At 49.1% G+C, this 568,143-nt stretch overlaps 15 protein-coding genes and 1 long non-coding RNA gene across 31 annotated transcripts; 7 read left to right on the top strand and 9 right to left on the bottom strand.

Annotated features, from left to right (window-relative positions):
* Positions 1-54,042: 54,042 nt before the first annotated feature.
* Positions 54,043-73,054, bottom strand: LOC142820537 (uncharacterized). The gene is made up of 5 exons (XM_089773287.1): positions 73,016-73,054; positions 64,221-64,348; positions 56,290-58,311; positions 55,970-56,081; positions 54,043-55,663 (listed from the first exon to the last, which is right to left on the bottom strand). Exons 1-3 carry the CDS (start codon positions 73,052-73,054, stop codon positions 57,261-57,263), a joined length of 1,218 nt encoding a protein of 405 aa, XP_089629413.1. The 3' UTR covers positions 54,043-55,663; positions 55,970-56,081; positions 56,290-57,260.
* C2CD2L (C2CD2 like) lies at positions 69,758-117,517 on the bottom strand. 3 transcript variants are annotated; one of them, XM_006119718.5, is made up of 14 exons: positions 116,954-117,517; positions 106,243-106,338; positions 105,716-105,835; positions 104,650-104,760; positions 102,446-102,562; positions 99,593-99,707; positions 99,263-99,386; positions 98,230-98,294; positions 97,434-97,561; positions 95,818-95,989; positions 94,673-94,774; positions 82,349-82,482; positions 81,289-81,571; positions 69,758-75,575 (listed from the first exon to the last, which is right to left on the bottom strand). In XM_006119718.5, exons 1-14 carry the CDS (start codon positions 117,269-117,271, stop codon positions 75,352-75,354), a joined length of 2,109 nt encoding a protein of 702 aa, XP_006119780.2. In that variant the 5' UTR covers positions 117,272-117,517; the 3' UTR covers positions 69,758-75,351. The 3 variants fall into 3 exon arrangements, with proteins under 3 accessions (XP_006119780.2, XP_006119781.2, XP_089629518.1); XM_006119719.5 differs by having other exon boundaries at positions 102,446-102,559; XM_089773392.1 differs by having other exon boundaries at positions 116,947-116,965.
* A 9,695-nt stretch (positions 117,518-127,212) lies between these two features.
* On the top strand, positions 127,213-136,433 carry DPAGT1 (dolichyl-phosphate N-acetylglucosaminephosphotransferase 1). Its single transcript, XM_006119720.5, has 9 exons — positions 127,213-127,774; positions 129,145-129,265; positions 129,499-129,712; positions 130,266-130,412; positions 130,746-130,830; positions 131,566-131,754; positions 134,836-134,923; positions 135,633-135,788; positions 136,221-136,433. The coding sequence occupies exons 1-9, from the start codon at positions 127,620-127,622 to the stop codon at positions 136,284-136,286; spliced, it is 1,221 nt and encodes a 406-aa protein (XP_006119782.1). The 5' UTR covers positions 127,213-127,619; the 3' UTR covers positions 136,287-136,433.
* A 141-nt stretch (positions 136,434-136,574) lies between these two features.
* On the top strand, positions 136,575-138,354 carry H2AX (H2A.X variant histone). Its single transcript, XM_075909400.2, has one exon. The coding sequence runs from the start codon at positions 137,093-137,095 to the stop codon at positions 137,519-137,521; it is 429 nt and encodes a 142-aa protein (XP_075765515.1). The 5' UTR covers positions 136,575-137,092; the 3' UTR covers positions 137,522-138,354.
* Positions 138,355-142,484: 4,130 nt separating this feature from the next.
* HMBS (hydroxymethylbilane synthase) lies at positions 142,485-178,304 on the bottom strand. Of its 3 annotated transcripts, none has more exons than XM_089773326.1 (20): positions 178,090-178,304; positions 176,074-176,222; positions 175,744-175,879; positions 165,091-165,254; positions 164,732-164,979; positions 160,563-160,764; positions 158,567-158,623; positions 157,616-157,669; positions 154,829-154,901; positions 154,014-154,063; positions 153,864-153,919; positions 152,752-152,829; positions 151,178-151,255; positions 148,909-148,984; positions 146,681-146,794; positions 146,112-146,150; positions 145,430-145,549; positions 145,121-145,174; positions 143,060-143,146; positions 142,485-142,849 (listed from the first exon to the last, which is right to left on the bottom strand). In XM_089773326.1, exons 1-20 carry the CDS (start codon positions 178,238-178,240, stop codon positions 142,676-142,678), a joined length of 2,160 nt encoding a protein of 719 aa, XP_089629452.1. In that variant the 5' UTR covers positions 178,241-178,304; the 3' UTR covers positions 142,485-142,675. The 3 variants fall into 3 exon arrangements, with proteins under 3 accessions (XP_089629452.1, XP_075765510.2, XP_075765511.2); XM_075909395.2 differs by lacking the exon at positions 178,090-178,304 and adding an exon at positions 177,024-178,082 and having other exon boundaries at positions 176,074-176,181; XM_075909396.2 differs by lacking the exons at positions 164,732-164,979; positions 165,091-165,254; positions 175,744-175,879; positions 176,074-176,222; positions 178,090-178,304 and having other exon boundaries at positions 158,567-158,657; positions 160,563-160,703.
* Positions 178,305-183,786: 5,482 nt separating this feature from the next.
* VPS11 (VPS11 core subunit of CORVET and HOPS complexes) lies at positions 183,787-212,075 on the bottom strand. Its single transcript, XM_089773325.1, has 16 exons — positions 211,886-212,075; positions 210,672-210,820; positions 210,342-210,477; positions 206,362-206,525; positions 206,002-206,249; positions 203,822-204,023; positions 200,813-200,964; positions 199,127-199,313; positions 198,305-198,448; positions 196,592-196,780; positions 188,828-188,989; positions 188,206-188,345; positions 187,662-187,864; positions 186,898-187,069; positions 186,372-186,594; positions 183,787-185,030 (listed from the first exon to the last, which is right to left on the bottom strand). Exons 1-16 carry the CDS (start codon positions 212,034-212,036, stop codon positions 184,866-184,868), a joined length of 2,787 nt encoding a protein of 928 aa, XP_089629451.1. The 5' UTR covers positions 212,037-212,075; the 3' UTR covers positions 183,787-184,865.
* Positions 212,076-214,446: 2,371 nt separating this feature from the next.
* On the top strand, positions 214,447-246,077 carry HYOU1 (hypoxia up-regulated 1). Its single transcript, XM_075909683.2, has 25 exons — positions 214,447-214,602; positions 216,617-216,708; positions 217,733-217,826; positions 219,526-219,604; positions 219,981-220,135; positions 221,477-221,553; positions 222,208-222,389; positions 223,512-223,627; positions 224,846-225,029; positions 225,532-225,666; positions 227,837-227,919; positions 228,020-228,152; positions 228,521-228,708; positions 230,408-230,546; positions 230,673-230,733; positions 232,722-232,804; positions 233,414-233,608; positions 234,582-234,778; positions 236,216-236,303; positions 236,849-236,971; positions 237,380-237,513; positions 239,711-239,795; positions 240,265-240,517; positions 240,953-241,036; positions 242,259-246,077. Exons 1-25 carry the CDS (start codon positions 214,499-214,501, stop codon positions 242,318-242,320), a joined length of 3,126 nt encoding a protein of 1,041 aa, XP_075765798.2. The 5' UTR covers positions 214,447-214,498; the 3' UTR covers positions 242,321-246,077.
* A 678-nt stretch (positions 246,078-246,755) lies between these two features.
* On the top strand, positions 246,756-276,022 carry SLC37A4 (solute carrier family 37 member 4). 7 transcript variants are annotated; one of them, XM_075909684.2, is made up of 11 exons: positions 246,796-247,000; positions 250,581-250,669; positions 255,507-256,021; positions 258,575-258,807; positions 261,514-261,757; positions 263,707-263,865; positions 264,659-264,744; positions 269,175-269,288; positions 271,440-271,505; positions 272,671-272,809; positions 274,330-276,022. In XM_075909684.2, the coding sequence occupies exons 3-11, from the start codon at positions 255,874-255,876 to the stop codon at positions 274,494-274,496; spliced, it is 1,356 nt and encodes a 451-aa protein (XP_075765799.1). In that variant the 5' UTR covers positions 246,796-247,000; positions 250,581-250,669; positions 255,507-255,873; the 3' UTR covers positions 274,497-276,022. The 7 variants fall into 7 exon arrangements, with proteins under 7 accessions (XP_075765802.1, XP_075765799.1, XP_075765801.1 ...); XM_075909687.2 differs by lacking the exons at positions 246,796-247,000; positions 250,581-250,669 and adding an exon at positions 246,756-246,774; XM_075909686.2 differs by lacking the exon at positions 250,581-250,669.
* Positions 276,023-276,358: 336 nt separating this feature from the next.
* TRAPPC4 (trafficking protein particle complex subunit 4) lies at positions 276,359-282,309 on the bottom strand. 3 transcript variants are annotated; one of them, XM_089773221.1, is made up of 5 exons: positions 282,244-282,309; positions 280,654-280,828; positions 280,312-280,415; positions 278,215-278,341; positions 276,359-276,847 (listed from the first exon to the last, which is right to left on the bottom strand). In XM_089773221.1, exons 2-5 carry the CDS (start codon positions 280,674-280,676, stop codon positions 276,769-276,771), a joined length of 333 nt encoding a protein of 110 aa, XP_089629347.1. In that variant the 5' UTR covers positions 280,677-280,828; positions 282,244-282,309; the 3' UTR covers positions 276,359-276,768. The 3 variants fall into 3 exon arrangements, with proteins under 3 accessions (XP_089629347.1, XP_075765808.1, XP_075765805.2); XM_075909693.2 differs by having other exon boundaries at positions 282,086-282,299; XM_075909690.2 differs by having other exon boundaries at positions 282,147-282,299.
* Positions 282,310-282,325: 16 nt separating this feature from the next.
* RPS25 (ribosomal protein S25) lies at positions 282,326-289,179 on the top strand. The gene is made up of 5 exons (XM_075909694.2): positions 282,326-282,463; positions 282,658-282,753; positions 284,643-284,826; positions 288,755-288,853; positions 289,111-289,179. The coding sequence occupies exons 1-4, from the start codon at positions 282,461-282,463 to the stop codon at positions 288,847-288,849; spliced, it is 378 nt and encodes a 125-aa protein (XP_075765809.1). The 5' UTR covers positions 282,326-282,460; the 3' UTR covers positions 288,850-288,853; positions 289,111-289,179.
* A 149-nt stretch (positions 289,180-289,328) lies between these two features.
* On the bottom strand, positions 289,329-300,040 carry CENATAC (centrosomal AT-AC splicing factor). Of its 2 annotated transcripts, none has more exons than XM_075909689.2 (11): positions 299,773-300,040; positions 298,877-299,043; positions 297,412-297,510; positions 295,667-295,733; positions 295,512-295,574; positions 294,513-294,577; positions 292,083-292,194; positions 290,803-290,833; positions 290,304-290,393; positions 289,871-290,003; positions 289,329-289,534 (listed from the first exon to the last, which is right to left on the bottom strand). In XM_075909689.2, exons 1-11 carry the CDS (start codon positions 299,887-299,889, stop codon positions 289,438-289,440), a joined length of 1,041 nt encoding a protein of 346 aa, XP_075765804.2. In that variant the 5' UTR covers positions 299,890-300,040; the 3' UTR covers positions 289,329-289,437. The 2 variants fall into 2 exon arrangements, with proteins under 2 accessions (XP_075765804.2, XP_089629346.1); XM_089773220.1 differs by lacking the exon at positions 299,773-300,040 and adding an exon at positions 299,247-299,628.
* On the top strand, positions 299,888-390,091 carry LOC142820529 (uncharacterized). The gene is made up of 6 exons (XM_089773286.1): positions 299,888-300,023; positions 300,302-301,920; positions 304,141-304,295; positions 304,431-304,516; positions 309,191-309,253; positions 388,734-390,091. Exons 1-5 carry the CDS (start codon positions 299,888-299,890, stop codon positions 309,199-309,201), a joined length of 2,007 nt encoding a protein of 668 aa, XP_089629412.1. The 3' UTR covers positions 309,202-309,253; positions 388,734-390,091.
* FOXR1 (forkhead box R1) lies at positions 316,696-326,709 on the bottom strand. Its single transcript, XM_006120927.4, has 6 exons — positions 326,447-326,709; positions 321,819-321,932; positions 321,043-321,257; positions 319,776-320,041; positions 318,286-318,518; positions 316,696-316,830 (listed from the first exon to the last, which is right to left on the bottom strand). The coding sequence occupies exons 1-6, from the start codon at positions 326,565-326,567 to the stop codon at positions 316,802-316,804; spliced, it is 978 nt and encodes a 325-aa protein (XP_006120989.2). The 5' UTR covers positions 326,568-326,709; the 3' UTR covers positions 316,696-316,801.
* Positions 355,579-363,238, bottom strand: LOC142820528 (uncharacterized). The gene is made up of 3 exons (XR_012897751.2): positions 363,125-363,238; positions 359,191-359,267; positions 355,579-355,697 (listed from the first exon to the last, which is right to left on the bottom strand). It is a non-coding gene; the product is annotated as an uncharacterized LOC142820528 (long non-coding RNA).
* Positions 390,092-458,414: 68,323 nt separating the features above from the next.
* Positions 458,415-551,187, top strand: BCL9L (BCL9 like). Of its 3 annotated transcripts, none has more exons than XM_006120928.5 (8): positions 458,415-459,079; positions 522,470-522,848; positions 526,729-526,851; positions 533,763-533,973; positions 535,580-535,664; positions 535,883-538,235; positions 541,849-542,109; positions 547,533-551,187. In XM_006120928.5, exons 2-8 carry the CDS (start codon positions 522,548-522,550, stop codon positions 548,687-548,689), a joined length of 4,491 nt encoding a protein of 1,496 aa, XP_006120990.2. In that variant the 5' UTR covers positions 458,415-459,079; positions 522,470-522,547; the 3' UTR covers positions 548,690-551,187. The 3 variants fall into 3 exon arrangements, with proteins under 3 accessions (XP_006120990.2, XP_075765687.1, XP_075765686.1); XM_075909572.2 differs by having other exon boundaries at positions 458,418-459,079; positions 541,945-542,109; XM_075909571.2 differs by lacking the exon at positions 458,415-459,079 and adding an exon at positions 460,424-460,857.
* Positions 551,188-558,372: 7,185 nt separating this feature from the next.
* On the bottom strand, positions 558,373-567,679 carry CXCR5 (C-X-C motif chemokine receptor 5). Its single transcript, XM_025183559.2, has 2 exons — positions 567,527-567,679; positions 558,373-561,866 (listed from the first exon to the last, which is right to left on the bottom strand). The coding sequence occupies exons 1-2, from the start codon at positions 567,563-567,565 to the stop codon at positions 560,793-560,795; spliced, it is 1,113 nt and encodes a 370-aa protein (XP_025039344.1). The 5' UTR covers positions 567,566-567,679; the 3' UTR covers positions 558,373-560,792.
* Positions 567,680-568,143: the final 464 nt, after the last annotated feature.

Below are 568,143 nucleotides of genomic sequence, written 5' to 3'. Positions count from 1 at the left end.
GTAGCCCTGACATTTTATTTTGCAGACGATTCTACTTGTGGAAGGGCTGCTGGAGTGAAACTTGAGGCCCAAGCAGGAGGAAAGTTTGATTTTCTAGTACCAAATAGAAAAACAATAATAGAACAAAAAGGCTAAAAGATGCCTAAGGGCAGAGATAGGGTCCAGAATGACTTAGACAAATTGGAGGATTGGGCCACAAGAAATCTGATGAGGTTCAACAAGGACAAGTGTAGAGTCCTGCACTTGGGATGGAAGAATCCCAAGCATAGTTACAGGCTGGGGACCAACCAGTTAAGTAGTAGTTCTGCAGACAGGGACCTGGGGGTTACAGTGGATGAGAAGCTGGAGATGAGTCAACAGGGCGCCCTTGTAGCCAAGAAGGCTAATGGCATATTAGGTTGCATTAAGAGGAGCATTGCCAGTAGATCCAGAGATGTCATTATTCCCCTTTATTCGGCTTTGGTGAGGCCACATCTGGAGTACTGTGTCCAGTTCTGGGCCCCCCACTACAGAAGGGATGTGGACACATTGGAGAGGGTCCAGCAGAGGACAACCAAAATGATTAGGGGGCTGGAGCAATTGCTCTATGAAGAGGCTGAGGGATTTAGGTTTCTTTAGTCTGAAGAGGAGACCATGAGAGGGGATTTTATAGTAGCCTTCAACTTCCTTATAAGGACACAGGAACGCAAGGTAACCTGTTCTCCCAACTCTCGCTTTCAGACGGGGTGGGGAACCTTATTGGGGGGGCGGAAGGCACACACTAGTAGGGTTGCCAGATGGTTTCAGCAAAAAAAAAAGCGCCAGGAAAATTTTTGTTGAGGAAAAAAAGCCAACCAAACAAAAAAAACCCCACCAGGAACATTTTTGTGGAGCAAAATCCAGTTGTGACCCCTTTAATTAGTCAGCCAATCTTCCCGTCCCGGCTTATTTCTGCTGGGCGCAGAGGAAAAGCAGAAAATACTGGACATTTTGTATGTCCGGTATTTTCTAAATTTATTTACCGGACAAAGAGTGCAACTACCGGGCTGTCTGGCTCAGTGCTAGACACCTGGCAACCCTACACACAAGTGTGAAGAAAAAAAAATCCCAAACCCCACCATCCGCATTAACACATGCCCCAACTGAGAAGGAGGAAGAGGCTTCCCACATTCCCCTCGCACACCGGAGCTTGTGAGGAGGGGGGCGGGGCAGGCTAGCAGATTTTGTCTGCTCCAATCTGGAGGGGAGCTAGAGCGTTAGTGTGGGAACCTTGAGTCTCGAGGGCCACACTCACGTGAGCTGGGGTATTAGGTTCCTCACCCCTGCTTTAAAAACAAAACCTCTTACTCTTAAAAATCGATTCCCGTATCTCTGGTTGGACCAGCTTCATGCAGGTCCTCGTGGATGGAAAACTGCAGCAAACTGTATGAACAGAAACAAACAGAAGCCCCAATAGCAGCTGGAGGTGGGGCGAGGCTGCCCCAGCAGGGACACAACGGGGTAGCCGCCCACCACCAGATCAGGAAAACAACCGCGCCATTCCCCGTCCAGCAGGAAGGCGAGTGCCGCTGCAAGGCTCCGCAACGGAGGTGGGCGGCAGAGGGGTGTTTGTGCGCGGCCGCGCGCCTTTAGCGGCAACTCCCCTGGTGCCCCCTTCTCTAGTCCAGCCAGGCCTAAAATGCTCATTGCTTAGAAGGTGGGTGGGGAACCTAAGGCCTGGGTGCTTGGGGCTCCTCCACCGTCGCCCCCTCCCCACGCCGTGGGGCTGGAGCGCACAAAGCGACTAGGCTGGACCCTGCAATGCTCTGGCCGCCAGGGGGACGTTTCTCCGCTCAGCTGGGGGCCAGGCAGGGAGGCTTTTCTGTCGGTTGGTTTGTCTGTCACCTGTTTGCCCCCCAATTCTCAGCCACTCCAGCCCCCTCTCCACACACGCCCGCACCCAGGATGCTCTCGGCCTCTGCAGGAGGCACAGCCGGGCACTGGGCAGCACTGCGGGCAGCCAGGGCCAGAGCATCCCCCCCCACAGCGCCCCCCGCCGAACTGCCCCCCGGGCACAGGGGGGATTCAGCGGGCACCCGGCCCCGCCCCCAGGCAGCGAGCAGCGCGGGGAACAGGGCTCAGGCCGCCCCGCCCCCCGCGTGCGGGACACGTTCTGTGCGTGCCCAGCCCGCGGGAACCACCCCTCGAGGGCGCGCGGCTCCCCGGCGGGGGGAGGGGGCACGTGACACTCCCCCGCCCCCCTGGCCCGCAGCCCCCCCTCCCCGAGACACCCACGTGACTGGAGCCCGGGTCAGCTCCCCCGCCCCAAAGGGGGGGGCCACAGCCCCGTTCCCCCGGCACCACGTGGGGGGAGGACACGCGGCCGGGGGGGTCACAGGGGCGCTGCTCCCCGGGGAGGCTGCAGCGCCGGGGGGGTAGAAATCGCCCCCCCACCTCCTCCTGGGGCCGCCCCGCCGAGGTCCAGCCTGAGGCCCGGAGAGAAGCAGGCGGGGGAGGGGGGGCTGCACGTCACTGCCAGCTCCCGCCCCCCAGGCTCCGCCCCTCAGCGCCCCCCGCAGCGTTTTCCCGCCCGCCTCGTCAGCGCGAGCGTCCCGGGAGTTTCCCGCCCAGCCAGCGCAGCCCGCGCCCTGGCCCCTCCCCCTCCTGTAAGTCCTGATAAGACTTGACCCCTCCTTACTGGGGAGCCGTTTTGCCAGAGGGATAAGACGTGACCCCTGCTTACAGGGGAGCCGTTTTGTCAGAGGGATAAGTCTTGACCCCTGCTTACAGGGGAGCCGTTTTGCCAGAGGGATAAGACTTGACCCCTGCTTACAGGGGAGCCGTTTTGTCAGAGGGATAAGTCTTGACCCCTGCTTACAGGGGAGCCGTTTTGCCAGAGGGATAAGACTTGACCCCTGCTTACAGGGGAGCCGTTTTGTCAGAGGGATAAGTCTTGACCCCTGCTTACAGGGGAGCCGTTTTGCCAGGGGGATAAGACTTGACCCCTGCTTACAGGGGAGCCGTTTTGTCAGAGGGATAAGACTTGACCCCTGCTTACAGGGGAGCCGTTTTGCCAGAGGGATAAGACTTGACCCCTGCTTAAAGGGGAGCCGTTTTGCCAGGGGGATAAGACTTGACCCCTGCTTACAGGGGAGCCGTTTTGCCAGAGGGATAAGACTTGACCCCTGCTTACAGGGGAGCCGGTTTGGCAGAGGGATAAGACTTGATCCCTGCTTACAGGGGAGCCGTTTTACCAGAGGGATAAGACTTGACCCCTGCTTACAGGGGAGCCGTTTTGGCAGAGGGATAAGACTTGACCCCTGCTTACAGGGGATCCGTTTTGCCAGGCGTGTGGCGAAAAAAAAGCACGTGGCATGGGAGCCAAGCCCTCCTTACAGGGTGGTCTTGGAGCCAGGGGCATGACAAGGGGCCAGGGCGTTAAACGCTCTCCTCAGAAGGGGAGACCTGCATTCCTTCCCTCGGTAGAGGGCGGTCTCTTCGGCCAGCAAGTCTCAGTGGCCCACACCGGAGCAACGGGAGGATCTGCGCCCTTCTGACAGGGAGAGGTCAACCTTTCTGGGCATTTGAAATCCTACCTCCTAAAGGGCTCAAAGCCACAGAGACCTCTACCCTTCTTAAAGGGGGTGGAGGGCTCAGCCTCTCTTCCCGAAAGGGCCCGGAAGGTATTTGGCCTGACAAGGACCGGACCTTCATCCCTGCTTACAGGGAGGTCCTTTTACCGGGCACCTCAAGGGGAAATGAAAAGCCTGCAGAGAAGGGCCCGTCCCGTGCCCTCGTTTCGGCGCTATTATACGGCCCGTGCGTCCTTTTCGGGGGATATTTCTTCACTTTCCCGGCAGGTTCTTTGGTCCTTGTGTCCTCCTCTTCCTTTTCCGCTGGAGTTTCTGGAAAGGGAGAGAAAGGGAGAGGGGCAGCGAGTTAGGGGTGGCTCAGCAGACAGCACCGTGATGCGGTCCATTCAGAGGAAGCGGAGAAGGCTCTCTCCCTGCTTGGAAATTACCCTCAGTCCTGGCAGCGGGCACCGACCCGCAGCACACAGCAGCGGAGCTCGCAGCAGAAGGCAGGTCCCGGTGGATGCAGGGGACGCTGGCTTTGACTTGGCCGAGAGCGTGAGTGTGGAGGGCACGGGACAACTAGGAGGACCAACCCCGAAGCCTCTCAAGAGGCTGCTTTCTACATCTCACTTTTGAGGGGCAGTGCTCTCTCGGCAAAGGGAGGGAGAGACCCACCGCCGGCTCAGAGGGAGCTCACTGTACAGCTTGGCATGAACAGAGCCAAGGCAGAGGGGAGAAAAAGAAAAGGGACCTGAGCCCTGATTACAGGGCGGTCACCCTTCCGTCAGTAAAACAGTCATCCTTACCTCGAGCTAGGGAGGGGGGGCAAACAGCTGGAAATGAAGAGCTAAGGGAGGGATCCTGCAGAGCCTGCCCTTCCCATGAAATCCTCCAGACCTCAGCAACAGCCTTCCCTCCGCTTACCTTCCTGCCCCACCAAGAACTTGCCCGAAAAGACACTCCTTCCACGGGACACAGTCCTGTTAGTAGGGTTAGGTGCACCCACGTGCCGGATCTCCATACCTCCACATCCACCTACACCGCCTGAGACTCGCCTCCTTTCCCAAAGGCAGCCACGACAATCCCTGCTCACGCAGCCCCTCGCACTCGGCTCACTCTACCACCAGAGAGACCCAAAGCCTGTAGTTCGGACACGAGCAACGGAGCTGTCCAAATCTCTACAGCGAAGGCCACTCAGTCCGACAGCGTCTTTCCGGTGCACAAGGCAACCGAGAGACCAAGCGGGGGTTGGTCGGGCAGCGTAAGCTGGGCAGGGCGAGAGGAACTGAGGATGGATTCCACGGCAGAGGGGCTCCGAAAGGACCCACCCAGCTCACCTCTTCATTTCCAGACACCGTGCCCTTTGCACGGTTGGCCGATTCCTTGGCTTTGTTGAGAAAAGGGGTGAAGTTAACACGGGCTCCGCCATCCCCTTAGAGCCGCCCCTTCGCCACACCATGTTCCGTGCGACCGGACAGGTCACCCAGAAGACAGCCCTTCCCATCTCAAAAAAGCCAAGCAGAAAAGCTTCTGGGGGAATTCCCTCTGGCTAAGAGAAAGAGAATCTCAAGTCTTCTGAAAACGGGGCGCGGCCGCAGACACAAGAGGACTCCCCCAGTCTAAGCACCAGAGGGATAAGACTTGCCCCTGCTTACAGGGGAGCAGTTTTACCAGAGGGATAAGACGTGACCCCTGCTTACAGGGGAGCCGTTTTGCCAGAGGGATAAGACTTGACCCCTGCTTATAGGGGATCCATTTGGAAGAGGGATAAGACTTGACTCCTGCTTACAGGGGAGCCGTTTTGCCAGAGGGATAAGACTTGACCCCTGCTTACAGGGGAGCCGTTTTGGCAGAGGGATAAGACTTGACCCCTGCTTACTGGGGATCCGTTTTGGCAGAGGGATAAGACTTGACCCCTGCTTACAGGGGAGCCGTTTTACCAGAGGGATAAGACTTGACTCCTGCTTACAGGGGAGCCGTTTTGCCAGAGGGATAAGACTTGACCCCTGCTTACAGGGGATCCGTTTTGTCAGAGGGATAAGTCTTGACCCCTGCTTACAGAGGAGCCGTTTTGCCAGGCGTGTGGCGAAAAAAAAGCACGTGGCATGGGACCCAAGCCCTCCTTACAGGGTGGTCTTGGAGCCAGGGGCATGACAAGGGGCCAGGGCGTTAAACGCTCTCCTCAAAAGGGGAGACCTGCATTCCTTCCCTCGGTAGAGGGCGGTCTCTTCAGCCAGCAAGTCTCAGTGGCCCACACCGGAGCAACGGGAGGATCTGCGCCCTTCTTACGGGGAGAGGTCAACCTTTCTGGGCATTTGAAATCCTACCTCCTAAAGGGCTCAAAGCCACAGAGACCTCTACCCTTCTTAAAGGGGTTGGGGGGCTCAGCCTCTCTTCCCGAAAGGGCCCGGAAGGTATTTGGCCTGACAAGGACCGGACCTTCATCCCTGCTTACAGGGAGGTCCTTTTACCGGGCACCTCAAGGGGAAATGAAAAGCCTGCAGAGAAGGGCCCGTCCCGTGCCCTCGTTTCGGCGCTATTATACGGCCCGTGCGTCCTTTTCGGGGGATATTTCTTCACTTTCCCGGCAGGTTCTTTGGTCCTTGTGTCCTCCTCTTCCTTTTCCGCTGGAGTTTCTGGAAAGGGAGAGAAAGGGAGAGGGGCAGCGAGTTAGGGGTGGCTCAGCAGACAGCACCGTGATGCGGTCCATTCAGAGGAAGCGGAGAAGGCTCTCTCCCTGCTTGGAAATTACCCTCAGTCCTGGCAGCGGGCACCGACCCGCAGCACACAGCAGCGGAGCTCGCAGCAGAAGGCAGGTCCCGGTGCATGCAGGGGATGCTGGCTTTGACTTGGCCGAGAGCGTGAGTGTGGAGGGCACGGGACAACTAGGAGGACCAACCCCGAAGCCTCTCAAGAGGCTGCTTTCTACATCTCACTTTTGAGGGGCAGTGCTCTCTCGGCAAAGGGAGGGAGAGACCCACCGCCGGCTCAGAGGGAGCTCACTGTACAGCTTGGCATGAACAGAGCCAAGGCAGAGGGGAGAAAAAGAAAAGGGACCTGAGCCCTGATTACAGGGCGGTCACCCTTCCGTCAGTAAAACAGCCATCCTTACCTCGAGCTAGGGAGGGGGGGCAAACAGCTGGAAATGAAGAGCTAAGGGAGGGATCCTGCAGAGCCTGGCCTTCCCATGAAATCCTCCAGCCCTCAGCAACAGCCTTCCCTCCGCTTACCTTCCTGCCCCACCAAGAACTTCCCCGAAAAGCCACTCCTTCCACGGGACACAGTCCTGTTAGTAGGGTTAGGTGCACCCACGTGCCGGATCTCCATACCTCCACATCCACCTACACCGCCTGAGGCTCGCCTCCTTTCCCAAAGGCAGCCACGACAATCCCTGCTCACGCAGCCCCTCGCACTCGGCTCACTCTACCACCAGAGAGACCCAAAGCCTGCAGTTCGGACACAAGCAACGGAGCTGTCCAAATCTCTACAGCGAAGGCCACTCAGTCCGACAGCGTCTTTCCGGTGCACAAGGCAACCGAGAGACCAAGCGGGGGTTGGTCGGCCAGCGTAAACTGGGCAGAGCGAGAGGAACTGTGGATGGATTCCACGGCAGAGAGGCTCCGAAAGGACCCACCCAGCTCACCTCTTCATTTCCAGACACCGTGCCCTTTGCACGGTTGGCCGATTCCTTGGCTTTGTTGAGAAAAGGGGTGAAGTTAACACGGCCTCCGCCATCCCCTTAGAGCCGCCCCTTCGCCACACCATGTTCCGTGCAACCCGGGCAGGTCACCCAGAAGACAGCCCTTCCCATCTCAAAAAAGTCAAGCAGAAAAGCTTCTGGGGGAATTGCCTCTGGCTAAGAGAAAGAGAATCTCAAGACTTCTGAAAACGGGGCGCGGCCGCAGACACAAGAGGACTCCCCCAGTCTAAGCACCAGAGGGATAAGACTTGCCCCTGCTTACAGGGGAGCAGTTTTACCAGAGGGATAAGACGTGACCCCTGCTTACAGGGGAGCCGTTTTGCCAGAGGGATAAGACTTGACCCCTGCCTATAGGGGATCCATTTGGCAGAGGGATAAGACTTGACCCCTGCTTACAGGGGAGCCGTTTTGCCAGAGGGATGAGACTTGACCCCTGCTTACAGGGGATCCGTTTTGGCAGAGGGATAAGACTTGACCCCTGCTTACAGGGGAGCCGTTTTGGCAGAGGGATAAGACTTGACCCCTCCTTACTGGGGATCCGTTTTGGCAGAGGGATAAGACTTGACCCCTGCTTACAGGGGAGCCGTTTTGCCAGAGGGATAAGACTTGACTCCTGCTTACAGGGGATCCATTTGGCAGAGGGATGAGACTTGATCCCTGCTTACAGGGGATCCATTTGCCAGAGGGATAAGACTTGACCCCTGCTTAAAGGGGAGCCGTTTTACCAGAGGGATAAGACTTGACCCCTGCTTACAGGGGAGCCGTTTTGCCAGAGGGATAAGACTTGACTCCTGCTTACAGGGGATCCATTTGGCAGAGGGATGAGACTTGATCCCTGCTTACAGGGGATCCATTTGCCAGAGGGATAAGACTTGACCCCTGCTTAAAGGGGAGCCGTTTTACCAGAGGGATAAGACTTGACCCCTGCTTACAGGGGAGCCGTTTTACCAGAGGGATAAGACTTGATCCCTGCTTACAGGGGAGCCGTTTTGCCAGAGGGATAAGACGTGACCCCTGCTTACAGGGGAGCCGTTTTGCCAGAGGGATAAGACTTGACCCCTGCTTATAGGGGATCCATTTGGAAGAGGGATAAGACTTGACCCCTGCTTACGGGGGAGCCGTTTTGCCAGAGGGATAAGACTTGACCCCTGCTTACAGGGGAGCCGTTTTGGCAGAGGGATAAGACTTGACCCCTGCTTACTGGGGATCCGTTTTGGCAGAGGGATAAGACTTGACCCCTGCTTACAGGGGAGCCGTTTTACCAGAGGGATAAGACTTGACTCCTGCTTACAGGGGAGCCGTTTTGCCAGAGGGATAAGTCTTGACCCCTGCTTACAGAGGAGCCGTTTTGCCAGAGGGATAAGACTTGACTCCTGCTTACAGGGGATCCATTTGGCAGAGGGATGAGACTTGATCCCTGCTTACAGGGGATCCATTTGCCAGAGGGATAAGACTTGACCCCTGCTTACAGGGGAGCCGTTTTACCAGAGGGATAAGACTTGATCCCTGCTTACAGGGGAGCCTTTTTACCAGAGGGATAAGACTTGATCCCTGCTTACAGGGGAGCCTTTTTACCAGAGGGATAAGACTTGATCCCTGCTTACAGGGGAGCCGTTTTACCAGAGGGATAAGACTTGACCCCTGCTTACAGGGGAGCCGGTTTGCCAGAGGGATAAGACTTGACCCCTGCTTACAGGGGAGCCGTTTTACCAGAGGGATAAGACTTGACCCCTGCTTACAGGGGAGCCGTTTTGGCAGAGGGATAAGACTTGACCCCTGCTTACAGGGGAGCCGTTTTGGCAGAGGGATAAGACTTGATCCCTGCTTACAGGGGAGCCGTTTTACCAGAGGGATAAGACTTGACTCCTGCTTACAGGGGAGCTGTTTTACCAGAGGGATAAGACTTGACCCCTGCTTACAGGGGATCCGTTTTGCCAGGCGTGTGGCGAAAAAAAAGCACGTGGCATGGGACCCAAGCCCTCCTTACAGGGTGGTCTTGGAGCCAGGGGCATGACAAGCGGCCAGGGCGTTAAACGCTCTCCTGAAAAGGGGAGACCTGCATTCCTTCCCTCGGTAGAGGGCGGTCTCTTCGGCCAGCAAGTCTCAGTGGCCCACACCGGAGCAACGGGAGGATCTGCGCCCTTCTTACGGGGAGAGGTCAACCTTTCTGGGCATTTGAAATCCTACCTCCTAAAGGGCTCAAAGCCACAGAGACCTCTACCCTTCTTAAAGGGGGTGGGGGGCTCAGCCTCTCTTCCCGAAAGGGCCCGGAAGGTATTTGGCCTGACAAGAACCGGACCTTCATCCCTGCTTACAGGGAGGTCCTTTTACCGGGCACCTCAAGGGGAAATGAAAAGCCTGCAGAGAAGGGCCCGTCCCGTGCCCTCGTTTCGGCGCTATTATACGGCCCGTGCGTCCTTTTGGGGGGATATTTCTTCACTTTCCCGGCAGGTTCTTTGGTCCTTGTGTCCTCCTCTTCCTTTTCCGCTGGAGTTTCTGGAAAGGGAGAGAAAGGGAGAGGGGCAGCGAGTTAGGGGTGGCTCAGCAGACAGCACCGTGACGCGGTCCATTCAGAGGAAGTGGAGAAGGCTCTCTCCCTGCCTGGAAATTACCCTCAGTCCTGGCAGCGGGCACCGACCCGCAGCACACAGCAGCGGAGCTCGCAGCAGAAGGCAGGTCCCGGTGGATGCAGGGGACGCTGGCTTTGACTTGGCCGAGAGCGTGAGTGTGGAGGGCACGGGACAACTAGGAGGACCAACCCCGAAGCCTCTCAAGAGGCTGCTTTCTACATCTCACTTCTGAGGGGCAGTGCTCTCTCGGCAAAGGGAGGGAGAGACCCACCGCCGGCTCAGAGGGAGCTCACTGTACAGCTTGGCATGAACAGAGCCAAGGCAGAGGGGAGAAAAAGAAAAGGGACCTGAGCCCTGATTACAGGGCGGTCACCCTTCCGTCAGTAAAACAGCCATCCTTACCTCGAGCTAGGGAGGGGGGGCAAACAGCTGGAAATGAAGAGCTAAGGGAGGGATCCTGCGGAGCCTGCCCTTCCCATGAAATCCTTCAGCCCTCAGCAACAGCCTTCCCTCCGCTTACCTTCCTGCCCCACCAAGAACTTCCCCGAAAAGACACTCCTTCCACGGGACACAGTCCTGTTAGTAGGGTTAGATGCACCCACGTGCCGGATCTCCATACCTCCACATCCACCTACACCGCCTGAGACTCGCCTCCTTTCCCAAAGGCAGCCACGACAATCCCTGCTCACGCAGCCCCTCGCACTCGGCTCACTCTACCACCAGAGAGACCCAAAGCCTGTAGTTCGGACACGAGCAACGGAGCTGTCCAAATCTCTACAGCGAAGGCCACTCAGTCCGACAGCGTCTTTCCGGTGCACAAGGCAACCGAGAGACCAAGCGGGGGTTGGTCGGGCAGCGTAAGCTGGGCAGGGCGAGAGGAACTGAGGATGGATTCCACGGCAGAGGGGCTCCGAAAGGACCCACCCAGCTCACCTCTTCATTTCCAGACACCGTGCCCTTTGCACGGTTGGCCGATTCCTTGGCTTTGTTGAGAAAAGGGGTGAAGTTAACACGGGCTCCGCCATCCCCTTAGAGCCGCCCCTTCGCCACACCATGTTCCGTGCGACCGGACAGGTCACCCAGAAGACAGCCCTTCCCATCTCAAAAAAGCCAAGCAGAAAAGCTTCTGGGGGAATTGCCTCTGGCTAAGAGAAAGAGAATCTCAAGTCTTCTGAAAACGGGGCGCGGCCGCAGACACAAGAGGACTCCCCCAGTCTAAGCACCAGAGGGATAAGACTTGCCCCTGCTTACAGGGGAGCAGTTTTACCAGAGGGATAAGACGTGACCCCTGCTTACAGGGGAGCCGTTTTGCCAGAGGGATAAGACTTGACCCCTGCTTATAGGGGATCCATTTGGAAGAGGGATAAGACTTGACTCCTGCTTACAGGGGAGCCGTTTTGCCAGAGGGATAAGACTTGACCCCTGCTTACAGGGGAGCCGTTTTGGCAGAGGGATAAGACTTGACCCCTGCTTACTGGGGATCCGTTTTGGCAGAGGGATAAGACTTGACCCCTGCTTACAGGGGAGCCGTTTTACCAGAGGGATAAGACTTGACTCCTGCTTACAGGGGAGCCGTTTTGCCAGAGGGATAAGACTTGACCCCTGCTTACAGGGGATCCGTTTTGTCAGAGGGATAAGTCTTGACCCCTGCTTACAGAGGAGCCGTTTTGCCAGGCGTGTGGCGAAAAAAAAGCACGTGGCATGGGACCCAAGCCCTCCTTACAGGGTGGTCTTGGAGCCAGGGGCATGACAAGGGGCCAGGGCGTTAAACGCTCTCCTCAAAAGGGGAGACCTGCATTCCTTCCCTCGGTAGAGGGCGGTCTCTTCAGCCAGCAAGTCTCAGTGGCCCACACCGGAGCAACGGGAGGATCTGCGCCCTTCTTACGGGGAGAGGTCAACCTTTCTGGGCATTTGAAATCCTACCTCCTAAAGGGCTCAAAGCCACAGAGACCTCTACCCTTCTTAAAGGGGCTGGGGGGCTCAGCCTCTCTTCCCGAAAGGGCCCGGAAGGTATTTGGCCTGACAAGGACCGGACCTTCATCCCTGCTTACAGGGAGGTCCTTTTACCGGGCACCTCAAGGGGAAATGAAAAGCCTGCAGAGAAGGGCCCGTCCCGTGCCCTCGTTTCGGCGCTATTATACGGCCCGTGCGTCCTTTTCGGGGGATATTTCTTCACTTTCCCGGCAGGTTCTTTGGTCCTTGTGTCCTCCTCTTCCTTTTCCGCTGGAGTTTCTGGAAAGGGAGAGAAAGGGAGAGGGGCAGCGAGTTAGGGGTGGCTCAGCAGACAGCACCGTGATGCGGTCCATTCAGAGGAAGCGGAGAAGGCTCTCTCCCTGCTTGGAAATTACCCTCAGTCCTGGCAGCGGGCACCGACCCGCAGCACACAGCAGCGGAGCTCGCAGCAGAAGGCAGGTCCCGGTGCATGCAGGGGATGCTGGCTTTGACTTGGCCGAGAGCGTGAGTGTGGAGGGCACGGGACAACTAGGAGGACCAACCCCGAAGCCTCTCAAGAGGCTGCTTTCTACATCTCACTTTTGAGGGGCAGTGCTCTCTCGGCAAAGGGAGGGAGAGACCCACCGCCGGCTCAGAGGGAGCTCACTGTACAGCTTGGCATGAACAGAGCCAAGGCAGAGGGGAGAAAAAGAAAAGGGACCTGAGCCCTGATTACAGGGCGGTCACCCTTCCGTCAGTAAAACAGCCATCCTTACCTCGAGCTAGGGAGGGGGGGCAAACAGCTGGAAATGAAGAGCTAAGGGAGGGATCCTGCAGAGCCTGGCCTTCCCATGAAATCCTCCAGCCCTCAGCAACAGCCTTCCCTCCGCTTACCTTCCTGCCCCACCAAGAACTTCCCCGAAAAGCCACTCCTTCCACGGGACACAGTCCTGTTAGTAGGGTTAGGTGCACCCACGTGCCGGATCTCCATACCTCCACATCCACCTACACCGCCTGAGGCTCGCCTCCTTTCCCAAAGGCAGCCACGACAATCCCTGCTCACGCAGCCCCTCGCACTCGGCTCACTCTACCACCAGAGAGACCCAAAGCCTGCAGTTCGGACACAAGCAACGGAGCTGTCCAAATCTCTACAGCGAAGGCCACTCAGTCCGACAGCGTCTTTCCGGTGCACAAGGCAACCGAGAGACCAAGCGGGGGTTGGTCGGCCAGCGTAAACTGGGCAGAGCGAGAGGAACTGTGGATGGATTCCACGGCAGAGAGGCTCCGAAAGGACCCACCCAGCTCACCTCTTCATTTCCAGACACCGTGCCCTTTGCACGGTTGGCCGATTCCTTGGCTTTGTTGAGAAAAGGGGTGAAGTTAACACGGCCTCCGCCATCCCCTTAGAGCCGCCCCTTCGCCACACCATGTTCCGTGCAACCCGGGCAGGTCACCCAGAAGACAGCCCTTCCCATCTCAAAAAAGTCAAGCAGAAAAGCTTCTGGGGGAATTGCCTCTGGCTAAGAGAAAGAGAATCTCAAGACTTCTGAAAACGGGGCGCGGCCGCAGACACAAGAGGACTCCCCCAGTCTAAGCACCAGAGGGATAAGACTTGCCCCTGCTTACAGGGGAGCAGTTTTACCAGAGGGATAAGACGTGACCCCTGCTTACAGGGGAGCCGTTTTGCCAGAGGGATAAGACTTGACCCCTGCTTAAAGGGGAGCCGTTTTACCAGAGGGATAAGACTTGACCCCTGCTTACAGGGGAGCCGTTTTGCCAGAGGGATAAGACTTGACTCCTGCTTACAGGGGATCCATTTGGCAGAGGGATGAGACTTGATCCCTGCTTACAGGGGATCCATTTGCCAGAGGGATAAGACTTGACCCCTGCTTAAAGGGGAGCCGTTTTACCAGAGGGATAAGACTTGACCCCTGCTTACAGGGGAGCCGTTTTACCAGAGGGATAAGACTTGATCCCTGCTTACAGGGGAGCCGTTTTGCCAGAGGGATAAGACGTGACCCCTGCTTACAGGGGAGCCGTTTTGCCAGAGGGATAAGACTTGACCCCTGCTTATAGGGGATCCATTTGGAAGAGGGATAAGACTTGACCCCTGCTTACGGGGGAGCCGTTTTGCCAGAGGGATAAGACTTGACCCCTGCTTACAGGGGAGCCGTTTTGGCAGAGGGATAAGACTTGACCCCTGCTTACTGGGGATCCGTTTTGGCAGAGGGATAAGACTTGACCCCTGCTTACAGGGGAGCCGTTTTACCAGAGGGATAAGACTTGACTCCTGCTTACAGGGGAGCCGTTTTGCCAGAGGGATAAGTCTTGACCCCTGCTTACAGAGGAGCCGTTTTGCCAGAGGGATAAGACTTGACTCCTGCTTACAGGGGATCCATTTGGCAGAGGGATGAGACTTGATCCCTGCTTACAGGGGATCCATTTGCCAGAGGGATAAGACTTGACCCCTGCTTACAGGGGAGCCGTTTTACCAGAGGGATAAGACTTGATCCCTGCTTACAGGGGAGCCTTTTTACCAGAGGGATAAGACTTGATCCCTGCTTACAGGGGAGCCTTTTTACCAGAGGGATAAGACTTGATCCCTGCTTACAGGGGAGCCGTTTTACCAGAGGGATAAGACTTGACCCCTGCTTACAGGGGAGCCGGTTTGCCAGAGGGATAAGACTTGACCCCTGCTTACAGGGGAGCCGTTTTACCAGAGGGATAAGACTTGACCCCTGCTTACAGGGGAGCCGTTTTGGCAGAGGGATAAGACTTGACCCCTGCTTACAGGGGAGCCGTTTTGGCAGAGGGATAAGACTTGACCCCTGCTTACAGGGGAGCCGTTTTGGCAGAGGGATAAGACTTGATCCCTGCTTACAGGGGAGCCGTTTTACCAGAGGGATAAGACTTGACTCCTGCTTACAGGGGAGCTGTTTTACCAGAGGGATAAGACTTGACCCCTGCTTACAGGGGATCCGTTTTGCCAGGCGTGTGGCGAAAAAAAAGCACGTGGCATGGGACCCAAGCCCTCCTTACAGGGTGGTCTTGGAGCCAGGGGCATGACAAGCGGCCAGGGCGTTAAACGCTCTCCTGAAAAGGGGAGACCTGCATTCCTTCCCTCGGTAGAGGGCGGTCTCTTCGGCCAGCAAGTCTCAGTGGCCCACACCGGAGCAACGGGAGGATCTGCGCCCTTCTTACGGGGAGAGGTCAACCTTTCTGGGCATTTGAAATCCTACCTCCTAAAGGGCTCAAAGCCACAGAGACCTCTACCCTTCTTAAAGGGGGTGGGGGGCTCAGCCTCTCTTCCCGAAAGGGCCCGGAAGGTATTTGGCCTGACAAGAACCGGACCTTCATCCCTGCTTACAGGGAGGTCCTTTTACCGGGCACCTCAAGGGGAAATGAAAAGCCTGCAGAGAAGGGCCCGTCCCGTGCCCTCGTTTCGGCGCTATTATACGGCCCGTGCGTCCTTTTGGGGGGATATTTCTTCACTTTCCCGGCAGGTTCTTTGGTCCTTGTGTCCTCCTCTTCCTTTTCCGCTGGAGTTTCTGGAAAGGGAGAGAAAGGGAGAGGGGCAGCGAGTTAGGGGTGGCTCAGCAGACAGCACCGTGACGCGGTCCATTCAGAGGAAGTGGAGAAGGCTCTCTCCCTGCCTGGAAATTACCCTCAGTCCTGGCAGCGGGCACCGACCCGCAGCACACAGCAGCGGAGCTCGCAGCAGAAGGCAGGTCCCGGTGGATGCAGGGGACGCTGGCTTTGACTTGGCCGAGAGCGTGAGTGTGGAGGGCACGGGACAACTAGGAGGACCAACCCCGAAGCCTCTCAAGAGGCTGCTTTCTACATCTCACTTCTGAGGGGCAGTGCTCTCTCGGCAAAGGGAGGGAGAGACCCACCGCCGGCTCAGAGGGAGCTCACTGTACAGCTTGGCATGAACAGAGCCAAGGCAGAGGGGAGAAAAAGAAAAGGGACCTGAGCCCTGATTACAGGGCGGTCACCCTTCCGTCAGTAAAACAGCCATCCTTACCTCGAGCTAGGGAGGGGGGGCAAACAGCTGGAAATGAAGAGCTAAGGGAGGGATCCTGCGGAGCCTGCCCTTCCCATGAAATCCTTCAGCCCTCAGCAACAGCCTTCCCTCCGCTTACCTTCCTGCCCCACCAAGAACTTCCCCGAAAAGACACTCCTTCCACGGGACACAGTCCTGTTAGTAGGGTTAGATGCACCCACGTGCCGGATCTCCATACCTCCACATCCACCTACACCGCCTGAGACTCGCCTCCTTTCCCAAAGGCAGCCACGACAATCCCTGCTCACGCAGCCCCTCGCACTCGGCTCACTCTACCACCAGAGAGACCCAAAGCCTGTAGTTCGGACACGAGCAACGGAGCTGTCCAAATCTCTACAGCGAAGGCCACTCAGTCCGACAGCATCTTTCCGGTGCACAAGGCAACCGAGAGACCAAGCGGGGGTTGGTCGGGCAGCGTAAGCTGGGCAGGGCGAGAGGAACTGAGGATGGATTCCACGGCAGAGGGGCTCCGAAAGGACCCACCCAGCTCACCTCTTCATTTCCAGACACCGTGCCCTTTGCACGGTTGGCCGATTCCTTGGCTTTGTTGAGAAAAGGGGTGAAGTTAACACGGGCTCCGCCATCCCCTTAGAGCCGCCCCTTCGCCACACCATGTTCCGTGCGACCGGACAGGTCACCCAGAAGACAGCCCTTCCCATCTCAAAAAAGCCAAGCAGAAAAGCTTCTGGGGGAATTCCCTCTGGCTAAGAGAAAGAGAATCTCAAGTCTTCTGAAAACGGGGCGCGGCCGCAGACACAAGAGGACTCCCCCAGTCTAAGCACCAGAGGGATAAGACTTGCCCCTGCTTACAGGGGAGCAGTTTTACCAGAGGGATAAGACGTGACCCCTGCTTACAGGGGAGCCGTTTTGCCAGAGGGATAAGACTTGACCCCTGCTTATAGGGGATCCATTTGGAAGAGGGATAAGACTTGACTCCTGCTTACAGGGGAGCCGTTTTGCCAGAGGGATAAGACTTGACCCCTGCTTACAGGGGAGCCGTTTTGGCAGAGGGATAAGACTTGACCCCTGCTTACTGGGGATCCGTTTTGGCAGAGGGATAAGACTTGACCCCTGCTTACAGGGGAGCCGTTTTACCAGAGGGATAAGACTTGACTCCTGCTTACAGGGGAGCCGTTTTGCCAGAGGGATAAGACTTGACCCCTGCTTACAGGGGATCCGTTTTGTCAGAGGGATAAGTCTTGACCCCTGCTTACAGAGGAGCCGTTTTGCCAGGCGTGTGGCGAAAAAAAAGCACGTGGCATGGGACCCAAGCCCTCCTTACAGGGTGGTCTTGGAGCCAGGGGCATGACAAGGAGCCAGGGCGTTAAACGCTCTCCTCAAAAGGGGAGACCTGCATTCCTTCCCTCGGTAGAGGGCGGTCTCTTCAGCCAGCAAGTCTCAGTGGCCCACACCGGAGCAACGGGAGGATCTGCGCCCTTCTTACGGGGAGAGGTCAACCTTTCTGGGCATTTGAAATCCTACCTCCTAAAGGGCTCAAAGCCACAGAGACCTCTACCCTTCTTAAAGGGGCTGGGGGGCTCAGCCTCTCTTCCCGAAAGGGCCCGGAAGGTATTTGGCCTGACAAGGACCGGACCTTCATCCCTGCTTACAGGGAGGTCCTTTTACCGGGCACCTCAAGGGGAAATGAAAAGCCTGCAGAGAAGGGCCCGTCCCGTGCCCTCGTTTCGGCGCTATTATACGGCCCGTGCGTCCTTTTCGGGGGATATTTCTTCACTTTCCCGGCAGGTTCTTTGGTCCTTGTGTCCTCCTCTTCCTTTTCCACTGGAGTTTCTGGAAAGGGAGAGAAAGGGAGAGGGGCAGCGAGTTAGGGGTGGCTCAGCAGACAGCACCGTGATGCGGTCCATTCAGAGGAAGCGGAGAAGGCTCTCTCCCTGCTTGGAAATTACCCTCAGTCCTGGCAGCGGGCACCGACCCGCAGCACACAGCAGCGGAGCTCGCAGCAGAAGGCAGGTCCCGGTGCATGCAGGGGATGCTGGCTTTGACTTGGCCGAGAGCGTGAGTGTGGAGGGCACGGGACAACTAGGAGGACCAACCCCGAAGCCTCTCAAGAGGCTGCTTTCTACATCTCACTTTTGAGGGGCAGTGCTCTCTCGGCAAAGGGAGGGAGAGACCCACCGCCGGCTCAGAGGGAGCTCACTGTACAGCTTGGCATGAACAGAGCCAAGGCAGAGGGGAGAAAAAGAAAAGGGACCTGAGCCCTGATTACAGGGCGGTCACCCTTCCGTCAGTAAAACAGCCATCCTTACCTCGAGCTAGGGAGGGGGGGCAAACAGCTGGAAATGAAGAGCTAAGGGAGGGATCCTGCAGAGCCTGGCCTTCCCATGAAATCCTCCAGCCCTCAGCAACAGCCTTCCCTCCGCTTACCTTCCTGCCCCACCAAGAACTTCCCCGAAAAGCCACTCCTTCCACGGGACACAGTCCTGTTAGTAGGGTTAGGTGCACCCACGTGCCGGATCTCCATACCTCCACATCCACCTACACCGCCTGAGGCTCGCCTCCTTTCCCAAAGGCAGCCACGACAATCCCTGCTCACGCAGCCCCTCGCACTCGGCTCACTCTACCACCAGAGAGACCCAAAGCCTGCAGTTCGGACACAAGCAACGGAGCTGTCCAAATCTCTACAGCGAAGGCCACTCAGTCCGACAGCGTCTTTCCGGTGCACAAGGCAACCGAGAGACCAAGCGGGGGTTGGTCGGCCAGCGTAAACTGGGCAGAGCGAGAGGAACTGTGGATGGATTCCACGGCAGAGAGGCTCCGAAAGGACCCACCCAGCTCACCTCTTCATTTCCAGACACCGTGCCCTTTGCACGGTTGGCCGATTCCTTGGCTTTGTTGAGAAAAGGGGTGAAGTTAACACGGCCTCCGCCATCCCCTTAGAGCCGCCCCTTCGCCACACCATGTTCCGTGCAACCCGGGCAGGTCACCCAGAAGACAGCCCTTCCCATCTCAAAAAAGTCAAGCAGAAAAGCTTCTGGGGGAATTGCCTCTGGCTAAGAGAAAGAGAATCTCAAGACTTCTGAAAACGGGGCGCGGCCGCAGACACAAGAGGACTCCCCCAGTCTAAGCACCAGAGGGATAAGACTTGCCCCTGCTTACAGGGGAGCAGTTTTACCAGAGGGATAAGACGTGACCCCTGCTTACAGGGGAGCCGTTTTGCCAGAGGGATAAGACTTGACCCCTGCCTATAGGGGATCCATTTGGCAGAGGGATAAGACTTGACCCCTGCTTACAGGGGAGCCGTTTTGCCAGAGGGATGAGACTTGACCCCTGCTTACAGGGGATCCGTTTTGGCAGAGGGATAAGACTTGACCCCTGCTTACAGGGGAGCCGTTTTGGCAGAGGGATAAGACTTGACCCCTCCTTACTGGGGATCCGTTTTGGCAGAGGGATAAGACTTGACCCCTGCTTACAGGGGAGCCGTTTTGCCAGAGGGATAAGACTTGACTCCTGCTTACAGGGGATCCATTTGGCAGAGGGATGAGACTTGATCCCTGCTTACAGGGGATCCATTTGCCAGAGGGATAAGACTTGACCCCTGCTTAAAGGGGAGCCGTTTTACCAGAGGGATAAGACTTGACCCCTGCTTACAGGGGAGCCGTTTTGCCAGAGGGATAAGACTTGACTCCTGCTTACAGGGGATCCATTTGGCAGAGGGATGAGACTTGATCCCTGCTTACAGGGGATCCATTTGCCAGAGGGATAAGACTTGACCCCTGCTTAAAGGGGAGCCGTTTTACCAGAGGGATAAGACTTGACCCCTGCTTACAGGGGAGCCGTTTTACCAGAGGGATAAGACTTGATCCCTGCTTACAGGGGAGCCGTTTTGCCAGAGGGATAAGACGTGACCCCTGCTTACAGGGGAGCCGTTTTGCCAGAGGGATAAGACTTGACCCCTGCTTATAGGGGATCCATTTGGAAGAGGGATAAGACTTGACCCCTGCTTACGGGGGAGCCGTTTTGCCAGAGGGATAAGACTTGACCCCTGCTTACAGGGGAGCCGTTTTGGCAGAGGGATAAGACTTGACCCCTGCTTACTGGGGATCCGTTTTGGCAGAGGGATAAGACTTGACCCCTGCTTACAGGGGAGCCGTTTTACCAGAGGGATAAGACTTGACTCCTGCTTACAGGGGAGCCGTTTTGCCAGAGGGATAAGTCTTGACCCCTGCTTACAGAGGAGCCGTTTTGCCAGAGGGATAAGACTTGACTCCTGCTTACAGGGGATCCATTTGGCAGAGGGATGAGACTTGATCCCTGCTTACAGGGGATCCATTTGCCAGAGGGATAAGACTTGACCCCTGCTTACAGGGGAGCCGTTTTACCAGAGGGATAAGACTTGATCCCTGCTTACAGGGGAGCCTTTTTACCAGAGGGATAAGACTTGATCCCTGCTTACAGGGGAGCCTTTTTACCAGAGGGATAAGACTTGATCCCTGCTTACAGGGGAGCCGTTTTACCAGAGGGATAAGACTTGACCCCTGCTTACAGGGGAGCCGGTTTGCCAGAGGGATAAGACTTGACCCCTGCTTACAGGGGAGCCGTTTTACCAGAGGGATAAGACTTGACCCCTGCTTACAGGGGAGCCGTTTTGGCAGAGGGATAAGACTTGACCCCTGCTTACAGGGGAGCCGTTTTGGCAGAGGGATAAGACTTGATCCCTGCTTACAGGGGAGCCGTTTTACCAGAGGGATAAGACTTGACTCCTGCTTACAGGGGAGCTGTTTTACCAGAGGGATAAGACTTGACCCCTGCTTACAGGGGATCCGTTTTGCCAGGCGTGTGGCGAAAAAAAAGCACGTGGCATGGGACCCAAGCCCTCCTTACAGGGTGGTCTTGGAGCCAGGGGCATGACAAGCGGCCAGGGCGTTAAACGCTCTCCTGAAAAGGGGAGACCTGCATTCCTTCCCTCGGTAGAGGGCGGTCTCTTCGGCCAGCAAGTCTCAGTGGCCCACACCGGAGCAACGGGAGGATCTGCGCCCTTCTTACGGGGAGAGGTCAACCTTTCTGGGCATTTGAAATCCTACCTCCTAAAGGGCTCAAAGCCACAGAGACCTCTACCCTTCTTAAAGGGGGTGGGGGGCTCAGCCTCTCTTCCCGAAAGGGCCCGGAAGGTATTTGGCCTGACAAGAACCGGACCTTCATCCCTGCTTACAGGGAGGTCCTTTTACCGGGCACCTCAAGGGGAAATGAAAAGCCTGCAGAGAAGGGCCCGTCCCGTGCCCTCGTTTCGGCGCTATTATACGGCCCGTGCGTCCTTTTGGGGGGATATTTCTTCACTTTCCCGGCAGGTTCTTTGGTCCTTGTGTCCTCCTCTTCCTTTTCCGCTGGAGTTTCTGGAAAGGGAGAGAAAGGGAGAGGGGCAGCGAGTTAGGGGTGGCTCAGCAGACAGCACCGTGATGCGGTCAATTCAGAGGAAGCGGAGAAGGCTCTCTCCCTGCTTGGAAATTACCCTCAGTCCTGGCAGCGGGCACCGACCCGCAGCACACAGCAGCAGAGCTCGCAGCAGAAGGCAGGTCCCGGTGGATGCAGGGGACGCTGGCTTTGACTTGGCCGAGAGCGTGAGTGTGGAGGGCACGGGACAACTAGGAGGACCAACCCCGAAGCCTCTCAAGAAGCTGCTTTCTACATCTCACTTTTGAGGGGCAGTGCTCTCTCGGCAAAGGGAGGGAGAGACCCACCGCCGGCTCAGAGGGAGCTCACTGTACAGCTTGGCATGAACAGAGCCAAGGCAGAGGGGAGAAAAAGAAAAGGGACCTGAGCCCTGATTACAGGGCGGTCACCCTTCCGTCAGTAAAACAGCCATCCTTACCTCGAGCTAGGGAGGGGGGGCAAACAGCTGGAAATGAAGAGCTAAGGGAGGGATCCTGCGGAGCCTGCCCTTCCCATGAAATCCTTCAGCCCTCAGCAACAGCCTTCCCCCCGCTTACCTTCCTGCCCCACCGAGAACTTCCCCCAAAAGACACTCCTTCCACGGGACACAGTCCTGTTAGTAGGGTTAGGTGCACCCACGTGCCGGATCTCCATACCTCCACAGCCACCTACACCGCCTGAGGCTCGCCTCCTTTCCCAAAGGCAGCCACGACAATCCCTGCTCACGCAGCCCCTCGCACTCGGCTCACTCTACCACCAGAGAGACCCAAAGCCTGCAGTTCGGACACGAGCAACGGAGCTGTCCAAATCTCTACAGCGAAGGCCACTCAGTCCTACAGCGTCTTTCCGGTGCACAAGGCAACCGAGAGACCAAGCGGGGGTTGGTCGGGCAGCGTAAGCTGGGCAGGGCGAGAGGAACTGAGGATGGATTCCAGGGCAGAGGGGCTCCGAAAGGACCCACCCAGCTCACCTCTTCATTTCCAGACACCGTGCCCTTTGCACGGTTGGCCAATTCCTTGGCTTTGTTGAGAAAAGGGGTGAAGTTAACACAGCCTCCACCATCCCCTTAGAGCCGCCCCTTCGCCACACCATGTTCCGTGCGACCGGACAGGTCACCCAGAAGACAGCCCTTCCCATCTCAAAAAAGCCAAGCAGAAAAGCTTCTGGGGGAATTGCCTCTGGCTAAGAGAAAGAGAATCTCAAGTCTTCTGAAAACGGGGCGCGGCCGCAGACACAAGAGGACTCCCCCAGTCTAAGCACCAGAGGGATAAGACTTGACCCCTCCTTACTGGGGAGCCGTTTTGCCAGAGGGATAAGACTTGACCCCTGCTTACAGGGGAGCCGTTTTGGCAGAGGGATAAGACTTGATCCCTGCTTACAGGGCAGCCGTTTTACCAGAGGGATAAGACTTGACCCCTGCTTACAGGGGAGCCGTTTTACCAGAGGGATAAGACTTGATCCCTGCTTACAGGGGAGCCTTTTTACCAGAGGGATAAGACTTGATCCCTGCTTACAGGGGAGCCGTTTTACCAGAGGGATAAGACTTGACCCCTGCTTACAGGGGAGCCGGTTTGGCAGAGGGATAAGACTTGATCCCTGCTTACAGGGGAGCGGTTTTACCAGAGGGATAAGACTTGACTCCTGCTTACAGGGGAGCCGTTTTGCCAGAGGGATAAGACTTGACCCCTGCTTACAGGGGATCAGTTTTGCCAGGCGTGTGGTGAAAAAAAAGCACGTGGCATGGGACCCAAGCCCTCCTTACAGGGTGGTCTTGGAGCCAGGGGCATGACAAGCGGCCAGGGCGTTAAACACTCTCCTGAAAAGGGGAGACCTGCATTCCTTCCCTCGGTAGAGGGCGGTCTCTTCGGCCAGCAAGTCTCAGTGGCCCACACCGGAGCAACGGGAGGATCTGCGCCCTTCTTACGGGGAGAGGTCAACCTTTCTGGGCATTTGAAATCCTACCTCCTAAAGGGCTCAAAGCCACAGAGACCTCTACCCTTCTTAAAGGGGGTGGGGGGCTCAGCCTCTCTTCCCGAAAGGGCCCGGAAGGTATTTGGCCTGACAAGGACCGGACCTTCATCCCTGCTTACAGGGAGGTCCTTTTACCGGGCACCTCAAGGGGAAATGAAAAGCCTGCAGAGAAGGGCCCGTCCCGTGCCCTCGTTTCGGCACTATTATACGGCCCGTGCGTCCTTTTCGGGGGATATTTCTTCACTTTCCCGGCAGGTTCTTTGGTCCTTGTGTCCTCCTCTTCCTTTTCCGCTGGAGTTTCTGGAAAGGGAGAGAAAGGGAGAGGGGCAGCGAGTTAGGGGTGGCTCAGCAGACAGCACCGTGACGCGGTCCATTCAGAGGAAGCGGAGAAGGCTCTCTCCCTGCTTGGAAATTACCCTCAGTCCTGGCAGCGGGCACCGACCCGCAGCACACAGCAGCGGAGCTCGCAGCAGAAGGCAGGTCCCGGTGGATGCAGGGGACGCTGGCTTTGACTTGGCCGAGAGCGTGAGTGTGGAGGGCACGGGACAACTAGGAGGACCAACCCCGAAGCCTCTCAAGAGGCTGCTTTCTACATCTCACTTTTGAGGGGCAGTGCTCTCTCGGCAAAGGGAGGGAGAGACCCACCGCCGGCTCAGAGGGAGCTCACTGTACAGCTTGGCATGAACAGAGCCAAGGCAGAGGGGAGAAAAAGAAAAGGGACCTGAGCCCTGATTACAGGGCGGTCACCCTTCCGTCAGTAAAACAGCCATCCTTACCTCGAGCTAGGGAGGGGGGGCAAACAGCTGGAAATGAAGAGCTAAGGGAGGGATCCTGCAGAGCCTGGCCTTCCCATGAAATCCTCCAGCCCTCAGCAACAGCCTTCCCTCCGCTTACCTTCCTGCCCCACCAAGAACTTCCCCGAAAAGCCACTCCTTCCACGGGACACAGTCCTGTTAGTAGGGTTAGGTGCACCCACGTGCCGGATCTCCATACCTCCACATCCACCTACACCGCCTGAGGCTCGCCTCCTTTCCCAAAGGCAGCCACGACAATCCCTGCTCACGCAGCCCCTCGCACTCGGCTCACTCTACCACCAGAGAGACCCAAAGCCTGCAGTTCGGACACAAGCAACGGAGCTGTCCAAATCTCTACAGCGAAGGCCACTCAGTCCGACAGCGTCTTTCCGGTGCACAAGGCAACCGAGAGACCAAGCGGGGGTTGGTCGGCCAGCGTAAACTGGGCAGAGCGAGAGGAACTGTGGATGGATTCCACGGCAGAGAGGCTCCGAAAGGACCCACCCAGCTCACCTCTTCATTTCCAGACACCGTGCCCTTTGCACGGTTGGCCGATTCCTTGGCTTTGTTGAGAAAAGGGGTGAAGTTAACACGGCCTCCGCCATCCCCTTAGAGCCGCCCCTTCGCCACACCATGTTCCGTGCAACCCGGGCAGGTCACCCAGAAGACAGCCCTTCCCATCTCAAAAAAGTCAAGCAGAAAAGCTTCTGGGGGAATTGCCTCTGGCTAAGAGAAAGAGAATCTCAAGACTTCTGAAAACGGGGCGCGGCCGCAGACACAAGAGGACTCCCCCAGTCTAAGCACCAGAGGGATAAGACTTGCCCCTGCTTACAGGGGAGCAGTTTTACCAGAGGGATAAGACGTGACCCCTGCTTACAGGGGAGCCGTTTTGCCAGAGGGATAAGACTTGACCCCTGCCTATAGGGGATCCATTTGCCAGAGGGATAAGACTTGACCCCTGCTTACAGGGGAGCCGTTTTGGCAGAGGGATAAGACTTGACCCCTCCTTACTGGGGATCCGTTTTGGCAGAGGGATAAGACTTGACCCCTGCTTACAGGGGAGCCGTTTTGCCAGAGGGATAAGACTTGACTCCTGCTTACAGGGGATCCATTTGGCAGAGGGATGAGACTTGATCCCTGCTTACAGGGGATCCATTTGCCAGAGGGATAAGACTTGACCCCTGCTTAAAGGGGAGCCGTTTTACCAGAGGGATAAGACTTGACCCCTGCTTACAGGGGAGCCGTTTTGCCAGAGGGATAAGACTTGACTCCTGCTTACAGGGGATCCATTTGGCAGAGGGATGAGACTTGATCCCTGCTTACAGGGGATCCATTTGCCAGAGGGATAAGACTTGACCCCTGCTTAAAGGGGAGCCGTTTTACCAGAGGGATAAGACTTGACCCCTGCTTACAGGGGAGCCGTTTTACCAGAGGGATAAGACTTGATCCCTGCTTACAGGGGAGCCGTTTTGCCAGAGGGATAAGACGTGACCCCTGCTTACAGGGGAGCCGTTTTGCCAGAGGGATAAGACTTGACCCCTGCTTATAGGGGATCCATTTGGAAGAGGGATAAGACTTGACCCCTGCTTACGGGGGAGCCGTTTTGCCAGAGGGATAAGACTTGACCCCTGCTTACAGGGGAGCCGTTTTGGCAGAGGGATAAGACTTGACCCCTGCTTACTGGGGATCCGTTTTGGCAGAGGGATAAGACTTGACCCCTGCTTACAGGGGAGCCGTTTTACCAGAGGGATAAGACTTGACTCCTGCTTACAGGGGAGCCGTTTTGCCAGAGGGATAAGTCTTGACCCCTGCTTACAGAGGAGCCGTTTTGCCAGAGGGATAAGACTTGACTCCTGCTTACAGGGGATCCATTTGGCAGAGGGATGAGACTTGATCCCTGCTTACAGGGGATCCATTTGCCAGAGGGATAAGACTTGACCCCTGCTTACAGGGGAGCCGTTTTACCAGAGGGATAAGACTTGATCCCTGCTTACAGGGGAGCCTTTTTACCAGAGGGATAAGACTTGATCCCTGCTTACAGGGGAGCCTTTTTACCAGAGGGATAAGACTTGATCCCTGCTTACAGGGGAGCCGTTTTACCAGAGGGATAAGACTTGACCCCTGCTTACAGGGGAGCCGGTTTGCCAGAGGGATAAGACTTGACCCCTGCTTACAGGGGAGCCGTTTTACCAGAGGGATAAGACTTGACCCCTGCTTACAGGGGAGCCGTTTTGGCAGAGGGATAAGACTTGACCCCTGCTTACAGGGGAGCCGTTTTGGCAGAGGGATAAGACTTGATCCCTGCTTACAGGGGAGCCGTTTTACCAGAGGGATAAGACTTGACTCCTGCTTACAGGGGAGCTGTTTTACCAGAGGGATAAGACTTGACCCCTGCTTACAGGGGATCCGTTTTGCCAGGCGTGTGGCGAAAAAAAAGCACGTGGCATGGGACCCAAGCCCTCCTTACAGGGTGGTCTTGGAGCCAGGGGCATGACAAGCGGCCAGGGCGTTAAACGCTCTCCTGAAAAGGGGAGACCTGCATTCCTTCCCTCGGTAGAGGGCGGTCTCTTCGGCCAGCAAGTCTCAGTGGCCCACACCGGAGCAACGGGAGGATCTGCGCCCTTCTTACGGGGAGAGGTCAACCTTTCTGGGCATTTGAAATCCTACCTCCTAAAGGGCTCAAAGCCACAGAGACCTCTACCCTTCTTAAAGGGGGTGGGGGGCTCAGCCTCTCTTCCCGAAAGGGCCCGGAAGGTATTTGGCCTGACAAGAACCGGACCTTCATCCCTGCTTACAGGGAGGTCCTTTTACCGGGCACCTCAAGGGGAAATGAAAAGCCTGCAGAGAAGGGCCCGTCCCGTGCCCTCGTTTCGGCGCTATTATACGGCCCGTGCGTCCTTTTGGGGGGATATTTCTTCACTTTCCCGGCAGGTTCTTTGGTCCTTGTGTCCTCCTCTTCCTTTTCCGCTGGAGTTTCTGGAAAGGGAGAGAAAGGGAGAGGGGCAGCGAGTTAGGGGTGGCTCAGCAGACAGCACCGTGATGCGGTCAATTCAGAGGAAGCGGAGAAGGCTCTCTCCCTGCTTGGAAATTACCCTCAGTCCTGGCAGCGGGCACCGACCCGCAGCACACAGCAGCAGAGCTCGCAGCAGAAGGCAGGTCCCGGTGGATGCAGGGGACGCTGGCTTTGACTTGGCCGAGAGCGTGAGTGTGGAGGGCACGGGACAACTAGGAGGACCAACCCCGAAGCCTCTCAAGAAGCTGCTTTCTACATCTCACTTTTGAGGGGCAGTGCTCTCTCGGCAAAGGGAGGGAGAGACCCACCGCCGGCTCAGAGGGAGCTCACTGTACAGCTTGGCATGAACAGAGCCAAGGCAGAGGGGAGAAAAAGAAAAGGGACCTGAGCCCTGATTACAGGGCGGTCACCCTTCCGTCAGTAAAACAGCCATCCTTACCTCGAGCTAGGGAGGGGGGCAAACAGCTGGAAATGAAGAGCTAAGGGAGGGATCCTGCGGAGCCTGCCCTTCCCATGAAATCCTTCAGCCCTCAGCAACAGCCTTCCCCCCGCTTACCTTCCTGCCCCACCGAGAACTTCCCCCAAAAGACACTCCTTCCACGGGACACAGTCCTGTTAGTAGGGTTAGGTGCACCCACGTGCCGGATCTCCATACCTCCACAGCCACCTACACCGCCTGAGGCTCGCCTCCTTTCCCAAAGGCAGCCACGACAATCCCTGCTCACGCAGCCCCTCGCACTCGGCTCACTCTACCACCAGAGAGACCCAAAGCCTGCAGTTCGGACACGAGCAACGGAGCTGTCCAAATCTCTACAGCGAAGGCCACTCAGTCCTACAGCGTCTTTCCGGTGCACAAGGCAACCGAGAGACCAAGCGGGGGTTGGTCGGGCAGCGTAAGCTGGGCAGGGCGAGAGGAACTGAGGATGGATTCCAGGGCAGAGGGGCTCCGAAAGGACCCACCCAGCTCACCTCTTCATTTCCAGACACCGTGCCCTTTGCACGGTTGGCCAATTCCTTGGCTTTGTTGAGAAAAGGGGTGAAGTTAACACAGCCTCCACCATCCCCTTAGAGCCGCCCCTTCGCCACACCATGTTCCGTGCGACCGGACAGGTCACCCAGAAGACAGCCCTTCCCATCTCAAAAAAGCCAAGCAGAAAAGCTTCTGGGGGAATTGCCTCTGGCTAAGAGAAAGAGAATCTCAAGTCTTCTGAAAACGGGGCGCGGCCGCAGACACAAGAGGACTCCCCCAGTCTAAGCACCAGAGGGATAAGACTTGACCCCTCCTTACTGGGGAGCCGTTTTGCCAGAGGGATAAGACTTGACCCCTGCTTACAGGGGAGCCGTTTTGGCAGAGGGATAAGACTTGATCCCTGCTTACAGGGCAGCCGTTTTACCAGAGGGATAAGACTTGACCCCTGCTTACAGGGGAGCCGTTTTACCAGAGGGATAAGACTTGATCCCTGCTTACAGGGGAGCCTTTTTACCAGAGGGATAAGACTTGATCCCTGCTTACAGGGGAGCCGTTTTACCAGAGGGATAAGACTTGACCCCTGCTTACAGGGGAGCCGGTTTGGCAGAGGGATAAGACTTGATCCCTGCTTACAGGGGAGCGGTTTTACCAGAGGGATAAGACTTGACTCCTGCTTACAGGGGAGCCGTTTTGCCAGAGGGATAAGACTTGACCCCTGCTTACAGGGGATCAGTTTTGCCAGGCGTGTGGTGAAAAAAAAGCACGTGGCATGGGACCCAAGCCCTCCTTACAGGGTGGTCTTGGAGCCAGGGGCATGACAAGCGGCCAGGGCGTTAAACGCTCTCCTGAAAAGGGGAGACCTGCATTCCTTCCCTCGGTAGAGGGCGGTCTCTTCGGCCAGCAAGTCTCAGTGGCCCACACCGGAGCAACGGGAGGATCTGCGCCCTTCTTACGGGGAGAGGTCAACCTTTCTGGGCATTTGAAATCCTACCTCCTAAAGGGCTCAAAGCCACAGAGACCTCTACCCTTCTTAAAGGGGGTGGGGGGCTCAGCCTCTCTTCCCGAAAGGGCCCGGAAGGTATTTGGCCTGACAAGGACCGGACCTTCATCCCTGCTTACAGGGAGGTCCTTTTACCGGGCACCTCAAGGGGAAATGAAAAGCCTGCAGAGAAGGGCCCGTCCCGTGCCCTCGTTTCGGCACTATTATACGGCCCGTGCGTCCTTTTCGGGGGATATTTCTTCACTTTCCCGGCAGGTTCTTTGGTCCTTGTGTCCTCCTCTTCCTTTTCCGCTGGAGTTTCTGGAAAGGGAGAGAAAGGGAGAGGGGCAGCGAGTTAGGGGTGGCTCAGCAGACAGCACCGTGACGCGGTCCATTCAGAGGAAGCGGAGAAGGCTCTCTCCCTGCTTGGAAATTACCCTCAGTCCTGGCAGCGGGCACCGACCCGCAGCACACAGCAGCGGAGCTCGCAGCAGAAGGCAGGTCCCGGTGGATGCAGGGGACGCTGGCTTTGACTTGGCCGAGAGCGTGAGTGTGGAGGGCACGGGACAACTAGGAGGACCAACCCCGAAGCCTCTCAAGAGGCTGCTTTCTACATCTCACTTTTGAGGGGCAGTGCTCTCTCGGCAAAGGGAGGGAGAGACCCACCGCCGGCTCAGAGGGAGCTCACTGTACAGCTTGGCATGAACAGAGCCAAGGCAGAGGGGAGAAAAAGAAAAGGGACCTGAGCCCTGATTACAGGGCGGTCACCCTTCCGTCAGTAAAACAGCCATCCTTACCTCGAGCTAGGGAGGGGGGGCAAACAGCTGGCAATGAAGAGCTAAGGGAGGGATCCTGCGGAGCCTGCCCTTCCCATGAAATCCTTCAGCCCTCAGCAACAGCCTTCCCTCCGCTTACCTTCCTGCCCCACCAAGAACTTCCCCGAAAAGACACTCCTTCCACGGGACACAGTCCTGTTAGTAGGGTTAGATGCACCCACGTGCCGGATCTCCATACCTCCACATCCACCTACACCGCCTGAGGCTCGCCTCCTTTCCCAAAGGCAGCCACGACAATCCCTGCTCACGCAGCCCCTCGCACTCGGCTCACTCTACCACCAGAGAGACCCAAAGCCTGCAGTTCGGACACGAGCAACGGAGCTGTCCAAATCTCTACAGCGAAGGCCACTCAGTCCTACAGCGTCTTTCCGGTGCACAAGGCAACCGAGAGACCAAGCGGGGGTTGGTCGGGCAGCGTAAGGTGGGCAGGGCGAGAGGAACTGAGGATGGATTCCACGGCAGAGGGGCTCCGAAAGGACCCACCCAGCTCACCTCTTCATTTCCAGACACCGTGCCCTTTGCACGGTTGGCCGATTCCTTGGCTTTGTTGAGAAAAGGGGTGAAGTTAACACGGGCTCCGCAATCCCCTTAGAGCCGCCCCTTCGCCACACCATGTTCCGTGCAACCTGGGCAGGTCACCCAGAAGACAGCCCTTCCCATCTCAAAAAAGCCAAGCAGAAAAGCTTCTGGGGGAATTCCCTCTGGCTAAGAGAAAGAGAATCTCAAGTCTTCTGAAAACGGGGCGCGGCCGCAGACACAAGAGGACTCCCCCAGTCTAAGCACCAGAGGGATAAGACTTGACCCTGCTTACAGGGGAGCAGTTTTACCAGAGGGATAAGACGTGACCCCTGCTTACAGGGGAGCCGTTTTGCCAGAGGGATAAGACTTGACCCCTGCTTATAGGGGATCCATTTGGAAGAGGGATAAGACTTGACCCCTGCTTACAGGGGAGCCGTTTTGCCAGAGGGATAAGACTTGACCCCTGCTTACAGGGAAGCCGTTTTGGCAGAGGGATAAGACTTGACCCCTGCTTACTGGGGATCCGTTTTGGCAGAGGGATAAGACTTGACCCCTGCTTACAGGGGAGCCGTTTTACCAGAGGGATAAGACTTGACTCCTGCTTACAGGGGAGCCGTTTTGCCAGAGGGATAAGTCTTGACCCCTGCTTACAGAGGAGCCGTTTTGCCAGGCGTGTGGCGAAAAAAAAGCACGTGGCATGGGACCCAAGCCCTCCTTACAGGGTGGTCTCGGAGCCAGGGGCATGACAAGGGGCCAGGGCGTTAAATGCTCTCCTCAAAAGGGGAGACCTGCATTCCTTCCCTCGGTAGAGGGCGGTCTCTTCGGCCAGCAAGTCTCAGTGGCCCACACCGGAGCAACGGGAGGATCTGCGCCCTTCTTACGGGGAGAGGTCAACCTTTCTGGGCATTTGAAATCCTACCTCCCAAAGGGCTCAAAGCCACAGAGACCTCTACCCTTCTTAAAGGGGGTGGGGGGCTCAGCCTCTCTTCCCGAAAGGGCCCGGAAGGTATTTGGCCTGACAAGGACCGGACCTTCATCCCTGCTTACAGGGAGGTCCTTTTACCGGGCACCTCAAGGGGAAATGAAAAGCCTGCAGAGAAGGGCCCGTCCCGTGCCCTCGTTTCGGCGCTATTATACGGCCCGTGTGTCCTTTTCGGGGGATATTTCTTCACTTTCCCGGCAGGTTCTTTGGTCCTTGTGTCCTCCTCTTCCTTTTCCGCTGGAGTTTCTGGAAAGGGAGAGAAAGGGAGAGGGGCAGCGAGTTAGGGGTGGCTCAGCAGACATTCAGAGGAAGCGGAGAAGGCTCTCTCCCTGCTTGGAAATTACCCTCAGTCCTGGCAGCGGGCACCGACCCGCAGCACACAGCAGCGGAGCTCGCAGCAGAAGGCAGGTCCCGGTGGATGCAGGGGACGCTGGCTTTGACTTGGCCGAGAGCGTGAGTGTGGAGGGCACGGGACAACTAGGAGGACCAACCCCGAAGCCTCTCAAGAGGCTGCTTTCTACATCTCACTTCTGAGGGGCAGTGCTCTCTCGGCAAAGGGAGGGAGAGACCCACCGCCGGCTCAGAGGGAGCTCACTGTACAGCTTGGCATGAACAGAGCCAAGGCAGAGGGGAGAAAAAGAAAAGGGACCTGAGCCCTGATTACAGGGCGGTCACCCTTCCGTCAGTAAAACAGCCATCCTTACCTCGAGCTAGGGAGGGGGGGCAAACAGCTGGAAATGAAGAGCTAAGGGAGGGATCCTGCAGAGCCTGCCCTTCCCATGAAATCCTTCAGCCCTCAGCAACAGCCTTCCCTCCGCTTACCTTCCTGCCCCACCAAGAACTTCCCCGAAAAGACACTCCTTCCACGGGACACAGTCCTGTTAGTAGGGTTAGATGCACCCACGTGCCGGATCTCCATACCTCCACATCCACCTACACCGCCTGAGACTCGCCTCCTTTCCCAAAGGCAGCCACGACAATCCCTGCTCACGCAGCCCCTCGCACTCGGCTCACTCTACCACCAGAGAGACCCAAAGCCTGTAGTTCGGACACGAGCAACGGAGCTGTCCAAATCTCTACAGCGAAGGCCACTCAGTCCGACAGCGTCTTTCCGGTGCACAAGGCAACCGAGAGACCAAGCGGGGGTTGGTCGGGCAGCGTAAGCTGGGCAGGGCGAGAGGAACTGAGGATGGATTCCACGGCAGAGGGGCTCCGAAAGGACCCACCCAGCTCACCTCTTCATTTCCAGACACCGTGCCCTTTGCACGGTTGGCCGATTCCTTGGCTTTGTTGAGAAAAGGGGTGAAGTTAACACGGGCTCCGCCATCCCCTTAGAGCCGCCCCTTCGCCACACCATGTTCCGTGCGACCGGACAGGTCACCCAGAAGACAGCCCTTCCCATCTCAAAAAAGCCAAGCAGAAAAGCTTCTGGGGGAATTCCCTCTGGCTAAGAGAAAGAGAATCTCAAGTCTTCTGAAAACAGGGCGCGGCCGCAGACACAAGAGGACTCCCCCAGTCTAAGCACCAGAGGGATAAGACTTGCCCCTGCTTACAGGGGAGCAGTTTTACCAGAGGGATAAGACTTGACCCCTGCTTACAGGGGAGCCGTTTTGCCAGAGGGATAAGACCTGACCCCTGCTTACTGGGGATCCGTTTTGGCAGAGGGATAAGACTTGACCCCTGCTTACAGGGGAGCCGTTTTACCAGAGGGATAAGACTTGATCCCTGCTTACAGGGGAGCCGTTTTACCAGAGGGATAAGACTTGACCCCTGCTTATAGGGGATCCATTTGGAAGAGGGATAAGACTTGACCCCTGCTTACAGGGGAGCCGTTTTGCCAGAGGGATAAGACTTGACCCCTGCTTACAGGGGAGCCGTTTTGGCAGAGGGATAAGACTTGACCCCTGCTTACTGGGGATCCGTTTTGGCAGAGGGATAAGACTTGACCCCTGCTTACAGGGGAGCCGTTTTACCAGAGGGATAAGACTTGACTCCTGCTTACAGGGGAGCCGTTTTACCAGAGGGATAAGACTTGACTCCTGCTTACAGGGGAGCCGTTTTGCCAGAGGGATAAGACTTGACCCCTGCTTACAGGGGATCAGTTTTGCCAGGCGTGTGGTGAAAAAAATGCACATGGCATGGGACCCAAGCCCTCCTTACAGGGTGGTCTTGGAGCCAGGGGCATGACAAGGGGCCAGGGCGTTAAACGCTCTCCTCAAAAGGGGAGACCTGCATTCCTTCCCTCGGTAGAGGGCGGTCTCTTCAGCCAGCAAGTCTCAGTGGCCCACACCGGAGCAACGGGAGGATCTGCGCCCTTCTTACGGGGAGAGGTCAACCTTTCTGGGCATTTGAAATCCTACCTCCTAAAGGGCTCAAAGCCACAGAGACCTCTACCCTTCTTAAAGGGGGTGGGGGGCTCAGCCTCTCTTCCCGAAAGGGCCCGGAAGGTATTTGGCCTGACAAGGACCGGACCTTCATCCCTGCTTACAGGGAGGTCCTTTTACCGGGCACCTCAAGGGGAAATGAAAAGCCTGCAGAGAAGGGCCCGTCCCGTGCCCTCGTTTCGGCGCTATTATACGGCCCGTGCGTCCTTTTGGGGGGATATTTCTTCACTTTCCCGGCAGGTTCTTTGGTCCTTGTGTCCTCCTCTTCCTTTTCCGCTGGAGTTTCTGGAAAGGGAGAGAAAGGGAGAGGGGCAGCGAGTTAGGGGTGGCTCAGCAGACAGCACCGTGATGCGGTCAATTCAGAGGAAGCGGAGAAGGCTCTCTCCCTGCTTGGAAATTACCCTCAGTCCTGGCAGCGGGCACCGACCCGCAGCACACAGCAGCGGAGCTCGCAGCAGAAGGCAGGTCCCGGTGCATGCAGGGGATGCTGGCTTTGACTTGGCCGAGAGCGTGAGTGTGGAGGGCACGGGACAACTAGGAGGACCAACCCCGAAGCCTCTCAAGAGGCTGCTTTCTACATCTCACTTTTGAGGGGCAGTGCTCTCTCGGCAAAGGGAGGGAGAGACCCAGCGCCGGCTCAGAGGGAGCTCACTGTACAGCTTGGCATGAACAGAGCCAAGGCAGAGGGGAGAAAAAGAAAAGGGACCTGAGCCCTGATTACAGGGCGGTCACCCTTCCGTCAGTAAAACAGCCATCCTTACCTCAAGCTAGGGAGGGGGGGCAAACAGCTGGAAATGAAAAGCTAAGGGAAGGATCCTGCGGAGCCTGCCCTTCCCATGAAATCCTCCAGCCCTCAGCAACAGCCTTCCCCCCGCTTACCTTCCTGCCCCACCAAGAACTTCCCCCAAAAGACACTCCTTCCACGGGACACAGTCCTGTTAGTAGGGTTAGGTGCACCCACGTGCCGGATCTCCATACCTCCACAGCCACCTACACCGCCTGAGGCTCGCCTCCTTTCCCAAAGGCAGCCACGACAATCCCTGCTCACGCAGCCCCTTGCACTCGGCTCACTCTACCACCAGAGAGACCCAAAGCCTGCAGTTCGGACACGAGGAACGGAGCTGTCCAAATCTCTACAGCAAAAGCCACTCAGTCCGACAGCGTCTTTCCGGTGCACAAGGCAACCGAGAGACCAAGCGGGGGTTGGTCGGGCAGCGTAAGCTGGGCAGGGCGAGAGGAACTGAGGATGGATTCCACGGCAGAAGGGCTCCGAAAGGACCCACCCAGCTCACCTCTTCATTTCCAGACACCGTGCCCTTTGCACGGTTGGCCGATTCCTTGGCTTTGTTGAGAAAAGGGGTGAAGTTAACACGGCCTCCGCCATCCCCTTAGAGCCGCCCCTTCGCCACACCATGTTCCGTGCGACCGGACAGGTCACCCAGAAGACAGCCCTTCCCATCTCAAAAAAGCCAAGCAGAAAAGCTTCTGGGGGAATTGCCTCTGGCTAAGAGAAAGAGAATCTCAAGTCTTCTGAAAACGGGGCGTGGCCGCAGACACAAGAGGACTCCCCCAGTCTAAGCACCAGAGGGATAAGACTTGACCCCTGCTTACAGGGGAGCCGTTTTGCCAGAGGGATAAGACTTGACCCCTGCTTACAGGGGAGCCGTTTTGCCAGATGGATAAGACTTGACCCCTGCTTACAGGGGTGCCGTTTTGCCAGGCATGTGGTGAAAAAAAGCACGTGGCATGGGAGCCAAGCCCTCCTTACAGGGCGGTCCTGGAGCCAGGGGCATTACAAGGGGCCAGGGCGTTAAACGCGCTCCTCAAAAGGATCTGCGCCCTTCTTACGGGGAGAGGTCAACCTTTCTGGGCATTTGAAATCCTACCTCCTAAAGGGCACAAAGCCACAGAGACCTCAACCCTTCTTAAAGCCGGGTGGGGTGGTTCAGCCTCTCTTCCCGAAAGGTATTTGGCCTGACAAGGACCGGACCTTGATTCCTGCTGACAGGGAGGTCCTTTTACCGGGTACCTCAAGGGGAAATGAAAAGCCTGCAGAGAAGGGCCCCTCCCGTGCCCTCGTTCCGGGGCTATTATACGGCCCGTGCGTCCTTTTCGGGGAACATTTCTTCGCTTTCCCGGCAGGTTCTTTGCTCCTTGTGTCCTCCTCTTCCTTTTCCGCTGGAGTTTCTGGAAAGGGAGAGAAAGGGAGAGGGGCAGCGAGTTAGGGGTGGCTCAGCAGACAGCACCGTGACGCGGTCCATTCAGAGGAAGCGGAGAAGGCACTCTCCCTGCCTGGAAATTACCCTCAGTCCTGGCAGCGGGCACCGACCCGCAGCACACAGCAGCGGAGTTCGCAGCAGAAGGCAGGTCCCGGTGGATGCAGGGAACGCTGGCTTTGACTTGGCCGAGAGCGTGAGTGTGGAGGGCACGGGACAACTAGGAGGACCAACCCCGAAGCCTCTCAAGAGGCTGCTTTCTACATCTCACTTCTGAGGGGCAGTGCTCTCTCGGCAAAGGGAGGGAGAGACCCACCGCCGGCTCAGAGGGAGCTCACTGTACAGCTTGGCATGAACAGAGCCAAGGGAGAGGGGAGAAAAAGAAAAGGGACCTGATCCCTGATTACAGGGCGGTCACCCTTCCGTCAGTAAAACAGCCATCCTTACCTCAAGCTAGGGAGGGGGGGCAAACAGCTGGAAATGAAGAGCTAAGGGAAGGATCCTGCGGAGCCTGCCCTTCCCATGAAATCCTCCAGCCCTCAGCAACAGCCTTCCCTCCGCTTACCTTCCTGCCCCACCGAGAACTTCCCCGAAAAGACACTCCTTCCACGGGACACAGTCCTGTTAGTAGGGTTAGGTGCACCCACGTGCCGGATCTCCATACCTCCACATCCAACTACACCGCCTGAGGCTCGCCTCCTTTCCCAAAGGCAGCCACGACAATCCCTGCTCACGCAGCCCCTCGCACTCAACTCACTCTACCACCAGAGAGACCCAAAGCCTGCAGTTCGGACACAAGCAACGGAGCTGTCCAAATCTCTACAGCGAAGGCCACTCAGTCCTACAGCGTCTTTCCGGTGCACAAGGCAACCGAGAGACCAAGCGGGGGTTGGTCGGGCAGCGTAAGCTGGGCAGGGCGAGAGGAACTGAGGATGGATTCCAGGGCAGAGGGGCTCCGAAAGGACCCACCCAGCTCACCTCTTCATTTCCAGACACCGTGCCCTTAGCACGGTTGGCCGATTCCTTGGCTTTGTTGAGAAAAAGGGGGAAGTTAACACGGCCTCCACCATCCCCTTACAGCCGCCCCTTCGCCACACCATGTTCCGTGCGACCGGACAGGTCACCCAGAAGACAGCCCTTCCCATCTCAAAAAAGCCAAGCAGAAAAGCTTCTGGGGGAATTGCCTCTGGCAAAGAGAAAGAGAATCTCAAGTCTTCTGAAAACGGGGCGTGGCCGCAGACACAAGAGGACTCCCCCAGTCTAAGCACCAGAGGGATAAGACTTGACCCCTGCTTACAGGGGAGCCGTTTTGCCAGAGGGATAAGACTTGACCCCTGCTTACAGGGGAGCCGTTTTGCCAGAGGGATAAGACTTGACCCCTGCTTACAGGGGAGCCGTTTTGCCAGGCGTGTGGCGAAAAAAAAGCACGTGGCATGGGATCCAAGCCCTCCTTACAGGGCGGTCCTGGAGCCAGGGGCATTACCAGGGGCCAGGGCGTTAAATGCTCTCCTCAAAAGGGGAGACCTGCATTCCTTCCCTCCGTAGAGGGCTGTCTCTTCGGCGAGCAAGTCTCAGTGTCCCACACCGGAGCAACGGCAGGATCTGCGCCCTTCTTACGGGGAGAGGTCAACCTTTCTGGGCATTTGAAATCCTACCTCCTAAAGGGCTCAAAGCCACAGAGATCTCAACCCTTCTTTAAGGGGGATGGGGTGGCTCAGCCTCTCTTCCCGAAAGGGCCCGGAAGGTATTTGGCCTGACAAGGACCGGACCTTGATCCCTGCTGACAGGGAGGTCATTTTCCTGGGGCACCTCAAGGGAAAATGAAAAGCCTGCAGAGAAGGGCAGGTCCCGAGCCCTTGTTTTGGGGGTATTATACGGCCCGTGCGTCTTTTTCGGGGGACATTTCTTCGTTTTCCCGGCAGGTTCTTTTTTGATTATCTCTTCTCCTGCATTTTGTTCTTGAATTGTGGGCGAGTTGAAGCCAGTTCAACGTATCTGACTATAATGTATGCTCGTAACGTAGTTTGAAAGTAAATGGAGACGGTATTTGTGTTTCAGATATTCCCCCCCTCCTGTGTTTCAGCACATCTTTGTGAAGAAGGTCCCAGTGCCTGCAGGGAAACAGAGCACCTTCTCCTAGGCATCGCAACGGTGCTGAGTAATCGCTTTTCCTATCCTCTGCCCAGTGCATCGAGTCAGCTCTCACAGCTGCGCCTCGCACCATGTTTCCCGCATTGGAAAGTGTTTTAGGCTTTTCCTTCCCAGTGTTTCCTGTCAGAACACAAGCCTCCCGCCTCGGAACAGTGAGAACGCGCCTGGGGGGCATTTCCCTGCGCTCAGCACCCCGCTTCCCCAGGCAAATTGCTGCAGCCTCCCTGGCGGGGCGCGGCACCGCTCGCGAAGCTCCGCCCGACTCGCTCCTGTCCCGCAGGCAGCGGCGGGGGCGGGGGTGCGAACCGCGGGACACACTCGAGCCGAGCTCCCCCGACCAGCTGCGAGCGCTGCCAGCGAACCCGGGCTCCCCGAGCGCGGGAAACCCCCCCCCGCGCCCCGCCCGCAGCGCTCAGCGCGCGCCCGGGATTCTCCTCAGCGCCCGCCCCCGCCCGCTGCGCTCAGCGCGCGCCCGGGATTCTCCTCAGCGCCCGCGGCCCCGCCCGCTGCGCTCAGCGCGCGCCCGGGATTCTCCTCAGCGCCCGCGGCCCCGCCCGCTGCGCTCAGCGCGCGCCCGGGATTCTCCTCAGCGCCCGCGGCCCCGCCCTGCGCCCCCCGACTCCTCACTCACCTCCCCCCGCCCTGCGCCCCCCGACTCCTCACTCACCCCCCCCGCCCTGCGCCCCCCGACTCCTCACTCACCCCCCCCGCCCTGCACCCCCCGACTCCTCACTCACCTCCCCCCGCCCTGCGCCCCCCGACTCCTCACTCACCCCCCCCCCCGCCCTGCGCCCCCCGACTCCTCACTCACCCCCCCCCGCCCTGCGCCCCCCGACTCCTCACTCACCCCCCCGCCCTGCACCCCCCGACTCCTCACTCACCCCCCCCCGCCCTGCGCCCCCTGACTCCTCACTCACCCCCCGCCCTGCGCCCCCCGACTCCTCACTCACCCCCCCCCGCCCTGCGCCCCCTGACTCCTCACTCACCCCCCCGCCCTGCACCCCCCGACTCCTCACTCACCCCCCCCCCCCGCCCTGCGCCCCCTGACTCCTCACTCACCCCCCGCCCTGCACCCCCCGACTCCTCACTCACCCCCCCGCCCTGCACCCCCCGACTCCTCACTCACCTCCCCCCGCCCTGCGCCCCCCGACTCCTCACTCACCCCCCGCCCTGCACCCCCTGACTCCTCACTCACCTCCCCCCGCCCTGCACCCCCTGACTCCTCACTCACCCCCCCCGCCCTGCGCCCCCTGACTCCTCACTCACCCCCCCCGCCCTGCACCCCCCGACTCCTCACTCACCCCCCCCGCCCTGCACCCCCTGACTCCTCACTCACCCCCCCCGCCCTGCGCCCCCTGACTGCTCACTCACCTCCCCCCGCCCTGCACCCCCCGACTCCTCACTCACCCCCCCCGCCCTGCACCCCCTGACTCCTCACTCACCCCCCCGCCCTGCGCCCCCCGACTCCTCACTCACCCCCCGCCCTGCGCCCCCCGACTCCTCACTCACCTCCCCCCGCCCTGCGCCCCCTGACTCCTGACTCACCCCCCCCGCCCTGCGCCCCCTGACTCCTCACTCACTCACCCCCCCCGCCCTGCGCCCCCTGACTCCTCACTCACCTCCCCCCGCCCTGCACCCCCTGACTCCTCACTCACCTCCCCCCGCCCTGCACCCCCTGACTCCTCACTCACCTCCCCCCGCCCTGCGCCCCCTGACTCCTCACTCACCCCCCCCGCCCTGCACCCCCTGGAACTCTCCCACTGCCCTTCCAGCCCTGTCAGTGCCCTCTGTGCCTCCCTTCCTTCTAATGCCGGCACTCTGCGACCGGGGAGGAGCGAGAAAGCTACTTCTCCTCCTCTCTTTACCCGGCCTTCTACCACCGCGGGTGTGCACACCTTACTGATCGATCACTTGTGTTGAAAAGTATTAAAAAAGTGCTCGTAGTACCTTCCCCCTTTCGCAATTCTCCACCAAAATGTTGTACTTAAAAGAAGTACTCGGGATCTTTTTCAGGGGGATAAGGCAACAGGCCACATTTATTGATCACACAGAATAATTAACAGTTATCATATGCATATGATAGATAGATAGATAGATAGATATATCTAAGTCACTCATGCACTCACACACACACACACACAAGCACACTCCGTCTTGCTGTTGTTACCAAAAAGTTGCTCTCCTTAACTGCACTGGTCAGGTGAGTTAGATGGGGGAGGGGTGGAGCCGGGCTTCTGCCGATCTGGATCGATGCTCCGATGGTGACAAGACGAAACCCGGGGTCCTCTGCAAGACACCTCACTTTTAGAGCATCCCTCTCATATGCAAATCTTTCCCAGATTCAAACTCTGGGTCTGTGTCTGTTGGTCCCTTTGTGCTGCAGAGAGGGTGTTTTCCAAAGAAGGTGCCTGCTTCTAATCCCCAAGGCCGTCAATATGTCTGGTCTTCTTTCTTCAGCCCACTTGACACCTTGGGTCTGGCTTCCACCCCCCCTTCAACTGTTGTAGCTCTCTGGAGGTGCTTGGCTCCCAAGTCTTACTCATTTACACCTCATTCATTCAACTGGGCAATTAATTACAGGGTGGGGGAAAGAGAGTGGGGGAACATCTTATTCTGCTACAAGTTTTCTATATAGGGCTCTAATACAAAGGACAAGGTTATCTAGATTAATACAAAGTTTCAACGTTATATGGATTAATACAAAGTTTCAAGGTTATATAGAGAGGCACAATGTCAAGTCATATGATATAATACATAGATTTATATGAAGCAATATATAATACATAGATTTATCTACAAAGGACAACCCCTGAGTTTGAATACAGAATCTAATGACCTTACCCATTACAAAGATAGCTTCCCCAATTATCACCTCCAATAGTGTTAGCTCGCAGACATTTACCTTCCCCTCCCCCTTCTGTTCTGAAATGTGATTTGTCCTTTTCATATGTGTTCATTTTTTTAATTGTATCCTTTGGTATATATGGTTGTGACAATTTTCTTCCACTATTTGATCTGAGGAAGTGGGTCTGGCCCACGAAAGCTCATCATCTAATAAACCATCTTGTTAGTCTTTAAAGTGCTATATAGTCCTGTATTTTGATTCAGCTCCACCTTTGAAGTGTAGCTACAGCCCTGTTGCCACACTTCAAAGGCAAAAGCACTGCAGAGAGCCTGGTCAGCTGGGGACTGGCTGCTGCTTTGACTACACCCTCCTCTTCCCCCCCCCCCCCCCGCTGCCTCTTTCTGATAGAGGCAACTAGGGTGGGAAGCAACTAGTCCTTCACATCCCTCACAGGAACCAGGTCCTGCCTGCCTGGCATAGAAGCAGAAGGAGGGGTGTTTGTGTGTGTAGTTGTGATTAGGGTTAACAATAAGCCCAGGTGTATCGGTTAATTGTGTAAATGATCACACTAACATTCCTAATAGAGATATACTCTTACAATCTTATATAGGAGCAAAGCAAATATGAAAGATGGCCACCTGCAGCCTTATGACTGGTCCATTTCCCCTCCTGGCTGTACTGGAAGGCAAAGCAGCTGGGCTTGCGCTCTGAGATACTTGGCATCTCTGCATGCCTATAAGCTGGTAAATGCAGCAGGACCACTGGCAGATGTACGGGTTAACTCTGTACAGCTCTTGCAGCCAGGGCAGAGTGCAGGTGGGATGGAAGAAATGAAACCAAGTTACAAATCTTTCAGCTCAGCAGCTCGTAAGCAGATGGAAGAACCATCCCCACATAGCAGCTGGTTGGAAGTCGCATCTTAAGCTCTCCTCACAAAGGGGGCTCTGGAAAGAAAAACCCAACACACTTGTGACCAAGTGCAAGCTTTTATTGCAGAAAAAGACCCGGACACATTTACTCCCCTTCGTGATGCTTTTCCCCACCCAGAAGCATTAACAAGAAAGCGAAACTCCCAGTAACTCCAATGCACTTCCCACCCAGACCTTCGGGGAGAGCTGAGGGCAGGACACCCCACTCCGAGTTACCTCCCTGCCAGTGAAGCGGAGCTGTTGTACCAATAAAAGCAAGCAGGATCTTATGAGGGGGATAAGGCAAAAAGCCACATTTATTGTAAAAATAAAGAATAAAGAAAAGATAGAAGCAAACAACGTTGTTTAACTACTTAACCCTTATACATTCATTCATCCATTCATTCAGGTTCTGTGTATTTGTTATAGTTCCCAGCCTGGAAGTTGCTTGTGACAGAATACTGGCCAGGTATTCTGTACACAAGTGATGGGAGTGGGGAGCGAAGTCCTGATCAGATGCGCATCTCAAGCTCCTGATGGGCTGGCAGCAGAACCTTGGACTCTGACTCCGTAGTCTTTTAGTCCAGTTCTTATAGGAATTTCTTCCTATGCCAGTCTATGGGAATTGCTGCATCATGCTGATGTCTCCAGGGTGGCTGCCAGGTGCTCGTCAGTGATCTCATCGGGTGGATCTCCAGTCTCCACTTGACACCTTTTGGTTGCACTGGCACCTGACTCCTTCTTCAGCCCTTTGTTGCTGCATTCTCAGGCTGGGACCTCTCAAAACCATTCATTCATCATCCAAGCACTCTCTCTCTTACATACATTCCCTAATTCTGAGTTAGTTATAGTTACAATTGTCTCACTTTGTGATCGTTACAATGTATTGCTTTACAATGGTTTGAAGAGACCAGCTCAATTATGTAACAATGCCCTTAGTAAATTACAGGGCTTGGCTCCCAGAGCAGAGTACAATGTCAATTTCAAGCAGACCCTTGCACAAGCTTGGGCATGCTCTGGGACACGGGGGGGGGGGGGGGGGGGGGGGGGGGGGGGGGGGGGGGGGGGGGGGGGGGGGGGGGGGGAGACTATTTCTGGCTTTATAGTCCTAATATTATATTCCTAACAAGTTATATTCTGGAGGGGCAATAATTATAAATCTAGACATTTAACAATCTTAAAAGTGTTTAGATTTATTATTAATTCTTCTTCTTATTATTATTTGTTAAGTTGTGGGGAACAAATTATGGGGAGTCACTTCCATTTGGGGGAATCACATTTTTAATACATTGATATGTTATCCCTACAGAGCCAGTGGGGGATGTCGCGGATGCAGAGTATGAGGACTGCTGGCTGGAGCAGCCTCTGGGGAGGAGCCAAGCATATGCCCTTCTCCCAGGGAGGGGACGTTCAAAGCCTCCAAGCCCCCCTTGATTCCCCCTCCTGAGCTGCCCCACTTACATCCCGGGGCTGCTGCAGTGGGCCGGGCTGTAAACCCGCCCCCATTGCCTGCAGCGTGAGGTCAAAGAGATGAAAGGCTCGTCCGCGGTCACACATCGAAGGGGACAGAACTGCCTAGGAGGTAGCTATGCCTCTGCTGTGGCTGGCTTTGTAAATTAGGCCCATTACTTTCAATTCATGGCACGGACAGATGTGACTAGCCAGAGTGTTAATGACAAACCCCGTGGCAGCTGAATGAAGTAACCCTTGCTCAGCGTCACTTGCTCCATCTGATGATAGATAGCAAAGGGCAGTCCAGTTCCCCTGCAGTGGCAGGCTCTGTCTCACAGGGGTTGGCCCTGTACTGTCGCAGCAGCATTGCTGGATAATGGGAGCTATGAGATGTTTGCAAAGAAGAAGAAAGTAAGTGAGAAACTGTTAACAATGCCCCTCTTCAGGAACACCTGAACTGTACAAATGATCAGCCCCTATGGACTCATACAACAGTTCGGTATCTACCCGTGTCCCCTGCAGGCACCAGCTGGGTGACAGACAGCATGGGATAGCTTGTCTCTACAGGCCTCTCCTGCTGCCCGCTCCGGATGCCACCCGCACCTCTGCGCAGTGTGGCCATGAGCACGCCTGTGCAAGGAGGAGATGCAGCTGCAAGAGAGAGGATCTGGGGTGCTCCCAGGCCCCCAACTGTGAGGGGGCAAATGTAGCAGGAGAGACTTGGGGAGCAGAAATTATTCAGTCTGCAAATTACTGAGACTATTTTGGGGAGTAATATAGCTTGGAGGGGTGCTGCATTAGACACTGAATAGTAGTGTCTATATCGGATTACATGAGAGTACATGGTGATACTTTGCTATTCATACGCTTGATTCATGAAAGATATTCAACAGCCCTTCTACCAAAAGGCATTATTGTTCTTGGAGGAGTTAACGTGTGTTGTCATTGAAGTTACATTGGTACCATGTGTGCTTTAGGCTTATGTCTCTGCTGCGCGGAGCCCAAAAACATGGTTTGCTTTTTTAGGAAGTGGGTGTCTTGTCACTTGCATAACAGCAGACTGAAAAAGCTTCTCAAATCAGTCTGTTCTACAAAAAAATGACAAAATGTTGATGTATTATATGCCAGTGTTTCTCAAACTTTTTTTTTATAAAGTACCCCTTAAAAATTATAAATACCCCCAATACCTACAGTTTTTAGACAGACAATTTTTTTTCTACCATTGCAACATATTTGTTTAAACAACTTAATCGTAGCCGGGTAGGCAATACAATTTTTGGGTGTAAAAGTACAAAAATAATAAAACGCTGTAAAACTTTTAAACAAAAATTCAGTTTTCTCCAAATTTCAGTTGTGTTGACATACCCCTCAGACTTCTGTCGAGTACCCCTAAAGGTACTCGTACCACTGGTTGAAAAACACTGTTATATGCTACAAACAAGCACTTATTATCACGTGACTGGACTTCAGCTCTCACTAAAGGCAAAAAAGGTACAGTAATGTGCAAATAATTGATTGCCTGGAGCTAAAAGTTTCCCAAACTTTCCAAAACAACACCATTTTGCATACATTGTTGCATAACCAATTGTATTTAGAAAATCTTCTACCATTCGGGTCAAAATTAGATTATGCATCTGAGTTAGGGCCCTTTTTTATGATTTTAGGATTTTTCCCAAAGTTGATGCCTGATCCCATTTAAACTTTGTATGATCTAGAAAAACAGCACCACTTCCAGAATCCGCCACCACCACTAGGGTTGCCAGGTGTCCAGATGTGAATCTGACAGTCCAGTATTTGAGCTTTCTGTTCAGGAAACAAATTAAGAAAATATAAATAAGAAAATATAAATGTCTGGTATTTTCTAAATAAGATGTAATGTAGATTGTGATGTCATGTCAAGTACGTCCGGTATTTTTGTTGTAACCATCTGGCAACCCTAGTCACCAAAGTTAAGCGCACCGCCAACATGGTTAACAAGGTGGCAATGAATTTTTTCTAGCTGATAAGTTACCCCTTTTTAAACAAAATGGGTCTGGGCTGGTAGAGTAATCATGGCAAGAGCCAAAGTTTCACAGCACAGTGCTCTCTCTGGGAAGTGGATGCAATAATAAGAGCCACTGCCAAAGTATTACTTTCCTTTGTTTTGGGAGGCAAAGCGGCATTTGACTGCTGCATTAATTTTATAAATGCTGAGGTGCAAGAGATTTTCTTCCCCATTGGCCAGGCCTCCAGAAAGTGCTTCCGTAAAGATTTAGAATGGTATAAAAAAGGGTAAAATCCAAGTAACACTTTGACCTGAGGCACTGTGGCTTTTCCAGAGCAAGCTCTGTTCTCCAGGACTAACCACGAGGCTATTTAATTTTGGCAAGGACCACTGCTCTCCTCTCGGTGTTTTGGAATAAGGCTCAGCTCAAACTCTTTACCTCCACGGGGGAGAATTCAGCTGCAAGGGGCCCTTTGCCCTCTGCCCATCTGGAAGAGAGGAAAAGGGAACTGTTGTAATGCTCTGTATAAATGCAATACCAGTATCTATTTCTGCACACTGGAAAAAATAACCCCAACTATACATACAAAATGATGGGGGCTAATTTAGCTACAACTAATCAGGAAAGAGATCTTGGAGTTATCGTGGATAGTTCTCTGCAAATGTCCATGCAGTGTGCGGCGGTGGTCAAAAAGGCAAACAGAACGCTAGTGTTACCGACACAGAGTGCCCGAGGGGGGCAACAGCTGGGTTCGGTGCCCGGTGTGCGTGCTCTAAAAAACACACCGGTGTGGAGAAGCAAAAAAAGGTTTATTTGAACGCTCAAATAGGTGCCAGGAGACTAGACATCTCAGATCAAGCACACTAACGTAAGCAGTTTTCCCTCCTTATATACTCAGGTTGTTTACTTGCAAGAAAATAGTGAACTGTAGCAAGTTTCCCACGCTGGAACATGCTGCCAGCCTTCTCCCTCCTCCTCCCCTCTACAGAGACATATCTGAATTCTTCTTCTATACCACTGATAGTGAGGGGGAAATCTCGCTCCCCTGGGGTACAGAGCCCCCAGAAGGGTTCGAGGCCGGAGGTCAAATCAGTGAGGCAGGAAAGAAACTTAGAAGAGAAAACTTTATGATGCATGCATGCAGGCTGTCACTTCCAAGAGTGAAGCAGCAGCCCTGACAGACAGATTCAGGTATCCTTTATACAGAATGCTTAGACAGCTCAGTTGTGGATTGTTCTTCTTTAACATATCAAAGTCTCAGCAGAAGTACTTTGAGACTTCTGTTCACCCCAGGAGTGCTAGAAGTAAGTTTTTACAGTACACAAAGCCACATGAGAACTTGAGTGGAGGAGTCTACAAGGCAAACTGTGACAAAGATAAGGGTTTACATGACAAATTGTGACAGACTAGGAGTATCCATGAATTTGAGATAGTCATTTGTAAGGGTTTTTGATTAGAGCTAATTTGATTTCTCTCTGTTACAGGGAGAGAGGCCTGGAAAACTTTTTAACCCTTACAGCAGTTTTCTTTTAGAAAGTTATGATTTCTGCACAGTCTCCCCTTAGACACAATTGGAGTTATTTGATTTTTCTCCCACAATAGTAACTAGGCAACTTCAAGGTCTGTCTTACTGTTCCTAGCTATTAGCGAGCCAGAGAAAAGTTATGCCTGGGGGGAGGAAATGGTGGAAGGGGGGGGGTGCTTTTAGGGTGCTTGGGCTTAGAGCAGGGGCACTTCATCGATTCTCGTGATCTTCCACTCCCCTGAGTTACCTAGGATCATGCCCAGTGACCCCAACAGCTCCCTCCTTTGAGAATACTCAACAAACTTTTGTCTGAGTTTTCTCATATTCTGAGGACAAAAGCTGATTCAGTGCACACACCCAGCAGTTGGAGAGATTAAATTCGCAGGCGAAGGCAACCTTTAGGGCTTCATATGTGTTAGTAGCCAAGTTTGCAGAGTCTTTTCCCCATCCTGCATGCGTGGAGGGCTACACAGGAGACAACAAGAGACTGGCACCTGTGGCTAAAAGTATTAGTAGGGCAAACTCTGCATTAGAACTCATGGTGAGTCTACTGGACAGGGCAGCTATGTTCTTAACAGAACCCCTAACCCCTCGGCGCTTTTTAAACAACAACTTAAGTCCCAGAGCGTCAGTGGATGATGCTCTGGTGGGCTGGACGGTCTACTGTTCTGCTGGCGGCGATGTGGGCACTACTTTCAGACGCGAGTGATGAATCCAGTTTTTGTGTCTTTCAACCTTTGCTGCCGTGTGGGAAACCAGCAGGACGGTGTGGGGTCCTTTCCACTTCTCCCGGAGAGGCTCGTCTTTCCAGGTACGAACGAGCATGGAGTCTCTCGGCTGCAAGCAGTGGACAGAGGCATCTAGCGGAAGAGGCTGTGAGTCTTTGGTGTACCTGTGAAGAGAAGAGAGAGCAGCAGACAGAGAGCACATATACTGAGATAAAAAGCCGCATCTTAGTTCCTACTCCCTTGCCAGAGCCGGTGTCCTATTCATAGGCTATGCCCTTCCAAACATAATTTCGAAGGGGCTAAGCCTTAATCTACCCTTTGGGAGAGTGCGGATGCGGAGCAAAACACTGGGCAAAGCATCAGACTACCGTAGGGAGGCTTCTTGACAGATTTTCGAGAGGTGACGCTTAAGGGTCTGATTTGTGCGTTCCACCACTCCACTGGCCTGCGGTCGCCATGGCGTGTGGAGCTTCCACGGGATTTGTAGGGCGGCTGCTATGTGGTGGACAACTTTGGACGTAAAGTGGGTTCTGTTGTCAGATTCTATCTACTGGGGCAGCCTGAAGCAGGGGATGAGTTCCTTGACAAACTTGAGAACCACAGTCTTGGCTGTATAGTTATGGCACAGGAAGGCTTCAGGCCATTCGCTAAATCGATCCACCAGGACGAGGAGGTATTTGAACCTTTGAGTCCGTGGGAGCTCAGTGAAATCTATCTGCTAAACTAATCCCGGGCCTGGGGTGGGTTCCAGAGTAGCTGGTGGTACTGAAAATCCTGGTCGAGGGTTGTTCTTTTGACAGACTAGACAGTTGGCCTGTATCTGAGATGCTAGGGGCTGAAGTCTAGAGGTTAAGAAGTATTTATTCATAAGCTGGGTTAGAGCCTCTTTGCCGGCGTGAGTGGTTTGATGTAGTCTCTGCAGCACTGGTCGGATTAGGTCTTTCAGTAGGAGGATCTTTCCTTCTGTGGAGTGGAGCCATCCCTCCTTTTCCCGGAGCCCGAGCTTGGCGGCCAGGTTTCTTTCTTCAGGTGAGTACTGAGGGGTCGGGAGCTTCCCCACAGATGGGATGAGGGCCTGCATATAGGTGTTCTCTGCTTCCAGGGGTTGCAGGGTGGCAGAACGCTTGGCTTCCCTGTCTGCCTAGGCATTTCCATTTGCCATGTCTTGGTCATCCCTCTGATGAGCCTTGCAGTGTACCACCACCACTGCCAAGGGGAGTTGCACTGCTTCCAGGAGCTGAAGAATGTGGGCCCTATGCTTGACCGGGCAGCCTTGGAATGTCAGCATGCCCCTCTGTTTCCACAGACTAGCATGAGCATGTAGTACGTCAAAAGCATATCTGGAATCGGTAAAGATGTTGACTCGTTTTCCTTCTGACAGTTCGAGCGCACGGGTCAGGGCTACTAGTTCAGTAAACTGGGCAGATGTCCCAGCAGGCAAACCCTCAGCTTCCACGGTATCGTGGAGGGTCACAACAGCGTAGCCCACCCTCCTTTGCCCGTCTACCACAACACTACTACCATCAGTGTACCACTCACAATCCGCATTAGGGAGCGGTTGATCCTTTAAGTCTGGACGGCTGGAGTATTAGGCATCTATTATCTCCAAGCAGTCGTGTTCCTGCTGCTCTGTATCCGGTAAAAGAGTAGCTGGGTTAAGGCAGGGACAGGTTAGCAAGGTTACTTCGGGGTTCTCTAAAAGCTTAGCTTGATACTGAGCTACCCCAGCCTGGGTGAGCCAAAGACTACCCTTAGCGTCCAGCAGGGCTTGGACCATATGGGGAGTATACACTTGCACGACCCTCCTCAACGTCAGCTTCTCGGCTTCTTCAAGTACTAAGGCTGTTGCTGCGACCGCCCGTAAACATGCCGGCCAGCCCTTGGCTACTTGATCGAGTTGTTTGGAAAAGTAGGCCACGGGACGTCTCCAGGTGCTTAATAACTGAGTAAGCACTCCCAAGGCCACCCTTTTTCATTCATGTCCAAACAGTTGAAACGGCTTGCAGAGATCCAGGGCTGGGGCTTCCATCAGTTTTCTTTTTAAAGTTTTAAATGCTTGGTCGGCTTCTGTGGACCAGTGAAAAGGGTCCTGATCTGTTCTTTTAACACATTCATACAATGGCTTAGCCCACAGTCCAAACTCTGGAATCCATATTTTACAAAAGCCTGCCATACTCAGAAATGCCCTGAGCTGCTTGCGAGCTTTAAGGCAGGGGGTTAGGCCCACAGCGACAATTAACAAGTCATCTACATATCGCAGAAGGAGTACCTTGTCTTCATTGTCCCACTCGGCCAGGTCTCTGGCCAGGGCCTGGCTAAAAAGGGTGGGGGAATTTTTAAATCCCTGGGCCAACACTGTCTAGCAAAGCTGTTTCTTAACCCTTTTTGTGTCTTCCCACTCGAAAGCGAAAATCTCCTGAGATGGAGCATCAACCGGAATCGTGAAGAAAGCATCTTTCAAATCGAGAACCGAAAAGTGGGTATACTGTCCTCCTATGGAGGCTAACAGTGTACACGGGTTTGGGACAAGGGGGTGCAGCGTCTTAACTCGTTCATTAACCGCCTTTAAGTCCTGGACTAGTCGATATGTGCCATCCGGCTTCCGGACAGGCAAGATGGGGGTGTTCCAGGCTGACTGACATTCCCGAAGTGTACCGCAGCTTAAGAACCGGTCCATAGTCTCTTGCAACCCTTCTCTGGCTTCCTCTTAATCGGATACTGTTTGATCCGCACCAGGCTTTTGCCTGGGAGGAGCTGAACGCTGACAGGGGTTTGGTGTGTGGCCTTTCCCGGGACCCCTGATGACCATACTAGGGGGTACACCTGATCTTCTCACTGGCTCCACTCAGGGGCTTGCACGGCAGAGGGCTCAGCTGCCAGAGTCATTATCCAGGCATTCTCGGGGGGTAAGGTAAGGGTTATTTCATCCTGGGTGAAATGCAGGGTGGCACCTAAGCGACAAAGCAGGTCCCGTCCCAGCAGCAGCAGCGTTGGGCACTCGGGGAGATAGACCAGCTTGTGAGTTATAGTTCTGTTTCCCAGAGCGCATTCTGGGTTCCTTTTCCTGTGGCACCTACCACAGTGAGGGAGTCCGCCACGGGCAGCTGAAGGGGTTGGTTTACAGCGGTTCGTGCCACCCTAGAGTTCACTAAAAAGTCTATTTCCGAATTTCCCACCCTCATTTTTACTTGGGGTTCCGGGGGCAGGATGATCCGTTTCCCCTGACATCCCTATTCATGAGACTCTGCTGCCATCATGGGGGCACATTCTCTTTCGGGGCATTCATTTTTCCAGTGTCCCTCCTTTCGACACAAGGCACACTGGTTGCGACCCAGACATCTTCCCTGCAGGCCAGGACGCCTGTGTCCACGGCTCCGTCCTCTTTCCTGTAACCTTCCCCTAGCACCAGCCTGTACTGCAGCTACCATCATTTTCACTTGCTTCTTTTCCTTTTCTCCCTCTCTCAGGGAATAAGCCCTATTTGCAGTTTCCAGAATCTGTGCCATGGACATGCCCATTAAGTCTTCCTTTTTCTGTAATTTCCTTTTAATATCAGGGGCTGCACGGCTGGTAAAGATCCCCTTTATAATTGCAGCTCTGTGATTATTGGGGAACCAGAACATGGTCACCTGTCAGCCTTGTGCTCTTGGGGAGTCAGGGAGTGACATTCATGGAAAACCATCCCCCTCCCTCAGGCCTCTGCTAGAATCAAAGACAAAGCAATGAAAAGGCCGGGGAAGACGGACCTAAACTGCTTCAGACAAGGGTGATACAATTAAGGAAACACCCCAGCCTCATTTGCATTAAAGATGGAACAGAGGGACATCTCATTAGCATACAGAATGGAGAGCAGCTCTTCCAAGGCAGGAACCGCACTGAACTATGGGACACCGAAAGCAGAGAAGCACTGCCTGATGGGAAATCCCTGCTCCAGATGCTAATGAACCTAGGCCTGCTCACACCCAAATTAGTCATTATCAGACCAATTCTAGTAACGATCCTATTGTTAGGCCCTAGAGAATTGGGCCCAGAGCAGTTATGTTAAGACAAATCAAGGAAAGAGGTTAACAAAGGTTTCTAGGTAGTCCCTGAGCAGAACTAGAGACATGGTTCAAGCAAGGAGGCGCTCCCTACATACTTGCTTGAGTTGCAGAAGTAAAATAAGTAAAAGGCTGCATTCCTATACCAGTTGTGATGGGAACAGCTAGTTTGAGAACTGATAAAGTAACTCCCTGTTTCTGTTCTCACCCTGATCTTAACAAACTGTCTCTGCCCTCTGTTGTTTTAACTCCCTGTCTCTTTGTTGTTTGGTACTTGCCTTCTGGGCTGATAAGAAAGCTGTTGACGTATTATGAATTGCTTAAGGCCATGAAGTATACACATTAACACTAGAAGCTTCTAACTAATTAAGGGGGGGCTAAGATGCTTGGGCAAATGTTTTATGACGCGACGGAACTGTCTATATAATCTTACTTGTTACTGAAATCGTGGCTGGTTCACTTGGGAGACAGGCCGCTCTCTATTGTAGTGCGCACTATTCAATAAAGAGCTTGTGATTGGATCTTGCTGGTGTTGCCTGTCTCTTTGCGGTCAGACAACGAACGGAGGCCGTCCGGGTTAAAGTCCCCGACACCAGAGACCCCCCCAGCAGCATCACGCGAGAGCGACGCCAGAAACCCCCCCAGCAGCATCACCCGAGAGCGATGCCAGAGACCCCCCCCCAGCAGTATCACCCGAGAGCGATGCCAGAGACCCCCCCCCAGCAGTATCACCCGAGAGCGGAGCCAGAGACCCCCCCAGCAGCATCACCCGAGAGCGACGCCAGAGACCCCCCCCAGCAGCATCACCCGAGAGCGATGCCAGAGACCCCCCCCCCAGCAGTATCACCCGAGAGCGATGCCAGAGACCCCCCCCCCCAGCAGTATCACCCGAGAGCGGAGCCAGAGACCCCCCAGCAGCATGACCCGAGAGCAGCGCCAGAGACCCCCCCCCAGCAGTATCACCCGAGAGCGGAGCCAGAGACCCCCCAGCAGCATCACCCGAGAGCGGCGCCAGAGACCCCCCCAGCAGCATCACCCGAGAGGCGCGCCAGAGACCCCCCCCAGCAGCACAAGCTGAAAGTGGTGACAGAGACCCCACCGCCGAGGAGCGCGACCCGAGAGCGGCGCCGGAGACCCCCTCCAGAAGCATCACCCGAGAGTGGAGACAGAAACTCCACCCCCAGCACCGCTACCAGAGAGTGGCAGCAGAGACCTCCCCGAGCAGCATCACCCGAGAGCGGCCCCAGAGACCCCCCCCCAGCAGCGCGATCCGAGAGCAGCCCCAGACACCCACCCAGCAGCAAAACCTGAGAGAGGTGCCAGAGACCCCCCGCAGCAGCATCACCGGATAGCGGAGCCAGTGACACGCCCCCCTCTGCAGCGCGACCGGAGAGAGGCTCCAGAGACCCCCCCCAGCAGCGCGACCCGAGAGCGGCACCAGAGACCCCCCCCAACAGCAGGACCCGAGAGCAGCACCAGAGACCCCCCCAGCACCGTGACCCGAGAGCGGCGCCAGAGACCCCCCCCAGCATCATCACCCGAGAGCGGCGCCAGAGACCCCCCCCAGCATCATCACCCGAGAGCGGCGCCAGAGACCCCCCCCAGCAGCGTCACCCGAGAGCGGCGCCAGAGACCCCCCGCAGCAGCCCGACCGGAGAGCGGTGCTAGAGACCCCCCCGAGCATCATCACCCGAGAGCAGCACCAGAGACCCCTCCCCAGCAGTGCGACCGGAGAGCAGCGCCAGAGACCCCTCCCAGCAGCGCGACCCGAGAGCGACGCCAGAAACCCCCCCAGCTGAACGACCCGAGAGCGGAGCCAGAGACCCCACAGCAGAATGACTCAAGAGCGGCGCCAGAGACCCCGCCCGAGCAACGTGACCCGAGAGCGGCGCCGGGGACCCCCACGAACAGCATCACCCGAGAGCGGCGCCAGAGACCCCGCCCAGCACCATCATCCGAGAGGCGTGCCAGACACCCCCCCCAGCAGCACGAGCCGAAAGTGGCGACAGAGACCCCACCCTCGAGCAACGCGACCCGAGAGCGGCGACAGAGAACCCCCAGTAGCGCGACCTGAGATAGGTGCCAGAGACCCACCCCAGAAGCATGACCCGAGAGTGGAGCTAGAGATACCTCCTGCAGCACCACGACCGGAGAGTGGCGCTAGAGAACCCTCCCCGACCAGCATCACCCGTAAGCAGCGCCAAAGACCCCACCCCGAGCAACGCGACCCGAGAGTGACGCCAGAGACCACCCCCAGCAGCATCACCCGAGAGCGGAGCCAGAGACCCCACAGCCGCACGACCCAAGAGCGGTGCCAGAGACCCTGCCCGAGGAACGCGACCCGAGAGCGGCGCCGGGGACCCCCCCCCAGCAGCATCACCCGAGAGCGGCGCCAGAGAGTCCCCCAGCAGCGCGACTGGAGAACGGCGCCAGAGACCCCCCCAGCTGAACGACCCGAGAGCAGAGCCAGAGACCCCCCCAGCAGAGCGACCAGAGAGCGACGCTAGAGACCCCCCCCAGCAGCATCACCCGAAAGCGGTGCCAGAGGCTCCCCCCCGAGCAATGCGACCCGAGAGCGATGCCAGACACCCCCCCCAAGCTGCACAACCCGATAGCAGCGCCAGAGACACCCTCCCCGGCTGCATGACCTGAGAGAGGCGCCAGAGACCCCGCCCACCACCATCATCAAGAGGCGCGCCAGAGACCCCCCCCAGCAGCACGAGCCGAAAGTGGCGACAGAGATCCCCCCGAGCAACGCGACCCGAGAGCGGCGACAGAGAACCCCCAGCAGCACGACCTGAGATACGTGCCAGAGACCCCTCCCCAGAAGCATGACCCGAGAGTGGAGCCAGAGACACCCCCTGCAGCACCGTGACCGGAGAGCGGCACTAGAGACCCTCCAACAGCGGGACCGGAGAGCAAAGCCAGAGACCCCCCCCCCCAAGTACTGTGACCCGAGAGTGGCGCCACAGACCCCCCCCCAGCAGCACGACCGGAGAGCGGAGCCAGAGACCCCTCCAGCTGCATGATCCCAAGGAGGCGCCACAGACCCCCTCCCCAGCAGCGCGACCTGAGAGCGGAGCCAGAGACCCCCCACAGCAGCATGATCCCAAGGAGGCGCTAGAGACCCCCCCCCCCAGCAGCATCACCCCAGAGAGGCGCCGGAGACCCTCCCAGCAGCGCGACTCGAGAGCGGCACCAGAGACCTCCCTGAGCAGCACGACCCGATAGAGGCGCCAGAGTGATCCCCAGCAGCATCACCCCAGCGAGGCGCCAGAGACAGCGCCCAGCAGCGAGACCCAATAGCGGCGCCAGAGACACCCCCCCCAGCTGCACTAGTGGAGCGTGGCCCCAGAGACCCCCCCAGCAGCACGACCTGAGAGTGGCCCCAGAGACCCCTCCCCCCCAGCTGCACGACCCGAGAGCGGCACCAGAATCCCTCCCTGCAGCGAGACCCGCGAGCGGCGTGACTGAAGAGACCTCTCACTCACTAAGGTCTGTGGCTGTGGGAATTCTATCCTTTAGCCCTTCCCCCTACCCCTCGCCTATGTATAGGGCCCTCTACAAGAACACTGAGTCAGTCAGCCATGACGCACCACCGCTCTCCCTTGCGCGACTGGCGAACCTGCAGAATTTCCGTTGGCTCCTGAGCCCTTACCCCTTGGAGATGCTCATCTGGAATGCCTGCAAGTGTGCTGTACAAAGACACCGCAAAAGCAGAGCAAGGACAAAGACACAGACAGGAACAGACAGACAGAATGTATTGGCCAATACGAGAGAGCAACAAGAGAGAAACACATGAGAGGCAGCCAGAAACCTTACCACCTTGCGTCTTCCTCCTCGAGCCAAGCGTCTGCTGAGAAGGACACCGGGTTCCAGAGAAACCAGCACCCCTGACAAACGGGAGCCCTGTTTCTCCCACAACCAAGGCAGCACCTCGGGAACTTCCGCTCGGACTCGCTGTCTAAGCAAACGTGACTTCCCTTACTAGACCCGAGTGGGCCGTAAGACGAGAGATTTCCAGACCCGACACTTATCTCCGTGTCAGCGATGGCTGCTCCGCTCCCAGCCGGACGGTTCTTGCCTCGCTTCGACCAAGCTCCCGAGCTCGCTGTTCTCGTTTTCATTCCATCCTGAGAGGGCAGGACACCGGGACGGTTGACTTCTTATTGCTTCCTACTGAACCAGGCAAAGGAGAAAAAACAAACAAACAACTTAGTGTTTCAGTCCGCAAGGACACGGCATCGCTTCTCCTCCCACCATCGCACCGCAGCCTCCCACCATCGGCCACTCCCTCCCGCTACCACTGCAGGAACGTGGAGAGAAAGGAGGTCTTGAATCTCTATCCACGCTGTTGAACCGCCTACTGCCCCTTCACCAGTCCCCAAGCCACCAGGCTCCGTGCCCCAGCAGGAAGCTCTCTGCCTCAGAAGAAACATACTGCCAGGACGCTTGAAGATTTCAAAGCACGCATCTCTTACTCACACAGAGCCATGGGAAGGCCGAGCACCCTTCAGGAGTCCCGGGAATCACGTCCGGGCAGGTCAAGTCCATCTCCGTCGGTTTCTTCTCTGGCCAGGGTCCCCCATTGATTCCTCTGCAATCGCGGTAGAAAAAGTTCAGTGGCTGTGGGAATTCTACCCGTTAGCCCTTTTCCCCTCTGCCCTCTGTATCAGGTCCGCTAAAAGAACGCTGAGTCAGTCAGCCGTGACACACCACAGCTCTCCCTTCCTCTCCGTTGCGCGACAGGCATACATGCATAATTCCCGTTGGCTCCTGGGCCCTTAACCTGTGGAGATGCTCACCCGGAATAGCTCTTGACTTGCAGTAATTTTGCTCATAGTCTCATTTTCTCTCTCTGTTCATCGCAGAACTGGAGGAGTCTCCAATAGTTGACTTTTTCCCCTGGTTCTGAATCCAGCACTTTAGGAAAAGTGAACACGTTGGCATCTCAGTCCGTAATGTCGCGTAACCGCTTCTCACATATAAAGTATGCCTCTGGCTTCTACCCTCCCACTGGCACTGCAGAAATACGAGTGGAGAAGAGCGCTTTGAGCCCACATCCAAATAGTCTCTTTCCAGAGCAGACCCAGCAGAATTCTTCGTACCCAAAAGGAAACTCATGGCCTGGGATGAAACCGACTGCTAGTTGTCCCCTACTTTTTTAAAGGCTCCCAAGACCACATCTGTGGACATGCTCACCCAGCAGACCTGCCCATGTGCTGTGGAGGGAGACAGCAGCACTGCGAAGAATAGAGTCTCAAAGGGGTGATCAGTGGAGAAGTTCATTTCCTATTTTGGTCTCTACGTAAGTATGACTGTCTTGAATACCTGGTATTGAGGGCTGCACTGTGGAGGGGAGAGATCTAAGGATCCCAGGGGCACTGAGAGTTTGGGGGATTTAGAGGCTCCAGAGATGGAGAAGAGCATGGAGGAGTATTTGAGGGCCCCAGGTTGGCGGGCAAAGCCAACTCAGCAAGTTCATGGGGAACAATAATTGGAACTGGGGAGGGCTGGGGGTTAAGGGATCCCAGGAATAGAGGGATAACTGGGGCGGAGACCAGATTAGGGAAGGATATGGCAGGCTGGAAGTGTTGGGAAGGAGGAGGAGTGAGGGGGTAGGAGTGCAACTTGAGGGCGCGAACGAAGGAATAAGAGAGGCTGACAGGTCCCGGGCCCGGCGAGACAGGGGTATGTGGGTTGGGAAGGAAGGAAGAAGGGAGGCTGGTAGGATGCAGACCTGGCGAGAGAGGGGTGTGCGAGGAGGGTGTGTGGGTTAAGGAGGAAGGAAGAAGGGAGGCTGGTAGGACACAGACCTGGCGAGAGAGGGGTGTGCGAGGAGGGTGTGTGGGTTGGGAAGAAAGGAAGGAAGAAGGGAGGCTGGTAGGACGCAGACCTGGCGAGAGAGGGGTGTGCGAGGAGGGTGTGTGGGTTGGGAAGGAAGGAAGAAGAGAGGCTGGTAGGATGCAGACCTGGCGAGATAGAGGTGTGCGAGGAGGGTGTGTGGGTTGGGAAGGAAGGAAGAAGGGAGGCTGGTAGGTCCCAGACATGGCGAGATAGGGGTGTGCGAGGAGGGTGTGTGGGTTGGGAAGGAAGGAAGGAAGAAGGGAGGCTGGTAGGATGCAGACCTGGCGAGAGAGGGGTGTGCGAGGAGGGTGTGTGGGGTGGGAAGGAAGGAAGAAGGGAGGCTGGTAGGACGCAGACCTGGCGAGATAGGGGTGTGCGAGGAGGGTGTGTGGGTTAGGAAGGAAGGAAGGAAGAAGGGAGGCTGGTAGGACGCAGACCTGGCGAGAGAGGGGTGTGCGAGGAGGGTGTGTGGGTTGGGAAGGAAGGAAGAAGGGAGGCTGGTAGGACGCAGACCTGGCGAGAGAGGGGTGTGCGAGGAGGGTGTGTGGGTTGGGAAGGAAGGAAGGAAGAAGGGAGGCTGGTAGGACGCAGACCTGGCGAGAGAGGTTGTGCGAGGAGGGTGTGTGGGTTGGGAAGGAAGGAAGGAAGAAGGGAGGCTGGTAGGATGCAGACCTGGCGAGAGAGGGGTGTGCGAGGAGGGTGTGTGGGTTGGGAAGGAAGGAAGAAGGGAGGCTGGTAGGACGCAGACCTGGCGAGAGAGGGGTGTGCGAGGAGGGTGTGTGGGTTGGGAAGGAAGGAAGGAAGAAGGGAGGCTGGTAGGATGCAGACCTGGCGAGAGAGGGGTGTGCGAGGAGGGTGTGTGGAGTGGGAAGGAAGGAAGAAGGGAGGCTGGTAGGACGCAGACCTGGCGAGATAGGGGTGTGCGAGGAGGGTGTGTGGGGTGGGAAGGAAGGAAGAAGGGAGGCTGGTAGGACGCAGACCTGGCGAGATAGGGGTGTGCGAGGAGGGTGTGTGGGTTAGGAAGGAAGGAAGGAAGAAGGGAGGCTGGTAGGACGCAGACCTGGCGAGATAGGGGTGTGCGAGGAGGGTGTGTGGGTTGGGAAGGAAGGAAGAAGGGAGGCTGGAAGGTCGCAGACCTGGCGAGATAGGGGTGTGCGAGGAGGGTGTGCGGGTTGGGAAGAAAGGAAGAAGGGAGGCTGGAAGGTCGCAGACCTGGCGAGACAGGGGTGTGCGAGGAGGGTGTGTGGGTTGGGAAGGAAGCCAACAGGGAGCTGAGAGGTCCCACGTACGGGGGATGGGGAGGAATAGGGCGCATGTCGGGGTGAGCTGGGGGGTGTTGCAGGGAGCAGAATGGGGGACCGATAGACCCATGAATGGAGAAAGGGGCTGGGGGGGACATGTTGGTTTGGGTGTTGTGGAGAGGAAGGAAAGCGAGGGACCCGAAGGATGAAAACATGGTTGAGGCGAGGGAGGGCGCTCGTGGGGGATAAGGTTGGCCTGGGGGTGGTGTAATGCACTGGGGAAGCGAGGGAAGGGAGGTGCTGGTTCGGCTGCAGAGCAGATAGTGGGGGGATAGGTTGGGCTGAGGTAGAGGGAGTGGGGGAGCTGTTGGACTGGGGGTGGGGTAAAGGGGGGGTTGGGCTGACGGTCTTGAATGGACTGGGGGTGGGGGGAGGGGTTTGCAGTTCGGGCGGGGGGTGTAGCATGGGCTGGGGGAGGGAGGTGCAGCTCGGGAGGGGTGTCTGAGGACCGCGGCGCGGGGGCAGGCAGGAGCGGGGCCTGAGTAGCGCAGGTGGGGGCGGAGAGAAGCTGGAACACGCTGGGCGGGGCTATGACGGGGGGCGGGGCTATGATAGGGCGGGGCGGACTAAGACATGCCCCGGGAGGCTGCACTCTGAGAACTACAACTCCCAGGATGCATCGCTCTCCCTAGGAGAGACACGCGTGCGAGACCATCCCCGTCGCTCCCTGGTCAATGGCCGCATTGTGATGTCACTTCCGCTGCACCCGCCCTTCCGAACAGCGCCGGGCCTGCCTTGGCCCTGCAACGGCCGATGGGAGCTGCGGACAGGGGCACTCAGTTTCCCACAAGCCACTGCGGCTACTTTCCCTACTCCCCCTCATCCCGCCCCGCCCCATAGCTGGGCGGGGCTCCTGCCTCAGAGACGGCAGCGTCCGCAGCTGATGCCCCGCCCCCACTCGGGAGAGGAGACCGCGCGGCAACCCCTCCCCGCCTCACACCCCCTGTAGTCTCCTCCCCCCCCCTGCATTAATGACGGAGGCTGGGACCAATCTGTGTGCGAGACAAACCCACGTGTCACTCGCCGGACCATTCAGTATGACGGCCTGACAGGAGCAGATAGAATGTGAACCGGCCAGGACAATGACGTCATTACCAGCGCGCTGCTCCTATCTGGCAGTGGCAGCTTCCCACCAAGCCGGGCCACGAGGCAGCAGGTGCAGCGCTGGGGGCGGAGCTACAGGGGAGCGGCCCGGCCGGGCGGGGCTCAGCGCTGGGGGCGGAGCTACAGGGGAGCGGCCCGGCCCGGGCGGGGCACAGCGCTGGGGGCGGAGCTACAGGGGAGCGACCCGGCCGGGCGGGGCTCAGCGCTGGGGGCGGAGCTACAGGGGAGCGGCCCGGCCGGGCGGGGCACAGCGCTGGGGGCGGAGCTACAGGGGAGCGGCCCGGCCGGGCGGGGCTCAGCGCTGGGGGCGGAGCTACAGGGGAGCGGCCCGGCCGGGTGGGGCTCAGCGCTGGGGGCGGAGCTACAGGGGAGCGGCCCGGCCGGGCGGGGCACAGCGCTGGGGGCGGAGCTACAGGGGAGCGGCCCGGCCGGGCGGGGCTCAGCGCTGGGGGCGGAGCTACAGGGGAGCGGCCCGGCCGGGCGGGGCACAGCGCTGGGGGCGGAGCTACAGGGGAGCGGCCCGGCCGGGCGGGGCTCAGCGCTGGGGGCGGAGCTACAGGGGAGCGGCCCGGCCGGGCGGGGCACAGCGCTGGGGGCGGAGCTACAGGGGAGCGGCCCGGCCGGGCGGGGCTCAGCGCTGGGGGCGGAGCTACAGGGGAGCGGCCCGGCCGGGCGGGGCTCAGCGCTGGGGGCGGAGCTACAGGGGAGCGGCCCGGCCGGGCGGGGCACAGCGCTGGGGGCGGAGCTACAGGGGAGCGGCCCGGCCGGGCGGGGCACAGCGCTGGGGGCGGAGCTACAGGGGAGCGGCCCGGCCGGGCGGGGCACAGCGCTGGGGGCGGAGCTAGAGGGGAGCGGCCCGGCCGGGCGGGGTGCACACTGTGGCGCCCAAGGGCTGAGATCCGGGCGGGGCAGCGTCACGCTCTGACCTCGCCGCCGCTCCCTTGGGGCCGGGTAAGAGTCAGGAAGATGCTAGCGCTCCTGTGGTGCCAGGGGCCGCAGTGGCTTGTGGAGGCTCTCTCCCGTCTCCCGCCATGCACTGAGTAGGGTGGGATTTCCTGGCGAACCCGCTCCCTGTGACCTCAGGACCTGCCCCAGAGGCAGGGCGCCACCCCCCCAAGCAAGGAGCAGAGCTAGGGCTGCCAGATGGTTTCAACAAAAATACCGGACACACTTCACATTACATCACGATCTATGTAACATCTGATTTAGAAAATACAGGACATTTATATTTTCTCAATTTGTTTCCTGAAAAAAATGCTCAAAAACTGGACACCTGGAAACCCTAAGCAGAGTGGTGCCTTGTTGGAGCGGTTCCAGCCTCCATCACCGCTTGGTCATGGTCTCTGGTATCCCTCCTCTGCCCCGCGTACCACTGGAGCTGGGGGGTGCACTGGTTGCACCGCTGCAGGAAACACCCGACCCCAGTCCCTGTCCCAGTTGGGCGCCTCAAGTCTGAACCCGTCCCGCCTGGCTCCGTGTCTCTGCCTGCCACTCACAGTCCTCGCACCTGCTAAGCGCTCACTGGAGACAATTGACTCTGGGCCCTGTTCCCGGGGGACGGGATTGGAGCATGTCCCTGGACACCTTCCGGTCACGGTTCCCAGTCGGTTGCTATCAGGCCATGGACCAGTCAAACATCACTTCTGGTCCGTGGGATGGCATGTGGGCCCCTACCGCGCCACACATGCCAGCACGACACTACACTGTGAGAGCTCACAGCGCCCACATGACTGCTGTTTGTTGCCCCGTGAGGGATGCGAGATGCACAACTCCTGCCGCATGCCAGAATGCGCCATGGGAGTTGCAATCCCCCCCCATCCACATCAGTGCATCATTGGAGCGGAAGCAGAGTTCCCATGTGTGAACTATCAAACAAGAGGCCCCCCCCCCCCCCGAGAGGGCACATGTCTGTCTCAGTGTCTGCCGATGCACGCTGCAGTCATTTGTGGGACTCTGAGCCCAAGTCCCTGTCCCACCTGGCTCTTCCCTCTGGCCCTCTCAGACTGTCTGAGCCATTGCAGGCTCCGGCTGGGGAGGGGAGGGTAAGAGGTGTTGCTCTCCAGGAGTGGGACCCAAGTACCCGTCTCGCACTGCTGCCAGAACACTCTCTAACTGGAACACGTCACACACACATGCCCTTGCAAAAGCAAGACACCTGCCAAATGCTCTCACGCAGGAATGTGCCGCCATGGCACTGCCTTACTGTCGCACTCCCTCTCTGTGCACCCTCAGGCCGGGCCTGGGGTCCCCAGCACTGCAGGTGTGTGAATGGCCCTGCTTGCTTGGCCGCTAGAACAAGGGGCAGGTTTGTGTCTGTATCCACACGCTACTGTTGGAGTCACTGAACCAGCACTCTGACCAGCAACATTTTCTAGTTGATCTCCATTCTAAGGATGTTGAAGACTAGTTGACTAGTCAGCTATCTGAGAAGCATTTGTTTATCGGATAGTAATGTCGACTAGTCAATTGTGCCCCCCTCCTCACCTTGCTGCCTCTAAAACTTACCAGTAATTGAATTGCGCTCCCCAATGTCAACTTTTTCTTGCAAAGCAAACATTTTCATAGGTAGGGGTTCCTTGGGATGTGAAAAATTATTCATCCCAGCTACTCCCCCCACCAGGCTTTTGCACGCTACCACAGGCTCCGAGCACCAATCGCCTCCCAGCCACTCCCCTCCTGCCCCCACCAGGCTTCTGTCCAGCACCCAGCCGGAAAAAAAAAGAATATACCAGACATTTCACGTGTCCAATATTTTTCTATTTTTTTTTATCGGACAGAGGGCACCAAAACCGGATCTGACCTCATTTCAGTACTGTGTAGTGGCCAGTACACATGGCTGGAGGGGACCATCTACACCAGCTCGTGCTACTGAATTCTTCTGCCAGAAAACGGGTGAATGGTGCGGGGGCAGGGCGCAGAGCGGACCCGGTCTCAGGCACCACGTGCACCAGCGAGGCTCCAGCAGCCCCCGCCTCCCACAGCCGGCAGGGACGCGAGGGGGTGGGGCGCGGAGCCGATTACACGATTCACGGACAAGCCTATGCCCGTCGGTTCCTGCATCACTGCGCGCCCCCCGCTCCCGCGTGCTGTCTCTGCTGCGCTGCTGCCTGTGGCCGGAGGGCAGGCAGGGGACCTCTGACGGGGCCAGGCTGCCGGAGGCAGGCTCTGGCCGGGACGAAACTCACCGGCGAAGGTAGCGCACTCCTAGGAAACTACAACTCCCAGGAGGCGTCTGCTCCGATGGCGTCACTTCCTCTTGTACCCACTTGTTTCCTCCTCCTTCAGCTAATGGCAGTTTAACAAAAGCCTCCTCCGCCCAATCAGGAAGCGCTGGCCCCGCACTGGCCGCTGGGAGATGGAGGCCGGGGCAACTATATAGCCCACAGGCCACGGCGGCTCCCTCCGCCCTTCCGAGCGCCCCAGGGCCCGCGCGACTGGAGCTGGGCGGGGCCCGGCTCCGCAACTCCAATCAAGCCCCCCCTCTGACGCTCCAGAAAGTGAATTGACCCCCTCCCCCCTCCCGGGACAGTTCTGTCCGGTGACCACGCCCTGCCCCTCCCTCCACTGCGATGTGCCCCCTCAGCCCCTTGTTAATGAAGGGCAAGAGCCAGGTACGGGCAGCAGCAGCGCTTACTGTGTGTGCTCGGTTGCAGTACGCATGCTCAGTACGCCCGAGTCGTGCCTGGGTCCTGCTTGGGACCGTGGGCTGGAGGTGGTGGTGGGAGATCAGGAGCTGGATCCCTGGGAGAGCACCTGAGGGGGGAGCAGGCAATGAAGTGATTTCAGAGGAGGAAAGTGAGGCAGATGCCAGCCAAGAAAAGCAAATTTGATGGGGGAGGGGCTAAGGTAGGCATGTTAAATATGAAGTAGTCCAGTGTTTAACTTTTCTTTTTATAAAGTACCCCTTTATCTCAGTGGCATGCACCTACCAAATTGCTCACATCCTCTGAAGCAGGCCATAGGCGGCAGAGAGTGGGACTAATGGGCTGTGACTCAGCCTCTCAGCCAGTGATATAGAACAGTGGTTTTCAAAGTGCTTTCTGTGGACCACTAGTAATTCATGTCCGCTTCCAGGTGGTCAATGGCTCAAACTCAGCACTCCCCCACCTCCAATCCCATGCAGCGAGAAGCCCAGGTTGCTTCTGCAACCTCACAGTTGTTGCACAGCTGTGAGGCTGCAGCACCAGCTCCAGCTTCCTGCTCAGAGGGCATGGGTGGGGGCAAAGAAAGCCTGATCTTCCTTCTGTGCAATAAGAAAATGGAGCAGCAGCACACGAAGGAGACAGAAGCTAGAGGCCTGGTAGCTGGGCAAGAAGATGGGGCAGTGCCAGCACCAGGAGCTTTTCCAGCTCCATGCCATCTGGCTGCAGGTGAAGTAGTGAGAAGCCAAGCTGCTGTGCAGGTGCTGGGTGTGACTGGAGAAGAGACGGGCTGAGCTCACCAAGCCCCAGCAGCTGGGTAGGCTTAGGCATGAAGAGTCCAACCTTGAGGTGCAGCTGAGCACATAGTTGGCCGAGTCCCTGCGGACACTGAAGCCCAAAGACAGGATCTTATGTGACCTGTTCAAGAGTCTGTAGAAGAGGAACCTGACTGAGCCCAGGGATGGAGCCAACTACAAAAGGAAATACCAGAGAGCCTTCCTCAAGGGTCACGTAGTAGGGCTGTCCAGCTCCATCTGTTTGTACCAAGAATCTTATTAAAGCCCTGGACATCTCCTCTCAAACAATGAAGACAAAAGCACACCACCTTCCCCCCAGCTCACTGCACACAGAGCCGCTTTCTCTGCCTCTCTCCGTGAGCCAGGTCTGGTGGGAAGGTTGGGGTGTTCTTCACCCCACACTCTGAGTGGGAAGCCAGACCTGGTGCTTCAGCCAGAATATAGGCGAGAGGATAATTCCAGGAGTGGGTGGGTGAGATTCTGTGGCTTGCATGGTGCAAGGGGTCAGACTAGATGATCATAATGGTCCCTTCTGACCTTAAAGTCTATGGCTATGTCTAGACTGGCATGATTTTCCGGAAATGCTTTTAACGGAAAAGTTTTCCGTTAAAAGCATTTTTGGAAAAGAACGTCTAGATTGGCATGGATGCTTTTCCGCAAAAGCACGGAAAAGCGTCTGTGCCAATCTAGACGTGCTTTTCCGCAAAAAAGCTCGGATCGCCATTTTCGCGATCAGGGCTTTTTTGCGGAAAACAAATCTGAGCTGTCTACACTGGCCCTTTGGCGCAAAAGGACTTTTGCCTGAACGGGAGCAGCATAGTATTTCCGCAAAAAGCACTGACTTCTTACAGTAGGAAGTCAGTGCTTTTGCGGAAATTCAAGCGGCCAGTGTAGACAGCTGGCAAGTTTTTCTGGAAAAGCGGCTGATTTTCCGGAAAAACTGGCCAGTCTAGACAGAGCCTATGAGAATATGCTCCCTGCTCCGTTGGGGAGCAGGGGCAGCTAAGCTACCTCTGTCCCACTCTGCTGAGGAAACGGCAGTGCAGTGACATGTTGTCTGGAAGCTTTCCCACTGCTCGATTGGACAACCAATGGGAGCGAGGCGCAAAGCCAGATAAGTGTCCCCCCCCCCATGCCCAGACCTGCACTTCACTCTCTCTCACTCACCCCCCCCCCAAGACCCTGCACCACCAGCTTGCTCCTTTACCCTTCCTCCTGGCCAGACATCCTAATCCAAGACTGCTTCTGCTCCCCCCCCCCCCCCCGACCTCACATCCTACGCCCCACCTCCCACCCAGCTCCTGCCCCCCACCCCAACTCCTGCCCAGACTTCGCATCCTATACCCCCTCCTGTCCAGTTTCTGCACCCTCACCCCCTCCTACCTGCTAGCAGCCATGCCCTGCACACTGACCCCTCATTTTTGTTGTCCCCCCCAGAGCCCAAGGGGGCCCACGACACCTACTGACTCGGGAACCCCAGACAAGTGATCGCGGCTGGGGCCCCTCCTCCTCGGGGCTGGAGGGCGGAGCCTCGGGCAGGGCCGGGGGAGTGTGTGCGGGTTAGGGTCCCCGCCCCTGCGGTGAATGACGGAGCCTGGGACCCCTTTGTGCGCGACAAGCCACCTGACTCGCTGTCCGATTCAGTGCTCGGCCTGACACGAGCTGTTCGAACGCGCCCTGCGTTCCATCATTTGCATGAACCGCGCCCGGGCAATGACGTCACTGGCGGCGCGTTGCCGTTCGTACAGAGTCGGGCCCCGAAGCAGCGCTGGGGGGCGGAGTTGAGGGAGTGGCCCGGCCGGGCAGGTTGCGGGCTCGGGCGCCCCTGGGCTGAGATCCGAGCCGGAGCGGGGGGGGTGCGCAGCAGCAGCAGCCTGAGCACCGGGCAGCGTCACGCTCTGAGCCCCTTGCCGCCGCAGGGGCTGACGGGTAATGCAGTCCAGAAGACGCTACAGCTCCTATGGTGCTGTGGGGGCCCCAGTGGCCTGTGGAGGCGCTCAGCCCAGGGAAAACACTACATCTCCCAGCATGCATTGTGTTGCTTCTCCTCTACCCGCTTAGTGCGCAATTTCCTGGCGAACCGCTCCCTGCCCCAGAGGAAGGGCCCAACCCCGGCCTCAGCAAGGGGCGGAACGGTGCGTTGTTGGAGCTGTTCCGGCCTCCATTGCTGCTCAGCTGCTGTCCTTGGCGGGAGCTGGGGGTACGCGCACTGCACCGCTGACGGGAGCCAGTCGACTCCGGGCCCTGTTCCCGGGGGGTGCGGTTAGAGCACACACCCGGGCAGCTTCCGGTCACGGTTCCCCGTTGGGGGCTAGCAGGCCAGGGAGCGGACAAACGTCACTTGTGTGCGCGCGCAACACGTACCGCTCTGAGTAGGCTGCGAGAGCCCGCAGCTCCCGCCTCGTTCCGGCCTGCCCCGCGGGAGCGCGTCCGCCTCCCCTCCACAGCTCCGAGCGCATCGTGGGCGCCAGAGCGGCGCTACCAGCCGGGCCCTGTCCCCCGAGGGGCCCCGGGCGGGGCGTGTCGGTCCCGTGCAGCGGGAGCCGGCCGATCCTGACGCGCTCCCTCGCGCGGGGTTCTCGTTTGGCAGTTCAAAGCTGGTACCCGTGGGCCTGGCCCTGCCCCTCCCCCTCCGCTGGGTCAGGCCACGTGGGCTCTTGCAGGCTGCGGCGGGAAGGGAGGTGGAGTCACTCTGGGAGCAGGACCCGCGTGCCCACCTTGTACCGCTGCCATGGCACCATCTGACTGTCGCACCCCCTCGCTGCTGGAGCCCACAGCACTGCAGGTGTGTGCATGGGCTGGCTGGCCGGGGCCAGCGTTTGCATGAGCAGGCGTTTGCACTTCCTGGCTCCTGCAGCAAGGGGCAGGTTTGTGTCTATATTCACCTGCTACTTCTGCAGTCACTGAACTGACACACACTGCCTGGCCCCATTTTCCAATCGATCGCCATTCCCGTGTGATGCTTCTAACTCCACTAAGACGAGCGGGCTTCCAAAGTGCCAGAACTGGGGCAGTACATTGGCATCAACAGCATCACTTGACATAAGGATTAGGAACACGTATTGTGCTAATCATGTAGGCTGTGTCTAAACTGCATCTCTTTTCCATAAAATAAAGCCTTTAAGATAATGGATGTTTTGGAAAAGGCTTTATTTTCCGAAAGATCCATGTCTAGAATGGCGCTTTTTTCCAGCAAAGCTCCAAGCCAGAAAAAAGCAGCAGACATTTTTATGCAAATGAAGCAGGGGGTATTTAAATCCCCACTTCATTTGCAATTGCAATGTGTCTAATTTGCATTCCTTTTACGGAAAAGGGATGCAGTCTAGACACAGCCCTTGTCTATACAATTTGTATCAACTACACCATTAGTTGAGAAGGGGAGGCTCGCTCTGGTACCGCTGCACCAATGCATCTGAAATGTAGTAAGAGCCCGGCTGCTCTTACTACATTTACAATGTAGAAGCGCAGCGGTCCTTGCTTGCACCAGATCCAGCAGACACTGTTCTCCGCAGCTCCTGTCCATGGGGGGGGGGGGGAACCCAACTTTTAAACTGTTTCCTTTTTCCTGGCCCTCCTATCCCCACACCATGTGGCCTCTCACACACAGGCAAAAAGGGGAGGGGGAACAAGTGAGTAGTCAAGTACTCCACTCAACTTGCTAGTTTGATAAGATCCCAGACAGGGCTTTTCATTCACAAATTCAGTGGAAGGAATATGTCATCCCCCTATTGCAAATATAAGAATGGCCATACTGGGTCCGACCAAAGGTCCATCCTCTATCAGCTCCTTGAGTATTCTAGAATGTACTCCATCAGGCCCTGGTGACTTGAAGACATCTAACTTTTTCAAGTAATTTTTAATTCCCTGCTCAGTGGCTCTTCATCCAGGTGCAGCCTGTGGCTTTAACAGGCCTAGCTAGCCATTTACAAACCCTTCCAATTGAAACATGGGCTGGTTCTGGTTGAGAATTATAAGAATGAATAAGCTTTGTGCTGGTAGGACATGGCCACATCTTCACAGCAAGGGCAGCACCCCCTGCAGTGGTAGCCTCCTGATACCAACACTGCATTAGGGCAACTTCTGCTTCCAGCCTTGCATGGCCCTGACCCTGCAAATGGGAAAACTGGAGGCAGTGAGCACTGCATCTCCCATGGTACCTGCAATGGCTGATGAGTGATCAAGGCAGCGAGAGACACTACATTTCCCACCATGCATTGCTTATACTTCTCACCCTCACCCCTTCTCCGTGCATCCAATCAAAGCTTTGCTCCTGTTCAATTGACACAGCACATCAAGTTCTAGGTATAGAAGCACAGTTTGTAAACTGACCTTATTCCAAGAAATTGTCTTGGTTATGATAATCTTGCAGCCCACTGCCATGGAGGGCTATTCATGTGACTTGCTCACTAGCCTAGGCTGCCTATAGATATATTTTTACATAGGGTCATGCAGCTGCTGGGAGTCTGCTCACCCAATAATATCAGGCTGATTTCCTATTTTTCCAAAAGTAATGAAAAGCAAATAGTTGGAAATAGCTACACAAAGATTAAGAGGACCGTTTATTATGTATAATCACAAGCCCATATGCAGGAATTTTGGTGGGGGGGTGCGCGTGCTTTTCTTGGTAAACGTGGACTGCATGGGTATGAACGCACCCTCCGATTCATGGTCTCTCAAGTAAGCATACTCTGGCTGGCTGGGGGGGATGCAGGAGCGGCATGCTGCCTGAGGCTCCCTCCCCCATGTTCTGGCCGGCCCAGGGGAAGGCTGGAACTGATTCCCACCCACCCCCCTTCCCAGGAGTGAGATTGAGGGCTGGGCCTTGCTCCTGGGGGAGAGGGAGAAATAATCAGCCCCAGCCTTTCCCTGGTTGGCCAAAACATGGGGGAGGGAGCTTCAGGCAGCGTGCTGCTCCTGCCTTCTCCCAGCTGGCTGGAGCATGCTCACTTGGAGGATGATTGGGGGGAGGAGGGAAGATGCATTCACACCCTTCTCACACTCCCTGGGTATGGGCCTGAATCATAACCATGCTGGAAGTGCAGGATTTGTTGGTATTAGTGGAGTCAAGGAAACAATGTCTCCTATACAGACTTGACATAGGAGATGGGACACTAGATTACATATCAGAGATGCCTCAGCACAGACTGAGTTTCCATGCAGGTAAGTCCAATAAGCTGCATCAGTTAATAGGTTAAAATGTCTGCCAAAACTGTTGCAGAGGCAGGCGGAAAGGAGGAACTGGGAGCACAACGTATACACCAGAGAAAGTCAAGAAGGAACCAATCTAACTATTTCACTCAAGCAAATAATGCTGCTGAAGTACATCACCCACCTCACAAAGTTGTATGGGAGCATTCTACCACCCTTTGTTTCTCTCTGAAAAAATTGTATCTTGAAAAGAGAGAGAAAGAGACTAACTGATGTGTGAAGGTCTCAGCTCATTAATTTTTTTCCATCACTACAACATTTTGCAAATTCCACAAACTTAAGTGTAACAATTTTTTTAAATAAAAACATCCAGGGATTTCTGAGTATTCAAACCTGTCCAACAAATGCTAAGACATGTCAAGTAAGGACACAAGATACTGTTTATAACTCCCGTTTAGTTTAATAAGTTAACAAGTTCAGGCCATTACACAGCAATGGAATTCTTCTTAAACATTTACAAAAGGTGCAGAATTTCATTCATTTAATCTTGAAATAATTCATTTTACTCTAATCTCTTAAATAGCTAAACAGTTCCTATGTTTTGTATTGAAATCAGGGGTTAAAATAATCCACCCACAAAGAAGGCGTCAAAGTACAAAAGAGCACAAGTGTAGGGCACTAGCTCAGGCTCAGTGTGGGTGTTTATTCCAGAACCTGTACAAGTGAACAAAGCAAGCTGATACCTGTGAAAGGAATCCTGGGTTGAGGGACACTCATGTAAAGCAGACAGCATCACAGGGTATATGCAAGCTTTAAAAAAAAAAAAAAAATCAGAGGTTTCACTGTCTCTCTGCTACCATGGATAGGATACCTTTATTGTATACTTATCAATAGGAAGGAAAGAAAAAAGACAGCTGAAAGGAACTAATAAGATTTAAGTCACAGCTTCTGACCCATCTGAGATAACATTGGCTTGCTAATTGCACACAAGCCCCCAGCTCAATGGTTTTAATGTCTAACCCAAACAAAGATGTTCTCACAGGAAACAAGTCCCTTAGTAATGATTAACTCAGAGGAAATAGAAGAAAACTTCCATATATATAAGTTTATATATATACACACACACACACAATACTGTACATATGTACATGCATATTTTCATCTGAAAAGAAGGAATTAATTTAGCTGAGTAAAGAATGAGCAATTTGCAGTGGTCTGTATGAAACTTCTCAATATCCCCAACTTCCCCTCACAATCTTTTAAATAGCTAAACAGTCCCATTCTCTGCCAGGCCAGAATCCCCATTTCATTACCTCATTTCTTCTGACTGTGAAATCCTTAAATGTATTCAACAATTATTTGTAAGAAACACTGGTTTCATTGTTTAAATATACCAAGAAATGGGGAGGATTTCTGTAAGGCACACCACGAAATCTGTAAAAGTTAGTAATCTGACCCACTGAACATACCTCTCTTTTTCAATCAGTTCATATCATCACCTGTACAGAAAGAACCACACAATATAATGTTGTTACAAACGAACTCCCCCCCACACCCATACATGGAATTTGGTTCCATTAACAGGCATCTTTTTGAAATATCCTTCCAAATATCAGAGAGATCCATAACTCTGCCTGTCGCAGTTAAGCTTGCATGTGCCCCTAAAGATTTAAAGCTGCACAGCATCCCTTATATAGGTTTTTATTAATTGACAAGAGAGGGGATCACCTGTAGATTGAGGAAAGAAAATGGAGTTTAATTTTTCATTTACAGGCTTAAAGAACAGTCCCACCAGCCAATTAGCAAAGGACATTAAAATTAAAAGCTACTTTTAAAAAGACATTTCTTTAGCTGTGTGTTATTACTATCACATTTCAGATAGGGATGTTAAATTGCATTAAAGCAATTCATTGACTAGTCGATGGAATTTCCATCGACTAGTTGATAAGCGAAGGAAACTGGGGAGCTGCAGCAGGCTTAGCTCCCAACTCCAGGAGCTAACCCTGCTGTGGCTCTGCATTTTAAATGTATTAAGAGCTGACAGGCTCTTAATATATTTAAAAGGCTGAAGGGGGGGGTGGAGGGGGGAAGACCAGGCATGAGCTGGGACATCTGATTCCTGACTCAGCTAGTTACTTCCCCCCAGCACTGTCTCCACAAGGGGCAGGGGAGGATGAGGTGCGAGCCAGGAATCAGCTATCCTGGCTCCCACCTAGTCCTCCCCCACTGCACTTCTGCTTTTTCAATATATTAAAAGCCTGACAGTTCTTAATATACTTTAAAAATAGGTGCAGCACCTGGGACTGGGAACAAGCTGGAAATCAGCTGATTCCTGGTTTATGCCCGGTCCCCTGCTATGCCCCTGCCTCCCACAGAGACAGTGCTGGTTAAGCAGGCTCCCCCAGAACCAGCTCCTGCTCCCGCTGCCTGATAGAGGCAGCAAGGTGGGGAGAAGCAACTAGCTGAGTCACTACTTGACTATCCGATAAGCTTCTGCTTATCAGATAGCTGACTAGTCGCTTACTCCCTAATTTCAGACTAACATTCTCTTCCATTGTATAATTTTTGCATTATCTTCAGCCTGTGCAATGACACTGCAGTTTTACTTTGTTTTAGAGTCACTTTCACTTTTGGGTTCTCAAATGGCTAGCAGATTGTTGCACTATATCCACAGCAGATGTGTCAAAAGAGTGTATTTCTTCCAAAAATGGGGGAAAAAAGAAACCCAAAACTTTGCATTCAGTTTCCCTTCTACACACATTGAAACACTGCTATATGGTAAAGAACCCTTTTTTGTTTTTTGGAAATTTAAGTGTTTGACCCCAGTGACTCTTTAAGGATATGTCTGAAGCTTCAATCTAAACAGTCCATCTTCATTCCTGTGGATCCTGATTGTTACAGCATAATTCCAGTCATGGCACCAAGAAGAGCAGTAAAGTGGTTGAGCAGCAACAGCCTTTGTGAAAGGCAGGTTACACAGCAAACATTCTTGTGTAAGTACAAGCACAAAGAAAAAAATTAAGACTTAAGGTATCAGTTTTTAAAATAAAACCCTGTAGTACCTACTCCTTAAATGCATCACATTCTAGAAGTGTTTGGATATTAAAAACATACATGGCCTCTTTCACCTACAAGTATGCCACAGATGGATCAGTTACTTGAACTAATCCCGCTTAATTGTGAAGCTGAAGCATCACCATTCCTTATATCACGAACCCACATTTTACACAAGTGTCATGGGCAAGAGATCCAAAATCATCTGCTTGTGCTTGGTAGCAGCTATACATGCGGGAGAGGGAGGGGGGGGGAGGGAAATCACCGAATACAAGTATGAAGGTGCTGAAAGGAGCAGAATGTGTCATTTAACCATGAGCAACTGAGCAATCCACCCCTAAGAAAATGATCATCCTGTTGTTAGATATTTTAAATACAAGTTCATTGGAAAGTAAAGAATTAACTCCTAGTTTAACCCTGCCAAGGAGACATCCATCTGCAAAGGGCTATCTGTGTGTACTGAAGTGTCTGGATTTTTACATTCCAAGAAGCATACAATGAAATACACTGGCATTTTCACAGCCAGCTATTCTCCAGCAGAGCCAACCTCTTTCCTTTGTTGTTTAGGAAGAATTTAAGTGCAAATCAAACTTATGGACCCAGTTCAGTTCCAGCTCAGAAGTTGGTTGTTTCTGTTACGTTTAGCTCATAGTTAATGTTCAGTTTGTCCTCAAACATGGTGTTTCACTAGTTTTAGACTTCCAGGGAAGTTGTTATAGCATCCACTGTGAAGTTTCACAGATAGCTGTAGGAGAAATCTTGATATCATCTGGCCTAACCACTTTCAGTCTCAAACTACTTCCCGAAGGTTTGAGAGAAAAACAAAAACCCTCAAATGGAGGAAGGTGAGCGGTCACAGAAAAGGAAGTTTCACAAACTTCTATCAGTCATCCAACATCTTGTTTCAGTGACACAGAGCAGGTGCTGCAAGCTGATAATGCATGTGAAGGAGCGGTATAAGCACAATGATTTCTCAGGGAGGAGGGAAAAGGGAGAATCAGAAGGAGGTTGAGAATGAAAACACTATTCTGGACTAAAAGCTCAACAAAATGGAGAGGTTACTGGTCAGCCAGCTGGACCAGTTGTTTTCTACTGTGCAAGTCTCCGCCTAGCTGGGGTGAGTGTAACAACACTAAAAGTACCTCTAATTTAGGTGCCTCACTCAGCTTTGAAATCAGAGCTGTGTATATTAGTGCTTCCTTGAGCCCAGAAACAAATAGTTTGTGGCCTTAAACTCATCACTGTTATACACAGCTAAGCCTCTCTAGTCTTTTGAAATGCCCTGTCATCTCTGTTCAAGGATATTCCTATATATGGGACATCCCCTATAATTTTTGCAAAACCCTCCAGCATGGTCCTCCAGCATCATACGGAAATAATTTTTCGCCATATACATTACCCCAACATGTTTTTTAGAAAACATCTCCACACCACAACACTTCTGTCTGCACAAAAAGGATTTTCCCTCCTAGTAAAAAAATCTCCTGGTAACTTGGGGAGGATGAAAACCAGTCCAGTCCCAGAGGGCCTCAACTTTTAGGCCAATTTCTTCTCTCATCTCCCTTCTCCTCATCGAAGAGCAGAGGCTCCTTTTCAATCCATTTATCCCCATGTGATGCTTTCATAGGATACTGGTTTCTTCAAAACTGTTCTTGGTTTGATTAATTTGAACTGGGCCTCAAGGTCAGTTCACAAATGCAAGTAAATTCAGAAGCTTCTAACACCTGCCATATTCAGAGCAAACTGACTACATGATTCTTGTCCATGAAATAAAGTTGAAAGCCTCTGCATTTCTTAGCATCATCTCCCCCGCCAAAGCAAAACAAAATCAAGAATATTCATATTACTTAAAAGAAAGCTAGATGGACAGAATCAGATTTTCTGGAAGATGGCAATGACTCTTCAGGTACTGCTAAGGAAAGGTCCATTTTAACAAGTCAAATCTTTTCAGTGGAGAAGTTTAATTTCATTATTTCCACTAAAATAAATGTCAAGCTATATAGTCAACACTCCGTTAGCACAAATCTACCCCTCATCTTTCCCAGCATCATGCTGGTCTTCAGATTAGATCTCCCATGGACCAAAACAGTTGTGCCCCAATGCAAGGACCTTGTATTCTACAGAACAAAACAACAGCATCTGCTCCTCTAGTGGCCGCAAACATCTCTGCAAGGAAAGGCCACATGTACAAAGACTAGCTGCTGGACCAGATGGCTAACTGTGCTGGACACCATATTTGGAGCAACATCTACAAAACAGTTTGCCTTTCTGTAACAGCCTGGCAATAAAGAAGCACCTCATGACTGGCTAGCAGTTTTTGCAGCTCTCATGCCTTTTGCAGTCACTCATTTGTTTTGAACCATTTCACCAAATGGGCCCATTTTCTGATCAGTCCTTTCATTTAAAAGACCAACCCCAAAATTCTCCACAAAACAAGGGGATGCTGTCCAAACAGCACAACTGGTCTATGGAATCACTCTTGCCCTGAAAATTTACTCCAGCTAGCAGGGGTAAATTTTGGAGTCACTCCTTAGTCAGGCCATGAACCATGCAGGAGCTCTTACCTTCCATAGATTAACCCCCTTTTTCCTCCCAAAAATTTTTCTAGGGTCTCTTTTGCCATAGGTAAAAGATTTGAGAAGCTAAAGGGTTAAGTGTTAATCTTGGAACAGACACCTTGGAAGCCAGATCCCCCTTTTAGGGGCTCATCTGGAAAAGTCAAAATGACAGCTTAGCAGGCTCCTTTAAGAGAAAATGGGTCTTGATATCCAGCAGAGGCAGAATCTGGGTGGCTAATCATTCTAAGCTTTGGATTCCTAACTCCCTTACGGCGTCAACCAACCGACAGCACCAGGGAAGGGGAGGTGTCCCCCTCAGCTGAGGAAGAAAGGAATTGGATTAGAGTCTGCAGATATTGTGGGTATGGAAGAGACAAAAGGAGTTTCTATACAATCCTGGAATGTATCATCCCACTCTTAGTTCTCACCCAATGATGTGGTGCTGCCATCAGCCTTGGGTTTTGATTTAGACTTAAAGGAGAAGCGTTTGATCAGGCGCCGGGAGAAGCTGTTGGCTTTTTTCCTGGTGGCAGAACTGGCATTGGTATTAGACAGGTCATCATGCGACTGGCTCAGGCCTGCTTCCTTCTGCTTGTTTTTCCTCCGGAAGATGAGCTTCGTGCCGCTCCGGAGAAAGCTGACTGCAGAAAGAGACAAAATGAAGAGGATGACAGATGAGGCTCTGCATTGGGAGCTTTCAACAAAATGGTTGTGTGCTTTACACCTCCCTGTGAAGGACCATCCTCAACCCCATTGTATATGTTAATCAAATACAGCAGGAAAGGGACATGCACAGAGTCAGTGCCTGAGTGGTGACTAGAATTAGAAGCACCCAAATTAGTCCTCTGCTCCAATCAGTAGACTTCAAAGTCTACTCTCTGGAGAAAGAATGAGACATACACAGTCCAGAAGAGGAGTCATAACTCAGCTAAGTGTCAGGGATTAGCTTGTTAGTCTGTAACTGCAAAAACAATGAGGAGTCCTGTGGCACCTTAAAGCCTAATAGATGTATTTGGTCATAAGCTTTTGTGGGTCAAGCCCACTTTAAGGTGTCACAGGGCTCCTCATTGTTATAATTCAGCTAAGTACTCTTCAGCTATTCCTACTATCCTGGAGCTTCCAAACATGCAAGGAAGATCTTGCTCCTCCCTCCAGAAACCATGTAATTTCCCCTATCTTCCCCTGAGCTGGGCCTGGAGTTCGTTCATGTCATACTCCTTTTCCATACCTGGGATGAGACAGATGGCCTAGGTTTAAATTGGGGAGGGTCAGTGATCCAGCTCGTGTGTCCCAAACAAGAAGGCAGTCTTTCAACCTCAGCATAGTAGAAAGGAGAGCCTGAGACACGAGGCCTGGTATATGGGGCCTGGCCTAGGGCCTAATGCTTGAGATAATGCCAGGCCTTCTGGAAACAAAGCAAAGTCTACAAGAGAGTCAGGCTCTGAGCACAAGTCAGGCCCTGTTACAAAACATGCCTGTTTGCAAGTTCACTGAACTTATCAGATATGGGAAAGGAACAGCAAGAACAGAAGCACTCCTAGGCACTAAGTATTCATGTATAAACATATTCCAGAAGGTTAGTGCAAGAACACCTCAATGTCAAGAAACACGTAAGCACGGTCTGCAAAGATAGCACAGGCACACCCTGGCCCTCTTAAATATAAGGCCAGGATTAGGGATGTTAAATATCAGTTAATTGAATAATTGAGTAACCACCTGAATTCTTATCGGTTAGTCAACTATTCTATAGTCCCCAGAGGTGGGGCCAGCAGCCATTGTGCTCTGGTCCCACCTCAGAGAAGCCCCCGTCACTCTGCGCAGCTGCCTCTGTATCAGAGACAGCAGCGCAGGGTGGCAGGCAGGAGCTGGTCTGTGAGGGGAGCCAGTTTAAAAAACAGCTCCCCTCATGGGACCTGGTGCAAGCTAGAACTGAGCTGGTCTGCCTGCCAGTCCAGGTCCTAAAACACTTTAAATTCAGAGCCGCACCAGGGTAGGTCCCAGACTCATCGCAATCCAGGACTAAGCCAGGCTGCTGGACAGTCTGATAAAAAATTACAGGCAAGGGAGAGGGAGGGAAATGTGCGTAGTCTGCAGTGTTAACTCTAAACTTTTGCTTATCGGTTAATCAACTGCACTATTACATCCCTAGCCAGGATGAGAGTGAGACGGATAGAGATGCTTTGATCAAACCAATACGCACAAGGTAAATGGCAGTAACAAAACACAACACAAGGGCAATATGTAACTTGTTGATATCAGTGTATAAAGAGATGTCTCAGGGCGGGGGGGGTCTTTGTCTGGTCAATGGAGGAAATGGCTGGTCCTCTGTAACAGGTGTACCTGCATAAATAGTCCTGTTGTGTCTACAGGATACTAGGACTCGGCTTTGTCAACAATAAACTTGGCCAGGAGCCTTTGCTACAAAACTGAGTCTGTGATCTTCTTGAGGCAGTTTGACTGAGGTCTGCTGTGTTCGTTATCTGTGCAGAACTGGGACAGCATACAACAACCAACACTCAAATTTCATTTTTTTCAAGTAAGGACAGGTCTACTCTTACAACACTGCAGCACTTCAGGTGAAGAAGCTATCTATGTCTACGGGAAAGTGTTTCGTGTCAGCATAGGTACAAAAACTACAAGAGGCAGAAGCATGTCAACGGGAGAATTCTCCCATCAGCTTTGAGCTATCTCCACCAGGGATTACACTACTGCAGCAGTTTTGCTCAAGGGTGTTAATTTTCCACATTCCCAAATAATCTAATTATACTAACCTAACTTCCTAACATAGACCTGGCCTAAATTGCTAGCAAAAATGTTCAGAGCCACAGCAAGGAACCTGAAAACATGTGATTCAGGCATTGCTTCATCAATCTACAGAGTCTGAGACAACAGCTCAGAGAAATGGGAACTGCACTACTATTGTCAGCAGGGTGCTGAACTCAGACAATACTTCTTTATTGTGGCAGGGTCGGTCCCACTCCTGGATTCCAGGCCCCTGTTCTGCCCCCTAACCAGCAGTTTAGGGGCCGCGGTACATGTTCCACTTGCCTTTTCTCCGTATGTGGCCTTCTGTCCCTTGGCAAAACAAAGGGGTGTTGAGGCCAATGCCCCCAACCAGGCAGGGCTGAGTAAGCAGTCCTCCTCAGCCACCGGCTGAAGTTTCTGGCCACCTGGGGGGAAGGGAGCCTCTAAACACTCCCTGTCGGAGCCCCTCCTTCAGCTCCCCCTGCAGCCTTTAGCAGTGCTGCTGTTGTTCTGCTCAGCTCCTCTGATTCTCCTTATTAGTTGTTCGTTCCTCTCCACCTCCATTCTCCAAACTCCTTCCCCACAAGGAAGGTTTTCAAAGAGGCCCCATGCCAGCCTGAAGTCACTCCACCTGGCCCTTTGTTGATTTATAGCAGCCCTGTCTCAGCTGCCTCTGATTAGCTAGGGCCCTTGCTGTTTTTTTCAGAGCTGCGTCTATCCCCTTCCATCAAGCCCTTCAATCTGCCCTGTCACATTATATTTAAATACTGAGAGCAATAGCGACTTTGCTTCTATCACAAAGAATGTGAGGATCAAGAGAGAGAAGCACATTACCACGATTACATGTGAGCTATTCTGAGAGATGTATTTTGGTGGTATTTGAGAGAAGTATCATCATTCCCGCTACATAGGGCAATCAAACATTCCAATAATATTGGGATCATTTCAAGACTAGGAGCTGTCTTACGTGTGTGATTGGACTCCTCCACCCAACCCCCAAAAGTGTCCCAATATTTCCACACTTGCTATCTAGTCACCCTATCCCATAATATAACCTGAGAAACAAGAAGAACATATGAACAGCCATACTGGGTCAGAATGAAAGGTCCATCTCGCCCAGTAGCCTGTCTGTAGACAGTGGCCAATACAAGATGCCCCAAAGGGAGGGAACACAACAGGTAATCCTCACATGATCCCTCTCCTGTCACCCATTTACGGACAAACAGAGGCTAGGGACACCATTCCTACCTATCCTAGCTAACAGCCATTGATGGAACTACACACCATTAATCTATCTAGCTCTTTTTTAACCCTGTTCAAGTCCCAGTCTTCACCACATCCTCTGGCAAGGAGTTTCAGAGGTTGACGGTGCACTGAGTGAAGAAACATTTCCTTTTGTTTGTTTTAAACTTACTGCCTATTAATTTCATTTGGTGACTCCCAGTTCTTATATTGTGGGAATAAGTAAATAACTTTTCCTTATTCACTTTTTCCACACCACTCATGATTTTATAGACCTCTATCATATACCCCCTTTGTCTCCCCTTTTCTAAGGCAAAAAGCCCAAGTCTTTTTAATCTCTTTTCATAGTCCACAGAGTAAGGCTGAAGCTCTGGTCCAAAAGAGATCCTGTCTCAGGGCACTCATCAGCTAGCCCCCAAGCCTAGTGAGCTGGTCTGCTCAATGATGGGTTTGGAGGGCCAGGTAGATTCTTCCCTACCTAGAGGCTGTCTCCAGCAGAGAAAGGAGTAGCAGTCTGCTCATTTGGACAGGCATCACCGCATCAGTTATACTCAGTTCACATTTTCAAGTTTTTCTTAACAACCACAAGGGTTAGACAACAGTTTTCATTTCAAAATGAAATACATCAAAATCTCAGGATTGACCAGAAGCCTTAGAGATGCATCTATTGCGCTTTGCCTTAATCCAGTCCTAAGGTTGTATTTCATCCATATTTAAAGAGAGAGTCAGGTCAAGAAGCCCGGCAGAGTACATGTGATTGTACCGTATTTTGACCATCCACACAATATGCTTTGAGCTGTATTTCAAGAGGGTAGAACTTGCCTTGTAGCTGCAGCTCGGGGGAATGCCACCACTTTATTTCCAGTTGAGCTGTGGGGATACACTAGCCTGCCTTTTCACAAAGTGGTTGGAGTGGGCAAGAGATCAGCTCAATGATTTAGTGTGCCAATTTCTTGCTTATCTTTTTACCCCTCTTGTCCATTTCCTCCATGACCACTGGAACTAGCTTGTTGCTAGTGATCTCAATGCAATTCTGCAATTTTAGCTCGCAGGCTAATCAATATGGGGGCAAGATTCCCTCCTATTAAAAATCTTTTTTCCCCAAAGTTCATCTTTTGCTCCATGACAACAGATCTGGGAAAGTTAGGGAGGAGTTCCACACCATTTTCTTACTTTGGCAAATGTGGCAGGATAATTGCACTGGAGCTACAATTTAGGCCACCTATCAATATTTAGCCTATGTAGCAGAGGAGGTTGGTTCTTTTACCTTAACTACAGCAGAACCTCCATCACATAATTCACGCGTACACCTAACACCAGCTCCAACTCTCAAAGTTTGAACAGACACTAGATCCAGGTCTCCTGTGATAGAGCCACTGTAATTCATGAACTATACCTACAGAAAAAAAATACAAAACAACAAATGATCCTGCAGCACCTTAGAGACTAACAAAAACTATAGATGTATCATGAGCTTTTGTGATCACAATCCACTTCTTCAGATCACTGGAATGAGGATTTTCATCTGAAGTGGGTTGTGCCCATGAAAGCTCATTATATCATCTACATTTTGTGTTAGTCTCGAAGGTGCTGCAGGACCATTCATTGTTTGAGGTTTTTTCAGTTAGGATAGTCTGCACAGCAGGGATAAAGCCAAAATACACTGCGCAATTTCAGCTAGGTCAATTGCGTAGCTTAAATTGAAATAGCTTATTTCAGCTCTTGGCACCACCTACACAGCAGGAAATCCGAGGTAGATCATTCTTCGTCCGACTTCACTTACTCCTCATAAAATAAGAGTTACAGGAGTCAGAGTAAGAAGTCCTCCAGCTTGCTGTTATTTCAACATTATGTCAAAATAGTCTGAATCTACACTACAAGCAGTTATGTTATTTCAGAATAACATCAGTCATTCTGAAATAACACTTCTGTGTAGACATACCCTTACAGACTAACACAGTTACCCCTCAGACTTTTATAGCTACGGAGTATTTACCTATCTACTCTGAAAAGTTAGACTATATTTTTAATGCATCCTGTTCATTTTATTTGCTTTCAATTAGCTGATTAATTAGCAAAATATCCTAGCTAGCTGTGTGAATTACAGGAGAACAGCTCACCTTGATTTGCTCACAAGAAGTGACTGCCTAAGAAAAACTCCAAACCCTTATGAAAGTAGCCATAACCACCCATTCAGAACATTCCTCCCACACCCCCCGGCGCCCCATTAGAAAAGCAGCATAACAGAACACAAGTGATGTTAACTACATCAGGTGCAAGAGGAAGATGTTCCACTGCCAAAGTATAAGGCAGTCATATCATCCCCTAGCCCCTGCTGTGCTGAATAAAACACACACTCATCCTCACCTTTATGATCCTTTAAGCTCCTGGTCTCAAGTGCTCCTGTGGAGCCAGTTTCAGATTCCACATCCTCCACTGAGGGTCTCTCAGAGACGTCTGATCTTGTGGTCTCATCCAGCTCCTGACTAGCCCTCTCCCCTGAGAATGATGCTTCCAACAGCTGGGATGGCTCAGCTGTGTCCTGCATGTGGTCGGACAGGTCTGCCAATATGGAGTAGCCGTGCATGGTGGCCTCCATAGATGCGGCATAGCCAAGAGAAAGTGCCATTTCATCTTGGGCAATTGGTACCTGAAGGAGATATAGAAGTCAAACAGGAAGAAGCTAGGAGTTAAAGTTCACAAATAACCTTTGTTTCCATTGTATCATCTCCTCCTCCTCTCCCTGGAAAGAAAAAAAAAATGTGCTCAAGCCTTTCCATCACCAAGAGGAAAATGAGCTTCTGGGGGAAGGATAGAGGGGAGAGGAGAAGCTACAAAATTATATTTCAGATCATGAAACTGCCCCATGAGAGGAACATCAGATGGGACTTTGAAGCTCAGGATGGATGGGCTTTCCACACATTTTTACACATTACAAAACCCAATATTTTAATGCTTAAGCCTACAAGATTTGTTTCCTGAGAGGAGCCAATGCCCCAGTATAATGCTAGGAAAGTGCATGTTTTTATAGTTGCCATTATTTGATGAGACACACTGGACATGTGTGGATCTCAGAGCATAGCATGGTTCTCCTACTCCTCTGTTCTTCCGTTAAAGATATCTAGCAAAATCCCATTCCCCTTTACTAAGTCCCCCATGTTTCAACTAGACATTACATCATCTTCACTCACTTTCTACCCTGCTTCTGTGACCTGTTTAACCTCCAAGGAAAGTTGCATTTCAGTTGTGGGAATGTGCTTTGAGATCCTTTGTGAGGCAACGCTATATGAATGCAAGCTATTATTCAGCACAAATAGATTATTTTGCACATGAGGTCGCCTGCCAGACAAAAATATCATGACACCCATAGTCCTGTTAACAATCACCAATGCAAAAGTTTGGAGGAGAGTTCCCAGATCCCAGTTACCTTGGAAACTCCTGAGATGATAAGTGTGCTGCGTTTTGTAGGGGTCTTCTTGGCAGGTTTGTTATTCATTTCAGTCAACTGCCTGATTGCGGTCTCAGCCACAGGATCCAAGCCATTGGACATGTGACTGTCCCCTGTAGACAAAAGAGGACACAGCCCACAGATATGACTCCAGTGTTCCTGAGCAGACAATCCATCTCCAGACTGTGATGCTTCTGGGATGTGAACTGAAGAGAGTTGGCAGTTTTTTAAAGGGACATTACTAAGGGCCCAAAAGCAAATGATTCCACTGCGTAGGAAAGATAGAAAGTATGGCAGGAGATCACTTTGAATCAACCAGGAGATATTATATGATCTAAAAATCAAAAAGGAGTCTCATAAAAAGTAGAACTAGGTCAAATTAAAAAGAATGAATATAGGCAAACAATACAGGTATGCAGGGGCAAGATTAGAAAGGCAAAAAGACACAAAATAAGCTAATTTCTAGCTAGAGATATAAAGGGGAACAGGATGACATTCTACAAGAATATTAGAAGCAAGTGGAAGACCAAGGACAGGTTAGGCCTATTGCTCAGTGAAGAGGGAGACACAATAACAAGAAACTTGGACATGGCATGGGGCCTTAATGACTTCCTTGTTTCGGTTTTCGTCAAGAAGATGGATGACAATAGGATGCCTAACATAGTGAATGCTAGTGGAAATTGGATAGGTTTAGAAGTTAAAATAAAAAAAATTAAGTTAAAAATTACTTAGAAAAGTTAGATGTCTGCAAGTCACCAGGGCCTGATGAAATGTGTCCTAGAATACTCAGGGAGCTGATAGAGGAGGTATCTGAGCCTTTATCATCTTTGAAAAATCATGGAAGTCAGGGGAGATTCCAGAAGACTGGAAAAGGGCCAATATAGTGCCCATCTATAAAAAGGGAAATAAGAACAACCCAGGAAACTGCAGACCAGTCAGTTTAGTTTCTGTGACCAGGAAGATAATGGAGCAAATAATTAAGGAATCCATCTGAAGAATAATAAGGTGACAGGTAACAGCCAGCATGGATTTGTAAAAAGAATAAATCATGTCAAACCAATCTGAGAACTTTCTTTGATAGGCTATCAAGCCTTGTGGATAAGGGAGAAGCTGTGGACATGGAATACCTAGACTTTAGTAAGGCATTTGACATGGTCTTACATGACCTTCTTTTCAATAAACTGGGGAAATAAAACCTAGATGGACTGACTATAAGGTGGGCATGTAAGAATGGCCATACTGGGTCGGACCAAAGGTCCATCCAGCCCAGGATCCTGTCTACCGACAGTGGCCAATGCCAGGTGCCCCAGAGGGAGTAAACCAAACAGGTAACGATCAAGCCATCTCTCTCCTGCCATCCATCCTTACCCTCTGACAAACAGAGGCCAGGGACACCATTCCTTACCCATCCTGGCTAATAGCCATTAATGGACTTAACCTCCAAGAATTTATCTATTTCTCTTTTAAACCCTGTTCTAGTCCTAGCCTTCACAACCTCCTCAGGCAAGGAGTTCCACAGATTGACTGTGCACTGTATGAAGAAGAATATCCTTTTATTGGTTTTAAACTTGCTGCCCATTTATTTCATTTGGTGGCCCCTAGTTCTTATATTATGGGAACAAGTAAATAACTTTCCCTTATTAACTTTCTTCACAACACTCATGATTTTATAGACCTCTATCATATCCCCCCTTAGTCTCCACTTTTCCAAGCTGAAAAGTCCTAGTCTCTTTAATCTCTCCTCATATGGGACCTGTTCCAAACCCGTAATCATTTTAGTTGCCCTTTTATGAACTTTTTCTAATGCCAATATATCTTTTTTGAGATGCGGATACTACATCTGTATGCAGTATTCAAGATGTGGGCGTACCATGGATTTATGGAAGGGCAATAAGATATTCTCCGTCTTATTCTCTATCCCTTTTTTAATGATTCCTAACATTCTATTTGCTTTTTTGACTGCCGCTGCACACTGTGTGGACGACTTCAGAGAACTATCCATGATGACTAAGTTCTCTTTCCTGATTAGTTGTAGCTAAATTAGCCCCCCACCATATTGTATGTATAGTTGGGGTTATGTTTTTCCCCCCAATGTGCATTTCTGTACATTTATTCACATTTAATTTCATTTGCCATTTTGTTGCCCAGTCACTTAGTTTGGTGAGATCTTTTTTAAGTTCTTCAGTCTGCTTTGGTCTTAACTATCTTGAGCAGTTGAGTATAGTCTGCAAACTTTGCCACCTCACTGTTTACCCTTTTTCTAGATCATTTATGAATAAGTTGAATAGAATTGGTCCTAGGACTGACTTGTGGTCAACACCACTAGTAACCCCTCCCCATTCTGAAAATTTACCATTTATTCCTACCCTTTGTTTCCTGTCTTTTAACCAGTTCTCAATCCATTAAAGGATCTTCCCTATTATTCCATGACAACTTAATTTACGTAAGAGCTTTTGGTGAGGGACCTTCTCAAAGGCTTTCTGGAATCTAAGTACACTGTATTTACTGGATCCCCCTTGTGCACGTTTGTGGACGCCTTCAAAGAACTCTAACGGTACATCTACACTAGCCCCCTAGTTCGAATTAGGGAGGCTAATGAGGGTGACCGAAGATGCTAATGAAGCGTGGGATTTAAATATCCCATGCTTGATTAGCATAATCCCAAACAGTCGCCATTTTGGAAACTGGCTAGCCGGAAGTAACTGCCTGCGTCTATACGCGGCAGAGAAGCAGGATTCCGAGATAAATCCCTTAGTTCAAATTAACTGTTACTCCTCGTGGAATGAAGTTTAACAGTTAATTCGAACTAAGGGGTTTATCTCGGAATCCCGCTTCTGTGCCGCGTATAGACGCGGGCAGTTACTTTGGGCTAGTCAGTTTCCAAAATGGCAAGTGGCCGGGATTATGCTAATCAAGCGCGGGATATTTAAATCCCGCGCTTCATTAGCAACTTCGGTCACCCTCATTAGCCTCTCTAGTTCGAACTAGGGGGCTAGTGTAGATGTACCCTAATAGAGTAGTAAGACATAATTTCTCTTTGCAGGGACTTTTGCCCAACAAATTATGTTCTTCTATGTGTCTGACAATTATATTCTTTACTATTGTTTCAACTAATTTACCCGGTACTGACGTTAGACTTACTGGTCTGTAATTCCCGGGATCGCCTCTAGAACCCTCTTTAAATATTGGCGTTACATTAGCTATCTTCCAGTCATTGGGTACAGAAGCTGTTTTAAAGGATAGGTTACAAACCATATTTAATAGTTCCACAATTTCACATTTGAGTTCTTTCAGAACTCTTGGGTGAATGCCATCTGGTCTTGGTGACTTATTACTGTTAAGTTTATCAATTAATTCCAAAACCTCCTCTATGACACTGCAATCTGTGACAATTCCTCAGATTTGTCACCTACAAATGATGGCTCAGGTTTGGGAATCTCCCTAACATCCTCAGCCATGAAGACTGAAACAACGAATTCATTTTAGTTTCTCTGCAATTACTTTATCGTCTTTAAGTGCTCCTTTTGTATTTCGATCGTCCAGGAACCCCACTGGCTGTTTAACCGGCTTCCTGCTTCGGATGTACTTAAAAAACATTTTGTTATTACCTTTTGAGTTTTTGGCTAGCTGTTCTTCTAACTCCTTTTTGGCTTTTCTTATTACATTTTTACACTTCATTTGGCAGTGTTTATGCTCTTTTCTATTTTCCTCACTAGGACTTGACTTCCACCTTTTAAAGAGATGTCTTTTTCTCTCGCTGCTTCTTTTACATGGTTGTTCAGCCACAGTGGTTCTTTTTTAGTTCTTTTAGTGTGTTTTTTAATTTGGGGTATACAGCTAAATTGGACCTCTATTATGGTGTCAATATGGGGATAATTGAAATCGCCTACTATTATTGAGTGTTTTATTTTGATAGACTCTCTAATCTCCCTTAGCATTTCATAATCACTATCACTGTCCTGGTCAGGTGGTTGATAACATATCCCTACTGTTATATTCTTATTAGAGCATGGAATTACTATCCATAGAGATTCTATGAAACATGTTGATTCATTTAAGATTTTTACTTCATTTGATTCTATATTTTCTTTCACATATTCTGCCACTCCCCAGACTCCTCTTCTGCACGACCTGTTCTGTCCTTCCGATATATTTTGTACCCTGGTAAGATTGTGTCCCATTGATTGTCCTCATTCCACCAGGTTTCTGCAATGCCTATTATATCAACATCCTCCTTTAACACAAGGCACTCTAGTTCACCCATCTTATTATTTAGACTTCTAGCATTTGTGTACAAGCACTTTAAAAACTTGTCACTGTTTATTTGTCTGCCCTTTTCTGATGTGTCAGATTCTATTTTATGTGAATGTTTCTCATCTGATCTAGCCCATATTTTATCCTCCTCCATCCTCTCCTCCTGACTAAAACCTAGAAAATATCAATAGACTCTCCTCTAAGAGAAGTCTCTGTCCGATCCACATGCTCCTCTCCACCAATCCGCATCTCTTAGTTTAAAAAATGCTCTGCAGCCTTTTTAAATGTTAAGTGGCAGCAGTCTGGATCCACTTTGGTGTAGGGATCCATTCTTCCTGTATAGGCTCCCCCTATCCCAAAAGTTTCCACAGTTCCTTATAAATCTAAACCCCTCCACCGTATACCATCGTCTCATCCATGCATTGGGACTCTGAAGCTCTGCCTGCCTACCTGACCCTATGCATGGAACTGGAAACATTTCTGAGAATGACACCATTGAGGTCCTGGATTTCAGTCTCTTTCCTAGCAGCCTAAATTTGGCCTCCAGGACCTCTCTCCTACCCTTCCCTACGTCACTGGTACCTACATATCCCACAACTACAGGCTCCTCTCCAGCATGACACATAAGTCTATCTAGATGCCTCAAGAGATCCGCAACCTTCACACCAGGTACGCAAGTCACCATACAGTTCTCCTGATCATTACAAACCCAGCTATTTATGTTCCTAATGATCAAATCTCCCACTACTAACACCTGCCTTTTCCTAATGACTGGAGTTCCCTCCCCCGGAGAGGTAACCTGAGTGCAAAGGGATACCTCAAAATCATCTGGAAGGAGGGTCCCAACTATGAGAAGGTTTCCCTCTGGTACCGTAATAGGCTAGATAACCAGTCTCAGAGAACAGTTACTAATGGTTCACAATCATGCTGGAAGGGCATAACAAGTGGGGCTCTGCAGGGGTCTGTTTTGGGACCAGTTTGGTTCAATATCTCCATCAACGATTTAGATGATGGCATAGTGAGTACGATTATTAAGTCTAGAAAACATGACCTATAAGGGAAGACTAAAAGAACTGAGCTTGTTTAGTTTAGAAAAGAGAAGACTGAGAGGGGACATGAGAGCAGTTTTCAAGTATCTAAAAGGGTGTTACAAGAGGAGGGAGAAAAATTGTTCTTGGCATCTAATGATAGGACAAGAAGCAATTATCTTAAATTACAGCAAGGGAGGTGTAGGTTGGACATTAGGGAAAAACTTCCTAACTGTCAGAGTGGCTAAACACTGGAATAAATTGCCCAGGGAAGTTGTGGGATCTCCATCACTGGAGATATTTAAGAGCAGGTTAGACAGACAAGTATCAGGGATGTTCTGGACAGTGCTTGGTCCTGCTGTGAGGGCAGGGGACTGGACTTGAGCTCTCGAGGTCCCTTTTCTGAATGACATGCATGATGCTGGAGAAGGAAGACTTGGAGGAGTCAACAGCTAAACAGAATAACTTAAAAATGAGTCCCAGGCACTCACAAGCAAAATTCCCCTAGCACTTTTTGTAAACTATGAAAAGTTTGGTTGCCTATGTCCTGGCACAAATTAGGGGCATAAAAGGTTAACTGATTAGCCCCCCCCTTAACGGGTGAGGCTTACCAGTTCCAGTTAACCAGCAAGCACTGGAGCAGCTCCCCTCCTCCCCTGGGCAGGGGGCTGCTCCAGCCATCTGGCTGGAGCAGCCCCTATCTGATAGGGCTGGGCTGTCCTGCCCTGCTTCCCTCCCAGGTTACATGCTATGACTCCCCAGGAGTGGGGCTGGCAGGGAAGGTCGCTTAGCTGTGGCAGGGAAGTCCTCTCCCGCTGGGAGCTAAGCTTCATACTGCAGAGCCCACGGCATATGTAACTGAGTAACTGCTAAGATGATTAGCGGTTACATGGTTACCTTTAAAAACCACTTTTTACACCCCTTGAACAAATTACTGACTCTGGTAATTTCACTTAGCCTCCATACAGACTCAGACAGATGAGATCCTGCTTCACTCCCTGTCCTAATCCATTATGAGGATTTGCTGTACACTGTGAAACAACTGGAATAGTCTACTTCAGAGGTGAGACACAATCTGAATATTAGAGATGTTAAAATTAGATTAATCAAATAGTCGATGGAATTGCAATCAGTCGATAAGGGTGCTTCCGCCTGGCTGTTGCTACATTTCAAAGGCAGAAGTGCCTTTTGGCATTCCGCCTTTGAAATGTACCATAGCCTCAGCAGGGCTCTTGTGTACAGGCAGTCCCCGGGTTACGTACAAGATAGGGACTGTAGGTTTGTTCTTAAGTTGAATCTGTATGTAAATCGGAACTGGCGTCCAGATTCAGCCGCTGCTGAAACAGACCGCCACTTCTGACTTACATACAGATTCAACTTAAGAACCCCAAGTCTCCAAGTCAGCTGCTGCTGAAACTGATCAGCGGCTGATTCCAGGAAGCCTGGGGCAGAGCAACTCTGCCTCGGGCTTCCTGTAGTCAGCACTGGTCAGTTTCAGCAGCGGCTGAATCAGGACGCCTGGGGCAGAGCAGCTGGGGTGCTGCCGGTTGGTCCAGTAGCGCCCAGAGCGGCGCTGCGGGACCAACTGGCAGCGCCCCAGCTGCTCTGCCCCAGGGTCCACAACAAAAGCCTGGTCTGCTGGGGGGGGGGGGGGGGGGCCACACTAGCTGCACCCCCCCCCCCCCCAGCAGACCAGGGACACGGGGAGCAAAACCACAGCGGCGGGGTGCCGCGCCTCTGAGGCTTTGCTCTGGCGCGGGACCCGCCGCGGCTTTGCTCCCAGTGCCCCTGGTCTGCTGGAGACGGTCCCCAGCAGACCAGGGGCACCGGGAGCAGCTTTTCTCGCCCCGGAGGTCGAGGTGGCGGACCGCTGCCTGCGAACTCCGGGGCGAGAAAGCCCCGTTCGTAAGTGCAGATCCGACATAAGTCAGATCCGCGTAAGTCAGGGACTGCCTGTATTTCAAAGACTGAAATGCTGCATAGAATCCCCTGCTGATCCCGGGCTCCATGTAGCGCTTCTGCTTTGAAATGTACAAGAGCCCCAGAGGGGGCTCTTGTACAGTTCAAAAGTGGAACACTGCCGCTGCGCCTCTGCCCCCCCTCCCACGGAGCTGGAGCGAAACGGCTTTTAATCCAGCTCCCACCAGCACCAACTCCTCTACCCCTCCCCTTGCTGCCTCTTTCTGTTAGAGGCAGCAAGGCGGGGGGGGGGGGGGGGGGAAGCAACTAGTTGACTAGTGTGACGACTACTGAATAAGCTTTTGCTTATCAAATAGTCAACTAGTCCAGTGGTTCTCAACCATGGGCCATATGGCTCCCCAGGGGTCCACCCTACCTCTAGGGGGCCACATGGAAAAAAATAGAACATTAGGTAAATTATGTACCTTTTTTCCAGCTAACAGCAGCTATGAGGGGGGCCACAGAGGTAAACGAGGCTCAGAAGGGGGCCATGAGCAAAAAAAAAAAAAAAAAAAAAGGTTGAGAAACACTGGACTAGTTGATTAGTCGCTTACATCCCAACCATATATACAACCCAAAAACCACTTTGGGATGAGCTGCCTTACAGACATGCAAGATGGATGGAAGGGGACCTGGAGGTGTGGAAGGAAAGCAGTGAGTGCCATAGAAATAGAGCCTGAGACACGAGGCCTGGTGTAAAGCCTGAACTAATGTTAGGCCCTCTGGAGATAAAGCAAAGTTTGTAAGAGAGTCAAGCTATGAGCAAAAGTCAGGCCCTGTTACAAAACATGCCTGTTTGCAAGTTCACAGAACCTGGTAGCAATATGGAAAGTATTGACAAAATACAAAAACTCCTGGGCACTAAGTATTAATGTACAAGCATATTCCACAAGTTTGCTGCTAGAACACCCCAATATCAAGAGATGGTGTAAATGCACTCTGTGAAAATGGTACCAGGCCTCTTAAATCGCAGTTCAGGATGACAGTGTGATGAATAGAGATGCTTTGATCAAACCAATATGTACAAGGTAAAGGGTGGTAACTAACCATACCAGAAGGGCATAATACATAACTTATTTGCATGATGTATGAAAAGGTGTCTCAGAATGGGTGTCTTTGTCTAGACGAGGGCGGAAAGGCAAGTGCTGCCATTCGCTAAGCTGGTCCATTGTTGTCCTGTAGACTCTATGGGAATACTAGAACCATACTTGTCAACAATAAGCCTGAATGCCTTTGCTACACAACACAGTCTGTATGTTTTTGGGGGTGTGATCAAAGGTCTGCTGTGTCAGCTATCTGTGCAGAGTGCTCACCAACCGCGCGCGCACACACACAGCCAACAACTGACAAGGAGTAAAAGGTTGGGTTTTTAACTAATCCACTTTGCCCAGTTCAGTAACGCAGACAATTTGCTTAAATTATTATGAAGAGTTCTAGGTTTGGAATGTAGAACCATATGGGAACATTTTAATCATGCTGTGATTAAGAGAGGTGTGCTGCTTACCAGGAGCTCGAATTCAGGATGTGACTGAGAGGCTTACCAAACGGATCAAACCTTCGGATAGCTACCCCTTCCTGCTTCTCCACGTGGGAACTAACGATATAGCCAAGAATGACCTTGAGCGGGTTACTGCGGATTATGTAGCGCTGGGAAGAAGGACCCAAGAATTCGGAGCGCAAGTGGTATTCTCGTCCATCCTCCCTGTTGAAGGCAAAGGACTGGGCAGAGATCGTCGAATTGAGGAAGTAAATGCGAGGTTGCGCAGGTGGTATCGCAGAGAGGGCTTTGGTTTCTTCGACCATGGAACTCTGTTCCGGGCACAAGGATTGTTAGGAAGAGATGGGATCCACCTAACCAAGAGAGGAAGGAGCATCTTCGCGGGCAGGCTTGCAAACCTAGTGAGGAGGACTTTAAACTAGGTTTGTTGGGGGACAGTGACCAAAACCCTGAGGGGAGTGGGAAAGTTGGATATTGGGAAGGAATGCAAAGAGGAACGAGCAAGAAAGGAGAACCCCAATTCGAATGGAGAAGATATCGCGATCAACTGGTTATCTGAGGTGTTTGTACACTAATGCGAGAAGCCTGGGCAACAAACAGGAAGAACTGGAGGCCCTGGCCCAGTCCAAGAAATATGATTTAATTGGGGTAACAGAGACTTGGTAGGATGACTCGCATGACTAGAGCGCTGCCATGGAAGGGTATAGACTGTTCAGGAAGAACAGGCAGGGGAGAAAAGGAGGAGGACTTGCACTATACATAAGAGAGCACTACGATTGCTCTGAACTCTAGTATATAGAGGGACAAAAACCTGTTGAGAGTCTATGGGTTAAGTTTAGAGGTGCAAACAACAGCAGTGAGGTTGTGGTTGGTGTCTACTACAGGCCTCCGAATCAGGTGGATGAGGTAGATGAGGCTTTCTTCAGACAACTGAGAGAAGCTTCCAGATCGCAGGCCCTGGTTCTCGTGGGGGACTTTAATCACCCTGACATCTGTTGGGAGACCAATACGGCAGTACACAGGCAATTCAGGAAGTTTTTGGAGAATGTTGGGGATAACTTCTTGACACAAGTGCTAAAGGATCTGACCAGGGGCCGTGCGCAGCTTGACCTTCTGCTCACAAACAGGGAGGAACTAATAGGGGAAGCAGAGGTGGGTGACAACCTGGGAAGCAGTGATCATGAGATGGTAGATTTCAGGATCCTGAACAAAGGAAGAAAAGAGAGTAGTAAAATACACACCTTGGAATTCAGAAAAGCAGATTTTGACTCCCTCAGAGACCTGATGGGCAGAATCACCTGGGATACTAACATGAAGGGGAAAGGAGTCCAGGACAGCTGGCAGTATTTTTAAGAAGCCTTATTGAAGGCACAGAAAGAAACCATCCTGACGCGTAGCAAGAGAGGCAAACATGATAGGAGACTGGATTGGCTTACAAGGGAAATTCTTGGTGAACTTAAGCACAAAAAGGGAGCTTACAAAAAGTGGAAACTTGGACAAATGACCAGGGACAGCTATAAACATATAGCTCGAGAATGCCGGGGGGTTATCAGGAAGGCAAAGGCGTAAATGGAATTGCGACTGGCTAAGGATGTGAAGGATAACAAGAAAGGTTTCTACAGGCATGTTAACAAGAAGAAGGTGATCAGAGAGGGTGTGCGGCCCCTAATGGATGAAGGAGGTAACCTAGTGACAGATGATGTGGGGAAAGCTGAAGTACTCAATGCTTTCTTTGCCTCTGTATTCATGGACAAGGTGGGCTCCTGGACTAATGTGCTAAGTAACGCAAGATGGGATGAAGATGGACAGCCCTTGGTGGGTAAAGAACATGTTAGGAACTATTTAGAAAAGCTAAACGTACACAAATCCATGGGTCCGGACTTAATGCATCCGGGGGTACTGAGGGAATTGGCAAATGTCACTGAGGAGCCTTTGGCCATTATCTTTGAAAATTCGTGGAGGTCGGGAGAGATCCCGGATGATTGGAAAAAGGCAAACGTAGTGCCCATCTTCAAAAAAGTCAAGAAGGACGATCCAGGGAACTATCGGCCGGTCAGTCTTATCTCGGTTCCTGGAAAAATCATGGAAGAGATCCTTAAAGAATCCATTTTGAGGCACTTGGAGGAGAGGAAAGTGATCAGGAATAGTCAGCATGGATTCGCAAAGGGCAAGTCGTGCCTGACCAATCGAATTAGCTTCTATGATGAGGTAACTGGCTCTGTGGACATGGGAAAGTCAGTGGATGTGATATACCTTGACTTTAGCAAGGCTTTTGATACGGTCTCCCACAATACTCTTGCCAGCAAGTTAAGGGACTGTGCATTGGATAAATGGACGGTAAGTTGGATAGAAAGCTGGTCAGAAGGTCGGGCCAGCGGGTAGTGATAACGGCTTGATGTCAGGATGGCGGTCGGTTTCTAGCGGAGTGCCCCAAGGTTCAGTTCTAGGACCGGTTTTGTTCAATATCTTTATTAATGACCTGGATGAGGGGATGGATTGCACCCTCAGCAAGTTTGCAGATGACACTAAGCTAGGGGGAAGAGGTAGATACGCTGGAGGGCAGGGATAGAGTCCAGAGTGACTTAGACAAACTGGAAGATTGGGCCACAAGAAATCTGATGAGGTTCAACAAGGACAAGTGCAGAGTTCTACACTTGGGACGGAAGAATCCCAAGCATTGTTACAGGGTGGGGACCAACCAGCTAAGTAGTAGTTCTGCAGAAAAGGACCTGGGGGTTACAGTGGATGAGAAGCTGGATATGAGTCAACAGTGTCCCTTGTAGCCAAGAAGGCTAATGGCATATTAGGTTGCATTAAGAGGAGCATTGCCAGCAGATCCAGGGATGTGATTATTCCCCTTTATTCGGCTCTGGTGAGGCCACATCTGGAGTATTGTGTCCAGTTCTGGGCCCCCCAATACAAAAAGGATATGGATGTACTGGAGAGGGTCCAGTAGGGGGAAACCAAAATGATTAGGGGGCTGGAGCACATGACCTATGAGGAAAGGCTGAGGGAGTTGGGTCTGTGTAGTCTGCAGAAGCGAAGAATGAGGGGGGATTTGATAGCAGCCTTCAACTTCCTGAAGGGAGGTTCCAAAAAGGATGGAGAGAGGCTGTTCTCAGTAGCGACAGATGGCAGAACAAGGAGCAATGGTCTCAAGTCGTGGTGGGAGAGGTCCAGGTTGGATATTAGGAAAAACTATTTCACTAGGAGGGTGGTGAAGCACTGGAATGGGTTACCTAGGGAAGGAGTGGAGTCTCCATCCCAAGAGGTGTTTAAGTCTCAGCTTAACAAATCCCTGGCTTGGTTCATCTAGTTGGGATTGGTCCTGCCTAGAGCAGGGGGCTGGACTTGATGACTCCTGAGGTCTCTTTCAGCTCCATGGTTCTATGATTCATAGAATCATAGAGGCCTCCTCCTGCAGTGAGTATAGTGTGGTTATGAGAATGAGCTACATTTGGTCACTGCTTATGAGCCTTACTAACTCAATTCCCAGCTTTTCACTGTGAAGGAAAAGGGTGCTCCTTTGCTCTGGATGAAGAGCTCAATTTCCTGTGCACTTACAACTGCTGCAGAGTGAGGCACTGCTGGGACAGCTGCTCTCTGAAAGCCTTGTCGTCTTCTTCTCTGTCACTTCCACTTTGGATGGAGACCTTGAAGGTGAATCTAGACTCAAAAAGGAAAGAGGCACAAAGTCACTCACTGAAGTCACCTGCATTTTGAGGAGGATGAAATTCTCTCACCATTTCCTCAGACAGAAACAGGGAGATGAACTCTTTGTCTAATTCCATTGGACCACTTACATGCAGCAGGACTTGCTTACCAAAATACGCATTGAGAAGGGTGATCTCCACCACAGAAGAGGCAAATGCATTATGTGGAAGGCCCAGACACTGAACCTACTATACCCTATTTCTCCCCAACCCATCCCTTAACATATTTTTTAACAGTGATACCAAGGAAGCAAACTGCAAATCTCCTCTTCACCCGATCTAGAGCCCCATCCAAGAAATGTGCCAAACAAAGGGATTCTTACCATCCCACAGCAGGATGGAAGAGGATTTGGGTCTGTCAAATAATATTTAGTGCTTTGTGGTAACAAATTAACAGCCCAAACACAAGTTCAATGTTATACCCATTTTACTATAAGGAAGATGAAGCAGAAAGGGGGAAGTGACTTGGCCAAAGTGGTATCAAAAGCCAAAAAACAGAGCAGGGATTGAAACCCACATCTCCAGACTGCTTGTATCAAGTATGGTCAACAGCAAAATGCCAACAGGGTTCTCTAAGAGTCCAGTGAGATTCCTCAAGTGTCCCTCGCTTCCATTTGCCAAAAGTTGGGGATGGATCACTTGATGATTAACTGTCCTGTACATTTTCCTTCATTCTGAAACACCTGGCATTGGCCAGGCAGAAGACAGGATTTTGGACTAGATGGACCTTTGGCCTCACCCAATATGGCTGCTCTTAGGTTCTTAAACAGCTTCTAGGAAGTGAAACAGCAGTGCTAACACCACCATCTCCATCTTTGATGTGACAGTAACCCTTCTTACCTACTGTAAAAAGGAGCATAACGCAGGGATTGTTGGATATAACAGCTCTGGCATTTAGCTCGGTCTGGCAAGACAAGAGTTACTTCAAATTTGTAAAGCAGCCACCAGAAAAGTATAAGATAGCTGTCCCTGTGCAATGTTCTAATCAGTCCTTACCCAGCTTACAGTCCAACTTGGGCCTGGACTGGACGGTGGTGACAGTGGTCACAATGGTGCCATCAGGCATGATGGTCCGGTCCATTTCAATTTTTTTGGTGGGGGTGATGCTGGTGCGCAGTGAAGCAGCATACTGGGGGCTCGGGGACAAAGAAGACTCTTGATAGAGCAGCTTCAAAGAGAACAGGATGCAAATAAGTCATGGACAGTCTACCTCTGGTGATATCAGGTGAGAAAGGCTGTAAAAAGTTCTGACTTCCACTCAGAATGCCCATGGGAAGAGGCCTCAGCACATAAGCTTGCTCAGAGCAGCAATCTAGGACCTTAGAGCTTTAGACTGTTCTCGGTTTGCTAACAGGGAAGCACAGCTCACTCCCCATTTCCCACCCACACACCGTGAGAAGTGGCATCTTCTCTTTCATCCCAGTCACACAAGCAACTTGCAGTCATTGGTTTTTGTCTAACTCAGAGAGTGAGCCAAGATCCCACTGGTGTGCATCGAAGGCCATGACATCACTATCAATAGCTTTGGAAGTGGCTTCATTGGCCAGGAAGACATAAGCCCTTTGCTATAATGACACTTTCCTATAACCAGGAACGCCAGCCACCAGTATCCATTACCAATGCTCCTTCAGTCAGCTGTCAGGAAGCTAGAGATTAAGGGGCAAGGTAATACCATTCTTCACTCTAGATCAGGCATGTCCAAAGTCCGGCCCGCGGGCCAAATGCGGCCCGCGGTCGGATTTAATACGGCCCCCCGCTTCTCCCGGCTCCCCGGTGCTTTTTTTAACTGGCGCGCTCAGCGCGCCGCTTCGGGCCACCGCCGCCGCCGCCGCGGTCCCAAACCCTGCCCCTGCACTCCGCTTTGGGGCTGAGAGTGCAGGGACAGCCCCCGCTTCCTCCCCCTCTCCTGGCTCCCCGGCGCTCCTCTGACTGGCGCCGCTTCCGGCTGTGCCGCCGCCGTCCATGGCGGCCGCTGCGGTCCTAAAGTCCACCATGTAGGGCATGTCCGCAGCCCCGCTCCCCTGCTTGGCTACGGGTTCGCCCTGCCCCCGGGCCGCCGTGAGGCCAGCGTGCCCTACGCTCTCCGCCCGCCTCTGACCCTGCAAGCCCTCTACCTTGGGGCTGAGAGTGCAGGGACGGACTCCGCAGCTGCTGAGATCAGGGACTGCCTTTGAACCAGACCTAGCGTATGTACTGCAGTCCAGATCTCAGTTTCACCCTTCACATTAGTGTAGGCAAGTTTTTTTTTCAATTGAGATGAATACATTGTAAAATCTCAGTTAATGTCAGTTGGTCTAAATCAGTTATAAATATATTTGGACACAACATGTATAGTTGGTGTTATGTCGTTTGCCGTTTGCAATAAACTTTGCATAAAATAGTTAATTTGCATTTAATTTTAATGGTTCAAAGAATGTCAGGCAAAATGGTCGGCCCTCACGCATGTTCACTTCATCAAATCTGGCCCTCTTTGAAAAAAGTTTGGACACCCCTGCTCTAGATGCTTTGTTTGCTGCCACTGTGTCAATCCAGTTCCTTGTGAAATGGGAGTATCATCTAACCAATACATCCCTGTCAGACACTTCATAGCTCTTCATAGACCATATGCTTACCTCCAATGAGAGGGTAGCCGCAGGTTTCAGGAGCTGCCCAGCTCCTGGGGTCAGGGAATACAGCAGTCTCCCACATGGCTGTTTGCCACAGGAGTCAAGTGAAACAGAGGTATGTCCCAGCAATACATCTGCAACAGGGAGAACACACTCAGCCTAGACCCCTCTCTTTTGCCTTTGGGGCCTAGCTCTATGCTCCCACAAGGCAGCCTCAGAGTTGCAGTAGCTCAAGTACTGAACAGGGCCTGATGTTCATGAGCCACAAATCAAATTAGCATCATCTCATTCTGTGAAGATATGGGACAGTTTTGCAAGTTCCTTCAAACTGAGGTCTGGCAACTCGCACATAGCTTGGTGCAACTCAACTGAAATCCAAATGCTCTCTGTAATGCTCACCTGACATCAAGTATCATGAATCCCCCCCCCCTCCTTTCAGCCAAAATTAGCAATGGCTTGGTGGTTTCTGGTCAACAGAAAAGTGAATAAGAGAAACTATCTGGCCCAAAATCTAGGGCTGAAGATGTCAAACCTGAGAACTATAGAAAGTGTTTTTCATAAAGTTGAAGCTACAGTTTGGGTTGGTTGTATATTCCCAGCAGAATGTGCAACCCCAAACGTTGTGGCATTACACTGTTTTCAACATGTGGTTCTTGTGAACTGATCAGTCTTTTCCAAGGAGAGGATATCACGACCCTTTTATTTGTAAAGATCTCAGGGCTGATGCAATACCAGGAATGAATCTCTTGTATCCTGTGATTTGTAGCCATACTGAGTCTCATTGATGGCTGATCATACTCACTCTCCCCATCACTGCTGTTCCCCAGTACTCTCAGCTTCAGCTCTTTACTTCGTGGCCCCAGCTCCCTGCCAAGATAAAAACAGGGGATTGGTGCTCAGCAGTGTTTCCTTTTTCTGTTTGTGTTTCCATATGCAGAATGAATTTCATTATGTGTACCAATATGAAGATAATGTGCAACATATCACTCCCACATTGGTGCACATAGCAAAATTTGTTCTGTACATGGATAATCTGCGGTGCAGGTGGGACTGAGGGGTTCAGCATATGGTAAGGGGTTTGGGACGAGGCTAAGATGTTTGGGAGCATGAGAGGGCTCAGGACTGAGACAGATGATTTGGATGCAAGGGTGAAGGCTGTGGCCAGAGTAAGGGGACTTGGGTGCAGGCTCCCCTGAGGGAGCACTACCCTCTCTCACTGCAGCAGCTCCAGGGACGCTGGGTTGAGCTGGGCTGTGTGAGGGGTGCCTCTCTTCCAAATATGGCAGGAGGCGAACTTGAGAGAGAGCCTTTCCCCAGCCATGGTAGCTCGTTGCTGGGGCCAGGGCAGCTCTGTGTGCAGTAGTTCTGAGCCTCTGCGTGGGGTAAATCAGGAGGGAACCCGGGTGCTTGGCACATGCCAAAAAGCTTCCAAGAACTCCTTTCCTCTGACTGACTCTATTCCTCACCCGCCTCAACTCCTTCACAAGGCCCAGAATTTACTGCATGCTTTTTTGTGGGCAATGACAGAAGAGAGCTCCTGCTCAAAACAAGCAGTGCACTCACACAGCTGCAAAGGACTCATGGGGATGAGCACAGCAGCGCTACAAAGTAGAAGTGAAATGTAGAGTTATCATCTGGATTGGGCTGCACTATGAGAAGTGTATGGGAACTCAGATAGAAAGAGCAGGCATACAAACACCGACTTCTACGAGTACAAAGGCATTTGCATCTAGCTAGTTGACATCTGAAATATACCCATCCAGAACAAACCCCAGAGGCCTGGCTCACTGGCTCCAACCATCCCTTAGTCAAAAAAGCCAACACCGGCTCCTTACAACATAAGCTCTTCATTCCACTCAACCTCTGTTGCAGAGCTGGAGATGCTTGCTCTTGCTAATTTTGTCCATTTCTGCTGCAGCGGGCTGTCTAGCTCCGCTACGCAGCACAGCTTCCCACATCCTGAGGTAGGGAAAACAGATCAGAGAAAATGGAAATAAGGACAAGAGCGTCTGAGTTCTAGCAAGTTAATTGTCAGGATATTGCTCGACATGCTCACACCCCTCCTGCCCAAACCCTGAAGAGCATCAGAACTAAGTGTCTTTTGCCCCTCTAAGTCAAACATATTTACACTTCTCCAGAAGGTTGACTGGTTTCTTCCTTCTTACCTCCTTCCTCCTCCCAGCCCAAATTGAGGACCTGTATCTGCCGGAGGAGCAACTTGGACACCACAGGCGCTACTATATTGGACGGAGATTCATGGGATGGTTTGTCACAGGGCAGCTAAGGAAGAAAGGAAGAAGACAGATTAATGATGCCCCACTGAAACACTCCCACTAACTCCTTTTCACAATCAACAGACTGAAGTAAGGGGGCACAGGAGGTCAGACAGAAAAATTAAGAGAGGGGAAAAAGAAGGAAGCTGCAAACCCAAATCAGTGCTACAGAGTAGGATATGCATCCCTGATTGTCCTGCGCCAGCTTGTGATATCTGGCACGAATACAGCAGAGGAGCCACTCAGGAACCTGAGCTGGTGCCACATCCTGTGGAGGAGTATTTGCAGGGCAGTGACTATGGGAGCACCATTGCTTCAGATGCTGGACACAGGAAAAAAGTCTGACTCCTGGGAGGATCCTGTGTGACTGTGCACCTGCAGGACCACTCCCTGACCTCCCCTCTTCCCCCCACAGAATTCCTGTGCCTTCCCTGGGCTTTGCTGACTGTGCAGCTCATCACTGCCACCTGGGCCCAAGCGCCAACTGTTTGCACCTTCTGTGTGCTGGGAGCATTCTTGTTTTCTGTGCAACAGTGAGAGCCCATGTAGGACTGGGCAAGGGGGGGGTGAGGAAATAAGACAAGGGGTGAGAGAAAGATTCAGTAGGGAAGGAAGTAGACGTAGAATGGGTCATGGGGAAGTGGAGGAGGAGGAGATGGAGAAAAACAGGGGACAGGCGAATCTCAGGAGGAAGTGGGAGTCCGGCATGCAGCATCCCCTCAGCAGCTGGGGCTCCTTTAAACACTCACCTGATGAGTCCTACCTCCCTAAATCTGGACTTCTTCAACAAGCTGTCCACCCCCAGGCCCTACCCCGCTGATCCCCAACCAACTGCACCCACCCCAGCAAGACCCTCTCTCCCCAGCACCTGGACTCTCCACAGAACCACACACCCAGCCCCATCTCCCCATACCCAGACCTCCCTCTCGCTGAGCCCCAACCACTGCCATCTGGACTCCGGCAGCATCCCATGTCCCCTGCACGGAGAACTGTTCAATGAGCCCCTGTGCATCCAGATCTCCCACCGAGTCATCTGACCCAGATTGCCCCACACAGAAACCTCTCACCCCACACCTGATTCCCCCACACTTTTATCCCGCAGGCTGAGCCTGCCCCCCTCACCTGGTGTAGCTGGAGCAGAGGGTCACGGCTCTGGGATTTTTGGGGGGCAGGCCCAGCCCTTGCATTGTTTCAGGTGCAGTCTGGCTACTGAACCCCTGAACTAGGAGAGGCAGAGCTTCAGGGTGATCTCTCACCTCAACGCACCAGTGGCCTGTGCTACCCACTGCTATGCTGGAGATACATGTATTTATTGACAACATTTGCAGAATTTTAAAATACAGGTTGGATCTCTCTGATCCGGCACCCTCAAGACCTGAGTTGTCCTAGACCAGGGAGTTTGTCAGATCAAGGGAGGTCAGTGCTCCCCTGCTGGCTGCCCTGCTGCCAGCTCATCTCTCTGGGGCTCCCCAGGCTGAGGCTCCCCCGCTAAAGCTGACCTGGTTGAGGCTCTCCATCCTGCTGCCCACCCTCTGCACCAGGGGTTCCCCAGCCCTGGGTACCTGGCCCCACTGCCACCAGGGGTTTCCCAGTCAGGACTGCCTGGCCACCGCCAGCACCCGCTACCTCCAGGGGTTTCTTGGGGTTCCCCAGCCCCAGGCGGCCCAAGATACTGCTGCTGGGGGGTTTCCTGGCTGGGGCCTCTAGGCCAGCCCTTCTGCTGCCAAGGATTCCCCTTCCAGCCCTGGCTACTTGGCCACCAGGCCCCACTGCCAGAGTTCCCCAGCCGGAGCACCCAAGCTTCTTCTTGGCCCCGATACACTGGGGGTTTCGCAGTCAGGACTGCCCATCCCCTCCACAGGGAGGTCTCCGGGATTCTCCGGACACCGCCACCCCCCACTAAGGGCGCTCCACCCATATAACCACACTGATGCCAGGGGTGGAAGGGGGGAGGAAGGGTGATACCACTTGGCCCCATTGATGTGCAGTTCCCCAGCCCAGCGACTGCTGGCCCAGCTGGGATTCCACAGACCCTAAGTTCTCCAGTCTGGCTCCTGCTCCTTGGGCTCTTTGGTTCAGCAACATCCATGGCCTTGCCAGACCAGAGTCCTGAATTTGGGAAGCTTAATCTGTATTGTGCACATCATTTTAGTTTTTGGTGCAGAATTCCCTCAGGAGTGAAGTCAACTCTGCCAACAGGGAGTGGGGGTGAAATAAGTCAGACATCCTATTAGCTAGTAAATTACTGTTTCTGTGCCACCTCCTCTTCATATCCAGCCCGTACTCTTCAACCCAGACTCTATTTCCACTGTTCCTTGAGCACTCGAATGGATACCTGTGAGCCTGCCGATGATCAATGCTTTCAAGGCATACATGGAAGATTAAGAGGACTGCCAGCCCACATCAGCCCAATGTTCTTATCTAGTCAGATTTCCCATCTCAAGGTGGCCAGCACCTACTGTTCCAGAAGAAGGTTGGAAAAGCCTACTACAGACAGTTATGGATTTAACACAAAGGGACATTTTTTTTCTAATTCCTGTTAATTTCTGTTAGGTAACGGCCATTTTATGTCCTGAAAAATGAGTTCACAGCTGTGTAGTTTTAATGCCAGCAGCATAATTCAGAGTATTAACCTCCCCAAATACATTTAATGCTTTTTTATTCTTGTCATGCTCTCAGCCTCAGTAATCTCTTGTTGCAATGACTTCCACAGGCTAATTACATTGAATATGAGGGGAGCCTTACCACACTGCTACCAGCAGCGCATGCCTTCAGATTCACCATCATGGCAGGCTGGGTGCTGACAATTGAGTCCTCAATCAGGTCCTTAATGGTGGACAGATCCACTTTCCCATCATTCTTCTTCCCAGCAAACCAAAATGAAAACCAACAAAACAAATAAATAAACCACAAGCCAAGTTACTAGGACAGTTTCCTCCTTAGAAGACAATTTGATGCCCTGCTTTCTCATCAGAGCCATTAGATTGGCACCATAGGGTCATACTCAACCTATTCCTTGAGTTTATTTTGCATTCCTTCTAGACAGCATAAAAAGGGATCAATCAGCTTATGTCCAAAGTGCATCTTCTATGCCGTGTACGTGCACACAGCCATGCTGACACAATGGTTAAAAGCAACTGCTTTACAGTGAATTGCCTGCAATCGCCCCAAGAGTTGTGTTGACACCAAACCCTGACAACAGTCATTACAGAGCGTGGGAGGCAGAAGGGAGACAGCAGCTGGGTTGCTACACTCAATCAGAAAGCAGAAGACAGGGAGCAAGGTGATCAATATACAAGTCAGTCTTGTGGAATTGGAGAGATTCAATAGGACATGTCATAGAGGGGCACATCTGTGCCAGAATCCACTTCATTAAATGGAAAATATTGTGGGCTCACTTTTTTTGGGAGCACTCCTACTGTAGCAGCTGCACACTGGGAGCAATATAGAGGAGAACTCCTGCTCTGAGAGAGCAGCTAAAGCAGTAGTAGCTGCTAGCACTTTATCTACATTAGTGTTTCTACTGTCTCAGCCACAGATAGTAATGCACCAATGCTAGCTCAAGAGTGAAAAATCCCACCATTCAATCAATTAAATACAGGTAGTCCCCGACTTATGTCAGATCCGCAGTTACGAACGGGGCTGCCCCAGAGTACACGGACTGCAGGACCTCGCGGTCCTGCCGCCCGTGTACTCTGGGGCTTTCTCTGCGTCTCCCTGGTCTGCAGACCAGGAAGACGCAGAGCAAAGCCGCGGAGGGGCTTGGGCAGCCCAGGGGCGCCTGGGCTGCCCGAGCCCTCCCCTCCCCCCACGGCTTTAAGTTGCTTTAAGAGTTGCTTTAAGCCGCGGGGGGTGGGGGGGGACGGGCTCGGGCAGCGAGGCAGCCCAGGCGCGCCTGGACTGCTCCGCTGCCGGCTTCCCCGCGGCTTTGCAAAGCTGTGGGGGGGCTCGGGCAGCGAGGCAGCCCAGGCGCGCCTGGACTGCTCCACTGCCGGCTTCCCCGAGGCTTTGCAAAGCCGCGGGGGAAGCCGGCAGTGGGACAGCCCAGACGCCCCGCGGCTGTCCCGCTGCCGGCGTCCTCAGAGGCTTTGCTCCCCGTCTCCCTGGTCTGCTGGTCTCCAGCAGACCAGGGAGACTGGGAGCAAAGCCGCGGAGGACCCAGGTGGCGGGACCGCGGTGCGTCTCGGTCCGCCGCCCGTGTCTTCCTGGTCTGCTGGGGTGGGGGTGGGGGGCGCAGCTAGTACGCCCCCCCGCCCCCTCAGCAGACTAGGCTTTTCTCCGGACGCCTGTGGCAGAGCAGCTGGGGCGCTGCCGGTTGGTCCCGCAGCGCCGCTCTGGGCGCTACTGGTCCAACCCAGCAGCACCCCAGCTGCTCTGGTCCTGATTCAGCCGCTGCTGGTCAGTTTCAGCAGCGGCTGAATCAGGACGCCTGGGGCAGAGCAGATGGGGTGTTGCTGGGTTGGTCCAGTAGTGCCGAGGAGCGGCGCTACTGGAGCAACCCAACAGCACCCTAGCTGCTCTGCCCCAGGCATCCTGATTTAGCCGCTGCTGAAACTGACCAGCGCTGACTACAGGAAGCCCGAGGCAGAGTTGCTCTGCCCCGGGCTTCCTGGAATCAGCTGCTGATCAGTTTCAGCAGCAGCTGACTTGGGGACGCTTGGGGTTCTTAAGTTGATTCTGTATGTAAGTCAGAACTGGTGGTCAGTTTCAGCAGCGGCTGAATCTGGACGCCAGTTCCGACTTACATACAGATTCAACTTAAGAACAAACCTACAGTCCCCATCTTGTACGTAACCCGGGGACTGCCTGTAAAAAGATACTTATATAGACATGGCTATAGAGGTGAAAGACCTTATGGCTCCTCGCCTTTCCCAAGTTACGACCAAGTACTAGGTTCAGCTGACCATGCCTGTACCCAGCCCCTTCCTTGATCCTCCAGTTTTGCTCACTTCACGAGGATGAAGTTTTGGGACAACAGAAAGGTTCAAGTCTGGTCTGTCCTTGAATGTCCATGACACCAACAGGCCTTCATTCTTCATCTCCTCCAAACGGATCTCCACCTGGTTCAGGCCAAAAGAGGATAATTAGCAATCAACTTGTTATTAGGTGCTCTGTTCATTGATCTGGGATTAAATCACCAACAGGGCCTCATGTAACCTAGTAGGGTGAAAGGGCAAAGAGGAACATCAGAATCTGTGACAGATAGTTCATAATCAGAGTTTGCCTATGGTATAGCAGCACGACAGACAGAGTAATAAGAACAATCCCAGAAAACCTTAGTCTCAAAGATCAGCAACAGTCATCCTGTTTTCTCCCCTTTGTGTTAAGTACAGAGATTGGTAAAAAGAGAATAAGACTATATAATACATCTCATTATTTCACAGATTGAACAGAAAGCCTGGAAGAGGACACAATAAAGAACAAATTGGCTATTAATACAGGGTCTCCACTGAATTCAATCAGCCAACCATTGCCAGTTGTAAGCATGGACATTTACATAATGACAACTTTCTAATAGGAACTACATTGAGAACCAACTGGGCCATCAAATAGCCTGTAAATGGACAACTACAAGGTAGGCTGGATTTGAACCTGTAATTTCAACACAGAAGGCTGCTCTGGTGCATTCCTCAGTCCCAGTAAACCACAGTCTCACTGAGAATGCATTCCCAACAACAATGTTTTCTTCAGAAGTGCAGATGTTGGAGGTTTTCCAGAAGGTTCAAACAATCAACTCAGCAAGAAACTATTGGCAGTTATTTTTCTTTTAAATTAACTTGGGATTAAAAAGGAAAAAGTTTGGAGATACTCAATACATGAAACAATCAAAAGGGAGAAACTTAGGAGTGAGGTAAGGAACCCTGGATCAACAGTCCTAAACACACAGTTCCCCAATTATGATTTCTTTTCACATTGACAAGAAAATGCTTTGTTTGTAACACAGATAGGACACAGCACTCTTTCACATTTTGCAGGAAAGAGAGGTCTTTAACCCAGCACACTAGCATTCATTACCTGGGCCTGCAGCAGAGCTAAGGTGACTTGATAGGTATCCATGGAAACAGCAGCTGGAGACTGCTGAGTGACAGACACTGGGAACTTCACAGCATTAGCTGACAGATGGCAGTGCAACACCTAGAGAGAAAAGAGCAGACAGTCTGCAGCAGCCTCCTTGAGATAATGGGGAGCAAAGCGAAACAGAAGTCAGGGGGATGCAAATACTCATGACTGGAGAGCGCTTGTGTGACCATAGTTACCTCAAGAATTTGCTGCTTCAGTCTTTGATACACCCCTCCTGAAAGATGGCTAGGGGGCGGGAGGAGGTGAATCTCCACAGTTTTACAGGATTCCTTCTGGTTTGAACTGTAAGGACCCGATGTTGAGAGCCCAACAGCACTCACTGACAACTCAACCCTGGCAGCAGTCCCAGTCCCCCATCTACTCTTCCAGTCTTGAAGTCCCAAGTCATCTTTGTAGCATATATACCAACACTCAATGAAACAATACAGAGCACAGCATGCTTCAGAATGTCAGCACCTTACCATACTGTGGTCTGCCTGGTCTGTGCAGGTCACGTGACTTATATTCACTGCTGCTGGTAGCTGAGGATTCTCTTCAAATGTGATCTGGACAGAACTCTAGGATAAGAGAAGCTAGTTAGCCCCTAAACAAGCTCGGTGTATCTAAAAGTCATGTCAAGGAATGCATAGTGAGTGCAGAGCGGCATCCATACGAGAGGGCAAGTGGGTGACAGTAGAACAAATACGAGGAAAGCCTTCCTTTCATGACATGGAGTTGGGCTGTGGAATTCCCAGCCTGAGAGGGACTTGGGAGATTAAAGTAAAGGCCGGAGGGTTCCATTATAATAACTGTAGCTATGCCAGCGTCATGCCAAGGAGTGGCAGCTCAGATAGAAATCACTCTCTTCCACAAACGAAGCATAGGGAGAGGAACTCTTCCTTACCAATGCTTCCTAGCTCAGGGGTTTGGTTTATGAACAGCTCCTAATGCATTCAGTACAAGAGGGTTACCAAAAGGACCATATGGGTATCACTTAGGAGGTATCCATTACATACAGATCTCAGTAGGGATGGTAACTATAGCAACCCATAATATTTGAACCAAAGCATCTATGCTGCATCTTCAAAACCATTATTTCAGAATAGAGTCTGGCAACCCAGCCTCAGCAACAGAGTTACCTCACTAGTTCTCCTTGGGCCCAGAGACACTTCAGAATCCTAAAGTGTCTCACATGGCAAAGTGGCTTGCAAGAAATAGCATCAACAAGAGCATATGCTCAGTTCTTTGGTGGTGCCCCATGAGCTCACTAAAGGCAGCAGCAAAGAGTTTGGGGGGGAGGGGACGGGGACAGAGAAACAGGAAATAGACAGGAGCTGCATTCACCCCAGCAACCTTTCTGTCAAAGAATAAACAGTTTTCAAGGGGCAGAAGGCAGTGAGAATGAGACTCCCCGAGCACACAAATCACGTGAAAGAAATGTGTATCCAAGGAAGAAAGACTGCAATGGCAGAGATGATAATGTCAGATCACATGGGGCTTCGTGGCTGATGTCAAACTGCCTTCATTTGTTTTGGGGACAAATGATTTCAAGCTGAGTTTCTTTCTATCCCACAACAATTCTAGTTTAGCTGAGTATCTCCAGATTTGGAAAAGTGCAATGAAAGGCCATGATAAAGGTTTTAGTTCATGAACCCAGTTCATTTAACATAGAAGATACTCCAACCGCAAAGAAAAACTCTGCGAAATATGGAGGAATAGACAAGGGTGAGGGGGAAAAGGGCAGCTCGGCTTCGTCCTTCACCTGGCATCACTCACAGAGCTTTGCTTCTAGGTGGCAGTATGCGTGTACCTTCCCCCCACCCCCAAAAAACCCCAAACCTGCCACCTGTTTGTGGGAAGCATCCAGCCATACAAGCACAGCTGCTAGACATGCATCTGTATTTTGCAATATGCCATCAAGATGTCTGCCATCTCACTATCTTTAATGAATATCCCTAAGTTCTGCTTCCCCTCTCCCCATAGAATCAACATCGCACTATTTCAGCTCCTCAAGCTACAGCACCCCTACCTAGCTGACTGCATTTGTTTTTGTCACTCAGAAAGATACCTCACTTTGATTTCCATCAACTGCTCATAGATCTGGGGGTCAGGGAGAGAGGTGAGCTTCTCTGTGATTTTCAACTGATCCCCCTCTGGGTCTGCAAAGATGACTACAGTTCAGGAGAGGACAGAGAGAAAGCAAGATGCCTCAAGCTGCCCTTCTATTTCACAGCACAGCAGATAAAACATGGGGCATTACGGCATCACAGGAGCACACCAGGTTCAGAGGCCAGCATCCTAGAAGGGGATCACTGAGTAGAGTACAAGAACCATGTTGCAGCGATTCCTGCAGTTTCAGGGTGAAAAAGTGATTTTAGGTGCAAGCTAACTAGTCATGATGGAACCTTCAAACTCAGCAGAATCTCACCAGTTATACAGGTACCTAAGCATGAGCCAATGCTCCCAGAGATCCCATCTGCAGACCATATGTCACAACAGTCCTAGGATCTCACACAGGATCACCCCCAACTAAATCATCCCAGCCAGGGCTTTGTCAAGCTGAGACTTAAAAACCTCTAGGGATGGAGAGTCAACCACCTCTCTCCTAGGGAAATAGTTTTTCCTAATATCCAACCTAGACCTCCCCCATTGTAACATGAAACCATTGCTCCTTGTTCAGCCATCCGTCACTACCGAGAGCAGCCTTTCTCCAACCTCTTTGGAACCTCCCTTAAGGAAGTTGAAGGCTGCTATCAAATCCCCCCTCACTCTTCTCTTCTGCAGACTAAATAAGGCCAAATCCCTCAGCCTCTCCCTGTAGGTCATGTTCTCCAGACTCCTAATCATTTTGGTTGCCCTCTGCTGGACCCTCTCCAGTGCATCCACATCCTTTCTATAGCGGGGAGGCCCAGAACTAGACGCAATACTCCAGACGTGGCCTCACCAGCGCAGAATAAAGGGGAATAATAGGTTCTCTAGTTCTGCTGGAAATGCTGCTTCTAATGCACCCTAATATGCCATTGACCTTCTTGGCTACCAGGGCACACTGTTGACTCATAACCAGCTTCCCATTCACTGTAATCCCCAAGTCCTTTTCTGCTGAACTGCTGCTTAGCCAGTCAGTCCCCAGCCTGTAACAATGCTTGGGATTCTTCCGTCCCAAGTGCAGGACTCTGCACTTGTCCTTGTTGAACCTCAAATCAGATTTCTTTTAGTTCAATCCTCCAATTGGTCTAGGTCACTCTGAACCCTCTCTCTGCCCTCCAATGTATCTACCTCTCCCCCTAGCTTAGTGTCAGCTGCAAACTAAATGAGGGTGCAATCAATCTATCCCCTCATCCAGGTCATTAATAAAGATGTTGAACAAAACCAACCCTAGAACCGATCCTTGGGGCAGTCCGCTTGACACTGACCATGAACCAGACATCGAGCCATCGATCACTACCCGTTAGGCCCGACAATCTAGCCAGCTATCTATCCACCTTACAGTCCATTTATTCAATCCATACTTCCTTAACTTGCTGGCAAAAATATTGTGGGAGACTGTATCAAAAGCCTTGCTAAAGTCAAAGTATAAGGCTACGTCTACACTGGCCCCTTTTCCGAAAGGGGCATGCTAATTTTCAACTTCAGAATAGGGAAATCCGCGGGGGATTTAAATAAAGATGTCCGCCGCTTTTTTCCGGCTTGGGGAAAAGCCGGAAAAAAGCGTCTAGACTGGCCCGATCCTCCGGAATAAAGCCCTATTCCGGAGGATCTCTTATTCCTACTTTGAAGGAATCCTTCAGAATCCTAAAGTGTCTCACATGTCACTTTGAAGTAGGAATAAGAGATCCTCCGGAATAGGGCTTTATTCCGGAGGATCGGGCCACTCTAGACGCTTTTTTCCGGCTTTTCCCCAAGCCGGAAAAAAGCGGCGGACATCTTTATTTAAATCCTGCGGGGGATATTTAAATCCCCCACGGATTTCCCTATTCTGAAGTTGAAAATTAGCATGCCCCTTTCGGAAAAGGGGCCAGCGTAGACATAGCCTAACAGTCTGTGTTTGGGGAAAACCTGTGCTGCTATTTTTCTAAGTGCTCACGAGCAGGAGTCTTGTAGTGTAGCCGGAAAGAGAGCTGGTAGGAAGCAAGTAATTCACTAATTGTGTAGTAGATAGAAATTCTATCAACGACATGATTAGTTGATAAGGGAGGAAGCGTTCAGTCCCAGCTCGCGCCAGGTTCAGTCCCAGCCACCCCCGCTGTGGCTCTGCAGTTTAAATGTAGTAAGAGCTGGGCAGCCAGTAAGGGAGGGGGGGAATGCAAGTAGCTGAATAGTCTAGGTTTGTCGACAACTTGACTACTCGCTTACAGCCCTAACACAGACTTTAGAAGAAGGCTGCCTCCCTGCTGATCCCCCTCAGAGCCAAGGCACTAACTGGAGAAGCAGAACTGCAAGTTGAAAGCCACAGGAGACATGGGTTTCCTGCCCCAAGCAGGGAGCAGCTTGACAAAGTCCCCAGACCAAGAGGAAGAGCAGGGAAGTAGGGATGCAAAATAACGTTTAAAAAGTTAACCAACTGAACGTTACGTTTAACTGGGATCCCAAGAGCTGCTTGGGCCGGGCTAGATCCGCTGCACCCTAACCCAGTTAACTGGTTAACCTTTTACATCCGTACTGGGAAGACCCATATACCTAAAGCAAAGAGGGAAGTCACTTTTAGGCGTATTTCTACTGGTATCTTATAAGCATAAAACCAGTGCTGAAAACATCAAAATATATATTTCCCCTGATGAAAGACTGTACCTTCTCTTTCACCCTTTGGTTATAACATATGACAGGCTGCACAATCGCATCAGGAACCCACAACACAGCAACTGAATAGATATCCACACTGGGCACTTGCACCCTTTGTGATGCAGTGTCCAAATCCCCAGCAAGGCAGTTAATGAGCAGGAGCACACTGCTTTTAATTAAGGCTGTTAAACTTTACAAAATGCATTTAATCATCTCTGCTGGAGCACTGCTGGGTTAAATATATTTTTAACATTCCTTACCTAGTAACACTTCCGATTAAATCAAAGAATGTTCAGTCATGCTGCTTGTTCAGTTTTTGTGTCTCTTTCAGCTTGGACAAGGCAAACAAGAGTCCTTGCCAGTGGTTGTGCACTGTTTGGTGTAGTTATGCAATGTTTAGTTTGACAAAAAAAAAAAAAAAAAACACAAACAAACCACACACCAGGAAATATTTACTCAACACACTTGCAGTGGAGTTTTTTTTTTTTTTGTAAATAATCTCATTAAAATGTTTCTATTCAACTTAGCATTTGTGAAAGACTTCATAACCCTAAATTGTGATGGAAATGTCATCATCATCTTGTGTGGTTATGCTGAAAGATACCTATATGGGCTGAACTTTGATCATATTCCTTATTTTACAGCATTGCTTTCTTTTTTATTCCATTCTGCATCTTGGCCAGGTTAAACCCTACTTCAGCTACATAAACTGTAGAAGGTAGGCAGTACTGAGCCTGGTATCCTTATTCAGCTAACCCAGGGGTGGGCAATAATTTTTGCCCAGGGGCCACTTCAAAAATTTCTGAAGTAGCCCTGAGCCACCCTGGAAGGGGCAGGGCCTAAATGAGAAGAGGTGGAGCTACCCCACCCTCAGTCCATGATTGGTCTGGGGGTGGGGGAGCCCCTTTGCCCCCCCTTTCCACTAGGCACCCGTGCCCTTGAAGAGTCTTGGCATGCTCCCCCACCCCCAAGCCAATCAGGGCCTAGGGGCAGAAGAGCACTGGAAGCCTCCTCCCACCCTGCGAGGAGCACGTGGCTCTTTGAAGTGCCACAGGCTCCTCACAGGGTTGGGGCAGGGAGAAGAAAGCTTCATGCAGTTCCCCCGCCCCCAGGCCTTGATTGGCCTGGGGGTGGGGGGAGCGTGCAAAGCCTCCTCCGCTCTCCCCTCTGCCCTGAGAACAGTGCTTCAAAGCACCACATGCTCCTGGCAGGGTGGAAGGTGGCTTTGTGCGCTCCCCCGCCCCTAACTGGCCTGGGGGGCGGAGAAGCAGCAAGGCCTCCGCGAGCCAGATCCACCGGGCTGGATCCGGCCCGCAGAGGCCCTTTTGCCCACCCCTGAGCTAACCCCTACTGTCTGGGTAACAAAGTCATTGTAATTGCTTCCTGTAACATTTCCTTCATGAAAAGAGATGCCACATTTGAGCAGCCTTGATATACTGCACATAAATAACATGTTCAGATACACACACAGTTTATAGTCAGCCTATCAGAAGACTGTCTTTTTGGGAACACTGAATTTCTGTTTCACACTTTGTATCTTAAAAAAAAACAACCTACAGTAATGAGAGATGACAATATGCAAGTGTTTCTTCCTGTGCCATGCAGGATTTGCTACACTGAATGTTACTAACTTGCCTTCCCCCAAGATCTGTTTTGTATGTGACAGCAGGTTAATCACCAGAGAACTATACTGAGGCAACTGAATTAATACTAGAATGAGAGGCAAGTTACTTGCTTTATGCTAGGAGAGATAATTATGGAAACACGTGAGTTTAGGCCTTAAACCTCCACTAACGAGGCTGCACTTCCACAATGCATGGTTATCATTTCAAATGCAATCAGCAACAACATGGGGCTTTCTGCTTGTATATAACAACATTCCTTCCATCCCCCAAAATACACAAATTTTATTTTCATCTTCCCCTGGCACTGAGGCAGCGAAATCCTAAATGTGACAGAGATAAATTTGTCAATCTCCTTTTTTGTTGTGAACCTGACTGCAAACTAGCAGTCATGGACTTTTATCTCAGCCTTTTAGAAACCTGCAGCAATCTCTTAATGCTCAAAGAAGCTGATGGCATTCAAATCCACATACAGAAAGGTAGCTGAAACAAAAAACAGGACTATGTAGCACTTTAAAAACTAACAAGATGGAAAGTCTAAGAACCTTTCTACTACAGATGGCAACCTCAATTACAGGCAGTCCCCGGGTTACGTACAAGATAGGGACTGTAGGTTTGTTCTTAAGTTGAATCTGTATGTAAGTCGGAACTGGCATCCAGATTCAGCCGCTGCTGAAACTGACCACCAGTTCTGACTTACATACAGATTCAACTTAAGAACCCCAGGCTTCCCCAAGTCAGCTGCTGCTGAAACTGATCAGCGCTGATTCCAGGAAGCTTGGGGCAGAGCAACTCTGCCTCGGGCTTCCTGTAGTCAGCGCTGGTCGGTTTCAGCAGTGGCTGACTTGGGGACGCCTGGGGCAGAGCAGCTGGGGTGCTGCTGGGTTGCTCCAGTAGGGCCGCTCCTCGGCGCTACTGGACCAGCCCAGCAGCACCCCAGCTGCTCTGCCCCAGGCGTCCTGATTCAGCCACTGCTGAAACTGACCAGCAGCGGCTGAATCAGGACCTGGGGCAGAGCAGCTGGGGTGCTGCCGGGTTGGTCCAGTAGTGCCCAGAGCAGCACTGCAGAACCAATCGGCAGCGCCCCAGCTGCTCTGCTCCAGGGACCAAAACAAAAGCCTGGTCTGCTGGGGAGGGGGCACACTAGCCGCGCCCCCCCCCCCAGCAGACCAGGGACACCGGGAGCAGAGCCGCAGCGGCAGCGGGGTGCCGCGCCTCTGAGGCTTTGCTCTGGCAAAGTCTCAGAGGCGCGGGACCCCCCCGCGGCTGCCGCTTCAGTCCGGGTGCCTGTGGTCTGCTGGGGACGGTCCCCAGCAGACCACAGGCACCGGGACTGAAGCGGCAGCCGCGGTGGGTTCCCGCGCTTCTGAGGCTTTGCTCTGGCAAAGCCTCAGAAGCGCGGGAACCCGCCCGTTGCCCCTGGTCTGCTGGAGACGGTCTCCAGCAGACCAGGGGCACCAGAGCAGCTTACGAACGGGGCTCTCTCGCCCCGGAGCTCGCAGGTAGCAATCCGCCACCTCGACCTCCGGGGCGAGAAAGCCCCGTTCGTAAGTGCGGATCCAACATAAGTCGGATCCGCGTAAGTCGGGGACTGCCTGTACTGGACCCACTGTATTCTCTTTGGGTGCAAGAAGGAAATTTTCACCTGGAAAGCACTGTGGGATATTACATTTGTTTCCACAAGGGATCAGTGAGAAAAATTCTCTTTTTGGAAATTCAGTACTAAAACTAACGATAATGCAACAACTAAAAGTGAACATTGCTTAGGAAATTCAGAAGTTAAGGGTTCTGTGGAAGCCTTCTAGTGGCAATGTCAAAAACATTAACATTACCTACAACGGGGCGGGGAACCTCAGGCCCGGGGACCAGATATGGCCCCAGCTAGCCTGGATCTGGCCCCTAATATTCAGACACACCCCTCCCCCCAGCACTGGGGAGCTCATGCTGCTGCTCCAGTCCCCTCTCTGCTTCGTCATGGAGCTGGAGCACACAGAATCTACCAGCCTGGGCTCCACTAGGCTCTGGTGTGTGAGAGGAATGCAGAGAATCTCTTTCCTTCTCAGTCAGGGGCCATGATTTTTTGTTTTAGGGGTTTTTTTTGCTTCTCACCTGTGTGAGCCCCCAACTGATTTTTCTGTGGTTCAGCAGCCCCCAACCCAAAGAGGTTCCCCATGCCTGACTTAGAACATAAGAACAGCTATACTGTCCAAAGGTCCATCTAGCCCAGTGACTTATCTGCTGACAGTAGCCAATGCCAGGTGCTCCAGAGGGAATGAACAGAACAGGTAATCAACAACTGATCCATCTCTTGTTGCCCATTCCCAGCTTCTAACAAAAGAGTTGGGGCTAGAAAAATTAGCTTTACAAAACTTACTGTTAAATGGGAATCCTGGGGTTTTTAGAACAAAAATGGTTTGTTCATATTCAAGCGTTCTTAAGTCTTGCAATGTTTACAAGTGTATCATTGTAGTATTAGGCTAGTGCACAAAACCCAGAAAACTAATGTTTCTACTCTATTATTGTTCCAGCTGAGCAAACATATGCTCAGTTTTAGTCATTATGAATATTAGTAGGAACGTGACTGGTGTACATTATTTTAGCCTGACTTGTCCTGCTACATTTAACAAATTGCATATTATAGTACAAAAAAAAAAAATATGCATGCACACAAGTGATCAAATGCCCCACAAGGAGCAGACCTGGCACAACATGGAGATAATCAGAAAGTTCTTTCCTGTCTCTAATTTCCTTTACAGTGATGGTAGGGGCTTTACTTTCCATTTCTGGCTTCAGTGCATTTAAATTCTCCATATTAACACTGCATGATTAAGGAGAAGCCAAGACCCCAACTCTCAATGCCCCAATTTACCACTACAGGAGGCCATAAGAATAATAGAATACTAGGACTGGAAGGGACCTTGAGAGGTCATTGAGTCCAGTCCCCTGCCCTCATGGCAGGACCAAATACTGTCTAGACCATCCCTGATAGACATTTCTCTAACCTACTCTTAAATATCTCCAGAGATGGGGATTCCACAACCTCCCTGGGCAATTTATCCCAGTGTCTGACCACCCTGACAGGTAGGAACTTTTTCCTAATGTCCAACCTAAACCTCCGTTGCTGCAGTTTAAGCCCATTGCTTCTTGTTCTATCCTCAGAGGCCACGATGAACAAGTTTTCTCCCTCCTCCTTATGACACCCTTTTAGATACCTGAAAACTGCTATCATGTCCCCTCTCAGTCTTCTCTTTTCTAAACTAAACAAACCCAATTCTTTCAGCCTTCCCTCATAGGTCATGTTCTCTAGACCTTTAATCATTTTTGTTGCTCTTTTCTGGACCCTCTCTAATTTCTCTGATTCTTTCTTGAAATGCGGTGCCCAGAACTGGACACAATACTCCAACTGAGGCCTAACTAGCACAGAGTAAAGCACCTGTTAATGCATCCCAGAATCATGTTTTCTTTTTTTGCAACAGTATCACACTGCTGACTCATATTCAGCTTGCGATCCACTATAACCCCTAGATCCCTTTCTGCCGTACTCCTTTCTAGACAGTCACTTCCTATTCTGTATGTGTGAAACTGATTGTTCCTTCCTAAGTGGAGCACTTTGCATTTGTCTTTATTAAACTTCATCCTGTTTACCTCAGACCATTTCTCCAATTTGTCCAGCTCATTTTTAATGATGACCCTATCCTCCAGATTAGTCACAACCCGTCCCAGCTTGATATCATCTGCAAACTTAATAAGCGTACTTTCTATGCCAGTATCTTAATCGTTGAAGATATTGAAGAGAGCCAGTCCCAAAACAGACCCTTGCAGAACCCCACTTGTTATACCTTTCCATCAGGATTGTGAACCATTAATAACTACTTTCTGAGTATGGTTATCCAGCCAGTTATGCACCCACCTTATAGTAGCCCCATCTAAGATGTATGTGCCTAGTTTATTGATAAGAATATCAATTGAGACCGTATCAAACGCCTTACTAAAGTCTAGGTATACCACATCCACCACTTCTCCTTTATCCACAGCCATACTGGTCAGACTAAAGGGCCATCTTGCCCAGTATCCTGTCTGCTGACAGTGGCCACTGCCAGGTACCCGAGGGGGTGGACCAAAGACAATGATCAAGCGATATGTCTCCTGCCATCCATCTCCAGACTTTGACAGAGACCAGAGACACCATTCCTTACCCCCTGGCTAAAAGCCTTTTATGGACCTAACCTCCATGAATTTATCTAGTTCTTTTTTAAACTCTGTTCTAGTCCTAGCCTTCACAGCCTCCTCTGGCAAGGAGTTCCACAGGTTGCCTGTGCACTGTGTAAAGAAGAACTTTCTTTTATTAGTTTTAAACCTGCTGCCCATTCTGACAGTGGCCAATGCCAGGTGCCACAGAGGAAGTGAACAGAACAAGGAATCATCAAGTGATCCCTCCCTCATGGCCCACTCCCAGCTTCTGGCAGAGGTCCATCCCCTCTGTTAATTCAAAGGCTATCTGGGCAGAAGTCAGGGACATCCACAGCAAATTCTGTTCTCTGGAGCACTTTAGCGTTAACCCGAGGAGGGAGGAAAGCCTCTCCCTTTCATTACACTTGCAGCCGTATAGCCAACCCTGTTTTGTTCTCTCCGCTGCTGGAGGAGGAAAATCATGGGCTTTAACTATCAGAGGCTATTCAAGTGACATTTCTGCGAGGGGCCCAAAAACCCAGCCCTCTCAACACTGCCACCCTAATCGCGCTGGACTGACTCCCGCATGCCCAGCCCCGGCCCAGCGCGCCCTACCTCTTACCCCGTGCCTGCAGGCCTGCTCGTTGAGGGCTCGCACCCAAGCTCGCTGCCAGTTCTCTCGGAAGGATCTGAAGGCAAAGAGGGAAGCAAGAAGGCCCCTGGCCCCCGCTACCTCCTGCTCCGGGGCCCCGTCCGAGGCCAGCCGCAGCCTCAGTAAGGACTTCCAGACTCCTGCTTCCCTTAGAGCCCCCCTCGGGCTCTCCGACTTCCCTCGGCCGCTCCACACGCCCCGGGAATACTGCAGCAGCCAGGCCGAGACGGTGAGCAGGGAGGCAGCGAAGAGCAGAACCAGAGCCGCCCAGCCCAGCTCCTGCTCCATGGCGCTCTGCTCAGCAGCTTCGGGGAGGATTTCACGGGAGTCCGGGGGGCATGATCGGGGGAGGGGAGCCGCCCAGAGCCTCAGCCCGAGCTTCGGCGGCGACTCCCGGGAGAGACACTGATTCCCGGGGGAGGGAAGGGCACTCCCGAGGGTCGCGGCTCCCGGTCTTCCCCCAGCTGCTCCGCTCGCTACATTGTATCTGGGCTGCGTGCGCAGAGCTGGGGCGCCCCGCCTCCTGCTGGCTCCTGCAGGGCGCCGCGCCGCGCCGCGCCGCCGCCTCTAAAGGCAGAGAGGGAGCCTCGCCTGCGCGCTCCCACCCTGAGCCCACAGCGCCCCGAGGCGGCGATCGCACGGGGGAGGCCGCGGGATAAGAGAAAGAACGCTCCGTGCAACACTTGTAGAAAGTCCGAGCCTTCCAAGACATGTTCTGCAGCCCATGTAACATGCTATTGCGATGTGAATGGAGAATTGTGATTTGGAGGCGTTTTGCTGCCAGAAAATATTTGAGGGTAGATAGGCAGGACCAGTAAAAATACAGCACCACTGAAGTGCAACCACCTCTACTGGGCATCAGTCATCTAAGGTGCAAGCAGTTGAGGAGAAACAGGCATGCTATATTTTCTGAACCAAAATTAGGGACACGCTAGCCATGCCCCAAGCCACAAGAAATCCTACTGTAGAGGTTGTACTCCCAGGGTCAAGATGGACACTTGACCAGAAGTAAAGGGTGTTGTGTGACTCCTCTAAGAACGCCTCCCACCATCCTCGTACCAATAGGGATGGGTTTGGCCCCCACAGGATCCCCCATTCAACTATCCTGCAATTGCATTAACCAGTGCTTTTTTGTAAGAAAAAAGGTGATGGTACTCTGGGGAAGACTTGTTAAGCAAAAAATGGAAAACTTGTTGAGCCAAATAAAAAAAACCAACATGCCGGTGTCCGAAATTCGGTCACTGCCCCTTGAAGAGCCACAGCGCCTTGCTGGGAGCCAGAACAAAAAATGCCGCACGTCCCGAACAGGCTTCTATCAGGAGCCAAGCCACCTCAGGTAAACAGGTGCCGGTACACACAGGGGAAATCCCATTTCCTTTCTGTGGGCTGGGAAAATAGGTGACAGTACCGTCACAAAAAAAGCACTGGCATTAATCCAAGTGGTGTTGGATTAGCTCGGGGAGAGGCTGGGAAGTGCCCCAGCTAGAACATGCCTCGTGTGGCTGCTACTTGACTCCAGCTGGCGCTAGGACCACCCACGGGGACCTGGACCGCAGTACTAAAAACAGCACAATGGGTGGCCTCTGCTCCAGTCCTGGCACCTGCTGAGCCTGAGTACGCCCCGCCGTGCAGCACCCCAGATGGGCTGCATGTGGCTCCTGCTAGGGCTCCCAGGTGACCCAGTGAAGGAGGATGTGGTGCCGATGGACCAGGAACCCGTGTGGCAGAGGCAGTCCCATTGGAGGGAAGGAGGTGAGGGAAAAAAGGAGGGGCCTGACTGCCCTCCGCGCCATGCCGGGGGAGGGGAAGGAGGCTGCTGTGCCACGCCAGTGTCCCCATCAAGTAGTGAAATGTCCAGAGGGGCTTTCCAGAACATTTCACTACTTGATGGGGCACTGGGACAGAGAATTTAAATTTGAGACAGTCCCAGAAAAATTGGGACATCTGGTCAGTGTAAAAATAGGATGACTCATGTAATTTGAGCTAGACACATACATAAGGGTGGGCAGGATCAGGCTCACAGGGAAGATCTCATGGTTAGAACAGAAGGTTGAGAGTTACAACTTCTGGGTTTTCACACCAGCCCTATAATAGTTCACTATATGAACTTGAACAAATACAGGTTGAACCTCGCTAGTCTGGCACCCTTGGGACCTGATCCCGGATCAGAGAATTTGCCAGACCATGGGAAGTCAGTATTGTCTAGCAGCACTGCCAACACTTCCACTGCTTACTGGGCTTTTAGAACACATTTGGGGTAAATTAGAGCTAAATAACAGCACAGAATGCTGAGAGCCAGGACTGGTGGCTGTAAACAATCTTTATATAGAACTGCAGGAAACTTGGCCACACTCATGATAAATCAGCTAACTAAAATCATGCCAGACCATGGATGTGCTAGACTAAAGAGGTTCAACCTGTAATTTCATTTCTTTACCCTGAAGTTTTCCCATCTGTGAAATAAACGATTGACTTCTTTATGAGGGGAAGAGTGAGGCTGAATGAATTGTTTGTAAAACCTTTAAGTCCTTCAAATGAAAAATTATATAAGTATTATATACAGTATCTTCAGTGGTCTCCCAGAACAGACAGATCCTCAGGTCCAGATCCAGGTTTCCTCCTTTTGTTTCCTGTGTTGATGGGATAGTTTGAGAAAGACTCAACCTACAAAGAGTGATTCAGATGTCAAACATCCGCTGTATGAATGATGACTGATACGTAGACTGAACAGATACAAAATCTGTATCCGCATCTGCAAAAATGAACAGTGAAAATCTGCAATTGATATCCATAGCTGCAGATACCTATGATTACAAAGTGCATATTCATGGATTTGCAGGACTCTAATGATGCAAAGATTTCATTGATCTTCTCCTTAATAGCTTGGTCTTCCTTTAGTGCTCATCATTCATCCTACTAATTGTTTGGCAATGTTTCTGCTTCTGATGCACGTAACTTTGTATGCTAGTTGCTCTTCAAATTCTTTTTAGGTCTGCCTCATTACATTTGACTTACCAGAGTTTGTTTTCTATTTTCCTCAGTAGGATTTGATTTCCAGTTTTGAAAAGATATCATTTTGCTTCCAACTACTCTATTCTTTTTAGACATGTTGGTGTTTTTGGACCACTTACTATTCTTTAGATTTGGGGTGCACATTGGCTACGTCTAGGTTGCATCCCTTTTTTGTAAAAGGGATGCAAATTAGACGTGTCGCAATTGCTAATGAAGCGGGGATTTAAATCTCCCCTGCTTCATTAGCATAAAAATGGCTGCCGCTTTTTTTCGGCATGGAGCTTTGCCGGAAAAAAGCACCAGTCTAGACGTGGATCTTTCGGAAAATAAAGCCTTAATTGCTGAGCTATTATCTGTGGTTTGTAACCTATCCTTTAAATCGGCTTCCGTACCTAATGACTGGAAGGTAGCCAACATGACACCAATATTTTAAAAGGGCTCTAGAGGCAATCCTGGCAATTACAGACCGGTAAGTCTAACTTCAGTACCGGGCAAATTAGTCGAAACAATAGTGAAGAATAAAATTGTGAAGCATGTAGAAGAACATCATTTGTTGGACAAAAGTCATCATGGTTTCTGTAAAGGGAAATCCTGTCTTACTAATTTATTAGAGTTCTTTGAAGGGGTTAACAAACATGCGGACAAGGGGGATCCAGTAGATATAGTATACTTGGATTTTCAGAAAACCTTTGACAAGGTCCCTCACCAAAGGCTCTTGTGTAAATTACATGGCCATAGGATAAGAGGGAAAGTCCTTTCTTGGATTGAGAACTGGTTAAAAGACAGGAAACAAAGGGTAGGAATAAATGGTAAATTTTCAGATTGGAGAGGGGTAACTAGTGGTGTCCCCCAAGGGTCAGTCCTGGGACCAATCCTTTTCAACTTATTCATAAATGATCTGGAGAAAGGGGTAAGCAGTGAGGTAGTAAAGTTTGCAGATGATACAAAACTGTTTAGGATAGTCAAGACAGAAGCAGACTGTGAGGGACTCCAAGAAGATCTTACCAAACTGAGTGATTGGGCAACAAAATGGCAAATGAAATTTAATATGGATAAGTGTAAAGTAATGCACATCGGGAAAAATAACCCCAACTATACGTACAGTATGATGGGGGCTAATTTGGCTATGACAAATCAGGAAAGAGATCTTGGAGTTATCGTGGACAGTTCTCTGAAAACTTCCACACAGTGTGCAGCGGCGGTCAAAAAGGCAAATAGGATGCTAGGAATTATTAGGAAAGGGATAGAAAATAAGACCCAGAATATCTTACTGCCCCTGTATAAAACTATGGTACGCCCACATCTTGAATACTGTGTACAGATGTGGTCTCCTCACCTCAAAAAAGATATTTTGGCCTTGGAAAGGGTTCAGAAAAGGGCAACTAAAATGATTAGGGGTTTGGAACGGGTCCCATATGAGGAGAGGTTAAAGCGATTGGGACTTTTCAATTTAGAAAAGAGGAGACTGAGGGGGGATATGATAGAGGTATATAAAATCATGAGTGGTGTGGAGAGGGCCGCTCAAGAAAAGTTATTTATTAGTTCCCTAAATAGAAGAACTAGAGGACACCAAATGAAATTAATGGGTAGCAGGTTTACAACTAATAAAGTTCTTCTTCACACAGCGTGTTGTCAACCTGTGGAACTCCTTGCCAGAGGAGGCGGTGAAGGCTAGAACTATAATAGAGTTTAAAGAGAAGCTAGATAATTTCATGGAGGTTAGGTCCATAAAAGGCTATTAGCCAGGGGATAAAATGGTGTCCTTGGCCTCTGTTTGTCAGAGGCTGGAAAGGGATGGCAGGAGACAAATCGCTTGATCATTGTCTTCGGTCCACCCTCTCTGGGGCACCTGGCGTTGGCCACTGTCGGCAGACAGGATACTGGGCTAGATGGACCTTTGGTCTGACCCAGTACGTTCGTTCTTATGTTCTTATGTAAATATTTTCCCCCTATAAGGATCAGGGATGTTAAATTTTGTTTAATCAGCTAATCGAGGAGTCGATGGAATTTCAATCGACTATTCGATTATTCAATAAGGGGGTAAACTTCAGAGCAGCCCCAGGAGCTAACCCCACTGTGGCTCTGTCTTTTAAATGTAATAACCTATCAAACAATGAAGGTGCCAATGATTCTTTGTCTGTATAGTATCTGGTGTTAGTACTCCTCTTCTCTATATGGGTATGTCTACACTACAGCGCTAATTCGAACTAACTTAGTTCGAATTAGTTAATTCTAACTAAGCTAATTCGAACTAACGCATCTAGAACTAAAAACTAGTTCGAATTAGCGTTTTGTTAATTCGAACTAGCGCGTCCACACTGATTGGACGCAGGGGGGCATTTAAGGGCAGCTGAAACCGGTTCTGGCAGGGCATCAGGTCAGTAGTTGCTTTGTGTGGCTGCTGTCTGAGGCTATCTGAGGCTCGAGCTTAAAGGGACCCCCCTGGACAGCCGGTTCTCAGCTTTTCCTGCTTGCTTGCCAACCTCGCCGAGGGACAGCAAAGCGTTGGTCTCTGTGCCCGTCTGTGTCGGTGCTTCCCTTTGGGGGGGCTGCCGCAGGTGGCAACATGGAGTTAGCCAGCCGCCTGGGGATTAAGGGGTTAACTACACCTAGCCAGGTGGAGTGACCAATAAGAATGTAGGTGGGACTTTTCAAACTGGGACAAAGGAATTTGGGGTTTTTTCTCTTCTCCCTTTTGTCTCTCAGAGAGTCCTCTGCAGCTACAGAGAGGGACAAGCATGTCCCTCTCTCTCTCCAAGACACCATTCTTCATTTTCTGTAAGTAGGGTAAGGTTTAGGTAGTTTCGTTAGGCTTTATTGTTTTAAGGGTTGGGTATGGGATCTGATGTCTGGCACTGCTTAAAAGATGTTTTGGGTTTTCTTTGTAACTAAGTTCTAGGCCCATGGAATTTCTCCATGAGTATATTTTGTTACCTTCCTATCTAGTCATTATACTTGCAACCGGAATATTGTTGTAATAATAAAAGGTCTTTCTTTTCTTTTTATTAACCTGGCAGTTGTTAATTGTGTGCCCTAATTTCTGTTTTAGGGGTGAGATTTCCCAAATGATCTTTTCCCTGATTTCTTTATCAACATTTGGGTGGTGGCAGCGGAAGTTTTATTCCCAAGATCTAGGTTTTTAAGATCTTGGGGGAAGTTTTATACCAAAGCCTGGTAGATAAGGCTTTGGGGTACACTTGCTGGCCCCCACTTCTGCATTTATCATGCCAGAGTGGGGAAGGAGCCATGACAAAAGCATTGGTCTCTGTGCCCGTCTATGTCGGTGCTTCCCTTCGGGGGGGCTGCCGCAGGTGGCAACATGGAGCCACAGCTCACCCTGCACCTTCTGGTGCACTTTCTGGACTTGCTGCTGCAAGCCTGCCACCAATGGCTCGAGGCTGCCTGGCACCACCTGGTGAACGTCAGCCCCCTGCCTCTCCGCCTGGCCACCCTGGGGGCCGTGGAGGAGCCGCGGCGGCGCCCCGGCACCGGCGTGCCCCGCCGCGTCTGGCGTCTGGACACCAGCACCGACTGGTGGGACCGCATCGTCCTGGAGCGCTGGGAGGACCGACAGTGGACCCAGAACTTCAGGATGAGGAGGGACACCTTCCTGGAGCTCTGTGAGTGGCTCGCCCCTGCCCTGCGCAGAAGGGACACTCGCATGAGACCCGCCATCCCCCTCCAGAAGCGGGTGGCCATCGCCCTCTGGAAGCTCTCCACACCGGACAGCTACCGATCCGTCGGGAACCAGTTCGGCGTGGGGAGATCCACCGTCGGAGCGGTGCTCATGCAGGTACGGCACTCGCCGGCCACCGAGCCGGGGGGGAGGGGGTCTGTGAGGAGGGAATGGGCCGCCCCAGGGACAAAGGGGGGGCGGGAGGAGGCAAAAGCGCCCCGCACCGGAGGGGTCGGGCTGTCCCGGCCGTACTACACGCCGCCAGGGGGGTTGCTTCTGGGAGTGGGGCGCGGGGCACTGCCAGGGCACGAACGCTCCCAGCCACTCGGGTGCCCCACTGATTGGCGCTTTGCTGTGTCTCTCTCCGCAGGTGGTCAAGGCCATCAACCGGGTGCTGCTCCGCAGGGTGGTCCGCCTCGCCGACCCGGGGATTCGGCGCCCTCGGCTTCCCCAACTGTGGGGGGGGCCATCAACGGAACGCACATCCCCATCCGTGCCCCGGAACACCAGGCGTCCCGGTACGTCAACCGCAAGGGGTACTTCTCCTTGATCCTGCAGGCCGTGTGTGACCACCAGGGCCAGTTCACGGACATTAATGTGGGCTGGTCCGGCAAAGCACATGACGCCCGGGTGTACCGCAACTCCTCCGTGTGCCAGCGGCTGCAGGCTGGGACCTTCTTCCCCGACCGCCACATCAGGGTCAGGGACGTGGACATGCCCGTGTGCCTGGTGGGGGATGCCGCCTACCCACTGCAGCCCTGGCTCATGAAGCCCTACACGGGGCACCTCAATCCCTCCCGCCAGGCCTTCAATGCCAGGCTGACCAGGGCCCGCATCGTGGTGGAGGGGGCCTTTGGGCGACTGAAAGCCCGCTTTCGATGCCTCCTCACCCGTCTGGACCTGGCCGAGCACAACATCCCTCCCGTGGTGGCAGCATGTTGTGTGCTCCACAATTTGTGTGAGCGGAAGGGGGAGGCTTTCCTGCCAGCCTGGATGGCTGAGGCTGACCGCATGGCTGGACACTACGGTCAGCCCCGTACCGCCGCCATCCGGGAAGCCCAGCGGGGGGCCGTCCGGATCCGGGAAGCCCTGCGGGAGAGCTTCCTGGTGGAGGAGGAGGACTGACCTCTCCCTGCATGCCCCACTGGGGCCTTCTTCCACCCTACCCTCCTTCCCCTTTCCCCTCCCTACCTACTGTCAAATAAAGACACCTGTTTTTGAAACCAAAATGTCTGTTTATTTCACATAAGTGGGTGGTGGAAGGGAGGAATGAGGGTGGGAGAGGGGAGGGGGAATCCTGGGACGAGGGAGCTGGAAGGGGAGGGAAGGGAGGAAGGGAAAGGAAAGCTCAGGGGTGGGAGTCCGGCTGCCTCTCCCGTCTCGCCACACTGCGGGTCCGGGGGCGTCGGTGGGAAATGGTTGTGGAGGGGGGGGCAGGAGGGACGGGGTGTGGAGGAAGCAGGAGCGGAAGCAGGAAGGGGAGGAAATGGGAAGCGGTCGAGCAGGCTCTGGAGGTGGCCTCGCAGGGTACGGCCCTGCTCCTCCAGGGCCTCCAGACTCCTCCGGCGCAGCCTCAGGTCCTCCTGGACCCAGTGGTCCTGGGTGCGGAGCTGGTGGTCCATGAACCGGAGGTGCCGCCTTTGGAACTCCTCCTCGTTCCTGGCTCTCCTGCTTGCCCGGGCACGGGCAGCTGCTGCAGGCGGTGTGGTGCACCCTGCAGGCCCAGGTGCTGCAGCTGTGGTGCAACAAGACCAACGGTCAATTACCCCAGGGGCCCAGGTGTGTGAAACCCAGCTCCTCTCTGCAAGGCCAGGGCCCCTGCAGGATCCCCAGCTGCTGCTCCTTGGTGGGCAAGGCCCAGGCGCACGCTCCCGGGGCTCCCTCTTGCCCCAGCCCCCCGTACACATAAGGGGAACACGATGGTACTCACAGGTGGACGCCTCCCCGGCCTCAGACAACACAGGTGAGCGGTGGGGTGCCTCGGGGGTCCCGGGTCCCGGGCAGGCTGGCGGCAGGCTCCTGGCTCTCAGAGCCCTCCTCCTCCATCTCCAGGAGCGGGCCCTCTGCCCCGGGGTCAATCACGTCTCGGGGGGCAGGGACGGCATGAGCCCCCAGGAGGCGGTCCAGGGCATGGAAGTGGGGGCAGGCCTCTGGGTCGGCCCCTGGCTGGCAGGCCCGGGAGTAGGACTGCCGCAGGTCTTTGACCTTGCAGCGGACCTGCTCCCGGCTGCGCTGGTGGCCCCTGGCGGCCAGGCTGGCAGCCATGCGGCTGTAGACGGCCACGTTCCTGTGGCTAGTGCGGAGATCGTGGATATTGGAGGCTTCCCCCCAAACCTCGATGAGGTCCACGATCTCCGCACTTGACCAAGCAGGCACCCGCCTTTTGCGCCCCCGGGCAGGCTCTTGGGAGCCGCCAGGCTGGTCCTGGGGAGCAGTGGAGGGCTGGGAGTCCTCGGGTGGCTGGCTCATCGTGTGGCAGGTGCAGGGTCTGCTGGCATGGGTGCTTGCAGCCTTGCAACTGGCACAAACTGTGTAGCCAGCCCGTGGCCCTTTAAGGGCTCCGGGGCCAGGAGGGGGGCAATGGAGTTTCCCTGGTGTTGGCCAGAGTGGCCACCAGGGGAACCTGGGAAGCCTTAGCCTCCCACTAGTTCGAATTAAGGGGCTACACACCCCTTAATTCGAACTAGTAAGTTCGAACTAGGCTTAATCCTCGTAAAATGAGGTTTACCTAGTTCGAACTAAGCGCTCTGTTAGTTGGAATTAAGTTCGAACTAACGGAGCGCTAGTGTAGCACCTAGGAAAGTTAGTTCAAACTAACATCCGTTAGTTCGAACTAACTTTGTAGTGTAAACATACCCTTACCTACTAATGGTTCTTATCTGCCTCTTTTGACTAACCAGTCTTTAGGTGCTTATAGACTATTTGTTTTTCCTGTTACATTCCAGCTCAGCTTTCCCCTTGATAAAACGGGAGTTAGCCCAAAGCAGATACAATCGAAGTCAGTCGAGAGATCGCTGGGCGGGAAGGGCACCAGCAACTCGCACACAGGAGCCCAACAGCCTGTCGGGTAGCGACGGGTTTTATCCGCGCCCTTTCACCTCTAGCTCGGGGTCAAGTCGTGCGACCCCGCCCCCTACGGCCTAGAACGCCTGTCACACCCGCACGTCACCGTCCCAGGAAGGCTCCAATCAGAAGACGATGACGCACAGTTAAGAACGAGGGCAAGGCTACAAAGTGACGCTTGCGGGAGCCATCTTTGATGTGGGTAACAGGCGTTCGGGCAGTTGGTAGCGCGCGATTTAAATTAATCCCGAATGTGGCACTGAACTCGGACAGTGCTCTCACTCTAAACCCAAACCCAGTTGAGGGACTGATGAGCTAACCCCCAAAGCCGCGTGGGGACGCCCCTGCTAGAGTCAGAACACGGAAGGGGCATTTGTTAGTTCCCTTGCCAGTGTCAAATATGGCGGACGGGTACGCGGCGACAGCGCGCAGCAAGAGGGCCGGGGTTGGTGTCACGTTATATAGAGTCCGACTGGAAACATCTTCAGGGAAGTGAAGCCCCTGAAAGAATAAAGCTTCCGGGTTTGTTTTTTAACTCAAGCGGAAAGGGGAAGAGGCTCTGTCTTTGGATGTGGTTCCATTAACCCCCGCGCCTCGTCTGGGCAGCGTCGCGCCCCTGCGGCTGCGGAGACCATTGCATTTCGGTTTGCGAGCAGCCATGAGAGGCAGCGGCCGCATTCAGAATCCGACTTGAACGAGCTGGTCCTGGAGTTGTGCGCCCACTTTCCAGCAGTGAACCGTAAACACACGCACTGTACCCAGCGTATAGACATGTACTCGCTGTTAGTGCATTGACCTTAGCCACTCACTCTTGTCATCAGTTTGCTGCTGCTGCTGCTTTTTTCCACCATAAAAGTCCTCTTGTTCCTCGAAAGTATCTCTGCGATGTGGGGTTTACCAGTGATCCCCTTGCTGATTAATTTTTGTGGCGGTCTTTTGGGATTCGTGGCTACCCTGACGCTGATCCCAGCCTTCAAGGATCATTTCATTGCTGCCAAGCTCTTCGGGATAGACTTGAACAAAACTTCTAAACAGCCCATGTGAGTAACAGCTATGATTCGTTAAATTGTATTATGTGGTAATCTTGGTAGTTACAAGCTTGCTTAACATTTTTAAACGACTAAAATAAAGAGCAAGCATAATCTGATTAAAGTATGGGGAAAAGGAATTTATTTTAATGTATGATCTTCCACACATCTCTGCTTCTGTCCTTCCATTTAAATAATTTCTGTACTTCACAGGGTTGTGGTGAGACTTGACCACAATAAAATACCTTGAAATTATTTGCTGGATGTTGCCAGAGCAATCCGGATATTATTTATTAAGTGATATTTGGGTCCTTCTGTTTCCTGGTAACAATGTTCCTGCATGTCAGAAGTAGGTCCTGCTTTGTAAAGGGTACTTCTCTCAAATCTAGCAAATAGTTTCATACCATTATGTGAAATCCTCCATTTTATATTCAGAAGCAAGAGTGATTATCTTATGTTTCTATGTTGATGTCTTCTCTTTAAGTGTTCTGTGAACATAAACCAATATAGGCACCACATTGGGCTTGTGTACTCTTAAACAACTACAGCTGTAGTTACAGGGCTCCAGTGAAGATGCTGCTTATGCCAATGAGCTTATGTTCTTGCTCTGGCCCTCTGATCTTCCTCATTGTGAGAGAGTTTGAATCTGAAGCTGAACCCAATGGCTGTGTCTAGACTGGCCAGTTTTTCCGGAAAATCAGCAGCTTTTCTGGAAAAACTTGCCAGCTGTCTACACTGGCCGCTTGAATTTCCGCAAAAGCACTGACTTCTCACTGTAAGAAATCAGTGCTTTTTGCTGCTCCTGTTCGGGCAAAAGTCTTTTTCCGAAAGACTTTTGCGCAAAAGGGCCAGTGTAGACAGCAGAGATTTCTTTTCCACAAAAAAGCCCCGATCGCGAAAATGGCAATCAGGGCTTTTTTGCGGAAAAGCGCGTCTAGATTGGCCACGGACGCTTTTCCGCAAAAAGTGCTTTTGCGGAAAAGCGTCCTGCCAATCTAGACGCTCTTTTCCGAAAATACTTTTAACGGAAAACTTTTCAGTTAAAAGCATTTGTGGAAAATCATGCCAGTGTAGACGTAGCCAATCTGTGTTTATAATCTTATATGTTTTACTGTCACAAGCTGCTTGGCTAAGCATCAGTGAGGACACTGGCATTTGCCAAGATAATTTATTTTCTAATCTTTAGGCTAAAAGTTTGTTGTGAGGTTTAACAACTGTGCTGCTGTTGGATATCAGGACTTTTGGACTTAAAACATTGCCCTGTTGTAACATTCCAATGGAACAGCAGTGAGAAAGCTGCAGCAGCACTGCTGCTGTACAGGACTAGCAATGGGCATACATTTTTTTTCTTTTTAAATCCCTCTCCCCTTTCTGTGTTTCAGTCCTGAATCCCAAGGTGTGATCAGTGGGGCTGTGTTCTTGATCATCCTTTTCTGCTTTATTCCTGTGCCATTTCTGAGTTGTTTTGTAGAGGAGCAGTGCAAGGCATTTCCACATCATGAGGTGAGTGCCCCCCTTCCGATGCTCTTTAAAGTTTGTATAGCTCTTCTCCCGTAGGGTGAGAGCCTGCAAGCCTCAATGAGGATAGCTTGTGTATCGTTAAGACTTGGGGTGAAATATTCATTGTGTTGGGGGTCTTCAAATGCATCCTCTCTCAAAGCCAAATGTGATTTCCTGTGGTAGGAGGACTGGTGGCTATGTAATAACCATGGTCCTATCATCTCTCTTTCTTGTAGTTTGTGGAGTTCATTGGCTCCCTTCTTGCCATCTGCTGCATGATCTTCCTGGGCTTTGCAGATGATGTTCTGAACCTGCGCTGGCGACACAAGCTTCTACTGCCTACCATGGCCTCCCTTCCTCTGCTTATGGTCTACTTCACTAACTTTGGGAACACCACTATTGTGGTGCCCAAGCCCTTCCGGGTGTTGTTGGGGATGCACTTGGATCTGGGTGAGTGATGGAGCATAAGAAGATCATCAGCTTAAAACTAGCCACAAGAATAAAAAGGTGATCCAAAGCCACAGCTCCGGAGGGTAGCAGGTCACAATTTGTGCACAGTTGTGGGTTTCCTCCCAATGCAGATTTGTGACATAGATTGTGGTACCAGAGAACTGAGTTGATAGCCTTCTTAAGTTACTAGTTCAACAATTTATCATTTTCTCAGCTTTGTCCAGAGAAGCACTCCACGCTTTTACAGCATCAGGCTCTAAGCTCATGGAGAACCCAGTGCTTTTTGTGTTTTAATGTGGATCACAAATTGACCAAAGCACAGAACTAGAAATCTGTAGACCAGGATTCTATTCCCAACTCTGCCATTGACTTGTTTCTGTGACCTCTACCCCTTGCTTCTGTTTCCACATCTGTGTTTGGTGCATGTGTGTATACAATACCAATTTCTTGGGTGTGGGAGATGTTTTTTATTAAACTATTATGAAATGTGCTGGAATCATTAAGGCAAAGTAAAACTTGAATGCGAAGGCCCTTTGCTCTGTCTAATCTGCAGGAATCCTGTACTATGTGTACATGGGCATGCTAGCAGTGTTTTGCACCAATGCCATCAACATTCTTGCTGGAATTAATGGGCTTGAGGCAGGACAGGCTCTTGTGATAGCTGCTTCCATCATCACATTCAATGTTGTTGAATTAAATGGTAAGGAAAATGCAAGTATCTTTTTGGGACTCTGATTTAGTACAGATATCCAAGGGAGCTAGGTGCCTATACTTGGAAATGTTTGAAAAAGTCTAGAAAGATTAGCAGATCTTCAGATAAGGACAATGCTTACATACCAAATGGAGCCATGATACTATTTTCTGGTCCAGTATATTAGGAAAGACTTCAAGAGGGTTACACCAAGATACCTTCTTGACAGGCACTGTATGCAAACCTAAGATAGACAGATCCACACCCTGGAACTAGGACATACTTTTGGTTCACTGTGGTTGATGCTGATTTGTCAATAATTTTGTTCTGTCTTGCCTACAGGAGATTATAGAGATGATCACATTTTTTCTCTCTACTTCATGATTCCTTTTTTCTTTACTACTCTGGGACTGCTTTACCACAACTGGTAAGAGACTGCATGAAATAAATAAGCATTCAGAGCATCATAAAGCTTCCTATCCTACACTTAGGAAACAAAATGAAACATTCATATGTTCTTAAATAGAACAATGGAGGGCTGGTCAAAGTATTTTGCATTCTGGCTGGAGCACTGGTTCAGCAGAAGCTTTTGACTGCACTAGAGAACTACATTCTAGGTTCTGTGATTTGATCACAAGACAATCTGTCTTCCCACCCCCTACTCCAGGGTTACTCAACTGTGGAAACCCCAGGGGCCACAATGCTACTCACAGCACAAGCCAAGGCCCGCAACTTAAGTGTGGTTGCATATACATGCAAATAGCTTCTTTCACACAATGCCCCGGTGCTCCCAGCACCTCCTCCCGGGGGGCTAGAAACACTGATACCCTGTTCCCGTCTGTTCCAGCCATCCTGTCTGCTTGCGTCTTTCAATGCTCACTCCGCCTGGGTGATGCTTCACCATTGTGGAGCATGATCCCAGTGGATGCCATGTTCAAAGGATCCCACCCATGGGCCGTGTGTAGAGTCCCATGTAAACCCAAACTGCACTGTGGGTCGCATGAGGTCAGTGGGCTGCATGTTGAGTAGTCCTGCCTTACTCACTAATAACCTCTCCAACAAATATCTTGGTTTCTAGATTTAAAAGCTTGAAGTAAGATCCCTAGACTTGATCTTCAACACTAATACTATGTCCTATCCCCATTTTTTCTGTGGGTTGCAGGTATCCATCCAGTGTGTTTGTAGGAGACACCTTTTGCTATTTTGCTGGTATGACATTTGCTGTGGTGGGGATCCTGGGACACTTCAGTAAGACAATGCTGCTCTTTTTCATTCCACAAGTGCTCAACTTCCTCTACTCATTGCCTCAGCTCTTCCACATCATTCCTTGTCCCCGTCATCGGCTACCCAGGTAACAAGCGTGTAAGTGACTATGAGATGCAATGTAGTTGGAACAAAGAGATGCTTTTAGCTTTGACTTTGTGTTAGGCCTTAAACAGGTGTGGGTATGTCTGCAGTTTCCCTACAGGATAAAATACATACCTCATCTGCTGTGACAGGAAGAATGAAAAGTGACACATACATCTCAGGCATCTTCTAGAGACAAGGGCTTTACTAGGACAGTGTGGAAATTTCACATTGCAACAACTGCCCTCTTGCCCAAGGATGGGACGAAACAGTGGACCTAGAAATATTGCGATTGCCATGAATTTACGGTTCTGGTGTTTCTCCATAACATTTAAACTTACCAAGAAACCTTTCCTGTTGCAAACAGCTGGGTGTAAAAGAGAGGAGCTGCTGCCCTGTAAATTGAGCCCAACAGAAAACTGTCTCCTGCCAAACAGCAATAATAATGTCCTGGGAACTGGCATCATACTAGAACAGGCCTGGGCAAAATATGGCCTGTGGAGACCGGCAGGCTCCCCTGCTTGCCCAAGAGCCCTGCACCCCGCTCAGAAACACAGCTATGGGGTGCTTTCTCTTTGAGTCCAGATGGGAGGGGGGGAGATTCAGCCGCTGCTCCCACCCCCAGCACAATCCTATTGGCCAGTTTCTGGACAGACACTGGCCAATGGGAGCTGTTTGTTTGAATAACAGGCAGTCCCAAAGGACAACCCTCCTGCTCACACTCAAGCACATGGCCGAGTAGGCAAAAACACTTTAAGCTCTGTAAGTCTTTAGCTCTGCAGGCAGGCTGGCATGTCATCTGGGGAGAACCTGCCTCTGGCACCTCAGCCTCTCCCTTCCCCAACCACTCCTGCCCCGCTACTCCACATGAACCCATACTCCCTCCCAGATCTGGCACCCTAATCTCTTGCCTGAGATCACAGTCCCCTCCTACCCTAGGTCACAACTACCTGATTCACCCAAACTCCCTTCCAGACTCCATTCTTCCTCCTGCACTCCAATCCTTTACCCCAAGCTCCCTTCTGTACCCAACCTCCTTCCCAGACCCCACTTCTCCTCCATTAATACCATGGAAGAGTACAGCTCTTGGCTGCTTTCCAAAATCTTGGGAGCGGCCCCCCATCACAAGTTATTGCATACCCAGTCCTAGAAAGAAAGTGTGAACTGCAGAGTCCTGATTGTAAGAGCCCTAAAAATCTACAGCTATCTGCTTTATATATGTGTGTGGGTATCCAGATTTGTGAATGTGGAGGCAAATATCTGCAGCTCATTTTTATGGACACAGATGCAAATTTTATATCCACGCAGGGGTCTAATGATGGGACCTTTTAGTACTATGAAAGCTTAATACAGACTAGGGATATAAAGAAGTCAAGTATACAATGAACAGATAAGCCTAGGCTCATTGGTAATCTTCTTTACTATTTGCATTTCTGCCCCCCCCTCCCCCCCCGCTTGCTGTCTTGTATCAGGGGGTGAGGAGGGAAACAGGAGCCAATGCTAGGAGGGAGCTGGCTTAAAAGCTGGTTTTCACCGCAGCACTGGCTATGCGGTGCTGCCCTCCCCCTCTTCCCCTCCTCTCCCATTTCTGCCTTTATTAGACATACCAGTGTGGGGTGAAGAGGGCAGGGGAGGCTGCTGTGAAGTAGTCTGCTCGTTGCAGGCCCAGGTTCTGAGCTCCCTACGCCTCTGTCTGTGGTAAGCCTGGATCCATTGTGGACAGGGGCTGCTGCCGGGCCAGCTTCTTTTCAGGGCCAACCCAGGCTGCCGTGGACAGAAGCTGCTTCCTGGCTGCCTTTCTTCCTCCTCTTCCCACCCTCCAGCAGCCTCTGTGTGCGGGGAGTTTGGACCCTTGCAGACAGGGCTGCTGCCACTCCGTGGCTCCCCTTGTGGACTGGCTCCTGCCTGGCACCCCATGCTGCTGCCTTTTATACAGAGGCAGCAGTGCAGAATGTTAGAGTGCTCCCCAGGAGTGCACCCCAATAATCTTGCCCAGTCTTCTCATTCCCACACACCCCTTTGTAAGTAGACATAGAAATATTTTAAATTAACTCCTGTGTTACTTACAGAGGTTGGTCATTTGCAGAAGTACCATGATGTACTGTAGTTTGTTTGACAAAGGGACCTTGTCGGCATATCACTCAGTAAAGTATTTAGCAGAGCAAACTGGCCCCGCCCCTGGGGCCTATAGAATAGTTGAGTAACTGCATGAATTCCTATTGTTTACTTAACTGTTGAATTAACCAGTATCTAACATCCCTAATGCAGACCAAGTCTGTGTGTGTGATGTAAAATCCGCCATACTGAGTGATCTACTCACAGTGCAGCTGTCCCTAATATGTTTGGGTGATGCTTTGTAGATGGAGTTAGAACCGTGTTAACAAATAATGTTATAGCCCTGTAAAGAGCAGAGTTGAAACACTGTTCCTTAGTAGTGTTATAAAACACAGGGAAGAGTGAAGTGTTTATGCCATCTCTAAGGTTCTGTTATCAGTTCTATGCTACACGAACTGTCAATTTTCTATGTGTGGGAATTTCTATGTTGCCTTGAAATTGCCACAACTTTCTGCAACCCAACTGACTGCCCCTCACACTACCCACAAAACATTCTTCTGGCCCCTGCCTTATTTGAGTGGCTACACATCTGAGACTCCTATTGGACTACTATGGCTACATCAACACTGCTGGCTTCTTGCGCAAGAACAGCTGTTCTTGCGCAAAAACTTGTGGAGCATCTACACTGCACACACGTTCTTGCACAAGTACATTTACAGTAAAGTGTCGGAACACAGGGCTCCTTGCGCAAGAGTTATTCCTCTCCTTACGAGGAATAAGCCCTCTTGGGCAAGACCTCTTGCTTTTGCACAAAAGCACATGGTAGCGTGGACGTGCTCTTGCACAAGAATTTTTGTGCAAGAACTCTTGCGCAAAACAGTTCTTGCGCAAGAAGCCTGCAGTGTAGACGTAGTCTACATGTATAGGATTACTCCAGATGTCTGCACCATCCACTCCCCCCCTCCCCCCTTTTATAGAGAGATTTAGCCTCTTTGGTGCAACTGGACTAATATTTCAATGTTCTTTTCAGGCTCAATCCTGGAACAGGGAAGCTGGAAATGAGCTACTCCAAATTCAAAACCAAAAGTCTTTCAGCACTGGGAAAGTATATTCTAAAGGTAACTTGAGAGATAAGTAAAAATTGTCTTCTGTTATCAACTACACACTCTGTGCCACGGGCACACAGTGCCTAGAGGGAACCACCAGCCGTTTTGAACAGTGAATGATTTTCCGCACTCCTAGGTCCCAATTGGCCTGTGAATGGGGGTGTGCATGAAGTCTTCCACTCCCCACCCAGAGACAGATGGCACCTAGAGGGATCCGCCCCTTTCTGCCCAAGGCTTCCGTCCCTCCTAAGGGGCCAGAGCCAGTCTGCAACCATGAATTAAAATTCATGAAGTGGTGCCCCCATCCAAAGGGGTTATTGCCCACCCCTGCTCTAAGTAGTAAACACATAGGTTGTGTCTACATTGGCAAGATTTTGCTCAAAAGCAGTCGCTTTTGTGCAAAATCTTGCCACCTGTCTACACTGGCTGCGAGTATTTGTGCAAGAACACTGACATTGTAATGTACAAAATCAGTGCTTCTTGTGCAAATACTCTGACGTTCCCACTCAGGGATAAGCCCTCTTGTGCAAGAGGCCAGTGTAGACAGGCAACGTTAATTTCTTGCACAAGAAAGCCCAATGGCTAAAATGGCCATCGGAGCTTTCTTGCGCAAGAGAGCGTCTACACTGGCACGGATGCTTTTGCGCAAAAGCACATGACAGTGTAGACGCAGCCATAATGTATCTAATTAAAGATCGATTAACATACTTCTCTTCCCCAGGTATCAGAAACCTTTCATATAGTGGATGTGAGACAGAAATTAGACGAAGATGAAGAATACACAGAGTGCAACAACATGACGCTCATTAACTTTGTTATAAAGCTTATTGGACCAACCTCAGAGCAAACCCTCACTGTTCTGCTGCTTCTTATCCAGGTCAGGCAAATGCTCCCGCAGACAGGAGGGCCTACTCTACTGTGGATGTAGGTCCACACTAAAATTCTCAGGCACAGGGAACATTTTGATTTCACCCCTTCACTTATCTTTACTTCTTTACTTCCACCATACCAAGTAGCTTGTTAAAGCGGGGGCTGTCTCTCACCTGCCTGAGTTAGCTATGGCTCTGCAATACAGAACCATACTGCTCGGAGAGAATAATCTTGCCCAGTCTTCTCATTCCCACACACCCCTTTGAAAGTAGGCATGGAAATATTTTAAATTAACTTCTGTGTTACTTACAGAGGTTGGTCATATGCAGAAGTACCATGATGTAGTTTGTTTGACAAAGGGATCTTGTCTTTATACTACTCGGTCAAGTATTTAGCACAAATGGATTCCAATGATCTTCCTTATTTTTTTCCTCTGTAGGTAGTGGGCAGCACCATTGCCTTTTTGATCCGGTACCAACTAGTACGCTTGTTCTATGATGTTTGACTGCGCTGCCAGTGGTAAGGGAAACTCCAGCACTTCCTGATCTACCTTTTACTTTTTCAGTTCCCTGCCACATGGCAGCAGGAATCTCGCTCTGTCTCAGAGTCACAGGCCCCCTTCCCAGATGTGAGTAAAGACTCTTACACTGGCCTCTCTCAGCTGAATTTTTTTCTGTGATGGGGTTGGGCAGAGGCCTTTGGTCGGATGCGGGTGTTAATGTTACCTGAGTGTTGTGGACCTGCAGTGTCGTTAAACCAAGGACCAGATGCCAATAGGACGTGAAGTTTCTTACCTGTGGGCAGGGGAAGAGGGCTCCATGTCTATTTGTTCTGTCACTCAAGCAATTGCCCAAAGGGGGAGAGCATCCCACTCACACGTTACAGAATGGGGGTCTGCCCCCGTGGGGCGGGGCAGAATGGATTCACCCTGGATGCTCGCACAGTGGCAGCCCCTGCCAAGGGCCAGTTCACAGGGTGGAACCCTGGACACTGGCAACGAGAATGAGGCTGCTCGGTTCCTTATTAGGCTTTGGGCTCCGTTTGAATTTGGCGCCCTGCCTTCTGATTGGCCTGTTCGGGCAGCCAATAAATGCATACCGTTTGGCCAGCTCCTGAGCCGAACCAATCCGTGAGAGAATCTGAATGACCAGCCAATGGCGGAATGCAGCGTCATCGCGCAGCGGCTATAAAAGAAAGCGCGCGCGGCGGGTGCCGCGGCAGTTGGCTTTGGCAGGCAGTGGCCCTTGCTGACGTGGGAGGTGATCGCTGGGCCGCGTGCGTCCTTTTCCTGCCCCCTTCTGTTCTCGCGCCATGTCCGGCCGCGGCAAGAGCGGCGGCAAGGCCCGGGCCAAGGCTAAGTCCCGCTCGTCGCGCGCCGGCCTGCAGTTCCCCGTGGGGCGCGTGCACCGGCTGCTGCGGCGCGGGCACTACGCCGAGCGCGTGGGCGCGGGCGCGCCGGTCTACCTGGCCGCCGTGCTCGAGTACCTGACGGCGGAGATCCTGGAGCTGGCGGGCAACGCGGCGCGCGACAACAAGAAGACGCGCATCATCCCGCGGCACCTGCAGCTGGCGGTGCGCAACGACGAGGAGCTCAACAAGCTGCTGGGGGGCGTCACCATCGCGCAGGGCGGCGTCCTGCCCAACATCCAGGCCGTGCTGCTGCCCAAGAAAGCGGGCGGCGGGCCCGGCCCGGCCAAGGGCGGCAAGAAGGGCGGCGGGCAGCAGTCGCAGGAGTATTAGCCGCCCCCCCACCCGCCCACCCCAAAGGCCCTTTTCAGGGCCGCCCCAGGCTCAGCGAAAGAGCTGCGGATCCGGGGCGGGTTTCCTGGAGGGGCGGCCCCCTCGCTGCGCCCCGCTAGGCAGGCGTTCCCCGGGCCACGGCCGCGCGCTGCACACCAGGGGAACGAGGCGAGGTCCCCGTGATCTGCCCGGTGCCAGCGCCAGGGGCTTCCGTATTTCTGGGAACTGAGCCGTAACGCTGGTAGGCGGGACGAGCGGGCTCCACGTGCACAGGTTGGGGCCGCGCCCCGAGCGTTGCTTGCGGCCAGGCTGGAGTCCGTCCTGTTACGGGGCCCGGAGAACTGCGAAACGCTGGCACCAGGAAGCAGCTGTGGCACAGACTGTTTAGTTGCCTGGTCCCACGTATCACCGATCTGAGGCTCTACCCGTTTAATGTTAAGGCTGAGAACATCTTGTCTGGGATCAAGCACAACCATCCTAAGTATTGTAAACTACGGAGCCCACGGACTCCACAGTGGGAGACTTTCACTTAGCAGCGATTACACTACTGTATTGGTGTACTCTAAAATGTTACTATTTACTAGTTTCATGCTGCAGTGAAACCAACTTTGATCTGTTGCAAGACAGCAGCTGCACACAGCAGCTTGCTCCACCTACATAATCAAACCAGAGACAATTTGAATTAGTACAAAACTTGTTAGTAAAACATCCAGTATTTCTTTCTGCCATGCCCTTTAATTTGGATACTTCTAAATCTGCTGTAGTAGCCTTTCATTGCTTGTATATCCCTGAAAATGTACTGTGTGTAATAAAAGTGGCCAGCAACAAAAAAATGAATCTTAGTAATTGGTTGTACACAGCACGGAAAAGAGCACTGCTCAAAACTTACATTTTCCTAGTTTGTGCATTGAACTTGAAGGGTGGAGGTTCAATTACATTTTTCCAATGTGAGAAAATGTAATTGTACCTACAAAATTAAATCAAATACACAGTTTGGACAGCTGTCAGGCACAACCCCTGCTATTTGGAGGATTTCAAGGGCATATTTCATGCACATAAGAAATTACATGGCCCTGGAACCAGTTCCACATGAAAGTAAAATAGTTAGTAGGTGTTAGAGATATTTAAACATTGTTTCATTTACAAAACACCATCTCTGCATTTCACAATTTGAAAGGCCTCTACAATACATTCGTACTGGCTTATAAAATGAAGGGGATTAATCACTAGTTGAAATGCATATTCTCTTCCACTATGGAGTTTGCTGCTAAGCTTGGAAGGAAATTAAGTTGATCAAAGAAAATTCATGATAGGTTGCATTTGTAGACACCATTGCTCTGGTTAATTTGGTCTGACAATTTTAAATGAATGCAATTAGTGTTGATTTATAGCAGTGAATAAACATTTATCTAAGCATCATCCATTATAGATTCCTTATGACTGGAAATGCTTTTGGTTAAAAATACAGTGAAGATCACTAATGACCAACTTAGCACCTCCTGTATTCACTTTTACCAGTAATTGAAAGACAAGAAAATGAGGTAACAGGCACCTTCTGTGCTGTAACACTTAAGCATTACTTCCTGACCACAAGATATACAGAATATTATGTCAGTGGGGGAGAGTCTCCAGGACCTGCACTCCTATCCACAGACAGATGTGACTCTCACCAAATAGAACAGAAGGTTTACTGGTTCTCAAAGACATAGCATAGGACTGATAAGACAGGGACCAAGAATAGCCAGTATTATTCCTCTTGGGGAGAAGGAGTCCTAGGTGCTTCCCCCTGCCCTTCCCTGCTCTAAGCCCCTTCTGTCATCGTAACCCAAACCCAAGGCCCTACACCCCAGCCTGCTGTCAGTCCTGCCTCCCCTTTGTCTCCCTTCCCAGCAGCAGTTATCTAGGGTTCTAGAGGTGATCCTGGCAATCACAAACCAGTAAGTCTAACATCGGTACTGGGCAAATTAGTCAAAACAATAGTTAAGAATAAAATTGTTAGGCACATAGAACATAATTTGTTGGACAAAAGTCAACATGGTTTCTGTAAAGGGAAATCCTGTCTTACTAATCTATTAGAGTTCTTTGAAGGGGTTAACAAACATGCGGACAAGGGGGATCCAGTAGATATAGTATACTTGGATTTTCAGAAAGCCTTTGACGAAGTCCCTCACCAAAGGCTCTTGTATAAATTCCATGGCCATGGGAAAAGAGGGAAGGTCCTTTCATGGATTGAGAACTGGTTAAAAGACAGGAAACAAAGGGTAGGAATAAATGGTAAATTTTCAGAATGGAGACAGGTAACTAGTGGTGTCCTCCAAGGGTCAGTCCTGGGACCAATTCTATTCAACTTATTCATAAATGATCTGGAGAAAAGGGGCAAGCAGTGAGGTAGTAAAGTTTGTGGATGGTACTAAACCCGATGGCTGTGTCTACATTGGCACCCTTTTCCGGAAGATCCCTTATTCCTACTTGAAAGTAGGCTTATTTTCCCGCAAGATCCCGTCTAGACTGGCACTTTTCTCCGGCAAAACTCCAAGCCGGAAAAAAGCGGCAGCCATGTTCATGCAAATGCTGCAGGGGATATTTAAATCCCCCGTGGAATTTGCAATTCCGCAGTGTCTCATTAGCATCCCTTTTCCGGAAAGGGGTGCAAATGCAGACACAGCCTTTCAGTTAGTCAAGAGAAACAGACTGAAGAACTTCAAAAAGATCTCACAAAACTGAGTGATTGGGCAACAAAATGGCAAATGTAGTTTAATGTGGATAAGTGTAAAGTAATGCACATTGGAAAAAAATAATCCTAACTATACATATAGGGTGTGTCTAGACTGGCAAGTTTTAACAGAAAATCAGCCGCTTTTCCGGAAAAACTTGCCAGCTGTCTACACTGGCCACTTGAATTTCCGCAAAAGCACTGACGATCTCATGTACGATTGTCAGTGCTTTTTCAGAAATACTATGCTGCTCCCGTTCGGGCAAAAGTCTTTTTCCGAAAGACTTTTGCGCAAAAGGGCCAGTGTGGACAGCACAGTACTGTTTTCCGCAAAAGCCCCGATCGCGAAAATGGCAATCAGGGCTTTTTTGCGAAAAAGCGCGTCTAGATTGGCCACGGACGCTTTTCTGCAAAAAGTGCTTTTGCGGAAAAGTGTCCTGCCAATCTAGACGTGCTTTTCTGAAAACGCTTTTAACAGAAAACGTTTGTTAAAAGCATTTCCAGAAAATCATGCCAGTGTAGACGTAGCCATAATGTGATGGGGGCTAATTTGGCTACGACAAATCAGGAAAGAGGTCTTGGAGTTATTGTGGATAGTTCTCTGAAAACATCCACACAGTGTGCAGCGGCGGTCAAAAAGGCAAATAGAATGTTAGGAATTATTAAGAAAGGGATAGAAAATAAGACAGAATATCTTACTGCCCCTGTATAAAACTATGTTACATCCACATCTTGAGTACTGTGCATAGATGTGGTCTCTTCACTCCCCCCCCCCCAAAAAAAATTGCTTGGCCTTGGGGTTTGGAACAGGTCCCATATGAGGAGAGGCTAAAGCGACTGGGACTTTTCAGTTTGGAAAAGAGGAGACTGAGGGGGTATATGATAGAGGTCTATAAAATCAAGAGTGGCGTGGAGAGGGTGAATAAAGAAAAGTTATTCATTAGGTCCCCTAATATAAGGACTAGAGAACACCAAATGAAATTAATGGGTAGCAGGTTTAAAACTAATAAAAGAAAGTTCTTCCACAGGTTGACTATGCACTGTGAGAACTCCTTGCCAGAGGCTGTGAAGGCCAGAACTATAAGTTTAAAGAGAAGCTGGATAAATTCATGGAGGTTAGGTCCATAAAAGGCTATTAGCCAGGGGATAAAATGGTGTCCCAGGCCTCTGTTTGTCAGAGGCTGGAGACGGATGGCACGAGACAAATTGCTTGATCATTGTCTTCTGTCCACCCGGTGCTGGCCACTGTTGGCAGACAGGTTACTGAGGTAGATGGACCTTTGGTCTGACCCAGTACGGCTATTCTTATGTTCTTATGTCTGGCCCTCAGATATGAGGCCGAATACACTGCTACAGTGAGTCATCCTCCGGACAGTGTTGCAGTGCCCTGGACAATAGGGATCATACACAGCAGAATACAGTAAAGAGTGAGTGTAACAAGAGTGAATGCAGCACTACAAAAGTGGACAACACCCCCACTACGTCACATCTCTCCCCCCTTCAAGACCGAACTGAGCAGGGTCAGTCAGCCAGTGGAAGTTCTGATGCCCCACTCTGGAATAATACATCAGCTATGACATTAGCACTCCCCTTAACATGGACCACCTCCAGAGTTTAGCGTTGACCCCCCCACACACACATCTGGTACAGCCAGATCGGGGGGAGTGCTCCGTGTACACTGTGAAATGCTGCCAAAAAACATATGGCTGCAGCTTTCGAAGGGCCCACACCACAGCCAGGCATTCCTTCTCTGTGGCTGCATAGCTCTGCTTCCAGGGCAGCAGCTTCCTGCTCAGGTACACGGTGGGGGTGTCCCTCCCCCTTTTCATCCACCTACATCAGCACCATCCCCAGCCAAGTGTCTGAGGCATCAGTAAACACCATAAAGGGCTTGTCAAAGCCTGCATTTACCAGCACTGGGGCTTTGACCAGGGTAGCCTTCAGCACACAGAGATCCTTCTGGCACTGCTCAGTCGAGACCACCTTGTCTGGCCTCCCCTTCTTACACAGCTCCATGGTCAGGGTTGGCAATGGAGCTAAAGTGAGGCACAAACCTCTGGTAGTACTCCCCATCCCAACGAAAGCCTGGACCTGCTTCTTGGTCTGAGGAACCAGCCAATCTCTGATGGCCTCCACCTTGGCTGTATTCAAAAGAGCTTGTTTAGCGGGGTAAACAAGTTGCTGAAACACCAACCAAAGAGAGCTTGTAGGAGAAATTGCAAATAGGATTATCCTCTGAACAAAAACAAGTAATCAAATGACAAAGTTTAATATTTTAAATTTTGTTTTCAGATCCACAAGAAAAATGGGATTTTAGTAAATTAAGAGATCACCCTTTCAGAAAGGATGACTACAGCAGTTGAATCCATTTTTGCTGTCAAACTTCTGACCTGCAGGAATCATACCAACTGCAAGTGGTGATGGAGGTGCAAATGATATGTTTATCGGGCATCATTGAGTTGCCTTGCAACACTGAGGATATGCTTAGCACCCTTACTTAGCAGTAAGCTAGCTAGTTCAACACCCAGCGTTTCTGCAGCCTCTTGAGCATGAGGAGGAATATTCTTCGCTGTTATGCCAACATACTGTGCATCATCATTGGATCCCTCTTCATTCTAAAAATAAAAAAGATCATGTGAAACAGCAAGGAAAAGTGGGTGTTGGAGTAGGTTGCCATATACATTCTTATCAGAGAACAATGTAAAGATGACAAAAGACTAAGGACTGGACTAAAAGAAATAAAGGAAAATGGTAAAAAGGCACGGGGATTTTTTCATTTGACTTAAAAGGTTAAAACAAACTGAAAGTAAGAGGCATTTATTTACCTGCTGTGAGTAGTTAATACTAGTCTGCATCGTGTCCTTCAGGCTATCTGATCCATCCAAGCTGTAGACCGCTCCTGTCAAATACAACTGGGCAAAACACACAAAGGTATGTGGCATCTCTGACCAACTGAAGCATCTTCGTAAAAATTCACATTTCTTATCCGTTATTCTGCCACTGATGCTCATGTGCTGTTGGACAAACTGCTGCATTTCTGGCTCAGTTTAAGCCTATTTCTGTTTTGAGGCATACCGAGATTCTATGATTAAAGGGGCTAGTCATGTCACATCCTTAATCATCCATATACTTTGAGAAAGATGCAAAGCACAAGCATTTATGTAACTGTCACCATTCCAAAAAAGGCTGCTGTACTGTCATAGCAAGTTTGCAAGAATGTTGCCTCCACAATCCTTCTGGAGGACTGGGCCACAAGAAATCTGATGAGGTTCAACAAGGACAAGTGCAGAGTCCTGCACTTGGGACGGAAGAATCCCAAGCATTGTTACAGGCTGGGGACCAACCAGTTAAGTAGCAGTTCTGCAGACAGGGACCTGGGGGTTACAGTGGATGAGAAGCTGGATATGAGTCAACAGTGTCCCTTGTAGCCAAGAAGGCTAATGGCATATTAGGTTGCATTAAGAGGAGCATTGCCAGCAGTTCCAGAGATGTCATTATTCCCCTTTATTCGGCTTTGGTGAGGCCACATCCGGGCTATGTCTAGACTGGCATGATTTTCCGCAAATGCTTTTAATGGAAAAGTTTTTCGTTAAAAGCATTTGCGGAAAAGAGCGTCTAGATTGGCACGGACGCTTTTCCGCAAAAGCACTTTTGTGCAAAAGTATCCGTGGCCAATCTAGACGCGCTTTTGCGCAAAAAAGCCCCGATGGCCATTTTCGCGATCGGGGCTTTTTTGCGCAAACCACATCTGAGGTGTCTACACTGGCCCTTTTGCGCAAAAGCTCTTGTGCAAAAGGACTTTTGCCCGAACGGGAGCAGCATAGTATTTCCGCAAGAAGCACTGATTTCTAACATGAGATCATCAGTGTTCTTGCGGAAATTCAAGTGGCCAGTGTAGACAGCTGACAAGTTTTTGCGCAAAAGCACCTGCTTTTGCGGAAAAACTTGCCAGTCTAGAGACAGCCCTGGAGTATTGTGTCCAGTTCTGGGCCCCCCCACTACAGAAAGGATGTGGACACATTGGAGAGGGTCCGGCGGAGGGCAACCAAAATGATTAGGGGGCTGGAGCATATGACTTATGAGGGGAGGCTGAGGGAGTTGGGTCTGTTTAGTCTGCAAAAGCGAAGAGTGAGGGGGGGATTTGATAGCAGCCTTCAACTTTCTGAAGGGAGGTTCCAAAGAGGATGGAGAGAGGCTGTTCTCAGTAGTGACAGATGGCAGAACAAGGAGCAATGGTCTCAAGTTGTGGTGGGAGAGGTCCAGGTTGGATATTAGGAAAAACTCTTTCCCTAGGCGGGTGAGGAAGCACTGGAATGGGTTCCCTAGGGAAGTGGTGGAGTCTCCATCCCTAGAGGTGTTTAAGTCTCGGCTTGACAAAGCTCTGGCCGGGTTGATTTAGTTGGGATTGGTCCTGCCTAGCGCAGGGGGCTGGACTTGATGATCTTCTGAGGTCTCTTCCAGCTCTATGGTTCTATGATTCTATAATTCTTTTCCAAGGAGTAGGAGACAGGTACCATTTATTTAAAATGATGGTTTCCTTCATGACAGCACACACTTTTAGTCTGGCTTCCTTTTTGTATCAAAGAAATAGGCTTTCTAGGCCCCAGAAAACTGATGTAACTAGAGAGAATGAGAATCACCATACATAATTATTGAGAGGGTGAACTATTATATCCTCCCAACACAAAGACTTTTTTAGCTCTACACCTTTGTTGGCCATGGTGGTTTGGACAGGGTTTTAAACAATGTTGTTCTGGTGGATTCAGTATGGAGATAACAAGGCTATCCTCAGCTGCAAAGTCTGCTTTTAGGTAGCAGGGAAAAAGTGTGTGCTGGGAAAATGCTCAGTGATGCTTACACATAAAATACATTTAAGTTTTGCTCACCTGGGAGTCTTTCAGCATGGTATTGACTGCTACAGGAACACTACATCCACCCTCCTGAAACAAAAACACAGCAAACAGGCTAAAGTTCATGTCAAGGTTTCTATGTAATCCACCATGTCAGGACCCTTTGAAAATCCTGCATGAGAGACACGTGTCATTCAGCCATGTACAAATTATGTGTGCATGGACAGACACATTAGTCTGTAGCTGGCAGTTATGATAATGAAAACTAGAAGGTTTCTGATCTCATGGCATTTATTTTCTCCCACAGGAAGGTAGCAGACAAAAGAGTGATGGTCCCAAACCTACCAGGTGTCTCATAAAGGCTCTCTCGGCAATGCAACATAGCACCGTTTCTCCATCGTTCAGGGCAGATACCATATCCAGTATCTCTTGGTCTCTAGCTCGGACCTCTACTGCTAAGGCACCCTGAAGGAAAAGAGAAATATTTTCCTCAGTCTGCACTGACAGTCCCAAACCCCTAAACCTCATGACTCAGAAGTATTTCCAAAGCCACTGTTGTGTTCTATCCTCTACATACACTGGCAAATCCCACTGAAATAACACAGTGGCAAGATGCGAGCGGAAAGAAAAAGTTGTACATTACTCAAGTGAGCTTCAGACTGACTGTTCTATATACAGATGCTGACACCTATTTGCCTTAGTATCTTCTTGAAAGGCCACTTCTTGAGAACAGAATGGTCACATACAACAGTAATGAGGTGCTTTCCTTCAAACAAGAACTGCAGTGCACTTCTCGAGAACAGCATCCAGAAGAGGTGCAGGGTATCAGAGCGTGAAAACTCAGTTGAAATGTTGGGTTGTTACTAGAGATGTAACATTTACCTAGGATCCTGTGGTCAGAGGGGCTACTCCAGCCTGTGGGTTAATCAGCAAGCATGTTGGTAAGGGTGATGTGATGGGTTTACCCAGTAACTTTACATTGTAGTTACACAGCAATTGGCTACTCAGCTGGCTTTTCATAACATACCTGTCCAACAGCATAAAGGCAATCTTCAGGGTTTAGGATCTAGAGAAAAAGCAAAGGATAATACACCAAGGTGCTAAATTCAAGATTTTGTAATTTTATTTAAAACTGACCAACAAGCAGCAATTCAGGATGGGATTGAAATGATTTCCATTAAGTAGTTACAGCAAGGAACTTCAAAGTAACAACTCCTGGGTTCTATTCCCAACTCTGCCATTGTATGTACTACCTGGAGAGGGTCATGCCTCAGTATTCCCATCTATAAAATGGGTATAATGTACTTATTTAATTTGCAGTTACAATATTTTATCAGAATTCAGAAGTTTCTAAAGTGTCAGTCTGTGGAGGATTTGGACACTAAAAATGTCTCTGAAGTTTCCAGATGAAGAGTACTGAATGGAAAGGAAATCCAGTAAGCCAAACACTTGCCCCACTGCAGCCTAATTTCAAGATAATGTTTATAAGGACTCAGATCAGCTGTCACACTCATCCATGGCAGGGCAGCTAAGGGGCCTGAAAGGGAATGTGTTAAGGGTCTGTACGTTGATAGAATTTCCCACATTTCTCCTTACCTGACCAATACGATTCTCCCAGCCCATCCTCCTCAGTCCAGCAGCAGCCAGAATTATGGCACTGAAATCCTCCTTTTCATCCAGTTTTTTCAACCGGGTGTTTAAATTTCCTCTCTACATAAAGGGTTAAGTAAGAATCACAGAAATAAGTTGGAACTCAATCATCACATTGGGACGCTGCTTGCAGATCTTAGCTTAGTCAGTAGAGGCTGCTACTGCTGCACTCACCCACAGGCTCTCACTCCTGCAGCTCTCTGAAGGGTAGCCACTTGTATCCTTAAAAACGAAGACTCCCACGGCACCTTAAAGACTTAGGGCACGTCTACACAGCAGAGTTGTTTCAGAATAACGGACATCATTTCAAAATAACATAGCACGCGTGTCTACGCAGCAAGCTATTATTTCCAATTCCTGTTGAACTGGGGGACTTCTTACTCTGTCTCCTGTAACCTTCATTTCATAAGGAGTAAGGGAAGTCAGAGGAAGTGTGATTTACTTGGGCATAAGCAATGCCCTGATGAAGTAGATTTTTGCCTATGAAACTTGTGCCCTAACAAATATTAATCTTTAAGGTGCTCCTCCAGCTAGTCAGCGTACTCCCTTTTCTGCTTGGGCCTTTCCCTCTTGGGCTATGTCTAGACTGCAAGCCTCTTTCGAAAGAGAGCGTCTAGACTGCACGTTGAACTTTCGAAAAAGCGGCTTGCTTTTTCGAAAGAAAGCATCCAGTGAGTCTGGATGCTCTCTTTCGAAGAAGCCCTATTTACATTGAAGAACGCCTTCTTTCGAAAGAGGAACTTTCGAAAGAAGGCGTTCTTCCTTGTGAAATGAGGTTTACCGCCATCGAAAGAAAAGCCGCGTTCTTTCGATTTAATTTCAAAAGAACTCGGCTTGAGTCTGGACGCAGGTGAGGCTACTTTTTTCGAAAAAACCCCTGAGTCTGGACACAGCCTTACTTTTGTCCCTCCAACAGCACTTTAGCCATCTACTGCCCACAAGGGATAGGGTATGCAGTGTCATACGCCACCATGTCAGGCTTCTGGATCACACACAGACCAACTCTAGAGCTTCCTTCTGAGAGATACACACCGGATGCGTATTCAAAAGATCCTTCAAAATGCTGTCAGGTATGGCTGGATTAGCTTGAACAAGAGGTTACACACAGGGCAACCTACTACTGGCTGAGCAGTATAACACAGTGTTCCAAAGACCCAGTGAAGCACTATGGAAGAGAGAAAAGGAGAAGATTCCCCCAGAGAATGAAAGGAAAGAGACAACTTCAAGGAGTGAAAACTCAAAGAGATGAGGCATAGACCAGTAGTCACCAACCAGTAGATTGGGATCTACAGATAGATCCTGGAGCCTCTTACAGGTGATCCCGACTGGCTTGGCCATGAAGCTATCAAGCGCTGGCATTTCAGTTGCTCCTCCACCCACTGTCACGCTGCTCCTGCCCTCTGCCGTGGAGTTGCCCCCCCCCAGAGCAATCTGCTTGCTGTGCGGGGGGGGGAGGGAGGAAAAGAGGGGGTGCTATGTCAGTGTGTCCCTCCACCCCCCCACTTCTGTACCTCATCTCCACACAGGAATGGAGGGAGCATGGCAATGCCAATCAATCAATCAATCAATCACAATCTCTCTCTCTCTCTCTCTCACACACACACACACACACACACACACACACACACACACACACACACACACACACACACACACACACACACACACACACACACACACACACACACACACACACGTCATTCTTACAAACGCAGTTTGTTCTGTACTCTCATCTTCTGACAACACACGTGGGGGGTTGTTGTTACTGCTGTTACTACTCGCAAAGTGGGTTAGTTTTGGTTGCTGACCTGCTCAGTGCTACATGAGATATGTCCACAGTCCCAGCCACAAAGAAGCAGTGTCCAAATGATTACTTCACAAATCCCAACAAAGCCATTAGTGACAGAACTGGAATGAGTTGTGAGTCTTATGTCAGTTCCTCCCATGAAGTGTATCTGTCTTTCCGAAGTTAAACTAATATTGGGCCCTTTCTCAACAAAAAACACAAAGACTGGCTAAGGCCAGGGAAAGTAAATTCTTTCACAGTAGTTTAGGGAGGCAGCATGATCTGTAAGTCTGAGCATAGCACTGGAATTCAGGAAGCCTAAGTGCTACAGAAAAACGAAGTGTTATTTATTGAGCTACCACTCCTACACTCTGCCAGGAAAGGATACAATATCCCTGAATTCCAGCTGAGGGAACCGCCTTTTCAGCTGAGCTGCTCGACGAAGTGAACTGGTTCCAACCACGCTTCAGAGGAAACAAGAAAAACAGTGAAAGAGAATTAGATTAATTTCCTCACCTTTATCTGGGGCCAGGTTAGGAACTTTCAGGGATATACTTTTTTCAATTAGTCACAATGGATTTTGGGGGATGTAGCCATCATTCATATCAGCAGAAGGAAAAATTGAGAAATGTAACACGAGGCATGACTTAATCTAGATCCAACCAGACAACCTGGTCTGTGAAACACAGTCCCTGCGGTAGGTTGTTAGGCCTTTGAAAAGCAGCCACTAATCCTTGTTAAGGACCTTTGAATCTTCAGCGGGCCACCATATAATACAGCATTACCCAAGCCCGACTTTCTGCCAAAGTAACTGGAATAAAGAGGTTTGGAATAGGGATGTAAGCGACTAGTTGGCTATCTGATAAGAAAAAGCTTCTCAGATAGTCGACTTAATCCCTCGACTAGTTGCCCTGCCCCTGCTGCCTCTATCAGAGGCCGTAGGGGGAGCAGGAGCTGGTGATGGTGGGGAGCTGGCTTAAAAGCCCTTTTCCCCCAGCACCCTCTCCACGGGGAGCAGGGGAGGCAGAGGGATAGCGGGGACTGGGCACGAGCTGGGAATCAGCCCATGCCTGGTTTGCGCCCAGTCCCAGACACTGCGCCCCTGCTTTCTGAATGTATTAAGATCCTATCTACTCTTAATACATTTAAAAGGCTAAAGTGCAGCAAAAGGGACCCACCATGAGCTGGGACAGCTGATTCCTGGCTTGTGCTGGGTCACTCCTGCTGCGCTTTAGCCTTTTAAATGTATTAAGAGTCGATAGGCTCTTCATACATTTAAAAGGCAGAGCTGCAGGAGTTAACTCCTCTGCACCTCCCCCACTAATTGATTAGTCAATGGAAAATCCATTGACTAGTCGATTAGTTGATTAAACTTAATTTAACATCCCTACTTTGGAATCATGGAACACGTCTGGGTGTGCAAAGTGAGGCCTCATAAACCAGGCCTGGGGACTGCATGGGGAGAATTCTAGATAGGTATCTGGAGAGCAAGGGGAGCCGCCAGTTAGACCAAAGAGAGGCCTACTTTGAAGGAATGTACGCTACTCCCTTTTCTTGTAAGCCCATAAATAAAATGACAAGCTACCTCTAGTTTAGCCTGTGAAGACAATTCTACATCTGTGTGAAGCAAGCCAGTTTGTGTCTTCCTTCTATTTTCTCTGCGTTAATTAAGATTACTCTCTTCTGGGTGATTTCAATAGAGACATCCCCAAAGAGAACAGTACCTTGTAAAGTAACCTCTGGAACCTGCTGCATCTCTCAGGGCTTGTACGTACTAGTGCTTGGTGTAACTTCACTCAGGGGTGCGAAAAGCCACCCCAAACAGCTAAGTCAGTGGGAAATGCTTTTCTAACATAATTGGGGAGGAAGTTAGGGCAATATGAAAGCTCTCTTCCACTGGCATAGACTATCTGCATCAGCAGTACTACAGTGACAAAGCTACATTGGTAGACTTGTGCTGCTATAGTGATTCTAGTGTAGACTAGCTCTTAGTCTGAATTAAGAAGCAAGAGCAGATGTTTGCTCCCAGCAAGTTGTATTACCATCAGAGTAGAGTAGGCGAATGCATAAGGAGAAGCTGAAAGACTGAGGAAGAGAGGGAGTTGGCCGTGGTGTGGGTCACAAAAACATTGGGACACAACCACTCATGCTCTAAGTCACTTGACTTCAATGAAAATACAACAAAGGCGAATGTCCTTTGTCAGTCAGGACAGGGAGGAGGAGTTTAGTGTGCACAGTGCTTTGAAGATATTTGGTGGTAAGAATTAATTTTGGGGGTTGTGGAGACTTTAGAAAATGTCAGATCTCAATGGGTGTCTGCAGAGATGAGAAGTCAGGTCTTGCTCATTTATTCAAACAGCAGCAATTTTATCCCAGGTGATGGTGATAATTATGGTTCAGGGGATTCTTATTAAGTTTTTATTCTTTTATCATTAATTCCTACAAATGGTTCACTTTAACTTGAAAAAAGAGACTCAGATGACACTCTCAGAACACCTCTTAATCTGTGAAAAGGGCGAGGGACAGGTGAGAGACAAGATGTTAACTGCATTAACACAGGAAGTTCACAAATAGTGAAGAGCAGGAAGTTTTGATTTTGAGAAGTCTAAGCCTATCCCTTTTCACAACCCCATTTTTTCCCTAACAATTCTCCCTACCTCTTTTCAGGAAGGCTGTTGAGAGTTTTCCCATAGTTCTTGGGATGAAAAACGACAGCATCATGAGGATTTTCCCTTCTGCAAAGGAACACATTCCAGACATCATTCCATAGCATGTAACTAAATGGAAACGGGCTCACAGTCTGCAGTGGAAGTGCCTCTAACTTCCTTATCCATAGTCCAATACAGAGGGCACTCTTTTTCTTTCCCATTTCTATCTATATTATTTTAAAAAGTTTTTCCTGCAGGACGACAGAGTGACGTCATCATGTCACTCTGCGTCCCACAGCTTCTCCTCCCCCCTCAGCCTCCCCTCTGCTAACCCAGCAGGGGGATCGGCAACCCATGGCTCCTGAGCAGCAGCAGTGGCAATACTGAAGGTAATCTGCTGCTGGTGAGCTTTGGGGAGGGGGGAAGGGGAAGGGAGGAACATTGTGTGGAAGTGGGGGGGGGGGGAGAGAGGGAGGTCAGCAGACATGGTCGCTGGGGGGAGGGGCTAAAAAAGTTCCAGTGCCAGAGAGGGGGTTGTGGTGGGGGGTGGGAGGAGTGCCAGAGAGGCCAACTGGGAGGGAGGGCACCTGACTGGGGGACACTCTGGCACCTGAACTGAACTGGGAGGCCCCCCGGCCCCCAAGCTGAGGCCAGGGCTAGAAGTATTTTGGTCTGTGGCGGGGGAGGGAAGGGGCAGGGGCCAGTGGGGAGGCCCCATTGTACAGGCCCAAGTGGGGGGGAGGGCCAGAGTGGACTGTGTCCCTCATGGCAGCTGCCAGAGAGACATCCAGCCCTGGCTCAGGGGCCAGGGTACCTCCCACAGGGTGCCCACCAGCGCTGGATTGGCCCTCGAGCAGCTGCCAGAGTTTCAATTGAGCCACGTGGCTCCTCCGCTGTCTGGGGCAGGAGAAGTGGGGGAGGTGGGAGGGGAACGTGTGGGTGCCGTGGGGGCTCGGGTTGGCATTCTGCATGGTGAGTGTCGTTGGTTTCTATTTCTTTCCAATTGAGATAAAAATTAATGGAGATTGCCTATCTCCTAGAACTGGAAGGGACCTTGAAAGGTCATCAAGTCCAGTCCTCTGTCTTCACAGCAGGAACAAGTACCATCCCTGACAAATTTTTGCCCCAAATCCCTAAATAGCCTCTGCAAGGATTGAACTCACAACCCTGGGTTTAGCAGGCCAATGCTCAAACCACTGAGCTATCCCTCCTCCCAGGGATGGGGAACTGTATTGCCCAAGTTGCCACTGTGCCAGTTGCCTGCCTCAGAGCTAAATGACCATGAGCTACAAAACTGAACCCCTTGCTTTTTAAATAGGTCAGGTCAGGATTAAACACACTGACAGAGTAGTGCCTGTGGAAAGCTTGCCTTTGTGCTGCCTGTATTCTGCCTACTCTGGGGCTGATTAGAGAACTAATTCTCTAGAGTTTTCAGACCAGCTCTTTCCCCAGCTCTAGATTAGTTAGGAGGAAACTAGGGGGCAGTGCCTCCTGCTTGCAGCGCTTGCCAACAGTAAGGAAATAGTCCCTCTAAGAAATTTTAAAACCCCTCAGGAAGTCAGGCCTCTCCACTGCACACTTACTTGCAGATGGCTCCAATGGTGAAGCCAGGTGGGAGTAAAGTTGGCAGGTCCTTCAAGGAGTGAACTACCAGGTCAACTCTGCAAGTCAGAGAAAGAAAAGTCAGAGCACAATATGGGTGAAGGATCCCCATTGCATCTGCATGATGGCTGAAAACGAGCTGAGAAATAAAGGTTACACCCCGAACTTTAGTTTAGAAAAGGGGACTGGAAGTCAGGAACTCTGGTTCTACTCCCCATTCTACTGATTCACTGTGCAATTTCAGACAGGTCACTTCATCTCTCTGTGCCTCAGTTTCTTCCTCTAACACTGAGATTCACCTCCCAGGGTGCTAAGTCATAAATATTGGAAGAGCTTGGTGCCAAAGACCCATACATGCATTGCCCAGATACCTATCAACCTTGCGGTATGTAAAGCTCAGTGGGATGAGATAGCCTAGACAGATCTAAGTAGCTACTTTTCAGTAGGCAACAACCCAAAATTCAAGCTGCCTGCACCACTTCATACCACTGATGTGGCCATCAAAAAAGGTCTTGAATCCTTAAAGCCTGAACTTAGCAGGACTCTTTCCATTGATTTCAGCAGGAGCTAGATCAGGCTCCTGGATGACAAGGACTCAGTCACAATCCACATATCAACCAAGGTTTCCCACAGAAATAAGGTACCCAGAAAGAACTTAGCCCTAATGCTCCTACTTCTCCTACACTGTCAATAGTGAATACAATTAACAGGCAGGAGGCTGCAGAGACTGTCCAATGATAGTTTTAATCTGAGGCATCTAACGAAATTCCAGAATTCAAATTGTATGTGGCCACTCAGTGATGTGCATGTAACAAATCATACCATTGTTCTAAAAATGCCACAGGTTGCAGGGTATCAGTTCGACCAACCCCAAGATTATTGATTAACAGGACACATTTTTCCTTCAATCACGTGAGAACAACGAAAACATTAAGGGGAGTGACTGTGGATAGCACATTTCACAAGCATGTAGTTACAGACAAGCCACTAGGGCGAGAATGTTCATCCTGATTTTAGATGCAAACAGAATATACAGCCCAGTGCAGACCATTCCATGGTCTGCTGTAAGCAAGAGAAAGGATCAGGCTCTTACTCATTTCTTTCCAGGGCATTTTCCAGTTCCTTGGTGAAGAGGCTCTTCTCTCCAATCTAAACAGGGAGGGAGGAACAACAAGCCTATTGCCAACCTAGTCACATACAGTCTGACTCAATCCAAAGGAGGAAAAAGGAAGAGGTCAGGTACCTTGGAAAGAGCAGTGTCCAAGATCTTGTCTCCAGTTGTTGACATGGCAACTGTTCAAAGAGAGAGCTTTTTAAGAGCAGCATATGAGAGAGATAAGGGATGTCCAGATTCTGTAGGTCGCTGTGCAATATGCAGGCAAGGGGTACGTGGCTGTTGAGTTCTAGCGCAGGTGTGAACACAGGCTCCATGTAACAATGTGAAGCAATAGGATTTTTTTTAGTCCTGTGCTCTTCTGGGAGTGTGCTGCCTTATTCCTAAGAGCATGGAGTATGAAAAGGGGAGGCCATGCGCTGGTATGTCTGAGGTCAACAGTATTAAGCAGGATCCCCATCACAAGACACTTTGCTTTGAACACCGTATCTGACCTCACTCTTGCTACTAGCAAGGGGCTCACAGCTGCCATCAGTGCAGCACTGATCACCAAATTACTCACTATTTGGCTTATATAATTTTTTTACCTTGGGCTTACACAAATACCATTTTATGCCTGCTCAAAGTAGGAAGAAGCCTTGAACATGAACATAGGATACAACTGCTTAGAGCTAGACCAATGCATGATTACTCTATAGATTTGACAGCACCCAGGAATTCAACGCTCAGCAGTAAATAGCATCCATCCTCTCCTTGCTCTGCAGACAAGAGCATCTATTGCCCAGCCAGCTGATCCTAACTGGGCAGAACTGATTCAGATTCTCCATTTGAGCAAACTCCACAATCTCTCTTTCTTGGGCCATGGCCATCTTGCATAACTGGTTATACACCAAAGCATCCAACTCCAGCTGCTCCCTACCTTTGAGAAGTGTTTGAACACCTACCGATCTCAAAATGAAGGTTGAGGTATCGCTTGCGGAGCATTTCCACTACACTGTCTGTCTGAATCCGGGCCAGCTACAGTTAAAAACAGAAGGCAAAGTCTGAACACATGTGAGATGGCATGTATTCAGTACATCAGCTAAAGGAAGCTTTTCTGTTCTTAGACACAGTCACATCACCCTTCAAAGCACAAGCATTAATACAAATAGGTGTCTTAGCAAGGTGCTAAACACACACAGCCTACCCCCTTGTCACAACGATCACAACACCCAACTGAAGAAAGTGCCAGCATCTCTTCTTTACAGATAGAGAAACAGAAAGAGTTAGAATAACTTGCCTCATGGTTAAACAATGGATTGGGTAAGTGGTAGGGGGGAGCTGTAAAGACATGGACAGACAAAACTTCTTCAGTTGCGCAAATTGTTATCATCAGCCTCTTGTAACTTGAACAATCCAATTCACTATTTTTTTCCTCTTTTTTGTTCTTTTCTTTTCTCCCTGCCTCTCTTCCCCCCGCCTTTCCTTATTTATTCTTGGATCTGGACTTTCAATACTCCAGTCATCCGAAGAAGTGGTTGTACCATCTACATATTTTGCTCATTATACCATCTCATTATACCATCTACATATTTTGTTAGTCTTTCAGATGCTGCTAGACTATTCATTGTTTTTTTAAAACTTCTTCAGTTACAAGTATTGGTTCAAACAGGGGATTGGAAATCAGATTTCCTGGGTTCCATTTTCAGCCCTGCCACTGACTTCCTACATTCTGTGGCCAGTCATTTCAGCTCTTTGTGCCTCAGCAACATTAAGTTTCAAATGGCAACAGTTCTTACCCACCTAACTGGAGGGCTGTGGCCTGCTATCTGTGAAATACCATCATTGGGTGAATGGAGCTAGGAAAACAGTGGGGTGATTTTGTAATTTTTGACATGAATCAGACTGAGCATTGTGGGCAGTGCTAGAGAATAGGTTCTGCAATGAGAGGCACCCATTGTTATTATAACCAAGACAGACTAAATAGCCCAGTGATTACCACCTCAATGAGCAATGAGTTAAAGTGTCCCATATCTGCTCTGTGCTTTTTATGATTTCTAAACTTCAATGTTGTTGATTCTGCAAGGAGCCAGGATTTAGATGTGTCTGTGGAAATGGTATTCTATATGAGCAGAGCTATGCCAGAAAGTCATGCAGAAGGAGAACAGCTGAACAACACAGAGCAAGGTGCTGGGATTGGAGGCTGCAAAAGGTCCATGCATCTGTAGATGGGAGACATTTAATTTATACTCTGGAAGGGAGAGAATACGTAAAATAATCCACCACCACCATACTCAAGCCTAACATAAAGGATCCCTCCTTAGATTCTAGCCTTGTGAAAGGCAATGAAGTCTAGTAGTCACAGCTGAAGACGAACCAGAAAGCCTTGTTTCTAATCTTTCTGTGCTGTGATGCTCTAAGTGGCCCTAGGCAAGCCATAGGTTTCCACATGTGCCGTGAGATTCTGGGTGAAAGGCATAATCTGTAAATGCAATGTGTGGATAATGATCATTCTTAACAACAACTGAAGATGCAGAAAAATAACCTCCCACCCTTCAATGTCCATTTGTCTCATCTTCTAGCCTCCCACATACAGAGTCATGCCTGTGCCTGACTTGCAGAATAGGCGAGATTATCTCAAAACAAAGGGCCAAGGCACATTTATCTCTCTTTGCAAACTTGCTCCTCCCAGCTGCAGCTAGATAGCAAGAAAGACCCATTTCCTATATCCTCCCAGCCCTTTGTAAAGGTCACGGCAGCCTAAGTTTTGCTTGGTTGCAGGATATAAGCAAAATGGAAACCCAAATGGATTCTATTGACAAGGGAGTGCAACCTCCCTGTCTCTCGATCTATTCCACAGGCTTGGTGCGGATGGAATGTGCCAACTGACAGCTACAGAATGCACAAGTCCAGCCGGCACCAAGGCAAGTTTTCCCCACAAAGCTCTAACAACGCACCTCAGCCCTGACATGGAGGGACTCAGTCTCCCAAGCCCATCGAATTAAGGGCCTTCAAGGCCAACAAGCAGGCCTGTTACAGTGCAACTCTGGTGGCAGAACAGTTATTTCTAATTCAGAGGTCACTCTCTGGCAAACAGAAGTGCATTTATCTCCATCTAATAATACTTTGTGCTTAATCCAAGACCTTAAAGTGCTTTACTAATGTGAAAGAATGAAGCCTCAATACCCCAGACTTTCTGTGAACTATTTACATATTGTTCCCATTTTACAGTGAGAAAATGGCAGCACAGATAAATAAAGAGCAACATTTTCAAGAGGGATCACTACTTTGGGTGCCTAAACTTTAAGCAGCTGAAGCCTAATTTGCATCCGCACCTCCTAGTGACTACAGTTAAGACAACTCAGCACCTCTGAAAATCAGTAGTTAGGTATACAAGTTTGGATACCGAAGGTTAGAGGCCACTTTTGAAGATGTAACCCTAAGAGACTTGCCAGAAGCACATAGTGAGTCAGTGCTAGAGATGGGAACAGAACAAGGAAATATTGAGTGGCAATCCGTCACTCTAATCACTAGACAACACTTCCCTACTGAACAAGAATCCTGACAGATGCTGGACTTCATTTGAGTTATCTATAAGTAATTGAGGTACATATTAAATTTGAAATTAGCCACCCAGATTTTCTACTTTTAGGAAATGCAGCTATGGGGTCTCTAGTCATAATTTTCCCCATTGAATACTTGGCAATGTGGCCATACCAGAACTGAAGCTAATGCAATAAGCAGAAACTCACCTGACTCTTCCTGGTGCCCACTCGGATAATTCTGTTTTTCAGGCCATTTTCATCCTACGAACAACATGTTTCATGTATTTGAAAAATGAAAGCAAATCCCTCAAATCGATAATTATGCAGGTTTTCTTTCCGATGCTCTCTGTCAACTCAGAGTTCATTCTACCTCTCAAGAACATCTAAATCTGCTCCTTAAGAGGCAACCACATGTTCCTAAACTGAGTTTAAATGTTTGGCATTTTGCTAACACATGAGCAGGTTTGCAATGAGTATAGAAAAGGCCTGTTGGGAGATATGCAGCACTTTCCAGGAGGCAGTCACTCTCGCAGTGTTGAGCCCTAGAGCTCATGAACGCTATCAGTCATAGCACACACTACTGTATACAGTCCCACGGACTTTTGTAGCAAGTCTTTGCAGGGTTTGAGCCCATGTGTATTGTATTAAGCTCTTAGATGTTCTGCTAGTCACAAAAAACATTAAGAACAACAGTAAGTCCTTATACAGAACTATTCATTTTCAAAATGCTGTACAAATGTTAATTAAGATCGGTAAAGTTATCGATGTCTTTAAAAATGCTCAAACTTTTAACTTAACCAACTTAGGCTTATCTATTCAGTAAGTAGAAGAATTAGAGGGAACATGGTTTAAATCCCTTTTCTCTCCCACCCACTCCTTTTGATTTAAGCATTAGATTTTAACTAAGACAAACAGTAAAGAGACTCCAAGCTTGGGAACATCTTACTTGTAATTTTTTTCTAAAAATGAGAAAGTAATTGTTTTGTTTTTGCTTTTCTCCAGCCTCTTAAAACTGTAGAGAGAAGAGGAGCAGATTTTAAGCCTGGACTATTAAATTATTTGAATGGATTTGCAGTGCTGAAATATATGCATTTTATTACGAGATTTAATTACCATGAACACGCTAAGCCCTGAAGAATGCAAAGTCTGTTCTTTTACCTTAACGTTCCTCAGTGTCTTGTTCTCCATTACAATGGACTTCTCCAGCCTCAAAGCCTGTTATATGAAAGAGAAGAAGACGCTCCTTGAACTGGGAAAGAGGAGAAGAGGGAAATTACTGCCTCTGCTGCCTAGCACAGTGTGTACCAAACCATGTGCTAGAGAGACAAGCTGTTGTTTGTGACCCAGACCCTTCTGATGTAGCATGGGCACAGAGATAAGAGGTGACAGACACATTAAAATACATGCTGCAGTAGGAGATTGGGAGGGAAAGGTCTTCACAAAGTAGGGATGGGTGTGACCAACACTTAGGAATAGAGGTTACCAGTTCTGCAGAGAAGGAAATTCAGCTGCAGAAGCTGCCTCCACAGACCTATCCAGCTTCTGTACAGAAAAAAAATTGTCCTGAATCACTAGGAAGAAGGGATGGCAGAAAGAGACCTTCTCTCCCAAGCCTTTTGCTGCCTGCAATATGCCCAGATTTGTATATGGCAAGTATTGCACTACCCATCAAAACAGTCATAAGGTGGATATTTTCCTAAGTGAACAGTGTCATTTTCACCAAGATATTCTTTTAGGGAAAGAGGGACACAACATGTGGTTTTGTATCCTGCAGACACACCAGCTCCAATTATCACCCATCCTCAAGGCAACAGAACACAATTTCTTTTCAACTTTCATAATTTATGCCAGGGGTCTCCAACCTTTTTAAGCACAAGATCACTTTTTGAATTTATGTGCAATCCAGAATCTACCTCAAATCAACTACCCTTGCCACCCCCTCCTTTGTGCCCCTTCCCTGAGGCCCCACCGCTGCTCACTCTGTCCTCTCCCCCTTCCTCCCTTTCACGAGGCAGAGGCAGAGGGTTGGGGCACAGGCTCTGGTCTTGGGCTTAGGGATTTGGAATGTGAGAGGGGCTCTAAGTGGAGCCTGGAACAGGCGATTGGACTGCAGGAGGGGTTCATAACTTGGGTAGAGGTTCAGAGCTGGCTCCAGCTGGGCACTGTTTATATCAGGTGGCTCCTGGGGGGGTGGTGCAGTGGGGCTAAGACACGCTCAGCCCTGCTCTGGCCCTGTACCATTCCCAAAAGCAGCCAACAAACTCCCTCCATCCCAAGGCCTGCTGTGCCCCCCTCCGTTCTGTGGAGACGAATTCTATGATAGAGGGCACCCTGACATCAGTGCCCCCTCCTCTCCCTTCCCTGCCCAGCAAGCAGGAGGCTCCTGCGGGGGAAGCTCTAAGGCAAAGGGCAGGAGATGCACAGCAATGCGGGGAGGCGCAGTTGAAGTACTGGCACTTGACAGCCTCTTGGCCAAACCAGTCAGGATAAGTAGATCCCAAACTACTGGTTGGTGACCACTGATCTGTGCAGATCATTGTGAATAGTTCTCTGAAAAGCATCCACCCAGTGTGCAGTGGTCACCAAAACAGCGAACAGAATGTTAGGAACCATATTGATGGGTAGAGATGAGGAAGAGTAAAACTGATGCACTGCTTCTGGTACCTACTTGAGAAGTTTCCTTCCCAGCCATGAGGGCTAGAAATGTTTTTTTTTTTTTTTAATGAAATTTTGAATTTATACGCTCATGGATCAGAATCTGTAACAGGAAACTAGGTGTTTGACTAACCCTTCTGTTCTAGACAGTGGCATATTTCACACACGCTACTCTTCACCGGGTAAATGCCCTAAGTGTCCACAAAGCTAGTTGTTCCTTCCACTAAATACTGTCCCAAGCCTGTACAGGCTTGTTTACAATATTAAGAGACCTGCAGCAGCTCGACTGTGCAGAGAAGCCATCATCTCATCTGCTATATAACTCACCTAGTCTCTCACTCACCTTGTCTCTCTAATGTCTGGGGAGCAACATGGCACCACCACCACCATGGCTGCTGCCGCCAACATAGCTCTCTTGTCCAAAGAGCTGGCTTCTCAATCTGTAATCTGTGCAGTTTTTAAAATTCTGAAGCCATAAAACACTAAGAAGGTGACTTGCCTCAAGTTTGGTTTGAGTATCCTTCTCCTGAAGCACATGGATCTTCCCATCTCTAGTCAGCACGTAGAGAGACTCCCACTCTGCTAACACATCCACCACGTCATCAAAGACCGAGCTGTATGCGATGACCTCATTACGTAGGTCGTAGACATTCAAGATTTGCTTGTTGGAGTTCCATGGTTTGCTCCCAGCAAACTCTGATCTGGAAGAGAAGGAGTTTAACAAACTTGCTCCTGTATTTGAGTCACATAGAATCATAGAACTGGAAGGGACCTCGAGAGGTCATCGAGTCCAGCCCCCCGCCCTCAAGGCAGGATCAAGCTCCGTCTACACCATCCCTGACAGATGTCTATCTAACCTGTTCTTAAATATCTCCAGAGAGGGAGATTCCACCACCTCCCTTGGCAATTTATTCCAATATTTGACCACCCTGACAGTTAGGAATTTTTTCCTAATGTCCAATCTAAACCTCCCCTGCTGCACTTTAAGCCCATTACTCCTTGTCCTGTCCTCAGAAACCAAGAGGAACAAATTTTCGCCTTCCTCCTTGTGACACCCTTTTAGATATTTGAAAACCGCTATCATGTCCCCCCTTAATCTTCTTTTTTCCAAACTAAACAAGCCCAGTTCATGAAGCCTGGCTTCATAGGTCATGTTCTCTAGACCTTTAATCATTCTTGTCGCTCTTCTCTGTACCCTTTCCAATTTCTCCACATCTTTCTTGAAATGTGGCGCCCAGAACTGGACACAGCACTCCAGCTGAGGCCTAACTAGTGCAGAGTAGAGCGGCAGAATGACTTCACGAGTTTTGCTTACAACACACCTGTTGATACAACCTAGAATCATATTTGCTTTTTTTGCAACAGCATCACACTGTTGACTCATATTCAACTTGTGGTCCACTATGACCCCTAGATCCCTTTCCGCCATGCTCCTTCCTAGACAGTCGCTTCCCATCTTGTATGTATGGAACTGATTGTTCCTTCCTAAGTGGAGCACTTTGCATTTCTCTTTATTAAACCTCATCCTGTTTACCTCTGACCATTTCTCTAACTTGCTAAGGTCATTTTGAATTATGTCCCTATCCTCCAAAGAAGTCGCAACCCCACCCAGTTTGGTATCATCTGCAAACTTAATAAGAGTACTCTCTATCCCAATATCTACATCATTGATGAAGATATTGAATAGTACGGGTCCCAAAACAGACCCTTGAGGAACTCCACTTGTTATCCCTTTCCAGCAGGATTTAGAACCGTTAACAACAACTCTCTGACTACGGTTATCCAGCCAATTATGCACCCACCTTATCGTGGCCCTATCTAAGTTATATTTGCCTAGTTTATCAATAAGAATATCATGCGAGACCGTATCAAATGCCTTACTAAAGTCTAGGTATATGACATCCACCGCTTCTCCCTTATCCACAAGGCTCGTTATCTTATCAAAGAAAGCTATCAGATTAGTTTGGCATGACTTGTTCTTCACAAACCCATGCTGGCTATTCCCTATCACTTTATTACTTTCCAAGTGTTTGCATACGATTTCCTTAATTACCTGCTCCATTATCTTCCCTGGGACAGACGTTAAACTGACCGGTCTATAATTTCCTGGGTTGTTCTTATTCCCCTTTTTATAGATGGGCACAATATTTGCCCTTTTCCAGTCTTCTGGAATCTCCCCTGTCTGCCATGATTTTTCAAAGATCATAGCTAAAGGCTCAGATACCTCCTCTATCAGCTCCTTGAGTATCCTGGGATGCATTTCATCAGGACCTGGTGACTTGCTGACATCTAACTTTCCTAAGTGATTTTTAACTTGTTCTTTGTGTATCCTATCTTCTAAACTTACCCTCTCTCTGCTTGTATTCACTACGTTAGGCACACCTCCAGACTTCTCGGTGAAGACCGAAACAAAGAAGTCATTGAGCATCTCCGCCATTTCCAAGTTCCCTGTTACTGCTTCTCCCTCCTCACTAAGCAGTGGGCCTACCCTGTCCTTGGTCTTCCTCTTGCTTTTAATGTATTTATAAAAGGTCTTCTTGTTTCCCTTTATGCCTGTAGCTAGTTTGATCTCATTTTGTGCCTTTGCCTTTCTAATCTTGCCCCTGCATTCCCGTGTTGCTTGCCTATATTCATCCTTTGTTAGCTGTCCTAGTTTCCATTTTTTATATGACTCCTTTTTTATTTTGAGATCATGCAAGATCTCCTTGTTAAGCCAAGCTGGTCTTTTGCCATATTTTCTATCTTTCCTACACAGCGGAATTGTTTGCTTTTGGGCCCTTAACAACGTCCCTTTGAAATACTTCCAACTCTCCTCAGTTGTTTTTCCCTTCAGTCTTGCTTCCCATGGGACCTTACCTACAAGTTCTCTGAGCTTATCAAAATCTGCCTTCCTGAAATCCATTAGCTCAATTGTGCTGGATTCTCAATAGCATCTGCTTAATACACTTTGTTTGTGTTTAATACACAATATTTTTAATGGGTTAATCAAACAGGATTTCCCATCCTTAAGACCGCATTTTTATAAACGTAATCGCGCTGCCTGATTACTTCCTAGGTGAAGCAATATAGAGTGGTCTCCTTGTCTTTAATTTTAATTTATTAAAACTTTGAAGTGTATCTTTGGATAAAGTATCTCCCCCCTGCTCTTCTTCTCTTCCATTTAAATCTTACAGTCCTTCCTCTGTATTTAGCTCAGACTGTGGATTGTGAACAAGCAATACTCAATTTACATGTTAACAAATGAATAAATCTATTTGGTCTGAAACAAAAGCACTTCTTCACCTCTGATGTCAATTAACAACTTGACACAAATTATCAGAACATATTTCTAGTGAATATACATAATGATGTGTCTAGACTACAGGGTTTTTTCAAAAAAAGTAGTGTTTTTTCAAAAATACGTCACCTACATCTAGACTGCAGCCACGTTGTTTCAAAAGTAAATCGAAAGATCGCGGCAGTTTTTTCGATCGTGGTAAACCTCATTCTACGAGGAATAACGCCTTTTTTCGAAAGTACTCTTTCAAAGAAAGGCGCTATTTAATGCAAACTGTGTTTTTTCAAAAGAGAGCATCTATACTTGCTTTTTCGAAAAATCTGCTTGTAGTCTCTTTTATAAGAGGCTTGTAGTCTAGACGTAGCCAAAGTGTTAGTCAAAACATCAGGGTAGTTATCAAGAGAAAATAAAATATAAACACACTGGCTAATTACAATTATAACCACCATTCAAAAACTTCCTCTGATACTTTTTATGGATGCCTCTAGGGATATTCTATACTTGGGGGAGCACCCTGTAATAGGGATGTAAGTGACTAGTCAACTATCCAATAGGCTTATCAGATAGTCTAGAAGTTACTTGATTCGTGACATCCTCCCCTTGCTGCCTCTAGTAGGGGAGTGGGAGCTGGTGCTGGAGGAGCCAGCTTAAAAGTCAGTTCCCCCCAATACTATCTCCGCAGGGGAGGCAGAGGTGTAGTGGGGCCTGGATGCCATGCCTCTGTTTTTTAAATGTATTAAGAGCCAACAGGCAACACCACCACCCCGAAGACTCCAATAGAGGTAATTGGTCCAGATTTCAAGTGTCACATGAATTCTATCTTTGCCCTCAAACTTCTTTTACTATTTACCTTTACCAGGGAGTTTGTGTGAAGCAAATCTGCTCAGGTTTTACAACAGCTGGTGCATGCATGCCCACTTTCCATTAATGAAGCAGTGAACCAGTCAATAAATTAGATAGTACATTCCTGAGATGAAGTCCTGGGAGAATTTGACTCTGCTGCCTTACTCAGATTCATGAGTGGCTCTGGGAGCATACACACAATCTGGCCAGGTGTTGGCCTCCACATGCAGCTGTGCTGAGTGACAGCAGCGACTGAAGGGATTGCTGCTAGTCACTACCAAGACATTATTAGGAGACAGGCTGGAGAGAGTTAAGGGGACACAGCAGTTCCATGGTCCCAAGCTGCGCACCAAGAGGATCCCATTACAACTACTATGAAAGCAGCAGGCCTGTTAGGAGTTGCTGTTACAGACCACTGAGCCCTGTGTCACTTGGGAGCAATGGGGCTCTGGATCACAGCAACGTTGCACAACGGAGCACCAGGAGAGCTGCAAAGACAGCACAGTGAGTACATGTAAAATGGACTCATCTGCTTCCCGGAGTCTTACTTTGGAGAGGTTTTCCGGTCCTTGGAAACAATGATGAGGTATCCCCGATACCAGTGAACGATCAATTTCTGTCCCTCAAAGGCAAAGCAGGGGCCACGTTCCTCTGGCTGGTACAGATACACACATTCATTTCCTGCCACAATGAACTGGAGGTCCTGGGAGGGGTCGCTGAGCGTGGAGCAGCGTAAACCGCAACCACGCGTGTCCAGCTCCAGACGAAGATAATCCTTCCCTGACAGCCTATAGGACTGTGAAGGAAATATGATTTTTTCAGATGTTACACTGAACAGCAGAGATGTGTTACAAGCAGTGGGCCTGAGTTTGATCTCCACTACAGCGTTGCCAAGTCAATATCTTACCTGGATGTTCTCCGTGGTGACAACAAAAAGGTGGGTGATTTTGCCAGACTGGCGGAAGGCAAGCCCAGTGACCGGGTAACTGCCTTCATGTAAGATCTGGGTCTTACTATGCCGGTCTCCTGTGACATCTCCTTCTGTAAGCACAACGCTTCCACCTGAAAAACCTGTTGAAGAATTAAACTGTTTATCTAATCCAGCCCCCTGCACCCATGGCAGGACTACATATTATCGAGACCATCTCTTATAGCTGTATCTTTAACCTGCTGTTAAAAATCTCCAATGATGGAGATTCTACAACATCCCCAGGCAATTTTTTCCACTGGTTTAACACCCTGATAAGAAGTTTCTCTAATTTCCAACCTAAACTTCCCTTGCTGCAATTTTTGCCCACTGCTTCTTGTCCTGTCCCCAGAGGTTTATGTCTATAACACTTGCCAAACATTTCTAGTATTAAGCCCAAGGCAGCTGCAGCCCTCCTTGTTAGCGCCCATACAACTATGCATACTAGGGCGGTCCCACACACTTCTCACTTCACAGCTCTATGTACATAAATCCCTTTCTGAGTAGGGCCTGCTAGGGTTACTTCATGGCCATCTCACTTTCTTTAAGGGTTATTTTCTCCAGTGGCTTCCTTTTGTTTTGCTTTGCTACATAGGATACCTCAGTCACCGGTACCAGTTTTGTGTAACAGCTGTTGTAAGTCATGCAGTGTTCCACATACATACAGTAGGCACTACAAAAGTTAACATGAACACAGAAGGAAATCAGCTGGTCAAAAGTCTCATTTTTTAGATCAAGTCTGAACAAGGTGTAGATCCGCAAGAACACCTTCTCTCTTATCTGATGACTATTTAGTTTGCATAATAGCCTCTGGTGATGCACCTTGTCAAAGGCTTCCTGCAAGTCCAATTACACACTGAATCATAAGGATGTAAGCGACTAGTCGACTATGCGAAAAGCAAAAACTTATCGGACAGTCGATTAGCCCCTCAACTAGTCACTTCCCCCCCTTGCTCCCCTCTATCAGAGGCAGCGATGGGGAGGGGAGCAGAGGAGGGGGAGAGAGCAGGAGCCAGTGCTGGGGGGGGGGAGCTGGCTTAAAAGACCATTTCCCCTGCACCATTTCCGCAGGGGGAAGGGAAGGCGGAGGGTAGTGGGGATCGGGCACAAACTGGGAATCAGCTGAATCCTGGCTAGTGCCCAGTCCCAGAAGCTGCGCCTTTGCTTTTTAAATATATTAAGAGCCTGCCGGCTCGTTATACATTTAGAAATCAGAAACACAGCAGAGGGGTCCTGGTGCGAGCCAGGACAGCTCTTAATACAGCTTATTTCCAGCTCACACTAGGTGTCCCCGCTGCACTTTAGCCTTTTAAATGTATTAAGAGCCAGCAGGCTCTTACTACATTTAAAAGGCAGAGCCACAGCGGGGTTAGCTCCTGAGCCGGGAGCTAACCCCGCTGCAGCTCCCCTCCTTATCCATTAATCAACTAATCAGTGGAAAATCCATTGACTAGTTGATTCAACTAAATTTAACATCCCTGCTGGATCACCGTTGTTCACATGCTTCTTGACACCTGTGAAGAATCCTAATAAATTGGTGAGGAGTGTGACTTCCCTTTATAAAAGCCATGCCGACTCACCCCCCAATAAATCAGCATTTCTGATCATTCTGTTCTTTACTATAGTTTCAACCCAATTTCCTAGTTCCAAATTAAGGCTCTATGGACCATAGTTGCCAGGATTAGGGATGTAATAATAGTCAATTAACTGATAAGCAAAAACTTATAGATTAATGGCATAGACTACATGCATTTCTCCCCACACCCAAGTAAATTTTTTAGCAGGCTGGCCAGCAACCTGACTCAGTCCTAGCTTGCAATGGGTTCGGGACCTACCTCTGCTGAGGCCCCTCATTTGAAGTGTATTATGAGCGAGGCAGGCAGGCAGCCACCTCAGTTCTGGCTCCTGCTGCGTCTGGAAGCACAGACCGCGCCCCCAGACCCAGACAGGGGCTGCTGCCACCCCGCACTACTTCCTCTGTATCCGAGGCAGCAGCATGGGGTAACAAGCAGCTGGTCTGAGAGAGGAGCTAGTTTTTAAAACCATCTCCCGTCGCAGACCAGCTCCCGCCTGGCATGCTACACTGCTACCTCTGATACTGCTGGCCCATCCCCCGGATACTATAGAGCAGTCGACTAACCAATAAGAATTCATGAGGTTACTTGACTATTCAATTAACCGATATTTAACATCCCTACCCAGGAATGCCTCTGGAGCCCTTGTTAAAAACTAGTGTTACATTTCCACAAGTCTATGATTAGCTGCTCTCCAGTCTTCTGATACTGAAGATGCTTTCAACAGTAATTTACATTACAGAATGAACTACAGTTATGAAGTCTGCAAAATTTGATTTCATCCAGAAGTTCTGGATGAATACCATGTGGTCCTGGTGTGTTATTTAATTTTCTAGTTGGTTTTAAAACATTCTCAACTGACATATCAAGGTGGAATAGTGTCAGATTTGTTACCCAGAGGTAAAAGCTCTGATCTAGGTATCCAACCCACATCCTCTGCAGTTAAGACTGCTGCACACAACTCATTTAGCTTTTCTGCAGTAGCCTTATTGTCTTTGAATATTCCTTTAACACCTCTGTTCTCTATTGGCCCTGTTGCCCATTTGGCAAGCTTCCTGCTTTTTATGTACTTTCTTATTGTTGGTATTTGTGGGTATAGCAAGTTGATTTTCGAATTCTTTCTTGGTCTGCATTATTATACTTTTGCACATACCCTACCAGAGCTTATGCTCCTTTCTATTCTCCTCACTAGGATTTAACGTCCAAAATTTTAAGGATGCATTTTTGCCTCTAATAGCCTCAATTATTCTGCTGAACACCGTTATGGCTAAACTTTTGGTCTTATTATATGGTCTGATTTGGGAATACACTTAGTTTGATTTTCTATTTCTGGTGCTTTTAAATAATCCCCACAGTTTTACAAGCATTTCACCTTTGTGACAGTCTCTTCTAATGTCTGTCTAACAAGTGTCCTTATTTTTATGTCATTCCCTGTTTTAAAGTTAAATATTACCAAGTGGCAATTCCAGCATTATGCCAAATTTCATTACATTATGATCATGATTACTAAATGGGTTAACTAGAATTAGTTCCTGGATCAGATCTTGTGCTCCCAATTAAGACTAATCAAGAACTGCCACACTCCTTGTGTGTTCCAGAGCTAGCTGCTCCAAGAAGCATGATGTATGATCTCTCAAAGTTTTATCTCTGTCACATTTGCCCAGTCATCATAAGGATTTGAGGCTCCATTCCCGTCTTCTGCCCAGGGGGCTGGAGCTTGCACAGCTCCACTCCCAATTTCAGTGGAGGCAGGGCACAGTGAGTCTCTAGCTATGGAGGGAGCACTCGGTTAAAAGCAGCGCTCAGCCCCCAGCTAAAGCCTCAAACTCCAGTGCACACACCCCAGCGCTGACTCTAGGAACTGAGGATGTAAGGGACTAACTGATTAGATGATTATCAGATAGTCAACACACTAGTCAACTAATCGCTTTTCCCCTTGCTGCTACTATCAGAAAGAGGCAGCAAGGAGGGGGAAAGGGGAGGAGCTATAGGGGAAGAGGGGGGAGATTCATGCTAGGGCTATTGTACATTTCAAAGGCGGAATGCTGCATGGCACTTCCACCTTTGAAATGTAGCATCAGCCGAGTGGGCTCTTGCTACATTTCCAAGCTGAAGCACCCTTATCAACTAACCGAAGAGTCGATGGAAATCCATCGACTCTTCGATTAGTTGAGTAATCTAATTTTAACATTCCTACTAGGAACAGAATCATGGGGCTGAAGCCCCAAACCCCAGCACTTCCTTCAGGTTTTATACCCTGAGCCTGGTGCTCCCAAGGGTCAGAAGCCTGGACCTTTCTAATTACTGATGAAGAATTTTTAAAATATATGGAATGCAAGGAGATCATAATCACCTTTGCAGAGTAGAGCTCAAGGAAGAAACAGGTGCATGTGCAGTAAAGTAGCACCTGCCTGCAACCTATGTGATTGTTTTAAAATAGGGTTGTCAATTAATCGTTAATAGTTAACTCACACCATTAACTAAAAAATAATTGTGATTAAATTATTATTATTAATGACATTCTTAATCAATAGTTAAACAGTATCAATTGAAATGTATTAAATGTTTCTGGGTGTTTGTCCACATTTTCAAATATATTGATTTCAATTACAACACAATACAAATGGTACAGTGCTCATATTACAATATTTTATTACAAATATCGGCATTGAAAAATGATAAAGAAAGTGCAACTTGCGAATGTAGATTGTTAAATAACTGCAGTCAAAGCCAAAACAATGTAAAACTTTAGACCTTTTGAGTCCTCTTAGTCCTACTTCTTAGACACTCGCTAAGACAAACGAGTTTGTTTACATTTATGGGAGATTAGGCTGCCAGTTTATTTACAATGTCATCTGCAAAAAAGAACAGGTACTCCCATGCACCTTTATAGATGATATTGGAAGGTAAATACCCACCAGATATACTAAATATGTATGTGCCCCTTCGTGCCAACATTCCAGTGGACATGCTTCCAGGCTGATTATGCTCCTTAAAAAAAACACATTAATTAAATTTTGAGTGAGCTCCCTGGTGAAGAATAGAATCATAGAACTGGAAGGGCCCTCGAGAAGTCAGAGTCCAGTTCCCTGTCCTCACAGCAGGACCAAGTTCTGTCTAGATCATCCCAGATAGATGTCTGTCTAATCTGCTCTTACATATCTCCTGTGATGCCGATTCTACAACCCCGTAGGCAGTTTATTCCAGTGTTTAACCACCCTGACAGTTAGGAAGTTTTTCCTAATGTCCAACCTTAAATGTCCCTTGCTGCAATTTAAGCCCATTGCTTCTTGTCCAATCATCAGAGGCCAAGGAGAACAATTTTTCTCCCTCCTCCTTGTGGTACCCTTTTAGATGCTTGAAACCCGCTATCATGACCCCTCTCAGTCTTCACCTTTCCAAACTACACAGACCCAATTCTTTCAGTCTTCCTTCATAAGTCATGTTCTCTAGACCTTTAATCATTTTTGTTGCTTTTCTCTGGACCTTCTCCAATTTTTCCAAATCTTCCTTGAAATGTGGGGCCAAGAACCGGACACAAGACTCCAACTGAGGACTAATCAGCGCAGAGTAGAGCAGAAGAATGAGCTCACAACACTCCTGTTAATGCATCTCAGAATCATGTTTGCTTTTGTTGCAACAGCGTCACACTTGTGGAAGCAGGCTCTTTGCTGGCCAGGCCTCTCGCGCGTATTGCCATCCAAGCAAAAGGTCAACTTCTCCTTGATGAAAACCCTTACACTATGTAACTTAAAGATCAGCGACGAACAGGAACCAAAACCAGACCTAAAAGGTTCATGTAAAGTTCGTGCTGGTTGTGCTGACTGTGCCATGCCCGATAAGGCAGAAAAGGAAAAAACAGGAAACCATCTCACCCCCTTACTCCTGTCACTTAACAGACAGGGTCTGCTAGCCTATCACAAAAAGCGTGCAAAAGCTTTCTCTATAAAACAGCTTCCCCTCCTGTATCAAATTGAGGAATCCCGAATAAACATTGGATGGCGGAATATGAGCCAGGTCCCAGGACTGATCACCCGAGGGCCACCTCCCGCTCACCGAACCAAACAAGTTCCTGTAGAGCGTAACGTATCCCAAACATAACGAATACCAAATATGCTGTTGTTGTTGTAGTTTGTGTGTCTGTTAAATATAAGTATTGTTATCTGAAATTGTTTAGAGGTATTGTTAAGTAGTAGTGTTAAGCGTTTTAGATAAATGATTAGTCTTATAAGTAAGACTGATGTAAATGTAACTGTTGTTAATCTCTGGTCCCTTGTTAACAACTATTGGGATTTAGAAAAACCTCAAGGAATTTTCTTCACTGTATTGCATTTTGCTTATTGGACATTCTAATACTTATTTGGTGCCTACATATGTAAGAAATTGATAAAATAATAATTTATACGTAGAAGCCCTTTAATAAAAGATATTTAGTAATAGTTTGCCTGTTTCTGCGCCTCCCTGGGACTAGCCGCATTTCTGAACCTTTTACTTTAAACCACAACACTGTTGACTCATATTTAGCTTGTGGTCCACTATAACCCCTAGATTTCTTTTTGCCGTACTCCATCCTAGACAGTCGCTTCCCATTCTGTATGTGTGTGACTGATTGTTCCTTCCTAAGTGAGCACTTTGCATTTGTCCTTATTAAACTTCATCCTATTTATCTCAGACCATTTCTCCAGTTTGTCCAGATCATTTTGAATTATGACCCTATCCTCCAAAGCAGATGCGACCCCTCCCAGCTTCACTGTATCTGCAAATTTAACAACAGTACTCTCTATGCCAGTATCTAAATCGTTGATGAAGATATTGAACAGAACTGGTCCCAAAACAGACCCTGGCAGAACCCAACTTGTTATGCCCTTTCAGCATGATTGTGAACCTTTAATAACTACTCTCTGAGAATGGTAGTCCAGCCAGTTATGCACTCACCTTATAGCAGCCCTATCTAGGCTGGATTTCCCTAGTTAATGGATAAGGTCATGCAAGACCATGTCAATGCCTTACTAAAATCTAGGAATACCATGTCCACCGCTTCTCCCTTATCCACAAGGCTTGATACCCTATCAGATTTGTTTGACAGGATTTGTGCTTTACAAATACATGCTGGCTGTTACCCATCACAGTATCTTACAGAGGTTTGCAAACATCGTAATTAATTAATGGATTCCTCCATTATTTTCCCTGGCACAGAAGTTAAACTGACTGGTCTGTAGTTTCCTAGGTTGTTGTTATTTTCCTTTTCATGGATGTGTACTATACTTGCCTTTTTCCAGTCTTCTGGAATCTCTCCTGACTTTCATGTTTTTTCAAAGACGATAGCTAAAGGCTCAGTTACCTCCTCTATCAGCTCCCCAAGTATTCTAAGATGCATTTCATCAGGCCCTGGTGACATGCAGACATCTAACTTTTCTAAGTTATTTTTAACTTGTTCTTTTATCTTAACTTCTAAACCTACCCATTTCCACTAGTATTCTCTATGTTAGGCATCCCATCACAATCCATCATCTTAATGAAAACCGAAACAAATAAATCATTAAGCACCTCTGTCAATTCCAAGTTTCCCGTTATTGTTCAATAAAGAGGGAGAAACAATGGGCTTACCCTGTCCTTGGACTTCCTCTTGCTCCTAATATACTTGTAGAACATCATCTTGTTACCCTTTATGCCCCTAGCTAAATTTAGCTTGTTTTCTGCCTTTGCCTTTCTAATCTTGCTCCTGCATATCTCTGTTGTTTGCTTATATTAATCTTTTGTAATTTGACCTTGTTTCCAATTTTTAATACAACTCCTTTTTGATTTTTAGATCATATACGACTGGGGAGGGCAATAATTTTGGAAGGGAAGCCACTTTACAAATTTCGAAAGTGGTCGTGGGCCGACTCAGAAGGGGCAAGAACTACTCTGCTGGGTATGGTGACCTTATTTTCTGAACCAGCTGCTGCTAGTAAGAACAGTTTGATTTAAATTATTAAACATGCTTAATCTTTTTCATGTTTATTTAAAATGAAGTTTGATAAACTAAGTAAAATATTATGTCCAACACGAAAGGTTTCAATGTTTTCTTTATTTATGGCAGGGGTGGGGAATCCTTTTAGGATCGGGGTCATTGACCCACAAAACAATCAGTTGGGGGCCACAAAGTGGGAAGCAAAAAAAACTCCTCCAAAACCCTCTAACGCTCACTAATGTGGCCCCAACTGAGACACCTCACTCCTCTTGGGCCCCAGCCTCACGGGGTGAGGGGAAAAGAAGGGGAGAAACTGAGGTTCAGGGCTTCCCATAGACTAGATTTACTTTTCTGGGGTTCTAGAGTTAGTGGATTTTATGAACCTTCTCAGGCTCTGGGGTAGGGACAAAAATGAGGGGTAAAGTGCACGAGACAGAGCTGCCAGGAAGTAGGATAAGGATGAGGTGCAGGATCTGGGAAAAAGCTGCGGTGCAGAAGCAGGCTGGGAGTAGGGTATCTGACGAAGTGGAGGAAGCAGGAACAAGGGAGGGAGCAGTATGTGGTCAGGAGAGAGGATGCAAGAACAAGGGAGGGTGCCGGGTCTTGGCCAGGGGCGGGGGGAGGGGAAAGAGTGACGGGATTGGGGTGAGGGAGGTCTGGGAATGAGAGAGAACCTTACTTTGCTTCGTGCCCCCTTGCAGCAACAGCTGCAGCCACACAGTCCCAGCCGCCCTGGAGAGAGGCCCCGCTGCCATGGCCACGCAGTCCTGGAGGCTGGAGACACTGCTGCATCAGCCACACAGTCCAGGGGCTGGCCCCGAGGCAACCCGGAGGCTGTAGACACCACTGCTGGGGTCATATGGCCTGGGGCCAGCCCCAGAGGCCGGAGGCACCACAGGCCATCCCAGAGGTGCCCCGGCCACAGGCTGCCCTAGAGCCATGTGTCCCCAGGCCGCTCCAGAAGCCAGAGACATGCAGCCTGGGGCTGGTCTCAGAGATGCCATTACCACACCACTGCAGCCCAAGACCGACCCAGAGGTGCGTTACCACAGCTCGGGCCGGCCCCAGAGGTGCCGCTACTGCGCCCAGCCCTGGAGGCACCACTACTGTGCCCAGGAGGTCTGGCGCCAGCCCCAGAAGCGTGCTACCACAGTGTACTACCCCAGAAGCGACATTATACCACACCCATGCGTCCCGGGGCCGGCCCCGGAGGTGCCTTGGCAGCAGTGCCTCCAGCTTTCTCCACCAGCCCCGGCTGTCTGGCCAAGGTAGTGGCGCCTCCTGGACTGGCCCTGTTGAGGAGCCTCAGCCCCAGCCCTGCCTCCTCTCCAGAGGCTCCTGGATAAAGGAGGGGTGGGGATGAGCTCTTTCCCTTGGGGCACACGCTAGATGGGGGGACAGGATCAAAGCCCAAGGTGGGTCAGATCCAGCTCGCTGAGAGGCTTTTGCCCACCCTGATGTAAGACCTCCCAGTTGATCTAACATGGTATCCTGCCATACTTCCTATCTTTCTTACCTCGTGGAATAGTTTGGTTTTGAGCCCTTAATAATGTCCCTTTAAAAAACTGCCAACTCTCTTCATAGTATGTCTCCTAATCCATTTTACCCACATTCTGCCATAACTTTCATGTTATAGCAGTCTGACATAATGGTTGGCTCATATCTGTTTTAAGAACACTTTCACTGCAGATTTTACAAAATGCAAAGAGGGTACCAATATGAGAACTCTGAAGATAGCTACAGCATTCGACCCAAGCTTTAAAGAATCTGAAGTGCTTTCCAGAACCAGAAAGGAACAAACTGTGAAGCATGCTTTCAGAAATTTTAAAAGAGCAAAATTCCTATGTGGAAACTCCAGAACCCAAACCACCAAAAAGAAAGCCAACGTTCCGCTGGTGGGATCTGAATCAGAGGATCAAAGTTAACATGCGTCCGTCTGCACTATTCTGATTCATTATCTAGCAGAACCCATCATCAGCACGAATGCATGTCCTCTGGAATGGTGGATGAACCATGAAGAGACGTGTATTTTTGCAAACCTAGATGTGATATCTTGCAATGTTGGCTAAAACAGTACCATGAGAACGCTTGTTCTCACTTTCAGGTGACACTGTAAACACAAATTTTTATTTTTCAATTTATTTTTACCATCTTCAACTTTCATGATAAACAGATTGCACTACAGTGCTTGTATGAGGTAAATGAAAAATACTATTTCTTTTACTTTTTACAGCACAAATATTTATTAATCAAAATAAATTGAGCACTATATCCTTCGTTGTGATTGAAATCAATATATATGAAATTAAACATACATCAAAAATATTTAAATAAATTATATTCTATTATTTAACTGTGTGCTTAACCACATTTTTAAATGACTTCATAGATTTATTTTGAATATATGTATTTTTGTAGGTGTATTTAAATTATTTATATTTTTTTAAATGGAAAACATGAAGTTCAGCTTTAGGCAGCGAGGCCCTGAAGATGCTCTGCCTAGAGGTGTGAAAGGTATATATACGGCCCCGCATGAAATTTCTATCCATGGTATAGGTTTTTTTCATTTCCAATTGGAACCTTATTGGACTAAAGTTTCCTTAACATACTGTGCCACTCCCCCTCCAATGGGACCATCTTTATCTTTCCTATTTTTTTTACAGCCTGGTAATACCATATTGCAAAACGCATTCTCCACTAGAATAAAAGCTCAAGTTTGGGGGCATAACTTACTCAAATATCCTTTAAAAAAAAAAAAAAAAGAGGAATATATAACCCCCCACTAATTTGAAGAAAAAGTTGTAATATAGCTAAAGGGATATGTACCTAACTTGTAAACATCTCTTTGCACATAAATTATAGTAAAACTCAAAATTTGCCAAACTTTAGTCAGAAATTATTGGTCTTCTCAAGTAGCATCAGGTACACTCTCTTTAGGAAGAAAATCATGGTTGTGAAAATGTCAAACTAATCTATCCTGCCGTCAGTAGGACCAACCCATTTTCACTCCATTATAGTATCTTTTGTTTCTCTGGCACCTTCAGGAGGTGTTTGTTTTTCACTTACCAATAGCCATGAAGTTAAGATTCTCATGGACAGCTAGGCAAGACACAACTGTTGGTTTGTTACCCGGTATTGCAGGGAAAATCCTTGTGCAAAGAGGATTCCCACCATCTCGTTTCTCTAAGTTCCAGACTTTAACCTGGAAACAAAAGAGAAAGAACATGAGCAGAACTTGGTCTTCAGGTATATTGGGGCCAAAACCTAGTCCCTTTTAAGACCACAAGGCTAGAATTTAGCATACTGTTTTTAGAACAAAGACATTCCCAAACTAATCCCAATACACTGCTCTTCTTAGACAAGATGGGCTCAAGTCCTCTTCGCCATTTGACTTACCAGCGGGTTAGTGCCTTCTTCATCCTCACCAACAGAAGCCAAGATGCTGTGCTGCTTCAGCTGGTACAGGTGAGTAACTCTCAGCTTGTAAGCCTGGAAACTGATAAGCTGAAGGGAACGCGACAAGAACCAAACGTGACCTTCCAAATGTAGATGATAGTCAAGGTACTCGGGGAAAAAAATGAAGCCACACACATCACAACCAAACTCTTTTTAAGCTACTCATATTTTGGACTGCTGGCCAAATATTCTGATGTTAGCTATCGTTCCAGACACTGAGGTGATCACAGACCAACAAAATAGTGAACGTTTTAGAGTACAAATGACTGAGACTTGGAAGAAGAGGGCATTTTTCATTCGTCAAAGGACAACTGAAAAACAAAGCAACAGCTCTGTGCACACCTAACAGATATCTATTAGTTTAGGGCCTGCTGCAAAGGAATAAACACTTTTGACTCCGATAAGAACCCCACAGGCATCTTTCAGAGCCCACCTGTACTGAATTCATAGTGTAGTTCAAGCTCAAGCTGTACACCTTGTTTCAAGTACACAGATGACATTTTTGTCCACTGTAATCTTTCCATGGATGTCACTGGTTAACTGGCCACCTGGCCAGGCTGGAGAAGCCCCCAGCCTGACATGGGAAGAAGGCTGTTCCAGCCAGACTGGGCCTGCCAATGTGGTGATAGGGGATACTCCAGGGTGGCCAGAGCAGTCCCTCACCTGTGGGATCCTGTTTAAGTGTTTAATCAGTTATCTGATTAAATGGGATTTTACATCCCTAACTCTTTCTAGTCCTTATACCTACAGCAATTCTCAGCTACACAGCACACATTTACAAGCATCTTCATAAGCATCATGCAAAAAAGAAAAAGGACTGGACTTCCTAAAGCCAAGAGACCACATACTAGGTCAACAAACCATATCTTGTGGTTTCAGGGAATGTTTACCAATTCCATACTGGGTCACACCAAAGGTCCATCTAGCCCAGTATCCAGTCTTCCAATAGTAGCCAATGCCAAGTGCCCCCAAGGGAATGTACAGAACAGGTAATCATCAAGTGATCCTTCTTCGTCACCCACTGTCAGCCTCTGACAAATACAGACTACGGAAACCAATCTTCCATCCTGGCTAATAGAGGACATTTAGGAGTAAATTAGAGCTAAATAACGGCACAGAAGACTGAGAGATAGGACTGGTGGCTGTAAACAAACTTTATGGGACCACGGGAAACTTGGCCACCCCCATGAAAAATGGAAATCTGGCTAATTAAAATAATTCTGGGTGACAGAAGTTTCTAGGCCAGAGAGTTTTAGACTAGAGGTTCAACCTGTAGTTCTTTTTTGAAACCTGTTAAAATCCCGGCCTTCACAACATCCTCTGGCAAGGAGTTCAACACGCTGTGTGCTGCAGGAAATAGTTTTTGTTTTAAACCTTGTACCTATTTATTTCATTTGGTAACTCCTAGTTTTTGTTATGGGAACAAGTAAATAACTTTTCCTTATTCACTTTCTCCGCACCAGTGATGATTTTATAGATCTCTGTCATATCCCGCTCCCTTAAGTCTCTTCTTTTCTAACCTGAAAAGTTCCAGTCTAATTTCTCTTCATATGGCACCCATTCCAAACTCCTGACGATTTTTTTCCCAGTTAACTACGCTTTTTAGAAAAGCATGTTCTGACATGTGTGGGCTCCGTGCATCTCTCTCACTTCCCTTTTCTTTCCTGCTCAGGTCAGGCAAAGCACAGGTGATGGGAACACCAGGGTCTCCCCCTCCAGCCAGCACTGTGCCTCAGCCCCATCTGCAGCACCCGCCTCTAACAGGAGGGAGGTCGCTCAGCCAGCCCCGAGCCCGCGGGCTGAGACTGAGGGCAGAGGAGGGGTTTGGGGCCCGTGGCGACGAGGCGAAGCGACACGCGTGGCCTTAGCTTGAGCCAGGCTCGGGAGAATCCCCCCGCCCCGGGACAGGCCGGGCTCAGGGCTTCAGCCCCCGCCCACGCGGCGCCGCAAGGATATCCCCGAGCACCAGGCTGCCCCGGCCCGCGTCGCACACGGCGATGCCCGGCGGTAGGGCGAAGGGCTTCCCGGCCCCCTCCGGCCCGCCCGGCTCCGTCACCGGCTCCCGCTCGAAGAACACGAAGCGGCGCCACTGCAGGTAGGCGGCCATCTCGGCGGGCGGGCCGGGCTTGGCAGAGATCAGCTGACCGCTCTCCCCGAGCACGTGACTAGTGGCTGCCGAGCGCGAGCGCTGCTGGAAGGTCGGCGCACGCAGCCGGTGCCTGCCACGTGCTCCGCCGCCTGGGAGCCACTGACAATCTTGCCCAGCCGGAGAGGGGCGGGGTCGCGGCTTGTGCACGGGGCCGACCAGCTCCAGGGCACAGGGGCGGGATCGCTGGTTTGTACAGAGCTGCTGCCTGGAGCCACGTGCTACGTAAGGAGCAGTTAGGGCACTGAGCAGGCGCAGTAGCTCAGTGTCTGCTGCTTGCATTGAGCAGAGGGGGCGGAAACTCACTGGCCTAGGGAATGAAGCCAGTTAGGCTGAGGCAGAAGAGGTGACGGAGAAGAAAGATCGGGGGGGGGGGGGGGGGGGGGGTGCTGCTGACCCCTGCACAGGGGTTTTGCCTCCCCCAGAAAGAGGCAACAGGGGGTAACAGTTACCCCAGTGGGATGAGCCACATGTTCAAAGACAAAGGTCCTTAGAAAGGTTTCATTGATGGCAGCTGAACAACTGGGTTGCACCCGCACAAGCTCCTCTTCATGGTTTCTTAGACTTTAAGGTGCTGCAGAACTATTTAAGTTTTTCCTTATAATGGTTCTAAATTATAACAAATTGGGAGGGGTTTACAACTGATTTTGACCGTAAGTTAAATATAAGACAACAGTGTAAAACGTCTCCAAAAAAAGCAAATATCAACATTGCTAGCAAAATACAAGAAGTAATTCTTCTACTCTACTCCACGCTCTGTTTGTCAGAAGCTTAGGATGAATGGCACGAGACAAATCGCTTGAAAGTAGGAATAAGAGATCCTCCAGAAAAGGGCTTTATTCCGGAGGATCGTGCCAGTCTAGACGCTTTTTTCCGGCTTTTCCCCAAGCCGGAATAAAAGCGGCAGACATGTTTATTTAAATTCGCGGGGAATATTTAAATCCCCCACGGATTTCCCTACTCTGAGTTACCTGCTTTGCATGACTATTCCATTTTATGGGGCCAGTGTAGACGTAGCCCAGTAGATCGGTGCCCCCTCAGAGGGAACATTATTAGATATTCCCTGGGACTGGCTCACGGCTGATACAGCAACTTTGCTTTTTTGTGTTACCTCACATGCTGCTTCCAACCCATGGCAGGGGTGCATGCAGCCCTCCCATCCTGATGCTGACCAGAACCGTTTCAAATGCCTTAAACCACAGATTCCCAGAGATAGTTTGATGGACCCTGTCACAGCTAGGAGAAAGCAGACAAGAGAACAAGAACAAAGAAAAAATACATCACTTACTTAGGTTCAACCTAAAATCACTTGAGTTCTCCAACTCTAGAATCGTTTAAGCTGGCTCCTCCCAGCACCAGCTCCTGCTGCTGCTTCTCTCTCTCACCCCCCTTGTTGCCACTGATAGAAGCAGTAGGGGGAAGCAACAAAAACAAAGGACTATCAGACAAACTTATGCTTATCGGATAGTCGACTAGTTGTTTACATCCCTAGTAAAAGCCAGCATGAATTTGTAAAGAACAAATCATGTCAAACCAATCTGATAGCTTTCTTTAATAAGTCTTCTGGATAAGTGAGAAGCTGTGGAAGTACACAGTAAAAGCCCCAGGAAAATGTTAATTTCATTTCCTGTGTGGCCAGTGTGATGAGCAGACAGTACAGCTCAGCAGCTCCTCTGACCATGAATGCTCACAGTTGCAAACAAGCACCAGCATGGAGCATGTAGGAGATTCTGGATCTCATAGCTGTGGAGAGGAGAGGAATCTGTTCAGGTAGAACTGAGGCAGGCATACCAGAAGACAATGGAGGCAAATGGATAGTGTAGGTCATAGAAGCATCATGTTTGCAGCGATAAGTGGCTGTGTGGTATCCTAAGGAGAGAGCTGACCAGTTTCTCAAGCCAATCCTTGGATTCCCCCCCACCCCCCGACACTCCTCTGGCAGCTTCAGGCAGCAGCATGGAGGACAATGTGGATGAAGAGGAGAAGAATGGTCAGAAGGTGAGCAGGACACTGGATCTCACTGACAGCACGGACTTTTTTATAACTTTGGAGACAATCCCTTCCTCCCAGCACATATCACTGCTGGGCCCTGATGACAGGGAGGGGCATTTCTGGTGAGTTCACATTTTTCATCATGCTACAACTGGGTTAAGGCAATTGGGTGTTATCTGTGGTGGCCACTCTACCTTCACAGCAGGGGCTTCCCAGAACAGCTTGTCAACATGTTTGAAGACTGAGTGGGAGTCCTCCCTACACATCTCCATAAAGCTCTCCTAGAGAAACTCTTTGATCCTTCTCACAAGGTCTCAAGGGAGGCCTGCCTTATTCCGTCCTCCACAGGAGGACACCTTCCCATGAAAAGCCAGCAGTAAGTGATCTGGCATCATTGCAGCACAAAGCATCACCGCATAAGGCCCGGGTTTCTGGCCATTCTGTCAGCATCTTTATCACTCTGTGTGATTCAGAGAAGACTGATATGGCAACCTGGATGAAGGAGGGGAAACTATTAACTGATTCCTTAGCAATAAACCTCCATTTGCTCATCCCAGTGAAGCATGGCTTGAGACCCTGCCATGCAATCATGCCCAGTCCCACCTCCCACAGGGAGGCTTGGTGTATGCTTGAGCCTCAGCCCTTCCATCATGCCTGCACCCCCTCCTGCTCTGAAAGGGAATGCTGCACTCTCCTAGCAAATGGGGGGTGCCGAACACTGGGTCACCATGTGAGCCCCTGCCCTGTCTCACCGCCATGCCCAGACCACCTCTCTCCCACAAGCTTGAACCTTGGCCTGTCCTGTACTATGCTTGTGACCAAACCTACTCCATCTCCTCCCCTAAGATTTCTGAAGTGTACCTACTGCATAGTGGGAGCTTAAACCCATATCTGTGGCCTTGTACATAACACATTCCTATTGTCTTAGAACAGACCTTCCTTTATGCTAAGAGATTAGGTTTTACACTCAACAATTTATCTCCTGTAAAATCTACCCTTTGGTTAGCCCTGGTCCGCCCAGCTTCTGGAGAGGCAAGCTTCACTGCCACAGCAAAGCCACCTCACTAGGAGCCAGCTGAGTATAACCAATAAGCATCACTATATTGATTAAATGGTTAATCTGTTATACTCTTAACATCCCTATACTGCAGAGCCCGCAACACGTGTAACTGCTACGATTTTTAGCGCTTACAGAGTTACCTTTTTAAACATATTTTTACATCCCTTATCTCTACCTTGCTGAGTTAGGCTGTATGTGACTTTGCTAAATGTATTAATGTAACTATTATAAATACAGAGAGATTCCTGAAGTCTGAGTTACAACCCCACATATTAAGCCTCTCAGCTCAATAGTATTTTAATACTGGGCCTGATCTTGAGAAGAACCAGTCAAACCACAGAGCGATAACTATAAATTCTCAAGTGATGTTGTCATAATCATGAGGGCTGGCCAGCAGCCTGGGGCCTCAGGGGTTAACCTAGCCAGGTATCTGGTCAGCTAACGGTAAAGTAGGTAGGGATTTCAAACTGGGACAAAGGAATTTTTAACTTTTCCGTCTTTTGTCTGAGAGTGCGGTTTTCTTCCAGGTAACAGGGAGATGGGAGGTTGTCTCTCTCTCTCTCCAAGCAGTCTTTTTACAATATGTAAGTAGAGTAAAGTTAGTTAACCGTCAGGCTTTGTTGTTTTCCTGGTTTGGGAAATGTCGTCTGTGCTGTTAAAAGTGGGTTTTTCCTCTCTTTTGTAACTAAGACCTGAGCCCAGGGCTAGAGCATCTAAATTAATTGGTGGCTCTTTTCCATATAGTCCAGGGATGGCCAACCTATTCCAGATGAAGAGCCACAATAGCAGTGGAGACAGCGTGAAGAGCCGGGGCAAAGCTGTTGATGAAAAAAACCAGCGCTGCGCTGCGGGAAAATAGGTGATGGTAGATCCAACTCAGGACACCTTTTTTTGGTTAACTTTTCCCCGGGTCTTCGCGGCCCTGCCCTTTTTTTGGGGGGCTCAACAACTTTGCCCAGCTCCTCACGCTGTCTCCACTGCTACTGTGGCTCACAAAAAAGCACTGGGAACGGGTGAGTGGTGCAAGCTCTGGGAGGGAATTTGGGTGCAGGAGAAAGTAGAGAAGAGGGGGCTCCAGGCTGGAGATTGTTGGGGTGCTGAGCAAGCCGCAGGCTTGTGGCTGTGAGGGTGCAGGAGTTTGGGCTGGGGTGCATGAGGGGTTCAGGGCAGGGAGTATGATGGGCTTAAGACACAGATTTTCAGTGTGTGGAATTTGAGTCAGGGGTCACTAACCCACAGAAAAATCAGTTGGGGGCTACACAAGTGAGATGCAAAAAAAACCCAACCACTCCAAACCCCCCAAGCCTCACTAATGTGGCCCGAACTGTCCTGGTGGGAGCCGGGGACAGAGTGCTGGGGCAAGGTACTCATGGGGGGGTCTGGCCAGAAGGAGGGGACAGAGACAGCTGGGGTCTCAGGAAGTGCGCTGGCTCCTCTTCTCCTCTTTTCCCCCAGGCACCCCCCCGCCCAAACCCAATCCTCCTTCCTTTCCCCAGAGCCACACACGGACCGTCTAACCCAATCTTCCTCCCCTTCCCCCGAGCCAGGCACTGGCCACCCTCTATAGCTATACTAATCCTTCCCTCCTCCCCCCAGCTCTAACCTAATTCTTGGGATCTGGAGGCACCACTGCAGCTACAGCTACACATCTACCTCCAGGTGCTGGGTCACGTGCGCTGAGCACCCAGCACGCTGAATGGCTGGAACTCTGTGCGCACCTCCCATCCTCCTCCCCAGAGCCAAACACCTCCCCTCCCCGCTCTAACCCAACCCCACTCCCCCACTAACCTAATGCCCTGGTCCTGGAGTCACCACTAGCGGCGCTGCCGCACCTGGAACCGCTGCCTGCGCTCAACAGCCGGCTGCTAGCACATGCAGGCTAGGACACTGTGCAAGACCTGGCCTGCACGTGCAGGATGTGACATAGTAAGCTGGGGGCTGTGAGCAGAACTGCACAGGCTGTGAGGACGCATGTGGCTCAGAGGCCTGGCCATGAGAGCAGCTGACCAGAGCAGTTTTTGGTTCTGTCCCAGTTCCTTCAAGGGCCACAATTTTTTTCTTCGTGAGCCATGGGTTGGCCACCCCGATCTAGTCACTATTCTGGCAACTATGGTTTTGTTTGATAATAATTTTTTTTTAATTAACCTGTTATTGGTTCATTTCTGTGTCCTGGAAAATCTGTCTGTATCTGCATGCCTCTGACTAGGGGACACCTACCACAGACTGTAGCTTGTATTTTCTCTTTCAAGCTCTTTGGGGAAAAGAGCTTGAGGTACCCCCTGAGGTTTTAGGGAGGGGGTTTTCCAAGGGATCTCTTCCCTGGTCTTCTTAAAAATACTTGTGTAGTTGCAGCAGTTTTTATTCTTCAAAATCCGGTGCTACAGAAATAGAGGGCAATTTTCTGACAATTGCTAATGTGCTGTCAGTCCCTGGATTTGCCTTTACAACACAGAGAGGGTTTGGAAGTTATTTTATATGTACAGAAGACTAATATACAGTATACAAAACATTAGTTTACAATTCTATGAAAAACCCTACAATTAACTTATTATGAAGTATATATTTTTTTAGATACATAACTTGTAGCTACAGGGGCCCCTCTAGGGCAGATTATATCCCTAAATCAGTTTGAGCACATTAAAAATAGCCCATATTCACACTTCTGAGCTACAAAACATGCATAAATTCAAAGTATGTACATAACTTTTCTTGTAGCAAGCAATCCAAATCTTTAAATGGAAAGACAGTTACGGCACAACTGAATTTGTGAGAGGTCACTTAATAAAGGTGAAACATGACTCGAGCAGCTGCCAGGAGAAATTCTGAACTCACATTTGAGTTGATTTTTTTTTTTTAATCTAAATGCCTTTTAGGCCATTTTTCATTTCATGAAATAGCCTCAAAGCAAACAAATTAAGCAATTCAAACCTGTAACACCATCTGGGCCCAAACTCTGATTTTCTACTAGCAACCAGACTTTCTCTCTCATCTACATGCAACTAAATTAAAAAACAAACCAACAAAAAACCCAACAAGCTCACCATACAGCGCTAGACAAGGAACCCAATTATTTTCATGCCCACTTGTTCTGACAGTCCAGCTAGTGCAATATAATTAGTTGCAACACTGTCTGACCCAGCCCACAGGACAATCATATTCTGGACAGTGGAAATCTGCTGCAAAATTAGGCTCTGTGATGTGCCAAAATAACACCAGAGATTGCTCTATAACACTGCAGGCAGACTGGTGTGCCCAGGGCTTAAGGCACTGTGAGGCTGGCAGAGGGGTACTGTGCACCCTGATCGAGACGCAAGCCCTCTTAGAAAGTGCACAATTCTTTGCATTATATGTATTCCAACATGGTAGTTTTATAGCTGCTTAAGCTCCCACCCTCTTTTTTGATCCTCTCCAGTCAAGTTCTATCCCAAGTCATTCGAGTGATTAAAAGAAATCAAGAAGCAACTAATTTACAGAGTACTCAAGATAAGTCCAGTGCAAGATCCATGAGGGAGGTGTTCCAGGGCAGGCATAGCTCTAGGTGCTCCGTTTCGTGTGTATGAGGAGTTCCCTCTGCAGGCCAGCATCAATAGTTGTGGCTGATTTGCCAGGGGGCAGATCTGTGATGAGAGTGAGCTTGTTGAAAACCCCACGACCAAAGTAATCAGCAACAACAGAGAAGCCATCATTCGAACACTTGAGCTATCAAAGACAAAAAGAAGCTTCATTAGAAGAGCATAGGGTCCTGCCCCAAAAGCACTCAAGCGCCATCTGCTGCAATATCAGCCATACGTGGCCACTTCATTGTGCATTTGTTACACAAGCAAAGACGCACTGTCACCCTGGTGGAAGCTCTGATACTAACACCCACCTTAAGAAAGGTTTTCTGTAGCTAGGCTATTCTGCCTTTTCCGATTATCGTCATGTTCACATAAATATTCAGTTAATCTAAATCACATGCCCTCAAATCAAGTTGAACCCTAAGCCCTTTACCAGCAATTTAGAGTAATGCGAAAGTATACATTGTCTTGTCTACGTTAGACTTCTCAGGTACTGAAATACATTAGCTACCAAGTCTAACTAAATCTTTGCTTAGAAAAAGCCTGATAGGAGAAACTCTACCTTTAGAAATTTAATCCTTCCTCGCCCAACTTGGCTCAAAGTCCAATTTGACCTACTCTTTTCTACGTCTCTCAATTTCACTGTAGTTTCAGGTCACACTGTTGTGCAGTGTTACTGTATGTGATTACACAGATATCAGATTCCACCCTACAGGTGGATGTCTTTCAGTGACAGATGAAGGAAATTTACTTCTATTTGTAAAGCACAAAGGAGTCCTTAGTAGGGATGTAATAGTACAGTCGATTAACCGATAAACAAAATCTTATAGGTTAACGCTATAGACTACATGCATTTCCCTCCCCTTGCCAATAAATTTTTTCGCAAGCTGGTCAGTGGCCCAGCTCAGTCCTGGCTTGCAACGGGCCGGGACCCGCTGTAGCTCTGCATTTAAAGTGTATTAGGAGCTGGGCAGGTAGGCAGCCTGGTTCAGTTCCAGCTCATACTGGGTCTGGGAGCTCAGATTCCTCACTCCCTCCCCCCAGAGAGGGGCTACTGCCAGTCCACTCAAAAGCAGCAGGGCAACAAGCAGCCAGTCTGCAAGGAGAGCTGGTTTTTAAACTGGCTCCCCTCGTGAACCAGCTCCTGCCTGGCACTCCATGCTGCTGCCTTTGATACAGAGTGCACTGGCTGCCAGCCCTGCCCCTGAGGACTATAGAATAGTTGACTATTAAATTAACCGATATTTAACATCCCTAGTCCTTAGGTATGGCACCACAGAGACAAATCATTCAGCTCCCAATGCTCCACAATTCAGATTCAATAAGGACCTGTTTGCAAAGTAGCTGAGAACAGGAAAGGCTGAAGCAAGACTCACCACCAGTCCACTAGTCTGAACTCCTGTGTATATTAGCACACTGTTCACAACAGAGATTGAAACCCAGCCAGTTGAAGGGGAAAAGGCAGTGCTGGCAATACCCCTACCTGGTGTTGAAACTGATCGTGCAGATCTCTTTTCTGTTCTTGGGCTCGGATCATATCTGTCACCTTTCGGTTCTCTGGCAGGCAGGTAGGACATTCCGAATCACTCTCAGAGTAGCTCTCAAAGCAGTGCTGGTGAAAGGAATGGCCACACAGGAAGTGGACTGAAGGTAGCTCCAGGGCACTTGTACAGATACTGCACTTGGTCTTCTGGAAGATCTTTGGGCTGAGTCAATGTGGGGGCGGGGAGACAGAAACACAATGATTTTTCTAAGAAAATGAAGAACTAGGACTATAGGTACCCAACACAGAACATCCCAGAGTAAGTGCACCTGAGCTGCTGCTAAAGATAGGATTTTTCTTCTAGGTCTCCAAAAACCACACTAAGCTCACTCACCTAACCACCAAAAACAGAACAGGAGACGACCTTGGGAAGGCACACTGTAATATGCTCACACCAGATTTTTATGTAGACAAGGAAACAGAGAGAGAGAGAGAAAAGCAGAGACAGAGACAGTGTTTTCTGTACCTGGTTTTGAGCTCTTCAATCTCCTGGCGGATCCTTGTGGTCTCTTCTCGATATTTTTGAATCCTCTGCTCATCCTGCTCAATCTGGCGGCTCTGCTTCTGCAGCTTGTTGACAAGATAATCCTTTATCACAGACAGCGTGGCGGTGGAGTTATGAGCCAGAGTCTGCACAACTGAGAACAGTGAGTACATTAATACAGAAACAAATCAAGAGCTGGAATGGCCAGCCTGGTCTTATCTGGGCTACTCTTTTCTGAAATGTTATCCGAAGGCCTAAAGGCTCACGGTTTTAGTGAATTACAGAAAACTCTTAACTAAAACGCTAAATGTAAACTCTAGAAGGCACAGGACAGAGAAACAGTGGGTCATAGTCACTTATGTGCTATTGGGATTCCAGAAAGAAATGACAGGAGGGTTAGAGCAGGATATTGGGGAGGTTGGGGGGGGGGGGGAGGGTCAAGAGACCTAGGTTATATTCCGGTTCTGTCACCAGTTCACAGTGTGACAGGGGCAAGTCACTTCTCCAACGGGAAACCAAGGCAGATTGAGTGGGCATACTGTTTAGTCACAGGCAGACTGTAAGGCTTGATTAAGGAGAGAGTTTACTTATTCTAATCAGGCATCACTGCTAAGTGTCTTCCTCACAGTGCATGCCTCTATTGGCTAAGCAACATCTCAAGCTGCATTGACAGGTGCATTCCTACAAACTCTTTTCACAAACAGCTCACTCTAGCTCCTTTTTCCTGCTGCAGGTCTTGTCATTACCGAGTAGTGGGGGCATGAGGTTCTTGTTTTCAATATGCTTCAGTACTGCTGTGATGTATTCCTTGCAGTCCTCTTCTTTCCGGGCAAAATAGCTGAGGGCCTGTTCCCAGAGACAGGTCTCTTGGTCTCCATACAACTCGCATACCTCAATCACCTTCCTGTACTGCTCATTCTGCATGTGATAATGCATGATTTGTTGGAAACTGTAAAAGAGAGGAGCCAGGGATAGAGCAGGTTGGTTGATCCACTTACCTCTTCCCTACTCACTACTGCAGGGACCCTAACCTGTCACCCAGCCCCACAATTCCTCAACACTACTGCCAAGATCCAGGTCTGCCAGGTCCCATGTTACATTACACCACCCCTCTGCAAAAACAGCAACAGAGACATAGGTTAGATTTCCAGCTTGATAACTGACCTATGTCCCTGCTTTGAGAATCTCACAGGACTCTCACCATCACCTTCCTCTTATAGCACGTAACAGGTTGTAGCCCAGTGCCTGAACTAAGGTGGCTCAGTCCCTGGAAAGGGAAGCAGCACTCACAGTTTTCCCTGTTCATAAAGGTAGAGGACGCCATCCTTGAAGTTGTGCATCTGACACAAGACCAAAGCCTTATGGAAGACTGTTCTGAACCTGCCACTCTTCAGCAGGGTGATGGCTTCGCTGTGCAGCTTCTCTTTGAGCTGCAAAGGAGACAAAGCCACACAAAGCATTAAGCTCAAGGACCAGACACCTCCGCTACAGCTCTCTGGAGCTGGGGAGAGTTCCCCCTCTTCTTCCCATTTCCCTGTTCAAGAAATAGGAGCAATTCTCCTTGGCTTTGATTAGTAAAGAGATAATCCTTGATCCAGACAATTGCAGGGAGCCAGCTTTCAGAACAAAAAGGGTGTAGGCGAGCAGCACAAGGCCCTCTCCCAAAAAGGGTCATAATTTTCCAGCACCCGTGATCAATGAGACCGGAAGGGAGTCCAGCATGACCTAATAGCAATTTAAGAGATGAACTATGCTGGCTTGCCCCTTTGTCTGTCCAGCACAGCAAGCTTGGGTCATCCTGTTTTAACGCCACATATAAACAGAGCTTAGAGGTTACAAAGAAATCAAACCGGGGGAAGGAGACACCATTTCTAAATCCCTTCTCTAGCTACAGCGTGAAAGGAGTTCAAACCTGTGGATCTTGTTCATGTGCCCAGTTCTGGAGTCGAAGTTCTAGCAGTGTGTCATACACGCCCTGCGGAGAGTCAGACTGCACCTCTGTCATGTGCTCCAGAAAAGCCTTCAGCTCCCGGGAGTTGTTTGCAAACACTGGAATGAACTCCTCAGAATTAGCCTTTAAACACAAGCCAGAAAGAAAGTCGGCCACACTGTGCAATCTGAGGCGCATGCCTCCCTGTGACACTCAGCACCCTAAAGCACCCCATATTTACTATGTGACTTAATTGTCCTGATCTAAATATGAATCTCTCATTGGACTGTATGTACTAGCATCATGCGTACAATTATGAAATCTTGCCACATGGGAGTTACTCAAGTATGATGTGAGATTGGGAGCATCCACAACTAGCCTTTCAAGTACAGTGAAGCAGCTAGATGATGCTAACGGTTTGTCAACAAAGACAGTAGCCATGGAAAAGGCTTTTCCTCACCTGTGGATGCTTCAGTCGGCCTGTGCATAACCACTGCTATGATGAACACAATGACTTGGGATCAGATCAACTCCATTTTGGTATTTATAGTTTTCTACAAATGGGGCTGGAAACAGCTTAGAACAAAGTGGTTCCTGCTGACAGAGAATTTTAATCCGAAGGTTGGGATGGGGGTCCAAGCCCATCCCAATTAATTCCAGACACCCTTCTTAAGCAATCAGCTTTATTCAGGAATACATTCCAGGGCAAAAATCTCCAGGATACTCTCAGGAAAAGTTTTGCAACTTCCCAAACAAAAGGCAATGTCTTTTGTACTAACTTACATGGTAATCACCCCTTTCCCACTGACCACTTACAGCGGCATGCATACACAGGTCATGCCCTTGCACCAAATCTCCAATCATTACCTATCCCTTCACAGGCCTTACAACCGGTTCAAACCAGTAAAACAGGTTTATACCAAAGGCAGAACTATGTATCCCTTTAAAGACTAACAAGATGGTTTATTAGATGATGAACTTTCGTGGGCCAGACCCACTTCCTCAGATCAATATGTGGAAGAAAATCGGCACAACCATATATACCAAAGTGATACAATCAAAAAAAAGTGAACGCATGTGAAATTGACAAATCAAATTTTAGAACAAAGTGGGGGTGAGGGGGGAAGGTAAGTTTCTGTGAGATAGTGACATTAGGGGGTGATAATTGGGGAAGCTATCTTTGTAATGGGTGAGATAATTAGACCAGAAACTTCAGGATCTCTACCAAGCATTTATAAACCTCAATTACCCACCTGGAAAAATAAAAAAACAAATTGAAAGGGCCAAATGAATACCCAGAAACCATCTACTTCAAGACAGACCCAGGAAAACCAACAATAGAACACCACATGTCATCACCTATAGCCCCCAACTTAAACCCGTCCAACGCATTATCAATAAACTACAACTACTGGAACAGGATACTACACTCCGAGAGGCTCTGGGAGACAGATCCATAGTCTCCTATAGACAACCACCTAACCTCAGGATGATTCTTACCAACAACCACAGGACATATCACATTAATACCAACCCTGGTACCTTCCCTTGCCACAAACCCCGTTGCCAGCTTTGTCCACATATTTACTCTGCTGACACCATTATTGGACCTAACCATGCCAGTTACAAGATCAAGAACACATATTCCTGTTCATCCAGAAATATAATCTATGCTATCATGTGCCGAAAGTGTCCGTCTGCTGTGTACATTGGACAAACATCTCAGACACTTCGCCAAAGAAGCAATGCAATGCACACAAAAGACATAAGACTCTCTCACAGAGAGAAAGCTGTTGCCTGCCATTTCAGCCAGACTGATCATTCACTTAATGACCTTAAAACACGCATATTGCTTCAAAGAGACTTTAACTCCAGACTTCAACGAGAAGCTTCAGAATTGTCATTCATGCTTAAATTTGACACTTTATGTATAGGTTTAAACAAAGACTCTAATTATCTCACCCATTACAAAGATAGCTTCCCCAATTATCACCCCCTAATGTCACTATCTCACAGAAACTTACCTTCCCCCCTCACCCCCACTTTGTTCTAAAATTTGATTTGTCAATTTCACATGCGTTCACTTTTTTTTGATTGTATCACTTTGGTATATATGGTTGTGCCAATTTTCTTCCCCATATTGATCTGAGGAAGTGGGTCTGGCCTACAAAAGCTCATCACCTAATAAACCATCTTGTTAGTCTTTAAAGTGCTACATAGTTCTGCCTTTTGTTTCAGCTACACCAGACTAACACAGCTGCATCTCTATCACTATTCTAGGTTTATACCAGTTTCACCTATCCCCTCCTGGTTGTATACCTGTGTCCAAGCACGTACCTCTTTACAAAGACCAGGCTTAACATCCAGGTCACACAGAGGTCATACTGACAACAAATTAATTTTATCCTTCACTGCCATACTGAACATGAGGGGGACGTGAACTGAACTGTGGGAAGTGAAAGTCCAAGGCTAAAGGGATTTCTAGTGTGTACAGTAATTTCTCATTTAACACTATAAATATGTTTCAGAAAATGATCGTGTTAAGTGAAAACAAGTTATGCAGAGTCAATTTTCCCACTGAAAATAATGGAAAAGGTGGGAGTGTCTGTTGGGACCAAGACATAAGGAGAAAGAGGACTGGGTTACAGCAGGGAGGGGAGGTATTTGGCTCTGGGGAAGGAAAGGGGAGGACGATTGGGTTGGGAGTATGCCCCTGTGAAGGGTCTGCCAGGACCGGCACTGTGTCCGGCGAAGAGGAGTCAGTGGGGAACAGCGCGGTGAGTGGCAAACCCTCCGCTGCTTTGCAGGGAGGCAGGTGAAGCCCTGCGCAGCTGTCAGCAACGGGCCGACTGGGGAAACCCAGCTGCCGGCCTGCAAGCGGGAGCGGAGGAGAGGGGCAAGGCGTCCGGCGAGGGGGAGTCAGCAGGAAACAGCGCGGAAAGTGGAGAACCCTCCACCGCTTTGCAGGGAGGTGGGGAAAGTCCCGCGCAGCCGCCGGCAATGGGCCAGCTGGGGAAATCGTGTTATTCTGGGGACGGTCATGTAATTCAAAAAACATTCCCTAAAAAAAAAAAAATCGCGCTATCGCAAAAACGTGTTAAGCGGGCACGTGTTAAATGAGGAATTACTGTATTTGGAAGTTTGGCAAACTGCATGTATAATAGAACAAAGTGAGGCATTGTTTGATTCAAACCCCTTCTAGTGTATCAAGCTTAGACTGCGTTTTTTCTTTATTTGCTAGGTAATCTGCATGTAACCTTTCTAATCCTTTATAATCACTTAAATTCTGCCCTTCTATAGTTAATCAACTTGCTGTAACCAGTGTGTTTCTGAATTAAGTGTTTGGGAAGATTTCATCTCAATTAACAAAGGCTTGGTCCATATCCCCACACTGAGGGTAAAGCAGACTGTTTTAATGAGCTGTACCATACAGATCCCTGTGCAGTGCAAGATGACAGAAAACTGGGATCGTACTCCAGTAGGGGTGGCAAGGCTAGACAGCTAGGAAAATGGCTAGTGTTTTTATTGTGGGGCCATGAGTGGCTTAGGTAAAGCACTCAGATGGGTAGGTGATGCCACCTGCTGTCATGCTGGATGATAAGGCCAAGAGAAGGCTGGTTGATGTTATCAGCTAAACCAGTGTGGGAGGCCAACCATGCTGAATGTTTAGGGGCATGGCAGTTCTAACAGTTGAAGTTTCACCCTGGGGTCCATCATATTACACTGCCTGCCTAGTCTAAGCTGCATCTCTCTCAACAAGCACCATGTCCAAAAAACGGGCAATTCCACCTTCTGCCTTCCAGATCCAGCAAAACTCCTTTTCATATGATTTTTTTGAGCAACTAAAAAAGTTAAGTGCAGAACAATGATGCTTTAGCATTTCCCAAGCATTTCCCCACACTGTCTGTTGCTATTAAACATTCCAGAATCTCCAGAGGTCTCAATGAGGGTCAAGGCAGTATTGTGCTAAGCTCTGTAAGAGTACATAAAATGATAAGAACATAAGAATGGCCGTACTGGGTCAGACCAAAGGGCCATCTAGCCCAGTAGCCTGTCTGCCGACAGTGGCCAGCACCAGGTGCCCCAGAGGGACTGGACCGAAGACAATGATCAAGCGATTTGTCTCCTGTCATCCTTCTCCAGCCTCTGACAAATAGAGGCCAGGGACACCATTTCTATCCCCTGGCTAATAGCCTTTTATGGACCTAACCTCCATGAAATTATCTAGCTTCTCTTTAAACTCTGTTCTAGTCCTAGCCTTCACAGCCTCCTCTGGCAAGGAGTTCCACAGGTTGACTATGCACGGTGTGAAGAACAACTTTCTTTTATTAGTCTTAAACCTGCTTCCCATTAACTTCATTTGGTGTTCTCTAGTTCTTCTATTATGGGAACTAATAAAAAACTTTTCTTTATTCCCCTCTCCACACCACTCATGATTTTATATACCTCTATCATATCCCCCCTTAGTCTCCTTGGGTATGTCTACACTACCACCCTAGTTTGAACTAGGGTTCGAATGAAGGCAACCGGAGTTGCAAATGAAGCCCGGGATTTGAATTTCCCGGGCTTCATTTGCATAAAGCCGGGCGCCGCCATTTTTAAATGTCCGCTAGTGCGGACTCCGTGCCGCGCGAACTACCTAGTCCGTGCCATGTGTAGCCGGAGTAGGAAGCAGCTGGGGTGTCCCTGGTCTGCTGGGGACCGTCTCCAGCAGACCAGAGACACCGGGAGCAAAGCCGCAGCCACGGCACGGTCCCGCGCCTCTGAGGCTTTGCCAGCGCTAAGCCTCAGAAGCGCGGGAATCCGCCGCCGCTGCGGCTTTGCTCCCGGTGTCTCTGGTCTGCTGGAGACGGTCCCCAGCAGACCAGGGGCACCGGGAGCAGCTTTTCTCGCCCCGGAGGTCGAGGTGGTGGGACCGCTGCCTGCGAGCTCCGGGGCGAGAAAGCCCCGTTTGTAAGTGCGGATCCGACATAAGTCGGATCCGCGTAAGTCGGAGATTGCCTGTATACTATATCTACTGGATCCCCCTTGTCTGCATATTTAACCCCTTCAAAGAATTCTAATAGATTAGTAAGACATTATTTCCCTTTACAGAAACCATGTTGACTTTTGTCCAACAAATTATGTTCTTCTACATGCTTCACAGTTTTATTCTTTACTATTGTTTCGACTAATTTGCCCAGTACTGAAGTTAGACTTACCAGTCTGTAATTGCCAGTATTGCCTCTAGAGCCCTTTTTAAATATTGGTGTCACATTAGCTATCTTCCAGTCATTAGATACGGCAGCCGATTTAAAGGATAGGTTACAAACCACAGATAATAGCTCAGCAATTTCCCATTTGAGTTCTTTTGGAACCCTTGGATGAATGCCATCTAGTCCTGGTGATTTGTTAACATTAAGTTTTTCTATTTGTTCCAAAACCTCCTCTAATGCCACTTCAATCCAGGACAGCTCCTCAGATTCATCACCCACAAAGGACGGTGCAGATTTGGGAATCTCCCCAACATCCTCAGCCGTGAAGACTGAAGCAAATAAATCATTTAGTTTCTCCACAATGGCTTTATTGTCCTTGATTGTTCTTTTTATATCTCGATCGTCTAGGGGACCCACTGGTTTTTTAGCAGGTTTCCTGCTTCTAATGTACTTAAACATTCTATTTTTTTGTTTTTGAGTTTTTGGTTGGCTGTTCCTCAAAATCTTTTTTTGCTTTTCTTATTACATTTTTACACTTGATTTGACAGTGTTTATGTTCCTTTCTATTTATCTCACTAGGATTGGACTTCCACTTCTTGAAAGATGCCTTTTTGTCCCTCACTGCTTCTTTTACATGGTGGTTAAGCCACAGTGACTTTTTTAGGTCTCTTACTATGTTTTTTAATTTGGGGTATACATTTAAATTTGGCCTCTATTATGGTGTCTTTAAAAAGTTTCCATGCAGCTTGCAGGGATTAGGCTCTAGCCACTGTGCCTTTTAATTTCTGTTTAACTAACCTCATTTTTGTGTAATTCCCCTTTTTGAAATTAAATGCCAGCGTACTGGACTGCTGAGGTGTTTTTCCCACCACAGGAATGTTAAATGTTGTTATATACTGTGTATGCCCCAAAGATCTTAAAGTCCAAACAGACAATGCAAACAGTGATGGCCAGACAAAATAAGCAAGGCATCAAAAATCAGAAATCTTAGGATTTACTTAAAAAATGTTTCTTCCGACCTCAGCTCCTCCTCCAATCTCTACATCATGTTCCCCTGTTACTGACTCAATGGACCCTTCTCCCATTCTTCTTACCACACACAAATGGTTTGTGATATCATTTGCCCACCTGCTTACATTTTATAGCCACTCATTTTGCTTATTCAATATCTTTGTCACCCTTTCCCTTCCACTCTACTCAGTATCCAACACCCACCCCCCGCCCCCTTGCACTTTCAAAGTTCAGTTCACAATTCTGCTAAAGTCAGAGGACATGAAAGGGACCCCAGCACTGCTCCCTTGCCCTGCTAATGATTCTACTTTACCCCAGTTCCTTTAAGTTTCTTATGGCATCAGTTCCCAAACACCAGTCCACGGACCTCTAGCTGCCGGGCCATGGTGGCTCTGGGGGCAAGAGTTGGGGAACACTGCTCCCTCCCCCCTGTTTGAAGAGGCATGTCCTGCCCTGCCTCTCAGCCAGCCAGCGCTGGGCAAAGGTGGAGCTCTTCCTGGACACAGAAGAGAGCTTTGCTGTGCAGCAGGAGGCCTACGCAGAGCCCGCATGGCAGCCTTAAAACAGCTGTGACCCGGGCAGCAGTGCTCAGCTGGTGGCTGGGAAGCAGTGCAGGTCTAGGAGAGGGGGTGGGGCTAGTGGCTGGGGAGCAGGGGAGAAATAGCTCAGTGGTTTGAGCATTGGCCTGCTAAACCCAGGGTTGTGAGTTCAATCCTTGAGGGGGCCATCTAGGGATCTGGGGCAAATCTGTGTCATGCATCTGATGAAGTGGGTCTCTGCCCACGAAAGTTTGTGCTCCAATACATCTGTTAGTCTAGAAGGTGCCACGGGACTCCTTGTCGTGTCCGGGATGGTACTTGGTCCTGCCGTGAGGGCAGGGGATTGGACTCAATGACTTCTCCAGGTCCCTTCCAGTTCTATGAGATTGGTATATCTCCATATATTATTTATTATAGCTAATACTGGGAATCTCCAAGGGGTGGAGGCTGGCACTGGGGCATCCAGGGTGGACAGCTGGCACTGCGGAGCTCTGTGAGCAGGGCTAGTAGTGGGGGTGCTGCTATGGGGACAGGGCCTGCACTGGGCAAATATTGGGGGCTGGCAGTGAAGAGGGCTCTGGGGGGTTCAGTGCAGTGGGACTCTGGAAACAGGAGGCTGGCATGGGGGGGTTGGGTCTATGGGACTTGGAGGGTCAGTGGCTGGTGCTGAGGGTAGTGGAGGGGCAGGGAACGCTGGGGGCTTTTGGCCAACTGGTAACATTTTATTTGCACATTTGCATATTCATCATTTGCATAATGAATATACAAATGTGCAAATAAAATATTACCAGTTCACCAAAAGTTTGTGAACGGGTTTGCCGGTCCCCAGGATAAAAAAAGTTGGGAACCATCATCTTACAGAATCTGTGACCCCACATCTCCATGGGAAACACCCCTTTGCTCCAAAACTTGTCGTCATATTGCCAGGTATGAAATCACACTGGCTACATCTCCTCACTCAACTTCTCAAGTGCACACCAGTTCAGCTACTCAGATCATACCTTTTTCCCATCTAGCATCCCAGAGCCCTCACGGTCTCCTGATGGCCGGTAGTCTGTGCACAGGATCTTTAGCAGTTCCGTGGTCTCGTTGGGGACATGGTGCATCAGGATTTTGCCATATCGCTTCATGTTACTTTCTGCCTGGTCAAAGGGCAGCTTGCCAATGTACTGCAAAGCTTCCTGGTAATTCTGCAAGGGAGAGCTGATGAGAGTCACATGGAACCACCTCTGTAGTCCAGATACAAAAGCCCTTTCTGCACAATAGCCAACATGCATGGAAACAATGTAGTATTTTGTTTTTAAAAAGGTATCTCCTAAGTTTGCCCAGCATTGAAATTAGGGATGTTAAATTTAGGTTATTTTAGTAATCGAGTAGTCAAAAGAGTTTTTACTGACTACTCAATTACTCGCTAGGGGAAGGCAGCCCCACTCAGTCCCAGCTTGCGCCAGGATCAAATCCCCCTGTGTCTCTGCAATTTAAAAGGCTGTAGGGGCCGGACAGCCTGCCTCCCAGCTCCTACTGCCTTTTCAATTGCAGAGCTGCAGAGGGGTTTGGTCCCTGACCTGGCGCAAGCAGGGAAGGACATGGGCTGCCTGCCCACTTGGCTCCCACTAAAATTTTAGAACCAGGCGGGCAGACAGCCCAGCTCACGCCAGACCAGGAACCAAACCTCGCTGCAGCTCTGCAATTTAAAACGCAGTAGGAACTGCAGTAGGGCTTGGTCCTGGTGCTAGCCAGGACTGAGGGGCTGCCTGCCCAGGTGATAGCAGCCCGTCTGTGGGAAGTCCCAACTTCCTGCTGGGTCCCCTCCCCCTCCTCCAGTCAGGGGCTGCTGCTGAAGCAGCCAGTCCTGCCCTCACTGCCTCTGATAGAGGGGGGGGGCGGGGGGGGAGAAACGAGGGGGGGCGAAGAGGGAACTACATGGTGGAGATAATGCTGGGCAGGGAAAAATAGCTTTTAAACCAGCTCCCATCCAGCACCCGCTCCTGCTTCCCCTGCCTTGTTGCCTCTGATATAGAGGCAGCAAGGGGCAAGTGTGCGACTCATCAACTTAACAACTCTCTTAGGGTATGTCTACGCTCCCACCCTAGTTCGAACTCCGAGCCCGCGGCTACACGCGGCACAGACTAGGTAGTTCGGATTAGGCTCCTATTCCGAAGTACCGGTACACCTTGAGTTGGAACGAGGTGTACCGGTACTTCGGAATAGGAGCCTAATCTGAACTACCTAGTCTGTGCTGCGTGTAGCCGCGGGCACGGAGTTCGAACTAGCGGGGCTTTAAAATGGCGGCGCCCGGCAAGATGCAAATGAAGCCCGGGAAATTCAAATCCCGGGCTTCATTTGCAATTTCGGTTGCCTACATTAGCCACCCTAGTTCGAACTAGGGTGGTAGTGTAGACATACCCCCACATCTCTAATTGAAATGTACCCCTACATGGGGCAAGATGGTGCCAGCCTGATGGACAACTAGCATTGATGCAGGACAAAGCAGCTATCCCAATAGCAGCACCAGAAACATTTGAGCTCTCTGTAATTATTTATATGCCGCAGAGGCAAGTGTGACTAATGCACAATGGCAGTAGTTATCTGTTCTGCTAGCACAACTGTTGCCTAAGCAGCTTAGACTCCCAGAGCCCACATGGAGGAGCACTCCTGACTGATCCCTATATGGTATGAAAGCCTCTAACAGATGGTTAAAGGCATCTTCTCACCTTGATGTCCTCCAGTTGTATTTTGAGGAACCATTCATGGTGTGCATGCTTCTCTGCCAGGTACACAGCATGGGAGTAATAACCTGCTTGACGGAGCACCTTGATTGCTGTCTCCACATCAAAGTGGACCTCACTCTCACTGGTCTGCAAGGAGGAAATGACTGGAGATTACTGGGGATGGAAGGAGAGAGATGGGCCTGATACAGATCTGCAGCCACCTGGATTATTTGCAAGAATCCTGTAGGCTGCTGGCAGAGACAGACCAGCTTCCAAGCATGAGGACTGAAAGAGCAACTATTTAATTCCTCTCCAGCAAGTCAAGCATTGCACGTGCATATGACCACTGCTGTAAGACAGTGCTTTTTTTGTATCTTTAAAAAAAAAAAAAAAAAAAAAAAAGTTGCTGGTACTAGGGTTTTGTCAAGAAAACAAAACAAAAACAAAACAACTACTCACAAAACATGGGAAAATTTGTCAAAGAAAAAAAACGGCCATAGTCCCTTTAATTGCTCGCTCCCAGCACTGGCTGGGGGCTGTGCTGGAGGAAAGCGGTGAGTGCTCCCAAATAAAGGTGATGGTACACCGTACCGGTGCATATCGTCACAAAAAAGCACTAGTTTTAGATATCCTCTCCTTAGATTTTTAAGGTTTAATCACGAGGAACATGCTTAAAATGGCAAACCCAACGAGTGCATCAGCGGTGCTGCAAGCTTAGAGATATGTGCCCAAGTATATGAGGATGCTACAGACTATAACTTTTTTTTCCTAATCACTGTGCTAACCTGATGGTTTTGAGTAACTCCTTTTACCTTCCCCCATTACCTTGATGAACTCCTCCAGTTTGGAGCTGTCTTTAAGTTTAGTGTAGCAGTTTAGCAGCAAGGTGGTGTGGTCTGCATTGGCCAAGGACTGACGGTGGAGCGTCTGCAGGTAAGCAGTCAGGTTGTGTATACGCTGAGCATCTAAGAACTTCCGGATCACATAAGATGGCTCTAGCTTCCCAATGGTTCTTGAGAGAAAAGCGACATGAGGGCTCTACTTCCAATAAACCAGAGATAAAAGTAATTGACAGCACAGCAAGAAAGTTCTTCACACCAGCAGGAACCCATCCACCAGTGTCCCACCTATGTTTCCGAAATGACTAGTAAGACCAGGATTCCATCTATTCTCACATGTAGTGGAATAAACTTGAGACTCTGCACCAGATCCCTTAGATTAAGGTTGGGGTGGAAACATACGATGAGGGAGGAAGCAAAGTGCCTTACACTATGGAAGCCTTACACTATGTTCCCACAACCTCACATGCCAAAATTGTGATCCCATGAGGCACTGCAAACCCAAACCAAAATGCCATTCAGCTCTGTGCACAGTGGGACAGTTCCCACAGTGCAGTGCTGTGTCGTGTCAAGCACTGCTCATGAGGATATGCTCTGCTGACAACAAGCATGGTGTAGGCATACAAGATCAATTTCCTTAAATTGGAGGCTTGATGTTGATTTAAATAAAGCCGACTTAACTTTGTAGTGTATATGTGGCCTAAGAGACAAAGAGATAACGTGATCATTTTTATGGGACCAACTTCTGTTGGTGAAAAAGAACAAACTTTAAGCTACATAAACCTGAAGAGCCAGTTCAAAACCTTGCTTCTGTCACCAACTGAAATGGGTCTAATAAAAGATATTACCGCACCCCACTTGTCTTTCTGATATCCTTGGACCAACATGGCTAACACAATACTGCCAACAAGATATATCATCTCTGGAGATTGTTATCCATAATAGATGTGCAATACTACTTTGAATCTTGCTAACGTCTGACCTCACTGATATCGTGTAACAGTAAGTTTCATAAGTGCACATTTAGGCTATCTGAAAAGTATTTCCTTTATTCAAGTTTTGAAACTGTCACCCTTCAGTCTCCTCAAACTTCCATTTATTTCTCATGTTACCAAACAACAGAAGTTCCTGATCTTCTTTCTCTCAGGCATTAATTATTTTACATACTTATCTGACATTACCTCTTGTTTAACCCCTTTCTAAAGCAACAATCCAGCTTTTCATTCTTAAGAAGAGGTTTCCCACAACCCTGATTGCTATTATCTTTTTGTAAGTTCCTCCTATTTCTAATATCCTTTTTGAGATGGGATAACCGGCACGGCTCTCATAATTCAAAATGGCAGCAAACCACTGTTCACATAATGACATAATATTTTGTGTTTTAGTCTCCATCTTGTTCCTTATCTATCCTAACATCTTGTTGCACAATGTACAGCTGTGATTAAAAAAAAAAAAGCAGAGTTTGTATCTGAGCAATACACAGTGATACTCAGGTTCCTTTCCAAAGTGATGCTGTTAAATTTGGAATCCTATAAGACTGACAGACCCTTTATTACCTCTTCATATTAGGTCTTACTTGTGTCTTTCATCCAGGGTCTTGCTAAATACAAGGCCTCTGCAGTTCCTATATTCCTTCATTATATTTCCCTGGTTTTTCATGGTCACTTCCTACCGAATATACTGCTGAATGGCTCCATCATGGTTCCCTTTGTTGTACAGATGATCTCCATATTGCCTGAAAATCTCAGATAAGCCATCGCTGTCCAAGTGGTGACTCTTGGCCAGGTTAATAGCCATTTCAAACAGGTTCTTTTTGAACAGCATCTGTGGAATGTTAAGAAAAAATAGTAATATAAAGGGCAAGAGCATTGCTCCTTTAGTGCCCAGAGATCAGGCAATTTCTGTGTCTTAAATCCAAAAGGAAACCAAGACACCCTACAAATATATAATTTCCTCATCAAACCAGGGTGACCTGGGCTTCTCACTGCCAGAGAGCAGAGGTGAAAACAGCAGAGGTAGAACATAAGAACGGACATACTGGGTCAGACCAAAAGTCCATCTAGCTCAGTATCCTATCTACCCACAGTGGTGAATGTCATGTGCCTAGAGGGAATTAAAACAGGGAATCATCAAGTGAGCTAACATCCTCTGTAGATACCATCCCTGGCCACCCTGGCTAATCCTCCAAAAATGTATCTAGTTCTTTTTTGAACCTGGTTATAATCTTGGGCTTCACAACCACCTTTGGCAAGGAGTTCCATAGGTTGCATTGTGTGAAAAAAATAATTCCTTTGTTTTAAACCTTCTGCCTATTCATTTCCTTTGGTGACCCCTAGTACTTGTATTCTGAGGAGTAAATAGCACTTTCTTATCTACTTTCTCTACACCAGTCATGATTTTATAGTTCTCACTCATATCCCCCCATTAGTTATCTCTTTTCCAAGTTTCAAAGTCCCAGACTTATTAATCTCTTCTCATACAGCAGCCGTTTCATATACCTAATAGTTTTTGTTGCCCTTTTCTGACCTTCTCCAAATCTAGTACATCTTTTTGGAGATGAAGCAATCGTATCTGCAAACTATTCCAGATGTGGGTGTACCATAGATTTATATAAAGGCAATACATTTTCTGTCTTATCGCTATTCTTGTCTTAATGATTCCCAATACTGTTTGCTTTTTTTAACAGCCACTGCACATTTGAATGTATGTTTTCCGAGAACTATCCACAATGACTCAAAGACCTTTTTCTTGAGTGGTAACAACTAATTTAGATCCTGTTGTGTATCTACAGTTGGAGTTCTGTTTTGCAACGTGCACTGTCTTCCATTTGTCAACATGAAATGTCATCTGCCATTTATTGCCCAGTCATCAAGCTTGAAGAGACCCTTTTGAAGCTCTTTGCAGTGTGCCTGTGACTTAACTATCTTGAATAGTTTTTCATTTGCAAATTTTGCCACCTCACTGTTTACGACTTTTTCCTGATCAGCTATGAATATGTTGAATAAGACTGGTCCCAGAACAGACCCCAGGAGGACACTACTAGTTATCTAAGTGCACGACTACTGAGCTATGCAGTTGCCTATTTAACACCATGCAGGTGCTCAATGAAGCTGTACAGGCCAAGGACCTGTGGCAGGCAGGCAGGAATGGTTGTCCCACTCAACTAGCCAGCCCTCCAACCAGCCAGGGCTGCGGGGCTCCAGACTGAACCCTACTATTGGTAGTGCAACCTCGACCTGGCTTCTGCCACAGCCATCCGGCCCTGGTCCTGCCCTAGGGCAATCCTGGCCTCTACCCAGCCTGGCCCTGATCCTACCACGGGGTGGCCTCAGCCCCCATCTGGCTGCAGCAGCCTGGCCCCAGCCCCAATTCTGGCTATGCCCCCATCCAGCACCATTCCCCATGTGGTCATGGCAGGCCAGTCCCTTCCCCCATCCAGCCCCTCGGTGTTCCCCCACACCCAGGTGCTGCTGTGAGGACAGAGAGCTGGGGGAGGTGGGGAAGGGAAGGAGTTCCACTCTCCTTCACCCCAAACCTTTCCCGAACCTGGCCCCACCCCATTTCCTGTATCCCCAGCTGCTGGAGCCCTGAATTCCTGATTCTGAGCCCCACCCCAGAGCCCACAACCCCAGCCGGATCCCTCGCAGCCTCTCACCCCAACCCTCTGTCTCAGTCCTAACTTCCTCATCCACTCTCCCACCCCAAAGCTTGCAACCCCCAACCAGAGTCCACACAGCCTTGCACTCCAATCTTCTGCCAGGCCTGAGCCTCTTCCCACATTATGAACCCCTTTGCTCCACCGCAGCCACATGAAATTGATGCATGTCATTTCCATATTGGTGCACAAAATTAATTCCATTCAGAGGCAGAGAAAATTAAAGGGAATACTACTAGTTACCCCTCTCCACTCTGAAAACTGATCATTGATACCTATCCTTTGTTTCTTTTATTTTAACCAGTTCCCAATCCATCCTTCTTTTCCTATGATGGCTTACTTTGCCTAAGAACCTTTTGTGAGGGTTCTTTGTCAAAGACTTTTTGGAACTGTAAGTGAACTGTATCCACTGGATCCCCTTTGTCCACATGCTTGGTGACCCCCTCTAAAAAAATGCAGATAGATTCGTGAGGCATCATTTCCCTTTACAGAAACTACACTGGCTCTTCCCCAGCAAGCTAGGTTCAACTGTGTGGCTGACAATATTGTTCTTTACTATAGTTGCAACCTAGAAGATGGGACAGAGTCTTGAAGGCAGGATGCCTGAGGAGAAAGAAATCTTTATGGGGAATGAGAGCGCAAAAACTCCAGTTCAGAGAGCTGAGAAAGAAGGGGACTTAACCAGTAAGATCAGATTGTGTATAATGGACAAATCATGTTACTGGCGATACTTCTTACTAGGTCATGGACACATATGCCTACAAGGCTAGTTGTTCCTTCCACTCAATGCTGTCCATAACACCTCAGTTAAGCAGAGCACTGTCAGCACATCTGCCATATAAAACTCACCTGAGGTAGTCAGTAAGTGGGTCCCTCTCACACCTTCTCTCTCTAATACCTGGGGAGCCAAAGGGCAACACCACCAGCGCCAACATAGCTCTCTTGTCCAAAGTGCCAGCTTCTCAAGCTCTAATCTGTGGAGCTTTTACAATTCTGAAGCCATAAAACACTAAGAAGGTGACTTGCCTCAAGTTTCGTCTGAGTATCCTTCTCCTGAAGCACATGGATCTTCCCATCTCTAGTCAGCACGTAGAGAGACCCCCACTCTGCTAACACATCCACCACGTCATCAAAGACAGAGCTGTATGCGATGAACTTGTTACACAGATCATAGACATTCAAGATTTGCTTGTCGGAGTTCTGTGCGTCGCTCCCAGCAAACTCTGATCTGGATGCCAGAAGAAAGAGGAAGAGTTTAACGAACATGCTTCTGGATTTCTGAGTCACATTCTCAACAGTGTCACCTTAATACACTTTGAGCCAGGATACAATGCTTTGTACATCAATGTGAGTATGTCATATGTTATTAATTTATATGCTAGATAGGAGACATCCTATCTGAGTTATGAAAGGAAAGTGACAGATCCCAATCAATCTGGATGGTAGGACATGCTGCTATCCCAGGAGAAATGACAGGATCTGTAGGTGCAGATGAATTCATAGTAGTGGTTTCCAAGGCCCTAACACCAATCATATGCCACAGTAATGTCAGTAAATAGCTGGGATGACCCCTGGGGTTCAGAAATGATTAGGGGTTTGGAACAGGTCCTGTATGAAGAGAGATTAAAAAGACTTTTCATCTTAGAAATGAGGAGACTAAGGGGGAGATATGATAGAGGTCTATAAAATCATGACTGTGGAAAAAGCCAATAAGGAAAAATTATTTACTTACTCCCACAATATAACTAGGGGTCACCAAATGAAATTAATGGGCAACAGGTTTAAAATAAATAAAAGGAAGTTTTTCTTCACTCAGAGCACAGTCAACCTCTGGAACTCCTGGCCAGAGAATGTGGTGAAGGCTAGAACTTTAACAGGCTTCAAAAAAGAGCTAGATATATTCATGGAGGTTCGGGTCCATCAATGGCTATTAGCCAGGATAGGTAGGAATGGTGTCCCTAGCCTCTGTTTCTCTGGAGGTGGGTGACAGGAGAGGGATCACGTGAGGATTACCTGTTGTGTTCCTTCCCTCTGGGGCATCTGGTATTGGCCACTGTCAGCAGACAGGATACTGGGCTAGATGGACCTTTGGTCTGACCCAGTATGGCTGTTCTTATGGGGTGCCCAGGACTGTGAGTCACCCTATTATCCACTCTACCTCCAGCTAGAGAGAGACTTGCTGGTGCATAACTGGGTGCTAGATCTCCGACAGCTCCCGTCTATTAACCCCAAACCATCTCCTCTGGGCTATGCCAGCCTTCATTTTGCCTTGCTAGTTAACAACAGATATGACCCAGTACCTGAGCTCCTTTGAAGCATTCCCCTATAGTGATCAGCTCTCAGCAATAACAGATTTGCTATATTGCCAAGGCAACAGCAACCGAGGAACAACATCTCCTACAATCCCACGGCATTAAGTTATAGTGAAAACAACCATAAGTTTATCATCAAAGATTAAGATGTAGGAGATAGTAAGAATATTGGAAGCAGGATTACCTATCAAACAAAATTATAGCACCATTCCTAAAGACTGAACATAACTTAGCTTTCTGACCTTCTGTTCAAATAGGATGATCTTACTCAAAGCATTTCTGCAAAGTTTTCAACCAAACCTGGTTGAGACCCCATTTTCATGAATGTAAATCGCATTGCCCTATTACTTCCTAAGAGAAGGAATAGAGAGTGCCTTCCTTGTTCACTGTTATAGTTCAGTAAACATTTGTCGTGCATCCCCAGATAGGGTCCTTTCCCCCCCGCTGTTCTCTTTCTGTTAAAGCTCACAATCCCTCCTCTGCATTTAGCTCAGACGAAGGACTGTGAATGAGACAATACTCAACTTGTCAAAATCTCTTCGGTCTAAAATGAAACCAGTTCTTCACATCTACTGGGGTTTAATACCTTGATACAAACTATCAAACCACATTTCTCATGGATATACACATAAATCCTTACATAGCAGCAGCACCTGTATTTTACAGTGATAATGACCACCATTTAAAAACCTCATCTGATACTCTTTATGGATGTCTACTATGAAAGCAGCAGGCCTGTTAGGAGTTGCTGTTACAGACCACTGAGCCCTGTGTCACCTGGGAGCAATGGGGCTCTGGATCACAGCAGCGTTGCACAACGGAGCACCAGGAGAGCTGCAAAGACAGCACAGTGAGTACATGTAAAATGGACTCATCTGCTTCCCGGAGTCTTACTTTGGAGAGGTTTTCCGGTCCTTGGAAACAATGATGAGGTATCCCCGATACCAGTGAACGATCAATTTCTGTCCCTCAAAGGCAAAGCAGGGGCCACGTTCATCTGGCTGGTACAGATACACACATTCATTTCCTGCCACAATGAACTGGAGGTCCTGGGAGGGGTCGCTGAGCGTGGAGCAGCGTAAACCGCAACCACGCGTGTCCAGCTCCAGACGAAGATAATCCTTTCCTGATAGCATATAGGACTGTGAAGGAAATATGATTTTTTTCAGATGTTACACTGAACAGCAGAGTGTAGTTACATGTAGTGGGTCAAAGTCTAATCTCTACTACAGCTTTGCCAAGTCAGTATCTTACCTGGATGTTCTCCGTGGTGACAACAAAAAGGTGGGTGATTTTGCCAGACTGGCGGAAGGCAAGCCCAGTGACTGGGTAACTGCCTTCATGTAAGATCTGGGTCTTACTATGTCGATCTCGTGTGATGTCTCCTTTTGTAAGCACAACGCTTCCATCTGCAAAACCTGTCGAAGAAAAAGGATCACTTTTTATGTCTATGGAACTTTCCAAACATTTGTAAACAGAAGTTATAGTAAGACGAGGGCTTAAAGAAAAGCTCATGTAGCACAGGCCTGGTTTGAGGCCTAGCTAACAATGGACAAACTTGGCTAATCATAGAATACTAGAACTGGAAGGGACCTCGAAAGGTCATCAAGTCTAGTCCCCTGCCCTTACAGCAGGACCAAGCACTGTCTAGATCATTCCTGCCAGGTGTCTGTCTAATCTGCTCTTAAATATCTCCAATGATGGAGATTCCAGACCCCCCCTCTTAGGTAATTTATTCCAGTTTTTAACCACCCTGACAGGTAGGACATTTTCCCCTAATGTCCAAACTAAACTGCCCTTGCTGCAATTTAAGCCCATTGCTTCTTGTCTTTTCCTCAGAGGCCGAGAACAATTTTTCTCCCTCCTCATTGTTAGCAGGGAACTAATATAATCTGAAATGTACTAAAATCAAAATGGAGACTGTGCTTAAAGGGATAATTCAAAATGGAGTTGTGGTGCATGATGGGATTTTAAAATGGAACTCAACAGACAGAGGACTTTTGCGGCCAAAACTATCCTCTGCACACGGCACGTGACTGTGCACACCGCACCAGTTTGTCTGCAAGCAGCACTATTTCCTGCACTCAGCACTCTAGCTGCTTTCCCGCCCAGAGGTGCTTATAAGCTTGGACCCCAAGAGAGTTCATGTTCTCTTCTTCTGTTCTTCTCCTGCTGGTTCTTCATTCGGTCGGTTCGTGCAGTCTGCTGTTCTCTAAAGGACCGTGGCGAAGGCCGGGACCTGCTTGGAACAGATCACTATCTGCTGCTCACAGAGTGCTTCTGCCCACCACTGTGGTGAAAACCCAGTGTAGTGGACTCTAGCTATCTGCACCACTGAACCATCCTCCAGCCTGCTCCAATTATTGTGGTGAAGACCCTTAATTGCGGAGCCAAGAACCACTCTCCCTGCCATGCTGTCACACCATCGACAGACTAACAACAAGGACTCCTCAGAGTTTCTCCCCCGAGGCTATATCAAGCCAAAGGGTAGAAGGTCCTGAGCCTCGGCAGCAGCCAGCTATCATCTAACATCTCCTAGACAGACTGAGTATAACTTATGTTATCCGTTTTACTGTACTATCTCCTGTCATTTCAGAGGGTGACGGGTTGGTCTTACAGTGTTGTTTGTTTGTTGTGTTGTGTTATCTATTCAAGTTTATTGGTTATCTGTTGTACTCAATACATTTTTACATCTTTTAAATTTGAATTCAGAGTCTGTGTTTATTTCCATCTGAAAAATCCGCTGGTGATAGATACAGTGGGTTCCAGGCCGGATCTCCTTCTGGGAGAAAGGCATAAATCACCATCTAGTCAGCAACCCCAGTCTAAATTATTCTAAATTAGTTTACCAGTGCGCCTTTGCTGGTAACATTGTAACACCTTTTTAGATACTTGAAAACCACTATCATGTCCCCTCTCAGTCTTCTCTTTTCTAAACTAAACAAGCCAAGTTATTTCAGTCTTCCCTCATGGGTCATGTTTTTAAAGACCTTTAATTATTTTTGTTGCTCTTCTCTGGACTTTCTCCAAATCTTTCTTGAAACGCAGTGCCCAGAACTGGACACAATACTCCAACTGAGGCCTAATCAGTGCAGAGTAGAGTGGAAGAATGACTTCTCGTGTCTTGCTCACAACACACCTGTTAATGCATCCCAGAATCATGTTTGCTTTTTTTTGCAAGTATCACACTGTTGACTCATGTTTAACTTGTGGTCCACTATGCCCCCTAAATGCCTTTCAGCAGTACTTCTTCCTAAAGAATCACTTCCTATTCTGGATGTGTGAAACAGATTGTTCCTTCCTAAGTGGAGCACTTTGCATTTGTCCTTATTCAGCTTCATCCTGTTTACCTCAGACATTTCTCTAGTTTGTCCAGATCATTTTGAATTATAACCCTATCCTCCAAAGCACTTGCAACCCCTCACAGCTTAATATCGTCTGCACGCTTAATGGTACTCTCTATTCCATCATCTAAATCAATGAAGAAGATATTGAACAGAACTGGTCCCAAAACAGACCCATGTAATCCCACTTGTTATGCCCTTCCAGCACGATTGTGAACCATTAATAACTTCTCTCAGGGAACTGTTATCCAGCCAGTTATACACTCACCTTATAGTAGCCCCATATAGGTTGTAATATAAAGCAAAGGTAGGCTGTGAGAAACAGGCAGGCCCCTACTCTCAGAACTTGGCACGAACAGGACTGAGAGTGCAAAACACTAATTGGTAATAGGCCCAAGTGTAGAACAGTAATTGGTACCAATCATACATTGAAAGCACATTCCAAAAAGATGGTACCACCAGCTTGTTAAGAAAGATCTTGATACCCACACTCCCCACAGATATCAACCCAGGTTCAGAAAAGCATCTAAACTGACAGCATGATGGACAAAGATGTTCTAATCGAAGCACAAGGTACAGGGTGCTGGGTGCTATCTAAGTATCGTCAGAGGATGGTAACCTGACAACGTCAGGAACGATGTGTAACTTGTTTGTATATAAAGTGGTGTCTTTGGGAGACAGTCTTTGTCCAGCAAGGGGTGCAGTAGGGTCTCTCATTGACTGAACTGAATCCATTGTTATGGAGAACATATGTGTAGTGATTCAACAGAGTGTACTGACAACTTTTACTATAGTTTACTTAACAATAAACCTGGATGGGCACCTTCAATCCTTATCTGATTTGTAATCTTTGGGGGCTGTCTTGGAGTCTGCTAGATTGAGTAATTGCACAAGTCAATATGGCACACATCATTGAGCACATATGCATGCAGCTTTCTGGTTATCACCACTGACTGAGCAGAATACATTTCAGGACACCGCGACAGTAAATCCTCACTTCTATATTGGTGGCCCTACTACAGAAGTCACACCATAATTGCTATTACAAGCAGGTCAGCTACAGTTAGAACCTTTTTGCCTCTAAAGGCGTCCATTACTCTGCTGTTTAACCATTTGAGCTCACGTATTACGTTGTCTGATTTGGTTTTCTATTATGGTGTTTTTAAATAGTACCCTTGCTGCGTACAGGCATTTCACCCTTCTGACAGTCCCTTCTCATTTCCGTGTAGCAAGGGTCCTCATTTTTGTGTAGCTCTCTTTTTAGGGTTAAATGTTACCATAGTGGCAATTTTAGTATTATGCCCATTACTAGGACGTTAACTGTGACCAAACAAGTTAGCTACAATTACTTCTTGGGCCAGATTCTGTACTTTGCTTAAGACTAAATCAAGAAATGTCACACCCCCTTATGGATTCTAATAATGTAAAGATTTAACTAGTTACATGGTAAACATTCACCTTACCAACATGCTCTACCTGGGTAAATAGTTAACCAGAAGGCTGGTCCAACCACAGCAAGACCCAACCCCTGGTGAGGCAGGCATGGGCCAGACAAAGCAGTCCCCATGTCTGTGGTGGGCCCTTAAACACCATTAATTTTAAAAAAAGTTGTAATATAGTTAAAGAGAGTATGTACCTAACTTGTAAACATCAATAAAACATTAACTCTCTGCACATAAATTACTGCAAAACTCAAAATTTGCCAAACTTTAGTCAGCAATTATTGGTCTTCTCAAGTAGCATCAGGTACACTCTCTTTAGGAAGAAAATCATGGTTGTGAAAATGTCAAACTAATCTATCCTGCCGTCAGTAGGACCAACCCATTTTCACTCCATTATAGTATCTTTTGTTTCTCTGGCACCTTCAGGTGGTGTTTGTTTTTCACTTACCAATAGCCATGAAGTTAAGATTCTCATGGACAGTTAGACAGGACACAACTGTGGGTTTGTTACCCGGTATTGCAGGGAAAATCCTTGTGCAAAGAGGATTCCCACCATCTCGTTTCTCCAAGTTCCAGACTTTAACCTGGAAACAAAAGAGAAAGAACATGAACAGAACTTGGTCTTCAGGTATATTGGGGCCAAAACCTAGTCCCTTTTAAGACCACAAGGCTAGAATTTAGCATACTGTTTTTAGAACAAAGACATTCCCAAACTAATCCCAATACACTGCTCTTCTTAGACAAGATGGGCTCAAGTCCTCTTCACCATTTGACTTACCAGCGGGTTAATGCCTTCTTCATCCTCACCAATAGAAGCCAATATGCTGTGCTGCTTCAGCTGGTACAGGTGAGTCACTCTCAGCTTGTAAGCCTGGAAACAGCTAAGCTGAAGGGAACGTGGCAAGAACCAAATCTGACCTTCCATATGTACATGACAGTCAAGGTACTCATAGAAAATAACAAAGCCACATATATCATAACCAAACTCTTCTTTAGCTGCTGTTAATTTTGATAACCAGCCAAATATTCTGATTTTAGCTATTGCTCCTGACACTGAGGGGATCACAGACCAACAAAACAGCCAACATTCTAATTTGTAAGTGATCAAGAGTTGGAAGATGCAGGTGTTTTCTGTATGTCAAAGGACAACTGAAAAACAAAGCAACAGCTCTTTACACACCTATTAGATATCTATTAGTTTAGGGCCCAATGCTGTGAGGGACTAAACACTTAATTCCCTTAAGAACCCCACAGGCATCTTTTGGAGCCCACCTGTACTGAAATCATAGTGTAGTTCAAGCTGAGAATGGACACCTTGTTTCTAGTACACAGATGAAATATTTGCGCCCCTATACTCTTTCTAGGGTTAATCTGCAACCTGGCTGGGCTTATGCAGCTTCTTCCCACCATTTGATGTGGACAGTGAAGCTACTCCAGCCTGGCAGGGCCCTCACACGCTGGGGATCCTCCAGCATGGCCAGAGCAGTCCCCACCTGTAGGATCCAGTTTAAGAGGTTAACTAGTTAAACATAACCAGCTAACTGATTACACAGGATTCTACATCCTTAAGTCTTTCTAGTGGTTATACCAACAGTGATTCTCAGTTACACAGCTCACATTTACAAGCATCTTCACATGCATCATGCAATAAAGAAAATGGACACCTTGTGATTTCCGGGAATACTCCCTATCTTCCAATTAACTAGGCTCTTTGTACAAAGGAGGAACGCTGTGACACGCGAGGGCCCTGTGCATCTCTCACACTTCCCATTTCATTTCTGCACGCAGCAGGTAAAGCACGGGGGGGGGGGGGGGGGGGTTGGTGCCCGTTGCGACGGGCAGTGCGGCGAGGCGAAGCGACACGCTTGGCCTTAGCTTGAGCCAGGCTCGGGAGAATCCCCCCGCCCCGGGACCAGCGCACCGGGCGGGCGTTTCCCTCAGGCCGGGTCTGGGGCCCGCGCTGCCGGCCAGCCCGCGGCGCCGCAAGGATATCCCCGAGCACCAGGCTGCCCCGGCCCGCGTCGCACACGGCGATGCCCGGCGGTAGGGCGAAGGGCTTCCCGGCCCCCTCCGGCCCGCCCGGCTCCGTCACCGGCTCCCGCTCGAAGAACACGAAGCGGCGCCACTGCAGGTAGGCGGCCATCTTGGCGGCCGGGCCGGGCTTGGCAGAGATCAGCTGACCGCTCTCCCCGAGCACGTGACTGACTGCGGTCTCGGGTCTGTCACGTGGGGTGCTGCTCAATCGCGGCCCCGGCTGCTGCAAACCGTCTCGCCCTTGTGCCCTGAGAGCCAGCCACGCGGGCGAGTGTGGGAGCAGCCGGGAGTTGCACCGCCTCCACTCACATTGTAATTGCTAATTGGAGTGACCCCTACTTTCTAAAGGGCCTTCCCCGCGCTCCCTAACCCCGAAAGCAGCACGCCCCTGCTCACCAGGGCTGTTCCTGGGAGTAATGTTAAGGTGCACATAGGCTGCGTCTAGACTGGCAGCTTTTTCCGCAAAAGCAATTGCTTTTGCGGAAAAACTTGCCAGCTGTCTACACTGGCCACTTGAATTTCCGCAAGAACACTGATGATGTCATGTAAGATTGTCAGTGTTCTTGCGGAAATGCTATGCTGCTCCCGTTCGGGCAAAAGCCCTTTTCTGGAAATGCTTTTGCGCAAAAGGGCCAGTGTAGACAGCTGAAAACTGTTTTGCCAAAAAAGCCCTGATGGTGAAAATGGGGCTTTCTTGCACAAAACCGCGTCTAGATCGGCACGGACGATTTTCTGCAAAAAGTGCTTTTTGCGGAAAAGCATCCGTGCCAATCTAGACGCTCTTTTCCGCAAATGCTTTTAACGGAAAAACTTTTCAGTTAAAAGCATTTGCGGAAAATCATGCCAGTCTAGACGTAGCCTATGGGTTCAAGCCGAAGCATGGAGATACTCTGCTCTAGGGCAGGTGTATTTGGGCATGCATGTCTGCAACTTAGCTGGCTGGAGCAGGTGTATACTCAGGGCCCTAACAAATGTATAGCTGTGAAAAAGCATGGTCCTAGCCCATGACATTTAGACATCTCCCTGTAAAATCTGATCTTTGGTGCATTTTTAATCTATTTCACACGGGAGACCAGTGTTTCCCCAAAAGGAGTCACAAACATCTTTGTAGATGGTAACTGTAGGAAGGTCACTGTATTATCACCCCTATTTCTGCACTGCCTTCAAAGCTGGGTAGCCAGAGATTGGTGTCTGCTGGCCCCCTGCCCCGCTCTGAGGGCAGTACTGTTACTGATACCATGCAGAAATAAAGATGGAATGGTATTACTGCCCTTACTTTTGTGCTGCCTTCAGAGCGGGACTCTAGACCAGCAAGTGACACTACCTGGCTGCTCAGCTCTGATTGCTGCAGCACAGAAGTAAAGGTAGCAATAGTACACCATTTTTTACTTCTGCATGGTTATTGGTAGCAGGATATCAAAAGAATACAAGAGGAGCACTATTATATAATACTTATAAATGTTCACTTAGGTCATGGTTCAGACATAGTTAGTGCTTCCATGGAGCAGCATTGCTTTTCTGTGTTACTGCAAATAGTGCTTCCAAATAATCGCAGGGCAGGGCCCACCAGAGGACAGTAGAGCCAAATGTTAGAGAGAACTGCTTTAAATGCCTATACCATGGATCCCCGGGGTAGCTTGATGGATCCTGTTAAGACTACAATAATGCAGGCAAGATAACAGTAACAAAAAAGCATGTATTTCACACAAAATATTTTTTTGTTTCAACCTTAAAACCACTTGAGTTTCCCCATCTCTAGAATCTGTGATTACATGAGACAAGGACCTGTTATAAAACAACAGTTTTACTACTGGTAGTTTTTTCTTGCTTTTTTCATTTTGCATATGTTTGCATTCAAATGGATTGTTTATGGCAGACATGACCCATACCTTTCTGGTCTTGAGATGGAGAATGAAAAGAGGCTTTTTGTTGCTAGTTGTTTTACCCGTGAAACCAGGAATTACATCGCATCTCCCCGTGGCTCGTTAAATACATAGAATCAGTATTCATGAGTTAAGGGTAATCTGTTAGTCTGAATCTGCAAAAGCGACGAGGAGTCCTGTGGCACCTTATAGACTAACAAATGTATTGGAGCACCAGCTTTCGTGGGCGAAGACCCACTTCAATGCATCTGACGAAGTGGGTCTTTGCCCACGAAAGCTGGTGCTCCAATACATCTGTTAGTCTATAAAGTACCACAGGACTCCTCGTCGCTTTTGCGTATTCACGTGTTATGTCTGCATGGAGCCATGGGCATGACAGGCAAGCCACGGAGAGGAGCAACAGGCCTCTTCCTGTGAGCACAGATGCAAAAGTCTTTGGACAGGGACGATCGTTAGTTTCCTTCCGCCGCCTCAGCCGCAGCGGCCTGCAACACAAGCCCCCCAGAACGCACGCGCACCCTATCTCACCGCCCCTGGGGTTGCTATGGGAGGGGCGCGCGCCTGGGCCCGGTGGCCAATGGAGTGGGCGCGTCCCACGTGCGTCCTTCCGGCTTATCCGAACGTGGCCCAATAGGGGCTAGTCTGCTGCCCGGATTGGTTCGCGGGGCCGGCGCTGGCGGCCGCTCCAATGAGCTCGCGCCGCGTCCGGCCGGAGGTTGCGCGAGGCGAGACGCTGCCGCCGCGAATGGGACCAGGGGTAGCGGGGCTCGCGCCGGGCGTGCGGAGCCGGAGGTGAGTTCGCGGGGCGCGAGCCTGGCGCCCCTTTGCCCCCCAGGGACGCGCGGGGGAGCATGGGAGACCGGCAGCTGTGGCGGGAGCGGCGTTCGCTGCCCGGCCCCTCGCGCTGCAGCCCGGGCGGAGCGGGGGTCGCTGGGCTCTTGGGCCCGTGTGTGTCACTTCTGCCCCGTGCCGCCTTCAGCGCTCGCCTCTGCCCGGCGCAGGGGCATTGCTCCCGCCCTGTCGCACTGCCGGCCGCAGGCAGGCTGCGGGGAGCGAGGCCTTTCCGCAAGCTGGTGCGCCCAGCGCTGTGAGGAAGGGATGCACCGTTCCCGGCTGCAGTTGTGCTTCAGAGCTGCCCTAGAGCAACTGACTCGTCTGCCCGCTTCTTTGTGCCCTACGAGATGTGGGCTACTTTAGCAAGAAGGCTCGTATCTTAGAATCCTAGAGCACTAGGACTGGAAGGGACCTCGAGGGGTCAACGAGTCCAGTCCCCTGCCCTCATGGCAGGACCCAGCACTGTCTAGCCCATCCCTGATAGACATTTCTCTAACCTGCTCTAAATATCTCCAGAGATGGGGATTCCACAACCTCCCTGGGCAATTTATTCCAGCGTTTGACCACCCTGACAGTTAGGAACTTTTTCCTAATGTCCAACCTAAACCTCCCTTGCTGCAGTTTAAGCCCGTTGCTTCTTGTTCTATCCTCAGAGGCCAAGATGAACAAGTTTTCTCCCTCCTCCTTATGACACCCTTTTAGGTACCTAAAAGCCACTATCATATCCCCCCTCAATCTTCTCTTTTCTAAACTAAACAAACCCAATTCTTTCAGCCTTTCTCCACATCTTTCTTGAAATGCGGTGCCCAGAATTGGACACAAAACTCTAACTGAAGCCTAAGTAGCGCAGAGTAGAGCGGAAGAATGACTTCTTGTGTCTTGCTCACAACACACCTGTTAATGCATCCCAGAATCATGTTTGCTTTTTTTTGGCAACAGCATCACACTGTTGACTCATATTTAGCTTGTGGTCCACTCAGGGCTGGACCGAGCCATTCCGGCACCCTGGGCACACAGGTTAATTGCACCCTGAGTTGGGGGAGGAAGCATGGGCGGCCCTGCCCCTGCCCGGCATGTGGGAGAGGGCTCACAGAGCAGGCGGCAGCAGGATGCATGTACCTGGCTCAGCCCTGCCCGGCTACCGCTGCTGGCGCACAACCTGGGGCCACCCGGGGCAGGCTGAGCCTGGCCATTCAGGGCCCCTGGCCACAGGGGCAAGGGCGCTGCTGGCCTGCGCTGCTGGAATTAACGCGGCCCCTGCCCCGGGTAGCCACGGCAGGGTGGCCGCTGGGAGCTGCTGTAGCCCGCGATCTGGGAGCCGGGCGCGCGGTGCCTGTTGGCAGCTATAAGGGGTGCTGCACACCCCTTACAGCTGCCATCAGGTACCCCCCATAGGTGGGCGCCCCGGGCAGCTGCCTGGCTTAACCCATGCCTTAATCTGCCCCTGGGTCCACTATAACGCCTAGATCCCTTTCTGCCGTACTCTTTCCTAGACAGTCGCTTCCCATTCTGTATGTGTGAAACTGATGGTTCCTTCCTAAGTGGAGCACTTTGCATTTGTCTCTATTAAACTTCATCCTGTTTACCTCAGACCATTTCTCCAATTTGTTCAGATGATTTTGAATTATGACCTCCTCCTCCGAACCAGTCGCAACCCTTCCCAGTCTAACAATCTTATTAAACTATTGTGAAACTTAATGTTCTAGACAGTTTTTAAAACTAACTTTATTCTAAAAATGGATTATATTTATAAATCAGGGATGGATGTAAACTACAACTCTGGGTTGAAACTCTCTGAATGTTGGTTGTGAGTAGAGCCAGATCAGAACTTTATATCTCAGATTATCCTTATTGTGAATATTTAATTTGTGACTTTTATTTATTAGTTGTTGGCATAAAGGAGAGAAGTTCCTCCACATGCTGAGAATTTCACAGCCAGATTGGATAATTAATCTTTGCTGTTTATTTTCAGCAAGGTATTAGCTGTGACAATGTCCAGGATGACACAAGTGCCCTTGTGGTCTCTGACCTTCCTCCTACTGGCCTGTCTGCCATCAGAAACAGGTGTGTGCATGGTGGTGTAGTGTTGTGGTGTTTTGTTTTTTTGTTTTTCTTGGCTTTTTACTATCTGATAAGTGTTTGAGGGAAGTTATAAGCAAAACCTGCACATTGGGATCTACCTATTCTGGGAACTGCCAGTGGGATATGCCTGCAAGATTATAGCCTGAAGTCCAGCCTGAAAATTATAACCATCCAGATGTTGCTTGGGCACCTTTGTGAAATTATTTGGTATATTTTGGCTTAAATGTCACCTAATAAATACATATGCCCATTGTAAAAAAGCAGTTAGTATGATTGGTTCCTTATTTGCATGGATCACTCTCTTCTCACCATTAAAGGAGATCTCTGCTGGGTTGTGGGGAGAGATACATCAGTGGCTAGTGCAGGGAGAGAGCGTGTGAATAAAGGATTTCTGTCTCCAGGGCTCTCATTCTAAAAAACCTAACACCAGCATTAAATTCATAGTATTGTTTCAGTCTTTTGGTGTAAGAGAAAGAAGCATATAAAATAAGCTATTGAACTGAAGTTTACTCAGAACTGGGGGATAAAATTCAATGGCAAACAAAATATAGAGGTGCAAAATCAAGAGACACAGTTGACAGGCCTCAAGGTCATTGTGACATGTTGGTCCTAAAATGAATTGGAAATTAATAGCTTAGCACTGATGAAGTCCAAGGAGCCATGGAACTACCCATAGTTCAGAATGTTTGCAGTGGTGTTCTAGCTATGTTGATCTCAGGATATCAGAGACGAGATGGGTGAAGTAGTGTCTTTTATTGAACCAACTTCTGAAGAATAGCTCTATGCAGCTCAAAAACTTGTCTCTTTCATCAACGGAAGTTTGTCCAATAAAGTATATTACCTCGCGTCTCTCCTCCCTTTTGTCTCTTTCCTCACCTTGTTTGGATAGAGTCCTTAAGGGTGGTTTCACTCTTTTCTACACCCCTTGCCAATATGCCAAGAGGACTTGCTAACAGATGTATTTCATGGGAAAGTATATCTCACATCTATTGCTTTTGCATTGCAGACTCTCTGGCTGTGATGTCAGTGGACCTGGGCAGTGAGTCAATGAAGATAGCAATTGTTAAACCTGGGGTACCCATGGAGATCGTTTTAAACAAGTAAACTATAATTCTTCTTCTTGGTCTGGCATGTTTCCATGTCAGCAAGCCTGTGAGGATATACAGGCTCTGATAGAAACTCTTTATCTCTGCATCTTCTGTAAAGGCTTTCTATGCTCTTGGCTTTTGGGGCTTGAAACAGTCTTTTGCTGGAAGGAAACTTCCCAAGGGAATGGAGGAGCCTAAGATGTCAATATTTGCAGGACTTAATCATTGATTTAGAATAAGTTTCTGGCCCTTATGATTACGATAATCTTCCAGTTGTGACCCAAGTTTAAGCAGATGCATTATCATCTTCCTACATCTACATACTATTCCTACATACTATCCCAGTGCCTTTATTACCCAGATTTGCCAAATTGCCCTAAGTTATGCTAAAACTGGTTGCACTGTAACTGTTCCGAAATGTGTGGGCAGAAGTGCAACTGAAAATCACCTGTTTCACTCTGTTAGTGGCACTGGCTTGGATGATGGGGAGGGGTAAAAAAGCAGAGAAACTCCATTTTGTAACAGTCAACAGTCTAAAAAGGAAGATGAGTGGAACTCTGCTTTGCCCCCCAAAATTCAGGTACCTGTTGATGGAAAGAGGGAGCTTTTTTGCTTCCATAGCAGAAAGTGAGAGACTAAAAGAGTATCCAGCATTAGAGAGGGTTCAGAGAAAAGCCAAGAGAATGACCAAAGAGTTAGAAAATGTGTCTTTGAGCACTTTGAGTCTATCACTAAATCTATTTAGCATAACAAAGAGAAGGTTCTGGGATGATTTAATTACAGTCTAGAAGTACCTCATGTAAAACAAATATTTGATAATGCATTCATTAATTTGGTATAACAATCTAATGGCTAGAAATAGAATTTGGACAAACTGAGATTGAAATAAGGTATACTTTAACAGTGATTTGTAATTAACCATTGGAACAATTTACCAAGGGTCATGGTGGGTTCTTTGTTGCTGCCAATTTTAAAATCAAGTAGACTGTTTTTTAAAATATCTGCTGTCATTGAAACGTGAATTATCTTCATGAAATTACCAGTCAGACTAGATGGTCACAATAATCCCTTCTGGCCTTGGAATCTATGAATTTGCTGGCAAAGGCCTGATAGGAAAGTTGGCTCCCCCCCCCCCCCCCCCCGGTGAGGTTGCAGAGAATTGCCTTTGAACCTTGCTTGTTGGCAAGGGCTATTCTTTCATTTGCCTCAAGCTAGGAGTATTAGGGGACAGGGAGAGCTGCAGACGGTAATAGGCCATGGAGGTACTGAGAAATCAAAAGCACACTAAGGTTACCTTAGAGTGGCCTCCAGCTCTGAGCCATTTGTTAGAAATTCAAGAAAGTGCTTCCTCTGGAATTCTAATGTTTTGGTTACCTTCTCCCAAGCTTCCCAGCAGTATGGAAGCAGGCCTATGTCATAGAGGTCTTTAAATAGACATATAGAGCCATTGGAGGTGGCAATGCACTGAACTGTGCTGCGTCTCGTTCTTGGAGAATGATCAATTGGCCGAACTGCCCTGGAGGGAGATGCTGCTATTGAAACACTTCAGAGTAATCAGTGATGAGCTATCTCAAGCATGTAGCCTCAGTATCTGTTGGCATCTGAGTATCCTCCTTGAGTTTCTGGATTAAACATTCTCAGACCTGTTAGAGTTGGTTGTTGGCAATGAGTGTCACTCTGTATCACTTCTTTATCCTTTTTTCTTCCTTAGAGAATCACGGAGGAAAACACCAGTGGCTGTGTCCCTGAAAGAAAATGAGCGTCTGTTTGGCGATAGTGCAGTGGGAATGGTAAGATACCAAATCAACTATATGCAGGTAGAATTTGTTATACACATACCCATGTACAAAACCCAGACTCCAATATATATTCTGTTCACTAGTCCCTTGTGCATGGGTATCTGAGTACTCAGGTTAAGAGATTTTACTATCCCACCGCCACCTTGTACTAGTTCTCCTATGGAAACCCTAGTTCCACGTGGCTTCATTTCTGCTTTTTACCAGCCTGTCAGCCTTTTTCCCATAGCAGATATCTTTTACAAATATACATATGTAATGCAGGACTGGTTGTGGAACGTGGCAGGGGGCAGCAACTTTTGTGAAAGTGGTCTGAAAGTCAAGACTGATTTTTCTCATTTTGAGTGACTCTCTCTCTCCCTTTCTGCAGTCCATAAAAAAACCGAAGATAGCACTCCAGTATTTTCAGGACCTGTTGGGTAAACACATGGATAACCCCCAGGTGGCATTATATCGTTGGAGATTTCCACAACATGAGTTGGTAAAGGATGAAAGAAGACAGACGGTTATCTTCAAACTGTCCCAGTGAGTGTTCAGTTTTCTCCTGACACCTTCACTGCAGGGTTGTTGGCAACAAAATGTGCTGGGAAATCTCTTCTAGAATGTCAGATGCTGACTCTCATTGCTAGGGAGAGGAAATACTGGTTTTAATTTTCTCCATAGCATGGGCAAGCAAGGAAAGTTTGTTGTATGTATCATGCTAGGAGATTTCTCCAGACAGTGACAGTTGGAGGTATAAAATCTCTCTGGAAAGGAATGGAGACCTCCAAGGCCCAATTATTGGATTTGTCACTTCTTGTTTGAGGGTTCAAATTCCACCCAAGTCAGTATTGAAAACAGTGATAACTCTTTGGGCCCTGTGTGAAGTGAGCTTGGGAGGAGAGAGATGTCATTTTAGTTCCCAGTCAGCGGCGGCCCACATTTGCCAGAGACATTTGAAAATAAGCTTCCCTCACAACCCGCGCCTCCTCCCAAGGCATCAGTCCAGCTGAAGTGTAAAGCATTTTGGCAGATGATAGATTGGGAAAGAGAGAAGCTGTCCCTGCCGCTACCTGTGCTGTGCTTGTTCTCTGGCTATATAAAGTACTTTAGGTTTCAGGACCCTCAATCCAGGAGGAGGCAGGCTAATGCAGGATTCTCTACTTCTGAAAGGCCTTTTTCTGGTCCCCTGTCCACTTGTGCACCTTTGCAGTTTTTCGGAATTACTTCCCCCAATTCTTTGACTCATTCGTGGCGCAGGGATGCTGTCCAAGGATCCCTTGTTTTGAATGTGTGACTTCTACTCGCTCCCCGTTTGTGGGTTTTTTTTTTAAGTTTTTTGGTTGTTGTTTCCTTCTTTCTTTTCTTTCTCTCTTCTCACTCCCCATGTCACTGGTTGATATCTGGTTTTTGTGGCATCACCCCACCACTTGAGTGTGCGTCTCTACTTTCCTCAATCCCAACTGTCAGCTTGGCTGACTTACAACCTTCTGGAATAATGTTATTCCTGCTTTGTCGACCCAGCTGGTGTCTGTTTCCCATCTGGTCACTGCTGGACTTCTCATCGATGACTTTTTTTTACCATTTGGTGTGTTTAAATGTGGAGCTTTGGCCACATTGTTCTTGTTAGGGTGGGGCAAATACTCTCACCTCCAAGAGCTTTGCTGCCAGCTTCATTGCTTTGTTACTCTCTGGGGGAAAACATTTCCATTTTTACCCTGGATCCAATAATTTCTTAGACATATCTGATTTGAGGCTGTCATGTTGGTGCTTCATTTCTTATTGCCCAATGCTTTGAGATTTGTTAGAGAAGTTTGGGTTTGACAATTGATAAAACTTTTGGTGTCTGTCTGATGGAGGGTTTTACATCCTTGTCTTGTGTTACAGTGAAATGCAGTATTCTCCAGAAGAGATACTGGGCATGGTCCTGAACTATTCACGTGCTCTGGCTGAGGACTTCGCAGGTTGGGATGATCATTGTTGTTTTTACAATATCCATACATGGTTCCATTTATTTTGTTTAATGTCATGGGATGTGGAATTTGCAGGGAAACTGGAGGGGATGGGGACTGGAAGGTCTCAGACAGGTTATCTTGGGAAATCAGAAACAGGATGTTGAATCATTTAACCTTTAAATGGTCATCAGTTTGTCAAGCTTTGGCTAATAAAGAGTTTCTAGCTGATGGCAGTTTGGTGATGTCTTAGTCCAGTCTCTTAAGGGCCAGTACTATATTTAAAAAAAATTTTTTTGCACTAACTAGCCTTCATACTGGCAATGTCTAAAGAGAATAAATATAGAGACTAATGTGCCAGGATTTCACTAATTGCTGAAATCTGAACATGATCTTTTAATAGCAGATACTCTGGGAGTGTGACCATCTCATATGACACTGAAAAGCTTGGTGGGTTTGAGGTGGAAACGCTGAAACAAATTAATCACTGGTACTACTCCATTAATGACTTATTCCAGTTTCACCTGTGCTGAAATAGGTTGACTCTGCTGTGTTGACTTCTCTGTTACAGTCTCCATAGTCACTTGTATGTTGTTAGCCCTATTATGGAAGAGATTTTGTACAGGGCGCTCCCATGGAAAACCTGTTTTTTCCCATGCTTTGCAGAACAACCTGTCAAGGATGCAGTGATCACCGTCCCTGTATATTTCAATCAGGCAGAGAGGAGGGCAGTTCTGCATGCAGCTCAGATGGCAGACCTGAAGGTCCTGCAGCTGATCAATGACAACACTGCTGTGGCTCTGAACTATGGCGTCTTCAGGAGGAAGGACATCAATGCCACAGCACAGGTACGTGCAGCTGGTGCAGAAGTGGAGGAGCTACTGAATTCCACTTGAGTGAGTGGGAGACTTAAAGTGATGAACTGTGAAGATGTGCTCCTGCTGTTGGCTGTATCTGGTGATTCCTGTTATAGACCTGTGTAAATATTGGACAGAGGCCATATGTATAACCAGGGCTCGCCAAGTGGCAGCAAGCCCCGCTTGCCAGCTGTGCGGTTCTGCGCTCTGCACCAGCTCTTCCAGGTTGTAATCTACTCGCCACAGACAAGTAGATTACATTATAAATTTAAATTAATGGAGATTGCCTATCTCCTAGAACTGGAAGGGACCTTGAAAGGTCATCGAGTCCAGTCCCCTGCTTACACAGCAGGACCAAGTACCACCCCTGATTAATTTTTGCCCCAAATTCCTAAATGGTCTCCACAAGGATTGAACTCGCAACCCTGGGTTTAGCAGGCCAATTCTCAAACCACTGAGCTATCCCTCCTCCCAAGTATTTGTTGAGCCCTGTGTATAATGCAGCAAATACATTCCTAACTGTTGTACTTTCTGATAGATATGGAAGCAAAGAGGCAGTTTGTAGTGCAGAGTGTGGAGGCTGGGAGTTGAGACTTCTGGATTTTAGTACTCTTTGTCACACTCTTGACCTTTTTCTGATAGATATGGAAGCAAAGAGGCAGTTTGTAGTGCAGAGTGTGGAGGCTGGGAGTTGAGACTTCTGGATTTTAGTACTCTTTGTCACACTCTTGACCTTTTTTGCCCCATTTATAAATGGAGAGAATGATACCAACCTATCTCCCTGGGAACCAGAAGCGGTTTGTAAAATATTTGAAGTTCCTCTGATTGAAGGGACTCTTGAAGAGCAAAACATCCATTCTATCTTCTACTTTATAAAACAGAAATATGGGAGAAATAAGGATGCACTTGGTAAGTGGGTTGTCACAAGTTCCAGTCCACATAGCTATTGCTGAAAGTCTAATTTGTGTAACTGTGCTTCACTGTCTGTGAGTGAATGATCAGTGTCTGCCCTCATACCAAGCTCTGTGATTTCCCCCGTTTCTTTTCTCCTTCCCATTCAGGGAGGAAACATTCTGGTATCTTATTTGGCCTTTTCTGACTTCTTCTTTACAGAATATCATGTTTTATGACATGGGAGCAGGAAGCACCGTGTGCACAATAGTGACTTACCAGACAGTGAAAACAAAGGATTCAGGAACCCAACCTCAGCTGCAGATTCGGGGGGTTGGGTAAGAGATTTTCTTAAACAAAAATATTTGATTTGCTTGTTCTTCTGAACACAGAATGGGATGCGTTTCAGAACTAGTCTTAAACATGAGTATTCTGAAAAAAACTGGAGTGGGGGCTGGGTGCCTTAGGTGGGAGGATCTAGTCTATAAATAACTTGGATGAATTCACTTTGTGCAGAAAGTAGTTGGAATGTGGACACGTTACCAGACTTATAAGTATAGCTCATGGTGACCTTTGTATATAGGGTACCAATGTTTTCTATTATAAAAGATTCTTGTGACCTTTTTTTGAGAAACTGTCACGCTTCTGTTGTTTGGGGCAGGTCTTTGAAATTTGACATGGACAAACCGTAGTGCTAGCACTATACCTCTACTTTATTCCATGGAACTCCATTCAGTTTAGTTGAGTTAGGCCAAGTCTACACTGATGGAAATAATCAATGCAAGATACGCAACTCCAACTACATGAATTGTGTAGCTGGAGTCAAGGTTGTTAGGGAGGTTGAAATACATTTATTTGTGTAAACGTGTAACCAGCTGAATTTATTTCCGGGGGGCAGGCGGGAGCCGGTGCGCATGTGGAGCTGGCTTTTGAGCTTTTCTATTTCTTCAGTATGATTTAATTTGCACTTTTTGTACCTTACTACTTTTTATTTTGTTTAGCCATGGTGGCACTTTTTTGGTTCTTAGGTCGTTTTTAGATTTGGCATATACATTTAATTTTAAGGGCCAACAATTTGGTTCTGTTTTGGTTTTGGTGAAGCCCATCCTTCCTTTATAAGCTCCCGCTTTTCCAGATGTTTCCCCTTATATTTGTAGGTTTCAAATCTATTGGGAGATAGGAACCTTAGAATTTTGTGTGATAGTGTAAAGAGAAATATCAGGAAAATTAGCCTCATTCAGCTGTGGAGGCTTGAGGTTTTTATGATCAGTAACATTGAAAGCTAAAATTGTTTGTCTAAACCCACATGCTGGTATTTGATGAGGAGAAAATTATGTGTCGCTTTCAGGATTGCATGCAATCCTCCTTTGCAGCACACTGTTCTCATAATAAATAGTTTGTAGGTGAGATGATTGCATGCTCTGGTAAGAGTTGTAAAATCCAGGTCAGCTCTAGAACTCTCAAGTACCTTCCCCATCCAGAAGAGAAACTCCAGGTTCTGTTACTGACTTGATCCATCCAGTCTGAGTGTTGGCTTCTGGTTCCTATTTTCTCAGATTTGACCGCACCCTAGGGGGATTGGAGATGGAGCACCGGCTCCGGGATTATCTGGTGAAACTCTTCAACAAGCAGCAGCCTTCCAAAGATATTCGTCAGAATCTCCGGGCCATGGCCAAGCTGCTAAAGGAGGCCAATCGCGTGAAGACTATCCTAAGTGCCAATGCTGACCACCTTGCCCAGGTATAGCCCTGTGCTGCAGGAAATCCCCCTTCCTCAGAAAGAGAGATGACTTGGGTTAAGAATGAGCCTGGGAGAGCTTAGTCCCCCTGCTTACTTAATTTTCACACTGTTGTGTTCTCCCCCAACACCTTGCCCAGGAGACGTCAACAGTAATGGCTTTTCTAAACTGATGTTCACTTAACAAACTGGTGAGAACTTGGATTTTGCTGATGAAGTCCATAATGTTACCAGTTTGCCAAATATTTTGACCATTGCAGGGGAGTGGAAGAGGTCTGTCAGAAGCATGCGATTTAGACAGCTGTTACATTCAAGGCATTATGTCTTCTGTCCTTCTAGCACAGATCAAGAGATGGGGATACAAGAGGTTAGGCTGCATTCCTAAGATCCAGTGGAGTGGCTGGAATGTACAGGCCAACCCAGTGGGAGCTGGAACAACGTTCGCTCAGAGAATGCTGTGTAATGTAAAGCCGATGCCTTTTTTTCTCTCTCTTTTCCTGGCCAGATTGAGGGGCTACTGGATGATGTGGATTTCAAGGCCAAGGTGTCCAGGCAAGAATTTGAGGGCTTGTGTTCTGATTTATTCCAGCGGGTCCCTGAACCAGTGCTGCAGGCACTGAGCAGTGCAGAGATGAACCTGGTAGGTCCAGGGATACTTTGACAAGTGTGGGGTCCTGTGACTATGATGCAACAACAGCTCAGTATCGCTGCTGTTTGAGTGGTGTTTGTTTTGGTAAGGTCACTTCCCTTACTAAGAAGTGCAGGCTCTGGTCTTCCTGAGGGCAGAGGTGACATGGGGCTGTGACGTAGTGGGGGGTACCTTGCTGGTGGCTATGCTGGGCAGTGGGTGACCTCCGCTGGCTGCTGTCTGTAGCACGGCCCAGCAGGGCAGGAGAGAAGTCATTATGCAAAGGGGGCTTCGAACCTGTCTGACCAGCTACCCCTCAGGGAGAGAAACAAAGGAAGGTGGAAAGCCAGCCCTGGCTGGGGGGCAGGGCTTGAAGAGAGTTAGTTAGTGGCTGTCTGGGAAGCAGGGGAGAAGGATCTAGGGAGGGGGGCTGGGATTGTAGGGCCCAGCCACCCCCCATCTCAAGGGGGGCTGAGGCATCCTAGTCCCAGTTCCTGTAACCGGATTACATCTGTGCTGTGCTGTATCCTGGAGAAGCAATAAACTCCCTGTATTCTACTGGCTGGTGGAGTCTGTCTGCCATTACGGGAGTGCAGGAGACGGGAAAACCCCAACGCGCTGTCACAGAGGCTAACCCCCATCACCAGCACAGCAAGGAAAAGACTGTTGTTCATATTCTGCACTGTGGTATTTGTGTAACGAACTACCTCTGGGTCAGAGGAGGCAAAACTAAAATGTATAGGTAGCCTGAAGGAACTCAGTTGGAGAGACATTAGGAGGAGACAGGTTTCTCTGAAGGAGGAGTCCTGAGCTAGAGCCTGCAAGGTTAAAGAAACTGGAGTTGGGTGAAGGATCTTTTGTTTAAAGTTCAGTCTCAGTAGGGGACTATTGTCTGACATGGGCAGAGAGCTAAGCTGCAGAAGACTCTTTCTGAAGGACTCCAGGGAAGACACAGGCTGGGCTTTGATCCTTCCCACAGCTGAGAATGGGTGCAAGAGGTGAAGTCTCCTGCAGTGCTGTGTCCTGGCACAAAGGGTGCACCCTAGAATTGAGGGCATTCACTTATACCATATCAAACAGGTTTCCTGACTACCATGTGCACTGGTTGCCTATAAGCCAGAGATTCCGGCCAGAGTTTTACTGACTCTTAAAAAGGCCTTTATTTTCATATGAGCACTTACCCCATATCTTTTGAAGGCATCTGAAATTGACCTAGATTTCACCATAGATAAGGAATCTAATCTCTAGATGCACTTCCAGAGAGCCTGTGACTGACTGTGGTTATGTTTGGATGTGACTGTTTTCAGAGGCACAATTTATTCGGTGCTTAGATTCTAAGTTGGCAAGTGCCTTAAGACTTCTGAGAGTCCCCTAAATGGCTTTTTTGGGGGGATGCAGTGCAATGCCTCTTTGGATCAACACCTTTTGTGCATGTGATTACTATTTCCTTCCCTTGGGACCAGTGTTTCAATGACTGGCTCTTCTGTCATGCACCATGATCTGGATGTGACCTTTTTTGCTGAATAAGGTGCAATGTCTCAGATGCTTGAGATCGTCGCTCTGTAAATCATCCAAGACTGTTGGGCCTAATCTTGAAGCACTTACTCAGACACAGCTACTTGGGGAGTTTACTGAAATAAGGGCTTAAAATGTTTGGAGCCCTATCTTAAGTGTTGGATAGCAGGGTTGGTAGAGAAACTGCTTGCAGGGCATTATAACCAGGGCCCTACCAAATTGATGATTCATTTTGGTCAATTTCATAAACATTTAATTATTTCAGCTATTTAAATCTGAAATTTCATGGTGTCATAGTTGCACGAGTCATACCCTCAAAAGGAGTTGTGGGAAAGCTGAAAGGTTATTGTGTGTGTGTGTGTGTGTGGGGGGGGGGTTTGCAGTATTGCAGAGAATGATGGCCATGTGGCAGCCCCCCTAAAATAAATGTTCCCTTTTGGGTTAGGACACCCAATTTGAGAAACTCTGATCTTCCCCATGAAAACGCTATAGTATAGGGGGAAAAGTGCACAGAAGCCCAGATTTCATGGTCCTTGCAGTGTTTTTCATGACTGTTAATTTGGAAGAGCCCTAACTATAACAGTCAGGGGAGGGGATATTGACTCAGTAAACTTGGCTTTTCCAAAAATACATTCTCAAGACAGAACCTGATTGTCTGAACTCCTAGGATGAAATCGACCAGGTGATTCTAGTGGGAGGTGCCACCCGAGTCCCCAAAGTACAGGAAGTTTTGTTGAAAGCCGTGGGCAAGTAAGTGTATGAGGCGTCTCTGCCATGTGCCTTTTCTCACCAATCTTGTGTTTTTACTAGTAATGCAGAGGTTTGCATCTCGCTCACCCTTGCTTTCCAGGGATGAACTGGGGAAGAGCATCAATGCAGATGAAGCTGCTGCTATGGGCGCAGTCTACCAGGCAGCTGCTCTGAGCAAAGCCTTTAAGGTCAAGCCCTTCATTGTTCGGGATGCAGCTATTTTCCCCATCCAGGTGAGCTTTCCCTTCTCTCAAGGAAGAGGGCATAGTGTGGGGTGACATTGGGAGAAGTGATTATAAATAAGCAGTAGGATCTTGTGGAGCTAGAATAGCATAAGGTAAACCTACAGATCTTCGTGCTGAAGAGGAAATGGTGCTCAGTCTGGAATGTAAATGGAGGAGAGACACTAAAGCTTCACCCCTGAGCACTTTGGGCAAATCACTCACTACTTTATCTGATAACATGGGGTAATGCTCACACTTCCCATTAGGTGGGTAAGGATTGTCTACCAAGTGCTTTGGAATTCTCTTATAAACAATGCAGTGTAGGGCAGTGTGTTCCTATGAGTGACTGATTCTGTACCCTTTTTCGCGTGATGCAGGTGGAGTTCACCCGTGAAGTTGAGGAGGAGGATAAATCCAAGAGCTTGAAGCATAACAAGCGAGTTTTGTTCCAGCGCATGGCACCATATCCACAGCGCAAGGTCATCACTTTTAACCGCTACACAGATGACTTTGAATTTTATGTCAACTATGGAGACCTGGGTTTCCTGAGCCAGGAAGACCTGCGGTATGTGGTGACAGGCATTTGCACAAACTTTCCTCCAGGCTGACTGATAGATGCTTAGTTGGAGACTGAAGCTTGCATGCAGATGATTGACTGACAATGTATGATTTCAGAATCTTTGCTGCAATCATTATTTACTCCTGTCATCTGAAGAAGTGGGTTTTTGCCTACGAAAGCTCATGATACCATGTACATGTTTTGTTAGTCTTTAAGGTGCTGCTAGACTATTCATTATATACTTGAGCAGCCAACCTAATGTAATTCTCTAACATTGCAGTAGTAAACAGTCTCCTCTCCACTTAACTGATGCTAATTGGCCCCTAGATTTTCACCAGAAAGGCAAAGGATTACAGATCTTTATTGCTGTTGGTACTGTGGAGACTGAATTCCCCTCTTCTTGTTGAGCTAGTACATAAGAATGGCCATACTGTGTTAGACCAATGGTCCATCCAACCCAGTATCCGGTCTTATTGACAGTGGCAAATGCCAGATGCCCCAGAGGAAGGGAACACAACAGGTAATCCTCACGTGATCCCTCCCGTCACCCACCTCAAGAGAAACAGAGGCTAAGGCCACCATTCCTACCCATCCTGGCTAATAGCACACAGTCAACCTGTGGAACTCCTTGCCAGAGAATGTGGTGAAGGCTAGGACTTTACCAGGATTCAAAAAAGAGCTAGATAGATTCATGAAGGTTAGGTCCATCAATGGCTGTGTGAAGAAAAACTTCCTTGTGTTTGTTTTAAACCTGCTGCCTATTAATTTCAGTTGATGACCCCTAGTTCTTGTATTGTGGGAATAAGTAAATAGCTTTTCCTTATTCACTTTTTCCACACCAGTCATGATTTTATAGACTTCTATCATATCTCCCGCCCCCCTTAGTCTCCTCTTTTCTAAAATGAAAAGTCCAAGTCTTTTTAATCTCTCTTCATATGAGACCAGTTCCAAACCTGCGCTCATTTTTGTTGCCCGTTTCTGAACCTTTTCCGGTGCTAATATATCTTTTTTGAGATGACTCGACCACATCTGTATGCAGTATTCAAGATGTGGTTGTACCATGGTTTTATATACAGGCATTGAAATATAGTACCTCTGGGTCAGGCCCATTGTGAGAGGGCAGTGTGGGGAAGGCTCACACTGCGACTGCCTCAGGGCTGTCTTCTCTCTAGACAGAGACTGCAGTCTCCAAGGGAGTCATTCTGACACATTTTGCCATCACCAGCTTGTATTGTAGGTTCACAGACTCCCTCTCTGGCTATCCCTGCTTTGATTCTTGGGCTCACTTGTGTCTATGATCTCCTTATCAGGAACAACTAATTACCATAGGGCATTTCTGTGAAGAAGTGCACAGCTGTCTGTTGCTTGTTCAGACACTTTGCCAGTGGATAGCCCTGGAACATTTGCAATATGGCAGAAGGGGTGAGGAGTCCCCATTTGTGCATGTCACTGACGCTAAGTAGGTGAAACAATGTGCATAACGCCAAAAATGACAGCCTGTCCAGTGTCTGGAATTTGACTGAAGCTCAGAAGCGACTGGCCCACAAGAGTCAGTGCTGGGAGTAGAATCCAGAACACTGGAGTAGATTGGGGACAATGCTGAAGTGAAGGCGGTGAAGGGGGATGTCTGCTCACTTTGCTGCTTAGTCTTTTTTGGTTGGTGTCATAATTCTATCAATCCTTTCTTCATTTCCCCCGCCTCCAGAGCCTTTGGGTCCCTGAATCTCACTACTGTGAGGCTGAGAGGAGTTGGGGATAGTTTCAGGAAGCACTCTGATTATGAGTCCAAAGGCATCAAAGCTCACTTCAACATGGATGAGAGTGGAGTGCTTAGCCTTGACCGCGTAAGTGCTAGCCAGCTAATGCCATCTGTTTCCCTTCCTTCCTCGTGCAGTCTCTCTTCCCTATCCCACAGGTGCTGCTGAGAGTCCTGTTTTTAAATTCTGTTATCTCACTGCCTTGGCTTCCAGGTGGAGTCTGTGTTTGAGACTGTAGTGGAGGACAAGCCAGAAGAGGAGTCAACATTAACAAGTAAATATACTGTACTGTCATCATTTTGTATTCATATTCTCGGATTAGAAATTATAACTCAGTTAACTGTACTACGTTCCTCCGAAAGACAAGTCTCTGTGACTGGGGACAGAGTGACCAATTAAGTGCAGTACTGTGACATTCCTCACAGATATCCAGGGTTGTGATGTGCTTTCACCTACCTTTAGGGTAGTGAAGTGGTCTTTTCTGTGTCTGCTGTATCTCAGATTCCTGAAACCAACAGCCTCTGGCAATACACACACTACCTTGCAGGCCTCCACAGACTTCCTCCTCTGTGCAGGTTAGTAATAGGCACACACTGACCAACACATCCTCAAAGCATTTGCTGTGGTGCCCAGCTGTTGACTACTCACAGAAAGTATCCCATTTGCTACTTCCAAGGGAACACAATAAATATAGCCTGAGTGTTACAACTCAGGATCAGGGCCTTCATAACATCACAGCGCTGAGAGATATTTATAATGAAAATAGTTGCAAATTGTTGAAAGCTGATATTGAAGAGAGAGAGAGAATACTAATGAAAACAGAAATGTTTCCCTATAAAACAAAAGGTATAACACACTTGGTAGAGCCAGAACTAAAACAAGCTACTAAACTTGTTTGAAGTAGCTCCTCGCCTGTCTCCAGCCAACCTGGCTGAGATCCTCTTTCATGGATGTAAAAGAACTCTTATTTTCGCTTCCTCACTGAAGGATAATGGGGTCCTTTTTCCCTTCTCCTTGTATCACACCAAAACTCTATTGTTTGTCCCCTGAGTCGGGATTACCTTTGGGGCTTGTTCCCTAGTGTGCTGAGCTCTTAGAACAACAGAACTGAAAGGAACCTCAAGAGATCAAGTCCAGTCCCTTGCATTCATGGCAGGACCAAGCACTATCTAGACCAGTGGTCACCAACCTGTTAATCATGATAGATTAGTAGATCCTGGATTGTCTGCCAGTCCATTGGGATTCTCGTGTAGGCTGTCTCTGCCTGTCCAGTCCCCAGGAGCAGCTGGCTGGCTGAGTGCAAGTAACCTCTGCAGCCGAGGCGGAAGCAGGGAACCTCCTGCTGCCTCTGCCTCCAGAACTGTCCAAGCAGCTCCCAGCGGCTGGGGGATGGCACTTGCAGCTGCGGGGCAGCAGTGCAGCACATGTAGACCCCCTCCTACCTCTCCAGGGGCTACACACACAGGGTGCCTGCATTCAGCTAGACAGTGTTTTCAAGAGCATTGTGGGACTAGGTAGAGGCAGCTTCCCTGAGCCCTGCTGCATTTCAGACTGGGAGCAACCTGTGGTAAGCGCCTCCTGGCTGCAGCCTTAATGCCTACACCCCCTGGGCAAGCCCTGAGTCCACAGTCCTCACCCCCTCCTGCATCCAACACTTTGCCACAGCTTGGAGCCCTCTCCTACACCCAGAGAGTTGGGGTGCAGGAAGGAGTGAGGGTGCAAGCTCTGTGAGAGTTTGGGTGCAGGAAGGGGCTCGAGGCTAGGGGCAAAGTGTTGAGGTGCAGGTATGAGGGCAGCAGTGGAAGTCTTTCACATCTGGTGCTTCAGCACTCCCTGCTCATCGTTGGTTGGCCCTTGATGTTGCTGAATGAATGCTTTCCATTTCCCTAGTGTAGGACAAGTGCAGAGGGTTACAGCTGGTGTGTAAGGAGGAATGGTGAGAGAGAGTATGGGCAGAAGTCTCCTAGGGCAATGAACAGTGGAAAACGGAGGCAGATTCCAGGCTATGCTTTTGCAGAGAGGCGGCCCCAGTACTTTGTATGCAGGAGGATGTGCAGGAAGAGAGGTGGAATTGGTAGTGTCAGAGTTATGGCAAGTGTTATCTGGATCCCTGGCTGCCTCTGGATTACTGTTGGTCCTTGGAGAGGCACTTTACAGTATTCATGATTTTAAAAGTCAAGGGAATCTGTCTTGCACCGAGGAGTTACGAAACCTCTGACTGATGAGTATCAAAGACTGACATTCTGGGTTTTTTTCCTGCAGAACTTGGAAACACAATCTCTAGCCTGTTTGGAGGAGGAACTCCTACACTGGAAACAGGAGACAACCTGACAGAGACTGTTCAGGTGAGGTCTTGGTTTTGATAGGAAGGTAGGACCCAGGTAAGGTACAGTCCTGGCTGCAAAGTTGGAGGCTGCAATTAAACACAAAGCAAACCAGGGTGACCACCAGGACATCAAGATTAACAATTGTACACTAAAATGTATGTGTCTCGAATTCTAACATTGTTGAAGATAAACATACAACCCTTGTGGTAGCAATCTGTTGGGGCTATTGCTGACAAGGTAGCTTCCCTGGTGGAGCCTCTGTCTGTCATTCCAGTCTCCTTTCTGGATCCCCAGGATAGTGCTTTTTAGGCTAGAATTTTCTGCATCTTGCTGTGTGCTCTTGGCAGGTTCTTCTGCTGCACAGGCCACTTGGGCCTGGAAGCGCCTGTGTTGTTACCAATAAGAGTTTTGGTTCTCTTTCTGTGAAATAGAAAAGGAGTGTGGGTTGTGGTTCCAAGCTGATAATGGTGACTTCCCTGAAGTCTCATTGGCCTGTCCCTCTGTTGTAGCCTCTGGAATACCTTGAATGCCAAGCTTCCAGTACAACATTACAGAGCCTGCCCTCCTTGTGGCACGTGCATGAGGTTTCCATGTAAAAACAGTGGCATTTTTCTCCCTGCTGCCCAGGAGGAAGAGGAGAGCCAGGCAGAAGCAGGAAAAGAAGAACAAGGTGAGAAACAGGACCAGAAGGAGGGAGAAAGGACACTAAGCGAGGAGCAGAGAGAAAAGAAGCCGCCGCAGTCTCCAAAGCAGGATAAAGCTGTCCCTCCAGAAGCAGAGAGATCAGAGGAAAAGGGGGAAGGAGAAAAAACAGCACCTCAGGTGAGCCACTGACTCTGCAAAGGAGAGTCTCTAAAATGGTGACACTATGTGCCATTGTACCTCAGGACTGAGATCTGACTGAAAATAGGTGGGAGAGATTTTACCCCACATGTGCAGGCTGAGCAACACAGCTTTGTTCCTGTTCACTATCTCTGAAAATATACCCCTAATGGCCACTGAAATACTGTCCTGTTCCTTCAGGTCAGAAATGGGGAGTGACCTTACTCAGTGTCTTAAGCTGAGTGTTGAGAAGTTTCTTGTCAGAGTTCACTTGAGTTGTTGGAGTTTGCACTGCAGAGAACCCTTTTCCTGCTTGCATCAGAGGGATGTGATTAGCATTGCTTCCTGTTGTCCTGTCAGATTCAAACCTATCTATGCTCCTCTTCAAGGCCCCTTCATTCCTCGTCCTGCTGTATTGTACCTCCAGTGCCATTCTGAGCTGTTGTGTGCCATGAGAGGTAGGCATACCCTATTCTGAAGAGAGCTGTGGCCTGCTGTTCACAGTACTGGGAGCCAAGAGTCCTGGGTTCTGTTCTGAAATCCCTATGTGATCGTGGGCATTAGTTCATTTTTGTTCCATGGCTTCTCCATCTGGGAACCAGTCAGGCTTTGCATGTTACAGATTTTTTCTTAATTAACTGGAAGTAAAATCCTGGAGAAGACAAGACAGTTTAATTCTCATACAAGCAAGCAGGTAGAATTGAAGACAAAGGTGAAGCCTTGTTTTCACTAGGATTTTTTGTTTGAGTTAAGCATACACCTTCTTCATAGCAGAGACGAGGCCTGTGGCATAAGGCATGCAAACCTTCAGATGATTTTGATAAATGTAGAACATAATTCTATTAGCTTAACGCTTGGAACTCAAATCCACTTACTGGGTCCCTGTGCACCTCTCTGCACAATATTTGTTGCAAGTGAGATGGTGCTGCAAATCGGTTTTTTTATTAATCCTGGAGTTTCTTCTGTGATCCAGGATCCCAAAGAAATGGAAGAATCCGGGAAAGAGGAAGAAATGTCCAAAAGTCCTGGTGGTAGCACAGCCACCAAAACAGAGGAGAAGAAACTCAAAGCCCCGAAGAAGCAGAAATTTGTTGATGAGATTAGTGTGGAGTTGGATGTCAGTGATGTGCCTGACCTGCTGGAGGACGAGATGAAGAGCTCCATGAAGAAGTAAGTTTGAGGAGAGCATGATGAAGTGCAGGGAGTAAGCTATGGGAGTGGGCTGGGCTGAGGCACAGAGACCAGTGAGCAATAGATTCTGAGGTGCATGTGTATTGAGCACAGGTCATGTGCAGAGATAACATCACCTTCTGACTGCAATAAACATTGCAAGACCTGGCTTTACCCCCCCCCCCCCACTGCCTGTATCACCCTTCTTTTGTCAGCATCTCCCTTCAAACAAACAAGGGTACATTTCCTGAAAGATGGCAAGGTGCCAGAAATTCTGAATGGCCAAGGGAGTAACTGGGATAAATGTGCACCAGAAAAGGATCAGTTCTGAGACTAGAAAATGACAAGAGCAGGAAGTGCAGTCAGCACTGGCTCTTTGTGTGTTGGATGGAAGATTTGATCTGTAGTGAATGGCTGGGAATTCAGATGGTGTGTCTCTTCCCAGGGAGTGGGGGAGAAGCTCAGCTTGAGCAATTAACATAATTGTAGCCAATAATTTTCATCTTTTTCATCTTCAGTTCTGGTCTTCTGAGCTCCCTGTGAAGTGGCACCCTGGCAGTATGAGACATGACTTAAAGATCTATGCCTGTTCCATTTGTAACTGTTAGCCATGATGGTGTGTAAATGGCCCACTCACTCCCACAATGCGGACAGGGATTCTTCCATTTCTCTTCTCTCTCTTCCCCCCCCCCTCGCACTTGGTGACCACAAACACTGATAGCATGGCTTGGCTACTAACACAGCTTTTGCGTGGATGAAGGACGAACATGTTCAGAGTGGTACTATAATTGTACCATCTATCTTGCAGATGAGTTTTTAGGGGAGGTCTTTGGTTTAAAGGTGGTTAGGTAGAAAGTTTTAGCCAATCGGTACTCCAGGAGAAACATCCTGAGCACTGTGACTCTGAAGTCTGAAACTAGGAGAGATCTCTCCTAACCTCCCATCTTTAGATTTGACCCTATGACAGCTAAGTGTATCCTGCAGTCAGCCTGGCCTGAGTGCTGATTGGTTAGTCAGTGGTGTTTGAGTGGCAGATGCTGCTGCCTACAAAGATCACTGTCTGCAGAGAGAACATCACCCCCTCTTACAGGTCTCCAAGGGGTAGCCGTGTTAAAGGGGTATCTGCAAAAACGAGGAAATCCTGTGGCACCTTAGAGCCTAACAGATTTATTAGGTGTAAGCTTTCGTGGGTAAAACCCACTTCATCAGGTGAATTGGAGTGGAAATTACATAGGCAGGGAGACTGTGTGTGTGTGTGTGTGTGTGTGTGTGTGTGTGTGTGTAATATAAACAAAAGGAGGGAGTTACTTATCAAGTGTAGGACCAGTATTAATGAGGCCAATTCAGTCAGGGTGGATGTGGGTCACTCCCAGAAGCTGAGCACTCTTATGGGTGTTGATGACATTTCTGCTTATTTCTGGCCTCCTTGCACTTTAGACTCCAGGATCTGACAGTCAGAGACTTAGAGAAGCAGGAGAGGGAAAAGTCAGCCAATAGCCTGGAGGCATTCATCTTTGAGACCCAGGTAAGAGCGGTGAATAGGGTTGGAAGCTGCTGGAAAGCAGGTGGGAGAGGCTATACACTGGAAAGGCTGAGCTGGCTGCAGAGAGCTGTATCTGTTTCAGGGAGTGGAGATGATGCTTTGAAGAGTTCGTCTGTTGCCATTTTGTCCACTTCTGCAGTGTTGAGTGTTCCCTGTACCACATGGTGTTGGGAGGCTTCAAGACAAATGGGACCAGATGAGGGCTTGGGCAGCATGCTAAATTAAATCTCTGCCTGCATAAAAGCTTTGTATATGCTGTCCCCTCCTCCGCATGTTGTGGCGTCACCACACTCCAGCTGAGAAGAAACTCCACTTTGCTAGCACAGGAGGAACGCTCCTACATGTCCCTCTGGCCCAAGATGATTCAAGGAGCAGGACAGCAAATTTGGGGGTTGAACTTCCCATCAGTAGCATGAGGCAGCTCTAGGAGTCTTGCAGTTGCATTCTGTGGGTTGACACAGACTCCTTTGCTGTCTGTGCCTTCTTGTTAGTCAGCAATTAAACTGAAGTGACATTTACTCTTTTAGGACAAGCTTTACCAGGAGGAATATCAGTTTGTCTCAACGGAGGAGCAGAGAGAGGAAATCTCAAGCAAGCTGAGTGAAGCCTCCAACTGGATGGAGGAGGAGGGCTATACAGCCACGACCAAGGTACTGCTGCACAGAAGCAGTGTGTTGGTTGGTACTGAATTGCCAGTAGATAGCAAATTGATATAGGCTTCCTTGGTTTCTTTGATGTCTCCAAATCAAAGAAGGTGAGCTTTAATCACTCCGGCTCTTTTGGATGCTCTGGCACTTTGAAACTCTTTCTATTAGTTTGCCCAGCACTGAACTGCATAGGGAATAGCTCTTCCCATCCCCGCTGTTCATTCTCTTGGAGCACAGAGCAATTAACTTCCAATTCTATATATAGGGTCTAGTGTCCCAGCTGCTGTTAGCGTACAGTCTGTGTGCAGCTTATGGGGACTTCAGGCTACTGAGAGTTATATTTTTCCTGGGAGTAAAAGTGGGCATTAGATGGGTGATCTGTTTTATTCTTCTGTTTTCTCCCATGTACAGGAACTGAAAGAGAAGCTCTCTGACCTGAAGAAACTCTGTAGAAGCCTTTTCTTTCGTGTAGAGGAAAGAAGGAAATGGCCAGACCGCCTGGCTGCTCTTGAAAATCTGCTCAATCACTCTAGCATCTTCCTCAAGTGAGCAAGATCCTGATGAGATATGAAACAGTGGGTGGTGCGAAAGTTGCTGCGTGTGTTTTGATCCACTAATTATGATGGAATCTGGTCTGCTAGCCACTAAACCCATTGGTCAGTGGTCACCAACCAGTAGATCAGGATCTACTGGTAGATCTTGGAACCTCTGACAAGTGATCCTGACTGGTTTGGCCAAGAGGCTATTACCAAGTTCCGGCATGTTAGCTGATCCTCCCGCCACTGCTGCACATTTCTTTCCCTTTGCCTTGAAGCTGTCCCCTCAGGAGCCCCCTGCTTGCTGTGCAGGGCAGGGGAGGGAGAGGAAGGGTGCTGATGCCAAGGTGCCTCCTCTCCCACTTTGTATCCTATCTCCACAGAACAGAGGGGGCACAACAGGACTTGGGATGGAGGGAGCTTGCTGGCTGCTTTTGGGAGTGGTACAGGGCCAGGCCAGGGGTAAGCCTGCCTTAGCCCCACTGCACCACCATCCAGAAGCCACCTGAGGTAAACAGTACCCAGCTGGAGCTCACATCCCAAAACCCTACCCCAGTCATGAACCCCCTCTTGCACTCCTAGCCCCAAGCACCACTGACTGCATCCAAATGCTCTCCCAGAACCTGTACCTAGAACCCACTCCGACTGCCTGCAGCTCAGAGCCCCTCTCACACTCCACATCCCTTAATCCAAGCCCAGAGACTGCACCCCACCCTCTGCTCCAGCAAGTGAAAGGGAGGGAGGGAGAATGGAATGAGCAGGGGCGGGACCTCAGAGAAGGAGCACAAAGGAGGCCGGGCAAGGGTATTTGGGTTGCAGGTAGATCTTGGATTGCACTTCAATTCAAAAAGTGATCTCACGCATGAAAAGGTTGCAGATCACTGCCATAGGTGGAACAAGACTGGTATGTGGCTCCCTCTAGAGCGTGTTAGGGAATGTTAATACAGTGGCTCCCAAACTGTTCAAGAATACGGATTTCTTTTCAATCTATTAAAATTGTATGGATCCCCGAAGAATATAGCTGTTTTCAAACATTCCATTGCTTGATAATCATTTGATGTATTCATGTAACATGATCACAGAACTTAATATTTAATAATTACACAATCTACAAATATTTATTAAAATACATGTGTGGTTTTTATATACTGTACATTTATTTTAATTTCTATATTAAACTTTCCGCAGATCCCCTATAGTATCATCCTGACCACCAGGGGTCTGCGGACCACAGGTTGGGAATTAAGGATATTAAATATTGATTAATTTACTAGTCTAGTAGTCGATGGAATTTCCCCAGAGTCCCCCACTTACCCTGGCTCCATGCGGCACTGCTGCTTTGAAATGCCACACAACAGGGTCAGCTGATCCCAGGTTCCATGCGGCATTTCCGCAGAACCCAGGGTTAGTTGGGGACTCCCCAGATGATTCCAGGTTCCATGGAAATGCCACACAGAGCCCGGGCTCAGCTAGGTAGTCCCCAGCTGACCCTGGGCTCCATGTGGCACTGCTGCTTTGAAACGCTGCCATGGCATTTCAAAGCGGCAGCACTGCACGGAGCCCAGGATCAGCTGTGCGGCACTGCCCATTTGAAATGGCGTTTCAAAGCAGCAGTGTTGCATGGAGCCTGTGCCCTGGGCTCCATGCAGCGCTGCTGCTTTGAAGTACCCTTTCTTCCCCATCCCCTTTGCTGCCTTTATCTGATAGAGGAAGCAAGGGGGTCGACTCCTATTTGTTTATTGGATAGTCGACTAGTCCTTTACCTCCTTATTGGAAACCACTGTATTAATAGAAACACACAACATTCATAAATTATTCTTTGAAACAAGAGTCTGACCTCCTCGTGCATACTGCAAAGCACACCCATTATCAGGAGGGTCAGGACTGCCTCTGTGGCCCCCTCATCCACCAATACCTCCTTGGACTTCCTCCTTCCTAGGAAACCCACTTGTAGTCCAATCCCATAGTTAATTTTGGTCACTACTAAATGTGACTAGGGGTTTTGCATCTCATTTCCAGTTTCCTGAAATATCGGTGTCTCTTTTAGTGTTTACTTTCGCTGAACAAAAGTTACGTGTATCTGCAAAAAGAAGTAAGGTCCAAAAACATGTCAGTTTGTGCAATGACTTACAGAAATTTCAAATACTGTTGATGCAAATGTTAACCTGAACAAAAATTAGAGCAGAAAGAAACATTGTCTTTTCAGGGGAGCACGAATGATTCCGGAGGCTGATCAGGTATTCACAGAAGTGGAACTGAGTACTCTAGAGAAAGCAATCAATGAAACTGTGGTAAGTGAAGGTCTGGGGAGCCCATTCAGGATATGTTATTGTATAATGTGATCCGTGCCACAGCGAATGGGTTTACACTCACTTGGAGAGAGGGAGCAGAGAGGATGTACGTTCTTCTCATGCTAGGAAAACCTTTCTCTGTTTTAGTACTTCCTGGTTCCAAACTTGATTGCATATTGCTTTGGGAAGATGTAGCATCTGGAGATGCATCTAGTGCATGTATAGTATGGGAAGACTAGTGCTTTCCTATTAATTAGTCTTTGTATGGCTTTCAGAGCAGCCATTGGCACTCTTGTTCTCTGGCCTCAGAGAGCTAAGAGCATGGAGGACGTGGGGGTGGAAGCCTTGTTGACCATGGGCAGTTAGAATGCCCAGGTACTGCATCTGCGATTGTGTATTTAACAGTGATTAATGAAACCAGGAAATACCATATTCATGGAGAGGGATTGACTCTGGACTTTCCTTGCAGACTTGGAAAAATGACACATTGGCAGAACAGAATAAACTTCCTCCCACTGAGAAACCCACTCTACTGTCCAAGGATATAGAGCTGAAGATAGCAGCCCTGGACAGGGAAGTGCAGTATCTACTAAACAAGGCTAAGTTTGCAAAACCCAGGCCCAGGAAGGAAAAGAACACCACAAAAACAGATTCAGGCAAGAATGCCACAGTTTCCCCTGACAGTGAGAAGGTTATCCCTCCCAAGGAGGAAAAAGGAGAAGGTGAGGCAAGCAAGTACTCCTGTGAGTCTCATACAGCTGAACCACTAGGAGTAATGTTCTCTCAAAGCTGTCTGTACTGAGCAAAAAGTTTGCAATATGAGAGAGCTGCTCTTGGTCACTGCAGGACTCTTCCCTTATGGCTTGGTAGCTGATGCTTCCTTTGCTTTGCTGGGGTACTCTTGTGGTTTTTTTCAAAGTGCTTCTATTGATTACCCTTATTGACTGTCCCATTGGCTATCCCAGGGTTAATGGAGGGACGTTTGTATTCTTCTAGTGATGGGCTGCAATTTGATTCACTTACAGTCCACATTGGCAAACTTTTCTTTATCCAGTGCCTCACCTGTACATTTGACCTTGTATACCAGAGCTGGGGAAAGTGCTGGGCTTGACACACTTGTATGACCACTTGTTGCACACTTCTCCCGCATAATACAGATAAACCTGAAGATGCCAGTCCTGTCAGGGAACCTCTCACAGTGGAGGAAGCGACAGTAGGTGATGGAATGGAACCAGAGACAGGTAGGAGTTTATTTGCATAAGGAAATATAACTCAGTTTTCATCTCTCCCTTTCTTTTTCCCTGCAAATAAACCACAGTGTGAGACTGAGCCTCTGGCTGCTGAGAAGGTCTCAGTTAATCAGACTTTACAACTGAGAGGGCCAGCTCCAGAAAGACATGGGATGGTAGCTGTGGAGCCATTGACACTAAGCTACAACTGAGCAAAGGGAAATCGTTCGCTTGCAATGTAGACCCACCTAAAGGGGTCACTAACGGACTTATAACTCTGAACTGTATTCTTGGGGCTGTTAGGAAGACATTGTTACATCTGCTTTAGAACTTGTGTTCCAGCTATGAACAAGGAAACTAATAAATGTTCAATATCCAAACTGGATTAAATGTATATTTTAAGCAAATAGTATAGACTCTGAAGAGTAAATTAAACTTAGAAATTGTTCAGCTAAAATAATCAAAGGATTGTAACATGGGAAGGAAGTTTATATATTTTTAAAAGCAACTTTTAATCTGACAGTGGGCCTCTAAATATCCATGTGGCAAGACATCTGGTCATGCTGGTTTGCTTCCCTTCTTAAGGTGGCTTCCTTTTTAACTCCCACAACATGGGTGAATGTTTATCTCACCTTGGTATGTCTCTAACTACCTAAGTGTTCCTGTCTTCACTACTGCCACCACCTACCAGAGAATTTCTAGGCTACTCAAGGACACAGTTCTGCACTTACACATGAGTAAAGCCACTTATGTGCACTGGTGTTTTAAGAAATAGACCTTGGTGTCTAATCACACCACCTTTTAGTAGCTACAATCTAATACTACTGTCCAAGCACACCTCCACAATTCTCCAATCTCCTATTATTTGACAGCGTGTTAAAATTGTAATATATTTTAATATATCAAAGTAGGGATGTGAAAGTGTAACCATGTAATCAGTTAACCAATGAGCCTGGATTCATTGGTTAACATTGACAGTTACATGCAGGCTTCCGGTACATGTGGGGATTTGACTTAACGGAGGCAGCAGCACATACTGGCTCCTGGGAAGCCAACTGCTGCCCTGGAGCAGCATCTTCAGCAGTTACACAGTAACTTCATTACATGCATTTTAACATCTCTGTATTATAGTAGCCAAAAACCACATTGTATATCATGTCTGTCATTTAAGTGAAATTATAAATACAATTAACTTTTTTCATAATTTCACTTAATTTTTTTTTTTATTACATAGAACCTGAGAGTGAGAAGAAGCAAGAAGCTAGAGAAGAGAGCAGGACGAACGATGAGTTATAGCACCCCTTGAAAAAATTTTCTAGCATCACATCTATTTATTTGTGTTTTTTTTCATAATGGACCCAATTTAGTTTCATGTTAAATGGAACATGACAAACAGGCTGACAACAAAATGCAATAGAGATGTAAATTTTGTTTTCCTCCTGAGAATTTCACTGTTACTAATTTTAGTGAGTGAGGTTTTTGTCTGTCTTTTTCATGTTTGAAATATGACCATGTACTCACTGAAAACACTTGAGTTCCAGTACAGCCCAGTTGGGTCACCAAAAGTGGCTTTTCTTTTTTAGATTAAAACAGTACACAAAAGCCTGTAGGGTTTAGGAAATAGTTTGGCACAAACACTCTGGGCCATGCCTCGGCTGGTGAGGTTGAAGGTTTTAAGGTATCCCAGAAATATGTCACAGAGAAGACTTTCTTTGTAAGAGGTACTGAATTAAGGAAAGAGGTTGCTGTGGCCAACAGGAAGTGTATTCTCATTTTAATTCATGGGGAAGTGAAATAGGGATTGGTGGGGATGCTCCATGCCTTAGGATGAGAATTTTCTATTCATTTTTCATTAGACTAGGGTTGCTAAAGCCATCTCTTTGCCCTTAGTTCTGTATCAGGCAGAATTTGATATCAGGGAAAAAATAGGGACCTAAAGGAAGATAATGGGATTTGGTTCAGAGTTAAATATAAAAGGACCAGAAGTTGCTATTTGGAACACAAAATATATGAAAGGAAAATATTTGATGGTGAATCTGAGTGCAAGCAAGAACAGCAAATGGGAATAGATTTTTAAGTGAGGAGAACGAGAGAGAACTGGAAAAATCTATTCTTGGTAGTATTTCCCCTCACCCCTACAACTCAGTGTCTTGTGAAATCAGACTGGCTTTGTTGTGAAACCTCTGGTCTTCAGTGATGTCATAACTTCTTGAAAATATTCATGCTGCTAAAATACACCCGTGAGATCCTGATCTACTTCTAATGCAAACCCTTACGAATCTGCATCTGATGTTGGTCTCCATTGGCCTATTGGACCAAAATAAAAAAAATACTCTTCCTGACAATCTCTTTAAAATGCTTTTATCTGTTTTGTAAAGTGGTTTAGATTATTCCTTAAACTTTCTTTGACTTTTTACATTACAGTTCAGAACTCTAGTCCCTCCCAACATGGCCTGGCAACTATATGTTCTTGAAGATCACAGTGCTATCAATAAAGCTGTCCAACGCTTTTCCAAGTCCAAACAGAACTTTCACTGACCATGCAGATTTGTGTGTGGATTCTTACCATGGCTTTTCCTCTCTTATGGTGTAATCTCTCACTTGGGAGAAGATAAGCAGAAGAAACAGGTCTCAAGGGCTTTGCATTGCTGTTGGTGTGAATCACCTTGAATAGGCTTCCTCCTGAGCATTGTCTTGTGCATCTAAACCACAGAAGTACAGATAACTGGACCTTCTAACCCTTCTTGCCCAGGGTCACTCTCAGGCTGAACTGCATTCTTACAAGTAATCCCATTTTCACAATTGGACTTAGTTTCCTTGTGTTTTGAAGTCTTTTTTTTCCCCCTTTGGTTACAGCAAAGTCTGTTCAGACAGGGACTACAGTTTTCCCATCTTCCTATCTTAAATTGTCATACTGATCCTCTATCCTGGAGAGGTCTCCCTGCCATCCTGTCTTTCATAGCAAACTACTGTGTGGAAACAAAAATCCAACTTAGTGTACCAGAGAGATGGCCCAGAAACTGCTCCATAAGAGATCTGTGGGAGTTTGGACTCCTCTAGGACAGCCTTTTAGCATAGCCCTTCCATCTTTGATCCTGCTTTTGGCTCCCAGTAACCTGTTGTCTCAACATTGAGTCATATTGCATTGGCTCCATAAGAACATTTCTGCATACAGGAGAGGCAGTGAGAGATACTTAATTACAGAAGTTGGTTAATAGCACTCGAAAACTGAAGTTTTCCTTTCAAAAAGCAGAAGAGCGATCATGCTGCAGTTGAAAGGGAATACATGTACCTAGGACATGGTGTTAGATGTTTTGTGGCCCTCCTGTAGTCCTTGCACTGTAGGGAAGACGTCTCTCTTCCTTAGATGGAATCTCATCCCATCAAACTGAATATATAATGACCTCTGCAGTCTGATCCTTGAGAGCAGGCTTCTAGTCACATTATTAATACTGTCCCTTACTGGTGGTGGTAGAGAAGTTTTGTGGATATGATCCTGAATTGCCAGTAGTTCATGTTTATTGGCATTGTCTGCAAATGTTTTCTGAGTCTTTCACCTGATGCCTGGTGTCAGCTCTTCATAACTGGGATGTACAAACCAATAATTGTGCTTGGGTGCCCTTGACAATATAATTTTACCAGTGAAATTGCATTTTCCTGTGTTATTTCTCAACTGTTTACATCTATGTGGTGATTGGGAGATGTCAAAATGCCTCTGACATCAGTAGCTGAGCTTTCTGCTTCTGCCACTGAGCTATAAAAGATAACAGATCTTCTTCTGTTTAATTTTTCAACAGCATGACTGCACTCTGGCCCAATTGTAGGTTAAAATCACATTTTAGGGGACAGGGAATGGAGCTCCGGCAAGACTTGCAGTGCATTTTACAAGTTGGTTATGATGTGCAGCAGACACAGGCTTGAACTTAAGGATTCATGGTGCTGTGCCCACAGCAGTATGCGATCAGGGATAACAGCAGGGTAGTTACAGTGTAATAGGGTAGAAGAGTAATCTGATGGAAATGTGCCTTTTGGGTGAACAGAAGATAGTATGGGCCACAAGGTCATGTTCTTCCCTAAGCTACACATTTGCCCGAGAAGAACATGACTGTTTGGTGCAACTTTTGTTTGTCTACCAGATAGGGTGTTTACTCTTCTAACCCTAACTTTGTAAGAACAGTTAAAAATGTAAATACCAAGGAAAGTAAAACCTATGATAGATTCACATAGTGCTGCAGTCCTTATGGAACCAAATCTTCTGCAGGCTTAGAGGAGTGATGCATTTATAGGCTGTAAGACTAGAAAGTGGATGGGAGAAGGCAGTTCATAAAAACCTCTTTAATTGAAAATAGCTTTCTCATTCCCTTTCTCCTGCTCCTCCTCCAGTAGTATTGCACACACCATATAGACATGATCAGGGCAGCAATTTTTTTTTGCAAGCTTGGTCTTGTCTTTGTTGTAGTTGTGTGTGGCATGTTTGGATTTTGATTAACATTTAAAAAAATCTTTTTAAACATTTTAAAAGATTAAACACAAACAAGGCATGCAGTTTTTGCAAATCTCAGTATTGACCAGAATGTGCATTCTACTGTGACACTAGACAAAACAATGACTCAAATGCAAAGTCATAAATCTTTTGCATTATTGGAAACTTAAAAGTATTCTCCTCTTCAAACTTGAGTGGCTGGTTTTAGACCTTGATTCCTCTGGAGTGAGTGAAGATTGGGTCTCCTTTTCCATCTTTGCTCCTGTGAACTGGCTAAAGTAGAACCAAGCCCCAATTGGATGACATTTTGGACTCATTAAATACTGCTACACCATCCCTCTGTATGTTCAATGATTTGCCATGCTGTGTGGGGTTTTTTTTTCTTTTGCCATCTTGGTCGACACCCATCCATAAAGTCCCAATTCTTTTCCTTCCATTAGCATTTCAGGTACTTATTTTGGTTGGTTTGTGTTAACTTGTATGTGGGAGGAAAAGGGCAAACTATTCACGTGAACTGTACTTGCTCCATTGTTAAATTGTTTCAATAAAGATTTGCTTTTCTACAATGGGTCCTCATATTCAAAGTTGTACTAATTCAATTTTAAATTCTGTTGAGACTTATTGGATTTCTAACCATTCTTTGAATTAAAATAAGCCTGGATAATGAAATTTAAAACTACTCTATTCATTTATAAGTAATTACACTGGGATTTACACCTGTTGACATGACTTTGAAAATCCCCAAATCCATTTAACCGAATGCGATCTTCCATGTAAACAAAGGCTGACTCCTCCTCAGCCCAGCTCGTTTAGACGCGGGCGGGGAGCCGGAGTTCACTGGGTCCCGTGCTTGCTCTGCTGTCTGCACAAGGCCCAGAACTGGGTCTCGGGCGATGGGTGTCAATGCCCGGCTGAGCTGTTACCTGAGGAGAACGTTCCTTTCCCGCCTCCTTGCTACGAGCGGGGCAGGGAGCCTCAGGCCGGGCGGGCCAGGCTATTCCGCCCCCGGCAGGGGCGCCCACTGCGCCCCCGTGGGGTTGGCGCGCACAATCTCCCGCAGCCGGCTGGGGGGGGGGGGGAGTCAATGAGGATTTTCTTTCCCGCTTCTCAGGTGTGCGGGTCCCCCCGCCCTACCCCACAGGGGCGCGGGCCGGGCCGGGCCCATTTACCCCTGGCCGCCCAGCCCCGCCCCGCGCGCTCGGCCCCGCCCCCGCGCTCTCCGTATTTGCAACCGGGGCCGGAGCGCGCTCGGTGGACGCTGCAGCAGGTCGGTCGGTTCCTCTTCTCTGGGGGCGGGGAGCCGAGCGCGCCCCCTACCCGGCAACCGCCCCGCCACAGCGGGGCCCCGCCCGGCCCCTCAGCGGCCGCCTGGCGGTCCTGCTGCAGCGAGCGGGCTCCGGACGCTCAGTTCCCGCCCCCGACGGCGTCCTGCCCTATCCTGCCTGTGATTGGCAGAAGCGGTGACGTACAGGCTCCTTGCCCAATAGGCGACGGTACCGTGCGGGGGCGAGGCGGGACTTTCGGGCGGAAGCCCCTGGGCGAAGGGGTCGGAGAGGTACCGCGAGGGGGCGCCGAGCTCTGCGGGGCCGGATTCCGGCCTCTTACCCGTGTGCGCCCTGCGGCCTCTGCCCGCGCCGGCGCCTTATTCCCCCGGGCCCCCCTCCGTACAAAGCCCCCTGCAGCCCCCCCTCCGTACAGCTCCCTGCAGCCCCCCCCCCCCGTACAGCTCCTCTCCCCCCCCTCTCCCCCCTCTCCAGTGCGCAGCCCCCCCTCCGCACAGCCCCCCGCAGCCCCCCTCCGCACAGCCCCCTGCAGCCCCCCTCCGCACAGCCCCCTGCAGCCCCCCTCCGCACAGCTCCTCTCCCCCCCTCCGCACAGCTCCTCTCCCCCCCCCCCGCACAGCCCCCTGCAGCCCCCCTCCGCACAGCTCCTCTCCCCCCTCCGCACAGCCCCCTGCAGCCCCCCCTCCGTACAGCTCCTCTCCCCCCCTCCGCACAGCTCCTCTCCCCCTCCGTACAGCCCCCCGCAGCCCCCCTCCGCACAGCTCCTCTCCCCCCTCCGCACAGCTCCTCTCCCCCCTCCGCACAGCCCCCCCCCCTGCAGCCCCCCCTCCGTACAGCTCCTCTCCCCCCCTCCGCACAGCTCCTCTCCCCCTCCGTACAGCCCCCTGCAGCCCCCCTCCGCACAGCTCCTCTCCCCCCTCCGCACAGCCCCCTGCAGCCCCCCCTCCGTACAGCTCCTCTCCCCCCCTCCGCACAGCCCCCTGCAGCCCCCCCTCCGTACAGCTCCTCTCCCCCCCTCCGCACAGCTCCTCTCCCCCTCCGCACAGCCCCCTGCAGCCCCCCCTCCGTACAGCTCCTCTCCCCCCCCCCGCACAGCTCCTCTCCCCCTCCGTACAGCCCCCTGCAGCCCCCCTCCGCACAGCTCCTCTCCCCCCCTCCGCACAGCCCCCTGCAGCCCCCCTCCGCACAGCTCCTCTCCCCCCCTCCGCACAGCTCCTCTCCCCCTCCGCACAGCCCCCTGCAGCCCCCCCTCCGTACAGCTCCTCTCCCCCCCTCCGCACAGCCCCCTGCAGCCCCCCTCCGCACAGCTCCTCTCCCCCCTCCGCACAGCTCCTCTCCCCCTCCGCACAGCCCCCTGCAGCCCCCCCTCCGTACAGCTCCTCTCCCCCCCTCCGCACAGCTCCTCTCCCCCTCCGTACAGCCCCCTGCAGCCCCCCTCCGCACAGCTCCTCTCCCCCCCTCCGCACAGCCCCCTGCAGCCCCCCCTCCGTACAGCTCCTCTCCCCCCCTCCGCACAGCTCCTCTCCCCCTCCGTACAGCCCCCTGCAGCCCCCCCTCCGTACAGCTCCTCTCCCCCTCCGCACAGCCCCCTGCAGCCCCCCCTCCGTACAGCCCCCCCTCCGTACAGCTCCTCTCCCCCCTCCGCACAGCCCCCTGCAGCCCCCCTCCGTACAGCTCCTCTCCCCCCTCCGCACAGCCCCCTGCAGCCCCCCCTCCGTACAGCTCCTCTCCCCCTCCGCACAGCCCCCTGCAGCCCCCCTCCGCACAGCTCCTCTCCCCCCTCCGCACAGCCCCCTGCAGCCCCCCCTCCGTACAGCTCCTCTCCCCCCTCCGCACAGCCCCCTGCAGCCCCCCCTCCGTACAGCTCCTCTCCCCCTCCGCACAGCCCCCTGCAGCCCCCCTCCGCACAGCTCCTCTCCCCCCTCCGCACAGCCCCCTGCAGCCCCCCCTCCGTACAGCTCCTCTCCCCCCTCCGCACAGCCCCCTGCAGCCCCCCTCCGCACAGCCCCTCTCCCCCTCCGCACAGCCCCCTGCAGCCCCCCCTCCGCACAGCTCCTCTCCCCCTCCGCACAGCCCCCTGCAGCCCCCCTCCGCACAGCCCCTCTCCCCCTCCGCACAGCCCCCTGCAGCCCCCCCTCCGTACAGCTCCTCTCCCCCTCCGCACAGCCCCCTGCAGCCCCCCCCTCCGTACAGCTCCTCTCCCCCTCCGCACAGCCCCCTGCAGCCCCCCCTCCGTACAGCTCCTCTCCCCCTCCGCACAGCCCCCTGCAGCCCCCCCTCCGTACAGCTCCTCTCCCCCTCCGCACAGCCCCCTGCAGCCCCCCCTCCGTACAGCCCCCCCTCCGTACAGCTCCTCTCCCCCCTCCGCACAGCCCCCTGCAGCCCCCCCTCCGTACAGCTCCTCTCCCCCTCCGCACAGCCCCCTGCAGCCCCCCCCTCCGTACAGCTCCTCTCCCCCTCCGCACAGCCCCCTGCAGCCCCCCCTCCGTACAGCCCCCCCTCCGTACAGCTCCTCTCCCCCCTCCGCACAGCCCCCTGCAGCCCCCCCTCCGTACAGCTCCTCTCCCCCTCCGCACAGCCCCCTGCAGCCCCCCCTCCGTACAGCCCCCCCCCCCGCACAGCCCCCCCCCCCCTCCGTACAGCTCCTCTCCCCCCCTCCGCACAGCCCCCTGCAACCTCCCCTCCGTACAGCTCCTCTCCCCCCCTCCGCACAGCCCCCTGCAGCCCCCCCTCCGTACAGCTCCTCTCCCCCCTCCGCACAGCCCCCTGGAACTCCCCCTCCGTACAGCTCCTCTCCCCCCTCCGCACAGCCCCCTGCAGCCCCCCCTCCGTACAGCTCCTCTCCCCCCCTCCGCACAGCCCCCTGCAGCCCCCCCTCCGTACAGCTCCTCTCCCCCCCTCCGCACAGCCCCCTGCAACCTCCCCTCCGTACAGCTCCTCTCCCCCCCTCCGCACAGCCCCCTGCAGCCCCCCCTCCGTACAGCTCCTCTCCCCCCTCCGCACAGCCCCCTGGAACCCTCCCTCCGTACAGCTCCTCTCCCCCCTCCGCACAGCCCCCTGCAGCCCCCCCTCCGTACAGCTCCTCTCCCCCCTCCGCACAGCCCCCTGCAGCCCCCCCCTCCGTACAGCTCCTCTCCCCCCTCCGCACAGCCCCTGCAGCCCCCCCTCCGTACAGCTCCTCTCCCCCCCTCCGCACAGCCCCCTGCAGCCCCCCCTCCGTACAGCTCCTCTCCCCCCCTCCGCACAGCCTCCTGCAGCCCCCCCCTCCGTACAGCTCTTCTCCCCCCCTCCGCACAGCCCCCTGCAAACCTCCCTCCGCACAGCTCCTCTCCCCTCCTCCGCACAGCCCCCTGCAGCCCCCCCTCCGTACAGCTCCTCTCCCCCCCTCTCTCCAGTGCGCAGCCCCTCCCCACACACAGCCCGGGCCTCTCTACCACAGAACCCCTCAGGCCTCAGCCACCTTGCCCCCGGCCTCTCCCCCGCGTAGCCCTCCAGACACGTAAATCATGTACCGCACACAGTATGCCCCACTCCCTCAGCCACATAACCGTACAGACTGGCCTCTTACGGTACAGAACCCCCCGCTCCTGTGCACAAGCCTCTTCCACACTTAAGGCCTGCAGTCCGTGCACCAGGTTGCCCTGACCTCAGCAGGAGTGCTGCAGTTTTCTAGCCTTTTGCTTGGTATCCATTTCCTGTGAGCGTTCACCTGGAGGATGAGCAGCTGAAGAGACTTTTATATTTAGTTCTTGTCCCTTAACAACCCAGGCCCTTATCTATATCCGTGCAGCTCCAGTTACAGCAGTGCAAGCTGCACTACCCACACCATACTGCTAGTCCTTTGCTGCCTGTTCTGAACCTTGCTCTTTCTATGCTCAGGTAGGGCAATGCACATGTTAAAATGGCTAACAATTGTTAGAATAAATTCTTGGTGTCAGCAACCTATGTCTTTGTAAAATGCCTGGTACACTTTTTGGTGCTATATATTTAATTATATCAGACCTGAGCAACATAATGTGTTGCATCCCAGTATAAGTTAAACTTGATGTTTTAATGTTTTAAATACTGTGAATGGATGGTTAAAAGGATTGGGTAAGTTTATGAACCTAGTTCTGTTTTCAAGGCAACATGTGTTCATGTTAGAGTTCTAGAAGCAACCTCCCCCAATTTAATCTCATCCCCATATTGTGTAGTATTAATATGTGTGTTGTGGGCTCTCTCAATTTCTTTGGAAACATCAGGTTGGGCTACTGCTGGAAACAGGATACTGGACATGAAAGAGGAAGAAGCTTAGCTTCAGCTTTTAAACTTTTTTAGGGCAGCGGTTCTCAACTTTTTTTATACTGTGGACTGGCAAACCCATTAACAAATCTTTTGTGGACTGGTAATATTTTATTTGCAGGTTTGCATATTCATTATGCAAATAATGAATATGCAAACAAAATGTTACTAGTCCACCAAATCTCATACCGCCCTCCCCTGACTCCTGCCCCCCTCCATTTCCTTGCCCCAGTCCCCTCATACACTCCAACCCTGACTCCTGCACCCACCCATATTCCCAGCCCCTCCCCTGAGGCCACACACATACACAAACTTAAATTTCTTACTGTTAAGAAATGTACGTTGTTTTCCCTCCTTCCAGCCAAGTATCTCACAAGCAAGACCATTTGTGGCAATCATACGGCGGACTCCTATGGGGCCAAAGCCAGGAGGGGCCGAAGCTCCTTCTGTGGGGCGAACTGTGCATAGTCAGGCTCGTGCAGGCACCCAACGTGGGAGCACATGCAGTGGGAAAGTACCCCACTGCAACACACAGTGTTGCCAATGCGGCCACAGTCATAGCCGTGCCAGACAGAGGGCATGGGGTGGTCAATGGCTGGGCAACTGCAACCTGCCTCCCACAGCCCCACCCTTCTCACCCAGCATGTTATCCCAGCTCCACCCTGCATATGCCCCTCCCAGAAGAGCTGGTGAAATCCAGCATCTAGCCCAGTGGTCTCCAACCTTTTTACACCCAAGCTCATTTTTTAAGTCTCAGAACAGGCGAAGATCTACTGCCCCACCCCTTCCTTGAAGCCCCGCCTACATTACATGAGGAAATCTAATGTAAATGCACTGCGCAGGTGCACAGTTCAGAGAAGGCTCAAGAGCTACTCTTGGAGCCCCTGAGATCTACCGGTGGATCACGATCTACTAGTTGGTGACCACGGATCTAGCCCATAGCGTCAGCCTCTGCCAACAGCCCAGGGGACACCAGGCTGTGCAGGCTATTCACCACCTCCTCCATGCCCCCGTCTGCCTGTCTGTGGTGCACCACCCTGCTCCATCTTGGCCCTGCCTCCATATACATGGCCTGGTGGTGTGCAGCAGCCCAGCAACCAGCAGTGCTGGGCCATGGACCAGCAGTTAGGAACAGCTGTTTAAGGGCATGAAATGTTTCTTACTGTAGTGCCTAACATGATGGTCACACTTAGGCCTCTAGGTGCTAGTAATATAAACAGTAAAAGGGACTGATAGTGCTAGCTGTTGATATGGTTCATTTTATATTGTATCAGTGTTGTTATTTTGAATACTTCTTAGTCTTGGTGACTCAAACCACATGCACTGTTTCCCTATGTACTTTTTGCTGGTGGCTGTTACATGATGCCTAGAACAGCGGTTCCCCACCTTTTTTGAGCGCGCAGTCCCCTTTTCAATCTGTTAAAATTTCACGGCTCCCCCCGGGGGGGGGAGAAAAAAAAGAAAAGGGGGGAAAAAAGTAAGGATTGGGCCCTCTGGGGTGGCCTGATCCTTACTTTTAAACTTTCCACAGACCCCCTGCAGTACCATCTGGGACCACGAGGGATCCATGGACCACAGGTTGGGAACCATTGGCCTAGAATCTACAATGATAAATATGTGGGAAATGCATAGCTAGAAAGAATCATGTGACCCTCTTGTTCTCTGTGTAGGCTGATTTTGGAGCAGGCAGAATTGTCAAGTTCTGAAAAATGAAATGAACTTTTAAATGTCCTATTGAAACACAGATAAATCCATCAAAAGAGCCAGATGTTTGTAAAACTATCTGAAAATGTAAAGTATCAGAGGGGTAGCCGTGTTAGTCTGAATCTGCAAAAGCGATGAGGAGTCCTGTGGCACCTTATAGACTAACTGAAGTGTAGGAGCATTCAGTTTGAAAATGTAAAGGCATCTTCCCTTGATGTGTTCTTACATTTAGAATCAGGTTTCTAGCTTTAGTTTAAAACCAACTTAATCCTAATGAGGAACATATATAAGAAGTAGTTTAAAAATATACCCTCAATGTTTCTCTTTCCTCCTGTTTGAAGAGAGGACAGCTGGTGCTTGCTGGGAACTTATCTGTGTCAAAGTCTTTGGACATGGCCAACATTTTAATATAATTCAAAGGGGAAGAGTTAAAAAATATTTTTTAAAATTTGATTATAACTATGTAAGTACACATGTGTGTGTTTATCTTCTGCACTTTTTGCCTTATCTTGTAAGTTGGGATCAGTGGCACTTACTCTTTGTCTTCACAAGTTCTGTCAAGTGCATCTTCCAGTCTGACACAGACCTTCTTCATGCCCTCCTTTAGTATCTTTAACCATCTTTTACTGGGTCTTAGCTACATGCACTTAGAATGTGGTAGCCTTTGCCATTTTCTACAGCCATCAAGCAAAGTGATTGCATGTTGCTTCCAGGAATGCTGTAGCACTGTACTGAGATACTCCCAGCACATGAAGATCCACAGAACTTGTGTGATTGTCACAAGTTTTACAAACTGGCTGGCCAAGACTGACATTCTTGGTATGAAATCAGACTTTTTCTTCTTTAGGAGATACACCTTTCTCTCACCTTCACTTTCAGTTAAGAATACCTCTGCCAAAAGGAGGCAAAAGATAGGAGTTTAACCATCAGAGGCAAAGCCAACTTTCAATATAACTCAAAGAGGAACAGTTTTTAAAACCTGATGAAATCCATGTGTGTGTATAAAACCAAAATACTCATAAGTTGCCTAAAAATAAACCCTATAAATCCATAGTGTCCAACATGTTAGCCACTGGCCACATGTGGCTATTTGGCCAGTTGAGTGTGGTTGGACACGACGGCTATAAATGAATTGTTGTTTGTTTTATTATATGTTAGGTAATGCATTTGGTGCTTTGTACTGTCCAGTAAACAAATTGAGATATTGCCCCTTCCACAAGGAATTAATATTCTCAGCATTATGTTTATAAAGTCCTTTGAAAACTAGTTGCTCCATGAATGTTAGGGATGTCAATGAGTAGCTGACTAGATAAACTGAGAAGCCTATGTAATCTGGTCTACCACTCACGTTTCCACCTCCACCCCTCCTTGCTGCCTCTGTATCAGACGGACAGCTGGTCCGCCAGGGGAGCTAGTTTTTTAACTGGCTCCCCTCACGGACTGGCTCCTGCCTGGCACCCTGCACTGCGGCCTCTGGTACGGGAATGGCAGGGGGCTCCCAGGAGTGAGGCCAGAGCACACTGGCTGTTGGCCCCATGCCCGGGGACTACAGAATTCATCCCTGCTAAGAATTCATGTGGTTAGTCAACTAGTCTCTTACCTGCTATTTAACATCACTAATGAATGTTAAAAAATATTTTTCTTAGTTCGTAAGATTTTCTTTCCATGTTGCTGCTCAGATATTATCCCCATACTGTCAGGGCATCTTTTCTTTTTGATTTCTTTTGAAGTTTCGATTGGTCTCCAAAATGCAAAATGAGCTTGAATGCAGTTTCCTTGTTCAAAAAGAGAGTAATTGCTTATTGACTGAAGACTTGCATCAGTACTTCATGCTTGACTGCTTTTCATTGTTTTTGCATTCCTTTGCACTCTGAATTTCTGCATTTATTATTTCTCAAGCCTCATTATGTTGTCATAGGCAGTTACCCAATTAGGCAGTTACCCATTTATTCTTCTATATTAATGAGTCTTTATTCAAAATCTAAACTTACTGCAATTTGGTTGACTTCCCTGGTTTTTCACTTGGGATAAATATTGCCCAGTTCTTTGCTTTTTGTCCTGTTGCATCTCTCTCTTTTGCACTCCCTCCCTCAAAGTTTATTTGGTTTCTTTGCTTTACCAGGTACAAAAATATAGTTGCACCACTGTCCTGGACATTTCTACAGATACATTAATTTGCTAGAGAAAGGGTATTGAATTATATCTATACAATCACTTGCAGATTCTGAAAATATTAATAAGACCTGTAACAGTCCCAAGTGGGTGATTATCTGTGTTTTAGCCACAGAACATAACAGTAACTGGGAGAATTACAAAATTATTGTGGAAGATACCTTTGTTTCTTATTACATTAGCATAATTCAGATTGGATTAAATGTCATCTTCTGTCTACAAATTCACTAGAGTGGAAGAGTCTTGCTCTGCAGTATTGAACCAGCTAAAAAAGCAGAGAAGGTCAGAGCTATATAATACTCGTGGAGTCACTGAAAAGGAAACCAGAAACTAAATGCAAGACTGCCTGTTGAAGCTGTAGGACTTTAATCTACCCTGTATTTTCCTTGTAGCGAGTCTAGTTTGATTTTTTTTTTCTGGAAAGGGATTGATTATTTTCAGTTTGTCCTGTTTGAGCTCATAGGTCAGAAGAGTTACTGAGCAAGGCTCCTCTAATCTTTCCACTTTGCGTACTGTGCGGTTTATCACAAGCTATCTTTACTTTTTTCTTTTTCTGTAGGTTGATGGTTTTGTCCTGAATGACGAGTTCCCTAAGTTAATAATTCTCCAGAAAGCAGCTGTAAACAAAACTGAGAAGAAAAAAGAACATTGACAAAGCTGTAGCTGTGCAAAAATATCTCAGGATGTGAATTCTAACTGGAGAGTCCAACCACCAGCTCAGATACCCTGATAGTTGCGGTTTTACTTTTCCTCAATCAAAATTGCTCTTTTGTTCAAATTTTTTTACTGCATCCTTTCTCAGATTTAAAAGCAGTTGCTATTTTTAAAAACTCTTCTATTACAACTATTCACTATAGCAGTGAGCTAAAATTTTAAAAATCCTACTGGCCAGATTTTTTTTTTGAGATATTACTTTTGGTTGTACCATGATGGATAAGGGTTACAGTTACTACCGAACAGTGATATTCACTGCCATGTTTGTTGGCTATACATTGTACTATTTCAATAGGAAAACATTTTCATTTGTTATGCCCGCAATCATGGAGGAAATAGAATTGGACAAAGATGACTTAGGTAAGAAATTTCTTTGATAGAGTTTGTACATGTTTTCTCTTGGGGGGGGTGTGTGTGTGTGTGTGTGTGTGTGTGTGTGTGCACGCGCTGTACCAGAATCCATATGTTAAATGCATGTTGTGTTCATCTGAAGAAGTGGACCGAGAAATCATCTATTGGAGTTTCTAGGAAGAAAAATCAAAATTCTACATCTTTAAAATCTAGGGCCAAATCTGTATATCATTATTCAGGCAAGTGTCTGTAGTGCCATTGACTTCAATAAGATAGTTCAAGTAAAGTAAGTTGAATTTGATCTATATTTTCTGGTAAAAAAAATTGGAAGTGGTAGTACACTTTCTGTGCCTCAGTTGTGATATCTAAAAAGGTCACTGCCCAGTTAAAAAATCTGTATACATTTTAAGTATTTCCTTCCGTCTTATATCACTTACATTATTTAAAATTAAAGAGATTATTTAAAATTAACTATTGTTGCCATTGGAACTGTTGATTTGTTGCATTTTTACTCAGTTTGGTCATTCCAAATAATTAGTTTCACTTTGTGTAGTTAATTTCCCTTTGTAAATCTGAGGTGCTAAAAAAATCCTACAGTGTTTGTTTAAAAAACAAGCATACGCAAACTTTGTTTTTGTTGGAATTTTTACAAATCCAAAGGGAGACTTCTGTTGCGTTTCATTTTTTTTATAGGATGTTTTATTGTGGTTTACATCTTTTTTTAACCCAAATCTGTATGTTGTCCCCATTGACATGAAAGTATCCCCTTTAATTGTTCAGAATATTCACTTCAAAAGGTCACCTCTTATTCTGCAAAGAGTTGCAGAAATAAAAAATGGATGAGGCTTCTGAGGTAATTTGCCTAATCCTCTGCTATTGTAGAGTTGAGTTCACATACTGCAAGGTTTTTGTTATGTGAAAATAGTCTCAGAACCAAGCCACATACACAATTGAAAGCAATCTCTCTGATTCATTAATCTGGATGGACTCTTTCAAAAAATGAGTAGTTAAAAAAAAAAGCTTAATTAAACAAATGTAGAATCTTTGTTTAAATATGATCAGGGATGCCATTTGGCTTGTGGGGTCAAGAAAACCTATAGCAACAACAAACATTTGGTCACCGTATTTTGCTAGTGGGTGGATAAATAAACAAAAATCTAATATTCCTTAAATAATTACTGAGCTAAACCAGGAGCCATATATAATTTCCACATTACATTGAGTCAAACTTGGGATTGGAATCAGTGTTAACTGCACTCCATTTTTTCTGCCCTGAGATAGGTTTGCTAGGCAAAATGTCCCAAAAAACATAGTTTTGTTTGAAAAATTCAGTTGTTTCCTGTAGCCTTGGTGTAAACCATTATAAACCTTAGTGCCTAAAAAACCTTGAATCTGTTCAGTTCAGAATCTTGGCACTTTATTGTGTCCTTCATATCTTAGTGCTGGGCATGGAAAGTAAGATTTAAGTTACAGATATGTTAAGCTAATTATTAGGATTTTTTAACCTAAGGTGAATATTTGAGGTAAAATGTGGCTCTGTAGGAATTCCGTTAATAAACACACTGTCATAATAGGGATGTGAATCCTTAATGGATGATGTTTACTGGGTAACAGTTAACCGTTACCCAGGAGCAGCTTCCTCACCTGCAGCCTGCCATGAGTAGAGGGCTGCTTCAGCCCCGTGGGGCTACAGGCTCTCAATTGGCTCAGCCTGGGAATCGGCAGCTTTGCGTGGGGCTGGAAGTGGCAGTGGGTAGGGGGTTGCCAGCTCCCAGCCTGTGTGGTCACCCTTCCTCCTCCCCGGCTGCCACTTCCAACCCTGTGCAACGCTGCTGGCTCCCAGCCTAGCACTGGAGCAGAAGCAGCCGGGTTGGAGCAGTCCATGGCGTGGGGGGCTGGAGTAACTCACCCTTGTATCCCCATGTATTTTGCTAACCGATAAAATTTAATGTTTAACCGGTTAACTAATTAAATGGGATTTTATATCCATAAGTCATACATGGATTAACCTTTGGTGTGGAATAAAGGTGTCACAAGGGAAACAAGTGTAGAATAGTTGTTCCACAATAATTGTTCTGGAATTTTCTCTATGTAGACAAGTCCGTAATCCAACTCAATTGCCTAAAAAGATTGGAAAATGCTTTCTTGGGAGATGCCGATTGGTAGCATTAATGCCATATCTTACATATTCTTTGTGCTTGATGCTTTATGGTTTACAAACAGCATGGGATGGTTGGGTCTTTAGCGTGGTGAAAATGTAAACTTACAGTGTCCATAACTTTGGTGGAGCTAGAGACATCTCAGTGCTTTGAAGAGAAAAAAAATACTGCTTGTCATATTATGTATATCTCAGTTCAGGTGCTAATCATATTAATGTCTGTATCCTGCTTGCAGGAATACTTTTCTAGAAACCAACTAGAAAGCCACTGTTATTGTAATAGCTAGTGGAACTGATTTCTTCCTGAATGACAACCCTGAATGTGATCCATTAGATACCTGAGTTAACTATCTTGTTACAAAATTTGTTACTAATGTATGTCTTTGGTTTCTGATTTATTGCAGGTCTTATCACTAGCAGCCAGTCGGCAGCCTACGCTATCAGTAAATTTATCAGTGGTGTCCTCTCTGATCAAATGAGTGCTCGCTGGCTCTTCTCATCTGGCCTTCTTCTGGTCGGCATAGTTAATGTTGTCTTTTCTTGGAGCTCTACTGTTACAGTCTTTTCAGGGCTGTGGTTTCTGAACGGTCTGGCACAAGGACTGGGATGGCCACCATGTGGGAAGGTACTGCGCAAAGTAAGTATACTTTGAAAATCCCCCCTCCTTTTTTGGGGGGGGGGCAGGGGTACACTCCCAGATTTAAATGCTAGGAGTAGTGCTTAATTTGTGTTATAGCAGTGGTCCCCAACCTTTTCAGGTTGTCGGGCGCCAGGGGGCGTGGCCGTTCGCCCGCCAGGGGGCGGGGACACTTGCCCGCCCGGGGGCGGCCCCCCCCAGCCGCATGCCCGGCGGCGGGGCCCCCCCCATAGCCACGCGCCCGGGGCTAGCGCCCCCCGTAAGCGCTGCGTGCCCGGCGCCCTCCCCCGTACGCACCCAGGGGTGGAGCCAAGGGCGGGGCCGGCGCCGGGCCCGGGGCACGCGTGGTGCACCCGGGGGCGGGACCGGCCATGCGCCCAGGGCTGGCACCTGCTGCACGCCCAGGGGCAGGGCCAGCCCAGATTGCTCCGCGGGCGCATGTGAAGAGCCCGGCGGGCGCCGGGTTGGGGACCACGGTGTTATAGTTTATTTTGGCAGTTCCTAGCCCCAGCACTTCTGAGCTTGCTGTGTCAATTACGAAAGTGAAATATCTCTTTCACTACAAATGAAGCCCTGACTAGGAGACCTGAATAAATGATGATACAGGAATGCTTGCTTTGTGTGATATTCATAGCAGCTCCCCCCAGAAGAGGTGTTGTATGGAGAAAACCGCAGCAGTCCTTGTGCTTCGATCAGTGCCATCCCATCCACAGGATGGTTCGGTGCAACCTCCCCAGGTCCTGCACAATCCAGGGGACTAGCAGGGGACCTGGTACCTGCAGCAGAAGTCAGATCTGCTCTGCATTCACTGATGGTGGCAGGAAGCAGTGCTACCTGACCCCAGCCATGTCGCTCAGGGGATGGGCTGGGGGAAGAGGTGGGACTGACCCCCCACATTCACTGGAGGCAGGGGGAGGTGGAGCTATGTGGCTGGGAGCCAGCAAAGCAGAGTGGGCTGAGGTTGGGTCATTCCACTTCCCACTGCCATGCCACTTATGCGTGCAGGGGTGGGCTCAACCCTTGCTACTAGAGCCAGACCTTCTACTAATGCTCCAGGCTGTGTCACTTGGGAGGGGATTTGGGAGGGGGACGGGTGGCGCAAGGGTGGGAAAAGGAAGGATCAGGCCTGAGATGGAGTAGAAGTTGTCCCAGACCTCACACTCTCCTAGCCATGGCCCTGGCTAGGTTGGTGGGTGAATTCACAGCTATTCCCACTTCTCCTAGCAGGAGATGTAGTGTAGGTATGGCTCCAGGCGTGGTGTCTGTGAACTCTTGATTGCTCTATCCCTGCCATCCCTGGAGAAGGAGTGTCTCATGCCTCTTGCTATGTATTCAAGCCAAGAACACTCAAGTTGGAGAGTTATTTACTCCATTTGTTTGTCTTAAGCATGAAGCTTTGGTAGGTAATTGTAGTTTAATTTGCTAAATCACCATAGCAACAGAATTTGTAGTCATGAGAAACCCCAATTGCTGGATTCCAGTCCCTGATTTGTGGAAACAGAGGCACCATAGCCTCCTCCCTTTAGCAGTTGTCCACTGCTGAGCGAGGGAATGATAATGAAGTTTGGTTTAAACTGGCAGTGGGCACATAAGTTATAAATCACAAGCCAGATCATGTTGCAGTTCAGGATATTTTGGGAGAATGATACATACTCCTTCTGCTCCAGGAGGAAAAAAAACCTACCAGTCTGCCTGCACAGAATGTCAAGAGACATACAGTATGTGAACAGGGCCCCTGCTGAATTTTGTGTATATGCGTGCGTGCGTGCTGCCTCAGAAGCCACAACTGGATAATTTAGCCATGGGAAGAAGGAAAAGTTTACCATTATAAAGCTAGGGGCTAAAATCTGTGGTTCTCTGTAGAAATGTTCAAATGACATGATCTAAGGCAATAACAAAGAAGGCACTGCCATGGAGAAGGTCTCACCCTTTCTTCCATACTAGCATTCGTAGAAACTTCCCTGTAAACCAGGTGCGAGCAAAATATAGCCTACAGGCCAAACCTAGCCCACCAAGCCTTTGAATGTGGTCCATGGCTTACTCCTCTGGGATCCTCTGGGTTCTGGCCAGTGGGAGTGAGAGATTGGGCTGGGGGTGGGGACAGCATGTGAAGCCTCCCCCTTCCAGACCTACCCAGACCCTGCAGGAGTTCCCAGCTGTCATCAGGCTCCATGAAGTGCTGCTGCTTTGAAATGCTGTGGGGAGCCCACCGTCCGGCTCCCAGCGGCATTTCACAGTGTCAGCGCTGCATGGAGCCTTGCGTCAGCGAGGGAGTGATCCCGGGCTTCACGTGGTGCTTCTGCTTTGAAACGTCATGTGCAGCCCAGGGCCCGGGCTGCATACAGGATTTCAAAGCAGCAGCACCACATGGAGCCTGGGATCTGGCCCTGGGCTCCATGCGGCGCTGCCACTTTGAAGCATCCCCTCTTCTCCGCTGCCTCTTTCTGATAGAGACAGCAAGGGCGGGGGGGAGCGACTAGTTGTTCACATCCCTACTTCATTAATGTTTTCAAACAGCTCTGAGTTTCTTGGATGAAAGGGAATGTTAAAGAATAAAATATTTTTTGCATCTACTTTTATAAACATCTATCTGCTAGGATCTGAATTGGCCACGAAGGGACTATTTAACTGCAGGTTTTTGGAGATGAATCTAATTCCCACTCCAGGCATCTTTGCTCACACTCTCTATCTTTCCCTGTTGCACAGTGGTTTGAGCCTTCCCAGTTTGGAACGTGGTGGGCAATCCTCTCCACCAGCATGAATCTGGCAGGTGGCTTGGGCCCTATTGTTGCTGCTCTGATGGCTCTGAGCTACGACTGGCGCACAACTCTATCCATCTCTGGCTTCATCTGCATGGGCACCTCATTTGTTTGTCTTGTTCTGATTAAAAATGAGCCCTCTGATGTTGGGCTACCAAACATTGAACCAGGAACCACGAAAGGGAAAAAAGGTGAGCATTAGACTCCTCACCTTACAATTAAGGAGGAATGTAGGCAGAAAGAGGAGAAGGGACATGTTCTACCAAAAATTGAAAATATGAGTCTCCCTGGTGCAGGAACCAAACCCTTCCAATTTCCTGAACTTGGTGCTCACAGTATTGAACTCCAGATCTGCTTGCAGTAGTATACTACAAGGTATCACGGGAAGAGAATCCTTTGTGTGTGCCAATCCCTGTGTGTCTTCTAGTGTGAAAAAAAGCAAGAGACTGCCATCTAATGCGTGGTTATAGGTCAGGGAAAGTTCCTGAGCCACTTTTACATTTATTCCCAGCTTTTCCACTGACTCTGTGGACCCTCAACAAGTCACTTCAGCTCTGTGTGCCATAGACTCCCCATCTGTGAAATGTCTCTGTTAATATTCTTCTATTTCCCATGGGGTCTTATATTATTCATGTCTGGCATGGAGGATCTCAAACATGACAAGTGTAAAGTAAACATTGTGTTGGACTTCTAATCTCACTGTCAGCTACTCCTGGTATTGTGGCAGCTGGTCCTGTGAGACTCACAGGATCCCAATCCTACTGCAGGGCTTTATGCTAATTCCATGCAGAGCTCTAGTGCAAAGCATAATTATTTGTTCCTACTGAACAGCAGAGAGAAGTGCTACCTTTGGCATGTCCCCACAGGTCTCCAATAAACAGAGAATTCTGTCTCCTGTTTTATTGACCCTAGCTTGAGTGGACTCTGATCAACATTTGGTGTCCTGAATTAGGACATGTAGTTAATAAATATTGGTTCAATTCACTGGACATGACGCTTCTCTTAAGAGCAAAAGGTCTGGAGGTTGTTGCATCACAAGGTCTGTCACTGTATTTACAAGCCTACAAAAATTTATGTGAAGTACTGACTTCTGCATTGCCTTGTAAATCTTTTGTGGATGGAATTGACGTTTGGTAACTGTCCTGGGAACACAATTGATACCACAATTGTGTTTTGGGGATATGAGTGTTAGCAGATATAACTGGCAGGTTCATGTAAGAATGGAGAAGCTAGCTTAAATGCAACATGCTGGGTGGGATGTACGCAGCTTCTTTCACAGACGAGTGAAGAAGATTGGAAACAAAATATGAAGGAATTGACAGCATGTTCTCCAATATCCTCTATTCACTGGGAACCGTACGAGAACAGAGTTATGCGAAGTAAAATGTTTATCATTGTGAGCTTTTTAATGTAACTAAGTGGAATAAATACCATAGACAGGATTCTTTGTACAGAGCAAATGGGTGGTAGCAATGGCCAATCACGACTAGTTACTATGAACTACTTTTACATTTAGAAGAGATTTACTGTTACAAGGTTGCTCCCACTATGCCATAGGGATGTTAGAAATTGTTTATTTTAGTAATCATGTAGCCGCAATATTCTTAGCGGTTACATGGTTATTAAAATGCTTCCCGTCCATGGGTAGCCCCGAGCTCCTTGTGGTCAGAGATTGCTTCACCATCCCATGGAGTAGCCTCTGTCTGCGGCGAGCCCGGGCCCCCTGTGGACAGGGGCTGCTGCCATCCTGCACTACTGCCTCTGATACAGGATCCCCGCATAGACTGACTCTCACCTGCCATCCCGTGCTGCTGTCTCTGCATCAGAGGCAGCAGCATGGAGTGGCAGGTGGCTCCCCTACATGCTGTTCATTTAAAACTTGACCAGTAGGCTGGGACTGAGCTGGCCTGTTGGTCCAAGTTTTAAATGCAGAGCATGCGGGGTGGAGGATGTTGTGGTTAACCGGGACTGTTAACCAATAAGCAATTGCTTAGAGGTTAAATGGTTTGCTAACTAACCGCTAACATCCCTACTACACACACAACCCACTTGCAGATCATTCTGCCTTGCTGATGGGTTGACACTACCCTGTTGCTACATCCAAGTGGTGTAATGGTGTTTTTACTGTTTTGCCTTTCAGGCTTATCTGGAGATCATAGCACACTGGCAGAGCTGCTTCTCTCACCATACCTCTGGGTCCTTTCAAGTGGCTACCTGGTTGTCTTTGGAGTGAAGACGTGTTGTACAGATTGGGGTCAGCTTTTTCTGATTCAGGAGAGAGGACAGTCTGCTCTTGTGGGTAAGGCACAAGAGCCTCGTTTTAAAGCTCAAGGATGTAATTTTCAAGATGTTCTGTTCCCATTTTAATGGGATCTGAGTGTCCTTGAAAATACCAGTCCAGATGATTAGGGTCAGCAAATGGTACAGGAAAGAAATACATTTCCTGATATTGGTGCACAGGAAAATGCATGCACTACCTCATTAGATCACACTTTCCAGTTCACCCTGGTCTTGAGGTAAGCCAAGGTGCCCATTGGTGACTGTTTGGTGACATATATGAAATGAGTTTGTGACTGACCAGTTCCTAATGATCAGGTGCATGACCAAGAAACCCCCAATACAAAGGGCAGCAGTTGGTGCCTTTGTAGAGACACCAGTGAGTGACTAAGTCATTGTGATTGACCTGTTGTCTTTTCTCACCCTAAGTGAGCCTCACAGATTGGTGTTTGTCTCTCTGCCAGTGTGTCCCATATGCGAGAGAAATCTGCCATGGTACTGCCTGGTTTGCCCCTGCTCTGTGAACAGAGAATTTCAGTCTCCTGGGCTGTTGCTGTGGTACTACCCCTCAGGTCTTAAATCAAACACTACTTAACTAAAACCAACAAACCGTATCAGATACTCTGAGAAGAACTGGGGAACCTAGGAGACCAAGCAAAGTATAAGCATGTTCGTGCTAGTTGTTCTGTTCTCTCTGATATGCCTTTATACTGAACTGTTCCCTGTGCACAAACATAAACCATTCATAAGAAATTGGTTTGGTGTTTCCTTCCTGGATCTGATGCCTAACCACGCCCTCTTATCCTGTGTTCTAGGCAGTTCTTACATGAGTGCCTTGGAGATTGGGGGCCTGGTAGGAAGCATCGCAGCTGGGTACCTTTCTGACAGAGCAGTAGCACGGGTAAGCAGTCTGGAACCTTGTCCATTGTGTTTTTCTCAGTAGCACAGATGGCAGATCTCAGTGCAATAACTGGAATGTCTGGTAACTCTAAACTTTGAGGTATCAGGAGTGAGAGAACTGAAGAGGTTAGAAGTTGTCACCCTGAGGATGTAAAATGCAACCTTCCTGGATTGCCATGGCATGGTGATGCAGATTCAGTGACACTTGAAAATCTTTTTTTCTTTCTAAACATTTCAGAAGATACAAAATCTTTCTTTGTAACAGCTGGGCTTTTCCAACAGACTGATGGAAGTTAGGTGCCTATTTTGTGTAGGCTTCTTTGAAAACCCCAACCCACATTCCCTGTGCCCAGTGGCAGGGGTAAGGAGTATGGGCAAACTCCATAGTAGAGGTGGTCACAGGGACAGATATGCCAGCAGCTGTGCTGAGTAAGCGTCAGGAAGCTGCTCTAGCCTTGCTATGCTGCCAGTAGTGGCCCCAGCGAGTTTTAAATTACCCATGGGCAGCAGGCAGGGCTAGGGGATTCTGTGGAGGACAGTGGGGAGTACTGGCCCCAAACTTTGGTGGAGCAGGGCCCCCCGGTGAGGAGTATTCTTGATATCTGGGTACCATGGACCCATATAACTTGCCACCTATGAAAAGTACCTGTGAGAAACATAACCACCTATAACAATTTGAAATAGTAATTAATTCACATGATGATATAGAAACCAATGTACACTAATCTACAGTTCATTGGTTTCATTCACTGATTTTTGTGCAACCCTACTTCTCCAGTTCATTTATCGTGGGTATGCACCTTGTGCTCTCAGGCTTTTATTCAAACAAATGCCAAAACACAAAATGAAATATCACTTACAACTGTCAGAACAATGAAGCAATTTCCACCAAAATAGTAGTTCACCTGACTCAAAATTCAGGGTTATCAAAGACTTGCAGGTCTGGACTAGGGATGTTAACTATCAGGTAATATAATAGTCGACTAACTGCATGAATTCTTAGTGGTTAGTCGACTATTCTATAGTCCCCCGGGGCGGGGCCAGCAGCTAGTGCAGTCCAGCCCCATTCCCGGGGAGCCCCCTGCCACTTCATGCTGCTGCCCCTGTATCAAAGGCAGCAGCATGGGGTGCCAGGCAGGAGCCGGTCTACAAGAGGAGCCAATTTAAAAATCAGTTCTCTGTGCAGACCAGATGCCTGCTGCCCACACCACTACTTCTGATACAGAGGCAGCAGCACAGGGTGGCAGCAGACCCTGTCCAGAGGGGGGGTCTAAGCTCCCTGCAGACAAAGGCTGCTGGGGAACAGAAGGGAGTGGGGGACGCTGCTGCAAAGCAACCTCTGTCTGTGGCGGCCCAGGCTGGCTGTGCACAAAGTCTGCTCTGGCAGCGGCCCCAGTCTGCGGTGGCCTGGGGTGGCCACGGACGGGGGCTGCTGCTGGAGCAGTCTCCGTCAGCAGCCAGCTCGGGCCGCCATGGACAGGGACTGCTGCCTGATAGAAGCAGCAGTGTGGAGGAGAAGCGGGGGGCAGGCCGCACCACAGAGACAGTGCTGGGGAGAACTGGCTTTTAAGCTGGCTCCCCCCAACACTAGTCCCTGCTTTCCCCCTTCCCGCCTCTGATACAGAGAAGAATTCAAGTAGTCGACTAGATTAACCTATAAATTTAGGCTTTTCGGTTAGTTGACTACTCGCTTACATAACTAGTCTGGACTGAGTTTTGTAATGAAATTGAAAACCAGGTGAATTGTGTCTAGTTATGTTAAAAGTTTTTCACAGCCTAACAACTAAATATGTGTCTCTCATGTCCATAAGGGTATGTCTACACTACAGCGCTAATTTGAACGAACTTAGTTCGAATTAGTTAATTAGAACTAAGCTAATTCGAACTAACGGATCCAGACTAAAAAACTAGTTCGACTTAGCGTTTTGCTAATTCGAACTAGCATGTCCACATTAAGTGGACCCTGAACCGGGGTTAAGGATGGCCGGAAGCAGTGCCGGCAGGGCCTCAGATGAGGACTTAGACCGTGGAGCTTCTGCCTCAGGCTAGCCGAGGGCTGTGCTTAAAGGGACCCGACCCCCCACCCCGGACAGACAGTTCTCAGGGGTGCCCCGCTTGCAAAGCAGTCCTGGCTTGGAGTGCCCTGAGTGCCCACACTGGGCACATCACAGCACTCGGCCATCAGACCGGCTACACTTGCCGCAGGCTGCCATCTGGGCTAGGTGGACCTTTGGTCTGACCCAGTACGGTCATTGTAAGCTCAGGGCTAAGGGTCGGAGGTCTCAGTGGACCACCTTGATTTTCATGCACACCTGCTCCTGGGTGGCCAGGCTGGCAGCTCTCCTGCCCTAGACGGCCACTTTCCTGTGCCTAGTGCGGAGGTCGTGGACGAGGTCCACGATGTCCGCACTAACCCAGGCGGGTGCCCGCCTCTTGCGGTCTCGGGCAAGCTCCCGGGAGCCGCCAGCCTGGTCCCGGGAAGAGGGGGAGGGCTGGGGGGCATCGGGTGGCTGGCTCGAGCCGTGCCAGGTGCAGGGTCTGCTGGCTGGGTGCTGGCAGGCTTGCACCTGGCACGGGCATCGTAGCCAGCCCGTACCCCTTTCAGGGGTCCGGAGCCGGAAGGGGGGCAATAGAGTTTCCCTGGTGTTGGCCAGAGTGGCCACCAAGGAAAGCTGGAGAGGGCTAGCCTCCCACTAGTTCAAATTAAGGGGCTACACACCCCTTAATTCGAACTAGTAAGTTCGAACTAGGCTTAGTCCTCGTAGAATGAGGTTTACCTAGTTCGAACTAAGCGCTCCGCTAGTTCGAATTAAGTTCGAACTAGCGGAGCGCTAGTGTAGCGCCTATCAAAATTAATTCGAACTAACGGACGTTAGTTCGAATTAACTTTGTAGGGTAGACATACCCTTAGAGAGAATCTTTGAGGAGCTTTATGTGTGTCAGTCAAACTAAATTGATAGTCTTTAAAGTGCTACATAGTCCTGTATTTTGTTCAAGCTAAATTAGTTTGTCATGTTACCATGTGCAGCATTGGACTGCAAAGCACAAAGCCACTAAAGTTTATTAAATATACAGATATCTAATATCCGCAGGGCACAACCCAGTAGAAACATGGTTGTGATGAATTATGTGGCTGCAGGAATGGGAGGTAACATTACAGTTTGTTATAAAGCCTGTATATTTATAGCCACATTCCCTAATCTCCACTGATATAACGAAAAGTTGAGATGAGAGACATTCACTCCAGCTCTATAGTGATGAGCACAGTCTTTGTTGCCCATCAAATTTCCAAGGGAGCTCTCCAGTTGATATTGTTTCTGAGGAGATTACAGATATGGTTGATAGAGATAACTGTGGTGATAGATGTACACTTCTGTAAGGTATTTGGCTTTGTGCTTCAAGATAGCGCTAAGTTTTATTTTTAAAATCAGACTATCCAAAATTAATGTAGCCCATTTAAATGGAGTAAAAACTCATGAACTGATACATTGGAAAATAAATTATGAATGGGGTATGCAGGTTCTGTTCTTGTTTGAGTTTATTCAGTATCCGTCAATGATCTGGAATAATATATAAAATTATTATTTCAAAAAATTGCAGGTGACATAAAAAATTGGAATGGCAAATAATGATAAATACGGGTTCATTGTATAGGCAGCTCTAAATTGCTTCATAAGGTAGGCTATATGAAGAACATGTTGAATCTAGGAACAAAGAATGTAGGTCACACAAGCTGATGCACCATATACTGGAACTCAGTGACATTGAAAAAGACTTTGGAATTATGGTAAATAACCAACTGAACATGAGTTCCCACCTTACTATTGTAAGGCTAACACATAATCATAGGATGTGTAAGCAGGGAAATCACAAAGTTAAGGATTTGTTACTTAACCTCTGAGTGTGGCATTATTGTGACCATGACTGGATTACTCTGTCCAGTTCTGGAGCCCACACTTTGAAAAATTGGAAAGGATTAAGTAAAGAGCTACAAGAATGAAGAGGTCTACAAAACATCCCTCAGTGAGAGACCGAAGAAGTTCAATCTGTGTGGCTTGATCATGGTCTAAAAGTACTTACACCTACCTTTTGGGACATTGTTAATAGAAGAAGGCTCTTTAATGTAGTAGAAAGGAGCATAATGAAATAGTGATTGGGAGCTGAAGCTAGCCAGATCAATTAAAAGTAAGGTCAGGGAGGATAATTATTCACTGATACAACTTACTTTGGGACATAAATGGATATTACATAATTTTGAGTCTTTTGGAAAGTTCTGTAGATACACTGTAGCTCAAACAGTATTTATGAGCTTGTAGCAGAAATTACTGGGCAAGTCATCTAGTCCCTTTGGGCTCTAATGTTTGTGAATCGGTTGGCAGTAGGAACTCATTTTCGGTGTATTTTCTCTCTCTGTTCCAATATGTATTACAGGTGGGTCTGTCACTTTATGGGAATCCTCGGCATGTGCTCCTGCTTTCCATGATGGCGGGAATGTCTGTTTCGATGTACCTTTTCCGGGTCACAATCACAAGTGACTCTCCTAAGGTAACCCATGCACAAGCAGTTTGTTCCTATGCAGCATGTGATGTGAGTGATGACTGATGCTTCAACATAGAGAAGGAGAGTACCAGACTAGCTAAAAGAGGAGGGCAACATGCTTTCCTCATGTGACCAGTCTCCTCTCCACCCTACCTGGGTGGGGGGACACACTATTGTCCTGCTTTGCCGGCTCCCCCTCCGCATTTTCGGTTGCTTTCCCAGGTGCTGCTTGGTGGCTTCTGGGACAGCAGCTGAGCGTGTGAAAAGGACGGAGGGTCTCCCGTTTGCTTGTCCATTGTCCCCAGCAGCTGAGCTTGCATTCAGGACAGCTAGCTGGGATCTTGTGCTGCACCAGATAGCATCCTCCTAAAAGAAGGGGCAAATGCTAAACTCATGGGTCAAATGCCCCATCCCTTCTGCTCCCTGCCTGGGCTGGCCACTGGTGGGGCATTTGCCCCTTCCACAAGCCGTCAAGTCCTGCAAGTTGCACTCAGACACCGACTAGAGCACAGAAGGTTACAGAAGAGTATTCCCATGTTTGGCATTGGAAGTTCTGCATAAAAATGGTAGAACTGTTATGCCCCAACCTTTTTTTTTATCTGAGTACTGACAATATGTTTACTGCTGCTCAAATAAAGGAAGAACCAAGGTTTCCTGAAGAAGTTCAATCTAGCTATTAGCAAAGCATGCTCAAACACCAGTGACAACTTCTGGGACTCTTCCTCTGACTTCATAATCCTTTTGTAAAGGACTGTACACAGTTCCAGGGCATCCTATTTGAAAGATTTATAAACAGACTGCAATATAACTTTCTGGCGTCTTCTTACAGAACCACCGTGTCTGGTCTGGAAGTTACAGGCTTTATCTGTAACTGAAAAATTTAAAGAAAAATTGGAAGCATGAAATCTAGTCAGCTTCACTAACTCAAGTAAAAATAGCTCTAGGTTCCTAGGCTTACCCCAGAGTCCTTTGCCAATTTGGATGATTTTATTTTCACAATTAGTTTTTTCCCCTCTCCCTATTGCTGTGCAAAGCTCCCACAGATGAGGAGAGACATTGTTTCCTCTGCAGAGTCAAGCTGACTAGACACAGTGCTGCTAAACGTACAAAGCAAGCAAACTGAAATAGAGAAAATTTCTTCTCTGCACTTTTAGTTATCTGAGATGTTGTATGAAATAGAAATAGTGTAACAGGGTGACATGACAGCACCTGATTTTTCAGCAGGAGACACGGCTCTGTTGCTGAGCTACCCTATTGGCAGGAATTAGAAACTGGCAAAAAACTGCTGAGCAAGTACTTCTGGTTCCTTATGGAAAGTGCTGCCTGTTAGCTCCCATAGATATATAGGAGGTGGAATAAGCTGTCTTGAAAGAGGGAATTGGAGGCTGAGACAGAGCTACTCTGCAGGGAAACTATAGGAACACTCATTATAGGGAGAAAGCTTAGTTTGAGGTTTTTGTTCTGGTGGTGGCTCAACTTTTTCAGTAAAGTTAAACTCTCAAGAATGTGTTAAGTTTGAACTCTGACTACACAAGACAGGGTGGGAACTAGGGATGTTTAAATGTGTTTATTTTTGTAACCATGTAATCACTGAAATTTTCAGTGGCTACATGTTTACATGCGGGCGAGAGGCAGCTCCATGGGAGCTAGTACACACAGGTACTACCCCCTCTACTCCCCGCTGTCTCTATATCAGAGGCAGCAGTGTGGGGCAAGGGCAGGTGGGAGCCGATGCCTGCAGGGAGCTAGCTTATAAGCATAGGGGGGTTGCAGGCGGTTCCATGGGAAACTGACCTAAAAGTGTACCAGCTCCCACCTGCTCTCCCCCTCCACTCTGATAGAAGCAGCAGCGGGGTATGTGGGAGGGAAGCTGCTTGTAACTGTGAAAGTTAATCAAGTTAACCAAGGCTCATCTATTAACTGTTGAAACATGTACACTATCGCACCCCTAGTGGGAACTCCACCTATTTGGGTAGTTAACACATGATCGGGCAAAAAAGTGCTTAAGATGATGGTATCCCTTTTATTGATGAGGATTTTGTTAGTAGCAATTTTGACAGTTCTCTGAACCAATCCCTAATATTTTTGTCTGTATTCTCTGCTACCAAATGGAATTTCACTTCTATCCTTTTTAATGTTTTCTCACCTCTCCCTCAGGAAAACAACTTCTGGATTGTAGCCTTGCATCCTCTCGCTGCCCTCACAGGCTTCACAGAACAGGAGGTTTCTGCCTTGTCTTTCTCTCTCCTCTTTTGCCTATTTCTACTTTTACTGAGTCTTTCCTAATCTGAAAGGTTGGTTAGTTCAACAGGATTTAAAGCATTATGAAGAGTGCTGTAAGTTTTTTTTCTGAAAGAAGCTTCATAATTTCATATTACTAAATTAACTGAATCTTCATAAAACCAGTGCTAAAACACTGATGGGTTCTGGGAATGTTTACTCTTTAGATGAGATAATAAGTCTGGCCAACTATTAATAGAAGTCTTACAGCTAACACATAGGACTTGGGAATCCAGACCTCACTTCTATTCCTGCCTCTGCCATTGACTTCCTGCTTGACTTTTGGCAAGTTACTTCCTGCTCTTCTTTTTGCCTCCATTTCCCAAACTGTCAGATGGGGATTACACTTTCTGCCCAATAGGAGTGTTAAGGCTTAATTCATTAATGGTTATGCAACATATTGCGATCCTGAGATGGAAAAATCTTGAGAGAGGCTAAGAACTATATACCCTTTATGGGCTTTAGACTGGTGCCATTGCTCAGATACTTTGCAATGCCTGGTTGTTAAAGTAAATCCCAACCTTAGAATCCGTGTTCAGGTAGACTACCTTTTAATATAACACTGTAGGATTTTCAGCTGACAACAATGGGGGTGCCTCACAACAGATATAAATGCATTGACCAGTAGATCTATAAAACTATAATGCCCTTTAACCAACACGTTTCAGAATAATTTTTTAAAAGGCTGCTATGCAGTAAACACCTTTTCTGTGCCATTTTACCATAACTTAAAGCTTATTAAATAGAATTATCATAATCTTCTCCTGTTTAAGGAGTTTCATAATGAGATGGGGCTATGTGACAGTTCACACAGATATTGATAACAATAGATAAAAACAGTTATTCCTTTCAAGCTGAAAATGTGCTGGCCAATTCAATCAGGAATGTGTTACATTATAAACCATCTTGTGTTACAAGCATATGTGGCAGAGCAGACTGTTTCACATGCTAGACTTTCTACCCACCAGCTAGGAAAGCAGAGTATGCCAGAAAAACGTTCAGTTTGAATCATACAGTAGACAGGGCTTTATACACTTAGCCAATGTCTAACCAAACATGCTCAAATTTAGGGATCCCATCTCTGATTACTCTTTGCTTGTGTTGATAGCTATGGATACTGATTCTAGGAGCCATCTTTGGGTTTTCTTCTTATGGACCAATTGCACTGTTTGGCGTGATAGCAAATGAGAGCGCACCTTCCAATCTGTGTGGCACCTCGCATGCTATTGTTGCACTAATGGCCAATGGTGAGTAATACTCCGTCCCCCTCACACAAACAAAACCCCCAAACAAACTTCAGAGCCTTTATTCTGTAGCAGCAAAAAGCCTCAGTCCCCCTGATAGGGATGTAAAATCCCATTTAGTTAGTTGACGGGTTAAATGCTAAGTCTAAGTGGTTAACTGATGAAACAGGGCAGGCAGGGGGCTGCTCAAGTCGGGTTGAAGTGCCCCTGCTCATGGCATACCAGGGCAAGGCCTACAGCAGGCTGCTTCAGCCCCCATAGGCTAAGTGGTTAACCATTAATGTCCCTATTTCCTGATGATCCTAGTCTGGCAAATTAAGGTTTCAAATTGGCTCTGATATTCTTGATACGATCAGGTGCTATTGAGTGATATGAAAGGATCTCCCTCAAGCAGCACAGCTGAGAGAATTGGAAGTGAAGGTTTGTGCAACTGAGTCTGTTCATTCAACAAATAAAAAGTGGGTCTGAAAACCGGAGACTCACTGAGCAACTTCCTGAATTTCATGCTTGATTCTCAAGATGTTTCATTCTGCAGTCCCCATGAAAGCCACACTGGGGTCTGTAGAAAATCATCAGAGACTGCAGCTAGGCGTATTCTTTACAGGTTGGATTTAGAGATGGGTAAGATGGACAAATGTGAAGCATATCTTTTGTGTTAGGCTGTCTGGGACACTGGCCTCATACATCACCTTTTGAGACTTCTTGTTAACGTCCTTACCATTGAAACCTCAGCCTTTGCCAGCCCAGTGAAGATTTAAAGATAAAAGTCCAGCATACAGAGAGTTAACTTATTAGGGAAACAGTCTACGCATGTTGTTGTTCTCAGACTTTTCTTGTCCTAAAAAAAAAAAACCCCTAAAGAAAGAAACCCCAAGGCAGTAGTGTGGAAGTTATTGCCAGCATTCTGAGATCTGGACCAGGCCTAAGTCCTTATAGCATCAGGATCACAGTAAGAAAAAAGCCCATTGAAGTTTGGATCCAGACTTCCCCAAAGCTCAGCAATGTTTCACTCTGCAGTTTTGACTCAGACATATTTCTGGTCACAAGTGAAAATGCTGCACTCTTTAGTTGTCTCCCTTATGAGACTTCATACATTTTGATAAGATTTGCCAAAGCAGACAGTCTGTAGCAGGTAAGGGATTTTTGTGTCTTTCAGGTTGCAACTTAGTCCTCACTTTCATATTTGTTAGCAAAGTAAACTGCAGTCACCAAACTTGTATCTTTTCTGATAGCTGGATAGGAAGTTTGCTCCCTGGAGTTTTCTGGCTGTGAAAACCTGTTTGGAGGAAAAGGTGGCCACAGCCCATTCGTTGAGGGATCCTGAAGGAGTGACATTGAGAAAAGAGTTTGAAGTGACCAGATGTTTCACCAGGCAGGACAGCATTGTTCTGTTTAAAATAACTTGAGATATCCGGCTTGAAGCATTTTTATAAATGCCAACAATAGTGCAAAGAACAGTGTCAGTAGGAGAAACTGGAAGATTCTGCTGCTTAAGGACTCTAACTCTGTTCTCTCCTCTGCAGTTGGTGGTTTCTTGGCTGGGTTGCCTTTCAGTACTATAGCCAAGCACTACAGTTGGGCCACAGCCTTCTGGGTAGCTGAAATAACATGTGCGATCAGCACTGTAGCCTTCTTCTTGTTACGGAACATCTGCACCAAGATGGGTCGGGTACCCAAGAAGATTGACTAAAGATGAGCAGCAAAGGTACTACTGATGCTCCAGACGCTATTATCGGATGGCAGATGATGACTAACTGACCAGAGACTGAGTTTCCTATCAGTGCAGACTAAATCAGAATATCTATCCAAATATCATTTAATTTTAATCATTCGTGTTTGGAAAAGCATAAGATCTACAGCAGCTGTTAGGTTTCAATACCTGCAGCAGTTTTAGTTATTCAGTGATTGTTTACATCTCATGACCTCATTTTACCTCTTATTTAAAGTGCTGTTAGTGAACAGAGCAGAGACTTGGCAGTCTGGATTGCTAAGCAAGAATTACAGCAGAAGACTGGCATCCAGTACCCACCTTTTCTTCTTGCTGCTGGGCCTCAGCTGAGGTGTTGCTCAGTTCAGCTTCCTTGTTTATAGAAATATTTCAGTTAGCCAGCACTGAGCCTATTTTCATTTACCTCCACTTGCTGTTGTAACTGCAGCTGTGACCCAGCTTCCTCTGCCATAAGCTGCCTCCTGTGTCTCCCTTCCCAGAAGCAGACTGCTGACTTATTACTAAAAGTGCTGCTCCCCCAACTCGTCAGTCTGAACAGTTACTGGTCCACTTATTACTGCAGATCCCTGCCATTGGAGCAAAACAGCACCCTTTTCAGTAACTGCAAATGAGTACAGATCTTGGAACTCCATTCAAGAGATAGAAGCACTGTAGAACAGTTACCATAAATTAGCGAATATAACCTGCAGGTTATCCATGTTTTTACCAACCATGCCCCCACGTCTTATTCAAGTTGATTTTTACTCACATTAAAAGACAAGACCAACATGATAAAATCAGCCTTTTATGAAGGCAGCAGAGTCTCTGCGGGTTATCTAATTTTTTTTATACAATAGAAAAACCACAAGTAATATACGAGTGCATGTTATACATGGATGCAGGTTATATTTGTTAATTTATGGTACTTTTTGCTATTAAATTAATCGCCCTGGTTAACCATCGAGTATTAGAGAGCTGCAAAGCAGATGGTTAACACCAAATATAATGCTGGAGTACTAAGAAAACTGGTTCAAGAGCATATGCACATTTATAGCTCCTCTTTCTGCATTATCTAGAAAATTATTAAGAGATTTTTATCATTGAGTTGTAGATGAATTTATCAATAAGTTACAATAAGGTGAAAGCTTATCTTTCTAATGGCTTTGGTCCCCGTACAGCATTTTTAGGTTACGCTACACCATAGGAGTGGCTCACTCTTATGAAGGCTTGTTAGCAGGAGCATTGCTCTGTGGAAGCAAATGTCATATTAAGGGACTTTTCTGATCAGGATTTTGGTTTGAGGTTTCTGCAGGATTTAGTTCTTTAGAATGCTTTTAGGGATGCAAGTGGCTCAGTGGCCACTACCAGAGAGCTCCCTTGACATGAGATTGCTCAGTCAGACTTAACAAAATGGCTATTATTGCACAAGTAATACTCATATGCAAGTATCACATGTAGTTTAAGACATACTGTATACCCAACTATGAAATAAAAATGGAGCACTGCAATGGGAGCATGAGATTTCTTCTACCAAGTGACCCAAGAAAAAAGCTGCCCTTGCCCAGAGGCCAGTGGTGGATGTAGGACATTTGTTTCTGCACTGATTAGCCTTTGTCATTCTATGCTGCCCTTTCTGCTTCTATTCCTCCCGCTTTAAATCATTTATTTCAGTTTACCCCGAGGTAAGCTGAAGTGTTGCCTTCCAAAGGGTTTTGAGCACAGTAAAGTTCATCTGAAGCTATGGTTCCAGATGGTAAAACGACACCAGAGTAACAATATCTGGGTTGCATGTAAACACTAGCTCTAGCAGGAATGAATGCATCCAATCCAAGAATTAATCTGTCCATAGTTTAAATGAATGTTTATTACTTGTACATCCAAAGTAGCCATGTGTCTGAATCATAAATTAAAGCTACAGAGAAAGACAAATAGATGTGTACAAACTCAAGTGAGAAAGGGGGATCTAGCTGAGGTTTTACCACCATGTTGTGTCATGTCATGTGTTGTCTTCCTTCATGTTATAGTGACAGCATTAGAGCTGCAATTGTAGCTTCAGCCATGTCTGCCCATTCTTAGCTATAACAACGACATTTACTGTTAGGCAAAGTGAATTCTACACCAATAAAATAAAGCAGCATTTCTGGACATGACATGCCATTTGTGACCTCAGGACCTCCTCTCCCATTGCTGTAGCCAGAAGATCCTGGACACGCTGTCTAGTGAGGAGAGGCTCAGTCCTGACTCTAGAAAAGTCCTATGATCCCGGTCCAAATGGTCCAGCTTTTTCTGCTACCTCCAAAGCAAGTTTCAAGTTCTGATCAAACAGCTCACACCTGCAGTAATCACAGAAGTACATCTATCATGGTCAGAATGGGATGTCAAAATCTCCATCTGCAACCCAACCCATGCTAAAACAAGGAGTCCGGTGACACTTTAAAGACAAACACATTAGAGTATTAGAGCATAAGCTTTTGTGAGCTACAACTCATTTCCTCCGATGCTGGTGTTTTAATCAGAAACCAAGAGCTGGAAGACAGCCAGTCCCAGTCCTGCAGCCGTTTCTCTATTCTGCCAAACTCTGCTACTGAATCAGACCCCCAAAGCAGCTTGAGTTCAGCTTTTCTGACATGCCACAACAGTTTCAAAAGTCTCAAGCTTGATTGCCACCTTGATAGGGGTTAGAAATTCAATGAGGGTCCGGCCAAGAGACAGCATACCATATTGCTCAAATGGAACATCTCCAGAGGAAGTTTCCTCCAGCTTTTTAGAGAGGACAGAAATTAGACTGCTGTTCTCATGAGACCTCTGACAGCGCTGAACCTCCTTATGAAATTTAATTGTACAAAAATTCAGGCTTTGGGTTGATACAGACACTACAGGTTGGACTTCCCTGGTCCTTCACTCTAGGGACCTGAGTGGTCCCAAAGAAGGGATTTTGCCAGACCAGGGGAGGTCTCTGCTCCTGGCCTGGCCTCCCGGTGGGCTCCCCATGTGCAACCAGTCCTGATGCTCTGCCACAGCATCCCATGGTCCTGCCCTGGGGCTCTGTTTTGCTGTGGCAAACGAATGCCCCACTACCAGTGCTCCCAGCCCTCCCACGGCAGCACTAGACCCACCAGCCTGCAGTCCCGCTGTGCCCCATCCCCCCCCTGAAGCAGACTGCTACTCAGCTGCCAGGGTTCCCAGCGCTGCCAGCTCTACCAGAGCAGCACTGGTCGTGCTGCCGGAGCTTCTGGCTTCGCTATCCCTGCTGTGGCGGTCCCGGAGCCCGCTGGTGTTCTGACCCTCCACCAGGTCTCTGATCCAGCAGCATCCTTGGTCCTGCCACCCCACAAATGTTGCTGGACCAGGGAGTCCTGATTGAGAGAGGTTCAACCTGTGGTTTTGTTTGACACACAAAGCAGTCAGGTTTATTACTGGAGCTTCGGGCAGCAGCACAGGTCAAAACAGAACCCAGCAATCTTAGGGTTATTTAGTTAATGGATTCTGGGAATGACAGTTGAAGACATGGGGTCTATTTCCAATTTCATCACTGACCAAATAACCTCAAACAGTAAAATCATTTGCTTTCCCACTGTAAAATAAGTTGATCTTCCATGCTTCAAAGGATGTTGTATTAATGGTTGTAAAGTGCTCTGAAAGAGGTGAGCTGAGCAAATGCAAGTATCCTGTTATTCTACACATCTCCTTATGCCCCTACCTGATTGGCATCTCCAGTGAGTAGAAAGGATTTTTCAGAGCAAAGTCAGAATAAATCTCGTAGATCTTGCGCAGAAGGGACTCTATCCCAGCTTGCCGTGGATCAGCAAGTACTACAAATTTGATCCCTGGAACCATAATGAAAGCAGCATTAGCAGAGACTTGGTGCAAGCTGCGAAGGTAATATACTATGAAATACATTCCTAAATATAATTGAAAAGGCCTCTTTTACAGGCAGGATGGGAGATCAGTTGACACCACCAGAAGATTATTTAAAACTTGCCTAGTTAATATATAATGATTGGGTAGAATATTTTAAAAAGCCAGTATTAGTGATGTGATTTTACTTGAGGTGCACAAAGCATGTTTTGAAATAGTTACAGTGCCCGAGACCAGCGGTGGTCAACCAGTAGAGCAGGATCTACTGCTAGATCTTGGAGACTCGACAGGGGATCCTGACTGGTTTTTGCCCGGCAGCTAGCAAGTGTTGTCACTTCAGTTGTCCCTCCACCCACTGTCATGCTGCTCCTGCCCTCTGCCTTGGAGCTCCCTCCTGGGAGCCTTCTGCTTGCTGTGCAGAATGTGGGAGGGAGAAGAGGGGCAGTGCTGCTGTCAAGATACAGAAGTGGGGGGAGGAGGGACACCCTGTCTCCCATACAGTGAAGGGGCAGGAGGGAGCTTGGCAATGCAAATCAATCTCTCTCTCTCTCTCACACTCACACTCACACTGTTATTCTCATAAACACACTATCTGTCACTCATCTCCCAACACACACATGGGGGGTGGTTGTTACTTCTTTTACTGCTTGCAAAGTGTGTTTGTTTTGTTTGACCGGTCTGTGCAGTTCATCATTTTCATTTCTTTCTTATGCTTACAATTAATTCTTTGAGTAGTGAGTTCTAAAACACCTCATGGGTTGTGACTGGAGTAATTATCCCTGTGGTAATTGCTGCTTCTGGAAGTGGCTGACATGTCCCTGCAGCTCATGAAAAAGGCAGAGCAGGGGTCTCCACATGTTGTCCTTCTCTGCAGACACTACTCCTGCAGTTCCCATTGATCAATAAGGGGGAGCCTTGGCCAGTAGAAGCTGTGGGCTCAGTGCCTGTGGATGACGGGCAGCACGTGGCACCATGGAGCTACTGCTGTACATGCTTTCGGGAGTGGTGCAGGGCCAGGGCAGGAGTAAGGCTGCCTTAACCCCACCGCTCCACCACCCGGAAGGCATCTCAGTTAAATGGTGTCAAGCCAGATCATGCTTCCTGAACCCTGTTCCAGCCCTGAACCTCCTCCTACACCCAACCTCCTGCGCCCCAAGTGTGAGTTCCCATACACCCAAACTCCTTTGCAGAGCTTGCACCATGAAATGCCTCCTGAACCCCAAAGCCCCACCCTGGGCTCAGCCCAGTGCACCCCTCGCACTCCAAATCCCTTTGCCCAAAACCAGAGCCTGCATCCTCACCCCTTACCTCAGCCTGGTGAAAGTGAGTGAGGATGAGGGAGTAGGAAGGAAGTAGGGAAGGGTATCTGGGTTGGAGGTAGATCTTACATTGCACTTAAATTGAAAAAGTGATCTTGTGGTTAAAAAGGTTGGGGATCCAGTGGCCTATACAGTTGAGTACCTGTAGAGGAATCTTGCAGTTCAAGCACAGTCTAGGGTTTACTTGCATTTCTCCAGACTTTAAAGACATGTTGGCCAATTGAGGCATGGACAAAACAAACTAGTTTCTCTGGCTGTAAAGAGAGGATAATTCTTGGGCAGTGAGTAAGCAGCTGAGGGCTAATTCATTTTTGTGAGGTAATTTGCCTTTTTAAGATGAAAGGCAGAAGAGAAGGGGAAAAGATGATTACTCTAGTATCTGGTTCAAGAGCAGTAGAGTAGAGGCATGCAGAAGGATTTACAACTAGGTGATGGGCCCCTGCTCAGAGGTATTGACAATCTAATTCCGAGAAATACCCTCTGAATAAAGACAAAGCACAAAAGCAGTCCTTTCAGCAGCATACAAGTCTATTAAAGCAGTTTGTACTTGTTTTTTCAGAGTGAGGGTGAAATAGCCTTGAGCTTGAACTAACAGGGATAATGTGAGCAATAAGTCTTACCTGTTAAAGTCTGAAAACAGTGTAGTTTAAATGTGTCTGTTTCTAACATCTCGATGCCAGAACTCCCTAGCTCAGGAGACAACTGGGACCCAATTGCAAACAACCTTCACAAACAAAGGGAAATTACTTCAGTCTTAAACAAAGGATTCCTCTTCAAGTTATTAGAAATGTGGTAGTCCATATTGGGTCCCTTCTCCACCCTCAACGGGTCGTCTTTGGGGTAGGGAATGTGGGTTCCTCTGCGTTTGGTCAGTGCCACATAAATGAGGGCATTACTGAATTATTAATTATTGGTGCCATGGTAGCCAGGACACAGAGCTCAACTTCCCAGTGAAAACTCACGAGTGAAACATGGAGGCCAGCATGAGCTTCTCATTGGAGGAGAGGCGAGGCCGACCAAAACGGATGGAGACGGGGTAGTTGGCAGGGTTGCAGAGGTACTCCAGCACCTCCTTCCCATCAGCTGTGTACTTCCCATTCACATCGATGCCATTGATGGAGAGTACAGCATGGCCCACTGAAAGCAGCACAGGAGAGCTGAGCCCCACAGCACCCACCAGCAACAGGTGCACGGACCTGGTCACTGTGCTGTTATCACAGGATCCCACCTGTGTCCCCTGGCTGGCCCCAAGTGCCCCCTCCTGTGTACTCGCCAGCCCCAGCCCCCGAACTGGACTCCACTGCCCCCCCCCCCAACTGGCCCCCAGTGCCTCCCCCACAGCCACTAGCCAGCCCCAGCCACCCAGTGCCTCCCCTGCAGGCACAGCCACTGCCTCCCCCACTGGCCAGCCTCAGCCCCCCAACTAGCCCCCAGTGCCTCCCCCACAGGCACAGCCACTGGCCCCCCAACTAGCCCCCAGTGCCTCCCCCACAGGCACAGCCACTGCCCCCCCCACTGGCCGGCCTCAGCCCCCCAACTAGCCCCCAGTGCCTCCCCCGCAGGCACAGCCACAGCCACTGCCCCCCCCACTGGCCCCCAGTGCCTCCCCCGCAGGCACAGCCACTGCTCCCCCCCCACTGGCCGGCCTCAGCCCCCCAACTAGCCCCCAGTGCCTCCCCCGCAGGCACAGCCACTGCCCCCCCCACTGGCCAGCCTCAGCCCCCCAACTGGCCCCCAGTGCCTCCCCCACAGGCACAGCCACTGCCCCCCCCCCACTGGCCGGCCTCAGCCCCCCAACTGGCCCCCAGTGCCTCCCCCGCAGGCACAGCCACTGCCCCCCCCCCCAGCTGGCCAGCCTCAGCCCCCCAACTGGCCCCCAGTGCCTCCCCCACAGGCACAGCCACTGCCCCCCCCCACTGGCCGGCCTCAGCCCCCCAACTGGCCCCCAGTGCCTCCCCCACAGGCACAGCCACTGCCCCCCCCCACTGGCCGGCCTCAGCCCCCCAACTGGCCCCCAGTGCCCCCCCCCCCCCGCAGGCACAGCCACTCCCCCCCCCACTGGCCGGCCTCAGCCCCCCAACTGGCCCCCAGTGCCCCCCCCCGCAGGCACAGCCACTGCCCCCCCCACTGGCCGGCCTCAGCCCCCCAACTGGCCCCCAGTGCCTCCCCCGCAGGCACAGCCACTGCCCCCCCCCACTGGCCGGCCTCAGCCCCCCAACTGGCCCCCAGTGCCTCCCCCACAGCCACAGCCACTGCCCCCCCCCCCCCCACTGGCCGGCCTCAGCCCCCCAACTGGCCCCCAGTGTCCCCCACCACAGGCACAGCCACTGCCCCCCCCCCCCCCCACTGGCCGGCCTCAGCCCCCCAACTGGCCCCCAGTGCCCCCCCCCGCACCGCGGATGCTGTCGCGCTGCCCGAACGCCACCACCACGCGCTCGTCGTGGAGCTTGAGCACCAGGTCCAGGGGGAAGCTGAACGTTTTCTCGGCCTCGGCGCGCGGCGCGTAGTGATCCAGCTGGTAGATGAGCCCCCCGGCCTTGTTCACCACGTACACGCTGAAGATGGCCATGTCGGCTCCCGTCAGCCCAGGGCACGGCGGTGGGCGGGGATGATGGGAAGTGTAGTCTCCCCCCCCCGGTGACCCGGAAGCGGTGTGGCCCGGTGCTCCGGAAGCGCAGTGGCAGCACGGGGTTTCCCAGGCTGCCCGAGCAGGCTCTTTCCTTTCTCGTCCGACATCTTGCAGCAGCAGCAGCAGCAGCAGCCGGCGCCATGGTGAGCCGCGCCGGGCAGGCCTAGGGCAGGGGTCTGCGCGCGGAGGTTGGACCAGCTGGTGCCGGGTTGGCCGTTAGTGACTCGGTCCCGGGGGGGGGCGGCCGGTTCGAGCCGCCCCGTGTGGGTCCCGCCGGGGGAGGGTTTTCCCGGGGCTGGCGGCTGGTTTCACCCCCCCCCCCCGTGTCTCTTCCCAGCCCCCCAAGGACGACAAGAAGAAGAAGGACGCGGGCAAGTCCGCGAAGAAGGACAAGGACCCCGTGAACAAATCCGGGGGCAAAGCGAAGAAGAAGGTGGGTTCCCGGGCGCGCGGCGGGGCCTGGGATGTTCCATATCGGCTAATTGAGCGACCCCGTGAATTCTTCCTGGTTACTCCCCTATTCCGTGGTGCCTGGGGCGAGGCCGGCAGCCCGCGCTCCAGCCCCGCTCCTGACGAGCCCCCAGCCACTGTCAGAGGGGAGCCAGTTAAAACCCAATTCCCTTGGGGACTAGCTGCTTGTGACATGGCAGTTCTACTGACCTGGATGTCAGCACTGTTACAGGGTGAATTTCACGTGTGTAAAGAAACACAAGTCAGTTTCAAGTTACAGTTTGGATTTTGGGGGTGACTTACAAGCTAGCACTGTGTCAGATTGCAGGTGGCTTAAATACAGTAGAATTGAATAACTGGTGAATATATGTGATTGCTGTCTGCTCTGGAATTTTTGTTTTGTGGTAGTGTAGAAAAAGGCCCTGCTGTGCATTTTGGAGCCTGATGCTAATGCAGGGGTGGCCAGCCGGCTGCTTTTGAGCCACATGCAGCTCTTTGCTCCAAGAAATGCGGCTGTTGTAGTTCTGAGCCATGCGGCCAAGACTGCTTATGGCCAGCAGCTCTGCGTATGCCCCAGCACCTGGAGGGAGAAGTGCATGGCGGTGACTCCAGTGAGACCCAGGCATTAGGTTAGAGCAGGGGGCTGGAGGTACCTGGCTCTGGGGGAGGCATTGGATTAGAGCGGGGGGGGGGGGGGAGAGAGAGACACAGAAGCACCTTAGATCTGAGGAAGTGGGTCTGGCCCACGAAAGCTCATCATCTAATAAACCATCTTGTTAGTCTTTAAAGTGCTACATTGTCCTGCATTTTGCATTTTGCTTAAACTCAAAAGTATTCATGGATGCAGAACAAGGCAGCCAACACAGATGTCCTGTTTAAACTCCAGGGCAAAAAAAGAATCCGAATGTCCCTGGTTTATGCTGTGTTTCTTTAAAGAAAATTCAAAGGCTATTGTTTGCCAGGCTGAAGCAATTATTCTGGGATATGAGTGTCTCCCTTATTGTTTTTGAACCTCTCATATTTGCAGTCTGGGACAGACCTAGATTTTAGAACTATAAAAAAGCCATAATATGCATTAGCTTAAAAAAAATGACAAAACCATACCAGAGATCATCAAGCTGGAGTGAAACAGGCACTCCAAATTGTGCTAATTTACTTCAGTTCAGTTTAATTTAAAAAAACTCAGACCATAATAGGGCACTTGTGCTCAATTTAAAATACGTGGTGGAGATGCTTTTTTTGAGAGAGAGAATATTACTGTATTTTTAAAGGCTTTTTGTTTTGTTTTTTTTTTTAATTGATGTTTGTTCCTTGTCAAATTCTCTGAAGATCTATGGACAGGCAGTGAATTTTTTTTTAAGTGACTAGAGACTTTTTTGTCTGAAATGTCCTGTAATGTTGTTTTTATCGCTACATTTTTGTGTACTATATCCGGGGCTGGTTGCCCCATTCACTGGCAGCACACACGTGCAATGCGGGTCTTGCACATGCACAGTGTGGGGCTGGCGAGTAGATTTAGCCGCAGTTTGTCAAGCCCTGTATCTATCTATAGATATATAAAAATAAATATATAATACATGGCTCTTTGCACTCTATCCACAGCTATTTTGGCTCTTAGTCTCTAACTGGTTGGACACCCCTGTGCTAATTATCAGAGGGGTAGCCGTGTTAGTCCCCTGTGCTAATGGGTCAGTGCTGGTAACTCAGTGACTAAGATGTGTGTTGAACTGGTGCTCATCTGATCAACAAGCTTGAATTAGGTGGACACGGAGGAAATTTCTGTGTTAACTGGTGCAGTTCTTGAAATTATACCAGAGCTTTCATTTAGGGTATTTTTCTTTGGTGACCTTTCCTTTCTTTTTCTTCATGTAGAAGTGGTCCAAGGGGAAAGTAAGAGACAAGCTGAACAACCTTGTTTTGTTTGACAAGGCTACTTATGATAAACTGTGCAAAGAAGTGCCCAACTACAAACTTATTACGCCTGCTGTAGTCTCTGAAAGGTTGAAGATTCGAGGTTCCTTAGCAAGGGCTGCCCTCCAAGAACTGCTCAGCAAAGGTAAAAACACCGGAGACCTCAAATGTATCATGTCCCTCATTTATTGGTGATTAGAATCATAGAACACTAGAATTGGAAGGGACCTCCAGAGGTCACTGAGTCCAGTCTCCTTCCTTCACAGCAGAACCCGGTACCAACTAGACCATCCCTGATAGATGTCTATCTATCCTGGTCTTAAATATCTCCAGAAATGAAGATTCCACAACCTCTCTAGGCAACTTATTCCAGTGTTTAACCACCCTGACAGCTAGGAAGCTTTTCCTAACGTCCAAACTAAATCTCCCTTGCTGCAGTTTAAGCCCATTGCTGCTTGTCCTCTCCTTAGAGGCTAAGGAGAACAATTTTTCTCCCTCCTCCTGACACCCTTTTAGATACCTGAAAACTGCTATCGTGGCCCCTCTGTTTTCTCCTTTCCAAACTTTAGCCCAGTTTTTGTCTTCCTTCATAAGTCATGTTCTCTAGACTTTTCATCATTTTTGTTGCTCTTCCCTGGACCTTCTCCAATTTTTCCACATCTTCCTTGAAATGTGGGGCCAAGAACTGGATAAAGTACTAAAATTGAGGCCTAATCAGCGCAGAGTAGAGTGGAAGAATGACTTCTCGTGTCTTGCTCATAACACTCCTGTTAATGCATCCCAGAGTCATGTTTGCTTTTTTTGCAATAGCATCACACTGACTCAGTTAGCTTGTGGTCCACTATGACCCCTAGATCTCTTTCTGCAGTACTCCTTCCTAGATAGTCGCTTCCCATTCTTTGTGTGTGACTGATTGTTCCTTCCTAAGTGAAGCACTTTGCATTTGTCTTTATTAAACTTCATCCTATTTACCTCAGACCATTTCTCCAGTTTGTCCAGATCATTTTGAATTATGACCCTATCGTCCAAAGCAGTTGCAACCCCTTCCAAGCTTGGTATTATCTGCAAACTTAATGAGCGCACTCTGTATGCCAATATCTAAATCGTTGATGAAGATATTGAACAGAACTGGTCCCAAAATAGACCTCTGTGGAATCCCACTTGGTTATGCCCTTCCAGCAGGGTTGTGAAATGTTAATAACTACCCTCTGAGAACGGTTATCCAGCCCCATCTAAGTTGTATTTACCTAGTTTATTGATAAGAATATCATGCAAGACTGTATCAAATGCCTTACTGAAGTCTTGGTATACCAGATCCACTACTTCTCCCTTACCCACAAGACTTGTTGCCCTATCAAAGAAAGCTATTGGATTGGTTTGACATGTGTTCTTCACAAATCCATGCTGACTGTTACTGAGCACCTTATTACCTTCCAGGTGTTTGCAAATGAATTCCTTAATTACTTGCTCCATTATCTTTACTGGCACAGAAGTTAAACTGACTGGTCTGTAGTTTCCTGGGTGTTATTTCCCTTTTTAGAGATGGGCACTATATTTGCCCTTTTCCAGTCTTCTGGAATCTCTCCTGTCTTCCATGATTTTTTCAAAGATGATACCTAAGGCCACAGATACTTCCTCTCAGTTCCTTTAGTATTCTAGGATGCATTTCATCAGGCCCTAGTGACTTGCAGACAAATTTTTCTAAGTGATTTTTTTACTTATTCTTTATCTTCTAAACCTACCTCTTTCCCACTAGCATTCACTGTTAGGCATTCCTTCATCAGACTTCTGGATGAAGACTGAAACACAGACGTCATTAAGCTCCTCTGTTGTTGTTTCCCCTCACTGAGCAGTGAGAGCCTGCCCTATCCTTGGTCTTCTTGCTTCTAATATATAGACACTCTTGTTGTTTCCCTTTGCTTGTAGCTAGTTTGAGCTTTTTTTGTGCCTTTGCCTTTCTAAACCTGCCCCTGCATATCTGTGTTTGCTTAATTCATCCTTTGTAATTTGTCCAAGTATCCACTTTTTATGACTCTTTATTTTTAGATCATGCAAGAGCTCCTGGTTAAGCCAAGGTGGCCTTTTGCCATACTTTCTATCTTTCCTACACAGCGGAATAGCTTGCTTTTTGGGCCCTTAGTAATGTCCCTTTGAAAAACTGCCAACTCTCTTCAGTTGTTTTTCACCTTAGTCTTGCTTCCCATGGGACCTTACCTACCAGTGCTCTGAGCTTACCAAGATCTGCTTTCCTGAAATCTGTTATGTTTTGCTGTTCTCCCTTCTACTATTCCTTAGAATCATGAACTCTAGGATTTCATGATCACTTTGACCCAAGCTGCTTTCTACTTTCAAATTCTCAACCAGCTCCTCCCTATTTGTTATAATTAAATTTAGAACAGCTTCCCCCAGTAGCTTTTTTTAAACCTTCTGAAATAAAATTGTCTTCAATGCAGTCTGTGTTGCCCTATAAGCCAGTGGATGTGAAGGGAAATGATGATTCAGTGCAGTCCAAGAACTTATTGGACAGACTGTGCCCCGCTGTGTTAGTTTCCCAACATATGTCTGGATAGTTCAGGTCCCCCATCACCACCCAATCCTGTGCTTTGGATGATTTTGTTTAAAAAAAGCTTCTTCTACCTGGGTAGGGGTGGTCTATAGTAGACTTCTAGCAGGACATCACCCTATTTTTAAAATCCCTTTTAGCTTAATTCAGAGACTCTCAATGCAACTGTCTACTACGTCCATCTCCACCTCAGTCCAAGTGCATACATTTTTAACATATAAGACAACACCTTCTCCCTTTTTTCCATGCCTATCATTCCTGAGTAAGCTGTACCATTCTATACCAGTATTCCAATGTTGTGTATTATCCCACTAAGTCTCTGTGATACCAACCATGTCAGGGGTGTGTGTGTGTGTGTGTGTGTGTGTGTGTGAGCACTTCAAATTCTTCCTGCTTATTCCCCCATACTTCTTGCATTTGTATATAGGCATATAAGATACTGATTTGATCTTGCCTCCCATTTTTACCTTCTCCCTCCTCTACCTCTGCTATTATAGCTACACCCCCTCCCATTTCTGACCCATCTCCCAGATTTCCATGCTTCACGTACCTGTTGGCTTTGGTCACCTGCCCCCATTGAACCTAGTTTAAAGCTTATATTGATTTGATACAAGCTTGTATACAAAGGTGCATGGGCTCTGACCCTGGGGCTGCTTTAGGGCTGGTGAACCCAGGGGGAAAAAAATTGATAGGTGCTATATATTCACTAGCTGCCAGCTCCCCCTTCTGATCAACTCATCTCTGCAGGAGGCTCTGGGAGAAGCAGGGAAAGGTTGTACTGGAGGGGGAGGCACAGCCTGGGGTAAGGGGAGAGTTTGGCATCACTCAAATGGATATTTTACTTGGCATTTTAATGTTGTATAAAACTGTTCTCCTGTCCTACAAAACATTTAGGCTGTGTATAGACTGACAAGTTTTTCTGTAAAATCATCTGCTTTTGCAGAAAAACTTGCCAGCTGTCTACACTGGCCGCTTGAATTTTCGCAAAAGCACTGACGATCTCATGTAAGATTGTTAGTGCTTTTGTGGAAATACTATGCTGCTCCCGTTCGGGCAACAGTCTTTTTCCGAAAAACTTTTGCGCAAAAGGGCCACTGTAGACAGATGTTTTCCGCAAAAAAGCCCTGATCGCGAAAGTGCTTTTGCGGAAAAGCATCCTGCCAATCTAGACACGCTTTTCCAAAAATGCTTTTAACGGAAAACTTTTCAGTTAACAGCATTTCCGGAAAATCATGCCAGCGTAGATGTAGCCTTAGTGTTGGGACTGTTATGTCTAAGTAAGACTATACCTCTGCCAAAGGCTTCAATAGGAATTTCAGTGTTTCCAATCAAAGTGGTTCATAGTGCGTTCTACTCTATTTCTGTTATTGAAATGCCCTCTTGAACCAACAGGTTTCTAGCCCTGTGTCTGAAGTGCTCAATATAGAGCTGTTACCCTTTGGCCATATGGGCTTTCCAAGCTTAGTTGTTAACACTTTGTTTTCATAAATGTCTCCTGCTTCCTTCATAGGTTTAATCAAACTTGTGTCCAAGCATCGAGCCCAAGTGATTTACACCAGAAATACCAAGGGTGGGGATGCACCTGCTGGTGGGGAAGATGCATAGAAAGGTGAGCTGCTATTCCTCTGAAGTACTACTGATTAAAAATTGCTTGCTACTATGAAGTATTCACTCTAGGGGATTTTAGATTTCTCCCCCCTTGCCTTGTGAAATCTAAACAGTGAAAACAAATAGGTGTGGAGCACTGGAAGAACTAAAACTCAAGTTCTTCATAAAGTGCCCAACAAGTGGAGGACTGTTCTTTCACGTTTTATTAAATGACTTTAAGAAAACAGATTGTCTAAATCACTGCTTTTTGCTTTGCAGGTTCTCCAGTCACCTCTGCCATATTTCATATGCAAATGTATACAATAAAGTCGTTGAATTAAAGAAAAAGTTTAAAGTTTTCTTGAGGGTGAGAGAGCCAAGAGGCTTATGAGGATATCTTTTATTCTGTGATGCTGATAGCTCTGGCCAAAGAACTCTTAGACTCCTACTCTGTGGGACAGAACAGCAACAACCCACTTAGTTTTAACAAACTTAAGTACAAGAGTTCCATAAGTTTAATACATCTAGCTTATAAATTGGTAAACATAACATACATAAGAACAGCCTTAACATAGGGTTACCTGTAATACATTTAGTGTGTAATTACTAAGCTGTGCCTTTTTTCATTGAACTTAAGATTGGTCTTTGCCGGGTCTTCCTTTGCCTGTCCTTTTCTTTGCTTGATTCAGCTTTGAACTGATGTCTGAAAAAGATATCAATGGAGTCAGCTTTGAGAGAGAACATGAGTCACTACACCATATGGTTGAAGTTTTAATGGAGCACATCTAGGTAAAGTTCTAGTTACATTAGTGCACTCTGTTGCAGCAGACCCAGTACCTTGGGAGGTATGTGAGTGAGACACTTCAGTAATAGGACTTAAATGCTCAATATGTGGAGCCTTGCCTCTAACTCCTTCTACTTGCACCAAGACATCTGTTTCAGATACATGTTATTACCACTATCAGTAATCGTGGCAGAAGTCCTTTTCTTACAAAGAATCTTGAATTTAAATGTTAACCCATTGTATTCAGATCCTTACCTAGACTGCCATCTCCTGCCATGATTCCAGACCCGTCCAAAGGAAGGAAGCCACCCTTCACCTGTCTGAGAGGTGTGATCAAAGTTGGCCCCAACACGATCTGCAGGAAGCTTTTTCAACTTCTGCTTCTCCTCTAAGAATTGTTAGTTCAGAGAAAGTGAACAGGTTCTAGCCTGAATTCATCAAGCATTTTAGATAGTTGCAGAAAAAGTGGCAATCTATTAACTAACTGGAATTTATCTTCAGGATTATCAGAATACCATTATTACTTAGGCTGTCTGCAGTGTTTAATGTATGTCATCTACTCTCTGCATCACTTCGTCTTTTAAACAGACTTGTCACACTTAATTCCTCAGATTCTGTGTGCACATTGACTTGCTTTTTAACTAAAATTAGTTTAAAAACTAGTATTGATATATTTAAAGCCACTTACTTTCCATGAGAAATTCCTCATAAGAAGGTCCAATCTGCTGTTTATTTCCAAAATCCTCTTTGTCCTGCATCAGCCAGGGAGGTTTGGCACCTAGGAGGTCAGGGAGAACGTGCTTGGCTACTGAAATAACCCTAAATATAGGCCAAGGGAGAGGGGATGGTAAAAATGCCCCCACACTTCTGTAGACAGGGTTTCCCTAAGAAATCAGTGGTGAAATGGCTCTCTCCTGGAATTACAATACTTTGTGCTGCTTCTTTTGTGGAGAAAAGAAAGGACTAAGCAACAGTTCGTACTTTGCAATCTTAGTTTCAAAGTTTCCATTATAAGACAGATCTTGCTCCACACCCATTCTAATATGAAAAGGCTGTCTGAACCAGGTTTCAGAATCTTTATCTTGCTATCTCAATTTCTTTTAAAGTTACTTAGTCTGCTGTTGCATTCAGAACCTAGAAATATTTGATGAGCTTGTAAAAGCGGAACCCTGGCAATAAACATGTACCTGTGTGAACATTTCCTTTCCCGTCTGATTCCTGTTTACAAAAATAAAATAATCCCAATCAGAAATGTATGATTAAAATAGCAACTTAACTTTCCCCCAGAACACTCTAAAAACAGTAAGTTAATAATTATTAGTTAAGCTTGTATGAGGAAATATACAAAGGGAATCTGATAACTGAAAATAAGCAGCTCAGGGGAACTGAATTCCATTTGTAATGCCCTTTCTGGATGAAACTGCAATAAAGAAAACAGGGGAAGTCTTTCCCTCTATAATTTAACACAGTGGTTCCCAAACTTTTTGGCATCACACCCCCTTTTTGATTTTTGAAAAACCCTCACCCCCCCCAAAGCAGCAAAACTTGTTGAGGGGAAAAAAAAAGGAACTGGCCAGGGCAGCAAAACTTGAGGGGGGAGGAGGCTGGTTTGCCTCGCAGCCCCCACTGGAACTTCTTCACATACCCCAGTTTGGGAACCCATGATTTAACAGATTAGCCTGTTCTAAGGATCTTTCATTTTCAGTGTATTACTGAAATCCACCACCATGCTTGGTCAGCCACTATAACATTAGGGAACTTTATAAACCAGGGTAGGCAAAATACAACCCTTCAAACTATTATCTTGCAGCTCCCACTGGGTGGAGATACATGGCCATGCCTGCAAGATAGCCAGCATGGGGATCCCCACCTGAAGGGGGACGGGGCACACACAGATGCACATTGGCCCCACAGCAGGCTGCTTTCAATAGCATGCAGGAGTGGAAGGCAGGGGTACCCTACCCCCTGCTGTACCCCAACTCTCTGCCCCAGGTCCCAAACCAAACATTGCACATTCCTCCTCTCCCACCCATATCCTGAATCTCAATTCCCTGTTCCAGGGCACAACTGCATCCTGTCCTGTCACAGTCTAAACCTCTGCCCCAGGTTACAACCCCCTTCCAGACCCTGCACCGCCCTCATACATCCTTCCTCCAAGTCAGAATCCTCATCAGAATCCATATCCCCCACCCAGAACCTGCAGCCCAATACCCTACCCCACGCTCCCTTCTGCACCCAACCTCTATCCCAGGCCTCACACCTCCTTTGTTAATATCAGGGAAGAGTGTGGCCCTTGACCACTTACCAAATTCTTGGAGTGGCCCCCCATCAAAAATTATTGCCCACCCCTGCTGTAAACTAATTGATTCTAACCAGCAGCTAAAAGTATAAATGCCATTGGCTATGATCTGTATTACCAGTACCCCTAAAAAAAGGAAAATGAGTCTAAGGCCTACTGCAATTCTACCTGGTGGCCAATAAAAGTCAGAGCATGGTCTTCATCCATCCAATCTAAATCAGGTGTTGTCTGAATTGCACTTGGGTCAAGCTGCTCTTCCTCTTCAGTGATGTTGAAGTCACTAGAACACAGGAACCAAAACAGTCTGCCAGATACAGTATTTAGAACCCAGACAACAGCAAGAAAACAAATGTGTTTCAATCTATTCCATGGAATTGTTAAATACAAGTTATGGGATACAGATAAGCGACATCTACACTGCAGGCTTTTTGCGCAAGAACACTTGTTCTTGCGCAAAAACTTGCAGACCGTCTACACTGCATGCACATTCTTGTGCAAGTAGATTTACACAGTAAAGTGTCAGAAAACAGGGCTTCTTCCAGAAGAGTTATTCCTCTCCCCATGAGGAATAAGCCCTCTTGCGCAAGAGCTCTTCCACAAGAAGGCAGTGTAGACACGCAACATGAATTTCTTGCACAAGAAACCCCTAATGCTAAAATGGCCATCAGAGCTTTCTTGTGCAAGAGAGCGTCCACACTGCTATGAACTCTTGTGCAAAAGTACATCTCTTGCACAAAAGCACATGGCAGTGTGGACGCTCTCTTGTGCAAGTTTGCACAAGAACTCTTGCGCAAAACTGTTTTTGCGCAAGAAGCATGTAGTGTAGATGTAGCGATAAGGTATAAAAACTTCAATGCCTATGTTCAAGTTTGGAGATTTTTAATGACATTCATCAGCGGACAATAATTAGCATTTATAAAGCATTAGTTCTGTGCAGAGATTAGTCCTTAACATCCCTTTGGAGACAGGACAATATTCACCTTAACATTAAATTGTCAAATAGACAAATAGTCTAGTACAGTGGTCTCCAAGCTTGAACCACAAGATCACTTTTTCCACTTCCTTCCCACCCCTTCTCTGAGGCCCTTCTCCAAGGCCTCACCCTGCTCAGTCCATCCCCCTTCCTCCCCAAACCTCATTCACTTTCACTAGACTGGGTTAGAGAGATGGGGTGCAGGCTCTGGACTGGGGCCAAGGAATTTGGAGTGTGGGTGGGGCTCCGGGGTTTAGCCCAGGGCAGGGGATAAGGGTCCAGGAGTGGTTTCAGGGTGCAAGCTCTGGGAAGGAGTTTGGGTGCATAGGGACACATGTCTGGGGCAGGAGGAGGTTCAGGGCTGGGATAGGATAGGGGTTCAGGAAGCAGGCTCTGGCTGGACACCATTTAACTGAGATAGCGGTAAGGCAGCCTTACTCCTGCCCTGGCCCTGAACCACTCCCAAAAGCAGCTGACACATACAGCAGTAGCTCTATGGTGCCATGTGCTGCCCCTCATCTACAAGCACTGAGCCCACAGCTTCTACTGGCCAAGGCTCCCCATTATTGATCAATGAGAGTGGCAGGAGTGGTGTCTGCAGACAAGGACAACATGTGGAGACCCCTGCTTTGCCTCTCTCAGGAGCTGCAGGGACATGTCAGCCACTTCGAGGAGCAGCAATTACTACAGGGATAATTACTCCAGACACAACCCATTAGGTGTTTTAGAACTCACTACTCAAAGAATTAAATCTAAGCATAAGAGAGAAATGAAATGCACAGACCAATCAAAAAACAAAACTAACACTTTGAAAACAGTAAGGCTATGTCTACACTGGAGGCATCTTGCGCAAGGGTTCTTGCGCAAGAGGTCTTGCGCAAGAAAACGTCCACACTGCCACGTGCGAGCTGTACTTTTGCAGAAGAGTACAAGAGTACTCTCTTGTGCAAGAAAGCTCTGATGGCCATTTTAACCATAGGGCTTTCTTGCGCAAGAAATCCCTGCCCAGTGTCCACACTGCCCTCATGCGCAGGAGGGCTTACACCTGTTAAAAAAAGAGCATAGCTCTTGCGTAAGAAGCCTTCTTACCACGCCGTAGTGTAAATTTCCTTGCGCAAGAGCGGGAAGGCACTGTGGACGCTCTGCGGATTCTTGCGCAAGAATGGCCATACTTGTGCAAGAAGCCTCCAGTGTAGACATAGCCTAAAAGAAATAACAATCCCCCATGTATGTGGTAGGTAGGGAGATGAGACTGATGGATAGTGTGTGTTTATGAGAATAACAGACAGTGTGTGAGTGTGACATGATACCATCTACATGTTTTGTTAATCTTTAAGGTGCTACTAGATTATTTGTTGTTTTTTAAGTTTTTCCTGTTACAGACTAACTCGGCTACCCCTCTGAAGCTATTACATTGTTTGTTCTAGTATACTTAGGGGCTTGCAGGTAGCCAAAGGTGAGCAACAGATAGTAAACTGATAGCAACAGAGAAAGCAAAAGTCATTGACACTACACTGGTCAAGTTAACAGTAAAACTAGATAATTGCTGCTCAGTATTTCACCAAAAAACAAAACTCTTAAGCAGAGAAGACAATATATGATAATATAAAAGGCAACTGTCTTACCTTTTGTGCCCTCCAGGTGTGCTGATGGCAGAAGGTTCATCACAAAATTCTCTGTCTGTCTCAGGCTGAGTTTGATTCAGGAAAAATAAACATTTTTTCTGGTATTTAACAGGAAGGCCTTTCCTGTTCTATTAAAACATCTAGGAACGATACATTCATGTTTGTGTTCTGGAGGCAAGGATAGTGGGAATTTTCAGTGTAGATGTTAACTGTGTTTTAGTTTGCCCTGGCTCTGGATTGCTAGCAAGGGAAAACAAATACAGAGAGGGAACTGGCTTTTCACTGGCTCGTGAATCACCAACAGAATTGTAAAGTAGGCTTGAATGACAGAATATTTATTGTTGATAAGGATGCAGCCAGACTTGAGGATCCCACTGTGTCTACAGCAACAGCAGTTAAAGTGCAATATTTTTTTATCTGTAATCTAAACAATTTGAACTGGAGTCATTGCATAAATCTACAATACCTCAATACTCCTTCTATGGAGTCAAACAGATTTTGTACTTTTTAAAAAGATAAAAGGGCCAATAACTATTTATTTTGTTTGAGTGCAGTCAAAAGACCTAACAGATTTCATCCTATGTAAGTGCAAGACTGAGTTCCCATCAAGAGGATATATCTGGTTCCACTGCAGGAATGTTTATATTAATAACTTATAAAGAATGGTATTTAAGTGTCTAGTATTCCACAGTGCAGGTAAAGTAGGACACTGTATTCCAGATTCCTTCTCTGTCACCCACACCTAACCCTATCCTGAAAGAACCCACACTGATAATTACAGCTAAATTAAGCCAGAGATGTGTAAAGAGCAGCAGTCCTATCAATTGTCATATAAGAACTTCCCCAATGGTAGGTGAAAAAACAAGTTGTTAGAAGTAAATAGTATGTAGTTTCAACATAACAAATAATGCAGATAACAGCCATCTATAAGAACTCAGGGGGGCTTGTGGAAACAATCATTTGCTGGATACTGCTCAGGTGAATCCTGGGAAAACAAACCTCTAAGACAGCATGTACCATTTCCTGTCTGCTCTGCTCCACTTTTCGAATATGGGATGCCATCTGGAATTGAATGAAGCAAGATATAGGATGAGGACAAAAGGCAAAGCAAGCAGGTAAGTCAGGCACAACACATGTAGGTCGTCTCTGTTCACCTCTTTAATGACTTCATCCTCTCTTTCTTCATAAACATCCAGAGCTTTGACAAGTGATGATTTGAACCTTAAAAAGTATTTGAGAGATCAGTCACTTTTGTGTCATGCTATAGTCTGATAGCTGAAATGCTAGGAGCTGGAAACCCTAGAATTTCTACCTCAAATTCTGACACTGATTCACAGACTTTAGGGTCAGAAGGGACCATTATGATCATCTAGTCTGACCCCCTGCACAGTGCAGGCCACAGAATCTCACCCACCCCTCTTAGAATAATCCTCTCACCTATGTCTCAGATATTGAAGCCTTCAAATACTTTAAAGGCCCCAAGATGCAGAGAATCCTCCAGCTGAGATCTGTGTCCCATGCTACAGAGGAAGGCGAAAAACCTGCAGGGTCTCTGCCAATCTGCCCTGGAGGAAAATTCCTTCCCGACCCCAAATATGGCGATCAGCTAAACCCTGAGCATGTGGGCAAGACTCACCAGCCAGACACCCAGAAAGTTCTCTATAGTAACTCCTATCATCCCTCCATTGACCTATTTTCCACTGTTAATGAATGGTCAATTAGTTACCAAGATCATGTTCTCAAACCATTCCCTTATCATAGAATCATGGAACTGGAAGAGACATCAGAAGGTCATCAAGTCCAGCCCCCTGCTCTAGGCAGGACCAATCCCATCTAAATCAACCCGGCCAGGGCTTTGTCAAGCCGGGACTTAAACACCTCTATGGATAGAGACTCCACTACTTCCCTAGGTAACCCATTCCAGTGCTTCACTACCCTCCTAGTAAAATAGTTTTTCCTAATATCCAACCTGGACCTCTCCCACCACGACTTGAGACCATTGCTCCTTGTTCTGCCATCTGTCACTACCGAGAACAGCCTCTCTCCATCCTCTTTGGAACCTCCCTTCAGGAAGTTGAAGGCTGCTATCATATTCCCCCTCACTCTTTGCTTCTCCAGACTAAACAGACCCAACTCCCTCAGCCTGTCCTCATAGGTCATATTCTCCAGCCCCCTATTCATATTGGTTGCCCTCAGCTGGACCCTCTCCGATGCGTCCACATCCTTTTTGTAGTGGGGAGCCCAGAACTGGACGCAATACTCCAGATGTGGCCTCACCAATGCCAAATAAAGGGGAATAATCACATCTCTGGATCTGCTGGCAATGCTCCTCTTAATGCAACCTAATATGCCATTAGCCTTCTTGGCTACAAGGGCACACTGTTGACTCATATCCAGCTTCTCATCCACTGTAACCCCCAGGTCCTTTTCTGTAGAACTACTACTTAGCTGGTTGGTCCCCATGTCTCAGTTTCCCATTTTGGATTTGCAAGGACCCCGTTAGGATTAATGAGTTACTGGTTGATAAGCGCATGGAAGATAAGCCACGATGAATGGTAAATTATCGAATCTGCAATGTATCTATGACTGGAATGAACACCGGTTTTTTACAATTATGCTAATAGAGAGTGAGCAAATCTTCTGCTTCACAGGGTGAGGTGATCGCTTGGGGAAGTCCGTAAAGTATCTCTAACACAATGTAACTGGCCAGATGCAGGGGAGAATGGTATCAGATATTGATTGCTGCTTAAGGCAGGAGTCTGGGCTAATTATTTATTTATACAACACCACAATTATACACACTGAAACATCTGCCTCAAAGAATTTTGTATCAATAGTTTGATCTAATGTAGCAAATACTATACTCCTAAGCAAAGAAAGAGACAAGGTGCCTACATACTGCTCATAGTCCTCAGGGGAAATCAGAAACTGCTCCTTTAATTTTGCTTCCGCTTTGTTCTCCCACCAGAACTTGTTGGCTTCTTTTTTATGCTCCAGGCTTTAAAAGAATAAAACCAAGTTTAATTAAATCATTTAAAACCTGAACTCCCAATCTAAACTAAGTAAAGAACACAATAACTGGTATACGTTTCCTTTACTAACTTATCTCAGATAAAGTGATTACATGACAAAGCAATAAAGTCGAATAAAAATTTTGTATTTTGTGCAAACCTGATTTCAGGTTATAGTTTGTTTAAAAAGGTCAGTAACAAAGTTCATTTCAAAGGGGTATTTAGATGTCAAACACTGCTAAACTTTGATGTTTGGTTCATGTTCTTTTCTAATGTAGCATTTTGGCTGAGTCCCAGAAGCCAAGAAAGACACAGAGAGCACATCTCTCTCCCTTGCTACTTGCATTATGGTCATCACTGTAGCTGTAGAGTGTTGAGCGTTTCTCCTCCCTGTAGCTCACAATTTAGTCCACCAAAAGCTAATGAAATCTGTCTTTGAGCAACCAAACTTTAATACAAAAAGGTTTATGGAACAGCCACATGTTCTCTCAACATAGCTATAAAGAGCTGGTACTTCCTTTGAGTGATTTTTTTTAGAAGTAAAATATTACAGACTTACCATTAAAGTATTCAGAAGCTTCAGGGGTAGCCAAGTTAGTCTATAAAGTGTTACCAAATCATATGTTGTTTTTTAAGTTTATCCTGTACAGACTAACAAAACATGTAGATGGTATCATGAGCTTTTGTGGACACAACCCACTTCTTTAGATGAGCCAGTCATCTGAAGAAGTGGGCTGTGCCCATGAAAGCTCATGATACCATATACATGTTTTGTTAGTCTATAAAGAGCTACCAGACCATTTGTTGTTGTTTAAGTTTATCATTAAAATATTATTAGTGGATAATAATACTGGAAGAGTTACAAATAATTTACCAGTTTAAAGTTGTACGTGCTGTTAGGGTAGTGGATTTTAAGTCGTGGTTTTCTTTCAGAACCATAATTCCATAAATGGTCACTGACACCCCCTACGAGGCACTTAGTTTAGATTCAGTATGTAAATAAGATTATTTCTTAAAAGTGTGCACAGACACTAAGGGACAAATGCAGAAAACTGCTCATGTATTGTTAAGCACCTTGCATCAAACACTTTACAGCTCGTTCTCAAAATCTCTATGTCAAATCATGGAGGTTAGAGAACTGACTTGCCCAAAATCACATAGCAAGTCAGGGGCAAGGGCAGGAATAAACATAGGGCTGTAAGAAACTTCAACAGCACAGGAATTCTGTTAACTGACTCAATATGATTTGAAGGATATCACTTCATCTCTGTATCTCAGGGTTGAGAGGCTGTGCCTATGCAAAGTATAAACAACACAATATCCAGGATGCAGACAGGCATCAAGACACCCTACCTGGCCATGTGCTGCAGAAGTCCCCCATACAGCACTGTCAGGCTTCCATGGCTCAGGTGCTTTTTCACCTCCTGCTTGCAGCAGACACACCAGAAGAGTTGCTCATGCTCCACTGCCTCATACTTCACAACCACAGCATTTTTAATCATCTTCCGAGCCAATTGCACCTGATTAATGGAGGGAAGACAAGTGAAATAGCTGCTGGTTACCAAACTTTTATGCTGAGGCTCTTGACAAAAAATGAAACTATTCTAGCCCCTATAATCCCATCATGAATTTGAAAGAGGCCTTATGCCTATTATGAATGTATTTGTCTCATGCTCCCCACCCAGTTAGTCCTTTGAACTAGTCTCAGCTTTCCCACACAAACCTTAGGAAAGGCCAGAGCAGATCTTTGTGATACTCTTCTTTCCCACATGCTCTGTGATGGTGAAACGTTAATGAGGACATTAGGGCTTTGCGGCGTTTACATGGAGACCGCACAGAATCGGCTCCCACGTGAGCTAACGAGCGGTGCGCGAGACGCTTTTTTTCCAGCGAAGACTTCGCCTTCGATTGGCTTTGGCATTCGTAGCCATGGCGATGACCGGGACGGGTCGCGCCGCACAGCTAATGGCGGCCAAGCTCAGGGGACATCGCAGCTTCACTGACACTCGCGCCCCACCGCGGACCTGCCCTCCCCTCTCAGGACAGCGAGGCCCTGCGCTCCCGCAAGGGGGCTCCCCTGGCGGCCCTTACTCCCGCTCCACTGCGCATGCTCGGGCGTCCCGCCACAAGGGCGCTGTGTGACGCCTGCTTGGTCGGCGGAGGCGCGTCTAGGCCCTGAGCTGGGCACGGGCAGGTCCGGGCCCCCACGGCCTGGTTCCCTTCTCTCCCAGCCGGCGCCCGCCTCTCACCTTGGCCTGCAGCCGGCCCAGCGCCTCCCGCAGCCGCCGACGGTGGCCGCCGCTGTAGAGGTGGCGCCGGCCCGCGAAGGCGGTGAGGCGGCACAGCGGGCAGTAAAACACCCCCATGGCGGCGCTAGGAGCCCGGCCGCGCGGCCGCCGCCATCTTCCAGCAGCTGCGTCACCTCCGCTCCGAGTGGGAACAGCGCGCCCTGGCGGCAGCCCTAGCGCGCGCCGCTCCCGTTTCCCGCCTCAGGCACCTGGTGGCGCGCGCCAGGGAACCTCAGGACGGGCGGGGCGGGGCGGGGCGGGGCGGACTCCGGCCCCGCCCGCGGTAAGTGGTTCCCTCAGGTCCCTGGCACGTGGCGGCGACAACATCGCCCCTCGGCGCCATCGCTGCCCACGGAAAGCGCCTTGCCCGAGCGCCCGGCCCGGCCCTCCTCCCTGCAGAGCCTGCCCGAGCGCCCGGCCCGGCCCTCCCTTCTCTCTGCAGAGCCCGCCCAAGCGCCCGGCCCGGCCCGGCCCTCCCTCCTCCCTGCAGAGCCCGCCCAAGCGCCCGGCCCGGCCCGGCCCTCCCTCCTCCCTGCAGAGCCCGCCCAAGCGCCCGGCCCGGCCCGGCCCTCCCTCCTCCCTGCAGAGCCTGCCCGAGCGCCCGGCCCGGCCCTCCCTCCTCCCTGCAGAGCCTGCCCGAGCGCCCGGCCCGGCCCTCCCTTCTCTCTGCAGAGCCCGCCCGAGCGCCCGGCCCGGCCCTCCCTTCTCTCTGCAGAGCCCGCCCGAGCGCCCGGCCCGGCCCGGCCCTCCCTCCTCTCTGCAGAGCCCGCCCGAGCGCCAGGCCCGGCCCTCCCTCCTCTCTGCAGAGCCCGCCCGAGCGCCCGGCCCGGCCCTCCCTTCTCTCTGCAGAGCCTGCCCGAGCGCCCGGCCCGGCCCTCCCTTCTCTCTGCAGAGCCCGCCCGAGCGCCCGGCCCGGCCCTCCCTTCTCTCTGCAGAGCCCGCCCGAGCGCCCGGCCCGGCCCTCCCGTCTCTCTGCAGAGCCCGCCCGAGCGCCCGGCCCGGCCCTCCCGTCTCTCTGCAGAGCCCGCCCGAGCGCCCGGCCCGGCCCTCCCGTCTCTCTGCAGAGCCCGCCCGAGCGCCCGGCCCGGCCCTCCCTTCTCTCTGCAGAGCCCGCCCGAGCGCCAGGCCCGGCCCTCCCTTCTCTCTGCAGAGCCCGCCCGAGCGCCCGGCCCGGCCCTCCCTTCTCTCTGCAGAGCCCGCCCGAGCGCCCGGCCCGGCCCTCCCGTCTCTCTGCAGAGCCTGCCCGAGCGCCCGGCCCGGCCCTCCCGTCTCTCTGCAGAGCCCGCCCGAGCGCCCGGCCCGGCCCTCCCGTCTCTCTGCAGAGCCCGCCCGAGCGCCCGGCCCGGCCCTCCCTTCTCTCTGCAGAGCCCGCCCGAGCGCCCGGCCCGGCCCTCCCTTCTCTCTGCAGAGCCCGCCCGAGCGCCCGGCCCGGCCCTCCCTCCTCTCTGCAGAGCCTGCCCGAGCGCCCGGCCCGGCCCTCCCGTCTCTCTGCAGAGCCCGCCCGAGCGCCGGCCCGGCCCTCCCTCCTCTCTGCAGAGCCCGCCCGAGCGCCCGGCCCGGCCCTCCCTCCTCTCTGCAGAGCCCGCCCGAGCGCCCGGCCCGGCCCTCCCTCCTCTCTGCAGAGCCCGCCCGAGCGCCCGGCCCGGCCCTCCCTCCTCTCTGCAGAGCCCGCCCGAGCGCCCGGCCCGGCCCTCCCTTCTCTCTGCAGAGCCCGCCCGAGCGCCCGGCCCGGCCCTCCCTCCTCTCTGCAGAGCCCGCCCGAGCGCCGGCCCGGCCCTCCCTTCTCTCTGCAGAGCCCGCCCGAGCGCCCGGCCCGGCCCGGCCCTCCCTCCTCTCTGCAGAGCCTGCCCGAGCGCCCGGCCCGGCCCTCCCGTCTCTCTGCAGAGCCCGCCCGAGCGCCGGCCCGGCCCTCCCTCCTCCCTGCAGAGCCCGCCCGAGCGCCCGGCCCGGCCCTCCCTTCTCTCTGCAGAGCCCGCCCAAGCGCCTGGCCCGGCCCTCCCGTCTCTCTGCAGAGCCTGCCCGAGCGCCTGGCCCGGCCCTCCCGTCTCTCTGCAGAGCCCGCCCGAGCGCCTGGTGCCCGCAAGAGCCACTGGCCAAGGCGCATGTCAGGTACAGCTTGTTTTGGGCCGTGGCGGAAGCGAGGAGGATGCTGACGTGGCCATATCTCCGAAGCCCGCCTTTACCCGTGAAAATCTGCCTGCTTTACAGGCGCTGGGTTGCAATGAATCCAGAAGTGGGGAAAAGCCACTTCGGGCCTAATGCTGTTTAGTTTTGGGACATTTTAACACCCGCCTTCTGGAACAAAGGGATAGATTTACAATGAGCTTCCATTCTCCAAACCCCAGAAGAACAGGCGCTGGTAACTGCGGTGTGCCAGTTATACCCAACCTGGATAAGCTATTCGTGTGGATAGGAGAGACTCAGTTTGATTCTCTGAGCTGAGCAATGACTTAAAAACCAAGGTCTTTCCCCATGCCAGGTGAATGCCCTAACCCCCAGGATGGGGGTTCTAATAATCTCCTATGGAAGCTGTTCCACTTTGTATTAAATACCTAAATATTTGTTGAGCCAAAGAGAGAAGAGGCAGGGGAATGATTCTAGCCTTCTAACTGGGGAACTCAAGGGAATGGGGACGATGACACTAGTTCCAGTTCCTGCTTCCATGAATATTTAGTTTTTTATACAAGATGTAATGAGTTCAGTAGGGGAGACTGAAAGCACCTCCACCTAGAATAACTCTTGGTGGCTAGGTCACCTCCCTGCCCCTGAAAGGGGGAGAACTGAGTTCAAGTGTTTGTTGTAGCACAGGGGATTCACTCCACTGGGGCTCTTATACATTTCAAAGGCTGAGGCGCTGCAGGGAGCGTGGGGCTCCCTCCAGGGCTTCCACTTTTGAACTGTAGCAAGAGCCAGGCAGGGTTCTTGCTACAATTCAAAGGCAGAGGCAGCTTTATAGACTAATCAAATAGTTGATGGAGATCCAATTGACTATTCAATTAGTTAATTAATCTAAATTTAACATCCCTACTTCCCATATGAATGGGGGGGAGGAGGGGTTTTAGTCCCCCTTCCCTTCCCTTCCCAAAGGGTGCCTGGGAGGTGGGAGGCTTGGGGCTGAGTCAGTCCCAGACAGGCACAGCCCCTTTCACCTGCCTGGTGATTCTGTTTCTTTTCTGTATGGTTTTATGAGAAGCAATCCCATTCTAGGCATGTCTCATTTTCCTGGCACAAGCAAACCCCTTACCGTGTTTTAAGATATAAGAGGAAACGGTATGTCCTAGCTCTTACCATTTAGGAGGAGTTCTTCAACAGACATACAGACAAACTATCTCAAATATTTCAGAGAGGTAGCCAAGTTAGCCTGTAACTAGAAAAACTTAAAAAACAATGAATAGTCTAGTAGCACCTTAAAGACTAACAAAACATGTAGATGGTATCATGAGCTTTCATGGGCACAACCCACTTCTTCAGATGCCCACGAAATCTCATACCACCACCTGCATATTTTGTCAGTCTTTAAGGTGCTATTAGATTATTTGTTGTTTTTAAAGTTTTTCTATCTCAGATATGTAGTAGATGGAACAGTCACAATTTTCACATGTAGCAGCAAAGTATATTATAATATTTTATATGGTTATTGCTTCATATAAAATAATGCTAGTGATTAAAATAATTAAATAAGGTCTTACTTCTGCACACACTAAAGTAGGCTGGCCCTGCCCCGGGCGCGTGGCGCATGCGCGATGCTGACCTCAGGCGCACCGCACATATGCGGCGCCAGCCCTGGGCGCATGATGCGTGCATGGGGGGGCGCTGGCCCCGGGCGCACAGCGCATTGGCCTCCCCGGACGCGCAGCTATGGGGGGGTGCCGGTTCTGGGCGCGCAGCTATGGGGGGTGCTGGCCCTGGCTGCGTGGCTCTGGAGAGCGCCGGTCCCAGGCTTGCGGCGAATGGGCGGCTCCACCCATGGCCACACGGCGCATAGGGTTGCTGGCCCCAGGCAAGTGGCTCATGGGGGTGTGGTGTATGCGCGGCCCTGCCCCCGGGCGCACGAGTGTTCCCACCCTCTGGCATCCGGCGGGCCAATGGCCCCACCCCCTGGCGCCTGGCAGCTCCAAATGGTTGGAGACCACTGACCTACACCAACAGGAACCCCTCACAGCGTAGGTAAAATCTTAACTTAATTTCTACAGCAGTACACCCTAAGTAGTTTATATGTAGACAAGTCTCACATCCAGGCCATGTCTACCTGATAAAGTTTTTTTGGAAAAATGGCCATTTTTCCGAAAAAACTTCACTTACGTTCACACTTCATTTTCATTCTTTCAGAAAAAATCGAAAGAACAGAGGGATTTTTCCAACATTGGTACACCTCTTTCGACAAGGAAGAAACTTTTTTCCGAAAGAGCTCTTTTGGAAAAAGGTGTGTGTGGACAGGAAAGAGGGAGTTCTTTTGAAAGAAGAGGAAAGAGGAAAAAGCACAGGTACCCTGGTGGCTACTCCAACCATAGTAATCACATCTTAAATGCAAGATAGCATCCATTCACTGTGGATGCTCTCTTTCGAAAAAGCAGATTGCTTTTTTAATGCGCTTTGACAGTGTGTATGCTCTCTTTCAGAAGAAGTTTTTTGGGACGATCTCTTCCAGAAAAGCTTCTTCTGAAAGAAGCCTGCAGTCTAGACATAGCCCCTGTCTGTAAAATAGGTAAGTAGTTTCCTAGACCAGATTGTCAAGGCCTAATTTCTGGAAATTAAACACCTAAATACCTTTGGAGATCTGGACAAGAGAGTTTATATATCTGCTACATGGGTACTTACCTCTGCCAAGTTGAGGCTTACATCTCTCTATATATATATTTTAGAGATTTGTGCATATGTCTGTGAGTCTGTCTCTGTCCATTTGTTCAAGAACTAAATGGTAAGAGCTTGACCACCAAATTTGGTATGCAGTTTCCTCTAATCCTAACTTAAAAGCAAGACCAAGAAAATGGGATGCCCTTGAATTTGATTGTTTTCTATAGCATGGAAAGAGAGGGGGCTGAGTGGAGGGATGCTATACTCACAACTCTGGTCACCACTCTGGTCATCGAGTGCAGGGGCCAGGTTTAATGCAGAGTGACCACCGGGGACAACTGCATCACCAAGGGAGTAGCTAGCTGGAGATGGGGCTTGCCATCTTGCCTTCCACTGGCCCAGGTAAGTGACCTCTCGGCTCCAAACCCTTAACCCTTGGCCCAGTGCCAGACGTAGTGGGACAGGGGAAGCCTTGCCAGCTAGCGTAGATGTGTGGGCAGAGTTGGCATCACGGTTGATTGCAGGGGTGGGTTCCTGGATTATTATGATGGAGGTGTGTTGCATGGTTACTGGAAAGAATTTTAGGTTAGGCAGTTGTCTGTAGGCGAGAATTGGCCTTACCCCTCGCTCTCAGAGACCTTGGGGGAAATTTTCCAGGATAGGTTGTAGATTGTTGATAATGTGTTGGAGGGGTTTAAGAAGTCTGTTGTTTTCTCTTCTGGGCCTGTCTTGAAGTAGTTCGTGTCTGGGTACTCTTTTGGCTCTGTCGATCTGTTTTTTCACTTCTCCAGGTGTGTATTTCAGTTTTAAGGAAGCTCTATATCAGGGCTACTAAACATGCATCTGTTGAAGCAAAAACACGCTTTTTTGTGTTTAGGCAGCTAACAAACAGCTTTATTAATTAATAAAGCACAGCATGAGCCAAACGTGGTCACAGCAGAGCCGGGCCCAGTAAGGCTGCTAATACAATTAATTCTAGTATTTTTATACCCTTAGCCAAACAGTCTGACGTCAGGGCATCCAATTACAGAAATTCTCAATTAAATTTGGAAAAACAAAGCCTTATCAACAAGATGGCGGACAGGTACGAGGGAGTACATCTTCTGTCCTAACCAGCCCAATTAACACATACCAATAGACCATCCTGTAGGCCTTTTTTACGGGGTGACACAAAGTTCACTTTGGTTTACGTGCCAAAATGGCTTCTAGCTAAACATAAAATAGCTTCTACACATCCCATGGGCTGCATGTAGCCGGCCCCTTTGCATGCAGCCTTCAGCGCCTTGAGCCGCTTCCCAAGCCACCTGCCTGCCTCATTGCTGGGGCACCAGTGGCAGCACCGAGCTGAGCACCAAGTCACGTGGCTTTGAGCCAGGCCGCATGTGCAGGAGCTGCCAGCCAGCAGGAGGGGTGGCAACAGGCGGAGGCAGAGCACACCTGCTTTGTCTGCCACAGCGGCAACACCTCCCTGTGAGCAGAGCCGCGCAGTGCAGCAGTGACACAAGCCGTGTTTGCGCATGCATGAGAGTTGCCGACAACGACGAGGGGGGAGCAGCAAAAGGTGCAGCAGAGCACACCTGCTGTGTCTGCCACAGTGACAGCGCATTCCTGCAAGCAGAGCCATGTCTGCGTGTCCAAGGGAGCTGCCGGCTGGCCGGGAGGTGTGTGGCAAAAGGCAGTGGCAAAGTACACCGGCTGTCATAGTGGCAGTGCCTCCCCGAACCAGGCCATGTCGGCTCATGCGCAGGAGCTGCTGGGGGCGGCAAGACGCATGTGGCAGAGAGAGAGTGTCAGGGCTGATTCCCCGCTCTGGCATGATGAATGCAGAAGTGGGGGCCTGCAAAAGTACCCCAGAACCTTATCTCTGCAGGCTTTGGTATAAAATCTTTAAAAACCTAGATTTTGGGGATAAAAATCTGTTGCCACCATCAAGTGCTTTTGAACCCACAAACGGGTGGATTCTTGAAACCAGTCCCAGGGCACCCCAAACTCTTTTCCCCAAAGAGCTTGAAAAACTGCAGTCTGTGGCTGCTATCCCCTAGTAAGAGGCATGCAGATCCCACAGATGGATTTTCCAGGACACAGAACTTAACCAATACCAGTTTAATAAAAAAGAAAGAACTTTTATTATCACAGCAATACTCCTGTTAGCAAGCATAGTTGGATTGGCTAGATGATAAGAGCCATCAATTAATAACTTATGGGGAATTTCCCATGGGAACAAAACTTAGTTACAAAAGAGAGGAAAACCCATTTCTAAATGCACAGACATCAGATTCCCATTTCGAAACCGTAAAACAATAACACCTAATGGATTTATCTAGACTTTGCCCTATTTACAGATGGTGAAGAGTCTTCTTGGAGAGGGACATGTTGTCTGTCCCCCTCAGTATCTGGAGTGCCAACTGCCCAGGGACAAAGGAGGGTAAACCCAAAAATTCCTTTGTCCCAGTTTGAAATTCCTCCCTGCATTTCTTTTTGTTGACTGCTACCTGGCTCAGTACAGTTAACCCTTTAGTCCTCAGGCTGCTGACCATCCCTCATGACCATGACAGAGAACGAGGCAGCGGTGGAGCCAGGCGGTAAGGCCAGGGTGAGAAAGGTCTGGGCTGGGGCTTAGGTAGTAATCAATATAATGGTCTTCTGTTGATAATGTGTCTTATCAGTTAAATTGCTGAACTGTCATTGCTCGTTAAAAGTGCTGACATATGGGTGGAAATCGGGTAAATATTGCATTTTATTAATATCAGCAGAACTGACTTAAATGGGGCCTGTGAGTAGTGTAGTCTTGCCTTCATCTGTGTGAAAGAAGCTATTTGCAAATATTTGCGACCATGCTTAAGTTACAGCTCTGCATGTGCTGTGGGTATCATTGTGGCCACCGGGACTTCCAAAGTTGAGTAGCCCTGCTTTATATAGATCCTGTAGGTCCATCATAATCTTCCAAGAACCCACCCTGCAATCAGTCCTGGTGCCAACTCTGCCCACACATCTACACTAGCGATTTCATCACTGGACCCAACCACATCAGCCACCAAATCAGAGGCTCATTTAACTGCAGATCCACTAAAGTGATCTATGCCATCAAATGCCAGCAATGCCCCCACTGCAATGTATATTGGCCAAACCGGACAGTCTCTACAGGAAAGAATTAATGGATACAAATCGGATATCCAAAAAGACAATACACAAAAACCTGTTGGAGAACACATTAATCTGCCTGGACTCTCATTAATGGATCTCCACGTCAATGTTTTGTTTCAGATCATTTCCACAAGCCAAATAAACAGAGAAGGGTTGAAACTTAATTTCATTCACAAGTTTAATTCTTATGCAGATGGTATGAACAGGGAATCAGCTGGCTCACAAAAAGGCCTGGGGAAACCTTGATTTAAAAAGTGGCCTTGAAAGTTGGGATATGGTTCATGGAACTTTAACTGGCTACCACCCATGATCAAGTTGTAGGAAACAACTGCTCAGCATTTCACTTATGTAAATATGATCTCTTGCATTTCTTTATATATTTCTTATATTCAAATAAGATAACTATTCCTTCTATGACTGTGCAAGCCAGTAAATGTAGCTGTTACACCAATTAAATGTAGCTCTGGATTTCCTCATTAGAAACTGTCCTATGAGATGCTGGGCATCTGTGAATTACTGGGGATGATGGGTGTGATTTGTTTTCCTTACTTGGCAGGAGTAACTTATAGAAGTAGAAAAAAGTTGCTGAAAATAAATGTATTTGAACAAATTTCATGTTCATTGCAATTAAGTTAGCTGTATTTTAAAGAAGATCATTAGATACTATAGTTTAGGCCAAATAGTTTTTATATTAGCATTTTGTAAAATCTTATGGATTTCTTCACTAACTGAAGTTCCGGCAGAGAAACTTCAGAGCTAAATATTATTGCCACAGAAGCCAGGACTTCCATGTTTTTTCTCATCACTTAGTGATTTCCTGTACCACCTTGGTCATGTCATGTCACTGTCCTGTGCCTCAGTTTCCCCACTGTGAAGGAGAAATGACACTTAATTCTCACAGCCCATATGAAATATATCTAATGTTTGTACAGAGTTTTCATAACATAAGCAGTAAGTTCAACTCCCCTCCCCTCTAGAAGTACTCTTCTCAGAACTGAAAATACTGCCGCCTTAACTATGGATTAGCTTCTGCTCTTGCATAAACTTGATTCCCACAGCTAAGGTCTAGTTGATTAACTATAATTATAACAATGACCTTTAGAGCACAGCTGAACTTCACTAGACTTTGGGAATCTCAACCAGGTACACTGCTAGTGATACAGCTTCTGTGGTAGGAGTATTAGCATAGATGTGGCATAAGCAGCTGCTGGCAGCATTTCTACCACCATGTATTTTCTAGGCCTCCTTGCAAAAAGATTATACATATTATAAGAAACTGGTGTGGGTTTTGTTGTTGGTTTATTGGGAGGGTTGTCTATGGGTCAACTTTTTACTCCAGTGTGTATCAGGGTTTTCCACCATTGCTGCTACTAGTGGAACTGTTGCCAAAAAGGTCTGGTGCAAGCATTTTTCATAAACATCCTCTCCATTTTTCCCACAGCCATCTCCTGAAAAAATAACTGCTAATCTGATGGCCTATCTGAGTTTTCCATTGTCTTGTAAGGTAAAAGCCTTTTCCATTTTAAAGCTTGGTTATCTCCCTCTTGCATAGCACACTCTAGAATACGTGTGAGTGCATGCACAAATGCACATTGCAGCATGTTAATGCTAGGAGGGGTCCATGTGCTTTTTACATCATCAGATAGGGTGTAGTGAGTAATAACAAATGGCTTGTAAACTATGTGGAAATCATGTGAAAATACGTATTTCTTGTCTGATATTTCTATGTTCAGAGCTCCCTAAACTATGGAGAGTGAGTCTTGTAGGTGTGCTTTCCTAGTGCTGTAGAGAACATCATCTTTCAGAATACTTTATTTGCTGCTACATGAGGAGCTGGGAACTTGTAAAACTAACTAAAATGAGGCAGTGACAGTTGTGTACAAGTATGCAAAGGGATGTAAATGCCATGGAGAAGGAATTTCTTCAGGATGCTTCAAGGAAGAAAATAGAATAAATAGAAATTAAGGAAAGGAGAAACTTGGCTGAATACCAACAAACCTCTCTTTGAGGTGAAATGTCTTTGGGAGTTTGTTGGAACTTAGCTTTAGAGACTCACTAGAGGATATTTCCTGCTCTCTGATAAATGGTTTATATAGATAACAGTTGCTTGCAAACATTGACCTGTCTCTTGCTCTGAAGTACACTGGAGTGTTAGCAAAATATAATAATCCTGAAGAAGTATAATACAGTAGCAATAGAAGAAGAGCACTGTCTAACCAGTGACAACCTAGGCTACGTCTAGACTACATGCCTCTGTCGCCAGAGGCATGTAGATTAGGCTACCAGGCATAGGAAAATAAAGCGGCGATTATTTAAATCGCCGCTTCATTTAAATTTACGTGTCTGCTACGCTGAGCCGATCAGCTGTTTGTTTGGAATAAACCTCATTCCAGGAGGCATACCTGGGTGGTTGACAAATGCCTTAGATGTCGACACCCGCGCGTCCAGACTACTGCGCTGAGCCAACATACAGCTGATCGGCGCGGCAGCCATGTAAATTTAAATGAAGCGGCGATTATTTAAATCGCCACTTCATTTTCCTATGTCTGGTAGCCTAATCTACATGCCTCTGGCGACAGAGGCATGTAGTCTAGACGTAGCCCTAGATATTCTCTGTTATTATTGATAGGTTGACTCCATGTGTTGCTTCAGCAGAGCTAGTGAGCTGAAAACATCAGAGAGGAGCAAGTTTGATTGATGTGTGTAGTGTATTCTTGGTTTTAGTGTATGTTTTTCTTTGACTGTGTACCAGATACAAAACAGGATCTCAGCAAATACTCCTATGTGAGCCATATGAACATCATGGGAGCAATTCTGACACAAGAGAAGCAGTCAGTTCCCCTCTGCCCAAGGAGCAAGATGGCAAGTGGTAAATATGGGTTGTGTAGAATAGGAAACCCTGCCACTATTCCTACATAGCGTGGCTCCTCTGGTTAGGTTGGCAATGTTAATCAGGGTGGGCAGGGTACTGTGGAGTTATGCATTAGCTAGTGCAGTGATACTCAAACTGAGGTTTGGAGCTGCAAGCATCTCTAATATGTCTCCTGTAGCTCTTTGCAATACATGACATTACAGCACTGTGATTTCATTACTAACCAATCAGGATGCTATTTACTTTTTTATTTATCAGTTGTAGAATACTTGGTCATTTTGCTGTGAGAAAATATGTATATTAAAAATAGCAAATGAAACAGTGAATTCATACTACTATGGCTCTTTTGAATTAGGTTGGTCACTGATTTGGCTCCTGAACCCCTGAAGTCTGAGTATCAGTGAGCCTACTGCATGTGTATGCCATGCTCTCTAGTATATGGAATTTCAGCTTTGATGAAGTGTGTAACAGTTGTTTTCTGGTGGCTACACCCCATTGAGTTAAAGCTCCAGTACTCTAGCTCACAGGGAGCCTCCTCTGGTTTGTAATAGGATTATAGTTTTGGAGTTGAAGATACTGTTGCCTAATAAGCTGTCCAAAGGAACTAAACAAGGGAAAAGGCGGGACCCGCCTTTCCCCCCAGTGTCAAGGATACACGCAGCTAACACCAACCAAAGCACAGCTTCACTGGAGTGATCTGTTGTCTTTGTTTCCACAAAATCTAATGTGCAGCCTAAGGATGTTAAGGAATAGTTGAGTATCTGCTTATCGGATAGTTGAGTCAACTAGTTGTTTCCCCCCATCCTTGCTGCCTCTGTCAAATAGAGGCAGCAAAGGGGGGGGAGGGAGAAGGGGGTACTTCAAAAAGGCAGTGCCGCACGGAGCCCGTATCTGGGCTCTGTGCGGTGCTGCCCCTTTGAAACGCCGCCACAACGTTTCAAAGAGGCAGCACCACATGGAGCCTGGGGTCAGCTCCATGCAGTGCTGCTTTGAAATGCCAAGGCATCCTTTCAAAGGGGCCGCGTCTCCATGGAGCCCAGGGGCAGCTGGGGACTCCCCAGCTGAGCCCGGGTCCCAGCATAGCATTTCAAACCAGACAGAGCCTGGAATCAGCCTGGGTTCTGAGGAAATGCTGCACGGAACCTGGGATCAGTCCTCAGCTGACCCTGGGCTCCATGTGGCATTTCAAAGCAGCTGCGCATCAAAGCTCCATGAGGGCGCTTCCACTTTGAAATGCACAAGAGCCCCAGCTGGGGACTCTTGTATATTTCAAAGCTGGCACACCATGTGCAGCCCAGAGTCAGCGGGACTTCCTGCTAGCCCTGGGCTGCAGGCGGAGTTTGGTATTCCTCCTTTGAAATGTACAAGACTTCCAGCGGGGGCTCTTGTACATTTCAAAGGAGGAATGCAGAAGTGACTATCAACTAGTAAATTACTTGATATTTAACATCTTTAGTGCAGCCACATTTGTGGAGGTGTGTAAACCCCACCCTGGTGTGTCCCATAACAGGATCAGGCCTGTATGCAGCAGGGGTGTAAAAGGTACAAACACACTCCCTCATGGTCCTCCAACTAAGCATGAGGCTGGGATGGTGCATTGCCCCAGTCTGCCTCCCTCCCCCATGCTCCAGCCAGCTGGCGGAAGGCAGGAGCGGCACATTGCCCCAGGCTCCCTCCCCCATGCTCCAGCTGACAGCGGGAATTGGGGCTGATTTCCCCCCACCTCAGAAGTGAGGCCGGAGGTGGGACCCAGTCCACGGGGATGAGGCAGCCACAAGCCCCTCCCATGGCTCCCTCGTCCCACAGAGATTTCTTTGTAGGGGACTGAGGATGCCCCAATATGGGAGTCTCAGGAAAGCCAGTGCATTCCTGGCTCCTCCATCCAAGGCAGCTGTTAGAAAACCTGTTTCAATAAAACCAAAGCCCCCAGTACCTGCTGCCCTACAAACCTCCTCTGAACAGTGTATTTCAGTACCCCCAGTAACTGCTGCATCTATGGTGTTCACTAGAAAAATATAATTCAGTAAAGGAAGTGGCCCTGGCCACTGTCCTGCAGACTTCAGCCTGTAGCCTTTGTTTCTGTACCCCCATTGGCTGATGTTGGTGTTGTGATCCTGTGGGCTTTCACAGTCAAGACTCTTCCCAGAAAACCTGTATTCCCTCTATTAATGGCAGCTGTTGCACCCAAGGTTTCCGCTCCAGTAAAACCAGCATCTCCATTAGTTGCCTTATCCAAGGCTTCTAATAGAAAATCTGCTTCAGTAAAGAAGTGCCCCCAGTAGCTAATCCCATGCCAGTTTGCACATACAGAGAAAGACAGCATCTTGGGAAACTGCAACAATTGAGGACTCCTATCAAAAGCCAGTCTTATTTGACTTCAGGAAACATTATCCCAAGGAGGAGCTGCTGCTCTGCTCCAGCAAATCAAAAGTATGTTAAATTTTCTTCATGTACACTGAACTTCCAGAACTATGCAGCCCACTCTTATTTTGAAGACTACCTACTCCTGATCTTCTCACTAGCAGCAGCATCAGTGGAACTAATGGTAGTGCAGCTGTGCAATTGAGAAGGAGTGAATGATAGGATACTAAGCTCCTGCAGGAAGACTCTCTCTCTTAAAGGTCAGTCTTATTCCCATGTTGAGGCTGGCTCTGTCTTTCTTGACTGATTGTGTCACTTAGGTGCAGCTGCAGAGAATCACGTAGTTACTGAGTGAAGACAAAGTGTTCTTCACTTGTAATTATTTCTGAAACTTATGAGGGTGCTGAGAGGAAAAGATAGGTGGTCTTTTCTGTGGTGCAAGGGCATCAGTACAGAAAGGTGAAAAGGGAACGGAAGCACTAGACCTCGTGATCAAGGCCCCAGCCAGCCTCTGCCTGTGCATTGAAGGAATTTGCCAAAAACTGTACAGAGCTCCTGACTCACTGGTCTTCTAGCTCATAGACTTAGAGCTCTCATTTGCTTATGTAAGTGTGGATGCCAGAGTTACAGCCTAGGGGGCCCACCTTACATGGAAGCTAACCAGCTTGGAATCTTTATACGCTGGTACTTTCATACTAGCTTTGCTGGACAATAAAACCTGATCTTCTTGGGTTCAGGCTTGGCCACAAAACTACCCATTCTTCTTCTTACTTTTGCAACACTGAGGCTACGTCTACACTGGTGGCTTCTTGCGCAAGAACTCTTGCGGAAACGTTCTTGTGCAAAAACTCTTCCACAAGAGTGTCTACACTGCCATGTGCTTTTGCGCAAGAGCATCCATGGCAGTGTAGACTCTCTCTTCCACAAGAAAGTTCTGATGACTATTTTAACCATGGGGGCTTCTTGCGCAAGAAATTCATGTTGCCTGTCTATGCTGGCCTCTTCTGGAAGAGCTCTTGCGCAAGAGGGCTTCTTCCTGAGAGGGAGCGTCAGAGTTCTTGCACAAGAAGCCCTGATTTTCTACAGTACAACATCAGTTTACTTGCGCAAGAACGCGCAGCTAGTATAGACAGGCGGCATGTTTTTGTGCAAGAGCGGCCGTTTTCGTGCAAGAATGTGCCAGTGTAGACACAGCCTGAGATTGATATCGTCTATGACTCAGCCCCTGTGACCTGGCTGACATGACATTGACTCTTCCTCTTGCTTCGTTTGACTAACTGATGCAAACTTCAAAAGGGTCTTTGCCAGCAAGAGGCTAGTGAAGATGAACTTTGTGTGTAAAGCAATGCAACCTTCTTTTCACTCTTATATGGAGAACAAGTCAAATGTTACTTGAGAATACTCATGTTATGTCCTAAATACACCAAGCCTCTATGGCTAGTCTTCCCTTGCCATGCACACATGCTGCCCCCTTTTCCACAAAGAAACTGGACTCCTGATGACTTAGAAGGGGTAGGAGATTCTTAACATCTGTTCCAGACTGTATTTCAGGACAGGTCTGAATAGCTTTTGATTTTGTTAAATCTATGCCAATGTAGTTAAAAGGGTGCAATGCCCTAGTGTGTACATTTCTAACAATCTATTAGTTTTGACTTAGCTTGTGGGAGTAAAACTTCTGAATTGTGCTATCCCCACTAGGGAGTTGAACTGATCTAACTTGTCCCCAAGACTAACATATACAAGCCTCTACCTGCCCTTCTTTAGAGAAGGAAGCTGCCACCATGCTGCTGGCTCTACAGGCCTGAGCCTATGGTAGGGATCAAATTAAATGGTTTAAAATGTCACTTTATTTTAGAAGTGTAAAAGTCTTTATCAGCTGTCAACTTGCCAGGCACCTATTAAAACTTCAGTATCCTTTTAACACTGTATTTCTAATGTTTTAAGCATTCCTTTGTGCGGTCTCCACTCTTGTTCCCTCTTTGGCTCCTTCCAACCAGACTCAAAAGTGCTCTGGTTATAAATGTAAAGTCTCTCATCTCTGGCATAAGAAAACTTCATCTCTGTGTTTTATTTGCAAGATGGAGTAGAAGTGATTTGTATAACATCTCACATGCCATCTCTGAAATAGCTAGAAAGAGCCTAAGTGTTCACATGTTTAGACAGCAGGGGCTCGTCTACACTGGCCCCTTTTCCGGAAGGGGCATGTAAATTTCAGCAGTCGTCGTAGGGAAATCCGCGGGGGATTTAAATATCCCCCGCGGCATTTAAATAAAAATGTCCGCCGCTTTTTTCCGGCTTTTAAAAAAGCCGGAAAAGAGCGTCTAGACTGGCCCCGATCCTCCGGAAAAAGTGCCCTTTTCCGGAGGCTCTTATTCTTACTTCAAAGTAAGAATAAGACCCTCCGGAAAAGGGCACTTTTTCCGGAGGATCGGGGCCAGTCTAGACGCTCTTTTCCGGCTTTTTTAAAAGCCGGAAAAAAGCGGCGGACATTTTTATTTAAATGCCGCGGGGGATATTTAAATCCCCCGCGGATTTCCCTACGACGACTGCTGAAATTTACATGCCCCTTCCGGAAAAGGGGCCAGTGTAGACGTAGCCCAGGTTCTTGCTCTGCCTCTTGGAGAGTGGTTGCTTGTGAGGTTGTCAGGCACTAGATTCAATCTAGGCCTATGGTGATGTAAATAACTAAATAGATCAATCCTTTAGTGTCAGCAACAAGGGGGGAGGGGACTTTTGCAAAGACATTTATCTGGTGCACTTATTAGGCTTTCATATTAAATAGCTAAACAAGTGGCACACTCCCTTTCCCCTCAGTTGCCACATTTTTGCTCAGGTTACATCATTGGTCCTGAGACCAAAAAACTAAATTTGTTTCTCTGTTTAAACAGCAAGCTTCAGCCTCTGTTATGGAGAGGCAGGAGAATAATAGCCCAGTTTTCCCCTTATTCCCTTCCACCCTATTTAAGGTCATCTTTGTGTCTCCTACCACTGGCAATGAAGATAATTTTTTTTGTGGTGTGGTCTTGTTTTGTGTGACTATTTAAAAAAAACAAAACAAAAAACCAAGCCTAAAGTGCTAGTTTGCTGGAACATCAGCAAAATAAAGTTATCATATTATTATTTGTAAATTGCTGCAGTGGAGGAATGCCTGAACTCTGTGTTAGATCTTACTCTGTGCTTTGTGTTCCACAGTTGGTTGGGCATTTTTAATAGCTCAGCAGCCCTGAATGCTTTGTACCTTCAGCATACTCTACAAAACAATAAGTGCAGAATAAATATAAGGAATTTTTAAAAGATACAAAAATGTAACCAACTTCCCCCCATACTCTTCTTGTAGAGGGGAAAGAGAATGTTTTTCATAGAAACAGCTGGGAATGGCTGTTGAAATTAAAGCCCTGAGATTCAAGATTGCAGGAAGCTTTAGTATAATCTTCCCTCAGATGTAACCAGCTCTGACCATTCGCAGCCAGTGAATCATGGCCTCAATGACTACTCTTTGAACTACTGAAGGGGAGGAATGGTTAGAAAGTCAAGAGGATCAGATTTTCCTACTCCATGTTCTCCCATGAAAATCCTTTACTTTAGACTCCTTCTTGATGTATGTACCAAAGACAAAACCTGCCCCAGCAAGCCATTTAGAGGGGTGATAGGCGTGACCCTAGTTCCCTCTGATTGGAGGGCTGAGTCCCTAGAGTTTACATTCACATCTAGGGCTCCATTTTGCAATTGCTTGAAGTTGTCTGTAGCAGCATGGGAGAAAATAAGCCTGCTTCGGAGCCACTTGGTCCTTGTCTATCAGCTGTAACGGGGCAGCAAGGATCAGAGGCTGAACAAAGATCTCATCTGTTCTGCAACAAGAGTAAGAGAGAGAGAGCAGGTAGTTTGATAGCTGAGCCTGGGCTGTGACCCAGCCAGGTTCTGGCTCTAGAGAAGGGCTACTCAACATGCGGACACAGCCTGTTTGTTTGCGGCCCACGGTGTGGTTTGGGTTTACGTGGAGCTCAACACGTGGCCCGCAGGTAGGATCCTTTGAACATGGTCTTCACTGGGAATATGCTCCACAATGGCAAGCTGTCACCCAGGCAGGGTGAGCATTGAAAGATGCAAGCAGACAAGCTGGCAGGAACAGACGGGTACAGGGTGTCAGCATTTCTAGCCCCCAGGAAGGAGGTGCCAGAAGTGTAGGCTGCTTAGCCTTATGGGTAGAGCCTGAGAGCTGACTGGCTCACACTGGCCATATTTGGGTCCAGCACCACAGTGTAAGGCTTAATCTTTGTAATCACGCCCATCGGTGTGAAATAAGCTGTTTGCATTTATATTTGCATGCATATGCAACCACACTTAAGTTGTGGCCCTCAGCATTTGCAGTGAGTATCACTGGAAGCCCTGGGGGCCAGAAAGTTGAGTAGCCCTGCTGTAGAGCGTAAGAGGGATATTCAGCATTCTACCAACATTACTATCTGTGTCCTGCTCTCAGAATCATCTGCCACAATGAACGCTTGTCCCAACAATTTAATACTTCTATTTTGATTTAATACTTCTAAATGACCAAGCCTGTCGTTTAGTATGAGCTGGAAGATACATTTCTTAGGCAGCCAGGAATTTAATCCTGTTCATAGCTGAGTTTCTCTTAGTTAATTGGCCTCCAGGTTCCTGAGGTCCCCCCACAACAGGGATGCCTTGTGTGGATATTAGGCATCCATATTAAAATTGGCTTGCCAAAGCTATAAGACAGCACCATCTAAGACCATCTAGGTAGAGGCCTTCTGTGTTCCAAATCACAAGAGTGGTTCCTCATACTGTTCTGCCGCGTCATTTCGTTGGCCTGGACTTCAAAGTGCAATTCACCTAGTCACCCTCAGCAATCAGTAACACCCTCTGCAGTTTGGGGAAGTAACTCACTCAACACTGGAAATTACAGACGTGAGATTGCTAATTCAGCCACGCAAGGAGTTTCAAGTATGGGGTGAAGAGGAATAATCTTCAGAGGAGTTACCAAGAGCATTTCTCTAATTCAAAAAGGAAAAATCTTCCCCACTTCTCTCCTGGCCTCAGTTACAGCTAAATGAGACACAGGAGTAACTTTACTTGACAGGGCTCTAACCTGGAGAAACCATATTTTTCAGCTTTCGTCAAACCCACCCAGTCTAGCCCTCTGTATTTGCACTTTCTCTGTCCATATACATACTACCTCTACAGCTCCCTTGCTAGAGTAACCACAAAGTCATGGGAGACACTGCTTTCCAGCACTACTCATCCTGGCTCCAAAGCCTCAGTGGGGGCATTTGCCTTTTGGTATATACCTGGTTGGCTCAAGCTCTGGCTCACTAAATCAAGAGCCTCTTCAGATAGAGTCTGTACCTCCTCCTGGAACTTTCTGCAGCCTTCTGGGGTCAGCTTCCATAGGCGGGACTTACGGTTACCCTCATTGCACACGAAGTGCATGGTTTTTTCAAAGCTGCTACTGAAGCACAGATTGTGACGAATGGTGTTTTTCCAGCCATCTGGAGCAGTCTGGAAAAAGGGAAAGTGCTGCCTGCAGAGAGAGAAGGGCGCAGAGCTGGGTTCATAAGCAAGACAAGCTCAGAGCACAGGATTGCTGCACAGGCCACTCTAATCATGAACTCAGTGTTTCTTACCACAGCCAGAGTGCACCTGATGGTTTGCGGAACATACCTGGATAGACAAGGATGCAAATTCCTCCCTAGCCTCTATACCAGTGTTCACCAGCCAGTAAATCGGGATCTACTGGTAGATCTTGGAGCCTCTAACAAGTGATCCTGACTTGTTTGGCCAAGAGACTGTTATCAAGTGCAGGCACTTCATCTGCCCCTCCCTCTGCTGCTACGCATCTCCTGCCCTTTGCCTTGGAACTTTCTCTCCCCCCCGCCCCCCCCCCGCACTCCTCTGGGAGCCTCCTGCTTGCTGTGCAAGGCAGGGAAGGAAAAAGACGGGCACTGCTGTCAAGGTACCTCCTGTCAAGGTACCTCCTCTCCCACCCTGTATCCTATCTTCACCGAGCAGAGAGAGGGCACAACAGGACTTGGGATGGAGTTTGCTAGCTGCTTTTGGGAGTGGTGTAAGACCAGGGCAGGGGTGAGCCTGCCTCAGCTCCCTGCACCACCACCCAGGAGCCACCTGAGGTAGGTAGTGTCCCGCTGGAGCCCACATCCTGAAACCCTGCCTCCTGTACCCCAAGTCTCTTGCACAGTCCTGAGCACCCCTGCATCCAAACACCCTCCCAGAGCCTGCACCTAGAACCCCCTCAAGCACCGCAACTGCCTGCCCCAATCTTAGCTCAGAGCCCCTGTTATACTCCAGATCCCTTAATCCAAGACCAGACCTGCACCCCAACCCAGTGCCCCTGCCTGGTGAAAGTGATGGGGGGAGGGGGGAGTGAAGGGAGGCTGGAGTTAGCAGGGGCTGGGCCTCAGAAAAGGGTTACATTATGCCCTGAAGCATTAGGTTCAGGTGGACTGTTTTAACAGAGCAATTTTAAGTGGCCACAGGCCAGAACTAAAACTCCAAGTCTGAAAACTCTTGAACTTGGACATTTAAATAAAATGCATGTCATCTCTAATGGGAACATCAGGGAAGCAACTTGCCTAATGTCTCCTGGAGAGTTAATAGAGCTGAGACTAGAAGCCAGGAATCCTGACTTCCAGTTCTGCGCCCTAGCCACTAGATCATTCTTCCTCCCCAATAAAAGCTAGAACAGTTTTGTACCCATGCCTCTTCAAACACCCTCCATCCCAGCATGCGGGGAATGGGGAGTTGAAAGGGCTGTGGGTACCGTGTGAATTGGTAGATCTGCTGCACAGTCATGCTGCCTTCTGCACTGTTACGCAGGGCCACAGTGATGAGGATACAGTAATTAAGGGGGGGGCGAGGCCAGCCCCCTTTTATTTTGGTGCTCGCCTGCAGGATGTACTTGAGCTTCTTGCTCTGAGATCTGGGCATCTTTGGTTTCTGGGGTGTCACAGCAGCCTTAGGCTTGGAAATCTTCATTTTTTGAAAGAGTGAAGTGTCCATCATTGAAGCAGCTTCATCCTCAGTGAACTAGGCAGAGGGAGGATGAAAGAGATGGGTTAGGCCTGCATGAAGTCAACAGTAAATTGGGATGTGGTGTGTGAGGAAATGCATGTCAGTGGCCTGTGTGTAATGAGCTTGGACCTCAGTCCAGTTCGCAGTGGTGATGTGTTCCCATCACAAAGAATGCTACCCAACCCATTTCTGTTAGTTTTAGCAGAACAATCACATATTGTCAGTGTTACTGAATGAGCTCCTCCCTATGTGTCAGGCCTGAGATGTGCTGCCACCTGGGCTATCCCTGTGGGTACGAAGGACTCCCATCTCCAATCCAGCATCTTGAACCTTCTGCTAGCCATAATTTTGGATGACTATATGCATTTGCTTCTGCTGCTCGTAAAACAGGGCATGAGCCATCTTAGTGCTATGTTGGAAGGCTTCAATCACAGAGACCAAGCAACTCTCAGCATGAAATGCCTCGGAATGTTAAATTTTGAGTAATTGATTAGTCGACTAGTCGATGTATTTTGCTTCGACCATTCAATTAGTCGATAGGGTGCCACCGCCCTAGGGCTGTTGCTACACTTCAGAGGCAAAAGCACTGCATTGGAGCCCGGGGTCACCTGGGGACTCTGCTGACCCTGAGCTCCATGCGGCCCTGCTGCTTTGAAATGCTGTGAGGAGTCTGTCGTCAGGCTCCTTGCGGCATTTCAAAGCGGCAGCACCCCGGGGTCAGCCCACTGAGGATTCCTCCGCTGACCCCAAGTTCCATGCGGCACTGCCGCTTTAAAACACCACGTGGAGCCTGGGGTCACCTCAGTTGACCTCGGGTTGCATGCAGCGTTTCAAAGTGGCAGCGCCGAATGGAGCCGAAGGTTTGGCCCCAGGCTCCATGCAGTGCTGCTTCCTCTCCCACCCCACCCCCCTTGTTGCCTCTATCAGAAAGAGGCAACAAGTGGGGGGAGCGACTAGTCATTCACATTCCTTGTAATGCCCAGCACTATCCACACATTTTTCCCTCTGCCACATACCTTCTCTGTCTCACTGGATGATGACAGCAGATCTTCCTCAGAACAGTCAAGGTTGGAGTAATTCAAGGAAGAGCTCGGAGAAGAAAACCCTGGAGCATCAGCTACTGAGAATTCTGGGTTACTGGGCGCTGGCAAGTCCACACTGGGGCAGCCAGAAATGGGGCAAACCACATTGGGGTTAACCCACATCCACAGATGGGACTGCACATAAGATTCTGCTGACAGAAGAAGCCAAAGCACTCTAGTGATACCATCTGAGGCCTCTGCAACAGCAGAACTCCTGTCGCCTGGGAAAAGGGCTGAGCAAAGGCTAAATAGGATATAAATCCAAAGTGTCAGGGTTCTCCTAGCCCAACACTCGTTGCTGTTTTCCCCTAAAATAGTATTTATCTCCATATCTGATGCAAAATAAATTGTTTTTTTCCCTTCATGCCACCAGGCGTTAGCCCTCCCTCACCTTCTGAGTTTTAACTCCTTTTCCCTGCCAACAGCACCAGAGCTGCATGTACTCCCACCACCCAGGAATCACCCTGGCTGCTGGTCTGCAGCATCCAATGGAGAAAGTAGGATGTAATACTCCCATCAGCACTGACCTAACTGCCTCTGACCCTTGGAGAAGATCAGACCCAGATGTGCACCCGGTTGCTTGTCCACTTCTCTGTCATAGGCTAAATGAATGCCACTTTACCAATACATTTGCTAATGCCACCAACCCTCCCTGCCCGCCCCCCTCTCTCCCCGCCCTCCTCCCGGGTTACACCCTGCTCAAGTCTCACCACCAGACTGTGTGGATGGAAGGGTCTCGGACAGTTCCCTGGTGAGCGAGTTCCTGCGCACTTGTTGATCACGCTGCCATTTCAGCATGTGATGGTTCAGTTTTTCATTTACAGCTGGTGGGATATGGAAGTTCAGAGACAATGTGGTGAGCTGACAGCACTGTCACCCATCTCCTGTCTTGTCTAAGCATCAGTGATTTGAGACAGAGGATGTGTCTAATATGGAAAAAAGCCATTTTCTGCATCATGATGGGTTATCCATATTGGGTTCCATCAGTGGCTCTCAACCTTTCCAGACTACTGTGCTGGTTTCAGGAGTCTGATTTGTCTTGCGTACCCCCAGATTTCTCCTCACTTAAACTACTTGTTTGAAAAAATCAGATAAGAACACAAATGTATCACAGTACACTGTTACTGAAAAATTGCTTACTTTCTTTTTTTAATCACAATTATAAGTCAATTGGAATATAAATATTATATGTACATTTCAGTATATAACAGGGGTGGGCAATAGTTTTTGATGGAGGCCACTCCAAGATTTGGTAAGTGGTGAAGGGCTACACAGAAGGGAGCTCGGGGTAGAGGGCTAACGCCTGGTGGCATGAAGGGAAAAAGAGTCTGTGAAAGAGTTCGAGTGATGGAGGGAATTGTGACCTGAGGCAGGGGATTGGAGTACATGAGTTTGGGGTAGGGATATAGAATTCTGTTTAATTGGTTAACCATAATGTTTAACCAGTTAAAGTGGGGACAAGCAAGGGGACCGCTTAATCCCATCCCCTTCCCTCACCTCAGATAGGGGCTGTTCCAGCCGAGCTGGAGTGCTCTTCCCTCCCCCCACCTGCCTGCAATAGGTGGGGAGCTGCTCCAGCTCCCACTGGTTAGGGATGAGACTTACTGGTCAACCAGTTAACCATTCACATGCTTAGTCTGGGAAGGGGTATAGGATGCAGAAGAGGATTCTGCCTTGGAGAAGAGAGGTGTGTGTGTGGGGGGGGAAATGCAGGTTCTGGGAGGGGATTGTGACCTGGATGCAGAATATTTGATTTGTAACCTGGGGCAGAAAGTTGGAATGCGGGAAAGGGTGGGGTGCCACATACAAGATCTTGCCAGGAGGCACTTAGCTTGAGCCACCTAAGGTAACAACTGGATCTTTAGGCAGGTTCCCCTGCCAGCTGCATCCCCACCCCTGCACCCTGGTCAGAGTAGCCTGCTGCAGGGACCATGTACTACCTGCACTGCAAGCACAGCCCAGCCAGCTCCCATCAGCTGGTTTCTGACCAATTCAAGGTCTGAGATTTTGCTGAGAGGCAGGGGCAGCATGAGAAGCTCCCCATCCTGGGGCATGCAGAGAGCACATGGCCACAGCAGCCAGTTCCTTTGAGCAAGGTATGGGAGTGTGGCTGCCTGAGGCTCCTGCTAGGCTGTGGGACTATGGTGAGCCGCATCTGGCCCACGGGCCATATTCTTTCCACCCCTGGCTGTGTCTAGACTGGCAAGTTTTTCCACAAAAGCAGCTGCTTTTGCGGAAAAACTTGCCAGCTGTCTACACTGGCCGCTTGAATTTCCGCAAGAACACTGACTTCCTGCTGTCTGAAATCCGTGCTTCTTGCGGAAATACTATGTTGCTCCCATTCGGGCAAAAGTCTTTTTGCGCAAAAGGGCCAGTGTAGACAGCTGAGATTTGTTTTCCGCAAAAAAGCCCCAATCGCGAAAATGGCGATCGGAGATTTTTTGCGCAAAAGTGCATCTAGATTGGCACGGACGCTTTTCCGCAAAAAGCACTTTTTGCGGAAAAGCGTCCGTGCCAATCTAGATGCTCTTTTCCGCAAATGCTTTTAACGGAAAACTTTTCCATTAAAAGCATTTGCGGAAAATCATGCCAGTCTAGACGCAGCCCTAGTGTACAGCATGTAAAGTAGAACATAAGAATGTCCATATTGGGTTAGATCAACAGTCCGTCCAGCCCAGTATCCTATCTGCCAACAGTGGCCAATACCAGATGCCCCAGAGGGAGGGAACACAACAGGTAATCAAGTGATTCTTCTCCTGTCACCCACCTACAGAGAAATAGATGCTAGGGACACCATTCCTACCTATTCTGGCTAAGATTCTTGGAGGGTAGGTGCATTAATGGTTATCTAGCTCTTTTTTGAACCCTATTAAAGTCCTGTCCTTCACCACATCCTCTGGCAAGGAGTTCCAGAGGTTGACTGTGCACCGAGTGAAGAAAAACTTCCTTGTGTTTGTTTTAAAACCTTCTGCCTATTAATTTCATTTGGTGGCCCCTAGTTCTTATATTGTGGGAATAAGTAAATAATTTTTCCTTATTCACTTTTTCCACACCAGTCATGATTTTATAGACCTCTACCATATCCCCCCTTAGTCTCCTCTTTTCTAAGCTAAAGTCCAAGTCTTTTTAATCTTTCATATAGGACCCGTTCCAAACCCCCAATCATTTTTGTTTCCCTTTTCTGAACCTTTTCCAACACCAATATATCTTTTTTGAGATGAGGCAACCATATCTGTACGCAGTATTCAGGATGTGGGTGTACTATGGTTTTATATAGAGGCATTAAGTTATTTTCTGTCTTATTCTCTGTCCCTCTTTTAATGGCTCCTAACATTCTATTTTCTTTTTTGACTGCTGCTGCACACTGAGTGGATATTTTCAGAGAACCATCCACAATGACTCCAATATCTCGATTAGTTGTAGCTAAATTAGTCCCCATCATATTGTATGTATAGTTGGGATTATTTTTTCCAGTGTGCATTACTTTACATTTATCAACATTAAATTTCATTTGCCATTTTGTTGCCCAATCACTTACTTTGGTGAGATCTTTTTGAAGCTCTTCACAGTCTGCTTTGGTCTTAACTATCTTGAGCAGTTTGGTATCACCTGCAAATTTTGCCACCTTACTGTTTACCCCTTTCTCTAAATCATTTATAAATACATTGAATAGGATTGGTCCCAGGACAGACCCCTGAGGACCTTACTTCTCTCCATTCAGAAAGCTTACCATTTATTCCTACCCTTTGTTTCCTATCTTTTAACCAGTTATAAATACACGAAAGGAATAGTATCAACAAGTGATTGTCCATATAAAATTTTAGTTTGAACTGTAATCAGTAGTGCTTTTTATGTAGCTTGTTGTAAAACTAGAGAAGTAGATAAATGAGATGAAGTACCCCGGAAGACGTCTTTGTCTCTCCAGAGGTATAGCTGCACATTGGAACTCTCATCCTGCCTTTGGACCCCTGTAGAATGTGCACCACCAGGAGAAACACAAACCTAGCTGTGGGTCAGATTTTAGGCCTCAAGCCTAAGATTCTGACCTGCGTGCCCTGTAAACTGTGAGCTTGTGAGGCCACATAGCTGATTAGCAGAGCGCTCACAGCTTGGGTTTTTTGTTTCTACTGGTGGTGCACATTTGCACATGCCTTGGTGCACAAGAAACATCTATTCCACACATGTATGGGAAAGATTAGAGGGGATATTGAGTTTGACGATAAGGTTTTTAGGGAGATACCAGTCCCAGCTTTTCCCTGGCATGGTCCAAAGTCCTACAGTGCATGTATTAAGGGGGGGGTGCTTTTTTTGGGTTGGGGGCCACTGACCCACTGAAAAAGTACTCAAGGGTTGCACACAAGGGAGAAGCAAAAAACAAAACAAAAAACCCAACCCTAACTGACATAGCCCCCAACTGAGAAGGAGAAAGACACTCTCCATATTTCACTTGCACACCAGAGCCTAGGGGAGGGGGCTCAGGCTAGTAGATCTTGGGGCTGGAGCACACACAGGGGGGCTGAAGTACCAACACAGTCTCTTTAATGCTGGTGGTGGGGGAGAACCCTGAGTCTCAAGGACTGGATCCAGACAACCTGGGGGCCGCATCTGGCCCCTGGCCTTAGGTTCCCCACCCCAATATTGGAAGAATTGATTGAGACTGGGACATCACTAGAGAGATTTAGAATTAGACTAACCAAAGCAGCAAATCATAGCAACAGTGGTGGAGTAGATATTAACTAGACACAACATAAAATAGATGTTCTTGGGGGAGGGGGTTCCATTCAAAAGCCAGAGGAGTCACTAATCATCTAGTTACGTCCGTAACTCAGGCCATTGAGCTTCCCCCAAATTATTCCTATTTAGACAAGACTAACTTTTAGCAAGCGACTGTGATATTTTCACAATGTTGAACAAGAATAATGAACATGTTTTCAGCATTAGAATCTGCTTCAATCCAGTCAGTGCAGATAGTTCGATCACGTGCCAGTATGTTTTCTCAAATGCACTCTGAAGATTTTTATTTCAATGAGCCAGTCTTGATAGCTTTCTGTACTGATCTTCCTATTATCCCAGTAGTCATCAATTATTTACAGCTTAATCTCCAGGGTCTCCTAAACTTGCATAAATTTTGAAGTTTATAGAAGAGCAAGTTCTAATTTTACAGCATTTGAACTCTGATATCAAGACAGGATAATTTAAATGTAATGAATTTCCCTTCCATCCTAGAACAGATTTCCTATCTCCATCACCAGAGTCTGCTTTTCACCTGGAAGTTTCAGATACAAGAACAAAGACATAACCAAGCCACCCAGAACCCAAGCCTTTCAGAACTCCTTACCTTGAGGAAATTGATCAGTGGTGGTGGTTAGCTTGAGCTCCTCCTCCATATCCCAGTCCTCAAGGCCACTTTTTAGATGCAGACTTTCCCAAAACATTTTGTTTTGAAAATTCAAATACATTTTCTTATAATCTGTAAAATAACCCACAACTGTTGCAGATCCTGGATGTTGGAGGGAGGCTACAGAGCAAGCCACACAGAGTTAATCATGGATAACTTTCAACTTTCTAATTCTGCTCTATGTGATTTGATCCCACTTTAAAGAGAAAGAGATTTGACTAGGGGAATTAAAGGATTGGTCTCTATTTAAAAGTGTGAAACACCAATTACAGATCCTAGTAGGGACTGGATGATTAGTGTCAGTGAAGCGAGCAATCTACTTGAAAATAAGAGCCATCACCTGAGAGGCTTTGTTTGTTCATGTAAACTAAATTTTTGATAAGTGCTCAGCTCCTTAAGTTTGCAGAGCTGTAGCTTAATGTTTCTGGAAGAATGTAAGTGTAAAGGAATATGTTTGCAGCTGTTCATAATACAGGATCATCCAAGGGTGTGTGGCCTTGTGGTCTGAGGCTTTTTGGAGGGCATATAGGGGACTTTGAGGCACATCTGAAGACACAGAGAAGTTCTGCCTCTCAACCTTTTTGAATAGTTTAGTTTCTTTTCTCCTTCTCACACCTCATGTTCTTTTTTACTCTTTTTTCATCTCAGTCCCAGTTTCTACTTTCTCATTTCCCTTCCCTGTCTTGTTCCTAGCCCAGATCCTTCCCTTCCAACAAATTGCTATTCTGCTCCCCCTCACTACTGTCTTTTTCTCCCCAGCTCCAAGATAAATCAATAGCCTTCCTAGTAATCTCACTGTGCTGCCAGTTCACCAGCAGATGGAACACAGCTGGGGAGTGAAACTGAGCTGTCTCTTGTCCTGTTCACTTGACTGTTCTGGTCCATGTCTGAGCTAAGCACGAGTTGGGTGAGGGGGGGTACATGTCAGTGCATGGCATGATTTTTCTTGTATTTGCCTCATTTTAATACAAATGTATTTCTAGAGCAGCAGACCTGGTGCTAGGCATGAGCAGGCTAAGCAATTCTTAAGAAGCTTAAGAGGCTCCTGTGTTGTGTGAGTGGGAACAAAAATATTCTTGTTCAGGGCCTCCGATGGTCTTGCACTAGTACTGAATTGAGTACTCCAGTACATGCCTGGAGTAGGTAAGTGCTGGTCCCAGGGATTAATTTGGTCAAGGGACTCCTCTGGGCATGATTCCCTTAAATCCCCATAGGAATTGATATCAACCAGTTAAATGTTACATTAACTGAGTTCTTGCAGCGCAGCAGGCCTGGCCAGACTGGAGCAACGCCCACCCGTGGTGCAATGTGAGTGATGGATGGCTCCAGGCTGGCCGGGCTGCAAATTAACTGATTACCCCAGTAAGGCTAATGCTTACTGGGTAACCAGTTAAGCAGTTGACCCTTTACATCCCTACTGTCTATACAAGGATTTAAGTTGACTTAACTGTACTGCTCTGGAATGATCAGGTATAAAAGCATCAGTTCTACTTATTCCCAAATTGCTCTGATGTGTGGAGACCCTATGGTAGGGCAGGAAGCACCTAATTTTACACTCCTCCCCCCAAAAACGCCATGTATCCAGGACTAGAATCTCCACACTGATTGTGCTGCCCCAAGTCACACAAAAACCACACCAAATTTCCTGGAACAACAGCAGTTTGAGGAGGAAGATCCTTTGTCGGAGGAGGAAGATAGATTCCCCCCCTCCTCCATCCTTATCTCCTGATGAGGCTATAATTCCTACGATCCCAACTCCTACAGACGAGTTAAAACAATTCCAGGGTTGTTTAAACAAGTGGCCAGTGCACAAGAGATAGATAAGAAGTGCTGGAGAAGCAACATAGACTTCTCCACATCCTTCAGCCTTCCACATCTTCGAAAATAGTCTCCCTTTGGACGAAGCCATTCTCAACCCAGCTGACACCATCTGGCAGACACCTGCTTCTATCATGCCCACTAACAAGAGAGCAGATAGAAAATACTTTATTCCTGCCAAGGGGATGGACTTTATTTGCTCACATCTCCCTCCAAACTCCCAAGTGGTGGACTCTGTCCATTACAGAGCCAAATACCCCCAATTCTGGTCCACCCCACCAGGATAAAGGCCATAAGTGGCTCGACAAACTGGGTAGAAATGTCTGCTCCTCGGCCACTCCGCAATTGTGGGTAGCCAATTATTTGGCGTTTCTTGTTGATTACAACCACACCAATTACTCAGAATTGCAAGATCTCATGCAGATCTTCTCAGAACAGAAGAGGCCTTAACTTCAGGTCATAATTCAAGAGAGTCACACCATTGCCTGTATGGCATTCCAAGCTGCCTTAGACATCACAGATACTGCTAAATACAGCACCCCCATGGCAACTGTCATGCACAGGGTTTTGTGGCTACAAGCATTGAGAATACCTAGGGAACTGCAACTCAAAGTGGAGAACCTCCCTTTTGATAAGACCAACTTATTTGCTAGCAAAATAGACGAGGTCTTTCACTCCATGAAAAATTCTCGCACAACCCTGAGAACACTGAGGGTTATTTTTACCTTGGTTATTTATATACCACCAAATAAATGCCAAAGGTATAACACCTATTCAAGGTCAAAGGAGTCATACAGATAGCTCAACAGTCCATATGACTTCAGACAAAGGCAACAACAACAGAAGTATAGACCACACTGTCAGCAACAATCTAACACAAATCAGCTGTCTACATCAAAATAGCAAATTTGAAGGTTTGTTCAAGGGCTTGAGCAACATCCCCACCATACCATTTGCCACATTAAAAGTCATATGTGGGTCCTGCAGCTTAGCAAGCCTGGAATGGAAGTTTCCATCCTAGCTGTACACAGGCAAATGCAAACAGTAGCTGGGCTTTATCAGCTTTAACCCATGCCTTGAGCTGGGAAGCTACTAAGCTGTAAACAAGTTTGGCCTTGGGCTCAGCTCATGAGAATGTTAAGAATGGTGTTGAGCCAGTACGTGCACGCTATTAAACAACTGTAATATAACTAGTGTAGGGAGTCCTATGCCCAGTGAGTCTCACCAGGGACCTAAACCTCGAAGGGTGCCCAGGATTCCCCCAGCTAGAGCCACGTCCACTGCGGCCTTGTGCGAGGTGACAGGAATGGGACTCCCCACAGACTGAAGGGATGTAAGCATTTCTAAGTGCCTGTTGCTCTCTTATGCATTGCTTTGCCTGTGCTAATTGATGTATCACTTTGCAGTAGCTGTGTAATCATCTAACCATATTAACGCTATAATAGTAGTGACATAGTGAGATTAATAAAAGCAACTATCCCTAATCGATTTTGTTATGAAGCGAATCCATAATCCTATTTGGCTATGCCCCTGTGAGTTGACACCGTTGTCTACACCATCCAATCTCCAATTTACCCACCAGCAATGGTCCTTTTTCCAACAATGAACTAAAATAACATCTGACCAGTGGATTTTAGAGATCATCAGTTTGCTCTACACCATACTCTTCATACCAATTCCCCCTCCCCATTTCCCCCTTCTCTCTTCAGGGACTCCCTCACAAAAACTTCCTACAACTAGCGGTTCAACATGTGCTGCAAGTTGAGGCCATAGAACCAGTTCCATCAGCCTATCCAGGAAGAGGGTTTTACTCATAATACTTCCTCACACAGAAGAAGATAGGGGTTGGAGACCCATACTAGATCTCAGAAAGCTCAGCAAGTACATAACATATTAGAGGTTCAAGATGGTCATGTTAATAACCATCATACTGGCTTTAGACAATGGAGATTGGTTCTTAGCCCTCAACTTCCAAGATGTCTGTTTTCATATAACAATCCACCCAGCACACAGATGTTTCCTATGTTTCACAGTGGGAACCAACCACTACCAATATCAAGTTCTTCTATTTGGCTTATCAATGGCACCAAGAGTCTTCACCAAAACTCTGTCTGTATACCTGTCATATAGGAGTGATAACCTTTCCATATTTGAATTACTCCCTCATCAAGGCACCCAAGACATGGTCAACAAGACTATCGCTCTGCAACTCAGCCTTGGATTCCATATCAACTATCAGAAATCCACATTGCAGCCCATACAGGCTCTCGAGTTCATAGGTGCTCAACTAGATTCCGCCACAGCCACGATGACTCTACCTGAACACAAGTTTAGGTCCCCCCACATAAACTCAATGCAGGCTTTGCCAGTTACAACAGTACACAGGTGTCTCCAAATCCTTGGTCACATGGTGGCCATAAAGTATGTGATGAAACTAGCAAGACTCCATATGAGATGCCATCAAGCATAGTTGGCCACTGCTTATATCCCTTTCAGGGACTCTACAGTCAACAGAGGAAAAAGGACTGTAAGCTGTCTAAAATCCTACCTACCACATGGGGCCACAACAGTGGTACCCCTAACTCACCCAGCAATATCGTCAATCTTTCCAACTACACACACAGCCCGGCAGAAGAGTCTGTTCTATCTCGGGGACTCTCTTTTTGCCCCGCCACCCCCGCTAACATGATACAGTTCTGCGGTGATCTGGAAGCCTACTTTCGCCGTCTCCGTCTCAAGGAATACTTCCAACACAACACTGATCAGTGCACTGACACACAGATACCTTCCCACCATCAGCACAAGAAGAACTCCACATGGACTCCTCCTGAGGGCCGAAATGACAGTCTGGACCTCTACATAGAATGCTTCCGCCGACGTGCACAGGCAGAAATAGTGGAAAAACAGCATTGCTTGCCTGGTAACCTCAGTCGTGCAGAACGCAATGCCATCCACAGCCTCCGGAACAACTCTGACATAATCAAAGAGGCTGACAAAGGAGGTGCTGTTGTCATCATGAACAGGCCTGACTACCTAAAGGAGGCTGCCAGACAATTCTCCAATACCAAATTCTACAGGCTTCTTTCCTCAGATCCCACTAAGGAATACACTAAGAAACTGCACCATCTGCTCAGGACACTCCCTACACAAGCACAGGAATAAATCGACACACCCTTAGAGCCCCGACCATGGTTGTTCTATCTATTATTCAAGATCCATAAACCTGGAAATCCCAGACGCCCCATCATCTCGGGCATTGGCACTCTCACTGAAGGACTGTCTGGCTATGTGGACTCTCTACTCAGACCCTACGCCACCAGCACTCCCCGTTACCTCTGTGACACTACGGATTTCCTGAGAAAACTACAATGCATAGGTGATCTTCCAGAAAACACCATCCTAGCCACCATGGATGTAGAGGCTCTCTACACAAACATCCCACATGCAGATGGAGTAAAAGCTGTCAGAAACAGTATCCCTAATGATGCCACAGCACAGCTGGTGGCTGAACTCTGTGAATTTATCCTCACACACAACTATTTCAGTTTTGGTGACAATATATACCTCCAGATCAGTGGCACTGCTATGGGCAGCCGCATGGCACCATAATAAGCCAACATTTTTATGGCTGACCTGGAACAACGCTTCCTCAGCTCTCGTCCACTTACACCCCTTCTCTACTTACGCTACATCGATGACATCGTCATCATCTGGATCTATGGGAAGGAGACTCTGGAAGAATTTCACCATGATTTCAACAGCTTCCACCCCACCATCAACATCAGCATGGACACGAGGAAGTGAGGAGACAGACTGACAGAGCCAGACATGTACCCAGAAGCCTTCTGCTATGGGACAAGCCCAAGAAAGAAACCAACAGAACACCACAGGCCATCCATCACCTACAGTCCTCAGCTAAAACCTCTCCAATGCATCAAGAGTGATCTACAACCCATCCTGGACAATAATCCCTCACTTTCACAGGCCTTGGGAGGTAGGCCAGTCCTTTCCCACAGACAACCCGCCAACCTGAAGCATATTCTCACCAGCAACTACACACCGCACCATAATAACTCTAACTCAGAAACCAATCCATGCAACAAACCTCGGTGCCAATTCTGCCCACATATATACACCAGCAACACCATCACAGGACCTAACCATACTGTCAGCCATACTGTCACTGGTTCATTCTACTGCACATCTACTAACGTAATATATGCCATCATGTGCCAACAATGCCCCACTGCTATATACATCAGCCAGACTGGACAGTCCCTACATAAAAGAATCAATGGACACAAATCAGATATTAGGAATGGCAACATACAAAAACCTGTAGGGGAACACTTCAATCTTCCTGGACACACAATTGCAGATCTAAAGGTAGCCATCCTGCAGCAAAAAACTTCACGACCAGACTTCAAAGAGAAACTGCTGAGCTACAGTTCATCTTCAAGTTTGACACAATCAACTCCGGATTAAACAAAGACTGTGAATGGCTTGCTAACTACAAAAGCAGCTTCTCCTCTCTTGGAATTCACACCTCCAGATCAGCTACTAGAAGTGGGCCTCATCCTCCTGGATTGGATCCACCTCGTCATCTCCAGCCTGATTCTGGCCTACATAATTATAGCTGCCTCTGGAAATTTCCACTACATGCATCTGACGAAGTGGGTCTTTGCCCATGAAAGCTTATGCTCCAACACTTCAGTTAGTCTATAAGGTGCCACAGGACTCCTCGCCGCTTTATCATGAATGTACTGTATCAATTGACAGGGAGTAGCATTGTTCAACTTCCTCTGCACAGAGGTGATAAAGCTTTGGAATTGGTGCATATGACACCAGGTCACTCCCATTGCAACCTACCTACCCGGGGTTCTCAGTGTCACAGCGAACAACTTCAGCTGCCTATTTTCAGACAGCCCTTCAGGAAGTATTCTCCAAGTGGGTGCAACCTGACATAGACCTTTTTGCTATCTGTTCCAACCGCAAATATCACCAGTTTTGCTCCTGGGCAACCTTGGGAAGGGGATCTCTAGGGGATGCATTTCTTCTCAAATAGGAAGCACCACTCCTGTACGTATTCCCACCATTATCTCTTGATTCATTGAGAAATCATGAAAATCAGACAAGATCGAGCATGTGTCAGTAGCACCATCATGGTCCAGGCTGACCTAGTTTCCTTACCTCCAATGATTAGCAATCTCTGCTCCCCATGTGTTCCCACCAGGTTGCAATCTTCTATCCCACCATCACAGCAAGACACTCCATCTGGATCTGGTCACACTTCATCTCAAGGTCTGGCTCCTTCAAGGCTCCATGATGCCAAAACATCCTGTTCTGACAGGATAAAGCAAATACTAATCAACATTTTAACAAGATTCTACCAGGAAAACCTACTCCTATGAAAGGTAAAGATTCTCTGCATAGATATGGGAAAACGACAACATCCCAACCCACACCACTCCTCTACCAATCATACTGGACTACTTTCTTACTGAGAGAGTCACGTCTCTCTTTTAGCTCAGTAAAGTTTAACACTGTGGCAATTGCAGCGTTTCACGAGTAAATGGATGGGATCTCACTTTTTTCACATCCCATGACTAAACACTTCTTAATGGAGCTCCAAAACACATTCCCTGTAGTGAGACTGTCTACTTCGCTGCAGGACCTCAACCATGTCCTTAAGAGTCTCACAAAAGCACCTTTTGAACCACTTGCCACATGTTCATGGCTACATCTCTCAATGAAGGTGGCCTTTCTCGTAGCCATCATTTCCAGCAGACGTGTTGGAGAAATAGCAGCTTTGATAGCAGATCCCCCTTACACAGTTTTCAGCAAAGACAGGGTTACAGTCAGAGCTCATCCAAAATTCCTCCCAAAAGTCCCCACACCCTTCCATATTAATGAATCAATCCACTTACCTGCATTCCGTCTAAAGCCGCACGGTACGCAATCCAAGCAGCGCTATGCGCACCCTCAACATCCGACAAGCAATTGCTTTTTATTTACACAGGATCACGTCCTGGAAGAAGTCCATAAGAATTTTTATATATTTTGCTGAATGCTCAAAAGGACAAGCTGTCTCCTCCCAACGGATATTAAAATGGATCTCCACCTGCATCCATGCTTATTACACCATCCATAACAAGCAACCACCACCTGCCATCATGGCTCACTACACCAGAGCAGTGGCTTTCACCACAGCCTTTCTTAATGTCCCACTCAAAGACATCTACACAGCGGCAATCTGGTCTTCTGAGCACACGTTTGTCAAGCATTACATTTTGACTTCCAGCCTAATTCCAACAATATCAGTGGGCCAAGCTGTACTGTCTCTGGTCTCTGGGGCAAGGCTCCAAAACCCACCTCCACAAGACAGACACTGCTCTTCAGGCACCTAGATTGGAGCACTCACCTTGTGCAGTAATGGGAGTTCTTTGAGATGTGTGTCCCGATGGGTGCTCTACTACCCTTCCTCTTTAGAGCCTCTTTGGGACATGTCCAAGGTAAAGAAGGAATGGAGGCACCACATGCACAACTAACAGACACTAATGGTATGAGGAGACACCACTGCAGATGTGCGACTCAGCAGGGCACCACTAGAAAAGATCTCTGATTGCCAGTGCGAGGAAACATCAGCACCTAAAGTGGAGCACCCATCTCGAAGAACTACTGTTTACTGCACAAGGTGAGTAATTCTCTCTTGTCCCACTGGCAGAGGTAAAAGTAAGAGGGTGCACTCTGGTATGCTGCTCTATCAAGAACCTGCCTGGAGTGCACTGTTTATAGAGCCAGACCAGGGGGATGGAAATGGCTCATCTGGCATGGTGGCGGCTCAGTCTGGGCAGGGCCCTGCAGTCTGGCCCCCATCTGCTGTGAAAGGAGCTGGTGGTGGCTTCCGTCTGGCTGCAGCAGCCTGGCCCTGGCCCCGTTTCTGCTGCGGTGGAGTAGGAAGGGAGGCGGAATCAGCTGTGGCGATCCTGGCTCAGCCTCTGTCCAGCTGCGATAGCCCGGTCCTTGCCAGGTATGTTAACCCAGCCCCAGAGCCATACACACACTCTCCCTCCTACCTCCAGCCCCCTGCCCTGCCTCCCCCCCCACAACCAAACCCTCTTCCCTGAGTCCCTCATACACCCCAGTCCTATCTCCTGCACCCCCCTCCATATTCCTAGCCCACTGCCTGCTTTGACTTGTGATAGGACAGTACTGGTAAGAAATTTAAGTTACTTTCACCCCTGCTTACTGGGCATCTGAGTGTATTATTTCTCCATCGTAGTCTATTTTAGATTACCCACTCCACCTTAAGAAGCAGGGTCTACTTCTCTCTTCCATCAGGGTACACCTTGCTACTATCTCAGTTTTCCACTCACTGAGCCAAGTGTAAGGGTGATGCACCCAGGTCGTCAGCAGGCAGGACTGAACCCAGGACCTTAGGGGCTAAATCCATGAGCTTGTACCACATCAATTAAAAGCCAAGGAGCCCTTCTCTAAGGCTCTAGAGCAGACTTCACTCTGCCTCTCTGTTTCAGAGCTTTCGGTTTACACAAGGTCAGATGGTGTTCTCTCATGACATGTCAGTCCGATCCCTGAGAGGCCTTGAGAGACTCTTCCTGCTGGTCTGAGCTCCTGTCTTCCAGCGGGACCTTAAATTGTTTTTTTCTAGGTTTACCAGCCCGCTCTTTCCTACCTGTCATGAAAACTGTTTTCCTTATGGCATTGTGTAACGGGGTTAGCACTCACATCAGGCGATCACCCCCGTTTGGCTGAGTGCAGGTTCCTGCGCTCTGTCCGTCTTAAAAGCCTTGTGGCTACTCAGTCCTCTGGCTGAGTTACACTCTGTGTGCAGTCACAAACCCCTTTCGGGGTACACCTCTAACGGGCTTATCTCGGTGCCCTCTGTATAGTATCTCAGTACAGTCTGGTCTCTCAATCTCTTTTCCCATTCATTATGGGCATGTCTAGACTACAGCGTTATTTTGAAATAAAGCTATTTCAAAATTGTTAATTCGAAATAGCTTATTTCAAAATAACACGTCTACACACAAAATGCATTTCGAAATAGTGTTTTGCTATTTCAAAATAGCACGTTCACACTGAGTGGACACTGAATCGCATTTAAGGCTGGCCGGAACCAGGTCCGGCAGGGCATCAGGTCAGGATTTACTTTGTGTAAATCCTGCCTGAGGCTATCTGAGGCCTGTGCTTAAAGGGACACTCCCCTGGACAGCCAGTTCTCAGGTTTCCCTGCTTGCTTGCCTACCTTAATGAGGGACAGCAAAGCATTTTGTCTCTGAGTGCTCTGGCTATCCTCACTCAGGATACCACAGCACTCTGCAGCATGGAGCCGGAGCTGCCCCTGGGCACTCTGGTGCTTCTCTTAGATGCGTTGCTGTGAGCCTGGCTGCACTTTCCGCAGGCTGCCATCCAGGAGGTCCATCAGGGGACTGTCAGTATCCAGGAGGCCCTGCGGGAGAGCTTCCACCCTGAGGAGTACTAACAGTCTCCCTGGTCTGCCCCACTGGGGGCTTGTGCCTCATTCCTCCCTCACGTCCTTCCACTTACCCCCTTCCCCCAGCCTCTCTTCCTGATGTAAAATAAAATACATGTTTTTTATTTAACAAAACTAGGGGGAGGGGGTTGAAATAAACTCTGGTGAGACTGGGGAAAGGAGGCAGGAGAGGGGAGAAGAGAGGGTGGAGAGGGGAGGGGGAAAACCTGGCAGGAGGGAGCTGGAAGGGGGAAGAAGGTGGGGGGGGTCTCGCCAGACCAACTTGATTGTCATGCAGATGTGCTCTTGGGTTCGCATGTGGCCTTTGGTGGCCAGGCTGGCAGCTATCCTGCCATAGACGGCCGCGTTCCTCCATCTAGTGCGGAGATCATGGACGTTGGGGGCATCCCCCCCAAACCTGAATAAGGTCTATGATCTCTGCCCTGGACCAGGAAGGTGCCTGCCTTCTCTGGGCCCTGGCAGGCTCCTGGGAGCTGGCAGGCTGTTCCTGGGGAGCAGTGGAGGGCTGGCTGCCAGTGGCTTGCTGGCTCATGTTTTGTGACCACTGAGTCAGGGCAGTGATTGCTGTCTCTGGGCTGGCAGGCTTGGAGCTGGCACAGGCACTGTGGCCAGAGTCTACCCCTTTAAGGGCTCCGGGGAGGAGCGGAGGGAGAGAAATGTTCTTGGTTGAGGCTGGAGTGGCCACCAGGGCACCCTGGGAAGGCTGGAGGCCCTCTGTTTCATAGAATCATAGAATAATAGGACTGGAAGGGACCTCAAGAGGTCATCGAGTCCAGCCCCCCGCCCTCAAGGCAGGACCAAGCTCCGTCTACACCATCCCTAAGTGCTCCGACTACACAGCACTTATTTTGAAATAGCTATTTCTAATTTGGCATTATTCCTCGTAGAATGAGGTTTACCAAATTCTAAATAAGTGCTCCACTATTTCGAATTTATTTCGAAATATCAGTTTGGCTGTGTAGTCGCTAGGAAAGTTATTTAGAAATAAGGGCTGTTATTTCTAAATAACTTTGCTGTGTAGACATACCCTATGAGAGTAGTGTCTCCAGGGCCTCTTCTCCTTAAGATAATGTTCTAAACAGCTTACCACTTTGAGCTGTCCGTGGTTCTGCTGGATAGCCACCCCTGACCTTCCTGGCCTGGGCTGCAAACTGAGCTGCCTCTAATCCTGCAGCTCCTTTTGTAGTTCCTCCTTGCCCCTGATTGGATGGTTCCTCCACAGCTACTCTAGCTTGCCAGGAGGACTTATCTATGGCCCTTCTCTGGCCTCAGGGCTTGGTCTGCCCCATCACACAATATCATCACAGCAAGCGTTGGAGATTAAAGCCCTGACATTGGAGCTGCCACATATGATGTTCCACAAGGACAAAGTCAACTGTGACCCAATCCAGACTTTCTGCTAAAGGTGGTGCATTCCATGTTAACTAGAACATCTTTCTTCTAGTGTTTTGTCCCAAGCAGCACACCACTAGTGAGGAAAGAAGGCTGCATGCCTTAGACATCAGAAGTGCCCTGGCATTTTACCTGGTGGTAAGGAGTGTAGGACTAGAATGGAAGTTGAGTCCCCAAGGACATAGAGCAGGATTAAGTGGAGTACACGGAAGCAGATGCACCTGCACCATGTCTAGCTGCATGTGGCACATGTAGAATTAAAGTCCAAAAAGGTACAATGCTCTGTTCCCAAGACAGAGAAGTTGTGCTGTTGATATCGCCTTGACAATTTCCTTGATTCAGTTTCCTTGATTTCAATTTCCTTAATTCAATAATCCCTCCTCACCTTTGCGCCACTAATTGTTTTTTGTATCACTGTGGAGGAAAAGTACATTTTACTATGGAAATAACAGAAAATCACATACCCTGATCTAGCTGGGACACACTGGAAAAGCATATCCCTTCCTGGTCTGAATCCCAGTTGTCAGTCCCTTCAGCATGCTCTGATTCCCACTCATGCTCAGCCCTCCAGTTGTGCTCACGTGTTTCATGACCTAAAGTCAAGTGCAATACTGCTGTGTTTCCCTTGGAATACAAACGTGCCAGGTGAGTTCTGCACGGAGAAGGGGTGATTCTCTGCCTAGATAAGAAACGCACACTCCACTCAACACACCTCAGCTTAGGGAGGGGACTGACAGGCACTGCTTGCCCACCAGAGGGCGCTGCCGGCTGCCTAACAGGAGCCAGGGCCAGCCCAGTCTGGTTATGCACAGTGTGTACATATGCAAGAGAGTGCTGAGCTGTTCACAGCAGCATCTCACGGTTGCCCAATTAGGCCTCAGCTGTGTGGAGCAGTGCATGATAGTAACCGCTAATTAAATATGATTAGCCCATGTGAATGGGGGTGGGGACAGACAGCCCATGCCAGTGAGTATTTAAAGTGACAGCACCTCCCACATGGCATAAATGTATCTGGCTTGGTCACGGAAGAATTGCAGTAAGATCAGGGCTGGTTGATACTGCCTGGCATTCTCTGAGAGATACACAGACATCCAGGAGACACAGGGAGGCACACACAGACACACACACCAAGGACAGTGTGAGCCACAGCAGGACAAGCTTCTGCAGCTTGTCTGGCAGGAGGACGCTCAGATGAGGAACAATATGGTGGCATGTGCACCAAGCCCAGTACTTGCTTAAATGACATCACTGCTGCTGCCCATTCAGCCTTTGTGCTCACTGCTGAGGCTGCCAGAGAAGGGGGCCAACTGGTGCCAGCTGTACTGGTGGCCTTTGTGATGTGGGCACCTGCCTTGAAAGGATCTGGGCCAAGACCAAATAATGTGAATGAAGATGTGAAACTGTGACTTTAACAATTGTTTGCAGAGGGACTGTAAACCCCTTTATTACCAGGTAGAAGGGAGTTGGGACTGGGATGGGTTTTAATCTCTGTGTTGTAGAATTAATCCATTCTAGTAAATCCACTGGAAAAGCTACCATATTCCCTAGCCATGGCCTTTGTGCTCTGCTTGACTCTGCATAAATAGTAATGTGAGTGCTGAGGTGGATTCAGGCAGCCTTGCGTAAAGGGGTAACTCTCTGACCTAGTGCACTGCCTGACGGAAAAGAATGATAAATATTGCTCCTGTGAACTAACTGTAGCTTGCTTCCAGAGTCAAGTGAATTTATTGTGAAGGCAAGTAAATTATCGCAATAAGCCTGGAAATAAACTCTGGAGAATGTACAAGAATTCATGACTTTGACCAGCCCAAGTGTTGCAGATGAGGTTTTCCAGAGCCTAGACTAGTCAGATTGTTACATGCCAAAGTGCACTCACACTATGCCATTAATTGACATCAGCTATTTGTGGAAAATGCCTGTCCTTTGAAGAGTGTCTTTGTGGCTGCTCCGCTGTAGATATCTCGGGGTGTCAGCGCTTATAATAAAAATTTTTTAGCAGCAGTACGCTGGGTGTCAGTGTGAACGTGGGGTGCCACTCAAGCACTATCAACCAACCCTCAGTTCCTTCTTAATCGCCTCAAGTTTGGTTGTAACCCAACAGCACACCATCTTCCTTAACAGATAAGATTGTTATTGGTATAATTTCTTGTTACAGTTTTATCCCTTACTTAATTTGGGTGCCTTTCCTTCCTTTCTATTCCTATTTTAAATTAAAAAAAAAATTCTTTGAGTGATATTCCCATGGCTGCTCCACTGTTAGTGTTGGGTTGTCCTGGCACCACAGATCGGAATTTTTCATAGCAGTTACCAGTTGGGCCATGTGTGTGCAATAGGTGCCTCTTGGCGTTTGCGCCTTTGCACTTCACATGCACGGCCTGACCTCCCTCAGTTCCTTCAGTACTGCCCTCAGTTGTAGATGGAGTTCAGCCTTTCTCCTCAGCGTTACCTCGTCAGAATAGAAATATCATTGTAGTTAGTTATAGTGTTTTTTCTATTTAGTTTTATTGTTCATTACATTTTCAATTTAAAAAAAAACAGGATAAGGGTCGAGGTCACAACCCTCCCCTCAGACTGTTCACTTTTTTTCCTTTTTTCTCCCCAGCTACTTCATGTACATATCATTTTAGATATTTTTTTTTTAAAGAGAAGAAGAAAGAAACAACAGAACTAGGAAAGACATGGACATAGAGCTTCAAGGCGCAAGCACTATTAGTATCCACCAGGCTCCCGTGGGTTTAAGAAGTGCACTTGTTGCGATCTGATGCTGTTCTCTGATGACCATTCATCGTGTATTCACTGCCTCAGAGAGTCACAAGTCCCTCAAAAGCACTCTCATTGTAGCCTCACCAATAGAGCACAGTAGGACAGGGAGCCACACCTTTGCTTGCTTCTCTTCAACAAGGCACTAGAGCCCTCAGAGCTCTGGGACTCATCAGCTTAGTCAGAGTCTTCTAAAGCCCAAAAACCATGAGCACACTCGCCAACCTTAAAGTCAGCTGCCAAAAAAAGGTTTCCCAGGCTTGGTCCTTCCCAGCTACAACATCAGCGCAAAGCAGCGCAGGGGACAAACCGTGAACCTCCAGCACTGGGCGCACCCATTCCACTTCCATTACAGAGTCCAAGCCCCGCCTTTCTAGATCCTCAGTACTGTTTCATGTGACACTAGTGCTGACTAAGACACGGGAACTGGACAAGGCTCTAGCCCCAACCACACTGCAGGTGCCACCTGAAACGTCGGCACCAACCAAGGTACAGTCAAAGTTTGCCAAGCCTTTGCCTAAGACACCGAGTCTGGAACCACCACTGGCACCCATGTCTCCACCATTGGCATCGCACCCTTCGACACCGATCAACAGTTCCTCAATGCACAACCACTCACATCCAGAAAACCTGACTGGAGTAGCTCAGTGTCAACTGCAGCTGCTGAATCAATGCACTTTTGTGGCACTGCTTCCAGGTAGCTATCACCATCACCCTCCTTTTCATGAGTTTCCATAGGATCATCAAGATTACTAGTGCTCTCCATGCGTAACAGATTTGAGGACTACCAGAGGAGTGTATTTTCTTCCCAGCACTCCTTCCCTATCCGATCTCATTCAGCCCTTTATAGAGATAGGCCACGCTACTCGCAACATCCTCCTTGGTATGCACATTGGCCGTATCCACCACCGCAACATCCAGGGCAATGGTTGCCATGGCACCTGTGGTCTTCTTTGAGACACTGTTCTATTGCTTTATTTACACCTGTTAAAAGACACTCTCCTCCCTGTCCATCCTCCCGTGCCCCTAGTCCTCCAATCACTGAGGATTTGGAGGCAGAGGAGGGCCAGATTATGGAAGTTTGTCTGGAAATGGGTGACAAGGGAGAGATCACATAAGGATTACCTGTTGTGTTCCCTCCCTCTGGGGCATCTGGTATTGGCCACTGTTGGCAGATAGGATACTGGACTAGATGGACCATTGGTCTGACCCAGTACGGCCATTGAACCTCATCCTCTGGACACATCACCAGCACTGGAAAAGGGAGACTGATTCGCAGTCCTTGACCTACAAGATGTCTTCTTTCACATGACCATTCATCCGTTGCACAGATGTTTTCTTAGGTTCACAATAGCCTCGGAACACTTCCAATACAGGATCTTACCATTCAGTCTATCCTCTGTGCCTAGGTTCTTCTCAAAAACCCTTGCAATTGTTGTGGCTTATCTCCACCAACAAGGAGTTATGATCTTCCTGTATTTAGATGATTGCCTGATAAGGGGTCCATCCCACGCAGAGACACTCAACATGGTACTAACCACCAAGAGACTTCTCCTTCCAATAGTGTCCCTGTGGGTGTTCCAGTCAGGTCTTGGTGGTTCCTCACACCAGTGATCAGAGTTTTTTTGCCTTGCAGAGCCTTCCCGCATCGCACATGGGCAGTCACCATCTCGCGCTGTTTTTGTCTGTTGGCTGTACGCGTGGTACAGGTCCCCTTCAGTTCCTTTTCTACCATCTTTGGCAAAAGATGGAGTCTCTCAGCAGTGCTGTCTTTCTGACTAGAAATAGAAAAATAAGAGTAATTAGCTTGTAGTATTGTTAGCACTTTAGTCAGTTTACAGCTAGTGTTAACCAGTTCTCATTAGTTAAAAAAAATCGCCACTTTTTTTCCCCTTTATTCCTGACCAAGTTCTGGACCCCTAAAGTTATCTTTTGAATATGCCAGGCTCTCCTGGTTTTAAAAAGTGTGACTCTGGCAGAGAGTTGATGCCCGTATCTGATGGGCATGCCTCCTGTATAAAATGTCTCAGCGAAGGACGTGGTGCAGAAATGTTCACACTGCCAGAACATGACTGCCAGAGCCAGGAAGGATCAGGAGTTGAGGCTCAAAAACCTCCTGTGGGAGAAATCCTTTCAGCCACCAGAAGCTAAGTCCAGCGAACCCTCAGAGCCGCTAACTGCCCATAAGAAGGCTAATTCATCTCCCGTAAGAGTAATCCATATGTACTGGGCCTCTCCTGCATGGTCTTTGCCATCCACATCCCGTGCTGCGTGTTCACCAGTGCCATCTACCTTCGGCACTGGGGAAAAGCAGAAAATAGCACCTACAGAGAGAACAGAGTTGGAGCTGAAAAGTAAGTGTAGCTCCTCTGCACTGAGAGGTGTTGCCTCTTTATCGGCACCAACGAAAGCTAACACGCCACCACCTCCAGCACCAATGGACACCCCAGCACTGTCCCAACACTCCGATTCCCACTAGTCGGAATCCTAACACACCCCAGCTCCAGAGCGCAAGAAGGCTTCCCACAAGACCACTGACACACGGCACCGAAAGCCGCAGCTGCCGGTACCACCTCCATCGATGCCGAGCATGCTTTCACTTCTGCATTCTCCTATAATTTGACAATTCAGTCTACTCTGACGATCCTCCAGAAATATTTCCTATTCACCTACACCCTCAGCACTGGGCACGGTACAGGATAGGAGAGCAGGTTCTCCTCACAACATTCCTCACCAATGGGTTCACTAACTTTATGGCACTCCACTTGGCACCGATTCACAACCACACGCACACAGAGTATTCATGGTTTAATCATCCTTGGCTGTATCCACCACAGAAGTTCCAATCCCAATGGCTTCCTTAGGAGCCCTGGAACCAATACTACACTCACTCCTCACACCATCATCATTCATATGGAATGGCAGTATCAACCCCATCACATACCGCAACAAGATCTTCGGCCACCATCACTTGATCTTCTCAGTTCCATCCTCCACGCTCACCTTCTGTTATTACTTAAGCTGAGCCGGCAGACAAAGATGATGTCCTGCCTCATTCAGACTGACAGGTCCTCTCTGGTTTCTCCAGTCCTCATCATCTCTGGATGAGGTTGTCTTCCCCTTGTCATCCTCTTTACCTGCAGATGATCAGAAGCAATTTCAGAATCGATTCAAATGGGTTGCTCAGTCCCAGGATATTGCACTGCAAAAAAGTACATAAACAAACAAGTTACTCAAGTTACAAAAGAGAAACAAACACAAGTTACTCAAAATCCTCCAGCCATCTCCATCTTCCATAAGCCTGTGGATGACTTACCACTGTCTGCACGTCCCATCACTAAATGCTTGTTAGTGGGTTTGTGAAAGACACGCCCAAAGTTATGTCTTCCAGTAGATAAGTAAAGATTGGAATTTAAATCTTGTGCTTGGCATACTGACAAAACCACCTTTCGAACCACTAGCTACTGCTTCTCCTTAACATCTGGTCATGAAAGTGGGCCTTATAACAGCAATAACCTCCACCAGGAGGGTAGGTGAAAACACAACCCTGATGGCAGACCCACCATATGCTGTTTTTACTAAGGACAAAATCATTCTCAGACGTCACCCAAAGCTCCTTCCAAAAGTTATATCTGATTTCCATATTAATGAGCCCATTTATTTACCCACGTGTTTTCCTAAACCTCACAATTCCCCCAGGAAAGCGATGTTACACACTCTGGATGCTAGACAAGCTCTTACATTCTATATTGATAGGACCGAAGAATTTAAAAAATCAGACTTTTCATTTCCATGTCTGGTCCCCACAAGCTAACAGCCATCTCCACACAGTGTGTATTCAAGTGGATTGCCAATTCCATATACACCTCCTACCATCTTCGGAGGAAGGATCCAGATCAGATGATCGCCGCATATTCCACTCATGCAATGGCCACAGCAATTGCTTTCCTGTACAGTGTACCCCTCATCGATATCTGTAGAGAAGCGACATGGTCTTCACATCACACCTTCACACAACATTAAGCTCTGTAGCAAGGACCCATACTTAACCACCTCCTTAGCTGATGTAATCCTTGCTCTTCTCAAAACTGACTCCAAAACCCACCACTGTAAGTGGCTGGTACTGCTGTTTAATCACCTGAGTGGAGCACCCACGGGGACACCACTAGAAGGAGAAGAAGTTACTCACCTTGTGCAGTAAAAATGGTTCTTTGAGATGTGTGTCCCTGAGGGTGCTCCACTACCCTCCCTTCCTCCTCGCTACTTGGAGTCCATTATAGGATTTCTGGTAGAAAAAAAGTGGTAGGAGACCCGCACTGCATGCACTGCCAACAAACAAAAGCAGTACAAGATGTGTGACATAGGCACTGCTAGGCAAAAATCTCTGATCGCTGGTGTTAGGATTCACTGAGACCTGAGTGGAGCACCCACAGGGACATGCATCTTGAAGAACTATCATTACTACACAAGGTGAGTAACTTCTTTTGGAGATATTGGGGCTTCTCGTAAACAAAAGTCCACACTCCATCCAACTCAGGTTTTAGAGTTCATAGGCACTCAGCTCAGCTTGATAACAGCTCAGGCATATTTGCCGGATCAGCATTTTCAGGCTATATAGGACCACATCAATCTAGTTTTATCTAGACTTACTGTGTCAGTATTCACCTGGCTACACCGCGTGGGTCACATGGTGGCAATGAGATATGTTGTTCAGCATGCTCGCCTACAGTTCAAATGCCTACAACATTAGCTCTCTTCAGTGAACATTACTTCCAAACACCATGTTTGCAAGCAGATTTTCCACCCACCCAATATTCTTGCTTCAATTCAGTGGTGGATCAATACCAACAGCCTCCTTACCAGAGTTACATTTCACCAGAGGCAGCCTTCTGCTCAGATTACAACCAATGCCTCCCTCTTTGGATGGAGCACACCATCAGCTCACCTGGGGCAGGTGGTCCTCCCACAAATACAAACTCCACATCAATTTACTGGAGCTCTAAGTGGTGCACAGTGCATGCATACTCTTCACCTCAAATACCCGCAACCACACAGTACGTATTCCCACCAACAACATGACCACTATGTTTTACATAAATCGTCAAGGTTGGAGCTTGTTCACAGTTGCTTTGTGCAGAGGCCATTTGGCTGTGGAATTGGTGCATCCGGCACAACATCACTCTAATAGCATCCTATCTGCCTGGAGTCTTCAACACAAGCCGATACTCTCAGTCAGCATTTATCAATAGCTCACGAATGGAAGCTCTACCTCCATGTAGTTCACTCCGTCTTTTGCTGCTAGAGATTTCCCCCAATAGACCTCTTTGTGTCCCATCTCAATACGAAGTGCCCCCAGTTTTGTTCCTCGGTGGGCATAGGACTGAGATAATTGAGCAACACACTACTTGTTACCTGGCGTGCCCCACTACACTACGCTTTCCTCCAATCCCCTCATTCCGAGGGTTCTCCACAAAATTCAAGTAGAAGGAGCTTGAGTCATCCTGATAACCTCTTATTGGTCCAGACAGACACAGTTCCCATACCTTTATCAGATGTCTCTTCTGCCTCCCTATCCTCTCCTGAACAAACAAGATCTTCTCTTCCAAAACTGGGGCATGTTCCTACACCCCTGGCCTCAAGCCCTACACTTCACTGTGTGTCTCCTGTCTGGTTCCGAGGACTCTGAAAGACTCTGCTCTAATCAAGTGAAAGAAAGATCAACTTACCTTTCTAAATAGACACACTTCTCTAGCTGATGTGCCCAAAGGTGTATGGATCCCAGTTCCATGCCAATGCACATCATCCTTGAATACATCTTCAATTTAAAGCAGGGCTTTATCCATATCTTCCGTCAGGGTCCACCTTGTGATTGCTGCCTTTCATCCCCAGATGGAGAGATTCTCAGTTTTTGCACATCCAACCACAAGAAGGTTCCTCAAGAGTCTTAACAATTTTAACCCTCCATATAGACAACCACCTCTGGTATGGGACTTAGCCATGGCTTTGGATGTTCTTATTCAGCCCCCCTTTGAACCTTTGGCATTCTGCTCCCTTCTTGTACTTTCCATAAAAGTAGCGTCCTTACTTGCAATGACATCAACTTGCACGGTCAGTAAAATTAGTGCCCTCACATTAGAACCACCCTACACAGTGTTCACTAAGGACAAAGTTCTGCTGCAACCACACCCCTCTTTTCTACCCAAGGTTTGCACACCATTCCATATTAACGAACCTATAGTGCTTCTGACTTTCTACCCTAAACCTCATGCATCGCATCAGGAGTCTATCCTACACACCCTCGATGTTCAATAAGCCCTCTCCTTTAACATCAACAGGACTAGGACCTTCGCAAATTGCAGCATCTGTTCATCTCCATCACAGAGCATTCAAAAGGCATGCCAATCTCTACCCAGCGTATCTCAAAATTGATATCTTCCTACACCATCCAGTGCTGCTCTTTGTAGAACAAGACCCTTCCAGCTTTGCCCAGAACGTATTCCACTCAAGTTATCTCAACATCTTCAGACTTTCTCTAGGGGCTACCCCATAAGGACATCTGTGATGTGGCTATGTGGTCATCAGAACACACTTTTATGACACATTATGCAACCATCCACGAACTGTCCAGTAGCCAAGGCAGTACTTTCATCTGCCGACAAACTGGCTCTGAAACCCATCGGCTGTCTTTCAGGGTTACTGTTTTATAGTCACCAACAGGGGAGCACCCATGGAGAAATCACTTGAAGAAGAAAAGAAAGTTAGTCACCTCGTGCAATAACAACTGTTCTTCGAGATGTATGTCCCCATGTGGGTAGTGGATGGGTGATCCACTACCCACTTTTCTCCCCTCTACTTTGGAGTATTCTTTTCATGTACTTGGGCGTAGATGAGGTACTGAGGGGGGTTAGGCCACATGTATGAAGTGCAAAGGAGTGAATGCCAAAAGGCACCTAGCACGTTTATGCCGCCCAACCGGCAACTACTATGAAAAAATCCAATTTCTGGTGCTGGAATGACCCGACACCAACAGTGGAGCACCCACGGGGACACACATCTCGAAGAACTGTCATTACTGCTCAAGTTGAGTAACTTCTCTTTTTTCCTCTTCTCTCCTTATTCCCTTCCCAGTTAGTAGGTTAGTAATGCCAAGCTCTCCTGGGTTCAAGAGATGCCTTATTTGCAGGATATCCATCCCAGTATTAGATGGACATGCCCAATGTATCCGGTGCTTGGGGCAAGAGCATTCTCCGCACAATTGCCACCATTGCAAGAAGCTTTCCTCCAGGTCCATAAAGGGCAGGGATCTGCAATTTAAGCTCCTGATGATGGAGAAGACTGTGAGGCCAGCATTGAAGCCAATATTGCAAGTTTCTCCACCTCAAACATCACCTACAACAGCTTTGGACAAGGGAATGTTGGCACCATAGGAGCCTCCAGTTAAGAAGACCTCAAAGAGGAAGCACTCCTCTCTTATCACTGAGACACCTGCAAAAAAGGTATCCCCTCAACAGAAGCCATCCTCAGCACCTAAGGCACAGTCTTCAGGGGATGCACAGGTTCCGGGCACATCCAACACAGACAAGTCCTGAGGAGCAGTGCCAACCAAACAAGCATGCCCTGTGGTCCCAGCACTGAAACCGAAAAAGACCACGTGCACCAACGGTACTTTGGGCAAACAGCACCAAAACCGGCACACCACTCCAGAGCTAAGGACTGCTTGTATCCGTTGGCACAGACCCCATCTAAGACAGTACTAGGGTTGCGTACTGACACCTTTGTGGTACCGATGGCAACCAAGACTTGCCACAGGAGCTAGACAAGCTTCTCGTAATGGAGGCAATAGAACCAGTAGCACTTCCACAAAGGGTAAAGAGGGCTTTTATCCCTAATACTTCCTGACACCAAAAAAAACCCCAGGAGGTTGGAGACCTATTTTGGACCTACACAAACTGTAGAAATACCTAAAGAAACAACACTTTACCATGGTGACGCTGGCGAAGATAATTCCATCTCTAGAGAAAGGAAACTAGATGTCATCCCTAGACCTACAAGACACCTACTTCCACATTGCAATTCAGCCATCACAAAGAAAATTCCTCAGATTCACCCTAAAAGATCACCACTACCAATATTGTGTCCTTCCCTTCGTACTCTCCTCAGCTCCAAGAGTATTTTCAAAGGTCCTTGTGGTAGCCATAGCTCACTTGAGAAAATCTGGGTAACAATTTTTCCATACCTGAATGAGTGCCTTATCGTGGCACCCACAATCCAGATAGCAGAAGAGTCCATGGCAAGAACTATTCACTTGTTCAATGCACTGGACTTACAGATAAATGCACAGAAGTCCCACTTGACTCCCGCTCAAGATTTGGAGTTCAAGGGTGCAATGCTGGACTGCATTTGAGCACAAGCCAGACTTCCACTGCAGTGTTTTCAATCCCTAGTCCTGCTCGTCCAAACAATCATCAAAAGCCTCACAATCTCAGCCAAACAATGTCTGCAGTTGCTCAGCCACATGTCATCATCATTGTCCCATTTGCCCAATTACACATGCATTGTCTTCAATCGTGTTTCCGTACCTGTTTTTGACCACATACCACCACCTGCACAAAATCCTGAGCCCTCCAAAAATGGTAAAGGAATATCTTCAGTAGTGGTTGCTGCCCGACAACCTTTGTATGGGAATGCCATTCCAACACCCTCCTCCTATCACAATAACCACAAACCCTTCTCTGAGGCACACATCTGAATGAACACAACACTCAGGGAACATGATATCCACCAGAGTCAGCACTTCACATCAATATTCTAGAGCTCTGGGCGGTTGGATGAGCCTGCAAATACTTCCTTCCAATGATTCGCAATAAATCAGTAAAAATATTGACAGACAACACGGTGTGCATGTTTATATAAATTGCCAAGGGGGAGCCAGGTCTTACCCTCTTTGTAAAGAAGCCACAGCCCTGTGGCACGGGCATCCAGCATCACGTGATGATTTCAGGTGCCTATCTCTCAGGAAAGCAAAACGTGATGGCAGACCATCTGAACGGAAACTTTCATCAGAAAGTCAATTGGGAGATCCACCATCAAGTCCTGCATTCCTTCTTCCAGTAGTGGGTTTTTCCAGACATAGGTTATGTAACCCCCAAGGAGATTACTTAGATTCCTGGGGCTCTGTCTGCTGGCAGCTCAGGGAGAGGCACGCTGAGTTTGCCTTGACTCACCTTCCCTATCAGGGAGAGAGTCTGCCCGGCAACCCATAGGGAGTGAGATGTCCCTCCCAGGGAGTTCAGAAGGGAGAGGGGAAGCCATTGTTTGAGGAGTCTGGAGCCAGCCAGGGCAAGGGGTGGTCTGGCTGTGTGGGAGCTAGTAAGATCCAGGCCTGCATGCAGGGTTTCCCCCTGAGATCTAGCCTCTAGGAACCTGAAGGCAGGATCCTTCAGCTGGGTTTTATTTCTCCACTGTTGATTTCCAGTTTGTGGAGTTTGCTGGGAGGCTTCCCCAGCCAGACTGAGTTGGCTCTCTGGCTCCCTGGGTGAGACCAGTCACTGCATGGTCAGCTCTGCTCTGTCTGCTGGTTCACCGCTGCTGCCTGCTGTGTGTGTGTCTGAATGCTGGGGTAAGAGATTACAGTTTGAATTTTAGTGCAATTGTGTGGCCTGCACCTTGAGCCTTGCACCCCTTTGTGGTGAGGGAAAATTCTGGGACCAAAGCAGCCTGATTCCTGCCTGAAGAGGATCCCTGCCAGAAGAGACCAGCCCCTCTGCAGTGACTGAGTCATCTCTGAACTTGAGGCTCATTCATGGAGTGTGTGAGTGAACCATCTTTTAGTTAGTAAGTCAGGGAATTTGGGGATTTTATAACCTGCCGCATATTAAACCTATGGAGGGATTTACCACCTTCTCCCTCTTGTGAGTCCTTTGGGCTGTACTGGACCCAGTCAGCCCCACTGCTAAACCGCTGCAGAGAAGAATTTTGTGGTCATAAGTCATCAGGGGCCCCAACAAAGTACACGTACCAATGGGACACTAATCTTACAGTTGCTGGTTACCGGTGAACCTAAAAATAGTGTTTTACCCTGTTATGTTATATTTGTCTCCTGTTTAATATAATTGTGTTTAATATAGTGTATGTGTTTGTATTATTTTCTGGGTGTCTCCAACTATCTGGCAAGTACGTGGGGATTACCCTGAGTTAGAATTTTCCTCCCAAGCTGCCCTAGTGACCCTGCCAAGAAGGAGTGTGGGGAGGGGCGGGGGAGGTTGGAGCACCGCCAAATAACTCCATAGGAAGAAATAAAGTTAAGTGGGTGGCAGGATCCAGAAGAACCCAGACCTATCCATCAAAATCTGTAAGCAGATTGGCATTAAAGAAGGTAACCAGGTGGAGAGGGGGCGCTACAGATACACAATTTTTTTTTTTTTTTTTTTTTTGAAGAGGCATTTCCAAAATTTGGCCATCTACATGGGGCCAAATTTTGGGAAAAAAAATCCCCTTTCAGAACATCCCTTATTCCTCTCACTGAGAGGAATACAGGGATGCCGAAAGAACGTGCCTGATTTTTCAGATGCGGCAGAGTTTTTCCACGATACCTCTGGTATCCCGGAAAAACTCTGCAGTTTAGACATAGCTATAGACTTGTTCACCATGTTTCTCAATGTGGAATGACCTAGAGCAGGTCTGACAAGATACCATCTTCTATTATGGGAACTAATAAATAATTTTTCTTTATTCACCCTCTCCACACCACTCATGATTTTATATACCTCTATCATATCCCTCCTTAGTCTCCTCTTTTCTAAACTGAAAAGTCCCAGTCGCTTTAACCTCTCTTCATAGGAGACCCGTTCCAAGTTCTGATTACAAGCCCAGAGGCGTAATCTACAATGAGCCATCTGCAATGGCGTATCCAAAGGGACGCCCATCTCGAAGAACACCACTTACTGCACAAAGTAACTTCTTTTTTCTGTAATCACTCTGTATTTTGCCAAGTGGACAGAGCACATCTGGGCTATCAGCCTTCTCTCGGAGAGAAGGGAAACAGAAAAGCTGGATGATGGTTCTCTGTGCTGCAGCAAATGCTGGAATGAGGGGTAACGGTAGTTCAAATTAGGATCTCTAATTCGAACTACCTACTCCGTGCCTCGTGTAGCCGCGGGCACGGAGTTCGGACTAAGGGGGATTTAAAAATGGTGGCTCCCGGGAACACGCAAATGAAGCCCGGGATATTTAAATCCCGGGCTTCATTTGCAACTCCGGTTTCCCTCATTTGTCTACCTAGCTCAAACTAATGAGCTAGTGTAGACATACCCATAGAGACAATGGAGAGTAGGGTGAGTCCATGACTGTGGTTAATGACTGGTCAGGGTGACTAACTATTATCAGCCAGTGGTCTGAATGAGTTATCTACTGCCATCTGTTAATCAACTGTAGGAAAAGGCTTCAGGAGCAGACCTTATTTATATAGACAACTTACTTTGCCACAGAGATCAGTAGACACACTTGCTGTGTCAAGGTGATCAAGTTTGGCTCTTTTGGGTTAAAATTCACTTAAGGCTTGGAGCTAGGAGAATGAAATGTTGTTATCCATATTGTATGATTAAAAGACTTGAACTTAATATAACCTGGCTTAGGGTCTACAATAACTTGAACACTAAGCGGAGGATAGTGAGTCACATCTAACTGAAAGTCACAAAAAATTTTCTTGAAAAAATTGGATAGTTTGCAATTGAAAATATTTGACCTACACTTAAGGCAACTGATTTAATTTTGTGTAAAATTTTGCATAATGAAGGATGGCTTTTTTTTTAAATGTTCAACTACATTTTGATCAGATTTGCTTCTGACATGATATTTGTGTGTGGTTGTGGTTTGTTGTGTGGGTGCATGGTTTTTGTTTTTTTCTCAACAAAAAAATCCTGGTTGGGGGGGGCCCAACAAAGTGGTTCGAATGGGGCCCCGCGCTTCCTAAAGCTGGCCCTGCATGTTGCCATGTAGTCTAGGAAGGACAGTCCTGTTGCAAGCAGAAAAGATAGATGAGGTGGGGGAACAGTTGAGAGCTGACCATGGCTATTTACATTTATATTGAGCCTTCCCTGCTAGTGAAGCCTGAGATGTTTAAAAAGCTGTATTTGCAGGGATGAGCTCACTCTCCACTGAAATGCAGCCACTTCTGAGGTGAAACAAATCAGTGGTTGACCTTGAAAATCCTCAACACCACTACACAAGAATTTAGGGCAGGCATTGAAGAATTCCATATCCAAGTTAAATTTCATAGAGAATTTAGGGAGGCAGAATAGAATTCTCAAAATCGTAATTGGGCCAGTACCCTGGAGTTCATCACCCCTTGACTTACAGAAATAAGCCTTTTGACCCTTCCCAATAACAAGTGACCAGGACCTCAGTTTTATAACACAGTGCCTTCAACCCCATGGTGGTGCATTGGGGCAGTGAGAACTACGTACTGCATCATTGCCACTTTCTGAACTACCCTAGAGGTCTTCCATCTAAGTATTGACCAGGTCTGGCTCTGTTTCAGTTTATGGCAGATGACAAAATCACTACCTGAAGTGATACAGCTGTGCTCTCAGCTTGTGGAGCATTGTGAGGGAGAGAATGTAGGCCATGGTTGTAATATACAGGGTGCAGTCAGAAACGGATACTGCTAGTGATGTAGTGGGAGTGTGAGGTGTTAAATCAGTTTCTCGCTCAGTGCTACCTTCATATGCCCTTATGATCAAGAGGGATTTAGGCATAGATTCTAAAGCCAGCAGGGACCATTGTGATCATTCATCATAAATATATTCCATCAACACTATTACCTTTGTCAGCCAAACTTTTAATCTCATTACAGAAAGATGTGGTTAATAAATCTGAACTCAGCTTTCACTGATGCAGAATTGGTGGCACTTTCCTATGTGTTACAGAGCTAGAGAATCTGGCTCAAATTACTTCTTGTTCTTTGTCTTGGCATTGAGCTGAATGCCTCTAATCCAGCTCCCTAAGAGGCAACATTCAGTGTCTAGGTTAATAGAATTTCTCCAGAATAATTCAAAGGACATGTTCTAAAAAAAATCCAATCTTGATATTAACATTCTTGGTGGAGAATTCATCACAACCCTGGTATGGTTGGGTCAGTCACCAAATCAAGGCTCATTTAACTGCACATCCACCAATGTGATCTATGCCTTTAAATGCCAACAATGCCCCGCTGCCATGTATATTGGCCAAACTAGACAGTCTCTACGGGAAAGAATTAATGGACATAAATCAGATATCCAAAAAGGCAATACACAAAAACCTGTTGGAGAACACTTTGCTCTACCTGGACACTCATTAATGGATCTCCAAGTCACCATTTTATTTCAGGCAAATTCCACAAGCCAAATATACAGAAAAGGATTGGAATTTAACTTCTTTTACAAGTTTAATACTTATACAAATGGTATGAACAAAGACATTGGCTGGCTTGCACACTGTTTCCCACATCCTATGACTTAACCTACCAACCAACCAATGGATATGCTAATGGTTCGTATCAGCTTCTTGTAACTATTTAGTCTTTAAGGTGCTACTACTATACTATTTGGGTTTTTTTACAGTTTTCCCTGTTACAGACTAATTCAGCTACCCCTCTGAAGTTTATCTACTCACTGTCTCTTTTTTTTCTTCCTCCCCTCCTTTTTTTCTCCTTTTTTTCTATTTTTTCCTCTAGCCCCCCCCCTCCCTTATTTATTCTTGGATCTGGACTTCTAATACTCCTGTCATCTGAAGAAGTGGGCTGTGCCCACAAAAGCTCATGATACCATCTACATGTTTTGTTAGTCTTTAATGTGCTACTAGTCTGTTGTTGTTTTTTAAGTTTTTACTATAAGGTATATTTTCCAATCCTTTATTCATGTGTGCAGCTTTTCTCTGATCCCCCTCTTATTTATCAACCTGTCTTGAATTGTGGGCAAAATAACTGGTCACGATACTGTATTCCAGTAGTGGTTAAATCAATGGCAAATACAAAGGTAAAATAATATTCCTCTACTCCTATTTGAGATTCCTCTGTTTATGCACCTAGGATCTTGTTAGGTGTTTTGACCACAGTGTCATAGTAGTAGCTCATGTTCACTAATAATCCACCACAACCTCCACGTGTTTTTCTAAGTCACTGCTTCCCAGGCTAGAGTCATTCATCCTGTAAACATATTTGTTCTTAGGTGTATATATTTACATTTAACTCTATTAAAATGTTTATTGTTTAAAATGTTTATTAAAACTCTATTAAAATGTTTGTTTATTGATTGATCTGTGAATCAGTTATTTGTCCTCTTACTTATTTACTACTCCCCCAATTTTTGTTAGTAAAGATTTTGTTTTCTTCCAGGTCTCTGATTAAAATATTAAATAGTGTAGGGCCAAGAACTTATCCCGGCCGGACCCCACTGGAAACACCCATTTGATGATGATTCCCTGTTTACAGTTACATTTTGAGACCTATCAGTTCTTCAAGCGATGTCTCCATGGGTGATCCATCGGGTCATCTCAGTGCCACACATTGGAGTTTTTCATAGCAGTAGCTGGTTGAGCCACACAAGAGCAGTAGGTGCCTTGGGGTTTTCACGCCTTTGTGCCTCAGACGTGTGGCCCGACCCCCCTCAGTTCCTTTGCTATTGCGCTCAGTTGCAGACAGTGCTCAGCATCCACATCAGCATTTGCCTAGTCAGAATAGAAATATTGTTTAGTTATTTGTTATGGGTTTTTTCACTCAGTTTTAGCATTTGTTTCTATTTCTCAAAAAAACAACAACAAACAAACAGGGATAAGGGTCGAGGCCACAACCCCCCCTTCAATTGTTCCTTCTCTTCCTTTCTTTTTTTCTCCCCAGTTACCATATGGATATACGACCTCCTTTTTTAAAAAAAACAACAGCAAAGAAAAGGAAGAAGAGAGATGGACATAGCACTTCAAGAGACTTCACTACTCGCAGTTGCAGTGCTGGGTTCCCCTGCTTTAAGAAACGCGACACTTGTTAGGACCTGATGACAGTCTCCAACAGCCATGTATTATGTATTCACTACCTCGGAGAATTGCACATTCCTCAAAAGTGCACACACTGTTGTAGCCTCAGCACCAGGGAACTGCACCTTTACATGCTCCTCTTTAACAAGGCACTACAGCCTTCAAAGCCTTGGGACTCATCAGTCCAGTCAGAGTCTTCTAAGGTCCAGAAACAGTGCAATAGTTCCCCGGCAGCACAGTCAGCTGCCAAAAGGAAGGTTTCCCCAGCTTGGTCCCTTTCAGCCACAACATCGGCTCAAACCAGTGCAGGGGACAAACTGGGAACCTCTGGCACTGGTCATGGCCATTTCGCTTCTGGCACAGCACTGAATTACCACCATTTGCACTCGTCGGCACCCATCTTAATAGACCCTAATGCTGGCTAAGACATGGGAACCAGACAAAGCCATGGCTCCATCCGCACCACAGGAACCGCCCAGAACATCGGCACAATCAGAATCCACCAATGCTGTGCACACAGCACTCAGCCTGGAACTTCCTTCTTCGCCGCCAGCACCCATGCCACCTCCATTGGCAATGCACTCCACAGCACCAGCTGACAATTCAGCAACACACGGGTGCTCCACACCCAGGAAATCAGATCAGGGCACTCTGGTGCTGGCTTTTGCTGCGGAACCAACTCATTCCTGCAGTACTGCTTCCAGGCAATTGTCACCATCACCTCTTTCTTCACCAAGATCGCCAGTGGTCTCGGCTCACAGCAAATTTGATGATGATCAGAGGAGTGTATTCTCTTTGCAGCACTCCTCCACTATTTAATCTCAATCCACTCTTCACAGACACAGACCACACTATTCGCAACATCCCCCGTGTTTTGCATATTGGCCATATCCTCCATTGAACAATCAAGTACAATGGTCACCATAACACCCCAAGGCTTCTTCAAGGCACTATTCCATCACCTCATGCATTCCCATCAAAAGACTTCCTCCACCATCCTCTCGAGTCCCTAGTCCCCCAGGCTGTGTCTAGACTACACCTCTCTGTCGACAGAGAGATGTAGATAAGGCACATTGAAATTGCTAATGAAGCAGGGATTTAAATATCTCATGCTTCATTAGCATAAACATGGCCACCACTTTTTTTCAAAACTGAGCTTTTTCAGAAAAAACAGCAGTCTAGATCCGGATCTGTCAAAAATAAACCCTTTTTGACAGATCCTGTAAACCTCATTTTTTGAGGAATACAGGCTCTGTCGAAAAAAGGTTTATTTTCGATAGATCCGCATCTAGACTACGGGTTTGTTTTTTTCCCCAAAAAAGCTCCATTTTGAAAAAAGCGGTGGCCATGTTTATGCCAATGAAGCACGGGATATTTAAATCCCTGCTTCATTAGCAATTTCAACATGCTTGATTTGCATCCCTCTGTCAACAGAGGGATGTAGTCTAGACGTAGCCCCAGTTACCAAGGATTTGTAGGCAGAGGCGGGCCAGATTATGGATGAGGATGAACCTTATCCTCCAGACACGTCACAGACCAATTGTCCTCCTTTCCAGATGAGAAAGTGATTCCTTCTGATCCGTCTCAGGCTGATGATTTAAAGCAGTTCCAGAAACTGTTCAAGTACATGGCTATGAACCAAGAGGTGCCTCTTCAGGAAGTTCAGGAGAAACAGCATTGGCTATTAAAAATTCTGCAGCCAACACTGCACACCAAAATAGTGCTTCCCATCGAGAAAGCCATAATGGAGGCCTCCAATGAAATCTGACAGACCCAGGCTTCTGCCACCCCTACTCTCAGCCAAATTCACTGGTGGTGGATGCTGCCCACCATAGGTCTAAGTTGCCACAGTTCAAAACCATGACCCACAATAAGGACCACAAGCGACTGGACCCCTTCGGCCAGAAAATGTACTCCTCGGCCATGCTTCAACTCCTCATCACTAACTACTCCACCTTGTTGGCCAATCACTAGTATTCAGAATTAGCGCAGTTAATGGAGCATCTTCCGTACCACAAGCATCCGGTCCTGAAATCCATAATCCAGGAAGGCCATACCATCACCCACACTGTGTTCCACTCGGCACTGGAAGTTGCCAATATTGCCGCTTGAGCAATGGTGACATCAATAGTTATGTGCAGGGCTTCCTGGCTCCAGGTCTCCAGAGTTCCAAAAGAGCTACAGGGAAAGGTGGAGGACTTGCCCTTTGACAAAGACAAGTTATTTGCCACAAAAATGAATGATATCCTATATGCTAGCAAGGATTCCTGCACAATTTTGCACACACTAAACCTGTACACTCTGCCTTACCACTGCAGTTAATACATTCTATACCAACAGCAGAGAGAGTTTCCCTACACTCGCCAACAGCAGAGGGGTTTTAACAAGTCGCTCCAGATGAAGAGCACAGAAAAAGTGGCTCCCTCACAACCATTCATCAGCCCCCCTCATTAGTTGAAACAGCATTTTTGAGAAGTTGGTTGGGGGTCTGCCTGACCGGTCCCCAGTACTAGGGCCTCAAATCAATGTGAACCTCTTCTCCCACCATTTGCACCTGTTTTACCAACAATGGGTATCAGTTACAACAGATCCCTCCCCCAACCTCCTCAAAGAACTGTCATTACTGCACGAGGTAACTTCCCTTTATCCAGTTTAGTAATCTATGCAATACATGTGTGCTATGTTAATTTTATATCATTCAGGGTTTTTTTATCGAAGTGTTGTGTGATACCCAAGTCAAGCACTTTACAGAAGTCTTAAGGATATTATGCCAATGTCATTACCATTATCAACTAAACTTGTAGTATCATCAAAAAAGATATCAAGTTAGTTTGACAGGATCTGTTTTTCCAAAATCCCATGTTAATTTACATTAATTAGATTACCCTCTTTTAATTCTTTATTAACTGAGTCCATTATCCTGCCCAGGATCGATGTCAGTCTGACAAGTCTGTAATTACTCATGTCATCCTGTTTACCCTTTTTAAAAATTGGCACAACATTCACTTCTTCTTTGAGTACTTGCACATGTCCATTCCAGTTAGGAGTGTGCACGCTGCATGCATGGATTTCCGGAGCTTTTTCCCTTAGCAGTACCAGTCAGGCCAGCCAGGGAGCCCCCTGGAGTGGCACCGGTATACCAGTGCATATGTACCCCTTCCGGCCCTCCACCTCCTCAGTTCCTTCTTACCGCCTGTGATGATAGCTGGAGTGCTTCTCTATCTAGTTGGTCTTCCCTTAGTGTTTGCATAACTCTTAGTTTAGTACCTGTAAATAGTTCATTGTAATTAGTTTAGCATTCTCTCTCAGTGGGGATTCCCCCCTCTTTTTTTCTTCTCTCCCCTTCAGGGGAGGTAATGCCAGGGCCGCATGGCTTCAAACCATGTCTGAAGTGTACGTAGCTGATGCCCTGCGGCGACCCATATGACGCCTGTCTGAAGAGCTTGGGAGAAGGTCACCACATGGACAGCTGCTAGATCTGTAGGAGTTTCAAGCCCAGAATAAAGCAGGGACATGATTCCCACCTGAAGCTCCTCTTAATGGAGTCAGCTCTTCAGCTGGTGGCACCAGAAGTGGAGTCGAGTGTCTGCAGCACACCGGCATCCATCAGAGAACCGTCGGTGGCACTGAGACAACTGGCACCAGTGAGGCCTTCATCATCAAGGCACCAATCTCAATCCCCGGTGAACTTGAGAAAAAAGCATAGGAGAAGGTCCCCAGCAAGACATGGTCTGAAGGTGCACTATAAGGATGGGCACCTGGCTGAGGGCCTTCACCATGATGCTCCCAAGCCACGCTGGCACTGGTTGAGCAGGAAGCACACAGAGGGTTCAGTGTCTGAGCCGGAGATAGAGGAGCTCCATCAATCATCGACGCCAGAGGCTTTCGACGCAGCACGGGAGCTGATGGAGTTCACCTTGGCCCCAGGATTGGGGTTGGTTGCGGACAAGGGTCAACAGCCCCCAATTCCGGCACCAGAGTCAAGCGCACCATCAGGGCACCCAAAGCCAGCTCCAAGCGCGGCATCCTTACCAAGGCTGGGTCCAGTCCCACCTCCTACCATAGTGCCACACCAGTCCATGGCGCCGATGCTAACACCAGCGCTGGTACCCACACTAACACCAGCACCAACACTGCCACTGATACTAGTACTGGCACCAACACTGGCACCACTTGCGGTACCACATTTGTCATTGGTACTGTTCACATCGGTACTGCCTGTGTATACAGTTCCGCAGGTCCAACTGGCACCAACCTTGCTGGCACCAGGAACCTTATTGACCCTGGCACCACCGATGGTGGCTCCGCTTGTCCCAGCACCAATGACTATGGGAATGCCTTATCCTGTGGAGCCACTAGCACATCAACTGGCACCGATGCTGCCACTGGCACCACCTGCTCTAGATCCACAATGCATGTTATCCCACTGCTCCCTGGTACCATCTATGGCACCACCCTGGTCGGCTTCAGACTACTTTTCTGAGTCAGAGGCTGTGTCAGCATGCTCAGGGTCATCTTTGTTCAGGTTGAGATCCCGGCACAGTCTCGATCATCTTACTGATCCCACTGTCACAGTCCGACTTTCCTCCAATCCTGGCCACCACAATGGCAGTCTCATCAACGGTGGCCCTTCTGGACCCTCTGGGCATACCACCAGGCCCAGGGGCTGCAACCATTGGGGCAAGCCTCGGCTCCAGCACTGCCCAGGGTTGCTCCATCTTCGACCCCTCTGACCAGACCACCAGAGTCGCAGGCAGGTCGTTTGACCTACACAGAGGTGGCCAGGCTGGTGAAATGCCAACTAGCGGCTCTGCAAGTCTCCCCACTGATAACCACCAAGCATCAACAGGTCCTTCCCCCTCAAGGGACTTGATTCACCAGCTGGCAACTAACCTAGGGGTGCAGACTGAAGAGATGACTGAGGACCTGGACCTCTTAGTAGACATTCTTACAGCACACGCTCCAGCCAAGGTGGCACTGCCGCTGAATAAGACAGTGTCCAAGTTGGCTAAGATTCTATGGCACACCCTAGCTTCAATCCTTCCCACCCAAAAAGGGGTGCAGAGGCATTACTTCATCCCTCAGACAGGTCATGAACACCTCTACTCCATCCAATACCAGCTTCGCTTGTAGTCCAAGCAGGAGGTCAAAAGGAGAGGCAAGACCCCACAACAGGAGGGCTTCAACTCTGCATCGCAAACCAACAGGTTATGTTAAGCAGATACGTGTATAACATGCTATCAGCTGTGGACAAGTTTAGGGACTGCCTCCCCCAGGAGGAAAGACAAGAATTTGGGACTTTGCTAGAAGAGGGTAGAATGGTATCCCACACGGCACTTTAGGCTGCACTGGATGCTGCCAACTCTGCAGCTCAAACGATGGCTATGGGGGTGGTCATGAGGCGCAGCGCTTGGCTTCAGGTATCGGGGATACCTCCGGAAGTCCAGAACACCTTAAAGGACTTACCTTTTGAGGGCACGGGGCTATTTTCGGAGCAAACTGAGTCATGGTTGCACACCTTAAAAGATTCTAAGGCCACTCTCAAATCTCTGGGGATTCATACCCCAGCCCTCCAATGTAGCCCTCTGCCCCTAGGACTGCCCAGAGGCCCTTCCAACAACCCTTCAGACCAGACCAAGGCAGGAAGAGGGGATGCAACTTCAATGACAATGCTAACAGAAATAGACGTAGGAGGTCTAGGTTGGACCTGGAAAGAGGACTGACCCAGCCCTCTAACTAAGAACTGAAGGCGTTGTTTTGAAAACACACTCGAGGACTGTGCCCCAGCCTCCATTATAACCCTATCCTTTGGGTCCCGGCTATCCCATTTCCTCCTGGCCTGGTCCAAAATTACTTCAGATCATTGGGTACTTGGCCTGGTAGAAAAGGGATATGCTATTCCCTTTCTGTCCCACCCGCCCAGCCACCCTCCCTTCCCATCCCTCTTCAGGGACCCCTCTCATGAGACCCTGCTTGAGCAGGAGGTATCGGACCTTTTGGCATTGGGGGCCGTAGAGCCTGTTCCAATGGGTTTCAAAGGGAAGGTGTTTTACTCCCAGTATTTCCTGATCCCCAAGTCCAAGGGAAGCCTTCATCCCATTTTGGACCTAAGGAATCTAAACTCCTTTGTGAGGAATGTAAGGTTCAGAATGGTGACCATTGCTGTGACGGAGCCCTCCCCACCATGCTTTATGAAATGGATTCATGGACATGAATATACATAGCTCAAAGGTGGTTTGAGCAAATTATTTCATGTAACCCATCAATCTTCATGTCATGATTTGCTAGTTCTGTTTATCTTAGGATATGTCTACACTGGTCACCTAGTTCAAACTAGGGAGGCTAATGTAGGCATTCGAAGTTGCAAATGAAGCCCGGAATTTAAATATCCCGGGCTTTATTTGCATCTTCCCGTCCGGGCGCCATTTTTAAATCCCACTAGTCCAAACTAACTGCCTGCGGCTACATGCAACAGTCAAACGTTAACTCGAACTAAGTCCTTAGTTCGAGTTAACTTTTACACCTCATTCCACTCTTTTAATTTTACTAGTATCTCTTCTGGAAAATGTTCATCAGAAGCTATTAAAGTCAGACATTTTTAAAATCAGCAGGTCCAGTTAACTTACATCTAAGGCTCCGGCTACACTGTAGCCTTCTTCTGGAAAAGCTTATGCAAATGAAGTGCAGCATGGAATATCGCCGCATTTCATTTGCATAATTAATTAGCAGCCACTTTTGCGCAAGAGGCTTTTGCATAAAAAGGAGCTGTATAGACGGTTTCATTTTGTGCAAAAACCCCATCTTCTGCAAGAGCTGTTCTTCCTCATTTTTTCAGAAAGAACGGCTCTTGCGTAAGAGGAGATTTTTGCGCAAAAAGGAGCCATCTACACAGCTCCTTTTTGCGCAAAAGCCTCTTGCACAAAAGCGGCTGCTAATTAATTATGCAAATGAAGTGCGGTGATAGTACACGCCGCAATTCATTTGCATAAGCTTTTCCAGAAGAAGGCTACAGTGTAGCCGGAGCCTCAGAGGAGAAACTCGCTGGGTCATTAAAGCTGATTTTCAGTCAGTCTTGGAAGATTGGGAAAGTTCCAAAAGACTTGAAGAAAGAAATGGTTACTTACCTTGTAACTGCTGTTCTTTGAGATGTGTTGCTCATGTCCATTCCAGCTAGGTGTGCGCGTGCCACATGAATGGATTTCTGGAGCTTTTTCCTTATCCCACCGCCTCATAACAGGCTCTGATATGGACAGCTATCCACTTGGACAAGCACTGAGCTGACACAAGAAGACCCCTCATTCTCTCTGATATGGAGATAAGTTGTGGTGATCTCCTAAATTCTCTTGTCCTATCAATGTAAGATGCTAAGGCTTTCCTTACATCCAAGGAGTGTGGAGACTGTTCTCTTGGGGTGTGTCTAGACTACATGCCTCCGTCGACGGAGGCATGTAGATTAGACAGACCGGCAGAGGGAAATGAAGCCGCGTTTAAAATAATCGCGGCTTCATTTAAATTTACATGGCTGCCGCACTGAGCCGACAAACAGCTGATCAGCTGTTTGTCGGCTCGCGTGCTAGTCTGGACGTTCCCCTGCAGACATCAAAGCCCTTTGTCGGCAGCCCCGTTATTCCTCATGGAATGAGGTTTACCGGGGCTGCCGACAAAGGGCTTTAATGTCGACAGGGGGAACGTCCAGACTAGCGCGCGAGCCGACATACAGCTGATCAGCTGTATGTTGGCTCAGCGCGGCAGCCATGTAAATTTAAATGAAGCCGCGATTATTTAAATCGCGGCTTCATTTCCCTCTGCCGGTCTGTCTAATCTACATGCCTCCGTCGACGGAGGCATGTAGTCTAGACACACCCTAGGTGTTGCATGTGGTTTAGGGAAGAAGACGGGGAGGTAGATATCATGTGACGTAAAAATACGACACTACCTTTGGCAGGAATGATGGATGAGGTCTAAGCCCAACCTTATTCTTGAAAAATACTGTGTATGGGGGCTCAGAGATGAAGGCCCTAAGTTCTGATACCCTTCTGGCCGACGTGATGGCCACTAAGAATGCCACCTTCCACGAGAGGTGTTTCAAGCAGCAGGTGACTATTGGTTCAAAGGGAGGGCTCATAAGCCTTGTAAGGACCAAATTAAGATGCCATGTTGGCAGTGGCTGTCTTACATGTGGATAAAGCCTGTCTACACCCTAGAGGAATCATTTGACCAATGTGTTTACAAACACTAACCTGCCCCATTCACCCAGGTGGAAGGCTGCTATAGCAGCTAGGTGGACCCATCATTCATTACTGTATGATGAAATTATAGCTGTGTGATGGTGCCGGCGGACTCCTTACCCTCAAACTGACGCTCTCCCCCCCCCCCCCCGTGGTGGGGAGCACCCGGGAACACCAACTTCCCTGGGGAGCACCGCTGGCGGCTAGGCAGGGTCCACACGCTTGAGAGACGCAGCCCGGGACATGCTGCCTGAGGTAGAAGCTGGCTGGGAAATGGCGCCCCACCTAGGCGCAGGTGCTCTGGCGGTTGGGGAAAAAGCTGGCAGGGTAATGGTGCCATGGGTAGACGCAGGCGCACCAGCACCCACAGGTACCGGTGGGGGGAACCCGCCTATCGTGTCACAGGGCAGGGGTGGAGACACCGATGGGGATGCACCGTGGGGGCAGGGCAACCACGAGGGCACGGGATTTAAAATGGGCCAACCCCAGGTGGGGGGAGAAAGGAGCCCAGAGAATGTCTGGGTTCCAGTGGGCTGAATGCCTCCAGGGAAAAGGGTCCGGAGCAGGATGCGGTAGAGTTGTAACGCATTAGCTCTGGAGTACAAGAGGGTGAGTAGGAAGAAGCCCAAGGGCAGGGTTTTAGGCCCATGAGTCAGTGCGTTTCAGGCGGCATCCCCACTGACCACGGGAGGCGGAGAAAAGGAGATCTCCCCCTCCCCAGGGCCCTGGACTGGGACCCAGAGGTGAGGGCAGGCCCGGGTCCCCCTACTCCCCGCCCCGCGTTGGGTAGGCGAAGAGTGCTCCGAGAGGCGCTTGGGCCTCAGGGAGGTCTGAGTGGGCCTGGAATTGTGAGCAATAAACACGTTGAACAAAGCCCAAGTGTAGGTGTAATAAACTAAAACAAAGGAAAAGGGGCTGGGAGCTCCAGGGAGGGGAAAGGACCCTCTCACAAGCTGTTTTTTGCCAAATACAGAACAGATATATTTATTGAACAGTTCTGCCTCTTCTGTGTTATTATTGTTAGTTCTACCATTTCCTTCTAGTAATGGACCAATACAATTGTCAAGATTTTTTTTTTATTTCTAATATCTTTACAAATATTTCTTATCGTCTTTAACTGTGTTGGTCATAGATTCCACCTTGCAGCTCTTTGCTCTCCTTAGCAATTTGCTGTAATTCCTGATTTCTGATTTATATTCATTCCTTTTAACTTATCTTTTTTCCCATTTATTATAGATGGTTTTTATAGCTGCCTTCACTTTCCCCTTTACATCTGGTCAGTTTTTTAACCAGTATGGCCTTCTTTGTTGAATGTGGCTTTTTGGGCATTTGGTAAGTTATTTTTAAGTGATTCACAGTTATCATTCAAATTTTTCTCATTTAATTTTTCCTCTTACCTATTTGGTTTGTAATTGGTCTAAGCTTTATGAAATTGTCTCTGTTAAAGAGACAAGTATATTTATTACAGGTCTGGAGTTCATTCCTCACATAAATGTATTAGTTTGTGGATTAATGTCCCAGCTCCTATATCTATGAACTGGAACCAGAATTCACACTCTGAGTCTTCAAGTACAGTAAGAGCCAGATGTTAGGGAACGACTGTCAGCATTCAAAGTTTTTGTGTGAGGTAGACAGGATGGCACAGATGCACAGCTCCCACTGAGTTGAGGACTGTCATTCAATAGGGAAGCTTCAGAGGGGTAGTCGAATTAGTCTGTAACTGGATAAACTTAAAAAACAACAAATAGTCTAGCAGCACCTGAAAGACTAACAAAAGATATAGATGGTATCATGAGCTTTCGTGGGCACAACCCACTTCTTTAGATTAATTTTATTCAGTAGGGAGTCACTGAGACTCTGTGGAATGTCTTTTAAACATTACTTAGAAAATCCCTTTTTACAAAAGAGGCAAGGTAGGTGAGGTAATATTTTTTTCATTGTACTGACTTTTGTTGATGAAAGCACATATTTGAGCTACACAAACCTGAAGAAGTGCTCGGTGTAGCTTGAAAGCTTGTCTCACCTAAAGAAATTGGTTGAATAAAAGGTATTATGTGCCCCCTTCCGTGCACCTCTAATCTCTCTAGTATCCTAGAACCGATTTGGCTGCAGCAACACTGCAAATAACAACAGAAAATACTCCTTTTTACTCTAACTTGAAACAGGGATATTGTGTCTTTAAGGCACCCCCTTCCCATTCTCCCTAATACCTCAAGGCCTCTGAGTGTTTCTGGAGGAGCGGATCAGTGGGAGAGTTTAAGGCATCTCTCCTAGCCTGCTGCACTGCTCACTTACTGTTCTGAAGGCTGTGCTTTGCCATTTCCATGGAAACCATTAGTTGCTAAGCAACTGGAGCATCATCTGAGCTGAGCCCTCGCATCTAATTATCCCATCACTGTAGCTAAGAGGGGTTTGGGAGGAGTGGGGGGGATTAACTCTTCTAACATGGCAGATCCATTGACAACATTTAAAGCTGCAGTGTCTGCCTTTCATAGTGTGTACTGATAGGCCCCTCTTCAGGTGTGATTGCTTGGTTATCATACATAATCTCAGCATGAGAAAATGGACAGACATAGGTGAGCTGCAGATATGCCCTCAGCTCACAGCATGCTCCTTACCCCTGCTAGCAGCTGACAGTACTTCTGTTTGGTTGAGTTGTGTGTTCTGTGCTTAGATATATGTGGGCATTTGAATGTTGTGGACTTCATGCCACATTTCTCATGTTGCTGCTTTCATAGAAAAGTAGGGCTGAAAGAGACCTCAAGGCAGCATCTAGTCCACACACTCCCAATACTCATGCTGAAACATTATTAAGTAAACCTAGTTCGATGCATGTGAAACCTGTTTTTACAGACCTCCAAGGATGTGGATTCCACAATCTCTCTAGATAGCCTAATTCTATCTGACTCATCTGAAGAAGTGGGCTGTGCCCACCAAAACTTGTGGTACCATCTACATGCTTTGTTAGTCTTTAAAGTGCTACCAGACTATTTGTTGTTTTTTTAAGTTTATTCTATTATAGGCCTTCTTTCTGTCTGTGTTGTGATCTGCATGATAGTGGGGCACAGATAACATCATAGGGACTTTGTTTCCTTGTCAATATCTCAGCCAGGTAGAATATTGTTAATTTTGTAGTCTTCACGCATCCTCACCCTGTTTGCTTTTAGAGATGAATGGAGCAAAGCTGGAAAAATACATGATAGGAAACATGCTTTATTGAAAGCGACGAGGAGTCCTGTGGCACCTTATAGACTAACTGAAGTGTAGGAGCATAAGCTTTCACGGGCAAAGACCCACTTCGTCAGATGCATGTAGTGGAAATTTCCAGAGGCAGGAATAAATATGCAGGCCAGGATCAGGCTGGAGATGACCAGGTGGATCCAATCAAGGAGGATGAGGCCCACTTCTAGCAGCTGATCTGGAGGTGTGAATTCCAAGAGAACAGAAGCTGCTTTTGTAGTTAGCAAGCCATTCACAGTCTTTGTTTAATCCAGAGTTGATTGTGTCAAACTTAAAGATGAACTGTAGCTCAGCAGTTTCTCTTTGAAGTCTGGTCCTGAAGTTTTTTTGCTGCAGGATGGCTACTTTTAGATCTGCAATTGTGTGTCCAGGAAGATTGAAGTGTTCCCCTACAGGTTTTTGTATGTTGCCATTCCTAATATCAGATTTGTGTCCATTGATTCTTTTACGTAGGGACTGTCCTGTTTGGCCGATGTATATAGCAGTGGGGCATTGTTGGCACATGATGGCATATATGACGTTGGTGGATGTGCAGGAGAATGTACCAGTGACAGTATGGCTGATCTGGTTAGGTCCTGTGATGGTGTTGCTGGTGTATATATGTGGGCAGAGTTGGCACCGAGGTTTGTTGCAAGGATTGGTTCCTGAGTTCAAGTTATTATGATGCGGTGTGTAGTTGCTGGTGAGAATATGCTTCAGGTTGGCGGGTTGTCTGTGGGCAAGGACCGGCCTACCTCCCAAGGCCTGTGAAAGCGAGGGATCATTGTCCAGGATGCTTTATTGAGACACTGTGAATAAGCCCAATTGAACTTCTGACCCACAGACTTGGGTCATTCAAATAAAAGAGGATCTGGATGAATCATAGAATAATAGGACTGGAAGGGACCTCGAGAGGTCATCGAGTCCAGCCCCCCGCCCTCAAGGCAGGACCAAGCTCCGTCTACACCATCCCTGACAGATGCCTATCTAACCTGTTCTTAAATATCTCCAGAGAGGGAGATTCCACCACCTCCCTTGGCAATTTATTCCAATATTTGACCACCCTGACAGTTAGGAATTTTTTCCTAATGTCCAATCTAAACCTCCCCTGCTGCACTTTAAGCCCATTACTCCTTGTCCTGTCCTCAGTAACCAAGAGGAACAAATTTTCTCCTTCCTCCTTGTGACACCCTTTTAGATATTTGAAAACCGCTATCATGTCCGCCCTTAATCTTCTTTTTTCCAAACTAAACAAGCCCAGTTCATGAAGCCTGGCTTCATAGGTCATGTTCTCTAAACCTTTCATCATTCTTGTCGCTCTTCTCTGTACCCTTTCCAATTTCTCCACATCTTTCTTGAAATGTGGCGCCCAGAACTGGACACAGTACTCCAGCTGAGGCCTAACTAGTGCAGAGTAGAGCGGCAGAATGACTTCACGAGTTTTGCTTACAACACACCTGTTGATACAACCTAGAATCATATTTGCTTTTTTTGCAACAGCATCACACTGTTGACTCATATTCAACTTGTGGTCCACTATGACCCCTAGATCCCTTTCCGCCATGCTCCTTCCTAGACAGTCGCTTCCCATCTTGTATGTATGGAACTGATTGTTCCTTCCTAAGTGGAGCACTTTGCATTTCTCTTTATTAAACCTCATCCTGTTTACCTCTGACCATTTCTCTAACTTGCTAAGGTCATTTTGAATTATGTCCCTATCCTCCAAAGAAGTTGCAACCCCACCCAGTTTGATATCATCTGCAAACTTGAAATCTGCCTATGTTTTGGTGTGTGCAAATCTAGAGCCAGATTGGTCCTCAGTATTGCCAGCCTGCATTTACTTCCCACTGACATGCTCTGAGCCAGTGGCAGGATGGCATTGCTTCCAGGATGGCATTGCTTCCAGGCTGACCTATGCCCTGAACTGAAGGGTTCCACCACCTCCTAAAAGGCCAGATGCACCAAATACTTGTGTAAATGACACCATTTCTTCCTGCTACATATAGACTTTTGGAAGAAGCTTTTCTAGAAGAGATCTTCCGGAAAAACTTTTTCCGAAGGCGAGTTGAGGCCAAAGCTCAATGAAAAAGAGATCTGCTTTCTCGAAAGATAGCATCCAATTAATGTGGACACTATCTCACATTTCAGTTGTGATTACTGTGGATGGAGTGGCTACAAGGACACCTGTGCTTTTTCCTGGAGACCTTATTTAGAAAAAAACACTCTCAACCACATCCACCCATGCCTTTTTCCATAAAAGCTTTTTCACACTTCTTCCTTATAGAAAGAGGTTTAGCGCTCTCAGAAATATCCCTCCATTCTTTCAACTTTCTGTCGAAAGAACGCAATAGCAGTGTGGACGCAAGTGTAGTTTTTCCGGAAAATTGCTATTTTTATGGAAAAACTCTGCAGTGTAGACATACCCCCATAGTGGCATCAACGGGGAGAATGCTACAGAGTGATATCAATGCGGAGATCAGAGCCATGGGAACAAGGCGGCAGCAGTCATATATGTGTCCGTGCAGAAACAAACCTTACCCATTTGAACTGTCCAGATGATTTTCTGTCCCAGCCACCACCAATCTAACTCTCAACCAACACCAATGAAACTCCTTTAGCAGCTTTTATCTGTTGTATGGCGTGTCTTCCAAAGTCTGTAATAAAAGCTTAGCTTAGAGGAAATGGAAACCTAAAACTCCTTAGCACAAGAACAAAGATCATAGAGCAGCACAGAGGAAAATAATGCAAGAAGGGGGCACTTCTCTTTAGCATACTTCTTTCTTGCTCTCTAGCTGTCCAGATACTAAGAATTTTCTATGTCTTCATCTTCTGAAGAAAGAGCTCTTCTTGGACTCCTGCTTGATGGCTGGACCCTTGGAGACCAAGGGGTCTGCTAGGTAGTCTCCCACCTGCTTGCATTGTTGCATGGAGACCATGGCCAACTCAGGCTATGTCTATACTGCCGGGGTTTTCTCATTCCTTTTTCTGCTTGTTTTCTCGGAAGAGGCTTTTCTGACATTTGGCCCATCTACACGGGGCCAAATGTCAGAAAAAACCTTCTCTTTCGGACCATCCCTTGTTCCTCATAAAATGAGGAACACAGGGATGCTGAAACTGTTCCTTAAAAGCGGATGTGTTCCCTGGATGAGGCAGAGTTAGGTATCCCAGAAAAACTCTGCAGTCTAGACATACCCTCAGTGTTTACCTCAGAGTCTTTTAGTGGTGGGTGCAGAGACTCAGGATGTAGGTGTTTGAAGATGGGACATCTTCAGTAGTAGAGCAAAATGTGGTATCATGGTGGTGCTCATCATCTGATGAAGTGGGTTTTGCCCACGAAAGCTCATGACAGTGTATATATTCGTGTTAGTCTGTAAGGTGCCACAGAACTACTCATTAGCAGGGCTCGACAAATAATGTAATCTACTCGCCCGTGGCCGGTGCAGAGCAATCTGCGCATGTGCAGAACGATCTATGCATGCACAGAGAGCAGAACCGCACAAAACCGCGCGGCTGGCGAGCGGGGCTTGCCGCCGCTTGGCGAGCCCTGCCAATTAGTATCATGGGCTACTCTCTGGGAGTCCCCATTATCCCTCCACTGAATTGGGGGAATATCACCATATTCCCTGTCATTCACTGCACCTTTGCCCATCCCTGAACCCAGACTTTTGTCATGATCATGGCCTGCAGGCTCCATCAAGCCAGAGCAATAGGTGGTGCCAACCTGTCCGGTATTTCCCATCTCCTTTCTCTGCCATGATTCCAGGCTTTGGAGCTCTCTGAGGAATGAGTGATTGGAGACTAGATGTGAAGTGACTTCCTGAGAAGATAGATCAGATAACCTTCCTACCTTGAGGGTGATGGGGGAGGGTGTTATTAGATCTCATTTAATGGCTGTGGGGAGGAGGCAGACAAAGGAGAAAGATACAGATATTTTGACACAAAAACAGGAAATGTAATTAAGAGCTAAGGAAGGGGGGTAGTTGGATTTCTGGCTGGAGTCTCAATGGTATTGGTAATTAGGCACTTTGCATAACACTAATAAGAAAGAATAAGTGGAGAGGAGGAAGACATGAAATGAGCCATCAGCAGAGGAGGTAACAGAAGTGCTGAAGTTCTTCTTTGAGTGATGTCCCTGTCGGTGCTCCACTTTAGATGGTGGTGTGTCCTCCCACCGGTGACTGGAGATTTTTTTCTAGCAGTGTCTTGCCACACCGCACATGTGCATTAGCATCTCCTTATGCTGTTAGTGTCCATTAGTTGCATGTGAACAAAAGAACATAAGAATGGCCGTACTGGGTCAGACCAAAGGTCCTTCTAGCCCAGTATCCTGTCTGCCGACAGTGGCCAGCACCAGGTGCCCCAGAGAGGGTGGACCGAAGACACGATCAAGCAATTTGTCTTCTGCCATCCCTCTCCAGCCTCTGACAAACAGAAGCCAAGGATACCATTTTATCCCCTGGCTAATAGCCTTTTATGGACCTAACCTCCATGAAATTATCTAGCTTCTCTTTAAACTCTGTTATAGTCCTAGCCTTCACAGCCTCCTCTGGCAAGGAGTTCCACAGGTTGACTACACGCTATGTGAAGAACTTTATTTTATTAGTTTTAAACCTGCTACCCATTAACTTCATTTGGTGTTCTCTAGTTCTTCTATTTAGGGAACTAATAAATAACTTTTCTTTATCGGCCCACTCCAGACCACTCATGATTTTATAGACCTCTATCATATCCCCCCTCAGTCTCCTCTTCTCTAAACTGAAAAGTCCCAGTTGTTTTAACCTCTCCTCATCTGGGACCTGTTCCAAACCCCTAATCATTTTAGTTGCCCTTTTCTGAACCCTTTCTAAGGCCAAAATATCTTTTTTGAGGTGAGGAAACCACATCCGTACACAGTATTCAAGATGTGGGCGTACCATAGTTTTATACAGGGGCAGTAAGATATTCTGAGTCTTATTTTCTATCCCTTTCCTAATAATTCCTAGCATCCTATTTGTGTGGCGCTGCGCCTCAGTTCCTTCTCTGTCATCCTCAGCAGTATACGGAGCTCCTTCACAATCACCCTTCTTTCACCTAAAACAGCAAAAAAAAGTTTACAGGTCCTCAGTTTTTCCTGTGCTCCCAAGATTTTCAACTTTTCTTCCTAGTTTATTTGTCCAAAAAAAACTTAAAAAAAAAATCTTCATCCACATTTCCCTGCCCCCCCCCCCCCCCACCTTTCAACATGACTGTCTCACCAGGCTTATAGAATCATAGAACCATAGAGCTGGAAGAGACCTCAGAAGGTCATCAAGTCCAGCCCCCTACTCTAGGCAGGACCAATCCCAACTAAATCAACCCAGCCAGGGCTGTGTCAAGCCGAGACTTAAAAATCTCTAGGAATGGAAACTCCACTACTTCCCTAGGTAACCCATTCGAGTGCTTCACCACTCTCCTAGTGAAATAGTTTTTCCTAATATCCAACCTTGACCTCTCCCACCACAACTTGAGACCATTGTTCTTTGTTCTGCCATCCGTCACTACTGAGAACAGCCTTTTTCCAGCCTCTTTGGAACCTCCCTTCAAGAATTTGAAGGCTGCTATAAAATCCCCCCTCATTCTTTGCTTTTGCAGACTAAACAGACCCAACTCCCTCAGCTTCTCCTCATAGGTCATATGCTCCAGCCTCCTAATCATTTTGGTTGCCCTCCGCTGAACCCTCTCCAATGCGTCCACATCCTTTTTATAGTGAGGGGCCCAGAACTGGACACAATTCTCCAGATGTGGCCTTACAAGAGCTGAATAAAGGGGAATAATCACATCTCTGGATCTGCTGGCAATGCTCCTCCTAATGCACCCTAATATGCCGTTAGCCTTCTTGCCTATAAGGGCACACTGTTGATTCATATCCAGCTTCTCATCCACTGTAACCCGTAGATCCTTTTCTGCTGAGCTGCTGCTTAGCCAGTCGGTCCCCAGCCTGTAACATGCTTGGGATTCTTCCGTCCCAAGTGCAGGATTCTACACTTGTCCTTATTGAACCTCATCAGTTTTCTTGTGGCCCAATCCTCCAATTTGTCCAAATCACTCTAGACCCTATCTCTGCCCTCGAGTGTATCTACCTCTCCCCCTAGCTTAGTGTCATGTGCAAACTTGCTGAGGGTGCAATCCATCCCCTCGTCCAGGTCATTAATAAAGATATAGAACAAAACTGGTCCTAGAACCGAACCTTGGGGCACTCCGCTAGAAAGCAACCGCCATCCTGACATCAAGCCGTTGATCACTGCCCGCTGGGCCCGACCTTCTAGCCAGCTTTCTATCCATCTTACTGTCCATTTATCCAATCCACATTCCCTTAACTTGCTTGCAAGAATATTGTGGAAGACTATATCAAAAGCCTTGCTAAAGTCAAGGTATATCACATCCACTGACTTTCCCACGTCCACAGAGCCAGTTACCTCATCATAGAAGCTAATCGTATTGGTCAGGCACAACTTGCCCTTTGTGAATCCATGCTGACTATTCCTAATCACTTTCCTCTCCTCCAAGTGCCTCAAAATGGATTCCTTAAGGATCCCTTCCACGATTTTTCCAGGAACTGAGGTAAGAATGACCAGCCTATAGTTCCCTAGATCGTCCTTCTTGCCTTTTTTGAAGATGGGCTCTACATTTGCCTCTTTTCAATCATCCGGGATCTCTCCCGATCTCCACGACTTTTCCAAGATAATGGCCAAAGGCTCCTCAATGACATTTGCCAGCTCCCTCAGTACCCTCGGATGCATTAAGTCCAGACCCATGGATTTTCTTAATAGTTCCTAGCCTGTTCTTTACCCACCAAAGGTTGTCGATCTTCATCCTATCTTCCGTCACTTAGCATATTAGTCTAGGAGCTGACCTTTTCCGTGAAAACAGAGGCAAAGAAAGCATTGAGTACTTCAGCTTTCCCCACATCATCTGTCACTAGGTTACCTCCTTCATCCAGTAGGGGCCCCACACCCTCTCTGATCACCTTATTTTTGCTAACATGCCTGTAGAAACCTTTCTTGTTATCCTTCACACCCTTTACTAGTTGCAATTCCAATTGCGCTTTCGCCTTCCTGATAACCCCTCGGCATTCTTGAGCTATACATTTATAACTCTCCCTGGTCATTTGTACAAGTTTCCACTTTTTGTAAGCTCCCTTTTTGTGATTAAGTTCACCAAGAATTTCCCTTGTAAGCCAGTCTGGTCTCCTACCATGTTTGCTTCTCTTGCTACACATCGGGATGTTTTCTTTCTGTGCCTTCAATAAGGCTTCTTTAAAATACTGCCAGCTGTAGCGTCCCAGGGGAGTCTGCCCATCAGGTCTCTGAGGGAGTCAAAGTCTGCTTTTCTGAAGTCCAAGGTGTGTATTTTACTACTCTCTTTTCTTCCTTTGTTCAGGATCCTGAAATCTACCATCTCATGATCACTGCTTCTGAGGTTGTCACCCACCTCTACTTCCCCTATTAGTTCCTCCCTGTTTGTGAGCAGAAGGTCAAGCTGCACATGGCCCCTGGTCGGATCCTTCAGCACTTGTACCAAGAAGTTATCCCCAACATTCTCAAAAAGCTTCCTGGATTGCCTGTGTACTGCCGTATTGGTCTCCCAACAGATGTCAGGGTGATTAAAGTCCCCCACAAGAACCAGGGCCTGCGATCTGGAAGCTTCTCTCAGTTGTCCGAAGAAAGCCTCATCTACCTCATCCACCTGATTCGGAGGCCTGTAGTAGACACCAACCACAACCTCACTGCTGTTGTTTGCACTTCTAAACTTAACCCATAGATTCTCAACAGGTTTTTCTCCCTCTATATACTGGAGTTCTGAGCAATCATAGTGTTCTCTTACATATAGTGCAACTCCTCCTCCTTTTCTCCCCTGCCTGTCCTTCCTGAACAGTTTATACCCTTCCATGACAGCACTTCAGTCATGCGAGTCATCCCACCAAGTCTCTGTTATCCCAATTAAATCATATTTCTTGGACTGGGCCAGGGCCTCCAATTCTTCCTGTTTGTTGCCCAGGCTTCTCGCATTGATGAACAGATACCTCAGATAACCAGTTGATCACCCTACCTTCTTCATTTGAATCAGGGGTCCTCCTTCGTTTCTTGTTCTTCTTTGCATTTCTTCCTGGTATCCTACTTTCCTACTCCCCTCAGGATTTTGGTCACTGTCCCCCAATGAACCTAGTTTAAAGCCCTCTGCACTAGGTTTGCAAGCCTGCCTGTAAAAATTCTCCTTCCTCTCTTTGTTTGGTGGATCTCATCTCTTCCAAACAATCCTTTGCTCGGAACAGAGTCCCATGGTCAAAGAAACTAAAGTCCTCTCTGTGACACTGCCTGCACAACCACGCATTTACTTACTCAATTCGACGATCCCTGCTCAGTCCTTTCCCTTCAACAGGGAGGATGGACAAGAAGACCACTTGTGCTCTGAATTCTTTGATCCTTCTTCCCAGTGCTACATAATCTGCAGTAACCCGCTCAAGGTCATTCTTGGCCGTATCGTTAGTTCCCACATGGAGAAGCAGGAAGGGGTTGCGATCTGAAGGTTTGATCAGTTTTGTAATACTCTCAGTCACATCCTGAATTCGAGCTCCCGGTAAGCAGCACACCTCTTGAGATTTCAAGTCCGCACGGCAGATGGATTGCTCAATCCCTCTTAAAGTGTGGGTACTGAGGGAGTACCAAGGTGTGACTCATGTTGAGATGCCATGTCAGCCTCTGACAGTCATTCCTCATGGCTAAAGTGCTTGAGAGAATGCCACCTCTCCCAGAAATGCCCTCACTCCTCCAACCTGACTGCGAGGGCAAGGTGGGATCGATCCAACAGACTAAAGACCTTTCTTTATGAAAAGTTGCTTCAGCCAGCTCAGGAGGACTCTTCCTCACCATCAAGGCCTAAGCAGAGGGAAAGTGCCCCAGTCTGGACAAAAATCGTCCCTTCTCCTCATCAGACAGGGTGAAGACAGCGGCCAGGATCTCTCCGGCTAAGTCCCTGCCCTTGGCACTGAGCTCCTGAAAGGTGAGCACTGCTGATAGGCCCGACACCTCTGGTACTGCACCGATGAAACAGAGCATGCCGCATAAATATTCACATTTGGAGCCCATGCACAAGTTATCAGCACTGCCTGCACTGTAGGCACCATTGCCCGACATGGCATCTAAAACATACAAGTCGGCACTGAAGATGGCACCAAAGTGTACCTGTGCCGACATGCCACCCCTGAGAGCCTCCACAGTGACACCACTCTCAGTACTGCCATCACTGCCAGCGGCACCGACCAAGACGGTACCACATAAACAAACATCAAGTCACACCACAGCACAGACTGAGCATATCCCATCAGTACTGCAGTCACCAGCATCATTGGCCCATTCTATACATTTGCCTAGGTCCCTGGCTCCATCTGTTTCTATCAGCGAGACTAACACAGGGCTGCAAATCTGCTTCTTCCTCCAGCACACCTCACCCATACAGAGGCATCCACCATGGGAGGCACGTTTGGCACGTTCAATCCACATGCCATCGTCTGCATGTTGATATAGTCATCACTGGCCATATCTACCAACACCATATCCGGGCCAGTGGCCTCTATGGGATGCATGGTTGGTCCAGAGGAGGAATCCCACAGCTCCTCCAACGCCAGTGAGAAAGCAACTTAAGTCACCACCACACCAGGCCCATGACACCGCACTGAACTTCCCGGAACACCATCAATCTGAGGAGGAAGACTCTTTGTCCTAAGGGGAACATAGATCTCCACACAACTCCCTCTCATCTCCCAATGAGGCCATAATTCCCAGCGCTCTGATAACAACCGATGACATAAAGCTATTTCAGGAGTTGTTCAAGAGAGTGGCCAGTGCATAGGAGCTGGACCTACAGGAAGTACAGGAGAAGCAGCACAGGCTTCTTTGTATATTACAACCCTCTAAGTCCTCAAAAATAGCACTTCCCATGGACTAAAATATCCTGGACTCTGCTAATACAATCTGGTAGACACCCACTTCTGACACACCCACAAATAAAAGGGCAGACAGAAAATAGTTTGTGCCAGCCAAGGGATGAATTTCCTCTTTTCACATCCCACTCCAAACTCCCTAATAGTTGACTCTACACCACAGACCAAAACACACACAATTCAGATCCACCCCTCAGGACAAGAACCACAAACGGCTTGACATCCTCAGCAGGAAAGTCTATTCCTCTGCCACCCTTCAACTACAGGTTGCCAGCTATTCTGCACTTCTTGCCAACTATGACTATACGAATTATTCCAACTACAGGAACTTTTACAGTTCCTTCATGAACAGAAGCAACCTCAGCTTCAGAGTATAATCCAGGAGGGCCATATCATTGTTCATACCGCACTAAAATCAGCCTTAGCTCTTGCAGAGATTGCTGCCTGCAGCATGGCCTCTGTAATTGTCATGCGTAGAGCATCATGGCTTCAGTCATTGGGAATACCCGGGGAGCTGCAACTCAAGCTTGAAGAGCTCCCATTTGACAGAACCAACGTCTTTGCTAGCAAGACAGATGAAGTCTTGCATTCTGTGAAAGATTCACACACAACCGTAAGAACATTCAGGATGTACATGCCTCCGAACAAGCGGCAGAGGTACAACACCTACTCAAGGCCCAGAGAGCCATACAGACAACCAAGTAGACAGTATGACTTCAGACAGAGGCACAGACAACAGAGGCTCAAACCACAATGCCAACCATCAGCATCAAAACAGCAAATTTGAAGTTTTGGTCAAGGGCTCAAGCAACATCCCTGCCATACCATTGCTGGCAGCATGAAACCTCCAAACCCACTGGCTACCGTCCTTTTTCCAACATTGGACTGAAATAACATTTGCCCAGGGGGTTCTAGAGATCCTCAGTCTGATCACCTCCATACCTTTCATATTCATTCCTCTTCCTGACTTCCCCTCCCCATCCCTCTTCAGGGACCCCTCTCACAAAAGGCTCCTACAACACGAGGTTCAACATCTTTTGCAAATAAGGGCTATAGAACCAATTCCACTGGCCTACCAAAGGAGAGGCTTTTACTAAAAGTACTTCTTCACGGGTGTGGAGGCCCATACTAAATCTTGGAAGGCTCAACAAGTATGTAACAGAAGGTTCAATATGGTCACTCTAGCAACCATCATATCAACATTTGACAACAGAGGTTAGTTCTCAGCCCTCAACCTCCAAGATGCCTATTTCCATATAAAGAACCATCCAGCGCACAGGCGTTTTCTACACTTCACAGTCAGAACAAATTACTACCTATGTCATGTTCTCCCATTCTGCCTTTCAGCAGCACCAAGAGTCTTTTCAAAAACTCTGGCTGTAGTAGCTGCAGATCTTCGGCGTACAGAGGTGATATTTCCTAATTTGGACAATTGCCTCATCACACTGTTACTTGATCTTGGATTCCATATCAACTACCAGAAATCCACGCTACATCTCACTGTGACGGGGTGTGCATACCATGCACTGAAGCAGGTGGGGTTAAAACCCTGTGGGTGGAGGAAGTTCCACTCCTTCACCCAGATTGGGCATGCTCCAAATGCTGGGGCAGCATAAAAGGCAGCAGAGCAGCTCAGTCTGGGCTGGCCACGGAAGGAGAAGGACCTTCAATCAGAGCTCCAGGGCTTCACCAGACAGCGGGAAGCCAGAGTCCCAGGAGACCACTGCCACACAGCCCCAGAGCATCCACAGGGAGAAGCAGCTTCCAGGAAACCAGAAGACCTAGCCACTATATGGGACACCACCCCACCAAGGAAATTACCCAAGGAGGGTTCAGAAGTGTCTTCTCCCACCCAGGTAAACTTGGCATGTTTTGGCCAGATTCCCCGCTGAGGGAGTAGCAGATTGCTCTGCCTTGGGTCAGGACCCGGGGGAGTAGGGTGGGCCTAGGCCCCCCTTCTGGGGTGACTGGCCCTAACCCCAACTTATTGACTTTGGCCTCTAGGCCCTCCTGCCCCTATTGAGCTTGGCTGCTAGGCTGTGTCACCCAGCGTTAAGGGGCCACCCCATATTGGCTGTGGTCACTAGACTGAGTTTGCCCTGAAACAAGGACTAATGGACCCTAGCTGTCAGGCCGTACCTCCCTGATCGAAGGGCTACCTGGTTACTTCAGCCATTGGGCTGCATTACCCTAGAGCGAGGGTTGTTTTTCAGGCCCGGCAGCTGACGGGGCAATGTCCACACTCCTGAGCACCCTCCCCTAAGGGACGGAGTGTGCATATGCTACGACACGTGATGGAGAATGTGAGCACTATCCAGGACCTGCTGAGAGGTCCAGGTGAAGAGAAGGGAACAGGGGAGCCTCCCTTTGTCCCTGTAGGTAGGTGAAGAGATGGATATGAAGAAATTCCTACAGTGGTGGTGGAAAATCAGCAGCAGCAAGCAACCCAGCTTCAACAGCAGCAGGCACAGCTGATACAGCAGCTAACTCATCAGCACCAGCCACAAATGGCACAACATCAGGAGCAACAACAGCAGCTCCATGAGTTGACCACCCAGCACCAGACTCAGCAAGAAGACTTGCTTCAACAGGTAGCTGCAGTGTTACAACCAAAGGGAACACCAAGCCCTGTTGCCATGGGCACAGGGACAGGAGACAGTAGACTAGGACTGCCCATTCAGCTAACCAATATGGGACATGGGAGGACCCCCGAGGCATTTTTAATTACCTTCGAACAAGTTGCTGGTCCCAGGAACATTGAGCTAAAATATTGGCCCCTTACCCAATGGGACCAGCACTGATCGCATACCGCAGTCTAGACTCCCAAGATGCAGTGGAGTAGCCACAGATGAAGGCGGACATTTTAGATAATACAGGTATCAGCTCAGAGATGTACCAGCGGAGACTGTGTAAGGAAGTGTACCCCGCTAGGGCATAGCCACAGGCTGTTGCCCAAAGAATCAAGGACTACTGATGGAAGTGCTGAGCCCAGAGGGCTTAACCAGACCCCAAGTTGCAGAGATGGTAGCTCTGGAGAAATTTGTACAGGTGCTTCCTTCAGGACCCAAGGAGTGTGTGCAATGACATAGGCCAATGACACTGACAACGGCGGTAACCCTAATGGAGGATTACCACCCAGCAGAAGAAACCAGAGCTTGACCTTGGTGGTCAGAGAGTCCAGGGAAATGATAGGGGCCAGGGAGAGGGAAACCATGGAAGATGGAACTGGTGGCACCCCCAAGCAGGCCGGGACTCCCAGAACAGAACTCCAAAAAGTGGTGACCCAGATTGTCACAGGGAAAGAGTCTCCCACAAAGAGGGAGTAGTCTATCCAAGGATGATCCCCTATCTACAGGCCTCTGGGGATTGTTGTTGGGAGTGCAACCAAGGAGGAAACCTCTGGAAAGACTGCCCCTACATGGAGTGTGACTATGGACAATCCTGGATTTCAGGGCATTGGTCACAGAGACACCCCAACCCAGAAAACTGGTTATCTCTGTGATGGCAGAAGGTATTGAGGCCATGGCTCTGGTGGACTCGAGCTGCAGCCAGACAATTATATGGGAACACCTCATACCCGGCCTTCAGGTCACTGAAGACACAATCCATCTCCAATGCATCCATGGAGATGTACGACCCTACGGTCTGTGTAAACTTTGAGGTTCGAGGCCGGAAGGAGCTTCTTCTGGTAGGTGTGGCAGCCCAGCTAGCCTACGTGGTAGTGTTAGGATGAGACTGGCCCACATTTAAAGGGGTCATAAGAGTCTCTGACTACTGCCCTCTTAGAAGACGGCAACCTAGGGTGCCAGGAGGAAGAGTGCTGGGGCTTCCAGTAGAGATAGACCCCCAGGAAGGATCCCTTGACCATCCAGACTCCACAATAAATCTAGACCTGGGGGAGAGTCCATCAGAGGAAAACATCCAGGTAGAACTAGAAAGGGATGTAGACTTTCTTCAGGAGCAAACGGAAGACCAAACCCTGAGCCGAGCATGGGAGCAGACACAGGTCCAAGACCCCGAGAGTACAAAGAAGATAAGGCATCCGCAGGGGCCACATTTCGTTATCCATATAGGCCAACTATACTGGGTGGTGGCAGACCACCAGACGCAAGAGGAGATGCACCAACTGTTGGTCCCCCACAGGCTAAGTAGGAGCCTCCTACATTTGGCACACACCACTCCCTAGGCCAGACACCTAGGTAGGGAAAAGACCCTACAGCAAGAGGCATGCTGGTTCTTTTGGCAAGGCATTCACCAAGAAGTCTGAGACTATTGTACTTCATTCCAAAAATGTATTACTTTTGATAAGCCTCACTAAGATTTGGGATCAGCCTCCCCCTGTGTGGCTAATGAGGAAGTAGGCCTGACCTAGGTGAACAGGCTTTAAAAGCCAGAGGCAGAGTGACTAGGGGAGCGAAGTGGACAGGGGGCTGCAGACGGGAGTTTGAGAAGGAGTGCAAGAGATCCCACCGCTGAACAGGCTGCCATGAGAGTGGACTAGCTTTGGCATGAGTGAATTTGCTTGACTGTTTGTTTGCATTTTGTTTCTCTTGCTGTTCTGTTGCAGGTGATTTCAGTTACTGTGGCTGGGATTGTGTGACTGGGAGTGTTTGATCTTTTATTCCTTTGAGTACTTTTGATCAGCCTTACTCAGACAGACCACCTAATCATGGATGACTCCACCCAGATCCTGATGTGGTTTTGTAAGGAACTGTGGCTTGCACTTCCCTACTTACTGAAATCCAATGTGAGGTGAAATCCAAGGCTGGGGAGACCATCCAATGTGAAAGGTGCCCGCTGTTGGAATCTCTCAGGAAGCAGGTAGGAGAGCTACAGGAGGAGGTGACTAGGCTGAGGTGCATCCAAATCCATGAGGAATTCCTGGAGAGTATTCATGTGGACACTGCTGAAGCTGAGTAAGCTATCCCATTACAAAAAACTGCTGACACACCACTGGTGGAGGAGGAAATGGCTCAGTCTTGGGGGGTAAGGGAGGGATGACACTGGCAGCTGGTCACTTCTGGCAGCGGGCAGTGCTCTACTTCTGCCCCCAACCTCCCCAGTATGGTTCTGAAGAACTTATGCTGTTCTAGATATGTGAGATAAGGAATCACACCCCTTAAGGCAGAAGAGGAGAAGCCTTGTATCCCCAAGGCTGAGAGGTGCAGCCACCATTACAAGGAGGAAACGTTGGGTAGTGGTGGTTGAAGACTCCCTTCTGAGGGGGACAGAACCACCCATCTGTTGCCCTGACATGTCATCTTGGGAGATATGATGCCTGCCAGGGGCCCATATCCAAGATTTTACAGAGGCATTCTTGAGGATTATCTGGCCCTCTGACTACTACCCCATGCTATTCATCCATGTGGGCACAAATGATACTGCAAGGTGTGACCTTGAGTGGATCAAGAGTGACAACAGGGCTCTGGGAGTATGTGTGAAGAAGTTTGGAGCGCAGGTGGTGTTCTCTTCAGTCCTTCCTGTCAAAGGCAGGGGCCCAGGCAGAGGCCTGGCTGCGAAGATGGTGTTACCAGGAGGGCTTTGCTTCCTTGATCACAGGATGTTTTTCCAAGAAGAAGGCCTGCTAAGCTGGGACAGAGTTCACCTTTCAAGGAAGAGAAAGAGAGTATTTGGATTCAGACTTGCTAACCCAGTGAGAAGGGCTTTAAACTAGCTTCAATGGGGGCAGGTGACCTAATCCCACAAGTAAGTGAAAAACATGGAGACCTCGAAGATGGCTCAGAAATGGGAGGGAGCATGGGATATAGTAGCAGAGATAAAAGAGGGACAAGACAGATCTGGGGGGCAAAGTGAAATCAGTATCTTAGATGACTTTATACAAATGAAAGAAGTATGGGGGAATAAACAGGAAGAATTTGAAGTGCTAATACATCAACACAACTATGACATTTGATATCACAGAGACTTTGTGGGTTAATATATTGGAATATTGATAAAGAAGGATACAGCATACTCAGGAAAGATAGGCAGGAGGAAAAAAAGAGGAGTTGTCTTATATTAAAAATGAATTCAATTGGACTGAGGTGGAGATGGACATAGAAATCAGACTTGTTGAGAGTATCTGGGTTAGGTTAAAAGGGGTAAAAAATAAGGTAATGTCATGCTCGGAGTCTACTACAGACCACCTACTCAGGCAGAAGAGGTGGATGAGGCTTTTTTTATACAACAAAATCATCCAAAGCACAGGATTCGATAGTCTTGGGGGAATTAAACTATCGAGACATCTGTTGGAAAATTAACACAGCAGGGCACAGATTATCCAATAAGTTCTTGGACTGCATTGGAGACAGTTTTTTATTTCAGAAGTTTAGAAAGCTACTGGGGTGAAGCTGTTCTTGATATGATTTTAGCAAATAGGAAGGAACTGGTTGAAAATTTGAAAGTGGAAGGCAGCTTGTGTGAAAGTGACCATGAAATCATAGAGTTCATGATTCCAAGGAATGGTAGAAGGGAGAACAGCAAAACAGGGACAGTGATTTCAGGAAGACAGACTTCAGTAAACTCAGAAGACTGATAGGTAAGGTCCCATGGGAGGGAAGACTAAGAGGAAAAACTACTGAAGAGAGTTGGCAGTTTTTTAAAGGAACATTATCAAAAGCCCAAAAGCAAACTATACCGCTATGTAGGAAAGATAGAAAGTATGGCAGGAAACCACCTTAGATTAACCAGGAGATCATATATGATCTAAAAATAAAAAAGAAGTCATAAAAAATGCAAATTACAAAGGTTGAACATAAGCAAACAAACCAAGTATGCAGGGGCAAGATTAGAAAGGCTAAGGCACAAAGCGAGCAAAGTCAAGATAAAGGAATAAAGGGTAAGAAAGATATTCTGCAAGTATATTAGGAGCAAGAGGAAGACCAAGGACAGGGTAGGCCCATTGCTCAGTGAAGAGGGAGAACAATAACAGGAAACTTGAGTGCTTAATGATTTCTTTATTTCGGTTTTCATTAAGAAGATGGATGGTGACAGGATACCTAACATAGTGAATGCTAGCAGGAAAGGGGTAGGTTTAGAAATTAAAGTAAAAGAATAAGTTAAAAATTGCTTAGAAAAATTAGATGTCTGCAAGTCACCAGGGCTTGATGAAATTCATCCTAGAATACTCCAGGAGCTGTTAGATGAATCTGAGCCTTTAGCTATCATCTTTGGAAAATCATGGAAGTCGGGAGAGATTTCAGAAGACTGGAAAAGGGCAAATATAGTGCCCATCTCTAAAAAGGGAAATAAGAACAACCCGTCAGTCTAATTTCTGTGACAGGGAAGATAATGGAGCAAGTAATTAAGGAATCCATCTGCAAACATCTGAAAGATAATAGGTAACAACCAGCATGGATTTGTGAAGAACAAAACATGTCAAACCAATCTGAGAGCTTTCTTTGATAAGGTATCAAGTCTTGTGGATAAGGGAGAAGCAGTGGATGTAGCATACCTAGACTTTAGTAAGGCATTTGACATGGTCTTGCATGACCTTCTTATCAATAAACTTGGGAAATGCAACCTAGATGGGGCTACTGTAAGGGGAATGCATAACTGGCAGGATATCTGTTCTCAAAGAGTAGTTATTAATGGTTCACAATCATGTTGGAAGGGCATAAGAAGAGAGTTATGCATGGGGTCTGTTTTGGGACCAGTTCTGTTCAATATCCTCATCAACAGTTTAGATGATGGCATGCAGAGTATGATTATTATGTTTGCAAATGATACCAAACTGGGAGGGGTTTCAAGTGTTTTGGAGGACAGAGTCAAAATTCAAAATGATCTGGACAAACTAGAGAAATGATCTGAGTAAACAGAATGAAGTTGAATAAGGACAAATGTAAAGTATTCCATTTAGGAAGGAACAGTCAGTTTCACACATACAGAATGAGAAGTGATTGTGTAGGAAGGAGTACCGCTGAAAGTGATTTAGGGGTCATAGTGGACCACAAGTTAAATATGAGTCAACAGTGTGACGCTGTTGCAAAAGAGCAAACATAATTCTGGGGTGCATTAACAGGAGTGTTGTGAGCAAGACACGAGAAGTCATTCTTCCGCTCTACTCTATGCTGATTAGGCCTCCGTTGGAGTATTGTGTCCAGTTCTGGGCACCACATTTCAAGAAAGATGTGCAGAAATTGAAGAAGGTCCAGAGAGGAATAACAAAAATGATAAAAGGTCTAGAAAACATGATCTATGAGGGAATACTGAAGCAACTGAGCTTGTTTAGTTTAGAAAAGAGAAGACTAAGAGGGGACATAACGGTTTTCAAGTATCTAAAAGGGCGTTACAAGGAGGAGGGAGAAAAACTGTTCTCTTTGGCCTCTGAGAATAGGACAAGAAGCAATGGGCTTAAATTGCAGCAAGGGAGGTTTAGGTTGGACATTAGGAAAAACTTGCTAACTGTCAGGGTGGTTAAACACTGCAATAAATTGTGTAGGGAGGTTGTGGAATCTGCATCCCTGGAAATATTTAGGAGCAGGTTAAACAGACACCTATCAGGGATGATCTGATTTAGACAGTGCTTGGTCCTGCCATGAGGGCAGGGGACTGGACTTGTTGACCTCATGAGGACCCTTCCAGTTCTAGGATTCTATGAAAAAGTCAGTGAGCAGGGCCGAAGGGTATACCTAAGGCCCCCTCATACCTTTACCAATTGTCGGTTTACCATTTGAGCTGGTCGGGATGGATCTTGTCAGCCCCTTTCAGAAGAGCAAGATGGGGAACCGATTCATCCTGATAATAGTAGGTTATACCAGTATCTGGAAGCTGTGTCACTTCGAGTAGCAACTGCTAGAAATATTGCAAATGAGTTGGTGAAGGTATTTGTGAGGATGGGGATACCCAAAGAAATCTTGAGACCAGGGTACCAATATCTCATCCAAGTTGATCATGGAGTTGTGTCAGCTCATGCACATTCAAACCCTCCAGCCATCAGCATACCACCCTCAGACAGATAGACTCATAGAATGATTTAAAGGCACCCTCAAACTGATGCTAGATAAATTCATAGAAGATGATCCACAACACTGGGACATGCTTCTGCCGGCTCTGCTCTTCATGATAAGAGAAGTCCCCCAAGCCTCAGTGGGTTTTCTCCTTTTGAGCTCCTTTATGGGAGACAACCCGGAGAGATCCTGACTTGTTAAAGGAGGACTGGGAGACCCAGGAAACTCGGGGACTCTGAGAACAACTTCAAACACTTTGCCTTTGCACAGGAGAACCTAATACCTAAAACTTAACTAGCTCAACAAGCTCAAGAAAATTATAATTTGGGGGCTAGTGTCCATTGCTTTGACCTAGGAGATCGGGTCTTGCTACTGTTATCCTCAAACGAGTTGAAACTTCTAGCTAAATGGCAGAGTCCCTTTGAAGTGGAACATCTCATGGGGCCTGTAGACTGTGAAGTTAGGCTGTCAGGTCACAGGAGGGAGGTTCGCATATACCACTTAAAAATTTTGAAATTCTGGAAGACACAGGAAGCCATGTTTATTGCCCCTGCTCCTCCCGAATCTGAACAAGGACCTTTGGCAGGGGAATCCCTTGACCCAGAACTGGCAGAGTTAGGGGAAGGCCTTAGGCCCCTGCAATGGAACCAGCTATATCATCTCTTAATGACTTTCCAAGATATCTTAACTACACACTCAGGATGAACAGACCTGATACATCACCATATTACAGCAGAACCAGGGCAGAAGGTGAGAGGCCTACACTGGCCTTTGCCAAAGCAAATGTGGGATGCTGTCCAACAAGAGCTTAACACAATGCTCAAGATTGGTGTAATTGAAGAATCAAGAAGTGAGTGGAGGAGTCCCATTTTCCTGGTACTGAAGCCCGATGAAGCTATCTGGTTCTGTATTGATTTTTGGAGTCAAAACTATATCCTGCTTCTATGCCTATCCCAGGCCCCAGGTCAAAGAACTGTTAGAACGTCTAGGAGGGGCCAAGTACCTATCCACTATTCACTTGACAAAAGGGTACTTGCAGATTTGTCTCAGCCACTTCTTTTCAGACCAACACGAGAGGAAAATTGACACAAAAGCCTTTCACAAAGTTTTCACCAAATTTGGCCGACCCAACATTGACATTTTTGTGACCACAACTAATTGCAAGCTAACAGATTTATTGGAGCATAAGCTTTCGTGGTCTTTGCCCACAAAAGCTTATGCTCCAATAAATCTGTTAGTCTATAAGGTGCCACAGGACTCCTCGTCGCTTTTGCAGATTCAGACTAACACGGCTACCCCTCTGATACTTAACTAATTGCAAGTGTCACCAGTTCTGTTGCAGGACAGCCCTAGGCAGGGGACCTCTCAGAGATGCTTTTCTTCTGAAATGGGAAGCCCCCCTCCTATATGCACTCTCTCTGTTACCTTTGATCCATCAAGTAATCGTGAAAATCAGACAGGACCAAGCACACATCAAATTAGTAGCACCATCATGGTCCAGACAGATGTGGTTTCTTTTCCTGCAGTGGTTGGCAGTCTCTGCTCCCCACGTATTTCCTCCACATTATGATCTTCTGTCTCAACATCATGGCAGTTTGCTCAACCTGGACCCAGTCAAACTTCACCTCAAAATCTGGCTCCTTCATGGGTCCATGATGCCAAAACATCTTGCTTTGAAGGGTAAAGCAAATACTGATCAACAGTCAATGGGAGTCTACCAGAAAGACTTACACCTATAAATAGAAAAGGTTCTCCGAATGGGTATGGGAGAAACACAACATTCCACCCCCCACAACCCCTCTACCAATTGTGCTATATTACCTCCTCAAGCTATATGAGTCAGGACTCTCCTTCAGTTCAATAAAGGTCCACATTGCCATAGTTGCCACGTTTCACAAACCTATGGACGGGAGCTCAGTCTTCTCACATCCCAAGACTAAATGATTCCTCACGGGACTCCAAAACACATTCCCCATAGTGAGACCACCTACTCTGCTGTGGGCTTGCAATCAGATTCTCACAAAGTTGCCCTCAACTACTTGCTGCTTGCTCCTGGCTACACCTCTCCATGCAGATGGCCTTTCTCGTAGCCATCACTTCCAGCAGGTGAGTGGGTGAAATAGCTGCTCTGATGGCTGACCCTCCCCCCCCATACACAGTCTTCACCAAGGACAGAGTAAGACTCAGACCTCACCCTAAATTCCTTCCTAAAATTTCCACACTCTTCCACATTAACGAGCTCATACACTTACCTGCATTCTGTCCCAAGCCTCACAATGACCCAATTCAGGAAATGTTACACACCTTGGATGTCTGATGAGTGATGTCAATAGGACAAAGCAAAAGAGAAAATCAATGAGCCTTTTTATTTCATTTGTAGAATGCTAAAAGGAACAAGCTGTCTCCTCCCAGAGAATATCAAAATGGGATCTCCTCATGAATCCATGCTTGTTATACACTTCACAACAAGCAACCGCCATCTCTCATCACAGCTCATTCCACCAGAGAGATTGCTTCCACGGCAGCCTTCTTGAACAACATTCTGTTGCATAAAAGCCTCTGCCTGATCTAATACTTGATTTTACACATGGATTTTCTGGAAATACACTAAACTGTAAGGTCCTGCCAACACATGACTTAGAGACTGACAAAAACCTTCTGCTGACTGCATCGCTGTGGTGGTGGGGGAAAGTTTTCTTCTAAATCACTTCATTACTGATGATTTGTAAATGATTCTCTGAAGCTTTGTAATTGTTTCAATTGCATTGCCTTTTAAACTCTGCAACTTGTAATTTTAAACCTTTCAACTCTATTGCAACTTTGTAACTCAGCAACTTTGCTTTAAGTTCAGAAACTTACTGTGAGTTTGGTGATTGTTGAGTCATGCAACTTTGTAATCTTTATAACTCTCAGCCACCTTGCTTGTAATTTGCTCTAAACTGCATTCTCCCCTGAGATATGAATGTGCGTGTGTGAGTGGAGACTCAAGTTACAGTGGGGGAGGTCTAGGTTGGATATTAGGAAAAACTGTTTCACTAGGATGGTGAAGAAGTACTGGAATGCATTACCTAGGGAGGTGGTGGAATCTCCATCCCTAGTGGTTTTTAAATCTTGGCTTGACAAAGCCCTGACTGAGTTGATTTAGTTGGGATTGGTCCTGCCTTAGGCAGGGGTCTGGACTTGATGACCTCCTGAGGTCTCTTCTAGCTCTATGATTCTATGACTATTGTGTGTTTGGGATTAGAAACTGCAAGGCTGAGCACCTGGAGCCAGATGATGAGTCATCAGACCAATCAAGGCTGAGCAAACAAAGGAGACTGCTGCTGTGCTGGATCAAGGAAAGTCTGAGCATGCTTCCTGGTGACAAATGTGGATGAGTCATAGGAGTTGTACAGAGGCAATAAAAGGAGAGAGCATGTGGCAGAAACCCTCTTTTTCTGAGAAACTCCGCTTTCTGCAGCCAGTTTCTTTCATGACCAGCTCCCCAGCCATGATCAAGCAGACAGATCCTCCAGAACCAACATGCCTTGGCTCCTTCTGCAACCCATATGCCTGTGTAAGTGTGTGAGTGCCTGAGGGCAGGAATGAATGTGTGTGAATGAAATATGAATGAAGGGGAGTGTGTGTGTGAGAGAGAGAGAGCTGGTTCCCCTTCAGTGACAGCTCTATCTTCCTTAGTTTAACTATATAATGGAATGTTAATTCCTCAATCAATAAATCCATACTAGTGTAACCCTGGGTGGTCTCCATGGGAATTTTTGGGGCAACACATCCCACTAGGGGGATGAGATGCAGTCATGGCCCCTTTAAGAGCCAAAATGCCGCTGCATCCTAAGCAGGCCTCTGTCAGGAGCCCAGCCACCCCAGGAAAACAGGTGTCAGTACACATGGGGGAAATGCCATTCCTTTTCTGTGTGCTGGGAAAATAGGTGAGGATACACCATTCTGGGCTATACCGTCATAACAGAAGCACTGCATTTGCCAAACATTATGCCCTGACCCCCACCTAACCCCAACAACAGCTACAGTCTCTGGTGGCAGGGCTCCAAAACCTTCCTCCATGGAATGGACACTTCTCTCTAGTCACCTAGAGTGGAGCAGTCATGGAGATACCACTTGAAGAATAGAGAGTTACTCACTTTGTACAGGAATGGGTGTTCTTCAAGATGTGTGTTCCTCTGAGTGCCCCACTACCCTCCCTCATCCCCTACTTTGGAGCCTTTATGGGCCTTCAACCAAGGAAGAGAAGGAATGGAGGTGCTGTGCCATGCATGCAACTAATGGACACTAATGGCATGAGGAGGCACTAATCCACATGTGTGGTACAGCAGGGCACTGCTAGGAAGAAATCTCTGGTCGTCGGCATGGGGATGCGCCAGCAACTAGAGTGGAGCACCCACAAGGACACACATCTCAAAGAACTCCCATTACTGCACACGGTGATTAACTCTCTCTTCCTGGAGTTTGAGGGCTGGGTTTTTAATGTGATGAGAAGGGTCTGCTCTTCTGGCTGAGGCTGGGTGAGGGGACTAGGATTTATGAAGAGATATTAAAAAGACTGAGACTTTTCATCTTAGAAAAGAGGAGACTAAAGGGAGCTATGATAGAGGTCTATAAAATCATGACTGGTGTGGAGAAAGTAAATAAGGAAATAGCTATTTACTTGTTCCCATAATATAAGAACTAGGGGTCACCAAATAGGTAGCAGGTTTAACACAAAAGGAAGTATTTCTTAGAACCATAGAGCTGGAACAGACCTCAGAAGGTCGTCAAGTCCAGCCCCCTGCTCTAGACAGGACCAATCCCAACTAAATCAACCCGGCCAGGACTTTGTCAAGCCAAAATTTAAAACACCTCTAGGGATGGAGACTCCACTATTTCCCTGGGTAACCCATTCCAGTGCTTCACTACCCTCCTAGTGAAATAGTTTTTCCTACTATCCTACATGGACCTCTCCCACCACAACTTGAGACCATTGCTCCTTGTTCTGCCATCTGTCACTACTGAGAACAGCCTCTCTCCATCCTCTTTGGAACCTCTGTTCAGGAAGTTGAAGGCTGCTCTCAAATCCCCCCTCACTCTTTGCTTCTTCAGACTAAACAGACCCAATTCCCTCAGCCTCTCCTCATAAGTCATATGCTCCAGCCCCCTAATCATTTTGGTTGCCCTCCGCTGGACCCTCTCCAATGCATCCACATCCCTTTTATAGTGGGGGGCCCAGTACTGGACACACTACTCCAGATGTGTCCTCACCAAAGCCGAATAAAGGGGAATAATGGATCTGCTGGCAATGCTCCTCTTAATGCAACCTAATATTCTTAACACAACACATAGTCAACCTGTGGAATACCTTGCCAGAGGATGTTGTGACGACTAGGACTTTAACAGGCTTAAAAAAAGATCTAGATAAATTCATAGAGGATAGGTCCATCAATGCCTATTAGCCAAGATGGGTAGAAATGGTGTCCGTTGCCTATACAGGCAGTCCCCGGGTTACATGGATCCGACTTACATCAGATCCCTACTTACAAACGGGGTGAGGCAACCCCGCACTAGCTGCTTCCCCCCAGCAGACCAGGGAGACGCAAAGCTAGCACCCCTCCCAGCAGACCAGGGAGACTTGGAGCGGCTTTTCTCAGCAGACACCTCAGCTTGAGAATAAAGGACTGAGGGAAGTGAGGTGTGGGAGAATAAAACTGAGCTCTGGAGAAATGTTTGGCTAAAGTTTCCCCTACAATATGTACCAGTTCCGACTTACATACAAATTCAACTTAAGAACAAACCTACAGTCCTTATCTTGTACGTAACCCGGGGACTGCCTGTATTTGTCAGAGGCTAGGAATGGATGACAGGGGTCGGATCACTTGATGATTTCCTGTTCTGTTCTTCTCTCTGGGGCACCTGGCATTGGCCACTGCCGGAAGACCGGATACTGGGTTAGATGGATCTTTGGTCTGACCGAGTCTGGCCATTTTGATGTTCTTATGTGCACAGCTTTTCTGCTCCAAGCCTTTGGTCGTAACTCAACCAGATCAAAAACAATAGGAAACTGTTCCAGTCAAGTGGCCTCTGTGTGGAATGAACTGACTGGATGTTAGTCCAGCTCCTGCTGCACAAATGTCCTTGTCTCACAAATCAGCAGCACAATTGACTTGCTTGCTTCAGACTCAGCAGAGGGGTAGCCAGGGAAAATGAACTACCTTGTTGCTCAGAGCCACTCTGCACCAATGCTGCCCATGCAGTTGCTGTCCTGTGGTTTAATTCTCCAGCTTTAGGCTTGTCATGATCATGAGGGTCAGCCAGCAGCCTGGGGACTAAGGAGTTAACTATACCTAACTCAGGTTCATTTTTTTAAATTGTATCCTTTGGTATATATGGTTGTGACTATTTTCTTCCACTATTTGATCTGAGGAAGTGGGTCTGGCCTACGAAAGCTCATCATCTAATAAACCATCTTGTTAGTCTTTAAAGTGCTACATAGTCCTGTATTTTGCTTCAGCTAGACCAGACTAACACGGCTACATTTCTATTACTAACTCAGGTAGAGTTAGCCAATAGGAATGTAGGTAGGAATTTCAAACTAGGACAAAGGAATTTTTGGGTTTGCCTCCTTTGTCTCTGGGTAGTTTTTCTCCAGCAATTGAAGGGGACAGAGTGTCTCCATCTAAGAAAATACTCTTCACAGTCTGTAAGTAGGATAAAGTTTAGATAAATCTGGCCTGTGCATTTAAAAATGGGTTTTGCTCTCTTTTGTAACTAAGTTCCTGGCCCATGGTAAATCTCTCCTCCATGAGGATATTATGTGACTGTTCCATCTAGTCATTATGCTTGCAACAGGAATACTGTGGTGATAATAAAAGTTCTTCCTCTTTTCTTTTTATTAACCTGGTATTGGTTAATGGTTGTGTGCTGGTTTGTACTTTAGGGGTGAGATTTCCCAAGTAGTCTCTCCCTGGTTGCTTTATTAATATTTGGGTGGTGGCAGCAGAGATTTTATCCCTAAAATTTAGGTTGTTAAGATTTTGGGTGGAAGCTTTATACCAAAGCCTGATAGAGAAGGCTTTGGGGTACTTTTGCTGGCCCCCACTTCTGCATTTATTGTGCCAGAGTGGGGAAGGATCCATGACATGGTGGATAGCGGTGGGGTTATTTTGAGAACCCAGGATTTTTAAAAGGACACAGGTTTTTTCTTTTGAGTTGCAAGCTTTGCAGTTTTTCCCCCTCTTATTTTTGTTTTGTTTTCTGTGCTGCCTCAAGGAGGGGCAGGCAGAAGGTTAAGCTTAAGCCAGACACAGACAAACCCAAACAGTTTTTTTTTTTATAGCTTTTGGGACAACTGGATAGCTAGGCTATTTAAGGCATGATGTCCAGCTCTAGGACAGATTCATACCCCAAAGAAAGGGCAGGAGCAATGTATAGCAGCTCTCCTCCCCCCTCACCAATGCCTTCTATGTGGGATAGTGATAGAAATGTAGCCGTGTTAGTCTGGTGTAGCTGAAACAAAATACAGGACTATGTAGCACTTTAAAGACTAACAAGATGGTTTATTGGATGATGAGCTTTCGTGGGCAAGACCCACTTCCTCAGATCAAATAGTGGGATTTAAATCCCCGCTTCATTTGCAATTGCAATGTGTCTATTTTGCATCCCTTTTACGGAAAAGGGATGCAGTCTAGACACAGCCTGGGTGTGGATAGTCCTCTGTGAGCAGGAGAGCTCCTCCCACTGACATAGTTACTGCCGCACTTAGTGGTGGTTTTATTATTGGAGAGCTCTCCTCTTGATATAGAGCAGCAACACAAGGGATTTTACAGCGGCATAGAGTCATTGGTACCATACAGCTATGCCACTCTAGACTCACTAGTGTACACACTTTGGAGTTTCCTCAATGGTCAGGAGACAATGAATTTACAGGCCTTGCTGCTCTGACATATTGATAACTATCAGGGGCAGGGAGAATGGAAGGATTTAATAGGGTTAGGTCAGATTCCTCTCTGTGTGCATGACTAAGGTCTCTCCCACTGGGGGAGAGTACTTCAGAGTCTCTGATGGGAACTGGTGTTTCCTTCACATGCATCCAGGTAGTGCATTGGGGCCAATTTGGAAAGCTCAGTAAATTACCACTTGTTGGGCTAGGGCAGGCATGTCAAACTCAAAGCCTACTAAGGGCCGAACAAATGAAAACTGATAGCTTTCAGGGCCACCAAAGAAAATGTACTTGTATCGAAAAGTCCTAAATATTTATTATTATAGATTATATTTTAGGTAGATTTTATAATTTTTCAGGTCTTGTTTTAATACAATACAGTAATTTGATGTGTAAAATTATTTGCCCATATAAAATATCTCTAATTGAAATATAAATTTAAGGTACTTTTTAATTTTTTTACATGATACATAACTTGTTTTGTTGAAATAAAAATAAGTCTAGAACCTGATTAATCAAATAGAACAGGCTTCTGTGAAAATTTCAGATACTTTGTAAGTTTGAGATTTTGCACAAACATAATATTGGTGCAATTGCAAAAAAATGACATTTATTTATATAAAATTAATATACATTTTGTGATTTTATTTGGGAATAAATAAATAAAAAACAAAATGTTAACAAAATATCCCCTTTCTCTCCCCCAGAGCTAGGCACTCCCATACCCCTGTTCTAATCATTCCCCCTCCACTCCCCCAGAACCCCCCCAATCCAATGCCTCATCCCTCCCCCAGAGCCAGGCATATACCCCCCCCAACCTAATGCCTCCCCCAGAGCCAGGCACCCTCAACCTAATGCCTCCTCCCTTCCCCAGAGCCAGGCATTCCCAGCCCCCACTAACCTAATGCCTGGGTCCCGGAGCCATCACCACCGCCACATATTTCTTCCTCAGGCCCTGGGGTGGTGGTGTGAGCAGGTGCATGATGCCTGTGCAAAGCAGCCGGCCAGCCATGAGCACATGCTGGAGCACCCAGCGCAGAGCAGCCTGCACAGCTGTGAGCACATGCTGGAGCGCACAGCATCCCGGCCAGCTGTGAGCACGTGCTAGAGCAGCCCAGCTGGCCATGAGAACTTGCTAGGTGCCGTGTGCAGAGCAGCCAGTCTGCTCCGAGCGGCCAATGGGCCACACTTTATTCATTTTAAAAAATGTAGTGGTGGGCTGCAAAAAATTTTAATTGGGCCGCATGCAGCCCCCCAGAGGCTTGTTTGATATGCCTGGGCTAAGGTGTTGAATGTAGGCAGAAGTGAAAGCTTGTCCCTCACACACCTGTTGATGCCAGTGTTCTGTGCAAGATACATGCTTCTACAGCCACTCGGGAGGGATTCCAGTGCCACCCAGTTAATTATCAGAGCATCCAGAGCTAGATTTTTAGTTTTATTGGTGGTGCACATTCACACATGCCTTGTTGCATATCAAAATTTATTTTTCACATGGAGGGAAAAGATTAGAGGGAACGTTGGTTGATGCCCTTCAATTTCAACCTGCAATCCTCTCCTTGTTTTCCAGGTCTTGATCCAGTTCCTTTTTCCTTTAAGAAACAGTTTTATGTTCAAAGTGCTTTACAGATATGCCTGTAATTAGCAGTGGTGACGCACTCACGTGTATGTGCACAGAAGATTGAGATGAGATGAATGTGCAAGGCGGGAAAGGCTGCCCTGTGGCAGTGTATGCAGGAAGAGTGGGTAAAGTAGGACAGACTGCCCCAAGGGGCATGTGCTCTTGTGTGTCCATGTACATGTGACTGATACATGAGGGCCCTCAGTCAGTAAGTGGGTAATTTAGAAGGTTGCTTCTGTTCTATGTTGAATTCTAATAGGGCTGCACAGCTTTTAAGACAGAGGTGCTGCAGCTCCAGCTCTTGTCACTGAGTTTTATGGCTAGTGAGGTTGAGTCCCTGAGAGAAAGGAGTGAGGCCAGGGATGGCAGTATGTACCTGACAGCAGCATTCCTCAGGTCAGGAGAGCTGGACAGGGCCACTAGCAACCCTCCCACACTAGGGGAACTATGCAAAAGTCTCTCCTTTGCTGCTCTGCATTTCTGAGTGTGGGGAGCTCCCGTGGGCGTTGAACCAGAGGTAACCTGTAGGGAAATTGTTAGCACTATTTCCCCTGTGTTAGCAAAGCTTCTGCACCTTATAGGAGGGGAGCACTTGTGCAACAGACATTATTGCAGAAATGTGTAAAACCTGAGCAAGCATGTTATAGTTCTTTTCATCCTGAGATCCTAAAGAACTCAATAAGATTCAAAACAGAGCTATTTTCATCCACCCCTTAAATACAACTACTTCTAGGGTGTCATATTGCAACTACTTGCACACAGAAACTGCAGGGGGAATGTAGGGAGGCAGAATGTTGTTGTTCAAGTTGGAATTTGGTCAAGATGCTATGAACTGACTCCTGGAAAAAATGTCATGGGAGTGGTAGTGCCCAGGATCTGGGTTATAGTCTTAACTGAAAGATATGAAGTTGGGCCTTCAGAGCATCTCGTACACACTGGTTCAGTAGACTCAAATTGCCAACATTACATTTTATAGTACCTATGTGAATTCCCATCCAGCTTATGATGTCTGACAGCTTCCCAGCTCCTGTCGGGAACATTTCTGACTACACACACTCCTCCTTTATCTGTGGAAATGACATGGTGATTCCAGATATTAATCACATCTCCCAATACTTCATGAGGTTGGGGAGTATCACCCTCATTTCCCAGAAAGGGCTCTCAGAGCTGGAATGAAAACCTAGGAGTAACTGGTTCCTACCATGCTGCATCCAACAGACTGTATTATCTCTATGGTTTTCCTTTCTGTGAGGAATCAATGTTAGGAGAGCAGCAGTCAATGGAACATTGCCAAATTCTCTTTCTCTCTTGATTTGACAGGGCAGCTCAAAAGCAGATGGTCATTAATTAAAAGGAGTCAAGTGAGTAGTTTGCATTGGCCTCTGCATTCTTATTCCAAAGGAGAAAAACCCTGGTAGCTTTGGAGAAACATCCTCTACCCCCTTGTGTCTGCAGTGTGCAGTAATCCTGCTGGTGTCTGCTGGGGGTCATTGTGGGGAATCCAGCCTGCTCTGGAAATAGAATTGCTAAAAAAGCAGATTCAGAATGTTTGCTTAGAGCCCAGACTTGCTGTCACCAAAGCCAGACACAAAAATCTCATTAGAACAAGCCCTGGACTTGTGATGTGAGCATACAGGGCATTAACATAAAGATCTTCCAGGTACAAAGAAGGATGGAGGTGAAAGAAATTGCAGGAGAAGAGCTTGACAAACCACGAGGAGCCTTCATCCCCCACAGAAACTAAAACAAAGAGCTTCTCTTCCAGAGCAGAGAACAAAAATAAGCCTTTGGGGCACTTTATGTTGCACTAATCTGTAGATTCAAGCTGAGCCATCTCCTGCTTGGCACTCAGAACCCTTTTGTGTTCATCAGCACATTACAAGTTACTTAACAAAGTGTATATCAATCACAGCCATCATTGGATATTCTGTATAGTGCCTGGGTTACTTCTCCAAACCCATGTGGCTTTTTTCTAAGGGCACTGAGAGCTAGATGGCTGGGGTAACGAAGGGCAAGCATAGTGTATTTCTATCTCTTTACTCTCAAAAATACTTGGTTCTTCTTCGAGTGATTGTTCATGTCCATTCCATGTAGGTGTGTGTACACCATGTGCACAGATCGTCAAAAGATTTTTCCCTAAGTACTACCCGTTGGGCCAGCAGGGGAGCCCCCTGAGGGGGTGCCTCTATATTGGTGCATATATGCCCATGCTAGCCCTCCACCTCCTCCATTCCTTCTTACCATAAGAACATAAGAATGGCAGTACTGGGTCAGACTAGCCCAGTAACCTGTCTGCCAACAGTGACCAGCACCAGGTGCCCCAGAGGGGGTGGACCAAAGACAATGATCAAGCGATTTGTCTCCTGCCATCCTTCTCCAGCCTCTGACAGACAGAGGCCAGGGACACCATTTCTGTCTCTTGGCTAATAGCCTTTTATGGACTTAACCTCCATGAAATTATCTAGCTTCTCTTTAAACTCTATTATAGTCCTAGCCTTCACAGCCTCCTCTGGCAAGGAGTTCCACAGGATGACTACACGCTGTGTAAAGAACTTTATTTTATTAGATTTAAACCTGCTACCCATTAACTTCATTTGGTGTTCTCTAGTTCTTCTATTTAGGGAACTAATAAATAACTTTTCTTTATCGGCCCACTCCAGACCACTCATGATTTTATAGACCTCTATCATATCCCCCCTCAGTCTCCTCTTTTCTAAACTGAAAAGTCCCAGTCGCTTTAACCTCTCCTCATATGGGACCTGTTCCAAACCCCTAATCATTTTAGTTGCCCTTTTCTGAACCCTTTCCAAGGCCAAAATATCTTTTTTGAGGTGAGGAGACCACATCTGTACACAGTATTCAAGATGTGGGTGTACCATAGTTCTATACAGGGGCAGTAAGATATTCTGGGTCTTATTTTCTATCCCTTTCTTAATAATTCCTAGCATCCTATTTGCCCTTTTGACCGCCGCTGCACACTGTGTGGAAGTTTTCAGAGAACTATCCACGATAACTCCAAGACCTCTTTCCTGATTTGTTGTAGCCAAATTAGCCCCCGTGACTATTGTTGGAATGTGTCTCACTTGCTTAGCAAGTGTGCCTGAGTGATTATCATTCTTCTTGTTCTCAGTTTTAGTTCAGATTTAGTGTTACTTAGTTGTCATTAGTAGTAGTTTGTGGTGTAAATAGTCAGGAGTTTGCTCTTATGTCCCTTTGCCTCAGAGAAGCCCATCTTACAGACAATTGTATGATTTGCCAGAATTTCAAGCCCTGTACTAAGCAGGAGAGAGACTGTCGGCAGAAGGTCTTCATAATGAAGGCATCTTTCTGCCCAGCTGAAGTGGCACCGGTCACCCAGAGCATATCAGCTTCAGTGCTGACAGCCCCAGGACATTTGCACTCATCTCTGGCACTGCAGCACACCACAGCCCAGCACTGCTCTCAGTCCCCTGTGCCTCAAAAGTAGAGACCTAGCAGGGGCAGGTCTCCATCAAGGCATGCACTGAAAGTGCATCCCCAGGTTGGGCACTTGGCTTCTGCAACCATGGCACCCAGGACGTCGGCACCAGTCGACCCCACGCTGGGACCTAAGTCTGGTCTTTGACCTGGTGGAGGTGGACTGGCCCTCTACACCGGATACGTTTGAGCCTGTGAGGGAACTCATTGAGTTAACTTCCCCGGCCTCTATTTCCAGCACAGTGTGAGGACAAGACAGTTGCACCTCCCACACTGACTTACCGGCACCAGGAGCCTCAGTGCCAGTATCCAGGCCTCACCAGGGGATACCAGCTGCACTGCAGACTTCAGCACCACCCTCAGGGCCAACTCCGATGCACAGGACCCTGGCACTGGCCGACCCAGCGCTGGCAGCATATGTGCCCAGGAAGCACTCAATGCCACTGTCCCAGGACCAGGGAAAGCCAGAGTCAATGGCCAGGCATGCTCCTCAGCTCTGCTCTCTGGTACTGACCATGCTGGCACCACCCTGGTCGGCTTCAGAATATTGCCCAACTCCAAGTCCAACTCAATTTTCTCCAGGGATTGTGCATTCTGATCATGCTCCCGGCACCTCTCCTATTTGCAACACTGCTCCCAGCACTGGAGTGTTTCTACTCAACCTCCTCAGCCATCATGTCCATCCCAGTGGCAATCTCCAGTGCAGTGGCCCTTCTGGACCCCTTGGGCTTACCACCAGGCCCACACCCCTTCTGGCCAGCTTTCACCTACTCAGGTGTTAGGGCACCACCATCGGTCACTCCTTTAACCTGCTTCTCTCCGTCTGCCCATTCCCAGTCCCCTTTGTAAGGTATCTCCCAGACCAGGTAGTGGCCACGGGGCAATCAGTTGCTTCCAAGGAACTGGAGCAACACCATAAGCAGGAGGAGCAGGTGCTCTGGGGGTCAGCCAGGCAGGGTCTCCCACAGCCCCAGCTGCAGCAACTGCCTATGCATCCTGCGCCTGTGGGCCTCTCCCATCACCACCACCAGGCTCCTTGGGTTCATAGCAGTATGCACGTACATGGTACAGCATGCTAGGCTCTATCTCCACTCTATAGCTGTGGCTAGCTCGGGCTCACAATCCGGCCTTCCATCCACTGGACATGGTGGTGACAGTTCTGGCAGACATCCTAACCTCCCTCAATTGGTGGCTCCAGCAGAATGTGGTCTGTGCTGGGGTCCCATTCTCCCAACCTCTGCCATCACTCCGACTAGTGATGGATGAATCTGACTTCTGTTGGGGACCTAAGGACGTAAGGTATGTGGTCCTAGTCAGCGCTATTGCTGTATATAAATGTCAGTGGGCTGAGGGCAGTTTGCCTCACTTGGGGTACGTCTACACTACAACGTTAATTCGAACTAACTTAGTTCGAATTAGTTAATTCGAACTAAGCTAATTCGAACTAACGGATCCAGACTAAAAAACTAGTTCGAATTAGCGTTTTGCTAATTCGAACTAGCGCGTCCACATTAAGTGGACCCTGATCTGAGGTTAAGGATGGCCGGAAGCAGTGCCGGCAGGGCATCAGAGGAGGACTTAGAGCGTGGAGATGCTGTCTCAGGCTAGCCGAGGGCTGTGCTTAAAGGGACCCAACCCCCACCCCGGACAGACAGTTCTCAGGGGTGCCCTGCTTGCAAAGCAGTCCTGGCTTGGAGTGCCCGGAGTGCCCACACTGGGCACATCACAGCACTCGGCCATCAGACCAGCTGCACTTGCCGCAGGCTGCCATCTGGGGAAAGGAGGCAATTGGGGGGCTGCAGGAGAGCTTCCACCCCCAGAAGCCCGCAGAGCCAGCCCAGTCCTCCCCATCGGGGGTGTGTACCCCATTCCTCCCTCACCTCCTTCCACTTACCCTTCCCTAGCCCCTCTTCTTGATGTACAAAATAAAGGACAATTGTGTTCAAAAATGGAATCTGTCTTTATTGAACAAAACTGGGGGAGACTGGGAAAAGGAGGTGGGAGAGGGGAAGAGAGAGGGTGGGAGAGGGGAGGGCAACTAAAATGATCAGGGGTTGGGAACAGGTCCCATATGAAGAGAGGCTAAAGAGACTGGGACTTTTCAGCTTAGAAAAGAGGAGACGGAGGGGGGACAGGATAGAGGTCTCTAAAAGCAGGAGTTGGGTGGAGAGGGTACATACAGAAAAGTTCTTCATTAGTTCCCATAAAGAAGGACTAGAGGACACCAAAGGAAAGGAATGGGTAGCAGGCTTCAAACTAGTAACAGAAAGTTGTTCTTCACAAAGCAAAGAGTCAACCTGTGGAACTCCTTGCTGCAGGAGGCTGTGAAGGCTAGAACTAGAACAGAGTTTAAAGGGAAGTGAGATCAAGTCATGGAGGTTGGGTCCATGGAGTGCTATTAGCCAGGGGGTAGGAGTGGTGTCCCTACCCAAGGTTTGTGGAAGGCTGGAGAGGGATGGCACGAGACAAATGGCTTGGTCACTGTCTTCGGTCCATCCCCTCCAGGGTCCCTAGGGTTGGCCGCTGTCGGCAGACAGGCTGCTGGGCTAGATGGACCTTTGGTCTGACCCTGTACGGCCATTGTAAGCTCAGGGTCGGGGGTCTCAGTGGACCACCTTGATTTTCATGCACACCTGCTCCTGGGTGGCCAGGCTGGCAGCTCTTCTGCCCTAGCCGGCCACTTTCCTGTGCCTGGTGCGGAGGTCGTGGATGAGGTCCACGATGTCCGCACTAGCCCAGGAGGGTGCCCGCCTCTTGCGGTCCCGGGCAAGCTCCCGGGAGCCGCCAGCCTGGTCCTGGGAATAGAGGGAGGGCTGGGGGGCATCGGGTGGGTGGCTCGAGCTGTGCCAGGTGCAGGGTCTGCTGGCTGGGTGCTGGCAGGCTTGCACCTGGCATGGGCACCATAGCCAGCCCGTGCCCCTTTAAGGGCTCCGGGGCCGGGAGGGGGGGCAGACGAGTTTCCCTGGTGTTGGCCAGAGTGGCCACCAGGGAAACCTGGGGAGGGCTAGCCTCCCACTAGTTTGAATTAAGGGTCTACACAGCCCTTAATTCGAACTAGTACATTCGAACTAGGCTTAATCCTCGTGGAATGAGGATTACCTAGTTCGAACTAACGGAGCGCTAGTGTAGTGCCTATGAAAGTTAGTTCGAAATAACGTCCGTTAGTTCGAACTAACTTTGTAGTGTAGACATATCCTTGTTGGGAATTCCTTCCCCAGCTAAGGAACAGGGTGTCCTGGTCCTGTCAGATAATACAGCAACGGTGTACTACATAAATTAACAGGATGGTACCCATTCCCTCCTCAGTGTCCAGAAGTCCTCCTTCTCTGGAAGTTCTGCATAGAGCAGGGTATTTACCTGGGTGGCCTCCTACCTCCCGGGGGCCCAGAACACTGGGAGACTGGCTCAGCAGGTCTTTTTTGAGTCACAAATGGTCCCTCAGGGCAGATATTGCCCTTTGCATTTTCCAGAGGTGGGGCTTTCCCCACCTGGACCTGTTTGTAACCCCCAGGAACAGGAAGTGCTTCCATTTCTGCTCCTTCATGAACCACAGCCCAAGGTCCCTGAGGGATGCGCTCCTTACTTCTTGGCCTCCCACTCTGCTCTATGTTTCCTCCCTTTCCCCTGGTCCACAAGGCAATCCTAATGGTCAGAGCGACGAGGAGTCCTGTGGCACCTTATAGACTAACTGAAGTGTAGGAGCATAAGCTTTCGTGGGCAAAGACCCACTTCGTCAGATGCATGTAGTGGAAATTTCCAGAGGCAGGAATAAATATGCAGGCCAGGATCAGGCTGGAGATGACCAGGTGGATCCAATCAAGGAGGATGAGGCCCACTTCTAGCAGCTGATCTGGAGGTGTGAATTCCAAGAGAGCAGAAGCTGCTTTTGTAGTTAGCAAGCCATTCACAGTCTTTGTTTAATCCATTCCATTATTAGGAATGGCAACATACAAAAACCTGTAGGGGAACACTTCAATCTTCCTGGACACACAATTGCAGATCTAAAAGTAGCCATCCTGCAGCAAAAAAACTTCAGGACCAGACTTCAAAGAGAAACTGCTGAGCTACAGTTCATCTTTAAGTTTGACACAATCAACTCTGGATTAAACAAAGACTTAGTGACATTCCAGCGGGTGGCGATGGCAGCCAGATGGCCGCAGGAACATTGGGCCACAATACTCGCCCTGTACCTGTCCGGCCCAGCGCAGCTGGCCTACCGGAGCCTGGCAGACCGGGACGCTCTCTGCTATTATAAGGTAAAGGAAGCCATACTTGACCAATTGGGGATCTCACCGGAAACCTATCGCCAAAGGTTCCGAGCGGCCAAATATGGGCTGGGTGAGCGCCCGCTGGCGGTGGCCCAACGGGTGCGGGAAACGGGGCTGAGATGGTTGGAACCAGCCACCAAAACGGCGTCCCAGGTGGCCGACCTAGTGATACTGGAGCAATATGTACAAGTGCTCCCCCCCAAAGGGTAGCAGTGGGTCCGCCGCCACCTGCCGGGGATGCTCGAGGAGGCGGTAACGCTAATGGAGCATTTCATGACCGCCGAAGGTTCAGAGGAACGCAGTAGGGCCAGCACCGGTGCCAGCCCAGTGCAGTGTGGAGGCCCTGGGACCCGGGGAAAGGAGGGGCACCACAACGAAAGGGCAGCCCCCAGGGGTACCCCTGGATGGGGCCCCGGTGTGGCGTAGCCCCGAGAGGAAGGAGGAAAAGGAGACACGGAGCAACACGGGAGGGGTCCCAGAGATCCGGATGGCGCCTCCAGCAAGACTGGTGTGCTTCCAGTGCGGCCAGGAAGGCCATTTCCGCCGAGAATGTCCCCTGATGGACTGTACCTACGGGCAACCCCTACCCAAGAGGGGCCCACGACGGGAGGTAAGCCGACCCCACATTACGAGGAGGGTACGCCTGAATGGGGAGACGGTGGAGGCCGTACTAGACTCCGGGTGTGGGCAGACAGTGAGGGAGGATATCTTAAAAGGGGTGCGGCCCACGCAAGCTTGCGTGTGGATTAGATGCGTGCATGGGGATACACGGCCCTACCCAACGGTGCAAGTAAGCCTACATGACGGACAGAGGAGGGGGTCGCTGCGCGTGGCGGTAACTCAGCGGCTACCCTGCTCAGTGTTGCTAGGCCGGGATTGGCCGGGGCTGAAGTAACTCCTGCTAGGAGAACACTGCACCCGGGGAAGGGAGGTGGAAAACGTGTGGGCGGCCGAGGAAAAGGGGGACGCACACCCGGCCCAACGAAAGACGGGAACCGGAGAGGGGGAAGCCCGCGACAGCCCTGGAGGTAGACTCGGGAGACTTCCTAGTCCTTCAGCGGGAAGACCCGACACTCCGACACGCTTGGGAGAATGCGCTGGCCATTAAGTGGGCAGTAGACTCTTTGCAGTATTTTCTTATAGGAAACCACTTCACATTGGTGACGGACCATGCACCGCTAAAGTGGATGCAAACTATGAAGGAGACGAATGCGAGGATACTTCGCTGTTATCTAAGCCTACAGCCATACCATTTCGAGGTAAAGCACAAACCAGGTAAAGAACACCTGAACGCTGACTGCCTCTCTCAACTGCCGGGTAACAAGCAGGAGACGGCAACAGATACAAAAGGACAAGGGCAAAAGGACACAGGGGAAGGGGGGATGAGCAGCCTCTGCCGGACAGAGCTGGGCAGGGGGCAAAAGGGGGAGGTGTGTGACGGGGTGAAGCAACCCCGCCATTGCCAAGCGCGGCAAACCACGGCGGGCGGTGAAGAAACCCCCGCCGCCACGGCGGGCGCTCCGGGACAGCTGGGGCCGGAGGCGGAGTGTGACGGGGTAAAGCAACCCCGCCGCTTCCAAGCGCGGCAAACCACGGCGGGCGGTGAAGGAACCGCCACTACAGCGGCAGGCGCTCCGAGACGGCAGGGGCCGGAGCCAGAGGCACGTCCTCAGGACGCGCCCAGGGAGGCGCGCCCGGAGTGAGGGCATCTGCCGGGGACGGTGGGGAACGGGATAAAAAGGACCCAGGGGACGAGCAGAGGGAGAGGGAGGAGCGGTGCGAGAGGTAAGGAGGGCAGATGCCTGCGACAGGCGGCTGGCCGATAGCAGGCCGGCGGGGTGAACCAGACCCAGGGCGGGCCTTGGAACCCGGGAACGGGCGTGTTTGGGGGCAGAACCCCCGCCTGTTACCGTCAGGAGGCTCCCTCCTGACGTTAGGGTCCTGGGTCGGGGTCCGGAGAGAGGGTGGGCCCGGACCCCTCACCCTGCCAGCAGGGCGGTAATTATTGCAAAAGGGGGGGGGCAACCCCGACTCCTGATAGGATCTCAGGAATAGTATAGTGCCCTCTGGGATCAATGGTGCAGTGCTGAATTTTTCTGTTCCTCCTGCAGTGGGTGCTTTGTCATTCCCACATAAGTCCAGTTTAGGTTGGCCACAGAGAGATTGTTCCAGCTCTGCTGTGGTCTCTCAGTGAGCCCCTTTCTCAAATGCTTACACCAGCTGTAGTGCTGCAGAGCAACAAGCCTCACCATTGCCAAAAAGAGATTTATGTGCCTCTCTGAATTGCCAAGGGGCTTTACATTTGTATAGCACCTTTCACCCACATGGAACTCAAAGCACCTTGTTAATTGGGAAAATTATATAGACAGCACAGGGACCAACTCATCTGCTGCTGAAATGCAGCTGACTTTAAAGGGAAGCATAACAGCTGTTGATATCATCAACATTACTGATTTAAGAAAGTACAAGGTGCCTTTGCTCCAACCACACTGCATCCTGCCATGAAGCATACTGCTCAGAGGAGTGTTTCCTCTGCCCTCCCGTCATCTAACTGTGCTGTCTTCTGGGAGCATAAAAGAATAGGGCTCTACATGTGAAACCTGGACTCCAACTGCTCAATCTGCACTTTTGTCCCCTCATTTGTAGACCTGTCTCTCAACCGCAGGGGTGAGAGAGATGATCCTTCCACGAGTGTCACATAAACTCACACAAGGACCCCAAAGGCTGGAGTTGTGGCATCATGCCCTCCTAACCTTCACCCTCTCCAGGCACCTTTCCAAAGCAAGAGTGAGACTGACATTTGTTTCTGTTTTCATGTCTTATCTTTGGGCCAATTACATTTTTTGGCTGGAGGCTCTCAGTTGTATGGGACAGCACTGTACCCTGTTTTGGGTTTTTTTGTCAGTGACCCATCACACAAGATGCAGGGTAAAATCCTAGTAGATTCTGGCAGTAGTGACTTGACACCTGTTGATCCTCCTAGGGCAGGAACCACGGATCAGATACAGGTAGGTGTAGCTATTCACCTTATATAGGGCCCCTGAATCTGATATTTTCAGGGTTCTTTATATAGGCTCAAGGAGCCTGGTTTGAGGTCTGCTGTGTTGAGAGTGGGAAACCCCAATCCCTGTGTGTTCCTGACATGCACAGATCCATGACTGCTTGGCCTCACTGAAACATCAATCTCCCTGTCATGAAATATTCATGACTGTTTCCAAATGGGCTCCAACAAAGCAAATCTCCATGTTCTTCCCCTCCCCCTGCCCTCATGTGCATACCACCCCCTTTGCACACAGACACAGAAGCACAGCGTCTGCTGCAGTGAGGGAGGCTGCAGGCTCTGCTGAGGTCAAAAGAGATTCAGGCAGCTGATCTCTATGTCTTTCAGGAAATAAAATAGAGCAGGAAAAAAAAAACAGTGAAAGCCCCAGGAGATGGTTGAGAGAATTAACCCTTTCCAGGTCAGGGAACATTAAGGAAAAATCCACAGTGCACCAGGCAATCTGAACTGGGAAGGGAGAATGAGATCTTGGCAATAGAACAGATTATGCAGGACTTTCTTAGGCTGGAGGGTGACTGTCAACTCGGGGAATCCTGCTGGGGTGAAGATCTGGCTGAACTGGGGTGAGGAATACATCTTTGCACACCAGCACCCTGGGTTGTGCATCCAGCTGCACTCAAGAGTCTCTGGGCCATAATGGCTATAGTGGGCCGTCTATAGGATACTTTGGGGGGGCCATGCTCCAGGTGGATGTAAGGTCCAGGGCAGCCTGAAGGTTTAGCAGGGAGCCTGATGCTATCAGCAACCTGGCCCAAACCTACTCCATTGTGCTCTGCCCTGCCCTACCAGCTCCCAGGGGTGTGTCAAGACTACAGGGTTTTGTTGACAAAAGTGGACTTTGCACATAACATTAAATTTCATCTGCTATTTTGTTGAACCTGCTTTTTACCTCTTTCCACTGTAAAAATGGATGGCTTATTTGTGTCCTTTGTTTCCTGTCTTTTAACCAGTTACTGATCTAGGGGAGGGCCTTTCCTCTTATCCCAAGTCTTCCCACTTAGCTTAAGAGGCTTTGGTGAGGACGCAGTCAAAGTACGCTGTCTTGACTAGATTCCCTTTGTCCATGTGTTTGTAGAGACCTTCAAATAATTCTAATAGGTTGGAGAGGTATGCTTTCCCTTTACAAAAGCCATCTACAGTTTTTCCCAATATATTATGTTCATTTGAGTATTCGATAATTCTGCTTTTTATTATCGCTTCACTCTGATTACCTGGTTCTGAAGTTAGGTTTATTGGTCTGTAATTGCCAGGATCACCTGTGGAGCCTTTTTTTAAAAAAAATCAACATCACATTAGCTATTCTCCAGTCATCTGATACAGAAGTTGATATAGGAAATAGGCTTCATACCACCATTATAAGTCCTGCAATTTCATATTTGAGTTATTTCAGAACTTTTGGGTGAAAACTCATCAAGACTAGATAGTAATTACTGTTTATCAATTTGTTCCACCTCCTGCTCTGTTGGCTGAACTTGATGACCTCCTGAGGTCTCTTCCAGCTCTATGATTCTGTGACACCTCAATCTAGGACAGTTCTCCATCAAGTGTTGTCCTTGTGGGTGCTGCACTTAGGTCTCAGTGCGTCCTGTGCCGCCGATCGGAGCTTTTTGCTCAACAGTGCTTCTCGTGCCGCACCTGCGCACCCCTTGTCTCATGCTGCTGCCGTTTGTTGACTGCGCACATGGTGCAAGCCTCCCTCGGTTCCTTTTCTACTGTCCTCGGTTGAAGTTGGAGTCAGAGCAGTACTCTCCTTTTCTGACAGGTAACGAACAAATAGCATAGGGTATGTCTACATTACAGCACTAATTCGAACTAAGCTAATTCGAATTAGCGCATCTAGACTTAAAAACTAGTTCGAACTAGCATTTTGCTAATTCAAACTAGCATGTCCACACTGAGTGGACCCTGAACCGGGGTTAAGGATGGCCGGAAGCAGTGCCGGCAGGGCATCAGATTAGGACTTAGAGCGTGGAGCTGCTGTCTCAGGCTAGCCGAGGGCTGTGCTTAAAGGGACCCGACCCCCACCCCGGACAGACAGTTCTCAGGGGTTCCCCGCTTGCAAAGCAGTCCTGGATTGGAGTGCCCTGAGTGCCCACACTGGGCACATCACAGCACTCGGCCATCAGCCCAGCTGCACTTGCTGCAGGCTGCCATCCGGAGGGGGGGGTCAATCAAGGGGCTTCAGGAAAGCTTCCACCCCGAGGAGCCCGCAGAGCCAGCCCAGTCCTCTCCATCGAGGGCTCGTACCCCATTCCTCCCTCACCTCCTTCCACTTACCCCTCCCTAGCCCCCCTTCCTGATATACAAAATAAAGGACACGTGTGTTCAAAAATAGAAACTCTCTTTATTGAACAAAACTCGGGGAGACTGGGAAAAGGAGGTGGGAGAGGGGAAGAGAGAGGCTGGGAGAGGGGAGGGCAATTAAAATGATCAGGGGTTTGGAACAGGTCCCATATGAAGAGAGGCTAAAGAGACTGGGACTTTTCAGCTTGGAAAAGAGGAGACTGAGGGGGGATATGATAGAGGTCTATAAAAGCATGAGTGGTGTGGAGAGGGTGCATAAAGAAAGTTCTTCATTAGTTCCCATAATAGAGGGACTAAAGGACACCAAATGAAATGAATGGGTAGCACGCTTCAAACTAACAACAGAAAGTTCTTCTTCACAAAGCAAATAGTCAACCTGTGGAACTCCTTGCTGCAGGAGGCTGTGAAGGCTAGAACTAGAACAGAGTTTAAAGAGAAGTGAGATAAAGTCATGGAGGTTGGGTCCATGGAGTGGTATTAGCCAGGGGGTAGAAATGGTGTCCCTGGCCTCTGTTTGTGGAAGGCTGGAGATGGATGGCACGAGACAAATGGCTTGGTCATTGTCTTCGGTCCATCCCCTCCAGGGTACCTAGTGTTGGCCGCTGTTGACAGACAGGCTACTGGGCTAGGTGGACCTTTGGTCTGACCCAGTACGGCCATTCTAAGCTCAGAGCTTAGGGTTGGGGGTCTCAGTGGACCACCTTGATTTTCATGCAAACCTGCTCCTGGGTGGCTAGGCTGGCAGCTATCCTGCCCTAGATGGCCACTTTCCTGTGCCTAATGTGGAGGTCGTGGATGAGGTCCACGATGTCTGCACTAGACCAGGCGGGCGCCCGCCTCTTGCGGACCTGGGCAGGCTCCCGGGAGCCGCCAGCCTGGTCCCGGGAAGAGGCGGAGGGCTGGGTGGCAGCGAGTGGCTGGCTCGAGCCGTGCCAGGTGCAGAGTCTGCTGGCTGGGTGCTGGCAGGCTTGCACCAGGCACGGGCACCGTAGCCAGCCCGTGCCCCTTTAAGGGCTCCGGGGCCGGGAGGGGGGCAGAAGAGTTTCCCTGGTGGTGCCCAGAGTGGCCACCAGGGAAAGCTGGGGAGGGCTAGCCTCCCACTAGTTCGAATTAAGTGGCTACACAGCCCTTAATTCGAACTACTTAATTCGAACTAGGTGTTAGTCCTCATGGAATGAGGTTTACCTAGTTCGAATTAAGCGCTCTGCTAGTTCGAATTAAGTTCAAACTAGCGGTTCGCATGTGTAGCGCCTATCAAAGTTAATTCGAACTAACGTCTGTTAGTTCAAATTAACTTTGTAGTGTAGACATACCCATAGTTAGTTTAGTAATAGTTCATAAATTTAGTCAGTCAATGACAGTTTTCAACGATTACTTAAAAAACCCCAACCCTGCCGCAGCTTTTTTCTTTTGAAGCTGGGAGAGCCCAGCATGTTAAGAAATGCGACTCATGCCAGGACGTAATGCCTATTTCGGACAGACATGGATCCTGCATTAAATGCCTTGGGAAGACTCATGCAGCACATAAGTGCCCACATTACCTAAATATGACAGCAAAGAAAAATGCGGCTCAAAAACCTCCTCTGGGAGAAATCCCTACAACCATCAGGGGATAAGTCTGGGGAGAGACAAGGGCAGAAAAAGCCCATTGACAGGGTTGTCTGACCACCCCATAGAGGCTCTCAAGTGTTGCGGGCTTCCCCAGCATGCTCAATGCCAGCACTTCCCCAAGCCACCTGTTTCCCAGTGCTGTCAGTCTCCAGCACCATGGAGAAACACTAGACCACATCATCCAGGAGGTCGTGAGCCTAAGCACTTGGCATCTGCTGGTGCTGCTAATGTAACAGCACCAACAAAGCCTCATATGCCACAACCTCTGGCTCCCACAGGCACCTCTGCACTGCCTGAACAAGCTGTTAGTTCGAATTAACGTTGTAGTGTAGACGTACCCTCTGTGATAACACAGGCTGACTCAAATGACAATAGCAACTTACCTCGCTCGGACTCAGAGAGCTCCTCACATGCTCCCAGATCTACTAGCTCAGATGAGGCAGTTTTCCAAGTATTGCCATCTCCACTGGCAGATGACCTAAAACAATTCCAAGAATTATTTAAATGAGTGGCTCAATCACAGGACATTACAATCCAAGAGGTTCAAGACACATAATACAAATTACTCCCAATTCTACAACCGACGGCATCTTCATAGGTAGCCTTACCCATTAATGAAGCTATCTTGGAACTATCAGAGGTGCTTTGGCAAACTCCAGCCTCCATCCACTCAACCAATTGCAGGGCGGACAGAAAATATTTCATCCGAGCAAAAGATGTGGACTTTCTCTTTTTATAGCCCCAATCGAATACATGAATCGTAGACTCAGTTAATCACAAATCCAGACACCCACAATTTAAGTCTACCCCTCAGAACAAGGAACGTAAGTGGCTAGATATCTTCAGCCGGATGGTATACTCTTCCACCACCCTTCAATTTAGGATATTGAACTACACAGCCCTCCTGGCTAACTACAATCATGCCAACTATGCTAGACTGCAGGATCTGATACAGGGCCTTCCTGAGAGTAAGAGACCACACTTCCAGTCCATTATCAAGGAGGGCCTATCCATAGTAAAAACTGCCCTCCAGGCTGCAATGGATGTGGCTGACACAACGACTAGAGCCACAGCTATGGCAGTAGCGATGCGTAGAGCCTCATGGCTACAATCATCAGGAGTCCCAAAAGAATTACAATCTAAAGTGGAGAACCTCCCCTTTGATAGAAACCAACTGTTTGCCAGAAAGACAGATAAAGTGCTACATTCAATGAAGGACTTTCGTACCACACTCCGCACTCTGGGGATGAACACTCCACCTAGCAAGAGATGCAAATACATCCCCTACCAAAGGACAAGGGACTACAGCTACTATAGACAACAGCAGAGGCCATATGACAACACACCAAAGCAACACTCCAACAGGAGGATTCAGCAGAATCAGTCCTCTAAAGCTAAATCGTCTAAACATAAACAGCAGATTTGGAATCTTGGTCGGGGGTCTGAGCAACCACCCCCTAGATCCAGTGCATCCAAATATCACCTTCCATCACCGCCTGCAACCGTTCTACCAAGAATAGACCCGCATTACTACAGACAAATGGGTCCTGGAGATTATCAAATCGAGCTACACAATCCCTTTTACATCTATGCCCCCTACCCTGTCCCTCTTCAGGGACCCATCTCACGAGCCCCTGTTATAAGCAGAAGAACAAAAGCTACCCCACCCCCACCGAGGGCAATAGAACCAGTTCCCACAGAACATCGGGGAAGAGGGTTCTATTCCAATTATTTCCTAACAGCCAAGAAAACGGGGCTGGAGGCCAATCTTGGATCTCAGGAAACTCAACAAGTTCATCCTCAACATAAAATTCAGAATATTGACCCTTGAAACTATCATACCCACACTGGACAAAGGGGACTGGTACTCAGCCCTCAACCTTCAGGATGCATATTTTCACATAACCGTCCATCCTGCTCACAGGAGGTTTCTTAGATTTGTGGTAGGTCAAAATCACTACCAAATACTGGGTCCTCCCCTTTGGTCTTTCCACGGCCCCTTGAGTGTTCTCAAAGACGCTGGCCATTGTCACGGCTTTTCTCAGAAGACAAAATGTCATTATCTCTCCTTACCTAGATGACTGTTTAATCAAGGGATCCACACGTCAACAAACAAATGACAACCACTACCAGAGAATGCTTTTCCTGACTTGGCCTAATTATCAATATCCACAAGTCCACCATACAGCCCACACAAAAGAGAATTTATCGGGGCACTTCTAGATTCAGTGACAGCAAGGGCCTACCTGCCACTGCAAAGATTTAAGGCACTATGCGACCTTATTTGAGGGGGTTCAAGCGTACTCCCTTTATCACAGTCTGCACATGTCTCCAAATACTGGGACACATGGTGGTTACAACCTTTGTAGTCCTATTCGCGAGACTACATATGCGCTGTCTACAGTATTGGCTCTGCATTCCAAACCAACACAGACTCATGAGGCATCTCACACTTTCACTGCCAGTTCTACAATCTCTTGACTGGTGGACTTCTCCAGCCAAACTACTAGCCATCATACCCTTCCATCGCCCAGATCCATCAGTAGCAATCATGACGGATGCATTACTTCTGGGCTGGGGTGTCCATTGTGGCACAAGGGCAGTACAGGGCAGATGGTCCTAATGGGAGATGCACCTTCATATGAACATCTTGGCGCTCAGGGCCATTTGCAAAGCATGCACTCAATTCCTCCCCCGATAAAGAGCAAAACCATTCATGTCCACACGGACAACACATCCTCTATATTTTAAATCAATCAACAGCCTAATCACACTATGTGCAGAAGCAATCAGATTTTGGAACTGGTGTATCAGGAACCACATAACTCCAACTGCCACATACATACCAGGACAGCAGAATGTGAGGGCCAACAAACTGAGCTAATACTTCTCACAACACCACAAGTGGGAGATCAACATCAATGTTCTCCTCTCAGTTTTTTGCAAGTGGGGAATCCCAATTATAGAGCTTTTTGTAATAGTACTCAACTGTAAATGCCACAGGTTCTGCTTGTGAGTGGGGCAAGGCAAGAGATTGGAGGGGGATGCCTTCACCATTCATTTGCTGGACAGCTCCCCTACTCTACGCCTTTCCACCAATCCCTTTACTCTCCAGGGTGATCAACAAAACAGTAATTCTGATAGCTCCTGCCTGGCTGAGACAACTCTGGTTCCCCTATCTGAACTATCTTTCAATAGATCAACCAATCCCCCTCCCCATGGTGCCATACCTCATAACGCAACACCATGGCAAAACATGCCACCTGCCAGCTGGCAGGGTGCTGGAGCCAGGGACAGGGTGGTGCTGGGTGCTGGTGACAGTGTTGGTGGGGGCAGGAGACAGGGTACTTGTGGGGGGACAGGGTACTTGTGGGGTGTCTGGGCAGAGGACAGGGGCAGCTGGGACCAGTTCCTGGCAATCCTGCAGCACCTCTGGGAAGTGTGCAACTGCACTCCCCCTCCCCAGACAGCTGGTGTGCGAGCTGCCTGAGCAGCAGGGGCTGTTGCACCCCAGCAACTTACCTCCGCGATGCCATCCTGTGAGGAGGGGGGAGGGCATGGGGAGTCCTGGGAAAGCAAAGCTCTGGCCCCTCGGGAGGAGTTGTCAGCACAGCATTGTCACCCTTGTAAGCCCCGTAATCTCTTTCAGCTCCCTCCTGAGTTCTGCACTCTCTACCTCCTGCCCGGACACCTTCTCCCCCACCTCCCTACCCTGATCCCCCACCCTGTGCCCTGAATCTACCCCTTCTGCTCTCACTCTATCACCTTCTGCCCTGAGTTGCCCTCACAAACCTTCCAGCCCCCTGCCCACACATCTTAACCCCTACCCCTTACCAAGAGTCCCCCATATCTCTGCCCTGACTCCAGCACTGCAACCTTATACTCCTGCCCTAATGTCCCGCACCAAACCCTGTGCCCTCAGCCCCCTACCCCCTGCCTTCACTCCAGCACCCTTCAACCCCTGCCCTGAATTTCCCAACTCTCCCAACCCCCTGCCCTCACTCCTGTACCCCCTTTTTATTCTAGTAAAAGACAGAAAACTTGCAAATATAGTCCACCAAAAATCTATATCTGATATTTTAATCAGTCCTTCTGATAGTAATACAAACTTGCTTTTCCCCTTCAGTTTTGAAAAATTCTATCATATAAATAAAACATTTTCTTTTTATTTTGTAACCTCTCCCCCTCTCCACCACTCTCCCCCCCGAAATTACCACTTAAAGATCCAGATATGCTCATAGGGACATAAATACATATGTATTTCACAACACACATAATATCTCCTCCCAAAGAGATTGAGGAGGAGGGGAAGCCTCCTCCTCACTGGTATACCGCTGGGGGCCTGCGCAGGACACGCAGTGCCCCGGTATCTGCAAGTGCCGGGATCAGTCCTACTCCAGCCAGCACCCCTGCACCGCCTCCCAGCTCTGCTTCCTACTGGCCCTTCCTCTTTCCTGATCTCCCCTGGTCAGCGCCGCTGCACCCTGCCCCCCCAGCTCTGCTTCCCGCTCCCCCTTCCAGCCAGCCAGCCCCCGGCCCCCCCCAGCTCTGCTTCCCGTCCCCCTCCCCCTCATCAAGTGTGTCCGTTGGGGCGGGGGGGGGGGGCTTTACCTGGTAACCCTACTGGCAGCAGTCTCCACGTGCGCAGCTCAAACCAGCTGAGAGGGAAGATGCTGGGGCTTCTCCCCTCTCGGCTGTTCCGCGGCATTTAAACAGGCCGCACATGTGCTCCCTCGGCCCCACACAGTGCCCTGGCCAGTGCCGGGGAATTTAAAGTGCCAGTGCCACGTGCTGGGCTCAGGCTGAAGCACACTGGCGCCCTGCATATTCGCCGCCAGGCCAGTCCCCTCCCGCACCTCACCCAACCCAGCCCTGCCGGAGGGGAGGAGGGAGAGAGGGGTGCTCCATGGGGAGAGGGGAGAAGAAAGGATACTGCCACAGAGCTGTCCAGCCAGCCTGCCTCACCTTACTAGAGTGTCACACAGGTGAGTTCCTTCCCCCATCCCTATCCTCTCCCCTCCCCACAGACCGCAGCAGCCAATCCTGTCCCTCAGACTGTGCTTCAGGCAGCACATTGATCTCTCTCTAGGACCCAGCAGTCCTGCTGTTGCCTGCTCACTGCTTCCCATTTCTCCCAGCAGAGTGGTGCCCCAGAAATTCTGGTGCCCTATGCAACTGCGTACTCTGCATATACCTAAGGACGGCCCTGTGAGCAACACATCTCGAAGAACACTAGTTATAGAATAAGTAACTTGTCTTTTCCTCAGATATGTCATCTAAAAAGAACAGCTCGGGTGTGGGAATCTACCTCACATTCTTTGTAGTGAAGACTGTTCAAAGAATTAATGTAGCTTCTCTGCAACAGTCTTTTCTTTCTTGATTGCTCCTTTAGCGCCTTAGTCATCCAGTGGTCCCAATGATTGCTTGGCAGGCTTCCTGTTTCTGATGTACTTAAAATATTTTTCCTGTTAACTTTTGCTAGTTTCTCTTCAAATTCATTTTTGGCCTGCCTACTTATATTTTTATACTACATTTGCCAGAGTTTATGTTCCTTTCAATTTTTCTCAGTAAGATTTGACTTCAAATTTTTAAACTATGATTTTTTGTCTCTTTTTACTCTGTTCTTTAGCCATACAGGTGTTTTTTTTATCATCTTACTGTTTTTTACTTGGGATATGCATCTAGTTTGAGCCTGTATTATGATGGTTTTTAAAAGTTTCCATGCAGCTTGCAGGCATCTCACTCTTGTTCGTTTTAATTTCCAGTTAACTAGCTTTCTCATTTTTGTGTAATTCCTCTTTTTGAAGTTCTGTGGTACTGTCATAGGCTTCTTTGGTATTTTCTCCCCTACGAAGATGTTAAATTTAATTATAATATTGTCAATATTACTGAGCTATATATGGCTATATTATATGCACCTTTTGGTCCAAATTCTGTGTTCTGCCTGGGACTAAATCAAAACTTGCCCCTCCCCTTCTGGGGCCAGCACCGTCTGCTCCAAGAAGCATCCTATCCTGAGGTGACATGTACCTAATCAGTATGGAGATAGTTGAAATCTCCCGTTATTATTGGGGTTTTCTCGTTTTGTAGCCTCTCTAATCTCCCTGAACATTTGACAATCACCATCCTGACAAAGCTACTGCCGTACTCTTATTATTCGTGCATGGAATTTCTATCCATAGAGATTCTATGGTAGTTTGGTATCAGAGGGGTAGCCTTGTTAGTCTGGATCTGCAAAAGCAGAACTGTCATTCATGCTTAAATTTGACACTTTCTGAATGGGCCTTAACAAAGATGCTAATTATCTTACCCATTACAAAGATAGCTTCCCCAATTATCAACCCTAATATTATCTCATAGACACTAATCTCCCTCCCCCCCATTCCTCCTCTGTTCTAAAATCTGATTTGTCAATTTTATATGTGTTCATTTTTTTTATTGTATCCCTTTGGTATGTAGGGTTGTGCCAATTTTCTTCCACAATTGGATCTGAGGAAGTGGGTCTGGCACATGAAATCTCATCACCTAATAAACCATCTGGTTAGTCTTTAAAGTGCTGCATAGTCCTGTCTTTTGTTTCAAGGAGTCCTGTGGCATCTTATAGACTAACAGATGTATTGGAGCATAAGCTTTTGTCAGCAAAGACCCACTTCGTCAGATGCATATATATATATATGCATCTGACGAAGTGGGGCTTTGCCCACGAAAGCTTATGCTCCAATACATCTGTTAGTCTCTAAGGTGCTACAGGACTCCTTGTCGCTATGGGAGTTTGATTCATTTAAAGTTTTTACTATATTTGACTCAGGACACATCTGTATTTACCACGCCGGAGATCCATCTTCTAGCGTTCAATTTAGCAGGTCTAGTAAGGACCCACTAAATGGAACATTGAGGGTGCCCCCAGTCAGTGCAGGTACTCCTCAAATTGTGAGGAGTAATGGAAGCTGACCGGAGCATTTGCTCCTATTGACCTCCTGCTGTGGAGATGGCACCAAGCTTGACTTAAGGTACATTGACTCCAGCTATGTTGTTTACATAGTTGGAGTTGCGTACCTTAAACCAACTTTCCAGGTCTAGTATAGACCTGGCCTTAGTGCTTTCTTTCACATATAGTACACTTCCCCACCAACATGACCATGACCGATTCTGTCATTCTAATATATTTTGTACCCTTGTATTATAGTGCCCCATTAATTATCATTGTTCCATCAAGTTTTTGTGATGCCTGTTATATCAATATGCTTATTTAATGCTAGACACTCAAATTCACCCTTTAGACATCCTGCATTTGTATATAAACACTCTGAACATTTGTCAGTATTTACTTGTCTTGTCTCCATGTGATGTAATTCAAAGGGACACTTTTTTCTTTGTTTTTTTTCTACCTGTACTTTATCATTTTCTGTCCTCTCCTCTTTACTCGGATACAGAGTATAAGTCTTCACTTAATGGATGTCTCTGTCCAAACCATGTGCTCCTGCATGTGTTGGCTTTCCTCCAGCCTTCAGTTTAAAAATGCGTTTTATGACCTTTTTTAATTTTACATGCCAGCAATCTGGCTCCATTTCAGTTTAGGTAGAGCTCATCTTTCCTGTATAGACTCCTCCTTTCCCAAAAGGTTTCCTACTTCCTAACAAATATAAAACCCTTCACTGAAAACTCCATCATCCCATCCATGCCTTGAGACTATGCAGTTCTGCATGTCTAATTGGCCCTGTGTGTGAAACAGGAAGCATGGAAGTTAATCTCTTTCCTAGCAGCCTAAATTTGGCCTCCAGGACCTCTCTCCCACCTTTCACTCTGTTATTAATACCTACATGTACCATAATCACCAGCTCCTCCTCAGCACTGTAAATATGTCTCATCACAAACTCAACTACTATTTATATTTCTAATAAGTGAAACTCAGTGAGAGAGTCTCCGCTTTCTGGGGCGAGTGGGCTAGCGCTCCCATGTGCTGCTGCGCATGCTCCGGCAGCTGCCCAGCAGGTTTAAAATCTGAGCCGGCACACCTGGGAAGGGGGGCAGAGAGCATCAACACAGAGGCAGCAGAGCATTGACACAGAGGCAGATGGGAGCCAGCAACTGCTGATGGCTGCAGAGGATGCGGCGGGAGGCGAGCCCCAGCCAGAGTGGCGAGAGCTGGTGGGAGCCCCCAGGCAACTCTGGTGGACGCGGCCAGAGACTCAGCTGCCCTCCACTGAGGGGAAGTTTGGCTGTTCTCCTTCTGAGCCCCTGCCAAGGAATGAACAGACTGGAGAGTTGGTAGGCACTGAAAGGGGACGGTCTCCGTGTGAAGTGCCAATCACGGGCACCCTACGGGAGAATCGGGGGAAGCCTAGCTTGCCTGCCAGTCCAGGAGGATCCCTCGCGAATAACCCCAACGGCAGTTCATAGATCTCCGGGATTAACCCTGACGTGATAGTGCTGATGCATGATGGGCCTCTGCCCCAACGGGAAAGAAGACGACGTGGGCTGGTAAGACCAGTTGTTGGCACTCTGGGGAGAGTGCACAGCAGAAGCATCTAGTGGGGGTAGGAAGAGGCTCAGGGCAGGGAGTGAACATAGCCCTGTGAGGATTGGTGAGTTGCGGTTCTGACCCCACCAGCTGGGTAAGGGAACAATCCCCTGCACTTTGGGCCCTGGGCTGGGACCCAGTGGAGAGGGAGGGCCTGGGTCCCCCTACCCCACCCTGTACGACAAGACACGTCTTTATAACTTTAAGGACTGCTGCTGGGAATGGACTAGGCTAGTGGCAAGACCCAAGACTGTGAAATCATCAGGAGATAATACGGCTCCTAGCAGACTAAGGGCCAAAAACTAACCCCATAGGGGGCCTAAAGACTAGAGACCTGTGAGTACAGGGACCAGTACGAGTTGCCCCGTGGGTTGCGACCCGCCTTGATGAGGGCCTCTGGCCCAACCGTCTGTGCAGGTCGCTACCGCCTGTGAGGTGGGGCTAGAGTAAATGCGGGATGGGGTACTCTCTGCATCCGCAGGGAGGCTTCACCATCCCACAAACACTTAGGCCTTCCTGGGCTGTTGACACCCCCATTACTATTCCCTATTTCTTCCTAATAACTGGGGTCCCCAAATTCATCTCTTGCATAAATTGCTCCATCTCCCATTGGCTTCAAGGGGAGATTTGCTTGCTTACATAGAGCTGTTTTTAGTCTGCAAAGTATGAGTCCTGGTTTGGCAGCTGCTCACTTGGGTTGGAGTATCTGAATTCTGGCTCCAGTGTTTTGTTACTTGCCTGGGATTTGTAAATGTTTTCAAATCTCCCTGTCACATTACCGAATTGGAGGGAAGCAGCCAGATCGCTGCTGCACCCCTAGGTGGGGGTGTTGGCCCCAGAAATTTGTATAAAAGGGAGCCATGTGGGGTATTGAATGGGAGCTTATCGTTTGTTGATCTTATGTACGCTATTTATGTGAGTATATAATGTCTATGTGTGTAGGTAGGAATCTGTAATCTGTGTGGAAGCTGAATATTTCTCTGAATGTGGTTAAGCATGGCTATGGACAGGCTGAGTAGCAAAGCCCTGTGGAACAATGGCTCTCAATGGGCTATGGACACACCCAAAGAATGGGGTTTGTCAGCTGAGAGCAGCCAGCAGGGAACATAGAGATTGGCCTCTGACCAGGTGACTTGCTGCATACAAGAAGAGGCCAGGAAGGGGGTATAAAGAGGCCATGTGGTCGATGCCATTTTGTTCTCAGCTCAGCACTTCATCCCAGAGGCAGCACTGCAGGGATCGAAGAGCCTGGAAGACCTGTGAACCCATCCTGATGATAGGATGTGCAACAAGAACTTTCAAACCAGCAGCTGTAACACCTCTGCTAGAGCCTGCATCGAGGACTGAGAGATTCGGTGCATGTAAAGTACTAATCTTTAACAACCTTACTCTCATGCTTTTCTTTCTTGTGATAATAAACCTTTAGATATAGATTCTAAAGGATTGGCCCAGTGTGATTTGTGGGTAAGGTCCAGAGGGTAAATTGACCAGGGATCTGTGGCTGGTTTCTTGGGACCGGACAGAACTTGTTCGGGATAGGTGGGATTGGGTGCTAGGACCCCCCCACCTGTGTATGAGGCCCGGGGCCATCTGGGGCACGGATATTGCTGGGGTGTCGGAGGGGTTTTGCTCGTGACGCTTCAGGCAGGCAGCTGAAGCGCTCTGTGAGACTGGTTTGTGGCCTGTTTGGAGAGGTCACCAGTCTGGGGGCTGTAAGGAGCCCCGGATTTGAGCAATTCGCCCTGAGCGGACGCCCTCAGCTGTGCCCAGACACGGCCTGGTCTGTGTCACTCCCTATGAATTATTAATAATGCCAGTCAGAGAGAGGAAAAAGTTTTGGACTGGAGGTCAGGACTCCCAGGGTTCTATTCCTGGCTTTGCCAAAGACTGCCTGTGTGATCCTGAACAAATCTTCTTCCTTCTCTGTGTCTGTTTCCCCTCTCTACAGTGGGTATAGTGATATTTGCCTCATTGGGAAATGTAGGGCAAGAGGAATTGATATGTGGAAAGGACTCTAAGCTTTGGCTGGCAGGCACCAGAGACGGGCAAGGGCCGCTATGTGGTGGGATTCCACTTGTTTGCAGTGCAAGTGGGCCAGTGTGGCTTCTGGGTGCAGGTGGCTCGTCCCTCTCCATTTGTCCCCTTGATAATCCAATTTATATTTCCCTTTTCTTCCTCTGGGTCCTGTTGTTACCATGGGAACTGTGTTCTCAGTTGCATTTCTTTGGCTTCCCAGAGAAACCCTTTTCTTTTCTTCACTTAATTTCAAGGCTTAGAGAAGGGGTTGTGTGTTTGTTGCAGGGAGGGGAACTCTAGGCCAGGTGTAGGGGCTCTGGGTAACTCAGGGAAATCAGGGAGGTGATGGGGTCCTCCGACCCTAGGAGCCAGGCAAATGGCTGATGCCCCATTGAACAGCCACCTGTAGTTCAAGTACCATTGTCAGTAGGAGAAAGTGCAGGCTGGTGATTAGTCCCATGGAGGCAGGGATTCCTAGGTGGGACATTTTTCTGCTTCATTCTGTGGCCTCCAGTTAAGATATGGGGTTCAAAAAGCTATCCCCAGGGCCTGTCCTAGCCTCATTATTTCCACTCTGAACTGCAACTAGAGAACCAGGGCCAGGCCTCTGCTACAGCAATGTGTCATGACCTACTCAGCCCTGTCTGTGGCTTTCTCAGCCTGGACCCAACCAACATGAGGCTGGTGTCCTTGCTGCCAAGAGCATCTTCTTATCTTGTCACATTGATCATAAGAACATAACATAAGAATGGCCGTTCTGGGTCAGACCAAAGGTCCATCTAGCCCAGTATCCTGTCTGCTGACAGTGGCCAGCACCAGGTGCCCCAGAGAGGGTGGACCGAAGACAATGATCAAGCAATTTGTCTCCTGCCAACTCTCTCCAGCCTCTGACAATCAGAGGCCAAGGACACCACTTTATCCCCTGGCTAATAGCCTTTTATGGACCTAACCTCCATGAATTTATCCAGCTTCTCTTTAAACTCTATTATAGTCCTAGCCTTCACAGCCACCTCTGGCAAGGAGTCCCACAGGTTGACTACACACAGGTTGATCACATCAGCCCTGGCCTGAGTCTCTGTGCTAGCTCCCCCGTCACCAGTGTATCGAATAAAAGCTGCTTGTTTTTACCTTTAAAACTCTTAATAATGTCGCCTCACCCACCTGGTGGCTTAGTTACTGAACACAGTGTCAACCCTGTGTTCGCTCTGCCAGTGTTCCCAGCGTTCACTCCCAGTGTTCCCAGCAGGCAGCTTCTCCCTCAAATACCTCTCTACCACCCTCGTGGTTGAGGAAAACTGATAAAATCCCACTGCCCTGTCTTTGGGATACCTGCAGAACCAGCCAGAAGGCCAGGCCACAGATAACCATCAGTGGCTATCTCTAGACTCCAGGCTTCTTCAGGAAGAAGCTTTTCTGGAAGAGATCTTCTGAAAAAACTTCTTCCAAAAGAGCGCATCGAAAAAGTGGTCTGCTTTTTCGAAAGATAGTGTCCAGACTGACTAGACGCTATCTCGCAAAAAAGGCCATCCAGAACCACTTCATGCAGGGCTTAAGGTCACCAGTTGCTTCCGCGTGCTGGTGCCAAAGCCTTACAGAGACACAGCTATTCAAGGGGGTCCCTTTAAGCATGTGTGTCTGCTTCTGCTGGTGCTTGCGTACCTCTTCGAGGGACAGCAAAGCTCTTGCAATGCGTGCCGTGGTTGCCCAGTTTTTTCCTTTGTGCCATGGAGCCAGAGCTGCCCCTGGGCATGCTGCAGTTTCTGCAGACTTTGTGCTGGCTGCATTCCTGGTTGTAACAAAGCTCAACCCCGAGCTTATTCTATGGACCCTTTTCCTGCCTGCGGGAGCAAAACCCTTGCAACCACAACCCTCAGTAGAGAGGCGTTTCTGGAGGCTGGACACCAGTTCCAACTGGTGGGATGACCAGCAATGGCTCCAAAACTTCTGCATGCGGAAGGCTACCTTTTTGGACCTGTGTGCCTGGCTCATCACTGCCCTCTGATGACGTGACACCCACCTGCGGTCCACCATCCCCCTGGAGAAGTGGGTCGCAATTGCCCTCTGGAAGCTCACCACCCGAGACAGCTACTGGTTGGTGGGCAACCAGTTCGGCATGGGGCCCTCCTCATGGAGGTAAAGCCATTCTCAGGCTACGGGGGGGAGTCCTGAAAAAGGGGGACCCTCGGGAAAGGGGGGTTTTGGGATGGAGTAGGAGTGGGGAAGAAGCCCCGTCCTTGGGGGATTATGCCGTCCCACCCTCACACAGCCCTGCTTCTGGGTGGGGTGGCCGTATAGGTGGTGGATCCTGAGGTGCTTGAGGGGGAGATGGGGGATGGGATGAGAGGCGGTGGGCACCCCCTCTCTCATTCTGTTTTGTGTGTTTCTTTGTCTCCTGCAGGTTGTGAGGGCCATCAACTCCATCTTGCTGCGGAGAGTCATCTGCCTGGGAGACTTGAACTCCATCGTGGCCAGATTTGCTGTCCTAGGGTTCCCACATCCTGATCTGTGCACCTCAACATAGAGCGACCCAGTACATCAATAGCAAGGGCTACTTTTCTATGGTGCTGCAGGCCCTGGTCGACCACCATGGACAATTCACGGACATTTTCGTCAGGTGGTCAGACAGGGCACATGATGTCCTGATTTTTCGGAACTCCAGCCTCTACAGGAAACTGGAGGCAGGCACATTCTTCCCCTGCCAGGACTTTGCGGTTGAGGACATACAGATGCCATTGTGCATTGTAGGGGATCCTGGACCCCAGCAGGGACCAATTTAATGCCTACCTGAACCTGGAGTGCACCTTTGGCCGCCTTAAGGTGCAGTTCAGGTGCCTCCTGACCCACCTGCATGTGGGGGAGCACAACATCCCCGAGGTGCTGTCGGCATGTTGTGTCCTCCACAACATTGTGGAGAGGAAGGGGGAGGCCTTCCTCCCAGGGTGGGGGTTAGGAGGGAGGGGAGCTCATAATTTGGAGGGGAAGGGGGGATTGAAGAGGCATGGAGGGCGGCTGGATGTGCCACCTCGGGTGCAAGGACCTCATCAGCCTTGGGGTTGGGTGGGTCCTGGGACCACAGGGGAGTGGGTAGGAGGGGGGCAGGGGCAGGGATGGCAGGGGAGGCGGAGGAGGGAGAAGAGGCATCACTTGGGGGGCAGGGGGAGGGGGAATGGGCATAGTGGGAGGGCAGGAGGGTGGTAGGTAGGAGCAGTGACAGCAGCTGGGTGTGCCATCATGTTGTGCATGATGGCACATATGCTATCGCACCGCTGCATGAGCTGGTCCCATGCATGGTTCCACAACTCTGCATCCTCCCAATCTGTACCAGAGTCTGCTGTATGTCGCACAGGACGCTGACATGCTTGACTTCTGCTGCATCAGGTGTTCATGTACCCTGGCACGCTTTTGGATCCCCCAGCGTGGGGCAGCTGGCAAGGGTGGCCTGGCTCGCCCCTCAGTCCCAACTGGTCTGGCTGTAGAGAACACAAAGAGGGAGAGGTGGTCAATCCTCCATGCAGACACTGTTCCTGAAGCCGTGCCCTCCTCTGTGAACAGTGACCAACAGTCCTTGGGCCAGAAGAGAGGGATGTCCCGGGAGCAAGGCCATGTGTGGCTTGCACAGCAGGCCCTGCCTGACCGGTGCCCCAATGTGCCCAGAGGACCATGCTGCCCACTTCCACCCCTGGCCCATGGACAAGCAGGCAAGAGAAGTGTCTGACAACAGTGGGATCCCCCTATGGGTGGCAGAGGAGCTGAGAGCAGCCTGGCCCTCCCCGGGGCCCGTACATACATCTGCGCCTCGCACTGAAGGGTTTGCAGACACAAAGGGTGTGTCTAGACTACATGGCTCTGTCAACAGAGCCATGTAGATGAGTTTACTAGACATAGCAAAATGAACCAGCGATTTAATGAGGCTTACAGGATCTGACGACAAAAGGTTCTGGGGTCGGCTGATCCCCGTCTAGACTACCGCGCTTGCTGACAATCAGCTGATCGGTACAGCGCGGCGGCCATTTTGATGTAAATGAAGCGGCGATTATTTAAATCGCCGCTTCATTTTGCTATGTCAAGTAAACTCATCTACATGGCTCTGTCGACAGAGCCTTATCTTTTCCTGTTTCAGGCTGTCTGAATTAGAGGAGATGGGTTAATGGTCTAAGCACCACCTTTAAAGCATTTGCTCTTTCTAGAATTGAGGGTTTGAACTCTACCAGGGTTAGCACAGTCCTCTGTTTCCTGATGTAGGAAAATGGAGTAAGAATCTGTGATCTTGTGATACCGCTCACCTCTTCACTTCTTGGACATTAAAGTTCAGATGGGGCATTTTCCCAGAGAGCTAAGATTTCTCTTACTACCTCTGGCTAGAGCACTGATTCCTGTTGAGCATGTACTGTGCCCTGTCTGGCATGCTCTATCCCATCGGTGGCTGCCTGCATCTCTGTCAGACTGCCTGGGATGGAAGGGTGAGGATTATAATATCCCTGGTTTTGTCCTTTCTCTAGCTCTGCTACACTCTCTCTGTTTACATCCCTATTAATCCACCTCTTCAAAAAGAAAGTGCTCCTGTGCTATTGATGGGTATTTCAAGGAGGGGAAGGAGCTATGTGACTCAGCAAAGAGGAGGTAAGGTACAGCAATAAACCTGCTATTCCTTGCAGAGGCCAGGGCTGACCAGCAGCAGAAGGATGGGGCTTGTTTGGTGCAGCAGCTAGTCTTTGCCTGGTTTGACACTGAGGAAGAACTTGTCTCAGGGGACAAAGCCTCCTCTCACCTCTGGGTATGGCCTGAAGCCCCTGAGGAACTGCATGGGAGTAATGGGTATCAGGGCAGTGAAAAGAGTGTGTGTGAGAGTGACCCCCAACCCTCTTCACTCCTGTATCAGACTCTGCTTGTTTTGTATCACTTTGCAGAGACCTATCAGCATCAAGGAGTCAATTGATCCAACGGAACGGGTATGAATGAAGGATCTGAACTGCACAGAATAGCACGAGGGGGGGGGGGCTGAATTAGCCCCCAGCTCTATGTGCCTTGAGTCCCATGACTTCAGTGGGCCCGTCTTGAGTCAAAGTATCACCCTGAGGTGAATCCCACCCAGACACGTGGTCAGGACTTTGCAGATCAGCTTTGGGCCTCCTCTCCTATGCTGAGGAAGTTAGTTTTATTTCCTAAGGGTCATTCTGCTCCTGGCTGCCCTCACTGCCCTATCCCTGCCCCCTTTTGCTTCATATGGGGGAAGAACTATGTCTGCCATTCCGTACCCTTCCATCCCACCCTGAAATGGCTGGCTCAGCTCTCAGACTTGTGCTACCAGGGCTGTCTTTGCCCTGTTAAGTGAAACATTCCATTCTTGGATGCCTTAGTAGATTCTTTCCATCCCACATGAGCCACCACTTTCCAGAGGTTCTGCCAGCAGGCCTTGATCCCAGAGCACCAGTTTCAGTGGAAGACAAACACATCTTACATTTTGCTTTCACAGGGATGGACTGTGCACCCCCAGGCTGGTGCAAGGTGATACTATTTATCCAGGGCCTGCTTGCAGTTTTCAGCAGTGGAGATCCAGGCCTGTCTATAACAGGATTAGGAGGGGCGTTGTGGGAGGATTAACCTCCCTGACAAGCTGATTCAAGCATCTCCCTCCCCGTTTTCTGACTTGGAAGCTCAGTGGAGCATCCCATTTTAGCAGCCTGCAATCTAAAAATGTCCAGAGAAGCTTTTCTAGCAGCATAGCGAGCATGCTATGACCTCTGCATTGACCACCATGGGGCAATTTGTAGTACAAATCACTCACCTTCCCGTCTCATCTCTGACCGCTGCCTTTCCTGTAGATAGGGGAGTAGAGCAAGGGTGGAGAACCTAAGGCTCAGCTTGTCTGGATCTGGCCCCCCGAGGTTCATCACTCCCCCCAAGCATTGTGGAGACCACGCTTGTGCTCCAGCTCCCCTGCTGCCTGCCTGCAGGCTGGAGCGCACAACATCTGTTAGTGAGGAGTATCTTGAGTATCTTTCTCCTCAGTCAGGGGTCACACCAGCTTTGTTTTGGGGGGTTGTTTTTGTTTCATTTTGTTTGCTCTGACTTGTGTGTGGCCCCCCAGATGATTTTTCTGTGGGTCAACAGTCCCCACCCTTGGACTAGAGCAGGGGTCTCCAACCTTTTTAAGCATGAGATCACTTTTTGAATGTAAGTGCAATCCAGGATCTACCTCAGACCCAAATACCCTGCCCTGCCTCCTTTGTGCCCCTTCTCTGAGGCCCCGCCCCTGCTCACTCCTCCCTCCCCCATTTTCTCTCCCTTTCATCAGGCAGCGGCAGAGGGTTGGGGTGCAGGCTCTGGTCTTGGGCTAAGGGATTTGGAGTGTGAAAGGGGCTCTGAGCTGAGCCTGGGATAGAGACTTGGGGTGCAGGAGGAGGTTCAGGATACAGGCTCTGTAAGGCAGTTGGGGTCAGGGGGCTAGTTTAGGGGTATGGGGTGCAGGAGGGGTTCATGACTTGGGACAAGGATTCAGAGCAGGCTCCAGCTGGACACTGGTTACCTCAGGTGGCTCTTGGGTGGTGGTGCAGTGGGGCTAAGGCAGGCTTGCCCCTGCCCTGGCCCTGCACCACTCTCAAAAGCAGCCAGCAAGCTCCCTCCATCCCTAGCCCTGCTATGCCCCATCCTCCATTCTGTGGAGCCAGAATACAAGGTGGGAGCGGGGGCACCTCTCCCTTACCCGCTCTGCACAGCAAGCAGTCGGCTTCCGGATTGGGTGGGAGGGCAGCTCCAAGGCAAAGGGCAGAAGATGCAGAGCAGTGGGGGAAGGGCAGCTGAAGTGCTGCACTTCATAGCCCCTTGGCCAAACCAGTCAGGATCACCCATCACAGGCTCCAAGATCGACCAGTAGATCCCGATCCACTGGTTGGTGACCACTGGACTAGAGACTTGCCCAGAAGCCTTGATAGATGACATTGCTGCTAATCCACTCTAGTCCACCAGGTGGCGCCCCCTTTCTCCTGCATCACCTCGGAGCTGCCTTGTGAAGACCCAGTTCTATGGAGAAGCCCACTCGGGCTGAGCGTGTTTATAGTCCTCCCATCTTCAGCTCCTGGTCCTCAGAGCTGTAACTGCTGCTAAAGCCACTGGCCCCAAATACCTTTGGCACGAGGCCAGGCAGGCAGCACCTGGTGTGACATGGAGATATTGTGATCATATGTTCTGAAACAAAGTTAGGGACACATTAGCCACACCCCGACCTCTGTTAGCCATGCCCCTGACCCACACTAGCCACGCCTCTGGAGGTAACGCTCTCAGGGTCAAGATGGACACATGATGAGAAGTAAAAGGTGTCATGTGACCCCCCCCAAGAACTTTTCCCACCATCCTCCTACCAAGAGGGATGAGTTTGGCCCCCACTGAACCCCCTTCATGCAACTATCCTGCAATTGCATTAACCCAATTTGTGTCACAATAACTCGGGGTGGGGGGAGGGAGGGGGAAGTGTTCCCTCTAAGAGTTTCCTCCCATGAGCAGAATGAATTTTGTGTTGTACACCAGTACTGAGTTCATGTGGCACCCAAGTTATTAATAAATCTTATAAACCTCTGCTTTTTCCCTCTGCTGCCCTGTCTCCTCCCCTTGCCCCATCTGCTCCCCTAGTGCCTGCTGCCCCCCCCATCCCTCACCCTCCTCTGCTGTCCTGACTCCTGCCCTCACTGCCCTCAGCCCTTGTGGGATCTGCCCCCTCCCCTGCACCAGCCCTTCTCTCCCCTCTGTGCCCACTCCTCCAGTAGCCCCACTCTGATCATGTGAGCTACCCCTCCCCATCACCTCTCCTAACACCTCCCTCTACACACCTGCCCTGCCTCTCTCCTCTGTTTCTGGTCCCTCCCCTGCAGGTGTCTGCCCTTCTGCTTCACCCCTAGAATCCCCTGGCACCTGCACCTTCCCGTACCCCTGCACCCTCCTAGTGCCTCTTCCTTCCCTCATTCCCTTTGCTCCCCTCGCCCTCTTTTTCCCTGATGTCCATCTCTTTATCACCCTCATGCCCCTGTGTGCCCTCACACGACTTGCTCCATCCCCACCTTTCTTATGCCCACCCCTCCTTTCAACCCTTCTCCCAGCACCTCCCCCTCTCCCCTTTCCCCCAATGCCCCTCCCCTCCCCTCTCCTCTCATCTCCCAGCATCACCCTGTCCCCTCCACCCTCCCACTACCACTGCAACCTCCCCCTCCCTTCTCCTGTCCTTTTCCTCATTGTCTCCACTTGGCCCTCTGGCATTTGTTTCTCCTCCACCATGTCTCTTGGTGCCTTCCTCTTTCTTCTCCGCCCTTGCCCCCCTCCCCTCAGGACAAGCCCCTTCCTCTCCCACCCCCCTTTCCCCTAGTTTTTCCCCTGCCCCTCCCCCACCTTCTGCCTTCCAGTTTGCAGGGCTGGAGTCTGTGGTCAGGCTCCAGAAGTCCCCACTGCCTCCGCCCCGGGGCAGGACAGCTTGCTGGGCCTGGAGCTGGGCTGCTCGCGGTGCTAATTTTACTGCAGTCCCTGCACCAGCTTTGGCTCACATTAGCAGGAGCATGGGGGGAAGCCCCCCCCCCAGACCCGGCTTGCGGAGCATGGCTGTGCGAGCGGGTACATGCATGGCTGCTCCCCCAGTGGGGGGAGAAGGGGCTGAGCAGAGAGCTCACCAGCACAGTCTGAACATACCCCGCTCTGCAGTGCTCCAGCTGGGCTCTGTGCAGTCTCTGCCAGGACTGCAGTGGCAGCTCCCTGGAGTGGCTCACCAGCTACGACCAGTGCCCCTCCCCCTCCAGCAGTGGCGGCGGCCACCTGTGGATGGAGGAGACAGTCCCGCAGCGGGAGGGAAAGGCCACGAGGAGGGGGAGGGGAGGTATGCCGGGCAGTGGTGCATGCTGAAGGGGAGTTATTGTGCTCCGGACACTGTACACCCCTGGCCCTGGCCCTGGCTGCCCGTGCAAAGCAGCAAGGGAGCCGCTTACATGCTGGGTGGAGACAGGGTGTTGCTGCTGCGCCGCACTAGCGCTGGGTGTCTATGAGGGTGTCCAGAGGGCTGGGGGGGATGGCGGTGCCATTTGTAGCTGGATCCCAACAGGTTTTCCGGGACATTTGCCACCTTTATCAGGACACCAGGACAGAACCCTTAAATCCAGGACTGTCCCAGAAAAAAAGAGACATATGGTCACCGTACATAGAGGTCACTTTGGCAAGAGACATAAGATCAACCCCCCCTTTGTTCCCCACTGGACTCAGCAGAATCTGTTGCAAGGTTTGGGAAAATTTCACAAACTCATAGATGTTGTCTGATGTTTGTGGGCTGGGCCTAGAAACCAAAGGTTAAAACTCCTGTGTGAGGAGCTATTTGGGGCAACTCTAGTCTGAGCAGAAGCAGGAAATACCAGAAAGTACCTGGTTGAGCCAGAACTTTGGAGGCTTCAAGGCCAGCTCTGCAAACTTCTGAGGTTCAGTGAGGTCAGTCCTGGGGAGTCCTGCAAACCAGTCCTGGGTCTATCCAAGGTCAATGGGAGTTCTTGCACAGGAGAGTTCTCCAAATTGTGCCAGCATGACAAAGAGGTACAGGTGGAATCATAGAACACTAGAACTGGAATGGCTCTTGAGAGGTCACCAAGTTCAATTCCCTGGCCTCATGGTAGAGATCAACTACTTCCACTGTGGACTGAGAACCACGGGGCTGAAACACCACAACCGACTCATGACCCAGTGCATCTCTGGAGAGAGAGGGTGTAAAACAGAAATATGTAAGGGTATGTCTACACTAGCCCCTAGTTCGAACTAGGGTGGTAATGTAGGCAACCGGAGTTGCAAATGAAGCCCGGGATTTGAATTTCCCGGGCTTCATTTGCATATTGCCGGGCGCCGCCATTTTTAAATGTCCGCTAGTGCTAGTGGCTACACGCGGCACGGACTAGGTAGTTCGGACTAGGCTTCCTATTCCGAACTACCATTACTCCTCATGAAACAAGGAGTAACAGTAGTTTGGACTAGGAAGGCTAGTCCGAACTACCTAGTCCGTGCCGCGTGTAGCCGCGCGGCACGGAGTCCGCACTAGCGGACATTTTAAAATGGCGGCGCCCAGCAATATGCAAATGAAGGCCGGGAAATTCAAATCCCGGGCTTCATTTGCAACTCCGGTTGCCTACATTACCACCCTAGTTCGAACTAGGGGCTAGTGTAGACATACCCTAAGGGAGCAGAAGCAGATGAAGCAGGCTTGGGAGAGGTGGACGAAATGAACAGGAAATGGAGGAGAGAATGGGGTAAAACAGAGCTTGAAAGGAAAAGATAAATGTGTGAGAGAAGAGTAAACCAGGGAGTGAAAGAAGAGCAGAGAAATAAGTAGAGATGGGAGGTGAGACCGCAGGAGTGAGAGGAGGTTGGTGCAGGAAGGATGCTGATGACAAATCATCTTCTCCATCAAAGATATGAGCCCCAGGGCTGGGGACCAATAGGTCAGTGTGCAAGGGGCTATGCTGTCTGTTCAAATTCACCCCTTTCCTCCCCAGCCTGGTGCTCCGAATGCTGCTTCTTGGTCTTTCCCTAAAGCCTGCACAGATGCAGAGATGCTGAGTTTGAATAGGGCAGGGGTCAAAGGAAGGTGAAATCTGAGGCTGTGTCTACACTGGCCACTTATTCCGGAAAATCAGCCACTTTTCCGGAATAACTTGCCAGCTGTCTACACTGGCCACTTGAATTTCCGGAAAAGCACTGTAAAATCTACTGTAAAATCATCAGTGCTTTTCCGGAAAAACTATGCTGCTCCCGTTCGGGCAAAAGTCCTTTTCCGGAAAACTGTTCCGGAAAAGGGCCAGTGTAGACAGCACAGTAGTGTTTTCCGCAAAAAAGCCCCGATCGCGAAAATGACGTTCAGGGCTTTTTTGCGGAAAAGCGCGTCTACATTGGCACGGACGCTTTTCCGGAAAAAGTGCTTTTCCAGAAAAGCATCCTGCCAATGTAGACACACTTTTTCCAGAAATACTTATAATGGAAAACTGTTCCGTTTTAAGCATTTCCAGAAAAGGGTGCCAGTGTAGACGTAGCCATAGTGTATGGGGCAGAGCTGAGAACAACAGAAAGAATAACATGGTCCTTTGGCCAAGTTCAAATGTTTCCAAATGCTTCTCTGATGGTAATGGTTTTGGCTGGTCAAGATCCTCCTGAGGCAAGAACGTCTTGTTTTTCCCAGTGTACAGATGGGAAGCTAAGGCTCAGAGAGGGAGAGAGACTGACCTAAAGCCATAGTGGCAGAACTGGGAGGAGCCCTGATGTCCAGTCCTCTCCTTTAATTACTGGTCAGATAAGTCTACCCCAGAGTATGCAGGGGAGCTGGCATCATCTGGGCAGCAGGGTCAGATTGAGACCACCTTTAGCTTCAGGGAAGTGCTGGATTCTTTGCTTTGTCCTAGAGTTCTTGTGTATAGTTGAGTAAATGACCATCTCAGAACTTGCCAGATAAATCCACTAGGCCCTGGGCACAAGCAGCACTCAGAGCTAAGACCATCAGTCGTGGGTGGACTAGCAGTGCCCAAGAGAGTGAGAGAAGGGAGTCAATTGACTGCAATGTCCAAGCCTCAGAACTCCACTCCAGTGAGGAGAAAGGGACTGTGAGGGCACATCTACACAGCAGGGCAAAAGTTGAATTAAGCTACCCAACTTGAGCTACGTCAATTGCACAGCTGAAGTTGAAATAGCTTAATTCAGCTTTTGGCACTGTCTACCCAGCAGAAGTTGAAGGAAGAGCACTCCCTTACTCCTTGTAAAGTGAGGGTACCAGGAGTTGGAGTAAGAAGTCCTCCAGCTCAATATTATTTCAAAATAATGGCTTGCTGGTTATTCTGAAATAATGCTGCCGTGTAGTTGTGCTCCGAGTGTGTGTAATGGAGGAAGGGGATTTGGAGTTAGGCCTGCTGGGTGCAGTTACCAGTTCTGTGACCTTGAGCAAGACGCATAACCTGACTGTTTGTGTCCCCATCAATACAATGGGGATAATGAAACCAAGCCACCTCTCCAGAGTTAATTATTCTTACTAAAGCATTTTATGATCCTCAGATGAAAGGCACAACAAAAATGCAAAGCTGCAGTAGGCATGTATGTGTGAGTACACAGGAAGCATGTCTTCACCTATGCCCAGTATTATATTATGTGCGTATTATACTTTGTGTGTGCAGAAATACATGTGTATGTTTGCTCATTACACTCTGCGGCTGCATCTAGACTGGCATGATTTTACACAAATACTTTTAACAGAAAAGTTTTTCCATTAAAAGTATTTGTGCAAGAGAGCGTCTATACTGGCATGTGCCTTTGTGCAAAAGCATCCGTGCCAGTGTAAACACTCTCTTGTGCAAGAAAGTTCCAATGGCCATTTTAGCCATCGGGCTTTCTTGTGCAAGAAATTAACATTGCTGTCTACACTGGCCCTCTTGCGCAAGAGGGCTTATCTCTGAGTGGGAGAGTCAAGTATTTGCGCAAGAACCACTGATTTTGTACATTACAAAGTCGGTGTTCTTGTGCAAATACTCGCGGCCAGTGTAGACAGGCGGCAAAATCATGCCAGTCTAGACACAGCCGGCATGTTTAATAACATGTGGGGTGTGTATATAGTTATATATCCTTTGCGTGTTTGGGGTGCTCTCCCTCTCAGGCTTGTTGTAAGAGGAGCTTCAGAGGTGCAGGGAACCTGGAGGAGAATATCTACTATTGAACCAGGTACTTGTGCTGGAGTGGGAGTTCAGGAATGCAATAGCAGGCAGCCAGCTGCAGAGCCAACTACCTATCTGTGTGTATTAACCTGAAATCCCCTGCAGCCTGTGCAGGACCTGCTCACGCCTGTGCAGTCAACCAAAAATGACATAAAAAATCTCACTCCTGGGGGATGAAATGGTGTCTTTCTCCCTCCATCCCCAAAATCTGTCTGTCTCTCCCCCACCCCCAAATGTGCCCATGGCCTGTAGCATCCACCAAAGCTAGCAGGATACACGGCTGGGTGCATGCCTGCCTGTCTCTGGCCCACGCCAGCCCCTAACTCTTCTTTATTTCAGAGGGGAGATCTGGCTGGCTTTGTGTCACTGAGGCGCTGTGATTTCAGAGCCAGCCCTGCCTGCTCAGTTTTTCCAAACCCTCACTTGGAAGGAAGGAGCCGTATCAGGATAAGAGTCCTCCCAACCCACTCCTTTCACTGCCACCTTCTCTGCTCCCCAGCCAGGCTGAGCCTTAGGTGGCAGTGGGAGGGCTGTCGCTGCTGATTGCTGCATTTATCACACTGGTGGCCTTGCTAAATGGTTTAACCCTTTGGTCCCTGCCATCTTCTTTTCAGTGCGTGGCTGGGCTGACAGCAGACAAGGACATTAGTTTTGCTGATGGCTGCCCCAACAGCCTCCTCCCTTGCTGCCTAGGCCCCAGGCCTTACTCCTCTGGCTGGGCTTTTATTCTCACTCCCAACAGGGGCATTGCTGTCTGCCTAGGATGGGAGCTGGAGTAGCTGTGTTTGTTCAGGGCTATTAGAGAGACAAACTATGAGGTAATATCTGATAGTGAACCCACTTCTGCTGGTGCAAGAGACGAGCTTTTGAGCTGACCAGATTCTCCTCTTCAGGTCCAGGCAGCCCTAGAATTGTTGCAGCCCTAGTCCTCCGCAGGAAAGTGGTGCAGTAGCTGCATTGTGACCTTTGTATGTTTATTACCGAGGGGAGGGGAGACCTGCTTAGCTGAATGGGGCGCTCTTCTCCGCCACCCCAAACCAGGCCCAGACCTTGTCTTTAGAACTGAAGTATACAGGAAACTCTCGAGAACCCAGGCTGGGGGGTGAGAGCAGGAGGCTGGGAGTCAGGACTCCTGAGATCCATGCCCCGCTTTGGATGGCGAACACTGAGCAAGAGCCTGGAATTCCCAAGTTCCATTCCTAACTCTTACATTAAGTCACTGGGTGGTTGATGCCAAGACACTGCTCTGTGCCTCAGTTTCCTTTCAGTGTAGTGGGGAAATGATCCTGCACTGATGTGGCTGTGGTGGTTAATGAGTTAGTGTTTGTGAAGTAGGCTGAGGTCTTGCCATGAAAGGAGCTATAAAAGCCAAGAGGAGGAGGCCCTTACCATGGCCCTCTCTGGATCCATCCAGTCAATGAGCATGTTGCCTAGGCAGCTGCAGAGATGGGATAAGTAATGCTGCTGCTTTGCTGCTCAAACTCTAATGAGCTTGTGTGTGAGAACCCATTCTTCCCCAGCTGGGCTGGAGACTTCTGCTCTGGGGCACAGACCTTCTACCTTCATTTGGAGCCCATGTTGTTGCTTTTGTTAGTCTTTAAGGTGCTACTGCTAGACTGTTGGGTTTTTGTTTTTGTTTTTAAAGTTTTTCCAGTTACAGACTAACTGGGCTTCCCCTCTGATGTTTTTGTTTTGTTTGGGTTTTTTGATACAGCAGCTTTTGGTACCATGAAACCAAACAGAAATGCAACTGAGACCTCAAAGAGCTGGCTAGAAGAGCTGAGAAGCAAAGGAAGCTGGCAGGATCTGAGGAGACCATCAGGAGAAGCTGGCAGGCAAAACAGTGTAATGGCTATAATGACATCATCTGTCCTTCCCAGCATGGGTGCAGCCTTCACTCAGTCTCCTTTTCTGGCCTTCTGGGTAGCAGTTTTCGGTGAAAATAGGACATGAATGAGTCCAACCCCACATGCACCAGAGTGTGGCCCAGATGCCAGAGCCATGTGTGCCGCATATATGGGAGCAGGAGGATCCAGCACTTGAACATACAAAGATGCTCTGGGCTGGATCCTTGCAGCTGATGTCCTCACTGCAGAGCAAAGGACCCTGCATTTCCTGTTTGACCCTCGGATAGTCTGTGGAGCTGACTTCAACAGGGACTGGTGGACCAGTGCCCTGCACTGTGTCCTCGTGTGCAGTGCAAATGAGTGCAGAGCAGTGCCAAGTCACAATGGGCATACTTCACAACCCTTCCCTTCAGGGGCTGCAGCAAAAGCAGGTTTTTACTCACACCTGCTCTCTGTTCTCCAGTGGCTCTGCTGTGTAGCGCTGGGATGAGACATGCCGAGGAAACACTTCACTGAGACATGGCTCCAGCTAACTGTAAGTCATGTAATTAACTCTAGTATGGTTAATTGGTCCTCATTCATGAATGTGATGAGGTGCTTTGCCCACATGGGTCTCCTTAGGTATATCTGCACTGCAATTCAAAACCCATGACTGGCCGATCCCAGCTGAATCAGGCTAAGGGACTGTTTAATTGCAGTGTAGAATATAAGATCCTCCCATCTGTCAGAGTCTTACAGTCCCAAGGCTCCAGCCCAAACCTGAATGTCTACACTGCAATTTCACAGCCCCTTAGCCTAAGTCAGCTGGCACAGGCCAGTTATGGGTTTTGAATTGCTGTGTAGACATATCCCCTGTCACAGCATCAGGCTGGGGCTGGTGTGGAAGGGGAAAGGGGCTTGGCAGAGATGAATAGACGTGGCATCTGGTGTTGGTTTTACAATCTTCAGCTCACAACTGCATGGGATCCAGATCTCATTTATCCCAAACTCCACCTTCCCCTTGGGATCAGGATGGAGCACATTACATGGTTCTGGTCCCCACCAGTGCCATCCCAGGTGTATGAAATCCCCTGTCCTGCCCAGGGCTTCTCAAGGGGCTTAGTATAAATTCTTCAGCTTGGTTACTGTATAGTCACTAGTGAATCACAAACCACCTGCCTGATTTCCTTAACAAAATTCCAAGCTATAAACTGGCCCAGAACAAACCCAGATCCAAACAACTCTGCAATTGGGGAAGTTCCAAATCTGCACCTGAATTTTGTACATTTGACCTTTCTCTAGCTCTTATCAAATACAGAGAACAGAGTCCAAAGAGCTGAGGGTTCAATACCACCATTTTCCTGGCATGGAAGCCAACCCTCTGTTCTCAATGACCTGTGTAGCACACTCGTGTCTCTGGACTAACCTATTAAACACAGGTATGGGCGAGAACATTAGTTGCAACAATACATTACTTTTTAAAACTAGTCTCAGGTACATCTAGCCAGTAGGAAGATGTAGTCTCTCAGGGTACATCTAGACTGAGGGGTTTTTTTTTAGGATACCGCTGTATCCAGGGAACGTTTGTTCTTCCACTTTTTTTTGCGGAAGAGCAGACATGCTTTTTCAGAAGCCCTGTCTTCCTCATTCTACGAGGAAGAAGGGATCTTTCAAAAGAGGTTTTTTTTCCCAAAATTGACCCAGTGTAGACAGGCCAAATTTTGGAAAAGCCTCTTCCAGAAAAAAAAAAAAAAAAAAAGCAGAAAAAGGTGTAGTCTAGACATATCCGCAGTGAGTGCAGGTTAGTTCATACTAACAAAATTAACTGTTTTGTTGCTGAATTAAACTCTTTGCCGATAAATCTGAAACAGAATCCTTCCTGTCTCCATTGCAGATTAGCTCACAAAGTTTCTTGAAGGCATTTGCTTACTACCTGTCAGTCAACAGAAGATGGTAGGAACTAGGAAGCAACAGCCAAGCCAGGCATAGCCAATCACTCCCTGTTCCAATAAGGGCCATTTCTTATGGGGTGGATAGAGAGGTACTGGGGTGAAGTTCTCTTCCTTTCCAGCTTTCTGCAGTGAATTGAGTCAGTTTGTATCACAGCTTCTCTAAACGGTGAGAACATCATCTAAACACCCCCCCCCCCATTCCTAGTAGAGAGGGAGAGTTGCTGTTTGGAGCACTGGAGCAGGAACATTCCAGCATTAACTTGTGCAGTAGAGCACTTGCCAGTTGCCTCCACATGCTTTATGCTGCTCCCCATCCCAGCACATATGCTATAATGGGGACCTTTTTCTGCAAGGGAAATAACAGGGGAGCCAAACAGCAGTTGGTTCAGAAACCTCTGGTGAAATGTAATTTCAGGCTCTGGAAATGAGAGTGGACAGGGAGTGGGATACAGAGCCTCTAGATTGCTGGTTTCAGTCCACCCCCAGGCAGCATTGAGTGGCAGTTGTTACCTGCTGGTTGCTGACCGTTGGCCTGTCGGGGATGGGCGTGGTAGGTCTCTGCTAGGTTTCTAGGACATGGGTGTATCTGATTTAACTGTCCTGTTTCTGCCAGCTGACTGGGCCTGAAATGTCCCAAGTCCCTGGAAAGGGACATTGAGGACAGTAGGGCAACACATTGTTGGGACAGTGTGGAGAAGCCTGCCCTACCATCGTGTGGGTTGGCAGCTAAGGAGAGGGCTTTGACCTGCAGAGCTGTCAGGACAACAACTTTTGCTGATGCTGAATTAACTGCAAAAAATTACAAGAGGAAAAAACCCGAATGGCCAGAAGTCAGGAAAGCCCGTGTGCGGCAGAAGCAGGTAGCAGCCAGTCTCAAACACATTGACATGCTGATGTACCAGGCAGCTCCTGGAATCAGCTGCTGGGATTTTGTTGTTTTTGGCATAGTGGGGCTGTGAGGAGCTCCAGGGACTCTGCTTCCCCCATCGCCTCTCCTCCCTGTCTCCCCTGGTGTGGGCGTAATGACAGAGGAGGGGAAGGGGAGTTGGGGAGTCAGAGTCAAGTGTAGGGAGGGCGGCTTGCCCAGCAGATGTTAATTAAAGACAGAGACTCAGCACTGAGCTGGCAGTGCTTGGTCTTCCTGCTGACCTTTCCCAGCCTCACTCTATCGCTTTCATGCACAAAGCCTGGGAGAGACGTGAGAGGCTGTGATGTAGGGAACCCAGGAAGCCAAAGAGAAAGAAAAAGAGGACAAGGGGAAGCTGGCTGGGTGAACAGGGAGCTTGGTATGCCCTGGACTGGACACATCTGGAGAAAGGCGCCGCCAGCATCCAAACCCCTGCCACAGAGCATGTTGGGTACCACAATGTGAGACTGCAGCAGCCAGTTGCTTTGTTAACCATGTGCCCCACGGTCAGCTGCACTCATGAGTGAGGCTGTTTTAGCCACGGATATTTATAGTAAAACTCATGGACAGGTCACGGGCAGTAAACAAAAATTCACCAGCCTGTGACCTGTCAATGACTTATGCTGTATACTCCTCACTAAAACTTGGGGCCATGAGTGTGCTGGGAGGGGCAATCTGGGACTGCTGGGAGGCTGGTGCTGGGGGCAGTAGGCAGTGGTGTGTGGCATGGGACTCCCAGTGGTGCAGGAAGATTGGAGGTAGCTGGCAAGCTCCCTACCCAGCTCCATGTAGCTCCCTGGAAATGGCTGGCATATCCATGCATGACCGAGGAAGAGGGAAGGCCAGGGCTCCCAGCCACTAGCTCCAGTTCTGAAGTGCCCATTGGCCAGGAACTGCAGCCAATAGGAGCTACAGGAGCAGTGTGGGGAGGAGACCCCTAGCCTTCCCTGCCCCTAAGGACTGCAGGCAATGCCACCCACTTCTGGGGAGCCCCACCCTAGGGTAAGTGATGCCTGTACCCCAACCTCCTGCTACAGCCCTGAGCCCCCTCTCACATCCAAACTGTCCAGCAGCTGCCAGTGAACCTAGCCCAGGGCCTGTCTGATCTGCTTGGGCAGCCCTGGAAACAGCCATGCTGGTTGCTGTACAAGTCACAGAAATTCGCTGAATCCATGATTTCTGTGACAGACACAGGCGTTAAATATATTCATGACTCTGTTGGTATGGGGAGAGCAGGAAGGGTGAAGCCATGACAATCCTGAGTCCCATGTAGACTGGGGTACAGACCAGAGTCACAAGTGCTATGGCAGTTTAGATGCAGAAGGTGCCTCTTCGGCTGTAGACACTCAAACCACTAACCAGCCAGAGCAGAGCGTTGCATTAACCCACCAGCTGCTACTCACCGGTGGCTATGATGTGAGAACAGAGCTAGGGCTTTAGGCTGAGTGGGAGTGCCTGCACCACAAGTGCAAGACCTTAGGGTAGGTGCTCAGACATACTTCAGAGAAGCATCCAAAACATGTTGTGCTGATCTGAGGTGTGGCCCGTTCATAGCAGGGACCTTTGTGAGGCGCCCACATCTTCTAGGAATTTCACAGACAAATGCTGATCATAATTGAGACTTGCCTGGTGTTCTGAGACGATCAGTAGAACCAATATGATCTGTGGGTGCGAGCAAAGGGTAGGGGGGTGAAGAGACCTAGACCCTGCCGCACATTTGTTATGGGAGCTTGGTCTTCACCTGTCTGTGCTTTGGTTCCCTGCCTGTGAGAAGGGGGGTCCCTATGTGGCTGCGTGACGCAAGCTAGGATCTTCCTCTAAGGAAGGGCCAGTGTTGCTGTTATACAGGGGTGAATAGAAATATGTCTGGCACGGTGCCCAGATTGGTCCTTCTCTACTCCACCCTGTTTGCTGGTCTCAGGGGCAAAGCCACACAGTGCCTTGGGGAAAATACCTTCAGAAGATAATTCTGATCCCCTCTCTTTGGGGTTTGGGACCAGTGAACATCTCCTTTCCTTTGGGTGGGAGGCTCTTGGCTGCAGTACCTGAAATTTGCTTTGATAAATTCTGCATTTGGATCTCATGCACATTGTGTTTATGCATGTGGCCCCAGCTTGCTCTGTACCCAAAATGCAAACAATCAAAGGAACAACTTGGCCTCAATAAACATGATTTGTCAAATGAATTACATCATTTCCTGCTCCTGTCTGGGGAACACAGGCTGTGGTTTGCTCACTTGTTAGAGTACAGTATGGATGTTAACAATGCCACCTCCCTGTCCACACACATTCACGTGGATTCTCTTTCTCTTAGTTTATTCTTTTATAGTCCAGATTTAAAAAAGCATCGCTCTAGGAAGAGGGTGGAGTCTAGTGGTGAGATTGGAGACTGGGGAGCCAGGACTCCTGTGTTCTTTTTCCAGCTCTGTATGTATTAACTCACTTTTCCCCGTGCCACCATTGCCCAGTCTGTAAAGTAAATTTAATATTGACTGTTACTCCACGAGAGACTTAATTACTAACATCCAGAAGTGCCCTGAGCTCTTTCATATGGCAGTGCTAAAGAAGAGGGAAAGCATCATTACTGGCAGATGCAGCTGTTCTAGCCTCAGATCCCAAGCTGGGTGCAAAGTCAGGGGTGCTGGAACAGTCTGTATAGTGGAGGTGCTGAGAGATGACCCAAGCTATAAACCCTGTATATAACAGAAACCACTTCAAGCCAGAGGCTGTGGCAGCACCCCTAGTTCTAGCATCTATGTGCAAAACCTCCTGTGAAGACAATGTTGCCCCTGTTTTCACATTTTCCTAGCAGATTCACTAACTTGAGACATGTAAGACCCGAGATTATCTGTGTGGTTGATGCACGCTTTAGGCAGGGAAAATGTTTCCTCCTGGAGAGGCAATGACATTCCAACTACCTGCCTGTCACCTCCTCAGTCAAGCAGAGCTGTTGTGAAGAAGCAGTTTAGACACACTCCACAAGGGGGCAGTGGTGCACATGCACAAACCCTCCGCTGTGGTTCCTGTGACTCCAAGAGTCTCAGGTCTGGCTCAGAGTGGGAGTGGTGTTAGTCTATAACTGAAAAAACTTAAAACACAACAGTGTGTCTTGCAGCACCCTAGAGACTAACAAAACATGCAGCTTTCATGGGTACAGCCCACTTCTTCAGGTGAAACCTCCAAAAATCATGTCAGGTGACCAAAAAAAATGATCACAAGATTTCAGATCAGAAAAAGGAATGCCGAGAGTAATTTTATTTGGTTTGTGAGACTTTAGTGTGCACTTGGGCCACTAGTCATTGCTATTTCCTGCTGGGGATCTCGGAAGCTGCCCCTCTTGCCTGCTCTTAGCCTAGGAGAGGAGACGGGAGTGTTGCTGAAGAATCCTGCAGAGAAGGCAGCATGTGCAGCTCCCTCAACATGGTCCCTTGTGGCCTCCGCCTGGGACACGGGTTGAATGCTGACTTGGGGGAAGAGCATGCCCAGCTGTTACACCCACATGCCTGCCGGCAGTGCAGCAATGGGGAGAGTAGCCCCAAGAGAGCTGTCAGCATTGCTTCCTGCAATACAGTGCCCCCTACTACCTTGCTGTCATCTTGGGTCTATCTGACTGAAAGCAAAGGACAGTATCTACCTCAAGATACTGGCACTGCTCCTGCAGCTCCGGGTAGTGCTATGAGGGCTACCAAATATTTTTTGACCTAGGACCATTATTGGACCTAACCAATTGAGTTATAAGATCAAGAACTCATATTCCTGCTCATCTAGAAATATAATCTATGCTATCATGTGCCGAAAGTGTCCGTCTGCTATGTACATTGGACAAACATCTCAGACACTTCGCCAAAGAATCAATGCCCACAAAACAGACATTAAACAGGATCACAAAGAAAAAACAGTTTCTTGCCATTTCAACCAGAAAGGGCATTGTCTCAATGAGTTGATTACCTGCATCCTGCTTCAAAGACCTTTTAACACCAGACTTGAAAGAGAATCCTCTGAACTGTCATTCATACTTAAATTTGACACTTTACGCCTCGGTCTAAACAAAGACATTAATTATCTTACCCATTACAAAGATAGCCTCCCCAATTATCACCTCTAATATCATTAGCTCACAGACATTTACCTCCCCCTCCATCCCATCCCCCTTCTGTTCTGAAATGTGATTTGTCCTTTTCATATGTGTTCATTTTTTTAATTGTATCCTTTGGTATATATGGTTGTGCCAATTTTCTTTCACTATTTGATCTGAGGAAGTGGGTCTGGCTCACGAAAGCTCATCACCTAATAAACCATCTTGTTAGTCTTTACAGTGCTGCATCGTCCTGTTTTCTGTTTAGCTTGTGAGATCTGAAAGATCATAGATCTTGATACCACAACTGGACGGCTAGACCTGGATCTTTTCTTGCCAGAGGCCACATTTGCTTTCTTGCTGCATCATTCACCCTTGCTGGCAATGGAGGGTTAATAACACAGGCTCTTTCTCTGGCTATGGCCACTGATGTGTATGCACATGGAGCAGGAGTGATAGGTGCATTTTCATTTCCAATTAGGGCTGCTTCTTCCCATCAGCTGAGATTGATTGGTTGTCCCTGGATCCCCTTTAGGTCTGCGATGCTTTAAGAGGCTGCCAAGTGGTCCCTGCCTCCAGTCATCTCCACTCTTCCCAACCCCTGAACAGTTACTGTGCTGCAGACAGGAAGGTGACACATCCTGGTTAGGATGCGGCTGGCATCAGCTGAAAGTGGGTGGACTGGTTTAATAGCCTAATGTGTGTATATTGTACAGCTTCCTTCTGCTTGCAGGAGGCAGAGCAGGGACATACAAAGAGCCTTCCTCAGCTGTATCTGTCAAGTCTTTACCAACAGTAGACTTCCACTTGGGATACATTTTCTGAGGTGCATGCCATGTGCTGCTTGGAAGTCTGTATTCCTGCCACCTAGCCAAAGCCGAATGTGCATTTGAAATAGATGATATTTCCATTTGAGCATATGCTTAACTGTATCTAAACTCCATATCCCCTCCATTCCTCTGCTTCTTTAGCTTCTGGCCTGACAGTCTCCTCTCCCAAGTTCAGACCTGCAGGGAGACTCCTTCTGTGCTGGTAAGGGTGTTTTGGGGGGGGGGAGGGGAGTGCTGCATGTCTCAGTTAGAGGTTTGAAAATCTTGCTTATACTTTTTAGATCTCTTCCTTGTTTAAACTGTCCTAGCTTAATAGCCATGCCAATTGACTTGTTCCTGAACTGATCATGTCAATGGGTAAGGATGCACTATTTAAATCTTGGGGTGATAGGCTCCCTAAAATACCTCAACTAGATCCTACATGCAGTGTAATTGTAGCTGTGTGGTCCACAGGTATTAAAGAGACACAAGAATCAATGCCCACAAAACAGACATTAGACAGGATCACAAAGAAAAAACAGTTGCTTGCCATTTCAACCAGAAAGGACACTGTCTCAATGACCTGCTCACCTGCATCCTACTTCAGAAGACATTCAAATCTGCACTTGAAAGGGAATCCTCTGAACTGGCATTCATGCTAAAATTCGACACTCTCTGCGGGGGGCTGAACAAAGACCCCAACTACCTTACCCATTTCAAAGATAGCTTCCCCAATTATCACCTCTAATACTATTAACTCACAGACATCTACCCTTCCCCACCTCTAATATCATTAACTCACAGATATTTACCTTCCTCCCCTCCCCCCCGCATTCCCCTTCTGTTCTGAAATATGATTTGTCCTTTTCATATGTGTTCATTTTTTTAAATTGTATCCTTTGGTATATATGGCTGTGACTATTTTCTTCCACTGTTTGATCTGAGGAAGTGGGTCTGGCCCTCAAAATCTCATCATCTAATAAACCATCTTGTTAGTCTTTAAAGTGCTACATAGTCCTGTATTTTGTTTCAGTGGATGAAATAGTATCTTTTCTTGGGCCAACTACTATGTGCCTTGAAAGCTTGTCTCTTACCAACAGAAGTTGATCCAATAAGAAATACTGTTTCACGCACCCTGTCACTCCCTTAGATCCTGTTAGATGAGTGGAAGAAGCGGGTCATGCCCAGGCGGGGACCTGGCAGTGAGGAGGGATATTTTATACTGCTTTCTGCAAGGGTCAGGAATTCAGGGGGATTTCAATGGAAGGGGGTGGCTGTGTGACCCCAGTTCTAGGTACAAGAGAGGGGAGGTGCTGCATAAAGAGTGAGGCTTGAGGCAGTCAGATTGGTGGTTGGGGCTTGTCCAGATGAGGAAAAGTGAAGACTCAATAACCAGTTCTGGCAGAAGTTTTGGGCCCAGGGGAAGGAGGAAGGAGTGAGTGGAATGCCTCGCTTCTTCATGGGAGTGAGGACTGGTAGACTGAGGTTCTAGAGAGAGATGCAAGTAGTGAGGGATTTGGGCTGAATATGAGGTTTAGTGGAGTTTCGGAGGTGAAGCCTGGACAAGTTCGGGGTGATGGTGGAGCAGATGGCTTAGAGTTTGGGCTGAGAAGCCTCTTCTTGTCACTTAGCTGCACATCAGTTTGGGATTTGTTAATCTGAATTAAATGGTTTTGGAGTCTGGCCCTGGTGGTGCAGGGGTCCTCAGTGACTAGCAAACAGAAGCTGTGACAAGGAGTCTGGGGAGCACACAGGTACACTCCACTCCCACACGTGTACATTGGCAAACATGCACATGCAAAGTAGAGACTAGCCTTTAGCGATACGGGTGTTAGCTAAACATGGAGCACAACATGTATGTAAACACACTTCTTAGTGCCAGTCACACATGCTTCTTAAATTAAAAATTACTTAGATAAGTTAGATGTGTTTAAATTTCCATGGCCTGATGAAATGCATCCTAGAATATTTAAGGAACTGGCTAAGGACATATCTGAGCCATTAGCTATTATCTTTGAAAAGTCATGAAATATGGGAGAGATTCCAGAAGACTGAAAAAGGACAAATCTAGTGACCGGTTATAAAAAAGAAAATAAGGAAAACCTGGGGAATTACAGACCAGTCAGTTCAACCATCTAGAAGGTAATATGGTGCTAAGTAACTGCATGGATTTGTCAAGAGTACATTGTGTCAAGCCAACCTGATAGCTTTCTTTGACAGGATAACAAGCCTTGAAGATAAGGAGGAAGGAAGTGGTAGATGTGAAAGAGACTTTAATAAGGCATTTGATGCAGGTCTTTCTCATTAACAAATTAGAAGAAATACAACTTAGATGGAGCTCCTATAAGGTGGGTGCATAACTAGTTGGATAACTAATAGAGATGTAGCCGTGTTAGTCTGGTCTAGCTGAAACAAAAGACAGGACTTGTTAGTCTTTAAAGTGCTGCATAGGCCTGTCTTTTGTTTTAGTTGGATAACTGTTCTCAGAGAGTAATTATCAATGGTTCAGAGTCATGCTAGACAGGCATAACAAGTGGGGTTCCACAGTTTTGTTCAGTATCTTCATCAATGATTTAGATAATGGCCTAGAGATAAGCTTATGAAGTCTGTAAGGCTTCATCTTCACTGCAAGTTCTTCTGGCAGAAAATATGCTAATGAGGGACTCATTAGCATAAGTCATGATCTCATTAGCATGTTTTCTGCTGTTTCTTTTTGCGCAAGGGCTTTTTGTGCAAAAAGAAGCAGTGTGGACAATTTTTTTTGCACAAAAACCCCGTTTTGTGCAAGATCCTTGTGCCTGTCCCTCATTAGCAGTGAAGACAAAGCCTAAATGATACCAAGCTGGAAGGGGTTGCTATTGCTTTGGAGAATAGGATTACAATTCAGAATGAGCTGGACAAACCAGAGAAATGGTCTGAGGTATATAGGATGAAATTCAACAAGGACAAATGCAAAGTGCTCCACTTAGGAAGGAACAATCAGTTGCAACATACAAAATGGAAAATGACTGCCTAGGAAGGAGTACAACAGAGAGGAATCAAGGGGTTATAGTGGACGACAAGCTAAAAATGAGTCAACAGTATAAAAGTGTTGCAAAAAAGGCAAACATTCTGGAATGCATTAATAGGTGTGTTGTGAGCAAGACACAAGGGCTGTGTCTACACTGGCCACATAACCCGTAATAGCTATGGAAATGAGAGAAGTCAGAATAGGGAAATGCGCGGAGGATTTAAATATCCCCCGCGGGATTTAAACAAACATGGCCGCCGTTTTTTTCCAGCTTGGGGAAAAGCCGGAAAAGAGCGTCCAGACTGGCGCGATCCTCCGGAATAAAGCCCTATTGCAAGTAGGAATAAGAGATCCTCCGGAATAGGGCTTTATTCTGGAGGATCGCGCCAGTCTGGACGCTCTTTTCTGGCTTTTCCCCAAGCTGGAAAAAAGCGGCAGCCATGTTTATTTAAATCCCGCGGGGGATGTTTAAATCCCCCGCGCATTTCCCTATTCTGACTTCTCTCATTTCCATAGCTATTACGGGTTATGTGGCCAGTGTAGACACAGCCAAGAAGTAATTCCTCTACTCTGTGCTGATTAGGCCTCAACTGGAGTACTGTGTCCAATTCTGGGCAATGCATTTCAGGAAAGATGTGGACAAGTTGAAGAAGGTCCAGAAAACATGACTTATGCGGGAAAACTGAAAGAACTGGGTTTGTTAATCTGGAAAAAAAAAGACTGAGGGGGACACAATACCTTTCAAGTATATAAAGGGTTGTTACAAGGAGGAGGGAGAAAATAAATTCTCCTTAACCTCTGATGACAAGAAGCAATGGGCTTACTGCAGCCAGGGAGGTTTAGGTTGGACACTAGGAAAAAGTTCCTAACTGTCAGGGTGGTTAAACACTGGAATAAATTGCCCAGGGAGGTTGTGGAATCTCCATCATTGGAGATTTTTAAGAGCAGGTTAGACAGACACCCGTCAGGGTTATTTCAGGGTCTAGATCAGCGGTTTTCAAACTACAGGTCGTGACCCATTACTTGCGGAGCCTTTGGCCGTTATCTTTGAAAAGTCATGGAGATCGGGAGAGATCCCAGATGACTGGAAAAAGGCAAATGTAGTGCCCATCTTTAAAAAAGGGAAGAAGGACAATCCAGGAAGCTACAGACCAGTCAGCCTTACCTCAGTCCCTGGAAAAATCATGGAGGGGATCCTCAAGGAATCCATTCTGAAGCACTTGGAAGAGGGGGAAGTGATCAGGAATAGTCAGCATGGATTCACGAAGAGCAAGTCGTGTCTGTCCAATCTGATTAGCTTCTATGATGAGGTAACTGGCTCTGTGGACGTGGGAAAGTCAGTGGATGCGATATACCTTGACTTTAGCAAGGCTTTTGATATGGTCTCCCACAACATTCTTGCCAGCAAGTTAAGGGAATGTGGATTGGATAAATGGACTGTAAGATGGATAGAAAACTGGCTAAACTGTCGGGCCCAGCGGGTAGTGATCAACGGCTCGATGTCAGGATGGCGGTTGGTTTCTAGCGGAGTGCCCCAAGGATCAGTTCTGGGACTGGTTTTGTTCAATATCTTTATTAATGACCTGGACGAGGGGATGGATTGCGCCCTCAGCAAGTTTACAGATGACACTAAGCTAGGGGGAGAGGTAGATAAGCTGGAGGGCAGGGATAGGGTCCAGAGTGACATGGACAGATTAGAGGATTGGGCCAAAAGAAATCTGATGAGGTTCAACAAGGACAAGTGTAGAGTCCTGCACTTAAGACAGAAGAATCCCAAGCATGGTTACCGGCTGGGGACCGAATGGCTAAGTAGTAGTTCTGCAGAAAAGGACCTGGGGATTACAGTGGATGAAAAGCTGGATATGAGGCAACAGTGTGTCCTTGTAGCCAAGAGGGCTAATGGCATATTAGGTTGCATTAGGAAGAGCATTGCCAGCAGATCCAGATAAACGATTATTCCCCTTTATTTGGCTTTGGTGAGGACACATCTGGAGTATTGTGTCCAGTTCTGGGCCCCCCACTGTAGAAAGGATGTGGACACATTGGAGAGGGTCCAGCGGAGGGCAACCAAAATGATTAGGGGGCTGGAGCACATGACCTATGAGGAGAGACTGAGGGTACGTCTACACTACAGCGCTAGTTCGAACTAACTTAGTTCGAATTAGTTAATTCGAACTAAGCTAGTTCGAACTAACGCATCTAGAACTAAAAACTAGTTCGAACTAGCGTTTTGCTAGTTCGAACTAGCAAGTCCACATTGAGTGGACTCTGAACAGGGCTTAAGGATGGCCGGAAGCAGTGCCGGCAGGGCATAAAAGGAGGACTTAGAGCATGGAGATGCTGTCTCAGGCTAGCCGAGGGCTGCGCTTAAAGGGTCCCGACCCCCACCCCGGACACACAGTTCTAAGGGGTGCCCCGCTTGCAAAGAAGTTCTGGCTTGGAGTGCCCTGAGTGCCCACACTGGGCACATCACACCACTCGGCCATCAGCCCGGCTGCACTTGCCGCAGGCTGCCATCTGGGGAGAGGGAGTAATTGGGGGGCTGCAGGAGAGCTTCCACCCCCAGAAGCCCGCAGAGCCAGCCCAGTCCTCCCCATCGGGGGCTCGTACCCCATTCCTCCCTCACCTCCATCCACTTACCCTTCCTTAGCCCCCCTTCTTATTGATGTACAAAATAAAGATAACGTTTCTTCCAACATTGACTCTGTCTTTATTGAAAAAAAACTGGGGGAGACTGGGAAAAGGAGGTGGGAGAGGGGAAGAGAAAGGCTGGGAGAGGGGAGGGCAACTAACATGATCAGGGGTTGGGAACAGGTCCCAGATGAAGAGAGGCTACAGAGACTGGGACTGTTCAACTTAGAAAAGAGGAGACGGAGGGGGACAGGATAGAGGTCTCTAAAAGAAGGGGTTGGGTGGAGAGGGTGCATTCAGAAAAGTTCTTCCTGAGTTCCCATAAAGAAGGACTAGAGGACACCAAAGGAAAGGAATGGGTAGCAGGCTACAAACTAGTAAGAGAAAGTTGTTCTTCTTCACAAAGCAAATAGTTAACCTGTGGAACTCCTTGCTGCAGGAGGCTGTGAAGGCTACAACTAGAACAGAGTTTAAAGGGAAGTGAGATCAAGTCATGGAGGTTGGGTCCATGGAGTCCTATTAGCCAGAGGGTAGGAGTGGTGTCCCTGCCCAAAGTTTGTGGAAGGCTGGAGAGGGATGGCACGAGACAAATGGCTTGGTCATTGTCTTCGGTCCATCCCCTCCAAGGTCCCTAGGGTTGGCCGCTGTCGGCAGACAGGCTACTGGGCTAGATGGACCTTTGGTCTGACCCAGTACGGCCATTGTAAGCTCAGGGCTCAGTGTCGGGGGTCTCAGTGGACCCCCTTGATTTTCATGCACACCTGCTCCTGGGTGGCCAGGCTGGCAGCTCTCCTGCCCTAGATGGCCACTTTCCTGTGCCTAGTGCGGATATCGTGGACGAGGTCCACGATGTCCGCACTAGCCCAGGAAGGTGCCCGCCTCTTGCGGTCCAGGGCAAACTCCCGGGAGCCGCCAGCCTGGTCCCGGCAAGAGGGGGAGGGCTGGGGGGCATCGGGTGGGTGGCTCTGTGCCGTGCCAGGTGCAGGGTCTGCTAGCTGGGTGCTGGCAGGCTTGTACCTGGCACGGGCACCGTAGCCAGCCCGTGCCCCTTTAAGGGGTCCGGGGCCGGGAGGGGGGCATAGAGTTTCCCTGGTGTTGGCCAGAGTGGCCACCAGGGAAACCTGGGGAGGGCTAGCCTCCCACTAGTTCGAACTAAAGGGCTACACAGCCCTTAGTTCGAACTAGCTAGTTCGAACTAGGCGTTAGTCCTCGTAAAATGAGGTTTACCTAGTTCGAACTAAGCGCTCCGCTAGTTCGATTCAAATTCGAACTAGCGGAGCGCTAGTGTAGCACCTATTAAAGTTAGTTCGAACTAACGTCCGTTAGTTCGAACTAACTTTGTAGTGTAGACATACCCTGAGGGATTTAGGTTTCTTTAGTCTGCAGAAGCGAAGAGTGAGGGGGGATTTGATAGCAGCCTTCAACTTCCTTAAGGGAGGTTCCAAAGAGGACAGAGAAAGGCTGTTCACAGTAGTGATGGATGGCAGAACAAGGAGCAATGGTCTCAAGTTACAGTGGGAGAGGTCTAGTTTGGATATTAGGGAAAACTCTTTCCCTAGGCGGGTGGGGAAGCACTGGGCTGGGTTACCTAGGGAAGTAGTGGAGTCTCCATCCCTAGAGGTGTTTAAGTCTCAGCTTGACAAAGCCCTGGCTGGGATGATAGAGTTGGGGTTGGTTCTGCCTACGGCAGGGAGCTGGACTTGATGACTCCTGAGGTCTCTTCCAGCTCTATGATTCTATGAATGTCAAGCAATGGTCTCATCGCTGCAGGGTGATCAGGTGACCAGTGGGGGTGCTAAGGCACCTCATACTGCACTGCACCCCAGAAGTGGCCGACAGCAGGGCTGGCTCCTAGGTGGGGTGGAGAGGAGAGTGCACAGGGCTCCATATGCTGCCTCTGCCCTGAGCACTAGCTCCCCACTCCCTTTGGCTGGGAACCTGCTGGTGGCTGCATCTAGGGCACAGCATGGTCCGTGGTGTCAGGAAAGGCAAGAAGCTGCCTTTGCACCCCTGCTATACCGCTGACCAGGAGCCGCTCAAGGTAAACCCCTCCTGCCACAGCCCTGACACCCCCAAAGTCAGAGCCCCCTCCTACACCCAAAAGTTCTCATCCTCAGTCCCACCTTGGAGCCTACACTCTAGTCCAATTGTGTTGGGTTGTGGACATGAACAATTTTCTTCAGCTGGATCATGAGGAAAAAAAGTTTGAAAACCACTACTGGGTTGGGTCCTGCCATGAGTTCAGGGACTGGGCTTGATTCTACAGCTCTTGCTTAGCCACGTCCCGAGTAGCCACTTGCAAGGATGCGCAACCATAAGGAGTGGCTAGGCTCTGCCATTCCCTTGCAGGGTGCGAGCGCTCATAGATCACGCATGATTTAAAAATGAGCGGTAGGGATGAGAAAGGTTAACCAGCGGGGGAGGGAGGGGACGTGGAACAGCAGGGGGCTGCTGGGGGCTCACCAGGGACAGGGGCTGCTTCAGTGTCCAGAGCCCAGGAGACCTGCAGGCAGGGACTGCTTTGGTCAGGCTAGGGCAGCCCCTGCCTGTGGCTTGGTGCCTGATCCAGCCCAGCAAGGCTGATGTGCCCCCCTTTAATTGGTTAAGCACTTAAACATAAAGTTTAACCTGTTAACCAATGAAATGGGATTTTACATTGAGCAGCAAGTGTCAATCAGGATTGAGTGCCAGAAGCTGGGACTGGCTGAGAGGGGGCAGATCACACAACAATTGCCTGTTCTGTTTATTGCCTCTGAAACACCTGGCACTAACCACTGATGGAAGACACAGTATTGGGACAGATGGACCATGTGTCTGACCCAGGATATGTGTTCTGAGTTGTTCTCTGATCTTCCTGCATATTGAAGGGAGAAAGATCTGTGGAGACATAGGTGCTCACAACAGCAGGTTTGGACACACCTGCTGGTAAGTACTCAATAATCTCATTGGCTCTAATGAGCCAGTAATTTGCCACTCTCCCCTCTCCTACACACAGGGGCTACGTCTAGACTGGCATGATTTTCCGCAAATGCTTTTAATGGAAAAGTTTTTCCGTTAAAAGTATTTGCGGAAAAGAGCGTCTAGATTGGCACGGACACTTTTGCACAAAGCACTTTTTGCGGAAAAGCGTCCGTGCCAATCTAGACGCGGTTTTGCACAAGAAAGCCCCAATCGCCATTTTCGCCATCGGGGCTTTTTTGCGCAAAACAGTTTTCAGCTGTCTACACTGGCCCTCTTGCGCAAAACCATTTCCGGAAAAGGGCTTTTGCCCGAACGGGAACCTCAAAGCATTTGCGCAAGAAGCATTGATTTCGGACAGTAGAACGTCAGTGCTTTTGTGCAAAATCAAGTGGCCAGTGTAGACAGCTGGCAAGTTTTTGCGTAAAAGCAACTGCTTTTGCGGAAAAACTTGCCAGTCTAGACGCAGCCAGGCTGTGTCTACACTGCAGAGTTTTTGCGCAAAAACTTGCGGAGCATCCACACTACAAGCGCATTCTTGTGCAAGAAAATGTACAGTACATCATCAGAAGACAGGGCTTTTTGTGCAAGATTTATTCCTCTTTCTACGAGGAATAAGCCTTTTTGTGCAAGAGCTCTTGCACGAAAAGGTGTGTGTGGACAGGCAGGAGGGGTTTTTTGTGCATGAACTGGCCTCCCAGGAAAAGCACATGTGGTCTGGTGGACACTCCTTAAAACTCATCACAGCTCTCTAGTTCCTGTCTGCTGGCCCCTCCTTAAAGGTACAGGCTCCCTGGAGAATCCTTGTGGCAGAAGCTGATTCCAACCAGCAGCACCTCCACATGGCTCTCCCTACCACAGGCTTCAAGACACTATTATGTCTGCCCCTGAAGTCACCCAAGATCTCCCTGGCCCTCATGGGGAGCAACCCCAGGGGTCACAGGACCCACCGAGGGGGATGAAGAGGCGCACACCCTCCTGGTCTGAGCCAGAGGTCGAGATTTGGGGACAGGAGGAGACCCTGCAAGTTCCGAAGGCCAGGAGGAGGCATGCGGACATATTTGGACGGATGGCACAGGCCTTGGCCGACCACGGGCACCCAATCCAGACCTTTGAACATGTCCGGAGTAAGGTAAAGGAGCTGCGGCTGGCCTGTGTCCATGCCAGCAAGCGCTCGGGGGCAGGACCCCACACCTGTCCCTACTACGCACAGCTCCAGCGCATCCTGGGGGATGAGGAGGATGAAGCCATATCCACCATGGTGGACTCTGGGCTGCAGACCCCCGTGATCAGCCAGGCGGAGCACGAGCAGGAGGGTGAGAGCCAGCCAGGCGCAAAGGAAGAGGAGGAGCCAGAGAAGCACGGTGGCACTGTGACCCTGTCCCTGGAGCTGGTTCCTGCCAGCCAGAACATCTCCCAGGCCTCCTCGGACGCTGGACGGATCCTCAGATGAGTGGTATCTTTGTCACTCACTCAAGAGGACAGAGGAGCGGGGGGTGAGTGTCACTCATGCTGCTCCGACTGGACACTGTGCTGGGGTCTGTACATGTGCAACCTCACGCTGCATTACTGTGTGGCACATGGATGCCGCAGGCAGCCCCTGAGCACGCCTGCAATCCTGCTGGCCACAAATATCCTGCCACTGGGAGCATGGGGCACTGGCTGGGAGCAGGCTAGTCACAAGTGCGCAGGCCAGACCTCGCACACGCTGAGGAGTTCCGCACACACTACACTGCCATGCCTGCCCATGCGAGACAGCCACCGTGCCCGTAAACAGGGGCGGCCCTAGACTAGCTGCCAGCATCTGGAGCCCTAGGAGAACCCTGCAATCGGCGCCCCCCCCTCAAACCCCTCAATGATATTGCACCACCATTTGGCGCCCCATTTAACTCGGTGCCCTGGGCGACCGCCTAGTTCGCCTGTATGGACGGGCCGCCCCTGAGCAGACAGGACTGCGAGACACCCGAGCTCCTCTGTAGCCCCTGAGGGAATCCCCCTGAGGCCACGCTTCCCTGGGCTGCTTGTCTGTGGGCTGGGGAGTGGGGGAAGCGGGCAGCCCGGTCCTCTGGGCTGCAGACTGTTGGCTGCTGCTCACAGAGAAGGGCACAGCCTCAGGGGTAGTGTCTGCAGGGATGACTGACCGCCTCTCCCTCTTGTCTGCTCTCCACAGCCGGGCCAGCCAGTCCACCACTGCCACCTGCCACAGGCCGGGGGACACAAAGGTGCACCAGGCTCCGGGCCAGCTCCTCGGTGGCATGTGACGGCCATCAAGTGCATGGAGCAGATGCTGGCGGAGAAGGCTCGCACCGACCATGACTGGCGCCAACATGCCTGGGGCCAGTTATTGGAGCGGTGCGATTGCTTCGGCAACCTCATGGCCAGGATGGTGGACCATATGGCACACACTGCTTCCTGTGCCTCCCACCCTCCGGCCATGCCCTTGCCCCCTCCTCCTTCTGCTCCTGCCATGCCCATGCCCCCTCCTCCTGCACCTCCTGCCTCCCATCCTCACCACCCTCCTTGTGCTCCCCACACCCACTCGTCCACAAGGCCAACGAGGCCCCCACACCCGAGGTGGTGCAGGCAGCCACCCCTCGGAAACATGAGTCCCCCTGCCCATTAAGAGCCCCCCCCCGCCCACCTTTCCTTCTTGTACAATAAAAAGAGTTAATTCTTGATTGCAAAACAAAGAGGTTTGTTTATTGAAGTCAGGGAGGGGGGGAAGGGAGGGGTTGTGGGGGGGAAGGGATGTGGCTGCAAGGCAGGGGCCCCTTAGTAGGAAGCCCTGGGGACAGCTGGTGGGATGCACATCTGGCCTGCCGGATGGCAGCTGTCCAGGGTTGCTCAAATACATGGCCCACTTGGCCGGAGTCTGCCCCCCAGCCGGGGAGAAAGGCCTCTCCCTTCCTCTCCACAATGTTGCGGAAGACACATGCCGCGACCGCCTCGGCGATGTTGTGCTCCCCCATGTCGAGGCAGGTGGTCAGGCAAGAGAAGTGCGCCTTGAGACGGCTGAAGGTGCACTCCACCTGGTTCCTGGCCCAGTTCAGGTGGGCATTAAATTGTTACTTGCTGGGGTCCAGGAGTCCGATGGAGAGGTTCATGAGCCATGGCATGAGGGGTAGGCCACGTCCCCCACGATGCACAGTGGCATCTGCACATCCTCAACCACAAATTCCCAGCAGGGGAAGACTGTGCCCACCTCCAGCCTGTGGTACAGTTTTTAAAGATGCAGCCATCGTGTGCTCTGCCCGACCACCCCTGAAAAATGTCCTTGAAGTGTCCACGGTGGTCAACCAGGGCCTGCAGCACTATGGAAAGTAGCCCTTTCGATTGATGAAGCGGGCCGCTCGATGGTCAGGTGCTCATATCGGATGTTTGTCCCATCTATGGTGCCCCTGCAATTGGGGAACCCCAGGGCAGCAAATCCGGCCACGGTCATGTCCATGTCTCCCATCTGGATGATCCTCTTCAGCAGGATGGAGTTGATGGCCCTTACCACCTGCAGAAGGACACAGAGAAACACAGAAAACACACAGAGGATGAGAAAGAGGGGGAGCATGAACCCTTGGGAGGTGCCTTCCCCCTCCACCCATCTCCTCTTCCCCCAAAACCCTCAGGAGTTCCCCATGAGTCTGCCCCCCAGCTGTGTGAGGGTGGGATGGCATTTCCCCCCCCGGGGAATGGGGCTTCCCCCCCATTGCACCCCCCCACAGCCAGGACTGTTGCCCCCCCATGCAGGGACGGTAGTCCCAGAGGGCCTTACCTGCATGAGGAGGGCCCCAACGGTGGGCTTCCCCACCGAACTGGTTGCCCACCGACCAGTAACTGCCTGGGGTAGCGAGCTTCCAGAGGGTGATGGCGACCCACTTCTCCACGGGGATGGTGAGCTGTCTGTGGGTGTCTTGTCTCCGGAGGGCAGGGGTGAGCCAGATACACAGGTCCAGGAACATCTTCCTCATACGGAAATTCTGGTTGTCCCACTGCTCCAAGACCAGCTGGTCCCACCAGTCGAGACTGGTGTCCAGTCTCCAGAACGGCCTCTCCACAGTGCGCTGTGGGTCCAGCAGTGAAGCTGCTACACTCCGGGAGAGGGACTCCAGAGTGTCATCACGGTCGAGCTCCTGCAGGAGCAGCATGGCACCATGTATCAAGTGCAGCACACACTGCAGCATGGCCGTGTGGGGCCAGGACATGCCCACGGGTGGGTCTGGCTCCATGGCAGCAACAGAAAGGCTGTGGCGTCCCAAGAAGCACAGGGCAAACACAGCAGGCACTGCTGAAGTGTTGCTGTCCCTCGCAGAGGTAGCAAGCAGCAGCAGCAGCAGAAAAATGGCTGTCAAGAGGGGTCCCTTTAAGCACGTGTCTCTGCAAGGCTCCGGCACCAGCCCTCAGAAGCAACTGGTGCCCGTCTGCCCTGTCTGAAGTGGTTCCAGGTGGCCTTTCTTGCACAACAGTGTCCATGCAGTGCAGACGCTCTCTCTTGTGCAACAGCACATGAAGGCTCTGTCTACACTCGTGGCTTCTTGTGCGAGAAGAATGCAAATCAGGCTAAGCATGGAACATCACTGAGCCTCATTTGCATAAGAGGCTCTTGTGCCAGAAGGAGCTGTCTACACTGCCCCTTCCTGTGCAAGAAAAACCCTCTTGCGCAATGCCGTTATTCCTGAAAATAATCGGCGTCATGGCACTGCACAAGAGGGTTTTTCTTGCGCAAGAAGGGGCAGTGTAGACAGCTCCTTCGGGCGCAAGAGCCTCTTTTGCAAAAATGGCGACTCATTAGGTATGCAAATGAGGCTTGGTGATATTCCACGCTTAGCCTCATTTGCATATTTCTCACGCAAGAAGCCGCGAGTGTAGACATAGCTGAAGTGTGGGTGCGCTCTTGCGCAAGAACTTTTTGTGGAAGATCTCTTCTGCAAAAAATTCTTGCACAAGAAGCCTGCAGTGTAGATGTAGCCACACAGAATTTTTGAAGCCCCCATGATGGAGCCGGTTGGTTGGACAGATGATCCAGCCCTCTTATTAACTGCACCACACTCAGCTTACCCTAAGTCTGCTTGGGTGTCTGGCTAAACCTAGATCATGAGCATTAGCACAGCATGGAGCTTGAAACGGCGAGGCCTTTGTTTTGTGTGTACTGTGCCTTTACATTTCTGCTACCCCAGATGACAAAGGAAACTGCCATTCTCTTCTGAGTTGCTGCATCTGTTGTTGAGCTAATATAAAATGCACTTTCTCCTGGTAACTTTATTTTTGTTCTTGGTGGTTCTCACTCTAGAATACGCGGCTTTAGACTGAACATTTCTCCTTTGCTGCTTGTGCGCGGAACTGTAACAAGTTTTGTGCAGTTACATCCCCCCCAGTGATGCAACACTGAACTTTTCCATGAGGTAGCAGAAATTTAGAAACGTTCGGGCCAAAAGCATCATAGAGCCTGGGCACTGACAGATCTGGTAGGCACAGCCCTTTGATTTTCCAGAAAAGGAAAGCTCTTAAAGTCAAAAACATTTCCTCCTTGTTGAGAAGTGCTGGCATTTGGTGACAGCCGGGAGCAATGTGGAAAGGACTTTGAATGGGTAAAGAACAAGAGAGCAAGCAAGGCCAGGTAGCCATTGCTTTAAACTGGAATAGGCCCTCACCTGTTAGAAGTCATGCCAGGAGGGGTCAATTCTGCATTGATGGGGGAATAAGACACTCAAGGAAAAACATAAGCTTTCACAGCCCACAGCAAATAATAGATTTAGGGCCTGATCCTGAGAGGTGCTAAGCACTACATTCAATGGCAGGATTGGTCTTTTAAGCAAAGTAGGAATCCTGTCCTTTAGCAGGATCTTGTGGAGAGTTTTCATATAATCTGATCATTGGTAGATCAGCGAGTGAGTCAGATCCACAAGGGAAACTCCCTTTCCATTGTCAGAGTTTAATTCACTCCCAAGTGAGTAAAGAGCTGGTGGGGGGTAGGGCTCTCTGGGGGTTGCTTTTTATCATTGTGCCAACTGAGCAGGAGACTCAGCTGCAGACATGACTTGCTATGCCTGCCTCCACCTATTTGCTTGGCACCTTTCCTTATGTCTGGGGGGACCCTCAATTTCTCTTCTTTTACTCCTAGGAACAAGCAAGAGCAGCAGTCCTGAGCATAGAACTTTGTAAGATTTGCTCTTTTAGAGGTTCCTTGATTTTAAAAAAATATTTGTCATACTCGTCACTAACGTCCTTCAAAAACTTTGCCTCTCCTGCCATTATTTCCCTGGGCCGTGAGTGCAGGTGAGGCTTTTAGCAAGGGGGGTTAATTGTTTCTCATCATCTCTTTTTGTAAGGTGTTCCTCTCAGTCAGGCCACTGGGAGGCCAGAGAAGGAGCCCTAGATTAGGAAGCAGTTAATCAGTAGAAGAGGCAAACTGGGGCTTTTATTTTGACAGGGCACTGCTTGGCTTCTTGTATGAAGGCAAAGTGAATGATCCTGTTTCTCCAAATGATTATTCAGACTCAGGAAGAGAGAGGGAGAGAAAGGAGCATTCCATCCCAGCTTTGCCCACTCTCTAACAGAACCCTTTCAAACCCGCAGGTTCCTAGCAGGAGGGATCTAAGCCAGTTCAGCAATAATAGCAACCACGACTGAGACACAAAATTGTGGAGAAGGTTCCTGTAACTTCGGGGGAGGGGGGAGGTAAGAGGGAAGTTGCTGCTAAAAATCAGCCAACCAGTAACCTCCCCACTCGAAAACTTGAGTCTGAATTCTCCTCAAGTGAAAGTGAAACAACTGACGGAGTGAAAGTGTGTGCTAGAGGCAGGGTGTTTGCAATGTGTGTGTGCTGGTGTCAGTAGGGGAGACTCAGTGCGTGTGGAAAGAGCATGATCCACTCCCAAGAGCCCCCTGCAGCTGGCTGGAAGGCTGTTGGTGAAGAAGACCATGCGCCCTGACTGCATGGCTGTCCCCCAGCAGCTTCCAGATCCTCAGCTCCCCTCTAACAAGCTTCACCGAGCAGACAACTGCTGAAAAGCCCAAAGGAAAACAGCCCAGGATCACTATGGGAAATACCTCTGGCCTTTCGTGAGACCCGGAGCAAAAGAAAGGTAAGGAGCCTCCCAACCACTTTTTCAATGCTCGAGTATTTTGCAATGAGAGGACTGTCCTGCAGGCAGGTCCATTTTGTACCGTGTTGTGATAAGTCTGGGCTGGGCAGAGGCAATATATTTTTTCCAGCATGCTGCAGACTTCCTGGGTTTTTTTTCCTTAAAAGATTGGTCAAAGTCCTAATCTTTATTTTCTCCTGGAGCCTGCAAGGGTCCTTGAGTCCAGTTTTGCCTTTCCCTTATATTAGCGAGGAATGCAGCGTGCCTTGTGCTTCGGCTTCCCGGTAGCAAAGGAAGACCTGTAGTTGCAAATGTTTAATTGTTTTGAGTTTAACATTAAAGGGCGTCTTGCTTTTTTGTTCTTGTTTGAGAGGAACTGGCCTCCCTTGTTGCCTGTCGGTATGCAGGTCTGCTGTGGGAGTTCAGCTGGGACTGTGGACTAGGAGTGCAATTCTGTGTGTGTCTGTGTTATTTTCTGGAGAAATTGACAGTTTCTTTTGAACATCACCTCAAAGCCCAGGTCTTTGATTATGGCTGTCATTTTCAGTCAGCCTAGCTGGCATAGGCAGGGGTGATGGACAGCACAGGCATCCAGTGACTGGGTAGAAGTCACTGAATTGAATCAAAGTACAGCCAGTGTGAAGAGAGCAGGCAGGCCCCTTGGCAGCTGAAGGTTGGCTGCGTGGCTCCAAAGGCTTCTGGTAGCTGTAGTCTTTTCCTGTCTCTTGTTTGTCTGGCTGCTCAAGCAGAAGTCTTCGCTTTTCTCTTCATTTTTTTCATTTTCTCAGAAATCATGGTAGGCTTCAGGCTGCTGTACATAGAGACTGAACACAGGCCAGTCAGCAAATGCAGCATGGCCAAGTAATAGGTTAGCGCTTGCAGCTGGCTTTACAGAGGAGTAAGCCGATGTTGTACAATACTACATATCCCATGGGGCTGCATGTTTTTAGGGGGTGGAGGTTCTTACACGGAGGTGACAAGAACTTCTTGTGGAAAGGGCACTGGCCTCAGAGGAGCCTGGATGTATTAGGTGGTTTTCCCGGTGTCTCGTTTCTGTCCCTTCTGCTTGGTTTGCACCGTGCAGAGGGCACTGGCCTGCAGTTCTGGAGCAATGATGCAGGGGATCCAGCCTGCTCACTCCTTGCTGCATGAAGAGTTTTCTGACTTGGGGTTTAGGGGGCAGAGGCTCTGTCTTTGCCTCCCTCCTTCTTCCCTGTCTGCACCTAACGGAGCCTCATCTCTGTTCTCTTTGGCCCTTGCTGCTTAGCCCTTGCTTCCAGGAGGGGAATGGAATACTCTCAGTGACGGCTCTGCTACAGGTGTGACAGCTCACCAGCCGTGCATCCAGCTTTTCCCATATGGCCTCTTCTGTGTGGGGCAGATCTGGATTTCACAAGACGTCGCCAGTTGGGACCATATCTTGGGGTGGCTTGGAACTGGGGCCCATTTAATCTGGAACTAATGACGTTCAGGTAGAGTCTAAATAAAGGGCTCCAGTTTTGGCTAGTCTCTTAACACGGAGCTAGGCAGCAGAGAAGAGCTCTCCCCATTGCCCAGAATATCTTACTATTCTGACTTGGGAAGGAAGGGTGCTTGGTCAGTTTGCAAAGAGCAAAACTTCTTTTTTTCTTCATTAACCTTCTATCCCCCATCCGAATCCACATGAATTTGTCCTCTTCTGTGACAAGTTGAGGAGAAGGTGAAGTTGCCCCAGCACTGCTTTATGCTAGTCATCACTTGCTGGGGTAGAAACATGAGAGGGCTGCTTTGCTGCACATGTAAGTAGTGCTACATGACAGGGCATGCTGTTGTGGTGTAGTATGCAGTGTCTGTATGCCCTGGGGAGGTGCTGCATGACAGGGTGTGGCTGTGTTGTCATACACCTGCGTCCTGGGCATGTAAGGCAGCACACTACTAACACTGAAGGCACAAACAACTGCACACCTAAGACTGCATTGCTGCTTTTGCAGAATGGAATAGCAGGGGTTTAACAGCTTACTCTTGACCTATGGGCTCTAGTCTCCTGTGAACACAGGTCTGAATTCTTGCTACCCTGTTCAAATGCTGCTTTAGGCTAAGCAGGAAATAATGCCATGCCATCAGACACCCAGTTCTTTGTGAAGGACTGTGTATTATTCTCCTACTTTTACAAAGTGAGGGAGAAGGAAACTGAGGCACAGAGGGAGGATGTAATTTGTGATGGTTACATAGCGAGTCTGTATCAAAACTGAGCATCCAAAATCCCTAAGTATTATAGTTTTGGTTTTTTTTTACTTTTAATCTACCATTTTTACTGGACATAAATATCCTGTGATGCTTTCTTCTCCTTCTCTAGCTGTTTTGCATAGTGAACTGAGGAGAAATCTATCTTGCTTTTCACAATTTTTCATACCTTAATCATGTTCCAGTTCTCTAAATCCAAAACCAGAACTTAATCTTTTTTTGGGGGGGAGAGATGAGGGTTTTTAAGAACAATACCAAAAATACAAGTAAAAGAATATAGGCTTAAAAACAAGATTTTTTTTTCCCCACTCAGTAGTAGGAGACTGCTCATGAGAAGTACTCATCTTTAAGCCCAGAAGAAACCATCATGATCATCTAATCTGTCCTTATGCACATTGTGCCTAGTACTACTTGAAAGTAGTCTCATCTCCTGTAACATAGATCCTCTTTCCTCAATGTACAGATGAGGAAGAAAGTGAGGCCCAGTATTTGAAGTGACTTACCCAAAACCACACAAGACTGTGTCGGAGCTGAGATTAAAACTTGGGCACTACTGGGCAGGCTGGAACAAACTGTATAGTGGAGGTACTAAAAACTGTACATGATGGAAACCACTTCAAGCCAGGGGGAGTGTAGGAGCTAGTGGCTCACAGTCCTGTGTGCTGAGGACTAGGCATTGCTGTCTCCGGGTGGCTGCTGGCTGCCGAGAATTCACTGAGCCTAAACTCTGCTTTGGTTTCACTGGTGAAAATCGGGAGTTACTCTCTAGTGGGGCCATGCACTGGACTTGTACTTGTTTGGGACATCGAAGAGTTGATGCAAGCTCCGTGTGTCTCTCTTGCTGACCGTTCAACCCAGGTTATGCAAGCTTGTCAAAGGCTGGTGATCTGGGAAGCGACCTTTGCCCCTCCACCCCCAGAGACCACATTTCTGGAAGTGTCCCTTGGGTTCTTATCCTTCTAATTTCACTTCCTGAGTGAGGAGGCCAGAGGGGGTATTCTGCGTTTTATCACAGCTCATTCTTACCCAGACGGTCCCTTACCTCACCGAGGTCCTTCAGTTGTGTTGCTGGCCCATGGAGCCTGGAAGTCATGGGATTTTTCTGCTGATATTTTGTCTGGATCTGTCCTCACCAGGTGATGCTTCCCAGTTATTGTTAACTGGTGGGCTGGAGCAGCCCCCCACCTGCCCCGGCTGGGCACTGCTCCAGCGCTGCAGCTGGCTGGAGTGCCCACCCTTACCCATTTAATTGGCTAATCAGGTAAACATAATGTTTACCTGGCTGACTGATTAACCGGGTTTTTACATCCCTACCAGGTGCCACAGTTGCAAAGTCCAAGTCTCTGCCAGTCTCATCAGCATGCCCGGTGCCTGGTCCATGCCATAGTAGGGAATGACACTCTGGCATGTTTTCCTTTGTTGCCTTAGGAGCCTGCTGCCTCCTGCTGCGGGTGAGTGAGGCTTTTCCCTCCTTGCTTGCTGTCTGAGTGGCTGTTCTTGTGAGGCTCTGGAAGTAGAGATGAACTAAAGGTGGGGGAGACTGGTTGGCCTATCCCGGGTGAGCAAGACAAACTGGCTCCTCGTTCTCTTGATGTGTGTCCATTTCAGATTTAAATGTCATGAGTAATGGACACCCCATCCCTCAGAGCACTGATTCCTCCATGGAACGAGTCATCTGGCAGAACCCTCCCCTCCCTTGTGCCCATGGGCCTAATGCAGTATCACCGCCTTGTAGGCAGCAATTGCATTCTACTGCCAGTCGTGCAGTGGCCAAGCCAGATAGACATGGTTCTCTTTGGCTATTTGCTGCTGACTCACCATTTCCTGACCCTTCACGGTCTCTATTGCTAGTGTATACATTTTTTTTCTAGTTTGGCACAATGTTGGTTCTTGTTTTCTACCCACCATGTCCTGTGGGGCTCATCATGGGGCTTTGGTTGTCTATTCTCCCGCTCGTTTGTTCAAGTAATAATACGATCAGTGTCCTGATGGCATAAGATGGCCACGTTTGTCACCTTGGATGTTTGCCCAGAGATACCCACAGCCCCTGGCCTCAACTGAACAGGACCTGGGAGGTCACCCTACAGTTGTGGTTTTCCACATAATGGTGGTGGCCTGCCAAAGACCAAAGTTTCATCAGCCACTGCATCTTCTTCCCGAGGTACTTGACCCTGCCCTTGCAAGGGCAGAGACTCAGGCCAGGCCTGTAATTAAAGCTGTTGCTGGGATAGTAATTTCTGTTAGTAGTGTGGGGGTGTTTTATGACCTCTTTATTCCAGCAAAAGCTCTAGTGCAGATGCTGTTATGGGGAGAAATACAGCGTTGAATTTGTGAATAAAAATGATCCCAGAAATCACTGGTCCAGCGTGCCCAGGAAAATCCCTCATTTCAGAGTGAAGAACCTGAGTTATCTGCTCCTTTTGCTTCTCCATTTCTGACAGTGCCTACAAAATATATTTGTGCGGGTTGCAGGGTGGGGGCGTGCAGAGAAGGCTGAAAATTGGGATTGCTGGATTCTGTTCTTGGTTCTGTCTGACCCCTTGGACAAATCTTTCCTTCTCTTGTGCCACTGTTTCCCATCTGTAAATACCTCCTAGATGGTTGTGTGTGTAAAGTGCTGTGGGTTCCTTGTCTGAGAAATGGTGGATGAAGGCAGGGTGGCAGTTTCTCTGTTGTCCTTGGCCAGCTCATGAAGGAAGACTGGGCAATCACAGAGGCCTTAGTGGAAATTCCCTTCCAGACGGTGGGTTTCCATAGGACAGTCTCCAGGACCTACTTGGCACCAGGTAGCTCCATCTGTTTCAGACTGTTACTGATTGTGGGTTGGAGTGCTGAATGACCTCTATTTGGGGTCACCTCTTTGTGGAGCCTGTACCTGCTGCAGGGCTATTCCCTATCAGGAACTGATGTAGAGGAAGCAGTTAATGTCACTGGCACCCACTTTGGATTTAAGGGAGAACCACATAATCAAGGGGTGCATTGCCAGGAGCTGTGCATGTATCCAACGTCCTGGGAAAGCAGGGTTGTGTCTGAGTGCAGCAGCCGTTCTGTTCTCCGGTGCCGGATGAGAAGGGGACTTGCATGATGCTTGTGAGCAGGAGCTTGTCACGACTAACCAAGGCCTGTGTCAATTCCCATAGATCAGGATAGTGAGATTCCAGCTCCTGCATCTCCCCACCAGGTCCACGCAGGCTCCCTGCTGCCGCAGCTGCGTGGCATCTAGTTTCCTCCTTTGTGCAGGTGAGAGCAGGTTATACATGCTGATGCCTGGGTTATGATGTGGGCTGTGAGTCCCCCTGGAGTTCTGAGCGCCCCAGAAGCCAGTGCAGAGGAGATGCTCTTGAGACTCCTGCATGGAGCAGGGAGGAAGGGACGTCCCATTCTTACCACAGAACGGAGCTGGTCACTGGAGATGTGAAAATGTGGAGGCTGCTCAGACTGAGTGATGGGGGATGGGACGCCTCCTGCATATACTCAGCTGTCAGCTTTTTCCAGGGTCTCTTCCTTCTCAACTGCTAGGGTCTTTATGTGGAAAACCATCAGGAATGGCTCCTCTCTGAGCCCTGATACCCTGCTCATCCACCTCCCCAAAGTCCAGTGGAACCATTCAGCTGCTGGAAATTGCGCCAGGAGCTGCCTCCCTTAATCAGGTCTAGTGCTGGAGCGAAAGGGTTTGCTCTGGGCAGCCTGCACCCCTCTGTCAGGAAAAGCCAGGCTGGGGTTCCAGCTCTGCTGTGTTAAAGGGGCGGGGTGAGAGGACCCATGTGGCGTGTGATGGTTTGCAGCTGGCACACAGTGAGAATGGCCCGGTGCTTGTGAGTAATGAGATGCGGTAGCCATGCCCAGGAAGCAGCGGTATTGGCTCTAGTCTTGAGCAGCATCTCTGTGGTAGGGATGGGGCTCTGTTAGTAACTGTTACTCTCCTGTGACTCATTCCCTTCCTCCAGCTTCCCCACTTACCTGGGGACAGATGCCCCATCTGGCTCTTTACCTTCTGCAGTCTCTGAGAAGCTCAGGCCTACGGGATCTGTTCCGTACTGACTGAGAGCTGGGAGAAATGAGTCTGTTCCTCTGGAGATGAGGTTCCAGATGGCAGTGCCCAGGACCTGCTTGTCTCTATTGTCAACAGTAACAGCTCTTGGGAAGCATCTCTCCGACATGAGCGCCATCAGCTTCACAAACCTCACCCCTCCTGGCACTCCAGTGCTTCCTCAGTCTCCCAAGTGGGAAAATGAGAAGTACAGCAGTAGCGTGAGATTCCTGAGACGATGGCAGAGCAGGGATCAGAACACAAGAGCCTCGGCTCAACTCCCAGCTCCTCCCGTGATTTCCCATGGCCCAACAACATGGGCAATAGAACCCAGGAGTTCGGGCTCCGTGGTTTTCACAGCTAGATCCCAGTTCCTCCCAGAGCAGAAAGAGAGCTGAGGCCACCCTGACACCAGGGTGCCTTGAACCCTGTTATACATTAGTGATAGTTGGGGGGAGTGGGGAGCCAGCTCTGGAATTTCAGCTCTGAGGCTGTGGCTCATGCTTCCCAAGGTGATAGTTGCTCCAGGAATTGGAGGCATTCAGTGCCTGGAGACGGGGTGTCTCCCTGGTTTGATGAGAAGCTTTGCTGGAGCCGATTGCTGGGCCAGGAGCCAGGTTGGCGTCCTGCACCAGAGAGAGGGCGAAACTTGGAACGTGGAGTCAAACTCCTCCTGTGTGAGAGATGGCCTGAAATACCAAGTGAAACCACAGACTGCTCCTTGTTCCGCCTGATAGACTTCCTTGGGTGTGATGAGCGTGGGAAGTCACAGCACCAAGGAGCAAGCAGAGCCCAGCAGAACATATGGGCCAGTCTGCTATTTCCCAACTCTGAAAGGTGCTTATTGGATTTTTGTAACCTTGTCGCTCCCCTCTCTTTGTCTCTTGCTACTGCTAGTGCAAGAGCCTTCTCTGTAGCTGCTGCTGTCTGAAACAGCCCATGCACAGTTGCTCCTATAGCTCAGCTGACAATCTCCCCTGTTACTTGCCTCTATCTCTTTAAATAATGAAACAGACAGGGGGAGGGGAATTAGCTGGGAAGTGTCTTGAAAACACAGTGTGTATAAAGATGCTTCCCAAAATATTGAATGTTTACAGACTCTATGCTCCTTAAAATGTCAGCAAAGAAAGTGCCAAGTTTTGCTGGGGTTTGTCAGTATTGTAGCTTCCTATATGTTGTTGGGCGTCCAGAGGCTGGCAGTTCTACCTTTCAGCACTGTCATGATCCAGCAGAGAATCCTGTAGTCCTGACTTTACAGATAGAAAATTAAGGCAGGGAGAGAGGAAGTGGCAGAGCAGGGGACAGACCTTACAAGTTCCTAGCCCCGGATTTCTCTGCAGCTCTGCTTCCCACCACCCACTTTCCTTCCTCTACCTCCCTCAGGGTGTGAAATTGCCACTTGTACCCAAGGGTAGAGTGTGTGTCTCTCGGCCAGCTCTGAGTCAGCCCAGTGATTTCTGAGAAATGCCACAATTGTTGGGAGGCTGTCTGGCCCTAAAGTGACAGATCTCTGTATTCGAGGGCTGGTCCTGTTGTGCTCAGTGTGGATGGATGTGGGTGTGGAAAACTGGCTAAGGTGCAGCTGCAAGGGAGCATTCAGTAACCATGTTCCTGATTAGCAGCAAAAAGCTTTCAGTTCTCTCCAGGACTTGTGCAGAGGATTCCACATCCCATATGTGACAGGCTACAATCGGGACTGGCTAGGAAGGGCAATGTGAGAGCCTGAACCAAGAGCTCACCAAGGCTACGTCTATTCTGATATCCCCAAAAGCTATTCTGCATCTTAAGAGCAAGCCGGTTCTATCGAAATACAACAGGCTCACTATTCCAATGTCCCTGTAACCCTCATTGTACATGGGTTAAGGGATGTTTCGGAATAGCGCTTTATTTCAAAATTATCTCAAAATAAATTACACAATTTGGGTAGTGCAAATTGCATAGCTTATTTCGCGGTAAAGGTGCTGTGTAGACACACCTCAGGAGTACTGGTGTAGGGAGGAGTGTTCTGTTCAGATCGGCTTAATGACTAGGGATTCTGGGATCCAAAAAGCTAAGGGTCTTCAAAACAACCCAGAGGATGGGCTTGCTTGCAGGGTAGCATGCCATGTTTAGGAATTAGGTAGTATGTCTTGAAATAGTTTGAGCCTTTTTGTGGTGCTGTGTGTGTTGAGCACCCTGTCAAGGTAGCAGTATGTGTGTGTGGCTAGGACCTGTATGTTTAGTGATCTGGACCTCACTGTGCCTGTGTGATTTCTTCATATTACATTGTTGCGCATGGAGCCGAAGATGGTTGCATTGCCTTCTCCTGCTGCAGAGTGGGCTGGGCATGCTCCAGCAAAATGCCCGGCGCAGGCTTCAAATAAAGGCTGTGTCCTTGTTTGAGGTAGGAAGCTAAGTGGCTGGATTTTCCTCCATTTGTGGATCTGAATGCTGGTAAGCTTGTCCCGACTGAGGTCCACACTCGTATCTGCGTTGGGTTCCTGCTGGTTTCACCCACAGGTCCCACCCTTGGATTCTGGGGTTTCTCATACGCACGTCAACACTGGTGAAAGGCTCCAAACCTGGAGCACTGGAGATTAGGTCTCTATCTGCAGAGCAGGGGCAGCCTGGCAGAGGCAGGGCAAGTTTCCCAAGCGCTAGACCTGCCAATATGGCTCACCCCAACCTGCCAGGGACACGTTTCCTCTAAGGATCTGTCACACTTAAACCTAGAGCCAAAATCAGCCCTTTCGTAAGGGGGGGTAACGCCACGGGAGGCCACCTGCCTGCCGTCAAGGTGTATGTGCCTAAGTCCAGGTGGTAGAGTCTCTCACCCCACCTGTACCTGGGAATGATAACTGCCCTGCCAGGTCAGCGTCAATCAGCACATCATGCGGATGAAGACTGTCCTGAGCATTTCAGAGTTGTTGAAAAGCAAACCATGGTTTACTTTGTTCAGTGGATACAATGTTCTTCTCTTCCTGTGCTAAATGGTTGTGTGGTAAACAGCTGTTCACCATGCTAGAGATGGCTGCACTTCAACAGTGAGTAAAATGATCTTTGCCCCATGCAGTTGGGTACTAAAGTGTCCTAGACTCCTTATGATATAATGTGAGGCTCTTGTAATTAGTGGGCTTGGGGGTTTGAACTTGGACAAGGCAGGGCCCTAAATATGCCTAGGTTGAGGCTTTGGGAGACCCAAATGTCTGAGTGTTCTGAGAGCATAAACGGCTGGGATAGGGAGGAATCACTTGGTGTGCTTCTGGAGACAGTGACTAGGAGCACAGGATGAAATTCTAGGTGTCTTTCAGATCTGAACTGGATGAAGCTGTCTATTGCCCTACAGTGAAGAGCTTTCACTGCTTCCCTTCGTTGGTGATAATCCTGCATTGGTTCTCAGTGGGGATTGGGTCAGATGAGACATGAGTGGAGCTGGTTGGGTCACAGCTTAGGCTCAGGCTAGGGACGTGAGTAAGTAACTGATTACCCAGTTAACTGGTACCTGGGAGCAGCCACACCCCCAGCGGAGAGGACTGAGAGGGTTGGGAGCTGGCCCCCATACACTTGGGGCTACCAGCTCCTGCTGCCAACCTTCTTCTCTCCCCCCCCCCCCCACCTCCCCAGGATCCTGCTTAATTGATTAAATAGTTAAACCTAAGGCTTAACCGGTTAACTAATTAACTAGGATTTGATATCCATAGTTCGGGCAAGGTGGTTAGACTGAGCTGAAGCTGCTTGTATCCAGTGTCTGCATTTTTGCTGTGTTTGAACTTCTCCCTGGCAAGGAGAGAAAGGAACTGGGAGAGATGCAGAACCAGGCTGAGCAAGTTTCTTCTGCCCTCCCTGTACGTCTCCACTGCAGCACTATTTTGAGATACTGGAGGTACCCTGACATACCTATCCCGCGTCTTAACAGCAAGCCTGTTATTTCAAAATGTAACAGGCTCACTACTCCGACGTCCCTCTGATCCTCATTCTGTGAGGCGTAAGGGACCGTTTGGACTAGCGGGTTCTGTTGTAGCTTGGCCCTGTCTCGACAGCGCCGAATTCTGAAACAAGCTGTGCAATTTGTGTAGCTTATCTCAAGCTACAGGTGCAGTGTAGACACACCCAAAGGGGGCAGCAGCTCAAACTCCAGCTCTGTCCTCAGGACAACTTGGGGGCCTTGGTGCCGGTGGATGTTTGAAAAATAAGTTTTGCCTCCAGAACAGTCTGCCTCCCAGGCTGTGATGTTTTCGGGGGGGGGGGTGAAGCTGTGGTTTAAAATGAGCCCTTTGGATGGCAGGAAAATTGCTGAGTAGCTGGTTTCCAGGCTGCTGAGGACCAAGCCAGGGGCCAGCTTGGCTGCCAGAAGCAACAGGCTTGGAATTTCCTCTGCCTGGTGCCAGGTCCTCTCGGGCTGGCCACTCTGCCTCTGATGGGCCAAGGCTCCTCCAGTGCCCCACAGATGGGGGCGCCCTGAGAGCAGGGTGGCTTACGTGGAAGCTGAGAACCCCCCCCCCCCCCCCGTTCTTAGGGCCTGGTTTCTATTTTCTTTTCCAGGGTCCAAGCTGTTTTGAATTATGCAGCCTGCACCTCCCGCGGGGCTCCTGGAGCAGCCGCCTAATGAGCTGAGCTCCTGACAAACTTCTCTCTGGCTCTGGCTGCTCTCGGAAAATTTTACAGCCTTTTTAGAGAAAGGAAATGCCAGTAACGTCTGTCTCTTCTTATTTTTATGAGGGGGTTCTAGTTGAGTGGGGGATGGGGGCCGTAGAAAAGAAGACAGGAAGGATTTTAAATGGCATTATAACTATAACCCATGGCCCCCCTCAACCACTGTGCATTGTGTGTGGAGGGGCGGGAGAGGATGCTAGTGATTGGAGCATGATAGAGCAAAACTCTCCTGGCTGCACCCTTTCAGATCTGCGTGGGATATGGGGTAAAACCAACGGGCCATGGGGGTGTGGAGTTTGGGAGAACATCACAGAGACGTGGGCAGTGGAAATAGGAGGAACCCACCGAGCAGTGGCAGGCTCTGGGGAGGCAGGAGTGTAACCGTGAAGTACCAAGCCCCTCGGTACCTGGCTTTCTAGTGGGAAATGGCTCTATGGGGACAGACCCAACAGCTCCCCTTCTCCCCTGCAGCCCACAACCTGTCAGCTGTTGCTGTGCACTTGGCAGGGCTGGGGGCAGACTAGGAGAGCTCGTGCTGCTGGACTAGTGGGAGGGCAGAGGAGGGCTGGAATGTCTCAGGTGCTAGGAGTTGGGGGGGCCACATGTGGGTGGATAATTTTGCATTGATGCGTGAACTTATCCAGCTGTTCCTCACACAGCAGTGGGGAGCTCTGCTGCTGGCTGCCAGGGTAGTTATTGGCATTTAATCTTCGCTAATTACACGTTTAAATGAAATCTAAAAACCAGAGTTCTATTATTTCTACTGTGGCTGCCCCCAGAGGTCCCATCTGGGGTCAGGGCCCATCCCGCAGAGTGCATTAGTGACCGAGTGCCTCGGTGTTCTCAGCATGGCCCTTGCACCACAAGGAAGCCCAGGAATCTGGTTTGTTAACAAGTTGAATCTGCTCCCCTAGTGGTGAAGGACATTGCATATCTGAGGGCCCTGGGGTGCCTGGAGACTGGCACCCTCTCAGCACATGGGCAGCACAGGCTGCTCTCCGTTGCCCTTCCAATAGGCCTCTCCTTGGTCGCGCCTAGCGTGAGAGGGAATGCAGACTCCCTGGGCCTCTGAGACTGCCAGAAAGGGACCAGTTGTGGCCTGGTCACCATCTGCTGGAATACGTGGGGGTAACTATTAAACACCTGCCAGTCAGTCTCCTGGCTGTTGGGTTGGGCTGGATTGGAGGTGGAAGTCTCCTGTGATGGAGGCAGAGCTTGTGAGCTCACCCACTCCTCTGTGAGGGGCCCTGGACTGGGATTTAGCATGGTCACAGTGTCTGAGCAGGGGTTTGCCCACGTGTCCATGCCTCATGGGCAGGCTCCTGTCCTCGCTGTATAATGACCTGAGATGCAGCTCCTGCTTTGTGCTTTGCGGTGTCTCCAGTTCCTTTCTCATGCCCAGAGGAGTCTGTGGGGAGGGGGTGAGAGGTGGACTAGATACAAATGCAGCTGCCTGTAGCCTCTTCTCTGAGTGGGGAGGGACCAAGGTTCTGCATGATCTGTAGGCATCAGCTGTTGCCAGTCAGAGTGAATGAGCGTCAGATGTGGGCAGTGCATTGCCCTGGGAGAGGGAAGGCTTGTGTTGGTCCCGCTCTGAGGGCTTTGCTTGTTGTTTGTGTCAGGAGTGTGGCTCTGGATGACAATTTGATGTGGCAGTCTCAGCTAGCCTGGCAGCCTCCAAAGCAACTTGAGGATGGGGAGCAGACACCAGACTTGTGCCCCTCTCCTCCCTGCATTCTGGGCAGTGAGTGATGGGCCGTCTCCCCTCCCCAGCCTGGGAAGTGAGCAACACCCCACTTTCTGACAGATTTTAGGGGTTGGGTCTGGATTTTATTGGCCTGGAGCCTGGGGGCTCTTGGCCCGCAGCTAAAGAGTACGAATCCAGCCATTCCAATGGTTCCTCACTTAGAACCGACATTGGACCTTTCCAGTCACACCTGTGGGTGCCACTTGTGTGTGGTTGGGGATAATAGCAGGGTGGGATGGGAGCAGCGCAGGGGCCCATTCCAGGAGTTCCTAGCATGTGACGCATTTATGGGTCTGCAGGGTGCCATTTGACGTCAGAACTTGCATGCGCTGGGGCCTGATGCTCGGGGCAGCTGAGTACTTGTAGCCCCTGTGGCTGACTCCCCTCCAGAACTAAAGCCTCTAATGCCCAAGTGACTCTCAGGTCGTGTCCGGGTTTGGGCAGTGCCACTAGGTGAAGGAGTATTGAATCTGTGTTGAGTTGCCTGCATGCCAGAGTGACGGGGCTGATGTCCTGTTGTTGAAAACCAAGCTAGATAGCGGGGAAGTAGAAAAGTGCAGGTCTGAAAAATGAAGGAAGCCGTCTCTTAGTAATGTAGGAGCTCTGCTCTGCTAATGCCCAGACCTGGAGATGTGCTCGTGCACATATGGGCGGCGGGAGGCTGCGCGCGTGCACATGCAGTCAGGGTTGGTTGGGGTTTTTGGCATGCCATGCTGGATCCTGGCAGTCTCTGCAAGTGCAGTCTAAATGATCTCCATTGAAGCCCAGGCTCAGGGAAGGGCCCTGTTTACTCTGTTGGTCTCAGGATTCTTTTGAGCATGGTGCACAGGAGTTGGGTTTTGGCCAGGAAAAGGACGGGATTATTCTATATCCTAGTCTTCATGGAGGAAGAACCAGGCAGACCGTTCCAGACTGATCACCTCCACTACGTAGGTATCCACGCTCTGAGCCCTGGTGTAGAACAGGCTGTGAAGGGTTTAAATGACTCTCTCATGGTCTGTTATGTACAACACAAAACGTGCCACCTGAGCTGGCTGCTGTTGGGGTTACAGCGAAGAACAAGCTCCTCTCTTTCTTCCACATTGGTGGTCTCCTCGCTTGCATGACTTGTGCTGCTACCACTGACAGTGTGGAGGAAGCTGCGAGGGTTGTGAGCCACCAAACTTCTTCCAGAATGGGTGGGACAGCATGGGGATGGTTGAGCACAAAACGTCTGTCGCCACATGTACCCCAGGCCTCAAAACATGCAGCCCATGTGGTTTCAAATGGCTGTCTCTGTGCTACAGTGTCTAACTCTGTGCTGCTATGTCTGGAGACTGGGAGTTGAGAATTCTCCAGTTTGACACATCATGCTTTCAAACAAAAAAAATTCAACAGCTTTTTTTATTTGCATGATGTCAGCAGTGGTTTCCCATTTTATAGTCTTAAATTGCTGAGGTGGATGTTTTATACTTATTTCTTTAATTAGTTTCCTAATTGTTAAGACAGTTTCATTTTTTTATACACCAATCTTTTTTTCTATTAGTAAATTTTGCATTTAAAATGCAAAAAAAAAAAAAAAAAGCCAAGTCCAGGCCTTTCATTAGCATCCTTGCTGTGAGAAGAACCCAAATTCAAATGCAAAACAGATAAGCAAAATAGCTTGCGCTATATGTACCACCAAGAACACTTTCTGATGTCTTGAACTTCCACAAGTCAGTAAAGTTGCTGTGCTTGGACCAGTCTGTGCTCCTCCCATCAGCATTTGCAGCCTGACATCAATACTTGTCACTACCGGTGCTTTTGAAAATCTCTAAGTGCCGGGGTACTAAATACGGACTTAGAAGCCAGTTTTTGAAAATGTGAGCCTATGTATTAAAGTCCTAATACTTTAGTTAATGCATTGAAAATCTAAACATTTCTTTGATGACGCAGGATCTATTTTATTTTGAAGTGAGAGATTTTATGCGAGGACTCAACATTTTTTTTTCGCTCTTGATTGCTACTTTAACCCTGATACATGCGAGTTACTAGGATTCTTCCTGGGAGTAGTTCCTACTTAAATGTTTGGAGAATCTGGACCCTCAGTTTCAATATTTTTTTTAGCCACTTTTGTAAAATTCAAATAAAAACCCTGTGGCATTTGAAATCCCAGCATTTATGTTTTGGTTTATTAGAAATTGTAAATTGCAATAGCACAATTTTTAGATTAATTTCACAAAGCTCCAACCAAATTTGAATAAATCTACCCTGGGATTCCTGGGTTCTCCTGTGGATTGTCACTTCCTTCTCTGTTCACCAGTTTCTCCATCTGTCAAGGGGGAAAATACCTGCCTTTCTCTGGTGTTAGTAGGTCTGAGAGAGTGTGGTGTGTCCATCTCACCAGGACTAGCTGGAGCAGTGAATTGCCTTATATGGCATCGGGCTATGATTGGGTCGTGGATGGTTAGACTCAGATTGGGTAGGGCTGCAGTGATGATTGGCTGCTTGGAAGCAGCAGGAAGAGGTGGCAAGGGTAAAGTTAACCCTCACCCACACATCCAATCCAGGGAATGCCCATCTCCTGCTGTTTGCAATGTAGGGCCAGAGATTCCATACCTGCTCATTGCAGTTGTATTTGTGAATGTTGTCGGAGCATTCAGTTACTCGCACTTTCCTTCATGAAGGAAACTAATAAACACCCCTGGAGAATGTCCTGGAGAGTCCTGTTGCTCTTACTGTTTCTTCTGTTTTTCCCATCACTTTATGAGCAACAGGCCTTCCCCTCCTCCCATGCCATGATATGCAAAAGGCTGGCTATGGTGTCTGACTCCTTAAACTCAGCCTGCAACTCAAAGGTCACTGTTTGTTTTTCATGTGTCCCAGCATAGTCAGGGTCAGCAGAACATGACCATGGCTTTGCCCTGACCCCACAGCAGAATGAGGGTTGTTCAAACTCTGTTTTGCATCTTGGCCTTATGTCAGTGGGAACGTTTCCGCTCACAAGGCTAGTTTGAAAGGCTCTTGAGTTGAGCGCTGAGTAGGAGAGATTGGGATTGTAGCTCAGAGCAGGGGAGAGCCGATGCTTTGCCTTGACCCCAGAGCTACCCTGGCAACTTGCTAGGAATCATAAGTCCCAATTAAACTTGCATATAATTAACCTTTTAATGAGGATCCACACCTGGTGCCTCTGTCTGCTCCAGGAATAGACCATGAATTGTTTGATATGAACCGCAATGGAAACAAGCTGAGGGAGGCCCTGCACTCAGTGACTGGAAGATGGGATTTTCTGTGGAGTCCACCCTGTGGCTTTAGTGACATCTTCCCAGCTGTAAACTTAGGGCAACTACACTATAGTAAAGTTCCAGAGGAGGGAAATCGGCCTTTTTCCTCTGGCTACTCTTTGTGTCTCGAGGTGCATGCGGGCTGGGTTCAAGATCTCATCCTGAACGAGGTTCTCCCAGCTCTGCATCCCCTTTCCGTGCTTTCTCCCCTGGCACCCTACATCCCAGGTGGCACAAAACAGTCCAAAGGTAGAGCTGAGGCTGAGGTCGAGAAGCTCCTCTCTGCCCCTGTGCCCCACAGGGTGTGTTACGGGGGAGAACCTGAGTGCAGAGCTTCCCCAAGTTGCCTCATACTGCAGCAAGGAAGCAAACCCCCTCTACCCAGAGACAGGAAACCGGAACCATGTGGGCTGCTTAGAGCCCAGCTGATACCTCATGTCTGCAAAGAAGGGACTTGGCTTGGTCTGGGCTCGCTGGCTGCCTGCCAAGGAGCTGACTGCTGCATTCTGTATCATCTGTTTGAAAAAGGAAGGGGAGAAATACAGGCCCTTGCTTCCAAGCGGATGGGGGTGGGGAGAAACTGTAACCCTGAATATTCCCAGCCTGGGGCTGGAATTGTCCAGTGTTTAAAGATTGTGGGGGAGTCAGGGCTCCTGGGTGCTGTTCCGGTTTGTCCTAGTGACGTATTGTCACTACCTCAGGCGTCTGTGCCACAAGCGCTGGGAGGCGGGGAGGGGCTTCAGCACTGAGACCAGGCAGAGCGTTCCTGACCGGCCGTGGGGGGCTCAGGCAATGCAGTCTTGGCACAAGGGCCTGCACGTCTGCTCACTATGCTGAGCCGCTTGTGCAGGGGCTGCTGGGTTTTATGGGCTTCTTGCATCGGGGTTTCCAGATCATTGTCCTGAGCTCATTCTCCGACCTTGAGTTCAGCATCCTGGGCCTTCTGCTTTGCCTCTCACAGCAGTGGTTGTTCAAGGGCAACGGCAGCGTGAGCTTTCCCGGCACAAGGGTCATGTTTGTTCAGTTACGGTGCAGCAGCCCTGGGCTGGAGCATAGTGGGACTTGACAGACCTCTGCTGCCTCCTCTCCCACTACCTCCTGGCAGGCAGGCAGGCAGGCAGCAATGGCTTCCCATTGAACTGAGCTGCTCTTTACATCACTCCACCCCCAACCAAAGCTTCCATTGGCTTGGAGAGGTTCCTTCGCTGGCCCTTGAAATGGTGGTTTCCCTGGCGCTGGCTAATATCTAAGGAGCTTTCTTTCTCACTGGATGGCAGGGAGGGTGATGGAAGTGAAAGGCGTAAGGGAGACGGGGTGTCACTTGCACCATTCTTGTTTGTGGCAGGCAAACTTCCTCCAGGATCTCTTCTCCTGGGATTGTGACTCTGAGACTCCACAAGTCTCAAGCACCTCCAGCGCCCCAGCCTTGGACTACTTTCGGTATTTTTTTGGCCTCTTGCCGTGCTGGATCCCTGTGTGCAAAGGCTCCAGAAGGGTGGCATTCTTTGGGCATGTGCACAGGGCACCAAAGGAGGGGAAGCTGGTGATAGTCTGAAGTCCAGCTTTTGCCCTGTCCCATCCTTCTGGTTCCCCGACACACGTTGTCTTAGGCCTATTAGCTATGGGGTGTGTGCTTCTAGCCTCAAAGCACCTTTGGGGATGTGCCTGCTGAAGTGCGGTCTACACTGTCCCATGTGCAGTTACAACAGAGACAAACTGCTGCAGAGAAATGGAAAATCCTTTGGGAATTCAAGTTCTCCTCTCCCTGCAAGAACACGAATAATGGGGAGGGAGGGTATGACGTGGAGCTCTGCACCAATCCCCATCCCTGAACCCTTCCTCCCAAGAGAGGGTAGGGAAGACCAAAGGGAATAGCAGCATCAAGGGGCAGTTTAACCTGTAATCCAGGGCTGGGGAACCTTTTTGGGGTTGGGGGCTGCTGACCCACAGAAAAATCAGTCAGGGGCCACACACAAGTGAGAAGCAAAAAACAAAACCCCCTCCTCAAACCCTCACTGACGTGGCCCCCAACTGAAAAGGGGAGAGTTTCTCTTCACGTGGTGCCCAGACAGTAGATTTTGGGTGCTTCAGCCCCATGGTAGGGCGGTGGAGGGGCTGGAGCGCACTCCTCAGTGCTGGGGTGGAGGGGAATCCTGAGCCGCAGAGGCTAGATCCAAGCAAGTCGGGAGCCGCATCCGGCCCCAGGTTCTCCACCCGTGCTGCAAGCTCTGGGGCAGCCCCAAGGTGAGACACATGGGTTTCTGCTCTGGAGCAGACAGGGGATAAATGTGGATGCAGCAGTGGTAACGGTAAAGGCAGGCTTGGTAAGAGGGAGGTGGGGGGAGAAACATGAAAGTCTGGAAAGGAGTGAATGGGTCTGGAGGGAGATGTTGCTTGCTCTGTGGTGGCCCGAGCCTCCCCGGAGAGGGAGGATTTGATTTTTGGTCAGTTACTGCCCTCTTTTCATGGGGTGCCAGGGAGGTGGAAAAGGCCCCATGAGCTCACAGAATCCACTACAGGTTGGAAGTCTATAGTCTGGACTTCTGTGGTCTGTCCGGCATCCCCGTGGGCGCTCCCAGACTGGCGCACGCACGGGAAAAGCAGGGCCCGGTGCTCAGCAACTGCTCCCCTGCCCTCTGAGTTCAGGAAGGGACTGGAGGGAGAGGGTTAGGGATGGGGGGGATGCGCAGGAGAACAGGCAGGGTGGCTGCCAAGCCACATGGGGCTGTGCTTGGGCCCCCAGTAGCAGGGTTCCACCGCAACCCTGCCTCTTCTGAGAGACCACCCCCAACTCCCACTCCGTTCTCCTCGGTTCCTGCTCGGTCAGTACTAGGAGGGGTGTTCGCAGGGAGGGGCAGGGTGGCTGCGGAGCCCCACAGTGGTCAGTGAGCTCCCAACCTGTGGGCTCTGCCACCACCCTGCCTCTTCCCCAAACTCCCCTCCATCCCCACTTGGTCAGTGCTGGTCCCTCTGCTGCCACCAGAGCAGAGCCCAAAGCTGGCAGCAGAGGGACTGGCATTGACCTCCTCTGGTCCAGCAGATTCCCTAGTTTGGGACCAGTCGGGTCCTGAGTGTGCTGGCCCAGGGAGTCCAGCCTGTATTCTACAGGGTAATGTAACAGCACCTAGAGCAGGCATTGTCAGTCGGGGCAGTCCCTCAGTGTGTCTAGCCAGCAGCCTGTATGTGGCCCTGGCTGGGGCTGGGGTGCCAGAGAGGGAGCAGCAGCAGGGGGTGCACAAGTGAGTAGTTGAATCCTAGAGGAACATACTTAGCTTGGTGCTAAATGATACAAATGGGTTGGGCCATTTGGGGGGGGCAAGGAATTGTTGGGGTAATTAGATCCATGGGATTGGCCTAAGCAACAGCTAGGGACTTGGGGTGGGGAGGTTTTGAGAGAAGGGCTGTTTCTGGGCTGGCAGCAGAGACTTCTCCAAGGACAGGCCATCTTCCGGCATGTTGCTAGGCCTTGGCACTTATTTCCTGTGCTCCAGCAATGAGTGCGGTCATGGGCAAAATCAACCAGGAGGTGCTGCGCCAAGGCACCTTTGTTTAATTTTGACAGGGACTGACAGGGAAAGAATGTGGCTGTGAGGGAGGGACAGCTGGGCAGGTGGTGGGGCCAGTGTCCGAGGATCGTCTTTGCTGCTAGCTAGGGGACTGTTAATTAAGCCGCTTCACTGCAATGATGCGGATCAGCCCCACTGCATCAAGGGGAAAGTGAGAAGACCATGGACATGCAGCTAAGCTGGCATTAGAACTGGGGTCTCCTGAGTGGGAAAGCCCACCCTTCCTCTTGGCACAGCCTTTGCAAATCCGGCAGATGAGGCAAGTGGAAAAGGCTGAGCTCCCTGGGAGCTGCGGGTATGTGAGGTTGTGACATGCTGGATATTGAAATCACTAGTGGGGGGAACACGGTTAGTGGGGAGACACAAGGGTTAGTGCCAAGATGGCTGTTGACATTGGCATCCTGGAAGCCAGAGCTCTTGGGCTTTCTCTCCAGCTCTGCCTGGGACACCTTGGCCCATCTGAGGTGCAGGATGCTGCTGCTGGTTCCCATCACAGGGGTTCTAGTTCTAAGGGTCTTTGAGATCTGGGGTAGGAGGCACCGAACAGGACAGACGATGTTAAGGGCAGTGCAGGAAGGACAAGCGCTGAGTGCGCAGAAGGTCACTGAGTGCAGAGTGTCAGGACACCAAGACCCAGAGGCCTGCAGGAGAGCAGCTGGCGGGAATGAGTGGCCTGGAACATAAGACCTGTGGGGACGCCTGCCTCTAGAAGACGTGCAGACCAGCCTGGTGTGATGCTAGCACAGGTCCTGCTCATCTCTCCACGGTACTGCACGGCACCCAAAGGCCCCAGAGCATCATCTCAAATTCTGGTCCTGGAGTGTGTGTTGAGCACTGGGCAGTGTCAGGTGGCAGTGGACATCCTCTGCCTCTGTGCCAGCCTCTCCTTGGCTGGAGCTGTGGAATTTGTTGCCCCGTTAGCTGAGTGAGCTACTAACCCTGCCTGTTGGCACTACACCCTGATGTTTCCCTTCCACTGCCCATGGAAGTAGGGCTAGTGTCAGGCTTGGCACAAGGGATCTCCATGGCACCAGGAATATTCTCAGACCTATGCTGTCGGCGCTGCTGCTGTTCCTGTGCTAGTATCTGCCACCCTCCACTTCAGCAGTGCCCATCTCCACTGCTGCCGGCACCAGACATGACGGACACGTGCTCCGTGCCAGCAGTAGTGTCCCACTGCCAGGGATAGTTCTCTCTTCGCACTAGACCACAGGTGAGGAGTATGAAGTAGAACGTTCACATGCTCAGAGCTGGCTCCGCCTTTGTCCCTTGAAGTCAAGGGCTCCTCAGCATCCAGCTCAGGAACATCCTCCCGCTGTTCTCCATCGCTTGACTTGCAAGTGGGGGCCAGACTGTTCATGCAGCACATGGATACTGGGATTGGTGCTTGTGGCAAGGTCGGGACAGGGACCTTTGCCTGTGGCCTGCTGGCCACCAATGCCCTATCCATGCCAGTAGCATCCATGGTACCCATGTGAGATTCCTTGGTTGGGGAGGTTCCACCCCTCATCAAGCTCTAAGTATGTCTGTGGCAGTGACCATCAATCCACTGCAGGCCCAGGCACTGGTGAACCTTTCTCTCAGGGAGCTGCCAGAATCCTCTTGCCAAGTCTGTCAGTCCCGCAACAGAATCTGGGGCTCACACGGTTAAATGCTTTGTCTTCATCTCTGGATAATTCTGTTGTGCCTGGTTCTTCCTCCTTTGACACCAGGGGATTTCAGGGCATACCAGGACCTTGCAGCAGCATCCCTGGGTATTCAAGTAGAGTGTCTGCAGGAAAATACCCATACATGTGTGGATATCCTGCAGCCATCTGACTGGGGAGTGTCATCCTCCCAAGGAATGGTGAGCTTCTGGAGCCTGCTACAGTTCTGTGAAGCATACCTGCTTCAGTACTGCCTACTGCAAAGAGCTTGGAGAAACACAGTTTTGTCCTGATGGAAGGATTTGAGGGATTTTATTCCCACCTGGGTCCAAATCCCCATGGTGAACAACATGACTTGGTAGGCAGATTTAAGTCCACTCCAAAAGATCTCTCTCAGGTCTGTCCATTTAGAGTTAGGAAGATTTACATCCGCTCTTCGTTCAGATGTGCACAGCTAACCCGCAGGCATTGGTATCCACATATGACTTTGTAACTGGATGATTGTGTCTGATTTTGCAGACCAACTCCCTGGAGCTTCCTGGGAGGAATTTTGGGCAGTTATCTGTGAAGGCTGCTCAATAAGACTTCATTGCCGTCCATGCTGGGTGTCCGATACTTCAGAGTGATGGCCTTGGTGGTGACCATGAGATCATCTTAGCTGTAGAATTTGGGCATTGATCCTGACGTGCAGCACATGGGGGAGGATTTGTCCTTTGACAGCCAAATGCTCTTTTTGGACAAGACTCTGAACATGGTGAGGACTGGAGGGCTATCCTGGAGTCCTTGGGGGTGCACATCCCCCGACGACGAGGTGCCACCACAGTGATCAACAGCGGTGTCATTTTCAGCACACCTCTGGGCAGACTGTCCCTTCCCGAGAGGCAGGACTTCCTCCAGAACAGGGCACAGGCGTTCAGCTCCGGGGCTTAGCCAGTCAGTGGCCGTTTTGACTCCTTGGTCCAGAGCAGTTGTTTAGCTGTTGCTCCCATTTCCCATCCCCTCCATCTGAGGGCAGATTGTCTGACGTTCACCATACTTGGGGCTCGGCCACCACCGACAGTTGGGTCCTAAGCACTGTCAGATTGGACTGTGCCTTCCGGTTCCTTTTCATCATTCCCATCCATCGTCCCTTCTCAGGGACTCCTCTCCTTCGATTTGTCTTGGAGGAGCATCATTTTCAGTACATGTTCATGCAGCGCTATGGGTACAGCCTCCCTTCTGCCCCTCATGTCTCATGCAAATGCATGGAATCCACATCTCCCTTGAACTGGATGACGGGTTACTGAGGCGCTTGTCCAGGTAGACTCATGTCAACACAACACTGCACTCGCTTGACTGCCTGTGTCTCATCCTAAGCACTGAGAAGTCAACTTTCTGCTTGTGTGTCAGAAGACTGCATTCCCGGTACCGATACCATCAGTAAGGAGAGTGTGAGTAGTGGCTGTTGGCAGAGCTCCTTATGCACAATTCTCCAAGGACAAAGTGACTCCACTGACACACCCACAATTTTTGTCTAAAGTGTTTTCTCGGTTTCATTTGAATCAGGCAGCGTATGTAGCCGTGTTCCCACATTCGTCGGATGGAGCAGTGTTTCTGTACAATAGCTGTTAGCGTCTGGCCTTGTGTCTTGACAGACTAAACTGTTTCATCCTTAACCTTGTCTGCGTCATGCAGCTCATGTGAGGAGGCAACGGGTTTCTTCAGATGATCTCTGAATGGAGATTGTTCTGTCTCAAAGCTGTCTCGGGTGGAGAGCCTTTTTAGGGTCTGGGCCACTGACCCACAGAAAAATCAGTTGGGGGGGGCCACACGCAAGTGAGAAGCCAAAAAAACCAAACCCAACTGTCTGAGGAGAGACACTCCCCACACTCTCCTTGCACACTAGAGCCTTCGGAGGCCAGGCTAGTAGATCTTGTGTGCTCCAGCTCCACGGGGCTGGGGGAAAGCGGTGGGGATTGGAGCACCATTGTAGGCTCCCTGGTGCTGGCCCAGAGTGGGGGGGGAGGGCTGAGACTTGGAAGCTGGATCCAGACAAGCCAGGGGCCACATCTAACCTTGGAGCCTTAGGTTCCCTACCCCGATGTATATGAATTAACTTCAGCTACACCCCTCATCAGGTGTGACCTCGTCTGATGATAACACGACTAATAGCAATAGCATTCCTCAGTGACATTTCAGGATTGGATATTTGCAGATGATAGGCTCATCAGCATTTCTGTTTAGGAACTAATATGCCATTTCCACATTATCCACCATGAATGCAAATTCTGGAAGAGCAGTCCTGCAGTCCTTGTTTAGGTAGATTCTGCGCCCCATCTCCTGGGGTTGGTATGTTTGGAATACGTGTCTGCATGGGCTCTAAGGAGTGCTTGCTTACTGTAGCAATGGTTCTTCAAGACGTCATGCAGACGTGGATCCAGTAGGGATGTTAAAACACAGTTGTTACTGTAACCGTGTAGCCACTAAAAATGTTAGTGGTTACACGCTGGCTCCCCGAGAGTGGGGCTGGCAGCCAACGAGCTCCTGGCTGCCATACAGCGTCAGCAGCGTGGGGTGGTAGCTAGATCCCTGGGAGCCCGTGTGTAACTGTTTGTTTGGCAACTGGTTACCTGTTTAAACGATTCACTTACATCCCGAGTATTCAGTGACCCACCCTCCATCTCGCTTACACTGGAGTTGGGTCTCAGGTCATTGGGTGTGAAGGATCTGAGGGAAGGCGAGTTTTTCCCATCTCTTGTAGCCAGAGAAGGGCCCACATGCATGAGCCACAAGCGCTACCTATGGATGCTGCTAGACACAAGTCCCTGGTTCTACTGCCCTAAGCACAGAATATCCACGTGTCACATCTCAAAGTACAGGCAGTCCCCGGGTTACGTACAAGATAGGGACTGTAGGTTTGTTCTTAAGTTGAATCTCTATGTAAGTCGGAACTGGCGTCCAGATTCAGCCGCTGCTGAAACTGACCAGCGGCTGACTACAGGAAGCCCGAGGCAGAGTTGCTCTGCCCCGGGCTTCCTGGAATCAGCCTCTGATCAGTTTCAACAGGCTGAATCTGGACGCCAGTTCCAACTTATATACAGATTCAACTTAAGAACCCCAGGCGTCCCCAAGTCAGCTGCTGCTGAAACTGATCAGCCGCTGATTCCAGGAAGCCCGGGGCAGAGCAACTCTGCCTGGGGCTTCCTGTAGTCAGCGCTGGTCAGTTTCAGCAGCGGCTGACTTGGGGACGCCTGGGGCAGAGCAGCTGGGGTGCTGCTGGGTTGCTCCAGTAGGGCTGCTCCTCGGCTCTACTGGACCAATCCACCAGCACCCCAGCTGCTCTGCCCCAGGAGTCCTGATTCAGCCGCTGCTGAAACTGACCAGCGGCTGAATCAGGACGCCTGGGGCAGAGAAGCTGGGGTGCTGCTGGGTTGGTCCAGTAGCGCCCAGAGCAGCGCTGCGGGACCAACCGGCAGCGCCCCAGCTGCTCTGCCACAGGCGTCTGGAGAAAAACCTGGACTGCTGGGGGGGGGAGAGGGGCGTACTAGCTGCGCCCCTCCCCCCCAGCAGACCAGGGAGACGTGGGTGGGGGACCAAGACGCACTGCGGTCCTGCCGCCCGGGTCCTCCGCTGCTTTGCTCCGCGTCTCCCTGGTCTGCTGGAGATCAGGGAGACGGGGAGCAAAGCCGCGGAGCACGCGGGCAGCGGACAGCCCAGACGCGCCGCAGCTGTCCCGCTGCCGGCGTCCTCAGAGGCTTTGCTTCCTGTCTCCCTGGTCTGCTAGTCTCCAGCAGACCAGGGAGACGGGCAGCAAACCCCGTTCGTAACTGCGGATCCGACATAAGTTGGAGCCACGTAACTTAGGGACTGCCTGTACCAGTTACAGTCTGTAACTGTTTCTTCTTTCACATCCTCAGATGCTCTCTGTCATTGTCAGTCTTCCTCACAGGTGCTTGCATCTGAGCATGGCTGGCTCTGGGCCCAACCTGACCCCTCATAACAAAGTGGAAACTGGTTGTGCTTAGCTCCAGTCTTTCCCCAGCTGGGTGCCAAGCATCATAGCCCTAACATGCCAGGCTCCCGCGACAGCTCTGATCTTTCCTGGTAGTTATGGTGGTTGGTGAGCTGGGGAGCAGTTGTGGCTCCAGGCCACGGGTGGTTACACGCTGACTCCCACTCTTGGGGCGGTGCAGCTCTGCTCCTGTTCTGCTGGTGTCTGCGGCTGCGCTCTCTCCCCCATCCCCAGGCTAGGACCTGGCGGAACGCAAGCCAAGCAAGTAGCTGTTTGGGGTCCCTACCTCCTCCACAAAGGGGAGGAAACTATTCATTCCGAGTCCCCCTCTGTGTGCCTGGCCAGTGGAAAGTGCTCACAGGTCGTACCTCGCCACCTGCCTGAGGTTTTCAGGGGAGCATGTTCTAAGACTTCCCCTGCTGCGGAGCCTCCTTCTCCACACTCCACTTTGTATCGCAGTGAGCACTGTGCTGTCTGGAGCACTTGCCACACGAAGGGTTAATTCTGTGCAGCAGCTTGCTGTGTGCTGCAGGAGTGGTGTTTAGCAGCTTGCTCCAGTTGGCTTCTTTCCCAGAATGCTTTGGAAAAGCACTGACCTCTGACCCCCAGTACAAACTGAGCCCAGCACGTGGGAGGGAGAAATTACTCCCAGACCTTCAGGCTCCAGGGTTTACAAGCTGCCTGCAATAAAGCAGCCATCTTTTTCCAACAGTCACTAAATCTCCCCTTTTAGTTCCACTGCTCACCCCTGCTCCCTCCCCCCAGATTCTTTTTCCTGGAACTTCTCCTCCAAAGGCAACACCAACCCAGTAGCCCAAGGGCTTGTAGCTCTGCAGATCCTCCGAGCTGCTGGTTCTGAGCCGTGAGCCGTGGATCTTGTCATGAAAGGTTTTTTAGATTTGGCATCAGCCTTTGTTGCCCTGTCCGCTGCTTCCCGCACAGCGCTGTGCTTACTGGGCTGCCTGCGTGCCTTGTTAAGGTCTCTCTAGAATGGGTCCCCTAGGGAGTCTTTGCACCTGCCAGTTTTCTCCTAGAATCGTGCGCAGGCTCTGAGTATGGATGGAGACTCTTGACAAAATGTAGAGGTGTGGGGATTGGGGGGGGGGGGGGTTGCAGACGCTGCTCTCTAGCCAGGTACTATCTACAACAGCCCACAAAATGCCAGTGAAAGGACTGCACTACTGTAGGTCAGTGAGTGGCAATATTGTCTTAGTCCTATTTGAAAATATGGGGTCAGGGCTCCTGAGTTCCATTCCTGGCCCTGCCACTGGCTGGTGTGATTCCTCACCTTCTCTGTGCCCCGGTTTCATTGTCTGCAAACAGGAATACAAATATAGTGGCCACACTTAACTCTTTCTGATTCCTGCCTCTCTGTCCATACTCCCTGCAGTGAGTCTAGAATGAATTTCCAGCCAAGCTGGCCACTTGCTATGAGTGATTGCTGGGCGGGAGGCTCAGGAGACTTTACCAGCTAGTATTTGGAAAGCGTGCGGTCTGTGGACAAGAAGCCAGGGAGGTGCCAACTGGGGCACTTTCCCGTATGATTTCACTGATAGCTTGGGGTGAGGCTGTGAGCTGTGTGTGTCTGGTACTGTGCTGAGTACATCAGTGCTTAGCATTTTGTACAGGTAGTTCCTGCAGCAGAGGGCGTGGGGATTTATTCATGTTTGAACAGCATTTTGAGAACACTGTGCACTCATTATGAAAGGCTACTCTGCCATGGGTACGACAGGATCCAGATAACGAAATAAGAGTCAGTATTTTAAAACAATTACTTTCCTGCTGCTGCTTATATGCAAATTCCTTGGCAGACTGTGGTCTCCCTGAAGGTGGGGAAACCCCCACGGCATGTAAGCTTTGGAGCCACAGACTTTGGCCCCTGGGATCGTTGGATTTGCAAGGAAGGACGAAAACAAGCCCTTCTCACTTCTAGACATACGCACAAAGCCAAACACGCTTCTCAGAAACCGCTCTCCCACTGCATATTGCTTTGCTGTGGCTATTTTTCTGCTACAAGATGGACATGACTAGGGTTCTGGGGAGCATGTATCAAAGCAACAAGTTGTACTTTCTCCCCAGATCTGGAGGGATCTGCAGGGGGAGCAGACTTACAGCTTTTATTTGAGTTATTTCAAATTGAGGTGTGGTGTCTGGAGACCTGTGCTGTGCGGTGTGGTGCGTTACCAGAGACCCTACTGACAAAGTGTGATAGAGAAACCATTTTCCTAAATACATATTGGGCTGGTCTAGAATCCATTTGCAGTCAACAAAAAAGCACATTCATCTGAATCCCCTGCTCTCCCCTCTCTGAGAGCTGGGTTTTGTTTTTAAATCTATATGGCAGGAGACCAAACTGGCTGAGTCAGTCGGCTGGCTGGCCACCAGAAATAAAAATGTGGTTTCTGTCCCCTCCCTCCTTCTCCTCTCAGTATTTTTTTTCCTTCTTCACTTAGCGACAGTTTCATGTATTCATAACAAACCTCCTTCTCCGGACGAGGACAAATGGAAGCTGGGCTTGTTCTGAGACGCAGCCGAAAAGGAAAAGGTGCTGGGTGGCAAGTTGGTTTTGCTGCCCTTTGTAGCCCGCAGTGGCAGAGGTTTCTGAAGTGGCGAGGCGCTCGCTGCGTGATGCATTTCTGGCCTCCGAGGGATGCTGGACGTTCTAAAGCTCTGTGCTTTCCTAGAACCCTGTCTGCTGAGCTCCAAGTGTGTGGCTAGTGCCCCATTTCACAAACAGTTAATGGAGGCACAGCGAGGTCGCCTGAGGCCACACAAGCTAGTTGCTTTTAACTCCTTCCTTCCTGTTGTAGCACAGGCAGATGTGTGGGGAATGAGAAGAGGCATCGAAATGTTCAGAGTGCAGGTGGTCTGAATGACCCAGAAGTGGGGAAATTGTTTAAAAAGAAACTTGGGTCAGTGTTCACACGTGGGTGTCCAAAATTAGCAGCCTAAATACATGAGGCCTGATTTTCAGAGGTCCTCTACTTCCAAGGGCCTGAATGGTAGTTGTGGGTGTTCAGCACTTCTGAAAATCAACCATTTGCTTCTGTAGGCCAGGGATCTACTGGGAGATCTTGCAGCCTCTGCCAGGGGATCCTGACTGGTTTGGCCAAGAGACTAAGTGCCGGTGCGTCAGCTGCCCCTTCCCCAATGACTGCGCCACGCAGCTCAGCTCCTGCCCTTTGCCTTGGAACTGCCTTCCCGCCCCCTGCCTCGGGGCCTCCTGTTTGCTGTGCAGAGCAAGGAAGGGAGAGGAGGGGGCACTGATGTCAGGGTGCCCCCTCCCACCCTGTATCCTTCTCCACAGGGCTTGGGGTGGAGGGAGTTTGCTGGCTGCTTTTGAGAGTGGTGCAGGGGTGAGCCTACCTTAGCCCCACTGCACCACTACCCAGGAGTCACCGAAGGTAAGTGGTGTCCCGCTGGAGCCAGCTGTAAACCCCCTCCTACATCCTAACCCCCTGCCCTCGCCCTGAGCCCCTGGACCGAAATTCCGTTATAGAGCCTGAACCCCTTTCTGCCCTCCAACTCCCTGCCCCAGGCTCATCTCAGAGCCTCTCTCGCTCCAGATCCCTTAGCCCAAGACCAGAGCCTGCGTCCCAACCCTCTGCTCCTGCCTGGTGAAAAGGAAGGGGGATGGGGGAAAGAGGGAGGACGGAGTGAGCAGGGGCAGGGTATTTGGGTCTGAGGTAGATTTTGCACTTAAATTCAAAAAGCAATCTTCTGCTTAAAAAGGTTGGAGACCCCTGGGGTAGGTGCTTGATGGCCCCATCCCCTCCCATGCTAAGCTTTGGATCTGAATGGCAAACAGTGGCTGTCCACCTGGCCAGTGTCGGGGCTTGGTGGCAGTGCTAGTATCTGTCCCTGCCCACCTTGGGGGCGTTGTGAAGAGCCATTCAGTAATATTTGCACACTGGGAAGCACTCGGACTGCCAAATGTCATTGCCATCTTCCAGAGAGGTGAAATTGCATCACTCCCACCCCGGCCAGCACACTAACTCCCAGGGCAAAGTACGTGAGTCTGAGACATCAGGTGCACACATGCGCACGCACGCGCGCTACTTGCCACGGGGAAGATCTTGGGTTGGATGTGAACAGCAGCAGGAGGATGAGAGCCTCTCTGGCACTGACTGTCTTCCTGAGGACTGTTAATTCCCAGGAGAGAGCACCCAGCCTTGGAAGTGCAGCTTTTCCCCAGAGCTTTCAGAAAGCTTGCCAACTCCTGTCCTTGCTACATGCCCTTAGAAGAGCGTCCCTGCCCCAAATGCTGCTGCTTTAGCAAGCTTGGCTCTAGGCCTTTGCTTTGGAGGGAGCCACCTCCTAGAGCCCCCGAAATCCCACATGTCAGAGAAGCAGGAGAGAGACCCTGGGTGAAAGATCTTGCCTTTGGCTCACTTCATGGAGGAATAGTATACTCAGGGTGCGGCGCTAGAGTAACAGTAAAGGTCTGTATGGGTGAAGGAAGCATTGTCAAGTTTTTCGCTGCAACCACAATGGCTAGAAACTTACTTTTCAAGATGAGAGGTGAGATGTTCCTGGAATCACTGGATGCCAGGAGCTGGTGCTTCAAGAAAAACATCAAATGTTGAGACTTTGCAACTCTGGCTGTTTCCCACTCAGCCGACATCCTGACGATCCCAGGAAAGAGCCAATGCATCAGGGGTTTGAGCAGGGGACAAAGGGCTGCTGTTGGATATTTCTGCCACCCCTTGCGCATCCAGATCTTAGTTGCTCTGTTACTTCTAGGGCCTGCAGTTCTTGATCTGACGCAGCCACTGCATGGCTCTGTAGCAGCTGGCTGAGCAGAGGTGACTCCCTGTCGGGAACATGCAGGGCTGTGGTATGCTAGATAGCGCTACGTTAGCTGCTGCTTGTGTTTGAGTCCTTACCCTTGCTGCTCACACTGCTGAGGCCCTTGCTCTGATAGGCCTTTGGGGGCGGGGGTGCTGCAAGCAGACTCTAAGGAGATGAGCGGTGTGTGACTCGCAGCCCTGCACAGTGTCCTTAGCTCGGAAGGGAAGGTCCGTAAAGCTGGCAGGGCGGTGCAGGGATTCCAGACCCCTGCACTGCTGGGAGGGGGCAGTTCCTTTGCCAGCGCTGGTCTGGGACCCACCGCCTTGGCTGCCGTGTCTCTGCTTCTCTTGCCTCAAGCAATGAAGAACTTGCGCTGGCAGCCCTGTGGGAAGCAGAGTGGACGGTGCTCACCAGCCACCGCTGTGCGGGATCCAGAGGGGGAGGAAGGCTCTGGGCGCCAGTGGGCTCTGGGCGCCAGTGGGCTCTGGGCGCCAGTGGGCTCTGGGCGCCAGTGGGCTCTGGGCGCCAGTGGGCTCTGGGCTCTGGGCGCCAGTGGGCTCTGGGCGCCAGTGGGCTCTGGGCGCCAGTGGGCTCTGGGCTCTGGGCGCCAGTGGGCTCTGGGCGCCAGTGGGCTCTGGGCGCCAGTGGGCTCTGGGCGCCAGTGGGCTCTGGGCTCTGGGCGCCAGTGGGCTCTGGGCGCCAGTGGGCTCTGGGCGCCAGTGGGCTCTGGGCGCCAGTGGGCTCTGGGCTCTGGGCGCCAGTGGGCTCTGGGCGCCAGTGGGCTCTGGGCTCTGGGCGCCAGTGGGCTCTGGGCGCCAGTGGGCTCTGGGTGCCAGTGGGCTCTGGGCTCTGGGCGCCAGTGGGCTCTGGGCGCCAGTGGGCTCTGGGCTCTGGGCGCCAGTGGGCTCTGGGCTCTGGGCGCCAGTGGGCTCTGGGCGCCAGTGGGCTCTGGGCGCCAGTGGGCTCTGGGCGCCAGTGGGCTCTGGGCTCTGGGCGCCAGTGGGCTCTGGGCGCCAGTGGGCTCTGGGCGCCAGTGGGCTCTGGGCTCTGGGCGCCAGTGGGCTCTGGGCGCCTCTGGGCTCTGGGCGCCAGTGGGCTCTGGTGCAGGGATCTGGTCTGTGGAGTAAGTCAAGGGCTGTTCTTGTGGAGCGTGTGAGACTCGGACTGTGCTGCAATGGGGCCCTTGGCAAAGCAGGAGGTTTGGAGCCCTGTCACCCTTCCGGGGCCATTCTAGGGCTTACAAGCCAGGGCAAGACATGAGAAGGTGCAGGGCCGCCTCCTTGCTGCTTGTCCTCTGGAGTCTCCCCCATCAGGGTGTGAGGCAAGCTCAGTCTCTGTAGTCCAGTCAGTCCTTATTGCCTCTGCTGACTCTGGCAAGGGGGCCCCAGCCTGGAAGATGACTGGGAGGCTTTCTAGCAACCGTCTCGAACTACTGCTTGGCCTCTCTCCATGCCACAGCTTTGTTTACAAGGATCATCCCACCAGGAGCGTCAGACTCCATTGCTAGGATTTATTTGTATCCTGATAGCTCCTATGGACTGACTGGGAAAGGGTCCCACTGGGCTTTTTGCTGTGCAGGGTGAAGTAGACAGTCCCTGCCCCTCTGTTCTTGTTGCTCTAAGTAGGCACCTGATGCCTGGATGGGCTGCTGGAAAACAGGGTTTGCTTCTCTGTAGCTTGCAGGGACATGGTGCTGCTACTGGGAATGGATGATATGATCCTGTCTTCATTGACCTCGTCTCTAACCCACCCAAATGGGAGATGCCCTTGGAAAGTAACAAGGTTCCTGGATGCTGTCTGATCACACTGGAGTTTTTGTTTTGCTGCCGGGACTTGCCTACTCTTGTGTAGCTCTGGTGGGGAGGCTCCCTGTGCTGAGTAGCTAGCCAGGACATGTCTGATCGCTGTGGGAATGTTTTAACAGGCCACAGTCCCGTCTCCCTTCTGTGCCTTCAGTAGGAGGCTGTTTGTGTGCAGTAGCATGTGGCAGATGGGGCTGGAAAACCAGTCTCTGTAGTGGTGGAAGTGTCATGTGCAGTGAACAATTGCAGGAAAGAGGGTCGCGTTCTCTCCTTTTCAGAGCAGGGAGCCAGGGCAGCCATGCTCTGGCCATGTAGACATTCCTGCCCCCCTTGGCTACATCGAAACCTGGGGAAGAGCAGGGTGCCCGGAAGGGAGGGGTTAGTTGGCCATAGTTTTGCTGTTGCTGGTTATCTCTGGCCTGTCTGTGGGCAGCCCAATGACTGTTCTGAGGGCGATGGGAGACCATGGGGGCACTGAAGCAGATGACTGACATCTCTTGGAGCTGCCAAATCAGCTCCTTGCTGCACTGCGTGTTGGTGGCTGCCCCAGGTACTCTCTCGAGCAGTGTTGTGTGCAGTCAGTTCCACGGGGGTGTACAGCACCTCCCCGGAGCAGCACTTCTTTAACAAGCCAACGAGACTCCTTGGGAGACTAATTTTCAAATGCAAATTAGTAATTTGGTTTCTGAGGCAGATTTTCTTCGTGTGTGTGTTTGGGTTTTATTGTTACAAATGCTGGCAAATGCATCAGCCTTACTCTGGCTTCCGTGTGCTTGAGCGAGGGGCTTGCATAAATGCAAGGAGCGGGTTGGCTGCAGTGAGCCATGCGGGTATCTGAGGATACTCACACTGGTCTGAACTAGTTTGCTGCTTTCTCACATAATATATCACCACTCAGTTGCAATCCGTACTTCCAAGCCAGGGAAAGAGAGAAATTGATTTACTGTTTTTATTTTAGCAGAAGAGGATGTGATGGGCTAAGAAATGGAAAAGGGGAAATAAATCCTCTTGTAAAGAGAATGGATTCTGGTATATTTCACTCCATAGAAATGAAGTGAACTTAAGATGTGTAAGGAGGGTTGGAAATCCAATGAAGAGACATTGCTAGGGGCTCTTGATGGCTCTCACCTCAGCCCCCTGCCCTGCACAAGGGAAGCCGGACACTCTGGAAATGGCTTTCCTCATTTTTAAAGGTGTCCATCCATATATAAAACCATTTTCCTGTTTTGATTGTGGCCATGGCCCTGTGCACGCTAGGCAATGTTGCCGTGTGCAAGAATGTTGCGGTGTAGGCAAGGCCAGAGTGTTTTCAGAAATGGGGATAACGTGGAGGGAGTGGGGGCGGGGGAGGAGGAGAAGCGATGCAGGTGACACCTGCAGTGTGTTAGCAGAGCTTTGTGGAGTGTCTAGGATTGGAATCCCTTGTGAGCTGCACTAGTCTGTGGGGGGGATATTAGCAGAGCTGGGACGGGCTTGACCACTGGAGTTGGGACAGTAGAGGTGCTCCAGCGTGAGGATGAGGATCCACTGTGTAGCTGCCTGAATAAATAGATCCTGCATCGGCTTGTGCCTCATGCTAGACCCCTGCTTCTCTATGTTCTGTTTTCAGTCTGTAAGATCCAGTTTCCCAGCACTGGAAGGTGTGAGGGGAGAGAAGGTTAATACCTGTGGCCATATGTCTCTGGTCAGAATTCCCAGTCGTGTCTAGCGCCACATTTCCTTAAATGTATTTAATGGTCTTCAAATAATTCCTCCTTTTATCAATCCCTGAAAAAGCCCCCAACAGAGTCTGGCTAATCCGATACATTCTGCACCCAACGAGACTGAATCGACCCTCTCTCCAGGGTGTTATGACTGCTGGCCAAAGACACTGTGTGGTGTGGGACCCTGTCTGAACTAGGCCTGGCAATGCTCAGAGCCTTTCGTTTGTTATGTTCATAAACACCAGAGTCACCAAACCAACATCATTTGGGATTTCTGTAATTGCATCTGGCTGCAGAAATGCACCTTTAGTGTTGTAGGAGTGACTTACTGAGCTCACCTCAGTGGAGGCTGGGGGAGGAGGTGAGCTGGGGTCAGGAGCCCTGTTAAGGACTGGAAGAGGGAGACGTTAATTAACTCAGAATGACCTGCAGGCTGCTCCCATGCATCACAGTGCTTCAGACGTGTTAACCATCAATTCCAGCCCTGGGCACCTATCTCCCACTGAAGTCAGCAGTGCTGTGTGTACTCCGCAGCTCTGAGAACTGGCACCTTTGTCTGGGTGCTTAATAGGAGGCACCCCAGTGTGAAGACTCCAGTCTTCTGGCTTTGGTGCAAAAGGGAGCTTGGCCAGTCACAGCGCTGAGAGTGCGTGTCCAACATGATAATTACGATAATTACTGACGTTGGCAGGAGACTCAGAGATTGTTCTGAAAACCAGTTTGCTCCTCGCTACTCCTGTGTTGCTTTTTGCCAGTCTCTTGGAAGGGTGGTTAGTTCCATGTTTTTCTGGTCCATTTCCCTTCCTGGCTCCCATGTCCCTAGTGCTGCAAGGCTTGGGTTACAAATGCTGCCACAATCTTTAAATCCCAGTCATTCTCCCTGGAATGAAGGCAAAGAACCATGAACATGGATTTGTTAATGGCAGGGTTGTTTAAACCCCTCCTCCCAACCCATGTCTCCTGCCCCCACCCAAACTGATATCCCTGCTGAACTCCATGGCAGTCAGTCCCCCTTGACATCTTGCACTATAAGCTGTTGTTGCACTGCCTGCCTTGCTCTTTCCCACAGGGCCCACACTCCAGCTGTGTGTGCTGTTCTTCCATCCTACCAATTGTGTTGAATGGTGAAGGAGTGGGAGGAGGGAAGTGTCCCTAAGGGACTCTTTAACTTCCACACCTGCCTTCATGTTTCTCCCCAGGCAGGTGACCGGAGCTTGGCACTGCCTGTTTCTAACGTAATCACCAGGAAAGAGATTTGTAACAAGGCCTGACCCATGGGCAAACTTTTAAAGCAAACACAAACAAACTCTTGCATCCAGTCGATACCTGGATCGATGGGTTGGTTCTTTCTCTCTCAGGGAAGACATGAGGGCTGTATCAACTCAGTCTGTACTTGAGTGACTGGTTCCCAGCATGTCCCCCTGCCCGAAGGCTGAAACTTAAGGGCCAGAATTTCAAATGCTTGATGCCCACAGTTTGGGCCAGATTTGGGTTGCTTGTTGGGTGCTGGGCTCTTGGGGAAAAATCTGTTCCATAACCTCCAGTGCTGGACCCCATATTTAACTAGTTCAGTTGTGGACATATAAAAAACTTGAAGGTAGGCAAGACCGCTCAGCTTGGGAGCTAGAAAGTGATCCGAAAAAGGCCTCAGCCTGGGTCTCTGGATTCTACCATGCCTCCCCCATGCCACCAGGGCAAGAGATCTGCTTTCCCCACTGGCCTCTTCTGCTCACAGAAACATATACTTACACGGGCACATTCACGTTCACGCAGTGGTGTGGGCACGCTCACGTATGCGCACATGTATCCTCGCAAATACAGACTCCGTTGGCATGGGCATGCTTGTACAGGTTGACCTTATCCCCCTGCACCCATGCATACAGGCTCCCGCTACCATGGGTACGCCTGAGCGGACTTGGTCACGTGCACAGGGATGCAAGCTCGCACTGGCACAGGCACACAGCACTGCCATGCTCATGCACACACAGACAGGCGGCAGAGCTAAGCCACAGCGCTGTTCTATTTTTGGGAGGACTCCTAAGAGTTTGGAACATATTTCAGATGTTACAATCTTAGAGGGGGGAACGCAAGAACAGATGGCTGGAGGGTTCAGAGCAGCAGCCCTGCTGGGAACAGATATTTATAGGTGGATTTAACCCTTGTGTGGTCTTTGGAACCAACTTAAAGGCACAAGCACAAAATCACTGTTCTGAAAGAGAGCTGCAAGGACCCACACAACAGAACCAAACTCAAATATGGGCTGTCCTGGCCCTTCTGTCTCTGCGAGCCACGCTCATAGCCAGTTTGGAAAGTGAGGCCAACGTGCTCTTCCTGATTCTTTGAGAGTGGGGCCGAGACAGTCTCTGCACTGGCAGAGCGGGCTGTTGGCGTGCGAGGCTCATTTTTCTGTTTGTTTTGTTTACATTGGAGCTGGTCTGTCTCTTCTGAGCTGTCTCGAGGAGCGAGGGCTAGGAGTGCTCAGATGAGCCGTCAGTCACTGGGCTAGCAGGGCTAGAGATGGCCAAACAAAGGCAGTGCGAGCTCCTTGCACTTTTTATGTCATTTTCCACCCGGACTCGTGCCTTGTCTTTTGAGGGGGGAGACATTGCAGCCTGGAGACCTTTGCTTGTTTCTGGGCAAATAGCCCTGGGAAGGTAAATGGACTGCTCCATAGAAACCCTTTTATCTGACCTGATGGGTTAGATATTAAGTTAGTTGAGCAAAGCTGATCGTGGAGCACGGGATACAAGCTCTGTGCTTTGCCAGACCCAGCCCTTCCCCTGAGAGTAGGGGGCTCCCCACATGCAACCCGGTGTTAGACGGTAATATTTACCGTGTGTCGTGCATTTGACACAGTCTCGCAAGGGGCTTTGCTGGGTGGGCTACTTCAGAGCAGTTGATTGGCAGAGGGTGGAAGTGGTGTCTCCACGGGAGAAGGCTCTTGGACTAGCAGGCGAAAGGGGGAGCGGTGGCGGGGCTGGGCGGGGCTGGGCAAGTCCACTCTGGTCACTAAATGGAAGCTGTGGCATGATCAGCCTTGGTCTGGAAATGAGTGGGAAGCCCTTAGCCTCCTGCTCTGGCACCCAAGGGGGTAGCTGAGCTAGTCCAAGTGAAGGGTCCGTGGAGACCCACTGGCCACGTGCGCAAGGTTAGCCCGGGAGGGAGGGGGACACTGGACTGTGGCTGCTGGTGGAAGAGGAGCTGGTCACTTTGCCTGTGTGGGAGGTGGGGGAGCTCTCAGGCTTGGGATGGATGTGGACATGAATCCTGTCTAGCTCCGATCACCCGCTGGGTTCCCCTGCTCTGGAGCCAGCGCAGCAAGGGGCAGTGATAGCGAGCTACCAGCCCCCCCTTCGGCTGTGGAGTGGATCCCAGGCCTGTTCCTGACAGGCTGGGGCTGGACTGTTATGTCTGGGCTGTGGCTTTGCCTTGTTTGTGCTGCATGGAACATCCAGAGGGACTGAGCCCGCTCAGTGATATGGCCCAATGCAGTTCTGTTTCCAGGTCAGCTACTGTCTCCGTGTGTAGCCACGAGCAAGTCCCCTCCCCTTTCTGTGCGTCCGTCTGAAACCTGGGGGTGTCGCTCTGCCCTCGCCGAAGGGGTGGAGAGGGTGGGTTCAGGGGGTAAAGGGCTTGCCCATGCGGGGAGCAGAGTGCTACTAGCATCTAAACCTTCTCTCGCCCCAGGGAGACTTTCCAGCATATGAATGTAAAGGGCAGGCGCTGCCCTCTGGATCCTACCCTGCTTCCCTTTTTCCCTGTCTGAGACTGAGAGCTATGCCCCTGGAGCTGGCTTGAGTGCTGAGCGCTCTAGTGTACTTGAGGCAATAGTGTTGTGGCTTCTAAGGCCTGGCATGCCCTCTCTCATTGTCCCCATCTTTCTGCCATCTTCTCCCTCCTTTCCACTTCAGCAGCCACGGACATCTCCCCACTCAACGCCTGGTAGCTGCTGTCATGCTCCCCTTGTGTTTACCAGTCTGATTGTCCAGCCTGTGCTGCTGCTTCCCTCTTCTAACTGTGCAGCAGATCCTAGGCTGGCCAAGGGGGTAGCTGAATGTTCTCTTACATGGGTGCCCTGCTGGCAGCACAGAGACCTGGGGAGCATGGGAGCGAGACAGTTTTGGCTTCTGTGACCAACCACTTTTGCCCATGTTTGGGATCCTGCCTTGGAACACGACTGGAGAGTGAGGAGAGAGCCCCCGAACCACCTGCCGCCAATGCTCCCCTTTAGAATAGCTCCGATTATGCTGGAGCCCTGCTCTGCAGCTAGGAGGCAGTGGCTGAGAGAGCATCACGAGGAACCAGCCTGCTGCACTCCAGCAGCTTTGCATGCCTCTGCCTCTGGCACCTGCTCCCGTAATACGTGTTTGAGGCAGTGGAACCCAGTTGCTCAGCATGTGCATCTTCTGGGGGCAGATTGCGGTGTCCTGTGTGGCTCGGACCCCAACTAGACCTGGGTGGAGGGCTGGGGAGAGGTACCTGACGAGGGAAGAGGAGGGTGCGTGTCGGGAGCAATACATCCAGCTGGTAAGTCCCAGTGCTTCCCTGCCCTCTGCAACAGCCCCATTGTTCTTGCCAGCAGCAAGGAGGAGGCTTCTTGCAGTTCCCTGGGGATTGTTAACCTTCTGTAGAGTGCGCTCCTGGGGGTAGGGAGCCGAGTGGGGAGCTTCCATTGCCCTTGCACTGGTGGTGCTGCTTGGGGAGCAGGGGCCTCAATTCTAGTGCTTCCCCACAAACATCTGTTGGGTGTTCCCATTGCAGAAGATGGGTAGCAGGTGCCTTTGCTGAAAATGCCATCCCAGCATCCTCTAAGGAGAGCTGGATCCCAGGGGGTATAAGCTGGGAGAAAGGGGTCCAACTAAGCTCCTCCATCCTCTCCCCATATCAGAGCAAGGGGAGAGTAGTCTGCATGTTCTAGGTTGTTGCTTCCTGTGGTATTTAGCCAAGGTGACTTGCTAGGCTGGGGGCAGCCTCAGCCTGCTCAAACGCACAGATCCAGGTCATCCATCCCCTGTTACTCTGGCGCCGTGTCTGGGACAGGAAGTGCCTCTGGGTGTGGGGAGATATATTTGGGATGTTGGGGTGCTAATTCCAGAGGCTTAGAGATTGGCATGGAAACCATTTAAAGCAATCCCAGCTCCAGCAAAGTGCCCTCTTCCTTCCTGTGCTGTAATGTGATCGTGAACCCAGGAGCTGCTCTTGGCCTTCTCTGGTTTCTGTGGATTGAAAGACAGCCCTGGAAGGAACAGGCGTGCTTCGCGGTGCCCTCGCACAGCCTGGAGACAGGCCTGCTGCCGGGAGGGGCACATGGATAAAACAGCAGTGGGAGGGGGAGGGGGGTAATGGATTGGGAGGCAGTGCTGCCTAGTAGTGGGCTGTGGGATCGTAGAACCCTAGTTGTTGTTCCCTGCTGTGGCCAATGTGCTATGGCTCTGGCCAGTGATCCCTCTAACTTTTCCTGTCCATGGGTGGAATGAACGTTGTGTGCAGATGAGCACCACCAATAGACACACCTGCTGCCGGCTGTGGGCTCTGTTAATCAGTTGGGTGGCACCCAAATCTCTCCAGGGTGGTTACTCAAGTGCCCATCTTACAGGGACCACTGGCTATGTCTATGGTCCTGGGAAGATGGCTGGCAAAGACAGTTTTCATCAGAGCCACCTTCCTCCTTAGCGAGTGGGTCACTCACTGGATTATCTGGGTGCATCTCAGTCATTTCCCTGCCATTGGGGGGGCCTTGGGCACTGGTGCACCTAGGTCCCTCCTATGCTTTGTCTGTGGCATGCAATAGTCTACTTCAGCAGTTCTCAGACTGGGGCGGGAGCCCACAGTGGGTCGCAATACCATTTGAATGGGTCCAACTTACACTTGCTGGTGCTCTGGGATTAAAAGGTTACCCGGTTACCTGGTAAGTGTGACCCTTACCAGCATGCTTACCCGGTAACCGGAGACCTGGCCTGGCCTGGCCTGAGCAGATCCCTGCCCACGCCATGGTGCGTCAGGCTAACTTTAAAACGGTATCTAACATCCCTACTGGACCAAAGCCCAAAGCAGAGAGTGGTAGGACTTGGGTGGGCTCAGTCTTAGGTCCCCCTCTCCTGGGTCCTGGAGTAACTTGTCTTGTCATCAGCGGGTTGCAGTCCAATCAAGTTTGAGAAGCCCAGGCTAGTTTCCTGAGGGCTGTAATGCTTGGTCTCATTTCCATTGTTGGGGTTAGTGGGCGGGTGCTTGGTGGTGCCTGTGGCCCATGATGGACACTAGGCCAGACTGGATGATCTGGGGGTCCCTTCTGACTCTTGACACAGGGAGTAATGTTCAGTGTTGGCACCTCCCCCAAAATCCTAGAATCCCAGAGCTGGCAGAGCCCTCAGGAGTCATCGAGTCCAACCTCCTGCCCAAAGCAGAACAAGCCCCAACTCAGTGAGGTCCATTCCCTGCCTCTTGGGGCTGTGTCCCTGGAGGGAAGGGGGGCGAGGGGCTGTTCAGGGTGCCGCTGGGGGGGGGGGGGGTGTTGCACAGGGTCTAGTATCTTTTTCTCCTGTGCATGTTGATTTGTGACAACTGTGAAGACTCTGTAGTAAGCGTCTGGCTGAGTATCAATTCTAAATCCATTCGGAGCTGAAGCTTGGCGCAGACTCGCAGGCGACTCGGCCCAGCTGAGGTGGGCTCAAGCCGCAGCTGTGTGTTTGGAACAGGCTGGCACCCAAGTTCTGTGTCGACCAGTCTCCGTCCTTGCCCACTCAGCATCAGCCTGTGATGTATTACAGCAGGATCTGTCCCAGGGTCACGCGAGGGCAGAGCTCTGTGCACTGTGGAATTGTCCCATCGTCCCCTCTGTTACAGGGACGTGCTTCAGACTTGCGGGGGAGGGGTGACAAAAGGGAAGAGGTGCTGCATTAGTGGGGGGGGGGGGGCATCTCTCCAGCTGTCAGTTGTGAAGCCCCTTAAAACGTGGAGTCTCTTCTGAGCCAACAGCTCTGAGAAGTGTGAATTGGCCCATTTCTCCAAACAGGCTGTGAACTTTACTATGCAACCTACTGAGGACAATTTAAACATTAATCTCATTGACTGTCATTGAGGTACTGTTAATTTCCCAGTCCTAAGCTGCCATCCCCATGCCAGATGCCCCAGCTCCGCCCCCCGACACCCACCAAACACTCTAGCTTTTCAGTGCAGGAACACGTCAGTATGAAAATCAGCCACGTGCTGAATACAGAACATATTAGGCAGAGTAAAATAAATGGAAATTGAACCCTGCCTGAGTGTGGTTAACTCTTAGCCTTGCTGCACTCAATGTAACTGAAGTTTGCACAGAATTTCTGCCTGGCCTGCACCATCACTGTAGAATCCAAGCACCTGGCCATAGAACACAGGGCATGTTGGCTGCAGGAGCCACTGCATAACTTGAAATGGGCTCCTGATGTTCCCTAAACACCTGGGATTGGGGGGCTTTGTGGTGGAAAGCCAAGGGGCAGCTATATGCAGCCTGCCTCCAGTTGTCTGTCTGTCTGGGTTCTGACATTCCTGCCTGCAGTCCCTGCTCACGGGCAAATGATCTGTTGTCCTAATGGCTCTTTCCTTCTATAACCTGGATGAAGCAGTGATACTGAAAAGGCAAGAACCCGTCTTGTTTGGAGCACATTGCTTCCTGCCTTTGGGACCAAGTATTACAGCCCTCAGGGGGAAGACTGGGGTTCTCAAATGTACTGCATTGCCTCTCTGGTCCTTTCATCGCTCTTTGGGAGGTGAGCATCCATCAGGCTAGCTGACTCAGCAACCGCACCTGCATCACCAGGTGACTTCCAGGACTGAGCTCTGCACTGCTTGAGAGATTGGTTTAGGGGTAAAATAGATCCCGGCACTCACACCTGCAGCATTGCCAGTTAAAGACTGGGAAGACTAAGAACTCATACCGTTGCCAACCTCCAGGATTGTCCTGGAGTCTCCAGGAATTAAAGATTAATCTTTAATTAAAGATTGTCATGGGATGAAACTTCCAGGAATACATCCAAGCAAAACTGGCAACCTTGCTCATACCCTCAAAAAACAAACACACTCTTCTCCTTGCCAACTTTGTAGATGCTGTAAATTAACAAGGCCTCTTTCCCTTCTGTGCAGGAGTTGTCTCTGTAGGAAGCATGAGGCAAAGTTGTTTGTTGGGTTTGCCCTCTGAAAAGTAAGCTGGTACTGTGACACCACTGTGCTGCTGTTAAATTTCTTCTCTGCCTCACCTGAGCATGGCTGCGTTTCCTGCCCTTGGGGGATTATGAAAGTAAAGTGCCTATAGGCTTGGAAACACGAGATGTGCTATAGAAAAGCAGAATAACTTGAGACTAGGGCCACTACAGTGGAGTATGTCTCACTTATGTGTGTCTACCCCTTCCCCTCCTTCCCCCCTACCCCTCCGAGTGGGAGAGCTGGAAAACTTTGTGCAGAGGTGGGAGGAAGGCTTTTGGGACAGGAAGTACAGGGGAGCTGGTGGAGCTGATGCTATCTGGGGAATCCCCTAATGGTGTTCAAAACCCCCACACTAGTGCAAAACCCAGACTCTGACACAATGATGGAGGGAGGAGCGCTCTGTGCCTGCTAATCTCTCTCTGGGCTTTTCTTTACCGTTCCCCTGTCTCCTCCTCCTTCGCCAATTGAGAGGCCTCTGTGCTGAGGTTTCGACACACTCAGACTGTCCCAGCTCCTTCCGCCCTGGCAATCTCTTACAGGCAGCTGCCACGACTTTGCTAGCAGAATTCTAGCTGCCTGCTCTGACGCGGCACTGTAAAAGGTGAAAGGGCACCCAGGGTGGAATTTCCTGCCAGGCAGATGCATGGCTATTTCCCCTTTGACCTTAAACCCCAATGTGCTCTAGTCATGATTGCATGCAAATAAGAGCAAATGAGGGTGGAGGAGCTGCCAGGAAAAGGAAGCGACCTCAGTCAAGGTTTAAATATAGAACCAAGGCTCTGTGCTGTGTGCTGGGCCTGTTAGTTATAATCTTAGAGGAGTGTTTGGTGGCTTCTCATGTCTTGTCTGCAACCCAGGTTCATAGGAGGCAGCACAGTTAGAAAGCTCTGTGCAGAGCATGAGCAGTACAGGACAACCACTCCCAACTGTCCATTTCTCTGCATGCCAGTTGCCCCCATTGATGGTACATTAACATGTCTGATTTAAGCTGCTGCTAGGATGTGAGTGGTCCAGCCTGTATCCCCTGATGCCATACAGAGATGATGGTGCCCTTTTGCAAAGTCAGAGTGGGCCATCAGGTTAAGGGAACCTAAATCTTTCCCAAAGAGGAGCACTTTAAAATGAATCCAGAAAAGGGCTGCATATGTGTATGATCTATAGAGAAAGGTCAGAACCCCCTGGCCATTCAAATTCTCCCTGCCCTTAGGTTAAAATTGGCTTCTTCACTGCCCTGTAAGACACCTCTGAGCCAAACCTTTGCTGGTCCCAAATAAAGCAGAACGAACACAGCAGCTACCATGGAATCTTAGGGGTTGGAGGAGACCTCGGGAATCATCAAATCCAGCCCCCTGCCCAAGGCAGGACCAACCCCAACTAAATCATCCCAGCCACGGCTTTGTCAAGCCAGGACTTAAAAACCTCTAGGGATGGAGATTCCACCCTCTCCCTAGGGAACCCATCCCACCGCTTCCCCACACCTCTAGGGAAATAGTTTTTCCTAATATCCAACCTAGACCTCCCCCACTGTGACTGGAGACCATTGCTCCTTGTTCTGCCATCTGTCACCACTGAGAACAGCCTCTCTCCATCCTCTTTGGAACCCCCTTCAGGGTAGTTAAAGGCTGCTATCAAATCCCCCCCTCACTCTTCTCTTCTGTAGACTAAATAAGCCCCAATCTCTCAGCTTCTCATAAGTCATGTGCTCCAGCCCCCTCATCATTTTTGTTGCCCTCCACTGGACTTTGTCCAATGCATCCACATCCTTTCTGTAACGGGGGTCCCAGAATTGGACACAATACTCCAGATGTGGCCTCCCCATTGCTGAATAAAGGGGAATAATCCCTTCCTTAGATCTGCTGGCAGTGCTCCTACTAAAGCACCCCAATGTCTCGTGAGCCTTCTTGTCAACAGTGTACCCTTGTAGCTTCTTATCTAGCTTCTCATCTGCTGTAATCCCCAGATCCTTTTCTGATGAGCTGCTGCTTAGCCATCCAGCTTAGCGCTTGTCCTTCTTGAACCTCATCAGATTTCTTTTGGCCCAATCCTCTAATCTGTCCATGTCACTCTGGACCCTATCCCTGCCCTCCAGCGTATCTACCTCTCCCCCAGCTTAGTGTCGTCTGCAAACTAGCTGAGGGTGCAATCCATCCCCTCAGCCAGGTCATTAATACAGATGTTGAACAAAACTGGTCCCAGAACCGATCCTTGGGCTTCTCCACTTGATAGCGACCGCCAACCAGACATCAAGCCTCAGAGGGGTAGCCAGGTTAGTCTGTAACTGGAAAAACTTCAACAACAATAAATAGTCCAGCAGCACCTGAAAGACAAACAAAACATGTATTTGGTGGAATGAGCTTTCGTGGGCACAACCCACTTCTTCACATGAAGTGGGTTAGGTCCACAAAAGCTCATGATACCAGCTGCGTGTTTTGTCAGTCTTTCAGGTGCTGCTAGATTATTTGTTTTTTAAGTTTTTCCAGTCAAGCTGTTGATCTCTACCCATTGAGCCCAGCCATCTAGCCAACTTTCTATCCACCTTACAGTCCATTTAACCAATCCAGACTTCTTTAACTTTAACACAGCAAAAACACTGTGGGAGGCTGTATCAAAAGCTTTTCTAATGTCAAGGTATGTCATCACGTCCACCGCCTCCCCCGTATTCAGAGCGCTAGTTACCGCCTCAAGGAAGGCAACCAGGTTGGCCAGTCATGACTTGCCCTTGGTGCATCCATGTTGCCTGTCCCTGCTCTTCGATATGGAGTTGCAGGCTGTTTGGACTATGGGGCTCAGCATGCAACGTGACTATTTTGCCTGGCTGTAGTTGGAGCATTGAATAATGGGAGTTGTAGTCTACATGGGCTGCATTCCAGCCGGTCTTGGCATAGAGTCTCTGTTTCTGGGAAGATTTTGTGCTGGTTGTTGGGGCACAAACAGCTGCTGTCGTAGGGGTGAGGGTGCTTTGAGACTTCCCTGGCAGGTCATGGCAGGATTCTCCTTGCACTGTTTATCTGAGTTGGCATCAGCTGCCAGTGGCACATCAGGACTACTTAGCTCTGCTGGGCCATGGTGTCTGCAGCTCCCCAGAGTGCGGTTAGTCCCAGGTTCAGGGCCATTGCAAAGAGTCCAACCTGCAGGTAAAAGCCCTTCTGCGCAGTGTCAGCCGTGTTGTCTGACGGGCCATGAGTGAGTTTGCCAGTTCTCAGCCTGGCTGTTGTAAGGCCTGGGACTTCAGTTGAATCTCCTGGGCAACGGTGACACCTAGTGGCACAAGATCATAGTCCACCTGCCAGATTTAGAGACTGGCTACTTGCCAAGATGCCTCTGAAAGTCTCCTCATTGCCATCTCAGGTGTGCTGATGTTGGGCAACTAGTTGACAGGCCCTCCATGCTGGAAGCTGAAGGAGAATCCCCTCCGCTTACTCCAAGTTCCTGGCGCAGCCTGTGGTTTAATCCCAGGAGGCACTAACCACCCACATGCACACAGCTCCAGGCATCTGGAGTGGATTAACTCCGTGTGAGTGCCTCACTGGCGTGGAATGTGTCTTGGGTGCAAACAGGGACTGTGACTGGCCTATCTGCTCCTCCAGGCTGAGTGTGCCACAGTGTTCCTGCTTCCCTTCCCTTGAAGGGAACGTTCAGGCAAAAGGCAAGAGCCTTCGGGGCCTTGCTGCTCACTGAGGCTTTGTCTGCACTGCAGGGTTTTTGTGCAAGAAGGTTTTTGTGAAAGAGATTGTCCACAAAAACTTCTTGTGCAAAAGCACGTCCAGACCTCAAAATGCATCACAGAAGCCATGTGCTTTTGCCCAAGAGAGCGTTTACAGAATGGCCATCAATCAGAGCACCTGTGCTTTTTCTGATAGGGTCTTTTTGCACAAGAAACCCCTGTGGAGCATCCACGCGTGCCTTTTTGCGCAAGAGCTGTAGCACAAAAAGGAGTGATTCCTTGTGGACAGAGGAAAAACTACCTGCAAAAGCCCTCTGCTCTGCTGACGTGTTCGCAAAAACCTTGTAGTGTAGACATAGCCTGAGGTATAAGTGGGGGGAGGGATAGCTCAGTGATTTGAGCATTCGCCTGCTAAACCCAGGGTTGTGAGTTCAATCCTTGCAGAGGCAATTTGGGGCAAAAATTTGTCAGGGATGGTATTTGGTCCTGCTGTGAAGGCAGGGGACTGGACTCGATGACCTTTCAAGGTCCCTTCCAGTTCTAGGAGATAAGCAATCTCCATTAATTTAAATTTATAAGTGCCCTGGCCTGCATCTGCCCAGGCACCTGGTGTGGGAGAGCCTGTCCTTGGTGCTAGAGCAGGGTGCAGCCTAGGGAAGGGAGTTGGACTCCTGGGTATATGTTGTTCTGCAGACTGTGCCAGCTGCACACAGATAGCTGCAGCGGCACAGGAGCCAAGCAAACAGAGCTGTAAACAGGGGAGTTTGAGTGGGAGTTCTGTTGGAGGGGCAGTGTGCTGGGAGAGAAGCTGAGCACTGATTAGGGGTCCTATAAAGGTAGCCTCCTAGTCAGGCAGCAGCACAGGAGCCAAGCAAACAGAGCTGTTAAGGGGAGTTTGGATTGTGGGACTTGTTTGGGGTTTGTTTTTGCTGGGGGGGGAGGGGGTGTTTTGGTTTGTTTTTGTGTTCACCGGACTAATAGGATTCTGGTGAGAAAGTAGATAAAACACCAAGGCATTAGTGGCCATGGCCCAAGTAGTAGAGAACACAAGGAGGATGATTGGATGTGGTAGCTGCGGTATGTCCATGATTCTGGAGGGGGTACCTGAAAGGAGTTTTGTTTGCATGAAGCGCCGCCTGCTAGAGCTGATGGAAGAAAAGATCCGAGGACTGGAGATGCAGGTGGAAACTCTGGTCGAGTTTAGAAGGGGGTTTCAGCAGATGATGGGGCAAAGGCATGACGTGGCTGAAGGGGAAAGCTTAGATATGCAGATGGAAGCAGGATCAAGGGCCTCAGAGAGGGGACTGCTGGGCAAAGAAAATGGACAGTGGAAGCATGTGACTCAGAGGAAAAGATGGGTCAGTGAAGGAAAAATAGAGCTCAAGAACAGGTATGTGGAGCTGGAGAATGAAGAAGGGGTACAGCAGGTAGATAATGAAGATGGAAGGGTAAGGAAGAAGAGAAGAGTGGCTAGTCCCATAGATAAAGGAGAAGAGTTAATGGAGACAACACCAATAATGAGCATTAGGAGGATAAAGGATGGGTTAAAGAGGATTACAAGGGAAAATAGGAATGGCAAGGACTTGCAGCCAGAGGATGCTAGAGATAGACTAGAGAATTTCACTGTCACTAGGAAAAGGCAGGTCTACGTGATTGGGGACTCCTTATTGAGGAGAATAGATAGGCCTGTGACCAGAGCTGATCCAGAGAATAGAAGGGTGTGCTGTCTGCCAGGTGCTAAGATACGAGATGTGGAACTGAGGTTGAAGAGGATTATTAAGGGAGCAGGAAGGAATCCATTGATCATCCTTCATGTAGGAACAAATGATACGGCTAGATTCTCGCTGGAACGAATTAAGGGAGACTATGCTAGGCTGGGGAGGATGCTCAAGGAAATTGAGGCTCAGGTGATCTTTAGTGGGATTCTGCCTTTTCCTAGAGAAGGGTAACTAAGATGTGACAGGATTATGATGATCAATAGATGGCATAGGCAGTGGTGCTATAAGGAGGGCTTTGGGATGTATGGTCACTGGGAGGCATTTATGGACAGAGGACTGTTCTCTAGGGATGGACTTCACCTAAGTAGGGAGGGAAATAGATTTCTAGGATGGAGGCTGGCTCAACTGATTAAGAGAGCTTTAAACTAGGAATTTGGGGGAGACGGTTGGGAGATGCCCAGGTAATCTCTATGCCAGATTTTAACACTGAGAGGGAGGAAAACGAAGTAAGAAAGGATATTGCTGGGGGTAGGAGAATGAACATGAGAAAAGGTGGGGTGGATACTAGTCTAATAGGTCATATTGGAGGTATAACGTCCGTGCCAAATTGGGTAAAGAATGTGAATGAGGCCAACAGCAAAAATGAAGATGTTTGTACACCAATGCGAGGAGCCTAGGTAACAAAAAGGAGGAACTAGAGCTATTGGTCCAGGAAGTGAAACCAGATAGTATAGGAATAACAGAAACATGGTGGAATACTAGGCATGACTGGAGTACAGGTATTGAAGGGTATGTGCTGTTTAGGAAAGACAGAAATAAGGGTAAAGGTGGTGGAGTCGCATTGTATATCAAAGATGAGGTAGTGATAGAAATGTAGCCGTGTTAGTCTGGGGTAGTTGAAGCAAAATGCAGGACAATGTAGCACTTTAAAGATAACAAGATGGTTTATTAGATGATGAGCTTTCTGGGCCAGACCCACTTCCTCAGATCAAATAGTGGAAGAAAGTAGTCACAACCATATATACCAAAGGATACAATTTAAAAAAATGAACAAATATGAAAAGGACAAATCACATTGCAGAACAGAAGGAGGATGCGGGGGGGTGGGAAGGGGGAGGAAGGAAGGTAAGTGTCTGTGAATTGCTGATATTAAAGGTAGGGAGAGTGGGATGTTTGTGAGTTAATGGTATTACAGGTGATAATTGGGGAAACTGTCTTGATAATGGGTGAGAAAGTTCAAAGACTTGTTAAGTCCCTGGTGGTAAGTGTCGAATTTTAACATGAATGACAGTTCAGAGGATTCCCTTTCAAGTGCAGATGTAAAAGGTCTTTGTAGCAGAATGCAGGTGGCTAAGTCATTTAGAGAGTGTCCTTTCTGGTTAAAGTGGCAAGAAACTGTTTTCTCTTTGTGATCTTGTCTAATATCTGTTTTGTGGGCATTAATCCTTTGGCGAAGTGTCTGAGATGTTTGTCCAATGTACATAGCAGACGGACACTTTCGGCACATGATAGCGTAGATTATATTTCTGGATGCGCAGGAATATGTGTTCTTGATCTTATAACTCACTTGGTTAGGTCCAATAATGGTATCAGCAGAATGAATATGTGGACAAAGCTGGCAACGGGGTTTGTTGCAAGGGAAGGTACCAGGGTTGGTATTAGTGTGGTATGTCCTGTGGTGGTTGGTAAGAATCATCTTGAGGTTAGGTGGTTGTCTATAGGAGACTATGGGTCTGTCTCCCAGAGCCTCTTTGAGTATGGTATCCTGTTCCAATATAGGCTGTAGTTTCTTGATAATGTGTTGGACAGGTTTAAGTTGGGGGTTGTAGGTGATGACAAGTGGTGTTCTATTGTTGGTTTTCTTGGGTCTGTCTTGAAGTAGATGGTTTCTAGGTATTCGTCTGGCTCTTTCAATTTGCTTTTTTGTTTCTCTGGGTGGGTAGTTGAGATTTATAAATGCTTGGTAGAGATCCTGAAGCTTCTGGTCTCTGTCAGTGGGGTTAGAGCAGATGAGGTAGATTGTAAAGAAATAAAAAGTGATAGAATGGAGAAGACAGAGTCTGTTTGGGCAAAAATCACATTGGGAAAGAAAACTATCAGATCCTCCCCTGGGATAGTGCTTGGGGTGTGTTATAGACCACCAGGATCCAATTTGGATATGGATAGAGACCTCTTTAATGTTTTTAATGAAGTAAATACTCATGGAAACTGCGTAATCATGGGAGATTTCAACTTTCCAGATATAGACTGGAGAACAAGTGCTAGTAATAATAATAGGGCTCAGATTTTCCTAGATGTGATAGCTGATGAATTCCTTCATCAAGTAGTTGCTGAACCAACAAGGGGGGATGCTATTTTAGATTTGGTTTTGGTGAGTAGCGAGGACCTCATAGATGAAATGGTTGTAGGAGACAACCTTGGCTCGAGTGATCATGAGCTAATTCAGTTCAAATTAAATGGAAGGATAAACAAAAATAAATCTGAGACTAGGGTTTTTGATTTCAAAAGGGCTAACTTTAATAAATTAAGGAAATTAGTTAGGGAAGTTGATTGGACTAAAGAAATTATGGACCTTAAAGTGGAGGAGGCCTGGAATTATTTTAAGTTAAAGTTGCAGAAGCTGTCAGAAGCCTGTATCCCAAGAAAAGGGAAAAAATTTATAGGCAGGTGTGTTAGACCAAGCTGGATGAGCAAGCATCTCAGAGAGGTGATTAAGAAAAAGCAGAAACCATATAAGGAGTGGAAAATGGGAGGAATCAGTAAAGAAAGCTACCTTATTGAGGTTGGAGCATGTAGGGACAAAGTGAGAGAGGCTAAAAGTCAGGTAGAGTTGGACCTTGTAAAGGGAATTAAAACCAATAGTAAAAGGTTTTATAGCCATATAAATAGGAAAAAAACAAAAAAAGAAGTAGGACCGCTAATTACTAAGAATGGAGTGGAGGTTAAAGATAATCTAGGAATGGCCCAGTATTTGAACAAATATTTTGCTTCAGTCTTTAATGAGGCTAACGAAGAGCTTAGGGATAATGGTAACTTAACAAATGGGACTAAAGATATGGAGGTAGATATTACCATATCCGAGGTAAAAAACAAACTTGAACAGCTTAATGGGAGTAAATCGGGGGGCCCAGATAATCTTCATCCAAGAATATTAAAGGAACTGGCACATGAACTTGCAAGTCCATTAGCAAAATTTTTTAATAAATCTCTAAACTCAGGGGTTGTACCATTTGACTGGAGAATTGCTAATATAGTTCCGATTTTTAAGAAAGGGAAAAAAGCGACCCGGGTAACTATAGGCCTGTTAGTTTGACATCTGTAGTATGTAAGATCCTGGAAAAAATTTTGAAGGAGAAAGTAGTTAGAGACATTGAGGCTAATAGCAATTGGGACAAATTACAACATGGTTTTACAAAAGGTAGATCGTGCCAAACCAACCTGATCTCCTTTTTTGAGAAAGTAACAGATTTTTTAGATAAAGGAAATACAGTGGATCTAATCTACCTCGACTTTAGTAAGGCATTTGATACAGTACCACATGGGGAATTATTGGTTAAATTGGAAAAGATGGGGATTAATATGAAAGTTGAGAGGTGGATAAGCAACTGGTTAAAGGGGAGACTACAGCGGGTCATATTGAAAGGTGAACTGTCAGGTTGGAGGCAGGTTACTAGCGGAGTTCCTCAGGGATCAGTTTTGGGGCCAATTTTATTTAATCTTTTATGGCTGATCTTGGCACCAAAAGTGGAAGTGTCCTAATAAAATTTGCGGATGACACAAAGTTGGGAGCTATTGCCAATTCAGAAAAGGATCAGGATATCATACAGGAAGATCTGGGCTTAAAGTGCAGCAGGGGAGGTTTAGATTGGACATTAGGAAAAAATTCCTAACTGTCAGGGTGGTCAAATATTGGAATAAATTGCCAAGGGAGGTGGTGGAATCTCCCTCTCTGGAGATATTTAAGAACAGGTTAGACAGACATCTGTCAGGGATGGTGTAGATGGAGCTTGGTCCTGCCTTGAGGGCGGGGGGCTGGACTCGATGACCTCTTGAGGTCCCTTCCAGTCCTATTATTCTATGATTCTATGATTCTATCTGGATGATCTTGTAAATTGGAGTGATAGCAATAGGATGAAATTTAATAGTGAGAAGTGTAAGGTTATGCATTTAGGGATTAATAACAAGAATTTTAGTTAAGCTGGGGACACATCAGTTGGAAGTAACGGAGGAGGAGAAGGACCTCGGAGTCCTGGTTGATTATAGAATGACTATGAGCCGCCATTGTGACATGGCCGTGGAAAAGGCTAATACGATCTTGGGATGTATTAGGCGAGGTATTTCCAGTAGGGATAAGGAGGTGTTAGTGCCATTATACAAGGCATTGGTGAGACCCCATTTGGAATACTGTGTGCAGTTCTGGTCTCCCATGTTTAAGAAGGATGAATTCAAACTGGAACAGGTACAAAGAAGGGCCACTAGGATGATCCGAGGAATGGAAAACCTGTCTTATGAAAGGAGACTCAAGGAGCTTGGCTTGTTTACTTTAACCAAAAGAAGGCTGAGGGGGGACATGATTGCACTTTTTAAATATATTAGAGGGATAAATACCAGGGAGGGAGAGGAATTATTTAAGCTTAATACCAATGTGGACACAAGAACAAATGGATATAAGCTGGCTAGTAGGAAATTTAGACTTGAGATTAGACGAAGGTTTCTAACCATTAGAGGAGTGAGGTTCTGGAACAGCCTTCCAAGGGAAGTAATGGGGGCAAAAGATCTATCTGGCTTCAAGATTAAACTAGATGGGTTTATGAAGGGGATGGTTTGATGAGATAACATGATCTTGGTAACTAATTGACCATTCATTATCAGTGGGAAATAGGTCAATGGAGGGATGATAGGAGTTACTATAGAGAACTTTCTGGGTGTCTGGCTGGTGAGTCTTGCCCACATGCTCAGGGTTTAGCTGATCGCCATATTTGGGATTGGGAAGGAATTTTCCTCCAGGGTAGATTGGCAGAGGCCCTGGAGGTTTTTCGCCTTCCTCTGTAGCATGGGGCACAGATCACAGCTAGAGGATTCTCTGCATCTTGGGGTCTTCAAAGTATTTGAAGGCTTCAATATCTGAGATATAGGTGAGAGGATTATTCTAGGAGGGGTGGGTGAGATTTTGTGGCCTGCACTGTGCAGGGGGTCGGACTAGATGATCATAATGGTCCCTTCTGACCTTAAAGTCTATGAGCTGCCTGCCTGCCCTCGGCACGGGAAGCGAGCCTACTCTCGCCTGTCTGGGGCTCCCTCACTGGCCACTCCCTGCGGTCCTGGGATCATTGTTTCATCCTGAAGGATACCAGTGTTTCATGAACTCTGTGTAGCCCCTCTGAAATATGCTCCACCCTAGAGATGGGTGCTTCGGGCATGTGCACTGCACGCAGACCAAGCCCAGCCTTGGCCCTCCTGTGCACCCACTGGAGAGCAATGAGCTGGGGTTTCAGGGTGTTGCCCTCAGGAGGGTTGGAGCAATGCAGGGCAGAAGTCCACACCCAAAGCTTGTGCACCAATATTGAGGTCCTGGGCTCTTGTTCCGACGCCTGCCACCATGACATCCACCAGTTACTAACAACTGTCTTATAAATATTTAAAAAATGTTCTAGAAGAAAGAACATTAACACAAAGGATAATTAACAAGGTGCATGACTTTAAATATTTATTTATGAAGTCAAATAAAATTAATACTGAAAAATGTTGAGTTGCCAACTTCCTCTGTTTCTAGCCCTCTCCCAGACCCTCCCCCAGCTGGGCTTCTCCCTCAATTAAATCTGGCTTTCCTTTCAGGGAACGATGTTAATTCTCCTTTCAGACTAACATTTCTGAGCTTGTGTAAGAGACACTCTCCATTTCACACTTAGACAACAGCTTCTTGAATATTTTTTGCTCCAGCCCCTGCCTTCCTCATGCCCACCTCTCCTTTTAACCCCTCTTCTCTTGGCACCCACTCCTCCCCTCCCTCTTGCCCCCAAACCTCCCCTCTACCCTACTCTTTCCTCTCCCAGCATCACCCTGTCCCCTCTCCCACCTCCACTGACACCTTCCTATCCTCTCTCCCCTACTCCTCCTGCCCTTTCCCCTCATTGTCTCCTCTTTGGCCTCCTGACATTTGTCTTTCCTCCACCCTGCTCCTTGGTGCCTTCCCCTTTCTTCTTCTGCCTTGGCCCCCTCCACTCCCCTCAGCAGAAACCCCTTTCTCTCTTCACCCCCCCTTCCCTTTAGTTCTCCACCTGCCCCTTCCACCTTCCTGACACCTGCACCCATCAACCCCCTCTAGGCCCCTGGTGCCAGGACTGGGCTGCATGGCGGGTGGCTGCCCCATGTGCCGGGACTGGAGCCAAGGCTGCGGTGCTATTTTTATGTGGATAATTTATGTGGATAATAAGAATCTCCATAATATTAGTTTGGATGTGATCTAAACCCTTGTGCTTAAAAAAAGGCCACTCTTTTTGGAGAAGAGTGAAAAAACACTTCTCTTGTGGCCAGGCTAATCCGTAATCCTGCTTTGTGGGGTTTCAGGTGTTGTCTCTGTTAGAGTGTGTGTGTGCTGGTCTCGAATATGTGCTGGCAGGGCCTATGTCTGTGCTTAGCGGGCAGTAGCTGGAGGATGACCATGCCATTTTGTGACAACTTTCAAAGTTTAGACATTTGTTTTTGTTCCACTTTGGAATGGAAGCAAAACATTTTAAATGTTTTCATCAGAAGAATTTTTTTCAGAGCAGCAGTTTTTGGATCAAAAAGCTCAAGTTTCAATTGTGGTTAGTTTCTGCCTCTCTGGTGACCAGAGAGCCTTGGACCTCAGAAACATTTCTATTGTAAACTTTGGTGAAATCAGTAAGTCTGACTTAATAAAAGACATTTGGTGCCCAAAAAAGAGCTATTTCAACACAGCTACACGGCAGAGATTGTTCCAATCATCTCTGCTCTTAGCCTCTGTAGGATTTTTCATACAAAATGTTATTGGCCAGTCCTAGCAACTCTCTGGGGAGATCGGGATAGGCAGGGGATCCTGCTGTCTTCTAGGAACACTTCAGAGTCATTCATTTTGCTGATCCGTGAAGGGTGCCTTATGGGCTTTCTTTAGGAAACAATGGCTCTGTCCTGGCTCCTCATTTCAAAGTGACGACTTCCTGGTTGAAGGTTTGGGGCTGTCCATGAGATACTTCAGATCAGGGCCGCTTCTGGCATGGTGGGGGCGGGTTAGTGGCATGTGAGAGAGTGGGTATTTATGGCAGGAACCTGTCTTTGTTACCAAATGGACTAGCTGGAGGAGAAGGGCCGGGATGAATATTTTTTGCTTGTTGCATTTCTTTGTCATGCCCCATCTCCACGTATGTGTGCTCATTGGACATTTGCATTCTGTGGGGCATGACAGCACAGCACAGAGAGAGCCCGTGTCTGGTTTCACCTGTGCCCATGTAATTTCAGATTTACTCTGGCCTGAGCACTTCACCAAGTGTTTCCTTGCTGACAAGCAGGGAGGGGTCACTGATGTGGTCAGTCTACCTCATTCTCTAATTGTTTGGATTTAGGTTTTCCCTGTTTCCTTGCTCTCTGCTGCTCTGTGAGGGCACTGCACGCTCCCCTTGGCTGGCTGGTGTGACTGAAGGATTGCACTGCAGTGGTGTCAGTCTGCACTGAAATGTGGAGCTAGCAGGGCAGGCGGATTGGCTGCTGGGTGACTTCCCTGCTCCTTCTGGAGGCGGGGTGAGGGATGGGGGAGCCTCTGCGTTCTTGTGGCTGCATCAGGACTCTGTGTGCTATCATCTTTTCAGCAGGAGCATGATTCACTAGAAACGCCTCCGAGAACACACCAGGATTTCAAGTTTCTTGAAATATCAGCTAGCAATTCTGGGGCTGAGTGTGTGTCAGGTTCACGCCTCGGCCCGGAGTTTCCTCCCCCTCCGTCAATCAGACTGAGACGGCAAGAGACTTATTGAAACAATCTTTTTTTCCTCCTTGTTTAAAGGTCTTTGATTTAAGTCTGCGGCTTGTTGACTGTGCACAGCACCAGATACTTGCCTGCAGTGTTTTGCATTTAGCATCTCAAAAGGCTGTAGAGACACTTATGAAGCGTCTCTTACCCCTCACTGCACTAGATTATTATCTCCATCTTGCTGATGAGGACACTGAGGTGAAGTGTCTTTGCCAATGTCACTCAATGAGACAGTGGCAGAGCAGGGCCTAAAACCCAGGAGCAATGTTCCCTCTCATCTTTTCCATCCATGTGAGGATTTTTTCCATCTAAGTGCAGAATAAATTGTTATGCATACTGAGGCATGTGCACCACCAGTAGAAACCCAAAACCTAGCTGTGGGAGCTCTGCCAATCAGCTGGGCAGCACTGAAATCTCTTCCAAGTGGCTGCAGAAGCGCACAGCTCTTCGGGGAAGCGCTGGTCAGGGGTTCTGGCTCCTTGCTTTAACTACTAGGAATCAAAAGCTGCTGCTGTCTGTAGAGCTGCTGGGCAAGGGTAAGGCTTCTGCCCTGTCTTGTCACTAATTGTCAAGGGAGCCACATTTCTGTGCAGCCTTGTTCTTTGATGTGTCCTTCCCAAGTATATATGTTTGTCATTTGTCACCCTGGATCCATGTGGACACTTCCCAGTGGATCTTCCATGGCCTGAATGTTTGACATGTCTGTCGGAGTCCAGTTTCTTGAAGCTTCTTATCTATCCCTTCACCTCACAGATGGGGGAGAGACACTGATGGCGGAAGCAGCTTATCTCTTTATGTATCTTCAACAGGATGCAACAGTTGCAGCTGTTGAAGTCACTGTAAAAACTTGTAGGCAGTCACTTCTGCCTGCAATCTTGTTGGATCTCACAAGCTAAGGGAGGCCAGGCTTACAGGGTGTCTACATTACCAGTTTTGCCAAACCTAATGGCGACACCCAGAAGTCACCAAAACAAAGTTGTTCAAGCGTATTCAAGCTTGCTCCTTCTGTTGACAGATTGTGTCCACGTTTTTAGCTCCCCTGTTGATAGCAGGAGCAATGCGTTGTATCTGTCCCACAGAGCCTGGCAACACCATCTGCTGCTAGGTGTTGTGGGACCACATAGCAGAGTGTGGAACATCTTGGGACCGTGCAAAAGGCTCCGTCAGGCACAGCTTTGTTCAGGGGCTCCAGGCATCCTTTCGTGCCTTTTTTCCAACTGCCATTCTCTGCTGTGCACTCCAACGTCTGCAGCAAGAAAAGAATGGATCCCGCCCTTCTCTTGCACGCTCAGTTAACTGTCGTGAGCACCTTGTGCATGCAGGGAGATCATCTTGACATCACTGGAAGGGGAAGAAAACTCCTCTGCCCAACACCGCCGAGAGGTCCCCTCCAAGCACACAGTCCAAGCTCTAGGAGGTTTGGAAGGGAACCAGGGCTGCTGTGCGGTCAGTTTCCGTGTCTTACAATGGTTTGGATGCAGTGTCAGTAGAGAAGGTCTGTCTGTCTGTGCCAAGCCATTTTTCCAAAGACTGCGCGGCCGCCATTATGCAAATGAAGCACAGGAAAGTCAAATCTCAGCTTCATTTGCCATTTTGATCTGTTTAATTTACATCCCTCTTTCAAAACAGGGATACAGTTTAGACATACCCTTTGTCCCCAGGAAGCTCGAGTCCTCCTGCTGCCCTGTGCTGCTGCTGCTGCCCCGTGCTGCTGCCTCTGTATCAGGTGGGAGCCAGTCTGTGTGGGGAACTGACTTTTAAACCGGCTCATCTTATGGACTGGCTCTTGTCTCTAATGCAGAGGCAGAAGCAGGGGGTGACAGTGGCTGGGAGTGCGTTGGCTCCCAGCCTTGCCTCCAGGGAGCTTTTTAGTAACCATGTAACCAATATTTTTTTTGCAACTACATGATTACTAAAATAAACTTTTATCTAACATCCCTAGTCTGTGGCTGACGGGGGTACCCCAGGGAGGCACGGTCTGTTGATCTCGAGTGCATGTGGGGTGCAAAGAAGGTTTTAATTGAGAGCTGGCAGTTTTTGTCAATGAAAATGGATGTTTTCCCTGATAAAAGTTGTGTAGCTATTTGAACGTTCTTGCAGCTTTGTTGGCAAAAGGCACGTTTTCCTCGACACAACTTGTCAGTGTAGACAAAGCCTTAGTTAGACCTTGACTAGGGAACCTTGGCAGGGGGTTGAGTCTGGATTGGGGGTTGGCAGTGTTGGGAATAGGAGCAGCCATAGGCTGAAATAACGGGGCTATGGATTTGTATGGAGGGGCGCTGACAGTTGGGTATGGCGAGCCCAGGGGTGGACTTTGTAGAGGGCTGTTGGTCAGGATTGAGACCGCACCAGAGAGCGTCGTGTGGCTGCCTGGACTGTGGCTCAGGGGCATGGTGATAACTCACCCGATTCTAAGGGTGCGAGAACTGAGGCAAAGGCCTGCTCTGAAGAGGAATCTTTCTCGGCCATGGCTTGGCTAGGCAAATGGCAGCAGCTCGCTGGCTGTAGTGGTTACTAGGTCCCCCACAGTGGCTGGATCCTAGTCTAGACTAATTTTAACGTGTTTAAGTGACTTGATTTTAAATGTGACCTATTGTCCAAGTCAAGGCATGGCCTGAAAGGGGCTTTGCCAATTGCCCTAGAACGGAGATGGGCCGGGAGCAAGCAGGACTCTGCTTTGGAGAATACCTTGCAATGGGGAACAGTAAAAGGCACTTCCTATCCATAGAGAGGACTCCGCCTTGTGAGTGTTAGGCCATGTGTCTTTGGGGACGGGGTCTCTTAGCTCTTGTTGGCGTTCAGTGGCCTTTGGATATGGCGCTGACGTACTTGTGCTGTATTGCTGAGCTCTTGGTGCGTGGCTCTATCCTCCTTTGTCCTTTCGCCTGCACTTGGACAGCTAACTCCTACCGAGACACGAGTGCTCTGTCCTCGTGCTGTGCAGCTCAAAGGGGCAGCCAGAGAGTTAATGACTGAAGGGGGAACCATGAGCATTGCTGTAGTAAGCTGTGCCTTTGAGCTGGCTGCCCTGGCTCCCACAGGATCCATAGTAACCAAGTTAATCTGTTCGCTGGTTTTGTCACCCATGGACTATGGATGTTCCAAGCGCTGGGGCTTCTATGAGAGAACGTCCCAGTCTGAATTCCCCTTGAGAGGCTGTCTTGTCTCAAGGAGCTCTCCGGCCTGCCTGGCTGGTACGTCTCAAGCACTTCGACTCTCTAAGGCTGTGGTCCCCAACACGGTGCCCGCGGGGGCATTTGCATGCGCCCGCCAGGAGCTCGGGGCTGGCCTGGCCCCGGGCACATGGCACGGCGCTTGCGGGGGGAGCGCCGGCCCCGGGCGCGCGGCTATGGGGGGCCCCGGGCATGCGGCTATGGGGGGGGCCGCCCCCGGGCGCGCAAGTGTCCCCGCCCCCTGGCGCCCGGCAGGCGAACGGCCACGCCCCCTGGCGCCCGACAGCCTCAAAAGGTTGGGGACCACTGCTTTAAGGGAATGGCTACTGGCAAGAAGGATGGTGGCATCTCTCTGCCTGCCAGCAGAGCCCCGGTCTCAAGTCAAGCATGTGACCCTCAGGGCTGCAGTGCAGTGTGCTGCAGAGACTGTTGGCTTCTCTGGGCTCTCCCAGCAGCCGGCAAAGGCTGCAGGCCACCAGCTGCAGGGCTTGCTTTCTGGAATGCCGTCTGGCAGTAACAGCCACTTCCACAGGGACTGAAGGCTCCCTGCGGGCAGCCTGTGTGCTTAATGCTGCAGTTCGCACCATATGGACCTTCTCCTCCTCTTCGCTCATCCTCCCAGTGTCTCCTTCCCTGTTCTGCTCCCCTCCCCCTGCAAGCAGTTAGCTCGAGCAATTGGCCAGGCGCTGGGACAGCAGCACTGACATAAATCTCTCCTGGTGTGGAATGAGGGGTATAAATATCTAGAGAGTGATGTGATCTTTCCAGCTGCTATTAATAGGTCCCTAGAGAGAGCGAGCAAGCAAGCGAGACTGGCTGACACTTAAAGGGCTAGCGACTCCCTTATGTGCTGTGAGAATTAATCAGCGCTGTGGCTCACCATCTTCCTCTAGGCTAAGGCAGAGCCCTCTGCGAGGTGTGTGAGGATGAGGAGGAGGGAGTGGCTGATGACTGGCTAGTTAGGAAGCAGTGCAAGGCCAACTGATGCAGGAGGGACCCCACTTCACTAACTAGAAATGCCTGGGCAGGCTGTGTGGCAGCGCTGCACTTGCAGGGTGTCTGCTGTGTCCCGTGGCCTGTCTGGCTTGGTCTTTCCCCAGCTGTAAAATGTGGGGTCATGGCACCTCCCTCGCCATCAGGTGAAACTGAGGCACAACACTATGAAGGAACTTGCCAGGGGTCATGTGGGGAACTGGTGGGAGGTTGTCTGAGTTCGTCTTGGCTGACCTGACCCTGAGGCTGTTGCAGTCTCTTGGACAGCACAGATCCTGCTGCATGGAGAGGGTCTTGGCTTGTCCCCCTTGTGTGTCCCCAGATCCGCTCTGAGCTGGTCAGAAAGGGCATATGCTGAGCTGATTCTGTTCTATTTAGAGTCCTGGGGGTTGGGTTGGTGCCCAGTGCTTCTGGCCCCTGGGTGGCAGAAATAGCTGTGTGCAGCATATGGGCAGCCCCGCATCCTGCAGCAGAGCCCTGGCAGGGCTGGTGGCCTGGATATGGAGTGGTAGGTGATCTCTTTGCCCGTGTCCAGGAGGGGGCTTCTTCTGTGGGCAGGGTGGTAGCTGCAGGATCGTGTGTTCAACGGAATGAACAAGCAGAGAACAACACAGCAGCTTCCACAAGCAGCTGGCTGGAGCGCGCCCCCCCCCCCCAAGATTGAAATGGAGTGAAGGGGAGTGTCTATCTTTGGAGCCCACATTACAGAAAGACAGGGGGTGTCTCTGGAAGTCCTGGCATAGGATGGAGGGTTGGGATACAATTTGCCCTGTTCCTTTCTCAAGTGCAGGAGCCATCTTGCACGGCTGGTGGTTTGTCAGGAGCAGACGCTGCTCTGCCTGACTCTGGCCTAGTGACTCCAAGTGCACTTGCCGTTTCCTCTTCTCCCTTTGTGGTACTGCGTTAGCTCTGGGACGGCTGCGGAGCCTCACTGGGATTAGTACTCCCTGCTAAAGCGAGTTTTGTCAAGGGAGTCCGGGTCCATTGCAAGCAGGGGCTGGGAACCCGGAGCCAGTGGCAGTCCCAGCCAAGCCCCAGTGCAGGACTGGGAGCTGCCAGCCAGTCTGGTCCCCAGACAGGATCCCACTTAGTCAACTGGTTAAACATTAGGTCAACCTAATGTGACCTGGTTAACCAGGATTTTACATTCCTTATCTAGAACATCCCTGAAAGGTGTTTGTCTGGAGGTTTCTAAGATGTTAAAGCTGGAGATTGCACACCTCCCTAGGTAACTTGTCCCAGTGCTTAACTACCCTGACAGGAAGCTTTTCCTGATGCCCAATCTAAATGTCCCTTGGGGCAATTTAAACCCACCTCCTCTTGGCCTGTCCTCAGTGGCCAAGGAGGACAGTTTTATCACCTTGCCCCTTATAACAACCTTTTATCTACTTGTGAGCTATAATCATGCCTCCCTCCCAGTCGTGTTTTTTCCAGACCAAACGAACTTTTTTTTTTTTTTTTTGGTCTTTGTGGGCATAGTTTCTAGACCTTTAATAATGTTCATTATTCTCCTTTGGATTTTCTCCACTTTGTCCACATATGTCTGAAAGCATGGAAAAATTATGCTGGGTGTCCTTCCATTCAAGAGAGGACAACCCTTGAGTGAAAATAGCACCATTTTATTCATACCACATTGAAGTAGTTTGTGTGTATATACTGAAGATGAAAGAGTGTAGCCATGTAAACATGTAAGCATGAGCTTATGGGTTCCCCAAATGGCTACACACAGCTCCCCGTCCAGCTCTGAGGGAGCACCCATCACCCCATGCAGCTGCCTCTGATACAACTCCAGGTGTGCACTGGCTGCCTGTGCGTAACGGTATTAGCGCTGAAATTCTCAGTGGTTACACACATTTTGACATCTCTAATATATACACATTGAAGCGCTGGGCTGGGTTCCCTAGCGAGGGGGAGGAATCTCCATCCCTAGAGGTTTTTAAGTCCCAGCTTGACAAAGCCCCGGCTGGGATGATTTAGGTTGGTCCTGCTTTGGGCAGGGGGCTGGACTCGACTCCCGAGGTCTCTTCCAGCCCAAGGATTCTGTGGCATGCCTGCATATTTTTTTTGGTGGAATTGTTTTCCTGTGTGTCATAGGTCTTATGCTGCTTCCAGCTAAGGAGAATTCTCCTTTAGCTCAAGTGGTCAGGGCCTGATTTTTGCCTTTGACAAATCTGGTTCTATCCTAGAATCATAGAATAGAACCATAGAGCTGGCAGAGACCTCAGGAGTCATCAAGTCCAGCCCCCTGCTCTAGGCAGGACCAATCCCAACTAAATCAACCCGGCCAGGGCTTTGTCAAGCCGAGACTTAAACACCTCTAGGGATGGAGACTCCACCACCTCTCTAGGGAACCCATCCCAGAGCTTCCCCACCCGCCTAGGGAAATAGTTTTCCTAATATCCAACCTGGACCTCCCCCACTGCAACTTGAGCCCATTGCTCCTTGTTCTTCCACCACTGAGAGCAGCCTCAGGAAGTTGAAGGCTGCTATCAAATGCCCCCTCACTCTCCTCTTCTGCCGACTAAACAAACCCAAATCCCTTAGTCTCTCCTCATAGGTCATGCCCTCCAGCCCCCTAATTGTTTTGGTCGCCTTCTGCTGGACCCTCTCCAATACTTCCACATTGTTTCTATGGGGGGGAGGTGGCCCAGAACTGTACACAATATTCCGGATGTGGCCTCACCTGAGCCAAATAAAGTGGAATAATCACTTCTCTAGATCTGCTGGCAGTGCTCCTCCTAATGCAACCTAATATGCCATTAGCCTTCTTGGCTACAAGGGACACTGTTGACTCATCCAGCTTCTCATCCACTGTAACCCCCAGGTCCTTATCTGCAGATCTGCTACTTAGCCATTCAGTCCTCAGCCTGTAACCATGCTTGGGATTCTCCGTTCCAAGTGCAGGACTCTGCACTTGTCCTTGTTGAACCTCATCAGATTTCTTTTGGCCCAATCCTCTAATCTGTCCAAGTCACTCTGGACCCTATCCCTGCCCTCCAGCTTATCTACCTCTCCGCCTAGCTTATTGTCAACTGTGATCTTGCTGAGGGTGCAATCCATCCCCTCAGCGAGGTCATTAATAAAGATGTTGAACAAAACAGGTCCAAGAACAGGACACTCTGCTAGAAACTGACTGCCAACCTGACATCGAGCCGTTGATCACTACCCGCTGGGCCCGACAGTCTAGCCAGCTTTCTATCCATCTTACAGTCCATTTATCCAGTCCGTATTCCCTTAACTTGTTGGCAAGAATATTGTGGGAGACCGTATCAAAAGCCTTGCTAAAGTCAAGGTATATCTCATCCACTGACTTACCCATATCCACAGAGCCGGTTACCTCATCATAGAAGCTAGTCCGATTGGTCAGGTACAACTTGCCCTTCGTGAATCCATGCTGACTGTTCTTGATCACTTTTCCCTCTTCCAAGTGCTTCAAAATGGATTCCTTGAGGCATCCACCTTGAAGTTCCCCACAGCCAGATATGCAGCACCATGAAAGCTGTTTTCTTCTAGGCCCCTGATGTAGCATGTAAGTACAGGAAACCCTCATCATTTGCAATGGATGTGTTCCCACATCCACTGTGAATGGCAAAATTAATGAAAACTGGGAGCACTGCTCCCAGTCCCTGCTGTGCAGCCGCTGCTGCTCCTAAATGCACCGGGAACCATGGGGAACTTGCTGTGGTGCACGACAGCTGCAGCGAGACCCTGTGGCACCTAGTCTCTGCTGCACGCCCAGGCTGGCACAGGAGACCTGTGAATACACTGAAGTCACAAGGGTCTCCTGAATGCAACTTAGAAAGCGTTGTGGTGTGAATCCCGTTATTCCCAGCAGAAAGGCCTTGCAAAGTTTACTTTTCTTTTTTTAGAGTGGAGAGGTGAGGTCATGGTTGACCCAGAATGTAGCACATTGTGTTCGGTTTCCCCCAGTTGTTCATTCCTAGTGATGTTGAGTGTGCCAGGACTACTGAACTGGGCGTTGTGGACTTTGCTAATAGTTGGAGCCCCACAAATCTGTGAATATCCACAGACGTGGTTATAGACTGGATGTGTGTACAAACCTTGCATGTACGCAGGGCTGTGCTAATAGTGGTAGGTGAGATTGCAGTCCCTTCAGCAGGGGTTGGGGACAGGCACGAGGGGTGCAAGTGCCTTTGATGGAGGAAGGGGAGGAGGCACTTGGGTCGTAGGCGCCCAGGATGGCTTCTGGGAAGGCCCATGCGCGCTCTGAGGGGAGACGTGGGGCACGGGGATTTTACTTGTTGATTTTTTAAAATTATTTGATTTTATTTATTTATTTATTGCAGGCAGTTTGACCAAAGGGAAGCAGCAGCAGGGACTTGGAGCTCCCTTCACTGTCGCTGTGAGAAGTTTTAGCCAATCAAATGCACCCTGACAATAAACTGACCAATCATGGAAAGACAGGTAACAGCGGCACCCAGTCCCAGCATCATAATGTGAGTCAAGGAGCCACCTGCAGCCTGGGCTCTAAGGGCGTGGGGGCGGGAAATCATGGCAGCAAAGCCAATCAGATTTCTCCTGGCAACTCTGGACTGAAGAACAGCCAGAACGCTGTCCCAAACTTTGGGTCCTTGAAGGGCAAAGTGAAACGGGAACGAAGCATCTCGGTGGACTCGGGAGAGCAGCAGGAAGCCAGCACCCCCTCCCTGGACACGGAACTAAAAGGTGAGGCTCAAAACCCTGCCTTGGCAACGCTTCTCTGCCCCCTGCATCCTAGTGGGAACTGGATATGGAGCATCTAAGCCTTTCCTGCACCCTGTGACCCTGCAGTGCCCCTGCTGGACCAAGTGTGGGCTTCCCCACTCAGCCTGTGCTCCTGCCCCGCTGGGTTGCCTTCTCCCAGCAGGAGGTGCTGGACTAGAGTAACCAAGAGCTCACTCATGGCTTGTGTTCCTACACTACTGTTCACAGCGCTTCTGCCGGGAAATGCTTGGATTGCGCTGGGTGGCAGCATCACGCCAGACAACCTACCTGTTCTTGTGAGCTCTGGTTTTCTAGCTTCTGGGGCCCTAGTGAGCTGCAGCTGCTCATCAGGTGTTGTGGTGAAAATCCCCTGCTAGTGCAGATTCCAAACCCAGAACTGCGGCTGATTTTATTCATTGTCTAATTGCTATTGCCAAAGATCTGACTCTCTGGGGGGCCCTCACAGCTGTCGTGTTTCTGCCCAGCTATGGTTGGAGGGAGTTGGTGTGAAGGTCACTGGCTGGAGAACTAGTGGTGGTGTTTACACTGGATGGCTTCTGAGTTCAATCCCGTGGTTTCTGGAAAAGTGCAGAGTCATCATTTCCTGCCCATTGGCTTCCCTGTTCTTAACAGCTTCCCATAGCCTTGTTGGGGCCTACAGAGCGCTCATGTGTGGCATTGCGACAACAGATGTGTGGGCGTTTTGCCAGAGTGTTGTGAAGTGAGAACCCCAGGCAGTATCTTTGGTTCCTCTTAGGGGCCATCTTCACACCTGGTAGCCTGGAGCTGCTGTTCTCAGAGTAGCGCTGCTGCCCTGACCCACAAGCCAGCATGTTTCACGATCCAAGACCTCTTCAGGCTTCTGTAGGAATATAGAATCTGGCAGGCTGGCTCAGACCAAGATGCACCTAGCCCAGTGTCTTGTCCCTGGCCAGTGCTAGCTGCTCCAAAGCAAGCTTCAGGAAGCACTGTTATGGGCTCTGACCTGCAAATAGAGAAGGTTTCTTCCTTAGTGACACAGGAGGTTGGCTAATGCCCTGGAATGTGATAGTTCATAGCCCTGGCTAATGGGATGGGAGTGTTCTTGTTATCCATGTAAATGTTCAATCCTTTATTGAATCCAACTGTGCTTCTGGCTCATTATACTGTAGCAGTGAGTTTAACAGGTGAATTATTAAACTAACTCACTCTTGAATGTCTGGATCTTCTGTGGAAGTTCTTTGGCTTCCCAGTTCTGCTAGAGATTATACCTTGACTCTGGCCTGACCAAGAGGCTCAATGAGCATGTGCTGTCTTGGGGGTTACAGCAGAGGACTGAAAGACACCACTCCTGGGTTCTTTCCAGCTCCGACATTGACATCTGTGTGACTTTAGGCAAATCTTTTTTTCCCCTGTCTCCGAGCCTCAGTACATCCCTCTGTGAAATGGGGACAATACCCGTCTTGAAAAGTGCTTTGAGATCCTTAGGTGACAGGTGTCTTAAAATTGCAGGGTATTATGGCACCAATCCCACAAATAGTCCTAAACTTCCCTTCCATTTTCACTCTTGGAAACCTCTATCCCACGGCCTTGGGCTTAGTGCCAAAGCCTTCCCTTGCTCACAGCAAGAGCCAAGCAGCATTTGGATATATGGATTCCTTTCAAAGAATAATAAAGTATCTCTTATTCCAAGCTGCTTGTGTTTATAGAGATGCCGCCTGAGTCTCCTTCTCTGAGGTAGTTGATGAGGAAATTCACTAGCAAAGATCTGTGCAGCATTCTCTTTCCCAGTCACGTGCTGTGGCTGGGCTGATGTGAATTCAAGGCTACGCCCCAAAACATTGATGCTGGGTTGTCAGTGTTAATCCCTGCTGTAGGTTACCCTTTCCTCGTGCATGCTGGGTGGTGAGGATTGTCCTGGGTGCCTGTGGAAGTTATTGCCAGGGTAGCTGTAACTGGATTAAAAAAAAGAATTAGATAAGTTTATGGAGAATCTCTCCAAAGGTGACTATTAGCCAAGATTGTCACAGTGACCACCGCAGGCTCTGGGTGTCCCATGCCCTCTGACTGCCAGAAGCTGAGACTGGACAACAGGGGATGGCTCTTTTATTAATTGCCTGTTCCGGTCATTCTCTCAGAAGCACCTGGCTGTGCTATTGTCGGATTACAGGATGCTGGACTAGATGGACTTGGTCTGACCCAGTGTGGCCACACCAGGGCTCTGGTGGTGGTGGGGTGGGACAGCCAGGTTGTGAACATGACAAAGCCCTGGGAGGGTGACACACTGCTCTACTGCCTTGATGTGAGACCATTGACTCCAGGGGGTGGGAAGCTATCTCTGGGGCAAAAGCGACGTCCCTGCCCCAGTGCAGCATGTGCTTGTTGCACTGGCCTACCTGAGCTGCCTCAGTTGTGTCCCTGGCTCCCTTCCCCCTTTATTTCTGTTCAGATTGGCACCAGTTGCCATTTGGCTTCTGTTCTGGAGGCAGGAAGAGATGCATGAAAACCAGTGGTGCATTTCTCCCTGCCAGTCCACAGTAGAGATGTAAAATCTCGATCGATCAGTTCAAGGTCAGATTAACCTAACGTTTAACTGGGTAACTGACTAAGTGGGATCCATGCGGGGGACCACTGCAGCCCAGCTGGAGCAGCCCCTGTCCTCAGCAAGCCGCCTGCGGGGCTGGAGCATCCCCTGCCTGCAGCAGGCAGGGAACTGCCCCAGCCTCCGCCAGTTACTGGTTAACTGGAATTGGTAAGCGTTACCACTATGGGTGCTGCTTACCAGTTAACCTTGCGCATCCCTGGTCATGATTCCCAGTTCTGGATTCAAGATTCTGGGGGGAGTCTAAGCACTGAGGCCCGGATGGCCAGGGAGAGAGCTCGTTGTGCCCAGCTGGGAGTATGAGGCCCATGCAGGGCGGGAGAGGATCTTGGCTGAAACTGAGAGGGGCACATGTGGGCAGGATGCCAGGAGAGCTGGCTGCCTGGGGAGTTGTCTCCCAAAAGGAGAGCAGGAGCCTCATTGCTTGGTGCATTTCAGCTACTCAGGGCAAACCTCTGGGGGATGGGAGGGTCCTGTTGGGACCAATCCTGCTGCAGTCAGCAAGGAGATGGGAGTTGACAAGCTTCTGCTGAGCCTCCCGTCCATCTGTTGTGCCAGACTGTGCTCTGGTAAATGGCGGAGACGGCTGGGCTCTCCCATCCAGCGCCCCAGCAGCCGCTCTGCCTCCCGCAGCTCCAGGACGGTGCTGGGGCTCCCTGACCGACGATCTCTTGGTGTTGTAAATTGTTCTGTGGCAGCAGTTTGGGCCCAGCCCAGGCCGTGATCCCGCCCCCAGTGCGAGGAATGGCTGTGTAGAGCAGGGGTCCTGGCAGCAGGGCTCCCACCTGGCCTCTGACTGCTACATGCCTCCTTGCAAAGCTGTGGTAGCAGGGGGACTATTGACTACGGCACAAGCAGATCCTTGCTGCAGGCACGTTGCAGTTCAGCCACTGCTCTCGGGCCGGAGATGGACAGGCTGCTTCCAAGTTGTGCACTGCAGGAGGGAGGCTCAGTGTCAGCCCTGCACTTTGGGGGTAGCAGGGCCTCTGACCCACAGTAGGTCACTTCTGCTGTTGGGCTGGAGTCGACATGGCTCCATGCTAGGTGAGGTCGCTGTGGTTTAGTGCAGGGAGCAGCCAGGCCGATTGTCAGGGCCAGGGTGAGGCCTGGCATGGACAGCTGAACTGCTGTATGTTTGCCCTTCTGTGCATTGGACTCCCCCTGGCTGGCTTTGTTATCACAACGCTGTGTGCCAGGAGAGGAGGGACAGAGCCCCAGCCAACGCTGTCCATAGCTGTGCGGTGGCACTTCCTGCTTTCCGACGGTTCTGTCTCATTGCAGGTGAGGTGGCTCCTCGCAGCAAGCGTCGGTGTGTGCTGGAGAGGAAACAGCCATACAGCGGGGACGAATGGTGCTCAGGCCCAGACAGCGAGGAGGACGACAAACCCATCAGCAGCACACACAGTGAGTACAGTACCCCCTCCCCACACAGCCCCAAGATCACTGCACATCTGATTCCTGTCCTGGAGTCCAGCAGAGAAGGTAGCAATGGCTCCCAGAAGAAATATCTGCTGGTTTCACAGGTCACTTGGGGAGGCATGTGTTGAAGCAGCAGGGTTGTGATATTGTCCTGCGCGTGTGTGTGTGTGTGTGTGTGTGTGTGTGTGTGCGCGCGTGCGTTGTGAGGGAGGAAGATATGGGACTGCATCAGTCCCTCAGCCCTCTTGGACCCATCTCCATGGGGACATTCCCCTTCTGACCCCACAACAGGCGGACTGGCTGTGCCGGGCTGTTGTGCATGGCTAGTGCTAACTTGGTTTCAGGGCTGTTTTGCAGACCAGTGAGCATGCACAGAGTTCGTTCTGTTCCATGAGCACTGTGCTGCAGATAATGCCTCCCACATGGATCCTTTGTTTTGTGGCATCTTGAATTCAACTATTTTCAAACTGTGGAAGTGAAAATATTTTTAGGCAGCTGCCATCAGGTCCACTTGGGCCCGTCCTTCACTTTCTCACCTCTCTTCATCCTGCCAATGGCTTTCCTAATAACTAGGATCAATAGTCAAGTTCCCTAGCTGCTGGGAAAAAATCTTTCCCTAGATCTGTCCATTTGCTTCCAGAGTTGTATTTAAATTCTGTTTACAGTGAGTGTAACATAGTAATGTCATTAAATGTGTGAAGCTATCAGTTTGTGATTCAGAGAAATTGTCCCTAAAGTAAGAGCAAATTTTCATAGATCAGTATTCACAGTGGTTGGCATTTCTTAAAACTCAGGACACTTATAGCTATGAACACCTCTCCACCTCCTGAATGACCCAGGCTCCCAATTTGACAGAAGGGACTTGCATTGTCTTCTCCATCCCTATATACCTGCAACCTCATCTTTCGGTAAAAGTACTGTACAGCATATAGACTGGTTTTCCACATGCACTGAAGTATACTTTCAGTTATTGAAGCGAAATGCATGCCATATATCCACTACAACAGGAAACGCTCTCCTGAAATGAGTTAATCTCAGCATGGCCAAGAGAACATTGGAAGAAACAGCAAAGAAATATGCTCAATTGTACTGGCGCTTTCTCTGAGAAAAGGTAAAAATGTCCTTCAAGAACAGAGGTCACAGTGGATGATGGAGTCAAGAAAGCAGCCAGGAAGCCTGCCCCACTCAGAGCTCTTAGTGGAGACGACATTGTCAACAGATGCAGTATCACAAGCTCTGGTCACATGAAACCACTCTTTCTTAAGTAACACATATGCAATCCCCAGGTTTCAAACTGTCAAAGAGTTTGATATAGAACCATCTATACATGAGCTTCAAAAGGCAATCACCACCCTAGCACCAGGACAGGCTACAGGAAAAGGAATTCCAACTGAAGTATGGGAATATGACTTAAACATCTGCCTAATGTCTTGTTTGCCTGGTGGAGGAAAGGAGGGTATTGCGTTTCAAGACATGAACTATACTGGCATCATAATGTTCTATAAAATCAAAGGAGAATGAAGTGATTGCAAAAATTACAGAGGAATCTCTCCTTAGAATTGCTGGTAAGGTACAGGTCTCTCTGATGTGTATATTCAGAGAGTCACTGTATCTTCCAAGCCTGCAGATCAATTATCCACATAGCCTTCATTAAAGCAGCTATAAGAGACGTGTTAAGATCAAGGACAACCTCTCTACGTGGTTTTCATAGATCTTGCAAAGACCTGGTAAGCCCAATGGGTCTTTTCCAATTGCAAGAGAATTTGTTGCCCCTCTGGCCCTCGTCAGTCTGGTTCAGTCTTTCCACAGTGACATGAAGGCTGCCAAGGGTCAGTCCTGGGACCAATCCTGTTCAACTTATTCATGATCTGGATAAGGGGGTAAGCAGTGAGGTAGTAAAGTTTGCGGATGATACTAAGCTGTTTAGGATAGTCAAGACAGAAGCAGACTGTGAAGAACTTCAAAAAGATCTCACCAAACTCAGTGATTGGGCAACAAAATGGCAAATGAAATTTAATGTGGGTAAGTGTAAAGTAATGCACATCGGGAAAAATAACCCCAACTACACGTACAGTATGATGGGGGCTAAATTGGCTACGACAAATCACGAAGGAGGTCTTGGAGTTATCGTGGACAGTTCTCTGAAAACTTCCACACAGTGTGCAGCGGCGGTCAAAAAGGCAAATAGGATGCTAGGAATTATTAGGAAAGGGATAGAAAATAAGACCCAGAATATCTTACTGCCCCTGTATAAAACTATGGTACGCCCACATCTTGAATACTGTGTACAGATGTGGTCTCCTCACCTCAAAAAAGATATTTTGGCCTTAGAAAGGGTTCAGAAAAGGGCAACTAAAATGATTAGGGGTTTGGAACGGGTCCCATATGAAGAGAGGCTAAAGCAACTGGGACTTTCCAGTTTAGAAAAGAGGAGACTGAGGGGGGATATGATAGAGGTCTAGAAAATCATGAGTTGTGTGGAGAGGGTGATTTAAAGAAAAGTTATTTATTAGTTCACATAATAGAAGAACTAGAGGACACCAAATGAAGTTAATGGGTAGCAGGTTTAAAACTAATAAAAGAAAGTTCTTCTTCACACAGCGTGTAGTCAACCTGTGGAACTCCTTGCCAGAGGAGGCTGTGAAGGCTAGGACTATAATAGAGTTTAAAGAGAAGCTAGATAATTTCATGGAGGTTAGGTCCATAAAAGGCTATTAGCCAGGGGATAAATTGTGTCCTTGGCCTCTGTCAGAGACTGGAGAGGGATGGCAGGAGACAAATTGCTTGGTCATTGTCTTCGGTCCACCCCCTCTGGGGCACCTGGCGCTGGCCACTGTCGGCAGACAGGATACTGGGCTAGATGGACCTTTGGTCTGACCCAGTACGGCCGTTCTTATGTTATGTTCTTATCCAATATGATGGTGATCAAGCTGACTGTTTGATACTAATCAGCAGTGGTATCAAACAGGGATGTGTTCTGGCATTAATTCTTTTCAATATATTCTTCTCTCTGCTGCCTTGTCATGCTTTCTAATCTAGCACTGAGAGTGTACGGAAAACACTTCAATATTGCACAGGGTAGAGCTAACAGTAGACTTTATGGTGATGGTGCACTGTTTGTCTCATACAGTGAAGAGGATCTTTCAAAACTTGGCAGTAGCTTTGCACTACTTTGTGGCAAATTTGGACTAACCATTGGTCTAAAGAGGATAATGGTTATGGCAAAAGTGTGTTGACTGCAACAGACATTTTAATAGCTAGTATCTTGCTAAAAGTTATGCACAGGCTCTGCTGTCTAGGATCAGCTGTATTGTATAACCTATGTAGATGAGCTCAGTTCTCACGTTGGCAGGGGCGGATATAGGGTAGGGCGAACAGCGCGGCTGCCCCGGGCCCTGCGCTTCAGAAAGCCCCGCGCATGCGCCGTGGCGCCGCTGCGAATGCGCCGTGGCAAAGGGGGGGAGCCATGGAATTACGCTGCCTGGGGCCCCGCAAAACTGTCGTCTGCCCCTGCACATTGGAAAGGCAGCCATCATCTTCAGCCAATCAGCCCACATAAAGGTTTGGGTCTACCAGCTGTGCGTTTTGATTACACTGCTGGATAGAGGCAAGACTTGGACAACCTACATGGGCATGAGCATAGGCTAAACACCTTCCATACCCATTGTCTTCATCATATTCCAAATGTCAAGTAAGAAACCAATGTTCCTGAGAAAGCAAAATTGCCAAGTCTAATCACTGTTCTTAAATACAGTCGCTGGCGTAGTATTCTGTATGCAGAATTTGTGGATGTTCCAAGACCACTGGGCCAACCTAGACTCAGGTTTAAGGATATTTCCAGGAGGGTCTTCAAAACTCTGCAGGATGGGACAATGCAGTTAACAGGCCACAGCAAGGGTGTCCAGCGCCAGGGAATCAAAGATTCTGAAGAGATGTGGGTGAGAGAGAAAGTGAAGACAGCAAAGCACAGCAGGTCCCAAAGTCTTAGTAGTGCACTAGCTTTCTCTTCTGATCTTGGGCTTCTGCCTGTATTTTTGGTGGTAAAGAAAAACAGCTGGATGTTGTAGCCACTTGCAATGTTGCAGCACAGTGCACACTAACTCCGAACTTATTTGGCCGTTACTGTCATCTTTCCAGACTCCATTGGAAAGGGGCTGCCATTCCATGTTCATGCTCTTCCTGCCATCATTAAGTCATAGAATCATAGAATAATAGGACTGGAAGGGACCTCGAGAGGTCATCGAGTCCAGCCCCCCGCCTTCAAGGCAGGACCAAGCTCCGTCTACACCATCTATCTAACCTGTTCTTAAATATCTCCAGAGAGGGAGATTCCACCACCTCCCTTGGCAATTTATTCCAATATTTGACCACCCTGACAGTTAGGAATTTTTCCCTAATGTCCAATCTAAACCTCCCCTGCTGCACTTTAAGCCCATTACTCCTTGTCCTGTCCTCAGAAACCAAGAGGAACAAATTTTCTCCTTCCTCCTTGTGACACCCTTTTAGATATTTGAAAACCGCTATCATGTCCCCCCTTAATCTTCTTTTTTCCAAACTAAACAAGCCCAGTTCATGAAGCCTGGCTTCATAGGTCATGTTCTCTAGACCTTTAATCATTCTTGTCGCTCTTCTCTGTACCCTTTCCAATTTCTCCACATCTTTCTTGAAATGTGGCGCCCAGAACTGGACACAGTACTCCAGCTGAGGCCTAACTAGTGCAGAGTAGAGCGGCAGAATGACCTCACGAGTTTTGCTTACAACACACCTGTTGATACAACCTAGAATCATATTTGCTTTTTTTGCAACAGCATCACACTGTTGACTCATATTCAACTTGTGGTCCACTATGACCCCTAGATCCCTTTCCGCCATGCTCCTTCCTAGACAGTCGCTTCCCATCTTGTATGTATGGAACTGATTGTTCCTTCCTAAGTGGAGCACTTTGCATTTCTCTTTATTAAACCTCATCCTGTTTACCTCTGACCATTTCTCTAACTTGCTAAGGTCATTTTGAATTATGTCCCTATCCTCCAAAGAAGTTGCAACCCCACCCAGTTTGGTACGGGAAGTCGTACGGGAAGAGTTGGAAATATGCATTTCTGCATGCCCATAACATGGCAAAGCCCTAGAAAGGAGCCTTCCCTCTGCTGTGTGGGGCTCCGGTTGGGTGTGGCGCAAGGCAGGCAGTCAGGGGTCAGACAGACTTGCCAGGCCCCTGGACAAGGTGTATGAAGCATGGCTCTTCGCTCCAGAAAGGGGTCAGGCTTGGATTGGAGGGGAGGGGCTGCAGGGCTAGCCTTCGCCCGCCAACTGTTCAGCACCACCTGGAGCTACAACAACAATTTGCAGCGGCAGTGGCTGGGAGTCCTGTGCCTTTTGAATCGCCAGCCCGGGAGCAGGTGCCCCCCTTGATGTGCCTCTACAGGCAGCATAAAGAAAATGGGCAGGCACACAAGGAGCTGCAGAGTTGCTCTCAGGTGTCATTCCACGTGGGGCCAATAGACAGGAGCTCACAGCAAGGTGCTATTCAAGGCTCCTTCCTTTAGATCACTGGATTTCAGGCCGTATAGCCCAGGCACCAGGCTGGAAGTCAGGACTGTGGGGGGATCTCCTTGGCTGAGCCACTGATTCACTGGGTCTCGTCTCCTCTGTGCCGCAGTAGAAAGGGCTAATGCTGCCCTGCCCTTTACAAAAGGCTTTGTGATCTGCAGGTGAAAGGTGCAAGGGGAGTGCTAATTATTTCTGGGGCTGTCTGGGAGCAGCTAGTGAGGCCCCTGTTTGTTAGAGTTTTGTCAACTGTGAGCCCCAAGACCCGGTGAGCCTTCCCTGGACACAGGCTAGAGCCCAAATCCCCCTTCCAGTGGAGTCTCTAGGGAGTCTGGCTCAGAGACCCGGGGCAGTTTGGACAGTGCACAGAAGCAGCTCTGGGTCAATCCTGGCCTTGCCCCCATTCCAGCCTTGTCCTGCCTTTAGTATCAGAACCTCCTAGTTCACTTGAAGGTGCAGTAGCTCTGCCCTCCCAGGGAGTTCAGGGCCTGGGATGCGTGTGGCTCTGGCTCCAAGAGGCCTTGGTGCAGGTGGGCGTGCTAATGCCGACTGCCTGCGAGCCAGCCTCCAGCTGTCCGGTGGTCACTGTAATTAGCAGCAGGTCGTGCTTTGCATTTGCACGACGACTGTTAATATTCAGTAGGAGTATTGGTGACTGACTGTCGCTCCGGCAACCGTCCTGGGAGGGGAAGGGCTAGAGGTGTCGGGTGAATCACTCAGCAGAAGGGAAGATGAAGAGGAGGAACTAAGCCACACCCGGCTCCTTAGGAGCCTGTAGCCACCCAGGTTCAGACAATTCTCTGTCATGTGCTGCCATCTGCTGGAGGCTGGGGGAATGGCAGGAAGAGGCCAGAGACCTCTCTCCCCAGGACATGCGGATTCCCTTCTTTCCTGTGTTTCCACCTTTTCCAGATGGGGACCCATTCTGACAATTCGGGAAGACTTGGTGACCCAGGGCAATTCAAAAATGTGGGAATGGCTCCTGAAGAGCCACCTGGGGAGCCTTTTGAAATGTAATGGCGACCCCTAGGTTGGGAAGCCCTGCGGAATGGGGATCAGATCCAGGGTAGCATGTTGGGCTGCCCTAGACGCTGAATCCTTTCCTCACACGCCTCTGACACCGCACGCAGTCCTGGCTCTCCGACTCCCTGGGCTCCCGGCCACGCAGCTCTGCTGGTGCCCCTCATTCCCAGCTTGCTGACCCCACAATCCCAGCCCTAGTTTCCTCCATTCCATTGTTACCCCACCCTTAGTCCAGCTGTTTGGCTCTAGCTTGCTGCTCCCTGCTTCCCAGAAGATTGTGTTATGCTAATTGTTGGTAACAGCTGCTCTTTCCTGTGCCTCTGTAGACTGTAATGTAGCAGATCCTGCAATGTCCACAGCCTCACAGCTTGGTCCTGGGTCCAACCCGCTGCCGAGCCTGAACGAGACGAGTTCTTCCAATGCACCGCACGGCAGTGCTTCTGGCCTTCGGCCCGATGCTGGGGGGAGTGGAGGCGGTGGTGCTGGAAAGCAGCCTTCCCAGTTTGTTTACGTCTTCACCACGCACCTTGCTAACACGTAAGCAGTAAACCCCCGTGTCCTCCCCAAGCCTCCCCATTTGCTCTAGCCACTTGGGCTGGTCTAGTGCAGCTGCCTCCTAGAGGCTGCAGGTAGCACTGCAGGTACTGGAGGAGATGGGGACTGAAGGCTCCCTGGGTTGCCCCAGGATGATCCCTCCTTCCCCCCGTTCTTTCTGCCATATTTGTCAGTTTCTAGGAGAGAGACTTTGTCTTAAATGTGAGCTGCCTCCCAGCAGTGCCCTGACGCTACCAGCTGCAACATGAGCCACCAAGTGCATTTGGCCACCTGTATAGTAAAGGGTCACAGCAAGGACATTGAGCCACACGGTGGCTGCTGTCAGAGGCAGGATACCTGGTTAGATGGATCAGTGGTTGTGATCTGGAAGGTCCCTAGGAGGACGGATTGCAGGAGGTGGCACGGGGTGCTAACACGCTGGGTATGTAAGGCAGGAGAAGGCTCTGCCTTCCCAAACCGCCAGGCATAGGCCCCTCCACATTGCTCCTTCAGCAGGCGTTCTGGGGGCGGAGTGTTGTTGCCCTCAGCCCCCACCCTCCCAGTGCCTTGGGGATGTGGAGGCCAGACCTGGCTGTGTGGCATGCCCTCCTCCCTCCCCCAGTGCTCCAGGGCTGGAGAGGCTGGGCTGGGCTTGGCCAGGCCGTGTGGTGCACCTTCCACTGGGGCTGGGGAGGCTGCGGTGAGCGTGCGCCTGCTCCCCTGCCCTCCTCTCCCCATGGTTGGAAGGGGGAAGCACGCGTGTGGCGCGTCCCGGGGTGGGGAAGGGGTGGGACTAGGTGGGCTGGGGGCTTGCCTTCGACTGCCCATGGGCCCTCAGCTTGCTCCCTTCACTCTTTTACAGTATCTCAGCTGTTGGTTCTTGGCGGACCTACAGCTTTAGAGTGCCTGCTTGGGTCATAGCTAGTGTTCTGTGAAATCCTCCTTCTTTCTACTTTTGGGGGTTTTGGGAGCTGTGTGCTGCCTTGAGTCCTGTCCCAGGAGAAGTGGGAGGCCCTGAGGGGATTTTGCTGAGTGAGCCTGCCCCACGCTGTGTAGCACCCAATGGACTGCACCTGCCTCCCGGCTCTCACATTGAGATCTGGCGCACAGAGTGACAGTGCTGCTGAGGTTTGGCACGGCTGGCTTCCCAGCTTGAGGCTGGGGATGTGGTCAGACCAAACTCGAGTGAGTGGTGCTGCAACGCCATCTGCCAAGTCACAATGCCACTCGCTCATATTTGGCTCAGCTGCACTCCCCTGTTCCTTCCTGTTACGGCAGAGGCCAAAGCTGAGGAGCACTGTGACCCTGTGCACCCGGTCACAAAGCCCGATGTGGGGAACAGGAGCCAGCCCCCAGCAGGACGAGAGCCACTGTCCAGTGACTTCTCATTTTCTTTCATGTTATATGTTGGTTTTGCTTTTGCTTTGTGTTACTTTGCAATAGCAAAGAACATGGGTTCTATCCCAGAGCATCTCCCTCCCATGCGGTCTCCTTCTGGGGCAGCGCACAGCACTAGAGGTGGAGAGGGTGAAATGCTGGGACCCAGGGAATTGCTAAGTATTTCTGGCCTAACCCTTTGCTGTTCTTGACTGGCTGTCCTCTCTCGCAGTGCTGCAGAAGCAGTCTTGCAGGGGCGAGCAGACTCCATCCTGACTTATCATCAGCAGAATGTTCCCAGAGCAAAGCTAGACCAGGTATGGCTGGGTGTGAGCCAGGCACTTCTGTCTGTGTGCACAATGCCCCCATGGCCAGTCACACCCTGACCCCTGCTTTCAGCGTGCTCTCCCCGAGGTGGCTCACTTGGTTCTTGGGGGGGGGAGGGGGTTCAAGGCTTGAAGCCAGCCAATGTCTGGGGCTATACACCTGCCTTCTGTGTTTATTTGCTGACTTTGGCTACCCCTTTCTCTCCTAGGCTCCAGCTCCCAAGGGGCTGGGAGTCACCGAGCAATTGCCAGTTAACCCACCTGCTTCCAGCACTCCGCAGTCCCAGCCTCCTTCATCACAAGGCAACCAGGCACAGCCCCAGCCGCCCCCGGCACAGCCCCCCCCACCCCAGAGCATCAGTCAGCAAGCTCTGCCTGCACCAAGTTCCCTAGCGCAGGACGGGACGGGAGAGGACATTCGGCGGGACCTGACTCCCAGCTCTGTGGGAAATAGCAGTGGCAGCACCCAGCCAGGGAGCAACCACCCCAACACACCAACTGTGCAGCCCGGGCAGGTGGACTCCTCTAGTGCTTCCAGCTCTAACCTACTGGGGGATGGCACTAGTGCCGGGGCAGCCGGCAACGGGCAGGTAGGGCTGGGCCCCAGGAACCCCATGAACTCAGAGGGGCTCTCTAAGGAGCAGCTGGAGCACCGGGAACGCTCCCTGCAGACCCTGCGGGACATTGAGCGCCTGCTGCTGCGCAGTGGGGAGACTGAGCCCTTCATGAAGTCCAACCAAAGTGCTGGTGAGGGAGGCCCTGCTCCCCAGCCACCCCTCCCACCTGCAGGCATGAAGAAGTACGAAGAGCCCCTGCAGTCCATGATTTCACAGACGCAGAATTTGGGGGGGCCTAACCTGGAGCACGAGGTCTCCCACCACCCGGGCTCTGACATGGGGCAGCAGATGAACATCATGATGCAGCGGCTGAACCAGGACAGCCTGACACCAGAGCAGGTGGCCTGGAGGAAGCTGCAGGAGGAGTATTATGAGGAGAAGCGGCGGAAGGAGGAGCAGATCAGCATCCATGGTCGGCCCATGCAGGAGATGATGATCCCACAGTCCATGGGTGGCATGATGATCCGGGGTCCACCACCGCCCTATCACAGCAAACCTGGGGAACCGTGGCCTCCAGGGATGGGCAACCAGCTGAGGGGGCCCATAGAGGTCCAGGATCCCATGCAGCTGAGGGGAGCACCACCTTTCCCAGGGCCAAGGTTCCCTGGAAATCAGATGCAGAGGGTCTCGGGCTTTGGTGGGATGCAGAATGTGCCCATGGATGCTCTGGGGCCCATGACTGCTATGCAGCGGCCAGTCAGGCCTGGCATGGGGTGGAATGAGGATATGCCTCCAATGGGAGGCCCAGGCAACTTTCCACAAGGGAGCCTGCCCTACCCTTCAGGGCAAGGCGACCACGAGCGGTTCATGAACCCCCGAGCCAGGGAGGAGCTCCTGAGGCACCAGCTGATGGAGAAGCGCCCGGTGGCGATGCAGAGGCCCATGGGGATGTCTGGCAGCTCCCTGAGCCAAGGTCTGGAAATGGAGAGGATGATACAGGCTCACAGGCAAATCGACCCATCCATGTTCCCCGGACAAATGCCAGGAGAGAGCCTTGCCGGTGCCCCGATGAGTATGGACTTCCCGGGTTCCCGGGGGATGTTGAGCCCACCCATGAGCCAGTCCAGCCTCCGTGACATGGATGCGCCCATGGGGCCTGGGAACCTCAACATGAACATGAATGTCAACATGAACATGAACATGAACCTCAATGTCCAGATGACCCCACAGCAGCAGATGATGATGTCGCAGAAGATGAGGGGCCCTGACATGATAGCCCACCAGGGCATCAGCCCCGAGGACCTGGCCAGGGTGAGGGCTCAGAATGGCAGCAGTGGCACCATGCTGGGGGGGCCGCAGAAGATGATGATCCCCTCTCAGTTCCCCAGCCAAGGGCAGCCAGGCTTCTCAGGTGGGCAGGGCCCCTATCCCGGCATGCCCCAGGACTTGGGCAGTGCCCACGACATGTTCAGTCCGGAGCAGGGCTCCATGCCCATTGGGAACATGGGCAGCACCACCAGGCTCAGCCACATCCCTTTGCCGACAGCTTCCAATCCTCCTCCCACCCAAGGGAGCAACCTAGCCAACATGCACCCAGCACCCTCCCGGGGGCTGGGCCGCAGGCCCTCCGACCTCACCATCAACATCAGCCAGATGAACTCCCCGGGCATGGCTCACCTCAAGTCCCCGACGCTCAGCCAGGTGCACTCGCCGCTTGTCCCCTCCCCATCTGCCAACCTGAAGTCCCCACAGACGCCTTCGCAGATGATCAGCATGCCACCTTCCAACCAGTCTGGGCCTCTGAAGTCGCCCCAGGTGATGAGCTCCTCTCTCAATGTCAGGTCTCCCACCAGTTCACCGAGCCGTCTGAAGTCCCCTTCCATGGCTGTTCCGTCGCCCGGATGGGTGCCATCTCCCAAAACCGCCTTGCCAAGTCCAGGGGTCAGCCAGAGCAAGCAGCCAATCAGCATGAATTCGTCAGCTTCGCTGGGAGGGCTGGATCAGGGTAAGCTGTGAGCGTGGGATTCAGGCCACACACTGACACCTGGTGCTCTGCAAGTCGCTCTGAGCGTGCTGCTGAGGCCCAATAGTCCCGTGGCTCCCATGTACTCAGACTGGGAGTGAGTCGTGGCTATTTCCCTGGCTCTCCCTGAGCTGCTGGGATTTGGGGCCAGTGAGTGGGCATCTGGGGGCCCAGCACTGAAAGTGCTGTGAGAACACCAGCTCCTTTTCTGTGCAGGCTCAGGCCAGTGTGTCTCGGCATCGGGAAGAAGGAAGCAAGAACCTAGACTAGGGACATGCCCACGGCCTGGAGAGGGACTGCTCTTCCCTGGTGGGCTGAACGAGCCTGGCCTGCCCCCCCCGGGATTAATGCCTGGGATATGCTGTGCCCTGCACTGCCCCCGCTGCAGTGTGCTCTCATTCCCAAGGACAAGACCAGGCTAGGCAGCCTAAGGCAGTGTAGCTGTTTCGAGGGAGACACTGGAACTGGGGACCTAGAGCACCAGCATCCCCAAATCCCTCTGCTTAGTGGCTCATGCTCTCCAGGGGTGGGTAGGGAAATGGTGTGATGGGAGGCAGGGCACTGAATGTTAAAGGCACCTGAGGGAGCTGAGCATTCCCAGTCTTGGGGAGGTTGCAAGATGCCTCTGACCGATGCCCAGCGCCCTGTATTACCTTCCTCAGGCCCCGGTCAGATAGAATGGAGAGAATTTTGCAGGTGGATCAGTTCTTCATGCAGGCAGCATTGTCTAATGGTCAAAGCAGAGTCTGAGCATCATGACTCCAGAATTCTAAGCCTTGTTCTTCCACTGTCACGGTGAACAAGTCCCTTCAGCACTTGGTGCTTCAGTTTCCCCTGACACTGACTCGAGTCTTTCATTGTCCCTCTGGTGTTAGAAGGATTCTCCATCCTCACTTTCTTTCTGGTACTTCTGCTCACATGGGGGTGACCAGGCAAGCTAGAAAGCTGTGTTCCCTCTCACTGAGGGAGCTGGTCCACCTCTGCCTCACCCCCAACATTTCCCCTCTTGTCATCCGTGCCAGCTTGCTTGAGGATGCCTGGGTGAGTGCTAAATCATTGCCCACCAGGACAATGTGCATCCTCAGAAGACACACTGGATGTTACCAGAAACCTGCCCATGGCAATGCCTAGGGTGCGAGGGTGAGGCCCTTGCAGTACCTAAGAGCTGGAACCAACCATTCCAGGTAGCCCTGCATGGTGCAGGCAGCATGGGCTCAGCACAGTGTTGTCAATCCCATCTTTTACTCTCATCGGGTATGTCTACACTACGAACTTAATTCGAACTAACAGACGTTAGTTCGAATTAACTTTGATAGGCGCTACACTAGTTCGAACTTAATTCCAACTAGCGGAGCGCTTAGTTCGAACTAGGTAAACCTCATTGCACGAGGACTAAGCCTAGTTCGAACTTACTAGTTCGAATTAAGGGCTGTGTAGCCCCTTAATTCGAACTAGTGGGAGGCTAGCCCTTCCCAGCTTTCTCTGGTGGCCACTGTGGCCAACACCAGGGAAACTCTATTGCCCCCCTCCCGACCCCGGACCCCTTAAAGGGGCACGGGCTGGCTACGATGCCCGTGCCAGGTGCAAGCCTGCCAGCATCCAGCCAGCAGACCCTGCACCTGGCACAGCTCGAGCCAGCCACCCGATGCCCCCCAGCCCTCCCTTTCTTCCCGGAACCAGGCTGGCGGCTCCCGGGAACTTGCCTGGGACCGCAAGAGGCGGGCACCCGCCTGGTCTAGTGCGGACATCGTGGACCTCGTCCACGACCTCCGCACTAGGCACAGGAAAGTGGCCGTCTAGGGCAGGCGAGCTGCCAACCTGGCCACCCAGGAGCAGGTGTGCATGAAAATCAAGGGGGTCCACTGAGACCCCCGACCCTTAGCCCTGAGCTTACAATGGCCGTACTGGGTCAGACCAAAGGTCCATCTAGCCCAGTAGCCTGTCTGCCGACAGCAGCCAACCCTAGGGACCCTGGAGGGGATGAACCGAAGACAGTGACCAAGCCATTTGTCTCGTGCCATCCCTCTCCAGCCTTCCACAAACTTCGGGCAGGGACACCACTCCTACCCCCTGGCTAATACCAACCTCCATGAATTGATCTCACTTCTCCTTAAACTCTGTTCTAGTTCTAGTCTTCACAGCCTCCTGCAGCAAGGAGTTCCACAGGTTGACTATTTCCTTTGTGAAGAACAACTTTCTGTTACTAGTTTGAAGCCTGCTACCCATTCCTTTCCTTTGGTGTCCTCTAGTCCTTCTATTATGGGAACTAATGAAGAACTTTTCTTTATGCACCCTCTCCACCCCACTCATGCTTTAATAGACCTCTATCATATCCCCCCTCCATCTCCTCTTTTCTAAGTTGAAAAGTCCCAGTCTCTTTAGCCTCTCTTTATATGGGACCTGTTCCAAACCTCTGATCATTTTAGTTGCCCTCCCCTCTCCCACCCTCTCTCTTCCCCTCTCCCACCTCCTTTTCCCAGTCTCCCCGAGTTTTGTTCAATAAAGAGAGATTCTATTTTTGAACACATATTTTCTTTATTTTGTACATCAGGAAGGGGGCTAGGGAAGGGTAAGTGGAAGGAGGTGAGGGAGGAATGGGGTACGAGCCCCCGATGGGGAGGACTGGGCTGGCTCTGCAGGCTTCTGGGTGTGGAAGCTCTCCTGCAGCCCCCCAATTGCCCCCTCTCCCCAGATGGCAGCCTGCGGCAAGTGCAGCCGGTCTGATGGCCGAGTGCTGTGATGTGCCCAGTGTGGGTACTCCGGGCACTCCAAGCCAGGACTGCTTTGCAAGCGGGGCACCCCTGAGAACTGTCTGTCCGGGGTGGGGGTCGGGTCCCTTTAAGCACAGCCCTCGGCTAGCCTGAGGCAGTAGCTCCACGCTCTAAGTCCTTATCTGATGCCCTGCCGGCACTGCTTCCGGCCATCCTTAACCCCGGTTCAGGGTCCACTCAGTGTGGACATGCTAGTTCGAATTAGCAAAATGCTAATTCAAACTAGTTTTTTAGTCTGGATGCGTTAGTTCGAATTAGCTTAGTTCGAATTAGTGCTGTAGTGTAGACAGACCCATCTAGAGCAGACCACGCCATCAACTACTGCATTTTCTCACTCGCAGTTGGCCCTCACGTGTGTGCCCCAGGCTTCCAGTCTCTGATTTCTCTGCAGTAGCTTCTGAAGTTAGTGCATATTTTGCTCGCAGGTATTTAATAGAGACTTTAAAAAGAAGCAGCTAGGGAAAGGGGGCGAAGTTTTCTGGCCAGGTCTAGAAAAAGAGCCTCCAACTCATTGCTTTCTGCTTCAGCACCTGCTCCTCCCCTTTCTTCAGTTCAATGAGGAATGTACCAGAGCTTGGAAACTGGGACGAGGTCAGATTTAACTCCCTTACGGTTTGGTGTCTGGCATTGGTGCCAGTCACAGCAGGTGGTCCCAGCATAGAGCCTCCCCAAAGTTCATAGGGGGCGGTTGTTTGTGGGCCAGGCCTAGTTGAGGTTTTGCAGCCTCCTTAGTCTGTGTCTGCTCCAAGCAGAGAAGTGGGGATGCTTCCTGATGGCTGTAGGCTGCAGGGAGTACTAAGTTAGTCTCTCTCTCTTGCTTGCAGGTTCTCTCCCTCCTGGGCCTAGGAGCAGTTCCTCTGCACCAGCCAGTAATCCCTCTAGCACCATGAATCCCAACATGCCTTTTACTTCCTCTCCAGATCCATCCCCCTCCCAGAACCCCCTCTCGCTGATGATGTCACAGATGTCCAAGTATGCCATGCCCAGCTCCACACCACTCTACCACAATGCCATCAAAACCATCGCCACCTCTGATGATGAGCTGCTCCCAGACAGGCCCATGCTCCCACCAGGAAGCATGCCAGGTATGTTTTCTGGGATTGTGTCTGTGCCAGCAGGGAAAACAAGCTGGAGTTATGGGTAAGACTGGTTTTGTGGCTCACACTAGGCCTGGGGGGAGGTAGGACACGTTGATTCCAGGAGGAGTGTGGCTCTGGTGCACAAAGTGTAGAGTAGGAATTATATTTCTGGCTCTGCCAGCGACATACATGGCTTCGGGCAAGTCTCTTTTTCCCTGTCCCTCTCTGCCTATGGTAAGTTATAGGGATTTGTGCATGATGATTGGCCTGACCACCATTCCAATTCAGGTGTATGTGTGCCGCATGCATGAACGTTGGAAACGCATGTGCAACAGATACTCCAACACCACTGAGATAGGCGCCTGCCCCGGGGACACATCCTGCTCCTCATGCCAGTTAGGAAACCTTTTTCATTTGGCCAAATACGCCACTCTGGTAGAGGGCTTTCTACTGCCCAATAGGACCTCATGTACCTAGGCTGAGCATTGAAGCTCTAACGAATCAAATCATCCAGCTTCCAAGCTGTTAGGTGGAGGGAGCGCAGATCTGGGTGCCTGAGGTGCTCCCGATGTTGTGTCAGAAGGTCCGGGCGCAGAGGAAGGACTACAGGGGCTCCTGCCACCACGTGCTTCTGCCTCTTATCAGTGGCAGCAGCATGGGGTGACAGGCAGCCAGTCTGCGAGGGGAAGCAGCAGCAAGGAGTGGCAGGGAGCTCCTTGGGAGTGGGGCCAGGGTGCACGGGTTGCCAGCTCCGCCAACTATAGAGCAGTCGACTAACCAATAAGAATTCATGAGGTTACTCGACTATTCAATTAACCGATATTTAACAGCCCTAGTCTAGGCAGGGAGTCCCCCACCTGTGGAAGACCGATCTTATCGCGTTTTCCCTGACCGGCCATTCCTGCTGAAGGCATCTGCCAATGTGTTCTGCAACTCTAGGAGTACTGGGCTTCAAGGTGGATTCTGTGTTTGACACAATAGTGCCATAGCCTCTGCGCCTCCCTGCATAGGTGAGAAGACCTCGCATCCCCTTGTTTGCTTTGTGGTCCTATTGTCCATACACACCGATATGCACCAGCCCTGCATCTGGGCTTGAAATACCTGGCATGCCAGTCTGACCGCTCTGTTTCTTCACACTGATGTGAAGATTCATGTCTGTGGAAGAACATAGTCCTTGCGTCCTGAGATTGCCCAGGTGGGCTCCCCATTCATGTCTGATGGGTCCATCACCAGAGTCAGAGTGGGGGTCAGAGGATGAACTGCACACCCTGTGACAGGTTGTAAAGGTCCATCCACCACTTGAGGGACTCTGTCACCTTCTGGGGAATGGATACTACCATGTCCAAGTTGTGACATGCAGGTATGTAGACCGAGGCGAGCCCCCCCGAGGGGTCTCAGGTGTAGAACATCGCACCAAAAAGTGCAAGATCTGTCGAAGTTTTAAACACTGCACTAGAAAGGACAGGCACACACTTTAAAACCTGGGGTGTTAGGCATGCCCAGTGTCCTGAGGGGCTAAATAAACGCTTGGGCACTTGCCCACTGTCCTTTTATTTACTCAAAAATCCTTATAACGAGAAAAAAAGTGAAGACTAGGAAAACGAGAGCTACTGCTAGGGACTAGACAATTGCTAAGCAGGAGCTAGCTACAGTTCCAACGTCACCATGGACGGTAAGGAGGACCCGAGGGAGGGTAGAGTCAGTGGTGTGAATATATAGCTGATATAGTGGTGCCACTCTAGGGGTCTCCACAGCCAACTCTACGGGAGCTGCTAGGGGAAAAGTTTCCAATGTTCATGCATGCGGTGCACATACACCTGAACTGGAATCAACGTGAATAATCACTCAAAGAAGGAATTACTGTTCTCTGTTAGCAATATGGGGCCTCAACGCACAGCCAGCAGAGGGCAACAGAGCCATATACACACCGGTCATTTAAATTGCAGTATCATTCAGTTGGGTTATTAATGGTAACTGTAGTCACTCTGGGCTGGTCTACATTGGTCCCTTTTCCGGAAGGAGCATGTTAATTTCAGAGATCGTAATAGGGAAATCCGCGGGGGATTTAAATATCCCCCGCGGCATTTAAATAAAAATGTCTGCCGCTTTTTTCCGGCTTTTAGAAAAGCCGGAAAAGAGCGTCTACACTGGCCCCGATCCTCTGGAAAAAGCGCCCTTTTCCGGAGGATCTTATTCCTACTTCCGGAAAAGGGGCCAATGTAGACGTAGCCTCCAAGTCCATCAGCATGCTAGGGGTACAGGTTATGTTAAGGCGAGATGTAAGGATGTCAGCTCTGAAGGGTGGGTGCCTTAGCCTGTCCTGAATACCGAGATGAGCTCTTGGGCTCCCAGGGTTCTCACTGGCACAAGAAAAGCAATAGAGCTCACACAGCTGTAACCAAAGGATATTCGCTCCCTGGATACTTTTGACTAAGTTCCTTAAATGGAACTGCTGAGCTGGCATCCCACGCTGCTTTCCCAGCTTGCCACAACTTTGCAAAGTTGGAAGCTTTCAGAACCTGGTGCAAAGCTGGCGAGGCTTGTGTGCGCGGCATTAGCAGATGCAGTTCTGTTCTGCCATCTGCTTCTTACTGACTAGCAAGGCTAGCTGCTGCCTTCTCCATGCACCATTGATCTGTCTGGCAAACACATCAGGCTCAGGACACTGGAGTTTCTAGCCCAGTATTCAGCCAAGATCAGCTGAGGTAAAACATGGGGATGCGACGTGTGAGAGAGTTACATATACATCCCCGGGCCCCATAGATCTTACTCAGCTCTCTGCCTTCTCTTTTCTGCATCCACTTGCCCAGTGTCCCTCCCTCAAGCATCTGCCTGCGTGTTGTCTCTGAGATGGCAGGGCCATGTTCTGTTATTTTGGCCATTCCCTTTGAGTCCCAGAGCTGGGTAGGGTTTGCCCTGCATGGAGGAGGGAAGGGGCTGTGATCTTTGGGATGTCCTTGAATTTTCCCCTCCCCCTGAAGATATCCCATCACCCCTGTTTCCAGTGTGAGCAACCTCAGATTGTCTCAAAGTCTGTCCCAGTGGGATGGGAAAGCTTGACCAGGGTCTGGGCTCTTCATTCCGTGAATGCAGCGTCCCAGAGCCTGCAGAGTTCAGAGCCATAAGAGGGGGGCATGATCTGAAAACTCCGTAGTTCTGATTTCAGGAAGTCTGACTCCAAAGTGTGGGGCACGAGCTCCTTTCTAGGCTGGCTGTGAGCACTACTGAGTTTGTGTAAGCCAGGCAATACTGTGCACTAGGCAAGTGGCTGTGCTGCCCTTCCCAGTACTCACCACTGGGGGACATGCACAGATGCTGCCAATTAATGGCTGTGGTGAGGGTTATTTCTTGGCAGTTGTTCCTTGTGCTGGGGCTGTAACAGCCTGCAAAGAGCTTGCTGCGCTGTGCTGTACCAGCCTGTGTGGCAACAGGATTGGTTGGGCTGGTAAGAGCCACAAGCCCCACGTAGGGCCAGTGATCAACCGAGTCTTGTGATAACATCCATCGAATCCTTGTTATTCCCTGCCTGCACTAGGCTAGCTCTGAGGCCTGGAGAAGCTCTTGCCAGTACAAGCATCAGCACCTACCAGCTGGCCCTCTTAGGGTGTGTCTACCCTGCAGGGCTTAACTTGAAATAAGCTACGTCAGTTGTGTATTTTATTTCAAAATAGCTGATTTCAAAATAGGGAGCATCTAGACAGCACTTACTTTGAAGTAGAACATTCTTCCTCCGACTTCCTTTATCCCTCATACAATGAGGGCAACAGGAGTCTGAGTAAGAAGTCCTCCAGCTTGACAGTATTTTGACACTATTTCGACACTGCCTTCCAGCCTGGGGCCACTAGCACAAAGTAGCTGTGCAGACATCAGAGGTAAGGCTCAGGTGTCTGTGGGGGCTTGAGAGCTCACGCTCCTGATACAGCTGCAACTTCAAAGCACCATCTACACAGCAGTTTTTACAATGCTAGGACAAGTGTGTGGACCCGGGCTGGAGGCTGGCTCCTAGGTGCAGCATTGACATGACCTTACTGTTGCAGTGAGAGAGAGAAGGGCTGATCTCCTGAGCATGTGCTCTGTGGCTCTCCGCGTTCCTCTGTACAGCCTACCACCTGGCTGGTATGGACAGCTGCAATGTTTACATAACAAGTTTCAGATAAGTCTGCAGATGATACCAAGCTGGGAGGGGTTGCAACTGCTTTGCAGGGTGATATGGTCATAATTCAAAATGATCTGGACAGACTGGAGAAACGGTCTGAGGAAAATAGGATGAAGTTTAATAAGGACAAATGCAAAGTGCTCCACTTAAGAAGGAAAAATCAGTTTCACATACACAGAATGGGAAGTGACCATCTAGGATGGAGACCTGCAGAATGGGATCTAGGGGTTATAGTGGACCACAAGCTAAATATGAGTCAACAGTGTGATGCTGTTGCAAAAAAAGGAAACATGATTCTGGGCGGCATTAACATGAGTGGTGTGAGCCAGACACAAGAAGTCATTCTTCCGCTCCGCTCTGCTCTGCACTGATCAGGCCTCAATTGGAGTATTGTATCCAGTTCTGGGCACCGCATTTCGAGAAGGATGTGGCGAAATTGGAGGAGATCCAGAGAAGAGCAACAAGAATGCTGAAAGGTCTAGAGAACATGAGCTATGGGGGAAGACTGAAAGAACTGGACTTGTTTAGTTGAGAAAAGCGATGACTGAGAGGGGACATGCTAGTGGTTTTCAAGTACCTAAAAGAGTGTTACAAGGATGAGGGAGAAAAATTGCTCTCCTTGGCCTCTGAGGATAGGACAAGAAGCAATGGGCTTAAACTGCAGCAAGGGAGGTTTAGGTTGGACATTGGGAAAAACTTCCTGTCAGGGTGGTTAAACACTGGAATAAATTGCCTGCGGGGATTGTGGAATCTCCATCTCTGAAGCTTTTTAAGAGCAGGTTGAACAGACGTGTCAAGGATGGTCTAGACGGTGCTGGGTCCCGCTGTGGGGGCAGGGGACTGGACTCCAAGACCTGTCAAGGTCCCTTCTAGTTCTAGTGCTCTATGATTCCATGGCAATGAGGTGCTCGGGGAGAATACTGAGCAGGTGTCAGATCTGAGAGCAGAGTCCCCTCTGCTATGGGTAGATTAGATCACTGGGCTGGTCTTGCATGCTCACTGCGGTGCTGTCTCCCTCCATGCTGCAGCCAGACTTGGTGATTATAGCCACCGATGGGGACATCTGTCTTTGATTGACCTTCCTGCCCTGATGGGCCCCTGGCAGACTCTCCCCATGGATCCAGCAGTGAGAACCAACTGGGGCCAGGTTTAAACCAGGGAATCTCTGCGTAGACGCTGATTTCCATGGAGAGGGCTGTTGGCCCTGTGCTCTCTGCAGCTGGGGGAGGTGGTGCATAAGCACTGAGTTAACTCTTCTTCTCCCCTTCATTAGGTATCACAGGAAACCAGTCAAATCAACTGCACTTGAATTCAGTGGGGCCTGCATCCTCACAGAGCCCCATGGGGATGAACTTGCCTGGCCAGCAGCCTCTCTCCCACGAGCCCCCCACTTCCATGATGTCCTCGCCGAATCCCCTGGGCTCCAACATTCCAATGCATCCTGGTGCACAGGCCACAGGCGTGCCTCCCCCTACTCCCATGATGCTGCCTCCGGGGCCCCAAGACTCCATGAATCAGCCCTGTGGGCCTGTGCCCAACAATTCTCAGATGATCCCTTCCAACCAGCTGGTGTTCCCGCGCATGCAGCAGCCCCACAATGCCATGCAGTCTCCAGCTGCGGGTATGCCCATGACCCCAGGAGGTGGAGGAGGGGCTGGGATACCGCAGCATTACCCGCCTGGGATGCCCTTGCCACCAGAGGATCTTCCCTCCCAGCAACCTGGTCAGATGCCCCCACAGCAGCACATGATGGGCAAGAATATCCCTCCACGGATTGGAGATCCCTACCCCCCTGTGCTTCCGGGTGTGGCTTCGGTGCTGAATGACCCTGAGCTTAGTGAAGTCATCCGACCCACACCCACAGGCATCCCTGAGTTTGATCTCTCCAGGATCATCCCCTCAGAGAAGCCAAGCAGCACCTTGCAGTATTTCCCCAAAAGTGACAGCCAAGCATCGAAATCACAGCCTTCCAACCTCCACCTCATGAACCTGCAGAACATGATGGCTGAGCAGCCCCCCGCTCGGCCAGGCATGACTGCCCCCAGCCTTCCAGGCCAGCAGGGCGTGCAGCGGGGACTCAACATACCTATATGCCATCCTGGACAAGTGTCCATGCTGGGCAGGACAGGGATGCCACCGCAGCAAGCCATGATGGGCAACAGCATGCACCAGAGCATGATGTCTCCCCAGCAGAGCCTGATGGCCCAGCAGAATTTCATGCTGATGCAGGCTAAGCAGAGAAGCATGTCTGTGTCAGGGGAAATGTATGCCCAGACGGGACATATGATGTCACCTCAGGGCTCCCTCATGGGGCCCCCACCTCAGCAGAACCTTATGGTCACGCACCAGATGAGGCAGAGGAGTGTTTCACTGGACAGCCAAATGAGCTACATCTCTGGGCCCGGGAACATGGCAAACCTGCCTTTCTAATCATGCCCTGAGGGGCAGGGGCTGATTGTAGAAACCTTTTTTAAACCTTTATTTGGGTTAGGGTTGGGAGGCTGGGGCCTATGGGGGTATGGAGGGAGATGTTTTTCATATTGAATTTGCCTCTATACGGAAAAACAGATGTGCAGTAAAATTGATGTGACTCCTTTTTTGGGGGCAGGGAAGGGGTATTATTTTTGAAACCCAAGTGGTGACCGGGGGCTTCCAAACCCTACGGCAGTTTGTAAAATCTTCCTTTATTTTTTCCTTGTAGTGTGGGTTTTCTTTGTTTGTTTTAAACAACAACCAAAATGTACAAGAAGATTTTGAATGAGTTGTAAATAGGGCTGAGAGAGACAGAAACTTGTGCTGGTTTAAAATTGTTCTGTAATTTCTGTGTTTTAATAGAAGCCTCAATTATTCATTTTAAACTACAACAAAACTTAAACAAATGTAGTAGGGTTTAAACTCTTGCAAAGGAGGTCCCAGGGCAGCCTCTTTCATGCATTGGAACAGTTTGTGTGCAGGGATGTATGGGTTTGAACAGAGCCCTGGGTACGTGTCTTAGGTCCTGATTCTGCAGTCAGACCCTGTGGGCCTGTACAGGGATACACCCAGTCACGGGGATCCACCTGCAGGACTGGAGCTGCTGACATCTCTAAAACAGTGTTGGTTGGGGGAGTCATTGGTCGTGGGGATTGACAGCAGTTTCTATCTGTCTCTGTTACATGGCAAAGCTATTAGCAGCATGAGAAATGAGAGTGCCCTTGAGGTCTGATCCCATTCTGCAAGTAACAAGTAATTGGACCACAAGGTCTCCCTGCTCCCCTCTCCACCCCCAGGTGCTCTGTGTGAATGCTCAGGAATGGTGAGAACAGAATGAACGCTGAGATGTCTATCTGGCTGATTCCATCCTGTGCTTCCTGGGTATGTTGTGCAGAGGACAGGAGGGAACTTAACACACACACACACACACACACACGTATGCACTCTCTGCAGAGCATCCCATACCCCTTATTGGCTCTGCTCCTGTTTATCTCCTGTGTGAGTGCAGACATCTTGCCCTGCTGCACTATAGTCCTTGCCTTCTTTACACTCCTTTGCCTTCTGCGTGTGCACATTTCTGTGGGAGAGCTGGCCTCATGTACAAAACCCTGCATTTTAGGGTAGAGATGCTCCAAGCATTTTCTGAGTCTTGGAATCCCAGATCTCCCTCAAGAGAAACCGCATAGGCAGCTTGCCAGGAGATGTAAAGTTATCTGTACCCTGAACCACCACAGCCATTGGCCTTAGAATCTCTCCTCCACTGGCCAGTCCATGTTACTCATGGGAGCATCTGGGACGTCTTTTCCACCACCACATTAGGCTACTTAAAGCATGCACTGCAAGCACAAGGGGTTTGGGATTTTTTGGGGGGGAAGAGGGACTGTGTCTGGCTCTTTCTGCCTGAGTGATTAAAAGCTGGAGTGTGTAGACCTCCCACCTTTCCCTCCAACACTCAGCCTTGCTGAGAAATGTCCTGACTTGTTGAATCTCCATTCTGTCCACACTATCCCCACGTCAGTAAGAGCCTGCAAGTTGCAATATGCATGAGCTGTGTAGAACAGCAAGAGGGCTTGCAGAGGCAGTGGGAGCAATGGCTTTCTTGGTAACAGAAAGGTAAAGTGAGGGTGACATTATTTATCCCATGTTAGATTGCATGTTATTTTGGAAGGAGCAAGGTCTACAGTCCAACTAAACTGAATACAAAAGGGAAATTCTGGTACTTTGCAGGGCTGTTGGCCCTCCTGGAGCACTTTTTGTTTGGTCGTCAGAGCAACCAACTGGGATGCCATAATCAACCTTCACTGTCCTATCAGTCCTCGTGATGTCTAAATCTGGGGGCCAATAGTGCTGAGTGGTGCCTTTTTTGCTTGCGGTACCATCTCCCAAACAGGTCTAGTTCATCAGCGATATGGTGGGAGGCTTTCAGGGATGAAGGGTAGCCATCCCTTGTTAGGCCTCAGCAGAGCATTTGCTCTGTCACCCTCTGCTGTGAGCTGGGTCTAGTCTTGTCTTGTGTTTTATTGCTTGATTTGTTAGCTTGCGTTTTGTGTGCTGAATTCCACCCAGTTATGGTTAAGCCCCCGTGTTTCTAACTACGATATGTCAGTGTTTTTTCTTGCACCAATCAAAGGAAAATAACAGGAAACCGTGTCTTTCCAATGCAATTTTAAGCAATCATGCCCAGAATTAGCTTTCATGTCCAGGTAACAGCAACTGACCCCTTTCTCTGTCATCTCATGGAGAAACTTCCCCAGTCATTTTGTAACATTATATAAATATAAATATATATATATATATATAAAAATATAAATATATAAATACAATATGTGAAGACATCTTATTGGTTTTTATTTTGAAACAATTTTTAGGCTTGTTTTTTGGGTATCTGTGCTGCCTGTAATGTATTGACCTGTTTTATAGGTGCCTTTTTATTAAAAAGAGACATTTCAAAACAAGATCCTTGGAGCCTATCTTCACTGACTTGAGTTTCTTCAACATTAGCTAGCATGGCTCATTGTTCTTATAGGATCACATCAAATCACATATAGTCGACAGTTGCTGATTGGTTGAGCCTGGTGAAGACCTGGCTTGGACACATGCATTTCTGCTGTTTTTTTTCTCCAAATCATGTTTGAGACACAAGGAGTTGTCACCGTGTGAAGGGCTGAGATGTTGTTACTCCCTAGATTACCCTAACCACAGATCAAATCTGAATTTTTAACTCCAGTCTTCCCAATGATATCCACCGCTTGAGTTAATCACCTCTGATTGACAGTGTCCTGCTGAACTGGGCCTCTAACTGACACTTGCTGTTTTGGGGGTAGTTCATCCTCTCTCTCGGGTTGGAAAGTTGCCAGGAGGCAGCAAGAGCTCATTGCTTCCCTGTCCTGCTGTCAGCCCAGCTCATGTATGGTTTCCCACAAGAAACCACACATGTCTAAACTCTGTTCTGTCAACAGCCGAGAGCCATGGATGCTCCTGAGCCAGTCTCTCTGATGCTCTTGCTGGGTAGAAGCAGTAAAGAAAAGGAGCAGTGTTGGCTTTATTCTCTGGCTGCTCCACTGGAACTAATCTTCACTCTCTGATTGCCAACGACTTGGTGTATGTGTGAGTTCTCTCCATGTGTTGTCTCAGCTCGGTGCAGACAGTGCAGCTGACCTTGATAGTATTACACAGCAAGACCACAGACTCTTCAATGGCAAAGGCACTCAGCCAGGCTTATTGCCCTCAAGACACTATCCTAGTGCCCCACAGACTCTATAGGTACACTAAACACGAGTGTCCAGGGGCAAGAACTCAGCTCAGTCAGCAGCAGGACTTGCTGCTGCTCCCTTGACTGAACAAAGAGGTCCCATGTATGATCTCTATGTATTGAGATATGTTATGTACTATGCTTCTGGATACTTGGCTAAGACCATAGGAGTTGTTGGTTCAAAGCCTCTTTCTGTTGCTGAAATGGGAATTGATTTATACTCTGTAAATCGCTTATGTGCCAGATTGGGACATAGTTTGATGTGAGAGCTCCCTTGGTCTTTCCTGTTGAAGCCAGTCGCTTACCACTAAATAATAATTGGGTGCAGCTCAGGCTAGCACAGTGGGTTTAGTACATTTTTCAAAATGGCTGAGTTGTTGGGCCAAATCCTGTTTTGTGCTGGTTGAGATGGGATTTGAAGCAGGCTCTTTTATCCCTCAAGTGAAGGGCCCACCTGCTGGATAGGGAGGTATTGTGACATGGGCCTCCCTCACTCTTTTCTATTGAAGCTGGTTCACTTGAACTACAAAAGATAGTAGTTTAATTGAGGAGGGCAACCAAAATGATTTGGGGGTTGGCACACATGACCTAGGAGGAGAGGCTGAGGGATTTGAGCTTGTTTAGTCTGAAGAAGAGAAGTGAGGGGGGATTTGGGTTCCAAAGAGGATGGAGAGAGGCTGTTCTCAGTAGTGACAGATGGCAGAACAAAGAGCAATCAGTTACAGTGGGGGAGGTCTAGGTTGGGTATTAGGAAAAACTATTTCCTTAGGAGGTTGGGGAAGCGCTGGGATGGGTTCCCTAGGGAGGTGGAATCTCCATCCCTAGAGGTGTTTAAGTTCTGGCTTGACAAAGCCCTGGCTGGGATGATTTACTTGGGGTTGGTCCTACTTTGGGTAGGGAGTTGGACTCAATGACTCCTGAGGTCTCTTCCAGCTCTAGGATTCTATGATAAGATCTGGGCCACAGGCTGCCTCCAGGGCTCTGGTTGGTGTGGTTATAGCACTTCCTGGGGCTGAGAGTGATGCTGGTTTATTTCCTGCTTTGCCCCAGTGGAGGGGAATCTGGTGCTTGAAGTGCAGGCCCTTGTAAATAGACCATACAAAGTAGCTCTTGCTGGTTTAATTAATGAATAATTGGGGGCCATGCAAAAGCCTTCAATTACTCCTTTGTCCCTGTGGGTAGTCCATCAGGCAGTGGCAGAGCCCGGGATCACTGCAGTTCTGCTTTTTAAATGCAGTAAGAGCAGCAGTGGGGATAGCCAGGTGGGGATAGTGGTGTGAGCCAGGACTGAGCAGTCCCAGCCTGTGCCAGCTCCAGGACCACTGTGGATCTGCCTCCCCTTCCATTCCCAAACTGTGAACCACGGAGACGGTGCTGGGGTGTGTGGTGCAGTGGGGGGCTGTCTGCTCTGTGACCTAGGGTCCCCCTGCGCTGTGATGGGAGATTCTCACTGACTCTCCCGAATGTGTATTAACCCAGACACCCAGGCTCAGCCTCCCAGGGAGGGAGACAAAGGAAGGAAGGCGGAGACCAGCACCTGGCTGGGGGGCAGGGCTGGAAGTGAGTTTTAGTTTCTGTCTGGTATCATGGAGGCATGGAGGCAACGGGCTGGGATTTAGGGGCCCCGTCACCCCCATCTCAAGAGGGCCTGAGGCATCCTAGGCCTGCCCTGTAACCAGATTACATCTATGCTGTGCTGTATCCTGGAGAAGCAATAAACTCCCTCTATTCTACGGGCTGGCGGAGTCTGTTCGTGCCATTCCGGGGGTGCAGGAGGCAGGGGAACCCCCACGTGCCACCACCAGGGAACCAGCTTTTAAGTTGGCTTCCCCCAGCACTGGCTCCTGCTTCCCCACACCCTTCCTGCCTTTGATAGAGGCAGTGGGCATGGGGAGAGGGAGTAGTTTAGTAGTCACTCGACTACCCAATAAGCCTATTCGCTTACATCCATACCAGGGACTATCAATTAGTCATGTAACAGCTAAAATTTGATGTGGTTACATGGTTATTCATTACACAGTATCTAACATCCCTACTCCAAAGACCAGCGTGCATACCTTGGCAACAGGAGAGCCCTCTTCAATGTGCTTTTCCATAGAACAAGGGCTGGAACCAGCATCACCCACAGGCCACAGATGTCACCTAACCATGAGGTTGCTAAGGGAGTTTTGCCCTTGAGCTAGCCCAAAGAATAAAATATAAATCCATGGTATGCCCACATCTTGAATACTGTGGGAAGGGGTGGTTGCCTCATCTCAAAAAAGATGTGCTAGAATTGGAAAATGTTCCGTAAAGGGCAATAAATATTATGAGGGGTATGGAACGGCTACCATATTAGGAGTGACTACTAAGACTGGATCTTTTCAGTTTGGAAAAGAGACGACTAAGGGGGAGAGGTGTGACTGATGTGAAGAAAATAAATAAAGAGTAACACAACCCAATAATACAAGAACTAGGTGTCAACAAATAAATTAATAGGAGTGGGGGAAGGGCGAGGAGCTTTAACCTCAGTGCCATCGTGGGTGTGAAACTACTTTACTGGCTTTTCACTCTCGGATTCAGCGGAGTTTAAGCCCTGTTGAAGCTCTTCTTTCTTTGTCCCTCTCACTCTTTCCTGTTTGCTTGATGATGAATTGTTGCCAGATAGCCATGGATCCGTAAAGCTGGGCTGCGGAGTCACATAAGGTATGTCTACACTGCAGGGTTTTCCCGGAAAAACAGCTGTTTTTCTGGAAAAACTACTTATGGCCACACTGCTATGGTGTTCTTTTGACAGAAAGTTGAAAGAACAGAAGGGTTTTTCCAACAGCGCTAAACCTCTTTCTACGAGGAAGAAGCCTTTCTCTGAAAGAGCTCTCGCAAAAAGATGTGTGGTGACATGGAAGAGGCTTTTTTATCGAAAGAAGAGGCCTCCAGGAAATAACACTGGCCACTCTGGCCAAAGTAATCGGAACTCTACAGTTCCTGTCTCCTGCCAGCTCTTAAAGCTGTAGGCACCCTGGACAAGCCTTGTGGCAGGAAGCTGGCCCTGGGAACAGCACCTCACCGCATGGCGCTCCCTGCCACAGGCAATGCCACCCACGGCCCAGCCACAACCCCCTCTCCAAATCCCACTGGCCCTCACAGGGAGTAACTTCAGGGCTCCCAGGACCCTGCCAGGGCAGCAAATTGCATGCTCCCTCCTGGTCCGGAGCGGAGATCCTGTCCCTCCTCAAGGTGTGGGGGGAGTAGGAGACCCTGCAGGACCTCCACTCCTGGTGCAGAAATGCCTAAATCTATGGCCAAGGCCCTGGAGGACAGGGGACACCCACCCCGCACCTTAGAACAAGTCGGCTACGTCTAGACTGGCATGATTTTCCGCAAATGCTTTTAACGGAAAAGAGCATCTAGATTGGCACGGACGCTTTTCCGCAAAAGCACTTTTTGTTGAAAAGTGTCCGTGCCAATCTAGATGCTCTTTTCCACAAAAAAGCCCCGATCGCCATTTTTTGCAATTGGGGCTTTTTTGCGCAAAACAAATCTGAGCTGTCTACACTGGCCCTTTTGCGCAAAAGGACTTTTGCCCGAACGGGAGCAGCGTAGTATTTCTGCAAGAAGCACTGATTTCAGACAGTAGGAAGTCAGTGTTCTTGCGGAAATTCAAGCGGTCAGTGTAGACAGCTGGCAAGTTTTTCCGCAAAAGCAACTGCTTTTGCAGAAAAACTTGCCGGTCTAGACCCAGCCGTCCAGAGTAACATGAAGGCACTCCACCAGGGCTACGCCAGGGCCAAGGAGCACAGCTCTCACTCAGGGCAGGACCCCACTCCTGCCCCTACTACCAGGAGCACCACCAGATCCATGGTGGTGGACTCGGGGCTCAAGCCGCCCATCATCGCCTGCCCAGAGCTTGTTGAGGAGGAGGACAAGGGACAGCAGGGCAGGAGGAGGATGACACAGTCAGTATGCTCACCCTCACTCTCGAGCTGGTATCCCCAGGGCCTGGAGGTGTCGCAGGCATCTTCTGACTGTGGGGAGGGATCCTCATGTAAGTGCTCTCAGTTTTCCACACACACAGGGTGGGGGAGGCAGATGCAGAGGGGATGAGGTGCAATCCTCACTCGGCCTGGACATCATGCTGTAGTTGGTGCACGTGCAAGCACATGTGGTGCCAGTCTGCACCACTTGGCCTTAGGCGGCAGCCCCGGAACACCCCCAGGAATCTGCTCACAGGCTCTGGGGAGGCCACACACACACCTCTGACCCTCTGGGGGGAGGGGTGCCCTCCCACCACTGGAAGCAGACTGGAGACAAAGGCACAGGCACGACCCCCCCATACAGACACAGGAGTGCCGCATACAGCAAATGGGCATACCTGCCCTTGCAAGGCACCACCCGCTCCCATGGACAGCGCTGCCAGGCACAGGTGTGTGTATGGGCCCCATGGAGGGCCAGGCTGCTCCAGGCACCGCTCCCGCCCATAGGATCCCACTGTGGATGGACACTTCCCTTGCCTCCTTGTCCGTGGGGTGGGGAGTGGGAAGCATGGTCCCTTGGGCACCTCAGGGACTCTGTGAGGCAGGGCCTGCTGTGCAGGCCACACACGGCCTTGTTTCCAGGACATCACTGTCCTCTGGTCCAAGGACTGTTGGTTGCTGCTCACAGAGGAGGGCACGGCTTCAGGGACAGTGTCTGCGTGGATGACTGATCTCCTCTCCCTCTTTGTTCTCCACAGCTGGACCAGCCATCGCTGAGGGCCAACCGAGGCAGCCACCCAACCCCAGGGGAGCCACAAGCTCACAAGGGGGCACGAGGACCTTCTGAGGCAGCACGTGGGCGTCCTGCATCGGGAAAGGTGAGGGGAGAGACCCACCCTCACACAGCCCTGCTGCTGGGGGAAAGGGTCTTGCGCCCGCACACAGGGAGAAGGTCTCGATGAGCTCCGTGTCGAGCTCGTGCAGGGCCATGAAGGCAGCCTGCACAAACTGCTGCAGAAAGTGCAGCATGGCCATGTGGGGGCCATCGCATGCTCGGGGCAGTTCAGGCTCCATGTGAAGAATGCTATGGCGTCCAAAAGCCGAGAACCCACTGCTACAGCAGTGTTGGCTCTCAGAGCGGGCAGCAAGCACACAGCAGAAGCAGAGACACGGCTGTACGGGGTGTGTGTGTGTCTGTCTCTCTCTCTCTTTCTCTCTCGCTTTCTACCCTTCTCCCCTGCCCTTTAAGCGCATCTCTCAGCTATGCTTAGGCAACAGCACACAGAAGCAACTGCTGACCTAATGCCCTGCCTGAATTGGTTCCACGTGCCCTCATATGCAAGATAGCGTCCAACCAATGTGGACACTAGCTTTCAAAAAAGCAGATTGCTTTTTCGATACACTTTTGCTGTGTAGACGCTCGCTTTTGAAAAAGTTTTTCCAGAAGAGCTCTTCTGGAAAAGCTTCTTTCGAAAGAAGCTTTCAGGCTAGCCATAGCCATAGTATGCAAGTACTGGATTAGCCCTGTTTTGAAGATAGACTTTCTGCGTTAGTTTGGCCATGTGACTTGACCAAGGTCACCTCAGCCATTAGTGTCACCACTTTGGAAGCCCTTTCTTAATATGCTGAACCATGTAGCTGTGTGCTGTAGTGAGCTGCATCGTCTTGTGGCCAGGGTCAAACAGACAGACTAAGCTCTTGCACCACTGATGGGAATTTGGGTGCACTGCCTGCAGGTGAATCTGGGAGCCCCCACAATACTCAGTGTGCCCCCAGATCCTAAAGGCCTGGCTGCAAAATTGATTTAAATAGTTGGTTTCAATGCTCCCGAGGCCTAATGCACTGAGCACTATAATAAGATTTCGCCAATGAAACAAATGATAATTGATTCTTTCTCTGGATTAACGTGGTTGAGCTTTGAGCCCAACTCTGCTATGGACTGGCAAATATGAACCTAAAATAAACTAGATAGTACTAGCCTGTAAGGGTGAGCTGATGTCTCAGAACTGTGGTGATTGGTGTTCTAGGTAGTCCTTGTTAAAAGACTGAGACAAACCTGGATATTACTTGTGCCCTAAAATACTAGAGATTTTTTTGAAGCACTAGTGAAAACACAAAATTCCAGTGAGCCTGATAAGGCTCCTTTTCCTCCATACAGAACTTGCCAGAAAGGTGTGACCAGCCAGTAGCTACTGGTCTCCCTGGCTGTGTCTACACTACCAGGTTATTTTGAACTAACAATCAACGAAATAAGGTTATTCCTCGTCACAATCAGGTGTTGTTATTTTGCAGTAACAGGCTTGGTAGTGTGGATGCTTGCCTTGTTATTTTGAAATAAGGGAAGTTATTTTGAACCAACTCCTCCGTGTAGACCTGCCCTCTGCTCCCTCAGGATCGTGACAGTTGAAGCTGATTTTCTGTAGACGCATGAGATATGGAGGTGGAAACAAGCACTTTATTTAACTAATCATTATGGTTCAATTAAAAAAAAAACTTCAGCAGATAAAATTTATGATGAGTTTACAGGAACACAAGCTAAAAGTTGTAACAAAAAGTTTCTCAAATATTCTGAATGAAAAAATACTGAAATCATGTACAAACTCTAGCTGGACTCTTCCCCAGTAGCACAGATTAAACAACTGTGGAATAAGAGATCCTCCGGAAAAGGGCTTTTTTCCGGAGGATCAGGGCCAGTGTAGACGCTCTTTTCCGGCTTTTCTAAAAGCTGGAAAAAAGCGGCGGACATTTTTATTTAAATGCCGCAGGGGATATTTAAATCCCCCGCGGATTTCCCTATTACGACCTGTGAAATTAGCATGCCCCTTTCGGAAAAGGGGCCAGTGTAGACGTAGCCAGGCAGTTTGACAACACTGAAATTAATACCGATCAGAAGAACTAGTCTTAGTTTATCCTAAAAAACGAAGTTAATTTTGGAGCAGATTTTTATACAGATATTTGTGGTTAGGATGTGCCTGGGATGAGTGATAGCCAGAGGCTCTATATACAGAACTATAACTAATACATTTCAAGCCAAAGTAAGTTACCTATGGAAAAAAGTAGAGAAAGCAGCATTGCCTAGAAGTCACAGTCCCTGTTGATGTGACAATAGCTAATGGACAACAGCAATGAAACAGAGTTCCTTCTGGCTGCTCTAAATACAGACTTGCACTAAAAGAACCCAACTGTGATTTACAGCTGCTTAGATTGGTGCATGTCGTTGTAGAGTAGTCCTGATCCTGAGAGCTGCTGGGTGCCCACAACTCTGGCACAGAGTCAAAGTTCAGGTCTGTTCTCCCTTAAAAAGTGAAATTTTTAAGAAGTATCATGGCAGGTCAAGCTAGAATGAATCAAAAGCACAGCATAAATCATAGCAAAATCCGTCCCCTATCTCTCCTCTGCCCGCCCACCAACCCAAACTAATTCTTTTCCTTCCATATTTTGTTTTACTCTCTGATAATGGGAATTCTTGCTCTCAACACTGAACAGACACAGCAACCAACCCCCAAAGCAAATCAATAACACATGCCCCTGTGAAGGAAGACTGAACGAACTGGGCTTCTTTAGTTTGGAAAAGAGAAGATTGAGAGGGGACATGATAGCGGTTTTCAAGTATCTAAAAGGCTGTTACAAGGAGGGAGAAAAATTGTTCTTTGACCTCTGAGGATAGAACAAGAAGCAATGGGCTCAAACTGCAGCAAGGGAGCTTTAGATTGGACATTAAGAAAAACTTCCTAACAGGGTGGTTAAACATTGGAATATGTTGTCTAGGGAGACTGTGGAATCTCTATCTCTGGAAATATTTAAGAGCAGGTTCAATAAATGTCTATCAGGGATGGGCTAGATAGTACTGGGTCCTGCCATGAGGGCAGGGGACTGGACTCAGTGACCTCTCGAGGTCCCTTCCAATCCTAGTATTCTACGATTCTATGCAGCCTTGTTGCCCCACTTTTTCCCAGAAATCAACACAGGAGAGGGTCTGTGCCAATGTTGAGTGGCAGGGCCTGCTCAGAGACTATTCACCTGATGGGCAGGAAAGCCTGACATTAAAGTTTTTAGGCCTGTGGAAGAGTCTCCCAATGTGGGTCACAGAAATGCCACCACTTGGGATGGAGGCTCCCAACCTGACCAAAGCCCCAGGAAAGATGCAACAGGAGACACTTCCACACTGGTAGGAGCAAATGAGCTGGCTGCCTTACAGGCCTCTTCTTCTTCCAGATTCTGTGGTGCAGTCAGAGCAGTGTCCAGTCCTTTGGATGGAGCAGAATGGTAAGTACCATGCAGCTACGTATCTGAGTAACTGCGACATACTCTAATAGTCTTCATCTTTTACATAACTTTCATTAAACTCAGACCTGTAGCTCAGTAAAGGCAATCAGGCTATATTTCTTCTGAGCACTTTGAGAAATGGCACAGATGAAATTGCGCTCTTTCATTTCTCTGACAAATCTCGCTGTCTTTTAGAGTCTCCTATATATCACTCTCTAAGGGCCTAGTTTTCTTGTCGGTTTAACACATGAGGCTCCCATAATCGGCTCCTCCAGTGGGGAGGGTGCAGTATCAGAATCAACTTACTAGGGTCCCAGGCTCCAGCCCCTTTGCAATGGTAGCTACGTAAAGTCAGTGTTTGCCCAGGGCAACTGCAAACCACTTCTCCATATACTTAGCACAGGGAGTAACTATGTGATAGCAGTTGGCAAGAACTTGCTCTTTGAATGGTGGCCTTCAGAACTCTTGTTACGGAGAGGAGGGAAGTGGTAGGGATGATACTGTGGGGCAGAGTTGGATCCTGAGCCAAGGGCACTTGATATGATGCTGGCCAGGAACTATCTCTGCCTCATGCCCAGTTCTTTCCCCACTAGAAGGTGCTGACAGAAGTGATGGTGTCCGATTCGATCCCACTGCTCTTCCTTGTCACATCAAGGATCTCCTGCAGAGTCTCTTGGCTTATGCAGCCCAGGTCCCGGAGGATCCGGAAGAAGTCATTGCGGAACTTGACTCCGACAAAGGCATAGAGGACAGGGTTGAGACAGCAATGCGTGAAGCCTAACACTTCTGTCACTATGATGCTCATGCTCAGACGGTCTGCCAAGCCACAGTTGTTTGGTATGATTTCCAGCTTGTCTAGTGTGTCCAAAAAGATGACAACATGATAAGGGCTCCAACAGAGTAAGAACACTCCTGTGACCAGAATAGCCACTCTTACAGCCTTCTGCCTTTGCAGTCGCTGGGACTGGCATAGGGCCCTCACAATGGCTGAATAGCAGTAGCACATGACCAGCAGGGGCATTAAGAAACCCACAATGTGATACAGGAAGCGGGTTGCCAGCCACATGTTGCTGCCATGAATCCCAGCTTGCTGTAAGCTGCACACAGTTTGATTATTGTATAACCAGACTTCCATTAGCACTAGATCAGGCAAGGTCAGCACCAGGGAGATGAACCAAATGGCCATGCAGGTGAGGTGGATAGACCTGACTCTGCGATTCCTGTAGGTATGGATAGCATACACTATGGCCAGGTAGCGGTCCACACTGATGCAGCCCAGGAGCATGCTGCTGCAGTAGAAGTTGATCTTGTGGATAGCACTGAGGACTTTGCAAAGGAAAGTGCCGAAGATCCAACCAGTCAAGCTCTCGGCCACGCCAAAAGGCAAGGTGAGCACTAGCACCAGATTGGCCAGGGTTAGATGAAAGAGGAAGTTCTCGGTGGTAGTGCGGGCACGCTTGTAACGCTCCAGGATGATCAACACTAGGGCATTGCCCAAGGCTCCCAGAAGGAATATCAGCACGTAGATTACGGGCACAAAGATCTTTTCAAAAGGGTGTGGGGGATCACCAGCCAGTGACGACTGTGTATCAGGGCAAAAGTAGTCCTCATAGGATCTTGTGGTGGTGTCATTGTCGTAGTCAGTGAATTCTCCCCCAAAATTCTGCAGAACAGGAAAAGAATCCTGTTAACAAACTGCATTTTCTGAACAGCCAAAATACAGTCAACACCATTCCCCAGGAGAAAGCCCAGCTATTACATGGGAAATACCAGATGTCTCTGGACAATAGCCAGCACCAGATACTACAGAGGAAGGTGCAGGAAATTTCCAGCAGCAGATGTACGATAATCTGCCATCAGTGAGGATCTCATCCTGATCTTTGATAGTTAGAACCTCCTGCTCCAGCACTTACACCAATGTCTCTTTCCCTTGCAGCACATTTTAACATTAATTGAAATATTTCTTAATATTGTTGTTATCCATATACATATACAATCTCTTTGAACCTTATTTAGTCCGTGGCTTCAACTATTTCCTGTGGCAATGAGTTCCTCAGTCTAATCACACATTGTGTGAACAAGTGTTTCCTTTTGTCAGTTCTGCATTTGCTACCCTCAAGCACATTGACTGTTCCCTTATTATTGTGTTATATGAAAGAACACATTAATCCGATCTGCCTTTCTATTCCATTCATTATTATATAGCCTTCTATCAGGTCCCCTCTTATTCATCTCTCACTAAGTTAAAGAATCCTAGTCTTTTCCATCTTTTCATAAAGCATTTTTACAGGCCTTTGATCATTCTTTTAGCCACCATTGTGTTGCTCACTTCACCTAGCTTGGTTGTATTCCTCTAATTTTTCTGTCATTTTTCTACCATGTTATTGTTATATTCTATTCCCAAAGACTTCCTCTGACTTGGCTGTAGAGTGATTACAAACCATGCTGTGTTTGAGATCGAGGATGTATTGCCCTGCAGTGTGATTCCACATGTGTCTGAGCTCTTTGAGCTGAACAACTGTTGGGGTTTGTGATAGCATGTCCATGCCCCATGTGCAGGCTGTGATGCTGCCACCCAAAGTGAGATCAGCATTGGGAACACTGCTGCAGCTTGGCCCATGGAGTGAACTGTACACAGGCAGTGAAAATGGGAGGGCCATTGTATTCTACTTCTTAAAACCTGGCTAGGAGGAAGCATATTGTACCTGGCCTAGTGGCAGCTGGATTCTGCTCTACCTCGTGGAACGTGCAACACACTAGTTGGATCCTGTTTGGTGTTCTCTTGCATGCCTGCATCTCGCCTCTCATCTGTTGGCAGCTGAAACCATAGCAGTGGTGTCTAAGGGCCAAGATCTAGCCAGGTTTGGGAAGTAGGACAGATCCACTACATAAGGGCATGTCTACACTAGGAAATTATTTCAAAATAACTCCCGAAATAACTATTTCAAAATAGCATGTCCACACTACAGGGAAGCCTCGAAATTAGTCTGAGGCAGGTTCTCTTAATGTGGATGCACTACCTCGACTTAGAGCCTCAGCAAACACTGGGGAGCAATTACTCTCAATGAGTCTGGGGAGTAGTTATTTCAAAATAACAGCAGTGGAGCATCCACACTACCACTTTGAAATAAGCACTATCATCATGGAAAGCAGGAGTCACTATTTCAAAATAATCATCCCCATTATTTCAAAATAGAATAGACGCTCCACTTGTTGTTTCAAAATAAGGGGAGTTATTTTGAAATAACTCCCTAGTGTAGACCAGGGCTAAGTGCCTTGGGCTTGCCAGTAAGGAGTGAGGGGAGGCAGTGCTTTTCAGAAGATCCTGATGGTGGAAGGCTTGCTCTCCCTGCTTTTATACTCCTTTTGGCACCCATGGAGCTGTATCACACACCAAACTTTTTATCCAAAGCAGAAATCAAATCAAAGTGCTGAGCACTAGAAAGCTGTCAGCTCTGGCACAGCTCTCACAGTGGAGCATGTGCTCTGGCAGTCCTGCTCTGCTCCAGGCAGGCAATGGACAAAGCCTAAAGTTGCTCAGAAAAAGAAAAGAAAAGGGGTGGGTAGGATCATTGAAAAGAGGAACAAAGGGCTAAGCAGAGGCTCCTGGCAAATGTCAGACAGCTCAACAAACAGTAACTAAAAAATGATAAGAGTTCCCCTGCAGTCAGGCGGAGCGCTCTTCCCCCTCCCAAATACCTTCTCTGGAGACTGAGACTCTTGCATTGACCACAGCGGAAGTTTCTGCTTGCTGTTTTCATACCTTTCACTGACAGCTGTAGCTGCTGCACCTGCTGTACCTTCCCCCCCATTAGCTGATAGCTCCTGGCTAAAAATACCAGCACTGCTTGAGCTGTTCTTGGTGCTATTTTTTCTTTTAGAAACATTTTGACTGTTCTGTTAAATACATGAATCTCTCCAGTCATGAGACCCTACGCCACACAGCCAAGGCAGGAACTGCCTTGCTTGGGGGACACCCCCCTAAATCACACAAACTAGCTTTTGCTATAGCAAGGCCTCTCCTAGGCCATGTGAGCTTCTCACCCGTGAACTGGTGCATTGTGGCAGATAACTGTAGCTGGTGTGCATTCGTGCAGATCTTTAAAGTATTATTTTGGAAAATAGCAAGGTCTCTCTTTTTGCCTCTCCTCATTGCCCTCACTTGCAGGGTACCCAAAGTACCAACCCAATGCTGCAGAGGTGCTCTAACCCCACACTTGACAGACCTCCTTAAAGGGGTTCTTGTTTTAAAAAGAGCCCTCAGTAGTTATGCCATCTCCAGCCCACCAGCTGCTGTTCCATTGATCTGGCACTATGAATGTGCAAGCAATTCATCAAAGGTCCCTTCTCTAAAAAGTTTATACTTTCCCTTAGCAAAACAAAATGGTGCCCAAGAGCAAGGCGCTAGGAGCATAGAAGAGAGAAAGATATTGCAGCACAACTTGGGACTACAGGGTTAATGATGAGCACAGCACAGTGTGAAAACAAAGGATAGAAACCCATCAAAATATGGGCAGTGACTACACAGTGCTAAACCGTTTCAACTGCAGCGAGTGGCTGTCAGAATCACCTTGCACTTACAACAGATGCAGCAGGCAAGCACCACTATCTGTCACCATCTCATCTCTGATAAGGTGACAGGTAGGGTTTGTGGTGGCTTTGGCTTTGTTTTTTTTTACTGTAAGCCACTCGCCCCTGGCTTGGGAAATGTGCATAGCACTGCTACTGAGCCATCCTCTCATGTACATCTCAGGCTGGGAGAGAGTAGCAAGCGTGGGTGGGAACGGACAGAGATGAGTCAAAGAGACCATCTTTATGTATTGTGAATCCAAGCTGAAGCAGGAACGGGTTGGAGTACAGCTTCAAGAGCTGCAGATAGTGACTCTCTGCTGTTGGAACAGAGAGGTGAGAGATCTTGAAGTGGCCAGTATTGTGGGTGCAGAGATTAATCTCTGTGACTGACAGGCAACATGCTGCTTCCCAACTTTAACTGGCCAAGGCCTCAAATTTGCTTTAAGGATGGATTTGCTGGGAAAACGAGTCACAAAGGCCTCTAACAGCAGAAAAAAGGATCTAAAACAAGGAAGGAAGGAAGGAATAGAATAGGAGGATTATGTAATAGTATTTCTGTTTGTCACTTGCTGTGGATATTTTTGTCTGATGGGCAACTACATGTAAAATAACACACAACTGACAAGCCACACGACACTAATTGTATGTATCTTTCCTTGCAGGAAAGGAAAGATTACATTTATTTAATGCAATCCCTCAACTTTCTGCTAAGAGACAGCCTTGTTTGTGTCAAGTACACCTAGAAAATAGAGATGGAAAAGACACATTTAGCTCTTGTTCAGACTCCCACTAATGCTGGCAGGGGGAGAGCTTTTAATTCATTTTACTCTTCATTGTAATTGCCACTCTCTCCAGTCCAAAAGTCATCTATGTTCCACACAGAGCTGGTGTTCCTTTGAGAGCTGAATATTATTTACATCAGACAAATTTTAGAGGGGTAGCTGTGTTAGTCTGTAATTTTAAAAACAAGTGATCCTGTGGCATCCTAGACTAACCAAAATATATAGAATCATGAGCTTTTTGCCCATGAAAGCTCATGATTCTATATATGTTGGTTAGTCTCTAAGTTGCCACAGGACAACTCATTGTATTTACAGCAGAGAAAGTCATGATGCTGAAGCTCTGGAAAGTGTATTCACAGCCATGGAACAAATAGCACAGCACTTTAATTTCCCTGCATGAATAATTTTGTATGTCACTATTTCCCAGAGCTGGACCTGGGCAGGTTAAGCAACAAGGCACAACACTTAGATGGTTTTCCACCAATAGGATAATTTATAATTAAAGTATAACACTGAGAATGAAAAGAAGAAAAAAATATTAGTCTAAGATTCCACTACAGAATAGGAACTGTAGCGCTTCCCCACTGGATTCTGTGTGTGGCCTCTGCACGCAGGCAGTGCTGCTACTAAGGATATGTTGCTCCCATCTTTCACTTTTTTCCATTAAGGAGTGAGCCCTGCTTTACCCCTAGATAAACTCCTGTGAGTCTTTCATTTAAATTGAGAGGTCAGGAGGGGGGCTCAAAGAAGGGAAAGTGTCATTTACCAAAAAAAAAAAAAAAAAAAAAAGTTTTTTCTGAAAGTTTTCACAGGATTTTTTTGCAAAACAAATCAAATCAAAATCATTCTGGGTGGGTTTGCTTTTTATGGTTTTTTTGGATGTGGATGCTGCTTTTTCACTTCTTACCTTTTTCCCCCTTCAAAGGAAACAAGGGAGAAAAAAGGTAAGAGAAAAAATAAACCAAAATAGAATTAATGTTTTTATTTGAACAGAAACGATATGATCAAAGCTGAAAAAACTTCTGAAACACTCTACTTAAATGCCAAGCTTTGTGGCAGCTCTGCCATGAACTTTCTCGCAGCATGGAACAATAGATATTGTCAATTTACATGGTTAATTAGAGAATGGAATATATAGCGTCATAATTCAAACCTAAGGTATTTGTAGCATAGCTTCTTTCCCAGTTAAAAAAAAAAAAAAACCCTCTAATGTGCTACAGACCAGCTCTCAGGTAGGCTCTTCAAGGTGACCCACTCACAGAAAAGATCAAATGAAGGCAGGGATGAGAGTACAATTGTTACTGTGGGATGTACGTCTTTCACATATTTCCCAATATAATTGTAGCTTACCTAGTCACTCCTGTTTATTAAAGTGAGTGGGTCTGATTTCCCATGGCACTGCACCTTTTGCTGTCATTTACATCAGTGCATGGTGGTATAAAATACTGTCAAGTCAGGATAAGTGTGTTAAATCCTCTCTCTGCTGGTATAAAGGACTTCACAAGGTTCAGGGCAACAGACTCTCTGCATTTGTTTCTAAAAGCTAACCTAAAGAGGAGACGGATCTGATTCCCAACATGTCAGAATAAGCTTTTTGGCCACTACAACAGAGATTGCAAGTCCAGTACCCACAACAGGAGAATTATAGCTCCAACCTCTGATGAAAGCACTTTAAAGATATGGCACCAGTAATCACAGAAAGTGACAGAGGCTGGCATTCTCCTGCCTGCACCATCTTCAGCTGGTGAGAATAGTCCTAAATAAGTACTGGGGTCTAAATATATTGGTTTAAATTTTTAGCCTGAGTCCAAACTTCTCTAAACAAAGGAGGAAAAGTATGCGTTTGTGGGTGTGAGAGGTTAAAAGCCAAGCTCCTCTGCCCAGATATAATACCCATCACCACCTCCCAAAAAAATCCTTAACCTAAACTCATAAACATTACAAAAACAAAGAACCACATATGACTTACAAAATCATAGATCTTCACAGGGACATTGTAGGGCATCATTATTTGAAAGGTTCTGTTTTTCTCCTTCAGTGGTTCGGTGCTGTGACAGAGAATATCAACCAACTTTCCTTTTTGGTGAAGGGGTTAATAATTTAACTGAATGGGGCGGGGAATTAAGTTCTCATCAGCGTACTGAGGTCTTCAGCTTTGCAAGGCAAATGAGCTCCAAATGACCTATTTGAGCAACAGATTAGCATCTTGCTCTATCGTCTGTGTTTTAAGCTGTTTTTTAAAGTATAGCTTTGAATAATCAAAGGTTGCCATAATCTGTAAGGGTGCATCTACACAGCACCCTTATCTTGAAATAAGCTACACAGTTTGTGCTACGCAAACTGTATAACTTATTTTGAGAATTTCAAAATAGCTTATTTTTAAATTTGGCACGGTGTAAAATAAAGCGCTATTCTGACAAATCCCTTAACTCCCAGGCTGCATCTAGACTGGCATGATTTTGCGGAAATACTTTTAACTGAAAAGTTTTTCCGTTAAAAGTATTTCCGCAAAAGAGTGTCTAGATTGGCAAATGCCTTTGCGCAAAAGATTTGCTTTTGCACAAAAGCATCCGTGCCCAGTATAGA

The sequence above is a fragment of the Pelodiscus sinensis genome, chromosome 25, assembly GCF_052426305.1.
Source record: "Pelodiscus sinensis isolate ZL-2025 chromosome 25, ASM5242630v1, whole genome shotgun sequence".
Classification (NCBI taxonomy): Eukaryota; Metazoa; Chordata; order Testudines; family Trionychidae; genus Pelodiscus; species Pelodiscus sinensis.
The sequence above is the reverse complement of the archived record's forward strand: the minus strand, read 5'-3'. Positions and strand labels throughout refer to the sequence as shown.

What these genes read in the sequence shown, in the direction of transcription:
- RPS25 (XM_075909694.2), top strand. An exon ending in GGGGCAAAGCGAAGAAGAAG is followed by an intron (nt 282,754 to 284,642) that starts GTGGGTTCCCGG and finishes TTCTTCATGTAG; the next exon opens with AAGTGGTCCAAGGGGAAAGT. An exon ending in CCAAGAACTGCTCAGCAAAG is followed by an intron (nt 284,827 to 288,754) that starts GTAAAAACACCG and finishes CTTCCTTCATAG; the next exon opens with GTTTAATCAAACTTGTGTCC.
- LOC142820537 (XM_089773287.1), bottom strand. Translation starts at nt 73,054, where the DNA reads ATGTTTGAGGACAAACTGAACATTAACTATGAGCTAAAC. An exon ending in ACATTAACTATGAGCTAAAC is followed by an intron (nt 64,349 to 73,015) that starts GTAACAGAAACA and finishes TTCCTTTTGTAG; the next exon opens with TTGGCTCCATCCCTGGGCTC. An exon ending in GTGCTCAGCTGCACCTCAAG is followed by an intron (nt 58,312 to 64,220) that starts GTTGGACTCTTC and finishes CTATCTCGCCAG; the next exon opens with GTCTGCGTCCTACCAGCCTC.
- SLC37A4 (XM_075909687.2), top strand. Translation starts at nt 255,874, where the DNA reads ATGATGGATAAGGGTTACAGTTACTACCGAACAGTGATATTCACTGCC. An exon ending in ATTGGACAAAGATGACTTAG is followed by an intron (nt 256,022 to 258,574) that starts GTAAGAAATTTC and finishes GATTTATTGCAG; the next exon opens with GTCTTATCACTAGCAGCCAG. An exon ending in TCACAAGTGACTCTCCTAAG is followed by an intron (nt 269,289 to 271,439) that starts GTAACCCATGCA and finishes CCTCTCCCTCAG; the next exon opens with GAAAACAACTTCTGGATTGT.
- H2AX (XM_075909400.2), top strand. Translation starts at nt 137,093, where the DNA reads ATGTCCGGCCGCGGCAAGAGCGGCGGCAAGGCCCGGGCCAAGGCTAAG.
- TRAPPC4 (XM_075909693.2), bottom strand. Translation starts at nt 282,260, where the DNA reads ATGGCCATCTTCAGCGTGTACGTGGTGAACAAGGCCGGGGGGCTCATC. An exon ending in GCAGCGCGACAGCATCCGCG is followed by an intron (nt 280,829 to 282,085) that starts GTGCGGGGGGGG and finishes TGCTGCTTTCAG; the next exon opens with TGGGCCATGCTGTACTCTCC. An exon ending in CTGTTTTCAGACTTTAACAG is followed by an intron (nt 278,342 to 280,311) that starts GTAAGACTTATT and finishes TTATGGTTCCAG; the next exon opens with GGATCAAATTTGTAGTACTT.
- CENATAC (XM_075909689.2), bottom strand. Translation starts at nt 299,889, where the DNA reads ATGGGGGTGTTTTACTGCCCGCTGTGCCGCCTCACCGCCTTCGCGGGC. An exon ending in TCCCCTGAGGACTATGAGCA is followed by an intron (nt 295,734 to 297,411) that starts GTATGTAGGCAC and finishes ATACTTTTTAAG; the next exon opens with GTTCAAATCATCACTTGTCA. An exon ending in GAAAGGAAATGTTCACACAG is followed by an intron (nt 290,394 to 290,802) that starts GTACATGTTTAT and finishes CTGACCTCCTAG; the next exon opens with GTGCCAAACCTCCCTGGCTG.
- HMBS (XM_089773326.1), bottom strand. Translation starts at nt 178,240, where the DNA reads ATGGCCGCCTACCTGCAGTGGCGCCGCTTCGTGTTCTTCGAGCGGGAG. An exon ending in AGCTGGAATTCAGGGATATT is followed by an intron (nt 146,795 to 148,908) that starts GTATCCTTTCCT and finishes CCCTTTATGTAG; the next exon opens with AGAGGAAATTTAAACACCCG. An exon ending in GAGCCTTTATGAGACACCTG is followed by an intron (nt 145,175 to 145,429) that starts GTAGGTTTGGGA and finishes TTTTTGTTTCAG; the next exon opens with GAGGGTGGATGTAGTGTTCC.
- HYOU1 (XM_075909683.2), top strand. Translation starts at nt 214,499, where the DNA reads ATGAGCTCGCGCCGCGTCCGGCCGGAGGTTGCGCGAGGCGAGACGCTG. An exon ending in ACATCAATGCCACAGCACAG is followed by an intron (nt 222,390 to 223,511) that starts GTACGTGCAGCT and finishes TCTTCTTTACAG; the next exon opens with AATATCATGTTTTATGACAT. An exon ending in GCTATACAGCCACGACCAAG is followed by an intron (nt 236,972 to 237,379) that starts GTACTGCTGCAC and finishes TCCCATGTACAG; the next exon opens with GAACTGAAAGAGAAGCTCTC.
- DPAGT1 (XM_006119720.5), top strand. Translation starts at nt 127,620, where the DNA reads ATGTGGGGTTTACCAGTGATCCCCTTGCTGATTAATTTTTGTGGCGGT. An exon ending in AGGCATTTCCACATCATGAG is followed by an intron (nt 129,266 to 129,498) that starts GTGAGTGCCCCC and finishes TCTTTCTTGTAG; the next exon opens with TTTGTGGAGTTCATTGGCTC. An exon ending in GGACTGCTTTACCACAACTG is followed by an intron (nt 130,831 to 131,565) that starts GTAAGAGACTGC and finishes TGTGGGTTGCAG; the next exon opens with GTATCCATCCAGTGTGTTTG.
- LOC142820529 (XM_089773286.1), top strand. Translation starts at nt 299,888, where the DNA reads ATGGCGGCGCTAGGAGCCCGGCCGCGCGGCCGCCGCCATCTTCCAGCA. An exon ending in TTTCCCGCCTCAGGCACCTG is followed by an intron (nt 300,024 to 300,301) that starts GTGGCGCGCGCC and finishes TCCTCCCTGCAG; the next exon opens with AGCCCGCCCAAGCGCCCGGC. An exon ending in GGAAAGAGGAAAAAGCACAG is followed by an intron (nt 304,296 to 304,430) that starts GTACCCTGGTGG and finishes GCTCTCTTTCAG; the next exon opens with AAGAAGTTTTTTGGGACGAT.
- CXCR5 (XM_025183559.2), bottom strand. Translation starts at nt 567,565, where the DNA reads ATGATGCCCTACAATGTCCCTGTGAAGATCTATGATTTT. An exon ending in CTGTGAAGATCTATGATTTT is followed by an intron (nt 561,867 to 567,526) that starts GTAAGTCATATG and finishes CCTGTTCTGCAG; the next exon opens with AATTTTGGGGGAGAATTCAC.
- BCL9L (XM_006120928.5), top strand. Translation starts at nt 522,548, where the DNA reads ATGCACCCTGACAATAAACTGACCAATCATGGAAAGACAGGTAACAGC. An exon ending in CCAGAGCAAAGCTAGACCAG is followed by an intron (nt 535,665 to 535,882) that starts GTATGGCTGGGT and finishes TTTCTCTCCTAG; the next exon opens with GCTCCAGCTCCCAAGGGGCT. An exon ending in GCTGGGAGGGCTGGATCAGG is followed by an intron (nt 538,236 to 541,848) that starts GTAAGCTGTGAG and finishes TCTTGCTTGCAG; the next exon opens with GTTCTCTCCCTCCTGGGCCT.
- VPS11 (XM_089773325.1), bottom strand. Translation starts at nt 212,036, where the DNA reads ATGGCCGCCTACCTGCAGTGGCGCCGCTTCGTGTTCTTCGAGCGGGAG. An exon ending in GGGCAGCCTGGTGCTCGGGG is followed by an intron (nt 210,821 to 211,885) that starts ATATCCTTGCGG and finishes ACTGTCATGTAC; the next exon opens with ATATGGAAGGTCAGATTTGG. An exon ending in CTTTATGAACAGGGAAAACT is followed by an intron (nt 187,865 to 188,205) that starts GTGAGTGCTGCT and finishes TCTCTTTTACAG; the next exon opens with TTTCCAACAAATCATGCATT.
- C2CD2L (XM_006119718.5), bottom strand. Translation starts at nt 117,271, where the DNA reads ATGGAGCAGGAGCTGGGCTGGGCGGCTCTGGTTCTGCTCTTCGCTGCC. An exon ending in ACCAGGCAGACCACAGTATG is followed by an intron (nt 105,836 to 106,242) that starts GTAAGGTGCTGA and finishes TTTTCTCTCTAG; the next exon opens with GTGTTGCACTGCCATCTGTC. An exon ending in CAAAACTTCATCCTCGTGAA is followed by an intron (nt 102,563 to 104,649) that starts GTGAGCAAAACT and finishes TTTGCTGGGAAG; the next exon opens with AAGAATGATGGGAAAGTGGA.
- FOXR1 (XM_006120927.4), bottom strand. Translation starts at nt 326,567, where the DNA reads ATGTATTTGAATTTTCAAAACAAAATGTTTTGGGAAAGTCTGCATCTA. An exon ending in CACTGATCAATTTCCTCAAG is followed by an intron (nt 321,933 to 326,446) that starts GTAAGGAGTTCT and finishes ATATCCCACCAG; the next exon opens with CTGTAAATGAAAAACTGAAC. An exon ending in CCAGAGCTTGAGCCAACCAG is followed by an intron (nt 316,831 to 318,285) that starts GTATATACCAAA and finishes CTCTTGTTGCAG; the next exon opens with AACAGATGAGATCTTTGTTC.